The sequence below is a fragment of the Carcharodon carcharias genome, chromosome 9, assembly GCF_017639515.1.
Source record: "Carcharodon carcharias isolate sCarCar2 chromosome 9, sCarCar2.pri, whole genome shotgun sequence".
In the NCBI taxonomy this organism is placed as follows: domain Eukaryota; kingdom Metazoa; phylum Chordata; class Chondrichthyes; order Lamniformes; family Lamnidae; genus Carcharodon; species Carcharodon carcharias.
This window is the reverse complement of record NC_054475.1, coordinates 103,449,979-104,026,694: the sequence shown is the minus strand read 5'-3', so window position 1 is coordinate 104,026,694 and position 576,716 is coordinate 103,449,979. Positions and strand designations below refer to the sequence as shown.

Below are 576,716 nucleotides of genomic sequence, written 5' to 3'. Positions count from 1 at the left end.
AAAAAGCTTCATGTGATTTTAAGAAAGTGAAGTTTTCACAAAAATCTATTGCACAGCAATGAAATTTTAATAACACTGACATTTCTCAACCTTATCCCTAGTTCCAGCTCTTCATTTGCTCTGGCCAGTTTGAAGGTACAGATTCTTTCCTTTTTTTAAATCATTCACAGATAGCAGCCATAGTGATGGCTGCCGAGTTAGGTTAGTACATGGCTTGCTTCCCTGATGTCCCACTGCCATTCCTGCCCCCGGTCGCCAATTGGCCAGTAGTCCCGTCCCCCCTTCAATTAGGCTTCTGCCTCAACAAAAATGCCAATCAGTTCCCAGTGCTCATTGGGAATGGGTACACGATCAGAAATGAAACTGCCTCCTGATTTCCTGCCTCTTCTGCCAAAATCTGGCCCATAATGCCTACGTTGAACATGTACTGCATCATATCAAGCACTTCAGATTATGTCATTCGCTCTAGGTGAAGTTTGAAGTGAATATCAAAATCATCTAAATCCAGATGGGTTGTGCTGTTAAAACACAGTCTGTGTTATACAGCCTAAAAGTAATATTCAGTGGGGAAGACCGAGTGTATATGTCATGTGTTCAAGATCTCCTCCGGATTTGTAAGAATTTGTAAATTAGAAGTCCCTGTACAAATAAGCAAGTGATGAGTGTTTTTTTCATTTCCTCCAATGGTTCATTCAAGTGTGATTAGTACGGGTGATTGTATCAGGAGAATTATAGCAGATGCAGCACAGCGTAGACAGCTCAAAGCACTATAAGCTTAGCTGGTATTACACCATTTCTAAAAATACCCACCAAACCATCAAGTGTGAAAACAATCCTTTGTTAACTTGGGGCAATATCAGTTGTAAACATAGGATACGGAAAGTATTCCTGTCATCTGCTAGATAGTAAAATATTTCTTTTTTTTTGAATATCACTATCAGCAACCACATTACAACTACTTTAATCATTCTTCATATGCATCATTCATGGTTAGTATGTCAAGATTCTTTTCCACACTATTGTATATTTATATAAGTATTGTGCTATACTGTACATAGTAATTGTTATTTGTGATACATACACTAGAGTATATTTTTCTCTGAGTGTAAGCTTTTTTTTTATTAAACCATTGTTGTTTCTAACTGTTTAATAAAGGAATTATCCTTTAACATTACAAACTGTTGTGTAACAAAAATAACAAATAATGTGCACAAAGATTTTGCTGCCTGATCTTCAACATGATAGTGTACAGCTCAGAACAAGACACTCAGCTGACTGGCTGCATGCTTCCACAATGTACAGCCATCTATACTTCTTTAAAATGGAGGCGTGTGAAGTTACAGCAACTACTTGATCATTGCCTAGAAGGCTTTGGTGGCAGAAAGGTGACTGATAATAGAGCAGCAGAGAAGAGAGAGGGCTCCCAGATTTTCAGATGTGGTGATGGAAGTCAAAAAGTGGAGAGAGGCTATGGTTCTACAGGGGCTTTAAGACCTTCGGGGCACACCCTGCAAAGGAAACGGGAACAAGAGGTCAAGGAAGTCAATATCTGGAGTTTGGCTCTGCCATGAGGTCCTGACTGCATTTGGCGGAAAAAGTTCAGTGGCCTCGCATGTCTGGTCAAGGTCAGTGAATGTATCTTCAAATGAAATCTCCCACCTACCCTACCACCAATCTCTTACATTGACTGGTGTACCTTAACTCCATCACTTATCCATCAGCAAGCAAGACTCATTTATGATTCAGATGCTCCACTTGCCCCTTGCACACTTGGCAATGCTGCCAGCCTCACACCTGCCTCTCTCAGCATCCACATACCTTCAGCTATTCAGCTGTGGCAGGCACATCACCCAAATGCTTTGCAACACAATCACTGACATTCTTATGTCTCTGTTGCAGGACAAGGTCACAATAACTACAGGGAGCAACAGAGAGCTTAAGGGGGATAGGCATGCCTGCACTACCTGAGCCTTTTGGAGGAGACACTGCTCTGCATCATGGGATGGTCTGTGACTGAGACTGTTATATCTGACCTTTCTGAGAACATTCAGGAGGATGGCATGTTCCTGTCTTATGCCCCTTCCTAAATCCCATTCACCCTCTTGCTCTCTGGCATGAAATCTAAATTGTGGATGGTGTGACAGTGGAGCTTTTCACCCCTCCCCTGTGCCTCACCCCCAACATTCACCTTCTGCATTTTTGCTTTCAGAAATTTGCTGCCAGGCCAGCTAGTGCAGCCTCAATATGAATGACGAGAAAAACATCACTCCTCTGATGAAGCACCATCACTTGATCTGACACTCAACCACCAGCTAAGATACTGGCACTGTACACACCTTTAAAAGGATAGTGGAGAGTTGGAATCAGTACAGGATGGGTCATCAGGAATGAGTGCGCTGTAGCAAGGCTAAGAGAAAATGATAGCACATATGCTGGCTCAAAGAAGGATTAAGTCATAGCTGAATTTTGCTGTGGAATACTCAGATGGGAACTTTGCTGGGGCCGCATATAGGAGAACGCTGATGGGCATGCCCAACAAGATGCTTGGTACATTGGCAAGCCTGCAGCAGAGCCTCTTGTAAACGTTAAGGAGTATGGAGGAATACAGCTCCAACTTAGCACAGGACTTCATGAAGAGCTTGGAGTCCTTCCTTTCAAGCATGAAAGTGGTGACCAACTCCATGTCAGCACTTACATGTTCACCCATGAAGCAGGGTCTGGTGGCTGGTGTCTCAGCTTCCATTGCAGCACCAATGCCTTGAGTGTTGTAGTGGAAGCTCAGACTGAGGTCAAGAGATCCATGCTTAGTGCCATGTGGGCCTGTGGCACCATGCAGACTCTGACTGCATCATGGCTGTAGATACCGGTACTCAAAGGAGCATGGAGCCACTCGCAGCAGCCCAGCAATCTATGGTCTTGCATGTTACTAGGATTGCTGAGGCACCACCTCAGGGGAGGTAGGTAGTGACTCCAGGGAGCACAAATGTTCTGTCCTTTCTCAGGATACCTGTATTTGTGCTCCCACCACCACCGCTCCACCAACACACTTGCTGTGGTTGCCACCCATGGTGCAGTCTGAAGCTGGACCTTCAAGGCTCATAGCTGCTTGGCATCACCCTGCAAGGCTGTCAGCAGCCTTACTGCAGCCACTGGGGAAGCACTGTATTGGAGCACTCAGCCAGATAGACACTTGCAAGGCAGGCACTAAGGGATTGTTTAAGGATGAAGGGTACAAGTTTGTGTGTATTACTAGAATTGTTGTTGGATTAAGTTGTTATGGCATGTTTTTTCAGTGTTGGCTTTAATTTCAGTATTTTGCCCAAGAGGATGTTGTGATGGGCCGTAGCAGATAGGTTGAAAGATGAGGAACTGTGAAGCAATTTTATTTTTCTTCATTCACAGAATGTGGGCTTCACTGGCTGAGCCAGCATTTATTGCCCATCCCTAGTTGCCCAGAGATGGCAGTGGTGAGCTGCCTTCTTGAACTGCTGCAGTCTGTGAGGTACATCCACAGTGCTGCTAGGAAGGAAATTCCAGGATTTTGACCCAGTGACAGTGAAGGAATGGGGATACATTTCCAAGTCAGGATGGTAAGTTACTTGGAGGGGAACATCCAGGTGGTGGAAGTCCTATCTATCTGCTGCCCTTGTCCTTCTAGATGGTAGTGGTCTTGGGTTTGGAAGGTGCTGTCGAAGGAGCCTTGGTGAATTCCTGCAGTGCATCTTGTAGATGGTACACACTGCTGCTACTGTGCATCAGTGGTGGAGAGAGTGAATATTTGTGAATGTGGTGCCAATCAAGCAGGCTGCTTTGTCCTGGACGGTGTCCATCTTGTTGAGCATTGTGGGAGCTGCGCTCATCCAGGCAAGTGGGGAGTATTCCATCACACTCCTGACTTGTGCCTTGTAGATGGTGGACAGGCTTTGGGAAGTCACGAGGTGAGTTACTTGTTGCACGATTCCTAGCCTTTGACCTCCTCTTGTAGTCACTATTTATTTGGCTAGCCCAGTTCAGTTTCTGGTCAATGGTAATCCCCAGGATGTTGATAGTGGGGGATTCAGTGACGGTAATGCCATTGAACATCAAGGGGTAATGGTTGGATTCTCTCTTGTTGGAGATGGTCATTGCCTGATACTTGTGTGGCATGAATGTTACTTGCCACTTGCCAGCCAAGCCTGGATATTGCCCAGGTCTTGCTTCATTTGGACATGGACTTCTTCAGTACCTGAGGAGTCACAAATGGTGTTGGACATTGTGCAATCATCAGCGAACATCCCCACTTCTGACCTTATGATGGAAGGAAGATCATTAATTAAGCAACTGAAGATGGTTGGGCCTAAGACACCACCCTGAGGAACCCCTGCAGTAACGTCCTGGAGCTGAGATGACTGACCTCCAACAACCACAACATCTTCCTTTGTGCTAGGTATGACTCCAACCAGCGGAGAGTTTCCCCCCTGATTAAAATTGACTCCAGTTTTGCTAGGGCTCCTTGATGCCACACTCGGTCAAATGCTGCCTTGATGTCAAGGGCAGTCACTCTCACCTCACCTCGGGAGTTCAGCTCTTTTTTTGTCCATGCTTGAACCAAGGCTGTAATGAGGTCAGCAGCTGAGTGGCCCTGGTGGACCCCAAATTGGGCATCAGTGAGCAGGTTATTGCTAAGCAAGTGCTGCTTGATAGCCCTTGTTGATGACTCCTTCCATTACTTTACTGATGATCGAGAGTAGACTGATGGGGCGGTAATTGGCCGTGTTGGATTTGTCCTTTTTGTGTACAGTGTGTTGTGAGGATAAGATCTTGTGTACCAGAGTCTGAGTATCTGCTCGCAGTTACTCCATCTGGAGTGATGGGGTCCCAAATGCCTCCTCACTTCCTCCTACTCCCTTGGAGGTACCTTCCAAGGGCTGCACCCTCATGAGTTTCTCATGAGTGCAAAGGATGCATCAGGACAACCATGAACTTGGAGTCATGTCCTCATGAGTATTGAAGGATTCTCCCTAAGTAGCACAGGCAGCATTGTTTCAGGGTGTCGATAATTTGCTCCATGATGTTTGTGGTGGCAGCATGGCTTTAATTGTAGACATTTGTGCTCGGGCTTGGAGAGGAGCCATGAGCCAGGTGTAAAATGGGCATTCCTTGTCACCCAGCAGCCAGCATCTGACCCTTCCTCAAAGCTGGTCATGAAGCTGCCAGGATAGCAGGCATTCACCAACAGAATCCTTTGGGCATGTTCGCACACCAACTGTACATTCATGGAATGGTAGCCCTTGCATTTTGGGACCCACAATATAGTCGAAGGGACCCTCGACCATTGGAAATCCTCACAAAGCCATGTGCCCATTCTTTCTCTCTGGTTAGAGAGAATACAAAGAAATCTCCTCTCCATCTGTACAAGGTCTCTGCTGCCTTCCTGAGGCAGAATTGTACAGTGAACTGTGAAATACTAAAAATGTTGCCTGCTCCCGCCTAGAAGGATCCACTAGTATAGATCTTGAGGGCTACCAGCAGTGCCATCCTTGCCTGCTGTGTGGCTGCAGGATATGGCATTGGTCAGTGACCACCTCCTTGGTGAAACATAGCTGCCTCAGACACAGCACCTGGGCGAGGTATATTCTACTCCAGAAAGGCAAAGGATGAAGGATGGAACTGGAACTTAATCTTTACACACTTTTGAGCTTTTATTTAGAGATAAACATTACAAACTTGCACCTCCAAACCCAACAACCATGGTTTCACTCCGCTCCTATATAACTCTTTCAAGTACAAACACGTTTCCATCTGTTCCTATTCACTTGAAGTTACATTGTTTCATAGTTAGCCATTGTGAGATTTGAACTCTTGATCTTGGGGTTACAAACCCAGTACCATAACCACTTGGCTATTTAGGCCAAGCTAAAACCCAACAACCATGGTTTCACTCTGCTCCTATATAACTCATTCGAGTACAAACACATTTCCATCTGTTCCTATTCAGATGAAGTTACATTGTTTCATAGTTTGCCATTATGAGATGTGAACTCTTGATCTTGGGTTTACAAGCCCAGTACCATAACCACTTGGCTATTTAGGCCAAGCTTAAGAAGATATAACTCTTTCGAGTACAAACCCGTTTCCATCTGTTTCAGATGAAGTTACATTGTTTCATAGTTTGCCATTGTGAGATTTGAACTCTTGATAATCTTTTAAATGAAAACCAAATCAACAAAATTGGGATAAATCAGGCACAGCCCCTAATTCAGGTCAGCTGTAAAACCAAGGACAAAGTTTAAAGGAACCTTACAAACTTTAAATCAAAATGTGATCAAAGGGGTCAACAAAACACCCCAGTCCCCGCGGTGCCCACCGAGCACGGAAGGCCTCGAGAGTGTCAGCAGACACCGCGTGCTCCCTCTCCAGGGACATCCGGCAGCGAACGTAGCTGCGGAAGAGGAACAAACAATCGGGCGGGACTCCCCCGTCGATCGCCCACTGCCTGGACCTGTTAATGGTCAACTTGGCCAGGCCCAGGAGCAGGTTCACGAGGAGGTCCTCCTCCTTCCCGACCCCCTTCCGCACCGGGTGCCCATAGATCAGGAGCGTGGGGCTGAAGTGCAAACAAAACATCAATAAAAGGTTTTTCAAGTAACTAAAAAGGGAGTGCAGCCTTTAAATATAACTCTTTTGAATACAAACCCATTTCCATCTGTTTCAGATGAAGTTACATTGTTTCATAGTTAGCCATTGTGAGATTTGAACTCTTGATAATCTTTTAAATGAAAACCAAATCAACAAAATTGGGATAAATCAGGCACAGCCCCTAATTCAGGTCAGCTATAAAACCAAGAACAAAGTTTAAAGGAAACTTACAAACTTTAAATCAAAATTTGATTAAAGGGGTCAACAAAACACCCCAGTCCCCGCGGTGCCCACCGAGCACGGAAGGCCTCGAGAGTGCCAGCAGACACCGCGTGCTCCTTCTCCAGGGACATCCGGCAGCGAACGTAGCCACGGAAGAGGGACAAACAATCGGGGGGGACTCCCCCGTCGATCGCCCGCTGCCTGGACCTGTTAATGGCCAACTTGGCCAGGCCCAGGAGCAGGTTCACGAGGAGGTCCTCCTCCTTCCCGACCCCCTTCCGCACCGGGTGCCCATAGATCAGGAGCGTGGGGCTGAAGTGCAAACAAAACATCAATAAAAGGTTTTTCAAATAACTAAAAAGGGAGTGCAGCCTACAACACCCTATGTATACATGGTCCACGGACTCCACAAGACCGCAAAAAGGGCACGTGTCCTGAGAGTCCGTGAACCTATGCATCCTCTTATTATAAGGGACTGCTGCATGCAACACCCTCCAACCCAGGTCCCCGATAGAAAGGGGGAGGACAGCTCCGTAGAGGGCCTCCCATCGGGGGCCTCCGCCGCCAGACGGCAACAATGCACGCCAGGGCGTGTCCGGTCGACGGACAAGGGCGAGAAAATGGAAGGTGTGCAGCAGCAGTCCGTACAAAAAGCCCCTCTTTGCCGTGCCAAAAGGCACAGAGGGCATGTCCCCGAGGCGGCTCATATTGCGGGGCACCAGCACCCGAGGGAGGGTTCGGGGCTTGGGGCCAATGTGGAATTCCGTCCGAACAGGGGAACGCTCAGACGGAAGACCACCGCGCACCTGGGCCACCTCAAGAGCCAAAATAACGTCGGGTCCGAGCACAAACGTTCTCAGGTCTTGGATGGCATCGGCTGCGACCTGGACACTCACAGACGCGCGTCGCGCCAACTCCTGCGGGAGCATCCAGCCCAGTCCTCCGCCACCCAGCACGTCCCCGATCCTGGTCACCCCTGCGGCCACAGCCCTCCTCTCCGCCAACCACTGAAAAGGACGGAGGGGCGGATTCCTGAGCAGCGGCTCTCTGACGATAGCCACTACTCCTGATGGGGGAGAGCTGCGTCGCGAAGCGACCACTTTCCAGACTTTGATCAGGTCCTGGTAAAAGACGGGCAACGCCTGCAAGGAGCCACCGAGGCCCAGCTGTTCTATAAACAGGAGCTGCACGTCATAATTCAGGTCGTGCACCTGACGGAAGAAATACGTCATCAGGGCACACCATCTAGGAGGAGGCTCAACGTAGAGGTATCGCTGCAGGGTCTGAAGGCGGAAAGTCGCCACCTGTGTGCGTAGGCACACTAGCGCCTGACCACCCTCCCTAAGCGGGAGACTCAGAACCTCGGCAGCGACCCAGTGCAATCTTTTGTCCCAGAAGAAGTCAACTAACAATCTCTGGATTCTTGTGACAAAGTCCGGGGGAGGGGTCAAAGTGACCAGCCGATACCACAACATTGCGGTGATCAGCTGGTTTATGACCAAAACTCGACCCCGGTAAGATAGCACTCGGAGCAGTCCTGTCCAGCGCCGCAGGCGAGAAAGATGTAACTCCTTCGAGTACAAACCTGTTTCCATCTGTTTCAGTGAAGTTACATTGTTTCATAGTTTGCCATTAGTGAGATTTGAGCTCTTGATCTTGGGGTTGCAAGTCCAGTACCATAACCACTTGGCTATTTAGGCCAAGCTTAAGAAGATATAACTCTTGCGAGTACAAACCCGTTTCCATCTGTTTCAGATGAAGTTACATTGTTTCATAGTTTGCCATTGTGAGATTTGAACTCTTGAAACTCTTTCGAGTACAAACCTGTTTCCATCTGTTTCAGATGAAGTCACATTGTTCCATAGTTTGCCATTGTGAGATTTGAACTCTTGATACTCTTTTGAGTAAACCTGTTTCCATCTGTTTCAGATGAAGTTACATTGTTTCATAGTTTGCCATTGTGAGATTTGAACTCTTGATTGTATTTGTAGCTGAGGTAGCTAATAGAGCTGGTTATATAGCTGCCCAGGATTGGTAGTTAAGGCTGGTAGATGTAACTCTTTCGAGTACAAACACGTTTCCATCTGTTCCTATTCAGATGAAGTTACATTGTTTCATAGTTTGCCATTGTGAGATTTGAACTCTTGATAATCCTTTAAATGAAAACCAAATCAACAAAATTTGGATAAATCAGGCACAGCCCCTAATTCAGGTCAGCTGTAAAACCAAGAACAAAGTTTTAAAGGAAACTTACAAACTTTAAATCAAAATGTGATTAAAGGGGTCAACAAAACACCCCAGTCCCCGCGGTGCCCACCGAGCACGGAAGGCCTCGAGAGTGCCAGCAGACACCGCGTGCTCCTTCTCCAGGGACATCCGGCAGCGAACGTAGCCGCGGAAGAGGGACAAACAATCGGGCGGGACTCCCCCGTCGATCGCCCGCTGCCTGGACCTGTTAATGGCCAACTTGGCCAGGCCCAGGAGCAGGTTCACGAGGAGGTCCTCCTCCTTCCCGACCCCCTTCCGCACCGGGTGCCCATAGATCAGGAGCGTGGGGCTGAAGTGCAAACAAAACATCAATAAAAGGTTTTTCAAATAACTAAAAAGGGAGTGCAGCCTACAACACCCTATGTATACATGGTCCACGGACTCCACAAGACCGCAAAAAGGGCACGTGTCCTGAGAGTCCGCGAACCAATGCATCCTCTTATTATAAGGGACTGCTGCATGCAACACCCTCCAACCCAGGTCTCCGATAGAAAGGGGGAGGACACCTCCGTAGAGGGCCTCCCATCGGGGGCTTCCGCCGCCGGACGGCAACAAGGCACGCCAGGGCGTGTCCGGTCGACGGACAAGGGCGAGAAAATGGAAGGTGTGCAGCAGCAGTCCGTACAAAAAGCTCCTCTTTGCCGTGCCAAAAGGCACAGAGGGCATGTCCCCGAGGCGGCTCATATTGCGGGGCACCAGCACCCGAGGGAGGGTTCGGGGCTTGGGGCCAATGTGGAATTCCGTCCGAACAGGGGAACGCTCAGACGGAAGACCACCGCGCACCTGGGCCGCCTCAAGACCCAAAATAACGTCGGGTCCGAGCACGACCGTTCTCAGGTCTTGGATGGCATCGGCCGCGACCTGGACACTCACAGACGCGCGTCGCGCCAACTCCTGCGGGAGCATCCAGCCCAGTCCTCCGCCACCCAGCACGTCCCCGATTCTGGTCACCCCTGCGGCCACAGCCCTCCTCTCCGCCAACCACTGAAAAGGACGGAGGGGCGGATTCCTGAGCAGCGGCTCTCTGACGATAGCCGCTACTCCTGACGGGGGAGAGCTGCGTTGCGAGGCGACCACTTTCCAGACTTTGATCAGGTCCTGGTAAAAGACGGGCAACGCCTGCAAGGAGCCACCGAGGCCCAGCTGTTCTATAAACAGGAGCTGCACGTCATAATTCAGGCCGTGCACCTGACGGAGGAAATACGTCATCAGGGCACACCATCTAGGAGGAGGCTCGACGTAGAGGTATCGCTGCAGGGTCTGAAGGCGGAAAGTCGCCACCTGTGTGCGTAGGCACACTAGCGCCTGACCACCCTCCCTAAGCGGGAGACTCAGAACCTCGGCAGCGACCCAGTGCAATCTTTTGTCCCAGAAGAAGTCGACTAACAATCTCTGGATTCTTGTGACAAAGTCCGGGGGAGGGGTCAAAGTGACCAGCCGATACCACAACATGGCGGCGATCAGCTGGTTTATGACCAGAACTCGACCTCGGTAAGATAGCACTCGGAGCAGTCCTGTCCAGCGCCGCAGGCGAGCGGTGACTTTCGTCTCCAGTTCCTGCCAGTTTGCCGGCCAGGATTCCTCAGCGGGGCAGAGATGGACCCCCAGGTAGAGGAGGCTGGTCCTGCTCCAGGTGAAAGGCCTGAGCTCCTCAGATAGGGGATCCATCTGCCACTGACCGACCAGGAGTCCAGAACATTTACCCCAGTTGATCCTGGCAGAAGAAGCGGCAGAGTAGACCTCCTGGCACTCGCGCATCCTCCGCAGGTCAGCCGGGTCACTAAACATAAGGAGCACGTCATCGGCGTAAGCCGAAAGGACCACCCCGATGCCCGGCCCGCGCAGAACCAATCCCGACAACCTCCTCCGCAAGAGGCGCAGGAAAGGCTCCACGCAGATAGAATACAACTGGCCAGACAGGGGGCAGCCCTGACGTACCCCTCTCCCAAAGCGAAGGGGCGCCGTCAGGGACCCGTTAACCTTCACTAGACACTCCGCGGCGGTGTACAGAAGTCGGATCCGGGCGACAAGATGCGTCCCGAACCCGAAAGCTCGCAGAGTTCCGAGTAAGTATTCGTGATCCACCCTGTCGAACGCCTTCTCCTGATCGAGAGACAGGAAGGCGCTCGACAGACCAGCCCTCTGGGAATGGTGGATGATGTCCCGGACCAGATGGATGTTATCATAAATGGTTCGGTCCGGGACGGTGTAGGACTGGTCAGGGTGGATCATGTGGTCCAGCACGGTGCCGAGCCGAGAAGACATGGCTCGGGCGAAGATTTTGTAGTCCGTGCTGAGGAGGGAGACCGGGCGCCAGTTTTTAAGAAGGCGGAGATCCCCCTTCTTCGGCAGCAGGGCAATCACGGCCCTGCGCCACGAAAGGGGCATCTCCCCGGTAGCAATGCTCTCCCCCAGGACCCCCGCGAAGTCGCTCCCCAAGACGTCCCAGAACGCCCTGAAGAACTCCACGGTCAGCCCGTCTAGTCCCGGGGTTTTGCCCCTAGAAAGACCGTCGAGTGCGCCGGTCAGCTCCCCCAGACTTATAGGGGAGTCGAGCTTTCCGGCGCACTCCGGGCCGACCTGCGGCAGGTCCTCCCACAAAACTCTGCAAGCTTCCTCACTGGACGGATCCGGAGAGAACAGGGCAGTGTAGTAATCTCAGGCAATGGCCCTGATGCCCTCCGGATCCGAGACAAGGGATCCGTCGTCGGCCAGCAGCGTAAAGAGCTGCTTACGGACCCCGTGCCTTTTTTCCAGTGAGTAGAAGAAGGGAGAGCCACGGTCCATCTCCTTAAGGAAACAGATCCGCGACCTCACGAACGCGCCCCAAGACCCGACCAGTTGCAGGTCCCGCAGCGCGCCCTTCCTCTCATCGTACACCGACCGCAGGGCCGGGTCCGCGTCGGGCTGACGGAGACGTGCCTCCAGGTCGAGCACCTCCTTCTCCAACTCCTCGACCCTGGATTTGCGTCTCTTTGTCGACCCCTTCGCGTACTCTTGACAGAAAACGCGGACGTGAGTCTTGCCCACGTCCCACCATAGCCTCAAGGAGGGGAAGCCTCCCCGCTTCCTTCTCCAGCCGGCCCAGAAGCGACGGAACGAGTCCAGGAACCGCTGGTCTTCCAACAACAGGTTATTAAAATGCCAGTACGCGGACCCCGTCCGAGCGCAGAACGAAGTGAGCTCCGCCCACACCAGACGGTGGTCCGTGCACGGAACCTGCTGTATAGAAGCAGCCGGAACGCAGGACACGTACGCCTTCGAAACGTAAAGGCGGTCGAGTCTGGACGCTCCGACTCCAGGTGACACAAAGGTGAACACGCTGGAGTCAGGATGGAGATTTCGCCAGATGTCCACTAAGTCGAAGGACCTGACCAGGTCCCGCAACTTACTCACACCTCGCGTGCAGTGCGGGGTACCGTGACGGTCCCGGACCCCGAGGGTGCAATTGAAATCCCCCCCGAGGACGATGCACTCGCCAGCGTCGATGGAGCCAAGATGAGTGGACACTTCTTCAAAGAAGCTCGCTTGCTGCTGCATGCCCAGGGGAGCGTACACATTCACAAAGTGAAGCACCGCCCCCCCCAGACGCACAGTCAGGTGCAGCAACCGGCCTGGCACCGGCTCCTTGACCCCCAAGATCTCCGGCTGAAAAGGCGGGGCCAACAAGATAGCCACCCCGCCAGAATTGGAGGCTAGGTGACTCATGTAGACCCCCCCTCGCCATTCCAGGAGCCACGTGGCTTCGTCTCCCGGAACGGTATGGGTTTCTTGCAGGAAGCACAACGCATACTTCCCGTCCCTGAGGACCGAGAAGTTCTGGAACCTGTGCTGTGCGCCCCTGCTGCCGCGGATGTTGAGGCTGGCTATAGTGGTCTTCATTGTCAAAGGTACATCAAACCTTCACCTTAAGTCATTTAAAAAGAAGAAGAGGACTTTTTAGTCCTTCCTCTCCTTCAGGAGCCCAGCGAGAAACGTTTGGACCCTCCGCCGCGCGTTCCTATCCAACTCGGGAGACTTGAGAGCCTCGCGAGTGGACCAGAACACCAGCGGAAACGAATGCCACAAATGGACGCCATTTTTTGAGGAGGGTTGTCCGACATGGTTGTTGTAGCTGTACTTTAGAGGTTGCTACGGTTAGGCATTATGGCTGTAACTCTTTCGAGTACAAGCACATTTCCATCTGTTCCTATTCAGATGAAGTTACATTGTTTCATAGTTTGCCATTGTGAGATTTGAACTCTTAATCTTGGGGTTACAAACCCAGTACCATAACCACTTGGCTATTTAGGCCAAGCCCAAATGAAGTTACATTGTTTCATAGTTTGCCATTGTGAGATTTGAACTCTTGATACTCTTTCGAGTACAAACCTGTTTCCATCTGTTTCAGATGAAGTTACATGTTTCACAGTTTGCCATTGTGAGATTTGAACTCTTGATCTCAGGGTTACAAACCCAGTACCATAACCACTTGGCTATTTAGGCCAAGCTAGAGAACACTTCTACTTCCAACTTGTTAAGTGTACAGTAATTGAGTATTTAATTCTGTTCAGGTGGTGGGCATTAACTGGGGATTCACTTGTGCTCCTATATATAGGAGCAGGGCTTGGCCTAAATAGCCAAGTGGTTATGGTACTGGGTTTGTAACCCCAAGATCAAGAGTTCAAATCTCACAATGGCAAACTATGAAACAATGTAACTTCATCTGAAACAGATGGAAACAGGTTTACTCAAAAGAGTATCAAGAGTTCAAATCTCACAATGGCAAGCTATGAAACAATGTAACTTCATCTGAATAGGAACAGATGGAAACGTGTTTGAACTCGAAAGAGTTACAGCTTCTTCTACAGTATAGATTTGCCGGGCATCGGGGTGGTCCTTTCGGCTTACGCCGATGACGTGCTCCTTATGTTTAGTGACCCGGCTGACCTGCGGAGGATGCGCGAGTGCCAGGAGGTCTACTCTGCCGCTTCTTCTGCCAGGATCAACTGGGGTAAGTGTTCTGGACTCCTGGTCGGTCAGTGGCAGATGGATCCCCTACCCGAGGAGCTCAGGCCTTTCACCTGGAGCAGGACCAGCCTCCTCTACCTGGGGGTCCATCTCTGCCCCGCTGAGGAATCCTGGCCGGCAAACTGGCAGGAACTGGAGACGAAAGTCACCGCTCGCCTGCGGCGCTGGACAGGACTGCTCCGAGTGCTATCTTACCGGGGTCGAGTTCTGGTCATAAACCAGCTGATCGCCGCCATGTTGTGGTATCGGCTGGTCACTTTGACCCCTCCCCCGGACTTTGTCACAAGAATCCAGAGATTGTTAGTCGACTTCTTCTGGGACAAAAGATTGCACTGGGTCGCTGCCGAGGTTCTGAGTCTCCCGCTTAGGGAGGGTGGTCAGGCGCTAGTGTGCCTACGCACACAGGTGGCGACTTTCCGCCTTCAGACCCTGCAGCGATACCTCTACGTTGAGCCTCCTCCTAGATGGTGTGCCCTGATGACGTATTTCTTCCGTCAGGTGCACGGCCTGAATTATGATGTGCAGCTCCTGTTTATAGAACAGCTGGGCCTCGGTGGCTCCTTGCAGGCGTTGCCCGTCTTTTACCAGGACCTGATCAAAGTCTGGAAAGTGGTCGCCTCGCGACGCAGCTCTCCCCCGTCAGGAGTAGCGGCTATCGTCAGAGAGCCGCTGCTCAGGAATCCGCCCCTCCGTCCTTTTCAGTGGTTGGCGGAGAGGAGGGCTGTGGCCGCAGGGGTGACCAGGATCGGGGACGTGCTGGGTGGCGGAGGACTGGGCTGGATGCTCCCGCAGGAGTTGGCGCGACGCGCGTCTGTGAGTGTCCAGGTCGCAGCCGATGCCATCCAAGACCTGAGAACGGTCGTGCTCGGACCCGACGTTATTTTGGGTCTTGAGGTGGCCCAGGTGCGCGGTGGTCTTCCGTCTGAGCGTTCCCCTGTTCGGACGGAATTCCACATTGGCCCCAAGCCCCGAACCCTCCCTCGGGTGCTGGTGCCCCGCAATATGAGCCGCCTCGGGGACATGCCCTCTGTGCCTTTTGGCACAGCAAAGAGGGGCTTTTTGTATGGACTGCTGCTGCACACCTTCCATTTTCTCGCCCGTGTCCGTCGACCGGACACGCCCTGGCGTGCCTTGTTGCCGTCCGGCGGCGGAGGCCCTCGATGGGAGGCCCTCTACGGAGGTGTCCTCCCCCTTTCTATCGGGGACCTGGGTTGGAGGGTGTTGCATGCGGCAGTCCCTTATAATAAGAGGATGCATAGGTTCACGGACTCTCAGGACACATGCCCTTTTTGCGGTCTTGTGGAGTCCGTGGACCATGTATACATAGGGTGTTGTAGGCTGCACTCCCTTTTTAGTTATTTGAAAAACCTTTTATTGATGTTTTGTTTGCACTTCAGCCCCACGCTCCTGATCTATGGGCACCCGGTGCGGAAGGGGGTCGGGAAGGAGGAGGACCTCCTCGTGAACCTGCTCCTGGGCCTGGCCAAGTTGGCCATTAACAGGTCCAGGCAGCGGGCGATCGACGGGGGAGTCCCGCCCGATTGTTTGTCCCTCTTCCGCGGCTACGTTCGCTGCCGGATGTCCCTGGAGAAGGAGCACGCGGTGTCTGCTGGCACTCTCGAGGCCTTCCGTGCTCGGTGGGCACCGCGGGGACTGGGGTGTTTTGTTGACCCCTTTAATCACATTTTGATTTAAAGTTTGTAAGTTTCCTTTAAACTTTGTTCTTGGTTTTACAGCTGACCTGAATTAGGGGCTGTGCCTGATTTATCCCAATTTTGTTGATTTGGTTTTCATTTAAAAGATTATCAAGAGTTCAAATCTCACAATGGTAAACTATGAAACAATGTAACTTCATCTGAAACAGATGGAAACGGGTTTGTACTCGAAAGAAACTCGAAAGAGTATCAAGAGTTCAAATCTCACAATGGCAAACTATGAAACAATGTAACTTCATCTGAAACAGATGGAAACAGGTTTACTCAAAAGAGTATCAAGAGTTCAAATCTCACAATGGCAAACTATGAAACAATGTAACTTCATCTGAAACAGATGGAAATGGGTTTGTACTCAAAAAAGTTACATCCACAGTGCTGTTAGGAAGGGCGTTCCAATTAGCAATGGACAATAAATACTGGCCTTGTCAGAGATACCCACATTCCATGAATGAATAAAAAAAATACAGAATATTATAGAGCATTGAGGGTGTCAAAAATCAAAGAAAAATGTTTCCGCCGCGGAGTGTCTAGTGAAGGTTAACGGGTCCCTGACGGCGCCCCTTCGCTTTGGGAGAGGGGTATGTCAGGGCTGCCCCCTGTCTGGCCAGTTGTATTCTATTTGCGTGGAGCCTTTCCTGCGCCTCTTGCGGAGGAGGTTGTCGGGATTGGTTCTGCGCGGGCCGGGCATCGGGGTGGTCCTTTCGGCTTACGCCGATGACGTGCTCCTTATGTTTAGTGACCCGGCTGACCTGCGGAGGATGCGCGAGTGCCAGGAGGTCTACTCTGCCGCTTCTTCTGCCAGGATCAACTGGGGTAAGTGTTCTGGACTCCTGGTCGGTCAGTGGCAGATGGATCCCCTACCCGAGGAGCTCAGGCCTTTCACCTGGAGCAGGACCAGCCTCCTCTACCTGGGGGTCCATCTCTGCCCCGCTGAGGAATCCTGGCCGGCAAACTGGCAGGAACTGGAGACGAAAGTCACCGCTCGCCTGCGGCGCTGGACAGGACTGCTCCGAGTGCTATCTTACCGAGGTCGAGTTCTGGTCATAAACCAGCTGATCGCCGCAATGTTGTGGTATCGGCTGGTCACTTTGACCCCTCCCCCGGACTTTGTCACAAGAATCCAGAGATTGTTAGTCGACTTCTTCTGGGACAAAAGATTGCACTGGGTCGCTGCCGAGGTTCTGAGTCTCCCGCTTAGGGAGGGTGGTCAGGCGCTAGTGTGCCTACGCACACAGGTGGCGACTTTCCGCCTTCAGACCCTGCAGCGATACCTCTACGTCGAGCCTCCTCCTAGATGGTGTGCCCTGATGACGTATTTCTTCCGTCAGGTGCACGGCCTGAATTATGACGTGCAGCTCCTGTTTATAGAACAGCTGGGCCTCGGTGGCTCCTTGCAGGCGTTGCCCTTTTTACCAGGACCTGATCAAAGTCTGGAAAGTGGTCGCCTCGCGACGCAGCTCTCCCCCGTCAGGAGTAGCGGCTATCGTCAGAGAGCCGCTGCTCAGGAATCCGCCCCTCCGTCCTTTTCAGTGGTTGGCGGAGAGGAGGGCTGTGGCCGCAGGGGTGACCAGGATCGGGGACGTGCTGGGTGGCGGAGGACTGGGCTGGATGCTCCCGCAGGAGTTGGCGCGACGCGCGTCTGTGAGTGTCCAGGTCGCAGCCGATGCCATCCAAGACCTGAGAACGGTCGTGCTCGGACCCGACGTTATTTTGGGTCTTGAGGTGGCCCAGGTGCGCGGTGGTCTTCCGTCTGAGCGTTCCCCTGTTCGGACGGAATTCCACATTGGCCCCAAGCCCCGAACCCTCCCTCGGGTGCTGGTGCCCCGCAATATGAGCCGCCTCGGGGACATGCCCTCTGTGCCTTTTGGCACGGCAAAGAGGGGCTTTTTGTATGGACTGCTGCTGCACACCTTCCATTTTCTCGCCCTTGTCCGTCGACCGGACACGCCCTGGCGTGCCTTGTTGCCGTCCGGCGGCGGAGGCCCTCGATGGGAGGCCCTCTACGGAGGTGTCCTCCCCCTTTCTATCGGGGACCTGGGTTGGAGGGTGTTGCATGCAGCAGTCCCTTATAATAAGAGGATGCATTGGTTCACGGACTCTCAGGACACATGCCCTTTTTGCGGTCTTGTGGAGTCCGTGGACCATGTATACATAGGGTGTTGTAGGCTGCACTCCCTTTTTAGTTATTTGAAAAACCTTTTATTGATGTTTTGTTTGCTCTTCAGCCCCACGCTCCTGATCTATGGGCACCCGGTGCGGAATGGGGTCTGGAAGGAGGAGGACCTCCTCGTGAACCTGCTCCTGGGCCTGGCCAAGTTGGCCATTAACAGGTCCAGGCAGCGGGCGATCGACGGGGGAGTCCCGCCCGATTGTTTGTCCCTCTTCCGCGGCTACGTTCGCTGCGGATGTCCCTGGAGAAGGAGCACGCGGTGTCTGCTGGCACTCTCGAGGCCTTCCGTGCTCGGTGGGCACCGCGGGGACTGGGGTGTTTTGTTGACCCCTTTAATCACATTTTGATTTAAAGTTTGTAAGTTTCCTTTAAACTTTGTTCTTGGTTTTACAGCTGACCTGAATTAGGGGCTGTGCCTGATTTATCCCAATTTTGTTGATTTGGTTTTCATTTAAAAGATTATCAAGAGTTCAAATCTCACAATGGCAAACTATGAAACAATGTAACTTCATCTGAAACAGATGGAAACAGGTTTACTCAAAAGAGTATCAAGAGTTCATTTGCTTGGCCTAAATAGCCAAGTGGTTATGGTACTGGGTTTGTAACCCCCAGATCAAGAGTTCAAATCTCACAATGGCAAACTATGAAACAATGTAACTTCATCTGAAACAGATGGAAACAGGTTTACTCAAAAGAGTATCAAGAGTTCAAATCTCACAATGGCAAGCTATGAAACAATGTAACTTCATCTGAATAGGAACAGATGGAAACGTGTTTGAACTCGAAAGAGTTACAGCTTCTTCTACAGTATAGATTTTAAAAGATTATCAAGAGTTCAAATCTCACGATGGCAAACTATGAAACAATGTAACTTCATCTGAAACAGATGGAAATGGGTTTGTACTCAAAAGAGTTAGAAGTGTTCTCTGAAGACCCTTGGTGGGCAGGACCTCCCATTAAGAGCCCCACTCCTCCTCTTTCCTCTGTGCAGAGCTTGCCATCTCTGCTGATTTTTCTCCATCTTCAAATCATGCTGTACCTCAACCATAGCCTCATCACCAAATGCAAGCTTTCTCCTGACAAGCTTACTGGCTCCTCTGACCTTGTCAGAGTCCAGCACCATTTCCGTGTGGATCCAAAAATGTCTGTCAACTCCATCAATAACACTCGAGGCCATATTGCCATGAACCTTACAGTGGCAAAAGAAGGTCAAAAGCATCTCACTTGGAGGTTGAATGGTGATACCTTTCTACAGAGGAGGTCTCAGAGGGCATTAACTTGACCTGTGCTGTTCAAAATGATAGATTGTGTGACTGATCAGTGTTAGACGCCTGTTTGATTGCATGATCATCCACTTGGCATGTTTCCAGCACATAGCTCACCCTAGCATTCTTACAATTGGGGTGCACTGTGTGGCTGTACTGAAAGTGTTCCGACTTACAATTTCAGTGTTTTGTACTTCCATAACACTGCTACCAGCAGTGCTATGAAGCCAAATTTTGGAGCCACTGACTTTTGTTTCAGTGTCATTTGATAAATTCACACTTAATTTCATCCTATGGACAAACTGGATATTACAGAGTATCAATAAAAAACCCACGAGTTGCATTATGAATATCACAGTTAGAGAAACATGGGACACACTAATCCGCATCTAAATGGAAAAATAAATGTTTGATAAAGGCTCATCCCTAAAACCATATCCTACTTTTACCATTCAAAGCCTGATCAACTTGCTATGTATTTCCAACATTTCGGGGGCTAAATTGGATAGCCCCCAAAAATGGGCGCAGGATTGCAAAGCATGATTGATTGCAATGCAGGCAACATGCCAATTCTGTGTTGCGCCTAGCCAATGAACAATGGAGCCAGTGCTGCCTTGGCATAGAAATCTTTGCACTAAGCAAGCCATTTAGCCCCTTGAACCTGAACATGGTTGCTTTGCGAACTGACTACATCTACCTGCCTTTGCCAAATATCCTTCAATACCTTTGGATTATGTATATCTATCAATATCTGATTTAACATTTACAGTTGAACTAGTCTAAGTTACCATTTGTGGGACAGATTTCCAAACTTCTACCACCCTTTGCATGTAGAATTCCTGGCTCTAGTTTTTAGATTATGTCCCCGAGTTGTAGACATCCCAACCAGCAGAAATAGTCTCTGCCTATCCTATCTGTCCATTGAAAACTGTCTCGAAAACTTTGATCAATCCTTAGCCATCTAAATTCCAGGGGATACAACCCTAGTTTGTTGTAGTCTTTTCTCGTAATTTAACCTTTAGTGTTCTAATCTAGAAAACCAGTTGGTGAAGCATAGAACTTGGAGGGGAGGCAATGGCGTAGTGGTATTGTCGCTGGAATAGTAATCCAGATACCCAGAGTAGTCCACTGGGGACCCAGTTTCAAATCAAAAATGGTGGAATTTGAATTCAATAAAAAAAAAAGCTGGAATTAGAAGTCTGATGATGGCCATTGTCGATTGTTGTAAAAATCCATCTGGTCTTTTAGGGAAGGAAATCTGCTGTCCTTACCTGGTCTGGTCCACATGTGACTCCAAACCCATAGCAATGTGGTTGATTCTTAAATGCCCTCTGAAAGGGCAGTTTGGGATGGGCAATAAATACTGGCCTAGCCAGTGATGAACGAATTAAAAAAAACAGTTACACATTACAAGCATACACTTCCTAACATTGTCACTCGACTCATAATCCAGAGACCCATGGTAATGCTAAGGGCACCAGTGTTCGAATCCCACCACGGCAGATGGTGAAATTTGAATTCAGTAAAAACCTGGAATTAAAATGAAACCATGGTCAATTGTCATGAAAATCTATCTGGTTCACTAATGATCTTTAGGAAAGGAAATCTGCTGTCCTTACCCGTTCTGGCCTACAGGTGACTCCAGACCCACTGCAATGTGGTTGACTCTTAAATGCCCTGTGAAATTGCCTAGCAAGCCACTCAGTTGTATCAAACCGCTACAAAGTCTAAGACAGACCACTCAGCATTGACCTGGGCACTGGCCTTCACTGTTGCTGGGTCAAAATTCTGGAACTCTCTCCCTAATGGTACTGTATGGACTGCAGCGGTTCAAGGAGGCAGCTCACCATCACCACCTCTAGGGCAACTGGGGATGGGCAATAAATGCTGGCCTCCCATGAAAAAATCAAAACTACAGGCTTAGTCCCCATGTTTATAGGGGTTCAAGTGAATCCACAGTTCATGCCGCCACCAAATACAATTGAACACAATTAATATAAAATTAATACTTATAGTTCAGGTTTCATATTGGTAAACCTATGCCTCACTCCCTCCAAGGCCAGTTTATTTTTCCTTATGTGTAATGCCCAGAACTACACTCAATATTCCAGGTATGGTCTAATCAGGGTGTTGAATAGCTGAAGCATGACTTCAACCCCCTTGTATTCCCGCCCTTGTGATATGAAAGCAAACATTCTATTAGCCTTTTTTGATTATTTGCAGTACCCATTCATGACATTTTAATGATCTATGTATTTGGACTCCCAAGTCTCTTTGGACCTCAAATGTCTCCACTTTTCACCATTTAGAAAGTACTTTGTCTACTCTGTTTAGATCCAAAGTGAATGAACTCACATTTGCCTACATTGAAGTCTATTTGCCACAGTTTTTCCCATTCACTCAGCCTATCAATATTTCTTAGTAATTTTATGCTTCTTGCAACTTCCCTTTGCAATAGGCAAATTTGGATCAGTGGATTTCTGTTATCATTTAAGTCATTAATACATTTGATAAATACTTGGGGCCCCAACATAGATCCTTATGGGATGCTACTAGTCATACTAATTACAACTCCCTTTGTACTTACATTTCCAACTTTCTTTTGTCATTTAATCTCTCCTGTCTTCCAATCTATCACAGACCCTCCCTTTTGTTTTTTTTCCCACCCTCACTTCTTTCACTTTCACTCTAACTTTCTGATGAAATGTCATCAACCTGAAATGTTACCTCTCTTTCTCTCTCCACAGAAGCTGCCTGACCCACTGAGTATTTCCAGCAATTTCTGCTTTTGTTTCAGGTTTCCAGCATCTGCAGTATTTTGTTTTTAGGCTACCTGGTTTATAATTCCCTGGTTTTCTTTTTACTTTTCTTAAAAAGCAGAGTGACATGCACAATTTTCCAATCTGAAGAAATTGTTCCTGAATCAACAGAGATTTGGAAGGCTATAGTCAGGGTATCTGTAATGTTCTCACCTAATCCCTTTTAACCCTGGGATGGAAACCATTGAGTTTGGACGATTTCTCTCTCTTTAATGGCAATGTTTTCTTCACTACTGTTATTTTGCTTAAGTTAATTTTGACAAGTCCCTGTCCCTAATTCAGTATTAGGTTCCATGGAATTTCCAGCTTGCTGACTCTACTCTAAATACTGGCGCAAAGTAATTCTTCAACGTATCTGCCATTTCTTTATTTTTATTGACAGTATGATCATTATCAATTGTTATGGAGCCCACATTGCTCCTCTTTTTCCTCATATAATTATAAAAAATTAGTGTTGGTTTTACTATCCCTTGCAAGTCTTTTCATGCTTCCTTTCAACAGCTGGTATTGTCTGTTTTGTTACTCTTTGCTGTTCTTTTTATCTGTTCCATTTTTCAAGATTTTTGCTATTTTTTGTATGCTTTTTCTTTTGGTTTTATTTTATCTCTTACCTCTTTAGTCGTCCATGACTGTTTTTTTGGCATGTAGAACTCTTGTCCCTTAGACCTGTACCAGTTTCTGTATCATACTAACTTCTTTTTGCACACCTGCCAATAATCTTCTGTCATTTTACCCATTAACAGAATTGCCTAGTTTACTGTGGGCAATCTCTGTCCTTTTGTATTGAAGTCAGCCATATCTAAATGTGTAATCTTAGTAGCTAATTTAGTTTCTCATTTTCAAACACGACATTGAATTTGAGCATGGGAACAGAGAGAGCGAGGTCCTGTATTGCAGGAGTTAAGGAGACTGTCCTGTGCTGTTTAGGTCAATGCCAGGAATCAGCCTCGAGGACCTGGATATAATACCACAGAAGTCCAGTGAGTTCATAACAAGTAGTTAAGGTCAGTAAATACATCTTCTAATGCCATATTCCAGCAAATGCACCACTAGCCTCAGAGACTGCTTTAATCCACACACCTTCATCTAATAATCCACACACCTAATAGCAACCTATGTCAATCAGGACTCATACCTAACATTCAAATGTTTCACTTCACCCTCACATACTTAGCACTCCTACAAACCTCACATCCACATCTCACAGCTTGCATTATCTCTCATTCAACCATGATAGCCATATCAGCCAAACGTATTGCACAACACTCACTGACCTATCTCCCCTGCTCTTGTAGAACAAGATGGCATGCAACCAGAGGCAACAAGAGCTCATCAGAGGGGGACAGGCATGTATTCCCCCCATTGTAAGGTGTTGGATAATGTTTGGTAGATCTTAATGAAATCTTCATAGTCTTAAGTAGGTTAATTGTATGTATTTATTGACTTCAAGAACTATGTACGTACGTATAGTAAAGAGTTCAAGCTGTCGCCATGCTTGTGCACACTGGCTCTGACCAACACTCGACTGACCCCTATGTGTCGGTCATGTGTTCTCTTACATCACCATGTGGGCGGTACTGTATTCAGTCCCACGTTAAAATTATGTGTGCCGGACCCTTATAGTATACCTCCCTCCAAGTCTTTTTCCAATGTATTTCAAGTTACTCTAGTTTAGCCTCTGTATTTATATTGTTATTACGACTCCATCTCCCCCCTTCAAATCTCTGAGTTCATAGGTTCAGACAGTCAGGAGGTCTCACAGTCCTTCCATATCTCATTCACACTACTGTTCGAGGAGTGATAGGCTCTGTGTCTGCAGGTAAACTCTGTTGCTTCACAGGTTGTGTTGGCATTTGCGTATCTTTTCATCCCCTTTTTCTATTACTTAGTATTGAACCACTCTTTGTTGATTCGGCAGTTGTGCTTATAGCAAGTTGTTTGTTCCATCACATTTCTTACAGAGTGGGTAAATGTGCTTTTCTCCATGTCCTTTTTCCTCCTTTTGTTGTTTGGGTCCTTGCAATGCCCTATGTGATGGAAGATGGCTGTTCCTGTTATGAGGATGTGGTTTTTTTAGTAAGCTCACCTTTATGTTTGGCTGTATGGCGTGCTGTCAGCAATGGACAGCTGCTACTTGGTTCCAGCATCATTTGTGGCACTGTCATGCTGGCCGGGATTTGCTCTGTGGCTGCAAAATTGACCTGATCAACAGTCATCAGAACCAGACGTTGAGGCTCTTCTGGTTGTTAGTTGCTCCCTTGTCTATCCTCCACTGGTAGGGTCATGGTAACCATCTGAGTGGTTGGCTGGTCTGACCAATGAGGGCTTTCTGGCACCAGTAATGAAAATGGACAAACCTGCTCTGCAAAGAGAGAAGACGGTTCAGAGCTGAGGTCCCAGTCAGGATACTCTTTCTTGTTTGAGCTCTCGGGAACTTATATAATTTATGTTAGTGATTGTCTCGACACCTTCTTTTGAGGAGATTCAGGACTACACAGGCATCTCTGCTCAAGAGTGAAAAAGACTGATTGCAGATGACATACATCAGCTCAAAGATTTTTTTGCTGCCATACCTTAGAGGTTTCAGAATGGTGCCTATGACTGGAAGTTGGTTTCCTCCAGACCCATAGAGCGGTGTCTCTGTTGTTCGAAGCTAGAGGTGCCTCAGCCACAGTTCTTTGCCTGGTGGGACCATAACACTGGCTTCAGTTTCCAATTTAAAGTTTGTAAGGTGGCCAATGTAAAAATCTAGGATCTTTGACCTCACCAAAAAAGCATGGCTGTGTATCCTTTTGGTGTGTAGTCTCAACCTCATGAATCATCTTTGGGTCTTCTGTGCATTTCAATGTTTTGGCCTTGCACAGTTTACAGAAGTGTCCAATTCTGTTACATTGAAAGCATTGGGCTGAAATTGTAGGACATTGATGTCACCTGTGAGGGATGCTTTGCCCCTCATCGCTGGCATGATCGCTCTACTGCAGTTAGGGTATTGCTTCCCTTGGCCTGGAGTATCCTGTTTCTGTGCTGTTTAACTGACTGAACTGTTGGGTTTCCTTGTACCTCAGTTCACTTTCTCCTCTAAAATGGACCTGTGCTGCACACTGTGTTCAGACTTCCTAACAATCTGGAAAGCTTTCTCAAGGATTAGATCTTCCTTTGCTTTCAGCATGTCTGAGAGTGCGTCATCTGCTACTCCTACAACTATTCTATCCCTGATAAGTTCAGATTTTAGGTCTCCGTATTGGCAGCCTTCAGCCATCCTGTACAGATCATTAATGAATGAGTTGACAGATTCTCCAGGCTGCTGGACATGATTTTTAAATTTAGTCCTTTTGAGGATTTTGTTACTTCTTAGGTTAAAATAAACATTGAATGATTTTAATGATTTTAGCACTTCTTCAAATTTAGCAGATGATTTGTTGATTCCTTGTCTAACGATAATGTCGTCTGCTATCAGGCCGACCATGTAAAGCAGTGTGTTAACTTGTTGAGCTTCTGTCTTTTTATCCAGACCCGAAGCAATCATATATCTAAGGAACCCTTTTCTCCAAAGTCCCCAATTATGTGATTGATCTGGGCCTTTAATAAGCCCAAATTGATCTGGAAGAGTGGATTTCTGATCCATGGTTGAAAAGTTTTACAGTGTAGGTTCAGCTTTAAGAGGTTGCTGAAATTCAAGACGGTTTGCTGTTTGTTTGAAGAAAAAGGGTTCACCCTGGTAGGCTCCCTATGTAATGGCGTTCGCACTCAGCCTTGAAAAAATTTAAACAATGTCATGTTCAAGTGCCAACTAGGGAATCAGGCTGGCCACAGTGCTTTTGGAAACAGGCTGCTTTGACTTTTAAAAGACTGAAAATGTTATTAAAAGAACTTCATTTTTTAGCCCATTCCTACTAGGCCCTTTGACTCTGCAATCTGTCAGTATTCAAACTGGCCTTCCACGAGATCTCTGGAGTCTTCAGCTGCACAGTAGAGATTTTTCTTCTGCTCTCTGCTTCCAACTCTGCTGTGGAACTTCTCTCAGGCAATCTTCCTCTGTGCCTTCACTTTAGGTGCTTTCAGTCAGGTCAGAATGCTGCTTCTTTAATTTTCCAGCCTTTGAGTTTCTGCTCCAGCTTCTCTGAGGTTCTGTTTTTTTTCCAAGAATGTTGTAGGGTGCTGGATACTATTTTAATAGGTCTTAATGAAGTCTTTGTAGTCTTAGCTAGGTTAACTGTATATGTTTAGGTACAAGAACTATGTACATATATGTAATAAAGGGTGCAAGCTAGGAACTGTCTCTATGCTTGCTTGTGCACTTGGCACTGTCCACCGCTAAACAACCCCCTAGGCACAGGTCATGTGTTGTCTCATATCACTGTGTGAACAGTCCCACGTAAACCCTACATGTGCCACACCCTTATACTACATTCCCCAATCCCAGTGGAGGAGACAGTGCTGGCCATTATTGGGATACCCATTGCTGGGGCCATGACCAGCAGCAGTGTTGAAACCATTGAAGATGATGGTATCCTTATACCTAATGTTCCTTCCCCCTCCTCACTTCTCCACGTCCCACACACTCTTCTGATTTATAAACTGCAAATGGTGTAGGCATGCATCACTTATTTTCCTCCTTCGTCTCGTATCAGAAATTTAAATTTGTGCCTTTTCCCTTTCAGATACCCAAGAGGTCTAAACTGACCAGGCAGTGGTAGAACACTAAGCAGAGTGATGAAGAAGACACCATCACTTGCTTTCACACTTGTAGCCACTAGCTCAGATGCTGACACTGCACATTTCTCAGAGGATAGATTAGAGGCAGAATCTGCATGTGGTGCACCAGGCATTAGCCACCTGCAGCCAGGGCAAGGATAGCACCAGCTAGCTGCAGGGTGAAGTCATACACTGGTTCCGCTGCTATAGAGAAATCAGACTAGACTTTGATGAGGTGCTCTATGGAACAATGCTGATGGTAAGTGCAACAAAATACTTGGTGCATTCATGGGCCTGTCAGACTGCCTGCAGTTGATCTCAAGGAAGATAGAGGAATCCAGCATCAACTTGGCACGACGCTTTGCATGGAGCTTTGAACCCATCCTTTCCAGAACGGAGATGGTGGCCAATTCCATTAGCACAACTGTGAACCCATCCTAATGCAGTGTCTGATGGCCGATGTTGATGCATCCATTATAGCACAAGCAGAAGCCATCCAAAGTCTGGGCTCTGCAGTGAACCTCAGACTGAATTCATCCAACGCCAGCTCGCTGCCACATAAACTTGGACTGCTTTTGCGCAAGCTAGACTGTGCAAAGAAGCTTGCAGAGTGTCACAACCATCCAAACATCTGACCTTCAACACATTACCAGGATTGGTGAGGTGCCTGCTCAAGGGAGTGATAGTGGTTGCATGAAGCACAAAACTGCTGTTGTCGCTCAGGAAGGCTGCATTTTGCTTCCTCCTACTGCTATTCCACCATTGCCCTTGCTGTTGCCTGTCAGCTAGCCAGCTAGCCATATTTCTGGTACCAGTGCCGAGGTGGTGAAGTCTGAAGTTGTACAGTCAGAACAGCTCAAGGTTATCCTGCAAGGCCACCTGCTGACTCCTCCACTGAAACTTGGCAGCTTTCCACCAACCATGCAACAGCCACTGGGACAGCACTTCATTGGTGCACTAAACAAAGAAAAGGCACATAAAGGACAGGCACTTGGGGAATGTCCATTGATTAGTTGACTTTTGTATGCAAAATGGCATGATTTCATTTGTAAATTTAGTTTAGAATGTATATTTGTGTTTTTTTTTATTTATTTAGCTTTTACCTTTGTTTTCTGGCCAAGTGGACACTGTGATGCTTAATGCCAGAGGGAACTTGTAGTATGTGACTGTTGATAAATGGCGGATTAAAGTTGTGATCTTAGAATCAGATAAGTTATTCATGGACACCCCAGACAGAAAAGGGCATGCTTATGTTGCCTCCTCCCTCCTTCTTCCTCCTCTTGTTCCTGCTTCAGTTCTTCTCCATGCTCCTCAGCTGCCATATAGTTGGTGACAATGGCTGTTCTGTCATTATTGCAAGGTTGTGCAACATGTAAAATAATGATGAATTGTGATGCCCCCTCTGCTGAGTATTGCAGGGCTTCTCAGAGTAGTTGAGGCAGTGGAAGCAGTATTTCTCTGTGCCAGTGGTCTGCTGCGTTTTGTGGGCTAGTGTAGCTATCACTGTATACATGCTGCGCATGTATGCACAGGTTACACACTGCACCATTATCAATGTGGTCAATGGATAGCTCTGGCCCCTTCCTCCCTCTTTCAGCAGCTTGTCCTTTTCTTTGTGACCTGCTCATTCTCCAAGTCATATTCGAGGGGGTAATGCCTACTAGTCGCGAACAACTAGTTTGCAGAAGCCTTGAAATTAGCAGCAAAAGTTCTTTATCACCTGCTATACCACTCTCTATAGGCTTTTCTAATTTGAAACAACTACAAAGAGCCCTTACAGAATCAGAACAATAGCCAGAAGAAATCAACCAATAATGAGCCTGAAAGTTGATGATCCCTTTAAATAATGCTGGTTGAGGGGTCCTTCCTTCTGCTGAATGTGTGTTTAGCTGTGCAATGTTAAGAGAAGATGTTGACTGAAGCTTTGAGCTCAAAAAGGACACTGCTGGCATCAAAAATGTTATGATCGGCATATTCCTGGCAACCATTCACTGTGTACTCGCCAAAGTGGGATCCAGCATGATTCACTCCAAAAGTGCGCATATATGCTATAGAGGGCAATTTGACGTTCCAAGGACACTTGTTGTCCCTAAAAAATACAGTAACAAGTCCAATTTCTCACTCTTAAGTATTTAGACACTTGGGTGTTGTCAACTTCCTGTCTTCACCACTATCTTAGTGTCTTTCAACTACTAAAAAATTCTCCAAAGAGCCATTTTCAAAGAATTTGTTCCATATTAATGTTATGTATAGACTCAAAGCATGTCTCCAGTCTTTCATTTTAGTGAGAAAAGTGAGGTAGGGAATCAAAGAGAGAAGAAATATTTAAAGAAAATCGGTGATGTATCATCAAAACTGCAATTTGCATACCTGAAAATTGCTGCAATTGTTTTAGGCTAATTTGTGCATGTTAATTTGTGGAAGTATTGACATTGGACTGCCAGCAGTGTAAATTTTCTTATTTATATGCAGCATTAAACATATTTTTATGAAAGCCACATTTGCTGAGTATTGTATTTCTCCTTTATCTAGTCATGTAAAATACAGTTCAAGAAATGAGATCATGCTTTGATGTAATCTCATAATGTAATTTTTTTTAAACTTTGCGGTGGGTAAGAATCTCCACAGCTGTTTTCCATTACAATCTGATGTTCAATTGGGTACTCATAAACAAGAGCATTTTATTGTCAGTCTCTGAATTATTGTGCAACATGGGGCTGTTATGTTTGACCTAACAATTGGCTGACAATTAATGAACACATTTAAGTGACTTCCCATGATCAGCCACTCTTTTTTCTCATGTTTAGCTTTTTGGTTTGATTTGGCCACTCACCTATTGTTACTGATAATAACTTCTGTCTTGTTGACAGGTATATGTGTTCTACCCAGGGAAGAACTTCTGCAGGCTAGCAAGAAGTGAGTAGAATCATTTTTGTTAATGACTTAATTTCAGAACTTAACTTGCAAGATTTAAAATCCCTTTCTTCATTTATTAACAGTATTGTCTCAAATATGCCCAATATGTGTTCTGGCAACCTTATTTTGTGGGATTTATAATCTGGGATCTTTTGTAAACATAGCAAACTGCAATGTTTATAAATCTTAAGGTAGAAGACTGGATAGTTTTAATGTTAGTGTTACAATCCTAGGTGATAATACTGGACAAGTCAGATCCCAGAGTGAAACCTGCCTTGATAGATCCTAACTTTTTTTTTAGAAACATGGAGGAAAGTTACTGAACAAATTCACAGGAGTCTGCTGATGAGCTTTTAGCACAGAATAAAATCACAAAATTGTTACAATGTAGAAGGAGGCCATTCAGCCCATTGTGTCTGCACTGGCTCGCTGATCATTTTAACTTAGTGCCAAGCTCCTGCCTTTTCCCCGTAATCCTGCACATTGTTTCTATTTAAATAAACATCCAATGCCCTCTTGAAAGCCTCAATTGAACTTGCCTCCACCACATTTCCAGGCAGTCCATTCTAAACCCTAACTGCTTACTGTGTGAAAAGTTTTTTTTCTCAAAAAATATTTATTAAACAAGAAAAATTAACTATATTACACCAGACAAAAAAGGTGGAAAGACCTCATTACAAACACAAGACGCTTCATACTCACACTCTTCCTTTACTCTAGCGATATCTTCACATTTAATCCAGCGACGAGTTACCACTAGCTCGACACAAAGTCTTCTTGCTTGGGACTGGCACAGTTGCAAATGGTTTTCTTCTGAAGGATTCCTGAGCATTCACTTGATGCTTCTCACCCAACTTGTATCTCTCCCCAAGACATCCAAAAACTGCACTCTAAACTCACTAGTTCTTCAACTGCAGAGCAAACAAATGAGTTCCCTAAACTCAGTCTTCCAGCAGCACCTTTGCTAAACTAATCACTTTACTGAGTTCTATAACTAGACCATAAGTAGGAGCAGAAGTAGGCCATTCAGCCCATTGAGTTTGCTCCGCCATTCCATGACATCATGGCTGATCCGATAATCCTTAACTTCACTTTCCTGCCTGTGTAGTCTAACTAGTGCCTTGTATAGTTTTAGCAAGAATTCTCTATTTTAATACTCCATTCCCTTTTGAAAGAAAGGCCAACATTCCATTTGCTTTCCCTATTACCTGCTGAACTTGTATGTTAGCTTTTTGGGATTCATGCATGAGGGCTCTCAAATCCCTCTGTGCTGTAGCTTTCTGCAGACTTTCTCCATTTAAATAATATTTAGATTTTCTCCTTCCTGCCAAAGTGCATAACCTCACATTTTCCCACATTATATTCCATCTGCCAAGTTTTTGCCCACTCACAACCTGTCTATATCCCTCTGTAGACTCTTCGTGTCATCCTCAACATTTGCCTTCCCAGCTATTTTTGTGCCATCCACAAACTTGGTGATAGTACATTCACTTCCCTCACTCCAAGTCATTAATATATATTGGAAATAATTGTGGCCCCAGCACTGATCCCTGTGGCACTCCACTAGTTACAGGTTGCCATGTTGAAAATGCCTCCTTATCCTAACTCTCTGTCTTCTATTAGTTAACCAATCCTCTATCCATGCTAGTATTCTACCCGTAACCATGGGCTGTTATATTATTAAGCAGCCTTATGTGTGGTACCTTATCAAGCACCTTTTGGAAGTCCAAATATATTACTTCTACTGGTTCCCCTTTATCTATCCCGTTTGTTACCTCCTCAAAGAATTCAAATAAATTTGTCAGGCATGATTTCCCCTTCATGAAGCCATGCTGACTGTGCTTGATTACATTATGCATTTCTAAATGCTCTGCTGTTACACCCTTTATAATAGACTCTAATATTTTCCCAATGACGGATGTTAAGCTAACTGGCTTATAGTTACGTCTTTTTTTGTCTCCCTCCCTTTTTGAACAAGGGTGTTACATTAGCAGTTTTCCAATCTTCTGGGACTCTTCTGGAATCTAAGGATTCTTGAAATATTACTACCAGTGCATCCACTATTTGTGTAGCTACTTCCTTTAATATCCTAGGATGCAACCTAGGATCCAGGGGACTGAACAACCTTTAGCCCTATTAGTTTCCCTAGTACTTTTTCTCTAGTGATATATATTGACATTATTTCCTCCCCCCTCCCTTTTTTGCCTCTTGATTATTTAGTATTTTTGGATTGCTGTTCATGTCTTCTACCGTGAAACTGATGCAAAGTATTTATTCAACTCCTCTGCCATTTCCTGGTTCCCCATTATTTTTTCCTCAGCTTCATTCTCACTTTGGCTCCTCTCTTCCTTTTTATACATTTAAAGACGCTGTTAATGTCCATTTTTATATTACTTGCTAGTTTCCCCTCAAAGTTTATTTTCTCCTGCTATCTTTTTTTTTGGTGATCTCTATTGTTGGTTTTTAAAACTTTCCCAATCCTCTAATCTTTGCCACATTGTATGCTTTTTCTTTCAATTTGATATTATCCTTAACTTTCTTGGTTAACCATGTTTGGTTTATCCCCTTCCTAGACTCCTTCCTCCTCACTGGGATGTATCTTTGGTGTGAGTCTTGAAAACTATTTTCTTAAATGTCTGCCATTGTTCATCAACCTTCTTTTCTGCTAAACTCCTTTTCCAGCCGACTCTGCTCTCATTCCTTTGTAATTATCCTTGTTTAAGTTTAGCACAGTGATTTCTGACCTAAGTTTCTCATTCTCAAGCTGAATGCTAAATTTAACCATGTTACGGTCACTGTTTCCTAGAGGATCTTTTACTCTGAGATCATTTATTAAACCTGCCTCATTATGCATTACCAAATCCAAAATAGCCTGATCCCTTGTTGAATCCACAACATATTGTTCTAGGAAACTGCCCCGAATACACTATATGAATTCTTGCTAGTGGGTACCTCTGCCAATTTGATTTTCCCAATCTACATGAAGATTAAAGTCATCCATGATTAACGTACTGCCTTTTTTATATGGCCTCATTATTTCCTGATTTATTCTCTGTCTTACAGAGTTGTTAGGGGGCCTACAGACTACTCCCACCAGTGCCTTCTTCCCCTTGTTATTTCTTACCTCCACCCATATGGATTCTACGTCTTCCAAGAACATTTCTTGCTATCGTACTTATTTCATCTTGTGTTAACAAAGCTACCCCACCACCTTTTCCTTCCTGCCTGTCCTTTTGAAAGGTCACATACCCCTGAATATTTAGTTCCCAGCTTTGATCTCTTTGTAACCATGTCTTCGTAATGGCTATAAGATCTTACCCATTAACCTCTATTTGTGCCATTAATTCATTTATTTTGTTCCAAATACAATGTGCATTCAAGTAAAGAGCTATTAATTTTGGGCAGAATTTTGCTGTCGGCTAGCAGGGGCCGGGGCCAGCTCACTGACATGTAAAATGAGGCGGGATGATGTCAGGGGTTACCCCTGACATCATCCCGCCCTATTTAAATTTTCAGGAAGGTGGGGACGCAGCAAAATCAGCTGTGTACCCACCGACCTATCAATGGCCAGTTGAAGCCATTGACAGGATCATTTAAACAATTAAAGGACCTGGCCGTCCAACCTTAAGGTTGGCAGCTAGGCCAGGAGCCCCGGCCAGCAATAGAAGAAACATGAAACTTCATCCACGGGCGGGATGAGGTTTCATGCAGGGTTTTAAACAATTTAATAAAGTTTTACTGTAATTTATGAACATGTCCCTTCTTATGTGACATTGTCACATGAGGGGGACATGTTAAGGATTTTTTTTTATTTCTATTTTTAATCTTTTTAAAAGTCAGTGATCTCCCTGAGGCTGCACTTAGCCTCAGGGAGACCTCCGCTTGCACGAAAGAGTGCACTCTCGCTTTTGGGGAATCCCACACCCCCCCGCCCGCACAGGAAGCGCATAGCACTTCCCGCCGGATGTCACGCTGGGCGGGCCTTAATTGGCTCGCCCATGTAAAATGGTGGCTTCTCCGGTGGGGATTGGCTCCCCGCCCACTGGAGATTGGGTTGGGCCTACCCACCTGACAGGCAGAAAATTCTGCCCTTTGCTTTTTTAACATTTTTTTCCCCTTTGGACCCTATTTGCTGCTGTTTTTCATGTTTGTACACTCTGTCCCTTCCTGTCACATTCTGCATATCATTACCTAAATAGCTGCCCTGCAATGCTGCTATATCCTTTTGCTTTGTAAGACTATGTATCCCTCTCCAAAACCCTCCCCCAGTACACTTAGTTTAAAGCCCTCTCTACAGCCCAAGTTATTCGATTCACCAGGACACTGGTCCCAGCACAGTTCAAGTGAAGCCCGTCCCACCGGAACAGCTCCCTTCTACCCCAACACTAATGCCAGTGCCCCATGAACTGAAACCCATTCCTCCCACACCAATCATTGAGCCATGCATTTAACCCTTTCACTTTATTTACCCTTTCACAGTTTGTCTGTGGCTCAGGTACTAATCCTGAGATTATTACCTTGGAGATTTTGCTTTTTAATTTAGCTCCTCACAACTGCGAGGTGAGAAAAAACATTTTCACATAGTGAGTAGTTAGGGTTTGCAATGCACTGGCAGGAAATGTGGTGGAGATAGGTTTAATTGATGCATTCAAGAAGGCATTGGATGATTACCTAAATAGAAACAATGTACAGGGTTACAAGGAAAAGGCAGGAGCTTGGCACTAAGTTAAAATGCTCAGAGCCGGTGCAGACATGATAGGCCAAATGGCCACCTTCTACACCATAACAATTTTGTTCAAATTCTTTGAGCAGAACCCCCTTTCTAGTCCTATCAATGTCGTTGGTACTAGCATGGGTGATGACAACTAGAATCCTCCCCTCCCGCTCCGAGTTCGTCTTCTGCCCTGAGGAGATGTCCTTAACCCTGGCACTGGGCAGGCAGCACAGCCTTCGGGACTCACGCTCATGGCTGCAAAGAATAGTATCTGTCCCTCTAATTATACTGCCCCCTTCCGATATTACGTTCCTATTTCCTCCCCCACATGAATGGCTCCCTGTACAATGGTGCCATGGCCAGTTCACTTATCCTCCCTGCAGCCCCCACTCTCATCCACACAACTTGCAAGAACCTCATAACTGTTGGACAGTTGCAGGGGTCGAGGCTCTTCGAATGCGACCCCCGGGTCCCCATACCTCCTTCACCTGCAGTCACACCCTCCTGTCCCAGATCACAGACTAAATTTGAATTACCTAATCTGAGGGGTGTGACCGCCACCTGAAGCAAAGCGTCCAGGTAACTTTCCCCCTCCCTGATGTGGCTCAATGTCTGCAGCTCAGACTCCAGCTCCTTAACTCAGATCTGAAGTTTCTCATGCTGCAGACACTTACTTCAGATGTGTTTCCTCTGGATCATCTTGGTATCCAGCAGCTCCCACATACTGCAGCAGCAACACATCACCCATCCAGCCATCGCTGTCATATTTAATTTAATTTATTAATTAATTACTCTAGTATCTCTGCTCTTTACATTTGAAGAATCCCCTGCTCGTTACACTTTATTGTAATTTTTTTTACGCACCAGTTTCAATCTTAACAAGCTATTTTTAAGAAAAGGAGAAAAAAAAGACGAGATCTAAGCACAAACTAAAGACCTTATTTTTACTTTAAAGACCAGAAATGAACACCAATCCTACTCATCAATCAGCTGCTTTCCCTGCACTCACATCTCTCTCTCCACACTCTTTAATGGTCTCCCGTCTCTCTCTCCACACTCTTTAATGGAATCTTGTCTCTCTCTCCACGCTCTCTAATGGTCTTGTTTCTCTCTCCACACTCTTTAATGGACTCTCGTCTCTCTCCGCGCCCTTTACTGGTTTCCCATCTCTCTCCACATTTTTTAATGGACTCTCATCTCTCTCCGCGCTCATTGATGGTCTCATCTCTCTCTCCGTGCTCTGTAACAGACTCTCATGTGTCTCTCTCTCAGCTCTTTAATGGGCTCTTGTTTCTCTCTCTGCGCCCTTTAATGCTCTCTCGTCTGTTTCTCCGTGTTCTTTAATGGAGTCTCGTCTCTCTCTGCCCGCACTCTTTAATGGTCTGTCATCTCTCTCTCTGCACTCTTTACTAGTCTGTCGCCTCTCTCTGCGCTCTTTAATGGTCTCTCGCCTCTTTCTCCGCACTCTTTAATGGACTCTCTTCCCCCTCTCTCCACGCTCTTTAATGGACTCTCATCTCTCTCTGCGCTCTTTAATGGATTCTGACTATTCATGTCAACTACTGTCCCCAATAGCTTTATAGTCTTTCCTATCAGAGAGCTTACAATTCCTATCTTTTCTCTGACACACACTGAACTCTCTTTTTTATGTCTATCTGTGTCTGTGCCATTTGACCACTATCACTGGACAACAGTAAACCTTTCCACTTTGTGTTTTGTTTCCAAATAAACTGAAATTTCAACCCCTTTTAACCTATCTTTTTAACTTCAGGGATTGTAAAACCTCATTAAATATGTATATATACAAACAAACAAACCCAAAAGACCTAAAACCTTTTAGCCGCAAGTCTATCCAGGCACCAAGGTTCATAAACAAAACCTCAATTGCCAGAAAAATGCAATATAAAACAAAATAAAACATTTTCTCCTTGTCAAAGACTTTGGCTAAGTCTCACTAAAATAACCATGTCCAGCTTTGTTCGCCTTGCATTGTGGTTGTTGTAGATGCCTTGGAAAATGTTCAGAGGAGAGCCACAAAAATGATACCCAGCTTAAAACATCACAGCTACCCAGATAAGCTTAAAAAGATAGAAAGATAGATCAGCTTGCTCTAAATGTCCTGGGACAATTTTATAAGAGATATTTAAGATCATTATGGAACTAGACTATATTCATATTCACAGATTATTTCAATCTGATAGGTTAGTTGGGGGGTGGGGGTGGTGGGACAGGGGCCATGCGTACAAGTTACCTAAGGGTGGAACTATCTTAGGTGTTGAGAGGTTGCTCTTTAACAAGAGGATAGTACACCTATGGAGCAAGTTGCTGGTTTGTGTTGATTCACACTTTCAAAAGAGAGCTGAACCAATTCCTACCTATGGCAAAGAAAAGGTAAGTAGAATGATAAAAAGTCGAGGAGATCACATTGATCAGGATTTATATTATTTATCATTTCAATCATCTAAACAGTTCAGAACTTTGCCCAATATTTTCCTCCTAAATTGGCTCTATGTTTCCTTAATCTGATTTTTTTTTTCTCTCTCTCAGGAGATTACATAGCTGGCATCAGGTTGGGGTTTGTGAATCATGACTGTGTGATCAGTTGAATGGATCAGCTGGGTTTTTTTTTTACTACCATTTTATGTTTATAATAGAAGCTGGCTGTGTTGTCCCCATGGGGCTGTTTGAATCACTCCTTGTCACTGGTGAGGATTTTTCTTGCAGCTTTTTTTTCATCTAAACCACTACATCCTGAACAATCTCCACTATTTCTCTCAGTCTGGAATATGTCTGTTCGTGGTTTTTGCTTTCCTACTTATTGCACTCCTGCAGATTTCAAGCTACAATGCACAAACTGCCTGGTTACATATTTAACACTTTAGGATTGTCTCAACTAATTATATACTAAGATAAAAGCAAAATACTGCGGATGCTAGAAATCTGAAATAAAAACAGAAAATGCTGTAAAAGCTCAGCAGGTCTGACAGCATCTGTGGAGAGAGAAACAGAGTTAACATTTTGAATCCATATGACTCTTCTTCATATGGACTCGAAACATTAACTGTGTTTCTCTCCCCCCAGATGCTGTCAGACCTGTTGAGTTTTTCCAGGATTTTCTGTTTTTATTTTAAACTAATTATGTGTTTGACATGAGAATTACTTTTTTAATTTATAGGAGGAAGGATAAAATGTGCTATATCCATGTCATTATGAAGTGCTGTATAAATACTGTGGCCACAAGGGCAGGTCAGAAGCAGGGGATTCTGCGGGAAGTAACTCACCTCCTGACACCCCAAAGCCTTTGCACCATCTACAAGGCACAAATCAGGAGTGTGATGGAACACTCTCCACTTGCCTGAATGAGTGCAGCTCCAACAACATTCAAGAAGCTCAACACCATCCGGTACAATGCAGCCTGCTTGATTGACACATCTTCCATCTACTTAAATATTCACTCCCTCCACCACTGGCACACTGTGGCAGCAGTGTATACCATCTACACTGCAGTAACTCACTAAGATTCCTTCGACAATACTTTCCAAGCTCGCTACCTCTACCACCTAGAAGGACAAAGGCAGCAGATGATGAGAACGCCACCACCTCAAATTCCCTTTCAAGCCACATACCATGCTGACTTGGAACTATATCATCATTCCTTCACTGTCGCTGGTTTAAAATCCTGGAACTCCCTTCCTAATAGCACTGTGAGGCTGTACCTACACCATATGGATTGCAGCTATTCAAGAAGGTGGCTCACCACCACCTTCTCGAGGTCAATTAGGGATGGGCAATAAATGCTGATCTAGCTTGCAATGCCTGCACCCCATGAACGATTAAATTAAAAAAAATACTGTTGTATAACTAGCTGTCAGAGGTGCATTTTCAATTTTGATAGTGGTGTTATTCCTTCCTACTCATGGAGAAGCCCTACCTCTGCGCTGGCACTTCTACCTCTCCATTTTGGTAGAGTATATTGGTACTGATTTTGGAAACATTGAGCTCCTGCTGCCAAACTGGAACTTGGCTTCCACTCATCCCAATGCGCGGTCTCTCCCATTGCTGTCACTATTGTGTGTCTGCTGCCTGCCATCTGCTTCCCTAAACCTCCTGCTTCCCTATCCCGCTCCCTGCCATCTGGTTCCTGCTCCTCCCCACTTTACCACTTCTTGCTCCCTTCCGCTTCCTGCTATCCATTTTTCCTCGTCCTCCTTCCACCCGCTTCTAACTGTCTGCTCCTCTATTCCTTCAACTTCCCGCTGTCTCCCACTACCACTTCCTGCTGTTCAAGTGGGACAAAGTGGCGTGGGGAGGTGGACAGCACAGGAGATGGACAATCAGGGCAAAAGAAGCAGTGAAGAGAACTGGGTGAAGCAGAAGGGAACAGGCAGGAGGGAATGGAAAGTGGTGAAACAGATGGCAGGAAGCGGTGAAGAGACCAGTGGGAAGTGGGAGAAAGCAAGAACAGTGTTGTGTGTTCTTTTTTCTCTCTGGTGTGTGTCATCTTTGATGCAGGCAGCTGCCTGGGATGTCACTGTTAATGTGTAGTGAGTGCGTCCCTTTGTCGTTGTAGCATCAGAAAACACAGCCTTTCTTAAAGTCTCTTCATAATATTCAGAAGTTGCATTTAAGGAAGGATGTTACTCTCCCATAAGCCTGGAAATTTGCAGTCATGGCTCTATATTGAAACTAAGTAAGTTGGTTTATAAAATACTTGCGTGGTCTCAGTCTGTATATAAGATATTTTGGAGCTTGACCACCATTCATTTACAGGTGTGCAAAATGGTGGAAGATCAATCTTTCTGGTCCAACTGTGATCAACTTTGCTTTTCCAGTTATTGGAAAGAAAGAATTGTATTCTGACAGGAAATGTAATCTGCACAGCCTGGAGCTCCTTTAATGACACAGTAACATACTTCAGTTTTTTTTAAAACACAAGCTAGGATGCTGTGTTGTTTTACTGTGGTTCACACACAGTATGTGATTTGATTATGCACACAATAGTATTTGACTTTAGAACACAGTTTTGCCCCAGAACATGACGTGTTTAAGGATTCATTTGCATCTCAAGCTCCATTATGAATGTGCTTAATCCCAAATTGGAGAATGCAGTGAATCGGGAACTGTAATGAAGCTTATAGTATTCAAGGTTAAGTTTATGACAATATGAATTCTTTACTCTGTGCTAATTTGTTCTGTTTTCAAGTGAGAGTGCAATGTGACTATTATCGCATTAAGGTGAAGCATGGCCCATTCTGTCAGAGCTCAATATCAGTCATAGAATCTCCTCAATGTAAGAGAGTAGATTGAGCAGCACCATTTTATTTTTTATTTACTCTTTCACAGGATGTGGGCATTGCTGACTTGACCAGCATTCATTGCCCATCTCTAATTGCCTTTGAGAAAGTGGTGCTGAGTCACCTTCTTTTGTGAGTCTTTGGAACTCTCTTCCTGGAAAGTTGATGGAAGCAGAGTCTTTGAATGTTTTTAAGGCAGAGGTGGATAGATTCTTGATAAGCAAGGGGGTGATAGGTTATTGGCAGTCGGTGGGATGCAGATTTCAGGTTACTATCAGATCAGCCATGACCTTATTAAATGGTGGAGCAGGCTCAAGGGGCTGAATGGCCTACTCCTGCTCCTTGTATGTATGTTCTTGAACTGCTGCAGTCCATGTTGTGTAGGTACACCCATAGTGCTGTTAGGAAGGGAGTTCCAGGATTTTGACACAGTGACAGTGAAGGAATGGTGATATAATTCCAAGTCAGGATGGTGTGTGGCTTGGAGGGGAACTTGCAGATGGTAGTGTTCCTTTGCATCTGCTGCCCTTGTCCTTTTAGGTGGTGAAGGTTGCCGATTTGGAAGGTGTTGTCAAAGGAGCTTTGGTGAATTGCTGTAGTGCATTTTGTAGATGGATACACACACTGTTGGTAGTGGAGGGAGTGAATGTTTGGGGTGCTGGAAGGGGTGCCAATCAACCTGCTGCTTTGTCCTGGATGGTTTCGAGTTTCTTGAGTGTTGGAGCTGCATTCATCCAGGTAAAGTGGAGAGTGTTACATTTAATAGTTTGATATCTGCATGATAGTTTTCAAAGCAAATACTGAAGCAAATAGATGGAAATTTTCATCACAGTACTGCCATCAATCCCAGTCTTACATTATTGATGCATTACTAAAGATAACTTTGTTGCTTGTCACAAGTTCAGTAGTAACAGGCACCTAGTTCTTCTGGGTCTCCTGATCAGCCTCCAGTTCCATTGGTAAACATACACTCATAGCTGCAGGGGGAATTCCTTAGATGTCATTACTTTGGCTATTCACTCAATAATTCATCAAAATGGCAAAGGTCATTTGCAGATGATTTCTGATTCTGCATCAAGGCTGGCTCACTTCAGTGTGAGATGACAGTACTTGTAGGTTGATTTTCCTGGACACCTAGCCTCCTATAATGTAAGGGCACTATAACTTGGTTCTTGATAGTACAAACACATACCATCAAGTATATTGCATTTAGTGAGCTAGTTTTTTTAATTCTTTCGTGGGACGTGAGCATTGCTGACAATTTGTTGCCTATACCTAATTTCCTTCGAGAATGGTCTGCTGTTAATCCCTTAACCATTGACAATTCTGTGTTTCTGTGCTAATATCTTGAAGGCTTATGGCCAAAATGACCTGTCTTTCTGTTTCAGGTAGTGGCTAACCTACTATTGATTTTCAGTATCTTGTGTGTTTAGCTAGCTAAATTGAACCTTTTACCTTTATTCTAGTTAAAGGACTCCATTGGGGTCTTCTAAAACACACACTTTCTCTCAAACTGCCAACATGATTGACCAGTAACAAGCTATTGTCTAATCTGTGGTTGGTGCCAGATCTGGTCAGCCCCAGATCAATACAGTATATTTCACCCTTAGTCGGTACTAGAGCCATGCAATGTTTTCCAATTCTGAACAATTCAGACTGACCTTTGAGGTGTAGCTTCTGTCTTTATTCCTGAATGGCAAACTCCATGAGATCTATACATCTTTTAGCAGTTCAGACCAGATGTAATACATTTGTGACTTTATCACTATTGTTATGGTACTTCAGTTCATCTCTCACATTGCTGCAAGATGTCCTGTTGGTTTTTGTAGGTATTGAAAACCTTTCTTAGGCTTAAGGTTTAAATATTCCCATTGCCCCTGTAGTGTTTCTCACATCCAAAGATGCCAACTCCATTCTGAAGCGATTTCCAAGAGCAAATGGTTTTCTGGAAGAGATCCGGCAAGGGAGCATTGAGCGGGAATGTATGGAGGAGATCTGTGTGTATGAAGAGGCAAAGGAAGTGTTTGAGGACAATGAGAAAACGGTGAGTGTATTCTTCAGATTTCACACCTTGCTCGAAGTGAGTAACGTTTAATTAGTACTTCATGTATATGTCATTATTGTGAACATACACAACTTGCTGCTTCTTGCCTGATTAAATTTGAATCTTGAACTTTTGGCAGGTTTTTTTAATTCATTAATGGGATGTGGGCATTGCTGGCGAGGCCACCATTTATTGCCCATCCCTAATTGCCCTTGAAGGTGGCAGTGAGCTGCCTCCTTGAATTGCTGCAGTCCAGGTTCCACACTGATACCAGGTATTGTTCCTGGTACTGCTGTGGATTCACTGATTTGGATAGAAATGCACCACCAAAAGTGGACTAAAATAAAAGCAAAAAACTGCAGATGCTGGAAATCCAAAACAAAAACAGAAACAGAAATACCTGGAAAAACTCAACCAAAGTGTACTGTTCAGTAACATCAGAAATTTGATATCCAGCTATTGCCGAGTAACTCTTTTGAGTACAAACCTGTTTCCATCTGTTTCAGATGAAGTTATATTGTTTCATAGTTTGCCAGTGTGAGATTTGAACTCTTGATCTTGGGGTTACAAACCCAGTACCATAACCACTTGGCTATTTAGGCCAAGCCCTACTGCTGAGTAAGCTGAACTAATCCAGATAGGCATTGATAGGGACACTACAAGTCACCTCAGAACTCTTTGATTAGGGATTGAAAAAGTCAGTCAGGGTTCACACTACCAATTACTATAAAGATATGCAGCTGAGAAATTCTGATGTGTGAATGTCAATTGAAGGCAGGGTTGCCTCTGATGTTCTCCATTGTTCACTAGTCTGCTGCTGCTAATTGTCGAGGTTTACATATGAAAAATGACTAGAGGCACTATTGTGAGCATACGCCAGTATAAATTGATACCTTAGGAGCGATAAGAAGAAAGCTGACAAGACAAATAGAAATTTAAGATCAGCATTTGTTGCCTGGTTTCTCCTGACACCCGTATCTGTTTCTATTTTCAAACATTGTTAATCTACATTGATATATAATTCAATCTATTCTCAAGCATCATATTTAGTAATTCTCAAAGGAATTTGAGTTTAGGAAAAAATAAGTTTTTGCTATATATTTAATAAGCTTTGTGCTTTAGAAGCAATTTTTAGTAGTTCTGGTTTTTAAGAGGCATTGCAGTTGTTGGAAAGTCAACAGGCTAATTTTGCAATGAGGCTTATTAACTTGACTTCAATGGCATCGCCTCTTTGCAAACTGCTACCTGGGTGAGTTAGGGCTTGAGGTGCTGATATTTGTTGCAGTAAAATGCTGTTTGGTAACATTTTTGACTGTTTAATCTGACAGTAACTACCAAGTGTGAACAAAATTTCTAAAGATGTATTCAGGTTGAACTTTGCATACTGCTGGGTTGCTTTGCATGTTGCCTTTACATCTCTGAAAATTCTATTGAATCTGGCACAGATTGATGAAATAAAAGCTGCCCCCAAATCGCTTGTTGTAAAGATTCAATAAAATGAATTCCTAATAAGCGAGAGGCTACAACCCACAATTTGGCACAAACTGCAGTCTTGCTCAGAAGCTTGATTATAAAATGAAAATGGCACTATTATACATTGAGGGGGCAAGGAAATTTTTTTCAGTTTGTACAAAGGCATATTGTGGGGGCAAAGTTGAAGGAGATTCATCCAGCACATAACCTGTGCTCTATCCACTTGGAAATGCTTGACTGGCAAAATTCAACATAGAAACAGGAATAGGTAATTCAGCCCCTCAAGCCTGTTATGTCATTTGGTGAGATCATGACTGATCTGTACATTAACTCCCTCCACCTGCCTTGACTCCATTATCCTTTAATACACTTGGCTAGCAAAAATTTACCAATCTCAGATTTTAAAATATTAATTGAGCTAGCATCCATTGCATTTTGTGGGAGAAAATTTCACATTTCTACTATCCTTTGCAGAAAAATATATTCATAATTTCTCTCCTGAATGGTCTGGCTCTGATGTTTAGGTTTATTCTCCTCATTCTAGATTCCTACCAGTGAAAAAGGTATCTACCCTCACAATCTCTTTGAAAATCAAGTCACTTCTTAACCTTCTATATTACAGGAATACAAGCCTACTTTATGCAATTTCTCATGATAACTTAACACTTGGAATCCTGGTATCATTCTGCATTCTGGTGAATCTGCATTGCGTTCCTTCCAAGCTTAATGCACTTTTTCTACCATGGCCTCCAACCTCGTACAGCCAAACATTGTTTCCAAAACTATCATTGATCTTATATCCTTTAGAGATCTTCCATCCATGTCCTCCAACCTCAAAGTCCCCCCAAAACATGAACAGCTTGCTTCTGCCTGCTTCTCAAGATCCTGGTAGGCTACATTGGTAGATCCATTGATTCAACCTGTTCTTGCTGCACAAAACTGATTTCTTCCTATCTTGACTCTTTTTTTCCCCTTGCACATTCTCTTCCCACCTTTCTATGCTACTCTTCCAATGCCCTCTTCTACATTAACAATTTTCAGTTTTCTAACAATAACCATCTCCTTTTCACCATGGTCATCCAATCCCCCATGCATTCCGCCCCCCCTCCCCCCAGTAAGCTGTCCTGAGGTTTTCTGCTTCTTTCTTGAACAGAGGCCCAACTAGTCTCAATCTACCACCAGATTCTTCTGCCTGGACAACTTTTTCTCACATTGAACAACCTTTCCTTGACTCTACTCACTTCCTCCAAAGGTTTTGCTTTGGGAACCCACTTAGCCCCAGCTGTGCCTGTCTTTATATGGGATATGTGGACCATGCTTTGTTCCCATTTTATTCGGGTCCCGTCTCTCACTACTTTTTCCAGTATATTGATGAGTGTATTAGTGTTGTTTCCTGCTCTTGCTTCAAACAGGAAAATTCCATCAATTTTGTTTCCAATTTCCATTCTTCCCTCACCTTCGCACAGTCCATCACCGATCCTTCATTTTCCTTCCTCAATTTCTTTGGTATAGTTTATCGACTAACATCCACTATCAGTTCATTGACTCCCAAAACTATCGTGACTAGCTTCCTTGCACCCAATTTCCTATAAGCACTCTTTCATTCTCCCAGTTTCTTTCTTGCATCTGTTCCCACCATGCCACCTTCCATCCTAGTGCTTCCAAATGAGAATTCCACCATTTCTCCCACCCACGATGGTTGAGAGGGCCCTCAACTACTCCATTCCATTCCTTGCGCTTCTACTGTCGTCCTTTCCTCTCCCTCCTAGAACCATAATATGGTTCCCCTTGTCCTCACCTTTCACTCCACCAGCCTTCACGTTCAAAATATTATTATCTGCCATTTCCGCTATCTCCAGCGTGATGCCACCATCAAATGCATCTTCCCCACCCCTTTCAGCATTCGAAGAAATCATTCCCACTGTGACATCCTGTCCACTGTTCAGTCACTCCAACACCCTCTCTCCTTCCCATGAAGTGCAGGAGATGCGATGCCTGCCCCTTTACCTCCTCTCTTCCCACCATCCTAGGGCATAAGTAAAACAGCAATTTACATGCACTTCTTTCAATTTAGTACAATGTATTCGCTGCTCATGATGTAGTCCCTAACACTGGGGAGATCAAACACAGATTCAGTGACCATTTTGTAGAAAACCTCCATTCAGCCTGCAAGCATGACCATGAACCTGATTACCTGAAATAAAAGCAAAATACTGCAGATGCTGGAAATCTGAAATAAAGACAGAAAATGCTGGCAAAGCTCAACAGGTTGGCAGCATCTGTGGAGAGCGAAATCGAGTTGAAGAAGAGTCATACAGACTTGAAATGTTAACTCTGTTTCTCTCTCCGCAGATGCTGCCAGACCTGCTGAGTTTTTCCATCATTATCTGTTTTTATTGAGCCCAGACTATCTGTCCTTATAATTCTCTGCCTAACTTCCTCTTTGTTTTGGCCTGTTACACTTTATTCAGTATTCCTGATGTGGTCTTACAAAAGTTTTGTAAAGCTGGAGCAAAATTTTCTCCCCTTTCTATTCCAGCTGTCTATTTTTGGATTATTGTTTGCACCTGACTGTTAAATTTTAGCGATCCCTGCATATGAACCCCTAAATCACTTAGGAGCTCCACTGTTCCTAGCTTTTAACTGTTTATATAATATTCAAATTAATCTTTTTTTCGTTCAACGTGGATGACCTCAAATTTATCTTCGTTGAAATCTCCCTGCCACTTCACCCATTAACTTAATCTATCAATGTCTCTTTGTAATGTTATGCTCTTGTCTACATTACTTATTACACCACCAATCTTTGTGTCATCAGCAAACTTGGATATAGGCTCTCTGTTGTGTTATCCAGGTCATTAATATAGTGAATAGTTGACACCCAGCACAGATGTTTATCAGATGCCACTAGTAACTTCCTTCCAATTTGAGTACCTACCCATTATCTCCACTCTCTCTTCCACCACCTAACCAGCCTCCTAATGAAGTAAATATTTTGTCTTCAATTTCATGAGCTTTAATTTTCACTAATAATCTCTAAACCTTTACTGCATGTCTTCAGGACGTCTATATTAAGGGGAGATGATGGCGTAGTGTTATTGTCTGGGTTAGTAATCCAGACACCCAGGGTAAAGCTCTGGGGACAAGGGTTCGAATCCCACCACAGCAGATGGTGGAATTTGAATTCAATAAAAATCTGGAATTAAAAGTCTAATGATGACCATGAAACCATTGTCAATTGGTGTAAAGGTCCATCTGGTTCACTAATGCCCTTTGGGGAAGGAAATCTGCTGTCCTTACCTGGTCTGGCCTACATGTGACTCCAGACCCACAGAGTCAATGTGGTTGACTCTTAAAAGCCCTCTGAACGAGGGCAATTAGGGAATCAGGCAATTGGGTAATTATGGCCTAGCCATAACGTGAAGCCCACATCCCGTGAATAAAAAAATCTACAAGTTCAACCTACCCATTACAAATCCATGTTGGCTCTTTCTAATAAGCTCACATTTCTCTAAGTGCTCAGTGGACTGTCCTTCATTATAAGTTCCTATAACTTCTGCACAGTAGATATTAGACTAACAGATCTATAATTTTCTGTTTTTTCTCTCCCTATCATTATTCTTGAATAATGATGGGTTAAATAATGGATTGCATTTACAATTTTACAATGTAAAGGAACAATTCCTAAATTGGGAGAGCTTTGGAAGGTTATGGCTGAAGAATCTGCAGTTTCCTTGCTTATTTCCTTTTTAAAACCATCAGATCCTGGGGATTTTCAGTCTCTAATGCCACTATTTTTTCTACTACTGTTTTCTTCCTCACGTTAACTTAATGAGTTCCAGTCCTTGATTAATTTTGTTTCCCTGGAATGTCAGGTATATTATCTCTCCCTCAAATGTGAAAACTGACAAAAGGTAATTATTCAATAAGCCTGCCATTTTGTAATGGGGGCGGGGCAGAGGGCTGGGGTTGGAGGGGTGGTGATGATGAGGCAGAACTGCATGTTGTCAACATACATGTTGAAAGTGATGCTGTGTTATTGGATTATGTCGTCAAGGACAGCTTGTTGATGAGAAATAGGGGGCGAGGATGGTGTGTGCATGGCTAGATCCTTGGGAAACACCAGAGGTAATGATGTGGGAGTGAGAAGAGAAGCCATTGCAGGTGATTTTCTGGCTATGACTGGATAAATAAGAAAGGAATCCGGTGGGTGCCACGATGACCTTTTTTTGTTGGAAAATGGTGCAGAGGTGTTGGAGGTAGATGGCGGGGTCAACTTTGTCAAAAGCAGCAGACAGATAGAGAAGGATGAGGAGGGATAGCTTGCTTTTGTGACAGCCACACAAGATTGTCATTTGTAACTTTGATAAGAATCATTTTGGTACTGTGGCAGTGGCAGAGAAATTGGAGGAATTCAAACAAGGAGTTGCAAGAAAGATGGGCATAGATTAAGGAGGTGACAGTAGATTCAAGAACTTTGGAGAGGAAATGGAGGTTGAAGATTGGAGATGGGTGGTAATTTGCAAGGACAGTGGAGTTAAGGGTGTTTCTTTTTGAGGAGATGAGTGAGGATGGTACATTTGAAAGAGAGGGGTCAGTGCCTGAGGAGAGAGAACCATTAATGATATCAGCTAACATTGGAGCCAGGAAGGGAAGTTGGGAGTCAACAGTTTAGTGGGAATAAGGTCAACAGAGCAGGAAGTAGGTTTCATGGAGAAGATGAGAATAAGGAGATATTAGGACAAATGATCAAAAGCTTAGTCAAAGAGGCAGATTTTAAAGCTTGTCTTTAGGCTGGAGAAGTTTAGGTAGGGAATTCCAGAGCTTACAGCCCCGACAGCTGAAAGTATGGAGCAATTAAATGGTGCAGCAATTAAAATTAAGGATTTGCAAGAGGCCAGATTTGGAATAGTGCAGAGATCCCACAGGCTTGTAGGGTTGGAGAACGTTAGAGGTAGGGAGGAGAGAGTTCTTGGAGGGAGTTGAAAACAAGGATAAGAATTTTAAAATTGGCTCCTGGTCCAACAATACCTCACTGTAGATCAGTGATGATAGATGAACAAGGCTTGGTGTGATTTAGGATACAGACAGCAGCATTTTCAATTACCTTAAGTTTATGGAAGGAGAAAGATGGAGAGGCTGGCCAGGAGAACACTGGAAAAGTTAAGTCCCGAGGTAACAAAGACATGGATGAGGGTTTCGGCAGCAGATGAGCTAAGCAGTCAAGCAACGTCACTGAGATGGAAGTAGCTGGTCTCCGTGATGGCACAGATTTTTGGCTGGTATCTCATCTTGAGGCTAAAATTTGGCTCATTACTCATTACTAAATCTAGTTAGGCCCTCTGATTCTGGCACATATTGCTCCAGAACACTATCTTGAATGCACTCAAGAAATTCGCTGTCTTTCTGACATGAGCTGCTTTACCTTTCCTAATAAATAAAAACCTTAGGCCATAATTTCCAACTAGCGTCAGAAAGTGCTGGCCTGCAGGAAGTAGAAGAAATAAATACACACTTACCTGGCCTTGAAACGTACACTTCCATTCACCGGAGCTGCTTAGAGCCTGCGTCGAAAGATCCCTCACAGGTCCCAGTGAAGTGCAGCTCTGGCAAATTCAAGGAGGCCACCCCCCCTTTTTTACAGTCGTAAAGCAGATAAGCTTAAAGGGCCGGTGAAATTGGCAGGCCAGGGAGGAGTTGAGTTTCTAAGGTAAGGGGATAGGATTTGGGGGGCATGGGAGGTGTTGAGGTTGGGGGGAGAGTCGATCGGAGGTCTGGTGGGTGGGGTGGAGGGGGGGTAGTGTGGGGGTGGTAGGTAGGAGGTCCGGGTGAGGGTAGGTCGGAGGCCAGGGGTGGGATGTTTGGGGGTGGTAGGTAGCAGGTTGCGGTCAGAGGTCCGGAGGGGAGGGGGGTTGGTCAGAGGTCCTCGGGGTGAGGAGGGGGTTTAGAGGTCCTGAGAGCAGGGGGTCGGTTGGAAGTCTGGGGTGGGGGGAGTTGGTTGGAGGCCCGGTGGGAAGGGGGGGTGGAAATCGGTCGGAGGTCCGTGTTGGTGAGGGGGATCAGTTGGAGGGGGGTGGGGGAGTGGGCAGGCTGGGGGAGAGTGGGTGGGGGGGTGCCGAGATCCAGCGGTATTGGGGGATCTGAGGTCCGTAGGGGGGTGGGGTCCGAGGTCCGGAGGTAGATCAGTTGGAGTCTGAGGTCCAGGCGGGGTCCAAGGTCCAATGGGGGTTGAGCAGGAGTCTGAGATCCGGGGGAGTATCAGAGGTGGAGGTGGAGGGAATCAGATGTTGAGGAGGTGGGGAGGTCGGTGGAGAGGGTTTTGGAGGTGGGGAGTGTTTGGAAGTCGGGGAGTTGGGGGGTTTTGTGGGGGGAGTCCTGTGGGGTTGGGTGGAACCCTGTGGGGTGTTGGTGGGGTCCTGTGGAGTCAGCCTGGGTCTTTAGAATAGTTACCCAACAGTTAGAAGAGGTTTCAATTCTTCTAACTTTTTCTGAGTAACTATTGGTTTAACCCTGGCAGACCCATCCGAAGTTTGTGATTTAAACTGCATTTTTGGATGGTTTCCAATGCAGCACAGTTGTCCAGAGGAAGTGTGCACTTCTGGGCAATTGCCATGCAAACCCTTACCTGGGAACTTCTGAGAGGGATTCTCCCGCACATCTTTGGGGTACCCCCCAAATCCTATGCTGAGAAGTTCGGAGGTTACACCTAACCTGTGCTATTGCTGATATGGGATTGCTTAATGGGTATAGGATTGGGAGCTTCATGCTGCACCTAACCATTACTTTACTTAACCTGGGAGTGCTTGATGGAACAGTGTTGATGGAATCTTACTTAGAATTAAACATTCCTGAATTACATCATAGTATGGATTAAGTGGTGAAATTAGATGACAAAGTGCAAAATTATCCTCTTCTCTGATGGTGATATCCTTACTTTAAGCACATTATAATTCACAAGAAAGCACTGGAATTTGTGCTGGTGTAAGTGTTGTCAAAGTTCTGAGTTATGAAGGGGAAGGGGACAAATTCTCTTCTACAATTCACTGAATACAATCTTCATTGTCTCAGCTGAGCAATTTGGGGAAAATGACCAGAAGAACTGTGAACTTCCCTCAAAGTACAGGACGTTAAATAGCAAAGCCTAATCTTTTTCTCTTTTTTCCTGCCCTTCCTTTCCTTCTCCTGAAGGTACTGGTCCTTTTCACTCCCTGCAGCACCTCACCCATGTAAAGATTCTTTTGTGTGTGCGCCTGAAGTTAGAATGTAGATTATTCAACTGCTAGGCGTATCCTAGCCATGCCTGATCTGTTCTCAGTCGGTGTCTGAACATACACATTACCAGCAGGGACCACTGAATTGTGATCAAGTGTGGGAAGCCAGGATAATTTTCACCTCCGTTTCCTAATCCAGAAATATTGAAGCTAATTATAGTGTTCCATGTGCCTCTCTTGCTGGGAGAGGCTGGGCAATCAAACTTGTAATCTTGTTGATCCATTTTTTAAAATCCATTTGTGGGATTTGGGCATTGTTGCCAAGGCACAAATTTATCACCCATCCCTAATTACTGCTAAGAAGGTATTAGAAAGCTGCCTTTTTGGCAATGGAGTGGCTTGCTATGCCATTTCAGAGGGCAGTTAAGAGTCAATCACATTGCTGTGGTTTTTGAGTCACTTATAGGTCAGACCAGGGTAAGGACATCAGATTTCCTTCCCAAAAGTGCATTAGTGAATCAGATGTGCTTTTATGACAATCTGGTAACTACATGGTCACCATTTTTATTCCAGATTAAGCTAATTGACTGAATTGAAATTCCTCAGCTGCTATGGTGGCATTTGAACTCATCGCTGATCATTCGTCTGAGACTCCGGATTACTAATCCAGTAACATAACCACCAGGCTACCACACCCAATTTAGCTCAGCTACTCACTGCTTTGACTTTTTGAACCAGTGACAAAGTCCACTTCTCCTCCTGCTTTGTAGATCCACATATTACAAGCCTGTGATTTACACTATTGGAAGCCTAATTGAGGAAGACCCATGCATCTCCTGTTGAATATTCCTGTAATATAAAAATGCCTTTAGAGCAGACTCTGGAGTAATGACTTTTTCCTTGCTCACCTGTGGGGAAATGTCTAGCCTTTGCTTCGTGTCTTCCTGCAGTGTTAACACCGAGGATCAGAAACTCACATGAGTTCACTGACTCTGACAGAGGCTTAATTAAAACACTTGGCATATTAGCTGAGAGGTCTTTTTTGTTTTGCTAAAAATTGCAATAAATAATAATTGTAACATGTCAACTTAATGAAATTGAGAGCTGGTTTCAAATATGCAATCTTTCTTTCTCTTTTCTTTAAAAAAAAGATGGAGTTCTGGAAGGGATATGCCAGCAATGTGTACACAACCCCCAGCAACAACTCTGGCCTACGCGTGGAGCGCACTGATGCAATCTATGTTGTCGTTCCTCTCCTGGGTGTGGCATTATTAATTGTTATTGCACTCTTTGTGATCTGGAGGTGTCAGCTGCAAAAGGCGACTCGACGCCGGCCAACGTACTCTCAGAGCAGGTATCTGACGAGCCGCACAACGCGGAGCCTGCCTCGGGTCCTTGTGCATCGGGAGACATCACATGCTCAGACAGACCCATCCCATCATGAGCAGGGTACCAGACCTACTTTAGACCGCAGTGAACCCAGTGGCCCACCATCAAACAGAACTCTATACGTGCAGGAACAATCTGCGTCTGTCTCTTCTAGACTGTCCAATGCCACTCCCCCGCCTTCATATGAAGAGGTTACTGGACATGTGGAAAGCAGTGGAGAGGAGACGACTACACCATACAGTGACCCACCACCAAAATACGAAGAGATTGTTAGAGTGCATCCTGCTGTATCACGCCAGAACACCACCAACAAATAACTGGCTGAGGATTTGAGAGAACTTAATCAGTGATGATAGCATGTTGATGTGAGAGACCTCTTGCTTTCAGACAATAGTCTCTACCTGTGGTTACTTAGGTAAAATTTGCTTCCAGAAACCATGCAAGTGTCCAGGTGGCCATAGCATTCAAGTAAAGCAAATATTTAGTTAGGTGATGAGGTTGATGGAAATCAGTGACTTTTTAAAACAAACTTGGGTTGTGCTTTCTCATTCTGGGAGGAATGCCTTGCAGAGACAGGGTAATGAACTTACCCTGCAATTCATTAGGCAGGGTAAAGGAGGTGCCTACCCGCTTAAGTACATGAAAAATACCCTAACTGTAGCCAAACTAAATTGGAAAAATAGTCAGAATTAGCAGTGTTATCACTTTGTTGATGGCAAATGCCAGATTGATATTTGCTATATGTGTGATCCTATTTCTTTGTTGATACAGCACCACTGCCAGTTGTGTCATATTTTCACATTACTCACAAGGCTTGTGCACAAGCATGGAGAGTAAATGCTGTAAGAGTCTTAAAATGCAGTGGCCTTGATCAATCCTTTGTTTGGGATCTGCAATGTGTTTTTAATTTAAGCACAGAAAAGAAGGTATGCCTTAATAAGCAGACTGCTGCTTCCTCAGTTTATACTTGAAGTAAACTTCAGGGAATGGGATGAAGCTCTCATGCTATCAGTCAAGAAATCTACAATTCTAAAACTTGCCACTGCCACCAGATTGCAAAGTGCCCAATCCCCAATTCCAGCCCTAGGGAGGGGGATCTTGTCCCACATGCTTGTTCTTTGCTCTGATCAGCTGTGTTTTGAGGTTCCGAATAGTTTAAAAAAAAAATCATTGTGAGTGAGTAAGTTCACATATTAATTTGTGCTGGTGTTGACTGCAGATGTACCAGTCTGACAGGTATAAGTATTTGTTGGGATAATGTGTTGTTTGGAAAATAAATGGCAAGTGAATTAGAAGCTTAAAGGAAACATATTAATAGTAATATATCAATGATTTCTTTATCAAAATGGGAAACAATCTCTATTTCAAATTTTATTATGCTGCATTTTTATTGAATTTTTTAAAAACTGAAAGTGTAAATGTCTGCTTATTAAGCATCGAGGTAATAGCAATGAATGGTTGCATGTTTCACAAAGGTGATAATGAAGTTCTATACAATCTTTTGTTGCTGAAGGGTGTAAGCAAATGGCCCTAACCATCTTCACTGATGATGCAGTTCTCCATTACTTACCCTGGAATCCTAATTGATCCTCTAGACTCAGTCAGAGGTTGAATTTTGCATGGTTTGGGCCAATAATATATCACCTTAGGTCTGTAAATTTTGTTTGCTGAAGGATTATATACTTTTTTTTTACTAATCCACTACAGTTTACTTTAGGATTGGATAAAGATTTTACCACAAGTTTACTTTTGGTTACATAATAAGATAGATGTTCAGGTGGACAATTTATATCAAGGTAGGAAAAATCTTTCAACTAGTGATTACAGCCATGTAAAGTATGGCTTCAGAATAACTAGAAAGTTCTTGACTTTGTATTATAATTACTATTTAATGGAGACAGCCTCCTCCCATTCAATAAGGATTCCATTGGAGCAGATGAAATGGCTCTTACCATCCAAGCTTTACGTTATCATGGATTGTTTCATAGTCCAGTTACCACCATTGAAGTTGTTTCGCAGTTGAGGGTCTTAACTTGTGTTTTTCAGCATCTTTGTAAATGTGATCTGATTTATTTTAGGAATGTATTCTACTTTTAAGTTAAAGCCTAAGGTCAATAACAACCAATAATGGTGGTAATTTGACTTTCTCATTAAAATTCTTACCTTTATGTTTAAATCCCTTTTACTCTGACCACTCCCTATCTTGGAAGCCAGTACTATAACCTCGCCATTCTATGTACTGTCCCAATTTTTAGACATCCTACTCTGCCTTAGTCCCATTATTGGCGAAGCATCTTTTGTCATCATGGTCCCATGCTTTGAACTCCCTCCTTAAATATTTACTTTAAGACATTCCTCAAAACCCACCACTTTGACAAAGTTTGTGGTCATCCCTCCTAATATCTCCTTCTTTGGCTTGACATTCACTGCTTGTCTGTTTGTGCTTCTGTGATACACCTTGCTTTTTTTCTTGCATTAAAATGTGCTAGATATGTGCAGTTGTTGCATTTGTGAGGTTTACATCATATGGTGTATTTCCTTAGGCAAGCAGTTGATGTTTTTTGATCTTATTTCACTTCTGAAATTATTTTCCCACACTTGCCCTGCCTGGTTGACTGACCTGTGTTACAGCTTGCATTACCCTCTTATTACCCTTCCCAACACCACTGCATTCTTATTAATTGGAAAAAAAGATTTAGTAATTGTGGAAAATTGATAACTGCACTCATAAATATAAAAATGTAAACTTTAAATAATGTAACTTATGCTTTTTTTTATCCACTCCAGCACTGAATTCAAATGCTTTTGGATTAGATGGTGGCTGGGCTACCTTCCTTTCCCATTGCATTCGATAAAGAAGTATTGAAATAACTATATAAACTTTAACTTATTTTCAAAACTAATTTCTTAGTGCTTTGTGCATTGTAAAACAATTGAAATGTGCAGTGCTTCAAACACTAACTATACAGTGGGTTTTTGATGGCAGTAATCACCTGAGGCAATTCCTTTCTAGGATTGTGTTCTGTGGATCAATAAAGTTGTGTTTTTTTAAAACAAAAGTTTGTTTGAGATTCAGTAATACTGCGCTAAAATCCACTCAATGCTAATAAAATCATTTATGGCATCACAGATGCAATCTCTTGTATTTGATCTTCAGCGCTACTTTATAACTTTGTAAATATACACATCTGTTTCACCTTAAACAACTGAAAAGAAATATTTTGCTGTTAATTTCTGATGCTACTAGTTAAATTAGCTGTAGCGCTACTTAATTTGAACAAAAACCATTTGGACATGGGCCTCAAAAGAAAGGAAATAGCAGTATTAATGCAGCAGAGTCGTCCCTGTTTGAGTGGTGAAATCAGTTTGGGTCTGAGATTAGAGAGTTGAATGGTGGATCTGAGACTTATTTCTTCTTTCAAAGGAAAGGTTATCTTTTAATTGCAAACTTGCAATCAGATTAATGAAAATGACTATAAGTGCTTATCAATTTTCAGAGCGATTTATTTTATGATCCTTTTGGAGTAAGGAAGGATTGGGAATAAGTTGGCACTGGAACCATTTTGAACAAAGATAGTGAGCAAGTTAATGTCAAGTATAAAAGTACTGGGTGGTACTTCACTGTCCAGTTTGAAGCAATGGGACATACTTTTATAGTGTGGAAATAATTTGGGCTTGTTTGATTTTGAAGATTTCAGCTGCAAAATGCTGCACAAATTCAGCTTTGTGCTTAATTTCTTACAAACCGCATTACATACACATCCAGTACCGATGGATTACATCTGGGACCTCTAAATGAGGCTTGAAATCTGGTATTTTTATCCTTCATGATGAATAAACAATCTGGAAGACATGCATGTTGAGTTCATGTTCCTTGATGGTAAGTGCCGGAAACAATTTGTAAAGTTTCCTCATGTCCAATTAAATCCTGTTGCTCAGTTTTTAGAAGGTCAGCTTTTAGATTTTATTTCTATTGGTCACCATAACTAATTATGTTCTAATTTACCAATGAGTCAATGCCAGAGTCTTAGTCAAGTTCCATATGTAAGGCCCACTTTGAAAAGTACTGATATGCACAAAATATTATTCATGAGGTTCAGTTTTCGTATCTCTGTAGGTGCAGTATTTGAAAAAATACTGTGCTTATATGATGTCTACCTTTGTAATCTGAGACCATTTCAGAACATTTTGTATTAAAATGTGAATAGATCAGCAACATCAGAACACAGCAATATGAGAGAGATCATGTGGATTAACTGGTGCTTTAACAGATCGATTCGTTGACTGAAGAGCTCCATTTACTGCAGTATAAAGCTTTGCCCTTAAGATAGTTGCATTTTTACAACTGCTGTTCTAACAAAGGCATTGAATGCACACCAACAAAATCATGAAATCTATTCCACAGTGTGATAACACTATGCCTGAGAGTTCCTCCTTTTAATTGCTAAAAACCAATCCTATTCCCCCAATTCACAGCAGTTCTGCACTTTTAAGAATGTAAGCCCAATTGTTTATTTCCAAACAGTGGCCAAAACAAGTTTACCAATACTTGCTTTGTCTCCATGTAGTGTTATAGAATCATTGGTTGCAAAATTTGGCTTCATAGCGCCTCTGGTGTCAGTACGATGGGAGCCTGGAGCCCTCAAATTAGCAGCTGGTCCAATGGCGACCACTTCCAGCATGTGATGTTTGGAAGGGTGTGAGCATGAGTGCACTGTGCACGTGGCCAAAGCATGCAGAGTAGCGAAGTTGTGAGGTCACTCAGCGTCTATTGCTGATTTGGTGCATGACCTGCCATTTTGAACTTTGCGGCCCCTGTTAACATCCTCTCTTAAACAATCTCTCTTAAACAATTGAACACATAGGGACATTACTGCTAGCATTATTTAAAGGTTTCATTATGGAACTTTTAGGGGAAGTGCATTTGACTTTGTTTTGCTGCTGCCAAGATAGTGGAAGTACTGAGTTGGAGTCAGGTGAAATGATGTTAGATTTATCCAAAACACTCGGTGGAATTTGAAGGCCTGTCAGCAGAGAACCTGCTATCACTCATGGGGACTATTGTTGCAACCTATTTTGGGCTGCAGCAAAGCAGGGGTGTGGTGCGCAGGCAGCAGACCACAGACACTGGAGAGGGAGAAGGAGGGCTCTCAGTAGAATACCTAGGGTCTTCAAGGAGAACTTCTTCTACCTCCATCTCAGCCAGGTACTATGTCTGAGGCATTTATGATTCATCAAGAAAGTGATTACTATGTTATCTCCTCCAATCAAATCTGCAGCTGCAGAGTGAAGCAAGGATGGCACTACCAGTGGCCATGAAGATCACCATGGCTCTCGATTTCCACACCAGCAAATCATTCCTGGCTGGAGCCAATGACATTGCCAACATCTCAAGGCTTGCCATGCATCACTGAACCAAGGAGGTAATAGAAACCCTGTATGGAAGGAGAGGTGACTTCATAGTCTCGTTAACCAAAGAGAAGCAGGAGGAGCAGGCACTTAACCTTTCCAGGGTAGCAGGATTTCCAATGGTGCAGGAAGCTATCAGCTGCACTCATGAGGCACCCAAGGCCCCATTATCTCAAAAGGGAAATTAACTGGAACCACAAGTGATAGTAATCCTTTGACATGCAATTGGGGTATGGGGTCATGCACAGAGCAACATATCAGTGAATGCCTGCTATCCTGGCAGCAGCCATGATGATTTTATCCTGCACCAATCGGCTGTTTCTGCCATATTTAAGCATGGTGAAGAGGGCTACCCACTCATGTTCCCCTCTGCTACTTGACTATACGTGGACTGAGCATGTACAACGAAAGTCATGCTGGTATCAGGAACATCGAGGAGTAAACCATTAGCATTCTGGAATAAAGGTTCTGCTGGAGCATTACAAACTCTGGAGCCTTCAAATCCATGTGGTCTGAGGCATGCTACACAACTTGGTTCTAATCAGGGTGCAGCCCTTGCCACCAGACCTTCTGTGGGAACTGGAGCAGGAAAAGGAGCAAGTGAGGAGGTATGTGGGATCCCATTGCTCCATACAGGCTCTCCATGAAAGGTCAACCAGACTCTGGTTCCCCTGAAATTATTCTCACGTCACTGCTACTCCACCATTTCCCACCAATTCCCTTTGCTACAGACCATCGCAATGCCCCTTGTCTGAAATTTTGAAATAAAAGTCACTCCAAAAAGTACATTCCATAACACATTTATTTAAAGACACTTCCAATAATCCACACACAACTGAATGACTCACCCTTGTGCATTCCCTTAATGCCTGACTTGCAGGTGCCTTTGCCTTACCTAGTGTTCCTTCACAGTGCTATCCCAGTAGCTGTTTATGTTTGGTGGAAGACTGCTGACTTTTAGAGGGGAAGACTGCAGGTAGCTTTACATGATGTATTCAAGTAGCTCTGTGTCTTGAGGGCCCGACTTCAGACTGTGGGTTCTAGAATAGTTCCAGTGAATTGGAACTTAACAAATCTTAAATCATAGTCAAGAAAGGAGCGCGAGTAAAAACAGGGGACTACAGGCCAGCTTGCCTGATATCAATAGTTGCGGAAATGCTGGAACCCTTTATTAAAGAATTCTGAACAATGCACTTAGAAAATCATAGAATGATCAGACAAAATCAACATGGTCTTTCAAAAGGGAAATCATGTTTGACAAATTTATTAGCTTTTTTTTGAGGATGCAACTAGCAGGGTAGACAAAAGGGAACCAGTAGTTTACTTGGATTTACAAAAGGCATTTGATACGGTGTCACAAAAAGTTAATACACATGCTAAAAGCTCATGGAGCTAGAGGTAATAAATTAGCATGGATAGACAATTGGTTAGCGGACAGGAAGCAAAGAGTAGGGGTAAATGAGGCATTTTAAAGTTGGCAGGCAGTGACTAGTGAAGAGCTGCAGGAATCTGTGCTGGAGCCTCAGCTATTTCCAACCTATAATAATGACTTAGCGGCAGAGAGTAATGTATCTGAATTTACAGGCAATACAAAGCTAGATGGAAATGTAAGCTATGAGGAGGGCACCAAGAGGCTGCAAAGAGATATGGACAGGTTAAGTGGGTAGGCAACAAGGTGGTAGATGGAATATAATGTGGGAAAATGTGAGGTTCCTTTGGTGATAAGAATTGAAAAGCAATATTTTTTGATAGCTTTGAAACTTCTAAATGTTAATGTTCGGAGGGACTTGGATGTACTTGTACAAGGAACACAAAGTTAGCATGTATGTACAGCAAGCAATATGGAAGGCAAATAATATGTTGACCTTTACAAGTGTATTAGGGCACAAGCGTAAAGAAGCCTTGCTACAAGTGGATAGAGCTTTGATGAGACCACACCGGGAGTACTGTGTGCAGTTTCGATCTCCATATTTAAGAAAGGATATTGGAGGTGGTACAGTGAAAGTTCACTAGATTAGTTCCTGGGATGAGGGTGTTGTCCAATGGGAGAGACTAAGTAAATTGAGCCTATTCTGTTTGGAGTTTAAAAGAATGAGAAGTCTCATTAAGGGGGTCCTTCTAAGGATGGAAGCCGGTGGCTAATGGAGTTCCTCAGGGGTCAGTTTTGGGACCATAACTTTTCACTTTATACATTAATGATGTAGATGAGGGAACTGAGGGCATCTTGGCTAAGTTTGCAGATGATACAAAGTTAGGTGGAGGGACAGGTAGTATTGAGGAGGCGGGGAGGCTGCAGAAGGATTTGGACAGTTTAGGAGAATGGGCAAAGAAGTGGCAGATGGAATACAACATGGGGAAGTGTGAGGTCATGCACTTTGGTAGGAAGAATAGAGACATAGACTATTTTCTAAATGGGGAGAGGATTCAGAAATCTGGAGTGCAAAGGGACTTGGGAATCCTAGTCCAGGATTCTCTTAAGGTTAATTTGCAGGTTGAGTCAGTAGTTAGGAAGGCAAATGCAATGTTGGCACTTATTTCGAGAGGACTAGAATATAAAAGCAGGGATGTGCTGCTGAGGCTTTATAAGGCTCTGGTCAGACCACATTTAGAACATTGTGAGCAATTTTGGGCCCCATATCTCAGGAAGGATGTGCTGGCCCTGGAGAGGGTCCAGAGGAGGTTCACGAGAACGATCCCAGGAATGAAAGGCTTAACATATGAGGAATGTTTGAGGACTCTGGATCTAAACTTGACGGAGTTTAGAAGGATGAGGGGGGATCTGATTGAAACTTACAGAATACTGAAAGGTCTGGATAGAGTGGACATGGGAAAGATGTTTCCATTAGTAGGAGAGACTAGGATCAGAGGGCACAGCCTCAGAGTAAAGGGAAGACCTTTTAGAACAGAGATGAGGAGAAACTTCTTTAGCCATAGAGTGGTGAATCTATGGAATTCATTGCCACAGAAGGCTGTGGAGGCCAGGTCATTGAGTGTATTTAAGACCGAGATGGGTAGGTTCTTGATTGGTAAGGGGATCAAAGGTTATGGGGAGAAGGCAGGAGAATGGGGTTGAGAAACTTATCAGCCATGATTGAATGGCGGAGCAGACTCGATGGGCCGAATGGCCTAATTTCTGCTCCTATATCTTATGGTCTTATGGTCTAAACATACAAGGTTCTGAAGGGACTTGATAGGGTATACATTGAGAGGTTGTTTCCCCAGGCTGGGGAATTTAGAACAAGGGGGCATAGTCTCAGTATAAGGTCTAGTCCTGCTCCTATTTCTGATGTTCTTATACACACTACCTTGGCATGGGTGGCAGCAGTATAGACTGGCTGGCAGGAAAACAGCTAGGCATTGGCTCAATGGCATTGGTTCGAGCAGGAGTACTGTCCTCCTGAAAGAGGACAGAATGTATATGTAGCACAGAGCCACTACCACTTCTTCAAGGTGGCAACTCAGTAATCCTAGTAATTTTCTTGAGCATAGAATGCTCCTCTGCATGCTCCTTTGAGCACTGCAGCCAAGATGGCAGCAGCCCAAGCCTGCTTGGCACCAAGTTGGGCTTGCTTGGCATTGTTGTGGTGCCTTTTCAGAATCAACCACAGGTCAGAAACAGGTTAACGAATGCAGGGAGAGCCTGCCTTAGACCAGCTAAAACAGAACTCTACCCATTACAGGAAAGCCATCTTTTTATACAGAGTTATTCACGCACATATTGCATTATTCAAATTCCAATCTTGTCAGTACATAATCACATAATAAGCAGATGTTCCCAGTCCCAGATATGTATCTTTTCCTTAGCCAAGCAAGACCTCTTTATCTCGTTCTAGCCTGGTACTGTTTGCCTTTATCTTACCTGTTTATCCTCACCCCCCTTTATGTCTCCTCTCTAGTTAACCCCTGTGAGCTCCAATGTCTTTCTAGAGAGTTCTTCTAATATTGGTCCCATGGTGTACAAGATTCCCCTGGAGAATTCTGCTGACCTTTGGTTTTACTAATAGAAGTCCCTGTTTAACTCTTACAGCACCAAGTTGGGCTTGCATGTCAATAAGCATGGATCTCATGATTTTAGTCTGAACTTCCACTGCAGCAATCAGAATAAGGTAACTTCTGCCAATTAAAACTGAGTCATCAGCCACCAGACACTGCACCACAACTCGGTTTGCAAGTGCTGTCATGAAGTTGACCACCACTTCCATGCAAGGAAGGATGGACTCCAAGCTCTGCAAAGCCCCATGTTAAGTTGGAGTTGGACTCCTTCATGCTCCTCGACAGTGATTAGAGGCTCTTTGAAGGGTCAATACACCAAGCACCTTTGTGTGCATGTCCATCAGCCTTCTCCTGTAAGCTGCCCTATTGAAGTCCTCATCTGAGTTCTCTATATCAGACCTCACCTGCAACATTGCCCTATGGGGAGCTGCACCTTGCTGCCCCTAGCCAAGCTGTTCCAATATAGCTACAACACTGGCATCTACCCAGCAATATGGAAAATTGTCCAGGCATGTCTTGTACACAAGCAGGAAAAATCCAACCCAGCCAATTACCTCCCCATCAGTTAACTCTCGATCATCAGTGAAGTGATGAAAGGGGTCATCAACATTGCTATCAAGCACCAGTTGCCTAGCAAAAACGTGCTCACAGACGTTCAGTTTGGGTTTTGCCAGGGTCAGTCAACCTCTGACCTCATTACAGCCTTGGACAAACATGGACAAAAGAGCTGAACACCAGAGGTGAGGTGAGAGTGACCGCCCTTAACATCAAGGCACCATTTGACAGATTGTGGCATCAAGGCGCCCTACCAAAACTTGAGTCAATGGGAATCCAGAGAAAGCTCTCCACTGGTTGGGGTCATACCTAGCACAAAGGAAGATGGTTGTGGTTGTTAGAGGTTAATCACCTCAGTTCTAGGATGTCACTGCAGGAGTTCCTCAGGGTAGTGTCCTAGGCCCAACCATTTCAGATGCTTTATCAATGAACTTCCTTCCATCATAAGGTCAGAAGTGGGGATGTTTGCGGATAATTGTGCAATGTTCAGCACTATTCGTGACTCTTCAGATACTGAAGCAGTCCATGTCCAAATGCAGCAAGATTTGGACAATATCCAGGCTTAGGCTGACAAGTGGCAAGTGACATTCATGCCACACATGTACCAGGCAATAACTATCTCCAACAAAAGAGAATCGAACCATTGCCCCTTGACATACAATAGCATTACCATCACTGAATGCCCCATGATTCCGTGGGTTAGCATTGACCAAAAACTTAACTGGGCTAGCATATAATTACTGTAGCGACAACAGGTCAGAGGCTAAGAATCCTGTAGTGGGTAACTCACCTCCTGACTCCCCAAAGCCTGCCCACAATCTACAAGGCACAAGTCAGGAGTTTGATGAAATACTCTCCAACTGCCTGGAGGTGTGCAGCTCCAACAACACACAGAAGCTTGACACCATCCAGGACAAAGCAGCCCGCTTGATTGGGCACCCCATCCACAAACATTCACTCCCTCCACCATCGATGGTGGCAGTAGTATGTACCATCTACAAAATTCACTGCAGAAACTCAACAATATATCCTTGGCCAGCACATTCAAAACCCATAGCCACTACCATCTAGAAGGACAAGGGCAGTAGATACATGGGAACACCACCACCTAGAAGTTCCCCTCCAAGCCACTCACTGTACTGACTTGGAAATATACCGCCGTTCCTTCACTGTTGCTGGATCAAAATCCTGGAACTCCTTTCTTAACAGCACTGTGGGTGTAACCACACCACAGGGACTCTTGCATTTCAAGAAGGCAGCTCATCATCACCTTCTCAAGGGCAATTAGGAATGGGCAATAAATGCTGGCCAGCCAGCGATGCCCATATCCCATAAATGAATAAAAAAAGAATATCTGAGCTCCAGTGCTTCTTTATCAGACATATGTTCTTGCACATGCCCTTCATCAGAAAGCTGTACACGTTGGTCAGGCAGTGTTTCTTGGATTTCTGAAAGCATAAATGCATAAGGGAGGGTTGGGGTGAGGGAAGGCAATTTGGATGGAGCAAGAGGTTCATGGTCACACCAATTACAGTTCAATGTCTTCCCCTACTCTTGGAATGTACATGTCCAATTGCCTTTTGAAAGTTCCTATGCAATCGATTCCACCATCCTTTCAATTAGTGCATTCCAGATCTTAGCAAAACTCTGTGAAAAGAATTCTCCTGATTTCCTCTCCAGTTCTTTTGTCAATTATTTTAAATAATCCTTAACAACCCACTTAGCAGGAGAAACAATTTTTCCCTTTATACTTCATGAAAACACCTCATAATTTTGCACATCTTTATTCAATTTCTCCTTAATGTGGTGTTCTCTTCAAGGCCTTGGCATTTTTCCTAAAGTATGATGCCAGAATTGTGCCTTAGCTGAGGTCTAATCAGTGATGTGGAAGTGTTTAGCATGAGTTACTTGTTTACATATTCAATGGCAATGTCTTTTCAGCCAAGTATCCTAAATGTGTTCATAACCGCCTTATCTACTTGCCCTGCCACCATCAAAGATCTGTGAATATACTCCCCTTGAAGGCCTTTGTTCTTCCATCCTCCTCAAAAAAATTCAACATGGATTATATTGCCATTCTGTTCCTCCCAAAGTGCATCATTTCACATTTATCCACATTAAATTGCATCTGCCATATGTCTTGACTATTTCATGTCTTTCTATATCCTCTTCAAGTCTGCAGATATTCTGCTCACTGTTTACTATGTTACCGAATTTTAATACCTGCAAACTTCAAAATTATACTCCTATACCCAAGTCTGGGACATTTTTACATGACAAGGAAAGCAATGGTCCTAATACCAACCCCTGTGTGTCCCACTGGTATACTTCTCTCAAGTCAAAAAAAAGTCTGTTCATTAGCACATGGATGAGGCACTTGCGCTTTATCGATATCGAGAGATTTCGGAAGCACAATTTTTGTTTCTTGGAGCTGCGGTGATCGTTTGCCTCGGCACTCCACAAAAAAACTCTCTCTTTCCTACCCGTTAACCAATTACATAACTCCACATTGTCTTTTTAATATGGGGTATAAAAAGGGGAAAGAGAGCATGAAAAAAGATCAGGTGTCTTAAAGGGAACACAAAAATCTTTTCTAAACACATAAAAATTAAAAGGATAATTAAAGGAATGTCAATGTTGATTAGGGACAAGAAAGGAAACCTTCTGGTGGTAGAGGGATGGCCAAAGTAATGAATGAATACTTTCCATCTGTCTTCACAAAAGAGGATGAAGTTAATATTTCAGTAGAGGAATGGGGAGTAGAGATCTTGGATAGGATAAATATATGCAGAAAGTAGTGCTAAATAACTTGGCATCGCTCAAAGTTAGCAAGTCATCGGTTCTGAAGAGATGTATTCTAGGTTGCTGAAAGGAGTTAGGCTGGAGATAACAGAAGGTGTGACCACAGTATTTCAACCAATCCTCCTTGGGAGTGGAGCAAGAGGATGGAAGATTGCAAACTGTTGTATCATTGTTCAAAAATGTGGAGGGGGATAAAACTGTTAACTACAGGCCAGTTAACCTAACATCAGTGGTGGGAAAACTATTAAAGAACAAAATTAATTCATTGACAAAAGTATGGTGAATAAAGGACAGCCAGAACAGATTTATGAGAGGGAAATGATGTCTGACTAACCTTTTTAATACCATGTATTTCAAATTTTCAAGTAAGTCTGTTATGTGGTACTTTATCAAATGCATTTTGAAAGTCCATATACATAACAACTACTGCACTACCTTCATCAACCCTCTCTATTACTTCATCAAAGAACTCTAAACCCTCTAAATATCGTCTCTCCGGAGGACTGTAACAATATTACTGCAAACTCCAACCCTCATCCAAGCACTTTTATTCCCTTATGATTACATTGTAACCAAAATGTTTAGTTCCCATTTTTAAGCCAGGTCTTCGTTATAGGCACCATATTAAAATCCCATAGCCTGAATTGTTCCTTTGTTGGACGCGTGCAATCAATGGGTCCGGGAGCGGTCAGGAAATGCGTCCCTGACTGTGATTGGCCCCTGACCATGACTTCACGTTGGCTGGCCAATTAACGGTCAGCCAGCATGAAATGCGTGCTGAAAAGCACTGCTGGGGTGGGGTGGGATAAGGGCGGGCGACGACATCATCATGGGCGCAGGTGAGCGCTTCCACTGAGCTCCCTGAAGACAGACAGCTGCCTCAGGGAGCTGCAGACCTCCAAATAATAAAATAAAGCACAAAAAAGCTGCAAAAGGAGTCCATGCAGCACAATCAAGCACCTGAAAACATATCTCTTAAAAATGCTGGCCCCAGACGTTTCTTTTTATTGTATTTCCTAAAGATCCCACCCTTGGATGAGGTTTCCTCAAAAATGTGAAGTCTGCCTGGCCGATTGGCCTGTCCACCAACCATAAGGTTGGACAGGCCACGAAAAATCACTGACAATTGTGCAGTTAATGCTCTTAATTGCCCACTTAATTGTCAGTGGGTGTGCTTCCGACTCAGTGTGCGCCTGCCGAGCAAAATATCGCGCAAGTGCACCATGAGGTTGGGATGCTCGCCCAACGGTCAGCTCATGTAATTTACGCCCATTCGGGTCAGGCGCACACCTGCCCATGAGGCATAAAATTCTGCCCTTTGTGTCAAAGTGTGTCCGTAGCTCCTCAAGCTTATTTGTAACACTCCTCACATTAACGTGCATATGTTCTAACATCATGGTAGTCAGCTTTGCTTTTTTCTGCCATTTAGTTAGGGAACAAATATTCACAAATTCCATAGCTCACTGTGAAAGAAGTGAGATTTCAGTAAGATCACTATAGAAGGGTTTTCAATGTGGTGGTCTTGAGAATCAAGAATTAATGTGATTGAATTAATGCACCAACCAAGCTTCTAAAAGCTCCTTCCATTCAATTGTTATTTACAGAGGTTAAATGTAAGCAACTTATTTCCCATACCTATTGCATAAATGGAATGCATAATAGGAATGGCAGAATGCACAATGTCCTCTGTGTGAGCGATTAGCATCTTTGGTACACACGGCTCTCCTTTCTAGTAGATGATCTGAACTGGTTGTAGGATTTTAGGCCACTAGCTCAGTTTACCACTTTCTAATCTGCCTTGAATGCTTTTATATCACCCAGTATATATCACAAGGCCCCCAAACAGTCAGAAAAATAGAAGAGCAGATATGTAGGCAAATTTCAGAGAAGTGTAAAAATAATATGGTAGTAATAGTGGGGGATTTCAAATGCATCCAGGAGAGCTTTTTAAGCCAGTGCGTAGAAGGCCTTACAAGAGAGGGGCAATCCTGGACTTAATTTTAGGGAATGAAACCGGGCAAGTGGGAGAGGTATCAGTGGGGGAGCATTTTGCAGATAGTGATCATAACTCTGTTAGATTCAAGGCTGTTATGGAATAGGACAGGTTTGGGCCAGAAATGAGAGTTCTAAATTGGGGGAAGGCCAATTTTAATAAGATCAGATATGATATGGCCAGAGTGGACTGGGAACAGCTATTTTTAGGTAAACCTGTGTCAAAGCAGTGGGACTCATTCAAGAAGGAAATAGGAAGAGTACAGGGCCAACATATTCCAGTAAAGACAAGGAATGGGATCAACAAATCTAGGGAACGCTGGATGTTGAGGGGTATACAGAACTGGATAAAGACAAAAAGGGAGGCTTATGGCAGATAGCAAGGGCTCAAAACAGTGGAAGCCCTAGAGGAGTATAGAATGTGTAGGGAGGAACTTCAAAAGGAAACTAGGGGAGCAAAATGGGGATATGAATAAACATTAGCAGTTAAAATAAAGGAAAATCCAATGTTATTTTACAAGTACATGATGAGTAAGAGGATAACTAGGGAAAGAGTAGGATCCATTAAGGACCATAGTGGTAATTTGTATGTGGAGCCGGAAGACGTAGGTAAGGTTCTAAATGAATACTTTGTGTCGGCGTTCACAAGTGAGTGGGACGACATGGGTATGGAAATCAGGCCGAAGGACTGTGATATAATTAAAGAAATTAGCATAGAAAGGGAAGAGGTTCTAAGTGGTCTGGCAGGCTTAAATGTAGATAAATCTCCAGGCCTGGATGAAATGTATCCCAGGCTGTTGAGTGAGGCAAGGGAGAAGATTGCAGGGGTGCTGGCAATAATTTTCAATACCTCTCTGGCCACAGGAGAGGTGCCAGAGGACTGGAGGACAGCCAATGTGATACCGTTATTCAAGAAGAGGGGAAGGGATAAACCAGGGAACTACAGGCCAGTCAGTCTAACGTCAGTGGTGGGGAAACTATTGGAAACAATTCTGAGGGACAGAATTAATATACACTTGGAGAGGCAGGGATTAATCAAGGACAGTCAGCATGGTTTTGTTACGGTGAGGTCATGTCTGATCAATTTGATTGAATTTTTTGAAGAAGTGACCAGGTGTGTAGATGAGGGCAATGCATTTGAATTAGTCTACTTGGATTTCAGCAAGCCTTTTGATAAGGTCCCGCATGGGAGACTGATAATGAAGGTAAGAGCCCATGGGATCCAAGGCAATTTGGCAAATTGGATCCAGAATTGGCTGAGTGGCAGGAAGCAGAGGGTGATGGTCGAGGGGTGTTTTTGTGACTGGATGCCTGTGTCCAGCGGGGTTCCACAGGGATCGGTGTTGGGTCCCTTGCTGTTTGTGGTATATATAAGCAATTTAGACTTGAATATAGGAGGGTTGGTCAGTAAGTTCGTGGATGACACGAAAACTGGTGTGGTGGTAAATTGTGAGGATATAGACGGGCTGGTCAGATGGGCTGATCAGTCACAAATGGAATTTAATCCAGATAAATGTGAGGTGATGCAAACAAGGCACAGGAATACACGGTGAATGGGAGGACCCTGGGAAGTACCGAGGACCCAGAGGGACCTTGGTATACATGTCCACTGGTCCCTTAAGGTAGCGGGACAGCTAGATAATTTGGCTAAGAAGGCATATGGGATACTTGCCTTTATTAGCCAAGGCATAGAATATAAGAGCAGGGAGGTTATGCTGGAACTGTATAAAATGCTGGTTAGGCTACAGCTAGAGTATTGCGTGCAGTTCTGGAATCCGCATGATAGGAAGGATGTGATTGCACTAGAGAGAGTGCAGATGAGATTTACCAGGATGTTGCCTGGGCTGGAGAATTTTAGTTATGAGGAGAGATTGGATAGACTGGGGTTATTTTCTCTGGAGCAGAGGAGATTGAGGGGGGACATGATTAAGCTGTTTAAAATTATAAGGGGCATAGATAGGGTAGACAGGAAGGAATTTTTCCCCTTGGTGGAGGGATCAATAACCAGGGGGCGTAGATTTAAGGTAAGGGACAGGAAGTTTAGAGGTGATGTGAGGAAGAATTTTTTTACCCAGAGAGTGGTGGAAATCTGGAACTCACTGCCTGAAAGGGTGGTAGAGGCAGAAACCCTCATAACATTGAAGAAGTGTTTGGATGTGCACTTGCAATGCCATGGCATTCAAGACTATGGGCCTAGTGCTGGAAAATGGGATTAGAATAGTTAGATACTTGTTTGACTGGCACAGACCTGATGGGCCGAAGGGCCTTTTTCTGTGCAGTAGACCTTTATAGATTGTATGACAAGGTAATAATACAGTCAGAATTCACTGCAATGAAACATCTTGGGTCTGGCAGATTGTTGTATCACTATACTAGTTTTGGTGAATTGTTGCATCAGAAAAATGGAGAAAACATCAATTTAAATTTAATATAGTTTTACTGTTAAGGAAAGCTATTATCATATCTTTCATGTTTTTCTCTATGCATGGTGTTTCTGTTTTAATAACCAGTTTGAAAATAATTTTTATAATATTTAATTCCAGTAATGACAGTAAGAAGTTTGCATAGTTGTGGCTGTCATTATATGTCTTCTTTGTCCTCATCATCAAGTGTTTCTTCATCCTCTCCCTGACTCAGTGCCATCAATTTATTTGTGTACAGATGATGAACCATCTATCAGGCAACAAGTGTATATGTCATGCAGGATTCGAACTATCTTCCAATTAACTTCAGCTTGAATTTCCTGCCATGTCTAGGTAAATCCTGCTTAAGTACCTATTGCAGTAAAGTTGATCCCATGGGAAAAAATAAGGTCATGCCTTTGGGATTGTTGAAGTAGGCATGAAGGATGATGGTTCTTATAAACATTGTTTGTTATAGCGAAGTTGTACTTTATTATGTTTAAGGATAGATTAATTCTACTTCAATAATTCTGAATTATCTTTTGGGTTTTGTTAACAATTTCATTCTTCAGAAAGGCTTACTGGCCCAATAATGGATAGCACAGCTCATTTACCTAGCTTTTCCTGGCTCATTATACTGGCTCAGTTCTTGAACTGTTAAAATTTTGATAACAAGCAAAATACTGCTGATGCTGGAAATCTGAAATGAAAACAGAAATGCTGGAAGTACTCAATAGGTCAGGTAACTTCTGTGGAGAGAAAAACAAAGTTAACGCCTCAGGTCTGACCTTTCATCAGAACCCACCTTTACAGTTTTGAGAAATACATTCTACAGTTATAACATAGGAAAATGCGTAGCACAATGCGGCTTACTGGAATGTATTTTCTACAATCTACTAACAATGATAAATTCAAGATTTCTTTTGGAAGCATTTCACTCTGAATCACTTCAGAGACTTTTTAGTTCTCACATCAGCTCTAAAGGATCTAAATTGCTTACTTTTCTAAAGAGCTTTTCTTTCAATTATTTACATTGGCATCACACTTGTACTGAAGCATTTGTGAGGGTTTTATTGGGAGGTAGATCACAAATTTGCTTAAACATTGGAAATTGTGAAATGCTCATCACATGGCACCAGTGTGATATTAAACTGCAAATTGAGATCCGTTTTGGATTATTATTTCTCATCATAAATCTAATAAGTACTGACATCCCTTGGTGACTTCTGTCCAGAATGTGGTCTGTAATGTACTTTACTGTGTTAATATTGGGCCCCAATTGTTTTCACCATCTCAACAGTAATTTTTTTTATTTCCAATTAGTGATCAAAATTTCTTATTTTTAAAAACAACAACAACTTATATAGCACCTTTAATGGAATAAAATATCTCAAAGCATTTCACAAGAGCATTATAAAACAAAATAAGGTTGAGCCACAAAGACCGATATTAAGTCAGATGACCAAAAGCTTGGTCAAAGAGAAGTTTGTAAGGACTATCTTAAAGGAGAAAAGTGAGGCAGAAACATATAGGGAATGTATTCTAGGGCTTAGATCCTAGACAGTTGAAGGTGCAGCCACCAACGGTAGAGTGATTAAAATTGGGGATGCTCAAGAGGCCAGAATTAAAGAAGTGCGGATATCTCAGGGAGCTCCAGAGCTGGAGAAGATTACAGAAATAGGAAGAGGCAAGGCCATGGAGGGTATTGAAAACGAGGATGAGAACTTTAAAGTCAAGATGTTGCTTGACCGAGGACCAATTTAGGTCAGCGCTTCGCATACACAAAAGGAGCTCGCCTTAACTGGTATTGGGGTTTTCAGATTAAAGGCATCACATCCAGAAAAGCTGCTGAAATTTTCAACACTCCTTTTCCGTATAAATGTAAGTTGTTCTTACAGTGTGCTCATATTCAAAACTATCATGACATAGCAGAGCCGTGGGCTGATTTTATGAGCAGTGGTGCAGAGAGTCCACCAGGGCCAAAAGCAGGTGGCTTTGCTGCTTCCGACTCAATCTCAATTACACAACCATCTTGTGCTGGCCAGCCAATTAACTGTCAGCTGTGGTGGGGACTGATCATTCTGGGGATGGAGGCGGACATTGAGGCAGCTGCCGTGGCATTAGCTGATGTGGTGGCACCATCTTTAAATTGCTGCCAGAATCATAATGTAGCTGAAGCTTTCCCCACCTGAGCCTTCCCTTCTTGAAGCCAGCCTTCCCTGAAAACCCAACCAGCAGTCCAGCCCTGCCAGTTGGAAAAGGCCTGCAGGAGGCAGGCATTGTGAAAGCCAGAGGAACAGGGTGCTTGTTGGCATGGCAAAAGGAAGATCCTGGGTGACTCCACAGTTCAGTGATGACTCCCTTCATGTTAATGTTATTCGGGAAAGGTGGAAGAACCTCCTTCCCAGGGAGCAGAAATTAGGCCATTCGGCCCATCGAGTCTGCTCCGCCATTCAATCATGGTTGATAAGTTTCTCAACCCCATTCTCCCGCCTTCTCCCCATAACCTTCAATCCCCTTACCAATCAAGAACCTATCTATCTCGATAGAATGAGAAGACCTCGCCACCTAACCAAGCAAACCTAAGCAGAGGTGGTGGAAGAGGTCAGCAGCTGTGGGGTTGTCCAGAGAACCTGTCTGTAGTGCCGCAATAATATGAATAACCTTCTCCATTCCACCAAGGTAAATATCCCACACCTTGGTTCTCTTGGGGTTAACAAATGGATAAGTGTGAGGGTATCTTTGTTGGGGAGGGAGAGCCCACCCAGTCGGTGACAATAGGGTCAGGTTGCTGCATTTACTATGAAAGGAATGGTTGCAACTCAGTCAACAGGTACTGGTCTCTCAGTAGTGACCCTTACAAGGTTGCTCCAGAGTGACCAAATGCCAGACACACTCGAGTGTCCCCAAAGTGAACAGTTAGGATACCACCCACTTGTGTGATGTGCCCGCTCTATTGCACATGGTGAGGCAGTAATGCAGGTGCTCTGAAGAAGGGTCACACGGACTCGAAACGTTAACTTAGTTTTTCTCTCTCCACTGATGCTGTCAGACGTGCTGAGTTTTTCTAGCGTTTTCTGTTTTTGTTTCAGATTTCTAGCATCCGGAGTATTTTGTTTTTATCTTTGTAAAACTTTTTATCTTGTGTCATAGTTGACAATATTTAAGTTCTATTTTAAATGTTACTTTTCTTGAAGATATTCAAGGATGACATGGATGTTAAATGCAATTTATTTAGTTTAGTATTAATTGAGCTGTCTATTTTGTTAATCAGTTATTTGGTAGGATGACACCCGAAGGCTTAGTAAATGATTTTAACTATCCTGCACTTTCCCTGCCTTAATACCCATCATTCATTAACACCTTTTTTGTAGTGTAGTATATATTTATTTTACTTCTTCTCAGGATGTTGGCAAATTGGCAAGACCATATTTGTGTCCATCCTTGGTTACCCTTAGATGGTTGCTGTCACTTTAAAATGGTAGCACTAATGGGTGGTTTGACAGGACACCTCAGTGGGCATTAGAGTCAACCTTGTAATGTGTGCTCTAGTAATTTGTCAAACAGTCCCCACAGGGCTGGGCGCTTCACTTCCTTGAAGGACATCAAATAAACCAGTGGGTTTTTTATGACAATTGGGCTGTTTTCATGGTCATTTTTTCTGGGGCGTTTATTGAATTAAGATTTATGAATTCAATTTGAACTTACAATCTTTCCATTGCATCCAATTCCTTAACCACTACTGTAACTCAATCCTAGTCCTTTGAATCTGCTGCTTGATTGCCGGCTACATCTCTTAGCTTGTTTGTTTTTGGCTTTCTGTGTCAGGTTAGAGTGATAGTAGCAGTCTCCTTCCTAAACTTTATGCATTCAGTATTAACTTCTTGAACAGTAATACAGGGGGTAGCATTTACCCTTTTCCCCTACAGGATTGCAGTCACTTTTGCACATCTTCTACCTCATTTCTGATCACGCTGACTGATATTGCTACTATTGCTTTGAAGGGCCTTAGTTGCATGATATGTGCACAAGACATTAAACCACATAATAAGACACAAACTGAAGTGTCAAGAGCCAATCTCTTTTGCAAGGCTCTCTGTTGTTTTCTCAAGCATAAATGGCAACAGCATTAAAAACACTGACCACTTCTTTGATCTGATAGTGACACGCCTCGGCACTATCAGTGCAACTTTCCCACTGAGTATCTCCGAGCTCTTTCAGAGACAATTATTTGATGTGCTCCCTTAATATAGAAAGCACTGTGAGTAGAAGCTACCCACTGTACCGATGCACTACAGGATGCTGAAAATGTTATAGCCAAAGACGTTGACTTTGCACCACCCAAAAGAGCCAGATTTAGACTTTGACTGCAACAAAGCATAGACAAAACATTGTCACTAATATCCAGCACTTTTTTTTCATCATCACTGTTGACTGTCTTTCATGTTACTTCTATTGTTGTATGATTGTCCTCTCCAATTTGCAATATCAACATCCTGCTTTTTGAGGTGACCCAGTTGGACTTTAGAGAGACCCTCTCCAAAAGAGTCTTGACTCTTGAGAAAATCAATGAAACGTTCTGTTATGAATACACACGCATATAGCTCACAGGTAAATTTATGCAAAGTCAGAGATAGGTAGCTATTTGGTGTGACAAACAACTGTAACACAGTCCATAATAACATCAAAATACCTACCACTACGGAGCTGTTTGACCACAGGTTGAAGGTGGTCATTTTCAATTTGCTGATCAATTTGTTCTGAATATTCTTGCTGAGATAATGGTCAGCAATCTCCTTCCTCTCGATACAACTCTGAGGTTTGCTCGTTATTGGTTGAACTTCATTGGCACTTCAGTCTACCCAAGAAAGTTTCCATTATAAGAATCAAGAAACTTAACTGTTTTCCCATGGAAAATCAGGTTTCATTCAGCAAGGTGACAAGCCATGGGCCTTTCAGTATGACTGTTCTAGCAAAATAAGCTCCATATTGGCTTGGTGATTTTGTTATTTATTCCCGAGTTCAGATTCCATCATTTTACCATGTTACACATGTGAGCTACTGAATGATCATGATCATTGTGACCTTCAGTACCAGTGCTTGAAATCATGTTTTGAGGTTGTATGTTTATCAAACAGAGTGCAGTAAATCCAGAATATCTCGCCACAAGAAGAAGAGTGAAAGAGCCACCTGCAAAGAGGCATGGATTTTTTTTATTATTGAGTATATATATCCTTAATCTGTTTCAGACCTTGCATTACAACCTCACATCACTGAGTGTCCATCATCTTGCCTGCTGATATTGTTAGATTGTCGGATAGCACATTAATGTATGTGGTCATTGCTGAATGTGTACCTTCGATTTCAGCATTTGAGCCAATGACAGATTTCAATTAAGACCTCTTTGTTTGCTTCAGATACAGTTTCCATAGGTTCAGAGGGGTATTCATTTTGAGCAGACTGGTGCGAAAAATGATGTGAACACTGGATATGATGCCAAATATTTATCCTTTTCTTCAGTGCCTTTTCACTTCTTTGGACCACTAGGGTATAATTATCTCATTATACAGTTTGTGCTTAACTCTTCATCAGTGGAAAAGGGTGTCATATAAACTACTCCATTATCACTGCTATATGTGTTTAAAGAGTAATCAATGTCATTTATTTTGATACTATACACATCCTGTTCTGACAGTCAATAGCAGAAACGAATAAAAGCATGTTCATAGAACAGGCTAACTGAACAAACATCCATTCTTTTCAATTGTCAACAGTTGTTCCAGTCAAATAAGTCACCGCTGAAGGTGTAAAGTTGTTAATAATCAACAAAGTCAAGATCGATTTATCTTGAACCTTAAATTTGTCACTGGATTTGCTTGGGACCCCTGCCATTTTGCATGGTCCTAACCCTAGCCCTGCAGTACTGGTCAATAACCACCTCACACAACCTGTTCAAGCCAGGGTTATGTTTTGTTGCAATCTTAAAGTGAGACAGCACTTACTTTACAGTAACGTCAGACACTGAACACCAATATGACAGTTGAGGAAGGGCAAACATATGTTTGCTTGTAACTTCAAACATAGGCAGAACTATTGTGTCTCTGGGAACATCTGAAGCTAACAAGAAACTTATGAGGTAAATATGATTCACCATTCAATGAGATTTATTTTTTTCTTTGGTTGCTTGCAGCAGTGTCCAGAAGATTAATCTTTAATTCCCAGTGACTCCATGGTAATCCATGAGGGTTGGTAACCCTACTGCCATTGCACTGAGAAAGCAAATACTTCTAGAGTTTCGACAGCTTCATGATTAGTCTTATACAGCACTGCAAATTAGATAACTATTGATGGATTTTCTAAGATTAGTTCTCTCTCATAATCCCATAAGTGAGATATATTTCTACAATGACTGATTGATTCATTTAGTTTTTCTCTTTCCAGGCCCAGCTTCAAAGAAAAGAACAATGTTATTAGATCACATGATTAGAAAAAGCCCAGTACATTCACAAAATATAATATCTATTTGTTTTCTATATGCGCCTTTAACAGAATTATTTTCTTCAGCACCCATTCTCACCTTGTAATGACTGATAAGATGATTTTGAGAAGATTCAAATATTACATAGTTCAAGAAATGAAAGTATGTTGGAAATGCATTTGCCTTTCTCTGCATCCTGAAGAATTGATGATCCTAACTCTGCCAACCCTTAAACCCAGTCTTACTAAGAGCCAGGGAAAATCATCCATTAAAGCAAAACCAGATCAGTAACACAGCTGAGATTCAAATTCAGTTTGTATTTTGTTCTCAGTTGCAGGATGTTGGGCGTTGCTGGCATATTGCCCATCCCCAATTGCTCTTGAGGTGGCAGCTCACTGTCACCTTCAATAGCTGCAGTCCATGTAGTGTAGATATTCCCACTGTGCTGATAGGAGGGAGTTACAAGATTTTAATCCAGCAACGATGAAGGAATGGTGATATATTTCTAAGTCAGGATGGCGAGTGACATGGAGGGTAATTTGGAGGTGGTGGTGTTCCCATGCAGCTGCTGTCCTTGCCCTTAGTGGTCTCAGGTTTGGGAGGGGTTGTGAAAGAAGTCTTGATGAGTTGCTGCACGGCATCTTGTTAATGGTTAATCAATATGTGGATGATTAAAGTAGCAGGAAGGATGATGTTTCCAGCGCCAGTTTTATCAATTATTTTTGGCAAATATTTCATTTCTCTTTCCTCATCAGTTTGCTCTCTTCCTTTCTTGAACATGTTGACTTCTTACAGGGGTATGGTTCAATAGATGTTGTTTGCCCTCTGATACCTCAGCTAATTATCCATGCATGAGCCTTCACTGTTGAGTGTTGGAAGGCTGTTTAATTGTGGAGATAATACATCTAAGCCAGATCCTGTTCATACCAGACATTCACATTTCCATTCTTCAAGGTGGGGCTGTGGATAATAATCATGAGCAGGAATGTAGCTGATTCTATCTTGCCTAACATGCTCTTCGCCTTCCATATGAAGAAATCTATTGATCTGATGGGTTGCTTCCCATACAGTATACCTTTTCAGCAATAAAGTTACTAATGCTGCTCTATTTAGTACATATTTATAATTTGTAATAAGGAAACCAGGTAATAACATAGTGAAAGATCAGTGATCAATTTGACGCTTGTTTTCTTTTGAGTGTAGAAATCTCCATTTTAGAATTATTTCCTCATTTCTTCCTTAGTCATCTTGTGCTATGTGGCATACTCATTTGGGGGAGTGTCTATTTATGAAGCGTTCCTTCAAATTTGTGTGCTTCATTAAAGTTATTTAGTATGCAGCCATCCTTCCTCCACCTTTGGAAAAAATTATGCCATTTATCCAATTTTTCTTGTTAATCAAACAGTAATTTGCATGAAGCTTGGCCTGGTGCATCAATAAAATAGCACATTCTACACAAGGCAATTGAATATTTTTTTGAGTAATGAAAATATATAAACACTGAGTCCTTATAGGTCAAAAGGAAAAGGAAGCATTTTGAAGGATATGAGGAAAGAGATGGGAAATGAGAGTAAGTGGATGCTGGCATGGGCACAATGTGCCAATGAAAAATTCTGCAATGTAAAAGTCAGGCTCTCGATGTGAATCTTGAAGTTACTACTCAATGGTAAAAGAAATCATTGAAAAACAGAACAGTACTTCCGTAATCATTTTTGTATATGTTTCAAATGTCTCTCTTCTCTCTCCCTCACATATGGGGCTGGATTATAAACTAAGGGTGGGCTCCCCGCGCCCCAGGATAAAAGTCAGGGGAACTTGCCTCACTATAATTTTTTGACCAATGAACCTTTAATTGTTACGAAGCAAGAACCCCACCATTTTCTAGGAGGAAGTCCGCCTCATAGAGCTAACAGCCTCATACTGGCAGTGCCACCAGGAACGGTGGCCACTTCCAGTATTTTAGGAGGCTTAGGAGAAAGAACAGCCATGGATGCACTGGAACCCAGTTAAGTCTGGGATCTTCAGATTGGGCTGGCAGTCCTCAGCGAGAGTGATGGAGGACATATTGGAAATGGCAGTTTGGAAGTGTGGACGCAAGGTGGAAAAACTGTGGGGGTTGTGGGGGGGAGTTTCTGATTAGTACCATGGACCTGAAAAGACCCCACCCCACCTTTTCACTGGCCGGCAAACCTCAGGGACAAATCTTTAAGATTGCATGTTGGGGGATGGCCTCTCCCAGTGCCCATTAACTCTGATTGAAGGTGGGATCAGGCCCTTAAGTGTGCACTAATTGCCCACTTAAGGGCCTCGGTTAGGCCATGGGCAGGCGCTCGTAAAATCGCAGCTGCGGGGTTGGGTGGGCTGGTGAAGGGAATGGCAGTGACGGCATAGCGCCTTATTAAATGGATCCATCCATCTGCTTTCCTGCCCATGGGTGGCCCATAAAATCCAGACCATGTTGTGGGAAGTCGAGGATTATGGTACTGATAAACCCTCGCTTAATGAATACTAAAGTTATCATCTCATAATTCAATATTTTGATTTTGCTGATCGTAATTTGGTTAAATTCTTGGTAGGCTCTTAGATTGAATATGCTGAAAAATCTGCGTCTGCTTGGAAACTGAAAAATCTTTACCGGGGCAGAAATTTTCACTCGGTGGGCAGGCACATGCCCGACCTGCTTGTGTGTGAAATGACGCATGTTAACGTTGGCCAAGCGTGCCGATGTCAACCCGCAGTCGCTCGGCAGTTCAGTCAGGGGGTGTGCACCAGAGCCAGCAGCGCGCCCACCGACAATTAAAAGGCATATTAGGACTATTAACTTATCAATTAAATTAAAATTTTTGATGTCTGTCCAACCTAACGGTTGGCGGGCAAGCAAAAAGGCCAAGCAGCCTTTGCATCTTTTTGGAAACCTCATCCATGGGTGGGATGAGGATTCCAAAAGCAAATAAAAATAAAATTAAAACTTTAATTTTTCAATAATAGCAGGTCCCTGTTCATGTGGCAGGGTCACATGAGGGGACATGTTTTATTACATTTTTAAACTTTTTTTTATATCTCTTCATCTCCATGAGGCAGCTATGTGCCTCAGGGATATTATGCAGCACTCATGCACAAGTGCGAAGTTCATGCTTGGCTGGCATGCACTCTCGCCCCTCCTCCACCCCGCACAGGCGGCGCCTGGCACTGCTGCTTGCATTCCATGCTGGGCAGGCCTTAATTGCCCACCAGCACGAAATCGCAGTGCGGTGTGCGGTGCTGATTGTGGGCAGTGGTCGGCTTCCCAACTGCCCCACTGAGCCGGCCTGCCAAGGGCAAAATTCTGCCCCAGATTTCTCTCCATCTGCTCTATGTTCATGAGGTTGGAAAGGGAACTTACTTTGTCTCTTAAATGCTAACTGCAATAAAGTTTTGTTATGAGTGCATTAATGGCATTTAAGGCATCTAATGGTGTCATATTATAAATCTATGTATAAATTGCCAGCACTTACAGAAGGGTTCTCTTGAGTACTAGATTTACAGTGGAGGGGACAGAGTAATTTATCAAATGGGCCAGTGTGAACCACAGCGGCCCACAAGAAATGCCAATCTTTGGCAGATAAACATACAATATAGATTCATGAAAATAATTTTTTAAATAGTGTTTATAAATAAAAATGAGACGTTTTTTTTAGTTGAGTTTGGTCAGGTAAATGTTGAAGCTGACTGACCTACATATGTAAATATATTATGGATCAACAACCAGGAGACATGTTAGAAATTAATTCCTACCACCAACAACTTTCATACATGTAGTGGCCAACCATCAGGTCATAGAGGTTCACAATGTATAATCCATGCCTGCTGAAAACAATGTTTATGGTTAAGTGCTCTGAAGGAGAGTCATAAGGACTTGAAATGTTAACTCTTTTTTTTCTTCTCTCCACAAATGCTGTTAGACCTGTTGAGTTTTCCAGCATTTTCTGTTTTTGTTTCAGATTTCCAGCATCCATAGTATTTTGTTTTTTATCTTGATGTTTATGGTTTATTTCATTGTGAAGATGGATGTTCTTTTTAAAAAATATTTTTGGGAATATAATGGTATTCTGTAAACAAGGCTGTGAGTGAGGGGGTGTGTGTGTAATTGAACTGGGGGAAGGTTAGTTAAGACAACTTGTCTGTGAGAGCAGAGAGATGAAAGGTAAAGAAGCTAAATGCATGCATTTGTAATGAGAGGCCAAGGTGAAGTTGAATATATGGGTAAATAGGTTGTGTTTGAAATTTGTATTATAAGATAAGTATGAACCTGACTTTCAGCTGTTATGTTTCAAAGGGAGTTTAGAGGTAACAAGGGACTTTTACAACTTAAAAAGGTTTCATGGTAAACAAGGGAAGGTTATTAAATTTTATTTTACCCATAAATGGAGGCAAAAGGAAGACGTGAAAGATTTTTATGGTTTGGAAAAAATTGTTCAAAGGGGTACTTAGAACAATGGAGCCTAAGCTCAAAGAGAAAGAAGATATTTAAGGAAAGATGTTTAGTTGAGTTGTGTTGGCTGTATGGGAGAAGTGCCCTGAGACCAACCCTGTGCTGAGAAAAGTAGTGAATTTGAAGCAGCCATCCAGTTTCAAGCCAGAAAAGTCTTTGTTTTCAGAAAACAATCTGTTTCTGAACTTCCTTCGGTTCAACAGCAGAGCGAAAGAGAGTGAGAAGTTGTGTGGTATACTTTACTAAAGCAACAGCAATTTTTGCCTTGGGTAATATTACTGGATTTTTATGGTTAAAATCTATAAGGGAACTATTGCCAGGTAGTTTACTTCTGTGTTCTGATCAAGTGGGTTTTTTGGGGAATGTTTTGTAAGACTGTTTAACTGTTTCTTGTTAATAAATCTTATGATTTTTACAATCCTAAAATTGTTATTGGGATTCTATGCTTCTGGGGTTAGTTGTTTTTCCTTCGTTTTCAAAATACAAAAAAAATTATCAGCAAGACAGGGTTCCCTCTGGGATTTCGGCTGTGGTCGTAACATTCTTTAATTTAAATTTGCTTACTTCATAATTCTTTCCCTAGTAGCTGCTTCAGCACCTATTGTATGGAACCTTGGTGGAGAAAAGTTACTTAGTTCTGCAGTGGGCTAATAGGCTGTTAACCTAAAGTGACTGGTGGCCAAAGCCATGAATTTGGCTATTAAAGCTGGCAATCTGAATGTGGATTACACATTTCAAATATGTTTTGTTAGCCTATTGCTATTGTAAAATTTCTACTGGCTATGTGGATACTGGATTTTTCCGCCATGCACATCCAGATGTAACTTTTTGTATAGGTAGTGCAGCAATGTCCATTTGACAAGAGAAAGATCTTACAATGTTTAAAAGGGAAATATAAGTCTCAGATGAAGTACATCTGTAATTTCTGTCTCAGCGAGACCTGAAGTTTATTTTAGTGCCTTACCTTATACCCCACAAAGAAAATAAATTGTCTGCTTTTGCTTCTTAAATTAGTTAGTGCTTGTAATTGAGAATATGCCGCTTTATACTGTTTGTTGACATAGATGTGTAGCATTGCATGTGTAAGATTTTATTTACCACAGCTCTTCTAATATTTCATATTTTATATATGGTTGCTTAATCATTAAATGCAAAATAAACAATATAAAATTAGTACTGTCTAACTAATCAATGGATTCTCTATCATTATCTGTCAGTTCAATATAGGTCAAACAATCCCTATTGGCCTAACAGGCACAGTGGAATAGAAACTTTACACTGCATTCAACTATTTTTTTTTCCCTCAGCATCCTCACTGTTTATTTATTTGCAGATATAAAGTAACTCACAATGTTCTAAGGAATGATGGCTAACATTCCAAATGTTGCAGCTTTATTTGGCAGCTTGCTTTTCACCAATTTACTATCTGACAATGAGGTCATAAGCACCACTGTAGGAGGCAGTGGTTGAGCAACATTTATTGTCAAATGGAACTCCAATAAAGATAGCAATATATTGTCACAACAAATGTAGGTAATTCACATTAAATGGAGGTAAAGAAAAATCAGGAATTGCCTGTGCAAGTGTAAAATGTAAAAAATTAAGAGTGATGTAGTGCAGAAGAACATACGAATTAGGAATAGCAGTAGGCCGCTTGACCCCCTCAAGCCCGTCCCACCATTTAATAAGACCATGGTTGGTCTTATTTCTCCACATTCCCACCTACCCCCTATAATCTTTCACATCCCCCTTTACTTATCAAGAATCTATCTACCTCTGCTTTAAAAATTTTCAAAGACTCTTCTTCCACCCCCTTTTGAGAAAGAGTTCTAAAGAATCATGACCCTCTGAGAAAAAAATTCTCCTCATTTCTGTCCTAATTGGGTGACCCCTTATTTTTAACCAGTGACCCCTGGTTCTAGATTCTCCCACAAGGGGAAACATCCTTTCCCTGGCAAGACCCCTCAGGATCTTATATGTTTCAATCAAGTCACCTCTTACTCTTCTAAAATCCAGCGTATACAAGCCTAGCCTGTCCAACCTTCCCTCAAAAGACAACCCACCTGTTCTAGGTATTAGTCTAGCAAACCTTCTCTGAACTGCCTCCAATGCATTTACATCCTTCCTTAAATAAGGAAACCTATACTGTACACAGTACTCCAGATGTGGTCTCACCAATGCCCTGTATAACTGAAGCATAACGTCCCTACCTTTGTATTCAATTCTCCTCACCATTAACAATATTCTATTAGCCTTCCTAATTACTTGCTGTACCTGCATATTAGCCTTTTGTAATTCATGCACTAGGATGCCCAGATCCCTCTGCATGTCAGAGTTCTGCAATCTCTCACCATTTAGATAACATGCTCTTTTTTAGTTTTCCTGCTAAAATGGACGATTTTACCTTTTCCCACTTTATAACACATTTGCCAGATCTTTGTCCTTTCACTTAAGCTATCTATATCTCTTTGTAGCCTCCTTATGTCCTCTTCACAACTTATTTTTTATCCCTCAGCCTGGCTGAAAAAGTGAGCCAGTTGTGAACAACCTAATCAATTTCTAATTTCTATTGCTCAAATCAAATAATTGATTACCTTTCAGGAAACTGGATATGTATCTGAATAGAAAATGGGCTTGATTTAGATGTCATTTGAGAAGCAATGGCACTCAGTGCTGACCTCGAAAGATGCCCACAAAGATCTGTGGCCTAGATTTTCTCTTTTGCCGTGGCAGTTTAAATTTGGCACTAAGTCAAGCGACCTCCAATAATCTAGCATCAATTAAGTAAGCAAACAGGGTAAGCAGCCAATCACATTTAAATATTCTCACAGACTGCAAATCAGGAAGCTAAAAGGACTGAATACCTTTATTTAGTAATACATTTTGTTATCTGAAAGTTTACGTTTAAAGATAGCTTAAATATTGTAAACAAATCTTTTTTAAACTTTAAAAATATGGATTTTTTTATCATTGTGGAGAAATTTGACATTCCACAAATATAAGGAATAATTTTTCAGGGTCACTTTGGATGTTTAGTAGTAATTTTGAACTTATTTAACTTTTGAAAAACCCAGTGTACAGTTATACCTCATTCAACAAGGTGCAACTCTTTCAAGGGTTTTTACAGTGAGCCTAAAAATATAATAGTGGAGTTTTCATCATTTCACTGAATATTTAACGGCACACCCCCTGGAGGAGCATAGAACACTGTCTAGATTTCTGCTTTATTCTGTGCATGCGTAGACTCCTGATGTTGCTGACAGATTCGCTATCATTACCACTGCAAGGTCTAGGCCAATGTCTTGTTTTATTCAATATGAAAATTGTTTCAACATCTCTTAATATTTTCAACAATGTGTTTACTTACTAAATGATTTTAAACTAACTTAAAATTTAACACTAATTGTACACATTTCACATTCTTTGGCAGATCAAAAGTAATTGAAAGCAGCGATGATTGACCTGGTATTCTGCCCCATCAACGGAACATGGTACAAGGGCAAGGCTGTCACTGGATGTGGGGATTCTTCATACCTACAGACAGATACTTGAATGAGTTGGGGTGGGGGGGGGGGGCAAGGGCAAACAGCTTGACAGCATTCTGCTCGTAAGCTGCAAATTGTTTAACATAAGGCACAAAGTCTACACTTCAAGGACCATAAATCTTAAATCTGCTAACCCATGCCTAAACTCTGTGTTAAAATGTGTCGCTAATGAAAGAGCATGCACACTTTTCTCAGACAAATTCCTTATTAGCTTGGCTTGGCTATAGACTTGATTTTCCAGACAGGTTTCTCATAAGATACAGTGAACTTTACTTACAGGGCTTCAGCAGCAGTTACATCAAGAACCACAACAAGGAACATATTCCACCCCTAAGGCTCCCTGCACTTCAGGCTGATTCATTCACAATGTCACGTGATTTTACACAGCATAATAAGCCATAAAGCTACAGTTACTACATTCCTTAAAGCTATAGTTACTACATTCCTCACCCTTTAAATTTTTTCACAACTTGTATTTACAAGAACAACCACACGTCTGAAATTTTGTACAAATACTGTTTCACCGACAGTAAATTCTCACTCTCAACTATGCAAATCATGAGTCACTTTTTGATTCCATTGAATGTTCTCTACCTTCCTCTCCAAATTGGGAAGCACCAAGCCTAATCTCGTATGAAGGCAGCACTTCATAAGTAATTCTGAAGGTGCTGAACCTATAGTAGTGTGGCAGGTTGTTCTATCATGAAACAGGAAATGTGAAAGTTTAGTTTCCAATGATCCTCCTGATAATTCTTTTCATCCCAGCTGTAGCACTCTCTCAGCCAATCTGTTAGGCGATGGATGACATGGTGCTGTCTTTACGTGTTTGATATCACTTAGGCTCAGAATCTTTGGAATTCAGCATAGTAAATACAGTACCATTGTCTGAGACAATGACTTCTGGCAATCCATATATAAAAAAACTTTGGCATGACCTTTCTATAGTTGCACCTGACATTGGCGATCTAACTTCATACACTTATAACCATTTGGAATGTGCATCAATTATTAATAGGAAAATGGTGCCTAGAAATGGACCTATATAGTCTATAGGCAGTCTCACGCAGGGTCGACCAGGCCATTCTCACGGGTGCAGTGGTGTTGCAACAGGCAATTTCTGTAGTTGTTGGCAGTGGAGACAGATTTAACCATTTTTTCTATATCACTGTCTATACTTTGCCACCAGATATGGTTAATTGCAAGCATTTTCATTTTGGAAATTCCAGGATGCGCGCATTGCAACTCAATTAAGAACAGTTCCCTTCCTTGTGAAGGAACGACGACTCGTGCACCCTATAATAGGATATCATGATGGCTACTCAATTAATTCCTTCAAGTAAAGAGTGCCTTCAGTTTTTCGGGGACTGGTTCCTGTGACCATCCTTTCAATACCTGAACTCATACTCTAGACGAGACTGAATCATGGTCTGTCCAGTTTCTTATCTGTCTTGTGCACACTGGTAAAGGATCCAGGAAATATGCTAATACGATCTCTTGGGGAGTTGGAGCATGTTCAATGCTCTCCTGCAAAGGAAGGCGACTTAAGGCAACTGCATTGGCCAGATGCATCTCTGGTCTGTGCATTAAAGTTTATTCATATGCTGCTAAATCAAAGTCCATCTTTGAATTCTTGTGGAAGCTATGGGAGTATAGCTTTCTCTTCGCTAAACAGACCCAAGAGCAGTTTGTGATCAGATACTATAGTAAAGTGTCGGCCATGTACATACTGATGGAATTTTTTAACTCCAAGAATAATTAATAATCCTTCTTTCTCGATTTACGAATAATCCTTCTTGGCCATAGAGAAGGTTCTGGATACATAGCCTATTGGCCTTTCTGAATCATCATCCATCTTGTGAGATAGTACTACTTCCACGCCTTAGAGGTGCGTGACACAAGTTAGCACCAATTCTTTTGTCAGGTCATAGTGTGTTAACAAATCCGAGGAGTGCAAGAGCTGTTTAACTTTCATGAAGTTTTCTTCTTGAGGTGACTTCCAAGACCAACATTGATTTTTCTTTAATATTGAGATAATGAGTGGAGAGGGGCTAGGACCATTGATAAGTTGGGTAAGAATCGACCATAGTAATTCACCATACCCAAGAATGACTTGAGCTCTGAGATATTTGTAGGCAAAGGTGCCTCCTTAGTAGCTTTGACTTTTTCTTCTAGCTGGTGTAACCCTTGGGCATCTACCTGGTGGCCCAAGTAAACAACTTTGCTTGCCTGAAAGGTACACTTTTCCTTTTTCAAACACACCCCTGCTTCCAAGCATTGTTTTAAGACTTCTTCCAAGTTAGCCAAGTATTCCGCTTCTGTTAATCCAGTTATTAGGAAGTCATCCAGGTAGACCACGACTTGAGGTAGTCCTTGCAGCAAGCACTCCATCATCCTTTGGGAAAACACGCAGGCCGAAGAAACACCAAAAGACCGGTGCATGTATTGATACAACACTTTGTGCGTGTTTATGGTTACAAATCCTCTGGATGTATCATTCAGTTCCAGCTGCTGATATACATGACTCATTTAGTGCAAGTTCTCCCTCTTGCTAATTTGGCATACAGATGCTTGATCTTGGGGATAGGGTGCTTGTTCAACTTGGCAGCCTTGTTTACTGTTAACTTATAATCCCCACAGATTCGGATGGTCTGATTCAGTTTCAAGAAGGGGACTATGGGTGCTGCCCATTCTGAAAATTGAACCGACTGAATAATACTCAACTTCTCTAAACAATTTAATTCGGTGTCAACCTTCTCTGTCAGGACAATAGGTACAAGTCTGGCTTAAAAAATCAAGGAGTTGCTTCAGAGTCAACATAGATCTTAGCCTGCAGGCCCTAGATTTTCCCCAGTTCCTCTCGAAAGACCTTGTCATATTTCTTTAGCAGCTCTGGCAGTCCTCCAACTCTCAGCTGAAACATTTCAGACCAATTTAGTTTCATTCCTTTTAACCAATCACAACCTAGAAGGCTTGGTCCTTCACTTCCACTACAATCACTGGGAGCTGTGCTCTCTGGTGCTTGTAATAAATAGAATTAAAGTGGTAATACCTTTCACTTGTATGGCTTCACCACTATATGTTTTCAATTTGGCTGAGTCTGCTGCATATTCAATTGTAGAGTACCCTTGTTTAAACATTTAAATGTGTGCTCCTCCACTACAGTGGTTGATGCATCAGTATCCACTTCCATAATCAAGGGTTTTCCATTGACCTGCAGAGTAACAGTGATTGCCTCTGTTTTCCCTATTTTCACATTAAACAGAGAATTAACATCGGAATTAGCGGTTTCTGGCTCTTCCACATTATGTACTTCGATCAGTTTACTTTGCTGCCTGTGAGTCTGTCTCAACCTTGCTTTACATTGCTTCATTATGAGCCCTCTTTTATGGCAATAATGGCACTCCACCTCTTTAAAATGACAAGTTTCAGGGATATGACTACATCCACATCAGTAACAATTCATTTTTAGATTTGTTGCTGAGCTGTCTCCTGCATATGTTAAAAATTTTCGGGTACCAGGGACTGTCTCCCGCTTCGTGGCTGACTCCCTGGTTTTTGCGCCACACCTAGGAAATGGAAAATGGTGCCATTTTGTACATCCTGTAAGGTCTGCGAATCCCACTCAGCACTTTCCATTGCAAGCACTATTTCCAATGCTCTTTTAAAATCAATATTTACTTCAGCTAATAACCCGTCGGTGAATGGCATCATCGTGCACATCGTAGACCAAATGATCCCTTAACATATCGTTTAGGGTCTCCTTAAAGTCACAATGTTCAATTAGCTGTTTCAACTTTGCTATATATTATGCTTTGGTTTCTCCTGGGGTTTCTTACTCTCAAATTAAATTTGAACCTCTGCATAATTACAGAGGCCTGAATCTTCTGTTCAGTGTGCAGGGGTCACCGCACACCATTCTGATCTTCAGTTTGGCGGGCATGGACTGGAGTCAGCTGCGTGCCCGCCGAATTGTCAAAGGCCTTTTAAGGCAATTTAACATCCAATTAAAAGGATTAACAGAGCGGCCTGTCCAACCTTAAGGTTGGCGGGCAGGCACAGTGCCCAGGTGACCTTTGCATTTATCATGAAACCTCATCCACAGGCAGGATGAGGTTTCATGAAAGCTTTATAAATCAAATAAAATTTTTATTAAAATTCATTGACATGTCCCAGCTCATCTGACACTGTCACATGAGGGACATGGCTGAATAATTTTTTCTATTCTTTTCTTGAAGTTTTCATAAAGAAAATAATTGCCTCAGGGAGATTTCTGTGCTCTTTCACATGCCGGACCCGACTCTCCGTCATCCCCTCACCCACACAGGGAGTGCAGAACGTTTCCGGGTGTGCGTCATGCTGGGTGGACCTTAATTGGCCCACCCATGTAAAATAGCAGCACCCAGCTGCCTGCTTCCGCCCAGCACCACATGATGGGGAGAAAATTCTGCCCAGAGGGTTTTGGGTTGAAAATTACCTTTCACAATGTCTACCAATTCACTGAAGGCCTTAAAACCGGGAGCGTTTGGGGCCATCAAACTGTGGATTAAATTATAAATTTTACTCCCACAGACACTTAAGAGAATTGTTTTCCTCTTTTCCTCTGCCATTATTTTGTTTGCTTGGAGAAATAAACTGAGGAGTTCTATAAATTGATTCCAATCCTCTGTGGATGAGTCAAAGGGGTTGATCCTGCCAAAAAGTGGCATTCTGGTGAGTATATTTTTCCTTTCTTCTGTTTAAAACAAGATACTCGCATTCACTGGGAAAGCACCGGTACTAGTTTATCCTCGTCACCAGTTGTTATAGATTGATTTTCCAGACAGGTTTCTCATAAGAAACAGTGAACTTTATTTACAGGGCAGCATCAGCAGCAGTTACATGTTTTCATCAAGAACCACAACTAGGCACAAACTCCGCCCCTAAGGATCCTGCGCTTCTCGCTGATTCATTCACAATGTCATGTGATACAACACAGTTCAATAAGTCTTAAAGTTACAGTCACTACATTCCTTAGAGCTACAGTTACTACAGCTTGATGGTCCTTAACCAGAATGATTGGCTTCTACACGTGTCTAACTACAATCAAAAGGGATTCTTACTTCTAACCCATATTTTGAATTTGTGCCATGGCATTAATCATATTGCTGCCATGCTGCCAGCGTTTTTTTTCATTTGGGAGAACACACTAGCCTCTTTCAATGGGGAAAAAATAATGGGGAACCAGGAAATGGCAGAGGAGTTGAATAAATACTTTGCATCAGTCTTCACAGTAGAAGACACTAACAGCATTCCAAAAGTACTAAATAATCAAGAGGCAAAAGTGGGGTGGGAGGAAATAAATACAACAACTATTACTAGAGAAAAAGTACTAGGGAAGCCAATGGGGCTAAAGGCCAATAAGTTCCTTGGACCTGATGGTTTGCATCCTAGGGTATTAAAGAAAATAGCTACAAAGATTACTGGTAGTAATCTTCCAAGAATCTTTAGATTATATTAGGTGATTTCAACTTTCCCAACATTAATTGGGATAGACATAGTGTCAAGGGCTTGGATGGAGTGGATTTCTTGAAATGTGTACAGGAGGACTTTTTAGGAAAATATGTAGAAGGTCCAACAAAGGACGATGCAGTGCTGGACCTAATTCTGGGGAATGAAACTGGACAGGTGGCTGAGGTGGTGGTGGGGGAGCATTTTAGTGATAGCGACCACAACATGGTACAATTTAAGTTTATTAAGGACAATGAAATAGAAAAATTGCAAAAAAAAATGCTTTGGATTGGGGGAGAGTGGATTTTAGTAAAATAAGGCAGGATCTGGCCAAGGTAGACTGGGAACAGCTACTTGTGGGGAAATCTACAGAGGAGCAGTGGGGGGTGTTCAAAAAGGAAGTGGGGAGGGTACAGGCTTAACATGTTCCTCTAGGGTGATAGGAAGGAGTAACAAGCCCAGAGAACCATGGATGACCAGAGATATTCAGGATACGATGAAAAGGAAAAGAGAGGCTGTAAGCAGGTACAAGGAAAGCAAATCAATGGAGGCATTAGTGGAGTACAGAAAGTGCAGGGCGGAGCTTAAGAAAGCAATTAGGAGAGCAAAGAGAGGATATGAGAAAGCTCTGGCTGGTAAAAGTAGGGAAAATCCCAAGATATTCTATAAGTATGTCAATGGGAAGAGGATAACTAGGGAAAGAGTAGGACCCATAAGGGATCAAGGGGGCAATCTATGGGAGGAGCCAGAGGACATCACTAGAGCGTTGAACCAATACTTCACAACCGTCTTCACCCAAGAAAATGAGAATGAAGGTATTGAACTTGGGGAGAGAGACTGCGAGGTTCTTAAGGAAATTGATACGGGGGTGACAAGGTATTGGAGGTGTTGGCAGGCTTAAAGTGGACAAATCTCCAGGTTCGGATGATTTGTGCCCCAGGCTGCTGAGGGAGGCAATGGAGGAGATTGCAGGGGCTCTGACCCAAATTTTTAATTCCTCTCTGGCCATGGGGGAGGTGCTAGAGGACTGGAGAAGAGCTAATGTGGTTCCACTATTTAAGAAGGGTTTAGAGATAAGCCAGGGAACTACAGGCCAGTGAGTCTCACATCAGTGGTAGGGAAACTATTGGAGAAAATTCTGAGGGAGAGTATCTATCTCTACTTGGAGAGGCAAGGTTTGATAAGGGATAGTCAGCATAGCTTTGTCAGAGGGAGGTCATGCCTAACAAATTTGATTGAATTTTTTGAGGCGGTGACCAGGTGTGTAGATGAGGGTAGTGCAGTTGATGTGGTTTGTATGGATTTCAGCAAAGCCTTTGACAAGGTCCTACATGGGAGACTTATAAAGGCAAATGCACATGGGATACAGGGTAATTTGATAAGGTGGATTCAAAATTGGCTTAGTTGTACGAGACAGAGGGTGATGACAGAAGGCTGCTTTAGTGACAGGAAGACAGTGTCCAGTGGCGTACCACAGGGATCTGTGCTGGGTCTCCTATTATTTGTCATTTATATAAACTACATAGATGACTATGTGGGGGGTAGGACTAGTAAGTTTGCGGATGACACAAAGATTGGCCAGGTGGTTAACAGTGAGGTTGAGTGTCTTGGACTACAGGAAGATATAGACAGGATTGTCAAATGGGCAGAAAGGTGGCAGATAGAATTTAACCCTGAAAAGTATGAGGTGATACACTTTGGAAGGAGTAATTTGACAAGGAAGTATTCAATGAACGGCATGACACTAGGAAGTTCTGAGGAACAAAGGGACCTTGGCGAGTTGTGTCCATAGATCTCTGAAGGCGGGGGGGGCATTTAGTGGGGTGGTGAAAAAGGCATATGAGACACTTGCCTTTATCAATTGAAGCATAGATTACAAAAGTAGGGAGGTCATGTTGGAGTTGTATAGAACCTTGGTGAGGCCACAGCTGGAGTATTGTGTGCAGTTCTGGTCGTCACATTATAGGAAGGATGTGATTGCATTGGAGGGGTTGCAGAGGAGATTCACCAGGACGTTGCCTGGGATGAAACATTTAAGTTATGAAGAGAGGTTGGATAGACTTGGGTTGTTTTCATGGGAGCAGAGAAGACTGAGGGACGACCTAATCGAGGTGTACAAGATTATGAGGGGCATGGACAGGGTGGATAGGGAGCAGCTGTTCCCCTTAGTTGAAGGGTCAGTCACGAGGGGAAATAAATTTAAGGTGAGGGGCAGTAGGTTTAGGGAAGGATGTGAGGAAAAACTTTTTTACCCAGAGGGTGGTGACGGTCTGGAATGCACTGCCTGGGAGGGTGGGTTGCCTCATATCCTTCAAAAAGTACCTGGATGAGCACTTGGCACGTCATAACATTCAAGGCTATGGGCCAAGTGCTGGTAAATAGAATTAGGTAGGTAGGTCAGGTGTTTCTCACATGTCAGTGCAGACTCGATGGGCCGAAGGGCCTCTTCTGCACTGTGTGATTCTGTGAAAAGTCCCAGGGGATTGAAAAACTGCCAATGTAACACCCTTAGTCAAAAAAGGAGGGGGTTCAAAAAACAGGTAACTCTAGGCCAGTTAACTTAACATCTATCATTGGGAAATGTTAGAGTCTATTATAAAGGATGTAATAACAGAGCATTTAGAAATGCAAAATATAATCAAGCAGAGTCAGCATGGCTTCATGAAGGGAAAATCATGCCTGACAAATTTATTAGAATTCTTTGAGGCGTTAACAAGCAGAATCGATAAAGTGGATTCAGAAGATCTAATATATTTGGATTTCCAAAAGGCATTCAGTAAGGTACCACACATAAGGGTACTTCAGAAGATAAGAGCCCATGGTGTTGGGAGTAGTATATTAGCATGGATAGAGGATTGGCTAACTAATAGAAGACAGAGAGTTGGGACAAAGGGGGCATTTTCAGGATGGCAACCTGTAACTAGTGGAGTACCACAGGGATCAGTGCTGGGGCCACAATTACTTACAATGTATATTAATGACTTAGATGAGGGAAGTAGATATACTATCTCCATGTTTGCAGATGACACAAGAATAGGTGGGGAGGTAAGTGGTGAGGATGACACAAAGAGTCTACAGAGGGATAGAGACAGGTTAAGTGAGTGGGCAAAAACTTGGCAGATGGAGTATTATGTGAGGTTATGCATTTTGGCTGGAAGAACAGAGGAGCTAAATATTATTTAATCGGAGAAAGACTGCAGAAAGCTGCAGCACAGAGGGATTTGGGAGTTCTCGTGCATGAATCTCGAAAAGCTAATATACAATTTCAGCAGGTAATAGAAAAGGCAAACGGAATGTTGGCCTTTCTTATAAAGGGAATGGAGTATAAAAATAGGCAAGTCTTGCTAAAACTATACGAAACACTAGTTAGACCACACCTAGAATACTGTGGACATTTTTGGTCCTCTTATCTAAGGAAAGATATACTGGCATTGGAGACAGTCCAGAGAAGGTTCACTAGTTTGATTCCGGGTATGGAGGGATTTTCTTATGAGGAGAGTTTTAGTAGGTTGGGCCTGTACTTATTGGAGTTTAGAAGAATGAGAGGCAACCTTATTGAAACATATAGGATTCTAAATAAGATTAATAAAATTTGGCCTTAGAAGTGGATAAATCCGCAGGCTGTTGAGGAAGGCAAGGGAAGAGATATCAGGGGTCCTGGCAGTAATTTTCAAATCCTCTCTGGCCAAAGGTGAAGTGCCAGAGGACTGCAGAACTGCTAACATTGTCCCATTATTAAAAATGGGAGGAAGGGATAGACCAGGAAATTACAGGTCAGTCAGTCTAACCTCAGTGGTGTGGAAGTCACTAGAAAGAATTCTGAAGGACAGAGTTTATCTGTACTTGGAGGGACATGGATTAATCAGGGATGGTCAGCATGGATTTGTTAAGGGAAGGTTGTGTTTGACAAATTTGGTTGAATTTTTTGAGGAGGTATCCAGGAGTGTTGATAATGATAGTGCATTTAATGTGGTCTACTTAGACTTCAGGCTTTTGATAAGGCCTTTTAACAAGGCTTTTAGCATGGCAGACTGGTCAACAAAGTAAGAGCCCATGGGATCTTAGACAAAGTAGCACGTTGCATCCAAAATTGGCTGAGAGGCAGGAAGCAGAGGGTGATGGTAGAGGGATACTTCTGTGGCTGGAAGCTTGTTTCCAGTGGGGTTCCACAGGGCTCAATGCTGGGGCCCTTGCTGTTTGAGGTGTACGTAAACGATTTGGACTTAAAGGTAGGGGGTATGATCAAGAAGTTTCACGGATGACACAAAAATTGGGAGGATGGTAAATAGTAAGGAGGGTAGCTGTAAACTGCAGGAGGATATCAATGGACTGGTCAGGTGGGAAGAACAGTGGCAAATGGAATTCAACCTGGGAAAAGTGTGAGGTAATGCATTTGGGGTGGGCTAACAAGGCAAGGGATTACACTATGAATGGTCAGACCCTAGAAAGTACTGAAGATCAGAGGAACCTTGGTGTGCATATCCACAGATCCCTGAAGGTAGCAGTGCATGTAGATAAGGTAGTTAAGAAGGCATATGGGATACTTGCCTTCATTAGCTGAGGCATAGAATACAAGAGCAAGGAGGCTATGGAACTGTATAAAATGCTGGTTAGGCCACAGCTCGAATACTGGTGCAGTTCTGGTCACCACATTGTAGGAAGGGTGTGATTGCACTGGAGAGTACCAGAGGGGAGTTACCAGGATGCTGCCTGGCTGGAGGGTGTGAGTTTGAGGGAAGATTAGATAGGCTTGGGTTGTTTTCCTTGGAGCAGCAAAGGTTGAGAGGGGACATGATAGGGATATATAAGATTATGAGGGGCATAGATAGGGTGGATAGGAAGGCACTTTTTCCATTAGTGCAGGGATCAATAACCAGGGGACATAGATTTAAAGTAAGCAGTATAAGGCTAAGAGGGGAGTTGAAGAGAAATTTTTTCACCCAGAGGGTGGGGGGGTGGGGGGGTTGCGGTGGTGGTCTAGAGCTCACTGCCTGAAAGGGTGGTTGAGTCACAAACTCTTGAAACATTTAAGAAGTATTTAGATATTCACTTGCGTTGCCATAGCCTCCAGTGGTATGGGCCAAGCGCTGGAAAATGGGATTAGCAAAGTCAGATTTTTGTCGACAGGCGTGGACATGATGGGCCAGATGGCCTCCTCCTGTGCTATAAATGTCTATGAGTCTATTCTTAGGGGGTCTTGACAGGTTAGATGCTGACAAGTTGTTTCCCCTTGTGGGAGAGTCTAGGGCCAAAGGGCATAATCTCAGAGTAAGGGGTCGCCCATTTGAAACAGAGATGAGGAATTTCTTCTCTGAGGGTGGTCAGTCTGGAATTCTTTACCACAGAGGGCTGTAGAGTCTGGGTTGTTCAGTATATTCAAGGCTAAGATAGACAGATCAGTAAGGGAATCAAGGATAAAAGCAAAATACTGCGGATGCTGGAAATCTGAAACAAAAACAGAAAATGCTGGAAAAACTCAGCAGGTCTGACAGCATCTGTGGAGAGAGAAACATAGAGTTAACGTTTCAAATCCGTATGACCCTTCTTCAGGGAATCAAGGGTGATGGGGAAAAGGCAGGAAAGTGGAGCTGTGGATTATCAGATCAGCTACATTGAATGGTGGAGCAGACTCGAAGGGCCGAATGGCCTACTCCTGCTCCTACGTCTTATGGTTGGAGACTCAAACGGCATAGAGATGAGGCAGAGGAGCTTTTCCATGCTGCGATCTATTCCCATGTTACAGTACACTGCGGATTGAGACTGTGCCCCTGAGCCTCCTCTAGTTTTAAATTTCTCTCTGCTGTGAAGCTGCAGTGACCCCTTCGGTCAAAATAGATGGGAACTGCCGGGTACCCTGCGCAAACTCGCGGCTAAACGCAAACATCGAATGGCTGCGGCGTGAAGTTCAAGCCGCCCGATGCCAGACTAAACGTCAAACTTTAAAAACTCAACCACTAGACCACGCGCCCTGCACCTCACGGTCATGTTACCAGATTCTCCTGAGGGCGTGGCCTACTCCTGGAGGGCGGGGCTTCTTGGCATCCACGTGGGCACGCCAGGGCCAATCGGATCGCCACAAGTGTGTGACGTCAGAGTCCAGGAATGGGACTGATGAAGCGGTGTTTGTGAAGCACTTGGGAGGTTGGAGAGGTGAGTAATGTGGGGCCTAGGATAACAGGAAATGGTCTATGACTCGAGAGGTTCTGCACGTATAATGGTTACTCACTCCTAAGGAGCCATTGCTAAGCTTGAGGATGGCTGGGAATAGGGGCTTAAGTTATTCCCTGGTACTCAGCCTATGTGGCGTCAAACGACTGACTAACTTGAATTATCATTGAGGCTCCGAGAGCAACAGGTACTGCGTCCAACTGAGGGAGGTTGAAGTTTCATCAACAGGACTTGGGAGACCTCGAACTTTGTAGAGTGTGGTTTGGGCCTGGAACCTTTTCACCAGTTATATCAATCAATTGCAAATGCACCTGACAGGATGGATTTTGCACTAACAAATGGCGCTGCCCTTCCCAGAAGAGACTGATCAACGTGTGCCTCATGGAACATTTATTGTGGCTGCTGTTCTGAGGCGATGTTTTTTTTTGCAAAAATATACTTTATTCATAAATCTTCAGAAACATTTCGAACATTTTAAATCACCATTACAAAAATACAAACAGGTTCAACTTTTACAAACTGAAACACAAGGTGTATCAGAAAAAAACAATGAATATTTCAATCATTGGCAGACATACATTTTAATCTGTACAGACTGAGGGGCTCTTTACAGTTCCCAGCCCCCCAGTGCACTGTGGCAGAAAGGTCTTAGGCAGCGACCCTTCCCCATTGCGCCTTTGCGGCGGCTGCCCCAAGCTTAACTGTGTCCCTCAGCACGTAGTCCTGGACCTTGGAAAGTGCTAGTCTGCTACACTCGGTCGGGGACAACTCTTTGCGCTGGAAAACCAACAAGTTTCGGACAGACCAAAGAGCGTCTTTCACCGAGTTGATGATCCTCCAGCTGCAGTTGATGTTTGTCTCGGTGTGTGTCCCTGGGAACAGACCGTAGAGCACAGAGTCCTCTGTCACAGAACTGCTCGGGATGAACCTCGACAGCAACCACTGCATCCCTCTCCAGACCTTCTTTGCAAAGACACAATCTACAAGGAGGTGAACAACAGTCTCTTCCCCACCACAGCCTCCTCGAGGGCAACGTGCAGAGGGGGTGAGACTCCTGACGTGTAGGAAGGATCTTACAGGGAGGGCCTTTCTCACCACCAGCCAAGCTACATCTTGGTGTTTGTTGGAAAGTTCTGGTGATGAGGCATTCTGCCAAATTACTTTGTTCTGAGGCGATGTTAAGTTAAAGGGAAATGAGATTGTCTTCTCGGGGGTTGGTGGGGAGGATGAGAGTCTTGCACTATCCTCTCCAGACCTGAGTTAAATATAAAGTTATATTGTCATTTGATTACTCAAAGTGGAAACTTCTTGGCAGTGATGCAGGCCACAATATAATGGGAGTCTGAGAGATCAGGTTGTACAGTACAAATTGATCTGCAATTTATGTCAGTTCTATATATTTTTCAGATACCATTGAAAATGCTTTGGACTCTATCAGAGAGGTTGGATTGATGTGGTGCCTCTGGCTTTGTCTCAGGCATTCTCTGTGCACTTTCAAAAAGGCTTCCTCTGCTGTAACTTCTTGTACTGTTTTAAAATTCAGCTGGAAAGAGTGGTGTAAAAATAAATGTATATTAATGGACAAATAAATGCTGGGTGGTAGTACCAATGGAGTTTTGTTTTTTACATTTTTTTTTGCAGTTTTACTTTAGAAAGTTACAAAGGAGCTGCATGAAATTTAGTTTCCATTAAAACTGCTTGACGATACCATCCACTAAAGGGAGGAGGAGTGGTCAAAGGTATGGAGACAGATCCTCAATATTACTATTTGCAGAAAAAATGTGTGAAAATCAACTCTAGAACATACCTTGCATGTACTATACTCACACAAGTTCCACAATTTTTTTTCCCTTAGTACCAAATGACCATTTTGGGAAAGTCGCCAGAAAGGCACTCTCCTATACATATTCTTGATATACACCTGCTTCAACCATTTTGGATAGCAGTTCTGGAGACCACGACCTTATAATCCCAGAGGTCCTAATGGAATGTTTACTGGGCCTGCCAGCTGAGGGTGAGAGCCCCCTGTAATCAGCAGGTTACTAGCTACCTGGAGCTATATCTTCCTGTTGCCCATGCAGCCTTCTCCAGAATGCTTGCCTGAAGCACATGTATGATAGTGACATTTGGTCAGTGCTTGTGCTTGTGTTTGAAGACTTGCTCAGCACAAAGAGCCCACAGCCCACCAAGGCACCCCACAACTGACCCAGATGGGTGTGAGCATGAATAGGCATGGATTCCATCCTCGGAGGATCTCTAGCAATTAAAACTAAAACCAGCTGCCTCAGATCCCTGACTTTCAATGCCCCCATGCCAAGAAATCTGCTTGTACTAATGCTTCTGCAATCAAAAGGTAAACAATATATATAGGCAAATGTACAATGGCTTCTTATCAGCATACATATGTGCATTTTTTAAAAAATGATCAATATAAAACAGTTGGAAGAAAGGGAGCTGGCAGCTGGCTGTTACTCTATTCTTGATTCTGTTGATTAAACCACCATGCAATAATGTGCTTGATGTCAAACATCTACCTCAACTGAGTGAATAGGCTAGAGATCTGCTCTCAGGCTTCCATCAATAAGCTTTCATTAACTGGCTGTAATTCAATTGCATGAGAATGGCCATTCAGTTTTGTCTTCATGTACAGGAAAGGCACTTACCAGCCACTCGCCCCTTCCCAATCAGGATAGTTGAAATCACAGACAAGAATTTACATTCTGTGAATGTGTTTGGACATCATTCCACCTTGCACACCTTTGATTTGATGGGATTGCCTCAATTATTATGGCTGTGTGATAAGAGATCTGATTAGTCAAGACTTGTTAGAACATTATGTATCTACCATAATTGGAAATGTAGCTTGCTGTTAAAATTTTTCTATAAGAATAACATGAATTAAGTGAAAAGACATCTCCCGAAAGGTGTATTTACATTAGTGATTTTGCTTTGCATGACTCAATAGTCTGAAACAAGAATCAAAGCCAACCTGTCACCAGGTTAAAGTGGAGTGAGAGACCTTAGAAGGGCCTAATCCATATTTACTACAAAAAATTGAATAAAGTTACAGTGCAAATGCAGCTGTAGGATTTCTGTATATCTAGGCACAGATCCCTATTGAGGCCATCAGTCACTGAATAAAATTAGGTGATTTTAAGAAAATTCTATAGTAATTTGCCAAAAATATTACCAATCATTGAAACAAAAAAATGTCTCTGTATCACGGTACCAGAAATTGCTAGCATGTTAACCACATCCTTTATAATATAGCACACTCAAAATATGAAACAAACCTTGTGGCAAAAAATCAGTACCAATTTTTCTCCAATTTGACTACTAAAATTAAAGAAATATTAGTTATTCAGGGATTGGGTTTGGGAATTTAATTACGTGCTTAAAAGTCCTCTACCAGTGTTGGTGTAAAATGGTTGTTTGGGCTATGTGTAAGAATGATTGATAAACAGACCAAATCTTCCTCATTCACTGTTTGATGGCCACTGTTTTATGCTTGTCACTTGTTCAACCTGATGAGGATTTGCAATTAAGTATTAGTGATGGTTATTGATTATTTATCACTATTTATTCCATTTGAAAAATAAAATTTATTTTGGTCCTTCAGTTGCCATGACAGAACCAGCATTTGCAGCACCTTCTGATTTGATAGATTCCGGTCCAGCGCCTTGTGACCTAGGTTTCATGGAGGTTATCGGTCAGAAAATGAGAATTCCTAATAGACTAAAAGTGACTGAGGAGCAAGGGGATGAAGAAAAAGTAGAAGATATTCAGCAATCAGCACTGCAGATGCAGATTCCTGAAAGAATATCGATGGGAGGTAAATTAACTTAACATCAATAAACCACAGTCAGGGATATAAGTTTCTATATTTATACTCATGTATTGAACCAGGTCTTTATATCATTTAGCTGGAGAAGCCTATTATAATGAAAGTAAAATTAATTACTTTACATACAATGAAGAGCACTACATACAATGAAGAGCACAGAAAAAGCCTATTAAGCCCAACCAGTCCTTTTTATGTTCCAAATGAGCCTCTTCATAATTCTCTTATCTAGCCCTACTAGCACAGCCTATTCCTTTCTCCCTCATGTATTTATCTAGCTTCCTCTTCAATGTATCTATGCTATTTGTCTCAACTACTCATTGTGGTAGTGAGGCCCACCTGAATACATATGAGTTTTTAGTGCCCCACTGGCAATGACTTTATTTAATAGGATTTAAAAAAGAAAATATTCTTGAGATGCGGGCAATGAGCAAGACTGTATTTATTGTCTGTTCTAGTTGCCCTGAAACTGTACTGGTAGACTTCTGTTTGAAACACTGTGGTCCTTGTAATGATGGTGCTCACACAATGGCATTAACTCCAAATAAAAACAGAAAATACTGGAAAAACTCAGCAGGTCTGACAGCATCTGTGGAGAGATGCATCTGCAGTATTTTGCTTTGATCTAGGCATTAGCTTCAGGTTGTTAAGCCAGTACTGATGAAGGAACACCAATACTTGTCCAAATTAGTATTGTGAGAGACGGGGGGGTGGGGGGGGGGAAAGATGCTGTTGAAGAAACCTTGGTGACATTGTTGTAGTGCATTCTGTAAACAGCGAATACTGTATCTATCATCAGTTGTGGTAGAGGAGGTGGATATTGAGTTTGGTGGTAGTGATGCTGATGAAATACAAACTGCTTTGTCCTAGATGTTAGCAATCCTCTCAAGTGTTGAGACAATACCCATCTAGGCAAATGATGAGAATTTCATCACACTCCTGATTGAACCTTGGGGTTCCCAAACTGTGGGTCGAGACCACCAAAAAGGTCGCAGTGGTCACATTTGGGGTTGTGCACTGCCCACACAGTGAGGTAGAAAAGGCTCTGGCTTGACAGCCCTGCACCCACTGGATTAATGATGCCAAACAGCAAGGGGCAGAGTGTGAGCCCAAAGCACCCTTTAAGCTGTGAGACTACTTTTAGCTGTGAATGTAAACAGGCCCAGGATGTTTGTATGCTGCACAGAGAGAGGCCAGAAAACGTAACTTGGTCACTGTCTGCAGGAAAAAAGTAGGAGGTCATGTGGCTAGCCGAGCCAGGAAGGTGAGTGGCGGCTTCAAAATTTTTTGCTCCTGTCGTGCAGGCTCCTTACACCAGGATAGCGACTCTGCTTCACAGACATCGGCAAGTACACGAGAAAGGGGAGAGGGGCTGCTGAGTGAGTGTGTGTTTGGTGGGGGAAAGAGGGGTGTTGAGAAGAGGGGCTGCTATGTGTGTGAGTTGGGGGAGCGAGGGTTGGGAAGAAGTGATGCTGTGTGCGTGCGTGTGTGTGTGCGCGCGCTGTAGTTAGGAAGAGGGGCTCTTGAGCAAGCGGAGGGAGAGGGGTTGAGAAGCAGGGCTGGTGTGGAGGAGTGGGGTGTGAAAGGCTGATTATAATGTATGTGTGGAGGACTGGTAGGGGGAGAGGGGATTCATTGAGTCTTCTGTCATCGAGGAAAATGGAGAATTTGCCTGAAACCTGAATGAGCACATAAAATAATAACAATTTTACAAAGTGCTTTAAAAACTCATTTTCGTATTTATTATATGTTGACCTATAATACACAAACTTTAATAATTATATACTGTATGTTACTATGCTGCGTTATTGCTTTTTGTTTTTGCTGGGGTTTGGGGTCACAATTTTCAAGTGTTAAAATGGGATCACATTGGAAAATAATTTGGGAAGCACTGGCTTGGGAGCTTTGAGAATCGTGGGCTGTGCTACTTGTCAGATTATCAAGCCTCTGCCATGGTCTTGTAGCCAAGGTTTCAATATGATCTTTCCAGTTGTAACCTTTTGGCAATGGTAACTTCCAAAATGTTGATAGTTGGAGACTTGGTGTTGGTGGTACCAGGAAAGGTTGGGATGGTGGCTGGGCTTTTTCATATTGGAGATTGTTGTGTATAATTTGGAACTTATGCAGCACAAATATTACCTTGTACTTGACAGCGGAAGCCTGGATATTATTGTGAATGGCGTTATGACACAGCAGTTGGTAAAGGCAGTTATTTTAAATCCCAGAGGGAAACTTTAAACAATTGTCATAACCTATATTTTCAAGTGGTATGTTTAAGATGCAGCTCTAAATTCAGGAATACCAGTTCTTGAGAAGTTTTTATATCAAACTACATGAGACATTTATTAATTTATACAAGTTAAACATATACACATGGCTACAAGTTATTGCTATCATAACTTGTTAACAAATTCCCAAACTAATTTCCACTAAGGCAACAACAACCCATAAGTTTGTAAGGTGAAAAGGCTATGCCTGGTGTCTGCTTAAGCAGATGCCAGGTAAAGCATTTTCACCGTACAAATTCAAAATGAAGTTCCATTCACTTTGCTTTCTTTGCAGACAGTTGTGGGCTTACAGCTGCTTTGATGTTACATGCCTTTGCTCTGCACACACAAAACTGCTTTCTGTTACACCCAGCACTTCTTTTTGAATGTAATTTCTTATTGTATCACCAGGCCCTTTGAACTCCTTTCATAGTACAAATTTTATTAATAATATAAACATTGCTTGGTCTCTTCTAGCTAGGTGCAAGATTTCACTCCCCTTCTTGAATGCTCTATTCAACAAAATGCAAATGTGCCTCTACCTCCATTTCCACCTCAAAACTACTATACAGCAAAGCACCCAGATTAGCTGGCTTTAATCCAATTAACACATACACAGACGCACCCACAGACTAAACCTCTATTTAAAAAAATAATTTCCAATAATATTACATACATTAATAGCTTCATGACAATGGACCTAAACTCGGTGGACTTCTGAATTTATTATATTCGGCAGGTCATCTATGATGCTGGAAATGGGAAGGGGAAGATACAAAAGCCAAGATTTTGTGGTCAGTGGTGAATGGGCACTAGCACATATTAAAATTACTTGCAAACTTTCTGCGTCCTTTTGCACTGGAAGTTACGGTGATTAGAAATCCAAAGCTGTGTGGCACCCTCTACAGAGGATCTGGGATCAGATTAAACACAGCAAGCAATTGTGTCTTTCCTAGCCAATCAGATTGAAAAATCCTTACTGGCTCAAAGCAGAGTCTGAACAGGAAGCAGAAGTTAGAATATTTAATTCAATGTTAAATTGTGTACAGGAAGTAGAGAGAGAGGGAAAGAAAGATGAAATTGAGAAACAAAGAGAAAAATGAAACAAAAAAAAAATGTTTTCTTAAATTTTAAAAATTTCCCAGCAATAGTTAAAGTCTGAAGGAATGAGCCTTCATGCCTGTATAAGTAATTTTTAGTGCCAGTGTGATTGTTATGAATAATTAAGACCTACCTTTTTTTGGCATGTTTAATGGGTACCTATTGCATCCCAACTTCATGCTGTTTCATGTGTTTCAATGCTGAGTCTCTTGGGGTGATACTATTGTAACAAGTTTTTGGAGGGGCAGGGCAACTCGGACAACAGCTTCCTGAATTCCACGTTCAAATGTGCATTTTTAGTAGCCAGAAGTTGCTGTCCAATTTACTCTAGCAATGTTGAGCCTTAATGCTACTTTTATCACAAAATCTGGGCCACCACAATATAAATTTATAATAGCAGCATTTTATGCTTTTCAAACAAAGTTATTACCAAAAACATTAACAAAGATTTAGCAGTCACTACGGAACTTTTATTTGGCCCTTGGTTTTTGAAATTATTTCCCCTATTCTTTTCAATGTTGGGTGTCAGTCATGGCTCAGTGGTAGCACTCTTGCCTCCGAGTCAGAAGACTTGGACACATACTACTGGCTGACACACCTGTGCAGTCCTGAGGGAGTGCTGCACTGGCAGAGGTGTCGTACTTCAGCTGAGACATTAAACCCGAGGCCTTGTCTGCCCCCTCAGGAGGGCATAAAAGATTCTAAGGCACTACTTCAAAAAAGAGGAGGGAAGCTCTCCCCAGTGATGTGGCCAATATTTATCCCTCAACCAATACCTAAAAACATATTTGGTCATTATCATCTTAATGGATGTAGGATCTTGCAGTGCACAGATTGGCTGCTGTGATTCCAACTCTACAACTGTGACTATACTTCAAAAGCAGTTCACTAGCTGTAAAGTACTTTGGGATGTCCTGAGGTTGTGAAGGCACGATATCAATGCAAATCTTCTAAGGCTCCAAAGTCCTACCCTGCAATGTTGCTGTGATATCAGTGGCCGTCATTATCATTTCACCTCTGGAACTCAGCTCTTTTGTTCATGTTTGGACAACATCCAGTTCTGGATAAGCAGAAATTTCCACCAACTAAATATTTGGAAGACTGAAGCCATTGTCTTCTGTCCCTGCCACAAACTCAGTTCCTTAGTTACTGACTCCATCCCTCTCCCTGGCAATTGAGGCTGAACCAGACCGTTTGCAATCTTGGTTTCGTACTTGACTCCGAGATGAGCTTTTGATCACACATCCACGGCATCACTAATACCATCTATTCCCACCTCTGAAATATCACCTGACTTTGCCCCTGCCTTAGCTTATCTATTTGTTCAATTAGACCATTTGTTCTAGAAGCTACTAACAGAAGTCCCAAGAAAAAAATAATCCTCATTGTCATGGAATCTCACACCCAATTTTAAGGGCATAATAATCACGCAACCAGGAGACTCGCAGATTGAAACTCATTATGCCTGCAGAGTTGTTTACAAACCCATCTCACACCTGGGACTGTCCAGATCCATTTCAAAAGGGGGCAATGGACCTCATTTGCATCTTGATAAGCTTACCCATCTAGCAGAGTTAAGTGTCTACCTAGACAGTGGCTTCCTGACGAACCTCATATGGATGGCAACTCTTTCAAAAGCTAATGGTTAGGACATTATCAGCTCTGAAATTGAAGCCTGTTCCAGACACTAGATAAAAATCTCTTTTGAAATCAGTGTGGAGAGAAAAGTTCACATGACTCGAGTGACCATTTTGAAATCTCGATATTACTTTGAGATCTGAGAAATCCTCAGTCTGCTGTTTAACATCCAACTGTTGAACACCTAGGAGCACGACTCTAGGCTGCACAACAGCCTGCTCCTCAAAGCCTGTGTTTGCTAGAAGATTTCTTACCATTGCCTGAAGAACTGACCCAGTCTGCATGTACCAGCTTCACCTTGTAGGGTATCAGCATCAACTGTAAAGAGAACAGTACAACTCCAATCTTCAGCCAGCTGAACTTGAGCTTCTACGTGAAAGAGCTCCTCATTGGACTCTGATAATTACGTGAATTAATATTCATTTCTGTGGTTCTTTTGATGTTACCATAGATGTAAAACTTTACTTTTCTATTCTATTCCACCCACCCACCCCTCCCCCAAAACCACCACCTTAGTGTGTGTGTGTGTGTGTGTGTGTGTGTGTGTGTGTGTGTGTAATCATAATTGCTGCAAGTTACTATTAAACTAAGAGTTTGGGAAAACGCACCACTGCCTATTTTAAAAATAATTCGGCTTATGGACGATTGGTGAGAGGAAGGAAGTTCAGTTTGTCTTTCTTTCCTGTCTGTAACACTGCAAAGACCCCCTCACTCATAACTTAGAACTAGTGCCAAAATTGGGAGAGCTGTCCTGCAGATTTGTCAAGCAACAGACTGATGTAGTCATGCTCATCGAATCATAACCTGCAGAAAATGTTTGAGACTCCTCCATTGTCATCCTTCAGTATGCCCTGTTTCACTAGTAGGATAGATGTACCAGAGGTGTTGGCACAGTGGTATACAGTCAGGAGGACATGACCCAGGGAGTCCTCAACATTGACTCCATACCCTAAGTAGCCTTACGGCATCAGGTCAAATATGGGCAAGGAAACCTGCTCCTGTTGATAGCTAACTACTGCCTGCCCTCAGCTGATGGATCAGTGCTTCTTATTGAACACCACTTGGAAGAAGCACTGAGGGTAGCTAGCATACAGGAAGTACTCTGGGTTGGGTTGCAATGTCCATCAATAAGAGTAGCTTCGTAGCATCACTATTGACTGAACTGGCTAAGTCCTAATTAGATTAGGATTAGATTTGTGGCAGGGTGAGAGAATCGAGGCATGGGAAAAACTGCCCGAACCTGTCCTTACCAATTTACCTGTTGCAGATGCATCTTTTTCATGACTGTATTGATAGAAGTGACCACCTGAAGATACCCTCCATCTTGTTGGATGGCACCACCACCATGCCAAATGGGATAAATTCAGAACAGATCTAGCAGCTCAAAACAGGGCATGCACGAGGTGCTTTTCCATAGCCTCATAGTCCAGCATATCCCACACTTTGCCATTACATTCAATCTTGGTTCAATGAGGAGAGCAGGAGAGCATGACAGGAGCAGCACCTGGAATACCTAAAAATGAGAAGTCAACCTGGCGAAGCTACAACACATGCATACTAATCAGTAGAAACAGCATACAATAGACAGAGCAAAGCAATCCCAGAACCAACAGATCAGATCAAAGCTCTGCTGTCTTGCCACATCCAGTCATTGTCCAGGTGGTGGATGTGGACAGTTAAACAAAGGGGGAAGGACGCACCACAAACATCCCCATCCTCAATGATGGCGGAACCCAGCAAAAGACAAAACTTAAATATTTGCAGCCATCTTTGGCCAGAAGTGCTGAGTGGATGATCCAGTATTACAGTTGCCAGTCTTCAGCCAATTAGATTCATTCCATGTGACATAAAAAAAAAGTTGAAGGTTTTGAATACAACAATGACTATGACAACATCCTGGCTGTAGTACTGAAGACTTGTGCTTCAAAACTAGCCATGTCCCTAACCAAGCTGTTCCAGTACAGCTACAATGACAGCATCTACCTAACAGTATGGAACATTACCCAGGTATAACTGGTCCACAAAATGCAGGACAAATGCAATCTGGCCAATTACCATCCCATCAGTTTCAATCATCAGCAAAGTGATGGAAGGTGTCATTGACAATGCTAGCAAGCGATACTTACTCAGCAATAACTGCTCTTCAATACTCATTTTGATTTCCGCCAGGGCAGCTCAGTCCAAGCATGAACAAAAGAGTTGAATTCCAGAGGTGAATGACTGCCCTTGACATCAAGGTAGCATTTAACCAAATATGGCATCAAGGAGCCTTAGACAAATTGAAGTGAATGAGAATCAGGGAAAACTTTGGTCACATACAAAGGAAGATGGTTGGAGGCCAATCATCTCAGTCCCAAAACATCAGTTGCCTAGAGTAGTGTCCTAGGTCCAATCATCTTCATCAATGACCTTCCCATAAGGTCAGAAGTGGGGATGTTCACTGATAATTGCATAGGGTTGAGTACCATTCTCAACTCCTTAGATACTGAAGGAGTCTGTGTCCATATGCAGCATGACCTGGACAACATTCAGGTTTGGGCTGATAAGTGGCAAGTAACATTCGCACCAAACAAGTACCAGACAATAGCCATCTCCAATACGAAAGATTCTAACCATCTCCCTTTGACATTCAACAACATTAGTCACTGAATTTTCCACCATCACCCTTCTGGGGATTATCATTGACCAGAAACTGAACTGGACTAGCCACATAAATACTGATGCTACAAGAGCAGGTCAGAGGCTGGGAATTCTGCAGCACATACCTCCTGACTCCCCAAAGCCTCTCCACCATCTTCAAAGCACAAGCCTGAAGTGTGATGGAATACTCTCCACTTGCCTGGATGACTGCATCTCCAACAACACTCAAGCTCGACACCATCCAAGATAAAGCAGCCTGCTTGATTAGCACCCCATGTATTATCTTAAACATTCACTCGCTCCACCACCACTGTGTACCATCTACAAGGTACGCTGCAGCAACTTGCCATGACTTCTTCCACAGCACCTTCCAAACCTACACCTTCTACCATTTAGAGTAACAAGGGCAGCAGGCACATGGGAGCACCACCACCTGCCAGTTTCATCTTGACTTAGAACTATATCGCTGTTCTGCTGTAGGTCAAAATCCTGCTACTGTCTCCATCCACCACTGTGGGTGTACTTACACGTTATAGGCTGCAATGGTTTAAGAAGGCAGCTCATTAGAATCTTCTCAAGGGCAACTAGGGATGGACAATAAATATTGGTCTTGCCAGCCATGCCTCACTTCCTAATCTTCTGCACGTCTCCATTTTGCTTTCCTCCTTTAAGAAGCTCCTGAAGACCTAGATCTTTGCCCAAGCTATCCTGATATCGCCTTTTGTGATTCAGTATCAAATTTTGTTTTATTGTGCTTCTGTGAAGCACCTTGAAATGTTTTATTACATTAAAGGCATTTTATAAATACAAATTGTTGTAGTTGAAATATGACAAACTCAAATTTCTTATATTTGGATAGAAATCTTTATAAGTTGCAGAAGATAAATGGTGTATAAAAAATGTTGGTTTATGAAGTTTTAATTGTTTTCATTGAAAATTCTCAAATCTCGGTGCAGTTTGTTGTATGTCATTAAAATGCTGTTTATAACAATCGCAACCTTTTGCTACATGACTTACACAGTATTATTCTGCTGCTAAGATGCAACTGGTCTGTTCCTTTAAGATTACAATCTCAAACTGTGGTAAATTTTGAAGTCAGTTAGAGGTTTATTGCTGTTTAAGGTAAGTTTACAGATTGGTAGATGCTTGAAAATGTTCCTCTCTGTTAAAACGAACTAGTGTGAAGTGACTGCCTTGTTTAATACTTTTGATGTAAGACTTTTTAATATATAGCTAAGTGAATACTAATAGGCAAGAGCAATAATTTTGTTTCAAATGAGAGAATTTGTTAATTGGGTTTAAAGGAATGCACTTCTCTCTTTAGAAACAGAAATGCAGGATATTGGTGCAAGACCATACTTATATGGTTGGTTCCACAATAACCCATCAATAACAGATCCTCCACCACTCAGCATCTCTCCTAACTTAATGTTTGGACCAGCCCATGCTTTGAGTGTGGACCGATCCGAGAGTCCACTGCAGGTATGTTAACATAACAGTGTGTCCTTTCATTAATTATAGATGTATATGTAGCTAGATGTGTTGACTTTTTAATGCTCTTCCCTTGTCCTTCCAACTCCCCCGCTGGCGGGAAGGATTTTATAAATAGAAAGAAGAGTATGCATTTTTATAGTGCCTTTCATAAGCTCATGATATCTCAAAGTGCTTTATAGTTAATGAAATATTTTGGAAATGTACTTACTGTTGAAATGTAGGGAAACATTGCAGCAATTTTCACAGCAAAGTTTGACAAGCAACAGACAATTGAACAGATAGTCTGTATGAGTAGTGATGATTGAGGGATCAGAATTGGCTACGATAACAGAAGAATTCCTCTGCTCCTGTTTGAATAGTACCATTGGATCTTTTATGTTCACCTAGGATGGGGTCTTGTTTTAATACCTCTGAAAGATAGTACCTGCAACAGTGTAGCATTCCTTTAGTACTGCACTGGAGTATCAACCTAGATTATGTGCTCAAATTTGTGGAGTGGAGCCTGAACTCATGACCTTTTGACTCTGAGAAGTAGGCACTGCTATTGAGCTAGGGTTGCCAGTCTTTTGAACTTGATTGGATAAGATTAACCAGTCCTTGGGTGTAAGGTATTCATTGGAGTCCTGAAGTGGGAGGGAGAAGAAAGAATATTCTGTGAATTCCCCATAGTCTAGCATGTGTTGTCTGAAGGAAATTATGTGGTGGCCAATGACCTACAAAGAGTAGAAAATAGTGCAATGTTCAAGAGCTATTCTTCTAAATTAAATCTAGAGATATTCATGTATGGTCTACCTTTTGGAAAAAGTACTTTTGTCAGGAAAATGTATATTTAACTTTTAAAAATTAATAACTTGAACTTATTTTGTAGATATCGGCTTTATAAAAAATTGATTCACAGGAGCTGGGTGTCATTGGCAAGGCTGGATATTTATTGCCTATTGCTGGTTACCCTGATAAGGTGGTGGAATTCCTACTCTTGAATTGAATTCACCCCAGCAAAAAGCAAACACTCAGTATTATATGACTTGGAAAAATTTATTAATTTTGCTTCCAATCTCCACCCCTCCATCATTTTCACGTGGTCCATCTCTGACACTTGCCTTCCCTTCCTTGACCTCGCTGTCTCAAACTCTGGTGATAAACTGTCCACCAATATCCATTACAAGCCTACCGACTCCCACAGCTACCTTGACTACAGCTCCTCACACCCCGCTTCCTGTAAGGACTCCATCCCATTCTCTCAGTTCCTTCGCCTCCTTTGCATCTGTTCCGATGATGCTACCTTCAAAAATAGTTCCTCTGACATGTCCTCCTCCTTCCTTAACCGGGGTTTTCCACCCACGGTCGTTGACAGGGCCCTCAACCATGTCTGGCCCATCTCCCGCGCATCCGCCCTCACGCCTTCTCCTCCCTCCCAAAAACATGATAGGGTCCCCCTTGTCCTCACTTATCACCCCACCAGCCTCCGCATTCAAAGGATCATCCTCCGCCATTTCTGCCAACTCCAGCATGATGCCACCACCAAACACATCTTCCCTTCACCCCCACTGTCGGCATTCCGTAGGGATCGTTCCCTCCGGGACACCCTGGTCCACTCCTCCATCACCCCCTATTCCTCAACCCCCACCTATGGCACCACCCCATGCCCACGCAAAAGATGCAACACCTGCCCCTTCACTTCCTCTCTCCTCACCGTCCAAGGGCCCAAACACTCCTTTCAAGTGAAGCAACATTTCACTTGCATTCCCCCAACTTAGTCTACTGCATTCGTTGCTCCCAATGCGGTCTCCTCTACATTGGAGAGACCAAACGTAAACTGGGCAACCGCTTTGCAGAACACCTGCGGTCTGTCCGCAAGAATGACCCAAACCTCCCTATCGCTTGCCATTTCAACACTCCACCCTGCTCTCTTGCCCACATGTCTGTCCTTGGCTTGCTGCATTGTTCCAGTGAAGCCCAACGCAAACTGGAGGAACAACACCTCATCTTCCGAGTAGGCACTTTACAGCCTTCCGGACTGAATATTGAATTCAACAACTTTAGGTCTTGAGCTCCCTCCTCCATCCCCACCCCCTTTCTGTTTCTTCCCCCTTCCTTTTGTTTTTTTCCAATAAATTATATAGATTTTTCTTTTTCCCACCTATTTCCATTATTTTTAAATCTTTTATGCTCCCCCCACCCCCACTAGAGCGATACTTTGAGTGCCCTACCATCCATTCTTAATTAGCACATTCGTTTAGATAATATCACCAACTTCGACACCTATGTGTTCTTTTGTTCTGTTGTCTGTGACATCTTTTGATGCTTCTATTACTGCTTGTTTGTCCCTACAACCACACCACCCCCCTCCACTTCTCTCCCCCCACCCAACCCAACCCCCCCCCCCATTAAACCAGCTTATATTTCACCCCTTCCCTGGATTCACTCAAGTTCTGTCGAAGGGTCATGAGGACTCGAAACGTCAACTCTTTTCTTCTCCGCCGATGCTGCCAGACCTGCTGAGTTTTTCCAGGTAATTCCAATTTTGTTTTGGATTTCCAGCATCCGCAGTTTTTTGTTTTTAACTCAGTATTATATGTTGTTTTGTCACAGATGGCTACCTCCCAACATTCTAGTAGATCACGAACATTAAGTGAGAATGAAATTTGTCTTTCGAGTGTGTCCAGGCGGCAGAGGAATTTGTAAGTATGAAATGTTGACCTTGTCTGTTTGTTGTGATGTCATGCAGCCAGATCTGCACCACTACATTAATGATGAAATATAACATGCTCAGAGACTGGAATGGAGGGTAGTCTAATATGGAAAGTAAAATTTGATAACTTTTCTGAAACCAGTGAGTTTATAATTTTTAGCACTCAACTAATGGAGAAGGCTTCAGGTGGGTTATGATACTTTAATCACAAGTGGAATAAACTTTATCAGACTGTTCTTCAGTATATACTTCTTTAATATTACAGGTAGATTGAATGTGATAGTAGCTTAACACATAATCATTTTATATCAGGGGTTGTACCTCAGGCCTGTTTCAGTCAAAAAGTACAGATTTCTTGTATTGCAAAATAGCAATATTTTAATAGTTCAGTCAGTGGTAGCAACAATGGTAAGTACATATGAGTCCAAAAGGATGGTTGGTGTGGGATTTCAAAATGTTACGTTCAAGAACTGTTCTTTTGCATTTGAATTTAGCAATATTGATAGAGTGTAGTGAGATGAAACCAGCTCAGAATGCCAAAAATATCCCCTTCTGCATCAAAGGCAATCCTTCCTTTTATTAACACAAAACAGTTACTACAAAATTAACTTTACAGGTAAACAATAAGATCTAGCCACAATTTTTGAACATAATGTGTTTTGTCATTGAGAATTCCACTAATTCAAGACCCAAAGATACTCCATGGTTTTGGATATAAAGAAAAGACAGTTAGAAGTCTTTTGAGGCACCAATAAGTTTGTAATTTCAGTATCTGTCACTAGATTACCTGTTGGCCAATCTCAATCTTCCCTTTCTTTAAATGTGCTGATGATCATCTAATCCTGCCTTGATAATGTCTCTTATTCCTCTGGCAGCTCATTGTTTTTACAGCAGTGTGGAGCATGCAGCCTTCTCCATAACTGCTGCTTTATGCCTCACTGCTAAATCCTATAAATAATGTCTCTTTTAATATTTTTTTATTACAGGGAGGTGATGGCATAGTGGTATTGTGACTAACTAGTATTCCAGAGATCCAGGGTAATGTTCTGGGGTTTTCAAACATGGGTTTGAATCCCACTATGGCAGATGATAAAATTTGAATTCAGTAAAAGTATGGTGATTTGCCAATTGTTGTAAAAACCCACCTGATTCACTAATGTCCTTTAGGGAAGGAATTCTGCATGTGACTCCAGACCCACAACAATGTGATCAACCAACAATTTAGTTGACTCTTAAATGCTCTCTGACTAAGGGCAGTTGGGGATGGGCAATAAATGCAGCGACGCCTGGATCCCATGAACAAATAAAAAAATTGCCGTATCTAACATTGTAACTATGGAGCATTAACTTCCAAGCAACTGCTGTTTTGCAACAGATATGTACAATGTATGCACTGGCAAGTCAGTATTGTGGTGTTAAGTGTAAAAAGAATGATTTGCATTTATGACCAATAGACATCTTTTTCACGACCACTGGATGTCTCAAAGTGCTTTACAGCTGATGAAGTATTTTATAAATATAGTCACTGTTGTAATATAGGAAACGCAACAGCCAGTTTACATACAGCAAGTTCTCACAAACAGCCATGTGATAATGACCAGATTTTTTTTTGTGCTTAATTGAGGGATAACTACCACGCACCTCTTTAAAATGGTGCCATGGGATCTTTTGAAGCCATCTGAGAGGGCCTCGGTTTAACATCTTACCTGAAAGCCGGCACCTGCAACAGGGCAGCGCGTTCTCAGTACTGTGCTGGAGTGTCAGCCTTGATTTTTGTGCTCACGTCCTGGAGTTGGATGCACACCCAGAATCTTATGACTCTGAGGAGAGAGTGCTGCCTATAGTTGATTGGTGCACCTTCCTTTGCCATTCATGGTAACCTCTCAGTTTCAGGAACAATTTAATTGTTGACAGTTTTGTTAATAAATATATAAACTTAACAACAAAAGTGTGTTCTCCTGAATGTTGATGAAACATGCATATAGCTTTTTCCTTAATGCATCAATGAGAAATGTTGTAAATATACTACAATCCACAATTAATTCTAACAGATGTCAATTCTTTTTAAAGTTGTTAAGTTAACTGCAGAACAACTATTTTCTCTGAGAACAAACTTTTTCAATCCATTCCTAAAGCCACAAAATCAAAGCAAACAGAAAAATTGATGACTGAACTATTTGAATGTCCTTTTCCTATTCCTAGCATTTGTTTTTAAATATGTGCCAACATATTTTATACAATTTATATCTGAAATGTTTTGGTATATCCCTCAATGTAATAATTTATAGCAAATTACTTGAACTATATATGGGGAATATGAACTATATCCCTGTACTATTCAATAATTTGCTTTAACAATGCTATGCTTCTATCCATTCTGTAGGATTGATCACTCCAGTGGTCCAAAACATCCCTTCCCTTCACCTGGACCTGGCCAGACATCCTTTTCAGTTCCTAATGTGTGCAATGTGTTAATTTATGTTGGACACAAACTGTCAAGATACTTAGTGGAAACAGTCAATCAGAAAATGTGGAGAAGGTGACTGGAATTGGCATGTGTAACATCAAAAATGTATTTGTCCTGCTTTTTTTCTCAAGCTATGCAGGAGGTGCATCACTTTGAAGCTTGTTTGATGTTAACAGTTTTCCAATAATTATGCATTTGATTTACGCTTTGCCATCAACACTTGTCTGACTAATGAAACACCTTTCAGTCAAGAAAGCGCTCTGACTGTTTACAAGTGCTTTGTTTGGCAAAAATTAACCATACTCCTGTTGTTGGATATTGATCTCTGTCATGATCCTTTTTTTTAAGTATATGAGAATTTGTGAGGAGATTTGTCTTTCTGAGCACTATAAGATTTGGAACACGATTCTACTTTTATGCCAATTTTCAGCATTAAATACCCCTAACTAAGTACTACATGAGCCAGATGCCCACCTGATCTTCCTGTACATTAGTAGGTCAAAACTACTACTCACACCAGCCATCCTTAAAAGCTTTGGATTAGCATACTGTGATTTTTGTGTATGTTAAAACTTATAGACATCAACAGCACTGACATACTGTGAGATATAACATGACTTAGAATGGCAATTGTATGATTCAGAAATGGTCAATCTCACAAATTGAAATAAGTTCTGTTAGACATGGAGAGGTTCAGGATGTTGCAAATTAAATTTTTTGGTGTAGAGGTTAAAATATTTCTTCCTTTTTGGTGGAGGAAAGGAATGTAGTGTAAACAGGACAAAGCAGCCCACTTGATTGACACCCCATCCACCACCTTAAACATTCACTCCTTCCACCACTAACACACAGTGGCAGTGTATACCATCTACAAGATGCACTGCAGCAACTCACCATTGCTTCTTCAACCGCATCTTTCAAACCCATGACCTCTATCATTTTGAAGGACAAGGGCAGCAGATGCATGGGAACGCCAGCATCTGCAAGTTCTGCTCCAAGTCACACACCATCCAGACTTATTCCTTCACTGTCACTGGGTCAAAATCCTTAAACTCCCTTCTTAACAGCACTGTGGGTGTACCTACACCAAGTAGACTGCAGCAGTTTAAGAAGGCAGCTCACCATTTTCTCAAGGGCAACTACGATGGGTAATAAATGCTGGCCTAGACAGTGATGCCCACATCCAGTGAACGAATAAATAAAAAACACTATGGTGCCTTTCTAGTATAGCTTAATATAATCCATCTTTTACACTGATTTCAATCAGCAGGAAATTGAGAAAGGCAGGAATTTGAAGACAATGGAGGAGGTTTTAACTAATTCAAAACTCACCCATAGAGTTAAAATAGGATCCACTGTTAGCAAACCATCTGGTTGAGGATGCTAACATAATGAGCGGCATGCACCATACACTGGAACTGCTTAAACCAGCAATGCATTTTGAACCCTTTATTTACTGCAGTTACTATTGTGGAAATTGGTGAAAGAACTAACCCTTCTGCATGTCTAATGTAGAACTTGCTGTCTGTTAACTGTGCCTGTTAACTTTGTTGTGCTTGTAATGGTTTGCCAGTACATGTTTTTAGGTTGCAACCTCTTGTAAATTTTTAGTGAGAGTTTTTTTTTATCTGGTTTTCAGACGGATGATCAATTTTTGAAATATTTTGTGAATATTCTGAAAAGAAAGAAATATTTGGATTGCCTTGAGTGATATAAAACATGACATATTCTATTTGTGATCTGATTTTTGCATGTGATAACACAAATAGTTGGAGTCGTACCTAGCACAAAGGAAAATGGTTGTGGTTGTTGGTGGTCAGTCCTCTCAGCTCCAGGACATCACTGCACAAGTTCCTCAGGGTAGTGTCCTCGGCTCAACCATCTTCAGCTGCTTCATCAATGACCTTCCTTCCATCATAAGATCAGAAGTGGGGATGTTCGCTGATGATTGCACAATGTTCAGCACCATTCATGACTCCTCAGACACTGAAGCAGTCCATGTCCAAATGCAGCAAGACCTGGTCAATATCGAAGCTTGGGCTGACAAGTGCCAAGTAACATTCGCGCCACACAAGTATCAGGCAATGACCATTCCCAACAAGAGAGAACCCAACCATCACCCCTTGATAGTCAGTGGCATTACCATCACTGAATCACCCACTATCAACATCCTAGGGGCTACCATTGACCAGAAGCTGAACTGGACTAGCCATATTAAATACTGTGGCTACAAGAGCAGGTCAGAGGCTAGGAATCATGCAACAAGTAACTCACCTCCTGACTCCCCAAAGCCTGTCCATCTACAAGGCACAAGTCAGGAGTGTGATGGAATACTCCCCACTTGCCTGGATGAGTGCAGCTCTCACAACGCTCGAAGCCGGATACCATCCGGGACCAAGCAGTTCGCTTGATTGGCACCTCTTCCATAAACGTTCACTTCCTCCACCACCGACGCAGAGTAGCAGCAGTGTGCACCATCTATAAGGTGCACTGCAGGAATTCACCAAGGCTCCTTAGACAGCACCTTCCAAACCCACGGCCACTACCTTTTAGAAGGACATGGGCAGCAGATAGATGGGCACACCACCACCTGGAAGTTCCCCTCCACATCACTCACCATCCTTACTTGGAAATATATTGTCATTCTTTCACTGTCGCTGGGTCAAAATCCTGGAACTCCCTGTGGTGTACCTACACTACATGGACTGCAGTGGTTCAAGAAGGCAACTCACCACCACCTTCTCAAGGGCAACTAGGGATGGGCAATAAATACTGCCCCAGCCAGCAAAGCCCACATCCCGAGAATGAATTTAAAAAGAAATGGGTATGACATTGTTGAACTCCTGACATTCTGCTGAGATTTAGATATCATATTTCTTAGGGGTCTAGATTTTGAGAAGATGATGGAAGTACCTTTGCAAGAATAGCTATTTGGAAGGTCTATTATTTCTAGGTAACTCTTATGCACTCCCTGGCATTCAGTTATGAGCTACATTGGTAGAGCAAAACGGTCTCTGCATCCTTCCTGTGGAGAAACCAGAAATGTTGAAGACATGTTCTCAGTTAAAAAGTACTGTTTCCATTTTAATTTGTCTGTAATGATAGAAAGGACCATGGAGAGCAAGATTTGAACCTGTACACAATCTGGTGACACATACACATTTAGTACTTTGTGCCAAATATAGACTGCTCTGAGTAAGATCATCTGTTGCTCTCAGTACTGATACTCAATAAACATTGAGCAGAGTACCTTTTACCTTGAGCTTCACATTCTTAGCTTTTTTTTTACTGTATAGCATGTGATGGGACTGTCAGTACTTGTATAGCAGTGATATCAGTGATAATAGAGGTAGTGTGGTGGTGTCAGTAATTTCCTACATGGGTTATACACGTGCATGCAGGAGAAAGTGTTAGGGTGGACAAATCAGGGGCTGAGTACCCTTTTCCCTCTGCAGGCTTATTTACCTTAAAGGCAATGCAACATTGGTAGATGTCAAGGAAGCTGACTTGCCACACTTTTACCTGGGAAATTGTGTGCTCACAGAAGATTCTGTAAGATGAAGCAGGAGAAAAAACGAATAAGGAAGAATGTCTAAATTCCACAGGAGCTTTGTGATATTTAAATTGTTGTGACTCAACCTGGTATTTCTGTGGTCAATTCAATTTATTTTTCCACTTTAAGGAGTCGGTTCCATAACCAGTCCCTTTCTGGCAGCCTGTATTCGGATGGGACCAATCAAGCAAGGAATCAAAGGTGACTGTCATTCATGTTTACTTTCTTGAAGCACTTGCATTTGCATTTACATGCTGTTGTGTTAGTTTCATTTTTACTTTCTCTAACTTTTATACCCTGCTTTAAATACTTTGTTTGAAATGACTGAAAAAACTCAGAGTGTATATAGTGCTAGCTGTTAATTTGCAACTCTGTCACAATGAAGTGCATGCTGTAGATGTAAGTGAAATGTAATTGGGGAAAGGTTGGGGCATTCTTTTTAAGTATATATAAGGACCAGTTCCCACCTGTGGGAGGGGAAGGAAAAGGAAGTCTGGGTTTTGTGAATAAACCTATGTTAAGGAAAAATTGGCTCCAGATTCCTCCTTAGTGAATTAGCAATGAATTACAACAGTTGCATCTACCACTGCATCCAGCTGCCAGCTTCCATTCAAATCAATAAGGTTGCTCTGGGATACTTGTATGCTAACCTCAAAATGTATCATGAGTGGTTGAAGAAGGAAATAAAAATGTAAATCTGCACCTGCTTGAGAGCAAAAGTAAGCTGTAAAGATAAGGATATTTATGCATGAGACAAAATAGGAGGAGACTTGTACAGAAAATATTTTCTTGCTCCTTTTCCCCTTTCTGGATTTTTCTTTGTCCTCTGTTGTTATTCTTTGTTCTTGTTTACAATTTTCCTGCAGGCTTGCTACACTTTGCCTCCATCCTATTTCAGCTCTGCAACTGAACTCATCTCTCATTTCTTTCAATCCTTGACTAATTTGAGTCCTTGGCCACGTCATAAATGCAGAGGTTTCAACCATTATGCCCTTGTACTCTGGAGTACTTTCCCAGAAGTCCTCTGCCTTGTTAACTGTTTCCCTCCTCAAAACCTATTTTGACCAAGCTTTTAGCCCTCTCAGTTAACTTTCCTCCCTGCACCCTGAAGTACCTTAACATCTTTCACGACGTTTACATGTTATATAACTATAAGTTGTATTGATAAAAGTTCCCAATCAGTATGAAGCTGTTGCCAGCAAGTACCTTAGTATTTGTTTGTGCATTTCAAGGGCAACAAGCCCTGTACCTGTAACAAATGGATTTGGTTTGTTTCTTGTTACAAACCGACCTAAATCTCAACATCTTATTACAAGCCTTTGGTGTGTCAGTTTTGTGGCCACTTGCGAACAGTCGCTGCAATGTGTTTGGGAAATGCTCTGCTGATGTGATTTCTTGTATCGAGGAAAATCCAGAACACTGACAGATGACCCTCCTCTATTCAGATAGATTCTGCTACAAGTGGAAGAGATAATAAAGTACACTCAGGTGATAGAAATAGAGGTCACTAGGCTGTGATCTGCCTAGATTTAGCATCCTTTGTATACAATAGTACAAAGCCTTTGAAGAATGCTCAACTGTATATTTGTCCCAGGGAGAAGGAAGACCTGTTTATCAAATGTTCAGCTATCTTTTAGTTCCTCGGGAGTAAATGAAATGTGATTTGATGGGTCTTTTTTGTTCATTCATGGGATGTGGGTGTCACTGACTAGGCCAGCACTTATTGCCCATCCCCAATTACCCTTGAGCCAGGTGGTGGTGAGCTGCCTTCTTGAACTGCCTCAGCCCAGTTCCACTGCAGGAAGTGTTTTGCACTAGATAAGCTTGATTAATTTTGAGCAATATCTGTTTACAGTTTATGTCTTCATTGTATTGGGATAACTTTTTAAAAGAAAACTATATATAGCACTTTTTGCGTTCTTTGAGATATCACAAAGCCCTTCTGAGGATATTAGTAACCTTTGAAATATGTTACTGCTAGTTTGGTATTCCTGTATCTCAGTGGAATTTCAAAAGTGAAGAATGCTTATGCAACACGTCAATAACAATTTGTATGTTCCTAAATTCCTTAAACTCTTAGAGCAGTTTCCAAGGATTAGAAGGTAGTAAAGATAATCCCGCTGTTTAAGAAAGGAGGAAGAGAGAAAAACAAAATTAGAGGCTAGTTAGCCTAATTAAGTCATAGGCAAAATGCTGGAATTTATGATTAGGAATGTGGTAACAGGCAGTTCCAAAATCATAATATGATTAAGTGGAGCCAATATTTATGATTTATCAAAGGAAAATTGTGTTTGACAAATCTGTTAAGAGTTTTTTGAGGATGTAATTAGTAGGATGGGTAAGGGGGAACTGGTGGATGTAATATATTTGGATTTTCAAAAGCATTCAATAAGGTGTCACACAAGGTTATTACAGAAAATTTAAACTAATGGGATTGGGGGTAGTAATATGTTGGCAGAAATTGAGTATTAGTCATTGGACAGAAAGAGGAGAGTTGGAATAAACAGGTTGGCAGGCTGTAACTAGTGATGTACCGCAAGGATCAATACCTGCGTTTCAGCTTTTTGCAACCTACGTTAATGACTTAGATGAGGGGGCTGAGTGTTACATATTCAAGATTGCTGCCCCACAAAGTTAGGTGGGAAAGTAAACGATGAGGAGGATGCAAAGAAGCTGCAGGGAATATAAATAAATTGGGTGAGTGGGCATGAACATGGCAGATGGAATACCATGCAGTGAACTGTGAAGTTATCCACTTTGGGGGAAAAAATTAAAAAGCAGAATACTTTTTGAATGGTGAGAGGCTGGGAAATGTTTACCATTTAGAGGGACCTGAGTGTCCTTGTACATGAATCGCAGAAAGTTAGCATGCAGTTACAGCAAACAATTAGGAAGACTAATGGTATATTAGCTTTTGTTACAAAGGGGCTTGAGTATGAGTAAAGACATCTTACTGCCATTGTACATGGAATTGTTGAGGGCAGACATGGAGGACTGTGTAAAGGCTTGGCCTTCTTACCTAAGAGTGCTTTTATAAAACCAGTACTGGAGATAAACAAAGTTTATATTTGCCATTTAATTTTTCAGCATGACCCATGAGTACACAATACCCGAGGGAGCCCTTGAAAATTTCAGCGTAATGGAAATTGTAACACTCCGGCGTCAGGTAAGAATTTTTGACCAGCAACATTTACATGTGTAAGTGTGGTAGTGCAGTGAATGTACTGCTGCAAGAACAGAACTTTTCTGGGCTTGGAATTCAGTTATATTTTCAGAGCAGTGTGTATCGTTACCTGGAAAAGCTTAGTGTCTTCAGTTACACAGTATGAAGTATAGTTGTTGGGCACTTGATTCTAACTCTTACACCTCAAAGTGCTAAATAAAAGAAAACCTTACTTTAACATTACATTGTCCTCCCTGCAGATGTCTCAGTCTATAGAGGTGCATTTTCTATCTGATTTAAATCCTTGAGAGAAAAAAAACATTCAGTAGATGTTCTAGTTTTTGTTTTGGCATTGAGCTCCTTCATTGCACAATAGGGTCTGACCTTTCTCTCTTGCAGTTGAACAAGTTGAATCGGCGCCTACAATTATTGGAACAGGAGAGTCGGGACCATGCTCGAAAGGAATTTGTCCTCTATTCCATCATCATTGCAGCTTGTTTTGTGAACAGTTGGCTCTGGCTAAGGAAATAAATTTGTTCTAACTGCACATGTAGAGTTGGAAAAGTGCAACAATCTGACAAGAGTGAGACCACCTTCCAAATGCAGACTGGCAGGCATTATTTTTTTGTGAAGCAATCTGTATCATTACTGAAATACAAGGGAATGATGTCCTTTAGAACAGTTTGCTAACATCATTTTAATAGCACTGTGATGTGAGTTTGGGAGAACTTATATTGTAAGTGTTACAGTGTAATGCATTCAAAACCTAATTGATTACTTTAAGACTAACTTAAGTTTTTTCTTTAATTTACACCACATGGGAAATCCTAAGAGACTGCTAATCCAAACTCTACTGCAATTATAGGGATTTTGAAGAATTTTATCCACAAACATTTGAGTTAAGTTGATGAACCAGCAAGTTCGAAAAAAGATAGCTTCTGGTGGTAAGCAAGATTCCTTCCATGCTTTTTCCCCTCACTAGCAACAGCCTATGCTATTTGTTTATAGGATGTGAGCATCACTGGTAAGGCCTGCATTTATTGCCCATCTCTAATTGCCCTTGAGAATTTGTACAGACATGTTAAGATTTGACTGTCCTTTTTATTTCTCCCTTCCTTTTCAATGGAAATGTGCCTGGTTTCTGCTTGATATCTCCTCAAAATGATTCAAGTACATGTGTTACATTTGTCAGTAGAAAGTCACAGGCAAGTGTGATATAATCATGTTATACCTGAATTGCTATTCCAGATGTCACATCTCTTTATTTTGGAACTGTAGTAGCAGGGAGTTATATGCCTGCCCTGTGGTTGAGGATGACACATTGCATGCAAATACCAAAGTTGCATATTAACTTAATGTGATATTTTATTAATCCATTTGAAGATATCTGGTCCAATACTCACTTGTATTCTTGCTTTGTCAGCAGATATATTTTAAATAATATACTTTTAGTCTACATACTGCATGAGATATATTTTAAATAATATACTTTTACTCTACATACTGCATGAGACACAACCATCTAATGTGCTGTAGCCAGAAAAATCAAAATTCTCAGTAACCCAGGGCTGCTATTTGGATTTCTGAGTTTAAAATATTAGAAACAGAATGCTACCCTTTTATTATGATAAGAAAAGACTGATTTTTAAATTAATATGTGCTTGATAATTGTAGTTTAAAATCTGTGTTGAAGAATAGAAACATTAAAAGCAGTGTGCTTGAGAGACATTATAAATGCAGTATGCTGTTGAATTAAAGCTGTTTCCATTGATAGTGAATTGTGCACGATGTAACAGTATGAGAATCAAGTCATCTAGTTGGACAGCTTAAATGTGCATATTTAGTCAACAGTCAGTACCTAAAAGTGTAACTCTATGCTAGGATAGTAGGTCTAGCAGGATTTCAGTTTGAAATAGGAGAAGCTTCTCTTCCGATAGACAGTACATAGTGCAATGTTAAAGTGAGTCCTACAAATTGGGAGATGTGAGCTGATGTTGGCCAAAGAACAATTTGGGACAGATCGAAACAATTCCAATGTAATGCAATAGAGAAAGATCCTGGTGACAAGTGTTCACCCTAAGGCTATGTATTGTGAGTAATGAATAGGTCAAGATAAGGCAAGCTAATTGAGGATTTTTTTTGAATAAATGAATGCCTATTCCTGTATATGCTCCAAATATAAACAAACAATTTCCTTTTATCCTAAACTGATGGGAGTTGTTGGTCCCTCTGTCAGTGCAATGGCAGTTGGCCATTCCTCCGAGTTCAAACCTCAAGGTTTTTTTTAACTTAACTCTACTAAACCACCCAAGTCTTGATAATCTAAATACAGGTCTGTATTACCTGGTATTTTTATATTTTTCCCCTTCTTAAAAACAAATGTATTTTTAAAAATGTAAACAATGCTTATAATATTCTCTTCCAGTGCAATGGCAGAGTGAGAATTTTTCATGAAGGAATCTATCCTTTCAATTCCATTTAAAAATGAGATTTTTAAAAAAAAAACCTGGATTTAAGTACATGTTTAAAATCCGAGAGAAGGTAAGCGGAAACCTAAAAGCTGTGTGTCTGTAGGACAGTATAAACACCATGAGATGTGTATGTTGTGAAGTCAAATCTGTGTGCAGGAATACTGAATTGTGTAGTGATTTAACAGATTAGCAGTTGTATTAGAATCTGGCCATCCTGTTGACTGCTTCATTTTGCACTTTATGGAATGGAAATGAACATTGAAATCTGTTACTGTCGTGTCTACATGTATTTATGTATATAATATTTAAATATATACCCGGTATAGGCTCTCACACCTGAAAGAATGTTTGTTGTTTCATCTATAGCATTTCTGCCCTTCCTCAAGATGTGTCCAATTCCTTGGGGTTTGCAGATAGCCTTGGCCAAAACATTTACAGGACCTCTTAGTGACCCATGTAATGAAATCAAATTCTTTTGTGCATTATTTTTCTGTTTTATATCCTCAAAATTTGTGTACAAATTTGGCAAGTCTCATTACTGCAATCTAACTGTGAGCCAATTTCTAATTTAATATGTACAAAAATAATTCCATGTAATATTCATGAAAAAGACCAGATATAGCCACAAAAATGTACAGAACTGAAGAATTTCCCTCTCAATTCATGCTGCTCTTGGAACAAACTTAAAACATTTGAAATTTTGTTGAATTTGTTTTTGGCACAGGGCAACCAAATTTCTTGAAAGCCTTTTAGAACACTCCTCCCTTCCCAGTTTCAAGATAACTATTCCAGATTTTACTATCTGGAATGAGGATTGGTATTAGTTTGTTTGTTAGTTAGTATCACGTTCTACTCAAAGTTAGTTACCATGGATCTCCACCTCTCTGTCTTGTGCTGGTCTTACACATTGCACATAGGTCAAATGCATCCAGTTCATTATAGCCGTCATCCATTTTTTCCTCTGCTTCCCTCTCCTGTGTTTTCTGTCGATCTTTCCTTCCAATAGTTGTTCCTGTCTATCATCTGCTATAACAATGTGATCAAAAATTGCATCTTTCTGTGTTTGACGTTATGTACTAATTTCTTCTTTTCTCCAGCCACATCCAGCACTTCCTCACCAGTCTTTCTATCTGTGTGGAGCATTCTTCTACATGACCACATCTCAAATGTGTTCAGCTTATCAGTAGTTTCTTTGTTTGCTGTCCATTTCTTCAAGGCATATAACATTGATGACAAGACGTAGCACCTCAGCATTCTTTTCCTAAGATTCAGATTCAGTTTCTTTGAAGTTATTCATTCTGACAAAACTGGCCTTGGCCATCTTAATTCTCCTTTGGATCTCACAATCACATCTCCCATTGTCTGTGCTAATCTGCCCAAAGTATGTGAAACCTTTTTACTTGTTCTAGGACTTGTCCATTTACTTAACTTCTCACTTCGGGGTTAGGTCGCTTGGTTGCCTTTACATTCATTCTTAATCCACGTTCCATGCTCCTTGCTTTCACTTGGTTTGCAAATTCCTGTAGTCCTCTTCTGACTTTGCAATCCGTGTGGTATAATCTATATATCTCAATTTGTTGACATTCAACCTACCAATGTTGCGACCTGGGAGATCCTTTGTGTTTCTGAAGATAGCTTCATTGCATATGTTGAACAGTTTTGGGGACATAGCACATCCCTGACACACTCCATCTTTGATTGTGAAGCTGTTTGACAAGGCAGTATGAAGTCTCATCACCGCTGATTGATTCCAATATGTAATCTGAATGATCCTTTTATCATTTCTGTCAATTTCTAGTTTGTTTAAGCACTCCATTATTTTCAGATGTTAGACTCTATCAAACGCCTTCTCACAGTCTAAAAAGCATACATATGCAGGTTTTTGCAATTCCAGGTATCTTTTCAATGACTACTCTCAAGTTAAAGATACCTTTCTTTTGTCATGATCAGAAGACATAAAGGAAAATATATATAAATATATCTATGTCACCCTGGCTACTTTATAAAATTACTATTTTTCTTTTAAAATGGACTAATGTCTGGACTCATAAAATAGCCACCGCTGACCACATGGTGGTAGCTCTGGAAGTTTCTGAGCAGTTTGAAAATGGACAAAGGCTAACACATCAAACCCTGGAATGTAATACTCCATGGATTGTATAAACATTCCAGCCAAGCCAACACTGAGGATAGTAGACGAGATGTGTGCACCAGCCAGCTATGCACAAAGACAGAGCTCTTTGTGACTCATCTTCAACATTGTGCTATTGGTTCTACAGTTATCTGCTCGAAACACAATGGGTTTTAACAAAAGGCCTCGTTAGCTGAATAGCTCAACCCAAAACCACCCTGTCACATGACTGAGATGAGCTGTTTGAATTACTTTAAACAGCTTTCGGATTCTATCTTCAGTTTGCTGTTTAATATCTGACTGGCAGGCTACATAGAAGCAAGCCCTGGCCAGTTTGGACAACTGGCCCCCATCAAACCTGACTCTGCTGGGAAGAGTTTGATCACCGTCAGAAGTGACTCAATCTGTGTGTGCCTACTTCATCTTGGGACACCAACACCACTGGAAAATCGAATCTTACGCCACTGGTTTTCAGCCAGCCGGACTCTGCAAAATAATTTCTCATTGGACTTTGATTCTGACTCTGGACTTGCATGAAACCATAACTGTTATTTTTATCATGGTCTCTGCCCTGAACTCCTTTCTTTCCCTTAGCCCTCTTTTATTGTATGATTGCAAAAAGGGCTGGACATTGCAAAACCCTTTCCCACATTTTGTGTGTGAGTATAAGGTAAACTACCCCTCTTATTTTTATAAAAACAAAATACTGCAGATGCTGGAAATCTGAAACAAAAATTGCTGGAAAAACTCAGAAGGTCTGACAGCATCTGTGAAGAGAAAGGCAGAGTTAACGTTTCGAGTCCATATGACTCTTCTTCAGAATTTGCTGTGGGTTTATTAAGAGGATTGGACCACTCCAAACCTGAAGGGTTGGGGAAAATATGCTGCCACTTATAAAGGGGGAAATCAAAAACCAAAGACACTTTCTGTTTACTGACAGGTAGTGAGTGGAGAATTCAGGGCTGTTCTAAATTAAACCACCTCCTGGCTGTAACACTTTGGTCTGAATCCTAACTGGCTGTCATCTATCTCTAATGCTATAGATTGATCATTTCTTTCCAAGATGATTATTAAAATAATTTTCATCACATGGTTCATGAGACTTATTGTCTTGTTCTCTGAACACTCTAGGGATTTTGGTTTCTTTGAGAGCTTAATGAACAATTAAGGAAACTGGACACAAACAGGCTATGAACATGGCTGCTGCAAAGCATGTGACCTTTGCATTTGGGCTACAGACAGTACCACATTTCAAGTGAATGCCTGATTATTTACACCCATTCTGAGAATTCACACATCTTTTTAACGATGGACCAACTTAAAAGGATTATAGAATTTCCAAACTGCGTGCCTCCTTGCTTCATGCTGAACAAAAGGGAAAATCAAAACTCAATTGGTGGCAGACAGGAGTTAATGGATCCTACCAACCTTTCTTTGTGTTTGCTTCCAATTTCCATCCCTCCATCACCTTCACATGGTCCCATCTCTGACACTTCCCTTCCTTACCTTGACCTCTCTCTCAATTTCTGGTGATAGACTGTCCACAAATATTCACTACAAGTCCTCCAACTCCCACAGCTATCTTGACCACAGCTCCTCACACCCTGCTCCTGCAAGGATTCCATCCCATTCTCTCAGTTCCTTTGCCTCCGTCGCACATGTTCTGATGATGCCACTTTCCAAAACAGTGCTTCTGACATGTCTTCCTTCTTCCTTAACCGAGGTTTCCCACCCAATTTGGTTGACAGGGCCCTCAACTGTGTCTGGCCCATCTCCTACGCCTCTGCTCTCACGCCTTCCTCTCCCTCCCAGAACCATGATAGGGTCCGCCTTGTCCTCACTTTTCACTGCACCAGCCTCTGTATTCGAAGGATGCTAACTCCAACGTGATGCCACTACCAAACACATCGTCACTTCACCACCACCACCACCCCCCCGCCCCACTTCATTCTGTAAAGACTATTGCCTCCAGGACACCCTGGTCCACTCCTCCTTCACCCCCAACACCTCATCTCTCTCCCACGGCACCTTTCCATGCAATCACAGAAGGTGCAATACCTGTCCCTTTACCTCCAAGGGTCCAAACACTCCTTTCAGGTGAAGCAGTGTTTCACTTGCACCTCCTTCAATTTGGTCTACTGCATTCGCTGCTCCCAATGTGGTCTTCTCTACATTGGAGAGACCAAACACAGACAGGGTGACAGCTTTGCGGAACACCTTCGGTTTGTCCGCAAACATGACCCAGACCTTCCTGTTGTTTGCCATTTCAACACCCCATCCTGCTTTCATGCCTTCATGTCTGTCCTTGGCCTGCTGCAATGTTCCAGTGAAGTCCAAGGCAAACTGGAGGAACAGCACCACATCTTCAGATTAGGCACTTTACAGCCTTCTGGACTTAACATTGAGTTTAACAACTTCAGACCATGAATTCTTTCCTCCATCCTCACCCCCTTTTTTCAATATTAATTTTCATTTTTATTTATTGTTTTATCCCCACCTTTTATCCTATTTTCAATCTTTTTTTCCCACCACCATCCCCTCCCCCAACAAGGCCCATCTTGTTCATGTTCTTTCCAGAGTGCTTACCCTTGTCCTGCTATTATCACATTTCTGTTTTCTGACCATGCCACCATTAGCACCTCCTTTAGCCAGTACCACTATCATTAACACCCCTTTGTCCTTTTGTCTATGACATCTCTGGCAATCCCTCCTTTGTCTCCACCTATCACTGGCCTTCTATCCAGCTTCACCTGCTCCACCCCTTAAACAATATAAATTTAATTACATTTTTATTTTCTTTAGCTCTGAAAAGTCATAAGGATGTGAAACATTAACTCTTTTTTTCTCTCCACAGATGCTGTTAGAACTGCTGAGTTTTTCCAGCATTTCCTGTTTTTGTTGCAGATTTCCAGCATCTGCAAGATTTCGCTGTTTTCCTTTATGGTTTTCTCTTTGCAAACCAGACTGGGTGAATCTCAAAGGTATTAAACTCACAATACAGGTGGTGGAATCAGCAGGAACACCACCCCTTATTTGGAAAGGACTTTGAACTTGTGAAAGTCACAGTGATCACAGTGAGTCAGCCATGTTTTTTTGGCTGCATTTAAAAATCAGCAAAGAGCTATTCGCAGGCAGAACCATCAAAGCCTTCGAAAACATCAGTTCTGCCAGTTGTGAATCAGACTTGAAGCAAGCTGTGAGACATCAGCTTAAGTACATAACCTGTTCCAGTTAAAGTTCACCTGGGAGCCAACCTCTGAGAAATGAGACTATAAGAAATCTCTCAACCTGCTGTGAACTCTGTACAAGACCCTCCCTTCAACTTCAACCCATAAAAAACATTCAAAAGACTATAGGCCTGCCACATGCCATCAAAAATTCATAACTACAATCTGTAAAAGTGCATGATCATATCTGTATCTAATCTTTGTCTGTGAGAATGTATGAGAGAAACATCGCATATAATTCTGGGTAAGTGTGAGAGAATAAATTATTTTTAAGCTCTCAAAGCTAAATTGGGGGACACACTCCAATGGTAAGAAAAGACAAACCTTCATACAAACATACTGATCATGGGCAGTAAGAGACCACACACATTCTGTCCATAATGTTACATATTGCAATGTTAAGGTAGAATGTTGCGATTGGTCTAGCACCAGACAAAGGAAACTTTAGATAAAATTGAGAAAGGGATTGCTTTCTTTTTTCCCACAGTCATCTCTAACTTCCCCAATGATCTACTCCTGGTTCCTTCTCTACCTTATCAACACTACAGTTAAGAGATCAACTTTCACATGCATGCCAAGGGCACCTCCTTCAATCCTCCATCATCTACCTAGACCTCACAACTACTACTTTACAATCTGACTGACATAAGTATTGGATGAGTCCGAATTTCCTCCCGTTCAACCCACCAGGAAATTCTAAGTAATCTTCTGTTGCCTTCAGAATGTCTGCTTCCTTGCCATTGATTCCATCCCATTCCTGATGAATTTCACAGGCTGAACTGATTAGTCATAACTTTAGTGCCTTGCTCAACCCTGAGCTGTGCTTCAATATCTCATGTACTCAAAGGATATAGGAAGTGTGTCACAGGAAAAAGATTGAACTTTCTGCCAGTGGGTTATGCATAAGAAATAGTGTGGGCTACTCAGTGTACAGATATGAATTCTTGGAAAATATCATGCTGACAGACATGTATCACAGCTAAAAATACTAAACTTTATTGTAAGTAAAATTATATAGTCAAAAAAGATAAATCAGAACTTGAGATCAACATGAAAATCATAATCCCTAAAGTCATTTTTCAGAGTCCATGTGATTGTTTCAGAAACGATATAATTAAGTGCTTCAGCCTCAATGGAGTTCTGCCTCATCACTATGGAGGAAAATTAAGTAATTAAATTACAAGAATGGGAAACCAGCCTTTTTATATGTTATATGTCTCTCTTTGAAGTCTAAGGTGGCAGAAAGAAAGATAAAAAGGGCATTTTTCCTGATGAACTGAAGTTGTTCTGTTTCAAAATGCTTTTTGCAGTTATGGAGCAGACACTAGAGAAACCTACAGATGTAAACAACGTTATTAATATACAATGTGTTTCCAGATATATGTGCATATTCTTTTCCTGTCAGCTCTTGAGGTTTGTGCAATGAAACTCTAGTACAGTAGCCAATATTTACACTTTAATCATTTTAAAGCATAGACTATGTAACAGATTTGTATGAAATATACCATTAAACACACCCAGGTATTCATCACATTTCCATCCTAACACTTCACCGAGCCCAGGCTTTAGTGGACTATATGGATCAGCTACTCACCGAATTAAACCATTGGTGGAAATTAGGTTGTGAAACCTCCCACTGCATTGAAGCATAAATGAGGCGTCTTTCCTCATCACTCATAAAATCAGTTAAACCATTGGATGGAATTGAAACAGATGCTTATTGCTTGGCACCCAACATTGGCCAGCATTTATGCACATTATCCTTAATCTATAAATTTGACATTAACTTCAGGATATCAGTGAAAGCCAGCTAACATCATAGACTAATCAACAACCCACACAAAGAAGTGGCAGGCAAAGCCTGACATCTTAGGGTTTAATATTTGATGATGACATTAGGTTTTATGTTAAAGATCAAAAAAGTAGATTAAGGCTAACTAAAGTTGAACAAATTATATTGACTGACTATAAAAGGTATTGAAGACAGTAACAGTAATGTGGAAGCCATTTGTTGAATCAATATACCATCAACTGGGAGAAAAGCTACATAAAATGGAGGAGGAATGAAGGCCCGTCCCATTTTTCTGAAGGAGTGTAGATGTTTGTATGTGTTTTAAGTTCAACAAGATATTCATAATCTATATATTTTGAATGTTTAACTTACCCAATGAGACAATGTAAAACCCACCAAATAAATTTCCTGTACTTGGTAGGAACTTGCATGGATTCCCCTCAAACAAGGTTTTATTAAACTAATACTTTGCTTCTGAGTTTAAAACCTTACAAAGCTTCGACTGTCAAAGGGATTTCTTTGAGTCTGACAAGATTGTTCTAAGTTTACTTGAGAAATGGAGAGTGCCTCATTTTGATGTGCTGTTTTGATTATTTTTGATTTTCTGGTGTGTACCTGCAGCAGCAATGATGGCTTTAACAATCTTATGGCATTTTATGTAATAGGGGAAATGGAGGCAATAACCTATTCCTGATTTTCCAATCTGAAACGAGTAGTGAAATTAAGGGAACTCTCAGCCTGTATTTTACCACAAGCTAACACTCCACCATTAATAGCATGGAGGCAATATACAATTTTCTGTTAAATGAGGGAATATTACTGACCTTGAAAACAAAAATATTCCAGCTACAAATTTCCCACAACAAAAAGCAAAATAGCAAAATACAGCAATAGATTGAATGAGGAGCAAAAGAGTTAATATCTGAATGTAAGATCCACGTCCAAAGATCAAATTAATAATCCGACTTAAGGAATGTAGCACTGATTTCACTATTGTCACTTTCATTATTGATTAATGCAGGGGGTGGGTAAGGAAAAGAACCATGTGAATGCAGGCTGCAAGAGAAGCATTTTTAAAATGCCCTCACATCAATTCTCTTAACATAAAATTTTCTCTTCCCTGATTTCTCCTTCAGTTGCTGGCATGGTCGGATCTCAGTCTACCACAAGCTACCATTCTGGTTCCTGTGAATTCATGGAGCTAATCATATTTGTTTCTAATCAAAAATATTCTCTCCATTCCTGAGGCAGATTTTGGTATGAATGAATATATGGAACTTTTGTTGTTTTGGGGATGAAACTCTAATATGTAATTTGGTGCTGGAAAACTTGACCAATTTTCTGTTTGCAATATAGTAATTCAGGATGTACTTTTTGGAAGTAAAGTTGTACATTTTATCCCCTGTCTAGATGTGCCCAGTCATGTTTGGACGAAGTAACAGTGTTCCTTCAACCCAGGAACCAGGGTATTGGGTCATCCTCCGCCAAACGTTGCTCTCCTCTCCCACTGAATCCATCCAGTTCACTTTTTGTCCATTGCTAACTCCTGGAACAAAATGCAAAAAAAAATGAGTGAGTGGGTGGGTGTGTGTCACAATTTACAGCACAAACTTTAGAGCAGATCTACAATATGGATTTCTTTACAGTAATTTTAGCAATTAAGGTTGTATAAGCTAATAGGCTAGAATTTCCTGGAATCAGTGAATGTAGACTTACACTTGCCCATTGAATTTCTATGAACTTTTGCATTGGAAGTTGCTGTAAATTAGAGATCTAAATGGTGTGGTGCCCCCTACAGGTATATGGGACCTGTGTAATTGGTGAAGATAGGACAAGCAATAGTGTAAGAAATTAAGATATTGCGAATGAACAGTACAGGCCCTGAACCAGAAAGCATAAGATAGAATAGTCACAATGTTAAATCAGCCACAGAAAACTCAAGGAAAAGATATATTGGACTGAGAGAGATAGCAAAAACATTTTTAAAAAGTTAAATTTACATTAAAAACTCCAGCAATTAAAATCTGAAGGAATAAAACCCCATTCTTGTAAAATTGAACGCCTTAGTGGTTATTTGGCAGTAATTAACTCTCATCACCTCATTGAAAAAGACCGAAATGGTCAAAGTCCTAACTTTCTGTAGCGAGTTTAATTCACAGAAAGTACATGGCATTCAATACATTTGAATAGGGAGCCAGGTGGAGAGCACTTTATGGAGGAGTGGTGTGTCTGGTGCAGCAACTTCTGATTTTCACATCTATATGTGCTTGCCTGGGGTTTCTGTTAGATTTGCACATAAGACATGGTAAGCACCATTACCCTCACTCTTAGTCTCACTATAAATTCTGACTGTTTCCCCTACTGAAAATTTCAGCTGAAATCAACACAGGGACCAGTTAATCTACTGAAACTTGGGTCAGTTCCTTCCCTACTTCCTCATTCCCACCACTCTTCCCCTATTATATCTTCTTTCTTACCATTTCCAACTCCAAGGCGAACTCCTCCGAGAAAATCATTGCTGGACAGGGGCTCTCTATCCCAGATGGTCAGCTCCAGACAGACATGCTGCAAGTCCTCAAGCTTCACACCACTGTACACAAAGGTGTGGTTATAGTGAGGGTTCAATGTCTTCTTCACCACAGGAGTTTTCCGTTTAGATGTTTTGGTTCTGAATGGTAATAGGTACCTGAAACACACAGGGATTGAGGTTGCCTTTCGTTATAAACTAGCAATGCTCCTGAAGGAAAATTATTATAGATCTTCCTCACTCTTCTGAGCCAGATAAAAGCTTTATTGATAAAACAGAGCTATTATTCATAATCCAATCTGAATAGGAAATCTCAGAGTTCGTAAGTGTCACTGTAACTAAAAAATAGTGTTTGACAGTTCCTAATTTAGTTTCTTCCATGGATCTCACTGCTTTGAAGAAGTGTGTTCTGCAGGGAGTAAATTTTAAGAATCAGTGAAATAGGAATAAAACTGTAGTGTAGGCTCTGAAAATCTGTAAAGTAATTTATTCTGGAGGAGAATACTTCAAACGAATAATCTTCGGCAACAATAAATTATGACGTCAATTTATTTGCAAATAATTTGGTATTAGTTGAGTACAACTATTAAACTGGGGAAATTGCACATTCAATCCTTTAAAGAGCCGAGAATGGTTGAAGGTTGCACAGGAGAAACTATTAAGTTAGTGTGGTTGATGACTCATGGATTTTGTGGCACTTTTGAAGTATGCTTTCAAGTGAGAGGCCTGGTAAAGACACGTAAAGAAAAAATGGGACAAAAGGCAGAAGAGAAAAGCACAAAATTTTAACGAGGTCAGCTTACAAACACATTTGCAAGATTGCAACATAGGAGAGAAAAATTGCTATGATTCTATGGTAGGAAACTACAAAAAATCTCTTTTTATGGCAGTAAGTGATAAGAGTGCCACATCTCATCACGTGAATTGCAGACCAATGCTGGAAAAAGTTCAGTGATCTGATAATATAGGAAAGGTAACACACGAGCCATTTTCCCTTTTCTTTCATGAGTGTTAATACACTGTTCATACTCAAAATATTAGCTGCACAAGTCATCCTTCACACTGCGCTGTGATTAAGATTTTAAGCAATTTTGGACCTGCCAATATATGTCACCATTTTCTCTTAGCTACAGAATCTTACAAGATTTTTCCTCTGCTTTATCAGGGTGACACTAGCAACACTATTACATCAGCTATCTGATGTAATAGTGACATAAGTGCTAGATATCCCCAATGTTCCCTCTAAATTTTCCTGGTACTGGGCAGGCTACAAACTCCTTTAGCACGACATTTTTGTCAATGAGCAGCTTGCATTTCATAACTCCAAAGCAATTTCAAGAAGTTGTGAGTCACCTGTTTATTTCAATGCACGGTTTCTTTAAAAGGAACACTGTTCTCTTCCCTATTCTATTCTCCTTGAAGGTCCCATACCATTTCCATGTTTCAGAATTTGCTACCCTCTTATAGCTTGCATTATACTTCTACTCTCATACATCACAATTTATCCCTATTCTCACTGCCTTTAAGAGGCAGCCTCTTTGACCAGGCTTTTGGCTCTCTGACCTAATATCTCCTTATGTGGCTTGGGCTGGGATTTTCCAGCCCTGCCTTGGCGGGACCTCTCGTGGGGGATGCGACGGGCCATCAAGAGGTCCATTGAATTTCAGCGGGATAGGACAATTCTGGTGGCAGGCAGGGATGGAAAATCCCACCCTTGGTGTCATATTTTGTTTTATGATACTCCTGTGAAGCACTATGGGATGTTTTATGTTAAAGATGTTATATAAATACAAGTTGCTGTTTGTCCCCATACTGACTGTCTCTCCACATCTCCCCGCTACTTGCTGCATTCCACCGCTCCTCTCGCATGACCCATTCCCCTGCACCTCGCACATCTTATTCTACTTCTTTTCATGTCCCATCCTAGCTCTCTGCTCATTGATTGTGTTCGTCCTCTTCTCATAACTTCTATTCTACCCTTTTCACATCAGTCTAATTCTGCATATTCTCCCACATTCTACAATTAAACTGCCAGCTCCCCATTCCCAACACAATAGCTTGGACTTTCAGGAGGGTAAATGAAGTGTGAAAGGAGCAGGGAGGATGCATAGGGTTTGACAGTCTGGTATTAGATCATAAACAACCTGAAAGATCTGTTCAGCTTGCCAGTGAGAGGGAAGTCTGGTGTCTCAGTCAAAGCTAATTAGCAATGGTCCATATCTATGATCAGTAACACAATCTGCATCATAAGCCTGCCGTCATAAAGCATTAAGTGATTGTTGAGACCAAATCCGTTGATTAGCTTCAACCCAGGACTAGTCCTAGATGTGATCAGGGAGCTGGCTGGCCTATTGGCTGCCCAACAGATCTATGGCCTGCTCTTGATATGGGGCCAGCTCTGATGTCTGGAGTTCCCCCTCTGATTTCCTATCTTTCACAGGTATTGTATACATTCCTCCTGTAACAAGATTTAGTGGAATAAGTGATGGTCATTATTAACTCTAAGGTGCATGCGTGTCCACACAGCAATCTATAATATATGGCGCGTTGTAATAAACAGGTCACTCACAACAATGAGCTCGAGATGGGGGCAGGGCCAACTTCAAAACCCAATGGCAAAAGTACAAATGGGTAGAGACACACAGTGGGGAAAAATGTACTTGTGATCAGAGAGGCAGCCAGTGTGTGTGTTTATCTGGTCATGATGGGTTGTGCCTCTGGGTTGGTGGCCTTTAGTTGTCGAAGTCCATTTAACTCCAGCTTGAATTTCGTGCCATTGAGAGCTCCTGAACAGGGAACACTCCCGAATCTTACTCTAATACAGCGCTTGTAACCAGATGCACAACCCATCATTTAAAACTAGCTCAGTCCCTCCCTTCCCCTTACAGACTGACCCACAACAGAGGAATTTTCCCAAGTGTCTCTTCCTCCCACAAGCCTCCAATGAATTTGGAGCACACTCAGCTTCTGAAGCTCATTAGCTCCCTGGACTCTAAGGCCATGTCTAGCATGTCGCCTCCCACCCGTCTCGCTGTACACTGCTCACTTCTGGACACACCTCCATCCCCCTTAAGCTCCCTGCTCCTTCAATTGCAGTTTCCCTCTCTCACACTATTCCTCTGATCATAACTGCATTTTTCCCTGTTGTGTGTCTCTATCAGCTTGTGCTTTTGCCATTGGGTTTAGAAGTTGGCCCATCCCCCATCTCAAGCTCATTGTTGTGAGTGGTCTGTTTATTACAATGCACTGTATATTCTAGATTGCTGTGTGGACACGGACGCAATAATGACCATCACTTATTTCACTAAACCTTGTTACAGGAGGAATGTGTACAATGCCTGTGAAGTTAAGGAACCAGAGGGGGAACTCCAGACATTGGAGCTGACCCCATATTAGGAGCAGGCCATAGATCTGTTGGACAGCCAATAGGCAAGCCAGCTCCCTGATCAAAGGGGCACACAGATCTAGGACTAGTTGAATGGGAACAGCTGGATTGCATCTGCAGAAGGTTATTTCTTAGGACAGTGGCACAAGGCATCTCAGATCTTGCAAGTGGCATTTAGGAGGTGACAACAGGCTGCCAAGCACAAGCTCCAGAGATGTAGCAGTAGCTCCACGTGAGGTCAAAAATATCCCAGTGGGTTTATGGACTGTCAAGAGGCGAGTCAAGCTCTGTCCAGGTACAAGGTAAAATGCCTTAAGTTCTAGCAAAACAGTTTTCAAAGTTTCTTCAGCTTGCGTACTCCAATTCTGCCATTTGAATACATACGTAGAAGGCCACAGATCATGATGGAAACAACATCAGTACCTTTGTATTATTCTTTCCTGGGAAATGAGCTTTGCTGGCTAGGCCAGCATTTGTTTCCCCATTCTATCTGTCCATGAGAAGACGGTGGTGACCTACCTTCTTCAACAGCTGCGGTCCATCTGCCATTGGTACCTACACAGCATTGTTACGAAAGGAGTTCCAAGTCAGGATAGTATGTGGCTGGGAGGGGAACTTACAGATAGTGGTGTTCCCATGCATCTGCTGTACTTGTCGTTCTAGGTGATCAAGGTCATGGGTTTGGATGGTGGTATCCAAGGAGCCTTGATGAGTTGCTGAAGTGCATCTTGTAGATGATGCACACTGCAGCCACTGTACATTGGTGGTGGAGGGAATGAATGTTTAAAGTGGTGGACGGGGTGTTGATCAAGCAGGATGCTTTGTCTTGGATAGTGTCGAGAGTGTTTTTGGAGCCGTGCTCATCCAGGCAAGTGGGGAGCATTCCATCGCATTGATTTGTGCCTTGTAGATTATGGACAGGCTTTGGGGAGTCAGGAGGTGAGTTACTCTGCAAGATTCCCAGTCTCTGACCTCCTCTTGTAGCCACAGTATTTATATGGCAGTATTTATGGGGAAGAAGCTTAGCAGACACAGTCTCATTCGAGCAATCACTTCCAGTAATGCAACAATGGTTATTTTTAAGCTACAGACTCGCTAAAAAATGACAAGTAATTTGAGATGCTATATACAGGTGGGAGTCTTTTTCTCATTCTGCAAATATTCCATGTTCTGCTTCGTATTACAGTCACTGTTCTCTCTTGTCCACAAATTAATAGAGGGCATGAAGAAAAATACCTGATTAAAACACTAATATTTAGTTATAGTTACTTGTACAAAAACACACTGCTGACTCTTACCCTTTGACAAAAGTGTCTGATGTTCCTCCTACTTTCATTGGTGTAAGGTTCTTGGCTTCCTTAATCCACACCTGTAGCTCCCCACCCTCGAGTGGCCTTGTGCCCTTCTTTCCTGTTAGAGGCAAAGCAGTTACAAGGTTTGACTTGTTGCTGCATGTTGATAAAGATCATCTTATTAACTATGGTAGAGTAGCACAACCTTCTGGAATTTTCAACATTTTTCAACTATTTTCAACTCTAATATCATAAGGGTAACTCAGCTGTGTTCGAAAGAACAACACTGCCTATGGAATTATTTTGTGGCATAGTAGGTAACAGAAAGCAGGTTATTCATACTTTTGTAATTGTGTCATATGTGGAGATTGTAAGCTAACCAAGTACCACAGCGTAGAAATAGAGGGCGAAAATAAAGCCAAAGTCACCATGTAGGCAGTATTGACAAGACCATTGGGAGTAAGCCACCTGCCTGCTTTATTGGATTCCAATGGTGCTAGGCACTAAAATGGCATCCACTGCTGTGCATTCTGCTGTTCATCTCAAAACTATCACAGAAATCAGAATAAAACATTTATAATCCTTACCTTTTCCTTTTTTGAGTTAAATGTGTATGACCAATCTGAATCATAACACTCTGATATTGTTAAAAACGTGCCTGCATAATTAAGTCTTGTTTACTTGAAAGACAAATGCCAGAATTTTCCATCCAAGTTGGCATTGGGCACCTGGCAGACAAGAACGGACAATATGGCATGGGAAAGCCAGCAATCGGTTTCACGACGTTGTGAAACTAGTTTGCGATCATCTGCTCCACCCATCAATGACGGGCCGCACTTCCTGTCACTGGACATCGGGAACGACTTTTAATACCTTCGCTGCACTTTGCTTGGAACTTCAAGATTTGTTTGTCTGCCTTCCTTCAGGCAGCACTCATGGTCATCAGCACCAGGCTTCACAGGCAGCACCACATCTCTACCTACCAGACCAGCTGTAAGGTGGGGGTGGCTTTTCAACGGCAGCAGGGCTAGGGCTTGTTTGGGGAAGGGGGAGAAGAGGCCTCAGACAGGGAAGAGGCTGCATTGCGAGGACTGTACTGGGGAACGAGGATATCCCAGGGTGTGTAGAGGACACATGTTGATCTGTGCAAGTGGCCTCAAGATGGTGCAGGCTGAGCAGGCAGTCTCCAGAGGAGATGAGGCCAGATGGAGATGTGAGGCTGTGTGAAAGAGAGTGAGTGGCGATGTCCCTTGAGCTGGCAGTGAGTGAGATGCCAGTGGATGTGTGATGCCTTGTGAGTGTGAGAGTTTAGAGTGATGAGATGATTGCCTTATGTTGGCATCACAGAGGAGATCATTCATCCTCTTTCTGCACTGGATGGCCAACCTCTTCTGTGCGGTGTTAGCATTGATCACCACTTACACCACCTCCCAAGCCGAAGTGGTGAGATTGCTGGACTTCCTGCGGCCTAGCAGGGGTGGAGGACAATCACAGGTCTCATAAATTTCCTCGGCTTTCAGGGCCATGTCTTCACTGCAGCAGTCCTGGGCTGCAAGTGTTGCGAACTGTGTGCACGGCTGCAGTTTAGATATGGCACCCAAAGTGAGGAAACAGTAAGGTAATGGCGTGATGGGTGATTCAAAGGCCACCTGCCAGTGAGATGGCGTGTTTCCTGTGGCTGCATAATTAATGAGATGGGAGCAGATGATACGGTGTGAAAAGCCGCCATTGCAGCCAGTGGGTAAAATGTCCTTTTTTCCACCCGCTACCATGCTTAGTGTGAATCTGGAATGGTTCCACCCATAGCCTCTTGGGTATTGAGTGTTCAGAACAGATTGCAGCCCAGGTGAGCAAATTCTTAGCTTGGTGAATTAGAGATAAATTAACAAATTATATTATTATAACCTTACCTTTACTCTTGTCCATGGGGGCAGTTGGAATGTATTTTATTGAAAGTACCAATTCCCCTTTATATGGAGGAATAATGCCAGATTCTGCATTTGCCTGCAACATCAAAGCAGAATTAAAATAGAATAAACTTACTTTCAAACCATCTCTGCATTAGTTTTTATAAAGATTGTTAGAATCATCTCTCCTTAAACTGGATTTTTCTTTTTAAAAATATGAAAGGACATTGAACTACTTGGACATTGGAGGCTGTCCGAGAGTCTTTTTAAAGAGGTCATAAATTCATCTTGGAACTTGGCCTCTTCCAAGCAGTCACCTGAGCTATATACCTGCAAAGGTGTTGTTTATTTGTTTTGAACTGCAAGGCAAAAAGATCATCACATGGCAGTGGCAAACTTTAAGTTTGAACCTGTGGCTTTGCTTTCAGGGGGAAAGGCTGAGAACAGAAGGCTACCCTGACTAGCTTGTTCTCTCTCCCTTTTTGCTTTGTGAAACCATGCATGTTTCTCGACCTGTAGATAATCCTCATCTGATTGTAGTTTGTCTGCATAATTTTGGACTTGCTAGCTGAGACAGAAAGAACTGGTCTAGCTATACTCTCCTCCTTGCTGAAGCATTGTTGGTGAACTTCCCAATATCCACTTGAGGGAACTTTAGACCGATGGCCTCAAACCTTCATGAACTCTACTTTTTATTTCTGACGAAGTATTTTTTCCATCAGCCTGACTCTGCAGAGACTACCTGGGTGTCTTTTGTTTGTCTGTGATTTACACTCCCTGCAATCAGAAATTTGACCTTATGCACAACATATAATAGAAGGAATTTGACAGGGCATGCATTTAATTCCTTTTCTATTGGTCTGTACAGTAAAATCAGTTTGGGGTTAATTCTGTCATTCCTGTCCTCTCTAAAACCAGTAGAAAACAACATTGACAGAGCATGCCGCTCAAGTTGAGCTGTAAGTTAACATTTAAGAGATGTAAGCACAGAATGAAAATTGGTCAGTAGAAGAATGAGAACAGTAATGTGTTATTTGATTTTTGACTAACACTTTAAAACCATTGCAAAACCGTGCAAGTCCCTTAACTTTAATAGCTTGGATTACGTGCCAGTAATGAAGAGCTTTTATACAAAAAGACACTTTGAAAATCCCTATATCCTTTGGTATATATAATAGTACAGTGAGAAAGCATCTGAAGAACATAGATATGAACACCAGCAAACCTAATTATTTGATTGCCTTTTCAGTCCTACTTACGTAAAAAGATAAAAAGGGAACTTCACAAGTAATGGGGGAGGCGGTGGCCTAATAGTATTGTCACTGGACTAGTAATCCAGAGACCCAAGGTAATGGTCTGTGGACCCAGGTACAAATCCTGCCACGGCAGATGGTGGAATTTGAATTCAATAAAAATCTGAAATTAAACGTCTGATGATGACCATAAAACCATTGTCTGTTGTCGTAAAAACCCAGACAATGCCCTTTAGGGCGGGAAATGTGCCATCCTTACTTAGTCTGGCCTGCATGTGACTCCAGACCCATAGCAATGTGATTGACTCTTAAATGCCCTCTGAAATGGCTAGCAAGCCACTCAGTTGTAGAAAGTCAATAAGGAATGAAACTGAACAGATCACCCGGCGTCAACCTAAGCGCCGGAAACGACAAAAGCAAACTTAGCCCTGTTGGCTCTGCAAAGTCCTCCTTGCTAACATCTGTACCAAAATTGGGAGAGCTGTCTCACAGACTAGTCAAGCAACAGCCTGACATAGATATACTCACAGAATTATAACTTACAGATAATGTCCCAGACACCACCTCCTGCTGATTACAATGTAATGCCTTCCCTCAGCTGATAAATCAGTACTCCTCCATGTTGAATGCCACTTGGAGGAAGCACTGAGGGCAGCATGGGCACAGGATCTACTCTGGGTGGGGACTTCAATGTCCATCACCAAGAGTGGCTCGTTAGCACCACTGCAGACCAAGCTGGCCATGTCCTAAAGGACACAGCTGATAGACTGGGTCTGCAGAAGGTGGTGAGGGAACCAACAAGAGGAAAAAAAACATACTTGACTTCCTTCTGACCAACCTGCCTGCTGCAGATCCATCTGTGCATGACAGTATCGGTAGGAGTGACCAACTTGTGGAAATGAAGTCCCATCTTCTTGTTTGGCACTACCACCGTGCTAAATGGGATAGTTTTCAAACAGATCTTGCAACTCAAAACTGGGCATCCAAGAGGCTCTGTGGCCATCAGCAGCAGCAGAATTGTACTCAACCACATTCTGTAACATATGGCCTGGCATATTGCTCACTCTACCAAGCCAGGAGATCAACCTTAGTTCAATGAAGAGTGCAGGAGAGCATGCCAGGAATAGCACCAGGCATACCTAAAAATGAGGTACCAACCTGAAGAAGTGACAACACAGGACTACTTGCATGCCAAACAGCACAAGCAACAGATCAGATCCAAGCTCACTGGAGGAGGTGGCTCTACAAATATCTCCATCCTCAACGATGGGGAAGCCCAGCAAATCAGTGCAAAAGATAAGGCTGAAGCATTTGCAGTGTTGAGTGGATGATCCATCTTGGCCTCCTCCAGAGGCCCCCAGCATCACAGATGCCAGTCTTCAGTTAAATAGACTCACTCCATGTGATATCAAGAAATGGGGGCATTGGATACTGCAAAGGCTATGGGCCCAGACAATATTCCGGCAATAGTACTGAAGACTTGTGCTCCAGAACTTGCTGGGCCCCTAGCTAATCTGTTCCAGTACAGTTACAATGCTGGCATCCAACAGGCAATGTGGAATATTGCCTAGGTATGTCCTGTACACAAAAAGGACAAATCCAACACAGCCAATTACCGCCCCATCAGTCTACTCTCGATTATTAGTGAAGTGATGGGAGTGGTCATCAATAGTGTTATCAAGTGGTACTTGCTTAGCAATAACCTCACTGATGCTCAGTTTGGATTCTGCCAAGGTCACTCAGCTCCTGTCCTCATTACAGCCTTGGTTCAAAGAAAGGGAAGGGGAAAAGAGAGAGGAACTTGGTGAAATTGAAATCACTAGGGAAATGGTACTGAGCAAACTGATGGAGCTGCAGGCTGCCTGGGTCCTGATGGCCTACATCCTAGGGTCTTAAAAGAGGTGGCTAATGAGGTAGTCATTTTGAGGTGGTAATTTTCCAAAAATCTGGAAAGCATCCATCAGACTGGCAAGTAACAAAAATTCAATACGGGAAAGAGGCAGAAAACAGGAAACTATAGGCCAGTTAGCTTGAAGTTTGTCATGGGGAAGTTGTTATAAGAATCGATCATTAAGGTGGCTATAGCTGGGCACTCTGGAAGAGTCAGCATAGTTTTGTGAAAGGAAAATCATGTTTAACCAATTTATTGGAGTTTTTTGAAGGAGTAACGTGTTCTGTGGATAAAGGGGAACTGTAGATGTATTTTACTTGGATTTCCAAAAGGCATTTGGTGCCACATCAAATGTTATTACAGAAAATAAAAGCGTAGGGGATAACGTATTAGATAGATAGAAGATTGGCTGACTGGCAGAAAGCAGAGAGTATGCATAAATGGGTCTTTTTCTGATTGGCAGGATGTGATGAGTGGAGTCCCACATGGGCTTGTGCTAGAGCCTCAACTTTTTACAATTTACATCAATGGCTTAGATGAGGGGACTGAATGCATTGTAGCTAAATTTGCAGATGACACAAAGATAGGTTGTGAAGAGAACATGAGGTTTCAGACGGATATAGATAGGTTGAGTGAGTGGTCAAAGATCTGGCAAATGGTGTTTATTGTGGAAAAATGTGAAGTTGTTCATTTTGACAGGAAGAACAAAAAAAGCATAGTATTAATTAAAATTACAGGTCACCCATTTAGGACAGAGATGAGGAGAAATTTTTTCTCTGAGGGTTGTGCGACTTTGGAACTCTCTGCCTCAGAAGGCAGTGGAGGCAGGGTCATTGAATATTCTTAAGGCAGAGGTATATAGATTCTTGTTAGGCAAGGAAATTAAAGGTTTTTGGGGTGATGGGAATATGGAATTCAAAACACAAGCAGATCAGCCATGATCTTATTGAATGGTGGGGCAGGCTCGAGGGGACAATTAGTCTACTCGTGTTCCTATTTCCTATGTTCTTTATGTTCTTAACATGGACAAAGAGCTGAACTCCAGAGTTGAGGTGAGAGTGACTGCCCTTGACATCAAGGCTGCGTTTGACCAAGTGTGGCATCAAGGAACCGTAGCAAAACTGGAGTAAATGGGAGTCGGGGGAAAAGTCTCTGCTGGTGGAGTTGTATCTAGCACAAAGGAAGATGATTATGGTTGTTGCAGGTCAATCATCTCAGTTCCAGGACATCACTGCAGGAGTTCCTCAGGGTATTGTCCTAGGCCCAACCGTCTTCAGCTGCTTCATCAATGACCTTCCTTCCATCATAAGGTCAGAATTGGGGATGTTCGCTGATAGTTGCACAATGTTCAGCACCATTTGCGACTCCTCATATGCTGAAGCAGTCCATGTCCAAATGCAACAATATCCAGGTTTGGGCTGACAAGTGGCGAGTAACCAGGCAATGACCATCTCCAACAAGAGAGAGCCTAACCTTCACCCCTTGACATTCAATGCCATTACCATTGCTGAATCCCCCAAGATCAACATCCTGAGGGTTACCATTGACCAGAAACTGAACTGGGCTAGCCATATAAATACTGTGGCTACAAAAGCAGATCAGAGGCTCAGAATCCTGTGGTGAGTAACTCACTCCTCGACTCCCTAAAACCTATCCACCACCTACAAGGCACAAGTTAGGAGTGTGATGGAATACTCTCCACTTGCCTGAATGGGTGCAGCTCCAACAACACTCAAGAAGCTTGACATGATCCAGACCAAAGCAGACTGCTTAATTGGCACCCCATCTACCCCATTCACTCCCTCCGCTGTCTACACACAGTGGCAGCAGTGTGTACCATCTACAAGATGCAGTGCAGCAACTCACCAAGGCTCTTTCAACAGCACCTTCCAAACCCATGACCACTACCATCTAGAAGGGCAAAAGCAGCAGACACATGGGAACACCACCACCTGGAAGTTCCCCTCCAAGCCACTCACCATCCTGACTTGGAAATATATCACCGTTCCTTCACTGTCGCCTGGTCAAAATCCTGGAACTCGCTCCCTAAAAGCACTGTGGTTGTACCTACAGCACCTGGACTGCAGCAATTCAAGAGGCAGCTCACCACTAATTTCTCAAGGGCAATTAGGGATTGGCAATAAATGCTGGCCTAGCCAGCAATGCCCACATCTCATGAATGAATTTTAAAAAACTAGATTTCAAAGCCTTACGGCAATAAACTATTGGAATACATCATCAATAGCCTGGTGATCAAACCAATAGACAGAAACATTGTCGCGGACTTGAAAAGTGTGCACAGCTGGCAGTCTCTTCCCCTTATCTGACTAAATATCAAATCAAGCAACTTGGTCTAGTACAGGAAGACCACCCATCTGTCAAATTGGGCGGAGGTTTATTCCCTCTAATCCCTGGAGGCGTGTTCAGAGGCTGGGGAGGTCAATTGATCAGATGGGAGGGTGCAAGGTGGTGACCCTGCTGCCTTCCCAACTACTCCTGGGCGGGAAGGATGGAGGCCTGCCTTCCTGCTAGGAGGCTAATTGAGGCCTAGAAGTAACCACTTAAGGATCACTTCAGGGCCTCATCCCGCTGCTGCTGAAATTCTACCAGTCTACCTGCAAGGAATTTGCCATGTGGGATACAGACTAGCAAAAGCTTGTCTGCAGCCTACTGGCAAATTCCTTCATATTCAGGCACTCTGCCTGATTGAGGGGCTGGGCATTGGGAAGAGGGGGTCCTGGGGAAGCCACTCCCATGCCCTATCAACCCCTCCATCCTCCCCCTTCACTTGCACCCTCCTCCCTGTGACCCCCATCCCACCCAAACTTAACTCTCTCCAGGGATCCAGTGAAGATCCCTAGTGAAGGCCCAAGTGCAGTACTGGCAGGGGCCATCGGTCCCGCTGGCACTGGCGAGCTGCTGGCCTTCGATTGGCCAGTAGCTCTCTCAGGCAGAATTTCCACTCTGAACGGGCTTAATTCACTAGGAAGCCCAACGTTGCCCAGCTAAGCGCCTGATTGTTATACAATAGGGTTGGGACTCCCAAAAATGATCGACCAGTTTTCCAGCCAATGGGCGAGTATCCTACCTCAAACATTAAATTCCTCTCATATTATAAACAACAGGGGAAAAAAAAACTCCCAATTACAGCTTGTCCAGAAAGCCTCAACTATAACTATTGATCACCTAGTGGAAAAAAAAACCCAAGTCATACTACTTGATACTAATGGTCCAAAATGCTGTGTAACTAACACTACTCAATACACATTTCACAAACAGAAATACAGACTTTTACCTCAAGGACCTAAGTTTGAATTCAACTTAGACTAGTTCCTTTACTTTTTTTCTGCTGGTTATAAAAATCCTACATAAAATGACCGCAGCAGCATGGTCCCATAGCACAAAATGGTTAATATAAACCGCTATCTGATAGCTCCCCTGAGCATTCTTATAGATGGTCTTTGTGAGAAATAGAAATATCAGACAGGATGTTCCAGGCCCATCTGAAGTGGGGAGAAAGGCAGGAGAGGGAACTTAACTGTGCAGGATGCCAAAATTCAGATTCTTGGTAGTGAGTTAAACTTTTGGTATTAAGATAAAAGAAAATTTTAGGTGAGTCAACATTCCCGACGCTGATGGTGGGGAACCTCTTTTGCATTCATTAACATGTCATGCACACTGATTAAAACTCCAGCCTGCCAATAGTACGTTCATGGTTGCAATCTTGTTAGCAATGAGCAAGAAAAACGTGCCTTCTGAAACCCAACCGCATGTAAGAGGTGTGCACCGGTGAGGTAAACGTCTTCTTGGACACTCTGATGAGTACATGCTGCTTCATGCTTCTTATGGAGACTTCCTCATTGCCAGGACATGATTCAGAATGGGTAGTGTCGGGCTGTTATCGCGAAGAGTAGATTGGCGTCCAAGGGAAGCAGCTTGTCCAGGGCAAGGAGTCTGCTCGAGGGAGGTAGTGAGGCAGGCTCAAGGCTGAAATGCTGTCCAGAATAGGCAGGAAAACTGCAATGTGAACCTCAGTGTTGCAGCTAAACGTGGGATGGATTGGGGTGTCAGGCAAGGATGGAATTAAAGGGCGTGGCCAGTTGGGTGATCAAATGCAGGCAACTGGAAGGCCAAGGGGACAATTACAGTGACGGGAGGAAGGGGGCAAGGAAGGGTGGGAGTTGAAATCCAGGGTACGGGTGAATGGATCCAGAGTGTCTGGGGGAGGCTGAAGGTTGACTGATGCAGGGGGCGAGGTCGTAAAAGAACATACAAGACCACCTATGGTGATGGGAGAAGTTGGTATGTCAGAGGGGGAGGCTTGAGGGTGAAGGAATCAAAAAAAGAAAGCAAGGACACCATTGTAACTCATACAGTCCCTTGCTGATACAGCGCAGTAGAAATGGGAGGGGCCTCAGGTCCAGTTCCACGAGTTCCTGGACTGCTCACATTCCCAAATGAATGCAAAGCCTAACAGAAACCAATAAAAGACAGTGCACTTGCACTCAGTTGGGTAATGAATGCTGCAATATGCTCAGTACAGCACAAAGGCTCCCATACTCTTGCCTCTCATAACGCCAAGATCCCAATCGGGCCAGGGTTGTGCATTGAAGTCTGTGTTGAACACACACTCTGCAACGTTTGCAAGGGGCTGTAGCAATGCTAAGCAATTGAGGAGCCTTCATTGTCTCAGATGGATGATTCTAAATTACATGGCGGTATACATGCTGTTGATTCAACGGTTGCAGGGATGTGTCGCAGGGGATCATGAAGGCCAGCAAGAGTCAGAGTGAGCTCAGTTGCACATGCATGGCTTGCCGTGTAATGCTCAAGGCTATCAATTCCTTGGACGTGGTTGTATGAGGAAGAGGAGAACCAGCCTTGGTTTCTACAGGATGGGCCTCACCATGCTGGAGTGGGTGTAGGGCAGGTTTCACCAAAGATATGCGCAGGCTGAGAAGGACAAAGTTACAGGGATGAGGAGTTTTCTGGAAAAAGCCAGCCAAATGTCCCCGTAAAATGTTCATAGATAATGCTTCCATTGGCAATGTTTGGCCAAGTGAACTCAGCAGCTGTACTGGTTTTGGAGGAGAAGGAGCTGTACCAGTTTAAGGAGGAGAAGGAGAAGGGAGGGGGCAGGAACAGCAGGGACCCAAGCCTCAGGGATCTGCAGCTGCGGAGGAACAGGCAGTGCCTGAAGAGGGGAACCAGGGTCAGCAGCGCTGTCGAGCAGTGTTCAGCACCAGGATCTATAGTAGATGTAAATTACCTGCAAAAGACCGAAAGACAATGCCATCTTTGCAATGAGTCTTCGCATGACCAGGGAATATGTCAACCGTCACCAACAGCTGCCACCTACTACATGAAGATCTGCAGCCGCATGGCAGCGCCATGCCTGTGGCACTAAAGATCACAACGGCAATGAACTTCCTCTTGAATGGCTCCTTTCAAGCTCAAGTGGGGACTTGTGTGGCATCTTCCAAGTGGCCACAGACATGTGCATTAGGGAGTTTATGGATGTCCTTTGTCCTTTTCAGGAAAGCACATGAGATTCTGCAGTACACCATTGACCCAGAGAGCCTAGCTGCCTGAGCTGTGGGACTTGCATCCATCACTGAGTTCCCTCAGGTCCAACAAGTGATTAAATGCACACATGTGGGGCAGAATTTTCTGCCCATCAGGTGGGTGGGCCCGACCCAATCTCCGGCGGGCGAGGAGCCGATCCCCGCCGCCATTTTAAGTGGGTGGGCCAATTAAGGCCCGCCCAGCATGATGCCTGGCGGGAAGTGCAATGCACTTCCTGTGCGGGTGGGGGGGGGATTCCCCAAAACTGAGGCTATGTGCTGCCACAGGGAGATCGCTTACACTTGTACAAACAGTAAAAATAGAAAAATTTAAAAATCCTTAACATGTCCCCCTCATGTGACAATGTTTGATAAGGAAACAACATTTGAACTGGCTTGACCATGTTCATCGGATGGAATGACAGTCACATACCCAAGGACCTTCTGTGCCATTTAATGCTGCAAATGTAGCATTGGGGGTGCTATCCAAAACACAGGGCAATTTACAAATGGGGTGAAATGCATGAAATCTGACCTGAGGAGACTTTCAAGACAAACAATGCATGTCCTACAGACATTCCTCGAATGCCATTGTGTACGGGGCATTCTGCATTTGCAGAAACATTTGAGGACCTACACAATGCTTAGCAAATCCCCACTGTCACACATTTAGCTAAAGGTTGAGTTCCTCCCAGGTTATATTCCTCCAAGAAGCCAGAAGAAATTGGCAGCCCCTGACTGCACTGGGCACAGGTCCACATAATGCATCTGATAGAGATGCCTGCCACCCAAACTTCAGTGTGAAAACCCTCTCCAGTCGCAAACTTACAATACTTCATGCCCCAATGAATGTAACTTTGCATTGAGCAGACAGTGGCATTTACCATGGCGGGGCGCAGCAGATCACTCATCGTCTTGTGGCACTGCAGACAGTTTCTACCATGGCTATTGACCTGCGCTGCTACGTCTGTCCAGGATACCCCGGTCTTGCAGGATGGCCTCCTGCTGCCATCCCTGGGAAAAAGGACATCCCTCCTTTCCCAGATGACCTGAAGGAGAACCTGCAGTGAAGCGTCACTAAAACGTAGGCTACACTCTATATCGTATCAGACATCTATCCACGGGGGCGGGTGGGGAAAGAGGTGGTCAACTTCCAAAGGTAGTGCTACGTGATGAAGTCGCAGACAATGAATACCTTTCCAGATGCCCCTTAAGTATGGCGCATGGATCTGCGAACCAGTGAGGTAGCAGAAGCGGCACAGACTTCCTGCCCATCTTGCTTCACGTGCATGAACAGGTAATGAACTGAGAGGTGCGTAATTGCATAAGTTCTTCCCTCCTGCCAAGGAGTAGCTTCAATGCTGACTTCCAGTCCCCTCTCCACACTTAGAGCAGAAAGCAGAAAATTCTGCCCCCAAACTTTGTGCAGTGGGAAATATCTGAGGTTAGGCTTAAGGCATATTGTCGGAGCAGAGTACAGGGAGTTTTACTCTCGAGTCTAAATCATATAACTAAAAATAGTGTGATGTTAACACTGGATGCCAAAAGTAGATGATGTTCCTTTTCCTTGCACTTACACCTATTAACTTATTTTCTCTTGATCACCTGATCTATGGTGATCTTGGCGGTATGCTATATGTTCATTGGGTGCTGACTGATCATTGACTCAGCGGCCAGCTAGTTGGTCATTGGGAGGTATCTGTCCTCCCACCAGCCTTTGGTTACTCTTCACTTGTTGGACCAGCTGACAGGGTTGTGCATTATAATATTATGATTAAAACAATCATCTGGAATCAATTCCAGAAAATGATTTAATATTATTTGATTGAGTTTATTTTAACTTGTTGTATTTTCCCTAACTATCATGAAAATATAATAATTTTCGTCATATTGTGATTTATTATAAAGGTAGGTTAATAGTGATTTGGATAGTGTGTGTGGGTGTGTGCGTGGGATTTAATTGAATTGGAGACAGCTGGTCTGGAGGCTTTGAGTTATCAAAAGGGAAGCTAGATTTGAAAAGCTAAATATGTAAACGTGGCTGAAGTTTTAGAATGTGCGGTGTGGGAACATTTGCATTTTTAGATAAACCAGAGTGGTTTGAATTTCAAAGAGATGGTAAGATGTTATACTTAGCCAGAAGAAGCTAAGTCAAACAGTGTGTTTATTTTTCCCAAAGGTTACTGAAAAAATTAATACTATGAAAAGATTTATATTATGAGAAAAGTAAAGTTGAAAAAACAAATGGGAACAATGGAATTTGCATTAAGTGGGAGAAACATGTATAAAGGAGATGAGGTTATGTGCAAGGGAAAAGGCATTCCAAGATCTAACAAGTGTGAAAAGCCTCCAGCCTCTGTGCATCAAGTTGCTGTCTACAGGAACTGAAGTTAAGAAAACTCACTTTGAATATCACTATCCAGGGTATTGTGTGCTTTGCCTGGGTCTGTTTAAATCTATTTGTTTTTACTGTTGCCTGAACGGAGGTGTCACTGGGAGCCAGATTAATTGGGGGATTTAGGAGTTATTATAGTAGTAATTTGTAGACCTATGTATGTGTTTTAAGATCTTTTATTAATAAACATGTAAATTAGTTTTATAAAAAAAAGCATTAAGTCTTGATAGACTTATTACTACTGAATTCAAGGTGCACATTTTGAAACAAAATAGAAAACAGTTGTGACCGCATGATCAAGTTTCCCTCATGGATTTGATCTGCCTGACACACATCATTTACCGCGTTATAATACTAATCAAAAATTCTCTTTCCAACTGCAAGTTTGTTGGAAGTATCAGTCTGAGCGTTCCGCAATTGTTATCTTACCTGTACAGTCTTCAGGTGTCTACTCAAAAACAGTGGAAATGCTTGTCTTTCAAAATAATATAACCATTGTATAAAAGCAAGAAATTCTTGGAATGCTTTTCCTGAATCATGTGTGAAATAACCATCAGTTAATTAGTGCTAACTCAATGTTAATTAATGCTGAATTAGTGAAGAATCAATATTACTTAGCGCTAAATAGGTTTATTCTTTTCAAAAGGTGTCAGATGAATATCTGGCTAGAAATGAGGAAGAAGGTAATAAGGACAATTTTAAATGCAGAGGTTTTCATAGCTTATCAAACACTAAGAGTCAGCTCCACTTTCATACCCTCATAATTGCTCTTATTTAGTTTAAAATATTAGTCTTGGACGCACTTGTTTCTCCCTCAAAATGAATGTAAAATTCAATCATATTATAATCGCTGCTATCTAGGGGTGCCTTCACTATGAGTTTATCAATTAATCCTATCTCGTTGCTCAATATCAAGTCTAATATAGCCTGTCCTCTGGTTGGCGCCAGAATGTGCTGTTCTAAGAAACTATCCCGGAAACATTCTATGAGCTCCCTTTGTCCATCTGATTTTTCCAGTCTGTATGTAGATTAAAACCCCCATGCCTATTGCTGTACCTTTCTGACAAGATCCCATTATCTCTTCTTTTATACTGTCCTACCATGTAGTTACAATTAGGAGGCCTGTACACTACTCCCACAAGTTACTTCTTGCCTTTATCATTTCTCATCTCAACCCAAACCGCTTCTACATCTTGGTTTCCTGAACTTAGGTCATCCCTCTCTAATGTGCTAATACCAGCATTAATTAACAGAGCCACACCTCCACCTATTCCTAACTTCCTGTCCTTCCTAAATGTCACGTACCCTTCAATATTCATTTCCCAATCTATGTCATCCTGTAGCCATATCTCTGCAATGGCTATCAGATTGTACTTATTTATTTCTATTTGTAGTATCAGTTCATCTGTTTTGTTTCAAATGCTACATGCATTTAGATACAGAGCCTTTAGTTTTGTCCTTTTAGTATTTATGTAGCACCTGGCCTTACCTGATATACTGTTTAGCGTTGCACTCTCTGTCCCTTTCTGTCACAGTCTGTTTACCATTTCCATATTAATACCTTTCTCTCTTGCCTTGTCTCTGCTCTTTGGTTTACCACATCTTGCCAAATTTGATCCCTTGCCCCACTGTTCAATTTAAAACCCTTTCTACTTCCCTAGTTATGCGGCTTGCAAGGACACCAGCCCCAGCCCAGTTCAAGTGTAGACCGGCCCAACAGTCCAGATCTCACTTTCCCCAATATTGGTGCCAGTGCCCCATGAACTGGAACCCACTTCTTCAAAACCAATCTTTAAGCCACACATTCATTTCTCTAATCTTATTTGTTCTACGCCAATTTTCACATGGCCCATGCAATAATCCAGAAGTGATTACCTTTGAGGCTCTGCTTCTTAATTTGGTGCCTATCTCCTCAAACTGACTATGCAGAGTCTCTTTCTTCATCCTGCCTATGTCATTGGTACCTACATGGACCATGACCACAGGATCTTCCCTCTCCCACTGCAAGTTCCTCTCCAGCCCTGAGCAATTTTTTTCATTTGTTCATGGGTTGTGGGCGATGCTGGCTAGACCAGCATTTATTGCCCAAGCCTAATTGCCCTTGTTCAGAGGATATTTAAGAGTCAACGCATTACTGTGGGCCTCGAGTCACATATCGGCCAGACCAGGTAAGGATGGGAGAGTTGCTTCCCTAAATGACATTAGTGAACCAGATGGGTTTTTATGACAATCGGCAATGGTTTCACAGTCACATCAGACTTTTAATTCCAGATTTTTATTGAATTCGAGTTTCACCATCTGCCATGGTGGGATTTGAACCTGAATCCCCAGAGCATTAGCCTAGGTTTCTGGAATACTAGTCCAGTAACAATACCCCTATGTCGCAAACCCTGGCACTGGACAGACAACATAGCTGTCTGAACTCTCGCTCCTTGCTACAATAGAGAACAATCACAGAAGGAATAACACAGGGGGAGGCCATCAGCCCATCATGTCTGCACCTGCTCTATTAAAGAGCAACCTAATTAGTCCCAGTGACCTATTCTTTCCCCATATCCTTCCAATGTTGTTGACGTTGAAGTATTTAACCAATTCCCTTTTGAATGTTGATATTGTATCTGCTTCCAACACAGTGCATTCCAAATCCTCATCATTTGTTCTGTAAAAATGCTTTTTCCTCATGCACCCTCTGGTTCTTTTGCCAATCACCTTAAATCTCTGGTTATCAACTCTTCAGCCATTGGAAACAACTACTCTTTATTTACTCTATCTAGACACTTTATGAGTTTAACCATCTCCAATAAATCTCTTGGTCTTTGCTGCTTTAAGAACAACAATTCCATCTCCACTAGTCTATCCACATAACTGTAATTTCTCATCACTTCACTGCACCCTAGGATGAATGTGAAGACTTTGGAGAGAGTCCAGAAGAGATTTGCTGGAACAGTTAAAGGGATTAGATTACAGTTAACTGGACGGACTGGAGAGACTGGAATAAAAACAAAAAATGCTGGAAAAGCTCAGCAGGTCTGGCAACATCTGTGGAGCGAGAAACAGAATTAACACTATGAGCCCGTGTCATTGAAGAAGAGTCATATGGACTTGAAACGTTAACTATGTTTTTCTCTCCACAGATGTTGCCAGACTTGCTGAGTTTTTCCAGCATGTTTTGTTTTTATTTCAGATTTCCAGCATCCGCAGTATTTTTCTTGTATCTGGCAAAAGTGGAGTTAGGTTTCTCTGCTTGAAGAGCAAGAGGAGATTTGATGGAGGCATTTAAATTCATTAAGTGTGTGAATAGAGATGTAAAGGGAAACTGTTTCCATGTCTGAGTTCACATCATTTATCCAGAAAGTTTCCTTGCTCCTTTAATATCTGGAAATATAGAGGGAAGAGTTGGATTCATCTACTATCAGGAATGTTTTGACAGAGTTCTGAATGTGGAGTACAGGACTTGCTTGTGTTATTTAAATTGGCATTCAGCAGAATTTTAAAGAATCCTAAAGTGGATCCGGCCCTGCCCATTGCCAGAATCTTCTGGTCCCGCCAAAAGTCAGCGGACTTTTGGCTGACCCGCCGCATCCCCTGTGTAGGTCCTGCCATGTCAGGGCTGGAAAATCCCAGCCTCTTATTGCAAATAAAATTGAAATGTATCTCTCTCCAACAATTACCAGCACAAAAAGCATTCAGATTCTTTCCCTATACCTGACAGAGGCCACCTAGAACTTTAGATTGAATTGAAAAGAGAGCAAACAATCCAGAAAATAAGTTTGCTGCTTTTGTACTGTTTAAATGAGGTTTATAAACAAGTCTTGCCCTTACCTTACTGTGAAGAGGAAGGCATTCCTCAGACTCATTATTGAAGTTCCAAATATCTAGTGAGAGATCCACCTCTCCCAGAAAAGCATTCCGTCCAAAGCGGTCAGAGTGCCAGACAGAAAGTTGCAACGTCCTCATAATTAACTGTGACTCACTGATGTCGTACTGATTAGGGGGAAAAAAAACACCTGAAACACTCAGCAAGGTCCATAAAATCTAATTTATTTTCTTTGAACATTAATAGAGAAAATTGTGCAAATCATTGAAGCAATAACCTCTCTCCTGTCCAATTAAGCAGTTCCAGGTCAGATATAGCCTTGGCTATATGCAGGGTAAAACTGTTTCCTCACTGTCCCAATAAAGAACCTCAGAATAACACCCCCCCACTGCATCAGAGAGACATTTTAATTTCTTAGATCGGAGACTAGTAATTTTTACAGAATTGTGGACAGTTTGCAGAATCGCTCTTTAACACTTGTTGGCCTACATTCACTGGCAATATTCCAGCAGTCTGGACTGATGTCAATTCAGATCCCAGAGGTGGGAAAGCAGTTTTGGAACCTGGTGGGCCCGGAACAGGTCACCGGCCACCCTATTGGCCAGGAAGTGGAATTAAAGATGGAAAGAATGGTGCCAATAATAAATAAGTGTACAATTAGAGGTTATTTTGAGGATTTAGTTGAGGCCTGCTATGTCTTCAATATGAATGTAAGATGCGAGATTTGTGCATCCAAAACTAAAACACAAAGCATGTTCCCACTGCATTTAATTTTAAATCATTTAGAAATTTTAACAAAATACACCAAAAATTCTTAATCAAATTTCTTGCTCAAGCTCTTAAATCTGATGATTGAGAATTCACTCAGACCACACTGTGCCTTGGATACCCTATATTACGTGGCTTCTTCCTGCATCTGTAGTTGATGTGGAATCCTGTAAAGAGTAGGATTTCCAACAGAACTGGGGGTACTGCAGGCCATTGTATCCCCCTTCTCTTCACAAATCCCACAAACTCCTTTCCTTCAGTGCTAATTGCAAAGACAAGCAAACGGCCTTTTAAGCCTTACCCGTAAGATTTCATTGTAGACAGGGTCAGTTGTATTACGTTTAACTGTAGTCTTTCGTTTACTTTGTCGGGATTTATCTGGTAACAGATAAGACTTCACATAGCTGCAGAAAAAAAATGTTTTTTTTAAACAAAATATTATGTTTTAATTATGCTATTTTTGAAGAATTGGTTGCTGGTAGTGAATTGGAACAGGATAGCATCTGCACTGTCAGCTGTCCTGGGCACCAGCTAACCTTTCTTCCCACTAACTGCAGTGTGTCATTCCAGTCTGGTGCATCTGGCTTATTGAGACTGATGCAGGTTAATGTGACAGGATCCTGTCTTTTTAACCCACAGACTGCTTTCAGCTACCCCTCTCCCCTACAAATACACACACACACATACAGAATCAAACAGTGATAGTAAAATATTAGTATTCTTATTACTGCAACATACCACTTGAGTTTGTAAACAATTTTTCTACATCTAAACATCTCAAAAGTGTTTTACACAATAGAATTCAGTAACTGTTATATGAACATTCTCTATCTGCAATATTTCTTAGATAGCATGCAATGAATGACCTGTCATGATGCTATTGGTTAGGGGAGGAATTTTAGGCAGAGCATGAGGACAATTCCCTGCACTTCAAAATAATGCCACAGGATCTTAACACTCACCTGAAGCACTAGAATGTAGCAATTTGTCTGCATTGCACTGGAGTGGCATCCTAGATTATCAGCTCAAACACCGACACCGATAGGAGAATTAAGCAAGAGTGTCCACAAATTGACTTCATTTATTGAAAACATTCTGATGTTTCAGGCATACCTCTTCATCAGAACTCTAATGAAGGGCTGTGAATGGAACATCAATGCTTCCCTTTCTCTACAGATGCTCCTTGATTTGCTGAGTTTCCAGCATTTTGTTTTTTTTAACATCTTTTAGAGCATTATATTTATTTCAGAAACAGCTGGATGTTGTTACGAGAAGATGGTAGGGTTGGTATTCTGGAAGGCCAAGATCGACCTATCTTGTGATAAAGCCTCAAAAAACGAAATAATCGCTCTTGGGACCCCTGGATGATGGATTGAAGAAATTGGCCAGCATCTCCACTCCTATTACAATCCTCGCTGAAACTGCATGAATTAACTTCAATGTGGGCACAATAGAGCTCAGATACAGTGGTTCGCAAGGCCAAATAGCTAGTCAACATTCACATATAATTTATTAGATGTTAGCAAGACAGCTGGGAGTGATCAGTAATCATAGCACCATACTCTAGCAAGGAGTCAATGGCCTGAGGTAAGAGGTTGGTAGAAAATTGGCAAAAGAGTTCAAACATTTTTCAAAATCAAAATAAAATTGTTGAAAACATGTTTCTGCTCATCATAGCTCACTTTCCTTCCATTCTCTCTCCTTTCACTTTCCTTTCATTCTAACAAAGAACTAATAATTTGAGGGTTGAATGGCTTCATTATGATCTATAACTATTCTTAAGAAGATAACTTGGAGGGAATTGTGTGGCCAATTAATTTAGACAAGTGTTATTTGACCTCTGGGATATGCGTTTGAAATCTAGCCCAAACTGATGGGATTAAACCTAATTTTTCCTGCTGGCTGTAAGGATCCTATGTGAAAATGATCCAACAGCACAAAACTGTTGGCAATACAAGTCGAGCACCTTTTACCCAAAACCGTCGGGGCTGATTACATTTCAGACAGTTTCAGTTTTGGATACTGCATATAAACTTACATTTTGACAGCCTCAGCCTAGACTAGCTATTGTCTAAAGTAAATAAAATAGCTAGAAAAGTAAGATGTATCACTGAATAATAAATAGTGTATCTGTAATAAGTTTTCTTTTGACATGTTCACCACAAAAATTGCAAGGTAAACAGTGTAGACAAACAACTAGAAGTCAATGAGGTTCAAAAAAAGTGCAGTTTTTGGATGTGTCCAGTTTTTGGATTTACAGATGAAGGATATTCGCCCTGTAATAGACAATTACACTTAGAGAGGCCAGAGGTTAACTGATAAGGGAACTGAAGAGCATGTTGGATTGGTGCAGTTGGAGGGTTCGTGAGATTGTACTGAGGCATTAATGTTGGGGCAGAGTAGAAGGAGCATTTTATTATACAATCATACCCAGCCAATATAACTCATCTGCAAAGAGGAAGAATTCAAAATTGTTCCAGTAACTGTATGGGTGTTACATATCCAAAATGAAATTTTAGTTATAGTTTATCTGTAGAGGCAGAAACCTTACTAACCCATTGTGCAGTCTTTGTACACCATCAACGGTATCCGAATAGCTCAGCAGACTGCCAGAATGTATCTCAGAATTGCGGTCATGACATTGTAATATAAAGTCAGGAAAATGGTTGGGGGGAACATATTTGATATTCTGACTATAATTCCAGCATACAATGTGTGTGTTAACTTTCAAGTAAACATCATGAAATGTTCAACTCATTGAACGTGGTATCCACTTATCTCTAGCCTACAGGGAAATTATTTAACTCAAAGCTTTAATGACAAACCTTTCAACTGAACAATGGCCTGCATTTTGCTGTCAAATTCACAAGAGGTGTATTTGCTTCAATACACGGAGAGTATTTTTTAGAAACAGTTGGTATTCCATAAACAGACACACTTACGGGTTTGACCGCTTCTTGTTCTCATCTCCATGAGCCAGGTTACGACACTCCTTCACATGTATATTAAGTGCCTGTTTCTTTTGGTCATAATTCAGAAGGAAAATGATTTCCCCAGTAACTGTGACATTGCCATAGTCACCTGCCTCACTGTAGATGCTAATCATGCTGCCTGTTGTACTCTGAAATAAAAGTGCCGCAATGTTAATCCGAAAGTAAACTAATAACAAAGCAAACTACAGATCCCCATTTGTTAAATCTATCTCATATAATTTATATTGAGATATCTTCAATATCATTTATGTAATCTTAATATATTTAAAAGAGTCAATACCACTTCCTGATAGGTTTCAAACCATTTTTCTTCAGGTAAGGAATTGGAGGAAGGCTTTATGGTCTTCGAGGTAAGGAATGCCAGGGTTGGGAAATAAGCAACCGCTTTTGATATTCAGTATCGCCATAAAATACTCCTCGATCAGATATCATGAGTTAATGTAGAACCTCCTCTGTACAGTCCTATCATTACACTCAGGTCAGATAAGGTAGCACAAATTTAATAGAAAAAGATCTCTCAACACTATCCGATTTGCTTGGGTATGGGTACAGTGAAATATTAGGGAAGTAACATTTATGATCAGAAAAAGTTGGTTAGCCATGGAACTGTGTTTATAAGAAATACATCAAAATAGGTTAAATTTTATCCCAAAATGGGTGTTGGTACTCTTTGGGTTAACTTGGCCTGGATGGAAGGATATTTACATCAGACAGCTAATGAGAACAGGTTCATTTTAGAATTGTATCTTGATGATTTCTTTAAACAATAACATTTTTCTTCTCCTCTAATGGTCAGTTTATCCAGTGAATAGCTGAGCCAAATGGAATATGGATGTCCCAGGGTTCAAACCTCACCTATGCTGAGTCAGCTGATGAGAGTAAGAACACTGCAATTGGATTGACTGGCCCTAGGCTACCGATTGCAAAATTGGCAGCATTTCTGTTCCTGACAGCCACCCAGTGACCCCTGCTGGAGATGCATATATATATATATAAATGTTTTGGGAGGACTGGATCAAATTTGTCAGAATCAAAGATTCTATTATAAAGGCCACAGAATTGAGTTACTGGAGTCTGACTGACACTCTTTGGGATCTTACCCCAGCAAGGAGTCAGTGCTCTCAGGAGAGGAGGGAACAAAGGAAATATTAATTTCTCCCTAGAGTGAACCACTCAATAAAATGCTAAAAAAAAACTTGGAGTGATCTTGAGAGGAACATTTATTTCTTTTGGCAAAAATATTACAACAGCGACTTTCATGGATAGGTTCAGTTGCTTTTCCCACACCACTAAGTCCCCAGTCTCAGGAGAAATGAACACTGTTCATAGGAGAAATGAAAAAAAAATCAAACCAAGATCTGCTGGATTAGGGTATTAATGGAGGCTGAGTAGTACATAGGCTGTTTGGCCTCTCAGTTATAACATGTGCTCATGCTTGAGAAGGAAAGAACACAAAATAAGAAATTTCACTAGAATGTATCAGCACACTATGATATATGGGAGAGAGATCCAGCATCATTACAATCAGCCTACATCAGTAAACAAAAACAAAAACAGAATTACCTGGAAAAACTCAGCAGGTCTGGCAGCATCGGCGGAGAACTTCCAAGTTCTGTCGAAGGGTCATGAGGACTCGAAACGTCAATTCTTTTCTTCTCCGCCGATGCTGCCAGACCTGCTGAGTTTTTCCAGGTAATTCTGTTTTTGTTTTTGTTTTGGATTTCCAGCATCCGCAGTTTTTTTTGTTTTTATCTCTATATCAGTAAATACTGCCCAATAATAGAATATCTTGGTGAAGTATCGATGTTCACGGTGGTGTTACGAACTAGATTTTCTCCCCATTCTGACTATGAATGACCAATAAATTTAATCTCAAATTGGTTTCTATGCATGCATCTCATGCATGAGGAATTATAATATACGAAAATTCACAATTACAATATTTTGCTAAGCCACTTACAACAGAATTGCCACTCTGGAGGCTTTGACGAGCGTTTGTCAACCGGTGAATTTTCACCAATTTATCAATGTCCTCTTCCTCCTCCTCCTGTCAAAAGATAGAAATTACCACTTTCTTTCTTTTAATATTAATACAAACTTTGCTCTTAGCTTTTATATTTCTTGCATATTATTTTTATATTTATTTTTGCAGCTCTTATTACTTCTTTTGCATCCCTCTGCTGCTTTTTATACCTCTTCCTGTTTGTCGGTTTTCCACTTTTTCTAGCATTTGTGTAAGATTTGTCTTTTCGTTTGATTTTGACTCATCTCTAGATTCTGTTAACTTTGGTTGCTTAACTGTACAAGTGGAACTTCTGCATTTTAGAGGAATGAACTGGTTTTGTACTTTATCAAATACTTCTTTGAATCCCTTTCACTGTTCACCTGTTGATTTACCAATTCAGCCCTATTACAATGCTTAGTTTATTTCTCAACCTTTGAATTGCTTAAATTTAAAGCATTCAAGAGCTGTTCTCATGCAGTAGGATATTTCCCATGTATTCACTTTAATTGGCAGAAAATCGCAGGCTGGAAAGAACAGAAGAATAAAAGCCGGCTCAGATTTCAGCCACTTTAGTATATTTGCTAAGAGACCATATTTGTGCAAGAGTGAACAGTTAGGGCTTGATTTTCAATCAGGGGTCAGGAACTTGACGCCCGGGTCATTTCTTAAGGGAACTCTTTAGCTCTGAGGAAGAGTCATATAGACTCGAAAAGTTAACTCTGTTTCTCTCTCCACAGATGCTGCCAGACCTACTGAGTTCTACCAGCATTTTCTGTTTCTATTTCAGATTTCCAGCATCCGCAGTATTTTGCTTTTATTATTTCTGAAGGGTCCTGATCCCATGCCGTGTTTGTGTTGCTCATGCTATCTTCAAGTGCTGACGCGCTAATTGGACTAGCAGCGAGCTCAGTGCTCAATTAGTGGTGCCAAGAGATGCCAGAAGGCGGTAGCTGCCTGCAGAGCACAATTCTCAAAGGCCGAGGGCAGCCATGATGGGGCTTGTCATTGTATTGCAGAATATAGGAAGCAGAATGTCAGAGGACCAGCAGCCTCATGGCATAGAGAAGTGGCCAAATGGCTAATGAGATAATATATCTTATTTAACGTAAGTACCCCTTTTGCCAAAAACTTTTCTTCACAATAAACATTAATTGATAGCTCCCCACATTGCATCACACTGATGTGGGCTCACCAGACTCTTCGGGTTTGCCAATCAGTGATTTGAAAAGCACCTGGCCCTCCCCAGGCTGTCAACAAGTTCCTCAAGGAGCTTTGCAGGAAGTAAATGGGAGGTGAGTGGGTTCCTGGCTCTCTCCTCTCATCCCCTGCCTTGAAAATAGCAGCGCATTCAGGAGCACTATTTTCAAAGCATCATGCACCCGATCTGACCCCCACGGTAAACTGAAAAATCAAGCCACGAGTGTCGGGAAGCCACTTAAACTTTGGAATCATCACAGCCTAGCCTAATCTGCCACTCACTCTGACAGCCACACACATTTCCAACAGAGATTAAGCGACAAACATCATGAACAGGGACCCTCTACTAATTTTCTCCCCTCCAGCTTGTGGAGTCTGTGTAGATGTTATCACAGCATATTAGCCTTTCAAAACCTCTAGGATCATTACATTATCTATTTCCTTCGCATGCACTGTGTTTAGGCACAGCATACAGCTGCTTATGGCACTTCTAACAGCAATAATACCAAGTACAGGCATGTTACTGCGGACTGTGTGCAAGATAAACATTCTACCAAACCATTTCTTGGATCTATTAGCGATTAGGGCTCTGGAAGTCTCTTGCTCAGCACCCAAGAGAGAGTTTAACAACAAAACAACTTACATTTATAGAACATCCACACGCAACAAAAAGTCTGCAAGTACTTACAAAGGAGAGTGGTGGATGGGAAATAGGGAAGGAGAAATTTATGGTATGGGTAAAAAAGTTAGGCTTTGAAGGCAGGGAAGCAGCTGACAAGGCAAGGTGATTTGGGAAAAGGCAGCAGAGATGTAACGGTTGACTGAGAAGCAGAGGGAATAGAAAGCAGTAAACTGGATTCAGAAGGATGGAGCACATACCTGGAGAAACTACCCCAGGTAAGCTATAGCATTGTAATGGAGCAATTTGAGAATGTGGATTTTGAATCAGTTTATGGGGCACATGGGCATTGCAAAGCATGAAAATGATGTGGAAGGCAATGGCTTTATGTAGGAGGACTTGGGCTCTGCAAAGTTCTGGATAAACTTTAGTTTTGAAGGGCAGCCAAAACCGATGAAGAGAGCGAGTTGTAAGTAGGCAATGTTCTGAAAGTGGAAGGTGGTGATCACTGAACTAGATGCAGGGTATAAAGTTCTCACATAAAAATACACGTACAGACCTGCTCCACATTGAGACCTGGAACTGACTGACTACGGTCTCCCATGGAATCACTTAAGTTTGCAGAATCCGATACGTGAAGATCCATCACAGATTTACTATAATCTAATAGAGGATTTGAATATAAAATAATTATTTCAAAAGCACAGATTGGGGTAAAGCTGCACCTAGTGATGCCTTATGGAATTTCAACGGGGTTGACAAGGAATTTTGATTCAGACACCAACCAGACAGCCTTTGTGTTAAACCAAAACTAGGTGAAAAATAGCCCACATACCAGAAACACCACATACACTGTACACTATGTGATTGTGGGCAAATAATAATCTCATACTTCACAATGCAGACAGAGATAAACAAGCAATCGGAGAACCACAATGGCTTCTGCCAAAAGCATTCTGTAGTCAGTTAAGAAAGTGCTGATGCACAAAACAAGGTGGAGCCCCAATTGAAGACCTGGATGAAATTAGCAAATCATCACTGCATTGTGAATGGCAGCTGAAGACAGCATATTGGTTTGGATTTTCATCTCTGGTATAGCACACAAATGAAGTCTACTCCTTTTGGAGTTGAGCCTTTAAATTTTATATTTTTGAGAGTGAGACTTGTCTTTTTAAGATTCTGCCCCAATCCCCAGTGATCACCCCCTGCCCCCTGCCCCCCACCCTACAAGTTTTCACATCCTGACATAACTAATATGACTGATGTTAAATTGTGGTTCCAGTGTCCATGATTGCTATCCAATACCTTATCAATGGTCTGTTCATAATGAGTGACTTTCAGCAGCCAGTTCAATTGTGGTGGAGATTCACAGCCAAGCTTGATCCCTTCCTAATCTGCCGGCTAAAGGCTTTTTCCAATGTGGGCCACTGGACATCAATCAGGAACAGGAACCTTGGTTGGTTTTTCTCCATATTAGACAAGGGATACAGAGGCCAAATCTAGTACTCCTACTAAGAATGCTAATTCAGCGTAGGTGAGAGATTGAGCATAATACTTTAAAGTTATTTTTGTTTCCTTCCTTAGTCTCCCTGTGCCATACATTATCTGTGTGACGAAGTGATCTGCTGCTACACATTTTGCTAGATTTTCTCTGAAACTGGTATTAGTAAGTGCACAAATGTGGCATGGGTTGAATCTTCCTCCTTCTAAGGAAGCTTCTGGACTTCCCTTTGGTTTGGCGAGGTGTAGAACATTTTCAAAACACTTTAAATAAACTTTTGACTGAATTTAACTCAAGAGACACTGATGTGCCAAAGCTCACCTGTGGGCTTCAGAATGCTTTTTGCACTCTTTTTAAACACATTCTCAGAAACGTTTTCATCCATTGAAATTCTGCTGTGTTTTTTTGTGCGGGTTTCCTGAAAGAAGAAAATTAAAACATTCCATAAACTTTAGAAGTTTATCCAAGTAGCTTGGGTTTTATAGTTAATATAATTTTTATATCTAATACAGTACTACCATATGAAATTATATCACTTAATGATTGGTTTGTTGAGAAAGTATGCGCTATAAAGTCCACGAATCACATCCAGCCCATTACTTCCAAAGCCCACATACAATCTACCTTCTGATGGACTCTATCCATATACTTTATCTTCTAAAGGAGCTATGTGGGATTCAACACTTGTGCTTTCCAGAGAGAAAAAGCAAGCACTCTTATTTGGAGGCAGGGCTATTTTTTCCTCATATTTCATGATAAGGCATGTTCGTTCATTTGATTATGGCCTTTAACAAAAAGTCAGTAACACTGCTATATATCCATCCTTGTAATTTTCAATTTGTTCCCAATCACATTTATTTAGGTGTTCTTTGAAGGAGTTAATAGACTCAACTCATTTTCCTAAGAGTCTATTCCCCATTTCCACTATTCTGTGTGGGAAAAAATTCTTCTCTCTTGAGGTTTGTTCATTTTGAAGCTATCTATTGTAGTTTTGTGTATTGTGGTTTGGTTATATCTGAGCCTCTCAGCATCTTAAGCCCTTAGATCATTAATGAATAATTTGAATAGGACAGGACCAGGGCAGATCCTTGCAAACCTCAACTGGTCATTAATTCCCTGGTTAGGTTATGTAATTGACTCTTAATGTCTTCTTAAGTGGCTACTCAACTGCATAGAAAAAACTAGGGGCAGAATCTTGCCCTTGTCGGGCAGGCTCGGCGGGGGCAGTTGGGAAGGCGCCTGCCGCCCGCGATCGAGGCCAGAAGGCGATTTCACACTGGTGGGCCAATTAATGCCCGCCCAGCATGAAATGCGAGCAGCAGCACTCAGTGCTGCTCGTGCAGGCAGGGGGAGGGGGGACAAGCGCGACCTTCATGTATGCGCGCAAGTGCGTGCTTCATAATCTTCCTGAGGCACAGAGCTACCTCAGGGAGATTACTTTTATTGAAAATGTTTCAAGAAATAAATAATGTAATAAAACATGTCCCCTCATGTGACTTAAATTTTAAATTTTATTTTTATTTGCTTTAGGAAACCTCATCCCACCTGGGGATGAGGTCTCCTAAAAAGTACAAAGGCCGCTTGGCCTTTTTGCCTGCCCGCCAATGTAAAATTTGATGGGCAGCGAAAAGTTCAATTTCATAACCTTGCTAATGGCCTTAACAGACCTTTTAATTGTTGGCGGGTGTGTTGCCGACTCCGGCTCACACCCACCGAACAAAATATCGTGTGACTGTGCATTGACGTCAGGACACTTGCCCGATGTCAACGCATGTCATTTTACGCTCAAGCAGGTCGGGTGCACGCTTGCCCGCCAAGCTAAAGCTTTTGCCCTAGGGATGGCCAATTGATGTAGCCTTACCAGCTACACCCACATACTAGGAATAAGTAAAACACAACAAGGAGTATATTTCCATACGTTGCCCAAGTCAGATTGTATGTTGGTTTTGCTGATGGTGGGTGACTTCGATATGGCTGGGAGAGTCATGCTGCCTGTGTTCATGGGTTTGGAAATGGGATGTTCATCCATAGTACTGCTCTCTGTTAAGGAACTCCGCCTGAAAAATATAGACACAGGAAGGTCACAAAGTTTGCTGAAGCTTCACCAATGTATTTCCCAGCTCTTGTTTGTCTACGGAACTTGGTGGATGAACTGCAGAAAACCTGGGAGAACTCTGCAAATGGCATTCTGGGGCTACCATGGATTTTTCACCAAAGTTATGGCAGATGAGGTGGGGGGAACCCCCATAACTTACAAAGAAGTGAAAGAGAAACTTCTTTGACAGAATACTCAAGACCCATGATGGTCTCAGCCTGTGGTAGTTATGGGAAAGATACTTCTCACCAGAGTTTTTTTTAAATCGCTAGAAATACTGACTAGAGTTCTGATGGAGGTCTGCACTTTATTTCTAAGTTTTAGTGCTTAAACCTACTTCCGCACAATTTGGCGTCATTTTCTAAAGTGTGGCTTGATTTAGTGAAAGGAATTCTGACAGATGGTAAGGTCGCCACATGACCTCACTCTTAATAAAAAAGAAACCTCCCATTGTCCCAATCCTGACCCATAGAACATCTATATCAGTTAATTACAACGTTTATCAAATGGGTGAACTACAACAAACAGCACAGGCTGTGTCTCATTAACAGATGTTTGCCCAATAAAGGCCCACCTCGCTGGATAAATATTGTACATAGCATGTACCTTGTTTCTGTTCACACCAACATCACTGATAGCGTACAGTTTACTTTTCTATTGCAGAGGGTGTCCCTAAGAATTACTAATTATCACTAAACAAAATTTATTGTTTGCATTCATTAGTAACAAAGGAATGCAAATGTCAGAGAGTTTAACTACGTTGATGGCTAAGTTCATAAATATGGTGGGTTACTGAGTCAGGAAGGCCTCAGGTTTAATTCCTGGTATTGAGCTAACTGATCTCAGCTTGGCTGTTGGATCAGTACAATAGGCCTGTGACCTTGTAGCTGTGGCCCATGGAAGAGAAGTTTCTGCTAGGTTTTCTGCTACTGATTGCAATCCTATGGTTCCTGTCAGGAAGTGCATGTGTTTGGATACCAGGCAGGCACAGGATCAGGCTTGACTGTAATGCTTCCCTTGCTCGAATTGCCTGCTGACATCCACCCTCCAAGCTGTCAAGTAAGCAGCAGTCCAGAGGGATGATAGAAATGGATTCCATGATGATAATTTCCAGTCAGTGTTAATTTAACACTAACATTAACCCATCATTTTAAACAGAGTAGCCTTGTGCGTTTCTCAAAGTCTCTTATTCTCCATTTGGCAGTGACGCCTACATTAGAAACTATAGGTTGTTACAGGGCATCTGGAGGTGGCACTATGTATTTCCTCCATTGCTTAAAAGTAACATGGTCACAATTAATCTTCCTTTCCATGTTTATACTCAAGAGCAAACAGGAATACCTTCACTTTATATTAAACCATAAATAAGATGCTGAATTTACAATTTTAATAATATGAATGCTGACAATTGTCCTTTCTCTATACTAAATATGCTGATAAAATTAGTTTAGGTATCAATAAATAATATTCTGGCTGATTATTTAAAGCAAATTTTAAAAATTCAGTGCATATATTATGAATAATTTCATATTCATTGTTTATAATACAATAGAATTGATTTGGTTTCTTAGACCTTCAATGACAAATGACACCATTTATAAGTTTTTAAGAGTGCTCAATAAAATATATGTTGGCCTGAATTTTGCAGTTGTAACGTTGGTAAAACTGCCAGTGTCCCCTGTCATTAATCTTTTATATGGATAGTGCATACACGGTTAAATGTGGATATCCATAAGTTGCTGTCAGTGATTCATCACTCCCCCATAGGGTGTGCTGTTGAAATCCTTTCAGATAGAAATTACTGCATTGAGAATGAGCATCCACTTTTTATGCTAATAACACTGCTGTAAAAACATGAAAATGTTATGCCTTGTTGAATGAGTTGTAACTAGGTTTCTACAGTATACCAAGCCATAATTACTGTGCAACCTCCCTGGCCCTGAAAAACTTACTTTATATTTGTGGAATGTTAATTTTTTTTATATAAAATAAATAATTATTAAAATAGTAAAACATATTTTTTCAATTTGTTTGATATTTCAATTTTTTACTTCAATTCAGTGTCCCAATCTTTATTTTACACTCTAAAATAATTAAAAGGTGAAGGAAAATCAGTTCTTGCTTCCTGATTTGCTGTCTAAGAGAATTCATCAATGTGATTAGCTGATTAGTCTGCTTGATGGCATCACTGTTGCTGGCATTGGAGAGCTCCTACACTTGGCACCAGAATTAACTAAACATAGTAAAAAGTAGAATCCACTCTATTGTGATCATGAGATCTTTGCAGGAAACTTTCTTCAAGGTCAGCAATGAATGCCATCACTTTGCTGTTGACTGCGATATCCAGGCCATTGTGATAGGCATAGGCCAAACAGGCCTTGCAGGGGGATGAATGCACAGTAACAAGACAGATCCATTCTTATATTAGGAACATAACCAGAATATATTGGATGTAACACCAATGCGCATCTCAATGGATTGGAACAATATGGGACATTGCCTGCAATCCTCCATGTGCTGAATAACCATTATTCCTCCATGCAGTTACGGAGGGAGTTAAATGGAGGCCAGACACTTCCCCAGAGCAAGGATTCATCACATGGAATTGCTGCCACATATCATTTTGAATCAGGTTTTCACAACAGCACCTTCAGAGGCTTAGCAATAAGTTAGCAGCTCATCCCGTCATCTAAATGGGCTGCATGGTTTGTCAAGACTCAAGCAAGGTCAAGGAGAAAAAAGAAAAAGGACTAACACAGGCTCATGATGATCAATTATTTCAACAACAACTTATATCCATATAGCACCTTTAATGTACTAAAACATCCCAAGACATTTCAGAGTAGTGTTAGCAAACAAAATTTGACACTTAGCCACATAGGGCAGATGACCAAATGTTTAGTCAAAGGAGTAGGTTTTAAGGAAATATATGGTTTGATTCACATTAATGTCCAGATTTCCATTTGATCACAAGAATTTCAGACTGTGTCCTCCACAGATATCTCACCTGGAATTGTTAGGTGTATTGTGTTTGGAGGGAGATTGCGAGTTGCTCTTATGGCTACTGATGCTCATATGTCCAGTGGACTCTGTGTCGCTTGGCTGCTCGGAACCCTCTTGGGATTCAGACAGGATGCTATAAAACCAAAAATCACAGGCTCATGGTTTAGTTATTTTACTGCCGTCTCAAAAAACACATGGTTCTACATTACTCATTTTATTCCTGCAATATGGTGCAAAATTATAAGAATGTTTCACAGATTTAAATATGTTGTCTGTTGATTTGCTCTTAGTTCCCAATAATCAAATTAATTCCATCTATGCAGTTTTACTTTTTAAAAATTCTTTCACAGGATGTGGGTGTCGCTGGCCAGGCCAGCATTTATTGCCCATCTCTAATTGCCCTTGAGAAGGTGATAGCAAGCTGCCTTCTTGAACTGCTGCAGTTCATATGACGTAGGTACACCCACTGTACTATGAGGAAGAAGGTTCCAGGATTTTGACCCAGTGAAGGAATGGTGATATAGTTCCAAGTCAGGATGTTGTGTGGCCTGGAGGTGAATTTGCAGGTGGTGGTGTTCCCATGCATCAGCTGCCCATGTCCTTTGAGGTGGTAGAGATCACGGATTTGGAAGTTGCTGTCAAAGGAGCCTTGGTGAGTTGCTGCAGTGCACCTTGTAGGTGGTACACACTGCTGCCACTGTGCATCGGTGGTGGAGGGAGTAAGTGTTTAAGGTGGTGGATAGGGTGCCAAACAAGTGCCTGCTTTGTACTGGATGGTATCGAGCTTCTTGAGTGCTGTTGAAGCTGCATTCATCCAGGCAAGTGCAGAGTATTCCATCACATTCCTGACATGTGCCTTGTAGATGATGGGAAGGCTTTGGGGAGTCAGGAGGTGAGTTACTCTTTGCAGAACTTCCAGCCTCTGACCTATTCTTGTAACCACAGTATCTATATAATTGGTCCAGTTCAGTTTCTGGTTAATGGTAACCCATAGGATGCTGATAGTGGGGTATTCAGCGATGGTAATACCATTGAATGTCAAATGGAGATGATTAAATCCTCTCTTATTGGAGATGATCATTGCCTGGCACTTGTGTGGCATGAATGTTACTTGCCACTTATCATCTCAAGCCTTAATATTGTCCAGGTCTTGCAGCATATGGACAGGGACTGCTTCAGTATCCGAGGAGTCCAAAGCCTTCCTTTTGCTTGTAAACAACCATTATGATCATAGCCAAAGATCAACATTACTGCATTGCATACTGCACACCCTATATGTTCTTGCCTTATAGGGGGTCAAGGTTAGAAAGAGTTCAGTGGTACAGGAACCCATCCAACACATAGCCAATGACAGTGAGTTGTTAAATTGAGGATTTTGTACACAGATCATGGGTCAGATTTTCCTGCTCCTGCACATAGAGGATAATTGGGCCAGAAGGATTGCACAGATATAAAAGAAGCCTGCCTGATGGTTACACTAAATTTGGGCTTAGTCCTCTCCATCTGCTTTTCCTTTATGCGATGCAGCAAGTAATCCACTACACTCAGGTGCAGGACCTTGAAAATCTGTCCCCACATATCTTCAATGGTTCATGTTCTCTTGAGGTGTGATGGCTTAATTGCAACTTGATCTCCTCCATGCCCTTCAAGAAGAAAATTAAGATGTTGCTTCATTCAATTATTTAATGGCTGTAAGGCAAAACCTTCATGGGGGTTGTCCTGAAGTTACAAAGCGAGACAAATGGACTCTGGAATTTCAGTCCCAATAAGCATTAAATAGCCATCATGTCTTTTAGATCTAACCAACAACTACCACTTCTTCCCATTGATATTTCCATTCTTAGATATACTTGGTTTCACTATCCCTTCTGACTCCCAAATTTCCACATTGACCAGAAATACTCTCAAACAACTTTGGTTCCTTCTTTGAGACAAATGATCCCTTTCACTTTGACAACTTATCAGTCTCGATTCAGCTGAAGTTGGTCCAAGACTTCAATCAGCTCCCATTCCCAGCACTTCCTTTCATTCCAGAATCAAAAATATAGCTTATTCGTTTCTGTCCTTCAACTTCTCCTTCTCAGCTGCAACTTTTCTGGCATTTCTTTATTTTTCCTTCACCGATCCAAACATATTCTCCTACATGCTCACCCTCTTTCCACCTGCATTCCAATGAAGGTTCATTATTTAATTGATTCTTTTCTAAAATTTCAAGCTGTAGATTTCCAACTTTCATCCTTTTTTCCTTTCTCTTACAATCTTCACTTTAAAAAAAGAACTCATCCTAATCATTAGTTTCCAGTGTATTTGCTGCATTCCTCTGTCTAATCTTGTTGGTGTCCTATATTTCAGCCTTTGTCCTTCACTTTGGTCTCTCGACAATAAAATTAAACAAAATAATTACTAAAATTACTTAAAATAACTAAAATTTACAATATAAATGTCAATATAAAGAAAACCAAAATTAATGATACAAAAATAAATCTCAACTGTTGTGGTATATGAACACACTCACCTAGAAACCCTGCCTTCATCTTGAGATGTCTTCTGCCTTGCCTTTGCAATAGCACTTGCTTTTGCTTCGTTGGCCAATGCCTTCTGCAGTAACGCCTGTCCTGCTGTCTCTCGCTTATTTACTGCACAGCAAGGGAAAAGTTTGGAACTATTTACTAGTTTTTAAAGGATGCCCCAGAGCTCTCAGTTCATCACTAACTCCTGTCTGAATTACAGAATGGAAAAGTCAATCTGTAATCACCAAGAAAAATATTCTTTCCTTAGCAATAAAACAACAGCTTGCATTTATTTAACAATTTAATATAGTAAAATGTTCTAAGGTGCTTCACAGCAGTGTTAACAAAGAAAATTTGAACTGAGCCACATAAAGAGATAGTAGTTCAGGTTATCAAAGTAGCATCTGGAAAGGTGGAAAGCTAGACAGCAAGGTTTAAGGAGGGAATTCCAGAAATTAGGGCCTACGCTGTTGAAGAAATGGTTTTCATATGGTGGAGCAATTAAAATCAGGAACGTGAGAAAAGCCAGATATGGAGAAGCACAGAGACCTTGTGTTGTAGCTCTGCAGGACATTACAGACATAGGGGTGGGTGAAGCCATATGAAAATAAGGTTGAGGATTTTAAACGGAGGCATTGCCAGATTGGGAGTCAATGTAGGTCAGAAAGCACAGGGCTGACAGAAGAATGGGACTTGGTGTGAGTTAAGATACAGGCAGCAGAAATAAGCACAAGTTTATGGAAGATGCAAGATGGGAGACAAGCCAGGAGAGCATTGGAATGATTGAGCCTGGAGGTAACAAAAGCATGGATGAGAGTTTCAGCACTAGATCAATTGAGGTGGAGATGGGCAAAGTTATTATGATAATGGGAGCAGCTTTGGGGTTGGAAGCTTGTCTTAGGGTCAAATGAGTCAAGGTAACAAAAAACCTTTTCCTAAGTGAATATATGTATAATATACATGCATATTGGGCATATATACTGTTATTGAAAATATGCAGCACTAGGTACTTACAGGCATATTTCCTCTTTAATGATGCTCTGATTATATCGCTGCCTAAATCAATGCTGTGCCGTTTTGTTCGGCATTCAAAGAACCAATCTCCAGTTTGTTTCTTTAGCTTTCTGGTAAAGAACATAGGATCATAGTAACTGTGTGGAATTCCACTTTTTTGCTCTTTTAACTATGAAAAGGTAACAAAGTCAACCAGTACCCTATCCCTCAGTGTCTTTGGGATTAGGAGCAAGTGAAGGATAGCATGAAAGAAATTCCTTGGGACAAAAGGAGCATCCAGGATCAATATAATCCAAGCAAGCCAAGGCATTGATCTCTTTCCCTTTCCTAATACTTGTTTATAAAAAGAGGTTTATAAATTCATTATCAATGTTGAAAAGGTCTTCCATCTTGATATCTTAACTTTGGACTAATGTTATGAATGCATTTTCTAGGCCATGACAAAGACACTCCCCATGATTTCTCAGTAAGCACTCCCAGTGGCTAAGGCTCTCTACTGGAGTGTGATTTCATGAAATCAGCCATCACATATCCATCAGCTTCCAATACTAGGGCTTCGACGAAGGACCCTGGATCTTGCATGTCTGAATTTCTTCATACATTTCATTATCGTGGCCTTCTCTGTTTAGAAGAAAATTATAAAATAGCCCTGAAGCTTTAGTGTCAGTCAAATTAACCTGAGTTCAATTTTGTTAATTTTCCAGCATTTTTAGTGCAAAATATTTGCAACTTTTTTGATCAAAGTACTCCCCTAACATTTAATTTGAAAAGTATGCTTTGATATTTTTAGTAAAACAGCTAACTACTTAACCCAATGTGAACCTCCCACCATGTCAGATCTTCTTCTGGGTGTCTCTTGTGGCATAGCCTGAGATCTCATTGCACCTAGGAGTGGCTCCATTCATTGCAGTGTGAGCCCTGATGTAGGTCCAGCTTACAGCCAATCCAGTGGCCCTGACCTCAGTACAACACATTACCAGGCTGGTATGCCATATGCAAAAAATATCCTCCCCAGCTTTTCCTTCCTTCAAACAAATATAAAAGAAGTAAAAGTCACACTCACGCCTCCTTGATGCACACAGTGCATTTCCACCTTCCATCTACACCTGAAACGCCACATTCTTTACACACCAGGTGGTTACACTGCTTGCACACATTACCACTCTTGACAAAGCGGCCCAGTGTCTGCTGGCATCGTGCACAAGTCTTATCACTGTAGTCCTTACTGCCACGTTTCGCTCCCTTACGTCGTATTTCCAACAGCTCACTCTTCAACTTCCTATAAAAAAAAGTCAAACAATGTGTTTTTTGCTCTGGAATCGGCACCAGCCCTGATCTGCATCTTTCAAAAGAAGGAAAATTGCAATGATAGATGACATCAATTACATTATTAACCCTTACTAAGGGTATTAGCTGAACCAATCTAATTATGTCCTTTTCAAATAAAAAGGAAATTGTTCTCCAGATGTGGATGACTCTCACATGGCTGCATTTACAGTCCATCTCAAGTTGCCCTTATGAGATGGTGTTGGGCCTTCTTGAAGTGCTGCAATTCTCATTAATAGAATCACAGAACTAAAGCAGAATGGAGTGGAAGCCGAATCATGAGGTCGCTCCAGGGATGCAATTAACAAAGGCCATCTATTTTCAGACATCATGAAATTTAAATGCATGTGCACTTCATACACATATTCTGATGGCACCCATAACAGCAGCATCATCTAAGCCAGCTGTCCCCAAACTGAGGGGCTCAACAAGGAAGCTCACCTTGGACTGAGGACAGGCTGGTCAGGAAGGAGAGCCACCAATTCAACTTCCGATAGCCAGAGGTGATACATCAAAAGTCTATGCAAAGCATCGGATGCATGAATTCCCACTGATTTTCTAAAAACAGAAGTTGGTCTAATTAGGACTGCTTCTGGTATACAGTAATCAGTTACTATAAATCAGAAACAGTTACCTTTTGTCTCAACTTTGCACAAAATCCAACAAACGTTTTCCTGAAAGAGCAGGCACAGGCCTCAAAATTGGATTTTGAACTATAGCAAAAGCCAAGATTACGGTGTATGTAAAAGGGAATTTCATATACAGTGCTGGTCACTCTGTTTTGAGACACAATCAATGCCTCTTATTTCAAAAAGAGTTCCCCGAATTCCCCAAAAAGCCGCTGAAATGAATACCACTTTGACCCGATGTATCTGTGTAAAATGGGCCTTTCTTCATTTATTTTACATCAAAAACAAATATGGAAGCAGCTTCAATTTAGAAAGTGATTTGCATATGACTCTCCAAAATCAGACTGAGATTGTACTAACAAATAGGCTCATCCTACCATAAAAGCAAAAAAACTGTGGATGCTAGAAATCCAAAACGAAAACAGAAACAGAAATACCTGGAAAAACTCAGCAGGTCTGGCAGCATCGGCGAAGGAGAGCACAGTTGACGTTTTGAGTCCTCTTGAGTCCTCAAAAGTGCTCTCCTCCGCCGATGCTGCCAGACCTGCTGAGTTTTTCCAGGCTCATCCTACTCACTGATAAATGGATGAGTTATTAGCTGTTGCCTTATGTTCATATTTATTCAGTATTATTACTGTGCTTTCTATCTTAAGCAATATGTTACATTAACTGATAGAATAAATTCTCTTGTTCTGTGTATAATATTAGAGGTGGTGCAATTGATCTTTACCAGAAGCATGAAACAGGCTCTTGGTGTTCAACAGCCTGTTTTAGACTGCATCTGATTTCTGGAAAAGAAAATGTATAAAACGGGCTGCCAATTCTTTATTGCCCATTTCATTCTACTTTCAAAGGCTAGTTTCACTCTCTCTGCTCCTTAATCAGAGGGGTGTGTGCACAGGGCCTGAATCGCCAAAGGGGTTGAGGGTTGAGGGGGTTGGAAAAAAAAAAGGTTTGGGAACCTCTGATCTAAGTACAAGGAGGAGGTAACTCTATACCATTGCTCCTGCTGCCTGGTTCGACATCTACAATGCAACCTAGCATTCATTCATTTATGATTTTTAAAAATCTTTTTACATTAAAAGCATTTTGCCATTAAATGTTGTCAAAGGATATAGCTGAAATTATCACTTACATGCCAGTCTTCCTTATTTCCTGTCCTTATGGTTTAAAACTGTGGGTTGGAGGTTACTGAACAGAAATTTTGTGCAGAATGCCGCTTGATGTGGCAGTCCATGTGGAAAGAGTTAGAAATAACCACAGTCAGAAATTTTGTTCTAACATCTTCCCTCCCCTCATTACCTTATTCGCTTTTCCTCAGATGTCCGCAACATCTCATCTCGGAGGAGAACTTCCATGATTACTTCCCTTTCTTTATCTGTCAGAAATGACAAGTTGATCATCTCCCTCTGTTTTGACATAATGCCGCAATCACCAAAGATTTGACGCCTTTACAAACCGCAACAACCTCTTTCTTAGAGTGTGGGCAATAAAGAGATTTCAGATGTTCAATACTGAAACAGAAAATTAGAGCATGATTTTTAAACCTTTGATATTAACAATAAATTGATTTTATTAAACAAAAATTTGTAGATAACGCTGCATACTCACTCACCACAATGGTTCTGAGTGATGTCTGTGTATGAGATTGTCCAGCGATTGTTGTTCCGTCCGACATTGTGTTGCTGTCCATCCACTGGATGAACTAATTTAACAGAGTTAACAGTCTGGAAGCAATCTTTTCAACATTTTACCAAATTAGATCCTGGAAATGAAAAAATCCAGAACTATTACAGTTGCAGAATGGAATGCTAATGTGGATTGCTGCAAAATGCTATGGTGAAGACTAAGAAAAAACAATGCTAACCTAATTAGTCTTCAGACTGTCAAATATAAGGTACAGTGATGCTAAAAAAGTCATACTGATGGCACCTTGTACAAATCTCTGGTAGGAACTATGGTATAATAAGTAAAGGCAGTTAAATTGTCTCATCAATAAACCTGGGGTAGGATTTTCAGGTCGGTGGGCCCGGCAACGGCTGGAGAATGGACCATCGACCACAGTCAGCCCCCAACCGCGATTTCACACTGACTGGCCAATTAATGGCCAGCCAACATGAAAGGCGCGCTGAAAGGCTCAACACTGCCCGGGTGGGGCCGGGGGGAGGGTGAGCGCTGAAGTCAGCGTGGGCATGGGGGAGTGCGAAAGGAAAGCTCCCTGAAGGCAGAGAGCTGCCTCAGGGAGCTGACAAATTCAAAAATCAATAAAAACATAATGTAAGATCTGGAAACAATGTCCATGTGTCAAAATGAGTCACTTCAACATACGGATGTTGAAAATTATGTCCAAACATTTTTATCTTTTTTAAAAAAAAGTAATCTCCAAAACCTCATCTTGCCCTTGGATGAGGTTTCCTCAAAAATGCAAAGGCCGCCTGGCCGATTTGCCCGCCAACCATAACATTGGACAGACAGCGAAAAATCCCAGTTAATTGAAACTTTAAGTGCCTTAATAGGCCTCTTAATTGTCAGCGGGCACGCTGCTCACTGTCACACGTGCCTGCTGACTGAAATATCACGCAAGCGCACGATGACGTCGGGATGCTTGCCCGATGTCATCACGCGCTATTTTGCGCTCCAGTGTGCAGAGGTCAAAATCTGCCCCTGGTTAACCAGTAAACTAAGTTGTGGCACCAGCAGTGGTTTCTGCATGATACACAACACATCTCTCAGACCTTTGAGTAAATCTCTAATTGCTTGGCCACTGAATTTTCTTAAAGTTTCAAATCTGCAGTTCAGAATGTTTTTGCAAATACCTTTAACAAGATGAATTGTGTTTTTCTGGGCTGATGTTTTGTCTAACAGCTGCTCTGCAAACATTCAAAAGTATTGCATCTTGCTTTCAAACTTGCAGAATATACTCACCATCAGTGACTTCAAAACTGACAAACTACGCATACTGGGATCTTAGTCACAATTATCACACCTTAGATATCTATCTACATTCCAGTTCAGCATTGTCATGTAAAATATACTCAAAATATTTTCACTCAGATTCACTTAGTTCTGTTGAAGGGTCATGAGGACTTGAAACGTCAACTCTTTTCTTCTCTGCCGATGTTGCCAGACCTGCTGAGTTTTTCCAGGTAATTATGTTCTTGTTTTGGATTTCCAGCATCCGCAGTTTTTTGTTTTTATCTCAAAATATTTTTGCCAATTGTGATTAACAAGCACAAGGATAATACAAACTGCATGAACAGGGAAGGGCCTTGCCCCACCCACTGAGCTAAACATCTCAATAATTTCTTGGTTCCTCCTAAACTAAGATTAGAACATGATAAATCTGTTTGAATAGCAAGGCCTTGATTGTGAGAAAATAGAGAAAAGATGACAGCTGGCCCCACCTCTTACAAACACCTTTACCTGTTTATCCTACGCAGGACACTTAAACCAGTGGGTGCCAAGATCAGAGCTCAGTACTTACTGTTGGGACTGCTGTGCCCTGAACAATCTCACGTACCTTGATGCTGTAACTGAAACCAATTTACCAATACAACATAACAAGAACCATTGTTAAAAGAGGCCAATTTGTAAGGGTCTTCCGAGGTCATATCGAACTCAGCATACACAGAGGCTTTTGCTTTTTTTTGGAGGATTTGCATTTGCTAAATAAATAAAAGGTCGCACAAAACCGGAACCTTTGTTTTATTTGTTCAGAACAAAGCATTTGTTGTCAATCAGGGTGCAGTTGATTCCTACCAACCTGTAACGGAGTAGTGGCAACATTATTTTGGTGCAGAATAAACAGTCAGCCTGAGAGCAGCTGACTTGTAGGGAGTTGAACTTGGTATAGCCGCTGCAGGCACAGGGATTGCAATTTTTTTTTGAAAGATATACTTTATCATAAAATATCTGAAGGAACATGACAAAACATTTCAAAATGACCATCACAAAAAGTGCAATCATATTCAACTTTTCCACATAGATCATGAGGTGCTTCAATACAATCAATGAACATTACCGACATTTCGATATGGTCATTACAGACGGTCAAACAGTTCAATGGTATTCAAGTTGTCAACATAGATCATGGCCAGAAACTGACCTATGTCAGGCAGGCTTGGTGGGAGCAGGCGTAGAGCAGATTGCCACCCGTGATCGACTGCACACCGCCATTTTACATGGGCGGGCCAATTAAGGCCCGCCCAGTGGGATGCATGGCCGGTAGCACTTAGGGCACTACCTGTGTAGGCGGAGGGAGGAGGGAGAGCTGGGGCTGGTGCTCTTTCACGCATGCGCACGGAAGAGTGCAGCAATCTCCCTGAGGCATGGAGTTGCCTCAGGGAGATTAAGTTGCTTAAAAAATGTTGTTATAAGTAAAGTTAAGAATTATTTAAACATGTCCCCTCATGTGACAGTGTCACATGAGCTGGGACATTTTTGCCAAGTTCACCAAATTTATTAATTTCATGAAACCTTCATGAAACCTTCAGGAAACCTCATCCTGCCCGTTGATGAGGTTTCCTGGAAAAAGCGAAAGCCACTTGGGCTCTTCACCTGCCCACGGGCAGCGGTGTTAATCAGCTTGATAATTAGCTTTTTAATGGCCTTAATAGGCGCACGCCCGACATCATCTCCAGTCGTTTTGCGTGTAAGCGTGTCAAGCCTGCCCCTGCACGCCAATGGCAATATTCTGGCCTATGTTGCTTCAATACAATTATGATACAAGGAATGTATGCAGTGAATACTAAATGTGAGTCATGGAGCCTGAGGGGTCTATACAATTCCCAGCCCCTCGGTGCACTATGGCAGAAAAGTCTTAGACAGCGACCTTTCTTCATTGCACCTTAGCGGCGGCTGCCTCAAGCTTTAGGGCATCCGTCAGCACGTAGTACTGGACTTTGGAATGTGCCTAGTCTGCAGTCTGCAACACTTGGTCGAGGACAATTCTTTTCACTGGAAGACCAACAAGTTTCGGGCAGACCAAAGAGCGTCTTTCACCGAGTTGACGGTCCTCCAACTGCAGTTGATGTTTGTCTCGGTGTGTGCCTCTAGGAACAGCCCTTGGAACACAGAGTCCTGTGTCTCACCACTGCTCGGCATGAACCTCGACAAAAACCATTGCATCTCTCTCCAAACCTTCTTTGCAAAGGCACGTTCCACAAGGAGGTGAACAGTCTCTTCCCAACCATAGTCACCTTGAAGGCAACATGCAGATGGGGTGAGGCTCCTGACATGTAGGAAGGATCTGATGGGGAGGGCCTTTCTCACCACCAGCCAAGCTACATCTTGGTGCTTGTTGGAAAGTTCTGGTGATGAGGCATTCTGCCAAATGACTTTGACATTTTTCCTGGGGTACCATCCAACAGGATCCACTATCTTTTCCTGCAGAGCCTCTAGGATGTTACGTGCTGACTACTGCCTGATGGACTTGTTGTCAAAGGTGTTTCTCTGCATAAATCTTTCCACAATGGACAGTTGGTAAGGCATGGGGAATTCTGCGGCAGTGTGGCCTGACCCATTCCTCACAACACCAGGGACAGGTAGAAACTCAGCACATAGTGACACTTGGTGTTTGCGTACCGAGGGTCTATGCACAGCTTGATGCGGCCACATACAAAGGTGGCCATCAGGCTAAGGGCAATGTTAGGCATGTTTTTCCTCCCTTTATCTAGAGGCTTGGATTGCAATTTGTGCATAACTTTGCCTGTTGACTGCAGCATGGCAACTTTGTGCTGCCTGCTGTCTTAAATGATTTCAGCACCCAGCCAGCGCTAACAGAGCTGTTGATTGGCTGGATGTTTGAACAAGCAGCCAATACCGTGAATGGCTAGCATCATTTAAAGCTAGCCTGAGGGGAGGTATATTATGGCGGAAGCAGGTGTCAGCAGTCATATAGGATGTGAATCTGACCCGTTGAATAATGGCACATGGGAGAGCAAGGGTTCAAAGATTTTCAAATGCTGCAGCAGAGTCCTAGACAGAAATGGAAAGGAGGGATGTGCTATGTTTGCAGGGGGCCATGAGGCCATCCAGACACACACACAGAAAGCAGTTAAAACAGATAGTCAAGTTAGGGCCTGAGGACCTTGGTGCAGTGCAAAAAGAAATTTAATGACCTCACGAGTGGCCAAAATTAGTGAATCCATTTTCAAATGCCATATCTACCAACTGCACCACTAATCTCAGGCACTTCTAAATCTACCATACCTCCATTGCTCATCTAGTAACAATCTATATCAATCAAGGCTCATATTTTTCATTTATATGCTTCACACTTAGCACTGCTGCAAGCCTCACAACCACAGCTCACAGTTTGCACACACTGGGAACTATTCATTCATGAGCAACCTACATCATCCAGATTGCATGACACTCACTCTTGTGGACAGGAGCTAAGCAGAGGGGGCAGATGTGTCTTCCAACCCTAACCCCAAGGAAGAGATGGTAAGGTCATTATGGATGTCCGTTGCTCAGGCTGTGGCAAGCAGCGGGGCTGAAACCATTGAAGATGACAATATCCTTATACCTAATCATGTCCTCCTCACATCCCACCTCTTCTCATCCCACAATCTCTTCTGATATACAAGCTGCACATGGTCAAGCATGTACCTGTTGTTACTTTCTGTCCCTCTTACACAACAATCTTATCCTTGTACCTTTCTCCTTACAGACACCCAAGAACTGCAACAGGCTGGATAGAGGAAGAATGGAAAGAAGACAGTGATGATGAAGATGTACCTTTACTTGATTTCACATTTGCAGCCACCAGTTTGGATGCCGATACTGTGCACAATTTAGAGGAAAGCACAGAGGCAGGATCTGCACATGGCGAGACCCAGGCATAAGAGACCTGCAACCAGTTAAGGATAGCACAGGTGCCAGCTTGCCCGAGGTCACATACGAGTGCTGATGCAGAGGAGTCAGGTGAGGACTTTGAGGAGCCTACAGAAGAACATTGCTGGTTATGTACAATGAAATGTTTGGTGCATTGGGAAGTCTGTCAGAGATCCTGCAGTCAATCTTTTGGAGCATGGAGGAATCCAGCCCAAGTTGACACAGGGCTTTGCACAGAAATTGGAGCTCAACTTTCCAGCATAGAATTGGTGATCAACTTCATCAGCATACTTGTGGACCCAACCATGATGGCCCATGTCTCAGCTTCCATCGTAGCACAAGCAACTTCCATCAGAAATCTTGGAAGCTCAGGCTGAAGTCATGCAAGGTCAGCTCATTGCCATCATGGCTATGGATTATATCATGCAAAGTGGTTTACAGGATGTCAAGCAGTCCAACAATCTGTCCCGTATTCACACTAAGCTGTGCAGCAACCCAAAACTTCCCACACCGGCAGTGCACAAGTTGGTCCCTTTAAATTACCACACGTGTGGCCATGCAAAAAAAAAGACGCCAGGCTCTTAAACAAGTCATATGTGCATTCCAAAAATGCACTAGAGGGAATGTTGAATCTGTCCTCCAGAAGATTAGTAGGATTGCTGAGGCACTGCCCCGAGGGAGTGGTCGTGGCTCATTGGGAAACAAATCTGCTGTCCTTTCTCATAAAAGTAGCATTCATTCTGCCAGTGCACTTGCTGTTGCCTGTCAGCCAGCCAGCCCAGACTGCCCGTGCTGAAGTGATGCAGTCTAAAACTGGGTCCTCTAGGCCCAGAGCTGCTCAAAGTCGTCCTCCAAGTCCCTCTGCAATCTCCCTTACTGAAAGTCAGTATCCTTCTATCATCTACGCAGCAGCAACTGGGATGAAGCTGCGGTTACTGGCATTGCATTGAATGAATTTTTCATGAACAACCCAGGCAGAAAGGAGCTGTCTAGGTTGCCTCCTTTCCCCTACCCCCCGCAATTTCCTCTTCCTCCTCAACTGCTTTTACACAGCATTTTTTAAAAATTTGTTCATGTGATGTGGACGTTGCTGGCTAGGCCAGCATTTTTGCCCATCCCTAACTGCCCTTGTTCAGAGGACATTGAAGAGTCAACCACATTACTGTGGGTCTGGAGTCACTGTTGGCCAGACCAGGCAAGGACAGCAGATTTTCCTTCCCTGAAGGACATTAGTGAACCAGATGGGTTTTTAATTCCAGATTTTTATTGAATTCAAATTTCACCATCTGCTGTGGTGGGATTTGAACCCAGGTTCCCTGGAGAATTATCCTGGGTCTCTGTGTAGTCAATACCACTATGCTACCCCGCCTCCCCATGCAGCAAACTACATCAAATTTTGACACCTGCTCTTCCAAATATTGCAGGGGTCCTCCAGAATGGTATAGACAGCAAAAGCATAAGGCAGAATCATTCCAGATTTGCACTAAGTGTGGGCGGGAAAAAGAACAATTTACCTGTCAGTTGTAATGGTGGCTTTTCACGCCATATCATCCCAATCCCACCTCATTAATAATTACATTCCTGGGAAACACAATGTTTCAATGGCCTGCCATTTGCCTGCCATGCCGTCACCTTGCCGCTTCCTCACACTGGGTGCCAGATGTAAAGTGCAGCCGCGTGCACACCTCTCAGCGCCTCCAGCCCAGGACTGCTGCACAGAAGACATCGCCCCGAAAGGCAAGAGGACTGCAGCCCCCCGATTCAGTGACGCATCCCTGGGACGCCTTCTAGACACCGTTGGAGCCCGCCGCAATGTTCTCTACCCCGGCTCTGGCCACAGGAGACCCAGCAGTGTCACCACTCCAGCTTGGGAGGCGGTGGCAGAGGTCGTCAGTGCCAATGCTGCACAGAAGAAGTCAGCCATCCAATCCAGAAAATGGATGAATGATTTAATCCATGCCACCAGGGTAAGGCAAACATCTCATCACTAAGCTCACACACTCACAAGCCTATCCCACATTCACTGGCATCTCACTCACTGCCAGCTCAAGGGACATCATCACCCATTCTCACGCACACCCTCATATCTCCATCTGGCCTCATCTCCTCTGCCTCCTCAGCCCTCACCCTTTTCAAGCCACTTACACAGATCAACATGTGCCCCCACACACATCCTGGGATACCCCCCATTCCCCAGTAATGCCCTGGCCCTGCAGCCTCTTCCCTTGCAAGGTCAATTCTTCCCCTTCACCAAGCAAGCCCTGGCCCTGCAGCCATTAAAAAGCCACTAGACCAGCCGTAAGGCAGGGGTAAGTGGAAACCTACCTGTGAGCCACTCTAAAAATGATGTGGTACTGCCTATGAAGCCTGGCGTTAATGACCACGAGTGCTGCCCAAAGCAAGGTAGGCAAACAAACCTCGAAGTCCTGAATGAAGTGCAGCTCGCCAAGTGCATGTTGCTGACGTTCAATTGTGAAACACTGCTGGCCAATGTGCTCGAATGATCCAGCATGGTGGGATGATTCCAGTGAGTAGGGCTTATGTATTATATGCAGATGTATTACAATAAAGTTCCCAACGTGCAGCAAACTGGTTTCACGGTGCTATGAAACCGATTTTTGGCCTTCCTGCCATATTGTCTGCTCATGCAGCCAAACACAACTGATGCAGTGGGCACGGAAAATTCTGCCCATAGTTTCAGCACCCCAATGGTCTGCTCTATGACATTTCTTATGGCAGCATGGCTCTCATTTTATACATGCTGTCCACATGCGTGTGGGCTGTGTATGGAAGGGATCAGCCACACATTCTTGTTGCCCATTAGCCACCCTTTGGTGTGTTGTGGTGGCTCAGATGCAACTGCCACAGAATGAAAACATCATGACTGCTGCCAGGCTACTAGGAATTGATCTGCTTGATTCACTATCTATGATCACAGACCTGCTAGATGTTGAGGAAGTGGAATCCCTTTTGTTTCCAGTATGGGGAAGAGCTAACATATGTTGCCCACAAAGTGATATACGTGCAGTCAATGATATTCAGAATGTGGAAGCCTACAGTCCTGGAGAAAGTATATGCTCATTCCACCAGCTTCTCTCCGAAGATAGAGAATAACATTAGTTAGCTCTTATTGAATAGACAGCATCAGTGTCTGCCTCACACAACAACAAATGGTGAATTGCAAATGTCTCCAGGTTCAGCCTGGAAGGTTCCAGATGCAAAAAAAATCATTGCTATGGTCATTTTCACAGCTACTGGTAATACCCTTGCCCTGCTCTGAGATGCAGTTGTGGCTGCAGCAGTGACGGATTTCAGTGAGTAGATCCTTACTGAAGTGCAGACATTACATACATTGTTCCTCACTGAGGTTCAAGAAGGAGAATTGTTCTCTGAACACCTTGGATGGATATGGCCTCCTGCTGTGAGCCCTTCTCCCCACTCCTCCTCCTTACATCAATATGTCCTGCTCTCCGTGATCTCTGTTCACTCTCCAAGTTATGAATTATTCCAAGGGGAATGTCTACTAGTGCATCCATGGCTGGATGCAGCTGGTTTATGCAGACATCAGCAAAAAACTCTGAGCGTTTTGGCACCTTGAAACAACAACATAAAGCACCAAACATTTGCAGAACAAAAGCAACAACCAGAAGAAATCAACAACCAGAAGAAATCAATCAGAAACTAACCTTGTAAGCAGCTGATGATCTCTTTAAAAGTGGGCTCTACCTGCTGTTGAACATATGTTCAGCTTTTTGAGATTGAAAGAGTTTATTAATTGGAGCATTGAGCTCAAAATCGTGATCTACTTGATTTGCACACTTTCAGCGGCCGTTAACTGTGCATTCACTAATATAGTACCTGGTGCGACTTATTTGAAAAGTGCGGGCACCATGTTGGGCCCCAAACAGCACCTGTAGCATCCAAACAATGGGCAATACTGATCCCAATTTTGTCCCACCTATCAAATCAGTATCCAAGCAATAATAAGGCTACCCTGCCAAAGCAATTCTCTTTACAATTTTACTTATCAGCTCAGGGCTATAGGATTTACCATCTAACCTGGTACACCAATCACACTTGAGGGTTTAGTGCAGTATGTACTCAGATATAGGGTAAATATCCACTTTAAATTTTTGTTGACAATTGTATACATATACATGCAGGCCAGGGAGTTAGAAACAGTGGCATTGCATATTCACCAAATTTCAAGGCTCCCAGAATCACCCATCTGAATTCCATCTGGGCTTCCAAGTCAAATCTGTCTTACCCATGTCCCAACACTGCTCTGATTGAATTGTGTTGCTGTGATAATAAGAGCGGAAATGATTGAAAGTGGTTATATAATCATATCTGCCTTTACAATAGTACCAACAGGATTTGATAGGAGTGATGGTGGCAAGGGGATAACAGTGACTCAGAGTTATATGGCACTCAGTTGAGTGACAGGAAGGGCTGACCATGGGAGGAACATGGAAACTTTTATAGGGGCTGGGCAGAACAGAAGGAGAACCCAAGAGTATCACTGGATTGGACACAATGCCAGCAGGCAAAGTGAAAGAGGGGAGGACACTGTGCTGTTATGGACAGACAGGCAGAAAGTATGCAAGCTTCTATGGAATGTGAGAAGCAAAGGGATCCATGATGTACATTATATTAACTTCTAGAATTGCCACTATACCATTGTTTAATATTCAATACATTATTTTCATCACATGTTGCTTGAATTTAATGCAAGCTCAGGAAGGGTTCAAGCTATGTTGTGTCAAACACCTCATTAAAAGGCTGCAAAGTTTATATGGGACAGTCAGTAAAGTGGAATCTGGACAGTCTAGTTAGGCAACACAACAAAGCAAGAAAATTATATAGTTATCAACACGTAAACAGAACAACATCCAAGCTAGTCAAAACACAAAAGAAGCTGATCTGATTTCAGAAGCATTTCTAAAAACATTTCACTTTGAATAAAGGGGAGAGAAACTTACAGATAGGTACACAAGCAGGCAACAACGACTTGTATTTATACAGCACTGTCACCAAACTATCATATTTTTTTAATATTATCGTAGACTTATTGGTGTGAGTGTGGATGGTTCTGTGACTGATTTAATTAGACAAGAGACATATAGACTACAATTTCAAAGAGTTAGATGTAAAGCAGACCTTTGAAATGGAGATGGATAAGCTAGGAAGAGGGTTCCACAGAAAGGGTGCAAATGAAATTTGCATTCTTAGATAAGTGAAGGGTTTGTTTGATTTTCAAAGTGATAGTGTAATGTTTACAACTAACAAGAAAATTGAGGCAAAGCAATACGTTTATTTTTCCCAGAAGTGCTGACCATAATGATGACGACATGAAAGATTTTTATATTATGGGAAAAGTAAATCTCCAAAGAGATATAGAACGATGGTATTTTACACATTAAAGAGAGGGAAACATATATTATGAAGGATTGAAGGCTATTTGGGGGCATGTAAAATCTTGAAAGATTCACTGAGTGAAACAACCTTCGAGCAAAGGTTTTAGCCACTCTGAAGAAGAAGTGCTGTTCCAGTAACTGAAGTTGTGTTAAAAAGCTTTTGGGATTCCACTGTTGAGTGGGTACATGTGGTAACCTTGCTGAATTGATTATTTAAATTTAGAATTTATTTTGGACTGTTGCCTTAATGGTGGTGTGAAGTTGGGAGTCAAGTTAATTAGGAATTTGGGGATTTGGTATAATATTAAGTAACTGGAGTCATAGGTGTATGTGTTTAAATTCTTTTCTTTTGTTAATAAATGTTTTAATTTAATTTTTTAAAATCACTAAAGTGTTAGTGGACTCATTACTTCTGCATTTAGTGCACAAATCTTCTTGTAATAAATATAAAATTGCAAAACCATTGTGCTAATGTGGACAAGTTTCCCTTGTGGGTTTGGTCCGCCTGGCACATACCACCTGCCACATCATAACAAGCACCTGTAACTTAACACACCCCAAGATACTTCACAGCAGCATTATGATATTTGATACCGAGGCACTTAATGAGCTATTAGGGCAGCTGACCAAAAACTTGGTCAAATAGGTAGGTTTTAAGGAGTTTCTTAAAAGGAGGAAATAAGTAGGTTGACAGAGAGGTTTAGGGAGGGATTCCAGAGTTTAGTGTTTTGGCAGCTGAAGGCATGGCCACCAATGATGGACTGATTCAGGAATGTTCATGAGGCCAGAATTGGAAAAGCATATGTATCTTAGAGGGTTGTGGAACTGGAGGAAATTACTGAGAAAGGCAGGGGAGAGGCCAAAGAGGGATTTGTAAACGAGGCTGAGAATTTTAAAACTGAGGCATTGCTTGGCTGTGAGCCATTATAGGTCAGCAAGCACTGGGGTGATGGGTGTATGGAATGTGATGGGAATTAGGACATGGGTATCCAGGTTGTCATTGTGATGCACTTGCCCGATAGCCATGCTCACCGAATCCACTGCATCACTGGATGCACACATGCCTTTCAGACACCCCTAGGTCCCCCTCGTATTTTGGGCTATTGTCACCTGCAAGGGAAAGGGAGAGGGAGAAGTTTAGAGGTGGCCATTATTGAATCTACAGCTGGCATCTGCAGAAGATGAACTCGTGGTTAGAAGCAGCATATCAGTATCTTTGGCCACTGGAGATGGCCAGATTTGGGCCTTGCCTCCAGCATTAAAAATCTCCAACTCACATCTCAAACAAGACTAGTTGTTTTTGGCTTGACTTCAGCACTGAATGGAAGTTGATTACCTTAATTTATTTACTTATATAGTTAATTTACACCACTTTCCCTGTTCATCATTCCTGCGTGGATGTATGCTAACTGTAGTTTTCAGCTGTTTGGTAATGAAAGCAAAGATATGAATTAACTGAGTAATTGATAGGTGTAATGAGTAGATGATTGGCTACAGGACTGCTTTGTGTCAGGGGGTTTGGGTTAGGGGTAGGGTAGGAAGGGGGCAGGGCAGGTGATTGCTACTTTGGTCTAGTGTGAGTGACTAACCAAACCTTTGAGCTGTTAGGGTATCCCTGGCATCACGAGCAGCGGTGTAAGTGGCTGATCTGTGCAATGTGGGTCCCATCTTCATTATCCTTCTTCCTCCTCATTGGAATCCTCCTCAGATAATGAGAGCTGAGTAGCTTGTTTCTTCTGCATTGCTAGTTTTCATTCCTTGCTATGTTGTACAAAATAAATACATCATGATTAGCCTAGAGACTCTGGTTAGGGAGTACTGACGGGCGACTCTAGACCTGTCTAGGAACTGGAACCACACCTGGGACATGCTAAAATATGCTCAATGACACATCGAGCTCATTATTTCACTGTTCGTTGTTGGAGTTCCTAGAGGTTTCATCAGCCTTGTTTGAAACCTTTGTTGTCAAGCATCGGCCCCTTAAGGCTGGTTCCAGGTATGAAGAAGTCAGGGATTTTGGACTGCTGCAGTATTAAAGCATCATGGCAGCTCCCAGGGGCTCTGATGTAGACCTGCATGGATATTTTTGGAGCTGCACACCTGCTGAACATATGGTGGAATGAAATTTCTTGCAGTTGATGCATTCACCTGGTTGATCTGGTGATGCTTGGGGATTTCTCACTCATTCTGTTGTCATCACAGGGGATCTTTACATAATTCCCAACCCTGGCAAACAATCCATCCATCACCGGCATCTGTTATGCAGCTATATGCAGCGGACTGAGAGTCCCTCAATATGTTTCCAGCAGTGCCCTGGAAGGAACTAAAGGCAAAATGATGGAGGGCGGTAGTGGCTTCTAAAGCCACTGATAATGCATGTCCAACAGATAGAACGTCTTTCTTTAGGAGGTTGAAGATGTCTATGATCACCGGACATGACAAACTCAGCCCATGGAAGCATTAATCTTCTGAAAGGTTAAGGAAGCCGAGTCTCCGTCTGTACACCCTGTGAGGTGGGTAGTGCTTCCTGTGAGCTCACCCTCTCGCTTATTTGAGGCTCTCTCTTCAGCATGTGCTTACTGCTATGATTGCTGATCTTCCTTACCTGAAGTCCAGTCAAAGCAGTCATGGTGCTAACCATTCTAATCCTTTGTATCAACACCTCCAACTGCACAAGTTAGTCTCTCACAACAAGTACTCTAACCAACCATTACCCAGAAGAGAGAAGCTCTGAGCCCTTATTCTTATCAGGACTCCTGACATTTAACCATACCCATGATTATGTCACTCAAATCCTAACTTCAGTTTACAGACAAGCTCCTTGAATTCAGGGGAACTCATGCAGGGGGCATTTCATTTCAAATTGGTGCCAAAATCTCTGGAAACGAGCTTCACTTAAATACAATAACAGACCCACCACTCCAGAGCAGGTTACTTAGATGCCTCTCTGTGGATTGCTACTTTGACTTGGTGGAAAGACTTATGTGCTCCAAAGATCCCTTGAGTAATGCCACTGGGGCATCCCTGCTCCTGGTAGGGCCACTCATGGTTGCAATGTTGGGGGAGGTGCCAGCCAAAGTGCAGTCCAAAAAGTCCTCAAAGTCAAAACAGGCAAAAGAAGACCGTGCATCTCAGCAGCTGCAAAGATGGAAGAAGGCTGCAGTAGCAAGGTGGTCCCAGTTATCATGGTTTAATACATCACCAAAATCTGACCAACCTGTCAAAGTCATGTGAACAATGATGACACCCCAAGGTTCCCAAGTTAAAGCCATGCGCAGGCATCTACCGTTTTCCTGTGGTGACAGAGAATTGGCAACAGGGACAGAGCTGTGAGCCGGGAAGTCCTTAGTCAAGAATCTGCACACGGGTGACAGATGCATGAAAGGCGTTGGACACCTGTGTTGGGATAACTCGTAAATAGCGAGGCTTTCTGAATTGTGCTCAAAATATTTGGTGTCAAGAAACTTCATCACAGTCCTTCAGTAATTGTTTCATAATGATATGACTGCAAACATATTGAGTCAGAGATATGAAATAAAATTCAGACCAGGGTCAAACACGGCTATGTGATGGCCTCCATACTATTTACAATCTACCTGATAGTGGTTATTCATCTCAAAGATTAATTGCCCTCTGGTGTCAGTATTAAATACTGTCTAGATGGAAAATACTTTAACTTCAGTGGCCTTGTGCCAAAACTAAACTGACCACCATACACATACATGATCTACAGTTTGCGGATGACTATAGTGTCATTGCTCACTCTGCACCAGATCTGCAAGTCACTCTCGATCTTTTCAATTCAATATAAGAAACTCGGCCTGTTCTTGAATGTTGCGAAAAGAAAACTCACATCAACCCACAACTGGTCAGTCAAATATTCCACCTCTCATATGTTGAAGGAGACACTCTGGAATATGTTGAGCACTTCTCATACTTTGGCATCCTCCTTTCTCAAAAGGTTACCATTGACGAGTAGATCCAACACCGGATCAGATGCGCCAATTCGGTCTTCTAGAACTGCAGCACTGAGTGTTTGACAACAAAGGCCACTGCAAATCAACAGAAGTCCTAGGGCTAAATTTTACTGGGGGGCAGTGGGGAGGCCTACCCCCCTACCCAGTTCCAAAAATCATTTCCAAGGTGACGATTAGAAAAAAAAGGCCTCCCCACTGCAAAAACACATTGCAGTGGGCTAGATGAGCTCAGCCTACTATTTCCGCCCCTCTAGAGCTGCTGGCCAATCTGATTGGCTGACAGCTCTGGTAGCCAGCAGCACCAGAACTCAGTAGTGGGCACTGCTAGGACTGCAAGCGGTCCCGGGAAGAAGGTCATAGTGTCTGGAGACATGCAAGTCCCGGGCTTTTATGGCGGGGAGGGATTAGGCACCCTAGGGAGGGGGCTAATGGGGGTGTGGGTGGGTTTTGGTGGCCAGACAGGGAGGCACGTTGTGGGTGGCGGGGGGGGGGGGGGGGGGGGGGGGTGGGGTGGGGGCGGGGTGGGGGCGGGGTGTGTTTGCCCCCGATGTGCACAGGACACCCCCTGAATGATGTGCCCTCTTCTTTGCTGCCTTTTCAAAAAATTTCTTTAAAAATTGCCTGCCCACACCAATTGTATTATGACATGGGCAGCATAATATTCGGGTCAATTTGCTTTTTAAAGAGCTCAATTGCCCAGTAATAATTTTTTTTTAAATGGCGGGCGGGCTGCTGATATTGGTGTCCTCCTGTCTATTGTATTATATGGGGACCAGGTTGATGGGTGGGCAGGAAGGCGGTGGGCTAGCCACCTCTCATAATTTACATGTACGCCCTGCGAAAATACACCCACTGGGAGTGGAAGGGCTGTAAAATCCAGCCCCTAGTGTACAGACCAGTTGTCATCACCATACTCCTGTATTGCAGTGAAACCTGGCTGTCTTTCAGTGACACAAAAGAGTGCTAGAGAAATTCCATCAGTAATGCTGCCACCGCATCCATCGGATTCAATGGGAGGACCATTGAACAAATATTAGTGTCCTTCTTGAAGCCAGATTCATAAGCATTCAGTAACACTCCTACAAAATCAACTTCGATAGGCTGGACACCATGTCTGGATGGCCAAAATGCATCTCCCTGGCTAGATCCAATTTTCTCAACTCTCAAATGGCCAACATTCAAGGGGAAGGCAAAGTAAACACTTCAAGCATTCTGAAGCTCTCCTTGTGCCATGACAGTATTGATAATAATGACTAGGAGGAGCTTGCTACCAATCCTTCAAAATGGCAACTTGTCCATTAAGTTGTATCAACTTTGAGTCTCAGTGTCTTAATGATGAGGCAAAGCGGTGGAAGATAAGGAAAGAAAAGGAAGTAAATCCTGCACTTTGGATCCCACTACCTCATGGGACACCCTGTGGCCAAAGATCTGAGAGTTGAGGATTGGCCTGTTCAGTCACATGGCAGAAAATTGCAACTCTGAGGAGATATCGTCCTCGAATTGAGGGACAGCCATCACCAATGACTTAGATGCTCAGATATCCTCTGTGGTTAAAACAGAAATGGGCATGTTCACATGGGATTGGGTCAGGTTTTGTGAAATTGATGAGCTCCTCAGCTCTCTCCCTCCCACTATGGGGGTGTGGTGGTGGTGCAATGAGGAGGTTAAAATTCCCTCCTCTGGTTCCCAGGCCGTGATTTTCAACCACAAAGTGAAATATCTTGGCCAACATTAGTCAGTGTGCAAACATTTCTGTTAATCTCCTAACTTTCCTTTCTGTCTCTCCTGAAGGTAGTGACTCAGAGAGAGATATGTTTCCACATGTACCAGCTGTACTCTGGGAACCTCACCCAATGACTGTTCTTTATCTTAAGCCTCGGCTGTGAAAGTCAGCAGGCTACTGAACTGAGGTGGGGATGGGTGAGGAGGAATCTACAGCCAAGCTCACTTGTATTGTCTTCTGCCACTGAAATGCATGCAATTGGAATGTTTCCTTTTTACGGTGCTCAATTTTAAATCCCGTACTATCCCCTATGATTGTAGGAACTCATCAGGCCTGCCAGTCTATTTATATTGGGGTCAGGAGTGGGGTGGGGTAGGGAGCGCAATGAGGCAGTGGAAGAGCAAGTTTCAAGGGAAAAGTATAATTATACAGAGAAAAGAAGATAAAGTGAAGAGTTAAGATTTTGTTGCCAAGGTTGGAAAGAATGCCTTGAACTTTGCTGCGACATTCTGGCAGTGAGCAATGTTTTGTTCTGTGCACGTCTTTACTTGGCTTTTAGTCAAAGCCAACAAAGTTCTTTCCTAGTCCACCGGGTGAGATTTTAACTCAAAAATATTCTAACTGTAGCTTATGCACAATGAAGGATTAAATAACATCAACTTCCAAGAACAGTTAAACTTTCTCTTCACATGTTACTGAAGAGCTACAGGCACTGACATCATCATGTGGATAAAAACTTCAACCCATTAAATATTAAACTTAATTAATTAAGTTTAATATTTAATGGGTCGAAGTTTATTTTTTCCCCTGCCATGATTTAATTTCTTCTACTGGTCTCCACTTAAATAGATTGCGGAGGCTTTGTTCACACTCATTTTACAACTGTGTGGAAGGAAGAGGAGGAAGTGGACAAGATTAGGAAATAACTTACAAAACAAAGTTATTGACATGTTATGGGACAGAAATGAACTACTTCATTAAAAGGGGAAAGATAAAAATCAAATCAATTTTGATCACAAGATGGATACAGATCAGAAAGGTCTTTTGGCTCTTCCATTCAGAAATACGTCCATACGGCATTCAATTTTTTTTCAAATGAGTCTAAGACTTCTGTCTCCTCTATTCTACTTGAAAGTCAATTCCACATGTTGGACACCTTTCATGCGAATAACTGAAGAAAACCCCCCCATGTTATTCTGAGCTTTGCTTTTTATTAGTTTGACGTATTGCCACTTGTCCTACTCTCATGGTTTAAAGTCTTTTGTCCAGATCTATCTTTTTCATGCTGTTTACTACCAGTTCCACTTTCTGTCATCTCCTCTTAAGACTGAAATGCTCAAGTGTCTCCAATCTTTCTTCATTCTTCTGGCTCTAGGGATCAGCCTCATGGAAAATGCTTCCATGCTTAAAGTTCTTCCTTGTTTCTCTGTGACCAGGGCCACATTTTCATTATTACTGCCCAGTTGTTAACATTGGGTTGAGCACCGAGAGGAAATATTAGCAGGGATGGTTACATGATGAAAGTAGAACCAACCAGATTTGTCATCCCTTTATATTAATGGAAAGAAGTCACCTGCTTTTTGTAACCAAAGGCCTCCTCACTCATTATTCCTCTCCGCGCAACGCTCAACATTCAGGGGTAAATATGGTGCCTCTAGAGCTCAAATATTGTCTGAACAGAGCAAAATTCACTTTAAGTAGGATTACCTCCAACCTTCACTCTTACTGTTTTAGCTATATAGTTCAGCATTTTATGTGCTTTATTGTTGGCTGCTCCGTCCTACCAAAGAGGTAGGTTTTAAGGAGAAAGAAAGAGATAGGGAAGTGGAGAGGTTTAGGGAAGGAATTCCACAGCTTAGGGCCTAGGCAACTGAAGAGATGACCACCGATGGCAGAACGATTAAAATAAGGAGTGCTCAAGAGGCCAGAATTAGAAGAGCACATATCTCAGAGGGTTGTGGGCTGGAGGTGATTACAGAGATAGGGAGGGGTGGCACCCTGGAGGGATTTGAAAACAAAGATGAGAATTTTATAATCGAAGTATTGCTATACCAGGAGCCAATGTAGGTTAGCAAGCAGATGGATGAGAGGTGAATGGGACTTGGTGCGAGTAAGGGCAGTGTTTTACATGACTTCAAGTTTATGGAAGGTAGAATTTGGGAGCTCAGCCTGAAATGCATTAGAACAGTCAAGTCTAGAGGCAACACCTCTGAATTTAGCATCGAGGTTCACACGCTTTAGCAATGTGAGAAGCCCCAAAAATCAGTCACAGGCACACCCTGCTCAATACTTCCTCCTATTGCAGCCCCTTATGTATTTTGTTGGGCGGGAGTATTAAGAGTTACAGAACCAAGCTAGGCAGATGGTTCCTGAAGAAGTACAGGGGCGAAATTTAATGAAAATTGAGGTGAGCTGGAGAGCTGGTGGCAGCCCTGCCACAGCCATTCTGAGCCCCCTGCCAACAACCTGATTTAATAGCAGTCAGGCACTTCTTCTGGTAGTCCCTTGGAACAAGGGGGATGCTTTGCACTTGGAGTCTTTAAATGCAGGGATGCTGTTGTGCTGTAGCTACCACATGGTTCTGGCTGACCAAGAGTCCCTCCTACTTTAATTGCCTGCCTTAGGCATATTGGAAGAATTTTGTAGGCTGATAACCAACCTGTTAGGTCACTTCATGAATGCACTTGCCTTGTAGGCATCAAGGTCCTTTTCATGGTCAGGGGCAAATTTCTGCCTCAGTAGAGGCCAGCAGCTTTCCAGTGCCACCAGGAGTGGTGGCTGTTGTCAGTACTGCAGAAGGGCTAGACTGCAGGATCTTGTCTGGAGCCTAGAGTGCAGTTAGGTGAGGCAACTTCACCAAGGACAGTATGGGATGTTCTAGCAAGGTGGGGTCTTCAAATGTGGGAGGTCCTTGCCACTGGCGGTTCTTTCTGTTGAGCACAGGCCACTCAAGTAGGAGGGATTCCCCCCTTCAGGCTGTACCTACCAGGGTTTATCTAGCAGTTTTCAGCCTGTTGTGTTTGAATACCAGTGGCAGCATGATAGGCCCTTGCGGTCTTTATGTGGCCAATTAAGGGACTCAACTGGTTTCCAAGTGGGAAGGCCAACCTTGATCCTTCCTGCCCTGCACCTTCCCACCTGATTATATTAGGATCCTCCACCTCCCAGTACATCTCTTGGGGTGGGGGGGGAGCATTAAATTCTGCCCCAGGAGTTTGAAGTGCTAGGTCCTTTCCCGCAATTAACTTTGGCTGCTGTTTACTATGCTATCAAAGAGGCTATTCTTTAGTTTGGTCCTGATAATAAATTCCATTTTTTACCCAATAGTGATGCAGGACTAATGGATCTCCCATTACTTCCTTCTGTTTTGTTACCTTTTTCAATTAGGTACCACTTTAGCCAATTCCCAACCTGATAGAACCTAGTAACTTCAGTGAGTTTAACATCAGTAGTGGTAAAATTGCTAGAATCCATTGCTAGGAATAGCACTTAGACCCCCAAATTGCTTTGTCATTCTGGAGCATTATGTTCAGCTTTTGACATATGCTTTAGGAAGAATAAACTGGCCATAGGGAAAATCAGCAACTGATGAAGCTCATACTTGGAATGAAGGAACTGAAGTTTAAGAGATTGGGTAATAGGAGTTATGAATGCTTGAGATGAGGAGACTAAGGGATGATCTGATTAAGGTTTTTAAACTAGTAATGGGGGTTGACAGGCTAGATAAGGACAACTTTTCCCTCTTTTTGGGAAATCTAGAACAAGGGTGGTATTTAATGGAGGCGACAGGGGTTTTGCCTGCTAGCTGGAGAGTCAACAAAAGCCCTGCTTTACCTCTCTTAGTGAATGCCAACTGTATTAAGCCCATTCAGGCACTTAGCGGGACAGTAGAGGGACTTCCCTGAGATCAAGAACCCCAGGGTAGAAGTCCCACCTGCCAAGAGCTGTCAGAGGCCAGCAGCTATGGTGAACGGGAGCATCACCGGGGAGGCGGTGGCTGCTGCCAGTATGGTACCCACCCGAGGGCTGGGATCATTGCTGGATCCCAGGCTGTAGGGGAGTGGTGGTGGGAGGGGGGTTCTGACAAGGCAGCGGGGTGGTTGGGGTGGGGGGGCGTTCAGTAGCAAGGGCAGGGCCCCCTGCCCCCAGAGCCTGTCAGCAACCCTGCACGGGTTTGCTTGTCGTGCTTTCCCGCATGGTGAGTCTCTCGTCCACTGCTGTGTTAATATCAGCAGCAGCTGGATGATGCCCTTAAGTGGGTATTATTTGCCTACTTAAGGGCCTCAATTGGCAGAGCAGCAGAAAGTCCGTCCATGGGCTTTCCTGGGGTGCAAGCGATAAGGCAGTAGCATGCTGACCCACCACCCTCCTGCCTGCTTAAATGCCTCCATCACCAAACTCATCATGGGGGTGGACATTAAATTCTGCCCAAGGGGACTTAATCCTTGAATCTGAGCTAAGGTGGTAAAAGGATATTTATTAAAACATCTGCCCCATAAAGCAATGTCAGAATGTGGAAAACATTTACACAGACATCTATAGATGTGTATTCATCTACAAAGTCAATTGAGCTGCTCAAAAGAAAGATGGATGTTTGCTAGAGAATAAAGGAATTAACAGTCTAAATGAGCCAAGTGGCATACACTGTCCTCATTATTCTATAGGAGCCACCCAGTGTTCATCAACTCAACAATAACAACTTGCTTTTCTGCATGTAATGTGCCTTTAATGTAAAATATCCGAAGGCGCTTCACAGAAGTGCATTCAAACAAAATGTGACACCAAGCCACCTAAGGAAACATCAGAACAGATGACCAAAAGCTTGGCTGAGAGAGTTTTTAAGGAGTGTTCTAAAGGAGGAAAGAGAGGTGGAAAAGTGAAGAAATTTAAGGAGGGAATTCCAGATCTTATCACCTAGGCAACTGAACAATACCTCTCAAATCAACCCATTTCTCATTCTTATTTCTCTGGGATAAATAACATTCAACCCAGAGGATTCATTTATTTTGATCCCTTTTAGCCTGCCTAAACTTATTAGTGTATGTTGGCTAGATGTATCGTGTGTTTGTTCAGCAGAGGGAACTGCATAGCTTATACTACATGGGACTAAGCTAACTCAAAACCTTGTTTTCTCTTTGTAACCCTATGAAGCATGGCTGGATGAAGTATTGTATGGGCAAGGTACAACAACAGGGTTTCCCGGTCGTTAATCTCACACCCACCCTTCAGAAAACTGTCTCCTTTACTAGCACCATTACCTGATTCTTATATAATTCACCTGCCACAACAGGTCAGAACATAATGAGTGATAAGACTACTTCAGGCCCAAAGCATCTGTTTAAATTGAATAGGAACTGGAAAACAATTGCGCATACAACTGATACACAGTGGGCTTTCATTAATGCCTGTATGATTGATCTTGGAAATTCCCATTGCTTGATTGCTTCTAGCATCTCAGTTTGCAATGGCAATACTGAGCTAGATGGCAGGAAATAACCTATGAAGCTTTTTAAAATTGATAAGACTTTGTGGAAAACAATGATTTGACAAGACAAATAAAACGTCATTACAAATGGATGTAGAAAAAGAGCATACATATATTGGGACTGGTATGTTAACACATGCCTTGCTGGCTAAATAGCAACTTGGTTCTGTTTCTCCCTTCACAGATGTTGTTAGACCTGCTGAGTTTTCCAGCATTTTCTGTTTTTATTTCAGATTTCCAGCATCCACAGTATTTTGCTTTTAGCAACTTGGTACAGTTGAACAGCCAAGTAATTTTTTGTGCTGGTGAACAAACAGCAGCTTTATACAATTACATAGTGTAACTCTGCTTTTGAGCATTCCTCGACATACTGAACAACTCTCCATTGTCTTTCAGTGTGTGTACTCCTTACCAAACTAAGCAATCTGCAATTCCACTGCACTACATGCTGTTCAGTACCATAAGAGTTAGACAAACAGCAACCCTGTACAGTTACATAGAGAACAATTCTTGCTGAATAAACAGGAGTGCTGTGCAGCAGATTTTCAAATGCAGCTGTGATTTAAACAAATAAAATAATCATGCTGCAATGGGGTCAGGTATCTTCCTTTACTACTCTAGATAACCTATCACCATGCTATAACTATGTTCTCAGAGTACAATGATTCATGCAGTAATTCTGCAATGGTAACCATTCTTAAAGGTCACAGCCACTGATGAATGGTTTCCGTACAAATTCTAAAAGTCTGGAAGGTGAAGCTACCCAGTTACTGTATGGTGTATCCCAAATAATATGTTTGTTCAGATATATTGCAACCAATGTTTCAACTCCAGTTCTAAGAGGTAATTATGGATCAAACATGTTTATCCTGTATTATGATATCTACCATCAAGTGAAAAGACAATTAACTGATATTGGTAAGCATTCACCCCTCAAACTCAATGCCACAAAATACAGATTTACTAGTCATTCACATCATTTACTGCTTGTAGGATCATACTTGATGACTGCCATATTTGCCTACATAATAACAGTGACTGCACTTTGAAAGTAATTAATTGGATGTGAAGCAGTGTGATGTCCTGGGGGTATGATGAGGAACTAAACAAATGCAAGCTCATTCTTTTTACATGAAATATATAACATATACTATATTTCCTTTACACATCAGCTATCTATCAGTTCCCACAGACTTATTAGGAATCACTCGAAACAATGTTGAAAGGATGTATACCATCCTACCAGCCAGCTTATTCTCCTGTATTTTATTCAAAGGAAGAACCTTTGTAGTAGGAGTTCCCAATCTTTACCATGAGTGCCACTTACGCACTTAGTAGAATTGGTATGGCCACATATCACTTTTGAATTCATGTTCCCATTAAATTTGCACGTATGTCAATATTACCAACTGTTTTTGGTGTTCTAATGTAGGACTTAACCAACAATTTGGCAACAGAAGTATTAACAGCCTTTTTCAAATCTCCAAACCCACAGGACAAACCAGTATGATATGTAGGCACAAATAGAACTGGGTTCACAGGCCAAATGGCCAAAGTCCAAGTGCCAGAAATGGCCCTCAGGCCATTTAATAACCTGCTTTTCAGGAATAAGGTACTTAATTGCCAGTGAAAATTAGAATTTGGTGTAAATATGTTAAAGGCTGGTGATTTGAAATAAAAACAGAAGATGCTCGAAATTAACTAGTTGATCAGTATCTAAAAGAGAAAATTAGATTAACATTGAAAGATTGCACCTGAACTCTGGGCGGGATTTACTATATGTGACAGGAATCTCACCCCTTGGCTGGAGAACTGGTGGGAGCCCCGTCAGCCTCCACTGAGGAAGACCCAGTGGAATTCAGTACCATCATCAGCTTTCCTGGGGATTAAGGACCCTGGGGGACAGAAATTCTGCACTGTCCCCCGCCCCCCCCCCCCACCCCCCACAAGCAGCTGGCCAATCAGAGATCAGCAGCTCTCTACTGCCTGTCAATGTCAGCAGGAACAATGGCACCTGCTGGCAATGCACTCTCCAGAGGCCCAGGATCAACAAGGAACCCCAGGCCAAAGATAAGTGAGAGCGGGATGGATGTCACAGAAAGGATAGAGGGCGACTCTCAGTGAGCCCCCCCTTCCCAATGTTGGGTCCCTCAATCAGACAATGATGGACTCCTCCTGGATGTTCGCAAAACCTGACAGGGCTTTGATTTTCAGGCTCATATCAGCAGCTGCATATCAGTCCCCTGTGTGGGCATTAATTGCCCACTTAAATGGTTCCAGTTAGCATCCAGGTGGGAAGACTGTCCATGAGTCTTCCCACCCTGGACTTAAATTAAGTACAGGCAGGAAGGTGATGAAGTCCCCATCCTGCACCTTCCCAACCAATTAAGTGTCCCCCTGCCTGCAAACTCGCCATGGGGGCATTAAATTCCACCTATTATCTTTATCTTTTAAACAGTGATCAACTTGCTAAGCATTTTCAAGATTGAAATTTAAAGTTATAACTTTCAATAGAGCCCAGTACTTCGTGATTGTCATGGTTGGACATCTCTGACTATAATCCATCTGCACAGTCCAGAGAGGAACTTTGTTGTAACCTGTTGTTTTATGCTGTCAAAGAGTTACTTTACAGTGAATGAGGGATCCAAGGCTTTTCGGTGTTCATTCAGAACAATGATAATCCAAATAACATAATAACCGAAACCCAGAAATGCAATTATTGTTGAACATAAATGCTTTCAAGTGAAAAGATAAGATTTTCCATCCCTCAAACTGATGATTTTCTCTTTATTTCCTGAATTTATGAGCTTATGCCAAGGTCCATTTCTACAAACAAAAACAAAAATACCTGGAAAAACTCAGCAGGTCAGACAGCATCTGCAGAGAGGGATAGAGTTGACGTTTCAAGTCCGTATGACCCTTCATCAAAACTAAGACATATAGAAATGAGGTGAAATATAAGCTGGTAGAGGTGGGGTAGGACAGGTAGAGCTCGATAGGGGGCCAGTGATAGGTGGAGGCCAAGAACAGACTGCCAAGGATGTCATATACAAAAGGACAAAGGGGTGTTGATGGTGGTGATATTAGCTAAAAGATGTGCTAATGGGGACGTTAAGGGAAGCAAGCTAGTGGCAGATGCCCCTAGTGCGGGTGGGGTGGGGGGGAAGGAATCGAAATGGGCTAAAAGGTGGAGATGAAACAATAGATCAAAATAAATTTAAAAATAGGAGGGAAAAGAAAAAAATTAAGTGTAAAAAAAATTATAAATTATTGGAAAAAGGGGGGTCAGAAAGGGGGTGGGGATGGAGGAGAGAGTTCATGATCTGAAATTGTTGAACTCAATATTAAGTCCGGAAGACTGCAAAGTGCCTAGTCAGGAGATGAGGTGCTGTACCTCCGGTTTGCGTTGAGCTTCACTGGAACATTGCAGCAGGCCAAGGATGGACATGTGGGAATAAGAGCAGGGTGGAGTGTTGAAATGGCAAGTGACAGGGAGGTCTGGGTTATGCTTGCGGACAGACCGAAGGTGTTCCACAAAGCGGTCACCCAGTCTGTATTTGGTCTCTCCAATGAAGAGGAGACCGCATTGGGAGCAGCGAATACAGTCGACTAAGTTGAGGGAAATGCAAGTAAAATGCTGCTTCACTTGAAAGGAGTGTTTGGGCCCTTGGACAGTGAGGAGGAGGGAGGTAAAGGGGCAGGTGTTGCACCTTCTGCAGTTGCATGGGAAGGTGCCGTGGGAGGGGGTTGAGGTGTAGGGAGTGATGGAGGAGTGGACCAGGGTATCCCGGAGGGAACGATCCCTGTGGAAAGCCGCCGGGGGGTGGCGGGGGGGGGGGGGGGGGGGGGGGGTGGTAGGGTTAAGGGAAGATTGGTTTGGTAGTGGTATCATGCTGGAGTTGGCAGAAATAGTGGAGGATGTTCCTTTGAATGCAGAGGTTGGTGGGGTGATAAGTGAGGACAAGGGGGACCCTATCATGGTTATGGGAGGGAGAAGGAGGTGTGAGGGCGGATGCACGGGAGATGGGCCGGACACGGTTGAAGGCCCTGTCAACCACAGTGGATGGAAAACCTCGGTTAAGGAAGAAGGAAGACATGTCAGAGGAATTGTTTTAGAAAGTGGTATCATCTATACAGATGTGACAGAGGCAAAGGAACTGAGAGAATGGGATGGAGTCCTTACAGGAAGCAGGGTGTGAGGAGCTGTAGTCGAGGTAGCTGTGGGAGTTGGTAGGCTTGTAATGAATATTGGTGGACAGTCTATCACCAGAAATTGAGACTGAGAGATCAAGGAAGGGAAGGGAAGTGTCAGAGATGGACCATGTGAAAATGATGGAGGGGTGGAAATTGGAAGCAAAATTAATAAAGTTTTCTAGATCCAGACAAGAGCATGAAGCGGCACCAAAGCAGTCATTGATGTACCGGAGAAAGAGTTGTGGGAGGGAGCCTGAGTAGGACTGGAACAAGGAATATTTCACAAATCCCATAAAGAGACAGGCATAACTGGGGCTTTTAATTAACTTTTTTTACACTATATTTTTTTCTTTTCCTTTTCCCTCCTATTTTAAAATTTATTTTGATCTATTGTTTCATCTCCACCTCTTAGCCCAGTTAAATCCCTTCTACCACCACCCACCCACCCACCCACCACCCCCCCCCCCACCCCACCCGAACTAGGGGCATCTGCCACTCGCCTGCTTCCCTTAATATCTCCATTAGCATATCTTTTAGACAATATCACCACCATCAACACCGCTTTGTCCTTTTGCCTTGGCCTCCACCTATCACTGGCCCTCTATCCAGCTCTCCTGTTCCACCCCCTTCTATCAGCTTATATTTCATCTCATTTCTATATGTCTTAGTTCTGATGAAGAGTCATATGGACTCAAAGCGTCAACTGTATCCCTCTCCACAGATGCTGTCAGACCTGCTGAGTTTTTCCAGGTATTTTTGTTTTTGTTCTAGATTTCCAGCATCCGTAGTATTTTGCTTTTATCTGTTTCTACAATCAACTGGTTATACAGGTGATAAATCCTCTAAATTAAAGTCTAAGGGGGGAATCACCCAGTCCTGTTGGCGACGGATGTCATGGCGGGTGGGGGGAACAATCCAACAGTAGGGACAGAAATTGGTTTCACACCAGTGTGAAAGCACAGTGGGATCATCTGATGATGCCTGCCATGGCGGAATGCGAATCCCGCTGGAGGCCAGCATGAACCAAATTTGCATCCCGGTAATGGAATGCAAAGTAAGGCCCAACTGGAATCTTCCACCCCTATCCCGCCCCATCTGATTTACTGTTACATCGGCGGGAAAACACACCGGCCCAGAACACATCTGGACAAGTGCGATGTGCAGAAGTCGGGACTTATTGTTAGGGTCTCGCTGATGATGCCAGAGCCCTATGGGAGGTTGGGGGGTGGTTTGATATCCAGGTGAACATGCAAGGGAGGGATCTGTGGAGCCAGTGACTGCCTCCTGGGGAGCGAACTGATGGTGTGCATGGTAGGAGGGAATGGTGAGTGAGAGAGGGGGCAGAAGGAGCCGGTAAGGTGGGAGGGCAAGGGTGCATCGGTGGCAGTAGAACGGATGGCGAGGGTGATTGCTGGGGATTTGGAGACAGACACTGAACCTGAGGCTGGGAGGGAGATGGTCAGGGAGGTCAATGTGGATGGGAGTGGGATTCTTAGGAAGGTAGGGAACGTGCAAGTTCACCTGGACATCCCAGAAAGACAAGGTTTCAGGTTGCAGGTGACTATGGGGAGGTGGAAGGAGATGCCAGTGGGGTCCACAGCAATGGGGGAAAAGGACATGGGTGACTGGCGGAGGGGAAAGGATGGGGGAGCCAATAGTATACTTCACCACAACCATGGTTGTCAAAATCAAAAGTGAGCAGAGCCTCATGTTGGATGGGCAAAGGTGCTGCATGGGAGTGTGATCAGCGGGTGGGTGAAGATGCAGTCAGCTCAGATGGACAACTGAAAGAGAACCCCAGCAAGCAGCATTAAAAATGTTTTGCGCAGGGAGATAGATATGGTGAATAAAGGCTCCGCGTGTGTGGGAGAGTGCTTGCACAAGGTTCTGAAAGGTCCTGCCACACATGCACTTCTCCCTCCATAATCACTTGTGGTCTGGCTGCATGCAGCTGAACTGATAGTGTGTAGCATGCAATGGGAGAACTTCTGAAGCCTGTCAATGAAGCTGAAAGATAACATTACACATTATTCAGTGAAAGTCAATATATTTCCAGATTATAAAGTGACAAAATGTGTTTATCGTGCAACCACTTGTGATTAGAATTTCTTAACTTTTCTCGGCCTAACACTTTTTCTTGCTGAACAAAAACAGAAATACCTGGAAAAACTCAGCAGGTCTGGTAGCATCGGTGGAGAAGAGCAAAGTTGACATTTTGAGTCCTCATGACCCTTCAACAGATCGCAGTTTTTTGTTTTTAACTTTTTCTTGCTGTTTCCCCGACATCCGCAGCAAGGGTGGAGATAGCCTGAGCTATCTGAACAGGTTGGCCCTGTTGCCTCTGATGATTTTAGCATGAGTCCTGTGGAGACCCGAAGGCTTGAGGGCCCCGGCTTGCTTTGGCTGTCTTCCTGTGGGCCAGCTGCTCCCTCTGCGATGACAGAGGATGAGGTTGAGGGGTCACAGGCAAAGGGGGCTCGGAGGGAGCAAACAGCCTCAGAGTGGATGACCCAGGGGTGTCCAGCTGCCACTCCTCTGGAAGCCTGGCCTCACTCCTTGAGGGGAAGGAGCACCTGGAGGGACATCGAGGTGGCCCATTCTCCCCATGCGTTGCCACTGAAGGAAGTCACCCATGGCTATCACAACAGTGTGGAGGTCTGCACACATCTCCGCATTTTGCTGGACTAGGCTCTACATGGCATCTGCCATCCTTTCCATGGAGACCTCCATGCATGCACATGTGGGCACCGTTTCATCAGAAAGCAGACTGACACGTTGCTCTGACTCATATGCCACTTCGCTGAGGGCTTCTGACAGCTCTGTGATGTTCCCCCGCCTTCTGCTGACTCTCTATAACCAGTTGGGAGACTGAATCCAGAGGCTCGTCATCTGACTCGGACCTCACAGATGCCTCTTCCTCAGTAGTCCCCTGAGTGCCGGGGAGCTCAGCTGAACATGCCTCCTCTGTCCAGTGACCACCAGGTTGTGAACCCGAGCCTACTCTAGATCTAGGCCCCACTGAGTTGTGTGTCTCTGCGCTGGCTGGGGGTGTGGGTAAGTGTTTTCCAGGCTGCTTATTTCCAGCCCTTCAATGGAGGTGGTGTCCTCTTGGCTAGAGGTGAGGACCTGGATGGACTGCCTGGCTGAGGGCATTGGTTGCTTGGCAGAGTCCCTGTGAACCAGAGACAATTAGTGCATAGCAGCAGAGTCAAAAGGAGAGAAAGCATGCACAGTTGCAATGACAGAGGGGTGATGTGGTGCAAGATCCTCACATGGGTGTTCGCCGCGGACCTCACCAGTCAGCACGATGGCATGCTCCTCAAAGGCCACTCCACTCCCATTCTGGGACCTCTCCCTGCTGTTGTGGGCCAGCTTCTCCTGCCTGAAAGCATGAAGACAGATGGAGGGAGTATGAGCAGGACACAGGGCACTGTGTTGAATGTTTGTGAGGTAAGCGGAGCCATGGACAGGATGAGGACGTGGACTCCAGAGGACATGAGCCTGATGGCGATGTGAGGGTATATGAGAGAGTTAGTGGTATTGTCCCTTGAGGTCCGAGATCCCTGTGGATGTGTGATGGGTTTAGGAGTGTGTGAGTTGAGAATGATGTGATGATCGGCTTCCCTGGCAGAATAGATGAGATCACTCATCCTCTTCCTGCATTGGATGGCTGACTACCTCTGTACTCAGGTGATGCTAACCGCCTCTGCCACTGCCTCTGCCTCTGCCTCCCAGGCCAGATTGGTGATTCTGGTGGACCTCCTGCTGGCCAGTGCGGGGAAAGAGGGCATTGTGGTAGCCTTCCACTTCATGCAGCAGGCACCCCAGAGAGGCATCACTAAATTTGGGGGCTGCTGAAATTCTTTGCTTTCTATTTTTGCTTTCATCTATTGCCTGGAGCAGTCCTGGTCTGTAGACATGAAGTAGGCTGCACTGTGGTGCACTATACATGTGGCGCCTGGAGTGTGCAAGTGCTGAGATCACAGTGTGGTGGGCTACAGGATTCAATTTTTCTGGAATTTTCTAAATCATGTAGTATAGTGCTTCACCAAATGCACACTTGGACATTTCTAAAATTGGAGCCTTGGCAAATACAAGGGAGAGAACTGGCCAAACAAGAAAGAACTACAACAGTTCAAAAAAATACACCCAAGTTTTCTCCTTTTTTCCAAGCCTCTCCAACGACAAACTTGGTGATAGTACATTCACTCCCCTCATCCAAGTTATTAATATATGTTGTAAATATTTGTGGCCCCAGCACTGATATCTGTGGCATTCCACTAGTCACAGGTTGCTATCCTGAAAATGCCCCCCTTATCTCTGTCTTCTATTAGTTAGCCAGTCTATGCTAATATACTACCCCCAACACCATGGGCTCTCTTATTAAGTAGCCTTATGTGCAGTAGCTTATCAAACGACTTTTGGAAATCCAAATATATTATATCTACTGCTTCCCCTTTATCTACCCTGCTTGTTACCTCCTCAAAGAATTCTAATAAATTTGCCAGGCATGATTTCCTCTTCATGGATAATATTAGAGTGGGCTCTTACTCCATGCTTTAGACAAAGAACTCAGCAAACTATTGGGCATTCTGTATTAAGGAGAATGTTTACTGGACAATAAGGCCCTCATAATTATAACATCCAGGTCCACCCTTGTAAATGGGTATAAAGTAACAAATTTTGGAAGGCCTCAGTGCAGATAGATGCTGGGGAACTCCCAAGGATGACTCTGGTCTGACATTCTTGGCTAGTTCGAGAAGTTGTGAAGACACAAGGCACTGAGAAAAGAACTGGAGAAAGAAGAAAGAGCTCTTCATGGATTCCAGCCACCTGCCTGATCTGGACCAGCACTTGATACCTTTTATGGCATTTGGAGAAGTTCAGTGACGAATGTTGACAAGGAAAGATTGCTTGTGTGAGCTCACAGCCAGAATACGGATGAGCTTGTGTGCTGAGTTATCATTATAAGTACAAGGATGATAAAAAAAATCAACAAATATTACCATTGCACCCCCCCAACCCTCCCGTCAGCAAGTACATAACACTTCAAAGTGCTCAAGTTCTCCGATTTCTCAGACTATGTTGTTAAATGTTTACAATATTCTTTTATCAGACAAGCGAGTGCAGGCAGGTTTCTTTTTAATGAATTTAGCCTTGTTTCAGGAAATTTGGCATTAAGAACAGGAAAAGGATGGGAAGATGAAAGGCCAATGACAGGACTTTTATTCTAATCAGCTGGGAGAGGTGGAGTTGAACACAGAGGAATAAGGAGTGCGTAAGATCACATGAGAGCACTTATGAAAAGTTACATATTCGTCTGAAGTTATATAAAACTGCCAAAAAAAAAGGAAGCTATTTTTCAAAAATTGGTATCTTGGCCTGGATTTTGCTGTGAGCACCAAAGGAATGGCTTTCACCATTCACCTTGCATACAATTGTCCACAGACTTTTAGAGGGTATGTCAGAAGAGACCTTCAGTCATCTGGTATCTGTTTGAATTTGATACCTCTACAGGGAACCATGGTTTCTTTTGGAACACAAGCAGCAAGGAAGCTCTTCAACAAATCAGACTGAAGAATCCTCAATGACACACGCAGACTGGAAAACAAAAAAAAAAGGAAATATAAATTGCATTTAAACCATTGTACAGAAAGTGGAACAAGGATTTGTCATACACATGGTTTAATGGAATGACACAAGGGAATGGAAAGACCATTTAAAATTATTTTTGTTTTTATTATTTTAAAATTCACAATATTCTTCTGAGGGAATGAGATTCCATGCATGAAATTGATTTTTCAGGGCCAGGGAGGTTGCTCAATAATAACTATCACTTAATTTGCCTTTAAAACTCAGTTATTCCCAATTATAGAAGGCTTAATCTTTTCATTTATCTTGAAAATTAGAATAATGGGTAGTTACTTTCACAGTGATCTCTGTGCACATTCCATTGGAGAAGATTGCAACAGTGCATCTGTGGAGTAGCAGGGTATCACTGACAGAAACTTCTGCATTTCTGCCTTTAACTGTGCATGAGCAGCTGTTAGAAGTTGCTATCAGTTTTATCCAGTAGGAACAGCAAGAGCTGACAGCCTTGTCATTATTAGCTACAGCAAAATCTGGGGCAAAAATCAAAGAATGGTGCATGATCTAGAGCAGAATGATTAATAATCAACAACCTTCAAAATAAACAGAAGTAGACAAATAGAAAATTCATAGGACCAAAGATATAAACACGAAAAAGACAGATATGGCAAAATCACTGCCATAACCCCACCCTGCTTATTGCTGGTTTTTCTACAGAGGCTGCGCCAATGAGGTACAACTGGTTCTACATCAGCCACGGAAACTGATCTCTGTACATGGTGAGAAAGTTACATGTTGGCTTCCTATTGCGTACATTTCTATTGATAATCCTGTACAATGTAATTAAGTCAGGTTTAAAGGCTTCACCTCCTGCACCACTCCAAAGCCTTTACACATTGTGTACTTGCACTGCAAAGTTACAAATCACATACAACCTCCAAAGAATCTAATCAACAAATGGGACCATGATTGCTTAAATGTTCTTTTAAATTTATTCTGCATCAGATGTGAACATCGCTGGCAAGGCAAGCATTTGTTGCCCATCCCTAATTGCCCTTGAATGGAGTGGCTTGCTGGGCTATTTCAGAGGACAGTTGAGAGTTAACCACATTCTGTGTGGCCTGCAGGCTAGACCAGGTAAAGATGGCAGATTTCCTTCCCTAAAGGGCATTAGTGAAGCAGATGGGTCGTTACAACAATGGTTTCATGGTCACTGTTAGGTGAAACTAGCTTTTAATTCCAGACACCAGCTGCTATGTTAGGATTTGAACCCATGTCCCCAGAGCATTAGTCTTGACCTCTGGATTATTAGTCCAGTGACATTACCACTATACCACCATCTCCCCTTGAAATGTAAAATGCAATGCTCTTGTTTACGAACATATGAAATAGAAGAAGTAAGCTATTCTGCCCCTCGAGCCTGCTCCGACATTCAGTAAGATCATGGCTGATCTGCTTGTGTTTTGAATTCCACATTCCTATCTACTCCCGATAACCTTTGATTCCCTTGGCTAACAGGAATCTATCTGCCTCTGCCTTAAAAATATTCAATGACCCCGCCTCCATCGCCTTCTGAGGAAGAGAGTTCCAAAGTCGCTCAACCGTCTGAGAGAAAAAACTCTCTTCATCTCTGTCCTAAAAAGGGTGACCCTTAATTTTAAAACAATGCCACCAATTCCGGACTCACCCACAAGAGGAAGCATCCTTTCCACATCCACCTGTCAATACCATTCAGAATCTTTTGTACTTCAATCAAGTCGCCCCCTCACTCTTCTAAGCTTCAGTGGAAACAAATCCAGTCTGTCTAACCTTTCCTCATAAGTCAACCTGCTCATTCCAGGTATTAATCTAGTAAACCTCCTCTGAATCGCCTCCAACACATTTACATCCTTCCTTAAATTAGGAGACCAAAACTGCACATAATGTTCGAGAGGTAGTCTCTTAACTTCAGTTCTCTGTAGACAGCAGCTAGAGGCTTAGATGCTGTTGGCTTTTCACACTTGTTTTAGATCTTACAGTGCCTGCTCTTACACACAACCTTCACTCCTTTATACATATTTTCCCCTTTGAATGCAAATTCCAATTGTTTCACTATGTCTTTGGACTTTTACCCCTCTAATATTAAATCTGTCATAGTACCAAATTTACCCATAATCTTTGGCAAAAATAAACACACTGTTTCTTAATTTCTCCTGGCTAAGTGTAATATTTCACTCCCTCTTTTGAATTCAGTCTAGTCTGCTTTATTCAAAAATGCAATTATTCCCTTTACACCTTGCATCCTAAAACTTCCCCCATTGTTTACCTACTTAACATTTCAAACCTAGCTTATCTTCTATTACATCAAAGCCTTCAGACCAGCTGCCTTTAATTCAACACACACACATACACAGACCCCACTATTACTCTATATTACAATAAATTCCAATACCATTATGAAAATTATTATATCTTCCTGATACCTCATCTAAGTCACTATATAAATTGTAAAAAATTGAGGCCCCAGCACAGACCCCTGAGGGACTCCACTCATCACATCTTGCCAATCATTTATGCATACTCTGTTCTTCTGCCAGCCAGCCAATCTTCTATTCATGCTAATATATGTTACCTACTACACCATGAGCTTTTATTTTCCACAATAACCTTTGATATGGCAACTTATCAAATGCCTTTTGGAAATCCAAGTACAGCACATCTACAGGGTCCCCTTTATCCACAGTACATGTTACTCCTTCAAAGAACTCCAATAAATTGGTTGAACATGATTTCCCTTTCACATTTATAATCAGCATGTCATAACTGAACTGGGTGTTATCCCAAGGGAGACAGTTTCTGGACAATGGCTCAAATCAATCCAGATGGAAACTTCCTCTTTGGATGCCCTTGTTATCAAAAAAAATAGCAATGCAGATACCGGCAGTGATTAAAGCATTAAGATCGAAAAGTTTAGATATCATCATGAACTTTACAGCTCTGTTATTTTCTAATAATTCTTTGAACCCAGAGGGCAGAATTTTTCCGTTGGCGAGCTGGGGACGGGGCCCGCTCGCTGACGGGAAAATGATGCGGGATGACGTCGGGGGAAACCCCCGACATCCGCCCGACCCATTTAAATATTCAGGAAGGTGGGGGCACAGCGCGATCAGCTGTCTGCCTGCTGACCTGTCAATGGCTAATTGAGGCCATTAACAGGGTAGTTAAATCAATTAAACACCCTGCCCGTCCAACCTTAAGGCTGTGTGCAGGCCAGGAGCCCAGCGTGCTTCCGAGAAAACATGAAACCTCATCCACTGGCAGGATGAGGTTTCATGTCGGTTTTAAAGAACTTTAATAAAGTTTCTGTGATATTTATTAACATGTCCCATCTCGTGTGACATTGTCACATGAGGGGAACATGTTAATAATTTTTTTATTTTTCTATTTTTCAACGTTCAGTGCTCTCCCTGAGGCACATGCGCGAAAGAGCACACTTTGACAGTTGGGGAATCCCTCCCCTTCCCCCCTCCCGCCCACTTAAAATGGCAGCGGGCCCCATTTCAGTGGTGGCGATCAGCTGCCTGCCCGCACTGAGCTGCTGGGGCCCACCCATCAAGGGCAAAATTCTGCCCAGAGTCTTGAAATCATTTTTAAAATTTTGTGTTAATAGAAACTTCATGGGGTTGTTTTAATTTAGTATGTATTTGTTTCTGACAATAACAGTGGTTTCTGAAAGCCTTTTACTCTGTGTCACAGTACAATGATTCACATACTGAAGGATTCTACTTCTTAGGATTAGTGATTGTGACATATTGCCTGCCTGTTTATCAAGAAGTATTTTGCAGTAAATTAATGGGCAGTACCGTTTTGGATAAGCTTGGTCAGGTCTCATCTAAAATACTACGCTCAGTTTTGCACTCTTAAATGATGGGTGATAATAAGACACTGGGAAAGATTCAGAGGAGGACCACAATTAATATGTACCTTCAGTTCCAATGCTAATTTAAAATTTGTACATTTTTACTTAACAATAGTGTAGCCATTAATGAGATTTGTTTGAGTTCTTTAAAATAATGACACCATTAGTCTCGATCCATGGATTTAGGCTGCGGAATTAGATAGATTAAAAAGGGACAAGGGAGCACGAGCAAAAACCTAAATTAATATAACGAGACCCTAAGTATGATTTTGCACCAGTGTTGGTCCGCATTTTTGGGACACATATTCTACAGTGCTAATTCTGAACACAAAAACAGGCCCAGACAAATTTCTACTACATGGAGTATAATGCTCCCAACTGAAATTTAAACATTTAAGTCTTGTCTCCAGTGTACCTTATTCAGATCTCTTCACGAGAGACTTAAACATTTTTGTTTCTTTTTGGATTTCTTCTTGGCTATCAGGAGATGCTGCAGTATTATTATTTTTTGCTGATTGTTTTTGCAGATTGCCCAGTAAATATTTGCACCTCAGGACATGGCAAAGAGGTGTAGTTCAGAAGGAGGTGGGATTTTCCGGCCCACCCATCACCGGGATTGTTTGGTCCCACCAAAGTCAACGTCCCTTTGGTTGGACCACTGAAACTCCTGCGGCAGGTCCTGCTATGACAGGGCCGGAAAATCCCGGTCCTTGCCTTGTGTAGTTTCGCTGTCACTGCACTTTGATGGAGACCTATTTTAACAATACCGACTTGAATTATGTTCATATGTTATGGTGTTCAGTTTGAACCTGGTGAACTAGAGCATGTACACTTGATAGTATTGTCTGTGCTTTAATATTGCGACTGGCAATTGATCTAATATGGTTAGGATACAGTTTTTCAGTGTTCACCATCGTCTCAAAAGACTAAATAATATATCTATATTGGACTATATGCCAGCAGGCAATCAGTTTAACCCTAGCAAGGAAACTGAACTATACATCAGTATGTGTCAGTTTTTCATCATATAAGTATCATGTTCCAAGAATCAATGTTATCTTAAAGATAAGACAGAAGAAGGGTCTTTGATAGCTTGTTGCTTCAGGAAGGATGGCAAGTTTGTAAATTACTTTGCACAAGCATCTTATGTTATATTGTTATATTATTACAATATGATTTAGGAAATATATGTTCATGCCTATGTATACAGAAGTATCCAGAGTGCCACATCAACTCATGACCGAACTACAGTCTCTGTATCAAATTAACAATGTATCAGTTCTGTAACACATGGTCTGACCTGAGAAATACATTTGATAAAGCTCTTGCATTTGAGCCTAAAAGTGTAGTTGTTTCAAACTTCTGGGAAACAAAAGACATAACACTTTACCTTAAACATTAACATTTACATTAAGTCACTTCCGGACTTAATATTGAGTTCAACAACTTTAGATCATGAACTCTTTGCTCCATCCCCATCCCCTTTCCTATCACCTTTTTCCAATAATTTATAATTTTTTTTATATATATATATATTTTTCTTTTCCCATCTATTTCCATTATTTAAATGTATTCCCATTCATTGTGTTATCTCTACCTTTCAGCCTATTTCAATCCTTTCACCATCCCCCCCGCCCCCGCCACCCCACCCCCACTAAGGCTATCTGTCACTTGCCCGTCCTGCTTTCTACCCTTAATGTCATCATTAGCACGTTCCTCAGCTAATATCACCGCTGTCAACACCCCTTTGTCCTTTTGTCTATGACATCTTTGGCAATCTCTTCTTTGCCTCCACCTATCACTGGCCCTCTATCCAGCACTACCTGTCCCACCCCCCTTCAACCAGCTTATATTCCACCCCATTTCTATATTTCTTAGTTCTGATGAAGAGTCATACGGACTCAAAACATGTTCCTCTCCGCAGATGCTGTCAGACCTGAGTTTTTCCAGGTATTTTTGTTTTTGTTTAACATTTTACATTAATCAGTTTAATACTAAATAAACTGCTTGCTGCTTCTTCAGTTGTGCCTCAGTCAGATAATAAATGCCTGCCTGCTGAAGGCGAGGGGTCACATGACAACCAGAATGTAATGGCAAAGGGTGCTCCATTCAACCCTAGAATTCTGCTACACTTATTTAGAGATTGGGCACATAGAAATACATCTCGTTCTTAGAGGACAGAAGTTCAACTTATTGGAGTTTTTAATTGAAATTCAAGTAATATTTCCAGCATAAAAAATACAAAAATGTAATAATCTATATGCTTCTCTTCACCCTTCTTTCATGGAGATATCTATACCCTAACTCAAGTCTTCCATTTAACTCATGTTTCTGGATTTTTTGGTTTGAAATTGCTGCCCGGAAGAAACGTGGTAGCAGATATTTTCAGCAATATTACATCTCCCCTAGGGGTGTAGGAAGAACTTTGAAGTGTGTGAATCTAGGTGTGTGAGTAGGTGTATGTGTTTGTGTGTGTGTCCGGGGTGGGGTGGGGGGGGGGTGCGGTGGAGACTCTGGGTAATCAGAATGCTCTGTGGCAACCAGCACTCGAAACGTCAACTCTTTTCTTCTCTGCCGATGCTGCCAGACCTGCTGAGTTTTTCCAGGTAATTCAGTTTCTGTTTTGGATTTCCAGCATCCGCAGTTTTTTGTTTTTATTTCAGCACTAGTTAATGCTTGTTTGATGGTGTCACGTTTAGGTATTGTAATGGATCATTTAGATCATTTCAGGATGGCAGTCTAACAGTAAAGCTGTACGTGGTACATTTATTCATGTCACATTATATACTGAGAACTTGCAGTCACAATGTTACCATTTCTAATCCGAAACTGTAAACATCACGGAACTGCCTAGCAGCCTGGACCAGTGCTATGGAAAATAGCAGTTGTGGAAATGGAATAAAGTACTCAGTTAAAATTTTATATCTATAAACACAACTGATACCAACAGCAATAGAGACAGTAAGCATTGGCATTGTTTTCTGAACATCGAGGTGTTCCTATGAAATTCTCCTCTTAGCTATTTTATTGCAGGTTATTGCCAGCTTTTACATACAAGTTAACACAAAACAGCCTATTTAGCCAAATTGTGTGTCAGCATTTACCCTCCACCCAAGCAAATAGTTCTAATCATGTTTACGCCTGCCATGTTTCCTTACTCTTTGTTCTCTCTTTCCTTCAATCTAATCTAAGTGTGGTCTAACCGATGTCTGGTGCAGTATTTCCTTTAATATTGTTGAAGAGTGATGGAAGTTCTGTTTCATGAACCCAAACGTTTTGGATGGCTTGGAGGCTAAGTGTTGAATTTAAATGGTTTTGGATGTGAATTCCTAAGTAACAGCATTCTTTAGTGGCTTCAAAAGGGAATCATGCAGTGTGTAGTTGGGTACTGATGGACATTGAGTATTACTGATTTGCATGATGTTACATTTCTTTATGTTGAATTTCATTCCTCATAATTTGGGTCATTTGACTTTAGTCCTGTCCTGAGACAATTACTATTTACTCTATTAAAACCTCTCAATTTAAAAAAACCTGTATGATATCAAACCCTCCAACTTTCTTGGCACTAATGAAAAAAACCTAGCTTTCCAAGTCTCTTTCTGAATGGTAGTTCTTCATTGTGACTATTATAAAGACAGCTAGAAAAGAGTAAGAAGTTGCAATCTAAACTCAGGGTTTAAGTGACAATTTTAAATTTTATGAGTTTCATGCAGAAGGTTTGTGATATAACCTGAATCCCATATTACATATACAGCCTTGTAACTGACTCACAAGAATCCAAATTTATATGGTTTATAATCCTGGCCGAACTTAAATAGGGTCAATCTGGTGGTTTGAATCACATTTTCCAAGCTTAAGTGAAATTGCTAATGATAATACCCCAGCTTACAGTGTTTACACAGACTGGCACATAAATGTTTCTCTCTTCTATGGTTTAGAATTATTGCTGAATGCGGTTATCTAAGTGGCGGAGATTTTTGTATCCCAATCAGCAGGATGACCTGAGATCAATTCCAAATGATGGCAGTTTTAAACACATAACAAATTTGTCACTCTGATCATTATCTGAAAAGGATCACAATAAGCAGAATAATCTTTTAGAAAGTAATTAGAGAGGGTAAAAACTTACCAAGAAATTAAGTGGTTACTCCTGCTGCCATAAACCTGTATAACATTTTCCATGAATTAACCAGCAGGAGTTAGGAAAAGTGGAGAAAGGAATAGGTATATGATCAAAATATTAATCATTCATTTAAAGTTTCTAGTCAATGTGAAGTCACTATCAAAGAAGTGAATCAAATGTTTGGTTATATTTTGAGAGCACCATATATAAATAGGGAATTGATTTGAAATGGCACAACATCCTGCAATAAATGCATGAGTTTCTACACTAAGCACACACAACATGACTTGTTACCCGGCAGTGAATATTGCAGTATCTGGGTAGATATTAATGATAATAAGTCAATAACCTTAACTGTAACTCAAAAGTAGTCATTCTAGCCATACATAGTTCATTAGGAGTGGCATATTTGTAATGTGTGGAGATGGCATGGAGAACAATGGCATGGATGATTCTGGATTCTAGAGCTCTAAATTATGAGGAAACTCATTAAGCTGATATGGTTTTCACTGGAAAAATGCTTCAGAGAACAATGACTTTAAAAATGCTCAGAGGCCATAGATAATATAATTGTTAGTAGGCTATACTGAGTCACAAAATCAGAGGATACAACTTAAAAAAACTAAGAGCTTCACTTGAGAAGACAATAGAAGCTTCTCTCCCCATGTGGAGTGAGAAATATAGGGAACATTTTCCCCTTGTTGGTGGGGGGGGGGAATGTGGGAGCGGGCATGGACGGGTGGCCTTCCGATCAGCGCCCACAGTTGCAGGGATGACACCATTTTATGTGGGCGGGCCGATTTATGCCCACCCAGCATGACATCCGTCAGGAAGTGCTGTGTGCAAAGTGCTGCCTCAGGGAGATCGACTCCAATTGAAAATTTTAAATAAAGGTGATAAAAAAATTTCCCTGCCCTGTTCCCTCATGTGACAGTGTCACATGAGTTGGGACATGTACATAACTTTTATTGAAACATTTCATAAAAATTTAAACACCCTCATGAAAACTCATCCCGCCCGGGGATGAGGTTTCATGTTTTTTCCGAAGCCCGCCAGGGCTCCCGGCCTGCAAGCCAACCTTAAGGTTGGATGGACAGGTCCATTAACAACCTTAATTAGTTTTTTAATGGCCTTAAAAGGCCATTGACAGGCGGGAACTGAGAATCTAAATGACGTGGGGTGAAGTCAGAACGCACGCCCGACGTACCCCCGCGTCATTTTACACGTTGGCAAGTGGGCCCTGCCCCCGCTCGCCGACCGGAATATGCTGCTCATAGTTAATGTTTCAAGTCGAATGTGGCTCTTCTTGAACAGTCACGTTGCTAGATCTGCTGAGTTTTTCCAGCACTATCTGTTTTTATTACTGAAGTTGATAATTCAAAGAATAAGGGAGATGATCAAATATTTTATAGGACCTAACAGTCCTTTACTACTGGGGCAGTGAAGAAGAAAAACTTGCATTTAAATAGAACGTTTCAGAATTCAGGGCATGCCAAGCTGCTTCAAGGCCAATTATTTTTATCTGCGGTGTAGTCTGTTGTTTTGTATGCGCTGTAGCAGCCGATTTTTATGCAGCAAAGTCACAGACACAGCAGGGAGATGAATGACTATGTTTTGGCTGGAAGAACTCATTATCTGCGGAAAAGTGACAGGAGACCTTTTTATGTCCACATAAGCAAGCAAATAGTGCTTCAGCCTAATTTCTCATCTGAAAGATATTTCCACTGACAATCTAGCACCTCCTCAGTAATACAATGAAGTAGGTTATGTATTCAATGCTTGGGGTGGAGCCCCAAGCTGTTTAACCCACAGCTTCCTGACTCAAAGACAATAATAATTCAACTGAACCAAGTGACATTTAAACTGAAGAGGGAAACAAGCCAGGACTGGATTGTGAAAATGTGTGAAAAGCTAAATGTTTTGGAATTTACTTTTAACATTTGGATTATCAGAAAAATTGATGCAGATCTTTGAGAGATAAAATGAATGGATATAGTTTACGATTGAACAGATTCTACATTGTAGAAGAGTAGGATTAATTGTTTCAGCGGAATTTTGTTCCATGTCTTATGCTAAATACTCTGGCTCGACTTAGAATAAGAGTGCACTGCACAGTGAAAACTCAAGTAATAGATTTTTAAATTAATAAAAGTTGAATGTGGTACAGAGTTCCAATAGACTGGGGCACAGAGAAATAGGATGCAGCATTGTGCCTATAATTTCTCATATGATAAGCCGCTGATGCTGCATGAAGGCTCTGAGTGGAGGCCATAGGTATCTGCAGAAAGTAAGGGAGAGAAAAATAGAAAATTGAAGGGAGAGTCATGCTTGGTACAGCCTGACATAAGGCAACAATGGTAGGCACCGGGAAGCATGTCTCCTACTGTCTTCCAAGTCAAAAAGGAGCCAGCCTGGGTAAAAATCAGAAAAGGGTGGAAAAAAAAGTTAGAGAATCTTATCTATAATAATTGTTAGGTTTTGTCTGCCTGGATTGCTCTCATTGGTCAGTTTAAGGGCTGCTTCCGCTGGTGAGTTTATTTGGTAGGTGACACTTGGCGTGTGCAGAGAAAAATGGGGCGTGTGAAGGACTGACGGGCGTGACGTGTATGTGGCTATCAACATTTGATGGCAGCGGTGGGGAGGGGGGCTGGGGTTGGTGGAGAAGTAAAACAGAAGGTAAGGGGAGCCCAAAAGCAAAGTTAACCTGGCTGGAGAGTTTGTTTACATGAGTGATGAGAATGAGGATGACAAGAACAGAACGGGGATGACATGGGAGGGATGGAAGGAACGAGGTGGGGATGGAATGTGAGGGATGGGATAGAATGTAAAGGATAGAATGGCATGGGATGGAGGGGGATGAGATGATGGATTTAGTTAATACAGCTTATTATTTCAAAAGCTGTTTTTTTGTGCTAAAGATTCACTAGATTTTACAGAATTTTTTTTTAGAAAAGCTGTCAGGTGAATTTAAAGAATACATCAGGGTTGATTTTATAGACAAAGAAGACAATAACAGTTGTAATATCCTCCAGAGTTTCTACACAGTCTAACTCCAATGGACAGGTCATTACACAAACTTAGACTCAAGGAAGGAGCAGTTATAATGTTGCTATGCAACTTGAATCCTAAACAAAGGCTTTGACAAAGTACAAGTTTGAGGGTCAGGAAGCAGTTTTCTTCAACGATCGATGCTTAAATCATACCAGGCAGCTTTCAAGGAAATAGAGTGTTTATTCGTCAAAAACACTGAGCCCATCAGATTTAAACCTGTCTTTTCAACTCAAGAGAAAACAATCCCCAATTAGACTTCCATATTCTATGAATATAAGCAAGTCATAAGGCCAGATTCTTGACAAAATTTATATTTATATTCCTCAGCCTGTTTGTACACATAGACAGCTTTATTTAGTTTTTTCCTCAGTGAGAAGCCTTGATTCTCTTAAGTCTTTGGTGAAATAATAACTAGAAATCCTGTATTTAAAGAAATACTGTTAAAATAAGTATACTAATTTAACTGCAATGTTTTTGTGGGTCTCTGCTAGTTCCTACTAATATTTCAGTTGCAATATGGAGTCCTAATAAAGATAATATATCTCAAATTGAGCTTTAGGCTTCTTTTAATCATTTGCAGTGCCATTATACTCAATGTTATGCAGACTTTCAGCCCTGTCACAGATCTGACTCCTAACTGAGGGACAGGCTCCATTCCAGTGCAGATGTTTTCAAATTGTATCACGAGAAGTCATGTGACAGTGCCAATGATTTCCTTAAATTGCAAAATGGAAACAAGTGGATTACTATCACTAACGAGAAGCCAATTTTAAAGAAAGCTTCCAATATCTCTGGAAAAACTTAAGCAAATGAAACATGGAAAATACAAAGTTATTAAACTGGGGCCCTTCTGAGCAGGTTAAGGGAAGACCTGATAGAGATCTTCAAATTTATGGAGACACACGGTAGGGAAGACATAAAGAAATTGGTTCCACTTGTGGGTGAAACTAACACGAGGAACCATAGATATAAGATTTTAACAGATTAAAGGAAGAATTTATAAGGAATATCTTACAGAGTGGTGAGAATGTTGAACTTGCTGTCTCATGGAGTGGTTGAACCAAATAGCATTGATATGCTAAGGAAGAAGTTTTATACACATGTAAGGAAGGAGGAAAGAGAGGAGTATGGCAGCAGGGTGGGGAAAGGTAATTAGACTGGGAGGAGGCTAGTGCGGAGTACAAAACTGGTGTAGATCAGTTGGACAGTACGGCCACATTCTAGTTGCTATAGATTCTATTCTAACTCCATGTAATAATCAATGTCAATCACAATGTTAATGTTTTGATTCATCTTCAAAGCTCTGAAGTCATATGGACTTGAAACTTTAACACAGATTCTCCTGCCACAGATGCTGCCAGACCTGCTGAGTTTTTTGGGGCATTTCCTGTTTTTAATCCAGCATCCTCAGTACTTTGCTTTTATTTTTATGTCAATCGCTGCATTTGATTATGAAACATCCTGCTTTTTACAAAAGATCTCCAAATTCTGAAGGAAAAGGAGTGAAACAACATAATTTTTTATGCTTTTTTTTTCACTAACGCTCGGACTCCAATTTTCAGGATGTGCCAGACACCAGCAGACATTGTGCAGAATTTTAAGTTCCTCCGCTAGTGAGTTTGCAAACAGGAAAAGGGGGTCCATAAAATTCCTCAGATGGCCTTTCCACTGGGCTCCCAACCACCCCAGCCTCTCTGCAATTTTATGATAGTACTGGTGAGGCTTATTAATAATCACTTAAGGGCCATTTCCTGCCCAGCCTCAATTTTCAACCTGGTAGGAGGAGTTCAGGGACACGTGGAAAGGGGGAAACCCAGAAGATACGCTATTCACACCTCGGATGGGAAGGGGAAAGATGGGGGATGGGGGGCGGGGGGGGGGGGGGGGGGGTTGCCTCTATAAATACCCTTCAACAAGGTCTGCCTCTGTGGGTGCTCCCACCCTTCTGGCCTCTCTACCAACACCCCCTTGTCCCCTCTGTCCACCATCCCCAGGGCCTCACCTCCCCATCCCAATACACCCACACTTACCAGATTCTGAACATCCAGGACTTAGATTCTGGGACCTGCTTGCAATACCAGTCCTGTCCACTGCAGCGTCTGATGCTGCTGGGACTAGAGAGCTGCTGGCCAATCAGATAGAGCTGGCAGCTTTTCGAGGCAGGACTGCCTTCTGAGCGAGGGGCAGAAGTCCCATCTCCAGCCAATTAATGCTTCTTGAAATCTTAAATGGCTGCGTGGCTGCCAGTATCGCCAGTGATCTGTTCCCCATCTACTCTTTGGGTGGTGAGGTGGGAAACCCCGCCATACTAAAAATCCTGGCTATTATTTATTTTCTTTCATATCTGTCACTCTAACTGATCCAAAGCAAGCAGGACCATCTGGATTAGTGTTGTTTTATTGTCATTAATAAATTGTTGGCAGGAACAGAGTGTTTTAGAGATATCAATATAGAAGTCTTCAAAGTTGAGAGTTTAATTAAAATGGGCAACTAAGATTCTGGGTTTTATTCTTAGCGACAGTGAAAACGAAAGCAAGGAGGTGATATTGAACTTGTACAAGATATTAGTTAGGCTACAGTTGCAGTGTGGGCATGTAGTTCTGGCACCGTATTACGCAAAAGCTATTAGAGCCATGAAATGTGTGTGGTGAATAGTTAGAACAATATAGGAATGGGATATTATAGTCATGAAGAAAGTCTTCAGAAAATAGGTTTTTCCTCACAGGAACAAAAAAGGTTAAGGCAGCATTGAATAGATATTTGGTTAAGGCAGCATTGACTAGATGTTTGCAAGTTAAGGTTATGAGAGAAAGAATAATGAAAGATTATTTCCAATTAGTAATTTGGTAATAAGGAAACTTAGACACAAGGTTCATGCTGGAATAATGAAAGGGAGATTTAAGTGATACACAAATATACTTTCCATAAGTAGCTATTGAAAAGGAAGTATACAAAAAGTTATGGGGAAAAAGCTGGGGCCAGTTAGTGCAGTTGGCTATGTGGCTAGCGTATAGTTCAGAATAATACAAACAGTATGGGTTTGATTCCTGCTCTGGCGGAGGTAGACTTGGGACCTGCCTCAGAGTGAAAGGCAATGGCAAAAGCTGCCAAGAAAACAGCTCAGGATGAAGCATCAGCAGACAATGAGCCTTTGGGGAGAGCACACATGAATGAATGGGGAGAAAAGGAGGAAAATGCAAACATAGTAAGTAACGCCAATGGAAAAGTTAATACTGATACAGCCTTGACGAGTCAAATCGTCTCCTAATTTCTGTGATTCACTTTTGAGACCTTGGATTGAATTCAGCTTGGATTGATGAGATGATTTTCCTTTACAGCAGCTGTAAAGGTCCATGTGAAATAATTTGGGACGGTCTTAATTCAATTTCTAGCAGGCAGAGGTTCACAGCACAAACCTGACATAGAAGGGCAGCAGGGCGGTTACCACAATAAAAAGTTGCTTTTCCAACGTGGGAGTTAGGACACATTGATGGGTCGGTAGAAAATTAACCTCAACTACCAAAGTTTAACAAAATGCTGATTGGTCAACTCCTCCAATTTTCAGGTCTTTAAAGCCCAAGCTAGGTGTTATCTAATCAGCAGTTCCTAATTTATCTTGTTATCTCTTTTATTCTTTTGAATCTGGTCTATGGGCCTTCACTTGATGCAATTCAAGTGTTCCAATCTCCAGCAATAACATCCCTCACTTTGTGGATACAGGATACAACATAACCACTTAAAATATGCATAATTATAAAAATGTTAGAAAAAACTTTAAATATTTCATTCAGAATATTTAAGTGGAATCTAAAACATGTTCTTTCTTTAACAATAAAACCGTTTCACATTCCAATTCCTAATTTTGTCATTAGCTTAAAGTTGGTGCCATCCTTGAATTCCGGATCCCTTCACAATAATTAGAAGGAATTCTTGCTCCTGTATTTTTCTCCCATTTCCTATGCTTTCGTGTATTCTCTCTCTAATCTTGTAACGCAGTTAAACTCCAATCTTTGCAATTCACCCAGCCTTCTCCTTATGGAACTTATTGCACTCGTACTCGTCCTGAATGTCAGAGAGATGATGCCCAATCAAACTCATCCTCTCCCCATATATTTTTGTTTTCGATGTTAATGCGAGAAATGTCATTATTTACCCATCAGAACATCAGAAACAAAAAGATGGTGTTTATTCGTAAAACTACTGAAATTTCTTGTCACATATTCACACGTCAAAATAGTAGATCACTATTATCAGAACGAGACACTAGAAAATCTCGCTTGGGAGGTGGGTTAACACAGACGTCGGACACCACACCGCACCCGTGGTGCAAATGCCTTGACATTACAGATTGCTCCTTCCACAAAACACAGAGGGTCTCACATGATTCCACATTATCGCTTTATGTCTGTATCAACGTGACTGCCGCTCTCCCAATTACATACGGATCATTTCCTGACACCAAAAATGTCTTTACCTTCTTACCATCTGAATGAACCAAATCTACAATCCAGGTTGTGAAGTTTTCTAGCAGAAACGACCCTATGGAACTTTTCAGCCGCTGTCGGTTGAAAAATTAAGTTAAAAAGAAGTTTGAAAATTGATTCTGTTGTTTCAACAGACCCTGGGAATGACCGTATGCCCAGTTCAGATAGATTGAGGACAGGTCCCATCACAGTAAACGTACACGCTGCACAATCCGTCATTTTAAAGAAGTTTGACTTACTTTAGGATACGGGGCACAACCAAAACACTCGCTCGGGAAGGATTTTTCTAATCCTTTCGCTTGGATTTCTGGTTTCTTCCGCTGGTTCCGGAAGCGAAAGTTTAAAGAACTTTTCAGCTGGAGGTTCAACAAAGTAAACCAGCCACCTGGGGGCGAAACTGTCTCTAGTCCATTCTTGGCATCTCAACCCTCCAGTCTGGGAAATAGCTGAGCCACGCAGATCAACAAACCTGCAGATTTGATTCTTCAATCTGTGCTAGTCGATGCAGTCCAGACTAATGGATTCAATTAATCAGAGTTCTCACTAGTCCTAAAGAATGTCTCTTATCTGGTGAGGACAGGTAGTCCTGGGCTGTGATGTGTGTCCCCACCCCTCGGTTGAATATATTCAGGTTATAACCTGCTGACAGACATGAACAAAGTTTGAAGTGCCAGAATGCACAAGTGTATGGACCAAGAGCTGGAAAATGGCATTAGGATTTTATCGGCCGGCACAGATGGGATGGCTGAATGGCATCCTTCTTTGTCGTAAATTTTCTATGAACAATAGGTAAGGGTGTGACCAGAACTCATGAAACTACCGTAACAAGGAGTGAACACGATAAGTGGAGTGGAAAGAATTGGGTTACAAAAACAAAAATACCTGGAAAAACTCAGCAGGTCTGGCAGCATCTGCGGAGAGGAGCAAAGTTAATGTTTCGAGTCCGAATGACTCTTCAACAGAACTAAGTAAAAATAGAAAAGAGGTGAAATATAAGCTGGTTTGGGGGGGGGGGGGGGGGGGGGGGGGGCGGTGGCAGAGCTGGGTAGAGGGCCAGTGATAGGTGAAGATAACCAAAAGATGTCATAGACAAAAGGACAAAGAGGTGTTGAAGGTGGTGATATTATCTGAGGAATGTGCTAATTAAGGGTAAAAAGCAGGACAAACAAGGTACAGATAGCCCTAGTGGAGGTGGGGTGGGGTGAAGGAATATTAAAAAGGCTAAAAGGTAGAGATTAAACAATGGATGGAAATACATTTAAAAATAATGGAAGTAGGTGGGAAAAGAAAAATCTATATAAATTATTGGGAAAAAAGGGGGGAATCGGAAAGGGGGTGGGGATGGAGGAGAGAGTTCATGATCTAAAATTGTTGAACTCAATATTCAATCCGGAAACCCTTAATTAGCACATTCCTCAGATAATGTCCTCCTTTTTCCTTAACCGAGGTTTTCCACCCACGGTCATTGACAGGGCCCTCAACCGTGTCCGGCCCATCTCCCGTGCATCCGCCCTCACGCCTTCTCCTCCCTCCCAGAAACATGATAGGGTCCCCCTTGTCCTCACGTATCACCCCACCAGCCTCCGCATTCAAAGGAACATCCTCCGCCATTTCCGCCAACTCCAGCATGATGCCACCACCAAACACACCTTCCCTTCACCCCCCCGGCGGCATTCCGTAGGGATTGTTCCCTCCGGTACACCCTGGTCCACTCCTCCATCAACCCCTACTCCTCAACCTCTACCTATGGCACGTCCCCATGCCCACGCAAAAGATGCAACACCTGCCCCTTCACTTTCTCTCTCCTCACTGTCCAAGGGCCCAAACACTCCTTTCAAGTGAAGCAGCATTTCACTTGCATTTTCCCCAACTTAGTCTACTGCATTCATTGCTCCCAATGCGGTCTCCTCTACATTGGAGAGACCAAACGTAAACTGGGTGACCGCTTTGCAGAACACCTGTGGTCTGTCCGCAAGAAAGACCCAAACCTCCCTGTCGCTTGCCATTTTAACACTCCACCCTGCTCTCTTGCCTACATGTCTGTCCTTGGCTTGCTGCATTGTTCCAATGAAGCCCAATGCAAACTGGAGAAACAGCACCTCATCTTCCGACTAGACACTTTACAGCCTTCCGGACTGAATATTGAATTCAACAACTTTAGATCTTGAACTCCATCCTCCATCCCCGCTCCCTTTCTGTTTCTTCCCCCTTCCTTTTGTTTTTTCCAATAATTTATATAGATTTTTCTTTTCCCATTATTTCCATTATTTTAAAATTTTGTATGCCCTGCTAGTCTTTCCACCCCACCCCCACTAGAGCTGTACCTTGAGTGCCCTGCCATCCATTCTTAATTAGTGCATTTGTTTAGATAATATCATCACCTTCAACACCTCTTTGTTCCTTTGTCTGTGACATCTTTTGATTATCTGGTCCTACCACTGCTTGCTTGTCCCTACAACCACACCCACCCCCCCACTTCTCTCCCCCCACCACCAACCCCTCCCCCCCCCAACCTTAAACCAGCTTATATTTCACCCCTCTCCTAATTTCACTCAGTTCTGTTGAAGGGTCACGAGGACTCGAAACATCAACTTTTTTCTTCTCCGCCGATGCTGCCAGACCTGCTGAGTTTTTCCAGGTATTTTTGTTTTTGTTTTGGATTTCCAGAATCCGCAGTTTTTTTGCTTTTATCAAAGAATTGGGTTAGATGCAACTAAAGCACAAACAATTAGAACATTGCCACCTGTGGGAGAAAGTGCTTCTTGCAGGGCAAACCACAGGCCCAGAAAGTGAATGTAGATTTTACAGATTTTGAAAATGGTACCTTTGAAAAGCGTTATCAGTTGAGGTTCTACAGTCAACCTGAATTTGATCCATATATAGCACAGAAACAAGCCATTTGACCCAACTAATCTGTGCTAGTATTTATACTCCACACCAGTGTCTTCCTATTCCAACTCTATCTCAGTATTTCAGTATACCTTTCTATTCCCTTTTCTCTATTTTCCTTTTGAAAGCATCTACATCATTTGCCTCCACCACTTCTTGTGACAGAGACATTCTAACCACTGTTGGAAAAATTTCTCCTATTTCCTGATTAAATTTATTCGTAACTAAATTGAATTTACAGAGCTTGAATATTAACAGTCGTTTGGTTGTATAGAACTTGAGTCTTACTGAAAAAAATTTATGTCAAAGCTTTTCATCTTGCACTCATCAGGACATTTTGCAAGAATACAAATCCAAGGAAGACAACAAATTTATACTATATGAGAAGAAAGTGCTGATTGGTTGACAAGTGGACTCTGATTGGTGGAGGCTTTGCCATGGAGCATGCAACAGTTGATGGCAACTGACAATTAACTGCCAAGCATAGTTTGAAATTTAAACCAGGCAGATTGACTCTGATTGGTCATGGCATTGCCCTGAAGAATGAACCAACAAATGGCTGTCACTTATTTTGTTTAGCTGAAACAGGTGCAATGTGTGTACATGTTCTTTCTGTCTGCAAAAAACCAGGTCCTGTGTATTAATGTATAATATGTAGCTTCCAGTACATGCAAATGCACCACACTGTGAGCCCGGCTGACAATCTTAAATTGGTTGTCAGCATAATTCTTAGCACACTGGGAATTATTTAGCAAATGTTGTCCAATCACGGAATCACATCTGATGCTGGACACAGTGTTTTGAGTTTTGCAAGCACGGGCTGGTTGGGTACGATCTGTACCTTGCCCATTGCGAATAGCAGAAGACATCATGCTGTTTGATACAATCCACGTCTTTGGGATGGACGGCCTACATACTTAGCATCACACTGATACTGAAATTCAGATACACATTACTCACTTGTGTGCTAGGCAGAGTCTACTTGCCAACCAATCAGCACTCTCTTCTCATACAGCATAAATTTGTTGCCTCCCTTGGATTTGTATTCTTGTGAAATGTCCTGATGACTGCAAGGTGAAAAGCTTTGACAAAAATGTCTCTTTTATTCAGCAATACTTAACTTGAATATTGGTGAAGAGACATGTTGTGAAGCTTTTTGTATTGTATTCATGAGGACAAACTCAAGAATGCCAAATTTCAAACAATCTCAATAATTTATAGAGAAGGGTGCTGATTAGTTGGCAAGCCAACTCTGATTGGCCACCACTATGTCATGGAGAAAGCAACAGGGTACTATAGGTCCCAAGCTCCCAAATAATTTTTTTTTTAAAGGTGCAAGGCTTGAACATGCCCCTTTTGTTTGCAGAGAATAGGTCCCTGCATATGGATGTATGTCACTTCTAGCAAGTGTAAATAAGGCATTAAACAAGCTTGACTGATTAACTTAAGATTGGTTAATTAGAGCCATTAGAGGACTCAGGATTGTTCAGCAAGTGCTGCCCAAGTGCAGAATCATATCTTAAGAGCAGATGTTTTGTTTTGGGTTTTGCAAGTGTGGGCTGGTTGAGTATGTTCTGTACTCTGTTTATTACGAACAACTGAAGCAACATGTTGATTTGATCAGGCGTCGCAGGGAGATATGATCTACACCACTGGCATCAAACCTGGCATAATCCTTTGCATAAAGTAGATGGGAAGAGTGGGTGTCTATGTCCTGTGTATGTGGAGGGGGAGGGGGGGGCTGCTGTGTTGCCTTCGATACTTGAAAAATGTTTGAAAAGGCCTCAGGAACAGTAGATCATTTTCACACCATGGTTAAGTGATGTATCATTGTTGGTGGACAATGATGTAGAACAACAGTGGGAAATATTTATAACGGTGTTCAACAGAGTGTAGGAAAAATATATTCTGCTAAAAGAACAAACTGAACACTAATGAGACTCCATGGATGAATAAAGCCTTAAAGGAATGATTGGGGCTCAGGAAAGACATACACAAAGATACCAGAGGAGTGTACAAAGAGAGAGGAAGTGACGTGATTAGGAGGTAAGTCAAAAAATCAATTAGGAAGGTAAAAAGGAACTATGAAATTAAATGATCAAGGAACATAAAACATTATAGCAAAATATTTTATAGACACATCAATAAAAAAGGAAAGCTGGGATGGGAACAGGGCCATGAAGGGGTAGACAAGATAATGCCACAGGTAACGATAGAAAGGTGGCAGAAATATTACTTCACTTTGGTATTCACTGAGGGAAGGGAGCATGTGGACATGACACTGGATGAGGAGATGATAATGAAATGAGTAATAATTGCCTTTAAAATAAAAAAGGATGTATTGAATAAATTAATCAAACTCAAAGCAGATAAACTCCTGGTCTGGAGCGATTGCACCCATACATTTTAAAAGAATATAGGCAAGAGTCAGCAATGGCATTACTACACTTATTTAATAATTCATTAAAAAAGGTGTAGTGTTAGTGGACTAGTGGATAGCTAACATAATGCCTATACTTGAGAAGGGGCAAAGAACATATCCAGGGAATTATAGACTAGTTGACTTAACATAGGTGGTATGAAAAATACTGTAATGAAATCCCTTCTAAAGGAGAGAATAGAATATCTAGAAATGAAAAATATAATAATGATGTCAGCATGGATTTCAAAAAGGAAGATCTTGCTTGACCAGCCTTACTGCATTTTTTGAGCTGACAGAGAGTAGACAATGGTAATACAGTATAAGTGGTTTATCTGGATTTTCAAAAGCCTGCAATAATGTGCCCACAATAAATTAATGAAAAAGGTCAGATAACGTGAAGTCAGGGACACCTGGCAGAATGATTTGTTAGCTGGCTTCAAGACAGAAAGCAGAGTAGAAGTAAAGGGTACTTATTCACGGTGCCAGAGGATGTTAACTAATATTCCACAAGGATCAGTGCTGAGACCACTGGTGTTCACAAATCACATTATTTTGATTTTGGAATCAAAAGCACAATTTCTAATTTTGTAGATGGCACCAAATTGGAGTCAATACTGAGGAGGTCTGCAACAAATTACAGATGGACTCTTGCAAAATGGGCAAATAATTGGCAAATGAAGCTCAACAAAGATAAATGTGAGGTCGTACATTTTGGTAGGAAGAATAGGGAGGTCATTTATTGAAGTAAGCCCTCGTTTAATGATGCCCTGTTTAATATTGTTCAGTCATTCAGTTAATGGGGCCTGCATTCTCAGTTAGTGTTGTGAGATTTGTTTTAAAGTCGTTTGGTACCGGTCTGACATATAGCCCCCTGATCCAATTGGTGCAATTTTGGAGTGGCCTCTCCCCGCCCCTAGCTCACCCTCTTGCTACCGACCTTCCGACTTGCATCCTCTGTTGCTCCATGACTCAGCCTATCGCCGATCTCCCACTCACTGCTTCCCTCTCCTGAACCTGCGTTCCCATTCAAGGTCCAGGTCCAGATCCGATCCAAAGCCAGAGCTCTGGGGTTGTGGAAGTACAGGTCCCAACAGTGCAGGAGCGCCCAACTGAGGCTGTATAATCTGTTTTTTAAAAATACATACAATAGTACGTGAAACCAGAAATGAGTTTACTCATGCACTATCATCGCTGTCTGCTACATACATTTCCACCACTCCTCACTGCAGTCACGCACCAGTGCCACCCCAGCTACTTATTTCCAGGGTCACAACTCAGAAACACAAGCCCAGTGCAAAGCATCTTCCTCCTTTTGATATCTGAGGCTAAATCCGCGATGGAATTTAAAAAAAAAGTGATTCAAAACAAACACTTAAGTTAAAGCTACTGCTCCTGCCTCTCGTCACTCATCTCCAGAGCCCTCGCTCACACAGCCCCAGCTTGGCACTTCTGCATTGTCAGGAACCCGGAGCGCTGACTTTTGATCGGATTTCGATCTGAACCTTGAATGGGAACGCAGGTTGAGGAGAGGAAAGCAGCGGGAGTCGGGGAATGGGAGATTCGGCGAGAGGATGGTTTAGGAAACGACAGAGTCCACAAATCAAAACAAAAAAACTGCGGATGCTGGAAATCCAAAAAAAAAAACAAAAACAGAATTACCTGGAAAAACTCAGCAGGTCTGGCAGCATCGGCGGAGAAGAAAAGAGTTGACGTTTCGAGTCCTCATGACCCTTCGACAGAACTTGAGTTCGAGTCCAAGAAAGAGTTGAAATATAAGCTGGTTTAAGGTGTGTGTGTGGGGGGCGGAGAGAGAGAGGGAGAGAGGTGGAGTGGGGGTGTGGTTGTAGGGACAAACAAGCAGTGATAGAAGCAGATCATCAAAAGATGTCGACAACAATAATACAAAAGAACACATAGGTGTTAAAGTTAAAGTTGGTGATATTATCTAAACGAATGTGCTAATTAAGAATGGATGGTAGGGCACTCAAGATATAGCTCTAGTGGGGGTGGGGAGAGCATAAAAGATGTAAAAAATAAATAAATAAATAAATAAATATTTTTTTTTTCTCTTTTTATAATGGAAATAGGTGGGAAAAGGAAAATCTATATAATTTATTGGAAAAAAAAGAAAAGGAAGGGGAAAACAGAAAGGGGGTGGGGATGGGGGAGGGAGCTCACAACCTAAAGTTGTTGAATTCAATATTCAGTCCGGATGGCTGTAAAGTGCCTAGTTGGAAGATGAGGTGTTGTTCCTCCAGTTTGCGTTGGGCTTCACTGGAACAATGCAGCAAGCCAAGGACAGACATGTGGGCAAGAGAGCAGGGTGGAGTGTTAAAATGGCAAGCGACAGGGAGGTTTGGTTCATTCTTGCGGACAGACCGCAGGTGTTCTGCAAAGCGGTCGCCCAGTTTACGTTTGGTCTCTCCAATGTCTCTCTTGCCCACATGTCTGTCCTTGGCTTGCTGCATTGTTCCAGTGAAGCCCAACGCAAACTGGAGGAACAACACCTCATCTTCCAACTAGGCACTTTACAGCCATCCGGACTGAATATTGAATTCAACAACTTTAGGTTGTGAGCTCCCTCCCCCATCCCCACCCCCTTTCTGTTTTCCCCTTCCTTTTCTTTTTTTTCCAATAAATTATATAGATTTTCCTTTTCCCACCTATTTCCATTATAAAAAGAGAAAAAAAAAATATTTATTTATTTATTTATTTTACATCTTTTATGCTCTCCCCACACCCACTAGAGCTATACCTTGAGTGCCCTACCATCCATTCTTAATTAGCACATTCGTTTAGATAATATCACCAACTTTAACTTTAACACCTATGTGTTCTTTTGTATTATTGTTGTTGACATCTTTTGATGATCTGCTTGTATCACTGCTTGTTTGTCCCTACAACCACACCCCCACTCCACCTTTCTCTCTCTCCCTCTCTCCGCCCCCCCCCCCACACACACACCTTAAACCAGCTTATATTTCAACTCTTTCTTGGACTCGAACTCAAGTTCTGTCGAAGGGTCATGAGGACTCGAAACGTCAACTCTTTTCTTCTCTGCCGATGCTGCCAGACCTGCTGAGTTTTTCCAGGTAATTCTGTTTTTGTTTTTGTTCCACAAATCAAAAGGCCGGCGAGAAGAAGGGTCCCCAGCAACCAGAAGGGTCATAGAGAGGGATGGGTGACGAGCGGGTGGTTAGGGAAACAGGATTGGTGGTGAGCAGGTTCGGCAGTGAGCAGGAGGTACTCTAAGTTACCATATTTCTTTTATATTTTAAAATTTATTTTATTTGAAAAGTTATTTCATTTAACAATACAGGAATTTAGCAAAGTAAGCATTTCAACTTACACGATATAACATTTTAACCTTTTTCTGATGAGGGAGGACCTACAAAATCTAACTACAGCTTTAACATTGGTTTTAATGGAAAAATATGATTTGTTTAAAGCCGTTTCACTTAAAGTTGCGATTTTCAGGAACTCAACAACTTTAAACGAGGACTCCCTGTATTTGGAAGGTACAAATCAAGGTGGGATAGAGAAACAAAGGGATGTTGGAGTGCAAATAGACTGATCACTAAAAGTTGCCCCACAGCAAGGCCAGAGGAAAAGCAAACCAAGCATTTTCAGAGGGGCAGGATTAAAAAGTAGTGAAGTACTGATGAACCCATGTAGAATCTTGGTTAGACCACACCTAGAGTACTTGTATTGCATGCAGTTCTGGACGCCATATTATGAAAAAGATGCAGAGGTATTGGGGAGGATGCAGAGAAGATTTTCAAGGATGATACCTGAAATGTGAGGTATACATCGCAGGAAAGGATGAACAGGCTGGGTCTCTTTTCTCTTAAAAAAGAAAGCTGAGGAAAGACCTAATGGAGGTCTATAAAATTATGAAAGATTTCGGTCAAGTGGATACAGAGAATGTTTCCACTTCTAGGGAAGAGCATAACCAGATGCTATCAATATAAAATAGTCACCAAGAAATCCAATAGAGAATTCAGAAGAAACTTCTTTACCCAAAGAGTGGTGAGAATGTGGAACTTGCTACCATTGGGAGTGGTTGAAGCAAATACTATAGATACATTTAAGAGTAGGCTAGACAAGCATGTGGGAGAAGACTATAGAGAGTTACTCTGATAACCTTAGATGAAAAATATGGGAGGCTCGAGTGCAGCATAAATGCTGGCATGGACAGATTAGATCGATGGCCTGTTGCTATATCCTATGTAATCCTACTAATAATTATACAAAGTGCAGCATGTAATTATACAAAGATATTTCATTGTGACAGGATTTTCTATTCTTCGCATGTCTGCTATGCATGTATATGAGAGACTGAGGCTGGGCTGATTACAATTAGCTGCTTTTTTCCTTCTAGTTTAGCAAAACTTCAGCAATCTTGGTTGATAGCAGCAATAAAATGAGTTTAAGGGAGACTGGAGAGAAGTCAGCAGCCTCAAAACTACAACTTAGACTTGCAGAGAAGGAAAAATAGGAAAATCCAGCAAACAGATGGACATGAAGTGGAGCAGCTAGCCATCTTTGTGAATGTGAGACACAGTGTGAAAGATGAGATGACATAACTAAGGAGCGAATGCAAAGACAGACACAGAAGTCCAAAATTAAACATGAATCATTACATCTTGGCATTCAGGATTCCAAACAGCACCAGAGTGGTAACTAATAATCACTGCCATTTTCAAAGTTTAACAATTTTTCTCAATTTAATGGTTTGAAAGACATAAGGATATTTGTTTGAATACCCAAACATTGTTTGGGATAATCAAAAGATTTTTATTTGTTAACAAAATAGATGTGTGCGATTCAATTTACTTAATGTCTTTGCTTTTGTTTTTCTTCCCTATTTTGAATCCAGACTAATATTGGCAGGCTTAGAAATAAATCTAATCTATCCTCTGGTTGATCCAGTTGAAGGCAAATTATAACAACACCAGCAGGATGCTTCTTATGAGAAGTAACATGCTCCCAGATCTCTGCCATTGCAAACTCATTACAGATGTGAACCACATCACAACACAGTGAGATTTACTGTTTTGTTTTTAAGAGGTTGAAGGCTGTTTAAAACACCTTTATAACATAGATAAATACATGAGCAGATAATTTCAGATCCTCAACCTTCATGTATTAGTATCTGAGTGTGAAAAGACCAGCACTTTCAGGATATTAATTCTCATCACATGGCCTACATTCCAAGTCCAGTACAACATGATCAATGTGTGGTGCATAAGACTTAACATGCTCAATATGCAAGATGTTTGTCCGCCATGGCATTTCATGGAGAGTTTCTAATAAATTCTTAATCCTTAATGCCACTGACTCTGCCCAAGCTTGCCATTCTGGATGAGTAAATGTCCTCTTTTCATAACAGGTCCCATAGTTTTTTCCAACTTCTGACTTCTTTCCTGGCCCCTTGTACCTCGAGCTGAGTATGCTTTCTTCAGCAGCACCCTTTTTAAATAAACATGTGAATGCTGGAGTTGTAGAATCATAGCTGCTCCTAGCCCTCTCAGTCCATGAGGCTGGAAGCATTGTTAAACTGTGTTGCTGATCTTTACAAGGACCTCCATCAAGATTCTTCCTGTCAAAGGGTGCATGTTGGTTCTCAGCATGCAGGCTGATATTATGATGAATGTGGAAAATTCCTCCTCTATCCTCTCTCAACAATTGGCATGCTACAGGCCATCCCTCTTCTGAACTTGGAATTAGTCCCAAATTCACTCGGTCTGCCAGGTTGCGTAGAGGGAGCTGCAAAATTTAAAGGAGTTCAATTATGGATTTATAACCAAGGAAAATTTCAAACATCTCATAATAAATGAAAATTAGAATCAAAATGAAGATCTTCATCAAGGCGCTCTAACTTACCTTACAGTAACAGACTTAGGAGCCAAAGATACCTGGGAACAAGTTGCTTTTATATTTTTATGGTTTCAGGAGACCACTAAGAGGTCTGTTGCAAAAAAAAAAGAGGTATTTATGTGGCCTCTGGTTAATTGCTGTGATCAGATTTGGGGCCATAAAATATCTTTGAATTGACTGCCTAACATTATATAGTTGCAGAACTGTATACTTGCTGAAATTATGGTACTAACAATCTGATAGTGGCTTCTGAGCAATGGGCAGAATTTCATTGGGGGGCAGACTGCTTGTCCACCCAGGAATAAAGTCGGCCAGAAGACGACTCACTCAGCACTAGCCCACCCCACAGCCAAAACATGCAGCGGCTGGGCTAAATTGGCTAACAGTGGTGTTATGAAATGGCAGGTGGTATGTGCCAGGCTGACCAAATCCACAATGGAAACTTGATACGCTATCACAATGATTTAGCAATTTGTATTTATTATGAGATTTCTGAATTGAATTCAGAAGTGATGAGTCCACTAACACCTTTAGAGATTTAAAAAATTTAATTAAAACAATAACAAAAGAAAACATGACTACAATTACATGGTTACTTAATATTATAAACGATTCCCAAAATTCCTAGTTAACCAGACTTCCACCTACACACCCCCTTTAAGTCAACAGTCCAAAATAGATTTCAAACTTATGTAGACAATCCAGCTACCACAAGTACCCACTCGACAGTGGAATTCCAAAGGCTTTTAACCACTTTGGTTACTGGCACAGCAGACTAAATGCCTAAAGGCTTTCCCCAAAGTCCGTTTCACACGGTGCAGCTTTCAGTTATTACACAGCAACTCCACACACAGCTTTCCATCCTTCTTTAAATATATTTCTTACTCTTTAATCTGTAAATCCTATTGTTCCAACATGTCTTTGGAATTTACTTTTCACATAATATAAAAAATTTTTATGTTGTCATTGTGGCCAGCACTTTTGGGAAAAATCAACCTAGTAACCTGCCTTATTTATCATGTCCTTGAAAGCCAAACACCTCTCCACTTACCTTAAAATGCAAATTTCTTAAAAAAAAATTCATTCATGGGATGTGGGCATTACTGGTTAGGCCAGCATTTATTGCCCATCTCTAATTGCCCTGTTCAGAGGGCATTTAAGAGTCAACCACATAGATGTGGATCTGGAGTCACATGTAGACCAGACCAGGTAAGGACGGCAGATTTCCTTCCCTAAAGGATATTCATGAACCAGATGGGTTTTCACAACAATCGGCAATGGTTTCATGGGGCTGAATTTTGCCCTTGATGGGTGGGCGGGCGGATCACCGCCACCGAAATGGGCCGCACCGCCATTTTGCGTGGGTGGGCCTTCGTGATGCCAGGAAGTGCTATGCCTTTCCTGTGCAAGCGGGGGGGGGGTTTGGGGGGGTAGTTTCCCCAAAGGCAAGAGTGCACTCTTTCGCGCATGTGCGTGAAAGAGCACACATCTCCCTGAGGCAAAGTGCTGCCTCAGGGAGATCGCTGAAAGGTTTTTAAACTTTAAAAATAGAAAAATAAAAGATCATAACGTGTCCCCCTCATGTGACGATGTCACACGAGATGGGACATGTTAATAAATTGCACAAAAACTTTAATAAACTTTTTAAAACCCTGCATGAAACCTCATCTCGCCGGTGGATGAAGTTTCATGTTTTCTCTATTTGCCGCCAGGGCTCCTGGCCTGCCCGCCAGCCTTAAGGGTGGACTGGCAGCTCCTTTAATTGTTTTAATTATCCTGTCAATGACTTCAATTAGCCATTGACAGGTTGGCGGGCGAACAGCTGATCATGCTGTGCCCCCGCCTTCCTGAAGATTTAAATGGGGTGCGATGACGTCGGGGATTCCCCCTGACGTCATCCCGCATCGGCGAGTGGGCCCCGCTCCCTTCTTGCCGATGGAAAATTTCAGCCCCTGGTCATCATTAGACTTTTAATTTCAGATTATGAGATTATGAGATTTCAGATTTTTATTGAATTCAAATTCCACCATCTACTGTGGTGGGATTTGAACCCACCATTACTCTCAGTGTCTGGATAACTAGTCCAGCGACAATACCACTATGCCATTGCCTCCCTGGAAACCCTATCTGCTGAGACTTTACCCTAGTTCACTCATTAGCATTTCACATGCCCTTTTACACCTAACTCTTTTGATAATTTCAACCTTGCAGTCTATTCATCTCTAATTTAATTAAATCAGCCACACAGACAGAACCACCCAAACACACACAAATATAAGCCTACTTCACAATATCCCATAATAATATTATGAAAATATGATAGTTCTGTGATAGGGAGACTTTCATCCCTCACTTAGGAGGAAGCCCTGTCCTTGGGAGCTGGCAGCGAATCTGATTGACTGGCAGCTCCATCACTCCTGACAGCACCACAACTCAGTACTGGTGCTTGCTGGGACTGCAGGATGAAGGCTGAAGATTATAGCTGCTCTGAGAAGGTAAGTCCCAGGGTTTTAGAGTGGGGAGGAATCCCAGAGCCCAGGGAGTGGGGCGGGGGATGCAGAAAGAGTGGTGACATATTGGCTTGGTGCATGTGATGCGCACAGGGAACCCCTAAATGAGGTGTCCCCCTCCCTTCCCTTCTTTGTTCATCTTCTTGAAAAAAGGCCTGCCCACAACCATTCGATTGCCCATGCCAACTGTATTATGGCATGGGCAGCATATTATTCAGGTCAATAGCCTTGCTAACAAGCCTAATTGACCTTTAATTATTCATTTGAATATGGTGGACTGCCGATTTCGGTGCCTACCCACCTTGCGTATTACAGGGGTGAGCCTGGGCATGGGCAGGAAGGCGGTGGGCTAGCCACCTGACCTATTTTACATACCTCCTGCCAAAAACCCAGTGGGGGCCTGTAAAATGCAGATCAATGGATGCAATTGCATAAACATGGCCTGGAATTCAACTCAATGGTTCAGAATCTGCCATCGCAACTCAATTGGAATAAATTATTTTGACATCAGAGTTTTGCATCTTCAAGCTATGCAGCAGGCATGATGTGCATCTGCATGATGCAATCTCAATGGTATTTAAAGGGATAATTCACAGATGGAAATTGGAGGTGTTCATGATGGTTGGTGCACATAGAGCACCCAGATTTAATGATGTATCACTAGACTGCCGTTAGAATGTCAGGAGCAGGAAGGATATACTTTTCCCAGTAACAGAAAGAAGAAACCTGCAGCTCACTTAAAAACAGTGATTGGAGATCGCTGAAGAGGCGAGCAGCAGGAGCATTTTCCCCAGCCTTGGATGCTATGTAGGAAGTGGTTTAGTGACCTAACCAGGTCATGAATAGTAAGTACGTTTGCTGCTTGAACTCCCACACCCTGCTCCTGACCTCACAACTTCCAAACCCTTTTTCATCGTCTTGCTAAGATGTTCTCCACATCCACTCAAACTTTCTGCAACACCCAGCATGCACTTTCTATGGAGCTTATCACCATCCCATTTATTCAACCATCCATCATTGTCACTCACCCCAATCCTTATGCACTGTGACACACCTATCTTAGAGTCACCCTCAGGAATACACCACATTTGTCAGATGTTTATCTGGCCTTCATTCACTAACAGCTCTGTTTTTACACCTCAGGTAGGAGAAGGGGGCACAAATACAAGTGGGAGGGATGAGACTGGAGGTGGGCTACCATGTATACACAGACACAAAGGAGGTGGCCTGAAAATAAGTAGCATGTTGTTATGATCCCCGTACAGACCGATAACTTTTAGAAAGATATTCTAATTTACAGTGACTGACTGGGAGGACCACACAAGTTTCAAGTTTTGAGCCTTTTACTATCGTGGAGGAACCCGTTTTTGAAAAAAATTGAAGGACAATGAATTTTGGACGTTCTTCCTCCTGAGTTATTTTTATAAGTTTGTAAGATTAATTCAGGGCTGTGAATATGCTATTCTTCAAAAAACCACAGGTCAACAGAGATGTCCAGTGGGAATACCTGGAGAGGGAAGAGATACTTGGTTTATCTAAATTAACAAAGAACTGCTATTGCCAGGCTAAAGACTCTTGCTGATTGGTTAAAAAAACCTGGCCTAAGAGAAGTATTCTTTGAACATCTTAGTCTTTAAAGCTCTCAGTCAGAGTGAGTGGGTGTGCCTTAGAAGCAAGCTGCAAGAAAAAGACTCTCTCTTTCCCTCTCTCTGCCCCACTTTTGTGTTGAACTTCCCTTAAAAATGTCTCAAGAGAACTCAACTGTGTTTTTGAAAGTCTGCAAAGTTGTGATAAATAAGAGTCATCAAGGACGGTTTCACCAAAAAAATTCATCTGAAGGAACTTCCAGACCTGTTGTGACCAGAATTCTGTAAGATCAACAGCATTGAGATCTTTTCAAAATTTATCCGTTTAAAAGAAACATTCCCATACTCCAGCCTCTGCAGGGACTGTGTTTTTTTTGTCCTGTTTTGTGTTGCGTGAGTGTGTAGGGGGTTCAAATATAATTTTTTTTAAAAGGGGGAAAATTGTTACACATATAAACAACAGGTTGTATGTTAACCAGTTTATTAACTTATTTTTTAAAAAGTAGTTTGTTTTATAATAAATCAATTTTTTTGTGTTTACTGATTAGAGCCTTTTTATGTTGGGAATAATGGTATCAAAGGGTAACAATTGGCCAGTTTTATGGGTAAATCAAACTTTTAAACTATTCTTATGACCTGTGGGGAAGTGATGCTAGAATTAACTGCGCGCTCTTCCCATCTTGGTCCATAACACTGTAACAAACAAACTTAAAGCAACATTGACTAAACACTATTTCAGTAAGCAACGTACACACTAAACTGCAGAAAAGTTTCTCCATTTAATATTTAAAACAACCGACAATCCGCTTCCACGGTTATACTTTACTTTTCCCTGAGTGGATACCTCATTCTCTGGAAACCGGTCAAAAGCTATTCTCAGCTTTCAATGGCTTGCTTCCTCTTTCCTTTTCCAGCTTAATAAATTCTAACATCTCAACTGACTTTCAGTGAGGTTTACCCTGGAGATTCCTCCCGTTAGCCAAAACTAGATGAACCATCCAACCTTGCTTAAATCCTCATGAACTTGGTCTTTTCAATCTGAGCGTGAGCTCCCACCCACATTCTGCATGGTGAACAATAGAGACTGGCTGCCTCTATCTCTCTGCCTCCCTCAGATTCATGTAGACTGACCTGTCTCTGTCAGGTTCAGTGATATCTTAGAAAACTCTGTAAGCCAAAACTACAATAGCTTGCTATAGAATCTTTCCCTCTCAATGCTTATCTCCATGGCAATATGAATCACACAGGCCGTGTATCCAGGTAGAAATGCTGATTACCTATTTTATAAACCCCCAACTCCATTCTATCTTGGAATTAAATAGACAGTTTAAAGCATAACCATTTATAAAGCCTGATATTCCTAACATCTCCCTGTGAGACATGGAGACGAAAAGTCTATCCACCATTAGTTATGGTGATTGTTTACAGATGTGATTATCTTGCATCTTTTTCCCAGTAAAACAACCTGGGCCCTCCTTTAACTTTTAAGAACCAAGCCACCCAAACTTGCTGTCAGGCAGAATTCAGAACAGGTCACATGACCCCCTTCCTTTAATTTAGGGTAAAATAGAGGAGAGTCCCAAAACATAACACTCTTATAAAGTTTGTATTTGTAGCAACATCTACATCTATTTCAATTAGAGATAAAGCAGCAGAGAACTTGCAGAGAGGTAGCTGGTGACAGAATCACAAATATCTCTGACACACAATGTTGACTTTATTTCATCAATGATGGAACTGTATGAAGACTGAGTATGGCAATTATCAAGATTGTGACTTTGCCACAAGTAAGTCTTTATCCCTTTGTCTTCCAAATAGACATACAGCAAATATTGCAGGACAACATAAGGAAAATTCCTCAAGAGGACCTCATTCCTTCTGAGGAGACACCATCACAGCTCACAAAGCCATGAACCAGCACAGTTACCCGCACTTCAGTGGGTCCACTTAAGACAGTTAGTTAGGTTTTCACCTGGTGATTTATACTTCACAAGTGAACACAAACAGACACTGATGGAAAGGACAGTTGTGAGGCTGCAATATTCACCAAGCTTATCCCATCTAGACACAGATACTGTACCTCAGGGGCCATCATTGACAAGGTGTAATCTACTTATCGGATACATGCAGTTGTGAAATGCACACTCTCCATAATAGCATAGAGGATGGAGGATTCCAACCTGATCACAGGTGAATTAGTGGCATAGGAAAAAGGGAGAATGATTGCCATGGAGTGTGTGGCCATCTCCATACAACTTCAGTTAAGGCTATCAAATGAGTCCATGCCATACCACAGCCATACAGGAGGTTTAAACAAGGTGACCATATCAGTGGCTTTAAACACATCAATGATCTTCACCAAGCTGGCCTGCAGCAGAATGATAGGAGTGATGTGGCGTTGACCCAGGAGATGAATGATGGTGAACAAGAACATGGAAGTGGGGACTTGACTCAAAGTGCTCCCACTTCTCATTCATTGTGTCGTTCAGCCAGTATCCAACAAGTTGCCTCATGTCCAGATGGCAAGTTCCAGGTGGTGGAGCAGACCGCAAGATTTCACCCGTTAACGTTTTACACTAGGTGAACCTTGGTATTGGGATATCCTTGGCAGCAGTTAGCATTTGGTCTGGCAATGTGTGCCCCAATTTCATCCCCCTCCTCTACGATCTTTTTCGTCCTCCTCAATCTGGAATCCTTTCTGCTGTGCAATGCTGTACACGCCCTCACTGGTGAGTACTGAAGGGTGCTTTTCGATCTATCTAGGCTCCTGAAGCACATTTTCAATATTCATATGGCTTGCTTGATGACACAACTTGTGGTCACGTGACTCTCATGCTCCTGCACCTCATTGGTAGACATGTCCTCAGAAGTGTCAGAAGCAAAACTGGAGGGGGTATATCCCTCATCTCCTATGCCACAATTTCCTTCCACCTCAAAATTCTGCCTTAACTCCAACTTCACAACAGCACCAATGCTTTTCGATGACACCAGTGTAATGCTTCCATTTCACACATGACCAATTCTGTGGCCTATGTGACTGAGATCGACAATATGTATCAAATTATTGACAACTTTGGAACTGAATATAGGATCCTTACAGGCAGCAGAGGAAGCAGACTTCTATTCCATCAGTCGGTCCTGGACTCGAGCCCAGGTCCAATTATATAAAAGAAAAGTTTGAAGCGACTCTCATCATCTCAGTTTTGAAGTTAATTACTTAATACCTTCCAGAAAACATAATGTACTTAACAGAAAACATACTGTAGGGAAATTAAAATGTCACAGTAAAACTTTTTTCTTGTTTATCTATGATATGGTGTAAAAATATTTAGCATTCTGAAATTATACCTTTTATATACTGCAAAAGAAATTTACTAAAATAATACATCGTTACACAAACACTATGGTGGGATATTAGACATTCAACAGGATAACCAGAATTAAAGGCAGAATTATTCTCATGGTTGGTGCAGTGACTTTTAAAGAAGAATGTAACTGTAAGGGTCAAATTACTGTTAAAGGAGACATAAATACTAATCATGATGGTTAAGAATAATCCTTGCATATCTTCAATTTTGATCTTTCTTTCCTCCTCTCCATCCCTAAATTCTATCAGATTTATAGCAATTCCCCATGGGTTTTAAAAGCTCAAGAAGTTCACAATTGGTCTGAAAATTTGGTCTGATACACCAACATCAGAGCTAGAAATGAATGTACTCAGGGATCCCTGCAGCTGAGTTTCACTTCAGGTTTAGACAGGAACTTAAGAAAGCATAAAACAAAAAGATACCATTGAGCCTATCAAGTCCACTCATTCATAGATCATGTATAAACTACCTATCATTTACAAATACCATTGAGCCTATTGAGTACACTCATTCATAGATCATGTATAAACTACCTATCATTTACTCTATTCCACACAACACAACTCCTCAAAGAAAATCTTCATAAAAAGTCCGAGCCCCAAAAGGCAAAAGTTCAAAATATTACGGTGGAATAATAATATAGTAATATTTATCTCATCCCCAGTAATAAACTCTGACCTGTTCACTAGACAATATTTTGTCCCTGTGCCTACTACCCCACTGTACAGAAGAATCATTTTGTCAAATTGGATTAGCCTAGCAAGTACCAATCCCTATTATTACCAATCTTATTTCAAACTAGATATTTATCCAACTGAACTACTGCCTTGGCTTCAATCTGTTTTCTTAGGTATGTGTTCTATCCTTATTGGAAGTAGGGGAAACAAAGAGTTTCTTCTGAACTCATTTCACTGATAGCTTGTTAAATTTAAATGCATGTTCTTCCATTCTGAGCTGACAGTCTTAAGTCAAATAGTCTACATACATCAACATCACCTATGCATCAGAACTTGAAAGATTGAAGGCACCTGAAAACAGTACTAGGTTTAGGCTGAATTTCTGAAAATACATTCATTAGCTTTATCTTTGGGATAAGTGATTCTTCAAGATTTATCCTGCTGTGGCCACCCAAATACAGAAAACCCTATAAGATTCAAACAGAAGGCCATCAATGAGAAATAGTGGGCATATCACACAGTACCTGCCGGTTGTCACCTTTGTGGATTCTACAACGGTGTGACACTTTGTTCAATTCCAGATTCTTTATTAGTGCAGCAACTGCATGTGGATTCCACTCGCAGGCATGAACAAATGCTGCACCCGCATGCATCAGAAATGGTAACGTAAAATAACCAATACCTGCAGAGGTAGAGTTAACCGAGGGACATTAATTTAATACAAATGTGGCTGATAATGATAATGAGACCAAATTATTAGTACACGATTCACAAAATATGACACTATTTTGATATTGCTTATATTTTTGATACTGGTATATTCCATGTATGATTTCCCTTTCTGAGTATCATAACACAGGGTTAGTTTTCAATTGAAATACTCATATCCAGAGTTCACATTACAAAAGTGACTACACTTCAGTGGCTATACTTCAAAGTACCTAATGGCTGTAAAATGCTTTTGGATGACCTGAGGTTGTGAAAGGTGCAAAAGAAATGCAAGTCTTTTATTTTGTAAAATGTCATGCTGTTGAGGGAGGTTGCTCTTCTGAGGTACTGTGAGCTGGTTTACACAGGCATTCCTGTCAGCAGTAGTATCTCGATAGAATACAAAGAAAAGGGAGATTGCCATTGGTAATGGCATATGCCACTTGTTTTGATTGTTGATTTGTATGGATCCAACCACTGAATCTCCTGCCTAGGAGTTATAAACAGAGACTCCAAAGCAACTGCACATGCATTTTTGAAGTTAAATAGGCTATTATAGAAACTGCCTGCAATATAATATAAACAGTACCAACCAAGCCAGGAACCAGCACTGCAGGACAACTTCCTGAAAGAGTTCTACAAAACAACTGCACTCCATCTAATGTTACACTTGACCTAGAAGAGGCAGTGCACAGAGAGCTTTACATTACATTATTTGCTGTGGCAACTGACTTAGAAGTGAGAGAGAGAGCAAGAGAGTGTGTGTGTGTGTGTGTGTGTGTGTGTGTTTGTGTGTGTGTGTGTTAGTGTACTAGGCACAGAATGGCATAGAATATTCCATTCTCCAATCATGACCTTCCCCATCTTCAGCACTGTCATGAAGCTATTAATGTATATATTATTGAAAAATATTTTTCTTTTAGAAGAGTTTTAGTCTGTGGGTGTGTCTTAACTGGATTAAAGCCAGCTAGTTTTGGTGCTTTGTAGTGTACTAGTTTTGAGATATAAGAAAGGTAGAATGCATTTGCATTTTGTTGAATAGAGCATTCAAGAAGTGGGGTGAAATCTGGCATCTAGCTAGCAGGGACCAAGCAATGGTTATATTATTAATAAAATTGGTACTATGAAAGGGATTTCATTGTTAGAAGAGGCTGGTGATACAATGAGAATTTACATTCAATGAGCTGTGCTAGGTATAAGGATAGCAGTTTTGTGTGTGTGGGGCAGAGGCAATGTAAGGTCAAAGCAGCTGTAAGCCTACAACTGTCTCCACAGGAACCAAAGTGAAAGGGATCTCATTTTAAGTTCATAAGGTAAAAATGCTATGCCTGGCCTGGTTAAGTCTAAGGGTTGCCTTAATGGAGATTAGTTTGGGAATTTGTTAAAAGTTATGATACTAGTAAGTTGTAGTCATGTGTATATAGTTAACTTGTGTAAATTACTTGTGTAATAAAACATTTCCTTTAGTTTAATATAAAACCTCTCATGAATTGGCAGTCTGATTCCTGAATTTAGAGTTGCATCTCAAACATACCACTTAAAAATGTAGGTTACGACAGTCGTTTAAAGTTTCCCTCTAAGATTTTTAAATAACTCAGCTTTACCGAAAGGCTGTCTCATAACAAGTGCTAAAGGAAACTGAAAATAAACAAATAAGCTAATGGAATGCACATTGTGAAACTGCATGAATTTCTTACCTAATGGGTAAGGGCAAATTGGAGAGGGGAGGATTTGCACCAAACACCAAAACATCAAAAATATATATCATATATACAATATACAAACTAAAACTTAAGGCTGTCATCTCCTGGAGTTCACATCTAACACTTGTATTTAAATAAATGTCATCAGGGACACTGCATGAGAAGATTCACTGATTGTGTGAGAGTTCAATTAACATAGTGTGCTTTAAAGTAAAATAAACTGTATCTGTACCATCTATACCAAACTGTATCTAAGCTCCCTTGAACTAAAGGGCAAAATGGAATTTTGCCAAGCAAGTGTCAATTGAACAAATTAATTGATAAAATGAATATGGTTTTCCTTCAAATTACCAGTTATGTTGCAGAAATAGAAGGTACCTTCCCTCTTTACAAACAGTAAGACATCATAGGATCATACAGCACAGACGGGGGCCATTCAGCCCATTGTTGGTCCATGCCATTAACTCTCAATGTTACCTGCATACAGGTCCACCACCACCTCCTCTGTGCAGTCAAAAAAGCTGATCCGAAGCTTCTCTGTGATATTTCCTGAGGAGAACATGCATTTGGTGACATCAAATGTGTACCTGTAAGAGAACAAGAGGCATGCTACAGTGATAGGGGTACAGCTACACCAATTATCACTTTAAGAAGCAACAACTATTTTCAGAAAAGAATATAAATGCAAAGGTCACAGCATAGTCCCGCAATCTGCCCTCAAGTACCACCACCAAAAACAGATCATGCGTTGACTTGCTTTCTCTGGGTCTGGCTGCATGAAAATGGTTCTCTAATTTGTTTAGCTAACAGTAACTTCAAAAGTGCTTCACCGAATGTGAACCAGCTTGGACGTTCTGAAGATGTGAAAATCATTAAATTTAAGTTTCTTTTTCAAACCATCCAATGAATTAAATTGTGATATGTTGGAGAGAGAACATTGTCTATATTGCAGCTGATAATATAATTCCTGGAGTTCTGAAGAAAAGTCCTTGGCCTGAAACACTGGGCCAAATCTTCCAGTCTCAGGATTGTCAGAGACCAGATGTAATACCTGAGATGCGCCTCAGGGGCTTGTGGAAGTCCGGATGCATAGACCTACGTTGGAATTGCCCGGGAAGTTTCAATTCTCCTGTTCCACAGGCTCCCCCATGAACGTCTCCAACTCCGAGTTAGGGTCAGAGACTTTGGACAGTTCCGTGGCATTTATCTCGGTAGTTACCCAGCAAATATTAGACATTAAAACTTAGTCTAACATTCCCTAATCACCACCCCGCTCCTGACTATCCTGCTAACCCCCCCGACCAGACCTGACTACCACCCACCGACCTGACTACCCTTCAACCCCCTGACCTGACCCAACAACACCTCCCGACTTGACCACCCTCACAGCCCCACCTGACTACACCCCAACCACCCGAATATCCCCTCCAACCACCTGACTACCTGCCCGACCACCCTATTACCCCCTGACCTGACCACACCTCCCTATACCTGACCCAATTATCCTACCAACCACTTGACTACCCACCCAACCTGACTACCCTCCTGATCACACAAGATTAAAACTCAGTCCTGACTACCTTCCCCAACCTGACTACCAACTCATCCACCTATCCCTTACCCAATTACCCACTTCACCCAGCCACCTCACCCATGTAGCCCTTACTCAGCTTACCCACCTATCCCACTATCCACTTACCCCTTACCCACCCAGACCCCTACCCATTTACCTATCTATCTCACCCACCTACTCATCTCACTCACCTACCCATTCACTAACATTCAAACTGGAACTTATTATTCGGCAGCTAGGTACCCTAAAATGGGGGCGTATCCTGTCTTCACCCGACTCTACTCTGCTCCGAATGAGTTCTCCAATGGACCTTGCGCTACGCTCAGAACCCAGGTTTGGAAGACCTGGCAGAAATGCGCAGCAGCGTTGAGTTACGGAAATTTACGAATGCAGCAACTATCTAAGCATGCTGCTACTGCTACTCGGAAGATCTGAGCGGTTAACTCTGTTGCTATCTCCACAGATGCTGCCAGGCCTGCTGAATATTTACAGTATTTTTTAGTTTTATTTTAATTCATGGAGTTGTCTATTCTAAATTTTATACTCGCTTATCATTCAGTGAATCAATCCACTGAGTAGCTGAGCTTTAAAGACCACCAAGATTTGGTCTCCAATTCTCAATTTGAGAGCAATAGGTATCATCTTAGTTTGAGAGCAGTAGGGGTGCCACCATTGTCCTCAGTAAATAGGTGTCAAGTGAGAATAGGATTGAGTATGCTGTGATGTCCTAGGTTGAAAGCAACATCACAACAGATAGTGAGTCTATAGAAAAGAAGATTGTTAGGAGGGAGTTTCAGAATGTGGTACCTAGATAGAGGAAAGTTTTGCTGTTAAGTAAAGAATATTGGGGACTGCACTGGAGTCCAGAACTGAAGGACAATTGGATGTTAGGCTGAGGTTGGAAGAAGTTGCAGAGGTAGAGTGGGGAAAAAGCCCCGGAGGAATTGGTAAACTGAAAAAAAATTATAGGCTCCTGTGTTTCAGAAGTAGGTAATGGATTTGCAGCCAGGAATCTACTGATTTTAACCTCCTCGCTCTTATAGTTGTGAATGGTATTAAAGCAAAACACTTCGAATACTGGAAATAAAAGCAGAGAATGCTGGAAATACTCAGCAGGTCTGTCAGCTTCTGTGGAGAAAGAAACAGAGTTAGTGCTTCAGGTCGATAAGCCATTAGCCTGAAATATCAACTCGGTTTTTCCCTCCACAGATTCTGCTGCGTATTTCCAGCATTTTCTGTTTTTAATATAGTCGTGAATAGTGGTAGACAATAAAACAATTGAAGGAAGAGGGTTCATTAATATCCTCATCCGCACTGATGGAGGGGCCCAGCACATTGGTGCAAAAGACAAGGCTGAAGCATTTGTGACCATCCTTAGCCATAAGTGCTGAGTGAAAGATCTGTCCCGGCCTCCTCCAGAACTAAGTAAAAATAGGAGAGGGGTGAAATATAAGCTGGTTTGGGGATTAAACCAGCTTATATTTCACCCCTCTCCTATTTTTACTTAGTTCTACTGAAGGGTCACGAGGACTCGAAATATCAACTGTAATCTTCTCCGCCGATGCTGCCAGACCTGCTGAGTTTTTCCAGGTATTTTTGTTTCTGTTTTTGTTTTAGATTTCCAGCATCCGCAGTTTTTTGTTTTCTCTTTATATTATTACAGATGCCAGTATTCAGCCAATTAGACTCACTTCATGTGATATCAGGATACTGCTATGCAAAGGCTATGGGCCCTGACAACATTCTGTCTGCAGTGCTGAAACCTTGTGCTCCTGAATTAGCTGTGCCCAGCCAGTACAGCACTGGCATTTACCCAACAAAGTGAAAAACTGTATATCCTGTCCAGAAAAAACAGGACAAATCTAATCCAGCCATTTAGTGTCCTATCAACCTACTCTCAATCATCACTAAGGTGATGGAAGATGTTGTTGACAGTGTGTCAAGCAGCATTTATTCACTGCTCACTGATCCTCACTTTAAGTTTAGCCAGGACCTCAAAACCTAATTAAAACTTTGCTACAAACATGGACAAAGAAGCTGAATTCCAGATGTAAGGTGGGAGTGGTAGCTCTTGATATCAAGGTAGCATTTGACCAGCTTTGCATCAAAAGGCCCTAGTAAGATTGAAGTGAAATGGAACTGGGGGGAAAACTCTCCATTGGCTGGAGTCATACCTAGCACAAATGAAGATGGCCCTGTTTGTTGAAGCTCAGTCATCTCAGACTGAGAACATTGATGCAGGAGTTCCTCAAGGGAGTGTCCTAGGCTCAATCATCTTCAGCTGTTTCATCAATGACTTTCCCTTCAACATAAGATCAGAAGTGGGGATTTCCACTGAAGACTGCACAGTGTTCAGTTCCAGTTACAACTCCTCAAATAATGTAGCAGTCTGTGGTCACATGTAGCAAGACCTGAGCAACATCAGCCTTCAACTGATAAATAGTAAGTACAATTTATGCTACAGAAGTGCTAGGCCATGATTATCTCCAACGTGAGAGTCCAACCAGCTACTTTTGACATTCAACCATCATTGAATGTCCCACCATCAACACCCTAGGAGTTACCACTGACTAGAAACCCAGCTGGACCATCCATACTGTGGCTACAAGAGGAGGTCAGAGGTTGGGAATTCTGTGGTGAGTAACTCACCTCCTGACTCCCCAATGCCTTTCTACTATCTACAAGGCACAAGTCAGGAGTGTGATGGAATACTCTGCACTTGCCTGGATACATGTAGTTCCAACAATGCTTAAGAACCTATAAACTTATTCAGCACAAAGTAGCCCGCTTGATCAGCATCCCATCCATCACCTTAAATATTTAGTCTCTCCATTTCTGGCACTCCGTGGCTATAGCGTGTATCATCTACAGGATGCACTGCAGCAGCTGTTAAGGCTTTTTCAAAGCACCTCCCAAATCTGTAACTGTTACAATCTAGAAGGATAAGTGCAACAGGCACATCGCCAAGCTCCCCTCCAAGTCGCACACCATCCTGACCATCTAATAGCACTGTGGGAGTACCTTCACCACGTGGACTGTAGTTGTTCAAGAAGGTGACTCACCGCCTCAAGGGCAATTTACGGATGGGCAGTAAATACTCACTTTGTCAGTGATACCATATCTTGTTTACTTAAAGAAAAAAGGATGTTAAGACACTTTATAGTAATTACATATTTGCTCATCATTTCTGGTAAAAATCTTTCTTCAGCATGCAGTCTCAGGTTCAGGGTCATATTTCTCCATGATCACCATGACTTGCTGCTGGTGGATAGATTGTTCATGATTTTTAAAGATAAAATGTCTGTCTGCTCACTTGAGGTAAACTCATTCCTTTTCTGCCGCCTTTTTTTTTTACTTATAGTCTTCCACAGTCCAAATGTACACAAGTGCATGGAAAAACAACTTGCTTCCCTAAATCTACCAATGCAGAAACTGACCACTAGGAGAGGGGGCTGAAGGTAACCCTCACTCCCTTCCTGCGAGTAAGGAAACACTTAGCTGTTGCTTCGGGTCTTGTCAAAATCACAACTCAATGTGTGAAACTGAAATTTCACCCCATCATTACATGGCACCATACATTAATGCTGGATCATACTGCCAACTTTGAACAATTGGTCCATTTATTTCTGCCCCGTCCTATATTGTATAATGGAACACTTTTTAAGGTTGTGCTTCTCATAGAATCATTTCTCTATTTTTTGTCCTTACATGTTTAACTGCACTTGTACCATACTGTACTACTCTCAACTTTCAGCTACAAGTTAACACAATAGAGGCCATGGGTGAGTCACTGTGCAATTGTCTTTCCCGATGTAGGAACTTCTTGACCTCCATTCATAGGGCAGAATTTTTCCTGCGTCCGATGGGCTTGACAGGTGCAGTCGGGAATCTGACCGTTGTCCATGATCAGGTGAGCGTTGTCATTTTATGCAGGTGGGCAAATTAATACGTGAGCGGTAGCGCTCAGCACTACCTGTGCGAACAGGGGGAGGAGGGAGAGTTGGGGCCAGTGCTCTTTCGCGTATGCATGTGAAAGAGCGCTTCAATCTCTCTGAGGCACGGAGCTGCCTCAGGGAGATTGAAAAGCTTTTGAAAATAATGAATAAAATCAATAAAAATTCAATGAAGCATGTCCCCTCACGTGACTGTGTCACATGAGATGGGACATGTTTTTATTTTTTAGGAAACTTTTTATTTAATTCACAAAATCTTTAGGAAACCTCATCTCACTTGTGGATGAGGTTTCCTAAAAAATGTAACGGCCACTTGGCCTTTTTGCCTGCCCACCAACCGACCAACCGTAAAGTTGGACGGGCAGCGTTAACCTGACATTAATGAATGGCCTTAATATGACTTTCAATTATCGGTGCGCGTTCGCCATATGAAATATCGCGAGACAGTGTGATGACGTGGGGACGCATGCCGACTGAAAAATCCTGGCCATATTCTCTCCTAAAGATACAGGGGGTGAATTTGGTCAATGCCAGCATCTTATAGCAAATCAGCAACTGAATTTTCACTGCACCCAATCTTCTTTCCATTTAAGTTCACAATGATAATTCAACTCTTTTTGGCAATGATTTCCTAGTCCAATGGTCACTTTTACTTGGTTTGAAATTAAAAATCTTGGCATTTTCCAAATCAATGAATAATAAAAATTGGCATGTTGAAAAATCAGTCACCAATTTGCTGTGAGCTTGTTTCATGCTGCTGGCATAGACCATTTTCATCTCTACAGTTGAGATATAGAAGTCAGAAGAATCTCAGGTTAAATCTTTTCCTGCCTCTGTGAAGTGCAAAACACTATGTTGTACCACAATTACTAAAGTCTGTTTAATTTATGGAATAAATTTATTTTACACACACAAGGATCATCACTGAGAAAAAGCCAGTCAGGCACCTACACTTATTAGCAAAGTTGCCTGTGCATACAATGAACTTTTAAGTTCTTTGGGAGTTGGGTTGTAATTGAAGTTTATTTATTCTGCTCTGACCTGATGCTGTTGTCAATGTGGTGAACCCAGGCATCATCCCCCAGCAGTAAAGTCACCTTTGGAGTCCGAAAGCCATCAGCAGATACTCTGCCAGCTTTTGCAATGCGTTTTGCTCCAAGTGCATTAGCAACCACCATCCATACTTCTGGCTCTGCAACACAAGGAACAAAGGTAAAGCCAGGGCATTTTTAAAGTTAATTTAGTTCTATGTCAAGGATCAATAAAAATAACAGCTTTTGAATTTCATGTTACTTAACTCTATTTGCCTCCCTTCATTTCAGCCCCCATGTCATGAATACTCTGCAGCTAAGGTTATAGACAAAGCACATGGAGACTTTACCTGATTTTATTTTTTCTGTCTCTGCTCTGCCAGACCCTCGTCACCTGGATTAAATTCTGCCCCTTGAGTGTAATAGCATACTATATTTTATATGTATTTTATATATTGAGCAACTGAAGTATTTTTAAGCATCTTTCATCCCCAGTGCAGGCATGAAGATATTATGAGTTTTAAAACTATATTTTTAAAATTGACACAACAATTTTTAAGATGGCAATACCTCATTAAAATATGAACAATCTCTGCCACTTGTGAAACTCAAATTTTTTTGTCAAGGATGAACTGTAAACAAAACAAAGCTATCACATATCAGCCAATCTGTCGTCCCGACGTATAAGAGCAATCAAAGCTCATTGTTCTATTCATGAAAGGCATTCAAACTGTAATTTGAATCGAACGGGTCACTCAATTAAAATGAACTTGGCTTTCTCAAAAGCTCTCAATGTGCGAAAGGCTAAAACACGGGATATGAAGAAAAACAGCCCACTACTCTTTTCTAGGAGGACGAGTTTGGACCTGTAATTAGTCACATGATTTAAGATAGCCAAGTTTGTTATCTTTTTTTAAAACAAAATAACAGCAGAAGCTGTTCAAATCAGAAACATCATCTGAAAAGCCATCGAACCAGCTGCAAGATAGCGCAGCCATGGTAAAACCATGAAAGAGGGAAAAGGAATCTTCCCCTAACCTGTTCTGACTTCAAATTCATCTGAGAAGCAGCATCCTGGAAATTTGATGACAAAGAAGCATCGCAGCTTACTGAGATTCCACTGCTTTTCAAAAGACTGCCACTCCAACTAAATTATCAATTCAACTGAGAAACTACAGGCCTGCTATGAAAGAGACTGAAATCAGTACAACTTGTAATTGTATTTTCTTCTTAATCTGTATCTCATTGTGTGCGCACGCGCGCACGTGTGGTAGCATGTGACATCATGTTAAAACCTCCAGGGCAAGTGTGTGACAATAAATAATCTTTATTTTTCAAATTCACAAAAGCTTGCTGCTGGAAATAATTTAAATTGGGACAACCACTCTGAGAGGAAAGAAATACATACTAACCTCACACATTAAAACACCTAAATTTTGTCATTGACAGCATCTAAAAGGATTTATTTGCCTTTGTTGATCAAAAATAGATTGGTTTGTATCAAAAATATAATTTTTATCTCTCACCATTTCTGGGGTTGTGTACCATCCAGGCTTCGACCTGGGCTACCCAAGGATTGTTAGCAAATGGTCAAGAGCAGCTCAAGCATGATTCTGACTCTGATCTTTATTCCATCCCTGCAACAAAGCAGCTGGGCTTGTATTTTTCACCCTTCACTAATTTTGGTGAAAATAAATAGATACGAGTATACCTTATACCCCTGTCTTTATTTTCACCCATCTGAGGTTCCAATTTGCTATTTGCTCCAATATTATGTGTTGGCATTGTTCTGGTATACAGCTGGATGCACAATGCAGTGAAGAAAATATTTTTTTTATTTGTTCATGGGTATCGCTGGCTATGCCAGCGTTTATTCCCCATCCCTAATTGCCCACATTGCTGGAGACACATGTAGGCAAGACTAGGTAAGGACAGCGGATTTCCTTCCTTAAAAGACTTTATTGAGCCAGATGGGTTTTTACAACAATCAGCAATGGTCTTTCTTAATTCCAGACTTTTACTGAATTCAAATTTCACCATCTGCCATGGTGGGATTTGAACCCAGGTCCCCAGAACATTACCCTGGGTCTTTGGAATACTAGTTCAGTGACAATACTATTATGCCACCACCTTGCCAATGGTGCATGAGGCCACACACTGCACTTTACCTTTGCGTTTCCAAAGCATGAGGAAAAAGTCAGAGGAGGTAAGTATGTTTGTGCAAATAATCCAATTGTGACTTTTATAAATTTGCTCATATAGTTTGGGCAGTGGTTTAGTCATTCATTACTGCTCTCAGCTACATAGCAATGCAGAGGTCCCTCAAGAAAGAAAAACATTTTAGCAGATTCCTGGCTGCATGCCAAAGACTAGTTGAGGAAAGCATTGGTGGACACTCTTTGCTGACCTTGTCTAGTGAATGAATTGAGGAGGAAGGAAAATATAGTGAGTTAGTAAAAAGATAATCCAAAGGAAAAGCATAGTAATATCCCTAGGACTGAGGTTACCAGAATAATTTATGATGCAATGTTCTCTACAAACAGTTTGTGCCTCAAGTCTTACCCAATGTTTTCCAGATATCTGCCTGGAATGCATTTTCATTCAGAACAATCATGTCACCATGTCTCTTCCACACTTGAGGCAGGTCGTGACTCAGTTGGTCATTCCACAGCACTCCACTACGCTTCACTAACTCAGAGAGCTCCTCCTGTAGTCGTTGGTGGCAGGATTTTACTGAAGACTTCTTGGATGATATTGGATTCTGAAAGATTAGGAAGCAGTACTGAGAGAAAAGCAGGTGCATATAACAATTGATTATGGGAGATATATTTAAAACAAATGAAGTTACTAAAAGAGGTCAGTTATTTACTGCAACATAATTGACTGCTGTCCACTAGGTAGGAAATTGGCTAGAGGTTATCACCATAGTACTGGCCATACTTCCATGCCTTCATTCATGCTACTTTCCTGTTTAACTAATGCTCCATTAAATAAAGAGTACTCACTACCATGCCAGACGTGTTTTTTCCCCTTTACTCTGGAAAACATTGACTCTTATCTGGGTACAATTTTGCACTTTTAGGCAACACTCCAATGTCATTTTTCATGTGTGAGCCCAGACAAGGAATACCAACTGGTACTCAGCTACTGAGGCCATCCCGATCAGCCAAGCCTGTTCATATAATCATTTCACGTTCCTATATACAATCAATTTCCAGCAAGACATTGTGGATACAAATCAGGAGTTGAAAGCATTCCTCTAACTGCAAGACTTCAGTTGCTACCCCAGCTGTATCAGAAAACACAGCACAGATTAAAGATTCACCTGGGGCAGAATTTTGCCCTTGGCGTGCAGGATTGGCAGGGGCAGTTGGGAAGCTGACCGTTGCCTGCGATAGGCAGTGGTCTGCAATTTTATGCTAGCAGGCCAATTAAGGCCTGCCCAGCATGATACGCGGCTTGTGAAAGAGCGAGAAGGGGCAGGTGGGCGGGGGCATGATGTCTACCGGGTCCAATAGCGATCCGGTGGCTGATTCAAAAGCAGCCTTGGCCGCCCCTGGAAGGTTGCCACGAAAAGGTGCTGAAGTTGGCACAATGGAATCCATTGCAGGTGGACATGGCAGGCAGGAGGGCAGGTCAGCCCTGCGTTTTTCAGACAGGTGCGCCGCTGCCCCCTGGAGGAAGTGGCAGTAAGGAGAGAAAACCTTGTACCCAGAGACGGGAGGAGGAAGCCCCCCCACCTCACCGAAAAGGCCTGGGATGTGGTGGCACCCAGGGTCAGCAGCCACGACGTGGTGAGGCGCACATGGGTGCAGTGCCGGAAGCACTTTAATGATCTCCTGCGATCGGGAAGGGTGAGTACCATGTTGGCATGGGTCACTTTGCAGAACAGGTAAGAGCTGCCCATCCCCCAGTGGACCTCAGAGGGGTTACAGTGCGAGTGGCAAATGTCAATGAGGCAGGATCTGGCCAAAGGGGTGAGCCCTGGCTGCTTGGACTGAGTGCCTTGTGGCTCCAAGGTCACGAATCAGCTGTGCCCTGCAAGTTATTCCTCAGGTGGGGTTGGCCAGGCTGCAATGGCGCTGCAGGTAGAGAGCGGACTAATCAATGCTCCTCTGTCCTTTCAGCAGAAAACATCCCATAACAATATTGAGAGGTCACGGACTGGCAGGGGACCCCCACACCTCCTCATCTTCACGCGCTATGAGCAGGAGGCCCTGGAGCTGGAGAGACGCCATGCACCTTGGTCAAGCGACCACAGTGAAGTTGGGGTGCCGAGAAGGTAAGAGTGCAGTGCACTGAGGTGAGAATGTCCATTATTGCAACCATTCCAGTGTAATCTCTATATTGATTTGAGCCTCGAGCCTGGAATCCCCATTGATAATCAAATCACGAGGGCACCAGGGTGCATATCTCAGTCTCATCAGGGTGCTGGGCATGCACTGTGACAGTGTCATGACTTAAACTAATGACATGTCCTTCTTCTCCCTTTTAGGTTCACCAGCAGGCAGTCGTCATGAGAAGCGTGAAGGCCCACCCCGACCCCTGAGGACCACCACCATGCTCACCACGCAACTGCACCACACCCTCTCCGTGAAGCAGGCACCAGCGCAGATACCAACACCTCGGTGAGCATAAGATCACTGTCTAGAATATTGGTGCACATTGGTGAGGCCACTTCATACTTACTTGAGGTGTAAGTGGAGGCAGAGAGTGCCCAGGGCACCAGCAGTTGGAGGACTGGCTAATGATGGGTCTGTGGAATTGTCCATGAGGCAGCAGATGCTGGATGTGTAGCAGGGTGTGGGAGGATCTGGTGGAGATACATGAGGGAACGTGTGTCATGGTGTCCATTGCAGAGGAGTTCTTGCGGAACATAAGCACTGCGTTGAGCCTCATGGATAAGTGCAATGCCTCCTCCATGGAGAGAGTGGTGACGCTCATGGAGAGGTTCCTCCAGGGGCTCAATCAGGGGTTCCTGTGGATGCACTCGGACCTGCAAGCCCCCACACCGGCAATGACCTCAGCTGGGCACCCAGCTAGGTGCCCGTCCATCAATGGTGAGCAGGGAGGTCCAGAGCGACCTCACGTTGGCGCACGAACTGCCTGTTGTCTCTGCGGGCTCCACTCAGAGCACTCCAGATGACAGCAGCAGCTCCTCCACCCCTCTGCCAATGACGTGGCATCTGATGAGGCTGTAGCAACTGGGGAGATGCCAGCCGTGGCACTGGTCGTTCCTTCCCATGTGGGGCCAGCCCAGGCTCCATAGGTCAGAGGACGCCCACCAAGGTCATCAAGGCCAACAAGACAACAGAGTGAGCAGGCTGTCTCCAATGCCAGTGACAGAGGGGGAGGAGCACCTGAATGTAGCACTCGCAAGTGAAAACTTAGAAGTATCTTAAGCACAACATGGCCTCATGGTGCCCTCAACTTTCGATTATCGATGGGGATTCCAGGTTTGAGGCTCACATCAATACAGAGATTATACTGGAATGATTGCAATAACAGACATTCTCACCTCAGTGCACTGCACTCTTACTTTCCTCTGCGGCTGCTTGACCAAGGTGCATTGTGTCTTTCCAGCTCCAGGGCCTCCTGCTCGTAACACGTGAGCATGAGGTGGTGCGGGGTTCCCATGCCAGTCCGTGATATTTTGTTCTCCCATTTTTCATTGGATAGTTTTTCATGGATAATGTTAATTTCAGCAATGTTTCAAAGTGTGTCTCCTGAAACTTTATTGCAAAGGCATATAGTGTATGTTGTTGACCAAGGAAATGGTCCTGTCAGGGATCGAGTATGGAGCCTGCAGCCCTGGCATGTGGCGGTGGTTCTTACTTGGTAGTCTAGCTGAAGGAGCGTTGGATCAAAGTCTCCCGGATGTCGCTGCCTCGTTGTAGGTTACCCAGGTCTGCTTGTATGACCTCAGTGATCTGCTCAACGTGCTCGTCCTCGGACTCACTACTGGACTCATCATCTGTCGCCTGTGCAGCTGCGTCAAGATCTTCTTCCTCCACTGCATCCCCTCTTGCCAGTGCCAGATTGTGGAGAGCGCAGCATGCAACCACTATCAGTGACACACAGTCTCGGGGGTACTGCAGTGCACCTTCTGAATGGTCCAGACATTGGAAGCGCATCTTGAAAAGACCTATGGCTCTAACACCACCCTTGTGGAGGCATGGCTCCTGTTGTATCGCTGCTCGGCTTCTGTTCTTAGGTGGCAGAGAGATGTCATGAGCCACCTTTTGAGGGGATAGCCATCGTCATCCATCCAGTCGGGTGGAGCACTGAAGAACCTCAGGACTTAGGAGTGCCTTGGGATGTAAGCATAATGGGAGCTGCCAGGGTACCTTGCACACACTTGCAGAGTCTGCATCCTGTGGTCACAAACTTTCTGCACGTTCATCGGATGGAATCCCTTCCTGTTGACGAAGGCACCCGGCTCACCCGCTGGCGCCTTGATGGTCACATGTGTGCAGTCAATTGCACCCCGGATGCGGGGGAACCCAGTAATTGCTGCGAAGCCTTTGGCTCGCTCTGCCTGGCTGGCCTCATCCATGTGGAAATGAATGAAAGTCAGAGCTTCTGTCACTATCTTTCAGCAACTGTGGACAGCTGATTGGGACACTCCACACAGATCCCCCACTGACCTCTGGAAAGAGCCAAGGCATAGAAGTTGAGGGTCACTGTGACCCTCAGTGCTACTGGCATGGGGTGTCCACCCACACAGTCGGAGCTGATCTCAGGGCCGATCCTCTGACAAATGGAGGTCACTGTCTCCCTTGAGAGGCAGAGCCTCCTTTGGCATTGCACCTCGGACATATGGAGGTAGCTGCATCACCTCCTGTAAACCCTGGCAGCAGGATAGTGGCATCTTCTGCGGCCCCTTCCCCCTTGGACTTCCTGTTGCCCCTGCGCCCCTTGTGCCTGTGCCTCCCACACATCACTCCCATGGAAGCTGCATAGGGACACCTGGTCTCTTCTCCCTTCTGGCCCTCTCTTCCTCCTCAGAGGAAGATCAGGGACAGAATTTTTAACTTGGCAGGTTACCTCCTGCTCAGAAGATGTGCCTCCAGCGGAGACCACAATCCCCATTACCAGGGTGAGGGAAGACAGTCTGATACCTGGAAGGGCCCATGCGGTGTGAATCCTCCAGCGGCCTGGAAAACAACACTGAGTCCTGTACTGAAGCCTTGAAATTCTCTGAGTGCAGCTCTGAAGCGAAATTAAGCTGTCCTGTTCACAGTTGCAACCAGCAGCAAGTGATATCCTGCACTCCTCACTAATCACTTTGACAAGGCTACAGATCCCTCTTATCCCGCCCGTGGACGAGGTTTTGCAAATTGTGGCCTGCCCATGCGACAGCCTAAAAATCGCATGGGTTACATAAAATTGGAGACAATTGGTGTCTCAAGGGCCTTAACTGGCCACTTAATTAATGGTGGGCGCGCCTCTGTCTCCATTGCGCGCCTGTCTAGTGAAATATCGCGAGAGTGCGCATTGACGTCGGCACTATTGGCCGACGTCAACGCACTTTATCTAACACTCGAGCGAGTTGGGCACCTGTCCGCCACCGAGCTAAAAATTCTGTCCCTGATCTTTGAGTTAGTGACACTCAATAAGTCACTGAAGGAACTGAGGCTATGTACTAACAATGCGGGTAAACAAAAGCCTTGCTTTTTTCTTCATGGCAAATTAAGTGGTGTTTCCCACCACAGTGTAAACTGATAGGAGCTCCAGATTTAGAACATTCGCCATGAATGAAACTCACCAAAATGTTAATTTTTCTTTATTCTGAACAAATCAAATTAATGCTGTTACATATATGATGCTAATAGTGATGAACAGGAACTAAGTCATCCACTTTTCACCAATTTGATTTGCAAACTTTGTGGGTTACAATGTGTATGCTAGTGTATTTATTGTATACAGTTCATAAATTTACCTTGCTTGAATTATTTCTCAAAGCAACTGCCAAATGATACACTAGTTCCTTGCAATCGCTTTCCAAGCCTTTGTTATTCCAACATTTGTGAAAGCTCAAATACTCGAGCTGTTGGGTATGCCAGTGGGGAGGGAAATCCTACCTTCATTTTTGTGAAAGTGCAGGTACTTCCTGGAGCCACAGTATCACCCAGGTTGAAAGGATGGAGCTGACTGAGTTTACTGCAAAGCACAGGCAACGCCACTGAGCCATCGGGTTGCTTCTGGAGGCGATAGGCTGTGTCCAAAATGCCATTTGTCTCCAAATACTGTCTGTTAAGAAGAAATAAAATTAGAGGAGGTTAACAATACCTTCTGATGTCAGGGTGAAGGAAGACAGCAGATTTAATGAGCTAACAGCACTCTGCAAATCTTAAGTTTAATGGGTCTCTTTTTAAAAATCTAATGCTAAGTTCAAATAATCTGTAATTTTATTTGTCCCACTGAGCCCCACTCTGTTGTCAAATATTTGCTCATAGAATAACCAGCCAGGTGTCAAAACATGGCATAAGAGCAAGGCCATTGAAAAATTGCAGAAGATGGTGGCAAAAATTACAGGAATTTCCTTCCTTTCTTGCAGCGATGTAGTAGGCCATTGTGGAGATATTTTGGTCTCTGTTGCTATACATTGCTTGTTAAATTGTTTCATTGAATGTTGCTTATTAATCTTTTCTCCCCTGCTACTTTATGCTGGCACATATATTTATCCTGCACCTAACTTTTTGACACTCTTCCCCATTCCCCCTTCTCAGTTCTTCTCATGTTTATTCCTTTCAAGAGATCGGAATTACCCCCTGAAGCAGCAAAATCGAAAGGCAGGAGCTGAGGAGGAGGAAATCAGGAAACAGAGTTGGTGGATTTTCAGGGGTTTTGAAATAAAAATGTGGACACAAATGTCTAGATTCAATACTTAAAACATCAGTAAAAAGCATTTATTTCACAACAAAAGAAGAAACATATTTAAAAAATGAAATTTGAAGCATGTTCTTTACTATAGATATATATTTTTCAGAGATTTGCATTAAAGGAGATGGCTGGTCAGTCCTGTGTAGATTACCTACCTTAAGACATACAGAAATTACATCTATTTATTTTTCTAACTTTTTGAATTCCAATTTATGGGGTTTCTCCGTAGATTGTTCCACTTGGCATTCATTTGCTCAGCCAAAGGCTGATGTGGATGAATTAAGGTGCCATATGTCAAGGTGGAGGAGGGAAAAGAATTGGAGAGAAATGATGGGGCAATATATTCTTGAAGCATTTTTCCTTTTTAAGCAGTTATTCATGGGTGGCTCATCCCTTGGTTTAAAGAGCAATTCTTTTAATGATCCTCAACAAAAGGAAGTTTCAGACAATCAAAGAATAACTACAGAAACAATTGGGAAATTCAAGAAGGATCCACACAAATATTGTTGGATGTAAAATATTATGTATTATTAGAGAAATTCTAAAAATGTCTATCAATAAATCAATAAAAAATTAGATTTAAGTAAAGTCTGTTCTCTCTTTACAAACATGACGTTCTCACATCTATAAAACTGTTTGATTCCTCACCTGTATTGTTGTGCAAACTGAGCCTGAGTCACAATTGCAGAAACTTCAGTCTGCATTCTCAGTCTTCTATCTTACTATCTGAAAACAACATGTTCAAATATAAGCTAATCAGTTATCTCTAATACAGCAAATAGTGATAACTATTTATTGTTGAAAAGGACATATAGAGAAGTCCTGACTAGAGGCATGCAGTCAAGCACTATATGAAATACTTGTGCAAATACATAATTATAGATGCAAGAATCAAAAATGGTCATGCCAGTAAAAATCTCTTAAGCAGAGCATTGAACATCAGGATAAAAGCAAAAAACTGCGGATGCTGGAAATCCAAAACAAAACAAAAATACCTGGAAAAACTCAGCAGGTCTGGCAGCATCTGCACAGAGGAGCACAGTTAATGTTTCGAGTCCGAATGACCCTTCAACAGAACTAAGTAAAAATAGAAGAGAGGTGAAATATAAGCCATTTGTCCCAACCCCCCCTTAAACCAGCTTATATTTCACCTCTCTTCTACTTTTATTTAGTTCTGTTGAAGGGTCATTCAGACTCGTAACGTTAACTGTGCTCCTCTCCACAGATTCTGCCAGACCTGCTGAGTTTTTCCATTGAACATCAGGACTTTAGTTCCAACAGTGATTGAAGAAATGCAGTTTTCTCCCCAGAATAAAAGGAAATTTGGAACACCCACAATGAACTTTAAAAATAAAAAGAGTAACACAGGTCAGAAGTATATTTAAAAACATGGAGCAGTGTTCAGGTTGCAAACTGTGATTAAAGGTTTTATCACATGATCTGCCCCCAAGCTCCAGGGCCAATACATCCATTTTTGTGACATAAATACACCAACTAGAAAGTGAGAAAGCTCATTACCCAATTGGATGATGCTTGACCATCAGCCAAACAGGCTTTATTTCCCATTTTCAATATTTTTAAAACCAAAATGAAACTTGATAGCTTTGCAGATGGTTAGAAAGTGTGCTTATTTCATTAAATCTTTTTAAGCAAATATGCAAGTTCCCCAGGTATTACTGTCCCAGTTCTGAGTCATTGCCCTTATAATTATGCTTAGGAATAAGCTAATGTCAATTGTTGGCTTTGCATTATGGCTGCACGGTACAGCTGCATCATACAGTGCAGTACTGAGGCACACAAATCAGGATGAGCCAGGGTGTGGGAGGGAAATATAAAATTAGCAAGTATGACTGCTTCTAATTTATTAACAGGGCAACTCTCCCATTGTACTGTCAAAAACATATCTCACAACATTATTAAAACAGATGCTTGATGCACATAAATCACCCCACTCTGATTGAGCTTCAAAATTACAGAAGCAAAGTATTGCAGATGCTGGGAATCTGAAATGTTAACTATTTTTCTCTTGTTATAGATGCTTCCTGACCAGCTGAGTTGTTCACTTTGGCAGGAAAAATATAAAAGCAGAGTATTACTTAAATGGAGAACGACTGCAGAATTCCGAGGTGCAGAGGGATCTAGGTGTTCTAGTGCAGGAGTCACAAAAAGTTAGTAAACAGGTACAGCAAGTATTTAAGGCTAATGGAATGCTATCCTTTATTACGAGAAGAATTGAACATAAAAGTTATATAGGGCATAGGTGAGACCACATCACGAAGATTGTATGCAGTTTTGGTCTCCTAATTTAAGGAAGGATGTAATTATATTGGAGGCAGTTCAGAGGAGGTTTACTAGATTGATACCTGGAATTAGCAGGTTTTCTTATGAGGAGAGGTTTGGCAGACTGGGCTTGTTTCCACTGGAGTTTAGAAGAATGAGGGGTATCTTGATTCAAGTTTATAAGATCTGGAATGATATTGACAAGGTGGGTGTGGAAAAAATGTTTCCCCTTGTGGGTGAATCCAAAACAAGGGGGCACTGTCTTAAAATTGGAGGTTGCCCCTTTAGGACAAAGATGAGGCGAAATGTTTTCTCTGAGGGTTGTGCGACTTTGGAACTCTGCCTCGGAATGCTGGGTCATTGAATATTTTTGAGGCAGAGGTAGATAATGTTAGGCAAGGGAATCAAAGATTATCGGGGGTAGATGGGAATGTGGAATTTGAAACAAACAGATCAGCCATGATCTTATCGAATGGCAGAGCAGGCTTGAGGGGCTGAATGGCCTACTTCTGCTCCTGTTTTGTATGTTCAGGACATTTATCAAACTAGTATTAGTGGAGAGGGGGTTGGCATTGTGGTATTATAACTGGACCAGCGATCCAGGGTAATACTCTGGGGATCAGGGTTCAAACCCCACCATGGTAGTTGGTGAAATTTGAATTCAATAAAAACCTGAATTAAAAATCTAATGATGACATGAACCCATCTTATTCCCTTTAGGGAAGGAAATCTGCTGTCCTTACCTGGTCTGGCCTACATGTGACTCCAGATTCACAGCAATATGGTTGACTGTTAATTTGGCTAGCAAGTCACTCAGTTGTAGCAAACCACTATGAGGAATGAAGCCTGGCATCAACCTAAGCACTGGAAATTACAATGGCAATCTCAGCCCTGTCAACCATGCAAAGTCTTCCTGTGGGGCTAGTACCAAAATTGGGAGAGCTGTCTCACAAGACTAGTCAAGCAATAGCCTGACATAGTCATGCTCTTGGAATCATACCTTAGTGACACTGGCAGGACAGATCCAACAGAGGTGATGGGACAGTGGTATATGATCAGAAGGGAGTTGCTCTGGGAGTCCTCATTGACTCCAGACCCCATGAAGTCTCATTGCATCAGGTCAAACATGGGCAAGGAAACCTCCTGCTGATTACCACATGCCACACCCCCCCTTCAGCTGATGAATCAGTGCCCTCTGAGGGTGGCAAGGGCACAGATTGTACTCTGGGTGGGGGACTTCAATGTCCATCACCAAGAGTGGCTCTGCAGCACCACTACAGTCCAAGCCCTAAAGGACATAGCTGCTAGACTGGATCTGTGGCAGGTGGTGAGTGAACCAACAAGAGGGAAAAACATACTTCACCAAACTGCTTGCCGCAGATGTATCTGTCCATGACAGTAGTAGTAGGAGTGACCACTGCACCCAGAAGAAATCCTGTCTTCACGTAAAGGATACCCTCCATTGTATTGTATGGCACTACCACCATGCTAAATGGGATAAATTTCAAATAGATCCAGCAACTCAACACTGGGCACCCATGAGGTGCTGTGGGCCATCAGCAGCAGCAGAATTCTACTCGACCACAATCTGTAGCCTCATAGCCCAACATATCTCCAACTCTACCATTACCATCAGGGGATCAACCTTGGTTCAATGAAGATTGCAGGAGGGCATGCAGGAGCAAGACTAGGCATACCTAAACAAGTGTTAACCTGGTGAAGCTACAACACAGGACTACTTGTGTGCAAAATAACATAAACAGCAAGCGATAGACAGAGCTAAGTGATTCCACAACCAAAGGATTAGATCTAAGCTCTGCAGCCCGCCACATCCAGTTGTGAATAGTGGTGGACAATTAACCAACTCACTGGAGGAGAGGCTCCACAAATGTTCCCATCTTCAATGATAAAGGAGCCCAGCACATCAGTGCAAAGGTAAGGGGTTGCAACAACACCATCCACAAACATTCACTCCCTCCATCGCTGTTGCACAGTGGCAGCAGTGTGTACCATCTACAAGATTTATTGCAGGATCTCACCAAGCATCCTTAGACAGCACCTTCCAAACCCACAACCACTACCATCTAGGAGGACAAGGGTAGCAGACACATGGAACATCATCACCTAGAAGATCCCCTCCAAGCCACTCACCATCCTGACTTGGAAATATATTGCTGCTCCTTCACTGTCACTGGGTCAAAATCCTGGAACTCCCGCCCTAACAGCACTGTGGGTGTGCCTACACCACATGGACTGCAGCAGTTCAAGAAGACAGCTCACCACCACCTTCTCAAGGGCAATTAGGGATGGCCATTAAGTGCTGGTCTAGCCAGCGACCCCCACAACCCATGAAAGAATGAAAAAGTTGAGCAAAAATGCAGCAGGAGTACACAAAGTTTATTTCACCAGTGACTAACATCACAGCCCAGGCCTGCGTAATCTGCTGTTCAATACAGCCCAGGCCAGCGTAATCTGCTGTTCAATACAGCCCAGGCCTGCGTAATCTGCTGTTCAATACAGCCCAGGCCTGTTTAAATTGCTGTTCATTCTCGCCAGGTCCAGACTTTACTTCTTACTCTGAAGAGGATTCCTCTTCTCCCAATCAAAGTCGGAAAACTTCATCCTGATTTTAACAGCATGTATTTTCAAAATTAAGTCACTTGCACCTCATTTCCGTCACTGTTGTTTATCTTAAATCAATTTTTCTTTCACGAACTAGTAAGAGATCTAGAGATCTGACCCAGTGTCGAGCGGAACTCTGAGCTCGGGCACAGGCGGAGTGGTTATCGGACTGGTTTCCGGTCTGCTGCCGGACGCGGCGGCGGCGCGGTAGTTATGGCGAGTTTGGTGCGGGACCCGGCGATTGATCGCTCGCTGCGCTCCGTGTTCGGTAAGAGTCTGTCGGGGAGGAAGGGAGGGGAACTTCTTAGATCCGCTAATGGGTCCTGGGGAAGTTCGGGGCTGGTTGGAGATGTCAGGGCGGATCATGAGCTGTTGGAGGAGGTTTGGAGAGAGAGCGGCCGTCATGCTGCATGTTTAGTTGGAGAGCGGGTCTGAGGGCAGCTGCAGAGGAGTTGCTTGGGAACCATGGTCAGTCTGAATGTGGTTAAAGAAATACAGAGTGTACATTTCGCAAAGAAATACGGGCTTAGCGGTACTGGTTGTATCCCGTCAAAGCGGGTAGCCCCTTAACCCCAGTATATGGATCCAGGTGCTTTTTAGGTGATCAAAAAGTTTAGTAAAGACAAAGAACTGGAACGGTTGAAAATATGCAGTAGGTTCGTTCGCATATGCAGAGGGAAAAGACAGCTTAAGTTTTCAGTTCTGGTCCGTCTGGGCAATGAATGGATAAATGTCTCTTAAGACCTTTTTACCTTTCATCTTATTACCAAGTAGATCCTGTCTTTGCCCGCCAGTCTTATGTGTACACTTCCTGCATTGATTGTCAGAGAACAATCAGGAAAGAAAACGTTAATCAGTTATTCCCTAACTTAAAAATACTGAGGTCATTTAGCATTCCTATAGTGCCCTGACCAAAAAGGTAGCTGCGTATAGATCACAGATTGATCTTCTAAATAGTCCTGGCTGCTTGGTGCCTTCACACTTGTCTCATCAAGGGAGCTAAGATTCTCTTTGATGTGGAAAATGTATTTTGATTTAGGAGAGATTGTACGTAAGTTCACAATCCATGTCCTACTGTTTTGGAATTCATTCATGAGGTTTTTGGAGCTGATAAGTCTTGAGAGACGCTTTTGTTGCCACTCATGTTTTTCCAGTACTTGCCTTAGTTACAGTGTAAACATCAGCTGAAGAAATCTTAGCATTTCTGTAGAGCACAAAACTCAAATAAGAACTGGTTATAAAGTGAAATTATAAGTGATTATTGATTTCTGAATTGGTTTGAAATTCTCACTGTATTGTGCCTTTTCTCATTTGCAGTTGGAAATATTCCATATGAAGCTACAGAAGAACAGTTGAAGGATATTTTCTCTGAAGTTGGTCCAGTGTTGAGTTTCAGGTATCTTCCTCATGTGACAATGTAAAGTTGGCTGCTGTCACATCTTGCACAGTGCACTTTTACGTGCACTAGTTTGGAAGGTCTAAAATCCCCAGAAATGTGTCTTGTTCTCAGGACTCCTTCCAGTGGAGGTTTTACTTTTGAGATCAATTAACCTGCCTTCTTTCAGTAAAAAAAATCTGCGTTTAACCTTAATTAAAGAAAAAAGACTGGCATTTGTATAATGCTTTTCACTAGCACCAGATATCTCAGCTTTTTACAGCCAATGAAATTACAGAAATCACCAAGTTGTAGGTCAATTGGTACAGATCGAGCAGATTCCCAGATCTCTTAAAGTGCTGCAGCAGACAGTGAGAGCATCCTGGAATAGAACAAACTTCTTACATTAAAGTACCTAAGCAATTTTTGCCCTTAAATTATGGAGATCTAATCATTTAGATAAGGGATCATGGGCACGAACATTTTGGGGGCACAATTATTCATGTCACAGGATGCTTTGCTGCCTTTGATTGGAAGTATTTTATTAATCAAAAATTTTCTCTCTGTTGCCTTTGCAACACTACAATAAGAAATAACTTCAATTTATACAACACTTTCACATACTCGGGAAATTGCAAAGTGCTTCACAGCTCATAAAATGTAGTCGCTGTTACATAGGCCAATGCCTCAGCCAATTTAAATATAGCATGGTCCTACAAACAGCAAATAATGGAAGTGGCAAGTTATTAAGTTATAGTGGTTCAAAGTTAAGCCACGCTGTTTAGTTCTTTATCAAAAGATATGTCTAACTGAGGGATTCACTTAGTGCTCAACTCTGGCAGGATATCTAAAACTGCATCCACGTACAACAAGAATAACTATAAGTCCACGCTGCCAACATTAATGGCTGGTAAGTTGTGAGAAGCAATTTCTCATATACACTGCTGGAGAGAAAGGCTTCCAACAATAGCCCAGACATGTAAAATTACACCCAACATCTTATTTTGAAATTTTACCAAGAGATACACAATTGTTTCACCGAAGTTATTTCAACTTCTAAAAACGTGGCCAAGCATCACATGATCATTCACATATTTACTTTGTCTGAAGCCTTTGGTCTTAATGGAGACCTATTGGAACCTGGAGTCCTGCCATTCTGATTGCCGAAAGAGAGATCGCGCTTCACATTTGTAGCTTTTATGCAGAAACACAGAAAAATCTGTTTTATCGAAACAGTGTAGTTGGATTGTTTATGTTTGCAAGATATTTAAATCAGATTTAAAATGAAAAGTCTTACAAGCTGTCCTGAGCAATTTGACTAATGGGAATTTTTCAGTAGGCAAATGCAGCTGATGAACCTCAGCTACATTAAAAAATTAATTGCAATTCTCAAGATAAGCAGACATTCATTAACATACCTCTCAAACTATTAAATTTTCTGAAGTGGAGTGTGTAACATGTGACCAAGATGTACAGTGACAAAATTAATAGCAAAGTTTTATTGCAGACTAGCTAATGAAAGAAACAACAAACACAAGGTTTGCTTGGCATGAGAGATTCATCTGATGGTTTCCAGAAAAGAAACAGTAATGTGTAATAAGTGTTGGCTGCTTAGGGAATATGAAATGCATCACAAAATAGGTAATACTTGAAAGAAAGGTTTGTTAGTTCTCAGCTTGGCTCAGTGATAGCATTCTCCCCTGAGAAATTTGTAGAATAGAGCACATGACCTAAGTTGATTGTTTAATGGAGGGAGTGCTGCATCTTTCAGGTGAGAGTTAAAGAAAAGCCCTGTCCACTGTTGAGGTGGTTATAAATTATCCCATAGGATTTCTTAAAAAGCAGGGGTGTTTTTTCATTATCGGGCCAACATTTATTTTTCAATCAGCATTGTCTAAAATATTGACTGATCACTCATCTCATTTAATGTTTATGGGACTTTGCTTTGTGCAAATTGTTTACCTACTTAAGTAATTGCACTTGTAAGACATTTCTCTCTCCCCTTCCTGAAACACATTATTAGAGCATATGGATTTTTACACCAGTTGATAGCTTTTGTGATAATTTCTATCAGAGCCAGTCCATAATTACCAAATTTATTGAATTCGGTTTCACAAATTGTCATGCTGGGATTCAAACTTGTGAATGTTAAGGTTATTTGTCCAATATCATAACCACTGTAATACTGTAATCATTGTTTGGTTACGATTTTGAAAACAGCTTCAACTGAGGAGGGAAAATTCACAGAGAAAATCGTGCTCTTTGTGTTTAGGAGAGGTGGATTTAAGAAAAATAGGAAACAAACAATTCTAAATGTCTTTTTTGTTTCATCAGTTGTCAGTGTGGAACCAACTTTTCAAATCTTTCAATTTATATAATTAAAGGTTGGTTATGCTTCAAAGTATAACAAGCAAAGTATATGTCATCCCTGCATGATCTATTTGTTTTACAATATAAAGGATAATAGGTCAGATTCCAAATTTTACGCTTTGGACTTGAACTTGATGGGGATGCCTTGTGATATTCTTCAAAACCCATGTTTAAGGATCATCTCCATTTGTCCATTTTTTTCCTGATTAAGTCTTGGTGTAATGGTTCGTAGGCCACCTCTTAATTTTGTTATCTCTCATTGTAGGCTTGTGTATGACAGAGAAACTGGTAAACCCAAAGGATATGGCTTCTGTGAGTACCAGGATCAGGAGACTGCACTCAGTGCCATGCGCAATCTCAATGGGAGGGAATTTAACGGAAGAGCGCTGCGTGTGGACAATGCTGCTAGTGAGAAGAATAAGGAAGAGCTCAAGAGTGAGTATGAATTCATGACACGCCATGAATTCATGACATGACAGCCTGCTGCTTGTCTGTTGCAAAGTGATGAACATTTGGATTTTGCATTTTTATGAAAAGCGTATTCTGCCTTCTAACATACACTGTGCCACATTTATGTAGGATTTCAATGCCTACTTGTGAATATTTGGGTTGTAAAAGAAACTGATAAATTGAGTACAAGTCAATTCAATTGTGTTTTTGAAGATTCTTGTGTACAGTTCAGTTCCCACTACCATTTCCTGTTTTGGTTAAGTTTTCACATGGATTGTCCAATTACAGGGGTTAGTAAGTTAGTTCCATACTTACTTAAATGCACGTAGCATTCAGAACAAAATAAATGGGCTAACGGCACAAATAGAGGTTAATGGGTATGATCTTATAGTCATTATGGAGACATGGTTACAAGGAAATCAAAGCTGGGAACTAAATATTCAGGGGTATGTGACTTTTCAAAAGGACAGGCAGGAAGGAAAGGGTGGTGGGGTAGCTTTGTTAATACAAGATGGAATAAGTACGATAGCAAGAAAGGATCTAGGATCGGAAGATGTAGAATCCATATGGGAGGAGGTAAGAAATAACAAGGGGAAGAAGGCACTGGTGGGAGTAGTCTCTAGGCCCCATGACAGTAGCAGTACCGTAGGACAGAGATTAAATCAGGAGATAATGAGGGCATGTAAAAAAGGCAGTACATTAATCATGGATGACTTTAATCTTCATGTAGATTGGGAAGATCAAATTGGCAGAGGTAGACACGAGCAAGAATTCATAGTGTATTTGGGACAGTTTCTTAGAACAATATGTTGTAAATCCAACCAGGGATCGAGCTATTTTGTATCTGGTAATGTGTAATGAGGCAGTTTTAATAAATGATCCCAGAGTAAAGGATTCCCCTAGGAAATAGTGACCATAATATGGTAGAATTTAGCATTCAGTTTGAGTGTGAGAAACTTGGTTCAGAAACAACTGTGCTAAACTTATATAAGGGTTAATTACAATGGAAGGAATTGGCTGGAGTGGTCTGGGAAAGGAGTTTAGCAGCAAAGATGGTTTTGGAAGACATTTAAGAAAATAGTTCATGATTCTCAACAAAGATATATCACAGTGAGGAAGAAGGATTCAAGGAAGGAGATAAACCAACTATGGTTAACCAAGGAAGTTACGGACAGTATCAAAATAAAAGAAAAAACATACAATGTGGTTGGTAAGCCAGAGGATTGGGAAAGTTTTAAAAACCAACACAAGATGACCAAAAAAAAATAGAAGGAGAAAATAAACTGAGGATAAACCAGTAAGTAATATAAAAATGGACAGTAAGAGCTTCTTTAAACATATAATTCTTCTTAGAAGATTTTTTAAAAATTCATTCATGGGATGTGGGTGTCGCTGGCTAGGCCAGCATTTATTGCCCATCTCTAATTGCCCTTGTTCAGAGGGCATTTAAGAGTCAATCACATTGCTGGGGGCCTGGAGTCACATGTGGGCCAGACCCTAAAGGAAGGAAATCTGCCATCCTTAGTGGCAGATGACACTAGTGAACCAGATGGGTTTTTATGACAATCGTTTCATGGTCATCATTAGACTTTTAAGTCCAGATTTTTTATTGTAGTCAAAATTCCCCCATCTGCTGTGGTGGGATTTGAACCCAAGTCCCCAGAACATTACCCTGGGTCTGTGGATTACCAGTCCAGTGACAATACCACTATACCATCACATCCCCTGATTGAGGCTGGGGAAATAATAATGGGGAGCCAGGAAATTCAGAGGGGTTGAATAAATACTTTGCTTCAGTCTTCATGGTAGAAGACACTAATATCATTCCAAAAATACTAAATAATCAAGGGGCAAAAAGTGCGGAGGAAATAAATACAATAACTATCACCAGAGAAAAAGTACTAGGGAAACTAATGGGGCTAAAGACCGATAAGTCCCCTGGACTTGATGGGTTGCATCCTAGTATATTAAAGGAAGTAGCTACAGAGATAGTGGATGCACTGGTAGTAATCTTCCAAGAATCTTTAGATTCTGGAAAAGTCCCAGAGGATTGGAGAACGACCAATGTAACACCCTTATTCAAAAAGGGAGGGAGACAAAAAACAGGCAACTAAAGGCCAGTTAGCTTAACATCTGTCATTGGGAAAATGTGGGAGTCTATTATAAAGGATGTAATAGCAGAGCTATTTAGAAATACGTTATCTAACTAAGCAGAGTCAGCATGACTTCATGAAGGTGAAATCATGCCTAACAATTTTATTAGAATTCTTTGAGGAGTTAACAAGCAGGATAGATAAAGGGGAGCCAGTAGATGTAATGTATTTGGATTTCCAAAAGGCATTCGATAAGGTACTGCACATAAGACTACTTAATAAGATAAGAGCCCATGATGTTGGGTGTAGTATATTAGCATGGATAGAGGATTGGCTATCTAATAGAAGACAGAGTTGGGATAAGGGGAACATTTTCAGGATGGCAACCTGTAATTGGTGGAGTGCCACAGGGATCAGTGCTGGGGCCTCAATTATTCACAATATATATTAATGACTTAGATGAGAGAAGTGAATGTGGATGACACAAAAATAGGTGGGAAGGAAAGTGGTGAGAATGACACAAGGAGTCTACAGCGGGATATAGGCAGGTTAAGTGAGTGGGCAAAAACTTGGCAAATGAAATATAATGTGGGAAAATGTGAGGTTATGCACTTTGGCAGGAAGAATAGAGGAGCTGAATATTATTTAAATGGAGAAGGACTGCAGAAGGCTGCAGCGCAGAGGGGTTTGTGCAGGAACCCCAAAAGGCTAACATGTTCAATAGGTAAGTAAAATGGAATGTTGGCCTTTCTTTCAAAGGGAATGGAGCATAAAATAGAGAAGTCTTGCTAAAACTATACAAAGCACTAGTTAGACCACACGTACTAAGGCATTGGAGGTGGTTCAAGAGACGGTTCACTAGGCTGATTCTGGGTATGGAGGGATTTTCTTATGAGGAGAGGTTGAGTAGGTTGGGCCTGTACTTATTGGAGTTTAGAAGAATGAGAGACAACCTTATTGAAACATATAAGATTCTTAGGGGGCTTGACAAGGTAGATGCTGAGAGGATGTTTCCCCTTGAGGGGGGGTCTAGGACCAGAGGGTATAATCTCATAGTAAGGGGGCACCCATTTAAAACAGAGATAAGGAGGAATTTCTTCTCTCAGGGGGTAGTTAATCTGTGGAATTCTTTACCACAGAGGGTTATAGAGGCTGGGACGTTAACTATTTCAAGGCTGAGATATACAGATTTTTAATCTGTAAGGGAATCAAGGGTTTTGGGGAAAAGGCAGGAATGTGTTGAGGATTATCAGATCAGCCATGATCCCATTGAATGGTGGAGCAGACTTGATGGGCCGAATGGCATACTTCTCCTCCTACGTCTTATGGTCTTATAATTAGCTACAAATACTTCAAATAAAGGCTAAAAGTTCTACCATGGCAAATCTTTACATGCCGAACAATATTTATTTCAGTAAGGCGTAAGTAATACAGCAATACATTTTTGAACTATGTTTACCATGTAGCATTTATGAAGTCAGAGAAGCCATGTAATGTTTTTATCAGTGGTACTATTTTACTATTTTGCATACTAGAATATGTTAGACTCCCTGAGCTGGGGCACTTTACAGATTTACTTCTGGTTATGGAGCAGTATCAATCTTTGAGGAGTTTGGGTGAACTCTACTGCCATCATCTCAACCTGTAGTTTGAGGTTGAAATGTGCTGTTAGGTATAAGGCCCAATATAATTAATAAATCTAATTACAATTTAGGGTGTTGGGATTATTGTTCAAGGCTTCCTATGCTCATTTTTTGGCTGGCTGTGATGCCTGAAAATGAAACTGAGGTGCTGGATACTTAGTCTACCAAAAAATGCAGAAGAACTGCCTTGAAGAATAGAATAGTTGCCTAACATTATTTGCATTCAGCATTGAAGACAGCAGCAATGATAATTAAAAATGAACTGTGGAAATATACATTTTTTGTATAATTATTAAACAGAAAATATCTTAGACATTTTACAGTTCTGACTTCCTCCCTTTTGTTCACAATAAAATTGTTTCCATGATTCAATAACCTCCCATGAATCAAATCATATGTCCTGCTACATTTTTTGTCAGGATGATTGCGCCCAACTTTAACAATTAATCCCTCATTGCAGAAATCATAGCAGGTTCCCTGAACATTTTCCTGTCTGTTCCAAAAGGCAGACAGTACCATCCCTGTAGACCAGTGCACACAGGCTAAAAATGCTTGGCCAGGTGCTTAGAAGTTGAAATGACTTCAGTGAAACAATTGTGTATCTCTTGATAATTTTTCAAAATAAGATGTTGGGTGTAATTTTACATGTCTGTGCCGTTGTTGGAAGCCTTTCCCTCCAGCAGTGTACACGGAAAATTTGGGCAATTGCTTCCCACAATTTACCAACCATAAATGTTGGCAGGGTGGACTTATATGGTTATTCTTGTGGTATGTGAATGCAGTTTTAGATCTCCTACCAGAATTAAGCACTACAAGGGAATCCCATAGGTAGAAATATCTTTTGAAAACAGTATTGTCAATTAACCATGACCAGTGACTCAATAAATGGGGACTATTGCATAAAATGCTAATGAACAATTAATCACACTTTGATTCTTAAATGCTCCCAAATCATGAGACTGTACAGTTCACTTTGGAACTAAAGTGAAGTTTCTATCCTGAATTATTCTGCTGGACACCCTGTTTTCTGTTTCCCATCTTGAAATCGAGTAAGGTGACCATCTTCCATTTGAACTCTAGTTATTTTAAAACAAAAACAAATATTTCTATTGTACTAGATTATAAAATTAAAAACATTGCTATCTTGACTGGTAATTTTAATCATGCTGTACACCAGATCTGTGAACACTATACTGCCAAGCTACCGGAGGTAATCCAATTATTCATTATTCTTTTGCAGATCTGGGCACAGCAGGCCCTGTCATGGAGTCTCCTTATGGGGATCCAGTCTCACCAGAAGATGCCCCAGAGTCCATCAGTCGTGCTGTAGCCAGCCTTCCGCCTGAGCAAATGTTCGAACTCATGAAGCAAATGAAGGTTTTTTTTCCTCCTCTCTCTGAATTATGAAGCATTTAGTTCTTCGTTTAAAGTTTAAAAACTTATGTCCTCATCTTATGTCCTCAATTTAAAGTCCGTTATTAGAATACATTGGATTACACCTGTAGTGCTACAAATGCCGTCTTTTGGAAATGAATTTTTGAGAGAACTAGCTTCCTTCCCGTTGCATTCCTTCCCCTGCTTCAGCAAGGAGAGAGTGAAGAATCAGGATGACAGTCAGTCAGGACAGCTCTACATTCCTCTCTGACTAGATATAGATTTATTTTGCAGACTTTTTGCAACAAGTTTCATATCCACTTCTTTGGCAGGGAAAGTGTTTAGCTTAAAAAGATCACAGAGTTATAGAGAAGGAAAATAGCTACTTCATAGAATCACTATTCGCAGGAAAAAATTGCAATTTTTAGTTGATATTTTCCTCTAGTATTGAAATCGTTAGTCACAGGGTAAGTAGTGGAAAAGGCATTGTGCCTTCTATAGTGAGTTGCTGATTTCTGCTGTGCCATTTGGGAAGATGCTAGAAAATGGCCTGTCTGTCCACGCACTCAACCAACTCTCAACTCTCTGCCACCAAGGAAAGACAAGTTTTAATATCTTACAACAACAGCTTAGATTTTTATCGTACCTTTAACGTAATAAAATACCAGGTGCTTCAAAGAGCATCTTGAGCATTATTTTTTAAAAATTGAAACAGAATCACAAAAGGAGAGATTAGATCAGATGACCAAAAGCTTAGTCAAAGAGGTTCTAAGGAATGTCTTAAGAGGAAAACGAGGTACAGAGGCGGAGCCGTATAAAGGCTATCTCAGAACTTAGGTGTAGGCATCTGATGGCGCAGCCACAAATGGTGGAGTGAATAAAATTGGTAATGCTCAAGAGGCGAGAATTAGATGAGCACAGATGTCTTTGAGGGTTTGAGGCTGGAGAAGATTACAGGGATTGGGAGGGTCGAAGCAGTGGAGAGATTTGAAAATAGGAAAGAGAAGTTTAAAATCAAGACATTGCTTTACTAGATTCCAATGCAGGTCACTGAGCACAAGCGTGATAGAGGAATGGGTCTTGATGCGAGCTAAGATTTGGGCAGCACAGTAATGCGCTAAGGGCTAGCTGTAAAGTATGATCTGCAATTTATGGATTTTAGAAGTATGTAAATATTTCTTCTGTGATAGTGGAAATTAAGACTGTCAGTCATGCTGCAATGTGGCACTGCTGAGCAGGAATGGAAAATTGGTATCTGCAAACTTTAGTTTTGAATGGGAATCTATTGTTCCAACCCTATCACGGTATTGGGGGTAATGTATTAGCATAGACTGAGGATTGGTTAACACTCAGAAGACAGAGAGCCGGGATTAATGTGTCTTTTTCAGGTTGGAAAGACGTAACTATTGGAGTGCCACAAGGATCAATCTGAGGGCCTCAATTATTTACTATCTATATTAATGATTTGGAGGAGTGGGCAGAATGTAATGTATCCAAATTTGCTGATGATACAAAATTAGGTGGGAGGGCTTGTTGTGATGAGGACATAAGGAATCTGCAAGGGGATATAGACAGGTTGAGTGAGTGGGCAAAATCTTGGCAGATGGAGTTTAATGTAGGAAAGTGTGAGGTCGTGTACTTGGTGGGAAGAATCAAAAGTCAGATTATTATTTAAATGGAGAGAGACTCCAAAAAAGTGCAGCACAGAGGGATCTGGTTGTTCTTGCGCATGAAACACAGAAAGTTAGCATGCAGGTGCAGCAAGTAATTAAGAAAGCAAATGGAATTTTGGCCCCTATTGCTAGAGGGTTGGAGTTTTAAAACAGGGAATTCTTGTTACAACTGTGCAGGGTGTTGGTGAGGCCGCAGCTGGAGCACTGTGTGCAGTTTTGGTCCCCGTATTTAAGAAAGGATATACTGGCATTGGAGGCAGTTCAAAAGGACTGATTCCTGAGATAAAAGGGTTGACTTACAAGAACAGCTAAACAAGTTAGGTCTTTATTCATTAGTGTTTAGAAGAATGAGGGGCGATCTTATTGAAACGTACAAGTTTCTTGATTCTGAGGGGCCTTGATAGGGTAGATGTTAAGATGTTTCCACCAGTGGGGGAATTTCGAACTAGAGGACATAGTTACAGAATAATGGGACACTCATTTAAGACTGAGATGTGAAGGAATTTTTTCTCTTGAGGGTAGTGAATGTCTGGAATTCTCTACCTGAGAGAGTTGTGGAGGCTAGATCACTGAAATTATTTAATGAGGAAGTAGATAGATTTTTGAAATATCAGGGAGTTGAGGGTAATGAGGAGCTGGCACAAAAGAGGAGTTGAGGCCTGGGACAGATCAGCCGTGATCTTATTGAATGGCGGGGCAGGCTTGAGCGGCAGAATGGCCTACTCCTGTTCCTATTTCTTATCAACACGAAAGGATATTTAGGAAATGCTTCATAATTGAAGACAAAAGATCATTCTTGGGAATAATGTTTGGGTGCCAGTCATTAACATTTTAACTTGGTCTCCTCTATTTTGAGCTCTGCTAGAGGAGAGCCAGAGGATCTTAAACTATTGAAAATCTTGCAATCACGTGATATTTATAATGAGAGTAAGAACATCTGCCATCCACAGATGGACAATTTGGTTTAAACTGCTAGATTTTCCTGTTTTGGGGGTAATAACCACTGTTTATTCCTGCCTTTTCATAGCTGTGCAGCTGAACTGAACTTGGTTGTGTACAAGTGAAATAAACCTGTGTCCCATCACTCCCTGGTGTCATGTATTGCTATTTTGTTAAGTACAGCGCTATGCTATCCATGTGATTTGTTATTATAGCAAAATGTGTTCGACTTGTGCAAACCTTGAGCACAATGCTCTTTTTTCAGCTCTGCATTCAGAACAGTCCTCAGGAAGCTCGTAACATGCTTCTGCAGAACCCACAACTGGCATATGCGCTCTTGCAGGCACAGGTAGTCATGAGAATTGTGGATCCTGAAATTGCCATGGTGAGTGTATGCTTTTGAAAACACTCCTTCCAACCATAACACATTCAGAATTTTGTTGTCCAAATCATGTAAGAGTGCATGCGTGAGAAAATTTTGTGATGAGCCGTTAACATCAAGACTTTATAGTGCAATGGGAGGATCTTAAGTGCAAGATTTATTCCTACAGTTTCTGTTGATCGGTTTCTGACTGTGTTGGGGATCTATTACAAGGAAATAAAAAGTTGATGATGATCAGTACTGAAATGCTTTGTTCTTTTCAGAAAATGTTACATCGACCAGCCAACGTGACGCCACTGATTTCTTCTGGCCAACCTGCAGCAGGCCCAAATGTCCCACCAGTTCAAGCTGCTCCTCCAGTCTCCCAGCCACAGCCTATGGTATGTTCCATTGGTTCAGACACCCAAATGAACCATTATTTTGCACACAGCCGATGTATGTAATACTTGAATTTAACGCTTGACCTATTACTTGTTGCTCAGCCAATGTGATGTTCATGTTAAATTGTGGAATTCAGCACCCCAATTACTCATCAAAACCCCAAAGGTCAATTTGACAAAAATGGAATTTGACTTATTCACTCTCCCTCAGCCAGTGATCTTGTGACAATGCAGATTCTTGTTTGCACTAATAGCTCCTTAGGATGTTTTGAAAAATTGTAAGTGAAATTGTCTCCAAATTTCTAACTTCATCTTCTGGTGCCAGGAGTCCTCAAGCACCAGGTCTGAATGGCCATTCTTTACATGTAGTCAACCATGGTGGTCATTATACTCAAACCTGTTCCTGCTGTGATCCCTCATTTAGTTTTCAGCAGGATTTGCTGCATAGCAGTTGAGGGCCAGAATCTTTTTAGGGTTTTTGTTTTTGTGTTTTTCCCCTCCCTAGCCTCTGGGGCTGGGGCTAATTGCAATACCCTTATTGTTGCTTTAGCTAACTCAACTTAGATCTGGAATTGAACTGGGGACCTTTACCATGCTGCTTATTTTGAATTTTTGATGCACTCCTACATAAAATTAACAGAAGCTAGACTTCAGTTTAATGGAAGTGCGTCACAACGGTCAAAAAATTTCTTATTCCGAGGGGTCTCCTTGAAGTTTTCTCGAGGGCTACTTTTTGATTTTTGAGGGCTATGTTCTGGTTTTCAGGGGCTCCTTTTTCACTCTCACTAATTAACTATTAGTCATGCAGTCATGTAGTAACATTGCCTTCTGCATTTGGGTTGACCTATGGGGTATTTGAACCCTCAGAAGCAGAATTAGAATAATTTATCAATATCCCAAATAATCATCACCCCTACATTAAAGCCACAACACACAAAGAAAGCATTATTTTCCTCGGCATCCCAGTATTTAAATAAAAGTAAAATACGGCAGATGCTGGAGTTCTGAAATAAAAACAAAGTTTTAGAAAAGCTTAGCAGATCTGGCAGCATCTGTGGAGAGTTAACATTTCGAGCCCAATGTTACTCTTCTTCGGAACTGAACTCAGTTGAGTTTTTCCAGTACTTTGTTTTTATTACCAGTGTGTATCATGTTTGCAGGCACTGCACCTCAAGTAATTCACAGTATGTGAAACACTCGTCACATTAGTGCTCCATTCATGCCATGAAAAACATTAAATGCTCTTCACTCTGCTGTACCCAAGCTTGGGACTGCTTGATATTACCTAACCATATCAAAATGCTGTACCCCAATCTTAAAAGCCGAAATAAATAAATGGGAAGGTGATTAATTTGTACGATCCAAAAAATCTTAACCTAATCTGTTGGCTATAATGCTTTCATTGGATCATACTCATTTCATTAAAAACCTAATTGCCCAGCCTTCCCAGAATCTCAAACAACAGCCAGTAAAATTGACTCTTATATTTAATTAACAAGTTGTCAAAAACAATTAAGGCAGATGCAAAGATGCAGCCACCTCAAAATATGAGCAGCGCAACTCATAGAAATCCTGTTGCAATGGTATGCTGACTGCAAGGATTTGGGAAATCGCTCAAATGGGCATCCAAATGCAATAATAGAAAACACAGAAATGCGCATGTCACTGTGAACTTAGCAGAAAAAACACTCAAAATGATGTATTCCTTTTTTTAAAGTTTCCCTGCAAGATCATATTTGAGTTCAAAACTGATTCACTAACTCAGTAGTTTTGATGATTGGTTGTAAGAGTTTTCCAGCTCTTGTTTCCAGTTTTCCACTTTGTGATTGGAAGTTGTAGCTGTCATATTTGTATCTGATGAAACATCTCAGTTTTCGTGCATGTTACAAAAAGGAATATAGTTCGCAGCATACCTACTTTGGGAACCGCCTCTCCCATCCAGCAGCCACTCCCTTGCTGCCACTTTTCCCGCCCCTATCGCTGCAGTTGCTCATTTGCTGCCTCTTCCCTCACCCCTTACTGCAGCTGCTTCCTTGCCACACCTTCCTGCACAAATTCTATCAGCATTTGCTTATCAGCAGCAAGCATGGGAGAGAAACAGCCAGTGATTGGAGGAGCAGCTCCTCACAGAATCTAACATTTCCACCTAAGGGGGTGACTTTTCTCTGACTGGTCACCCCTGCGATTAAATTTCCAGGGCGTTTTGGTGGTGAATTTGCCTGCCACCCTGTGTATTTTGAATGCTGGTCCGTCAGCATCCTGGACCTTTATGTGCATAGGTCATTGAAGTTGTCAGGATGGGTTAAGAGAATGGTTAATAAAGCACACAACATCTTAGGCCTTATTAATAAGGGAATAGAGTATAAGAGCCAAGGAGGTTATGTTTGCTTGTATAAAACACTGGTTTGGCCTCAACTGGAGTATTGTATACAGTTTTAGACACCACACTTTAGGAAAAATGTGAAGACATTAGAGAAATTACAGGAAAGATTCATGAGAATGGTTTCAGGGATGAGGAATATCACTAACATAGATAGATTGCAGAACTTGGGACTGTATTGCTTGGAAAAGAGAAGGTTGAGAGGAGATTTGATAGCGGTATGGACAGAATAGATAGGGAAAAACTGTTCCCACTGATGGAAGGATTGAGAATGAGTGGGTATAGCTTTAAGGTATCGGCAAAAGAAGTAATGGAGAGATTAGAAACTTTTTCATGCAGCGAGTGGTTAAGATCTGGAATGTGCTGCTTGAGGTAAGGTTCAGTTGAGGTATTCAAGAGGGAATTGGATTATTATCTGAAAAGGAAGAATGTGTAGGACTATGGGGAGGGAAGGTTGGGGAATGGCACAAGGTGGATTGCCGTTTGGGGAGCTGGCTCAAACACGATGGGCCAAATGGCCGCCTCCTATGCTGCAACAATTCTGTGATTCTGTGAAATGCTTGATGTAGGCATCCTGATATTGAATATTTATTTCCTCATCTGAATCGCCAATGGAGTTTCATTATGTTTTGTGCCTAGCAGCCCACAATGTTGAAAAGCGTCACACTTGTACCTGTTTGGTTCACGTGTGTTCGTTTAATAGTAAATCACAATGGATTGAGATTTGCTATTAGACAAACACACATTAGTGGGGAAAATGCTAGAGTAATTAAAATAGATGTGGTAACAGAACACCTGGAAAACATTAATGGATTAGACAAAGTCAGCATTGGTTTATGAAAGGGAAATCATGCTTAACTAACCTACCGGAGTTTTTTGAGTATGTAACTAGTAGAATATATAAGGGAGAAACAGGGGATGTGATGCATTTGGATTTTAAGAAGGCTTTTGATAAGGTCCCTCATAAGAGGCTAGTGGGCAAAATTAAAGCACATGGGATCAGGGGTAATATACTGGCATGGATTGAGAATTGGTTATAGACTGGAAACAGAGAGTGGGAATAAATGGGTCTTTTTTGGGATGGCAGGCGGTGACTAGTAGTGTATCGCAGGGATCAGTGCTTGGGCCCCAGCTAGTTACGATATATATAAATGATTTGGATGAGGAAACCAAATACAGTATTTCCAAGTTTGCAGATGACACAAAACTGGGCAGGGTTGTGAGGAGGATGCATGGAGGCTTCAGGGCAATTTAGACAAGTTTTGTGTGTGTGTGAGCAAACACATGGCAGAGGCAGTATAATGCGGATAAATGTGAAGTTATATGCTTCAGTGTGGAAAACAGAAAGGCAGAGTATTATTTAAATGGTGGCGTATTAGGAAATATGGATGTACAAAGGGATCTGGGTGTCCTTGTACACCAGTCAATGAAAGTAAACAGGCAGGTGCAGCAAGCAATTAGGAAGGCAAATGGTATGTTGGCCTTCATTGCAAGAGGATTTGAGTTTAGAAGTAGGGATGTCTTATTGCAGTTATACAAGGATATACTTGCCATTGAGGGAGCGCAGCAAAGGTTCACTACGCTGAAAGTGGGGATGGCAACATTGTTGTATGAGAAGAGATTGGTTCAACTGGACCTGTATTCCCTAGAGTTTAGAAGAATGAGAGGGGATCTGATTGAAACGTATAAAATTCTAACAGGGCTAGACAGACTGGATGCAGGGAGGATGTTTCCCCTTGTTGGGGAGCCTAGAACCAGGGGCCACAGTCTCAGGATACAGGGCAGGCCATTTAGGACTGAGATGAGGAAACACTTCTTCACTCAGAGGGTTGTCAACCTGTGTAATTCTGTACTACAGAAGATTGTGGAGGCTGGGTCACTGAGTATATTCAAGAAAGAAATTGATAATTTTTTGGATATTAGGGGAACCAAGGGGTATGGAGAGAAAGCAAGAATATGGCGTTGAGATAGAGGATCAGCCATGACCATATTGAATAGCGGAACAGGCTTGAAGGGCCTACTGCTGCTCCTAATTTCTATGTTCTATGTTTCTATGTATCTGCTGAAAAGTAAATAGCTTATTTCTTTAAAAAAACATTAAGGGAAAAATAAAGAGAAACAGTATTCTGATCTGGAGTTGCTGTCAATTTTCAAAACTCCTTCAGCAATTGAATTTAGCATCCAATTGACCTCAGGGATGTGCATCGTGAAACCAATATGAATTTTTAGAGCCTTCAATCAGATTAAACTCACCTTTATGTTGTTGAAAGAATATCAGCTTTGTGTATTACATGCCTGTCATTTTTAAGTGGTATCCACAATTTCTTGAAGAGGTATAGTTACGTCTCATCCGAGAGGACGTTTTTGATATGTTAACCTTGAAGGTGAGGGTAGGCTGGCTATTTAACTAGAGTGGGCATGACAGCTAAACCAGATCTTTCTGAGGTCGCTGGATAGTAATCAAGATTAATTTTAAGGGAAATTGAGAATAGTTGTTGCACCTCTTCTGTTGGGCCATCTGAAATCCACTAACCCAGCTCTTGGGCCTTCCAGGTTAAAGTTGAGCTACTTGCAGACCTTTATAATCAGCAGTCATTATAAACCTAAAGAGTATTTATTAGGTGGATTCCATTGTGGCTATGTTTAAGATATCAAATAGCTTTATTAGTGGTGCAGGGATTTTTTGGCAATTGCAGAACCATTGGAAACAAATTTACAACAATATTCTGCTCATACGTAAATTTAAGACCTGAATGGTGTCATTGGGGATGCTGTTTTAAAGTAGAGTCTGTCACCTCACAACAGGGAGGCACAAACAAGTTAACCAAAGGTTGCAAAATGACATTTTTAGAGGCTTTGTATATTTTCCTGCTTAGTAATTCATTACTGAAAAATTGTCCCTACTTATAAAAAATACATACGGACTCAGAAGGCAAGGATAAATGATGACTTCCAATTTAGAGAATGCTACAAGGAAGCAGCTGATTTCACCAGGATGTTGCCTGGGGTGAAACACTTAAGTTATGAAGAGAGGTTGGATAGACTTGGGTTGTTTTCGTTGGAACAGAGAAGACTGAGGGGCGACTTGATTGAGGTATACAAGATTATGAGGGGCATGGACAGAGTGGATAGAGAGCAGCTGTTCTCTTTAGTTGAAGGGTCAGTCACAAAGGGACATAAGTTCAAGGTGAGGGGCGAGAAGTTTAGAGGGGAATGTGAGGAAAAACTTTTTTTACCCAGAGGGCCTGGAATGCGCTGCCCAGGAGGGTGGTGGAGGCGGGTTGCCTCACACCCTTAAAAAGTACCTGGTTGAGCACTTGGCACGTCATAACATTCAAGGCTATGGGCCAAGTGCTGGTAAATGGGATTAGGTAGGTAGGTCAGGTGTTTCTCACATGTCGGTGCAGACTCGATGGGCCGAACAGCCTCTTCTGCACTGTGTGATTCTGTGATTGCACTAAGGTTAGGAACAGTAACAAAATAACTTTTGTAAACAGTACAATAACATTTTTTTGAGTATCAAGTGGCTCTTTCTATAAGTGTATAGATGTATAAGTTAACAAAAATGTGTTTAATTTGTGCTTTTTTTGCTCTCAATTAGAGTGGGATGCATGTGAATGGGGCTCCTTCTATGATGCAGCAACCTATGCAACCAGCAGTGTCTGTTCCTGGGCCTGGACCAGTACAAGGACCAGGTGGACCAGTACCTGTGCCTGTGCCTGTGCCTGTGCCTGGACCTGGACCGGGACCAGTTGGACCTGGAGGTATGAAAAAATTTTAAATGTACTTTGTCGAACACTATTGACATGTTTTATACTTCAAGCTGTATTTTTAAAATACACAAATTTCCCAGAGGTTTGTCAGTACCGCCTCTGAGCAGAGAAATACCCCTGAGCCCATAGAGCCTCATGTCACAATCTTGGTATTTATGTTAGACTCACACTTGTATTTGCATGGGTCTGGCAGGCACCAAACAAATTTTGGATGCTGATCTACCTTCTGCTCTGAGGAGAGTGGGAGTTACCTGGAGAACAAGTCAAGGCAAATTTCTTTCAATTTGCCCCAATTCCCCCACCCTGCAAAGAAAACTCCTATTTACCCTGAATATCCCTCTTACTATTGGGATTAATTCTAATGAGTTAATTCTAACATTATTAATGCTTTTATAAACAAATTTGCTTAGACTTTGGACTCTAGACTCACTCCCTGGCTACCCCTGATCACCTCTCACCTCCCCCACCCTCTGCACCACCACGAATCGTGGCTGAAACCTTGGCCTGAAGTTTTCAAATGTCGGGGTCTTGCTTCCTGCCATCTGAAGAGTCAGCAGGGAACACATCCATGCAGCCGTTTCACACTCCGATGAGGAAGCCCCACCTTGGAGAGCTGCTGACCAATCTGATTGGCTGGTGGCTCTGCAACCCCTGTAGCGACAGCGCTGCAGTGGACAAAAGAAGAAGAAATGCAGGAGGACATCAGAGCCCAAGTCTGGGCACCGAAGACCCATGTAAATTCAAGGGTGGGTAGGAAGGGTGCCAAGGGGCGATCGGGTTGGGGAGGGAGGTTTGGAGGCCACCGGACCTTCAGAGCCAGGGGCGGAGGTTGCCTGACTTCAGAAGGGGGCTTCTGATGGAGGTGCCAACCCCACACCCCCCACTTCACTTCTTCCTGTCCGAGATGTAACTCTGTTCTTTTTTGGGCTTCCCCCGCGGACGTTCAATCCTCCAGCCTTGAAATTGAAGCTGGGTGGGAAATGGCCCTTAAGTGGCCAATAATTGGCCATTGGCCGCTAAAGGGCCTCAATTGAGGCAAGGGCAGGCTTCCTGTCTGAGGCCATGTCTGCCCCAGTGTGAAATTGCTATGTGGTCCTGGCAGGTGGCAACCTGGAAGGAATCCCGTTCATCAATTTCATGCCCCCTGCTTAAAACCCGCCAGTGGGGGAGTGTAAAATTCTTGCCCTTGTTTTTGATGGCTGCTGTGCCACATCTCAGTGAGCCTTACCTGACTTAAGACATAGGCTGGGTCCCTTAGAATCTGAGTGTAGTGTTGAAAGACTAACTTGGAAATTACAACATAAGAGTTTACTAATCAACCCTTCAAGTCAGCTCCACTGTTCAGTTAGACCATGGCTGACCTGTAACTCGAATCTATTTTCCCACCTTTGCTCCATTTTCCCATGATGCACAAACATATGCTGGTGTCTGGTGTATGCAGTTCTCAGCTTTTCCTTTTTCATTTATTCATCGTGAAACAACTATGTAAATTCATTGCTTTTATATTTAAAACACTATTCTGAGCCTCGGTTCAGTAGTACAGTTGTAATACTCTGTCGATGTCACTAGGTGGTAACCAAACAATGTAGAATTTACTAGTAGTGTGAACAATAACTTGTAGAAACCCAGTGTTGTAACAGTTTAATATATTACATAATTTAATTAAAAAATTAATTTATTCAATTACTAAATAAAGTGTTAGCTATGACTCAGTTGGAACTTCGGATTTGGAAGGAGGCTGTGATTGAGTGAGGCAGGTAAGGGGACTCAGAGGCCAGGAGTGTCAGCCTCTGTAATTGTCCAACAGGTTTGAAGTTCTCTCATCCTGTTTGGATGGGAGTGGGGGCTGCAGGGTGGATGAGCTGACTGACCATGGCACTGTGGTACAGGAAGCCATTCAAGTGGGGGGAGCAAAAACGAATGTAGGAGTAATAGGGGACATATAGTGAGATGGATTGACACTGTTCTCTGTAGCAAAGAGCAAGAGACCAGACAGCTGTGTTGTCTGCCCGGTGCCAGGATTCGGGACATTTGTTCAGGACTGGAGAGGAACTTAAAGTGGGAGGGGGAGGATCCAGTTGTCATGGTCCATAATCTCTGGATTATTACCTGAGCCATGTGCAAATTGGCATAAAGCAAATATGATTAGAGAAATGAATGCGTGGCTCAAAGACTGATGTGGAGAAGTGGGTTCTGGTTTGTGGGGCACTGGCACCAGTCCTGACGAAAATGGGGGCTCTACCATTGGGATAGTCTACACCTGAACCATGCTGGGACTCATGTTCTAACGAGCCGCATAACTAGCCAAGTGGACAGGGCTTTAAACCAAATATTGGGGACAAGGGATCAAATTTGGGAAGATGTGGTAAGCTGAAGAATAGAGACAAGGCAAAAGAGACAGGTATTAATAAAGGAAATGATAAACAGAAAGTTACAGGAAGGGACAGAGTACAAATCTAAGAGGAAATCAGATAAGGCCAGATGTTGCAAAAATAATAAAAGGACAAAATTAAAGGCTCTGTATCTAAATGTACATAGCATTTGAAACAAAACAGATGAACTGATAGTGCTTATTTATTTCTATTTGCACTATCTGATAGCCATTAAAGAGACATGGTTGAAGGATAACATAGATTGGGACTTGAATGTCAAAGGGTATGTGACATTTAGGAAGGGCAGGAAGCTAGGAAAAGATGGAGGGGTGGCTCTATTAATAAGTGATGGTATTAGCACATTAGAGAGAGAGAGATGACCTAAGTTCAGGAAACCAGAATGTAGAAGCATTTTGGGTTTAGATGAGAAATGATAAAGACAAAAAGTCACTTGTGGGAGTGGTGTACAGGCCCCCTAATTGTAACTACATGGTAGGACAGAGTATAAAGGAAGAGATAATGAGAGCTTGTCAGAAAGATACAGTGATAATCATGGGGGATTTTAATCTGCAGATAGGCTGGAAAAATCAGATGGGCAAAGGTAGCCTAGATGAGGAGTTCATAGAATGTTTTTGGGATAGTTTCTTGAAATAGCATATTCTGGCACCAACCAGAGAGCAGGCCATACTAGACCTGGCACAGTGCAATGAGGTGGGATTAATTGATAACCTCAGAATGAAAGCTTCCCTGGCTAGCAGCCATCATAAAATGATTGAATTTTACACACAGTTTGAGGGAGAGAAGAATGGGCCCAAGACTAGTATTTTAAACTTAAATAAGAGCAATTATGAAGGCAAGAAAGCCGAGCTAGCTAGAGTGAAATTAGGTTAAGGGATAGGCCCATAGAGATGCAATGGCAGACTTTTAAAGGGATATTTAAGAATACACAGAATAGATACATTCCAAAGAGAAAGATAACTTCCAAGGAGAGAACCTACCATCCGTGGTTAACTAAAAAAGTTAAAGACAGTATCAAACTTAAAAGAAAAGGCATATAATTGTACAAAGATTGGTGGCAGGTCAGAAGATTGGACAGAATATAAAGAACAGCAAAGAATGACAAATTAATAAGGAGGGAAGAATTAGAGTACAAGGGAAAATATAATATTAATTTGCTGATAGCAAATTAATTCCCCATGATTATCGCTGTATCTTTCTGACAAGGTCTCATTATCTTTTCCTTTATACTCTGTCCTACCATGTAGTTACAATTAGGGGGCCTGTACACCACTCCCACAAATGACTTTTTGCCTTTATCATTTCTCATCTAAATATATATATAAAGATGAATAGTAAGAAAGTGAGAAATAAGATAGTTAGGAAAAAAGAAGAGAGTTAACAAAGCGAGTGTTGGCCCTATAGAAAGTAAGTCTGGAAAATTAATAATGGAAAGTAAGGAGATGGCTGATGAATTGAACAGGTCTTTTGCATCAGTTTTCACTATAGAGTAACATCTCAGAAATAGCTGTAAATCAGGAAATGGAAGGGAGGAAGGAACTCAAGAAAGTTACAATCACCAGAGAAGTGGTATTGAGCAAATTGTTGGAGCTGACAAACCCCCAGGTCCTGATGGACTTCATCCTAGGGTTTTGAAAGGTGTGGCTTGTGAAATACTTGATGTGTTGGTTTTAATTTTCCAAAGGATTTGGGGAAGGTTCCATTGGATTTGAAAACAGCAAATGTAACTCCTTTATTCAAAAAGGGAGGGAGATAGAAAGCAGGAACCTTGAAGCTTGTGAGCTTAACATCTGTCATAAGGAAAATGTTAGGTATTATTAAAGATGTCTAACAGGGCAGTTAGAAAAGTTTAAAGCAATCAGGCAGAGTCAACATGATTTTGTGAAAGGAAAATCATGTTTAACCAATTTATTGGAGTTCTTTGAAGAAGTCTCATGTGCTGCAGATAAAGACAGATGTACAATACTTAGATTTCCAGAAGGCATTTGATAAGGTGCCACAACAAAGGTTATTGCAGAAAATAAAAGACCATGGTGTAGGGGGAAACATATTGGCATGGATAGAAGATTGGCTCGCTAACAAGAAACAGAGTAGCCATAAATGGGTCATTTTCTGGTTGGCTAGATGTGCCACAGGGATCAGTGCTGGGGCCTCAACCCTTTACACTTTATATAGCTGACTTGGATGATGGAGCAGATGGTACAGTTTCTAAATTTGCTGACGGCATAAAGATAGGTAGGAAAGTAAGTTGTGAAAAGGACACAAGGAGGCTACAAAGTGACATTGATAGGTTAAGTGAGTGGGTAAAGATCTGGCAAATGGAGTATAATGTTGGCAAATGTGATGGCAGGAAAGATAAAAAGAAACGTATTATCTAAATGGTGGGAGATTGCAGGGCTCTGAGATTCAGAGGGATCTGGGTGGCCTAATGCATGAATCACGAAAGGCTAGTATGCAGGTACAGCAAGTAATCAGGAAAGCTAATAGAATGTTATTATTTATTGCGAGGGGAATTGAAAAGTATGGAGGTTATGCTTCAGTTGTACGGGGCACTGGTGAGACCACATCTGGAGTATGTGTATAGCATTGGTCTCCTTATTTAAGGAAAGATGTAAATGTGTTAAAAGCAGTTCAGAGAAGGGTTAGAACAAAAACAAAATTACCTGGAAAAACTCAGCAGGTCTGACAGCATCTGCGGAGAGGGATACAGTTGACGTTTCGAGTCCGTACGACCCTTCATCAGAACTAAATAATATAGAAATGAGATGAAATATAAGCTGGTAGACGGGGGTGGGACAGGTAGAGCTCGATAGGGGGCCAGTGATAGGTGGAGGCCAAGAAGAGACTGCCAAAGATGTCATAGACAAAAAGACAGAGGGGTATTGATGGTGGTGATATTATCTAAAGGATGTACTAATGGGGACATTAAGGGTAGCAAGCAGGACAAGCTAGTGGTAGATGTTCCCATTAGCACATCTTTTAGATAATATCACCACCGTCAACACCCCTTTGTCCTTTTGTCTATGACATCTTTGGCAGTCTCTTCTTGGCCTCCACCTATCACTGGCCCCCTATCGAGCTCTACCTGTCCCACCGCCCTCTACCAACTTATATTTCATCTCATTTCTATACGTCTTCGTTCTGATGAAGGATCGTACATACTTGAAACGTCAACTGTATCCCTCTCCGCAGATGCTGTCAGACCTGCTGAGTTTTTACAGGTATTTTTGTTTTTGTTCTAGATTTCCAGCATCTGCAGTATTTTGCTTTTATCAGAGAAGGTTTACTTGCCTAATACCTAGAATGGACATGTTGTCTTATGAGAAAAGGTTGAACAGCTTTGACTTGTATCCACTGGAGTTTAGAAGAGTAAGGAGTGATTTGATTGAAACATATAAGATCTTAAAGGGTTTTAACAAGGTGGATGTGGAGAGGATGCGTCCTCTTGTGGGAGAATCTAGAACTAGCGGGTCACTGTTTAAAAATAAGACAGAGATGAGGAGAAATTTTTTCTGAGGGTCATGAGTCTTTGGAACTCTCTTCCTCAAAAGGCACTGGAAGCAGGGTCTTTGAATATTTTTAAGACAAAGCTAGATAGGTTCTTGTTTAACAAGGGGGTGAAAGGATATCGGGGATAGGTGAGAGATTGCAATCAGACCAGCCATGATCTTATTGAATGGTGGAGCAGGCTTGAAGGGCTGAGTGGCCTACTCCTGCTTCTGGTTCATATGTTCGCATTCATCTCTGAATCACAAGGTTCTGGGTTCAAGTCCCACTCCAGCCCACACCAGGCTAACACTCTAGTGCAGTATTTGGGGAACAAAGCATTCATGGAGGTGACCTGTTTTAGATAATACGTTAAAACTGTGGCCCCCGGCTGCCTGCTCAGGTGGATGTAAAAGACCCAATGGCACTATTTCAAAGAAGAGTAGCAGAGTTATCTTTGCTGTCTTGGACAATGTTTATCTCTCAGTCAACATCACATGAAAACAGTTTATCTGGTCATTATTACATTTCTGTTTGTGGGAGTTTGCTGATAGCAAATTAATTGCCATTATTCCTATGGCACAACAGTGACTACACTTTAGAAAGTATTTCATTGATGCTTTGGGACGTCCAGTGGTGGTGAAAAACTCTATGTAAACTTTAGATTTAAAAAAATATTAGTAGTAAAATAGGCTATTTTAAGCTGGTTCAGCCATAACTACAGTTCTCATTGATTTGTGTATTATTAGCAGACTTGAAAAAATGGAAAGTCTATGGGAAGTTTTTTTTCTGTTCAAAGCACTTCGCTCATCTATCAGTGGCATTCAATGCTAATCCCATTGAAGTATAAGGGACCAATGGGAGGGCTCTTCATTTGTATGAGTCCCTGAGGTTCCCAGGATAAAATGAGGCATCTTAGACACTGACCTATCACCAAGGGTGCGGTTAGTGCTTGTTCCCTCAAGACATTGTTAACAGCCCTTATAACCCCTTTGCTAACAAAACAGGTCAGTAGCTAAGGCCACTCACTCCCTGCCAACTGCTCTTCCCCGATGGGCCTCTAGATGCACTGTTCTGGAGGCTGGAATGCCTCATCTCAGTGAGTTTGCCTGACTCAAATTAGGTCTCTTATCCATCAGGAAAAATGTCACAGCATTATACTTTGTTCTGTCTGTGTTACACTATGTCTTGTCATGTTGTGCCAGATGGGGGAGGAGAGCTTCTGCATTCTTAGTGAGGAAAGTTTGGACTTGGCCTGATAAGATGACTTGGAATCATCTTATTCCAGGAAGTTCATGATCTATTAAGTATTACTTTTTTGAAATAAGATGCACCATCTGAACTTTACATCCCCCTTTAACATGTGGTGAAGCTCTAGTCTTTAATATTTTATAATGCTAATAGGTATATTGATTGTTGCTTGTTTAAAAAAGTGTACAACACAGTTTCATCAGATTTTGCATTTATTTCTCAACAACCGCAACAAATTTTATGTATATAGCACCTATAACGAAATGAAATGTCACAAGATATTTCACAGGAGCATTATAAAACAAAGTATGACACCAAACCACGAAAGGAGATATCAGGTCAGATGACCAAAACCTTGGCTAAAGCAATAGGTTTTAAGAAGTGTCTTGAAAGAGGAAAGTGAGGTAGAGAGGTGGAAAGATGTGAGGAGAGAATTCCGGAGCTTGGGGTCTAGGCAACTGAGTGCACAGCCCCAATGGTGAATCAACTATAATTGGGAATGCACAAGAGGCCAGAATTAGGGGAAGCACATATGTCGGAGGGTTGTGAGTCTGGAGGAGATTACAGAGATGGGGAGGGGCAAGGCCATGGAGAGATTTGAAAACAAGGATCAGAATTTTAAAATCACGACATTACTTGACCAAGAACCAATGTAGGTCAGCGAGGACAGGGATGATAGAGGAACAGGACTTGCTTCCAGTTAAGATAGCAATGTTGTGGATGACCTCAAAGTTATGGAGGATAGAATATGGGAGACCAGCCAGGAATGCATTGGCATAGTCAGATCTAGAAGTAACGAAGGCATGAATTCGGGTTTCAACAGCAGATAAGCTGAGAAGGAGGCAAATTTGAGTGAAGTTACGGAGGTGGAAATAGGCAGTTTTAGTAATGCCAAAAATGTTGTTACAATCTCCTTAGACATCGATAACTTTAAAAAAGAAATTTGAACACAGTTTATAGCTGAAAGAATGACATGACAAGTCTTTTAAGACTTTTACTGTAACAAAAGACCAAAAGCACGAATGACTAAATCTTTGTAGACAACTTATTTGCAGTTTTTTCTTTTTCTTCTAGCCCAACCGAAAACACACTTCACAGGTATACTTTGCACTGTTCTTAAAGTAGATATTCACTTCTCCCAGAACCAGTCCAAAGGGATCCTTGGCTCCAGGGGGTTTACTTCTTCTCTTTTCCTATCTTAGCCTGGGAACTTTTAATCCCAGAACTGCCTTTCACAGTGAGGTTTATTCCCCAGAGATTCTTCCTCTGATGCAAGCTAGGCAAATCATCCAGCCACGTTTTAACGGCTCATGATTTTGGTCTTTTCAATCTGAGCGCAAGCTCCCATGTGCATTCCTGCATGATGAACCACAGTTTCTTGCTGCCTATAGCTGCTTTCCTTCTCCTGGACCTTGGCAGCCTAACTTATCTGTGAGTTTTCAAGGATATATTCAAAACCTTTCTGTTCTCAAAGCCCATCTCTATGGCAACATGAATCAAATGGGCCTTGTATCCACATAGAAATGATGATTAGTTACCCTTGAACCCCCAGCTTTCTTTTATCTTGGATGTAAATGGACAGCTTCAAGCACAACTGTTTGCAACTTGACATTCTCAACACTTTTCTGGGATTGTGGAGACTCAGTCTATCCACTGTTAGCACACAGGATGCTGCCATTGTCTTCAAGTTGAAACACTTGCACCTTCTTTGTACTTAAACAATCTGAGCCCTGGGCTGTATTTAATTTTTAACAATCAAAGCACCCAGGCTTGCTATCAGGCAGATTTCAGAACAAGTTGCATGAGTCCTTCATTTTACCTTAAAGACATAGTCCCAAAACATAACAATCATATATGTTACAGTTATGAGGTTTATGAGGTTAGAAGCTCATTAAGTCATTAAATTCTTGACCTGAAGTTTACTGTCCCAGAATAACATCATACAGCAGTCAAGGATCTTATATGATGCATAGACAACGGAGAATAATAATTTTTTCCCTTGAGAGCAATTGGATTCAGCGCAGATCAATAGGGCTGAAATGCCCTCTCTTAACTGGTGCTGAAACTTTCAATAAAACCTTAACCTAGCGAATTGGTGTCATACTTAAATTGCCAGTGTCATACAAGAAAAAGTAGGATTGATGATGCATTACAGGATGATGTTCTGATTGTCTGATCATTTTTTAGGGGATAATGTAGAAGAGGCTTGACTCTGCATCTAACATATGCAATAACTAATTTTAACTTCAAACATACAAATTTATTTGCTACAGGAAACATGCAGCCTCAGATGGGTCTTCCTCCTTCAGGACCGGTGCCGATGGATAGAGGACAAGGTACCTGTTTTGTTGTGCTCTGGATTGTTAAAATTTGTTGATTGTGCTTTGAAGTGACTGTGTGCACTTTATTTGTTTGTGATCAATCATAACTATTTAATTTTAAGGAAGTGCCTTTATTAGTGAGAGGGCTTCCAATTGTAGGAATGAGTAGCAACTGAAGCCCTGTTCTGGATGAAAATTAATCCTTTCTGTAAATGTACCAGTCAATGCAGTAGAACCAAAGCCATAGATCTCTCCTGATTGTTTTCTTTTCCTTTATTTCAAAGTATCTTCCAAATCACTTTCCCTGTAGTTCACTGGACACCTCTCCCCACATTGCCTCCAAAGGGATGTTGTAATAAAATTGAACATGTGATATGCCTAACATCTCCTTGGTTCCTGTTTCATGGAAGCGCAAAATTTTCTTGTTCTTCATTTTGTGTTGGTGCGCACCTTTACTGCCTCTCCCTTTCACTCTGAGTTGGACAGAAGGTGTAGTGTTGTGGGGATTAAGGGCCATCAGTCTTAAACTGCTCGTACATGTTTTCTAAGCGTCAGAATCTTGGAACAAACCAGCCTCCCATTGACTTTTATCGGTATGTAGTGTTGGTGAGATCAAAGAGCTGTTGGGCTGAAAAATGACTAAAGAGTCATCCCTAAAGCAGAAATAAGTATCTAACATTAGGAGTGCCCTGCTGTGATGTGGGCTCACACTATCCTTGTTCCATTTAACCAAGCCTCCGAATGAGGAAGATGTTTTTCTTCCTTTACCTGAACTGGATTCTAACCCAGAGCTCAGCACCCAAGGACATTATATCAGCCATATTCTCCAATGAAAAATTTTAATTTGCTCGACTGTATTCTAAAAACCTTACTTATTTTGAAGTACAGTCCAATGTAGATGCATTACAGAAAAATGATTTATGTCTCTTTAGGCACAGGAATATGTGGCGTCCTAAATGTAATCATATAGTTCTTGAATTGATTAAGAGTTGTAGACGGTTCTAGTGATGATGTGTAGAATGACCTTTTAGCAGATTCTGTGTGTTATATGCATTATTGTAACCTTTATGTTCCTCATTTTTCATTTTAAGTTCAGGAGCACTTATCTCAAGACACTATTTGTTTTTTAATTTTTATTTTAATGGCCTTTTCCTTGTATTTAATTAGACTACAGTAAACCACAAGTAGAGCCTAGTGAGCAAATGCTGGTAAATAATTACACCAAAGTAAACCTGTGCAATGTATTTCTATTTGATTAATAGCTTGCAGGTTTTCTTTGGATTGTGGGTGATTCAGATGTGTAGTTGTCTATTACATGATTAACTTAAATTGGGTAATACACTAGGATAATTAATTTTTATTTTAGAAAAATATCAGTGTATTTGGGCATCTGAAAACAGTTGATCGCTAACATATTAGACCTTTGATATCTTGAGAAATTCAATTACTCACATTTTCTCTGGCCCAGTGATCTGTATTTTCCACTGGCTTCAAGTTTTACATGTAATATATGAATTATATAATTCTTTCTTTATTAAATACTTTGAAATATTTCCTACTAAATTTCTTGTCAATGGACAGTATTCAAAGGGCAGCAATAATATTGAGTGTATTTTCTATCTTCCTTGAGGTTTACTAAGGAGTTCTCGCTAAGGTGAACTGCTGTAGATAATTTCTGATGGTTTTCAATGGTATATGCTTTTTGGCACAGGTGTTTGCCAATAAATCTTGTTTTCCAAATTAAATTATCCAGACTTTTAACTTGTTGGAAAAACAGAAATTCTAGTCAAACATTTATGCTTAATATTAGCTCTTGCATTATGTGGCATTTTGCTATGTGTGCCTTTTTATTTCCTTGTTTCTCTTTTTGAATTCATTTTGCCTGCAGGTTTAATTAGTAAGCTTTTGTTTGCTCACCTATTCTTTTCAACCTTCATATTGTTTATCTTTTCATGTGATGATCATCATGGGGTCCTTTTTGCCTTGCTATTAGCAATGGATTTCCTTAACACTAATCTTCTCCCTTTCTTTCTCCCTTCCCCTAAGAAAAAATTTTCCTGTTACAGCAGCCACATGTTAGAATGCTTTTGGATATACCATCCATTTTCCTGGCACACCAAGTGACACTGTCCATTAAAGTGTCAATTATGGCTTGTAGTACTATCACCAGACTCCTTCCAGGGAGAGTGTTCTAAGGAAGGGGTATTGCATATGCTTCTGTTACTTTTAATGCACAAACCTGAATGTTATGAAGGACAGGTTATCCACTGCACTATTCTTTATCTCGTGTTCTCACAGGAAATATGCACTCACCTGTGGCCTCCGCAGGGACTGCACAGATCGAGAGAGGACAAGGTACTAGTCTGATTGAATTTTTAACCTCTGATCTTGCAACTAACCTGTAACAGAGAGGTATAACCCTTGACCTTTACTGGGTTGCTTTCACTTTGAGAGATGTTAATTTTTGTTGGATGAGATGTAAGGGTTAAACTTTTAAAATGTGGAATGTATTTCCTGTTGCAGATTTGAGGTCAGAGGTTAAATAGTTGTTGGAGTTTTACTGTGATGCACCAAAGTGTAATAAATTTGCCCGAAATGTAGTCCATTGGTTACAATATAAAATATTACAGTTTCTCAGGACAAAGCTCCAGTGACCAAAAAGTATGAGGAGTGTGGCAGTAATGCAAGGACTTCAGTTGATGTCTTATGTCAGGCAGTTCATAATATGTAGCAGTGGGGTGACCACCATATTGACTTTTAAGTCTTTATAGGGGGACATTTAACTAGATTGCAAGTGGATAAGTAAGGCTATATAATTGACTTTCATACCAATATTTTTGACCAATTTAGTAGCAACATAATGTTGTGAAATGTTAAGGTGTCATAGAGTTTTGGGGTCATTAGCTAACAGGAAACAAAGCGTATGCATGAATGGGTCATTTTCAGGTTGGTAAGATGTAACGAGTGGAGTGCCACAGGGAGCAGTATTGGGTCTCAGTAATTTACAATTTGTAATCAATGACTGGGATGAAGGGACCGAATGTATGGTTGCTAAATTTTCTAATGACATGTAGGTAGGACAGTAAGTCGTGAAGAGGACATAAGGCACCTGCAAAGGGATATAGATAGGTTAAGTGAGTGGGCAAATAAATTGGCAGATGGAGTATAATATAGGCAAATGTGAACTTGTCCTTTTTGTGCCAGGAAGAATAGAATAGTAATATAGTGTTTAAATGGAGAGAGATTGCAGAACCCTGTGGTCTAGAGGGATCGGGGTGTTCTGGTACACAAATCACTAAAATTTAGTATGCAAACCTAGCAAGCGATTAGGAAGGAGTGAGTGATTAGGAAGGCAAATGGAATGTTGTTGTATATTGCAAGGGGAATGGAATATAAGAGTAAGGAAGTTTCGCTACAGTTGTACAGGGCATTAGTAAGTACTATCTGCAATTTTTGGACCCTTATTTAAAAAAGGACATAATTGCATTAGGAGCAGTTCAGAGAAGGTTTACTTGACTGATACTTGGGATAAAGGGCTTATCTTATGACGAAAGGTTAGACAGATTGGGCCTGTATCCATTGGAATCTAGAAGAATGAGGAACAAATAAGATCCTGAGGAGACTTGACAGGATGAATGCTGAAAGGATGTTTCCCCTTGTGGGGCACAGTTTTAAAAATAAGGACAGTCCAATTTAAGAATTTTCTCAGAGGGTCGTGAACCTGTGGAACTCTCTTCCCCAGAGAGAGGTGGAAGCAGGATGTTTGAATACATTTAAGGCAGAGTTAGATTCTTGACTAACAAGGGAGTCAAAGGTTGTTGGGGGAAGGCAGGAAAGTGGAATTGAGGCCACAATCAGATCAAACGTAATCTTATCAAATGCAAAGCAGGCTCAAGGAACTGGATGGCCTACTTCTGCTTCTAATTTGTATGCTTGTACATTTATTCAAAAGTTTTTCTTGCTTGAAAAGTTGTACCTTCTTCGAATTGAAAATAGACTTTTAAAAATTACTTGATGGTTTAAGTATGTATGCATTTCTCTGCCCCCTCACTTTTCTGTTTTTCTGACAATATGCACCATGTGTTGGAGGTCTACTGCTGAAAATTTCATGGAATGGGATATTTGGTCTTTAACTTCTCCCTGATTCTGTTCCTGGGAGAAACTTTCTAACCTCAGTTGAATGCTTCTTAGCATACCTGAATAGTTTTTCATTACAGGTTTGAAGTGTCTTTTTGCTACATACCAGTGCTAGACTTGTTTGGTGTAAATCAGAGTTGAGCTTGAACTGACTGTGGAGTAGAATACAACTTATGTCTCACTTCATCTTGGTGCTGGCCTGAACTTCAGATTCAGACTGCATTTACACTATAACTCGTTATTATGTGACGTGGAATTGCTTTGCTCTAATTATCATGTAAATGCATCCAAAATGTGAGGTAAAATAAAAAGTTGACCAGCAGGTAGGATATCTGATTCCCATCTGGTATATATCATAGAGTCCCTGCGAATGATACAATGTAGTACACCTCTTCTCTGCTACCTCTTTATGACCCATGCTCTACCTATTCAGGATTTGATGAACTAGAATTACTGATACCAGATGTGCTTAGGACAGCAGTAAATTAGTTTTTATATAGTATCTTTAAAAACAACCCAAAGTACCTCACAAAAGTGTAATAAAAAAAAAACGACGTTGAACCAAAGTAAGAGATATTAGGAAAGGGCGTGGAGGATGTGGGGAAGAACCAAAATTTTGTCAAATTTGTGAATTTTAAGGACACTTTTTTAAAAAAGAGAGTTTTATCGGAAGAGGTGTTTAGGGTGTGCTCCGAGTGACATTTTTTATTTATTCATTCACAGGATATGGGTGCCACTGGCAGGGACATCATTTTGTTGCACATCCCTAATTGTATGAGAAGGCAATGGCCACCTTAAACTGGTGCAGTCCACATGGTGATGTTACTCCCATAGGGCTGTTAGGTCGTGAGTTCCAAGATTTTGGAGCATCAGCGATGCATGAATGATGATATATTTCCTTGTCAGGATTGTGAGAGACTTGGAGGTGGTTGGTCTTCTTATAAGCTTGTTGCCTTTATCCTTCCAAGTTGGAAAAATCACAGGTTTCAGAGGTGCTGTTGAAGGAGCACTGGGGAGTTGCTGAACTGCATCCTATAGATGGTAAATATTGCAAATACAAATGCCAGTGCTGGAGGTAGCAGTTGTTGAGGGTGGTGACTGAGGTGCCAGCCAAACAACTGCTTTGTGCTGAATGATGTTGAGCTTCTTGAATGTTGGTGGAACTGCACTCATCCAAACAAATGAAGAGTATTCCATCCCACTCCTGACTTCTAACTTGTAGGTGGTGCAAAGATTTTGGAGACTTGGGAGGTAAGTTGCACTCCACAAAATAACCAGCCTCTAACCTGGTTCTGTAGTTGCAGCACTAAAGTGGCTGGAACTGTGAAGTTTCTGATCAATTAGATTAAAAGAAGAGGCTTATAATGTTTCAAAGAAGTGTTGTAAGCATGAGGATCGGGAATGTTTTAGAGACCAGCAAAGGGTGATCAAAAAGTTGATAAAAGAGGAAAAAACAGAATGAGAATAAACTAGCTAGGAATATAAAAACATACTGTAAGAGCTTTTACAAATAGTAAGGAGGAGACTAGCTAAACAAAACATTGGTGCCTTAGAGGCAGGAGAAATTATCATGGGGAATGAGGAAATGGCAGAGATTTTGAACAAATGTTTTGTCTGTCTTCACAGTGGAAGACATAATTTACCTACCAGAAATAGATGATAACCAAGGAGCTAATAAAAGTGAGGAAATGTAGGTAATTAATATAAGTAAAGAAAAATAGGTAAACTTAAGAGACTAAAATCCAACAAATTCCCTGTGTTACAGACACTGCAATGCTTTTCCCCACCTCTTGATTTACTGAAGACAGATGTGTTTTGAAAGAAAAATTTGTTTTATCCTGAGTGCTGTAACAGTTGAGAACACATTTCAGATTTTCTTGTAAATTTTAGAAAAAAAGATAAATGTTTATTAATCAATGCATGAATGTATTCACAACCACACCCACTCTCTCACACACAAACACATGTACACACACTCTAATGAAAAGATTATGATTACAAAAAGGTCACATGCACTTGGGTCTTAAAAGTTCAAATGTTCTCAGTCACTCTTGTCTCTGCACCCCCCCCCCCCCCCCAAGATTAAGTCTTGAAACTTTGCTTTGGTTCCTTTTTGGGCGACTGAAGAATAGGGTCTGGAGGGTTAGGAAGACAAATTCTCCGTGGTTTATTGCTTGCAGGTTTCTCTTGTTTCACTGCTGTCGAGGTGCATTTGAACCCCTGTAGCGAAAACCTGGTTTGGTTCTTCAAATTGAGAGGTAAAAGCTGACCCGCATTCTCTTAACAGGTGCTGGTTCTTAGGTAAGGTCCAGTTCTTTCATTGGTCTGGATCATTCTTCCTTGCTGCTCCAAAAAATGTGCCTTATTAAATGTCCTTATCTGAAACCTCGGGTGTAATTTTCTGATGTGGCAGGTGGGGGCATTAAACTTAACATGATGGAAAAAGTCATTTTCCCACCAGCAGGAAATTAGTTTGGAATTATATTCTCCTGATTTAGATCAGTGGAAACTCGACCCGCCTTTAATCCGCCAGCAATGTCAGGAACCACATTTGCATCTCATGAATGCTCGTTAAAAGGCCAACTTGATGGAATTACATTCCCGCTCCAAGTTAAGTGCCTTACCAGTGGATAAGTAGAATGGTCTGCTTCCGATTTGTATACACGTGCATACACCTGGCAACCTTCACTTCATCCACAACTTTGAGGTCCATAGACATTGCATTATCCTTCTTGGGGACCTCACATAACTTCACTCGAGTACCATTAACCAAGACTGGACAAGGGAGGCAGGCGAAATCTGGAATGTGGGTGAGGGAGGAGGTAGTCTGGAGAGAAGGCTGGACAGCGGAGGCAGGCTTACAGGTGAAGTGTGGGGGGAGTGGGTGGGGGGAAGAAGGAGTGTGAGTCTTAGAGGGCAGGATTGGTGGTGTCCTGGGGTGGGAGGGGAGGGGACTCAGGGTACTGGTGATAGGAGGGAACAATCACAGTCAGAGGGAGTAGTAGTGTCAGTGGGATCCAGTAGGATTGCAGTTCCAGGGTGAGAGTCTAGTAGGTGAAGTCTCTTTGGTGGGTCATGGGAAACAAGACAGGTGACTTGGATATCGAGAGGGGGCAGACATGGGGATGGTAATGGGTGACGGCTCTGAAGGGAGGAAAGGCATGTGAAGTTGGATCTTGATAGGGTCCAGGGTAACGGGAGGTTCAAGGATGACACGGGAGAGGAATGGTGATATTAGGTGGGTCTATGGTGATGGAGGAATGTTGGTGGATGACAGGAGGGTAGGAGGTGGTGGAGTGAGTTTGAAAGGTCACCTGCACCACTTTTCCACTCTGACCTTGACCACACAGTTTGTCAGTTAGTGAAAGGTGGATGGAGTCCAGGTCAGCACAAGTGGCCGACTGAAGGGAGATCCTAATAATTATGAGGCAACTGGATGTCAAAGATGCTCACTTTTGTTCTCCTCTCTATGCTTAAGCCCACATTGCAGCAGGATTGTTCCTGACTTATGGGTCTCATAACATCAAGATCCCAGCAAGGTGTGATGCTGCTGTTTGTTCTGTGCCATTTGCTATCGGCTGCAACCAGAGGGAGGGAGGGAGGTGGAATGCCTCCAAGGCGCACGGCTGGTGGAGGGCAGCCAACTTGCAACCCCAGACCGCTATTCTCCCGTGTGAATGGTCATGGCTGACGAGGGATTGTTGCTAATGTTGATAATTTATAGGTGACAACTGATTTGATCTGATGTTTAACTATTCGATAAATCCCTAATTGTGATTATCTGATAAATCATTTGGTTCACACTAGACTGAACACTTCAGATGGTAAATTCAAAAGATTTATTGACAATTATAAGTTAGAAAGGCAACAAGTTAATAAGTTAGAAAACAAAGTTTCAATTAACAGTGAAAGGAAAAAGCTCAACTTAGCAACTAAACGGACTTCTCATGGCTTCCTTGGTTGATCAAGCCGAAGGCGTGAGGTGATGATAACTCTCTGGTCCGTAGGACACTCAGTACGTGGATAGCATGCTCACAAAATGGCTTCTTGAAACTTTCATTTTATGCCCTCAACTCATAATATCTTAACCAATTATTGTTTGACAGTTAGGTTAATTTGAGATAACTGTCTGCTGATTTATGATTGGTCCCTAACACATGAGCATCTTCCCATACAGTAATGCAATGAGTCTACTCAGAGTGTTTCAGTATCTGATTTTTGTATAATACCTTATCCTTTACCCATCTTAATGTAACTTCCCCAAGGTCATGAAGGCTTCATTTCAGCACACCACATCTTTTTATACTGGCTTGAGAATCATCATTTTACAATGTACAATCTCATGTACAGTTAATATATTTAAAATTAATTATGATTAATATTGTGTTATTATAAAACATTACAGACTTTCTGTTACAGGTTAAATGTCCAGCCTTTACCAATGCATCTATTGATTAATTACTTATCCTTCAGCTCTCTCTCAATTGAGGCTTACTACTTTGTTCAATCATTCCTGATGGTTTCCAATCATGCAGTAACCAGTTAGTTTTCAAATGTCTCCTGGATTAGTTCAAAATGGCTTCTTGACCATATTAGCTTACTATATTAAATAATGTATTGAATCAGAAATTGTCAAGTCACACTAAAATTATTGATTTTAAAACTATCAACAGGATCATGTGGTTAGTCTTCCTATGCTGCCAAGGTAATATCTCTCAATAGAGTCTTGAGGGCAGTGGAGACAAGCGAAAAGGTGTCCGCCTGAGGCTATTTGCACATAGCTCTCATCACCCTGGTCAAAGAACGATGTCTCCATATGCATTCATGTATGAATGGGAGGAACACCCATCTGTGGTCCTCCAGGATGTCCTTTACCTGGAAGGGGTGGGGTGGGGATGCCATGTTTAGATGGAGGTCAGATGAAGTGCTTAGCACTTGCCTGCTGGTTTTAAGATGGAGGGAAACCTGTAAAGGACGTACTCATTTAATGTATCACTTCAACTCGTTCACACATCCACTGAGGTGTCGATGATGCAGGCTACAGGTAACCCTGCCTTGGTAATAGCTCTCATCCAGATGAGGAGAAGGAAGCCCTTTCGCCATTTGGTATAGGGCCATGAAGAGTAAGAGCCTGAGCAGCAAGAGGCAGTGGGGCCTCTATTGGGTCAAGGGCTGGCACAACAATGAGTGTATCGCCGGCTGCGCTCTTGTCTAGAGATGAACAAAAGGTAATGCTGGAGGTGGCCTCGTATGTCCTGGGATGTGGTTGCTCACATCTGCAAGCTTCTCCAATACAAGCTGCGGCCAAAAGGATTCTGGAGGAGTAATGCGGAGCTTCTAGCCTGCAATGAGTGAATGTGTCTCTGGGTGCCCTTCAAGTATGGTGCCAGGACTTACAACCCCACTAGGTAACAGTGGGGTGCGCGACTTCCCGCCCAACACACCATGAGATTCGCTGAGCTCCTTGCTGACACGTAATTAATGAGCTAAAAAATGGAAGATTGCGCCTGTTCACTCACACTGCCGCCCAGTGGGAATCATGCTGACTCTCCTCCAATACTGAAGCTGTCTGTGCCAATATTCAGCAAGACTTGGACAACATTCAGACTTGGGCTGATGAGTGGCAAGTAACATTCATGCCACAAAAGTGACAGACAATCTAACCATCTCCTCTTGACATTCAGCGACATTACCATTGCTGACTCCCACACCGTCGACATCCTGGGGGTTACCATTGACCGGAAACTGAACTGGAGCAGCCATATAAATAGCCTGGCTACAAAAGCAGGTTAGAAGTTGGAAATTCTGTGACGAGCAACTTGCCTCCTGACTCCGCAGCAGCACTGTGGCTGTACCTGTACCAGATGGGCTGCAGAAGATAGTGGCTCATCACCACCTTCTTGAGGGCAAAAAGAGTTGGGCAACAAATACTCGCCTTGCCAGTAATGCTCATATCACAAGAAGTAATTTTTAAAAAAAGATGGGTGGATAAAGGGAAACCTATAGATGGCATGTACTTGGATTCCCAGCAGTAATAAGGTGTCTCACAAAAGGTTAATATACAAAATGAATGTTCATGGAGTTGAGGATATTATATTAGTCCAGTGACATTACCACTACGCCACTGGCTCCGCTTGGCTATGTTTGTACCAAAACTGTAATAAGTTCTGGAGCCAGGTATCCTGGCAGAATCCAAACCAAGCATCTCTGAGCAGGTTTATTGGTAAGCAAGTGCTGCTTGGTAGCGATGTCAGTGAGTCCTTTCAGTGCCTTGCTGCTGATTGAGTGTAGACTGATGGAGTTGTAATTAGCTGGATTGGATTTGTCCTTCTTTGGCCAGAACATAACCTGGATACATTTTCCACTTTGTCAGATAGGTGTCAGTGTTGGATCTGTACTGGACAGCTTGATTAGAGGCATGGCTACCTCTGGAGCACAGACCTTCAGTATTGCAACCTGGATGTTATTGGGGTGCATGCCTTTGCTCTATCTAGTGCCTTTGGCCATTTCTTGATATCACGTGGCGTTAATTGAATTGGCTGAAGACTTGCATCTGTGATAATGGGGACCTAAGGAGAAGGCTAAGATGGGTCATCCACTCGGCACTTCTAGCTGAAGATGATTGCAAATACTCAGCCTACTCTTTTGCACTGACATGCCGGGCTCTGCCATCATATAAGACTGGGGATGTTTTTGGAGCCTTCTCTGATTAGTTATTTAATTGTCTATCGCCATTCATGATTCGATGTGGCAGGACTGTAGAGCTTTGACGTGGTCTGTTGGTTATGGATTTGCTTTAGCTCTATGGCACGCTGCTTCTGCTATTCAGCATGCATTCATGAGTTTGGCAATTAATTTTAGGTATAGCTGGAACTGCCTTGGCATGGTCCCCTACACTCCTCATTGAACCAAAGTTTGTCCCCTGGCTTGGTCGAGTGAGGGATATGCAGGGCCATGAGGTTACAGACTGTAGTTGAGTACAATTCTGCTGCTGCTAATGGCCCACAGCACCTTCTGGGGGGTGCCCAGATTTGAGCTGCTAAATCTACTCTGAATCTGTCCCACTTAATACAGTGGTAATGCCACACAATGCGATGGATGGTATCCTCAATTTGAAGATAGGACTTTGTATCGGCAAGAACCCTCACTCCTACTAATACTGTCATGGACAGACACATCTGTGACAGGTTGGTGAGGATGAGGTCAAGTAGATTTTTCCCTCTTGTTGATTCCATCACCACCTGCTGCAGGCCCAGTCTGGCAGATATGTCCTTCAGGATGTGGCTGGCTCAATCAGTACTGGTGCTACCGAGTCACTGTTAGTGAAGGATGTTGCAGTTCTCTACCCAGTGTATGTTCTTTACCATAGCCATCTTCAGTGCTTCTTCCAGGTGGTGTTCAACATGGAGAAATACTGATTTATCAGCTGAGAGAAGGCGATAGGTACAACCAGCAGAAGGTTTTCTTGCTAATTTTTGAACTATGAATTCATGGGGTCCAGAATCAATTTTAGGGAATCCCGACTATATACCAGTGCGCTATCACCTTTAGTGAGTATGTACTGCCCATGGAATAGAATATCTTCATAGTAACGATGAAAAGACTAGGGTGATGAGTATGATTCTGTCAGGTTGTTGCTGACTAGTCTGTGGGACAGCTCCCCCAGTTTTGGCATGTTCCCATAAGTTACTGAGGAGCACTTTGCAGGGTCGATTGGATTGGATGTGCCTTTGTCATGTCCATATCCAGTGTAAAGGTTGGTGCCGAGTCGTTTGTTCAGTTTTATTGTTGTTTTTTTTTTGTTTTTTTGAGTTGCTAGGCCATTTCAGAGGGTAGTTAGGAGTCAACCGATTCTCTGTGGGTCTGGAGTTACATAAAGGTCATAAGAATATAAGAACATAAGAAGTAGGAACAGGCGTAGACCATTTGGCCTTTCAAGCCTGCACCACCATTCAATAAGATCATGGTTAATCTTCGTGTTTCGATTTCCACATTCCCATCTAACCCCAATAACCTTTGATTCCCTTACCTAAAACAATCTATCTCTCTCAACCTTAAAAATATTCAGTGACCCCCACCTCCACCACCTTTTGAGGCAGAGAATTCCAAAGTCGCACAGCCCTCTGAGAGAAAAAGTTTCCCCTCATCTCTGTCCTAAAAGGGTGGCCCCTAACTTTAAAACAGTGGCCCCCTAGTTCTGGACTCACCCACAAGAGAGAGCATTCTTTTGATGTCCACCCTGTTAAGGCTGCTCAGGATTTTGTATACTTCAATCAAATCACCCTTCACTCTTCTAAACTCCAGTGGAACAAGCTCAGTCTGTCCAACCTTTCTTCATGTGGCAACCCCTCATTCTAGATATCAATCTAGTAAGCCTCTTTTGAACTGCCTCCAATGCATTTACATCCTTCCTTAAATAAGGAGATCAAATACAGCATTTGAGGTGAGGTCTCACCAATGACCTATATAACTGAAGCATAACATCCTTACTTTTACATTCAACCCCTCTCGTAATAAAGGATAGCATTCCATTAGCCTTCTTAATTACTTGCTGTACCTGCATACTAACTTTTTGTGACTCATGCACTACAACACCTAGATCCCTCTGCACTTCAGAATTGTGCAACCGTTCTCCATTTAAGCAACACTCTGCTTTTTTATTCTTCCTGCCAAAGTGAACAACTTCTCATTTTCCCACATTAAACTCCATTTGCCAGCTCTTTGCTCGCTCACCCAACCTATCTATATCCATCTGCAACCTTCTTATGTCCTCTTCACAACATACTTTCCTATCTATCTTTGTGTCATCTGCAAATTTAGTTATCATGTCTTCACTCCCCTCATCTAAGTCATTGATATAAATCATAAAAAGTTGAGGCCTCAGTTCAGACCCCTGTGGGACTCCAATTGTCACATCCTGCCAGTCAGAAAAAGATCCATTTATGCATACTCTCTGTTTTCTACCAGCCAGCCAATCTTCTATCCGTGCTAATATGTTACCCACTACACCGTGTGCTTTTATTTTCCATAATAATCTTTGACGTGGCATCTTATCAAATGCCTTCTGGAAATCCAAGTACAGTGTGTCTACAGGCTCCCCTTTATCCACTGCGCATGTTGCTCCTTCAAAAAACTCCAATAAATTGGTTAAACATGATTTTCCTTTCACAAAACCATGCTAACTCTTCCCTATTGCCTCGAGCTCTTCTAAGTGGCCAGCTATAACCTCCTTAAAAATCGACCAGGTCACACTGGGTAAAAATGGCAAGTTTCCTTCTATATAGGAAATTAAAAATTGATCTAGTTTGTTAATGATGATCTGATCGCTTCATGGTTCATCACATGAAGGCACAGCTACTGGCAAAAGGGAGGATGTTGATAGAAAGCCGGAGGCAAAGTAACAGAGTTCAGAGGGGAGGTTATAGGGATGGTTTGAGGCTACAGATGGATATAAACATGACATTAAATAAAATGAAGTTTGCCAGATCAGCTTGGTTCAACCTGAGACATGGCCCAGAGGATGCAGTGGGTGACAAGCATAAAGAGTTTGGTGGATGTCAAATTGGTGGTCTTTCGAAACTGGATATTGCACAAGCAATATGATGGCAGAGAGATGATGGTGTGGTAGAGCAATTATGTTGTTGTTAATATACACATGAATGCTGGTCCCATGTTTGCGAATGATATCACCAAGAACAGCATGCCAGGAGGGATTCTTAGCAAACTCCTAAGATGGCAGGAAGAGCGGCCATTGCAGGGCATTCCATGACTGCTTGGATAGCTGAGTGGAACCAATTGAGGACAGTCCCATGAAGCTGGACATTGAAGTGGACATGTTGCAGGAAGATAATTTGATCAACTGAGCCATTCTTTTGATTGATGGCTGTTGTTTGATGGCTATAAGCTATTGTTAGAGGAGGCAGATGAACCTGAAATTGCTGCTGTGGCACTGGTTACTCTTTCCTTATCCCTCTCGTGATCTTCTGTCTCATTCTCCATTGCTTCAACCATGGGTCCAATTTGTTCTTATTACATGGAGCATTTGTGGCTCAAAGCTTAAGATTTCTTGAAGAAAAGAATGAAGAGTGCCTGGAGACTTTTGAATTTCATTGTTTTAGTGTTGTGGAAGGGGCAGAAACCTCATGGATTCAAATGGAGTTGTAGGGGAGATAGGAGCAGGATGTCCTAGTGCTTCTAGAGATCTGGTGATCAAGGAAGAGGAGTGTACTGTTCATCTTTTTGGGGAGAGGAGTGATGATGTTGGAATTGATCCAAGACTGCTATGTTTTTGTGTGGAATTTTGAGAACCCTTTTGAGCTGGTTGGCTTTAAAATTGGTGATCTAAGCAATAATACGGTGCATCTTTTGAGTTCACCCAGTGAAGGACAAAATTTCACAAGGTTAAAAAAAGAGATCTTGTTCTGAACCTTACTTGACTTTATTGAATAGAATCACTTGATGTTTTAAAACTATACATGCTTGTGAAAACTGGATAAATTACTTTTCAGAATGTGATTAATCTCATTGACTTATTAATCAGTATTTCCTATTAAATGCATTGGTTAAACCCTCTGATGTTACCGCCACAGTATGATTTCTATTGCAAAGTAGCTGTGATTTTACTGCTTCTGTGGTATTCCTATTGTGATGTAATTAGTCACTCAGTCCACCGGAACTATTATGGATATTAGTAATTATGAATTTTTGCCTCCAGTTAAAACACTGACTTTGTAATCCCTTTTTCAGTGTAGGTCTTCCATTGGGAATTCAAGCCGTTTATTCAAATGTAAGGCTTGTAAATATTAAATATAAAATGCTCTGAATTGCAGAGTCACTTCTAAATGCTACTAAAAGTCAATTTTCTATAATGTCTGAAATTCTTCATAAATTCACAAACACTTCCTTTCCCAGTGTGCAGCATTGCCAAATGCATTATTTACCGTGGTTTCACCTCACTATTGAGAATTTGCCTTTGCTGCTTAACTTTTGAGTTGGTGGTTATCACCATCATTGTAATAATTTGCTCTGGAATCAAAGACATTTTCAGTACATCTTTTGCACATTCAAATTAGCCTGTGATTCTTTTTACTTCTGTCTGTTTCTGTAACCAACCTTAATGTACCATATAGTATAATTTTAAAAATGGAAAGATTTGCATTTATATACTGCTTTTCACGACCGCCAGATGCCTCAAAGCGCTTTACAGCCAATAATAGTCGATCTCGTGTAAAAGTCAACCCCCAACTTTTGGCCAAAAAATCCTTAGTTTTTCATTTAACACATGTAAAAGTCAACCCCTAGCTTTTGGCCCAAAAATCCTTAATCTTACGTATACCTTGTGCTAGTTTTGGAAGCGGGATTGACGGGAACAATCTTGTGAGCCTTTTTTACAATTGCTCTTTCTCATTTAAACCATCAGTAATAGATAGCAAGGGACAGCAGTTCCCTTCTGAATTCAGAACCATGCCTTGGACTTCAACACCTCGAAAATATTCATCATGTATAAGTTGACTCCCTACTTTTCGCCTACAAGTTTGTTTCAAAAAATTGACTTTTAAACGAATATTTACGGTATTCTTGCAATGTAGTTAATGTTATAATGTAGGAAATCCAGCAAACAATTTGTGCACAGCAAACTCCCACAAACAGCAATGTGATTAGGACCACATAATCTTGTGGTGTTGATTTGAGGGATAAATATTGGCCAAGATATCAAGGATAACTCTCCTGCTCTTATAGGACATAGGAGCAGGAGAAGGCCATTCAGCCCATCGAGCCCGCTCCGCCATTTAATACGATCATAGCTGATCGAATACTTCAATGCCTTTTACCCACACTATCCCCCTTAACCCTTTACGTTATTGTTAATCAGAAATCTATCAATCTCTACCTTAAACTTACTCAATGATTGACCTTCCATGGCCCTCTGGGGTAGAAAATTCCAACCCCCAAGAGTAAAGAAATTTATCCTCATCTTGGTACTAAGCAGCTTCCCCATTATTTTGAAATTGTGTCCCCTGGTTCTAGACACCCCAACCAGGGAAATCATCTTGCCTGCATCTACCCTGTATTCCTTTAAGTATTTTGTAGGCTTCAGTGAGATCACCTCTCATTCTATGAAACTCTAAAGAATACAGGCCCAGTTTGCCCAGTCTCTCGTCATAAGACAGTCCTGCCATTCCCAAGTCTGAACCTTCATTGCACTCTCTCTATGGCAATAATATCCTTTCTGAGGTAAGGGACCAAAACTGCGCACAGTTCTTCTTCAAAATAGTGCCATGGGAACCCTTTGACATCCACCTGAGCAAGTAGATGGGACCTCTGTTTAATGTCTTATCTGAAAGCCGCACCTCTGACAGTGCAGCACTCTCAGGATTGTATTGGAGGGTCAGCCTTGATTTTTGTGCTCAAGCCCTACAGTGGGAATTGAACCTGGAGGCTTGTGACTCAGAGGCAAGTGTGCTACCTGCTGAGTCAGAGGAGTTGCTGATTGTATTTGAAATTTTCCCAATATTGGCAATGCTGTATTGTCTCCCATTATTCTAGCTTTTGTACCAGAAGATCATGTAGTCAGTACCACAATCCATTTTTACCACAATTCTTTGGCAACTTAATTTGTTATAATTGAGCGTCTCATTAGCAGTCGTTGGTCAGAAATGTAATTTGAATTGCGCAAGTGGGACTTTGTATCTCACTTCTCTTTTGTAAAGCTAAGTATTCCAAAATTAAAGAACAAACCTGGTTAACTCTGTTTTAAAATGAAATATGATAGACTGCTTCTGCCTGAGATAGTCATGGCATGCATTGTATACACTCAAAGCAACCCAACATTTTGGCAGCTAAAATGTAACCAAGGTTAGTCTTCATCCATTGAGATTGTCTGATTGTGATCATTGGCATAAACAGGTTACTCTGTTCTGGAGGATAGTGGTTAGAACCAAGATCCTCTTATATTGGGAGCAGACTGGAGTTCATTCTGCGAGAGCTGACTCGTACAGTTTATGCTGTGCATCCATGTGCATCATCATCACTCTTTACATGATACATTGGCTTGGATGGCAAAACTGGCTTTTCAAACATTATTGGAAATTTGCTAAAGATAGTAAATCTCTAAATTGTTCATTCTGCTCCATTATAAATTGCTAAAGTTGTCCTATGACCTCAATTTACTGCCCAGGAGTCAATACAAAGACTTCTGTGGTCCAGTTAATAAAGAGTCAGCATTTGAATCCTCATAAGTCAAGGAGGAGTTAGTATGCTAGAACCCTGGGCTAATTGCAACCAAGACATTTATACTTAATGAAGTGAGAAGGGTGCAAGATTTGAGAAAATAAAAAATGGTTGGAGACTTTTGCATAATTAGGAGGGTGTATTCATAGTGATTGGATCTCAGCAATTTCTAGTCAATTCTAGAGAGACTAAGGGAAGGGAGAAGCATACCGAACAAGCTTAAGTGTTTATGTGAAATCAAAGAACTGTTGGTGACTTACTTGGTGAATTTTGGCAGGAGCAAATTGTGCCTGGTTATCTATGCTTAACTCATTTAACTGGAAGCATGCAGTATAAACTTTAATATTAAAATAAATATTTCAAACCCCATAGCTTGCCTGTTTTACTTCCTAAAAACTTACTAATACTATTTTTTTTTTTAAAGATGTTTTTGAATTAACTTGATTCTCAGGATGTTGACTAACACAATTTGTATTGCTGTGCAACGTAACACAACGAAACCTTCTATTTCTAAAAATAAGCCCATGAGATAAAAGATAAAGTCACTACCATCATCGTATGTGATATTTAATGAATATAGCTTGAATTAAGTCTCTCCTTCACATTTTGTTTTTACAATCAGAAGCAAATCCAGACTCTATGCAGAGTTGAGCCTTGAATTATTCAGTGTACCACGGTTTAAATCTGTAAAATGAGGCAGGTACACATCTTGATATTTGCGGCATGTGAAGCAGGTTTGCAAAAAAGTAGTAGGCCTGTGTGATTGTGAGAGATAACAATGAACTGTTTTGCATCTAAACCATAAATACCATAATACTGGCAGGTATGCTATTGCAATATTGAACAACGATTGGTTTAGAGTTGCAAGTCATGCAGATTTAGGATATTTTCATTTTCTATCTGGGCTGAATGGTTAGTTTAAATTTACATTTTTAAATACATTTATTTATTTTATCAAAATGCAAATAAAAAGTTTACACAGCTTTACAGAGCATAAATTATTGCAAGCTCCGAAAGATGATATGGACTAACTGTCAAAGCTGCATGTCTAATCTAGACATCAGCTGTGATATAGCATAATGGAAAGCTGATTGTTGCATATGCATGGAATGGCAGAAAGGATATTAGCACCATTTCATCATGATCTTAGCTGTGTTTCAGTGGGTGGACATTAATCGGGTATCAGATACTTTCTCTTGGGCCAGTTGAAACACCCTATGCTTCATTTGTGCATCATTCAGGAGTAGCTTTGATGTGGCCTGAAGGCCTGGGAGCAGGTTTCCTACCAGGTCTTTTGCAGATGGTGCAGGATGCAGGAAATCATTTATGCTCTGTGAAGCTGGAAAGCCCATGTTTTTTTTAAGAAAAGGGATTCGGCTTTCGGCCCATCTGTCCCATTGTAATATACAACTTTATCGACACACCTTACAGATCTTTTGACAGTGATTCCATTTCCCCTCCAGTTCCAATGCAGGACCCCAGAGGTAACATGCAGCGGGGTCCCCCAGTAGGTGGGGCTCCAGCTCCAAGAGGTTTGCTGGGAGATGCACCAAATGACCCACGTGGAGGGACTCTGCTTTCTGTCACTGGGGAGGTGGAACCAAGGTAAGTGGTAGACCCTTAAGATATTTATCTGTAATCTGTCTAAATGTTGCCTTGCACGCTTTTGGGTTGGGAAATGGAAATTTGCCCTGTGGTTTTCTGGCAGTCATTCCTTTCACAGGTGTGTCTATGTATGTGTTAGTGTCAGAGTCCAGGGGGATGGGGGAGGCGCAGTTTATGTGTAGCCAAAAAAGGGGGGAATAAAATTTAAAATGTAGATACCTAATTAGTTATTATTGCTCTGTACCTTTGGCAATCCCTTGTAGCCTAATTTAAAGAAAAATTGAGAAGAATTAAACTAATTATTATTAGAAACAGGAGTGCATGATAATTTTTCATCCAATAGTTTTTCAGCATTTGGACGCATTTCAAATGCAGTTTTGTCACTTGGAGTTTCAGTAGAATAATGATGGGAGTGTGAAATTTTCAAACCAAATTTAATTAAACTTTGAAAGCCATAGGGCATATGGACTTTTATTTTCCAAATTTGGGCTGCATGTAGAGGACAGATTTGTAAGTATGTGATCGAGGAAGTGATGGTTATGGTGGGTCTAATTTCAGGTATTGAATTAATATTGCATAAGTAAATCCTATATTAATCCATACCTTTGTGCATTTTTATCAATATTTTAATATAATGTCTAATGGTAACACTGCGGTAGGTACACCTGACAATGAGAAGTGCCAGCCCTCTGAGGGAGATGCCTGATGTCTAGCAATAATCACAGCTGACTTGGATTTTGATACTTGTATTAACTTTTTTTGAAAGCTGTGGGAATCTCTCATATGGTTATATCCTTTGGCTCAAGTTCTCATCATTGGTTGATGTCTCAATGTTTTACGGACTACTAGTTTCAGCAGAATCATGAGGCCAGGTTTTGTTCACAGAATCAAAAAGGAAAATTTCTGTTTACCAATTTCAGTGATTGTCAGTTTGGTGTTGACCCTTTTTTTGATGATTTATTTGCAGAGAGGGAGAAATACAAATCAGCCATGGTTTCTTCCCTCGTTCCTTTCTCCCCTGTATTCCCAGATTTTCTCCTCTCCTGAAGGCCATGACTCATGCTAGTTCTGGATTAATAGGTACTGACAGCTCTCCAGTCTCTCAAACGTGGCTGTTCCAAGAGCTTGACTGTGAGCATTGACTAAGGCCCATGTACATTTCCTTTGAAGCAAAAATCACTGAATAGTGATCGGGAGCTATATTCTAGGCTGATTTCTGTTTCTGGTTTCCACTGAAACCAATTGTGTAACGATGGCTATAGTGGCAGATTGAATGTCCAACAGTTACAGTAAGGTTTGTTTTAATGAGATTGGAGTTGCAATACATTGGGAGAAGTCTACTTGAAATTGGTGGTAATCTTGACCTTGTACAAAGTGAGAAATGTGTTGTATTCCCCAACATGGATTTTTTTTATTCATTCATGGGATGTAGGCTTCGCTGGTTGGGCATCCCTGGTTGTCCTTGAGAAAGTGCTAGTGAGGTGCGTTCTTGAACCGTTGCAGTCCGTGGTGTAGGTAGACCCACAGTGCTGTTAAGAAGGGATCTTAACAGTGGTGGGAGCTGCACTCATCCAGGCAAGTGGGGGAGTATTCCATCACACTCCTGATTTGTGCCTTGTAGATGGTGGACAGGCTTTGGGGAGTCAGGAGGTGAGTCATTCACCGCAGGATTCCTAGCCTCTGACCTGCTGTTGTAGCCACAGTATTTATATAGCTAGTCTAGTTCAGTTCCAGGATCTTGACCAAGTCAGGATGGTGAGTGACTTGGGAGTGGAACTACCAGGCGGTGGTGTTCCCATCTTTCTGCTGCCCTTGTCCACCTAAATGATAGTGGTCGTGGGTTTGGAAGGTGCTGCCGAAGGAGCCTTGGTGAATTCCTGCAGTGCATCTTGTAGATGGTACACACTGCTGCTACTGTGCATCGGTGGTGGAGGGAGTGAATGTTTGTGGATGTGGCGCCTATTAACCGGGCTGCTTTGTCCTGGACTCAAGCTTCTTGAGTGTGGTGGGAGCTGCACTCATCCAGGCAAGTGGATGCCAAAGCAGTCTATGTCCAAATGTAACAAGACCGGGACAATATCCAGTCTTGGGCTGACAAGAGGCAAGCAACATTTGCACCACACAAGTGCTAGGCAATGACTATTTTCAACAAGAAAGAATCTATCCATCACTCCCTTGGCATTCAATGGCATTACCATCACTGAACTCCCCACTATCAACATCCCCAGGGGGTTTATTGGCATATTTAATTTTCATAATTGTCAACCATTATTTGAATCCATAGCTAATTTTACTTTTTGCTTTTCAGAGGGTATATTGGTCCCCCACATCAGGGCCCACCCATGCATCATGTGCCTAGTCATGATGGCAGAGGACCACCTCCTGACATGAGGAATGCCCATGAACCACGAGGAATGCAACATGATATGAGAGCAGGGCCAATGGGAGAACAGCGAGGACCCATTGGTGAACAGAGAGGCCCAATGGGTGAGCCACGTGGGCCAATGGGTGAACCAAGAGGGCCTATGGGAGATCCAAGAGGGCTGATGGGAGATCCAAGGGGCCCAATGATGGATCAGAGAGGACCTCCTCATGAATCTAGAGGCAAGTTAGTGCATAGCAGAATAAAATGAGGATACCTTGAAATATACCAGAGGTGACTAAATGGAATCAATTAAGGTTTTTCTGGTTTAACTACTTTCTTTTCATCTATATTTGATTTTCCTATTTTCACATGATTTGAAAACTATGCTGGAGAGCAGTAACATATCACAAAATGCTTATTGAAAAGTGTTATATTTGTTAATTTTTGCACCATCATAGTTTGAAAGGCTTCACTTATATATGAGCATCACAATTGGTAGTATTTACATTATTCCTGATAGTTGCCTCTGGCATTTTAGCAACATCATTGCATTTTGAAAATATTACCAGTTTCGGAACCTCAAATAAGTGGCTTTTAAAATAGAGGTTTTTTTTTTAAAAACAGCTCTACCCTCAGCACTCAGCTGTAAGGACACTTCTACACAGATATGTGTGTGTGGGTTCTCGGGTTATTCGTGATGTGCATCACCCTGATGGTTTGCTCATAGTGTAGGAGCGTGATCAGGATGTGATGGGGAAGGAGGAAGAGAAAACACTGACTACTTCAATGTTACCCCACAGTATGCCTTCAGCCTCGCAATCATCTAGCAGCATTAGCCTGCCGGCAACAAATAATGGTAATTTGTGGAGAAGGAGTGTTTTTTGCTGAATGAGATTTTGGAAAAAGAAACATTGGACATGGGCGACTTGGGGAAGAATATGGCTTTAAAAGAACTTACAAAGCGCAAGGATCATTCTGTGATCAACATTTTCCAGACAAATTACTCTATTTCAGTAAAGGGCATCTTGGAAACTTTTGGAAAAGTCAGTCAATGAATAAGTGCTCAGAGTGCATTCCAGTAGCATTTTCCAGAAATGATTACTGTTGTATCATGGGCAAATAATGGTGACAATAGCAATTCAATATGAAAATGAATTTTATTAGTTGTTTGAGCTTTCTAATGGTTATTTAGAACATTTATGAATTGTCCAGTCACTAAGTGTGCAGCTTTTCATTTATGACAGTACACAGGAGCGATGCTGTTTGTGCACCACACTTAAGTGTGCCAGACCCTAAGAGAGGGTGTAGAGAAAATTTACTAGAATTGTACCGGGGGTTAAAGACTTCAATAACATGATGACACTAGATAAACTGGGGTTGTTCTCCTTAGAACAGAAAAGAATTATGAAGATTTGATGGAGGTGTTCAAAATCATGAATAGTTTTGATAGAGTAAATGAGATACTTTTCCAGTGGTAGAAGGGGCTGGAACTAAAGGACAAAAATTTAAGGTAATTGGAAAAATAACCGTGAGGTGACGTGAAAAACAAATTTATGCAGTGAATTGGAATGCATTGCCTGAAAGAGGGTGGAACCAGATTCAATGAAACCAGCAAAAAGGAATTGGATAAACACCTGGGAAAAATTTGCAAGGCTTTAGGGATTGGGAATAATTGGATAACTTTTTCAAAGAGCTTACACAGGCATGATTCACTGGTCTCCTTCTGTGCTATATCATTCCATGATTCTACAGTTTAGAGAATTCATCGCTATTCAATCTTGAAACATGGTCTTCTGAAGGCATCAATAAGGAGGTGGTATTAAACTGAAGGTAATTCATATTTATTGAGAAGTAAAAGATACTTACTGAAATCCAGAGAATGCTTTTACTAAAAGCAAACCGAGTTTTTCAGGTTCTGAATATCTTCTGCATTAGGGTCTATCGTAAGTTGTCAGTTGTAGCTCACCATCACTTAAATCAGTAGTTTGTGTGTTCAAATCTCAATCCAGAGATTTAGTACATAATCTAGACAGACACTTTAGATCAGTAGTGAGGGATGGCTGCATTGTTGGAGCTGGTGTCTTTTGGATGAGACAGTGAACCAAGACCATGTCTCTTTTCTCAGTTGGATGTGGAAGATCCCATGGCATTATTTCATAGATGAGTAAGGGACGTCTCCCCTGTGTTCTAGCTAATATATATCTCTCAATCAACACCGAAAGACAGATTATCTGGTCGTCATCCCATCACTGTGTGTGGAACTTTGTTGTATGCAAATTGGCTGCTAGTCTTCCTAAATTACAGCATTGGCGACACTTGAAGTGCACTTCATTAGCTGAAAAGTGCTTTGGAATGTCCTATGGACATGAATGGTGCCATGTAAATGCAAGTCCTTTCTATACATTCTAGTGGATTTTACTGCATATGTTCACTTTGAAAGATATTAAAAACTAATACACAGGCCAGAAATTTGGGTGGGGGGTTGCTGGTGGCTAATGTGAAGGAAATGTCTTGTGACTATTAGGGGCAATTTCATATATGTTTGTTTTTTCTAGCGGAGATTCATATTCTTTATGCATATTTTCTATAAACCTGATCAAGCAGCTATGATCTGTATTTATTGTAAGTGAATCGGGAAGAAGTAGTTATTTGTCTCTGAACTAATTGACGGTTTTCACTGAGCAGGACAAAAAGATGTATGCCATGAGTGAAAGAGGTATTTCTTCTGAATTTACATTCCTGTATCTAGATTGAGGGGCATCCAAGCATAAGAGCACCTGTCCAAACTGAAGTTTGCATGCTTAGATAACTCACAATCATCAAAGACAGAAAAGAAAGATAACCTGCATTCAATTCTTAGAATCTATTCATTAACAGGTGTTGTCTCTAGCATCAGCCATACATGTCCCTCAGAATAGCAAGTTTCTTAAGATTGGTGGAAATGATATAAAGCTACAGTTATCTCCCATTGAGTAGAAAAGCTTTCAGGTAAACTTATAAAATTACTTTTTGGCTGTTTTCTCCACTGCTGTAGTCACTTTTTGCTAGGATATGGTTTCATGATTGGTTGTCATCTTCCAATACTGTATCCAGATAGCAATTATTCATATTGCAAGCGTTTATGGTGAGTGTCAGAAAGTTGCTCAACTGTGTGAGCATCACAGATTAACCTGATCCTGTTAATACCTGAACCTCGCACATGTAAGCTTCCAGCAAGTCACTGAATTATAATCAGAAATGGAGGCCATGGCTGATTTCTTTTTTACCCCCCTCCCCTTCCTCCTCTGTGTTTAGCACAGAAGATGGGCAGCCCAAAATGACCTTTCTATGGCCTGTGTCGTAAGCCCTCCCTTCCTTGGACTGTGATAATATAATATATAATGGATATAATATAAACAGTTGCAAAATATAATGTAGAAACTAACAACTCAACAATATATTAAATCTGAATTTGTTCTGAATTTAAATCAATGTGGGATTAATATTTGGTGAATTATTATCTTGCCCTTTATCTCTAGAGTCTAGGTGGCCACTTTGGCATAGTATCTGGTACCAGTGATTGAAAGGAGAACCATAAATGTTGGAAATCAGCAACAAAAAGCAAAAATGCTAGAGTGAACCAGTGCAGAGCATCCCCTAAACATTAACATATCATTTTGTTTCAGATTCCTGAAGAATCTAATTTCTCCCTCTAGCAACTTGTTTTTGTATCTGGTGACAAGACTATGATTTCAGTGTCATTATTATAGTTGACAAATATTTGGCTGGTTGCAGATAATTTTAGTAACCAGTGCCACCTTAAAGGGTAGCATTGCGGGCCCATATTATCCAAGGCATAACTAGTGATCATTTTACCCCTAAAGAGAATGGACAACTGCTGCAAAATTTCATGTTGATGTTAATAAGGAAGAAATACACCTTTGAAATGAATCTCCATCACGCCTCTATGCTTGCTTGTGTACCTCCCTGTTATTTTTTCCCACCTTCTCTCTCCCTGCCATCATTAGTAGTTATTTGCCTCCTAGGTTCATTTGACCCCCGCAGTATTCCATCTCATGATCCTCGATCTGGACCTCAGCATGATCCTCGCTCCCAACCTCCTGCTGCTCAGCAAGACCCTCGTGGAGGGTCTTACCCGAACGCACATCAACCAAATGCACCCATGGGTGAGAAAAACCTAGTCCATCTGCACTCTTAACTCTAGGTTGGCTCACAGTGTCTAGAAAATACATATTTCACAGAATACTGCTGAAGAGTTTGGTCCCAAGCTTTTACAGGATCACCAGAAGTTTACAGGTTGAGAAGAGTATTGATGTAGATCCCTTCAACCGTGCATTTCTGAAGCAGATTAACATTAATTCTGTTAGCTGAACAGAATTATCAAACATATACAGTGGACATTCCCTCAATCCCTCAAAGGTATTGACCAGGATTATTTAACATGTTGATACCAATGGACTATAAGAAAAATGTGTCAATATAATTTAATTTTGCGCCAGTATATGTTTTGTGTCATAATCTAAATTCACTACAAATTGAGTCAACCACTACCAGACTATAGTGAAAATGTACTGTACACATCAAAATACTTTTATACAGACAAACTGCCAGATGTTCACCAGTTCAAGAGTTCAAAATAAGAAATACAAGTCCAGTGTCCAAACTGTATTGAAGCCCTAATAACACTGTAGTTTGAAGTATATATCAAGATCTTTTGCTACTTTTTCTCAATTCCCACTGCTCCCCAGCATACCCCCTGCCTTCCCTAGTCTCCTACCCTCCAAGTAATGTGGACAGTAGCTCTTAAATCCTTAAGGAGCCCTTAGCTCCTGACATTTCAGCAGTTAATATTTTAGAATGCTCTTTTCGAGGATTTTTAACTACATCAGTAATTTTGCAAGGCTGTCCAGTAGAAGACCCAAATTCAGGCAGACAGAGAAATACTGACTCTCTTCATTTTGGGCTACAACAAACCTATTTGACCCATTGGCAGAATTCATCTCTATTTGGCTCATCATTACGTCACTGGTCTGTGACCATTTTTAAGGAAGGGTCAGACTCTGTGAGCCAACCTATAATCCCTTTAACTTATAGTTACTTTGTTCTGTGAGGCAGTTCTTGTAAATTGTAATTTATTGTTTCTTTTGAACTTGTTTCATTTTAAATATTTAATCAGTTTTAATTTAAACAATATCACTGCATGTTCTAAATTAATGGGATTAATAACTTTTTAATTTGTGATGTGCAGCTTCTTATTGTCATTATTGTCTTATTGTCAGAACTATTGTCATTGATATAAGGAACTGAAGATCTTTTATAACATTGCTATGTTATTCTGTAGGAAAGTTTGTGGAATATGTTTGTCACATACCTGTAGAATTTAGATATATTTATCTTTGAATGGTGTACCTGAGATATTGTAAAACATACTAATTTTTGGTAACTAATGTTGTCTCTCTTGACCTTTTGTAAGATTTCTACAGTGAGGTTGTTTTAATGCCTAATTATCTGCAAGGTTTAATTGATGTAGATTAGATATCCTGCCTCAGTTAAGATAGAGAGGTAAATAGACACACTTCAATGAGAGGCCTTTAGGCATGCTATAACAAAGAATAAATTATTTTAAAATAAAAGCAAAAAACTGCGGATGCTGGAAATCCAAAACAAAAATAAAAATACCTGGAAAAACTCAGCAGGTCTGACAGCATCCGCGGAGAGCTATACAGTTAACGTTTTGAGTCCGTGTGACTCTCCAACAGAACTAAGGAAAAATAGAAGAGAGGTGAAATATAAGCTGGTTTAAGGTGGTGGGGGGTGGGTATGGTGGGTGGGACAGGTAGAGCTGGATAGAGGGCCAGTGATAGGTGGAGATTGCCAAAAGATGTCATAGACAAAAGGACAAAGAGGTGTTTACGGTGGTGATATTAGCTAAGAAATGTGCTAATAGGTGACATTAAGGGTAGAAAGCAGGACGAGCAAGGTACACATAACCCCGGTGGGTTGGGGGTAAGGGATCAAAATAGGCTAAAAGGTACAGATGAAACAATGCATGGAAATATATTTAAAAATAATGGAAATAGGTGGGAAAAGAAAAATCTATATAAATTATTGGGAAAAAGGAGGATCAGAAAGGGGATGGAGGAGAGAGTTCATGATATCAAGTTGTTGAACTCAATAATCAGTTCAGATGGCTGTAAAGTGCCTAGTCGGAAGATGAGGTGCTGTTCCTCCAGTTTGCGTTGAGCTTCACTGGAACATTGCAGCAGGCCAAGGATGGACATGTGGGCATGAGAGCAGGGTAGTGTGTTGAAATGGCAAGCGACAGGGAGGTCTGGGTCATGCAGGCAGACCGAAGGTGTTCCACTAAGCGGTCACCCAGTCTGCATTTGGACTCTGCAATGCAGAGGAAACTGCATTGGGAGCAGAGAATGCAGTAGACCAAATTGAGGGAAGTGCAAGTGAAATGCTGCTTCACTTGAAAGGAGTGTTTGGGCCCTTGGACGGTGAGGATGGGGGAAGTAAAGGGACATGTGTTGCACCTTCTGCGATTGCATGGGAAGGTGCAGTGGGAGGGGGTTGAGGTGTAGGGGGTGATGGAGTAGACCAGGGTGTCCCGGGGGGAACGATCCCTGCGGAATGCTGCTGGGGGGGTGAAGGGAAGATGTGTTTGGTGGTGGTATCATGCTGGAGTTGGCAGAAATGGTGGAGGATGATCCTTTGAATGCGGAGGCTGGTGGGGTGATAAGTGAGGACGAGGGGGACCCTATCGTGGTTCTGGGAGGGAGAGGAAGGTGTGAGGGCGGATGCGCGAGAGATGGGCCAGACACAGTTGAGGGCCCTGTCAACCGTCGTGGGTGGAAAACCTCAGTTAAGGAAGAAGGAAGACATGCCAGAGGAACTGTTTTTGAAAGTGGCATCATCAGTACAGATGCTACAGAAGCGAAGGAACTGAGAGAATGGGGTGGAGTCGTTACAGGAAGCGGGGTGTGAGGAGCTGTAGTCAAGGTAGCTGTGGGAGTTGGTAGGCTTGTAATGAATATTGGTGGACAGTCTATCACCAGAAATTGAGACTATGAGGTCAAGGAAGAGATGAACCATGTGAAAATGATGGAGGGGTGGAAATTGGAAGCAAAATTAATGAATTTTTCCAGGTCCAGACGAGAGCATGAAGCAGCACCGAAGCAGTCATCGATGTACCAGAGAAAGAGTTGTGGGAGGGGGCCTGAGTAGGACTGGAACAAGGAATATTCCACATATCCCATAAAGAGACAAGCATAACTGGGGCCCGTGTGGGTACCCATAGCCACACCTTTTATTTGGAGGAAGTGAGAGGAGTTTAAGGAGAAATTGTTCAGTGAGAGAACAAGTTCAGCCAGACAGAGGAGAGTAGTGGTGGATAGGGATTGCTCGGTCCTCTGTTCGAGGAAGAAGCGGAGAGCCCTCAGATAGAGGTGTAGAGGGATTGGACGTCCATGATGAAGAGAAGGCGGTTGGGGCCAGGGAACTGGAAATTATTGATATGATGTAGTATGTTGGAGGAATCGTGGATGTAGGTGGGAAGGGACTGGACAAAGGGAGAGAGAATGAAGTCAAGATAGCATGAAATGAGTTCCGTGGGGCAGAACAGGCTGACATGATCGGTCTGCCAAGACAGTCCTGTTTGTGGATTTTGGGTAGAAGGTAGAAGCGGGCCGTCCGAGGTTGGGCGACTATGAGTTTGGAAGCTGTGGAAGGAAGATCTCCAGAGGAGGTGAGGTCAGTAACAGTTTTAGAAACAATGGCTTGAATATATTATTTTACTTTGATGATTTAAAAAAAGGCTATAAGTGAAAAATAATCAAACTGGTCCAAACCCCTTGCAGAGCATGATTGATTTTGCAGTTGAGATTTATATTTCACACCGTCATTAATTTATTATGGGTTGTGGCTTTAGCCCATATACTATCACAAGACTCAGTATCTGTTAGGAGCCTTTTTCTTTCTTGTTCATGGGATATAGGCATTGCTGACAATGCAACATTTATTACCCATCTCTAATTGCTCGTGAGAATGTGATGGGCTTCTTAAAACAGCTATAGTTCCTGTGATGCAGGTATACTCAGAGTATGGTTTGGTAGGGAGTTCCAGTATCTTGATGCAGCGATGATAAAGGAATGACTATGTATTTCCAGACCTGAATACTGTGTGTCTTGGAGGGGAACTCGATAGATGGCAATGTTCTCATGAACCGGCTACTCTTATACTTCAAGATGGTAAAGGTTGCAGATTTTGAAGGTGTTGTCAAAGAAGACTTGGCAGGTTGCTGTGAGGTATATTGTAGATTCCATACAGTGCACTGATGATGGAGGGAGCGAATGTTTATGGTAGTGGTTGAGGTGCCAGTCAAGTGAGCTGCTTTGTCCTGGATGATGTTGAGCTTCTTGAGTGTTGTTGGAGCTGTAATCATTCAGGCAAGTGGAAAGTGAGGGAACCAGGAGATGAGTTGTTCGACACACAATAGCTAATCTCTTGACTTACTCTGTGGTTGATGCAGGTTTTTGATCAATTGTGACCTCCACCACCCTACCCAAGGATGTTGATTGAAAGGGATTCAGTGATGGTGATGTCATTAAATGTCATGGGGAAGTAGTTGGATGCACTCCTGTCTCTCATTGCCTGACATTTGTGTGGCGCAAATATTACTTTCCACTTATTAGCTTAAACCTGAACATTGTCCAGGTCTTGCTGTAAGTAGGCACTTCGTTACCTGAGGAGTTGCAAATGGAATAGATGCTCTGCAATCATCAGCGAAACTCCCACTTCTGACTGTACGGTGGAGAGAATGTCGTTGATGAAGTGTCTGAAGATAGTTGGGTGTAGGACATTACACTGAGGAATTCTTGCAGCGATGTCTTGGGCTGAGATGATTGGCCTCCCAACAGCAGCAACCATCTTCTGTTGTGCTAGGTATGACTCCCAGCTAATATAGAATTTTCCCCTGATTCCCATTGACTTTAATTCTACAAGGGCTGTTTGATGCCACAATTGGTCAACTTCTGCCTTGATGTAAAAGGCTGTCATTCGCCTCAGCTCTTGATTTCCGCTCTTTGGTCCATGTTTATATCAAGCCAGTAATGAAGTCTGTAGCTGAGTGGACCTGGTGGAACCCAAACTGAACATCGATGAACAAGTTATTGCTGAGTAATTGCTTCTTGATAGCACTGTCCACAACTCCTTCCATCACCTGATGCTTGTCAGTAGACTGATGAGGCGTTAAATTGGCTGGATTGGATTTGGCCTGCCTTTTGTGGATGGGGCATACTTTCCACTTTGTCGAGTAGTTGCAAATATTGTACCAGTACTGACACCTTGGCTAGAGGTGCAGTTGGTTCTCGAGCACAAGTCCTGAGCATTACATCCAAATTGTTGACAGAGCCCATAGCCTTTGCTAAATCTAGTGCGCTCAGGTGTTTCTCTATATCACGTGGAGTCATCTGAATTGACTGAAAACTGACATCTGATACAGTGGGGTCCTTGGAAGGAGGCAGAGATGGATCAACCATATAACACTTATGACTGAAGAGGGTTGCAAATTCTTCAACCTTGATTTTTGCACATGCATGCTGAGCTCAGTCATGATTGAGGATGGGGATGTTCATGAAACCTCCCCCTCCCATTCATTGCTTAATTGACAACCGCTGTTCATGACTGGTTGTGGTGGATTGGACATTGTTGATCTGACCTATTGGTAATGGGATCATTTGGATCTGTCCAAAGAATGCTGTTTTCGACGTTTTACATGCCATGTTGGAATTTGAACTCATGCTAATCCAGATCTCTCGGTTACTAGTCCAGTAACATGTACCTGATGTGTGTCTCCAATGTTTTTAGCCATATACACTAATTTTTGTAGCACCTTGATAAATGCTCATGCAGTATAGTTAAATGTATTTTCCTGTACATATTTACTTTCCTGTACATATTTACTTAAAGTACAATTGCCACCATCCAGTAACCAAGGAAGGACAGCACGCACAGCACGTATCACAAAAAGTTAGCGTACAGGTACAGCCAGTAATTAGAAAGGCAAATGGAATATTGGCATTTATTGCAAGGGTGGGTGGAGTATTAAAATAGAGAAGTCTTGCTACAATTGTACAGGGCATTGGTGAGGCCGCACCTAAAGTATTGTGTACAGTTTTGATGTCCTTGTTTAATGAGGGATATACTTGCATTGGAAGCAGTTCAGAGAATATTCACTTGGCTGTTTCCTGGAATGTGGGTTTGTCTTGGGTTAGGCAGGTTGGACCTATACTCATTGGAGTTTAGAAGAATGAGAAGTGATTTTTTTTGAGACATATAAGATTGTGAGGGGAATTGACAGGCTAGATGCTGAGAGACTGTTTCCCCTCATGAAGGAGTCGAGAACTAGGAGGCACAGTTTTAAAATAAGGGGTCTCCCATTTAAGATGGCGATGAGGAGGAAGTTCTTCTAGTCTTTGGAATTCTGTTCCACAGAGAGCAGTGGAGGCTGGGTCATTGAATATATTCAAGGCTGAGTCAGACAGATTTTTGATCTACAAGGGAGTCAGGAGCTATGGAGGGTTGGAGGGCAGGCGGGAAAGTGCAGTTAAGGTCACAATCAGATCAACCATAATCTTTTTGAATGGTGGAGCATGCTTGATTGGCTGAATGGCCTACTTCTCCTATTTCTTATTATTTATCGAAGAACATTCACAGATCTTGCTTTTATCTTACCATTTTACTAGAGTGCACAAAAAGGTTAAAATTCACATGCAGACACCACAGAAATTAGATTTTTGAGATTGCATCACCAATTTATTGTCTAATTAGAAATGCAGTTTGGCATACCTGGATTCCCAATTAGCTACGTTTCTTAGAGATGCCTAAACTCCCCTTCTCCTGAGGGTTGATGGTAATTTGCATTTAATGTTCTTTATCACCCTTCGAGTTCTCATTTAATTAGGTTGCCTTGGTGTATAAAAACAAAAAAACTGCGGATGCTGGAAATCCAAAACAAAAACAGAATTACCTGGAAAAACTCAGCAGGTCTGGCAGCATCGGCGGAGAAGAAAAGAGTTGACGTTTCGAGTCCTCATGACCCTTCGACAGAACTTGAGTTCGATTCCAGGAAAGAGCTGAATTTCAGCTCTTTCCTGGACTCGAACTCAAGTTCTGTCGAAGGGTCATGAGGACTCGAAACGTCAACTCTTTTCTTCTCCGCCGATGCTGCCAGACCTGCTGAGTTTTTCCAGGTAATTCTGTTTTTGTTTTGCCTTGGTGTATACTTTGTTAAAGCTTCTGAAGCATTGTTTGAAGTAGGTTAGCCCTCTAAGAGCAAGTTACCTGCAAATGTCAGCTTGACTCAGTGATGAGCGATATAGTTGAAGTTAAATCCCTGCAGAAGGACTTGGATTGACACTTCATTTAAGTAGGGGAGTATTCTCAGAGGTGCAGTTTTAGAATTAGATTCAAGTGAATGGAAAAAAATGATGGCCTTATTTAAAGAAGAGCAAGGAGTTTGCCTGGTTTCCGAGAAACAAATTAACTGTTGTTCTGACTGATGTTTGTAGAATGTTGCTTTATGCAAATTGGCTGCTGTGTTTGCCTACATAATTAACTGCACTTCAAAAGGATGAAACATTTTTTGAATTCCAGTGCTTGTTCTCTCTCTCTCCCTCTCTCTCTCTCTCTCTCTCTATATATATATATATATATATATATATAAATAAAATGGTAGTTTGATTGCAATAGTAAGAGGAGTTCAGGTATAGCCAATGCAGTTTGACTTTTGTTTCCATTATTTTTGCTGTGATTGCCTTTAACATTAGCCCTGCAAAGCCATGCCAAAAATTATAGTCTGTAGAAAATAATGCGCAAGTTTAATTTGGGTGGGTTCTTTTGAAGATGGGGAAAAAACCTTTGATCAATTTAATATATATTTGACACACAGATTGACAACTTATAATAGAGAATTGTATGTTGCTATAACCTAGTGTAATATATCCTCAACATGCTGGAAGCAAAATGCAGTACGTAATAATTAGTGTTATAATCTATAAGTTATATAATAAGGAGATGGAATCTACTGGAAATTAGATCTGGAAAGCTATTTAAAGTCAAACTAATTTTCTAATTTGTGTTTAGGCACTAGAGATCCCAGAGGTATCGATTCAAGAGGTATTGACACCAGAGGACCAGGGCCAGGGCCAGGGCCAGGACCAGGACCAGGACCAGGACCAGGGCCAGGACCAAACCAAGGCCCAGTCTCAAATCCAAGAGGACCCATGGCAGGAGGGCTACAAGTTCCAGGCCCAGGCGCTCATCAAATAGGGAATAGTGGCCCTCAGGGATCCCAGCAACCTGTCCCACCTCGACAGGTAGGGGAGTTAGACTTGTTGCCAGTGAACCATCCTTTTTGAAGGAATTAATTGCTCTTAAAAGTGATTCAAATTATGTTTATTATGTCATGAAAAAGACTTTTCAAATTGATACATACTGGATAGAGATCCCATTTATTTTCTTAGGATCATGACATTTCTTCTTGCAACTGAGAAAGTAGTTTTTTTTTTTACTTTTCCCCTGTTGCGGGGGGGGTGGGGGGGGGGGGGGTGGGGGCGCGCGAGTGCCGCAAGAACAATCACACCTCCGCGCTGGTAAAATGAGGAAAACAATTTGAAGTGATATTGACTAAGACACCACCATAAAGTTGAGTAAGGTGTTCAGAAAGATGCCTCTGAAGATGGTTGAGCCGGTTAAACCACAAAAACACTAGATAAATCTACGCAATAACTCAGCAATATGATGCACTAGTTTTCTGGTATGCATTATGCATCAAATGAAAAACTCAAGATTATCCTTCCTACTACAGTATTGCATTCCGGAAAACTAGTGCGTCATATTGCTGAGTTATGCATAGATTTATCTAGTGCTTACATGGTTTAACCGGCTCAACCACCTTCAGAGGCATCTTTCTGAATATCTTACTCAACTTTATGGTGGTGTCTTAGTCAATATCACTTCACATTGTTTTCCTCATTTTACCGGCATGGAGGTGTGATTGTTCCTTCGACTATTTGATACAGCCCTATTTGGAAAAGCTCTGCTACACATCATGCATTTGCTTTAGTACATTGTGAAGAAACTCTAGTGAAATGTTAAGTTCGCTGCAGCAGATATAGTATAGCAGATTGCACTACTGTGTCTTCCGTAATGTAAAGATGGGTCTGAGCAGGTTGGATTGTATATTTGATTATATTAAATTGATGTAGTTGTTAAGGAATGGCTTCATGTTTTCAGTCTCTACCTGCTGCACTTTTAACCATTCTTGAGTAATGATCCTGACAATATTAGGATCCAAGCTACTCTTGATACCATCCTAACCTATCAAATACACTTGAGATGCTTAGTCTAGTTATTGTTGCCCTTTTGTTAAGCCGAAAAACCTCTTGGTTCATTATGAATCATATGTGTGATCTCAGATTTAAAATATAGCCCTTGTGCATGATTGATGTGTGTGCATGACTGATGTCCAATTGTGATTGTAATACCTTCTCAGCGTACAAGGTGCAATCTCCCATTAGGAAAAATGCCTTCAACAAATGGTAGTGATGCATTATTGAGCTTCTGGAATTCAAATTCCAACCTTGAGTGCCATTCAAATTTGCTTGTGATAATTGCATTTGTAACAGAGGAGTGTTTGTCTCTAAGAATTGGAGCTGTCCTGGAGATTTATTTTGTTCAGAACCTATTTTCTTGCAAGGCCTAGTGACATTATTGTCATTTGTGATGGTTAAGACCTTGTTGCCGAATTTATGAAGCACTTCAGAAAATGTTTTCATGCGGTTCTTCTTACTAGTGAACATTGCACTGAGGCATTTCTATGGAAGTCTTCTGAGAGCATGCTTAGACAATTGAAAGAAATATGTTTTGGTGTTTACCTGCAGTTCTTGTTCTCCTGCCTCTCAGGGTCCTGCTCATGCTGTGGCTGGAGGTCAGCCTGGAGGATTCAGTCCTGCTCAGACTCAAGTAACACCACAGGACCATGAGAAGGTTAGTGCTGAAACTATGGAGGGGAGAGTGAAATTGTAGACCTTGATTTACATCTAATTAATTTTCACAAATAGGTTTTCAGTATTTAACTTAGTGTACCAAGCAAGTGTTGATTCAACCAAACATACATTACGTGTTCTGTGCAGAATGGGATGCTTTTATGTTTCACCTAAACTCAACTTCCTGTACATTTTGTAAAGATGTGTTGGAGCTTTACAGGGATAGGAAGTTGGAATATGCATTTTAGTTTTCTCCATACAGGGGGGAGAAACACGTGAAAATACTTCCTGGACTATTGCTTGCTACCTACGACTGTTTCAAGAGCCACATTAGCCCCATCCTAACCTATCAAATACACTTGAGATGCTTAGTCTAGTTATTGTTGCCCTTTTGTTAAGCCGAAAAACCTCTTGGTTCATTATGAATCATATGTGTGATCTCAGGTTTAAAATATAGCCTTTGTGCATGATTGATGTGTGTGCATGATTGATGTCCAATTGTGATTGTAATACCTCCTCAGCGTACAAGGTGCAATCTCCCATTAGGATCAGAAAGCTGCTGACTGGAAAATATAATGCCACTCTGCACAACTGCTTGAAGAGCTTTTGGCACTAGACACTTCAACTAGAGTTAGTCCTACACATTGCACTCCAAAAGATGAGATTTCATATACTGTTTTCACAAACTGAAATATTTCAAAATGTTTTGAATCACTCATATGGTTTCTAACTTTCAAAATCCTTGAAGCAATTTGTGGTGTAAATTTGGGTAGTTTTTAATTTGTGGGGGAAATACATACAACCAAAATGACTAGCAATTTCTTGTATAATTTGGTCAGATATTAGCAGCATGTTTTGACTATAGTTGTATCACAATTGAGTAACATTACTTCACAAACAGTACATTATTTCTAATTTATTTATTCTTCAAGAGCAAATAGGAATTGGCTGGTATATACCATACAAAAGTTAAAGGTTTGCCAAATGAGGCAAATAAAAATTAAGATTTTTTTTTAAATAGTGGAAATATGAAGATCAATGAATGTTCTGGACTTTGCATTTTTTTCCACTTGCCTACCCATTTTTTTCTCCCAATGCAATGCAAGAGGGCAGCTTGATTCTAAGATTATCACAGTTCTCATAACCCTGTCCTTAGTCAACTTCCGTACCCTTGCATTTTCAACAATGATCACTAGATAGCAGTTAGGAGTAGAATTCATGGGTGTGTTTTTCCTGCTTAATCTAGGATAACTGAGGCCATTAAATCTGCACCAGCTGCGATCAGCAAATTCAATAAGAGACTCTGATTTGGCATGGAATTCCCTATATAACTCATCCTCTCACTAGCTTAACTACTTGCCCAGTTGCTAGACTTATTTTATGGATCAAGGGTATTTTGGGATAATTTTCACTCTGTCTTGTTTAAATTAATGTAATGGGAGTCTATGAGAGGATATATTGAACTTTGTCTATGGGAGGAATGGAACTGATGGATCAAGTATGTGTTCTCATTCCAGACTTTCTTATGATTAATGAGCCAGAAAGTAGTAATATGTGTTTTTCGTGCATCAATTTTTTTCCCCATTTGACTTTCTTTTCTTCTGTTTGATGCAGGCTGCACTGATTATGCAGGTACTCCAATTGACTCCAGAGCAGATTGCCATGCTTCCCCCGGAACAAAGACAGAGTATCCTTATCCTGAAAGAACAGATTCAGAAATCTGCAGGAGCTCCTTGAGGTAAACCGGGGGGGAGAAGTTGCTAAATATCTGGTTAGGCCCAAAACAGAATGTAGAAAGATAATTGTGGCAGTATAATGAGGAATACTCATTCCCAACCATGGAGTGAAGAGAAAAACATTTAAGTACCCTTTCCTCAGTAGATTAGATAGCTTGGATAGAGTACATAACGTGGCAGTTTGTACACAGCCTGTGAAAGGAGTGGACTTAATGGGTGGATTGAGTCTCATTCCATCCTTTCTTGTGACCCTCCAAAGATCTGTGACTTTTCAATTAACCAGAACAAGCTAAATTTTTGTTGTTCACTACATTTTCTTCAAAGACTGAAATCTGAAGCAGTGCTTTGTTTCAGGCACTGAAGTTTTAGCTTAATCCATTGATGTTGGGTTAACCCAGCATCTTAATAACATACTTTTGGTTTTGCTCCCCGCATAATGAGAGAGTAAATCCTACCTGAATCCTTGTTCTAACCACATCCACAGCAAAGCTTGTCTGTAAACTGTGGCAAAGAGACACATGGGAGTACAAATTTTCAAAGGGCTACAGTTGAAGGGGACCCGTGACAGAGCTGAATGATCTGAAAGGGTTTCTCTCACGCTGCAGCATCCCAAATTGTAAGTTTGCTCTTGCTTAAAACAAACCAGTTAAGCTAGGATAATTATTCTGAGATGAATGTTAAAATCTTTTAAAAATGTATTCATTCAAGCGATGGTAGGCCAGTATTTTTGGCCATTCCTGATTTCCCTTGAGAAGGTGGTGGTAATGGGCTACCTTTTGATACCACTACAGTCCTTGTGGTGAAGGTACTCGAAACAGTGACTTTTCAAAGAGATCTGGCACCCTGAGTTATTTGATAGGCTATTTCAGATGGCAAGTAAGAGCCACATAGGCCAGCCCTGATTAAAAACAGCAGATTTCTTTCCTAGGAGGGCAGTAGTGAACCAAGTGGGTTTTTAATGACAACCCAGTAGTTACATGGCTTTCATTACTGATGCTGGCTTCTTCGTTTTTAAAAATTTTAATATAAGCTGAATTTAAATTCCCTAGCTGCTGTGTTGGGATTTGAACTCCATTAGATCAGACCCCTGGATTACTCCTCCAATAACATAACAAATATGCTACATAGACCTGTACATTTATACAAAGTTAAAAAAACCTATGCTTTAAAGTATAATCTGGAAATGCTGTATTCCATGCACTGTTCTCGAAATTTAGTTTGTTTGCTTTGGACATCAAACTTATACATGTCTACAACTATGCATAAATTACTTTAATATAAGTCAAAAGTAGAGATCGCTGGGAAGTTTGTAGCGCTTGAAGCATAATTTCTGCAGTGAATCCAGCAAATTCTATGTCAAGAGAATGTAGTTTGTTCAGGCAAGGGGAATCAGATTTTTTATAGCAATGTTGTTGTCGAGCCAGGAGTGAAAGGGGAACAACTCATTGATTTTTTTTTTCAAACATTTCCATGGGGGAAATGCTTGACATTTGGAAATACTTTGAAATGGACTGAACCCATGTCCCACCACTTGATGTCATCCAGTATTGGTATTCTGTGTGTAATGTAGCATCAGTTCCCTCTGACAACAGTTTCTGAATTAGCAGTTTATAAAGCAATGCAGATTTTGAATGGAAAACTTTTCCCCTTTGCATCAAATATCATTATTGCCTTCCTTCTCTACATCCACCACAGCAATACTGAAACAGGACAGTTCACAATGAGCCCCAGATTTTTCAGAACTGAGACCATAGAAATTCTGTGACAAGATTGTCATCTTGGAGCAGGCTGACAAGTGCCCGAGTCCTGATGGACTTCATCCTAGGGTCTTAAAAGAAGTGGCTAGGGAGATAGTTGATGTGTTAGTTTTAGTTTTCCAAAATTCCCTCGATTCAGGGAAGGTTCCATTAGATTGAAAAATAGTGAATGTAACTCCTTTTTTCAAAAAGGGAGGGAGACAGAAAGCAGGAAACTACAGGCCAGTTAGCTTAACATTTGTCATAGGGAAAATGTTGGAAGCTATTATTAAAGACCTTATAACAGGGCACTTGGAAAAAATTCAAGGTAATCAGGCAAGGTAATCAGCATGGTTTTGTGAAAGAGAAATCATGTTTAACCAATTTATTAGAGTTCTTTGAAGAAGTAACATATACCGTGGATAAAGGGGAACTGGTGGATGCATTGTACTTTGCTTTCCAGAAAGCATTTGATAAGGTGCCACATCAGAGGTTACTGCGGAAGATGAAAGCTCATGGTGTAGGGGGTAACAAATTGGCATGGACAGAAGATTGGCTAGCTAACAGGAAACAGAATGTAGGCATAAATGGGTGTTTTTCTGGTTGGCAAGATATAACAAGTGGTGTACCACAGGGATCAGTGCTGGGGCCTCAGCTTTTTACAATTTATATAAATGACTTGGATGAAGGCACCAAAGGCTATGGTTGCTAAACTTGCTGGTGAGAGAATTAGGTAGGATTGTAAGTTGTGAGGAGGACATAAGGAGGCTACAAAGGGATATAGATAGGTTAAATGAATGGACAAAGAACTGACAAATGTAGTTTAATGTGGGAAAATGTGAAATTGCCCATTATGGCAGGAAGAATAAAAAAGAAACAAATGATCTAAATGGTGAGAGATTGCAGAACTCTTGAGATGCAGAGGGTTCTAGGTGTCCTAGTGCATGAATCACAGCAAGGTACAGCAAGTAATTAGGAAAGCTAGCAGAATGTTATTGTTGCGAGGGAAATTGGATACAAAAGTAGGTTGTGCTTCAGTTATGCAGGACATAGGTGAGACCACATCTGAAGTACTGTGTACAGTATTGGTCTCCTTATTTAAGGAAGGATGTAAGTACATTGGAAGCAGTTCAGAGAGGGTTTGCTAGACAAATACCTGGAATGGGTGGATTGTCTTGTGAGGAAAGGTTGGACAGGCAAGGCTTGTATCTGCTGGAGTTTGGAAGAGTAAGAGGCGACTTGGTTGAGTGAGTGGGCAAATATATGGCAGATGCAGTATAATTTGGATAAATGTGAAGTTATCCACTTCAGTAGGAAAACAGAATGGAAGAGTATTATTTAAATGGTGATAGATTGGGAAACATTGATGTACAAAGGGACCTGAGTGTCCTTGTACATCAATCCTGAAAGCAAGTAAGCAGATGGAGCAAGCAGTTAAGAAGGTGAATGGTATGCTGGCCTTCATTCTGAGAGGACTGGAGTACAGGAGCAAGGATGTCTTACTGCAGCTGTAAAGGGCCTTGGTGAGACCACACTTGGAGTATTGTGTGCAGTTTTGGTCTCCTTAGCTGAGAAAGGATATACTTGTCATAGGAGTGCAGTGAGGGCTCACTAGACTGACTCCTGGGATGGCAGGATTGCCATTATAAGGAGAGATTGGGTCGATTACACCGATATTCACTCGAGTTTAGAAGAATGAGAGGAGATTTCATTGAAAAGTATAAAATTCTGACAGGGCCGGGCAGAATGGATGCAGGGATGATGTTTCCTCTGGCTGGGGGTTCTAGAAAAAGGGGGTCATAGTCCCAGTGAGTGAAACTTCTTCACTCAGAGGTGGTGAACCTATGGAATTCTCTACCACAGAAGGCTCTGGAGGCCAAGTCACTGAATATATTTAAGAAGGAAATAGATAGATTTCTAGACTCTAAAGGTGTCATGGGGTATGGGGAGAGACTAGGAGGATGGCGTTGAAATAGAGGATCAGCCATGATCATATTGAATGGTGGAGCATACTCAAAGGGCCGAATGACCTACTCCTGCTTCTACTTTTTATGTTTCTATGAAACATATAAGATTCTGAGGGGTGGATGTGGAATGGATGTTTCCTCTTGTGGGAGAATCCAGAACTCGGGGCCACTGTTTAAAAATAAGGGGTCGCCCATTTAAGGTGGAGATGAGGAGATATTTTTTGAGGGTCATGAGTCTTTGGAACTCCCTCAAAAGGTGGTAGAAGCAGAGTATTTGAATATTCTTAAAGCAGAGATAAATAGATTCTTGAAGAGCAAGGGGGTGAAAGGTTATCGAGGGTAGGTAGGAATGTGAAGTTGAGGTTACAGTCAAGTCAGCCATGATCTTAATGAATGATGGGGCAGGCTTAAAGGGCCGAGTGGCCTACATCTGCTCCTAATTCATATGTCTATATGCTCGTACGGAGTACATGATTTTGCATGATTCTGTTCAGACCTCTTGCATACATGTAAAATTGCATCTTCATTAAAGATGTAAATCTGTTCAACTCTTGCTGACTTTGCTTACCGACGATGGTTGAAATGCTCTGGCCCAAAACAGAGGGAGTATTGACCATAGCTTAGCAAGGACAGATACAGTCAACATCACCAGTATAATTAGCTATCAATAAACTGAAGCAAGAAGAGTGAGATCCAGTGACACGACACGAGCACAATAGAGTGGGGGAGAAAGTTGGCAGTTGTTTTTCCATCTGAGGAATTGCTGAGTGTTTGCAACCCCTAATAGAATTTTTATTATAGTATAATGGCATGAGCTACAAAAATTATATTATGGGGTGACTTACATGTCAGATTGTTCATCTCATCCTCATAGCAATGTGCTAATTCTTGGCTGATGCAGACACCTCATCTTTGTTAATGTGTGTTTGGTTGTAAGGTTGTTGCGATAAAGGAAACATAGAAAATAGGAAACATAGAAACTAGGAGCAGGAGTAGGCCAATTGGCCCTTGAGCCTGCTCCACCATTCATTATGCTCATGGCTGATCATCCAACTTAATAGCCTGCACCTGCTTTCTCCCCATATCCTTTGACCCCTTTCGTCTCAAGAGCTATATCTAACTCCTTCTTGAAAACATACAATGTTCTGGCCTCAACTACTTTCTGTGGTAGCAAATTCCACAGGCTCACCACTCTGGGTGAAGAAATTTCTCCTCATCTCAGTCCTAAATGGTCTATCCCATATCCTCAGACTGTGACCCCTGGTCCTGGACTCCCTCACTATTGGGAACATCCTTCCTGCATCTATCCTGTCTAGTCCCGTTAGAATTTTATAGGCTTCTCCCTCCCCCCTCATTCTTCTGAACTCCAGCGAATATAATCCTAACCGACTCAATCTCTCCTCATTTGTCAGTCCCGCCATCCCAGGAATCAGTCTGGTAAACCTTTGCTGCACTCCCTCTATAGCAAGAGCATCCTTCCTCAGATAAGGAGACTAAAACTGCGCACAATATTCCAAGTGTGGTCTCACCAAGGCCCTGTATAATTGCAGCAAGATATCCTGTTCCTGTACTCGAATCCTCTCGCTATGAAGGCTAACATACCATTTGCCTTCCTTATCGCTTGCTGCATCTGCATGCTTACCTTCAGTGACTGGTGCGAGGACACTCAAGTCTCGTTGCACATTCCCCTCTCTCAATTTATAGCGATTCAGATAACATCTGCCCACTCACTCAGTTTGTCCAAATCAGCCTGACGCATCTCTGCATCCTCCTCACAGCTCACCCAGCGTTGTGTCATCTTCAAATTTGGAGATATTACATTTAGCTCCCTCATCAAAATCGTTACTATATATTGTGAATAGTTGATAATCTGATAGATTAGGTGCCTTGTGGACTAATAGTGTAGTATATATAAACTAGTGTTACATTCTTTGTTGGTAGAGGATGCTTACTTATTGATTCAGTGGTGTTTTTTTTTTATATCTATGGACAGTACTGAAGATTTTTGTGACTTACGTAATGTCACTCTAGTGGCAAAATTTGCTGAAGAGCATGGCTATTCAAAGTTGGCACAGTTCTTTCTGAGTCAGTAGACTGACACCCATATGATTAGATAGTTAAGTCGTTGAAATCCAGGCAGATATCAGTGTCCATTTTTAGGATATGGCTCCTGTTCAGTTTCTTCCAGATCCTGGAAGGAGTTGGAACTGAACTGCTTCTGATTAGGTCTGGAGTTTTATGATAATGCACTCAACTTCAAACAAACCAGCGATTTATAATTGAAAAATGGCATTTATTGAAGGACTGTCCTGTTACTGTGTTTTTTAAGGAAGTTGACACTTTTATTGCAGTGTTAGTGAAGGTTAGATTAAGTGTTCACAGGGCCAAGCCTAATTCCTGTTTTGAATCTTTCTCAATCTGCTAACAGAGGTTCAATTATCACCAAAATACATCACACCACACCCTGTAAATGAGGATTCCACCTTCAATTCACGATGGATCAGCTGGATTACAACCCACTGAGTGAGAGGTTGGGTTTACCATTCCCCCCTCTGCCGCCACCTCCTTCTCCCGCATTGCATTACATTCTCACCTAGGCAGTCCATTGAAAAAAATATCCGTTATCTTGTAGAAAGAGGTATATACCTTTCAATAAATCTTGGAGAAAACCTCAAATATAAGATGAACTTGCGTTCCATTCTAGCCAGTAGTTCCATGAATGATTCAGTTTTTAAATTTATTCTGTTTTAAAACAAAAATGCTTTGCCTTGGCTACTCTTTCTCCTAGATTTGTTGAAAGGTACATGCCTTTTTCTACAAGATAAAGGATATTTTTTTCGATGGACTGCCTGGGTGAGAAAGTGATGCAGTGTGTGACGAGGAGGAGGAGGAGCAGGGAGTGATATGTACAGTCTCTCACTCTGGGTTGTGTTCCAGCTGATCCATCATGAATTGGAAACAAAATCCTCATTTACAGGGTGTGCTTTGATGTAATTTGGTAATAATTGAGCCTCTGTTAGCAAGCTACTCTGTACCTTCCGGTGTGCTTTTTTGTATAATTCAAATCTCCTCTTTCCTCGCCCCACCCTCTCACTGCTCCATTTTACCTTGAATTAAAGAGACAATCCCAAAACGTAATTGTCTTAAAAACTCGCATTCATAACAGTGAGCAGAACAAGAAACAATGCAGATTGAAGAATCCTCAGAGGCAGGCACAGTCAAAAACAGGAACTATAAGTTAGATTTTAAATCATAAACAGAAAGCAAAAGTAAAAGTGGAAAAGAAAAATGGAATTAAGAGAGAACGATGGAAGACAAAAAGTTTTTTAAAAAAAATCTCCAATATTTAGGAAATTTTGAAAGAATGAGGGACTACTTTTCTGCCATGTTTAGCATTTAGGTAGTAGACAAATACAGCAACTTCACTTCCTTATGAATTTTAATGCTGAGTCTGTCATGAGGTATTTTATGTTGCAGCCTGTGGAGGATTGAGATAACTTGAAACAATTTCCAGATTTATTAGTGTATAACTGTGCTTGTGCATACTCTAGAAATTGGTGTCTGATAAACTGAATAATTGTGGTGGGTGCTGAAAGCCTCACTATTTTCTCATTGCAAATCCTGGGCCATTATGCTTGACCAACGCACCTTCAGAAACACCACAACTCTCTCTTTGAAAGTGTTCGAAAATTGTGGAAAGAGTCATTTTTCACTCAAATAATTGTTTTAATCTTATCCTGATATTCCTATTCATTCTCTAACAATTTGTTTCTTGCAACTGTAAGCAAGAACAAACTTGTATTTTTGTGATACCGGGTCACCTAAACAGGAATTTCAAACCAAATTTTTTTTGCTGAATTAAACTCAAAAATTGCTGGATGCAGCAAACAGGTCAGGCAGTATCTGGATAGAGGAAAAAGTTGATGTTTCAGATATATAACTGTTTCACGTTGCCAACATCCATTGTGTTTTGTCTCTGCTGTGTTGATCTTAACTGGGGTGGGATTTGTGGCATTATGGGTGATTTTGTCCTCGAGCTCATGGGTTATAAGCGCTGTTTATACATTTTCGTTGAAGAATGTTATGGTTAGCTGTCAGGTTGGCAGGCGACCAAATGGAATATTCCATCCTTCCTGGTTACTTCAATAATAATTTTGAACAAGACAACGGGAAGCAAGACTGAATAAATAAAAGTTTCAGAGACAAACTATTGCTTTGTGTAATGTAAACACAGTCTGAGATAACTTGCCTACTCATTTGTTGTGCAAATGCAATGACTTTAAGCATTCAGTTTGTTACAGGAACAAAGGAGTATTTGAAATTATTGCTTTGCATATCTTTTATGAGCTAGGGCATATAAATATCTTGAACCTGTGCCAATGGAGGTGAATATGCCAAATGTGTCTCATTACTGATAAATTACTCTATTCCCTTTCTCTTATATAATGACACTTTCTGAAAATTATAATGTTTTTTAATTCGAACAAGGAAGCAAAGTAAAATTGAACTATTTATAGTTATGGTGTTAAAGGTACTTATTTTTGTCCTCAGAGCTATTAGTTCACTTTTAAAAAATTATTTTAATAACTTATTAATACTTGATTTTAAAAATGATTTTGTTATACCTGTTGTTTGTGGGACTTTGCTATGTGTGAATTGTTTGCTGGGTTTGCCTACAAAATAACAGTGACTGCACTTCAAAATTCATTGACTCTGAGTGCTTTGGTAAGTGTTGTCCATTTGGGCAAGAGTGTAAAAAGTACTATAGTTGTGCAAGTTTTTTTCCATACTGTAAGCCCTCACTTAAAATTGTGGTTGCATTCCTGAAAATCATGACTTTAAGTGAAACAACTTTATGAATCATGGGTTCCTATAGGAATCAATGTTAAAGCTGGAGTCAGGTTCCTTCAGATACTTTTTGCCTGGAAAAACCAATGTACAGTGCAGTATTTCAACTTATATATGCAACACTGTGCATTCCTAGCTGGGATAACTTGTAAAATAAAATAAATCACTGAATATAACAGAAAACTATATAAAATCAAATTAGATAACACTGAATTACTGAAACAAGCCCTGAGTAGCACAGCTTCTGTGTCTCACACATAGCACTCCTGAAACTCAGCTCAACTTTTCGTTTGCTTTCTTTTCCTACTCTGCCTGTGTCTCTCTCCCCTTTCCCACTTTGTCTCTGTATTTTAATTTCCCAGCTGCTGAAGACTAAGTCCCTAGCTTTGGAGAAAGGGAAACACAGCAGCAATTGTCCTAATACCTCATGCCTTGGTCTCAAAATTTTGTTTGACAAGGCTTCTTTGAATACCTTGGGATGCTTTACTAAGCATTTAGTATACTTGGAAAGGAGGAATGACTGCAGAGGAGAGGGGGCTAGGCAGGGTAAAGAGAAGAAAAGATAAAGAGGTAGAAAATACGTGGAAAAAGAAGTGGTTGGTTCAGATTTGAAATGACAGATATAAAGCAAATGCAAATAGACATTGGGAAAACTCAAGTTACATAGACCTGGTTACCTGCAATTAAGATGATAGATATATAGTGGTAATCAGAAAATAGCTAGGAGATAATAGGAGGGAGTCCACAGTTAAAGTTGGAGGTCCTGTGGTAGGATAAAATTAGGGTGACCAGATTTTTAAAAGCCAAAACTGGGACACATTAAAAAGCCTCGGGAAGGTGGTGCTCTATGATGATTGACAAATTGGGCAGCTAATCACAGGATTCTGGGGAGGGGCAGTTGAGTTGATGTGATGACATCTTAATTGGCATAAACACTAAACAGCCATGTAACACAGCTATCAAATGCTGCTCTACTGTTGCAGCATCCAGTCAGAGACTGTGGTCCCCAGCAGACAGTTAATGGGGGGAAAGTAAACTTTTTTCCCTTTTGGTTCAATGTCAATTTACTGAGAGGTTGGATCATGGAGAGTGGGTCCTTTATATTTTGCAATCTTCAGCAGTGGAAGATGTGCTTAATGTTAGTCTGCAACACATTGTCAGTGTTAGAATGGTATGACTGCAAGCTGGTGTTACAAAACCACAACCTCCTTTTTAATATTTAGTTGTCTTCTGTGATGTTAAAACCTGAGGCAACTCCTAGTGGCCTTGTAGTTTCACCAATCCCACTGTGGAATTCAAACAATATGTTACTGAACACTGCACACACTTGTTTCTTTGTGTTTCAAGATTTTCTTGGCTCTAGTTGCCAGTGGCACTTTATTTCAGTTGCGGCCAAAAAATTAGCAGTTGCATGCCATGGAAGTCTGGTATTTCAAATGTAGGCAAATGCTTGTTGTTGAAGTCAATTAAAAAAAAACTGAACTGTGGCAGCAGGGCCTGGCATAATAAGTGTTAAAAATTGTATTCTGTCACAGTCCCCAACGCACCAGTCACACACACTCAGCATACAGAGAGACACATACAGACATACCACTTGCAAATAATCAAAAAACTGGCATAATTGTTCCTGCTTTTTTGCTGATTTTGGGTGTTATAATTTTAGGGTGCAGTTATATTGTGAGATTGGTATTAATGAAATTGCACTTAAAAGTTCTGGATGTGAATTATACGAAGTTAATTTGGCCCCTACACTCCTTCACTCAGCAACATTCAATTTTCTTCCGACCCTCAAAGCATTAGTAAATTGTTATCTTTTAGGCAGATGTCAGCATTTTCTCTGCGTGCTTACCCTTACACTAATAAACCTTAGTCTCTTCTTAAGTATCTTTAAACCTTAAAGATAACAGCTCTCCATATTCAAATTACATTTTAGACAGGATTTTACAGGCCTTCCCATTCAGCAGGATATTACGGTCCTGCCGAACTAAATGGAAATTTAAATGGCTTGCCGCATCCACCGGGGGGAGACACGCCGCAGCAGGGCCGTAAAATCCCGGCCTATGTTTAGTGATAAATTAAACAGATATGTAAACCCTGCTGGCCTCCGGCTCCCACCTCCCACCCCATTTTGCTTCCCATTCTCCAACCCCCCCAATCCCCTTGTCACTGGTTTTCCACCGCTGGCCTCTTCCATGGAGTTCCTGATTGGCCAATCAGAGTGTTCTGACAGAGTAGCCAACCACGGCACTGAAAGGTGAACCAAGTGTAAGTAAATAGAATGTGAAGGTTGGAGAAAGGGGTGTGGAGCCTCAGCAGAGCTGAAAACACGGACATTTGAGCATTTTGTAGAAAAGCGTTGGGACACCAGGTTGCTTAGTGAAAAACTCAGAAAGTCCCAACTGGGGCCTTCTGGTCACCCTAGATAAGATGCAAGTAGGTAGGATGGAGTTGGCTTGGAGCATCACCAAACTGTTGTCCAAATTAGGAGACAGGTGTGGCAGGTGAGGGAAGTCCAGAAGCTATTTGAAGGGTAAAGTATCAGTAGAGGTACTTCCATGGAAATGAAGATCCAGGAGGTGTGCAGAATCATTGCAGGGCAGAGAGAGAAAATGGTGGCAGAGAATCGCACTCTGACGCAGGAGAGTGAAACACTGATCAGGAAGCTGACAACTGAAGCGGAAGAACCTGTGAAACCAGTCACAAATTTAGCAGGGAACAGCAGTGCTGGGGGAAGGGTTATAAACTGATCAAAATTACTTATAAAATTGAAACAACCTTCGCCACGTGCCTTCCATGCGCTCTGCTTCACTCCATGCACCCTGCCTCCTCTCCACAGCACCCCCTCTCCTCCATGCCCATCCCTTCCTGTGGTGCTTCTGTGCATGCCACTCCTCTTCATGCTACTACCCTTCTGCATGCACTTCTCCTGTGCGCACCTGGCCTTCCCCCTCCTCTCCTCCCCCCTCCTCTCCTCCCCTCCCTTCCACTCCCCACGTGTTCTCCAACTCTCCCTTCTTTTCTTGTGTCCTCTCCAAAATCCATTACCACTTCCCATGGTTGCACATTTGAACTTCATGGTATGCTAATCTGCCACTGGTAGTTTCTTGTGCTTTCACTAGCCTGGTGTGGCATTGAGCATGGATATGACTGGCCTTGTATGTGTACCAGAGCCTAAAAAGGCACACTACTTATTACAACTGCCAAGCTTCTTTTGTTGCTAAATACAGTTTTACAAATTGAACATAAATCACCTGACCTCGTAGCATTCGCTCCCAGCCTAAGAACACTGCTACAGGGATTTGAAGATGGGGGACCTTACGGTGCAATGTTTAATGTGCACCCACTTTAGCCTAAACATTGTTATTTACGCATTGTTGTAAGTATGACAAATTTACTAAAGCAATTGATGGCGTGGTGACATTAAGTAAATTGATGCATTCCTTTCTAGCATAGAAATATATAAGTTTTATATAATATCTGTAATACTATTTATCAGCCAGTTTGCAAAACTGTCTTTCTCTTATTCCCATATACTTTACATACCAAAATGATATTTTGTTCCAGCTGTTACTGTGGATTTAGAGTACTTGATGTGATAAATGTTACCTTCAGCTGTATACATCCACTGAGTGAAAAAGTAAATTAGTGGCCAAAAGCGATGTTGGTTGGTTTTGTAATACTTGGTTTTTGAACAGGTAGCTTTGGAAAAACAGATTGCACTTTAATTGCTCAAGATTGTACTAGTTAGCCATTCCTCTCCATGATATATATAATTTTTACTACTTTGGATCGGTGTGCATGTTTAGCAATTTCAATATTTAGTAAAAAATAATTAGGTTAAGTTTATCAAGATTTCTTTGTCCTGTGGCCATGTGATAACTGAGACCCTATGTTCCGGAGTAATACTAGGCACTCCTAGGCCTGAGTTTTGCAAAGTTGTGGAAACTCCATGGATCATTAAAAATGATGGGCCCAGGACCCAGATCTGGCAGTTCTACCATATTTCCAACAGATCCCGTTTTCGTTGATAGGAGAAGGCAGTGGGATGTGACTCACATAAAGGAAACCCCAACTTGGCTGGGCCAATTGAAATAGTGCTGAGTTCAAATAAACTCCATTTTTGCTGTAGCAAGAGCATCAATCCACAATGTGGGAGTTACAAATTTGAGAAGTCATAAATGCTGTTGAAGGGCAAATAAGGCCTGTAGAACTGTCAATTTGTCAAGTTATTCAAATCCCTGGCCTTCTACAAAAATTTGGAAAAAAACAGCCTGCCTATGTCAGAGTTGAAAAAAAACCTGTTCTAGTATTCACAATAACTGTTTGTTGACATGACCCCAAGGCTATCATTATTAATGGTTGGCTGCTTCCAACAACCTACAGTTATCCCAGCAGGAGGATTGTAAGTTCACAGTTCGATTGACAGCTCAGAGGTTATTAAAGGATGAGCTGTCTTTGATGTGGAGAACATTAAAGCAAACTACTTGTATTCATTAAGGATTAAGGATTTGAATTTTTGAAGTTGTAAATGGGTTGTCATGAATTGGAGTGTTTTTTTTTATTATAGTGAAAGCTGTAATAGATATTTAGATCTTTATTTCATCTCAACATAGCTCCTGAAGTCTGCTCATGGCCAATACTGGCATGGAGGGTGTAAGGGCAAAGGGTGTTGGGGTGGTGGTTCATGGGTTGGCATGATAGCTATGAGGGACCATGGGGCCATGAACTGGCATTAAATTGGCATGGGGCTATAAGGGGCCATGGAGGTGGGTGGAGGCATGAAATGGCATAGAGGTATGAGGGGTTATGGGTTGGGTGAGGAGGCATAGGTTGGTGGGTGAGGCAATGATGGGGTGTGAGGGGCAAGGACTAGAGGGCCTAAAACGACTTGAGTTCCCCACACTGATTACTCCCTCCCCCTGGAGCGAAAATTGTGCCATTTGGGGCACTTTTTCTCTGAGCCGAGTACACTGAGCCAAGAGATTTCTCAGCTCATGTAACTTGACCTCGGGATGAAATTCAGGACGCTACTGTTCAGCCCCACTTTAGGAGTAGCACTTGGGTAAGTTTCACTCCAAGAAGCCAAAACTGGGAGCGGGGTAGATGTTTAACAGAAAATAATCTCTCGTTATTTTTGTGTCTTTAATTTTCTTATTGATGAGGACAGGTTTGCTATCTGCTCTCTCAGCTGTTCCTAATAAGAATCTGTCTTTCTCCCTCTGTCTTTCAGAATGGATATTTTGTGGGCTGCCTGCTTGAGGAAGTTTCAATTACCTTGGTGACTTATTATAGTGGCAGTGTATCAAGTGGGGGTCCTTGGTCGTCATCTTTATTTGCTTCAATTCACCGAAGGAGAGGGAAAAAAATCCAAAGGACTCTTATCACCAGTGGAAACACTTAATAACTGAATTTGTTTTCTTAAGTTTTTTGTTAAAAATGCATCATGAAATTTTGACGCATTGAGAAATCTATTGTATGGGAGGAGGAAAAGAGACAATGTTTGTATGGCTTGCTCTTTTGTGGATACTGTCGGGGTTGAAAATTGCTTTCCATTTGTAAGGAATCTACAGAATATATACTGACCACTTCAAGATGTTAGGTATAGAAACAGTCAAGAAACCTGGTGTTACACCTAGGAAAATTCATCATTCAGACCGGGTTTTATTTGCAAAGCAGAGCATGTTCAAATGGTCCTGTCTGTTTCCTACCTGCCTCAAAGTCCATTTCCTCCCAAATACCCTCCCAACCACTCCCTCCCCCCAGAAAAACATGCTCCTTTTCTACATGGCTCCACTGCATGTTAGTTAATGCTGAGATCTTTATTGCTACACTGTTTGTTTTTGTCCATCTTTAAATACAAGATGCAGCCACATCCAGTGAGTGTGCCTAATTCGTTTTGGCATTTAGATCAGTTGAGTTCTCAATTGCTTTTGTGTGTGTTAGAGAAATGTGATGTTCTTGCAGCAATTTTTACATAAAGAGATCGTTCACATCACCTCAGTGTTTAGACTAAATTTTTCCTTCTTTATTAATAGCATGTAGAATAAACTTGCAGAATTAAAAATTCTTATATGGTCAATTCAGTGTGCACGCCTTGAGTAGGATTTCACAGTAGCCTGACTGACATAATGGGAGATGTGATTGTGAGATCCAAAGGAAAATTGAGATAGCTAAGATCAGCTTTGTCAGAATGAAGAACATGTTAATTTCCAAGAAACTGAACCTGAATTTTAGGAAAAGAATGTTGAGGTGCTAGGCATGTTAATACCTCTGAAACAAGGATGACAAACAAAGAGACAATTCATAAGCTGAATGCATTTGAGATGTGGATGTTCTGCATATCCTACAAAGACAGACTAAAAAGGAAGTGCTGGAAATAGCTGGAGAAATTGGAAATTAGTGTATAACATCAAAGAGAGAAAGATACAATACTTCAGTCACATCATTATAGTCAACGGAGATAGTTATTTGGGGGGGAAGATCAATGGAAAATGTAGGGGAGGGAAGCAAAGGAGAAAATGGATGACGGGTATAATAGACTGAATGCAGTTGACCTATGCAAAATGTGTAAAGGATGGACTGACAGAGGTGGAGATCCATGGCAGTCAACCTTCAGGAAAGAAGGTGACACCAGCAAAATAACGATTAGCATAGCTGCCAAGAAATAAGTTGAACTACAAAAGGTGAAAATTGCTATCAGCCTCTTAATATGCAAAATATTTTTTTGTTTATGAGAAGGTACCAGTACTACCCCAGGTATGTTCTGTTGCTATACAAGTTGTTGAACAATGTTTTCTTGAGTCATGTGCAATAATGGCCAAACAGTAAAAGGACGCATTGTCCAGTACATGCCTTCAAAAAACCAAGAATCCTAGAAGAAGCTACTTTGCTCAACCTACCAGGCTGTTACCAATAGCATGTGATTGAAACTGCCAAGGGCGGGTGAGTGATGTTCCACACAAACGACTAGAGTAACAACAAACACCTGTTTTTTGAATAAGATGCAAATGTAATTTTTTGATTAAAAGTCAGATAGCAATTTTCACCTTTTGTGGTTCAACTTATTTCTTGGCAGCTGTGACAATGTTTTCTTGTTTGAAAAATAGAGCTTTGTTACTCTAGTTGTTCATACGGAATGTCACTCACCCGCCCTTGGCAGTTTCAATCACATGCTATTGGTAACAGTCTGGTAGGTTGAGCAAAGTAGCTCCTTCTAGGATTCGTGGTTTTTTGAAGACATGTACTGGACAATGCTTCCCTTTACTGTTTGGCCATTACTGCACACGATTCAAATAACCATTTTGAAACCCCTATATTCAGTTGAGAACTCAAACAGGTAGTCTGCTGATTTACCTCTAACCTTCAAGACCAGCAGCAGGACTCCAGGTTGAACAAGCAACTTGCAACAAGTTCCAGCCCTTTGAAGCCTATTTATCTCTGACCATGCCTGCCAAGCAGACCGAGTCTATGTACAGAAATCTCATCTTGCTGCATCACCATCCACTTGAAGGGGATTCTGCACTGTTGTCTTCTACCAGGAACCCACCATGAAGGAACCCCCCACCCTGGAATTTGTCATTTCTGGACTCTGGAAATAATGTGAACTGATATCCATTTCTGTGGTCCTTTTACTGTTAGGAATTTTACAGCTATGAATAAGCTATTTTCTACCCCTTTACTGTATATTTAATGCATGTGTGAAGTTGCAATCATCCCCTGGGGTTTGAATGTGTGTATAAACTAACTAACAAACTCCATAAAGGGAATTTGCTGAGAGTCACTTTAAAAATTGGACTTCACAAACAGAGGGTTTAGGAAATATGCCACGAGCTATTTTTAAGCAATTAAAACACCTCTGCTTAAAAGACAGATGGCGAGAGGATAAAGGAGTTCAGTTTTGCCTCTACTGTCTTTAACAGGCAACTTGTGATTTTTATCTAAATCTGGGTTGGTCACCTATGTTCTTAATTTTGCTCATATTCTAACCTGCACCAAGTCCTCCTCCACCCATCACTCCTGTGCTCGCTGAACTACATTGGTTCCTGGTTCAGCAAGGCCTTGATCTTAAATTGTCATTCTTGTTTTTCAATCCCTCCTTGGTCTCATCATGCCTCTCTATCTGTGCTATTTCCCCCAGCCCCAAAGCACGCTAAGTTCTTCCAATTCTTGTTTTTTATGTAGCTTCCCGCCCCCCCCCCCCCTCAGCTGCCATGTCCCTAAGCTTTGGAATTCCCTCCCCAAACCTCTTGGCGCCTCCACATCTGTCTTTTTTTATGACACTCCTTAAAACCTGCCTTTTTACGATGCGTTTGGTTGCCTGTCCTAATGTCTGCTTTGGCTCAGTGTCGAGTTTTGTCATACTGCTCTGAAACACCTTGGAGAATTTGCAACATTTAAGGCATTTGTATGAATGAAAGTTGCTATTTCTGAAGAACACCACTGTTTGAAGTAATTGTGACCAAAAGGACCAAAGGGGTTCATGGCAAACTCTATCCATTATGTTCGTATGTCGGTAAAGGAGGGTGTGGCTGGAAATAGTTAATGGAAAAGAGATTCCCTGGACAAACAGTTTATTTAAGATTGGTGTTCAGGTTATTGAAGATTTCAGGGTGGGGCCTGGTTTCTAGAGCTCCAGGAAAACTAAGCATTCAAGACAATTGATTTAATTGAGGCCAAGGTAATTTTATTTTCTAGGTTGAGGCTGAACTTGTGTATAATAGTTTGGGGAGGTGGAACAGGGGTCAGACTTGAGAAAAAAAATGAACTTTTGACATACATACTTTGACAGGTCTCATTGTCTTGGTTTTGTGTAATTGAATCCTTAGAACCTATGTTCAGCAGTTAAAATAACAAATGATTTAAAACAACGAATGGGTCACATTTGAAATGGTGCACATAAGTTACTATGCAGTTTCCTATCCAGCAATTTATGATTTGGGTAGAGAGTTTTGAAAATAAACTTGCATTTATTTAACTTTCAAAATTTTATGGATTTTTAAAAAAACATTTCATTTATAATTAATGACATTTGAAGTGTGGCCATTGTTGTTAAGCAGGCAAATACAGCAACATTTTACAAACAGCAAGATCCCACAAATACCAAATGATTGGAGGAAAGAATGGTCAGAAAATTTCTTTATTAATGGCATTGATTGAGGGATGTGCATGGGTATATGCCAGGACACTGAATTCCTGCTATACTTTGAATACACTTCCATATAGGCAGTTATGGCTTAGGTTAAACATCTCATCTGCGAAATAGTATCTCAACACTGCCTCTGTACTGCACTGAATTGTCAGCCTTTGTTACATGAATGAAGTTTGATCCCCATCCTTCTAACTCCAGGACAAGACTACAGCCACGCAGCCAAAATAATACCTTTGTTTGAGTTTTTTATCTTCAAAGTTGACCAATAGCATATTGCATAGGAGTACCTTGAATTTGTTACTGATTCCTGGATTTCTTTAACATGACAGGTTTGTCCTAAGAAGGTTATATATACATGCACATCTAAGCTTAGTCTATTTCCTCCTTTCCCTTCCTACTTGAATTTTGAAGAAGACAGAGCAAAATCTACAGACAACTTTAACCACCTGCTTGAATCAGTACAACCAGTACACATTACTAGCAATCTTTAGCCCAGTTTACTAAAGCATATAATAATGATTAAATCATAGAAACATAGAAAGTAGGAGCAGGAGGTAGGTCATTTGCCTCTTCAAGTCTGCTCTGCCAATCAATATGATCATGGCTGATTCTCTATTTCAATGCCATACCTGCACACTCTCCCCATACCCCTTGATGTCTTTAGAGTCCAGAAACGTATCTATTTCCTTCTTAAATATATTCAGTGACTTGGCCTCCATAGCCTTCTGTGGTAAAGAATTCCATAGGTTCACCACCTTTGAGTGAAGAAGTTTATCCTCATCTCAGTCCTAAATGGTCTACCCCGTGTCCTGAGACTGTAAACCCTTGTTCTAGACACCCCAGCCAGAGGAAACACCATCCCTGATCAGAGTCATTGCACTAGTTGCACTTCTACGGTGCCATAGCCAGTCTGGTACCAATCGCGCCGTGGAAGGAACAGTGATCGTTATCCCAGTGTGCTCAAACGTGACATCCCCAAGTTCATCTTTGGTGAAAATTTGTGTGGTTTTTGAATTTCCTCCATTTCAATTCAGGTTTGAGAGAATATATGGACAAAAATAAACAATTAAAAATTAGAGCCGGATTTTCCGGTCCCACCTGCCACAGGGCCGGAAATTCCTGCCCAAAATCAATGGACCTTTGGCTGGTCTGTCAAATTTTCCGTCCTAGCTGTGATAATTGCAACAGTGGGTGGGGCCAGAAAACCCCATCCAATATTTTTAGTTTACATTTAATCCACAATAACATTTCTGTTGAGCATTCTGACTATCTTATTGTGATGACAATATCACTCATTATGCACACCTTACTTTGTGGGTCCTTGATTCTCCAGCCATTAAAATGAATGGGAAAAATCTGCAGTCTAAAGATTAGAGAATTCCAGCCTGCATAGCCAGTGAATTTCAAGATGATCCGCTAGTATGTATTCAGAACATTAATGCCACATCTTCAGAATTGCTTTGGGAAGGGAACGCCCTATAAAATAAGCATTGCCTCTTCAGTATTCTTCCATTATTTGGTCTTCCCCCGAAACCTAGAAATTCTCCTTGTTGAAATGGAAATGGACTCCCAAAGGGTTGACCTCAGAGTACTTGTTTGAGCATTGTTCTAAAACTTTAGCCAGAGGTTGTGGTCCACACAGGAAAACTCCAATAGTTGTTCTGCAAAGGTACAAATTCATTTATTAATTATTTATTAATTTCAGGTTTTATCTTTGTCACATACTATTTTTATTTCTGCAAATCAGGTGTTAATTCAGTTGAGATTTGTTGAACAAAAGGTTGCTTTATCATCAGGATATCAAGGTATGTATGAAATGAGTTTGGGTAAGATTTAACCAAAGCCCAGTGGGTATCACTCAATAGCACATACAGTCCTGAATTCAGAACAAATTGATAATCTAACTCATGGAAGCCATAAAATGGCTTATAATAAGAAACTCCATTACCATTCCTTCAGACAAGGTTTTACCTCAACAATGGTCGAAAAGAACCTTAGCCCCATTTCTACTGCCTCTGCTGTTTTGCAGATCAGATGTGATGGTTTTGCCGAACACCATTGTGTCCACAAGTGTGATCCTGACCTCCGTTGTGGCTTACTACTGTAACTGCCCTTCCCGTTCTGACTCCTCTGTCTTCAGCCTTCAATATTTTAATAAACAGTCAGAAGACAAACATTGGTAATAGTATTTTTAGTGAGGGCATTCAACAGCCCTCTGCATTGAGCAATGACTTTAGTAAGTTCAGCACTTAGCTATATCCCTATTTTGTTTGCAATGGGGTGCTGGTGATGTGGAATTGGCCTGTATAATCTGTGAGGACAGGGTGAGTTGACATTTCAGGCGTTAACCTTTCAACAGTACTGACAATGAGATCTGCGACTGGCAAACCCTACTGTATATGTCCAAAATTCTCCAATTGTCCCCCTTTGAATTTTTGCTCCTTGTTTTTCTTTCATCCGTAAGGAATTTGCTTATTGTTTAGATTTCAGTTCTGATGAAGGATTATGCGTGAAAATTTAATCTGCCTTTTCCCTTTACAGGTGGTGACTGATCTCTACATTTCCAGCATTTTCTGTTCTTATTTATATAAGTGTAATAATTGTAACATTATTAAAAGAGTGCTGAAACAGCTGTGCTCTCCATCTAACATGTCCCTTATCTGAACTGGGGAACTATTTACTGACAAGGGGAGCTCGCATTTTTACCAAGGAAATCAACAATGTAGGGGTTCTACAACTAATCCTGAGTTCATTTTAAATTGTTCAACTTTTCTTTCTCATTTCCTCTCCCAGAACTTCCTGCACTTCACTCTACATTCTTGTAGCGATGGTGATTGGCCTACCTGGTGTTGGCCCCTGGCAGTATTACACTGTAACTGGCCAGCAGGAAGTGAGATCAGTCTAGGTGTGCTGTGTCTGCTTTTTCCACTCTTTCCCACAGGGCATTTATATGACTCCACAGGGATAGAGCTATAACTGAAAGCTCAGTATACAAAGATTGCATACCTGAACACGTCCATCTTTAAAATATGACACAACACAGTGGTGATGTAGTGTTCCTCAAATGACCATTTTTGTTAATAATAGAATTATAAGCAACTTGGAAAAAAAATGACAAAAAGGCCATTTGTGCCCCCATGCTGCAGCGCATCATTGTCTGTTATTTTGGGTTTATTACTCGATTCCCACAGAAACCTGCTTAGGTAAATGATGGCTACATGTGAGCCAAGCCACAAAATTCACCTTCAATTTTGATGTGATTAATTACTGATTTTACAAATGCTGTTCTAAGGTGCTGCCTGGAAAGAAGGCATGCATCTTTCTACAGGAATGGGGGAGAAGAATACTAGTCTTTTGCCCTCCCATGGTCACACACTTGTTCATGGCCTTGACTCACCACTGGTCACTCCCTTCCACCCATGGTCGCTTTCAATCACCTCTGCTCACTTTTGCCAGCCCAAGATAATCTTATCTCTGGTCACTGACTTGCCCATGGTCACTCTCCAGCCCCTAGTTAGTGTCACCCACCACCTAGTCACTCTCACTCAGCCCTGACAAGCTGGTGGGAACAACCTTCGCACACGCCCCAGAACAGGTATGGTATGTGGAATGGATGCATAAGGAACAAGAAGAAGATTATAAATATCTGATATAAGGGATAATAGCTTTTCAATGTTAAATCCTTTACAGTGAATATCATGAATAAATAATGAAGAGAAAATCTTTATTATAGATGGGAGGGTACTGGACAGTCATTCACTAAAATAAGTTGCTTATGCTTTTCCCACTTACTTGGCATGAGCCTGTGCAATCATCTGAAACTCTCTGTCCCAGTTGGGTCTGCCATAGTGTGTTTTCTGTTTGAGTCCGGTCACCACGTCAGTCTCATTATCGATGTGCACCTTTACGTGAGTGGCCTGCGAGAACAAAGAAGTGAAACAAAAAGAGAACTTGGTGTAAGTATTTAAAGAAACAAATAGCCAGCAATTAAACAGATACTCTCTTTCCTTTCCATAGTAGCATGCCAGGGTTTAGGAGCTTGAGTAAAGGGCTGCAGACTTGCAAACATATCCCTTCACTGCGCTGTGGCTGGATTCTGCATTGAAACCATCACCTTTGACTGATTTTTGAGAACAAGCAAAGAAATTTGATATTTGTTCACTGAATTTTGGCTCCTCAAGCCACCTCCTTTGCTCCACTAAAGGCAGCGAGGAGTCAGGAAAAGACGATCTTTTAACACCTAACCCTGAAACCAAGGCAAAAGTGGCTTCCCAATTAGGAGTGAATTTGGGAAAGATGTTTTACATTTAAGAAGAAATAAATACATAAGGTTATTGCTGAATTACTATTAGTGCAGTGCCTATGCCTGTGCCAGGCTAATAGTAACCAGTATAGTTAATACCATAAACATGGTATTTGTTTATTATTTAGTTATTGGTAACTAGTTATATCTTTAGACAATACCTGTGTACTATCCCAGCCAGTCAGATAGAGTTTGTAGCTGAGGAAGTCATGCTTGCCCAATTGTTCCATTTGACTCTCAAGTGACCGTAAGAGGTCGGCAAACCATTCAAACGCCTGGGTCTCTCGACAGATCCAGTAGAAGTAAATCTATAAACAGATGAGGAGGAAACCATTACACAAAATGGAGCTAGAAGATTTCAGCATTTTACATGGACATTCATTTTTATTTCACTCTGATCAATTCCTTCAGAGTCCCTTTTAGATATGAGTGAGGAGCCACCTTACCCATTCTCTAAAGTGTTCTGCTCAGGGAAAGATTAGGAGGGGAAGAACAGTCTACTGAGTGGCCTGACCAACATGTTGGAAAACTTTCACAATTGAGCAGAGAGGTGGGGTGCAGGGGAATACTCAGTTCACACTGTATCCCTCCTGTCAAGTAGCCATTGACATTGCCTATAAAAAAAGTCAATGCCTTCAGGCCAACTAACCTCCTGGGTATAAGGAAATTGGGAAGAGGAAGGATAAGATTGAGAAATACAAGTTTAAAAAACAAAATGTACCTTTTTCGTCAGCAGCCCAGCAACAGATTTCTCATATTTGTACCAAATGGACTTCAGAATGGATGCAAATGGAGTCACTCCGATGCCAGCTCCAACCAGAACGCTGACCTCATATTGGAAGACATCCTCACTAGCTGTACCAAAAGGACCATCCACTGCAATCCTGGGGGGACAAAGGGGAAAGAATTCACAGTGAATGCAAAGTATGTGTCCGTTAATCCAAAGTCTCCTACAAAGGGACCTAAGCAGAGACTTCGATGTTGTCCATTCTGCAAGGAACCCCTTAGCTGATTTGCCATCACGTGTCTGCCATGGTAAAGCAAAGATTCACATAACTTACATAAGGCTGTTTGGAAATGGGGATATTTTCAAAACGAATTGGTTCTCCTAAAAAAAAGCCTTAGTATGTGACTCATTATTCATCTTGGTATAAATGCCAGCTATTTCCAAAATTATTTCTCATTAATTGTTTTCATCCTTTAATACATTGAATAGGATTCATGCCTGGGAGCAATGAGATGGTCTAGCTGTTGTTTATCCCATGGTCATTATTAATATTCCTCAATAATTAGTTCTCTACAGCTCACCTAGTCTCTAGGGAAAAGGATCATAACATGACAGGTAGATATCGCTGATACATACTCTACTGGCCTCTAACAAACCACCCAATTCTCCACAACAACAATCAATGCTATAATATAACTGGTGGGTGGTGGCGACAGGTAGAAGACATGAACTCAAACAGATGAAACAGTCCCAACTCCTCATTCCTCTTTTTCCACTTCTCTCAAGATGGAATGTACTTTTCTAATCCCTCATACCAATATTCCTACTAAAACTAACTCAGACAGGGAGATGCAAGTACCATGTTATTGCCAGTAGAATTTTCATTCCTTAAAAGGACACTTTTTAAACTGGACTCCCAACATCCGAGATCTTTTTAAAAATAAAGTGGACTTAGTTTTATTGTCACATTTCCTGTTCCCAGTCTATATACTTTTTGAGCATTGGTGACTGGTGAGGAGTTGCAGTGTGGAACATCACTGAATTAACAACAGTAAATTTACCTGCATTTTGCACTGCCTTTTAGGTGTATGTGCAGCACAATCGCATGTTTTATTGTGGATCTGGTTTCCACCCCATGGTGACTTTCCATGTGTTTACGGCCGAAGTTTTTGGCAGGTTATTGTAACATGTGTAAATAAGAATAACTGCTGTGAGAGCGGCCAAAACTCAACAGGGCTAGTAGAATAACTTAGAGTGAATCAAAAGAGGCATAGCACTTGCCAACATAAGTTGATATGGGCAGAAATATTTTACAAGGTGTAATTGAAACAAATAGTATAGACAAATTAAGAGGAAGCTAGATAAGCATTCCACGGGCCAGGATATTTAGGTTGGCAAGCGGGGGGGCAGGGCCCACTTGCCGACGCTTAAAACGACGCAGGATGACATCGGGCGGAACTCCCAACATCACCCCGCATCATTTCAATTTTCAGGTCGAATCAACTGTGCGCTCACCGACCTGTCAACAGCCTATTGAGACCGTTTAAAAACTACTTCAAGTAATTAATGGACCTGCTCATCCAACCTTAAGGTTGGCGGGCATCAGAAAAAGCATGAAACTTCATCCACAGGCGGGATGAGGTTTCATGAGGGTTTTAAAAAATGTAATGAAAGTTTGATTAAAGGCAATGGACATGTCCCAACTCATGTGACGGTGTCACATGAGGGGACTTGTCAGGGAAATTTTATTTTTGTACATTTACCATTTTTAAATTTGGCGCCGATCTCCATGTGAAAGAGCACACTCTCGGTTGAGGGAATCCCCCCCCCCGGCCCACACAGGGAGCGCAGAGCGCTTCCTGGCGGATGTCACGCTGGGTGGGCCTTAATTGGTCGGCCCACGTAAAATGGGGGGCGCCGATCGGAAGCACGCCTGCATGCGCCCGCTCCTGCACTTCCCCCCCAACGGGGGGAAATTTCTTCCCATGGTTTTGAACAAACAGAAGGACTTTTACTATCCAAGGTAGTAAAGCAAGTAGTCAACATTATCTATCTAATACTCTAACATCTAGGATTAACATGAGGTGAAGATGAATTAACAGGTTAATTGTAGTCATACACACAACAAACTGCACATTAAATGGCAGACACAACCAAGACAGGTCCCTGGAATTTCCTCTGCAACTCACCCAGACGTCAGTGAGTCACAAAAATTTTTAAAATCTCTGTCTTTCACTTGAGGGATTTCAACTCCTTTCTTTCAACAATCTAGACTCTGATTTCCCTCAAAGGCCACCCCAATGATTGCTCAGCTCCCAGTTGTTCAATCTCTTCTTCCAAGACTGTGTCCCACTGCATTCATAAGCTTGCACCCCAGCATCTAGTTACTGACACGATTCCAGCTCTCAAGCTAAGCTGAGCAGAACCCCATTGCTCATGGGCTTTCCTTTGTCCCAGTTCCCAGCTTCATGGAGCCAATGGCTGCTGTTCACTTAAGCTTCACTGGGTTGATGTGCCCTGAGCTGTCTTAATCCCAATCTCCCCAGCAGCACAAAGCTAGCAACCTTCTGCTGCCTCCCTCAGCTCTGGACTGAGCAACCACTGCTCACCACAGGCTGCTATTCCCTCTGCCTCTTGAAGTGATCTGTGTGATCTAATAATATCTCCCAACAGAGTTGCCTGCTCTGAGGTAGGATCTAATGGGGTCAACCATGGTACATTATGTACTTTAAATGTTACAATTTCCAGTTAACCAAAGGTCACCACTACAGGTGCTAATTTCCAAAAACATACAGACAAAAATCCAAAAATATAGTTTCCCTCACAATACTAATATATGGACCACAAATGATTTAACATGTGTTTGTCAAAAAAAATTAACCAAAACACAGCAAGCTTAATTGGCATTATAGCATAACCAATGCTTGATATCTTTTCCAAGTATCAGCATAAGATGATTGCATTTTCCATAGGTTTATCCTTAATCTACCTTGGTTGCATTTGGTCCACTGCCTCATCTTTATTCTCTCCAAATGCTTGAAACATGCCGTCCGTCCAATCACCAGCTGATCGAATGTGAACACTGAAGTAATCCTCTTCTGGGGCAGAGGTCAGAGTGAAGGGGTGCCACTCCAGCTGTGAGATGGATGGACAGTTGATGAAGATGTATTGTCCCACTTCCATTTTAAAACCCTTCTTCTGCATCTGCAACTCAAGGACCTTCGATGGATGAATGACAGCCTGGAACAAAAGTTACAGTGAGTCCAAATGCATGATTGATTTTAGTGTATTTCCTGTGAATATTATTAATCAAGGTGAGGATGTTGACATTGAACACTGAGACCACATCTGAATGCAAGAGAAAGCTCTAAGACACAATGGGGCCTAAATTCAACATTGGTTTCCTAGCCAATTCGGCAATGCAGAGGCCTGGAGCCAATTTGCACAGGTGTTAAGCCACAGCTAAATTGACTGGAGCCTTTTATTTTAGGTATCCATGGTGGCCATTGGCAATGCACAGAGTCTCAAGACTCCACTGCGTGCCTGTTTTTGACCTGGATGTCTAAATTTTTTAGACAGGCCAGAGCGAGCTTTGCCTAGTAAGTATTTCCAGGTCTTGAATTGTTCAACCAACGATTCTTAAGGGGATTCCTTGAGGTTGTTCAAAAAATATCTATAAAACTCCTTGAAATGTCCTTCTCTGCACAGAGAGTGAAAGAAAAAATGATTGACACAGGCTCAAACTTAAGAACCTCTGAGAAGCTGGCTTAAGACCAACATCACAGAGGCCTGGGAGAGGTTCAGGAAGAGTACAATTAAAATTCCTAAAAATAAAATAAACATAGGAAAATGCATGTTTTAATTCTTTATGAAAGAATGTATCTGTAGCAACTCTTGTGGAACTAAATACAACAGTTAAGCACTTAACCATGTTTACTTCCAAATATTATGGACAGTTTGTAAGAATGAATGTTGGGTATAAAGTATGACTGTACCCTTTACCATAAAAGTAATGGCATCTTATATCAACATTTTTTTTTCTACCTTGGTGATGACAACCCTCTGTTGGGATCGATACAGTCGTATTAATCTCTCACAGACATAGAGTATCATTGGCCCAAGCACCCACTTCCAAGTCTGGAATAGAATAACACATTCATATAATTATTTATATGTTCTCGCCATTTACAGTGAGTTACCCATCCGAAAGGCAGGTGATAGTTCAAGATAAGTGAGGAAAGATGGCTCAGTGCAATGCAGCAAAGACACAAGACATCTGTCTTAAAGATGTAAATGGCTCATAATCAAATGCATTTCTTCATATTGATGAAATTATTGTCAGTGGAGTGGTGGAGTTATAAGAAGTTAGTTACACATGTGACTGGATTTTATGGGGTGGGCATGTGGGTTTCTCACCCCCTGGCATAAAAGTTGGGGCTGAGCTCTCCTCCACTTCACCTGCTTGCAGCAGCCATTTAACAAGTGTTGGGCTGTTAATTGGCTTGAGAAAAGTCTTTCCGACCCCCACTGGGGAGAAGGTCCCACCTCCGAATGCCCCCAATCAAATGGCTGTCAGCTCTCTGGTCCCAGCAATGCCACTGGGAGCAGTGGCCATTGCTGGGACTGCAGCCAGTCCTCATTTGTGACAGCAATAGTGTTGGATGAGCAGTGCAAGCTGCCAGGCCACACACTTGGCGAGGGCCTTTTCCACCATGGGCTAAATCCCAGCAGCAGGGGGAGTTCCTTAAATGGCCATTAATTGGTCACTTAGGGGCCTCAATTGGCCCATGAGGCGGCAGACCATCCTATGCCCCCCAGGTGCTGGTAAAATTGCAGTGGAGATAGCCAGATAGGTGCTGGGTTTGGCACCCATGGCATGGTTGTCTCATTTTCTGCCCCCTACCCACCACCACCCTCCCAATCTGCCAAACAACTCCCAGGAGGCTGTAAAATCCAGCCCATGGAGTATCACACCCTTTATTGGCCTTGTTATAAAAACACTGAGCACAAAAGGATACCTTCTTCTCATTGTTAGCTCTTTCAATGTCCTTACTGATGTGGCAGAACAACAGCTTTCCCAAGGGAAGAGAAATAAATAAATAATCACTGAAAGTAATTTTTAACTTCTAACTGCTGCCATATTCATCCAGACTGGCAGATGCCAATAGTTCTCCGGCCTATTTTCCTGAGTGTGGAATGGGCATGATCTGGAGAGACCGTGAGGAGCAGGAGGAAATGAGTAATTCATTGAAAAAATACTCACCATAGGATCTCCTCCCTCGAACAAAGGAACTGGGCATTCAGGGATCTTCCCCCAGTCCGCTGTGCGATTTTGACAGAACATGTGTTGATGTACCTCCATGCTGGCAGCAGTCTGATATCGAACAATACGGCTAATAGAAAACAGACATGTTTCATTTAAAGGGTAAGTGTGATAGATGGTTATCAGAGAATCAGGCAAGTCAGCGGGTAAAATTAGAATTACACACATGACTTAACTACAACACTGTATTTTTGTGACTGTGTTCAAAAGCCCCAGATGAAGCTATCTCTACGACTGACTTTTCAAAATATGCTTGCGGTAATTTTTGGATTGCTATTTAATATTGTACTAAAATGTCCATGTGAAATGATAATTCCTGCCAAACTGATGTTGGACACAATAGTGTGATAAAAACTTCACTAATGAGGCCAACATTGTCAACACATTGGCCTTGATTTTGAGTTGAGATGAGATCTATGCATGTGGGGGGCCTGGGCAAACAACAAAGTCGCTTGCCAGGGCCCAGGGAGATTTTGATTCAGGATTCATTTAAATACTTGGCTACCTGAGTTGACTTAACCCAGATCTAAGCCTCCATGTGTGTTTTTTGGATTTCACCCTCGTACCCCACTATCCGCAATCTCTCCAGAAGGTGCTAATGCTTACTGAGTTGCAATGCCAAGGTTACAAGTCCGCTTGTAACCTTTCTCAAGTGTGGATACTATATATGCATCTGAGGAGGAAGCTCCCCAGCTAAGTCTGATCCTGTTCTCATGAAGTTATTATTTGTGCACTCACCAGTAGGAGCCATTAGTGATCAGATGTGGCAGCCCTGGCTGATATTTCTTTTCCTACCTTTGCACAAGTAGTAGTGCTCAACCACCACCCTCAGGAAGGACTGCTAACCAGGTGCAAACCAAAGATTGAACCTGCCTCCAACACTAATAGTTGCAGTTATGGTCTCCATCTGCTTTTGGGTACTTTATCCTACGGAATATCTCTTTTATAAAGTAACATTACAAATTTTATCTGGACGTATCACATTGTTGTTTGTTGGACCTTACTCCGTGCAATTTGGCTGCTGCCTTTCCTACTTTGCAACAGTGATTGCAAATCAAAAGTACTTCACTAGCTGTAGAATGCTTTGAGGCACCCCAAGTCCATGAAAGGTGCTTGTGACGAATATTTAGTTCCATGGTTCATGTTAATATTTTAGAGGTAATGTTTAGTTCTGGAAAGATTACTGTTGTGAAGTTAAGGTAACTAAAATGCTGGGCTTTAGAGATTACCAGAACACCTAAACAAAAATGGCAGTTCAGAAGATTACCCGTGTTTGCTTAACAGAGTCAGAGTAGAAGCGATGGAACAATAAAACAGCAGGTGGGCTTACTTAGCTGGAGAACTGGAAATGTGATGTCTACACTGCTTGCAAAGAGAGATGTTTTGTTTTGGGAGTTCGAGTTAAGTTAGTTTAAAAGCATTCAGTGAACCCTGAAAGGCTACATCGTCATGGAGATGGTTGTAGCTTGAGCTTCTCTGCTTTCAATTTATCTCTGCGTTTGCTGTGAGATGGGGATTGGTTGCAGCTTGGACTTCAGGTTGTTTGCAGCTCATAGAGAAGCCCTGGGATCCTTACGGTGCAGTTAGAGTTGAGAAGCCCTGGGAGTCATTTGTAGCTCAGTGCAGCCAGGAGACAGGAGTTTGGAGAAACCCAGGGGCAGTGCCAATGAAGCTAGTGGTCGGCAAAAGAATTGGAAGTGTGCTTGTAATTAGAGGGGGTGCGCAGTTTTGTGAATTCCATGAAATGAAGCCTCAGGAGGAGAGATTGAACCATCTGGAGGTGAGCAGTCAATGAGACAGTCTGGGTTGGAGCAGCTTTTGAACAAATTCAATGATTAGATCTTCAAGAGTGATGGTTTAAAATCCCTCATGAGGGAGACAGCGTTTTAATGAGATTTTGTGACACATTATGTTTACTGACATCTGGGTGGATTGCTGAGAGATCTGTGGGATTTGTCTTGGTTGCATTTGCCATTTAGTATGCAGTATGGTGTGTTTTACCACAGTTTGCCTGTTTATTCATATTTACCTCATGTTAATTCTGAATGTTAGAATATAAGATAAATATTGTGGATTTTATTTTGCTGACTTCGTTTGGTAAGGTTTACTTTGTTTGTATAAAACTGCGGAATCTTGTGGCTTTATTCTCATAGAGGATAACAGGGATTTCCAGCTTTGTCTACTTTAAGCAAAAAGTTACTGGTCCTTAACCAGACCGAAGCATGCTATATAAATGTATGTTCTATTTTTCTTCACAGAAATCTCAACTATTATAAGTAATGTATCATCCTACATACCCAATTCCATGGATGACAAGCCCTGCAAAAAATATGACAAAGAGATGATGTGTAAACCAGAAGACCTCAAAGTACGATCTGCGAATGGTGTCTGTCGAGGATGTGATCATGATGATAAGTGCAAGTGTAATGATGACCCCAGTTAGACCAGCTATAGTGGTGAATGCAACATAATTGGGAGTCTGAGGAAGAAATGTACACATGTTATCTACAGCAGCACTTACCAAAAAGTAATGGGGCAGGATTTTACGTCCCACAGGCAGGCGCGTGCCTAACGCGATTGGGCATAAAATCACGTGCGATAATGTCGGGCAAGTGTTCCAATGTCATCACGCACTCTCGTGATCTTTTGGTTGGCAGGCATGCGCGATAGTTGGTAGCTTTCAGGGAGCTTTCAGCGCGCACTCCCCCGCACATGGGCAGACTTCCACACTCGCCCTCCTCCCGCCTCCACCCTGGCAGCGCTGAACGTTTCAGTGCACCTTTCACGCTAGTTTAATTGGCCAGCCAGCATGACTTCGCAGTCAGGGGCCGATCGCGGGTGGTGGACCTTTGTCTGCTCCTTGGCCCGCCGGTCGTGCCCACCCAACAAACGGAAAATCCTGCCCATGATTTTGACTAAACCAGATTTTCACACACAACCCAACTGATAAAGATGTTTTATGACTCTATTGACTAAATAATCCTTTAAAAGTTACATTTTTACTATTGGGAACCATGATTTAGGATCCTATTATAAAGAATTCCTTTATATTTTTTGTAATATTTTATTTGGGACAACTTTTAAAGTATGTTTCCTTGTATACTGAAGAAATTTGAGGAAGTATTTACACAAAGGGGGATAAGCACACAATTGATTAGATCTCTGAAGCATCCACATTAATGTATTTCTGCTAATGTTAATTCAGTTCATTTGCACTGTCAGGCCTAGCAACTCTTTTCAGTGAGCCCTCACAGTTAAATCTTAAATATACTGATTATCAAGTGCCTCTGCTTTACACCTGCACACATTGGATATGTCTGCATTTAGCAAGGGAAATTAATAGCTATCCTAAAATAAAACTCTCAAAAATGGAATCATGTATTAAAGCTTAATTCCCATTTTACAGATTCCCTTTTAACTCTTTTAAACAGAATCTTTGGTTGAATCTAATGTTGCTGAAGTTATGTCTCCTTCCATCCGCCTATTCTGTTTTTGCAGCTTTCTCCACGCTCCCTCCCAACCTACATTTTAAATGCCTTCTCACCAAGGCTCTACAATGTTGACAGGCCAACAAAGCAGATTGACCTGCTTCAGATTTGCACAGAAGCTGATCTGGAGGAGGCTAAGAAATGTCATGATTTGTAATTTGATGTGATGAATAAGAAGTATTTATGAAAATACCATTAAAACCTTATTAGCATTTGGGAGTGAAGAAATTGACTTTTCCCCTTGAAGCCCTTCCTCCTTTAGGGACCATCCATCTGATTCTCATCATTGGAATGTTATTAGGTTTAACTCCTCCTTGGCAGTGTGTCTCCTGCTTTTTGAAGGGGTTTTATGTCAGTGCCAGCTGTCTTTATTATTGCTGCTGATGATCAGAATTGGTGAACTGGAGTAATTGAGTTTTGTATAATTAAACCATTTTAACATCACTGTCCTATTTTTGGTGCTGTTGAGTAGTCCAGCTCCTCTCAGACACAGATGAAGAACTGTCCTTGCGAGGATGCTGCATTCAGGTGGCATATTGCTGGGAAGAACTTTTAATGTTGTCTATGGCTAAGTGCACAGGTAGACTTCTGTTGTCAGAGCCACACTCTAAAACTACCAACAAGTTATCACCAGCAGTTAATACTAATTATAGAAAGTGCTCACTGTGAAGCAATTGTAATATTGAACTACGCAAGATTTTAAAAGTGAATTAAATAAACATAAGTATGAAATGAAAGGGGGTGGGGAAAGCACAAAAATGCTCTTCACAAAAATAGCAAATCTGGGAAGAATGGGAATGGAGATAGTGACAGCACAGGCACAATGGACTGAACAGGCACAATGACAGGCAATGCCTGGCACTATGAACTGAACAAGCACAATGGACTGAACTGGCTCCTTCTGGACTGCAACTTCTATGATTTTTTGGATATAAAAGAGTTTGACAATGTTCATGCAGGTAAATTGTTCACTGTTACAAAGAATTAAAATACCAGTGCCCATAAGTACAAAATTAGTTGGTTAAGAATAGGAAATGAACAAAACTTCTTAAGAAGTTTTTCATTCAAGTGTTTCAAAGTAGGTTATGAGGAAATGCCTTTAAAGGGGGCAACATTATGGGTTCAAAGTAATTGAATGTGTTTCTGGAAAGAAAAAGAATTGAGGGATGTGGCAAGAAGGTGATGAGTTAGTTGTGTATAATGGTTTACTTCTGTTAACAATTGCTATCTACTTATGAATAAGTGCTTCTTACCGTCTGATCTGACCTAATAGGATTCAACCAGCTGCTGGTATTGTCCCCAATACGGGACAGTACAGCGTCCAATGTCTGTTCTTTTGACTGTCGACTGTTGTTGAACCATTCAAAGTTCAGTAAATGTGCCACAATATGAATTGCTGTGGAAACAAGATGACCACAATGTTGGATAGCAAAATACAGGCAGCTCTCCTTTTCTTCAGACCAAGGCTTAAAGAAAACCCTTACTGGAGATGAATTAAAAGACCAAATCGCTTCTTTGTGTAACCATATAGACGAAACTGCTTTACAACATACTCATCCATTTCTGGCCACCTCTGTTGTAATTAGGGAATACTTTGTATGATCAGACTGTTATCTGCATATTAGCAAAGTTGTACATTCTGACAATTTGAATTGTTATGGACAATAGGTAATTAAAAATAATAAGGGACCAAATTTTCTAGTGTAATTGATCACAAAACAATCAATTGCACTAGGGAAGGTAGGAATATTAATTTTGAATTTTGTTTTTAAATCCACAACTTCAATCAGTGCCATTGGTTCTGCTGCACCATGGCAGTTACTGCAGCAACTTCCTTCCAATCCATCAAAAGCTTTTGTCAATGAGAGCCTCCCCAAATTATTCAAATGACCCTGTAAAATCAGCTAGAATCGGGAATGCAAGCATGGAGTAGCCAGGAGTTGTGCCTTGCTTGAGGTTCTGCCACCGTTGCAGCTAAGCAGAGAGTTCCTTCCTCCCACAAAACCGTGAGAGCGAGGAAGTCATAAATATGTAAAAAATAGAATCCATGCCTGGATGCAAGTACATTAGAAGGATGCCATTGTCCCCAGAAAATACTACCTATAAGACCATAAGACATAGGAGCAGAAATTAGGCCTCTTGGCCCATCAAGTCTGCTCCACCATTCAATCATGGCTGATAAGTTTCTCAACCCCATTCCCCCACCTTCTCCCCATAACCTTTGATCCCCTTACCAATCAAGAATCTATCTATCTCGGTCTTAAATACACTCAATGACCTGGCCTCCACAGCCTTCTGTGGCAATGAATTCCATAGATTCACCACTCTCTGGCCAAAGAAGTTTCTCCTCATCTCTGTTCTAAAAGGTCTTCCCTTTACTCTGAGGCTGTGCCCTCAGGTCCTAGTCTCTCCTACTAATGGAAACATCTTCCCCAAGTCCACTCTATCCAGGTCTTTCAGAATTCTGTAAGTTTCAATCAGATCCCCCCTCATCCTTCTAAACTCCATTGGGTATAGACCCAGAGTCCTCAAATGTTCCACATATGTTAAGCCTTTCATTCCTGGGATCGTTCTCGTGAACCTCCTCTGGACCCTCTCCAGGGCCAGTACATCTTCCTGAGATACGTGGCCCAAAATTGCTCACAACATTCTAAATGTGGTCTGATCAGAGCTTTATAAAGCCTCAGCAGCACATCCCTGCTTTATATTCTAGTCCTCTCAAAATAAATGCCAACATTGCATTTGCCTTCCTAACTACCGACTCAACCTGCAAGTTAAGAGAACATAAGAGAATCCTGGACTAGGACTCCCAAGTCCCTTTGCGCTCCAGATTTCTGAATTCTCTCCCCATTTAGAAAATAGTCTATGCCTCTATTCTTCCTACCAAAGTGCAAGACCTCACACTTCGCCATGTTGTATTCCATATGCCACTTCTTTGCCCATTCTCCTAACCTGTCCAAATCCTTCTGCAGCCTCCCCGCCTCCTCAATAATACCTGTCCCTCCACTTATCTTTGTATCATCTGCAAACTTATCCAGAATGCCCTCAGTTCCTTCATTTGATCATTAATGTATAAAGTACCTGTTTGCAAGGCAATCATATAAGCCACCAGTTTATGGAATGTGATGTTCTTGTCCAGCTGTTTTCTTGCACTGCACCTGCAACACTAACACAGATAACAGTCAAGGTCCAACAGGAATGTGCTGTGACAGGACATGGGACAAATCCAAAGCTTTTCTACTCAGTTGTAATGACACAGTAGGGGCGGAACTTTCCATTCCTGGACTAAGTCCCATGGTGGAGGCAGAAAGCGGGAGTGTTTCCTGCCACGGAGGCTGGTGGGAATTCATGCCATATCATACGATGCTGGCCTAATTAATTACGCAGTCGGGGGTTTCCTAATGTTTTGCGCAGTGGGGAGAGCTGGATGGCTCATGCCCTGCAATCATATCTGGGCACCATTTTTAAAAGGCGCCCACATATCAACTTATCCATCGTTGAGGGAGAAGATCCACCTCCCGGAAGAACCTGCAATGTGAAGATCCACATGGTAGATGCTCCACCCACTGCTGCATGTGGTGTTCCAAGGTTCACAGTCACTGGAGGTCTCCATCTTCCCTTCCGGTCTCCGCAAGCTGCCCCAGGCCTCTTTGAAGGTAAGTCTGACGTGCACACTATATTGGTCGGGTCATGCTTCGGACCGGCATGATATCCCGCTGGCGATGTGGAAAATCAAGACGGGGGCATGATTCTGGTCGGGCCTTCATCTGCATCCCATTAACAGGATGCAAAGCAGTTTCATGCTGGCCTCTGATGGGAATAGTGACCTGCCATGATGGGCAGGAGCGCAAATTCCCATCGTCATTTTACTCCAGTGGGAAACCAATTTTTTTAGCCCCTGCCACATTGTCTCCCACCCACCTGCCATAAAACCTGCTGTGGGAGAGGGGGGTGGGTACTGGAAAATTACACCCTTTATCTGCAGAAAATGAAGATCCAGTGTTTTCAAGTAATATTTTCCTGTAGTTTTCACTTTTTTGTGGAGTTTGCAAGGAATAAACAGGAGAATTTTTAGAAAATAGAGAAACACAATTAAGCTGGACTAGTTCATCTCTTTTTGATAGATTATCCTCACCAACTTTCCTACTCACTATTTTCTTCAATTCTTCTTCTGCAGAACACATCTAACAATAGTTTGAATTCAGTTATACAATTCATTTGAATGATCTTTTCTGGTAGCTTATTTTATTAGAAAGTGTTTTTTTGTTAGTAAGCGCCATAGAGAATAGCTAGTGTTGTAGAGAAATTGTAAAGTGGTTTGTGGTCTTCCACTGATGACATGATTGAGATCACAAACACACCACATGCATAAGTGTAGAAACTACTTATGAACTAACGGATACTTAACAGTTTGTGGCAAGCACAGTAGAGGTTTCACTAGGCTGACGTATGGAGTTGTGGCTAGATCTCCAACTTGCACAGGAATGGTGCACGTCATATGGGATCCAGAATCATAAAAGCATTGAATTTTACAGCCCAGAGGGAGGTCACTTGGCCCATCATACCTGTGCCAGTTTTCTGAAATACTCTTTCATTTAATATCTCTCTGTGCCCTCATCCCATGCTCTTTACCTTGTTTCTCTTTCAACTAATTATCTATTCTTTTAAAGGTCCTTCCGTCACTGTTTCTGGTAGGGCATTCTGTATCCTAATAACCTTCTACATAAAAACATTTCTCCTGACCTGTCCTTTCAACCTTTTTCTTTCTACTTATTGATTTACTGACCAGTGAGAATAGTCTTTCATATTTATCTTATCAAAGTCCTTCATGCCTGTGGGTACCCTCACTTAGATCTCCGTTTAACCTTCTCTGTTCTAATGAAAAACCCCAGTTTTTCTCATATCTTTTAATATCTAAAGTCTCTTTTCAGACTTTTAACTTAGTGAATCTCTTCTATATCCTCTCCATCCCTTGGCATCTTTCCGAATGTAAAGCAGCCAAAAAGGCACAAAGTAATGTATAACCTAACTAATGATTTGTATAGTTTCAGTATACTTCACTGGTTTGGTATGCTATGCTCTTTAGGATCCAGATTTTTTTTTACAACTTTATGATGTCCTACTTGTAAAGGTTTGTTTATCTAAACTTCTCAGTTTCTCTACTTATCTGCTATATTTATAATTTTGTTATTTAATGTGCATTTCCTCTCCATAACCTTCCTTTCAAAGTGTATCACATTTCACTGCTTGAAATTACATCTAATATCAATCAATGCAATATATTAACATGTCTACATAGACTTTGTGCTTACTGTGTTTGTTACATCTCCAAATACTGACAAAGTGCCTGCTATACCTGAATCTGGCTCACTTGAGAAAAGCAATGATACTGATGTTGATCCATGGGGGGCACAACTGTTTATACCCTTGTGGTCCAAAAAACACATAAACCATATTCTTTGTTTTCTGTGCTTTATTCAACTTCCTATTCATGCTGCCACACTCACTTTCATAACATTTGTTTTACTCAACAAGCCTCCTATATGCACCTTATCAAATGCCTCTGGACACCTCTCCACCTCTCTACCTTACCTCCCTCCTTTAAGACACTCCCTAAAATTTGCCTCTTTTCCCAAGCTATAGGTCATTGGCCTAATATCTCCTTACATGGCTCGGTGTCATACTTTGTTTTATCATGCTTCTGTGAAGCGCCTTGGGATGTTTCATTAGGGTTAAAGGCACTACATAAATAGGAGTTACTGGCGAAAATCCATGCACACAATAACCATACATGTCCTTTATCACAACAATCCATTACTTTAGAACTCTACTAAATTTGTTAAATAGTATTTGCCTTTTACATATCTGTGCTGGTTGTCCTTAATTAGCCCATGGGCAGGATTTTTACCTCGTTGGGCAGGAGGGTCTGGGAGCTGCTGCGAAACCAATCGCCACCTATGATCGGGCCTCCACCGATTTCACACTGTCTGGCCAATTAACAGCTAGTCAGCGTGAAAGGTGCACACAGAACCCAGCGCTGTTGGGGTGGGGGCGAGAGGGGCGCGAGTGCTGAAGTGTACGCATGCACGGGAGTGTGCTCAGTGAAAACTCCTTGAAGGCACAGAACTGCCTCAGGGAGCTGAAGATTTTGAACATTACAGTTAAGTTGAAAAATAAGGAAACCATGAACCATCATGTGACTCTATCACATGAGCAAGGACATGTTAAAAATGAGATTTAAAAGATTTTTTAAAAAAAATCACCAGCTGAAACCTCATCCTGCCTGTGGATGAGGTTTCGCAGAAAATGCAAAGACCACTTGGCCTATTCAACTGCCCGCCAAACGAACAGTTGGACGGTAGCGAAAATTTCAATTTAATTAATTGATCAAGGGCCTTAACAGGCCTCTTAATTGTCGGCAAGCGTGCTGCTGCCTCTTGGGCGCACCTGCTGAGTGAAATATCGCGAGAGTGTGCGATGACATTGGGATGCTCACCCGACGTCATTGTGCGCTATTTCACGCTTGTGCGCGTGGGTGCAGCCCGCTTGCCGAGCTGAAAGTCCTGGCCCATGATTTTCCATGACTGCTAGAAACTGACTGCCTTCCAATGTTAGGCTGACTGGGCCACAGTTACCTGTTTTATCCCTTTCCCTCTTGAACAGAGATATTACACTGCCTACTTTCCAGTCATCTGCAATAACTTCCAATCCAGAGCTGTGTAAAGTTTGTGATTAGAGCTTCTGCTATTTCCTGTGGATTACCCTCATCATTTTTTAAAATTCATTTACGGGGTGTGGGCATCGCTGGCTAGGCCAGCATTTATTGCTCATCCCTAATTGCCCTTAAAGAGATGGTGGTGAGCTGCCTTCTTGAACTGCTGCAGCCCCTGTGGTGTGGGTATGCTCACAGTGCTGTTAGGGAGGGAGTTCCAGGATCTTGACCCAGTGACAATGAAGGAACGGCGATATATTTCCAAGTCAGGATGGTGAGTGGTTTGGAGGGGAACTTCCAGATAGTGGTGTTCCCATCTATCTGCTGCCCTTGCCCTTCTAGTTGGTAGTGGTCATGGGTTTGGAAGGTGCTGCCTAAGGAGCCTTGGTGAGTTCCTGCAGTGCATCTTGTAGATGGTACACACTGCTGCCACGGTTTGTCGGTGATGGAGGGAGCGAATGTTTGGGGATGGGCTGCCTATAAAGTGGCTGCTTCATCCTGGATGGTGTCTAGTTTCTTTCGTATTGTTAGGCTGCACTCATCCAGACAAGTGGCAAATATTCCATCACATTCCTGACTTGTGTCTTGTTGATGGTGGACAGGCTTTGGGGATTCAGGTGAGTTACTCACTGCAGGATTCCTAGCCTCTGACCTGCACAATGTTCAGCAGCATTCATGACTCCTCAGATACTGATGAAGTTCATGTCCAAATGCAGCAAGACCTGGACTTGGGCTGACAAGTGGCAAGTAACTTTCGTGCCACACAAGTGCCAGGCAATGACCATCTCCAACAAGAGAGAATCTAACATCACCCCTTGACATTCAATGGCATTACCATCTCTGAATCTCCTTCTATAAACAACCTGGGGGTTACCATTGACCAGAAACTGAACTGGACTAGCCATATATATACTATGGCTACAAGAGTAGGTCAGACGCTAGGAATCCTGTGGTGAGTAACTCACCTCCTGACTCCCCAAAGCCTGTCCACCATCTACAAGGCACAACTTAGGAGTGTGATGGAGTATTTTCCACTTGCCTGGATGAATTCAGCTCCAACAACATTCAAGAATCTTGACACCATTCAGGACAAAGCAGCCCAATTCAATGGCACTCCTTCAACAAACATTCACTCCCTCCACCACTGACGAACAGTGACAGCAGTGTGTACCATCTATAAGATGCACTGCAGAAATTCACCAAGGCTCCTTATGCAGCACCTTCCAAACCCATGACCACTACCATCTAGAAGGACAAAGGCAGCAGGTACGTGGGAACAATACCACTTGGAAGTTCCCCTCCAAGCCACTCACCATCCTGACTTGGAAATATATCACCGTTCCTTCACTGTCGCTGGGCCAAAATCCTGGAACTCCCTCCCTAACAGCACTGAGGGTGTACGTACACCACAGAGACTGCAGCGGTTCAAGAAGGCAGCCCACCACCACCACCTTCTCAAGGGCATTTAGGGATGGGTTATAAATGCTGGCCTAAGCAGCAATGCCCACATACTGTAAAAATTTCCACATTGCTGGGTAGATGCCAGTGCTATCGCTTTACTGGAACAGCTTGGCTAGAGGCGCGGTAAGATCTGGAGCACAAGTCTTCATTATGATTGTCGGAATATTGTCAGGGCCCATAGCCTTTGCACATTCAGTGCCTCCAGCCATTTCTTGATGTCACGTGGAGTGAATCGAATTGGCTGAAGATTGGAATCTGTGATGCTGGGGACCTCTGGAGGAGGCTGAGATGGATCATCCACTCAACACATCTAGCTGAAAATTGTTGCAAATGCTTCAGCCTTTTCTTTTGCACTGATGTGCTGGGCTCCTTCATCATTAAGGATGGGGATATTTGTGAAGCCTGCACCTCCAATGAGTTGTTTAATTGTCCACCACCATTCCGAAATCTATCCCATTTAACACTGTGGTGGTGCCACACAACACGATGGAGGGTATCCTCAATGTGAAGACGGGACATCGTCTCCACAAGGACTGTGCGGTAGTCACCCCTACTGGCACTGTCATAGACAGATGCATCTGCAGCTGGCAGGTTGATGAGGATGAGGTCAAGTATGTTTTTCCCTCCTACTGGTTCCTTCACCACCTGCTGCAGACCCAATCCAGCAGCTATGTCCTTTGGGACTCAGCCAGCTCAGTCTGTACTGGTGCTACCAAGCCACTCTTGGTAATGGACATTGAAGTCCCCCACCTAGAGCACATTCTGTGCCCTTGCCACCCTTAGTGCTTCCTCCAAGTGGTGTTCAACAAGGTCTGTCCGGTTTCATTCCTTTTTATTGACTTTTTAGCAGTTTGATACAACTGATGGTTTGCTAGGCCATTTCAGAGGGCATTTAAGAGTCAGCCACATTACTGCGGATCTGGAGTCACGTGTAGGCCAGACCAGGTACAGATGGCAGATTTCCTTCCCTAAAGGAGATTAATGAACAAGACGGGGCTTTTTTTTAATGACAATCGAATGGTCATCATTAGACTTTTAATTCCGGGTATTTATTGGATTCTATTACCATCATCTGTCATGGTGGGTCCCTGGATTACCAGTCCAGTGACAATACCACTATGCCACCACCTCCCCCTGATTCTAGAATGCAAAGCAGCGAATTCAGCACCTTGTCCATTGAGTTCCAGCATTTTTTCAGTATCAATTCCTCTATAGTCACTTTTGAACTATTTACTCCACCTCTCAGTTACTAATTTAGTATCTGCAATTTCTTCATCCTTCATGACACTTCCTTTATTGACTCATCAGCCCTACATTTATGTATCTGTAAAAAGGCTTACTGTTTCCTTTTAGAATCCCAACCAATCTACTGAAATACTTATTTTTAACCATTCTATTTTTTTTTGCTTGATTTCCTATTGTATTATTAGCACTAGGGGCAGAACCTTCGGCTCGGCGAGCTGGGGCGGGGCCCAGTCACCGATGCGTAAAATGACGTGCGTGAGGTCGGGTGTGTGTCATTCAGATTTTTAGTTCAGCGGGCATGCAGCCAAGTCAGTTGCGCGCCCACCAAACTGTCAAAGGCCTATTAAGGCCCATTAACTATCAATTAACACAATAAACTGAGCTGCCCGTCCAACCTTAAGGCAAAGAGCCCAGGCGGCCTTCGCAATTTTCATGGAACTTCATCCACGGGTGGGATGAGGTTTAATGAAGGTTTTTAAAGGTTTGAAAAATGTTTAAATAAAATTCATAGACATGTCCTAGCTCATGTGACAGTTTCACATGAGGGGACATGTCCTAAAAAAATTTTTTTCCCTTTATTAAAATATTTTAAACTTAAACTAATCTCGCTGAGGCAGCTCTGTGCTTCAGGGGGATTTCTGCGCTATTTTGCACACATGTGTGAAAGAGTGCAGGCCCCAACTCAGGGAACCCTTCCCTGCTGCCCGCACAGGTGTGTGTCACGCTGGGCAGGACTTAATTGGCCCACCCACGTAAAATGGCGGTGCCAGGCCAATCACGGGCGGTGATCGGCTGCGCACATGCCCGCACAACCCCCCAACAGGGAGAAAATTCTCCTCTAGGTTCCTCATGTGCCCCCCTTTGTAAGTCTCATCTTACTGTATCTACTCATAAATTAATTCCAGATTTTGTTGCAACTCTTTACGCTTTGTGAGAGTGTATTTAGCATGTAGCCTAATGGCTGTGTTTCAAGTTTCACTCCAATTTACCAGGACTTGACACATTTTTACTTATAATTGAACTTTGCTATTTTCCTGTTTTTTTTATTATTCCCTCTCCTGAAGGATAGGAAAAAGTAAATTTAAAATGTGAGGAGTGGTATCAGATCTTAAGTGCAGTCAGTGAAGATTGGTTGGTAATATTTCCATTAATTTTAATTTTACTAGAAGTGAAAAGTATTATCAAATTTTACCCTCAACCCTACCGGGCACCTTTGACTAATGTCAAATGTTCTTTTAGGTGTGAAATGAAAGGCAACAAGTATGTGCTACCAGTCCAGTGTCACTGGGGAATTCCTTTCATTTCCTTCTTAAACAAGAGCCATTAGGCTGATCTAGTGTCTATGATCTAAGTCATGGAGGAAGATTGGAGAAACTGGGGTTTTCAGCCTTCAAAGAAGGCATCTGAAAGATGAACACAGAGATGCACAAGATAGTTAAGAGATAGGCAAATGTAAATCCAAAATATTATATTACCCCCAGAGGTCACTGAATGGAATGGACTTCTGGCTACAGTAGTGGAGATGAAAACCCTGGAATTATTTAATAAATACTTGGAGGATGCAGTTGCAGATTTGTAAGGTTTACTGAACAAGAGGAAATCAGATATTGTTAATCGACCTTCCTCATCTGTGATTATTGTGTGATTCAATAATGTTGTCATGTAAATCCTTGTGATTTCCAGATTGTAGGTGCTATTCTGTCTGTGTAACTGGGTGTGCCTGTGTCATAAGCATTTTTGTGTAGGCAGTGCCCAATATCTCTGAAATTTGCATTGGTTATGTCAGTGCAGGAAGTAGCACATAAACATTCCAAGATTACACCTCAATACTAGTCCTCATTTTATGCAATTATGTGATATAAATTAAATTTGGTAATGTAACAAAGGCATGTTTAAATATACAACTTCCTCCTTAAGGGATTATTTTTGACAGGATTGGGTGCAGCTACACCCTTGAACACATCACAAATATCTACAGAGGATTAGATTTCAAGGAACAAAAATGTTAAATCTAAAAAAAAATCACGAGAGCAAATATTCCTGTATAGTATGAGTACAAAAGCTTGCAGGGACAAAAACGGTGATCATAAATTCAGACACAAGCTGCTCATGAGTTTCCAGCGATTGGGCGGAATTTGCTACTATCGTGATGGCAACCATGGCAGCCAGGTCCACTTAATCAGGGGAGAGGCCCTACGTTAATGTCCCAGCTGCAGTCGATAAAACCTCCCCTAGTTAAGTCAGAAGACAGAAGAGGCTGACGGATTCCCAGCTGCTAGCGATGGGACGTCATTTAGGCTCAACTGAGCCAATTGACACCCGTTATCCCTGAGCCCACCGCAATTCAGTGATGGCTCAGGGATTAAATGGGAGCCACACAGCCTCCCTGTGCCTCCTGAAAACTGTTCAGCAAAACCTACCAGGTTTGCCAGCAGCCTCTGGAATATGGTGCCGGGGGACGGGGTGTGGCTGGCTTCCTAACCAAAGCACTTTGTGTTCGATCAAGGAGCCCGGCATCAGGAATGAGGACCACCGAGAACGACCCTCTTTCCTTGCCTCCAGTGCCCCCTCTTCCATGACCCCACCCAATGATCTGCATCCCACCCACACTCACCTTTGGCCTGGGGTCCCTTGGAAATCCTGAGCCTCTGGTGGATGCATTGCTGGCAGCTGCCACTGCTCCCGGTGTCACAGACAGCAATGAGGAGCTACCAGCTCTGATTGGCTGGCTGCCTCTCAGTGGGTGGTATTTCCACCTCTGGGGTCCTGTCTCCTAGGGATGGCCCAAATTTGGCCACTTTGTTACCTAAAGAGCACTTAATGCTGTTGGGCCTCCTCCATAGAAATGACAGGGGTTCCCTGCCTGTTCTCTGACAGGTGGGTGAAACACCCATCAGGCCAATTAAATCCTGCCCATAATTCTATCCGTTAATTTTTTTAAATTTTTTTTTTCCTTTTACTATTTCTCTGCCCTCCTTTCCTGAAGGTGTTGACCTCTTGTCAGAATATACAGCACCTCAACCACATGTGAGCCTACAGAACAAGTGCTAATGGCAATCCCCATTGGACAGCATCAGAGCTGAGCCCAATCCTGCCCTCAATCAATTTCCAATGACGTTTACATGGGTTTTTGGATAATAGTCGGGGGTACTGAGAACAGCATAGACTGGAAATTAAACATCTGGTGGAATGTCATCAACCTGGAATGTTAGCTTTTTTTCTGCCTCCACCAAATGCTGCTTGACCTGCTGAGTATTTCCAGCATTTTTATTTTCATTTCAGGATCTTGGTAATCATTATGGGCACATTTCTCTTAAAAAATATGCAAGCTTTACTCCCTTTAACTCAGAAATGTTCATATATCAGTAAGGAAATGGCCAAAGCAAAGTAATCATTTTGTTAACACCATGGGGTCTGGCATCAAAAATGATCTACTCTGAAATTCTTCAGATGGGATGTCCTATCTTTATCTTATCTAGCAGAGACAAGTGGCACTGTTTCTTGGTGGTAGATTTCAACGGTGTTCTGTCCTTCTTTCCAATATGGAGAAACCTACGTGAATTCTCACATTTAATTCCAAGTTTAATTCCTTTCTCTTACAGAAAGGTCAAGAGGTCAACACCTGATACTTGATTATTGTGGACATTTATTAGGTTGTCTATCTTGTGAAGTTTTTCTCCAAGTAAATTTGAATGAAAATATAATAGCTGGCTATAGCTATTTTGGTGCTAGGAATTTCCATTGAGTTCTCTCCTCTGACACTGGGGTCAACACCTGATACTTGATTATTGTGGACATTTATTAGGTTGTCTATCTTGTGAAGTTTTTCTCCAAGTAAATTTGAATGAAAATATAATAGCTGGCTATAGCTATTTTGGTGCTAGGAATTTCCATTGAGTTCTCTCCTCTGACACTGGATCTTTGGTGAATTTCATCAGAAAGCCCATTCATCTGCATAAACAAAGTTACAACAGTACGGCGAGACAATGAACTTGGGATCCTACTAATCATTTACTCAACGAGTAATGCATCTACTCACTGTGCCAGCTCATGATGTTAAGCAAGAGAAATAGAATTTTACCGCAAATGGAACTATGTCACAACTACTCCCATAGTGATGAGAAAAGAAAAGAATGTTTCTTACGGAGCAGGATCCTCTGAGGAAGGATAGTAGATTCCGGCACACAGGCAGCAGGATCAACAAGCAGTTAAAGTTGAGGCAGGCAGCAGGAGCTCGTGCCCAGGCTAGTGCAGACTACATACAAACAAAGGAAAATACAAATAAGCTATTTGATCCTCATTGCACTGTTAACTTTATTGTGAACGTCTAAGGGCTGGTTTTAACTTTCGGTGATGGCAGAAAGGGGAAAATAGCGTATAAGGCCATCCTCTACCTGAATTGGACAGGGTGTTTAACTGGCCCCTGTCATCCATCGCTAAAAATTAAAAATCAGCCCTATTTAGTTCCTAAGTTTTATGAACCTCCACGTTTCTCAGGTTAAACAAAACACATCAGCGGTAATTAATGCTAAACATTTGCTTTACAAATGGTTATGTAATTCACACAGCAGTGTTATATCCAGTAACAAAAGCGGTTTGTTAGCTAATATCTACAGCAGTGGCTTTTAAAGTTCTCTGTATGTGGAACCCTTTGCAAATATTCTAGAGACAGCTGCTGAAAAATGTTGCTATGAATGCAGAAAATTTGTGAAGCTAGTCAACAAATACTGAAAAATACTGAAAAAATACAAGCTGTAATTTTGCAATCCTTGTTCCTGGGCATTGGGAGGGGGAGACGTGAGGTATTGTTATGAAGGTGTAGTTTGAAGGTCCAATTTTCTGACTCATGCTCTCTGAATGAAGCACCCTACTGGAGTATGGGCTTGCAGGGTCACTTCTTCAGTGTACAGAATTCTCAAGATGCAGTTCTTGAGTGCTATACATGGTCTGTACAGCCCTGTACAATGTGTTATTACATTATACACTGTATAAGATTACTATACCCAATTTGTATCTCATTGTCGCATAGTGCACCACCTTCATATCTATTCAAACTATGTCAGATTAACAGCATTTACGAAAAAATGTCAAAAAGATTATTCTAATTGCACAATGGTGAAGGAAACATTACAGACATGAAATTGAACATCAACAAACAACTAAAATGTGAGTACTTACTCCAACAATTGCCCTTGTGTAATAAAACTCTGGATTGTACTCATAAAACATGTAATAATAGACAAAAAGAAAGATGTTGATTCCCAGCCATGCCACCTGCAAGCAAAAAAAATAGAGATTACTTCAACTCTCAGCAGAAAGCACTTCTCTAACCATTGTGATTGAAGTTAATAGATTCAACAGAGTAGTCTAAATGTTCTCCTTACAATAACCAGGGCAGACAGTCCATGGTTAATCACCCAGTTGCTCATGATTCCAAGGCTTCTGTGATTCAACTGGTGATAAAACAATTACCCTAAGATTTATACCTAATAGAAGAGGCGGAGAAGGGTGTTAACCAACCTACACTTTAAGGAAGTAGTTGTTGATTTTTTAGCGAAATTAATTTTCCCTTCCTGCCTTTCACATTTTTTGTGATCACATTCAGGAAATATTTTTTAAAAATTTGATTTGTATCACATGAAAACTTCTCTAAGCACTTCACAATTAAGCACCTTTAATATAATATATATGCTTTTCCTGACCAAAGTACTTTACAGCCAATTAAATACTTTTGAAGTGTAGTTATTGTTGTAATGCAGGAAACGCAGCAGCCAATTTGTGCACAGCAAGCTCCCACAAACAGCAATGTGACAATGATCAAATAATCTTGTTTTGTGATGTTGAATGAAGGATAAATATTGGCCAGGACACCAGGGATAACCCTCCTGCTCTTGTTCAAAATAGTGCCATGGACTCTTCCACTTGAGTAGGCAGACAGGGCCTTAGTTTAATATCTCATTTGAAAGCTGGCACCTCCAACAGTACAGTATTCCCTCAGTACTTCACTGGAGTATCAATCTTAATTTTTGTGCTCAAGCGCCCTAGAGTTGGACTTGAGTGCATACCTTATGATTCAGAGGCAAGAATGCTACCAACTGAGCCACAGCTGGTACACAGTTTTTTTCTTTCCTTTTCTCTTTTATGGAATTTGTTCTTGCTGCACCCAATCCAGCAGGTTGGCATGCAGCTGCAATGAGTATACCATAAATAGCCACCTCCAAATTGATGAAGCATCCATCATAGACATCCAGGGACCATGTCTGATACCAGCTTTAGGACTTTGCATCTGCAAGGTGAGGGTGCTCCTCCTAGATCCATGGCCGTCTGGAAGATTTTTTTCCACTTTCTCAATTGCCTTTCACCTCCACACACCAACACCCAGCCAGCACCTGTTTGGATCTGTATTGAGGAGCCACATGGCCCAACTTTGTCCTAGGTTATCAGGGTAGGCGGGAGGTTACAATCAGATCAGTTCGAGGAACCACCTAGTCTTTCCTGTTCCTAATTCGTATGTTTGTATGTATGCTCTTGTGGAACAGGTGAGTTGCCTCTGATACCTATGTGGTGCCTGCAGCTCACTAATATTATAACCAACAAAGGCCAAGACTCAATTTTGGGTGAGTCTTGAGTCTGTGATGTCTGGCACACATCATGAAAATGGGCTGAAATCCCACTGACTTGTTCCTGGCTTCCACTGACAGTCATTAGGCTATTCAATTGCAAGGGCTTCTCCATGAGCCCAATCGTGTCTGAACCCGAACTCTACACATGTACAGCAGAGAGTACTGAATAGCAATCAAGAGCGGGAACTTTAGCTGAATTTCCTTTTCTACCATTGGCTTCTATGAATAAAATAAAAGAGGAAATTCTGGAAATACTCAGCAGGTAGGGCAACATCTGTAGAGAGAAACAAAGTTAACGGCCAGAATCTGGCCAAAACCGAAAAATCCTGCCATCTGAACCAAAAGTGGGTCCCGAGATTCCGTAGATGGATGGTGGGAGCCTGGGTGGTATTTTACTGATGGCAGCCAATTAGGAGGCTGCCACTGGGACCCCTGTGCCTCTTGGAGCTGTTGGCCCAATCAGAGGGTCAGCAGCCTCAGCAATGCCACCAATAGAGGTGGCCACTGCCAAGGCTGCAGGAAGAAGATGGTGCCTCCATGTTTAGAAGCCCTCAAGGAACAAGTTAGTTTTTTTTAATGTCCTGGGGCAAGGCAGAAAGGTCCCAGTGATCAGAGGGTTGAGCCACCCCGCACCCCCCCCCCACTCTCCCCCCCAGCCAAGGCTTCGGAGCCACATGGCAGCCATTGCCACTGAAAAGCTGCTCCATGGACCATTAAGGAAGGCCATGTCCCTGGAACCCACCATGGTTTACCTGGCAGTTTCCCACATGACAGGGACCCATCCCAACACTGGTAAAATGTCAATGGAGGAAGGAAGTGGCCATTAATTGGTTTAATTGCCTACCAGACACTAGTTGGTGGGTGGCTGCTCCACTGATGTTCCTGCCCCTGAGAATCCCTTGGTGGTGGGCAAACATTGGGCTCCCCTACCAATGCCATCCACTGCCATTTTATCAGTCCTCCTGCCTTCCAGTCTGTCTTTAGAGGGCTGGTAAAATTCAGCCCAACGTTTCAGGTTGATGACCTGATGAAAGTTTACCAGCATCTGCAGTAGTTTGCTTTCAGTTTTAACCAATGCCTGGCTGAGTTCAGCTAAGATAGACCAGACCTGATGTTTTCCCACTTTGTATGACACACTGGTAACACTCGCACTAAATTGCCTGAAAGCTTGAAAATAATTTCATGTTTGGTTCCAGCTGATCTTGGGTTTCTCAAATTTTAGACCAGACACTTCTGAAAACAAGGCAAGTGCTGGTAAGCAGATGAATGTCATTCTTCCCTAATGAAAAGGCACCTTTTTACTAATCCTTTTTCACAGCTTTTCAAAAATGTAATGACTTTGTAGCCAATGATAACCTAAAATCGAAACGGCAGTGATGACTTTGCATTTTCAATTAAAACATTATTACAGGTTTGTATTGGTCACACATCCTGCAACTTATTATTAAATTCTGCTCAGTTGAAAACTCAAAGGGAATTGTTTGAAAGATATTCGCAATTGTATGCTTGAAGGAGTACTGCATATTATCCTCCCACATACCTGCTCATAACGTTTAGCATAGGCAGTGACGCATTAAATCATACAGCTCACCATACAGTGCAGGTTGACTGACCTGAACTCAGTAATGTGGGGTTGGGGGGGGGGCGGGGAATGCATGGGTAGCATTACCAAAACCATTGCAAACATTTTAACAATATTTGTCTATGTGAGTAAAGGAGAATATATCTAATATATCTTATTTCTGTATTGATGAGCTCCTTCAATAAAAAAACCTGGATCAGAATCTGAAAGAGATATTTGTTCGTGTATTGCTGCTCCTATACACAGACTTATGTTGATTCATTGGGGCAATGTGGTATTCTTCAATGGTACCATTGAAAAATGCCACACAGACTACGGTCTGTAGCACTGCTTGCCCCCAGTGAATCCACATAAGTCTAACACCATGACATGAAGAAATTTCACCCCTGTCTATAGACCCAGATTTTGTTTCTTTACTTGTGTCATCCACATGTGTTTTTGCCTTGCACTATCATCCCTTTTGTTATTTAATCTGTCTTGTCTTCCACCCTCACAAACCTTTCCTTTTGTTCTTTCCCCTCCTTCCATCTTTCCCTGGCTCTGTACTTGCTTAAAAACCTATTACACTTCAAACATTTTCCATTTCTGATGAAATGACACCAGGCTAAAAGATTAACTCTGTTTCCCACTTTATGATGCTGTTTGACCTGCTGTATATTTGCAACATTTTCTGTTTTTGTTTCAGGTTTCCAGCATCCACAGTATTTTCACTTTCAGATTAGTATCTTGTTAGAACGGAACATTAAAAGTACTGCATTAGACATAACTTCTGTACCACATTGATAAAAACAAAAAACTGCGGATGCTGGAAATCCAAGACAAAAACAGAATTACCTGGAAAAACTCAGCAGGTCTAGCAGCATCGGCGGAGAAGAAAAGAGATGACGTTTCGAGTCCTCATGACCCTTCGACAGAACTAAGTAGAAATAGGAAAGGAGTGAAATATAAGCTGGTTTAAGGTGTGTGTGTGTGTGTGTGTGTGTGTGTGTGGGGTGGGGGGGTGGTGGGTTGGGTGGGGGGAGAGAAGTGGAAGGGGGTGGTGTGGTTGTAGGGACAAGCAAGCAGTGATAGAAGCAGATCATCCAAAGATGTCACAGACAACAGAACAAAAGAACACATAGGTGTTGAAGTTGGTGATGTATATCTAAACGAATGTGCTAATTAAGAATGGATGGTAGGGCACTCAAGGTATAGCTCTAGTGGGGGTGGGGGGAGCATAAAAGATTTAAAAATATTTAAAAATAATGGAAATAGGTGGGAAAAAGAAAAATCTATATCATTTATTGGAAAAAAAAACAAAAGGAAGGGGGAAGAAACAGAAAGGGAGTGGGGATGGAGGAGGGAGGTCAAGACCTAAAGTTGTTGAATTCAATATTCAGTCCAGAAGGCTGTAAAGTGCCTAGTCGGAAGATGAGGCGTTGTTCCTCTAGTTTGCGTTGGGCTTCACTGGAACAATGCAGCAAGCCAAGGACAGACATGTGGGCAAGAGAGCAGAGTGGAGTGTTGAAATGGTAAGCGACAGGGAGGTTTGGGTCATTCTTGCGGACAGACCGCAGGTGTTCTGCAAAGCGGTCACTCAGTTTACGTTTGGTCTCTCCAATGTAGAGGAGACCACATTGGGAGCAACAAATGCAGTAGACTAAGTTGGGGGAAATGCAAGTGAAATGTTGCTTCACTTGAAAGGAGCGTTTGGGCCCTTGGACGGTGAGGAGAGAGGAAGTGAAGGGGCAGGTGTTACATCTTTTGCGTTTCTAATCTCTCTCTCTCTGAACTTACTGCACTCCATTCTCTCAGGTCCAACTCTGACATCGTCATCAAACCTGCTGACAAGGGTGGTGCTGTTGTTGTCTGGCGCACTGACCTCTACCTCGTGGAGGCTGAGCGTCAACTCGCAGATACTTCCTCCTACCTCTCCCTGGACCATGACCATACCACTGAATATCAAGCCATTGTTTCCAGGACTGTCACTGACCTCATCTCCTCTGGGGATCTTCCTCCCACAGCTTCCAACCTGATAGTCGCCCAACCTCGGACGGCCCACTTCTACCTCCTACCCAAAATCCACAAACAGAACTGTCCCGGTAGACCGATCGTGTCAGCTTACTCCTGCCCCACAGAACTCATTTCTCGTTATCTTGACTCCCTTCTCTCTCCCCTTGTCCAGTCCCTTCCCACCTACATCCGTGATTCCTCTGACACCTTACGTCACATCAACAATTTCCAGTTCCCTGGCCCCAACCGCTTCCTCTTCACCATGGACGTCCAATCCCTCTACACCTCTATCCCCCACCAGGATGGTCTGAGGGCCCTTAGCTTCTTCCTTGAACAGAGGCCCGAACAATCCCCATCCACCACTACTCTCCTCCATCTGGCTGAACTTGTTCTCACACTGAACAATTTCTCCTTTAACTCCTCTCACTTCCTCCAAATAAAAGGTGTGGCTATGGGTACCCGCATGGGCTATGCCTGTCTCTTTATGGGGTATGTGGAACATTCCTTGTTCCAGTCCTACTCCGGCCCCCTTCCACAACTCTTTCTCCGGTACATCGATGATTACTTCGGTGCTGCTTCATGCTCTCGTCGGGACTTGGAAAAATTTACTAATTTTGCTTCCAATCTCCACCCCTCCATCATTTTCACGTGGTCCATCTCTGACACTTCCCTTCGCTTCCTTGACCTCGCTGTCTCAATCTCTGGTGATAGACTGTCCACCAATATCCATTACAAGCCTACCGACTCCCACAGCTACCTCGACTACAGCTCCTCACACCCCGCTTCCTGTAAGGACTCCATCCCATTCTCTCAGTTCCTTCGCCTCCGTCGCATCTGTTCAGATGATGCTACCTTCAAAAACAGTTCCTCTGACATGTCCTCCTTCTTCCTTAACTGAGGTTTTCCACCCACGGTCATTGACAGGACCCTCAACCGTGTCCAGCCCATCTCCCGAGCATCCGCCCTCAAGCCTTCTCCTCCCTCCCAGAAACATGATAGGGTACCCCTTGTCCTCACTTATCACCCCACCAGCCTCCGCATTCAAAGGATCATCCTCCACCAACTCCAGCATGATGCCACTACCAAACACATCTTCCCTTCACACCCCCTGTCGGCATTCCGTAGGGATCGTTCCCTCCGGGACACCCTGGTCCACTCCTCCATCACCCCCTACTCCTCAACCCCCACCTATGACACCACCCCATGCCCACGCAAAAGATGTAACACCTGCCCCTTCACTTCCTCTCTCCTCACCGTCCAAGGGCCCAAACGCTCCTTTCAAGTGAAGCAACATTTCACTTGCATTTCCCCCAACTTAGTCTACTGCATTTGTTGCTCCCAATGTGGTCTCCTCTACATTGGAGAGACCAAACGTAAACTGGGTGACCGCTTTGCAGAACACCTGCGGTCTGTCAGCAAGAATGACCCAAACCTCCCTGTCGCTTACCATTTCAACACTCCACCCTGCTCTCTTGCCCACATGTCTGTCCTTGGCTTGCTGCATTGTTCCAGTGAAGCCCAACGCAAACTAGAGGAACAACACCTCATCTTCTGACTAGGCACTTTACAGCCTTCTGGACTGAATATTGAATTCAACAACTTTAGGTCTTGACCTCCCTCCTCCATCCCCACCCCCTTTCTGTTTCTTCCCCCTTCCTTTTGTTTTTTTTTCCAATAAATGATATAGATTTTTCTTTTTCCCACCTATTTCCATTATTTTTAAATATTTTTAAATCTTTTATGCTCCCCCCACCCCCACTAGAGCTATACCTTGAGTGCCCTACCATCCATTCTTAATTAGCACATTCGTTTAGATATTTATCACCAACTTCAACACCTATGTGTTCTTTTGTTCTGTTGTCTGTGACATCTTTTGATGAACTGCTTCTATCACTGCTTGCTTGTCCCTACAACCACAACCACCCCCTCCACTTCTCTCCCCCCACCCAACCCACCACATCCCCCCCCACACACACATACACACACACACCTTAAACCAGCTAATATTTCACTCCTTTCCTATTTCTACTTAGTTCTGTCGAAGGGTCATGAGGACTCGAAACGTCAACTCTTTTCTTCTCCGCCAATGCTGCCAGACCTGCTGAGTTTTTCCAGGTAATTCTGTTTTTGTTCTATACCACATTGCTGGAATGTTTGTCGGGGACAGTTCTGTAAATTTGCTTTTTGCTTAGCTGTTTGATTTAATCTTTAGATCCGCAATGGGTAACTGCTGTGACAATAAAAAACACGAAAAGGAAAAAATGCCAAGAGGTCTTAGCTGAAATTTCTGAACTGATTACGAAAAAGGGTCTGAGAATTGTATTGATTTTCACTCTGATATTTATCTCCCTTCCCACAAGGAAGTTTCTAACCTTTAGTCAGTGTTTTCCCACCACAACACTCCTGAAACAGGGGCTGTCATGTCAGGGTATTAGGAACTTTTACATCCAATTACAAAAATTGCCATCTCTTGCCTCAACTCTTTTTGGCACAAGCACTGTTCAGATGATTTGGTAAAATGATGAGTTTTTGAAATGAATGAGAAAATTAATTGAGCCAAAGCAGCTACAAGAAAGTATCACAGCACTTCCTCAAATCAATAGGCTAGGATTGCAACAGAATCCTTAGACGTAGAAATATTGCAAAGGGTGCAAGGGCTAATACCATTTATTGGTTGTCTAATTTCTCTTATGTTACACTTGGCTACATTTTCATGTGCTGTATCTCAGGTGTTACCTGATAGGCCTGGCTAAAATGCCACCCAAGAGGTTGAGCAAAATTCCTTGTACCCTATTTTAACAAAACCATTCCATTTATTTTAAAAGGGCAAATTAATTTGTTTAAATAGCGCACATAGGAATCTTACACGAGCAGTAACCAAACACTGAAAATAGTGCTCAACTGAACTCCAATCCTCTGGATGATTTTATGTTTTTTGTCTTGCTCATTGTTGCACTTCCAGTTTCTTTTTTGTTTGTGGGGTGTAAGCATCACTGACAAGGTCGGTATTGTTGCTCATTCCTAATTGCCCTTGAGAAGGTGGTGGTGAGCCACTTCTTGAACCGCTGTGGTATAGGTACACCCACAGTGCTGTTAGGGAGTTCCAGGATTTTGACCCAGCGACAGTGAAGGAACAGCGATATTGTTCCACGTCAGGATGGTGAGTGGCTTGGAGGGGAACTTACAGGTGGTGATGTTCCAATGTGCTTGCCCTAATCATCCTTGTCACAGGCTTGGGAGGTGCTGTCAAAGGAACCTTGGTGAGTTGCTGCAGTGCATCTTGTAGATGGTACACACTGCAGCTACAGTGTGCCAATGTGGAGGAAGTGAATGCTTAAGGTGGCGGATGGGGTGCCATTCAAGTTGGCTGCTTTGTCCTGAATGATGATCAAGTGCTGTTGGAGCTGCACTCATCCAGGCAAGTGGAGAGTATTCCATCACACCCCTGATTTGTGCCTTGTAGAGATGGTGGAATGGCTTTAGGGAGTCAGGAGTTGAGTTATTCTTTTAATATAAGTATCCTCCCAGTTTCATTATTGTTCCCATAAATAAAGTTTATTTCCTTATGAAGCCATCTGTTCCTTCCTTACATGTAGGTTTTTAAACCATGAAATGCTGCATCAGGGAAAGCAACTAGTCAAGGATGTATAATGAATGTTACACAGTTAGATTAATATTCTGGAGTTTTTGCTTCTTGTCTTGTTGAAGGACAAGGAGAAGATTTGCAGAACATTCCCTCTGAAAGTTAATGGGTATGGTAAAATCCATGAGACGTTATATCCTACATGGTGTGTGGAGGAAGTGGGTTTAATGGGAGTTCACTCACTTTTCTCTAGTGTTGAAAATTGAAAATTATTTTTGTTTAAATTCTACCGTCAATTCTGAATTTGTGTGTAAATCCTATAAATTATTACAATCCTGTTATTTATTACATAAAACTGTTGTCACAGACAGAAGTTATCTGTTCCTTTTTTCCTGTCAATGTTCAATATGTTTGTATGTAAGGGCTATATGTTTTCTTACCTTCAAAGTGATTGTCCCAATTAAATAATTCCAGCAGCAAGTTTTTTTGAGAGTTTTAAAATAAAGAAATGTATTTATTATCATACACTTGCCCTGGATGTTTAAAATGCAATGCCTCGCTCACACATCTCAGCCACATTATCATACATACAAAAATTATATACAGGTGAAGCTAAAACAATACAGTTATAACTTATAGTTATCTCAGTCTCTTTCATGGCAGGCCTGTAGTTTGTGAGATGAAGTTGATGCTTTAGTTAAAATGAAAATCCTGAAAAGCAGAGGATTTTCAGTAAGCTGCAAGGCTTCATGTAGTTGAATTTTCAGGATGGTTCTTGGGTGAATTCAAAGTTGGAAAAGTTTTTGGGGTGTGGTGGGAGTCCTTCTCCAACTTTCAAGGTATTACTGTTTATTACCTTAGCTGCTTGGATGACCTGCAGCAGGTTCAATGGCTTTCAGTGAAATTCTATCTGCAAAACAGCTTTTAGCTGTTTTAAAAGCAAAATGAAAGAATGGTTGTTTGATCAAATGACAATTTGAAGTCCTTTTCCAAATAAAGTGGGTGGTTAGGTGAATTATACATCCTGTGTTGTGGATTTCACATCTTGAGAGTTTGAGACAGCCAGTGTCTTTCCATTTGAAAGATCCATTCAATTGATAATACCCATTTGAATTATTTTTTGGAAAGGCATTGATACAACCTCAGTCTGTAAGGTTCTTTTTGTTCCCTCTTGAGACAGGGGACTGGTTTCAATCCACGAGAAAGCAGGTGATCCTTGGGCAGCCATCTTTTTGTAGCCTCTTGTGGTCAGTGTTTAAAATATAAAAGTCAGTTTGAAGTTGAGAATATACTGGGACATGACAGTGCATAGATTATACAATGGAATCCACCAAGCTCTCAATCACACAAGAACAGAAGTAGATTTCATTCAGATCCAACTTACCTGAAATGTAATTATTTTTGTCTTTTAAACAAAACTCAATGAAGCCAATTGTCAAATGTAACTTAAGATCCTGGAAGCTCACAGAGAAAGCATCCTGCCTGGTCAAAAATGACCTTTTTTATAGATGCAGCGTCACCGTATAATAGAGTGACAGCAGTGACCCTCTGAATTATCAAACACACTTTGTGGTGTAAGCATACCTTATTTTTGCTGCACAAGGACTGGTTGGAATGGTTTTAATTCAGTGAGTACCAGTGGATAGCTGCAACATTTTATTTATCTTCTTCAAAAAGCTCACAGGGCAGAATTTTATGTCCCATGGTAGGGTGCATTGGGCATAAAATCACATGAGAAGACATTGGGCGAGCGTCCCAACATCATCCCGCAATCGCGTGACATTTTGGTTGGCGGGCATGCGCATAAGTTGGAAGCGGCCCGCCGACAATTAAGAGGGCAATTAAGCCCATTAACGGAGCAATTGACTCTGATTTTTTGTGGTCTATCCGCGGTTGGCGGACGGGTGAATCGGTCAGGCGGACTTTACGTTTTTCATGAAACCTCATCCAAGGGTGGGATGAGGTTTCTGTTATTAAATAAAATAAAAATAAAAGTCCATGGATAGCATTTTTATTATCTATGGGGAGAACTTTTCCTATGGCGGCTGGGCTGGGCAGGAGTGGGTATGGAGCTGATTGCTGCCCGTGATCGGTTGCACACTGCCATTTTACGCAGGGGGGAGCAATTAAGGCCCGCCCAGCGTAACGCGACAGGCAGCGCTCAGCGCTACCTGAGTGGGCAAGGGTTGGAGGGAGAGTCAGGGCCTGTGCTCTTTCGCACATGCACGTGAAAGAGCACAGCAATCTCCCTGAGGCACGGAGCTGCCTCAGGGAGATTGAATAGACAATAAAAAACTTTAACAAGTGATGTTAAGATTTATTTAAACATGTCCCCTCATGTGACAGTGTCAGATAAGTTGGGACATGTTTGTAAAGGTGGGGAAATTATTTTATTGATTTTATAAAAGCTTCAGGAAACCTCATCCCGCCCGTTGATGAGGTTTCCTGAAAAACACGAAGACTGCCTAGGCTTTTTGGATGTCTGCCAACATTAAGGTTGGATGGGCAGTGTTCTTAACTACTTTAATTACTATTAATGGACTTAATAGGCTGTTGACATTTTGGCAGGCACGGAGCCCGGAGTCATTGCACGTCATTTTACACATCGGCATGTCGGGCCTGCTCCCGCATGCCGACCAGAAGATTCAGTCACGGAATCTCACAGAGCAGAAGAGGCCCTTCAGCCCATCAAGTCTGCACTGACACATGAGAAACACCTGATCTACCTACCTAACCCCATTTACCAGCACTTGGCCCTAGCCTTGAATGTTATGACGTGCCAAATGCTCATCCAGGTACTTTTTAAATGATGTGAGGCAACCTGCCTCCACCAGCCTCCCAGACAGTGCATTCCAGACTGTCACCATCCTCTGGGTAAAAAAGCTTTTCCTCATATACCCCCTAAACCTCCTACCCCTCACCTTGAACTTATGTCCCCTCGTGACTGACCCTTCAACTAAGGAAAACAGCTGCTCCCTATCCAGCCTGTCCATGCCCCTCATAATCTTATAACCTCGATCAGGTCTTCTCTGCTCCAATGAAAACAACCTAAGTCTATCCAACCTCTCTTCATAACTTAAATATTTCATCCCAAGCAACATCCTGGTGAATCTCCTCTGCACCCCCTCCAGTGCAATCACATCCTTCCTATAATGTGACGACCAGAACTGCACACAGTACTCCAGCTGTGGCCTCACCAAGGTTCTATACAACTCCAACATGACCTCCCTACTTTTGTAATCTATGCTTCGATTGATAAAGGCAAGTGTCCCATGTGCCTTTTTCACCACCCCACTAACATGCCCCTCCGCCTTCAGAGATCTATGGACACACACGCCAAGGTCCCCTTGTTCCTCAGAACTTCCTAGTGTCATGCTGATCATTGAATACTTCCTTGTCAAATTACTCCTCACACTTTTCAGGGTTAAATTCCATCTGCCACTTACCTACCCATTTGACTATCCCATCTATATCTTCCTGTAGCCCAAGACGTTCAACCTCACTGTTAACCACCCGGCCAATCTTTGTGACACCCGCAAACTTATTAATCCTCCCTCCCACATAGTCATCTATGTTGTTTATATAAATGACAAATAATAGGGGACCCAGCACAGATCACTGTGGTATGCCACTGGACACCAGTTTCCAGTCACTAAAGCATCCTTCTGTCTCCTATAACTAAGTCAATTTTGAATCCACCTCATCAAATTACCCTGTATCCCATATGCATTTGCCTTCTTTATAAGTCTCCCATGTGGGACCTTGTCAAAGGCTTTGCTGAAATCCATATAAACTACATCAACTACACTACCCTCATCTACACACCTGGTCACCTCCTCAAAAAATTCAATCAAATTTGTTAGGCATGACCTCCCTCTGACAAAGCCATGCTGGCTATCCCTGATCAAACCTTGCCTCTCCAAGTGGAGATAGATTCTCTCCTTCAGAATTTTCTCCAATAGTTTCCCTACCACTGACGTGAGACTCACTGGCCTGTAGTTCCCTGGCTTCACTCTACAACCCTTCTTCAATAGTGGAACCACATTAGCTGTTCTCCAGTCCTCTGGCACTTCCCCCCCGTGGCCAGAGAGGAATTAAAAATTTTGGTCAGAGCCCCTGCGATCTCATGCCTTGCCTCCCTCAGCAGTCTGGGACACAAATCATCTGGACCTGGAAATTTGTCCACTTTTAAGCCTGCCAATACCTCGCTATATCAATTTGCTCAAGAACCTTGCAATCTCTCTCCCTGAGTTCCATACCTGCATCCTCATTCTCTTGGGTGAAGACGGATGTGAAGTCCTATTGTTCAGGTGTCTGATTGTGATACTTGGACATTTTTTTCTTGAACTTCAAAACTTTATGTCATGGTTTTCGGGTCCGCAGCTCCGAGGCAGGTCTCTGCCTTCAGGGAACTTTGTCTCAGCACTCGCCCGTGCCCGCGGAAACGCCATCACCCGCCCTCCTCCCACCCCCACCCTGGCAGCGCTGAGCACTTCAGCATGCGTTTCACGCTGGCAGGCTGTTAGTTGGCCAGCCAGCATGAAATCGCGGTTGGGGAACGATCGCGATCGGCGGCCTGTTTCCCAGCTGCTTCCAGGCCCACCGATCGTGCCTGCACGCTAAGCTGAAAATTCAGGCCATAGGCTTTCTTAAGCCTCTGCACTGGTGGCTAGAATGTCATTCAAGAAACTAGAAATCAAGTTCCTTCCATCAGTATATATCCATGTAGTGATTGCAAAATCGCATCTGAACTGATGTCAGGATTCACACACTGGTGGGAATTTTCCTAATTTGTACTGGGTGTGGAAATACTTAACCACTCTGTAAGATCAAATTCATTGCTCAGAAATTTGGTTTCTACATTTGGTGCCATCCAAGAGCTGGTTGCCTAATTTGTCACTGAACAATTAAATGCGATCTCCTACATAAAAATGCTTTTGTCTTGCTTTGCTGACTTTTATCATAGGCTGTCCCTCGGGGCACCTTGCCGGAATCATAAACTTGTTGTGGTTACTTTGACAAATGGACCACAGGAGTCTCAGATACACGTCACAATTGTTTATTCAAGCAATTGCAAGGAGAGAACCATCCCAATGCAGCTTGAGATAGCACTCTGCTAAATTACAAGTGTTCAACATATTTATACGTTATTGGTCACATACAAGAACAGTTTCCAGATTCCAATCTCGTCGACATATAGGTTTACATTAAACAGACATCTCTGGTACTAGGTACATGCTTTGTATGTCCCTATTTTTCACCCAGGCAGAGACCTTCCCTCCTACCTAAACTAGGACCATCTGTCCTTCCCCTGTCTGTTGAAGAGCACACTTAATCTTGGTTGTTTTCTAACCTAAGTCTCCAGTCTAACTCCCAGGATCTTGCTGATGATTGCAAACCCTGAGGGTGTATAAAGTTTGAGAGTGTATAAGGTTCATCTAGTTTAATTGTTTAATTGTTGATTTACTGGTTTGCGCTGGCCTGCCGATAGATTCTAATTTAAGTAAGTCATTCCCTTATAATGAATTCTCTCTTACCATAAATTCTCATTTACTTTCTTCCCCCAAACAGTCCCCTCTTTTGGCCCTTGGCCTAGCCCAAGATAGCCAACTACAGTGGTACTGTCCTTCCCTTTATGCACCACTGCCCACTGATGCTGGCCAGCCATCCTGCTTTGGGCTGTAAAAGGTACCGTCAGACCATCTGTATCATCTGGCCCCTCAATTCAGGCCTCTAGCTTACTAAATTTCTTCTCCACTTGCTAAAACTCCCCCAGCACCACCTTAACTAGGGAATGGGAGATAATCCGAATCAACAGGTGTATTTGTACATTTGAGCCCCAGTTCCACCACCACCATGTGGAGGAACCTGTTTGTTCGATATCCTCCTTTTAAGACTCTAACCAGTTGCTGCAGTGTCTAGTAAGTTCTGTAAATCTGCTGAGCCTGTCTCCGAATCTTGGTTGGGTACTCTGGTAATAAAGGAATTTCATGGGAGAACTGGTTCAAATATTGTGTCAGGTATCCTTTAGGCTTTCCTTGACCTGAATAGTCGTCGTTACTCTCTTGTATATTTCAACCAGTTCCATCTTCCCCACCCTTGCCAGCATCTGTGGGTGTAGGCACACTGAATGATTGTGGATGGGGCATATCCGGTTGCTCCTGTATTGGATCTGCTGCTGCCACGTGGTGATACAATATCTCCCATTCCCTGTATATGCAACATGGGTCAGTTCTTTTGCAGCCCATATAGTTTTCTTTGTACAATTTGCTGCTGCTTTAAATCCACTTAGCTTCATCTGTCTCATGTATTGGGTGTGTATACTACTGCGGTGGCCTCTATCCTACACTCTTCTAATGTGGTGCTAACTATATTCCCTTCTATGTCCACTGCATGTGGTGGAATGTCATGATACCTAATATAGTAATTCTCCTGTATAACCCCAATATTTTCTACTCTATATAATATCCTGCCGGGTGTTGACATAGGTGTGACAGGTATTATGAATACAATGCCTTTTAGCATATACTATTCATTATACATTCAACATTCATTTTATATACACGTGTTAAACCTCTGGCAACCGGTCAAGCCATGATCCTTGTGTTGTGAAAGATTAAATAACTGCTCATTAGTTACCCATAAAGGAACTACCCTTCATTAACAAAAACAAAAATACTCAGCAGGTCTGGCAGCATCTGCGGAGAGGGACACAGTTAACGTTTCGAGTCCGAATGACCCTTTAACAGAACTAAGTAAAAATAGAAGAGAGGTGAAATATAAACTGGTTGAAGGGTGGTGGGACAAGTAGAGCTGGATGGAGGGCCAGTGATAGGTGGAGATAACCAAAAGATGTCACAGACAAAAGGACAAAGAGGTGTTGAAGGTGGTGATACTATCTAAGGAATGTGCTAATTAAGGGTAGAAAGCAGGACAAGCGAGGTATAGATAGCCCTAGTGGGGATGGGGTGGGGTGAAGGAATCGAAAAAGGCTAAAAGGTGGGGATAAAACAATGGATGGAAATACATTTAAAAATAATGGAAATAGGTGGGAAAAGAAAAATCTATATAAATTATTGGGAAAAAAAGGGGGCGATCGGAAAGGGGGTGGGGATGCAGGGAGAGAGTTCATGATCTAAAATTGTTGAACTCAATATTCAGTCCAGAAGGCTGTAAAGTGTCTAGTAGGAAGATGAGGTGCTGTTCCTCCAGTATGCATTGAGTTTCACTGGAACAATGCAGCAGGCCAAGGACGGACATGTGGGCATGAGAGCAGGGTGGAGTGTTGAAATGGCCAGTGACAGGGAGGTCTCTTCTATTTTTAACTTAGTTCTGTTGAAGGGTCATTCAGACTCGAAACGTTAACTGTGTCCCTCTCCGCAGATGCTGCCAGACCTGAGTTTTTCCAGGTATTTTTGTTTTTGTTTTGGATTTCCAGCATCCGCAGTTTTTTGCTTTTACCCCTTCATTAATCTGTCTTAAATTCTCTTGGGCTTGTTCCAGTGCCCAGGATCCATAAGTGCTGCAACCTCATTTCTGCTTGCTTCATCTGAAATATTTTTCCCTATTTCAATCAGTTTGTTGACAGTCCTCGCATGACTTTCAAGCACGGTAGCCAGGCTTTGGATTAACCGTGTCATGTCCTGGTCTGTATTTAATTGGGTGTTATGAATGCCCTGTCCCCGCTCTAGAACTTCCTTAAGCTTGGAGCTCAAGGTCCGGACCTTCTGGTCAACAATTGCCAAGTTCTGAAACAACCACTGATGTCCCTATATCGAATATCATAGCGGCATCATTTATCAGGCTGCGCTTAATGCGGTTCCCTCTCAAGCCTGATCACATCTCGCCATTGAACTGAGATGTTTCAGTCATCAGCTGGCCCATTAGAGCCATATATAGTGCTCAAATATGGGTTGAGCACCACTGGGGCGGGGTAATTCCAGATATGTCCAAGACTATGGGTACCAGCTCGTGGTGTACATTATCATACAAAACTTCTGATTAACCAGTATCAAACCATTTGTCGGTCTTGGATGCATATTTGGACAAGATGGATCAGTCGGTATGGTTTGAGGGGCTTCAATTATCTCTACGGGGACTGTGGTAGTAGACGTGGGAGGTGGCTGAATAGCGGCGGACCTCCCACGCCTGATCTGAAGCAAACCCTTACTACAATTCGAAAGCACTTGTTCTCCTACTATTACATTTATCATTCCCCATTGTGTGTCGCATTCGGCACTGTCCATATTGTACCAAAGTTCCTCCTGCGGTGCGGGATGAGCAGTGATGATCCCCGACCTTGTTGGCAGTGCTGATATGCCCACGACCAGGATCGTAGATCTGTGGAGACATTAACATCAGCTCCCGTTCTCCGGGTTACCGCTTGGTCAATTGTCATGTATCTTTAACTGTGTGTAATACCTCCATTTACTTCCTGTTCTCATATCTACAATGCACATGTATCACCGGTCATAATTACCTCGTATGGTCCATGCCTGTTCGCTCTGGAATCACCTTATTCCCCACTTGGTCCATTGTTGCTCTTCGGATTTGCCTGTTTCCATATCCTTAATCACCTGTCGGTCTCTGACTTCCCTCCTTAACTCATGCAATTGCTTACTTATATCCCTCACATAGTCTCGCATCCTTCCTTTTATGGTCCTACATCTCCCACTCCTACTATGATTCCCTAGGGTAACTGCATTGCTCTCCTTGTCATTATTTCAAATGGGGTGAACCCGACAGTCCTGCTTAGGGTAGCCCATAAGGCACATTAGAATATTGGTCTATTCCCTGTCTCTTGAATTGCTTTTATGATTGATTTTTTTTTTAAGTTCTGTTCATCCTTTCCACCATCCCCAAGCTCTGTGGCTGGTAGGGAATGTGTAATTTCTGTTTATATTTAAATTTATACATTTCTTTAATGACTCTTCCTGTGAAATGAGTTCCCTAATCTGAATCCATCTGGATAGGCACCTTCCACTCCTTCCAATCTACTGTCTCCTGCTGCTGTCCCAAGTCGGACCTTAATTCCTTAAACTGCTGACACAACTCTACAATGCACCTTCTTATCCTATCTTTCAATGGCTCAGTCTCTTCACTTCCAGTGACAGTTCTCTCTGGGAGCCACATAACTGTCTGTCATCATAGTGTTAACCCTGTGGTCTTACTTATTGTAGCTCGCAGGCACATTAATACAATCTGTAATACATCTATTTAGCCTTTTTCCAGCTTTCCCTTTACCTATATCCATCTTGTGGTAGATTGTTGCTAAGTATTATTTCTCCTTACATTTCAATTTCTGATCTACAGATTCTACATAATCTTACCTCTAAGTTTTTTTCCCCTGATCATAATCATCCTAAGATTCTTTTGATGTCAGTTTCTCCATTGCCTTGATCGTTTATAATGTTTCCTTGCTCTTTAGGCTGTATTAACTATTCCGTGTCAACGAGGATCTCTGTCTCTAAACCTGTGCATTTGCAATGTCTCAGCTGATGGTCAGATTATCAAATTCACTTCCCTTGAAAAAAGTTTTATATTGTGTCCTCTTTCCCTAACTCTTTCCCCTATTTGCCTCATAACATTTTACACATGCAACATCTTATCTTGTTCAGGTTGCCTGGAGAGACTTTAAAATAAATAAAATATTCTCATAACAGTTTTAAAAATCAGGCATTGACATGTTCCTTATCTTCTTCTCAAACAACATTTTATTGTCTCAAAAGTAACCCATTAAATTGTGTCTGACCCATTTCTTAGAATTATCCCAGGTTCATTAACTCAGCCAAAAATTGGATTTCTGCCGAACTTTGTCAAGGTCTTGAGCTTATCTTCAAATTTTGGGAACAGACTTACAAATACAAAAGCATGCAGCATTTGAATTAGTGTCAATTGTTGTCAAACCTTTTAAAATAAAAATTCCCTTTTGAGAAATTATTAGGAACCAAACCTTAAATTTTAAACTTTGTAAGAAATGTAATTTACGCTATCAAAATTAAAACTACCTCATTCTTATGTGTATTGATTTGTATCCAAGTTATAATTCCCATATGTTTATTGACACATTCTTTATCTTTGGATAGCATCCTTGTTATTCGAAGTAACCTGTTAAATTACACTGCACATTATATTTCAAGATTGTCCTAAATTTAAATTACAGTGCTGTTGGGATGCAGATTTCTTTTCATATTTAATTCACCTAATGAAAAGAAACCCCTTTTTATCCATTGGAACCACCTAGACTGTGTGTTTATGCCTTTTGGTTTTCCTAGAATCCGTTGAACTTCAGGTAATTTTTCCCCTAAGAATTTTAGAATACTAACTCATATGAGTTAATGCATATCGTATGTATCAATCCCAATCAGCTTGAAAGTTGGTGATACTAGTCTGCAAGGGGGTGGTACAAAGGTTGGTTCATCTAACCCTGTTTAACGACTTAAAACTCTCATATTCTAAACGAAACTTCAAATAGCAGTGGGGGAAATAAAGGGATCTTGAAGGCTCCACCTATAGGGACAATCAAACTGATGAAAGCTCACATTTCCCCTGCTACTGCCTGTCAGTGCTTATTAAATCCCCTAGGGGTATTCCCCTTTTCTCTCTTTCTCTCTCTCTCTTCAGCACAAGCAGCTCTTGTAACTCAGATCAATTCATTTTTTTAAGTTACAGAAAATTCAGTAGCGGACCTTTCGGGTCCCAATCGTCCTTCCACATTTTCAGGGAAATCTCAACATCCCGCATGGGACATTATACACCCTCAATTTGTTTCTCCCTCCCCCAAGGCTTCCTTAACTGCCTCCTCAAAGTCCCCGTGCAGGGCTGTCGCCTTCTCCCGATCTGGGATGTCCCCAGGTTTCACCCAGTCTCCAATTCTAGACTGCAGGGGTAATCTTCCCCAGATATCCCCTGGGCATTTAGCCTTCACCAGTATGTGTGTATCAAGGGGGTGCATTGCACGGAAATCTTGCATTTCCTGCAGTTTGGTCCAAAAATCTGGGTTGCTATGCCGAGTTTTAAGTCTCAGGAGTTCTTTAAGCAAAACCTGCTTCTCTCCCAGGCTGAATGGTATGTGCTTAACTTTCTCTGTAACCCCCTCAACCTCCTCAACCTCCCCCTATTCCTCAGCCCCCTTTCTCCCTTCGGTTTTTAATTCGCCTTTCTTGACTTTACTTTTCCTAACAGTTACTGCCATAGGGGCCATAGGATTCAACGGGCACAGTGGGGCGGTTGGTTCGTATGAGGGCGGTTTTGTCCCAACTCCTTCATAGGTTTCTCCTTCTGAGCTCTCCTCCTCTTGATCAGTATCACTACAAGCTGCAGCCACTGTTCTGATCTGTCCTGAATCTGACTTTGTCTCTCTCTCTCTAATCGTCTGGAATTTACTATTAATCTGTCTACACAACTGCAGGTACAAGATAATAATAACCATCACCACTTTCTTTTCCTTATCCTTTTTCTGCTCCATCCACCACTGTTTTTGTTTTCCAGGGGTTCCCTGTGGGTTCCACCCCTCCTTCTACATTTTTGGGATTAGTCTTGACTGTTGTTCCGCTATGAACCTCATAATGGAACCTCCACAGTTCCCCAGTCGAATTTCATAGCACTATTCTGTTTCCCTGATGGCATTCTGTTCTTATTCCCATTTATCTCTGCGCGGTATGTTCGCACGGCCCTAACAACTTAGTTTCTTGCGGTATGTGTGGTTTCACTTATTTCACTGGGGTCTGGCCTTTCTGCGTGGCTTCGGTTATGATTATATTTCAAATCATAACCCACCAGCACGGCTCCGCCTCCTCTTTTCGGTAGTGGTCTGGCCTTCCTGCGTGGCTTTGGCACCACTGGCCGGCCTGCATGGCTCCGCCTCCTACTCTGGCGCAACCTATCTCCTGTCCTGAGTCCTCCTCCCGATTCGTTGATACTTGACTGGACCGTTCCGGGTAGGCTTACTGCACTAACTATGGGTGGTAAATAAATATACTCACCCACTTTGCAGAGCTGTCCTGAGGATCTGATCCAAGTATCCTGCAGACTACGCCAAACTTTGACAAACGGACCACAGGAGTCTCAGGTACAGGTCATGATCGTTTATTCGAGCAATTGCAAGGAGAGAACCATCCCAATGCAGCTTGAGATAGCACTCTGCTAAATTACAAATGTTCAACATATTTATACGTTATTGGTCACATACAAGAACAGTTTCCAGATTCCGATCTCGTCGACATATAGGTTTACATTAAACAGACATCTCTGGTAACAGGTACGTGCTTTGTATGTCCCTATTTTTCACCCAGGCAGAGACCTTCCCTCCTACCTAAACTAGGAACATCTGTCCTTCCCCTGTCTGTTGAAGAGCACACTTAATCTTGGTTGTTTTCCAACTTGAGTCTCCAGTTTAACTCCCAGATCTTTCTGGTGATTGCAAACCCTGAGGGTGTACAAAGTTTGAGAGTGTATAAGGTTCATCTAGTTTAACTATTTAATTGTTGATTTACTGGTTTGTGCTGGCCTGCCTATAGATTCTAATTTAAGTAATTAATTCCATTATAATGAATTCTCCCTTATCATAAATTCTCATTTACTTTCTTCCCCCTAACAAACTGATTTCATCTATTTCGTGCACCTTTTTTTGCATCACTTCCTCATTTCTGCACAAACTTTTGAAATCAGATTACATCGAACAACTTACTCTGTGGGGAGAATTGAATGCTTGGTATCCATGACCCTGGACTGAAGCTAGCATACTATCCACTTCTACCCAGTCCTGACTTCTGATAGCAATCACGTACTGGCAGGTCAATTAATAGCTGGCTAGCGGGAATCAGCGCTGCAGAGAGGCCTGAAAGTGATAATGGGAACTGGCTCAGGGCCAGGAGACGCTACAAGTGGGAGGTTTAAAAGGACCCTGGCAGCGTTAGTCTGCATTACAGTGGGGGAGCTGGAGGAGGAGAAGGTCCAAGGGAACACATAAGTAAGGCAGTGAGGGAAAGCTACAGACAGAGGGGCTGTTGTTTAACTGGCAGCTCCACTGCACCTGAGGGACTTTGTGGCTCTGAAGACGGGACAGGCTCAACAGATTACAAAGAGTCAACCACAGCCATCATCCCTCAGCAATGGCAGAGGAACGTGCATGGATGGTCCCACTGTTTAATGATGACTCCCTGCAAACCCTCCTCTAGGCTGTCAGTGAACAGCGGGAGCTTCTTCTCCCTTGGGATGACAAGAGGAGACCTACCCATCTGATCAGGAAAGCCTGGATGGAGGTAGCAGAGTCGGTCAGTAACCATGGACCCATGCATAGGACCTGGCTACAGTGCAGAAAGTGGATGAATGACCATCTATGCTTTCCAAGACTGAGTGAGGAAGCTAACAGTTAATGTGCTCACATAACTATGGGAGGGTATGCTTGTGGTGGGCCTGGGAGGTGTCTGCCAGGGGTGTGAGTGTATGGTCCCTGCAACTAAAGTTTTGGCACCCCGCAAAGCTCTGGAGGTTTGGGGTGTTTTGGCTGGGATGGTCACCTACAAGGAGAGCAATGCAACGATGTACAGTGCAGGAGGACCAGAGGCGACGGCAACCTGCTCAAGTAGCTGATCCATCCAAACATGGGACTCATTAATCTACCACTGTCTTCACAGGAGAAGAGGGCCCATAATTCCCACAAAAGGTGGTGGAATGCCCAACTTAGCAGTGCTAACCCTGATGGAAGAAGAGACATCTTGCTTCTGACCAGTCAGTCGGGGGACTGATCACTTGGCAGAGAGGCCAGAGCTAGTGCTGGGGCTGGTGAGTATCATAGGGACCCTCTCTCAGCAATGGGGGTGAGGGAGTGTGGCAGGGGTGGAGGATGGTAGGATGGTTGTGTGTGGTGTAGTGGAATTGAGGTCATCACGTAGCTCCATGCATCATTTGTTGCATGTCTGTGTCTGAAATGAAGCTCCCTCAGGATTATTCACCCGTCTTATTCCTCCAGCAGGTTACTCGTTGGCCTGACCACACTTTGACCCCAAGAGTCCGGCATTGATCTCTGAGGAGGAGGGTCCCTCAGAGAGTGCACTGCCCCATCATTGCTCTGAATCTGGCATCAGCTCCGACACTGGCACTTCTGTGGGTTTAAACGCATGAGGAAAAACAGCTGCACCAAGTGGGTTGAGCGCTGCACAATCACCGGCACAGCTGGGTGACACAAGTGACACAGCTGAGACAGTTCAGGCCTCTGACACTCAGACCAGTGGGGGAGATCAGGCTGATGCTGAGCCCCAGGTGGATGACAAGCTGCAGGCAAATGTTAGATATCTGACAGGAGATGCAGGAGATCTGGCAGAGCTTCCAGAGGGTACATGTGCCCTGGCACAGATAGTGGAGGAGTCCATCCAGGCTGTGAGCGCTGCTATCTCCCTCTCTTTGAAACACATAAGCTCCTCCGTTGGGAGTCTGGCAGGTCTTATGGAGAGCCAGACCCAGCTGTTCAATCAAGTATACATTCAGACCTGCAAGCCCTCACACCATCAATGACTTCACCAAGACATTGCTAGTTCGAGAGATTGACAAGACACCTGTTGCCCCAGCCAGGTTCTGGTTCATTTCTGGTAAGCAGCAAGGCCCATTTGGACCTCACGATGGTAGATGAGTGGCAGCCGTCAGTATCTGGGGGCTGCTCTCAGGACAGCTCCTTCCCCCCTCTAACAGTGACACCAGCGCCTCAGAATCCAGCAGCAGCAGAGGATGCTCCTGTCATCGGGAAGGAGTCCCTTGCAATGCCTGGGCCCTCACAGCCTCAGGCAACCAGAGACTGACTGCCAAGATCTTCCAGGCCAAGGGAGGGTTAGAGTCAGCAGAGTGCCTTACAGTGTAGCTGATAGTGAGAGGGGATCCATGCGCAACACTTGGAAAAAATTAAAAAGACGGTTTAAACACATAAGGAGCATCACGGGTGTTAGATGTATAACGTGAGTGTGGTGATGCTCAACTGCTCTTCATTAGATTATTCATTCACGTGCGAGATGTTTGTTTAATGTTTATGAGTTGAATGTAGACTTTCTTGTTTAGACAAGGGCCGCAAAGCAATGACATCTCTGCGCTCAAAATCAGAGGCCCTTGTGTCAAATGTGAGCAGAGGCAAGTCCGCAGAATGTTTCAGATGGGCCTTATGAAGGGGTAGGCAAAGAAAGCTCCTCTCTGATACAAAAACAGAATTACCTGGAAAAACTCAGCTGGTCTGGCAGCTTCGGCGGAGAAGAAAAGAGTTGACGTTTCGAGTCCTCATGACCCTTCGACAGAACTTGAGTGAATCCAAGAAAGAGGTGAAATATAAGCTGGTTTAAGATGTGTGTGGGGGCAGGGGGCGGGGGGGGGGGGGGGGGGGGGGGGGAGGGGGGCAGGGGAGAAGTGGAGGCGGTTGGTGTGGTTGTAGGGACAAACAAGCAGTGATAGATCATCAAAAGATGTCACAGACAACAGAACAAAAGAACACATAGGTGTTAAAGTTGGTGATATTATCTAAACAAATGTGCTAATTAAGAATGGAAGGTAGGGCAATCAAGGTATAGCTCTAGTGGGGGTGGGAGGAGCATAAAAGATTTAAAAATATTTAAAAATAATGGAAATAGGTGGGAAAAGAAAAATCTATATAATTTATTGGAAAAAACAAAAGGAAGGGGGAAACAGAAAGGGGGTGGGGATGGAGGAGGGAGGTCAAGACCTAAAGTTGTTGAATTCAATATTCAGTCCAGAAGGCTGTAAAGTGCCTAGTCGGAAGATGAGGTGTTGTTCCTCCAGTTTGCGTTGGGCTTCACTGGAACAATGCAGCAAGCCAAGGACAGACATGTGGGCAAGAGAGCAGGGTGGAGTGTTAAAATGGCAAGCGACAGGGAGGTTTGGGTCATTCTTGCGGACAGACCACAGGTGTTCTGCAAAGCGGTCGCCCAGTTTACGTTTGGTCTCTCCAATGTAGCGGAGACCACATTGGGAGCAACGAATGCAGTAGACTAAGTTGGGGGAAATGCAAGTGAAATGCTGCTTCACTTGAAAGGAGTGTTTGGGCCCTTGGACGGTGAGGAGAGAGGAAGTGAAGGGGCAGGTGTTGCATATTTTGCGTGGGAATGGGGTGGTGCCATAGGAGGGGGTTGAGGAGTAGGGGGTGATGGAGGAGTGGACCAGGGTGTCCCAGAGGGAACGATCCCTACGGAATGCCGATAGTGGGGAGTGAAGGGTACATCGATGATTACTTTGGTGCTGCTTCATGCTCTCGTCGGGACTTGGAAAAATTTATTAATTTTGCTTCCAATCTCCACCCCTCCATCATTTTCACGTGGTCCATCTCTGACACTTCCCTTCCCTTCCTTGACCTCTCTGTCTCAATCTCTGGTGATAGACTGTCCACCAATATCCATTGCAAACCTACCGACTCCCACAGCTACCTCGACTACAGCTCCTCACACCCCGCTTCCTGTAAGGACTCCATCCCATTCTCTCAGTTCCTTCGCCTCCGTCACATCTGTTCCGATGATGCTACCTTCAAAAACAGTTTCTCTGACATGTCCTCCTTCTTCCTTAACCGAGGTTTTCCACCCACGGTCGTTGACAGGGCCCTCAACTGTGTCCGGCCCATCTCCCGCGCATCCGGCCTCACGCCTTCTCCTCCCTCCCAGAAACATGATAGAGTCCCCCTTGTCCTCACTTATCACCCCACCAGCCTCTGCATTCAAAGGATCATCCTCCGCCATTTCCGCCAACTCCAGCATGATGCCACCACCAAACACATCTTCCCTTCACCCCCCCTATCGACATTCCGTAGGGATCGTTCCCTCCGGGACACCCTGGTCCACTCCTCCATCACCCCCTACTCCTCAACCCCCTCCTATGGCACCACCGTATGCCCACGTAAAAGATGCAACACCTGCCCCTTCACTTCCTCTCTCCTCACCGTGCAAGGGCCCAAACACTCCTTTCAAGTGAAGCAGCATTTCACTTGCATTTCCCCCAACTTAGTCTACTGCATTCGTTGCTCCCAATGTGGTCTCCGCTACATTGGAGAGACCAAACGTAAACTGGGCGACCGCTTTGCAGAACACCTGCGGTCTGTCAGCAAGAATGACCCAAACGTCCCTGTCGCTTGCCATTTCAACACTCCACCCTGCTCTCTTGCCCACATGTCTGTCCTTGGCTTGCTGCATTGTTCCAGTGAAGCCCAACGCAAACTGGAGGAACAACACCTCATCTTCCAACTAGGCACTTTACAGCCTTCCGGATTGAATATTGAATTCAACAACTTTAGGTCTTGACCTCCCTCCTCCATCCCCACCCCCTTTCTGTTTCCCCCTTCCTTTTGTTTTTCCAATAAATTATATAGATTTTTCTTTTCCCACCTATTTCCATTATTTTTAAATATTCTAAAATCTTTTATGCTCCCCCCACCCCCACTAGAGCTATACCTTGAGTGCCCTACCATCCATTCTTAATTAGCACATTTGTTTAGATAATACCACCAACTTTAACACCTATGTGTTCTTTTGTTCTTTTGTCTGCGACATCTTTTGATGATCTGCTTCCATCACTGCTTGTTTGTCCCTACAACCACACCAACGCCCTCCACTTCTCTCCCCCCCACCCAAACCCCTCCCCCCACACACACCTTAAACCAGCTTATATTTCACCCCTTTCTTGGATTCACTCAAGTTCTGTCGAAGGGTCATGAGGACTCGAAACGTCAACTCTTTCCTTCTCCGCCGAGGCTGCCAGACCTGCTGAGTTTTTCCACGTAATTCTGTTTTGTTTTGGATTTCCAGCATCTGCAGTTTTTTTGTTTTTAGCTCTTCTCTGATGTCTGGGGCGGAGGCCTGGGACTCCTTATTAGAAGCTCCCTAGGATCCGGGCCTCTCTCATCATCAGTGTACCCAGAATTTGGTGACCATCAGGTTCTTCCACATCACTGTGGTGTTCCTTGCGGTCCTCATCCAAATCATTGGACATTATCATCTGATAATTCTTGGTGTTCCTCTGTGCCCTCATTCTCCATCTGTACCCCCTGTGACATAGTCAGATTGTGCAGAGCACAACACAATCAAAGAGATAATCCAGCGTGTATTGCAATGTGGATGCCTTAATGGCCATATGGGTGCAATCAGGAGCACTTAGCATTTTTTGCAAAACCCGCAATTGTCCAATGCTTCTCACTCTCTCTGCCTGATTCTATTTGTCAGTGGTGAAGTTGATGAATGTCTCCACCTTCCTGAATAAAGTGATGGGCAGAGAATGAGATATTCTGCGTAGATTCCCCACTGAGCCTTGAAAAATGTCTGAAGTATAGAAATTCAGGATGGCTGTCACTTTTAATGATACAGCCATTGAGTGGCCTCCAACACAGTTTGATGTGATCTTCCCAGCAATCGTGTCGCATATAGAAGTCACTGCCTCCCTTGAATGATATCGCCTTCTTCGAAACTGGTGCTCACTCTTGTCCAAATAGTTGAAGTGTTGCCTGTAGACTCTGCCAACAGGAAACTGGCATCTTCATTGGTGCCTTGCCCAGGATCCCCTCGCCCCTTGAGCATCTTCCTGATGCACAAACTGATAGGTTTCTTGCTGCTGGCCCTGCCCAGCAGTCCTCCTCTTCCTCCTTTTCCTTGTCTCCTCCTCGGTGGATGAGCCTCCACCTGAGTGGACAATCCCCATTGCACACCCGGGGTTAATCTGCAGCAGCCTGCCTTGAGAAGAGCCTTGACTGAAGCACCTGTAATGCCTGAGCCTCTGAAAGATTACTAATTCAGTGCCATAGTACCAAATACAAACTCAGCAAGAAACTTTCTTACCAAACTGTCTTCCAGTCTCAGCTGCAGCGTCCTCACTCCTTGCTGCCCTCTGCTGCTGTGGGCTTTTATCCCGCTCTTGAACAGTCACTAACCCCCAGCTGTGATTCCCCCTGCATGTGCAGCCCCTTTCCCACCATTAAATTACATAGGCTGTGTAAAATTCAGATCCATTGGCACTTCAATTGATTTAATTTAATGGCACTTAGAAAAGTTTAAAGCAATCAGGCAGAGTCAACATGGTTTTGTGAAAGGGAATCATGTTTAACCAATTTAGTACTCTGAAGGAGTCACATGTGCTGTGGATAAAGGAGAACTGTACTTAGAATTCCAGAAGGCATTTGATAAAGTGCCACATCAAAGGTTATTGCGGAAAATAGATGCTCACTGTGTAGCTATGGATAGAAGAGCGGCTAGTTAACAGGAAACAGAGGGTCTTTTTCTGGTTGATGGGATGTAATGGGTGGTGTGCCACAGGAATTAGTGCTGGGCCTCAACTTTCTACAAATTATATAGATGATGTGGAGGAAGGGATTGAAGATGTGGTTGCTAAATTTGCTGATGACACAAAGATAGGTAGGAAAGTTGTGAAGAGGATGTAAGGAGGGTACAAACTGACATCGATAAACTGAGTGGGCAAAGATCTGGCAAATGGAGTCTAACATGGGAAAATGTGAAATTGTCCATTTTGGCAGGAAGATCAAAAAAGAATCATATTATCTAAATGGTGAGAGATTGCAGAGCTCTGAGATTCAAAGTGATCTGGGTGTCCAAGTGCATGAATCACAAAAGGTTAGTATCAGGTACAGCAGATAATTAGGAAAGCTAATAGAATGTTAATGTTTATTGTGAGAGGAATTGATTACAATGATAGGGAGGTTACACCTCAGTTATACAGGGCACTGCAGAGACCATATCTGGAGTACTGTGTACAGTATTGGTCTTCTTATTTAAGGAAAGATGTAAATGCATTATCAGCAGTTCAGAGAAGGTTTACTAGACCAATACCAGGAAAGGGCAAGTTGTCTTACGAGGAAAGGTTGGACAAGTTAGGCTTGTGTCCACTGGAGTTTAGGAGAGTAAGAGGTGACTTGATTGAAACCTTTAAGATCTTGAGGGTTCTTGACAGGGTGCATGTGGAGAGGATGTTTCCTCTTGTGGGAGAATCTAGAACTAGGGGTCATGGTTTAAAAATAAGGGGTCACTCACTTAAGACAGGGATGAGGGTTGTGAGTCTTTGGAACTCTCTTCCTCAAAAAGGCAGTGGAAGCAGAGCCTTTGAATATTTTTAAGGCAGAGCTAGATAGATTCTTGATTAACGAGGGGGTGACAGGTTATGTGGGGGAATTGGCAGGAATGTGGAAGTGAAGTCACAATCAGATCAGCCATGATCTTATTGAATGGCGGAGCAGGCTCGATGGGCTGAGTAGCCTACTCCTGCTTCTAATTCGTATGTTTGTATGTAATTAGTTCACAATTGGCCCTAAATGGAAGGCAGACAGGCTTCCGGCTTTTGAGCCTGCCCACCTTCTGTATTATCAGAATTGGCCATAATAATGTCAGGTTCCTCTCCCTACATCATCATGTTTAATTTTACGGCATGTCGAGAAGGACTTCTGCCTGCTCTGGGACTGTTAAATTCTGTCTCATTATCTTCAGTAAGAACTGAAATAAAAGACAAAATGCATAGATATAGAGTACCATTGGTTGGAATCAATAATTGTACAGAGGGCTAAACTCTATTAGGCTCACAACGAACCACGTATCCAGAATGTAACCATATTCTATCCGTTGTCTTGAGTCATCTGATGGCAGCTTAGGGCATGAGAGAGTTGCTACCGCAATTGATCGCTGTGCTCATCATCATGTTCCAGTGTCCCTTACTGGAATTTTTGCATAGATAGTGAATGATGAAAGCATCCACTCATTTGTAGGGTCGGTGTTTTAGTGGCTCATTACCAAATTCAGGAAATGTGATTATTAACTGAGCTAACAGCTTTGGAAAGTTAAAATAAACACCTGGAATATATACAGGGAACTTCCTCCTGCTACTGTCACTGGGACACCTTGCCAGTTAAAGATTTCTTTAAAGTAAATTTAGGCCAGAATTTTATATTGGTTGGGTAGGCTTGGCGGGAGCAGGCAGGGGTGGTCGCGGAGCCAACCACTGCCCACGATCGGCTCGGCTCCGTGATTTCATGCGGGTGGGCCAATTAAGGCCCGCCCAGCCTGGATCACGAGCGGTAACGCTGAGCACTACCTGTGCGGGCGAAGGGAGGAGGGAGAGTCAGGTCCAGCGCTCTTTCGCTCATGCGCACAAAAGAGTGCTTCAATCTGAAGCATTTTTTAAAGAAATCATTAAAAATTTAATGAAACATGTCCCCTCACGTGACTGTATCACATGAGGTGGGACATGTTTTCATTTTCAAAATTAAGTTCTTCCATAATCAGTATAAGCTTTAGGAAACCTCACCCCGCTCGTTTCCTAAAAAACGTAAAGGCCACTTGGCCTTTTCACCTACCCGAGTTAATTAATACGTTAATGCCCTTAATAAGCCTTTCAATTATCGGCGGGGACGGAGCCAACTCTGGCGCGTGCCTGCCGAACGAAATATCAGGAGACAGCGCGATGATGTTGGAACATTTTATGTTATGGCATGTCGGGCCCGCCCCTGCACGCCGAATATAAAGTTCTGCCCTTAGATTCACAGCTGACATTTATATTTGTCTCTTTCCCAACAACAGTCAATCCATTTTTGCAATCAATTATTAGGCAACCTTCATTCCATGCACTTATGAGCTCCATGTTTGCTCAGATTTGATCCTGGCACACTACTAACGTATCATGTAGATCCACTTTGCTTTGAGGCCAGCAGAGATGAGACAAATTTTGGCAGATTAATCCACTTGACTGCCTCTTTCAGTGACATCTATCCCTATTTGCATCTTTATTTGGATTGGGGAAGAAGGGGCAATAGTCATTTGCCATCCCACCTCCCCAGCCCAGATGTTGGTGGTTTGTGCTGCCGGGAACTTTGGGGCTCTTTGGTTATTTGGCAGACTGCTAGTTGTTTTAATTGTTTTCCTTGATGTTGCTGATCAGATTAAGTTATGAATTTCTGAGTCTCGTACAAAGTTTGTTCCAATGGAACTCACAGAACTGCTACCTCAAGGTTACGTTTTTCTACTTCATGGGAATAGAATAAATTTCATGCATTAGTAGTTGTCTAACAATTATCTAAATTAATAAATGTCTAACTTATTTTTCCTCTCTAGTTTTATTGGTACATTAACCCATACCAAATGCAAATTTTGGCAGTGATAAATGAATGCATGAGCTGTAGCAAACTTATAGGCTCATATAGGTGGGCCACAATAAAAGTCTGGTTTCTAAAGGGTTATAAAGTTTATAGAATTCCCATACATGAAAGAAATTACTGTTGGCTGCAAAGTGGTTGTGCTTTTAACTTTATGATTTTCATGCTCTGCTTATGGGAAGTTTATTTTAAACATATGTCTTTCCTGAGAGTAGCAGCTAATATGTAGTGTATAGTTAACATAGGATGTGTGTGACTATTGTATTGCACTGAATTTTTTAATACATAGATAGGGGTACACGTTCAACATCCACAACACTCAACATGTACCTGAAAATCACAGACATGCCTGCAATTTTTCTGTCAATGATGGAAAATTTAGCCTGTAATAGGATCTGCATTTTAGAGTTGGTTTACACAAAATTACATCAACATTTTCATTGTAGAGCAGACAAGGGCTTTGAAGTGCAGTGACCTGCCACACCCAACCTTACATGTCTCTATGCTTGCCTGGTATAACTTCAATTAATATTGCAAGCTTGCATTAGACTAAACAAAGTATATCTTTGGAAAAAAAATATAGACTGTCTCAATAGGTGTGAAAATACCTATTTCTCAGCAGATTGGAACAGCAACAATCACTAGTCATACCAAATTACTTATGTTCTATCTGGCTTTCAAAACTAGCTTCTCAGATGACATACATTTCAAAGTTCATAAATAGGAACACAATTAGGTCATATAGACCCTTGACCCAGTTCTGCCATCCAATGATCTGGATAATTTGCAATCTAACTCCATGGGCAGAATTTTGCCCTTCACGGGCACCACCAAAACGGGCAGCGCCGCCATTTGTGCGGGTGACTCCCGTGTAGAATGGGAAAATCGTTGCAGTGGCGGGTGTGTTCAGACCGCCAGTTCCAATGGGGAACCGGCCATCTCTATAGAGAGAAGGACATGCTGGTCAGGAGAAGTAGAAGAAGGAGGAGAAGAAGTAGAAGGAGGAGGAGGAGAAGAAGTAGAAGGAGGAGGAGGAGAGGAAGTAGAAGGAGGAGGAAGAGTAGAAGTAGAAAGAGGATGAGGAGAAGAAGTAGGAGGAGGAGGAGAAGTAGAAGGAGGAGAAGAAGTAGAAGGAGGAGGCGGAGTAGAAGTAGGAGGAGGAGGAGAAGCAGGAGAAGAAGTAGAAGAACAAGTAGAAGGAGGGGAAGAAGTAGAAGAAGGAGGGGGAGATGAAGTAGAAGGAGGAGGGGAGGAGAAGTAGAAGAAGGAGGAGGAGGAGAAGAATTAGAAGCAGGAGGAGGAGAAACAGAAGGAGGAGGAGAATTAGATGGAGGGGGAGAAGAAGTAGGAGAAGGAGGAGAAGAAGTAGAAGGAGGAGGAGAAGAAGTGGAAGGAGGAAGAGGAGAAGAAGTAGAAGGAGGAGAAGAAGCAGGAGAAGGAGGAGGAGAACAAGTAGAAGGAGGGGAAGAAGTAGAAGAAGGAGGGGGAGAAGGAGTAGAAGGAGGAGGGGAGGAGAAGTAGAAGGAGGAGGAGAAGAATTAGAAGCAGGAGGAGGAGAAACAGAAGGAGGAGGAGAATTAGATGGAGGGGGAGAAGAAGTAGGAGAAGGAGGAGAAGAAGTAGAAGGAGGAAGAGGAGAAGAAGCAGGAGAAGGAGGAGGAGAACAAGTAGAAGGAGGGGAAGAAGTAGAAGAAGGAGGGGGAGAAGGAGTAGAAGGAGGAGGGGAGGAGAAGTAGAAGGAGGAGGAGGAGAAGAATTAGAAGCAGGAGGAGGAGAAACAGAAGGAGGAGGAGAATTAGATGGAGGGGGAGAAGAAGTTGGAGAAGGAGGAGAAGAAGTAGAAGGAGGAGAAGAAGTAGAAGGAGGAAGAGGAGAAGAAGTAGAAGGAGAAGAAGTAGAAGGAGGAGGACAATAAGAAGTTGGAGGAGGAAGAGAAGCAGAAGGAGTAGGAGGAGAAGAAGTAGAAGGAAGAGGAGGAAAAGAAGCAGAAGGAGGAGAAGTAGAAGAAGGAAGAGGAGGAGAAGTAGGAGGAGGAGGAGAAGTAGAAGGAAGATAAGAAGTAGGAGGATGAGAAGAAGGAGGAGGAGGAGAAGAAAAAGTAGCAGGAGGAGAAGACGAAGTAGAAGGAGGAGGAGAAGGAGAAGAAGGAGGAGGAGAAGAAGTAGGAGGAGGAAGAGGAGGAGAAGTAGAAGGAGGAGGAGGAGGAGAAGTAGGAGTAGGAGGAGCATAAGTAGGAGGAGGAGAAGAAGTAGAAGGAGGAGGAGATGAAGTAGAAGGAGGAGGAGAAGGAGAAGAAGGAGGAGGATGAAAAGAAGCAGAAGGAGTATGACAACAAGTAGAAGGAGGAAGTTGAGGAGAAGAAGTAGAAGGAGGAGGAGGAGAAGAAGTAGGAGGAGAAGAAGAATTAGGAGGAGAAGAAGTAGAAAGGGGAGAAGAAGTAGCAGAAGGAGGAGGAGGAGAAGAAGTAGAAGGAGGTGAAGAAGAATTAGGAGGAGTAGAAGCAGAAGGAGGAAGAGTAGAAGAAGTAGAAGGATGAGGAGAAGAAGTAGAAGGAGGAGGAGGAGAAGAAGTAGGAGGAGGAGTATTAGGAGAAGTAGAAGGAGCAGGAGGAAAAGGAGTACAAGGAGGAGAAGAAGTAGATGGAGGAGGAGGAGGAGAAGTAGAAGGAGCAGGAGGAAAAGGAGTTCAAGGAGGAGAAGAAGTAGAAGGAGGAGGAGAAGTAGAAGGAGGAGGAGGAAAAGAAATAGAAGGAGGATAAGAAGTAGAAGGAGGAGGACAACAAGTAGGAGGAGTAGGAGGCAAAAAGTAGAAGGAGGAGGAGGAGAAGAAGTAGAAGGTGGAGGAGAAGGAGAAGAAGGAGAAGGAGGAGGAGGAGAAGTAGAAGGAGCAGGAGGAAAAGAAATAGGAGGAAAAGAAGTAGAAGGAGGAGGAGGAAAGAATTAGAAGGAGGAGAATTAGAAGGAGGTGGAGAAGAAGCAGATGGAGGAGAACAACAAGTAGAAGGAGGAGTAGGAGGCGAAGAAGGAGAAGGAGGAGGAGAAGTAGGAGGAGGAGAAGAAGTAGGAAGAGGAGAAGTAGAAGGAGGAGAAGAAGAAGCTGAAGGAGTTTTTTTTTCTGATGACTTATTCAGTTAATGTTTTTTGTTTTGACAGAACTATGGGCATTTGAAGGGATTACAACGTTAATATATGGCCAAAAGTGAACACTGGCTGAGCGGTAGTAAGTGGCACGGTTTGAAGGTGGATATGAGGGGTGAGGAGGACATGATGGTTGGAGGGGTGAGCGTAGATATGGAGGGTATTGGGGGAAGGGTGGATATGGATGGGTGTGGGGCATATGTGGATTGAGGGTGGGTGAGGGTGTGGGCTAGGGGTTATAAAACTAGTCCGCATTGCTTTATTTACTGTTTTAAGCCTCTGGTGTTCTCATCCAGAGCCTCAAAAATGGGCTGTGTCAGCATCAACCCTCCTCCGCCTCTGGGCCCAATTCCAACTCAGTGCAGCCTTTGAAGTTGGCAGGCCCATCTCTAGCCCGACCCCGCCACCCAACACGAAAATAAGGTGGCCACTTCCAGATAAATTCAGGATTGCGGGATCGGGAAAATTCCCAAGTCCCGATACCCATCTCAACCACGAAAATCCAGCCCATAATGTTTGACTGTGAAAATATTTTTTTTAAGAGCCTTAGCAGTCAACCATTTCTAAGGTAAATATTTTATTAAATGATAGATTTTCACATAGTTATTGTGAATTCTTATTGAATTCACAAAAGTTCTGACTTTTTTCAGCATGTTGGATTGTTTCTTTGCTGGCTTTCAGATATACTGAAAGTTTCCTCGAATACCAGAGTAGCTACTCAGTCAGTGTCACCTGGCTTAAGCTAAGTATCATTTTCGACACTTACAACAAATAATGGGAGAATCTATTTACATTTGCAAGTTCAGAGAATTTGACATACTCTGAAAAGTGTTTATTAACTGATGAAGATTTCCGATCATTGGTGAGGAACATCACAATAAAATCTGAAAAAAAAAACAAAATATATATTTTTTAAACTGAGCAATTTAGAAGAGTCAAAAATAAATTATTACGGCTGCTAACTGAATGAATGGGAAATACAATTGGGTAAAAGTGCAGAGTGGAGCAGGTGCTTTGTCAAGGATAGAAGGAATGGAAATTGGAAAACAAATTTTCCTGGGCTGCATATCTTCATACCTAAGTATAAAGCCACATTGGCAGAGTTATAGAAATGGGATGCTGCTCATCATCTTTTGGGAGTAGATATGTAGATTGGAAAAAGAATTTGTAAGATGAAGAAAGTACCTGAAATATTTGGTGGTTGACAGGAAGGGAACATTCCAATAAATAGAAGCAAAAAAGCAATAGGGAACTGCAGTCTCAAATCAACACAGAATGCAACGATGGCATGAGGAGCTGTGCCCTGTGCTCTTCCATCTGCAAAGTTACTGGTTTTGATCCCACTATCATCGGGTACAAAATAGAGACCAACATTTCTCCACTGGGAGGCTGTTATCTTTGGGCTGTTTTTGTTCAACTTTTCCAAATGAAGATACTTAGAAATCCACAAAGCGGTCAACTGCTCATAATCTCAGCAGAGGATGGTTTGGGATGTAAGATGAAGAAGGATTTGAACAGAAGAAATATCCACTCACTGTCAGTAACAAAAAAATGTATAATCTTTTTGGGGTATACATTAGTGCAACTTGCCCTAACTTACTCTTAAGTATCCTGGTGCTGGATAGGGTAGAATCAAACAATAAAACATATCTTGTGAATAAGAATACCCATGTTGGTGGTACATTAATCCAGTCTATTGGGAGGTCCCATGCATTGTACATTCAGAAGTCAGATGCAGGATTGCTAAATGGAGTCCAGCAGCTGAATTTTTGGGCCCCCCTAAAGCCAGGGATTAAGACAGGGAGGTTCTGAAAACACCAGCCCTAGACAGTGTGTCAATTTCAAGACACCATTCCAGGCACTGACAATATTTACCAGGGTGGGACAAGAATCCTACTCTCCTCTCAATTCAGGCCATTTGCAGATATTTAAAAGCTCATTAAGAGTTTTAGGGTAACATTTTTAAAGGGTTGCATGCGCTACCCTTGCTTTCACAAACTGACGAGCTGAAGGGAGGAGGGGATGGAGTGGGAAGCCAGTATGGCTGCTTCAGGGCATCATCCTGACTCCATAAGAAAGTGAGTGGGGCAAAGTTGGCTGAGGTCTTGGTATGGGGATGCACTTGGCACTGCATAGGTGGCAGGGAAATTGGGCATTGCACTTCGGCTTTAAACATGTAAGCATCCCCCTGGGTTCACAGGAGCAGAGAAGCAGGGGGCAAAGCTGTGAAGGACAATGGACAACCACCTGCCCAGAAGGAAGGCTCCAGCTGGCAATGGGGGCACAACTGTCAGTGGAGTTGAGGGGCTACACCCTCTGCAGGAAGGGCAGACCTCTGACCATCAGGAGGGCACAGGAGAAGAATGAGGGACAGGAAAGCAATGGAGTCCAAACCGTCAACATAGGATCTACTGCTGAAGATGGAGCTACCTGGAGATAGCCAGGTCGCAATGCCGGAGGAGACTGCATTTCTCCAGACAGTCACAGACATCTGTGCCCCCATTGCTGAAGACCCCACACCTTGCAGCACTGGTTTCCAAGCCCTGACAATAGCCATCAAAGTCACTGTTGCCTTGAACTTCTTCACTTCTGACTCCTACCAAGGAACGGCTCTGGACCTTAGTGACATCTCAAAAGGGGCTACAGGCCACTGCACCTTGTTGACCACTGATATCCACTTTGCCAGAGCTGGACAGAACATTCATTGCATGACAGCCATGGCTCTCACAGGGACAGAGGACATTGCTGGGTTCCCTGAGGTGCGGGGCATCATCGATTGGCCATCAAGGTACCCAGTGACTGACCAGTGAAATCCATCAACTGGAAGGGCTTTCATTTTGTCAATGCACAACTGGTCTGCGACCATAACAAGAACTTCCTCCACATATGCGCTCATTTCCATGACTCCTTCAACCTCTACTAGGCCAATATTTATTGTCCATCCCTAATTGCCCTTGTACAGAGGGCATTTAAGAGTCAACCACATTGCTGTGGTTCTGGAGTCACATGTAGGCCAGACCAAGTAAGGACAGGAGATTTCCTTCCCTAAAAACATTAGTGAACCAGATGGGTTTTTATAACAATTGGCAATGATTTTGTGGTCATCATAAGACTTATAATTACTGATTTCTATTGAATTCAAATTTCACCATCTGCTGTGCTGGGATTTCAACCTAGGTTCCCAGACCATTACCCTGAGTCTCTGGAATACTAGTCCAGTGATAATACGACTAAGGGGAAGCGATGGCGTATGCAATCCAGCAATGTGGTTGACTCTTAAATGCCCTCTGGGCAAGGGCAATAAGGGATGGGCAATAAACGCTGGCCTAGCCAGCAATGCCCACATCCCATGAATGAATATATTTAAAAAAAATGTCATCACCTCCCCTTAGTACAGAAGACTTGTGCTCCAGAACTTGCCGCACCCCTAGCCAACAACACTGGCATCTACCCAGCAATGTGGAAAATTGTCCAGGAATGTTCTGTACACAAAAAGGACAAATCCAACCCGGCCAATCACCACCCTACTAGTCTACTCTCAATGATCAATAAAGTGATGGAATATCAACAGGGCTATCAAGTGGCATTTGCTTAGCAATAATCTGCTCACTGAAGTTCAGTTTGGGTTCCACCAAGGTCACTGAGCTTCTGACCTCATTACTGCCTTGGTTCAAACATAGTCAAAAAAGCTAAACTTCAGGGGTGAGGTGAGAGTGACTGCCCTTGACATCAAGCCAGCATTTGACTGAGTGTGGCATCAAGGAGCCCTTGCAAAACTGGAGTCAATGGGAATCAAGGAGAAAACTCTCCACTGGTTGGAATCATGCCTAGCACAAAGGAAGGTGGTAGTGGTTGTTGGAGGTCAATCATCTCAGTTCCAGGACATCGCTGCAGGAGTTCCACAGGATAGTGTCCTAGGCCCAATTATCTTCAGCTGCTTCATCAATGATCTTCCTTCCATCGTAAGGTCAGAAGTGAGTATGTTTGCTGATGATTGCACAATGTTCAGCACCATTCGTGACTCCTCAGATACTGAAGTAGTCCTTTTCCAAATGCAGCAAGACCTGGACAATATCCAGGCTTGGGCTGACAAGCGGCAAGTGACATTTGCACCACACAAGTGCCAGGGAATGACCATCTCTAACAAGAGAGAATCTAACCATTGCCCCTTGACATTCAATGGCATCGCTGAATCTCCCACTAACAATATCCTGGGGGTACCAATGACTAGAAACTGAAATGGACTAGCCATATAAATACTGTGGCTACAAGAGCAGGTCAGAGGCTAGGAATCTTGAGGTATGTTATTCACCTCCTGACTCCCCAAAGACTGTCCACGTCTATAAGGCACAAGTCAGGAGCGTGATGGGATATTTTCCACTTGCCTGGATGAGTGCAGCTCCAACAACACTCAAGAAACTTGATACCATCCAGGACAAAGCAGCCCACTTGATTGGAACCTCTTCCACAAACGTTCACTCCCTCCACCACTGATGCACAGTAGCAGCAGTGTACACCTCCTACAAGGTGCACTGCAGAAACTCACCAAGGCTCCTTAGGCAGCACCTTTCAAACCCACGACTGCTACCATCTAGACGGACAAGGGCAACAGATAAATGGGAATATCACTACCTGGAAGTTCTCCTCCAAGCCACTCACCATCCTGGCTTGGAAACATATCGCCGATCCTTCACTGTCACTGGGTCAAAATCCTGGAACTCCCTCCCTAACTTCACTGTGGGTGTACCTAAACCCCAGAGACTGCAATGGTTCAAGAAGGCAGCTCACCGCCACCTTCTTCTCAAGGGCAATCAGGGATGGGCAATAAATGCTGGCCAAGCCAGTGACATCAACATCCCGTCAATGAATAATAATAAAATAAATCTGAAAACAAACTGGGCTCCCGTTCCCCACTTCTATGATGAAAATTCAGTATAAGGAATTCCCAAGTCAGAAATGGAAGGGAAATTCATCCTGGGCTGTTTCTACACACTCTCAATGGTCAGGTTTCACAATAGCATGACCACAGTTCCCACATGTGGGAATAATGTAGCGGTGATACTGGATAGAGGCATGGGGAAACAAGAGAGAGGAAGAAGGCAAGGTGAAAAATCCTTCAATATTATACTAATCTACACATATATAGTATTCCATTCAGGACATTTGTTGCAGCTCAAAGTTTTTCAAAGGGAATGCAGGCATTGCAGATGATATATGCCAAAATATGTTCATAGAACAGCAAGAAATCATTTGATCATAAGAAACAGGTGCTGGAGTAGATCATTCAGTCTATTGAGCCTGCTCAGTCACCCAACTAAATCATGGCTGATCTGATTGTGGCCACAACTCCACTTTCCTGCCTGTCCCCCATAACCCTTAACTGCACTGTTGACAACTCAGTCTTGAATATATTTAATGATCCAGCCCCCACTGCTTTCTATGGAAGAGGATTCCAAAGACTAATGACCCTCTGAGAGAAGAAATTCCCCAAATCCATCCTAAATGGGAGGCCCCTTGTTTTTAAACTGTTCCCCCCTTGTTCTAGATTCCTCCTCAAGAGGAAACACCCTCTCAGCATCTACCCTGTCAAACCCCCCTCAGGATTTTATATGTTTCAATAAGATCATCTCTTATCCTTCTAAACTCCAATGTGTACAGGCTGAGCCTGCTCAACTTTTCCTTGTAAGACACCTCCTTCAACCCAAGAATCAGCTTAGTGAACCTTCTTTGAACTGCATCCAATGCAAGTACATCCCTCCTTAAGTATGGAGACCAAAATTTTACACCAATACCTTGTACTGTTGCAACAAAAATATCCTACTTTTATACTCAATTCCCCTTGCAATAAAGGCAAATATTCCATTTGCTTTCCTAATTCCTTGCAGTACTTGTATGCTAACTTTTTGTGATTCATGCACAAGGACACCCAGATCCTTCTGCACTGCAGCATTCTGCGGTCTCTTTGGGGAAACTACTAATAAATGGCATATCTTGATAAGCAAATGTTAAAAAAAGCACGAGAAACCAGTTAGTTTCGTCAGCATTCTTCTGACTTTCATAACCTCACCACCTTGTGGGCTTTTTATACACAGTCATTAATCTAAAGCTAAAAGTTCCCTAAACAAGACCAATTAGCCTCTAAGGGACCTCAAGATATATCTAATTATACCATGAACAGTAAGGGACCTAATACCGAGGCCTGCAGAACCCACTGGGAACAGCCTTCTAGACACAAAAAAAACCCGTCAGCCATAATCACTTTACTCTCTCCCACTGTGCCAATTTTGGATCCAACTTAGCACTTTCCCTTGGATCCCATGAGCTTTTAATTTTCTGATTGTCTCCCATGTTGTACCTTATCAAAAGCCTTGCTAAAATCTACGAAGACTGCATCACACATGCCATCTCATCGAACCTCCTTGTTACCTCATCAAAAAATTCAATCAAGTTAGTCAGACACGACCTTCCTTTAACAAATCAATGCTGACTGTCCTTTACTAACCTGTGCTTTTCATAATGATGATGTATAGTGTCTCTCTGAATTGTGTCAAATAATTTGCTAACCACCAACGTTAGGCTGATTGGCCTGTAATTACTCGGTCTATCCCTTCCCCACATTTTAAGCAACAGTACAACATAGTCCTCCAGTCTCCCAGCACCAGGCCTTCAGCCAGAAAGGATTGGAACATGATGACCAGTGCCTCCACTATTTCTTCCCCTGCTTCTCTTAGTAGTCTGGGATACATTTAATCTGTGCCTGAATATTAATTCACTTTCAAGGATGTTAAAAACCTTAATAATTCATCCATCACTATGCTTATCCTATTCAATAGTTTACACTCTTCCTCATCATCTATAATGTCTGTTTCATTTCCCTCTCGTGAAAAAAGGCACAAAGTATTCAAAAAGAACCATATCCACACATAAATCACAGTCTTGGCCTCTAATCAGGCCAATTCCTTCCTTAGTTATCCTCTTGCTCTTTATATATTTATAAAATATTTTTGGGTTTTCCTTGATCTTACTTCCCAATATTTTTTCATGCACTCCCTTTTCTTTCCTAATTTCATTTTAATTTCACCCCTGCACTTCTTCTCCTTCTCTAGGCTTTCTGCAGTATTAAAACTTCTGACATCTGACATAAGCTCCTCTTTCTTCCCTTATCTTGTCCCGTATGCTCTTTGGCATTGAAGAGGTTGTGGTGTGGTGGTGGTGGTGGGGTGGGTGGGGGGGCTAGTGTCTTGAGTTGTAAATTAAATCTCTTTATCTCTTCCACTGAATGCCCACTGCTGTGATACTGATTTACCTTCAAGTAGCTATTTCTAGTCCTCTTTTGCCCAATCACATATCAACTTAGTAAAACTGGCCTTTTTCCAATTTAAAATTCTTAAACTTGATCCATCTTTATCCTTTTCCATAACTACTCTAAACCTAACTGAATTATGATCACTTACCACTAAGAGGCTCTCCCACCAATATCCCTTCCACTTGCCCAACTTCATTCTCTAAAACTTTGTCCAGAACTATCCCCTCAAACACATTCCAACACTATTCCAACAAACTACTGAGTGCCTCTAATGTTTTATCGTCCGTAAACTTTATGTCACCCAAAACCCTGGGTGTGTCCTAATTTGAACCATGTTCTGTTCACCCATCATTCCCTGTGCTCACTGGCCTGTACTGGCTCCCAGTTAAGCAATGTCTTCTAAAATTGTCACCCTGGTTTTCAAATTCCTACATGGTCTTGTTCCTCTTTATCTCTGTAATGTCCTCTGACCCTTTAACCATCTGAGATGTCTGTGCTCTTCTAATTCTGGTTTTTGACCAACTTCAATTTTAACTGCTCCACCATTCAGTTGCCTAGGCCCTAAGATCTGGATTCCCTCCCTAAACATCTCTAACACATTTTCTTCCTTTAAGATGCTCCTTAAAACCTACCACTTTGATCAAACTTTTAGCCACTTGCCTTAATATCTCCTACGTAGCTCGGTGACACATTTTGATTTATAATGCTCCTGTGAAACACTTTGAAGCATTTTATTCCTTTAAAAGAAGCCGTTGAGACTGCTTTCCTCAAAGAAGTCCTTTTTCTTATTGAAAGTGAACTATCAAGGAACAAACACTCCCCTTATTATATTATGCATTATGTGTATTATGTTAAGCACTTTTACTATTATCCAGTAATGTTTCCCCAAACTTACCACAACCAACATTACAGGATATCAAATAACACACAGGCAAATGAAATATCTCACACTCAACAGGCTAAACTATAAAGGATTCACATGTAGATTACTCACGTAAGGAAGCACAGGAAACTAACAATGGCAATGACAACAGGAATCGAGTACAGCACTGACCGAGGCATTGCAATTTTGGAAGAGTGGGCGAGCATGTTAAAATTGGTGCTTCCAACTTTAAAATATGTTCCTCGCTTTGTTCTGTGAGACGCTATGATAATCAGAGGGAATTACAAGGATGCAAGGTTGTTAACATCAAGAGCAAAATGACTGTCACTTTCAAAATAAAATATTTCTACCTTGTAACAACTTCAGGAATACTTAAATATGTCTGTCACTTTGTTGGCACACTGATGACCTCACTGCATGTAAGGAGGAACAGCACCTCATCTTTCGACTAGGCACATTACAGCCTTCCGGACTGAATATTGAGTTCAACAATTTTAGATCATGAACTCTCTCCTCCATCCCCACCCCCTTTCCGATCCCCCTTTTTTTTCCCAATAATTTATATAGATTTTTCTTTTCCCACCTATTTCCATTATTTTTAAATGTATTTCCATCCATTGTTTTATCTCTACCTTTTAGCCTATATCGATCCCTTCCCCCCACCCCACCCCCACTAGGGCTATCTGTACCTTGCTCGTCCTGCTTTCTACCCTTAATGTCACCTATTAGCACATTTCTTAGCTAATATCACCACCGTCAACACCTCTTTGTCCTTTTGTCTATGACATCTTTTGGCAATCTCCACCTATCACTGGCCCTCTATCCAGCTCTACTTGTCCCAACTCCCCCCTCCCTTTAAACCAGCTTATCTTTCACCTCTCTTCTATTTTCCTTTAGTTCTGTTGAAGAGTCATACGGACTCGAAACGTTAACTGTATTCCTCTCCGCAGATGCTGTCAGACCTGTTGAGTTTTTCCAGGTATTTTTATTTTTGTTTTTGTTTTGGATTTCCAGCATCTGCAGTTTTTTTCTTTTTTTCTTTTTGCATGTTGGGTGACACAGAAATAGATGAATCTGGGAACAACTGTATTGACAACTGCCTCACAAATTTTGTTCTGATGCACGTTAACAACATAAATAATTTGAATTGGCATACCAATGGACAAGTTACTGATGTTCAATAGCATTACAGATGCTCAACTACTCCTTGTTCACTAGGTAGTGCTTAAGTCTACACCAACACTTATTTTGAAAGAGAGACAGCCCAGGAACACTTGGCAAAAGGTTGACAGACAGGAAAATGGTATTTGAAGCATTGTCATTCAGTATCCTTTATAGATTACACACATTGACACAGAAGTTTGTGGTGCACTTGCTTCAGCTGTTATGTTCCAGGCATAAATATCCCTGCAGCATATATTGGTGTTTGTTGCATTTGAGTAGTCTGGGGGCAACGTGCAGGGGAGGCAGCTAGACACATACTCAGAACTCCAACACATGTCTTATTGATGGTGATGAGATGGTGGAAGGGGAGCCTCAAGGTGTCGTGACCAAGAGCCATCTGCTGGCCTTGGAGCCGCACCTAGTAGCGCCTCCTTGCCATGGGCGCTAAGACCTGTGTTTTATTCGAAGTGATGTACGCCGAATGTGTCCAAGGTGTCCGTTGGGGGAGGGGTTGGGACCAGCTGTACTATCTTCTAGGGACTGATCACCAGTAGGGTGGACAGGAGCCGCTGGAGGCCTCAGATGGGCCACTATGGTTGGGGTGCGGCGTGCGTGTGTAGAGTACACGAGCGATCAGCCCCAATAAATCCTCTTCTCTGTTCTGCAGGCAAAAACCGAGAGCAATATGCAGGAGCGACAGCGGACTGGTGGTCAGCACGCCATGCTGCAGCACCTCACCACCTACAAGGAGCAGGACATGGAGCTGGGGAGGAGGCAGGCGGCCAGGTCGGCAGGTGTCGGGGAGGCTAGGGTGCAGCGGCCAGGTATTTGGGGGCCACAGTCCCATCTACTCTGTCTCTTCACCATCCAAAGCACTGATGATTGCTGCAATCATTAATGTAGCAACACTGCTCATTCACAGACTGATACAGTCAGACGTGTGGGTCATACACAAAGGTCCCTCGGCCCCTTGAGGCCGTGCGTCTCTAGCACCTTCCAAAGTCCCCTCATCCCATTTCTGACCACTATCCCCATGGCCTACATGCCATGGCATCGCTGCTGCACATCCAAAGACTTATTGCATCTTAGGAGGGTTTGTACCTCCACCACCCTTTCAGCCAGTGCGTCTGCTCTGTCAATGCCATTACTCTGTCTAAAAGGTCCTCAGCATCTCACCTGTCAACCTCATGGCACTCAACTTAAATAAATGCCACCACATTAGTCATCCCTGCGCTAAGGGGAAATGTTGCCTTCTCACCCATTTTATGCCCCTCATAACGGTATGAAGGTCAATAATGTGACCTGTCAATCTCCTGTGCTCCACGGTAAATGTTGCAAGTATATGCAATGCTCCTCATCACTCTGACTCTCCAGGCCAGCGTGTATCCAGGTCAGGAACCTCTGCACTCTCCCCACTCCAATGCCATCCCTCCCATGAAGCGCAGGCCACAACTGAACACAGAAGTGTAGATGTGGCATCGACAGCGTTTTCTGCACTTGCAACATGACCTCCCTTTTCCAACATTCTATTCCTCGGCTAATAAAGGCAAGTCTGGCTTCGATCTTGTTAAGCGCCTTATGTTCCTGTTCTGCTACCTTAATGGATCTGCCCAGCAAGGTCCCTGTAATTGTCGTGACTTCCTACGGTCCTACCATTACTCATGTATTCCCGTACCTTGCTTGTCTTGCCCAACTGCTTAACCAAACACTTATCCACATAACATTCCATGTGGCACTCCTTAGGCCATCTGACCAGCCTGTCTGTATGTGCGTGTAAGGTTTGGGCCTCCTCTTGACTATTTACCACCACACCAATGTTCGTCTCCTTAGGTTCTTGAAGGGTGAGCGACTTATGAGGCTAGTGGGGCGGGGGGGGGGGGGAAGAAGGATGAAAGGTGTTATTGACAGAACGCTAATTGGTGCACTGTCTTTATTGTTAACTTCAGCATCATCCCCGCATGGCCGCCACCAACAAGTCCGGAGTCCCCCCTCCGCACCTGAGGGCCAAGACTTGCAACTTGCGTCACATCCTTTCAGCGAGCCAGGCACCAGCGCAGCGACAAACACTTCGGTGGGGAATATAAGGTTGGCTAGTGTCCCGGGGCTCAGTGGAGAGGGCACTTCACAATTGCTGGAGGAGATGGCATGGACAGAGAGTGCCGATAGTGCCAGCAGCTGGAGGACTGCAGGGGACCAGGCACATGCTGAGTCCGGCAGTGATAATGTGCCTCTGGAGATGTCAGCCATGCAGCAGCTGCAGGACAAGCGGCAGGGTGCGCAGGAGCATCTGGCAGGGTTGCATGAGGGTGTGCTTCACTTGGTCTCTGTGGTGGAGGAGTCCAGGCAGAGTGTCAGTGAAAGCATGAACCTCAGGACAGAGCTTCAGGCTTCCTCCACTGAGAGACTGGCGACTCTCATGGAGAGGGGCTTCAATTGGATTGAGACTCTTCTGATTGGGTTACGCTCTGACCTGCAAGCCCTCACAGCGCTAATGGCTACAGGTGGTCATTCGCAATGTGGGAGATGTTCTGGGCACCAAGTGTCGCTGCTTGGTGCCCATCCATCTGCGGTGAGCAGGGAGGTCCAATATGACCTCACGTTGGCCCAGCAGCTGCCTGTCGTCATTGCGAGCTCCTCTCAGGGCACTCTGGATGAGGGCAACAGCTCCTCTGCCTTTCTGCCAGTGACCGTTGCATCCATTGAGGCTGTGACAACTGGGGAGGTACCACTTCTGGAACTGGCCACTCCCTCCCAGGCGGGGCCATCACAGGCTCCACGGGACAGAGGATGGCCGCCAAGGTCATTGAGGCCAACAGGACAGCAGAGTCAGCAGGCTGTCTCACAAGCCACTCCGAGCGATGGGACGGCACCTAGACGTAGCACCCGCAAACATAAGCAAAAGGCGCGTTAGGCACTCCAAGGGTTTGTCACTGGTGATTTTGTGTTGGCCCTAGATTAGGGAAAATATAGTTGGCCCTAGATTAGGGAAAATATAATTATGTACGTTTGAGCGACGTTTGTGTTTTATTTTGTTCGGAATAAAGTCCACTTTTCTGACCATGGCTGAGGGTGTTTCCTTTGTGCTGCATTTGTATGTTTCACAGACATCTCATGAGTGTTTGAGTGGATATTGATGTTTCTGTACTAAGTCCTTAGTTGCAGCTGATGAGGTAGAAGATGTAGCACCTAAGTGCCACATGTGGAAATGCAAGGCAATACTGGTCGTGCTGATCGATGTGCGTGGAGCTAGCTGGAGGTTCGTTGGATTGAAGTGTCCTGGGTGTCCCTGCCTCCTTGGTATATTAGCAGGTCGGCATGCTGCCCCTCATCATTGCCCTGTGCTTCCATCATAGAATTGTACAAAGATTGGTGGCAGGTCAGAAGATTAGACACAATATAAAAAATCAGCAAAGTATGACTAAAAGATTGATAAGGAGGAAAAAAGTAGAGTATGAGAAAAAGCTAGCTAGAAATAGAAAGACAGATAGTAAGAGTTTCCATATATATTTAAAAAAAGAAAAGAGTTAACTAAGTGAGCATTATTCCTGCAGAAGGTGAGTCTGGGGAATTAATAATGGAAAATAAATAGATGGCAGATGAATTGAACAGGTATTTTGCATCAGTCATCACTATAGAGGATACAAATGACATCCCAGAAATAGCTGAAAATCAGGAAATGGGAGGGAGGAACTCAAGAAAATTACAATCATCATGGAAGTGGTACTGATCAAATTGTTGCACCTGCGGGCTGACAAGTCCCCAGTTCCTGATGGACTTCATCCTAGGTTCTTAAAAGAATTGTCTAGTGAGATAGTTGATGCATTGGTTTTACTTTTCCAAAATTCCCTAGATTCAGAGAAGGTTCCATTAGATTGTAAAATAGCAAATGTATAACACTCGTCATAGGGAAAATATTAGAAGCTATTATTAAAGATGTTATAGCAGGGCATTTAGAAAAATTCAAGGTAATCAGGCAGAGTCAACATGGTTTTGTAAGTAGGAAATCATGTTTAGCCATTGGAGTTATTGCAGTTCTTTGAAAAAGTAACACGTGCTGTGGATAAAGGGGAACTGGTAGATGTAATGAACTTAGATTTGCACAAGGCATTTGATAAGGTGCCACATCAAATGTTATTGTAGAAAATAAAGCTTATGATGTAGGGGTGTGGTAACATATTGGCATAGGTAGAAGATTGGCTAGCTAACAGGAAACAGAAAGTAGGCATAAATTGGGTGTTTTTTCTGGTTGGCAAGATGTAATGAGTGGTATGCTGCAGAATTCATTGCTGAAAGAATTGAAGGTATGGTTGCTAAATTTGCTGACAACACAAAGGTAGGTAGGAAAGTAAGTTGCAAAGAGGACATAAGGAGGCTACAAATGGATACACATGGATTAAGTGAGTGGGCAAAGGTCTGGCAAATGGAGCATAATGTAGGAAAATGTGAAGTTGCCCATTTTGGCAGGAAGAATAAAAAAGAAGCATATTATATAAATGGTAAGAGATTGCAGAAATGCAGAGGGATTGGGGTGTCCTAGTGCATGAATCACAAAAGGTTAGTATGCAGATACAGTAAGTAATTAGAAAAACTAATAGAATGTTATTGTTTCTTTTCAGGGGAATTGAATATAAAAGTAGGGAGGTTATGCTCCATTCATACAGGGCATTGGTAACACCACATCTGGGGTACTGTGTACAGTATTGTTCTCCTTATTTAAGGAAGGATATAAGAGTGTAGGAAGCTGTTCAGAGAAGGTTTGCTAGGCTAATACCTGTAATGGGAGGGCTGTCTTATGAAGAAAGGTTGATCAAGCTAGGCTTATAGCTGCTGGAGTTTAGAAGAGTAAGAAGCAACTTCATTGAAACATAAGAACCTGAGGGGTCTTGACAGGGTGGACATGGAAAGGATTTTCCTCTTGTGGGAGAATCTAGAACTCGGGGTCACTGTTTAAAATTAATTTAAGACATGGATGAGGAGAAATATTTTCTCTCAGAGAATCGTGAATCTTTGGAACTCTCTTCCTAAAAGGCAGTGGAAGCAGAATCTTTGAATATTTTTAAGGCAGTGTAGATAGATTCTTGATAAGCAAGGGGGTGAAAGGTTACCAGGGGTGGGCTGGAATGTGGCGTTGAGGTTAAAACCAGATCAGCCATGATCTTATTGAATGACAGAGCAGACTTGAGGGCCCGAGTGGCCTACTCCTGTTCCTAATTTGTATGTTCGTTTGTGCAAAGGAGTCTGCAGAGAGATTTAGATAGGTTAAGTGAGTGGACAGAAATTTGGCAGATGGAGTACAATGTGGGAAAATGTGAACTTCTCCACTTTGACAGGAAGAATGGAAAAGCAGCATTTTACTTAAACGGAGACAGATTGTAGAACTATGTGGTACAGAGGGTATCCTGGCACATGAATCACAACAAGTTAGTATGCAGGTATAACAAGTGATTCAGAAGGCAAATAGAATGTTGTCGTTTATTGCAAAGGGGATGTTTTACTGCAGCTGTTGGTGAGACCACATCTGCAGTACTATGTACACTTTTCATCTCCTTATTTAAGAAAGGATATAAATGTGTTAGAAGCGGTTCAGAGAAAGTTCACTTGACTGATATCTGGGATGGGGCGGGGGGTTACCTTACGAGGAGAAGTTGGGCAGACTAGACCTGTATACATTGGAGTTTGGAAGAATGAGAGGTGATCTTATTGAAACATATAGGATTCTGGGGGGACTTGACAGGATGGATGCTGATAGGACATTTCGCCTGTGGGAGAGACTAGAACTAGGAGACACTATTTAAAAATAAGTGATATCCCATTTGAGATGGAGATGAGAAGAATTTTTTTCTCTCAGAGGGTCGTGTGTCTTTGGAACTCTCTTCCCCGGAGAGTGGTGGAGGCAGGGACATTGAGTATTTTTAAGGCAGAGGTAGATAGATTCTTGACTAACAAGGAAGTCAAAGATCATAGGGGGCTGGCGGAATGTGAAGTTGAGGCCACAATCAGATCAGCCACGATCTTATCGAATGGTGGGGCAGGCTGGAGAAGCTGAACAGCCTATTCCTGCTCCTAATTTGAACATTTGGATGCCCCTCTCAAACAACAACGTGATGTTAAGAGTTGGGGAATTTGCAGCTGATCAGGAATCTATGCCGGTGAGGCACCTGAAATGCACACCTGCTTTTGCTCTTTGAATTGATGTGAGTACTGAGGGCACATATTGGCTTTAGTGAGATACTTGTGGGACAATAGTATTCTTGAAGACATTCTGTTTTGCCTCTTGCTTCCTGACCATGAAACAGTACAGGGAATATTCAGTATGTTAGGTGGCTACATGGAGGACAAAAATGTTCCCTGGGATCACTTGGTTGGATCTTGCACTGATGGTGTTCCAGCTCTGGCAGGCTGCAAGTTAGGCCTGCATGCCATGGTGAAGAGAATTACTTCATCTGCTATTTGGACTAATTGCATGATTCACAGGGGGCAACTAGCAATGAAAGAACTGAGCAAAGAGCTAGGTGACATATATCGGGTCACGCAAATTGTGAACTACATTAAATCTCACCCACATATTGCACGTCTGTTTGCAAAACTGCGTGTAGACATGAAGTCTGAACACGATGTGTTGTTTCACATTGAGGTCCGCTGGTTGTCGAGAGGAAGTGTACTGCAAGTGTTTTTTGAACTGAAGGATCAGCTGCTTGCATTTGCAATTGACTGCCAAAAATTTGAATTCATTGATTTTCCATATGACCAAAACATGATGTGCCTCGGTACTTATATCTTGCAGACATATTTGGGAAACTAAATGAATTGAATGCAAAAATCCAAGGAAAGGACACAAACATTCTGCAATTGAAAGATCAGTTCACAGAATTCCTGAAGAAAATTGCATTTTGGAAGAGTAATATCCTGAAATTGAACTATGACTCTTTTCCCCGACTTTCCAAATTTCTCTCTAAAAATGAAATCAAATCCATTCATGTGATGACCAACCGTTTCAGCCAGTTGGAGGCCCATTTCCATCCTTTATCCCTGATTTGGATATGGCAACATTTGCTTGGGGGGGGTCCAAAACTCTAATTTATGTCAGCCTGAACAACTAGATTTGTCTGCATGTGAAGTTGAACAGCTTATTGAAATTTCATGTGATTGTTTTTTACAACAAACATTTTCCAGAGTTTCTCTGACAGAATTCTGGTTTGGTGTGAAGACAGACTATCCTGTTATTGCACTGTGCCCATTGCAAGTGATGGCTTCTTTGCTAGTGTATGTTTTCCTGGATTTAGCGCATTGGTCGGCACCAAATCTCATTTGCAATCAAACTCGATGTTACTTTGGAGATTATATGTGAACTATCAACTACATTGCCAGGTTTTGAGGGACTGTGTCACAACATGCATGCCCATTCGTCTCATTAGAGTAGGCCCAGTTCCATTTAATAATACAGTAGTGAAGGTTATTATCATGTTGTTTTGTTTTATTTGGCACTTTGATATAGTAATAAAGGTTTTTATCCTGCTGCTTTGTTTCATTTTGGCACTTCAATAATAAATAAGATAATGAAAGTTATTATTCTGCTGAATTGTCTTAATCTTGCATCCCCCTGCTCCAAAGCTGAAGCCCCCCACCCCATCCCACAACCCCCAGCTCAACAACTATGGGGATGACACCATGCCTAAGCCAATAAAAGCTTGGGAAGTACTGCTCTAGGGTAACTAGTGCTGGGTGTTATCCTAAGATGCTTCCTCATTACCCATGCAGAAACAATTGACTTCCATTCAACATCTTCTTCCTGATAGTAGCTTCTGCTTAGGTTATGAAAGTGATAGGATCTGGTTAGGTTAGGTCAGGGTCGAAGAATGTTTTAGCTGGGTTAGGATACTTAAGAGTGAGCAGAGTAGGCTTAGGTTAAACATGCCAGCTGTGTGTGTGGACATCAAAGTGCAAAGCCAAGTTATACAACTCATAAAAACATAACTTCTTTATGTAGATTTGTCTACTGATAAATTGTACTTCCCATGTAGTCTGCCTGGCACATGAGCCACACCTAAAACACTGCCATCTGGAACTCCATAACCAGCCAGCAGCAGAAACAGACTTTCCCCTTCAATATTCCCACTTCCACTACAAGGAGATGTCTCCATTCCATGGCTCTGAATGTTTGTGCTCTAACCCTCAACACCATTATACTGTCCCAAAAAATCATCTTACAGTTGATAAGGTTTCAGCTACTCCCTATAAAACAGTGATATTTGAACAAGAACAGACCTGGCATAACAGGCTTCTGAGCGAGCTGTGCATATTGCTTCACCACAGCTGTGATGGTGGTCCTCTCTGTAGGTGAAATTTATCAAAATGAAAGTGAAGACTCAAGAAAGTTAACAACTAAAAAATATTTTTAAATGTGTGTTATCAATGATATTTTTGTAAAAGGTAGAAATGCAAAACTAAGAACTTACTTTTATTCTTAAAATTATTTTTCAGAAAGTTATGTATTTCATTTCTTATGGCAGTAAGAACATTTGCAGCTGGGACAAAAGAAAGTGGAAAGAAATAAGGGTCTAATCAACAAGCACAGGAGCAAATAATTAACCAGGTTATGATGACTTCTGACTATAGACTGGTCTGTACAGGACAATCATTAGCAATGGGAAACAAACTGCTATCATTTGATGTTGAATTTGGTACAAGACTATACAGACTGCAAAGATCAAAGGTTTGATCCTTGGCCATGATTGTGTTAGCACAAATTAGCCAGGGTGACCTTAGGGATACTATAATTGATCTTAGCAGTTCTGGCCTGTCCAGTGAAGCTGTCTGAAGATACAACATGGACACAGGCAAGGACTAGGTCAGAATCAACTCTGATGGATCCATTATGGAAGTCTGCTGAGCTATTTCATGAAGTGCTGCAGCACTGCTGGTTCTATGGAAAAGATATTATCCAGACAAGGTTGATGCTACCATGGCATTCTCAAATTGGAAACTGTTCCTTTCTTCAACATTAAAATCCCTCACCTTCATGAACATAAAATGAACAAAAATATCCTTAAAGAGTTAAGTCCCATTTGATTTGTGTGAGTGATTGATAACAAAACATAAGGTTCCGGAGCAGGAGTAGGCCATATGGCGCCTCGAGCCTGCTTTGCCAATTAAGGAGATCGTGGCTGATCATCTACATAAACTCCACTGTTAGTGGACTTCTTAGTGGTTACCATCACAATAAAGCATTGAGAGTCCGGTGACACTAACTCCACTTATGATTCACAAAGGAACACAGGAGTTAGGAGTAGGCCATTCGGCTTTTTGACCCTGCTCTGCCATTCAATAAGGTCATGGCTGATCTGGTTGTGGTCTCATCTCCACTTTCCTGTTTGCCAATCCCCGCAACCCCCCACCCCCCAGCCCCGCCCCTACCCCCATAAGTCTTGATTCCCTTGTCTAACAAACATCTATCTAACTCAGCCTTGAATAAATTTAAAGACCCAGCCTCCACTACCTTTTGGGAAAGAGAATTCCACACTCCACTGAACCTCTGAGAGAAAATATTTCTCCTCATCTCTATCTTAAAAGAGCTCTGTCTTAAACTATGTCCCTGAGTTCTAGTTTCCCCAAAAGAGGAAACATCCTCCCTATCAGTTCCCTCAAGATCTTATATGTTTCAATAAGATCATCTCTCATTCTTCTAAAATCCAACAGGTCTAAACCTGTTCAACCTTTCTTCATATGATAAGCCCTTCGTCCCAGGAATGAATCGAGTGAACCTTCTCTGAACTGCTTTCAATTGAAAAGCAATTACAGCTTTTTCAAATAAATAGAACATAACTGTACACAATACTTTACATGTGGTCTTACCAAGACATTATACAGCTGTAGTAAAGCATCCCCACTCACATGTTCCATTCCCCTTGCAAAAAACACCAACATTCCATTTGATTTCCTAATCAGTTGCTGTCCCTGGATACTAACTTTATGCGATTCATGTACCAGGACACCCAAATCCGACTGTACCACCAAATCCTGCAATCTCTCTCCATTTAAATAGTACACTGCTTTTCTATTCTCCCTGCCAAAATGGACAAGTTCACATTTACCCATACTATACTCCATATGCCAAATTTTTGCCCGCTCACTTAACCTGTCTATATCCCTTTGCAGACTCTCTACTTCCTCTTGACAACTTACTTTCCTACCTATCTTGTTGTTATCGGCAAATTTTGCTACCAGAAATTCAGCCCCTTCATCTAAGTCATTGATATAAATTGTAAGTAGTTGAGGACCCAGCAGTGATCCCTAGTTATAGCTTGCCAATCTGAAAAAGACCCATTTATCCCTACTCTCTGCTTCCTGTTAGCCAACCAATCCTTTATTCATGCTAATGTTACCCCCTACACCATCTGTTCTTACCTTGTGTAGAGGCCTTTGATGGCGCACCTTATCAAATGCCTTTTGGAAATCCAAGTACACCACATCTACCGGTGCCCCTTTATCCATCTTAAATGTTACTTGTCAAAAACTCTAATAGATTAGTTAAACATAATTTCCCTTTCACAGAGCCTTGTTGGTTCTGCCTGATCACATCATGGTTTTCTAAGTATCCTGCTATAACCTCCTTAATGATGGATTCTAGCACTTTCCCTATGACAGGTGTTAGGCTAACTAGCCTATAATTTTCTGCTTTCTGCCTCCCTCCTTTCTTGAATAAAACTATTTATGAATAGCATTTTTTTATTTTCTAATCTGCTTGGAACCTTCCAGAATCTAAGGAATTTTGGAAGATTATAACTAATGTATCTACTATCTATGCTGCCGCTTATTTTAAGACCATAGGATGCAAGCCCTTTGGTCCTGGAGACTTGTCAGCCTTTCAGTCTAATAGTTTTCCTAGCACCTTTTCCCTGGTGATGGTGATTGTTTTAAGTTCATGCTTCCCTGTCACCTCTTGATTTTCAATTATATTTGGGAAGTTTTCTAAGTCTTCTACTGTGGGGACAGACACAAAATGCCTGTTCAACACCTCGTTTTCCATTAGCAGTTATTATCTTTTTAGTCATTCTTTGCTGGTTCTTAAAGTCTGTCCCATCCTCTGACCTATCACTAATCCTTGCAGATTTGTATAGTATTTCTTTCAACTTAACACTATCCTTGACTTCATTATTTAGTCACAGGGGATGCAAGTGGTTTTTATAATTAAAAGCTTTACTGCAGTGACTGATTTGGACTTCCATTGATATAAAATGTCATGCAAATAATACAACCTGGTTCCCAGGCTCTGACTACCTCCCAGCACACTCTCTGTTGTCAGAGAACAATACAAGTCCTGGGATGACCGGCTCCAACCTTCCAGACCCTCCGTGTGGCTGCATTGCTTCTGACACTCAAAAATGCTCTGCCTCAAAGGAGAGCTAATTCCATTCTTACAATATGACTTTATGTAATACATAGATTGCATATTTAGCTGAGGCCACATTTTTAGATAGGAGGTCTTGTGGCACAATGGGTAGGGTCCCTGCCTCTGAGCGAGAAACTCTGGTTTCAAATCCCACCCCAGGACTTGATGGCCAAGAAAAAAGTGTGTTCACAATGTGGTTGAAATCAACCTGCGAATCCTTCCAACACACGCCAATGACAAATGGTAAAAGTGGAAGAGATTCTTGATCAGCTGTGTTATTCACAGCATGTTTGAGCCTCTACCATCACTATCTATAGCTCCAGACAACAACTGCTCCATGCACACCAGGCTTATGTTCTCAGCACTGCTTTACAGTAGTGAAGCATGGACAATTTATGCAAGCCAAGAAGAACAGCTTCCACCTCCGCTGCCTCAGACAAAAATTGGGCATCTACTGGCAAGACAGAGTGCCAAAAATGGAAGTACACAAGAGTGCAGGGATCCCCAGCATGTTTGCCCTCTTGAATCAGCAGTGACTCTGCTGGCTGGGTCATGTGAGCCAAGGGTGTGGAAAAAGCAGAGGACAAAAGAAATCCCACCAGAAGGGAAAAAACATCAGTTGACCTTGGGCTAATTCTATTCATCTGTGCCAGCTACGGAAGGGACTGCTACTCACCAGTACGGCCTCTACAGCTGCAACAGATGATATTCAATGCAGCAGTGACATGGAAAACCAGGCACAGTCCATCATCTCCCGAGATGGACAGATGTCAATAGTTGGTTGTGGTTACAACATGCATATAAAAGTGCATGTTGCCATGGCAGCTTGGACTTCCTGCATGAACTATTATATACCATCACATTTTTAGGTGTTCATCCAGCCAATAATCTTTACAGCTTTTGCCTCTGTACTACAAACTCTGTTAATGCTTCAGGTGAGTGTGCAGACTATATCTTATCTCTTGCTGTGGTATGTGCTGAAACTTGAATTGTTTGTTGTATATATAAAGAGGTAGGATTAACATTATCCCTTTCTACTATTTTGCTAGAATAAGAAACTTAACTGAAAGGATGCTTGGATAGACTTACTTTTAAAATCATCTTGAAACACCCTAACACACCCTTTCCCTACATCTCTTGATTCTGTTAGTGCCCCAAAATCTATTGATCCCAGTCTTGAATATACTCATCAAGTGACAACCAACAACTAAATTAGTATGTTGTGAGGTGTAAATAATTTATTAATAATTTGGAATTAAAATTTCTGATCAGAAGTTGACTTAACCAAAACACAATTTAGGGTGAGAGAGAGATCCCCATCCTGTTTAAGTTCATTACAATGACAAAATCTCATTCGATGATCAGAGAAGTATTGTAGGCTACCTTCAAATGAATCATTTCAAGCAAAAGAGGAGAAAAGTTATGTTTAATTAAAAAAAAATCAGAACAATATTTGTAAAGGTTCACCTACTAGAATGGATTGAATAGTCCATACATTTTCTCCAGTATCTTGGGAGAGTTCAAGTAGGATTTATCAGTGCAAAGTTGCTTGGTTTATGGAAAGTTTAGCCCTTACTGCAAATCACAACTAAGGGAAATTCATATTTCTAGATATATACTAAATGTCAACCTTTGAAGCTGCTGGTATATCAAAGAATCAGCTTGATGGCAGTTCACAAGGAAAATCATTTTTTGTCTACTGAGATTGGAATCTATCAATTAACCAGATCAATTGGAGGACAGAACTGGATGCTGCCAGAACCTATCAGATATGCCATTTATTTTAAATGGTTTAACAATTACACAATTATTATCAACAGTAATTTATAGCCTCATATTTTGATTTTAATAGCAGAAAATATTTGAAGTCCACAGCAGGTTGAAAACATGTAGTTGCTTGAATGTCACCCTGCCATTCAATTTGGTTCCATATTTTCCTTCATAATAGTTATTATCCCGGCTGATATTAATACTGGATAAGTCAGATCCCAGAGTGAAATCTGGCTTAGTAGATCCTAACTTTTTTTTGGAAACGATGGAAGTCAGTTATTGAACACATTCAGAAGAGTCTGCCAGTATATTGCTAACACAAAGAATAACATATTTATTAAACAAGAAAAAGAAACAATATTACACTAGACAAAAAGGTTGGAAAGATTTCAATACAGATACCAGAAATGGTTCAAACTTACACTATTCCTTTTATCCCAACAACCCTTACAGACACATAACCCCAGTGAAGATTTACCACTGTCTCAACACCAAGATTTCTTGCTTGGGTTAGCTCAGTTTCAAATAGTTTTCTTCCGGTGGACTTCTGAACATTCACTAAATGCTATTCTTCAGCCGGTATCTCTCCCTGAGACACCCAAAACAGCAATCTAAACCCACTATTACTTCAGCTTCAGTGCAAACACGTGAATTCCTTAAACTCAGTTCCCCAGCAGGCTTGCAGGATTTCTTATTAGAGAGATTAGACCGTCTGCCTGCATTCTGTGGTATACACACACTAACTGACCACTCTTCTGTGCTTCCCTGTCTTTCTGTGTCTCTCTGGACTCTGTTGCTAGGCAACAGCACAGTTTTTTCTACTTTTTTTCTAACTTCATTAAATTACTGCCCCCTTGGTAACCCATCTTTTCACTTGAAGAGTTGTAAAACCTCATTAAAAATGCATATAAACAAGGCCCCAGACTTCCCGGCACCCAGCTCAAAAAACTTCTGAATGAAACTAAAACCAGGTTTCACCTTAACACCTAAATACAAAATATGATTTAAACTTAGAGCTATACATTGTTCCTAGCAATGCAGACTTGTTTTTATTCCTCCTGGAGCTTCTTTTTAAATAGTTAACATAATGAAATTTATCTGATTAGGGTAGGTGGACCAAGGTGAGTGTTCTAAGAGTATATGATAGATACCATATCAAACATATACAATTCTGAAGAAAGGTCAGTGACCTGAAATGTTAACTGTTTCTCTCCCCAAAGATATTGCCAGACCTGAGTATTTCAAACATTTTGTTTTTATTTCAGATTTCCAGCATTCACAGTATTTTGCTTTGGTATCATCAGTGGCACGCCTTTCCATGTTCAATATTATACTGCATCGGATTTATTTATGTGCATATAGGTTTCACACAACTAAAAGTTCCTTCAGCCTCATAAGCGCACAATCTAATTAGAAGTGGGCGTATTTCTACTGCAATTCTGTGCTGCAGGCAAATTTTAATTTTAGATCATCTTCTGATAGAACATTTGGACTTGACCTAAAAACAGATGCAAATATTTTCCTAAATCGACATGAAATGAGGAAGATTTATACACAAGTCTAACGGATACAGCTGATTTTATGGTACTCATGGGGCAATCATAGCTGTAAAACAACAAATATGTTTATTCTCTAAATATACAATAATCTTTAAAATCTGAAGCAGTGGTACAACATTCAGGTATTCCATTCAGGTATCCTGAAAATTACTGAAAACTATAAAGGAATTCCTTCAAGCTCTAATTACTCACATAATTCTGTAACATTGGGAAGTTCCTCATGAATGTTCTCTATGAATGACATGTCCTGTGAAACTGGAGGCATTTTCTTCCCTTGGAGGAAAGCATTAATGAAGGTAAGTTGTGCCACATGATTACTACCCTGTGAATATGTCTGGATCTGATAATCAATGAGCTTCAGGGTGGAGTGAATTTTCTTTTCACATTTCAAACAGGAAGTTCCCACAGTGGACACTGAAGATAATCCAATGATAGAGACCCATAGCAAAGGTAGGTGGCCAATGCTTAAAATAATCATTGTCTGTTGGTAGTACTGAGTCAATGGATGCAGCCACATTGGAGCTGTTTCCTCAGTATTAAGTCTAAGTGAAGTAAATTATTCCTGCCTACTTGTTTTTCTTGCCAATCTTGATCTCAATCACAGGAAGCTGTAAAGATTCATTTTACTTTGCATGATTCAAAGACAGTCTTGGTCCTGTTCCTTCCTCACTCTCTTTACCAAGGATAAATGTTCGTCAATCACAATAAAGGAATTTTATTGCAAAGCAGTGTTTTGTTATGGCCACACATGGCGCATTCTCCCAAATCAGTCACATCCGGGCATTCTCCGCACGTGGCCCCTTCTTGTGACGTCAGAGTCCAAAGAGCGCGATCACAGTGGGTGAAACTATCCAGATGGGAGGGGGAAATGGGGTAGAGGGAGAAAGCTTTTACCCAGGATAGCGTTTCCCTGACTTTTTGCAATTGGATTGATGATTGTTTCGAAAAGTAAATGTATTATATTACAGCCCTTGAAGCCTCGTGTTAGCAAATGTAGCAATACCATTTTCTTCTATGCCTATGTGTTACCCTCCATATCTACCTTTAGTTTGTCCCAGAATATATATACATATATATGGTGACGTCAGTTGATTAATGGATGGGAGTTGGAGGCTGTAGAATGTTGCAGTTTGTAGCGAGTTTATCAGCTGAGTGAATTGACAGGGGAAAAGCCTGGCTCACACCTGCTGCTCGTCCCCTTTGGCGAGAGCGAAGCGGGTCCGGGAGGTTAACCAGCACAAGGTCAGCTGGTGTAAAATTGAAAATTTAACTAAGTCAGTTTCGGGAGAGATGCCCGGCTGGTTTGCACCAAATATGAAAGGCAGGACTAGGGGATATGTTAGACTTGAGGATCCCCACATTGTTGACAGTACATAGTTTATGATATTCTTGGTTGTACTTGATTTTAGTCTGTGGTGACTAATCCATGAATTGCAACAAATGTTAAAAATAACATGTGAAATTGATAGGCGGGAAAAGATCAGTTGATCCAAGCTTGCCCCAAGACTCATGATGGCCCGAGATTCATACCTAACCACTTCTTTTCCCTCCGCGTGTGATCTCGCGGGATAAGCATAGAACAAGGCCAAAATGGAAAATTCCAATTTGCCCCTTCAATCTGGGAGGTCAAATGGATTCATGTTATCTTTAAGGGAATGTATGTTCTGTATGATGTGATCTCTGAACCAGTCAAGGACTGGCCCAGCTCTCTCTTGGAAGAATATCAAGAGTCAACACCACAACACCAGCTATATTCCAGTGGCTCACTACTCTCCATTGAAAAGATCTGCCTAACATCCAGTCTATTCCTATTCTTACATGGTTTAAACTTGTTCTCCGGTTCTTCCCAACCTGTTCAGCTGGAATAAATATTAATAAGGAGGCTATCCATCTCTTTAATTATTTTTTGGCTCTATCAAAACTGGGCACAGTGCTTGAGATACAGTCTGACCAGTGGCCTGGAGAGTGTTAAAATGTTGTCCCATGGGTCTCTGAAGAAAGGTGATGATCTGAGACATTAACTCTGTTTCTCTCCCCCCTGATGCTACCAGATCTGCTGAGTATTTCCAGCATTTTCTGTTTTTATTTCAGCATACATAGTATTTTGTTTTGGGTTGTATACTTTATACTGTTTCTATTAATACAACGCGATAGCCTGTTAGCTTTAGCCATTGTCTACATTGGCCAACCTTCAGTTATTGATGCATAATAACAAGTAGATCTTTCTCTCTTAACCTCTTTCATTATTTTCCCTGCAAATGAATTTTGATCTGTATTGGCCCTACCAACATATGTGACACTATTTATCGAGATTAAATGGCATTTGCCATTTTGTGACTCATACTATTAAAGAATAAATCATCTTGCTTTTGATTGCACTCCTCTACTGTCTTGACTCCTGCACAGATTTTGGTGTCATCTGCAGATTTACTGACCATACTCTGAATATTTTGCTTCATCATATACTTCGTATACTTCATCAAAATGCCATATAATAATAGACTTGTTTGCTGATTGAAGTTCATGAGATTAAAGGGACAGTGGCAGCATACAAAATTAGCTAAGCGACAGAAAACATAGAGCAGTGGTGAATGTTTTTTTTCCAGACTGGAGGGAAGTACACTGTGGTATTCTCCAGGAAGCTACTCTTATTGATATGTTAATCACCTGCACTTGGGTAAATAGGGCATATTTTGCTGATGCCACAGACCTCAAGGATGTATGTTGACAATAGTAACAACTTCAGGAGAACACAGATAGATTGGTGACATGTGGCAGATGAAATTTAACAGCCATGTGAAGCGATACATTATAGGAAGAATGAAGAGAAGCAATATAAATTAAATGGTACAATTTTAAAGTAGGTGTAGAAACAGACAAACTGAATGGTAGTATGTTCATAAATCTTTGCACATGACAGGACAAGTTGAGAAGACTGTCACATGGACTCCTTTGCTTTATTCTTGGAGGAATACAATACAAGAACAGGGAAGCTATGGTAAACCTTTATAAAACACTGGTTAGGTATTCTGTTCAATTATGGACATTGCTTAAGGAAGGATGTGGGGAAGGTGGCAAAGAGATTTACTAGAAAGGTACCAGGGATGAAGGTCTTCAGTTACTTGGAGAGGCTGGGGTTGTTCTCCTTGGAGCAGAGAAGGTTGAGAGCAGATCTGATACAAATGTTCAAAATCGTGAATGGTTTTCATAGCGTAAATTTTTTTAAAAAAAAAGCTTCCAGTGGCAGAAAGGTCAGTGACCAGAGATTTAAGTGATTGACTGAAGAACCAGGGATGAAATGAGGTGTTTTTTACATAGCAAGTTGTTGTGATCTGGAGTGCACTACCCAGAAGGGTGGAGAAAGCAGATTCAATGTTAATGTTCCAAAGAGATTTCGATAAATACTTAAATGAGAGAAAAAAGTTGCTGGGCTTTGGGTAAAGAATAGGGAGTGGAACTTATTAGACAGCTGTACCAAAGTGCTGGCACAGGCGCAATAGGTCAAATGATGACCCTCTCTGCTATATCGTCGATATTCTATCATAAGTTAATCAAACATAATTTGCCTTTAACAAATCTGTAATCGCTGCAATTTATTAACCCACATGTTTCAAAGTGACAATTCATTTCATCCCAGATGATTATCTCTAAAAATTTCCCCACCATTGACTTTAGGCTGAGTGGCCTATAGTTGCCAGGTTTATTCCTCTGCCCTTTTTGAACAAGGGTATAACATTTTCAAAGTTCCAGTACTCTTGCGCAACACCCATTCCAAAGGAGGATTGGAAGATTGTGACCATGCTGCTGTTATCTCTTACTTCCCTCAGCAACTTAGGATGCATCGTCTCCACCCAAGCTTTAACCAGCATTTTACTATTAATATGTTTATAAAAGACTTTTGGGTTTTCTTTTATGTTAATACTAGTTTATTTTCAGACATTGGGCTGAATTTTGCTGTCGGCGAGAAGGGGGTGAGGCCCCTTCACCGACACGTAAAATGATGCGGGATGAGATTGCGTGGAACCCGACATTTAAATTTTCAGGAAGGTGGGGGCGCAGCAAAATCAAGATTGAGGCCATTGACAGGATCATTGAAACAATTAATGGACCTGCCTGTCCAACCTTAAGGCTGGTGGGCAGGTCAGGAGCCCCAGCGGGAATTAGAAAAAACATGAAACCTCATCCACAGGCGGGATGAGGTTTCATGTAGGGATTTAAAAAGTTTAATAAAGTTTTAGTGTAATTTATGAACATGTCCCATCTCATGTGACATTGTCACATGAGGGGAACATGTTAAGGATTTTTTTTTCTCTTTTTAATGTTTTTAAAACTGTCAGCGATCTCACTGAGGCAGCACTTAACCTCAGGGAGATGTGTGCTCTTTCGTGCGCATGCGCAAAAGTGCGCACTCTCGCTTTTGGGGAATCTCCCCCCCCCCCCCCCCCCCACTGGCACATGAAGCGCATAGCACTTCCCACTGGACGTCACGCTGCGTAAAATGGCGGTGGGGCCTGCTTCTCCGGCGGGGATCGGCTCCCCGCCCGATAGGCAGAAAATTCTGCCCATTGTCTTTCTTGCTTATATTTCCTTTTTCCATTCTTCTCAGTACTTTCTTTATTCAGCCTGGTTTCCCACTGTAAATATTATAATTGACCTTTATCTATTTCATTTTAATCTCCATAGCTTTAGTCATCTAGAGAGCTCTAGCTTTTGATGTCTCCTTTCCTCCTTATGAGAATATCTCAAGCCTGTACTCAAGCTAAATCTTCTTTGAAGGCCTTCCATTGCTCATTTACAAATTTACCTGCCAGTCATTGATTCTAATCCACCTGGGCTAGATTCCTTTTCAACTCACTGAAAGTAGCCCTCCTCCAATTTAGTGTTCTTTTTTCACATTTGATTGTTCCTTGTCCTTTTTCCTAACTACCGTAAGCTCCATTTTTATCAAAGGGTTTCTAAAATCCAGATAGATAATGTCCACCAGATTTCCCTCATTCACTGCATTCTTCATGCCTTGAGACCCCAAGCAAAACGTCCTATATGTGAACAACAGTATAGCAACTTCCAGAATTTCCATTACATCACTGACAAAATGTATATACTACCACAACACAAATAGCTGGCAAATTTCGAAGGTAGCAACTTTGAGACTGAGATGGTCTTTATCTAAACTAATGTTAGTGAAGGTTGTGTGCAAAATGTCATTTTGGGTTTTTTAGGAGTATAACTGAAGGCTTGAAGCAGAAATTTCAGGAAATATCAGTTTAATGTTGTTATTCACCTCCCTTGCAAGATTAAATACATTGTGGAGAATTCTTGATGATGTTTAAGACCTCTAAGAAGAAGTAGGCTCAATTGGCCAATATGAGTTTTTTCATATTTAAGGAAGTGATATTTTTGGTTTTAAAAAAACAATGCTCCTGCTGTCTTGTTAGAGTTGTCATTCCAGCAGGGAGGTGGTGGCATAGTGGTATTGTCACTGGACTGGTAATCACAGAGACCCAGGGTAATACTCTGGGGACCCAGTTTCAAATCCACTATGGCAGATGGTGGAATTTGAATTCAATAAAAAATATGGAGCTAAAAGTCTAATGATGACCATGAAACCACTGATGATTGTTGTAAAAACCATCTGGTTCACTAATGGGAAGGAAATATGTTCTGGCCTACATGGCAATATGGTTGACTCTTAAAATGCCCTTTGAACAAGGGGGCAATAAATGTTGGCCTGCCCACATCCCATGATAAATGACTTAAGATCACCCTTGCTGGCACAGAGGGAATGGGGACCAGGTGGCTTAGAAGTGCACTTTCTCCAAAATAAAAAATCACTCAGTTAATTAGAATGTTTGCGGTATTTACTAAAAATTGGGATGTTTTCATATTTTAACACATCCATTCAGATGATATGTTAAGTATCAACTGTCCATGTGTCTGTACATCTATACATAATCATGCACTACGCACATACATTCCCATGCATAGAGATAAATGCACCTTATTTGGACAGTTAAGCACAAGTACACATACTCTTTTTATACTAAGAAATGAAGGAAAGTCAAACTTGCCATGTAGTTTCTATATACATTTTGAAATACACTGGACTACTTGTTTTATCTTCATGATGAACTTCAAATATTGGGTAGTACCAGTAGATAGTAAACTATGTAACAGGACTGGATAGCATAAAGTAAATTTTGTTTGATTCTGAATTAACTTTATGGAACACATTAATCTAAATAAAGGAGTGTGATGCATGGCTATGGATTGAAGTTTCAAAAATGATGGCATTTTACTTGCTATTCACAAGTAGTCGGTCTTTGCTTCATCTGTATTACTGAAATCCTTAAGGAACACATGTAAGAAGGAGAGATTTTATGAAGTCTGGATACTTGTGCGATCATCTAGTAATATTGATTTTTATATAATTGTTACTCATGTTTATTTAATCAATGCTCTGACTGCACTCAGTCTGGGAGAAGACAGAGTAAATATATTGTATAGTAACCTTATGACCAACATCCCCAAACAGATGGATAAGTGATCATAATCTCAATAGATTCTTAAGTAATTGCCACATTTACATATATACATTGACACGATACTCTGGAAGAGAAGCAGAACTTGGAAGTCTGTATATTTATTAAATATATTTAATTTTGCTCATTTTTAATACATTTATTTTGACTTTAAAGTCTCTGTTCTGTCTCACATCCCAATACCTCGACACGGAGAGCAATATTTCGTTGCCAGGTTTGTGGAAGAATTCTCAAATACTGAGCAAATATGGGAGGATCAAAGGTGTTCTGAACTTGGCTTTTACTGTCCACATTCCCTTTAAATACCTGTGGAATAAACAGTTCAAGATGTATATCAGCATCTGGTCATGGAACAGAAGATGAATTGTCATTAGACTGACAGCTGAACCTTGTAGTGGAGCTGGGAAGAATAGTTTACTCGAGCCAGATTGTGAAAAAGAATTTATGCAGTGCCTTTCACAACATCAGGACACCCCAAAGCACTTTATAGCCAATAAAGAACTTTATAGCCAATAAAGATTTTTGAAGTATAGTCACTGTTGTAATGTGGAAAACATGGCAGCCAGTTTGTGCACTCCCACAAAGAGCAATGCGATAATGATCAAATAATCAATTTTGTTGTGATGTTCATTGAGGGATAAATATTGGTCAGGACACTGGGGATAATTCCCCTGCTCTTCTTTGAAATAATGCCATTAGTCACTTACATCAGCCAGACAGAGTTCTGGCTCCATCGACAGTGCAACACTCCCTCATTACTGCAAGGTGTGTCAGACTAGATTTTGCCACTCAAATCTCCAGAGTGAAATTTGAATCCTCAATCATTAAATCATCTTAAAATATTTTTGTTTTACTTTCATTTCATTCTCCCTGCCAAATGTGAGGGACATAGATTTTGGGGATGAGAACACTATTTGACTGTAAAACTAAATTATGGAACATTCCTGAGGCTAAATTTGGAAAATGGTCAGATATAATTCATTCAAACGAACCTTGATTAATTAGACAATGCCCAGGAAAGATCAACAAGCATGAATCCAGGGCTGGGGTTATGAAGTCTCATAGAAATGACCTTGTTTTTGTTAAGACAAGAATGAGAGGCAATATCATACTAGGTTTTCTCAATGATGAGAATGGATAATGTGGCTGCAAATATCTTAATTAGCTGAGTGCAAAGACCAGGTTTTGACAACATGTCAAGATAAATTTGAAATTAGAAACAAGGTTTCCCACCCGCTCACTAGTACAGAATAGATCTCACTTAAAAAATGTGAATACTGTGTTGACTAACACAATTTAAAAATTGATGCACGAGTATTTGGTTAGGAAAGGGATTATAGGTAAAAGGGATCAATGCAGAAGAGATCATAAAATATAGTATGAAAAGTGAAAGTTCTCAAATGCCTGACACCTTGTTCATGAAGTTAAATGGTTAATGATGAACATTAAAGACTTGAGACTGGACCTGATGGATATGTTTTTACCTCATTTACCTTTGGATGCAGGAAATCTTTTCTCAGCAGTTAAATGAGTTGTGTAATGTCCACAATAAAATGTACTGTGGGTGGCCTGTAGAAGGAATAGGCTTGGCAAGTGACATAACATTGTCTTGTGCAATGCTCTCTTAAATGTTTCCTCTACTGTAGTCTATCAAACATTTTCAGGGCAGTTAGAATGAAGCCCCTTCTACCTAAACAAATGCCTGAACGCAGCAGCACACTTCCTACTCCACCAGGATGTTATTTTCCATTTCCTACACCATTCTATTGTTTAGAATTTTGCAGTGAGTTTTCCAAGTTAGTTTCAATTAGTACTGAGTTATTGTATTGTGCCCACAAAAGCTTATAATATTCAGAAGGTAAAATTAATTCCAGCCCAAAAACAGGCCTGGGAGAGCAATGTGCAACCAAACCACACCTGTTGTTTACAATGCAGGCGATAGGCAAACTTCATGCAGCCTACTCATTTAAATGTTTGCGTGGTGCAGCCAGTGCTGTGCGCTGCTGCATGGCTTACATGCTTTAGCAATGGACATAAAATCATGAGAGCCTGACATGCGTTCAAGCTGGATTGTGCTACATAAAGCCAACCTGCAACTCTGAAAGGGAAAGTACATTTTGGCTGGTGCATGTGATGTAAGTCATTCTAGAAGTCAGTTTCACCTAGGAAAAAGATAGGAATGGCACAACATGGCAGAGAGTGGGCTACAAAGTTCTCCAAAGCAACACTGGAGGCCTTGGTGCAAGAGGTGGACAGGAAAACTAATGTCCTCTATACACGGGAGCCAGGGTGGCCCGTGCCTTTCTCATTTCGGATACCCAAGAACTGTCACCTGACCAACCATGGCTGCAGGAGCATGAAGTGAAAGAGGAAGAAGATGCTAATGATAATGCAATGGGAGACCTGCCAAAGAGCCTCTTGTCACTCAAGGAGCATGGAGGATCCCAGAAACCACCTTGCACATGGTTTTGTGCAGAGCTTGGAGCTCATCCTTTCCAGTGTGGAAGTGGTGGCCTTCTACACTTGCGGTCCCAACAATGATGCAGTGTCTGATGGCCAGTTTCACAGCTTCCATTGCAGCATATGCAGAAACCATCCAATGTCTGGTTAGTATTGCAGTGAAAACTCAGAGGGAGATCATACAAGTTCAGCTTGCTGCCACACAAGTTCAGACTGCTGCTATCATGGCTGCAGAAACCAGCATTCAAAAGGGCGTACAGTGCTTTGCTGCAGTTTAGCAATCAGTCCTGCAACTGGAGATGCTCAGGAGGCATGGCAGTGCTCCGTGGAGTATGAACCTGCTGTTTCTTTCAGGAATAGAGCATGCACACTCCCATTCTGCCAGTGCCCTCACTGTTGTCTGTCAACCAGCAGTACAGACTGCTGCCATCCATGCTGAGGTGGTGCAGTGTAAAGCTGTGTGAAGTCCTGCAAGGCCATCTCCCCTACTGAAAGTCAGCAGCTTTCTGCCAACCACTGTGGTAGAACTGCAAAGGCCACTAGGGCAGGCAAAGGAATATGGGGAAAAAGGAATAAGGGAATGCACAAAGCTGATTAGTTGATTAGTGGATTATTGGATGGTTTCATAAACCTGGTTTTAAATGTTTATTCCATGGTGGCTTTTATTTCAACATTGTGGCTAAGAGGTCGCTGTGATGATCAGTAAGAGAGGGATGGTAAGGTGTGTAGGACTGTTGGGGAAATGGGAATTGGAGTTGTGTTCACTGGTATAACATCCAGATGAGTTGATCATAGACAGTCCGGCCGGAATGGGAAGTTGTAGTTTGCCTCCTCGCTTCCTCCTCCTCTTCCTTCTGAGCTGCCCACAATATACCCAGTGACAAGGGCTGTGCCCTCTTGTTGGTGAAATTGTGCAGGATGCAGCAGATCATGACAAATTGTGAAACATGCTCTGGGGAGTGCTGCAAAGCTCCTCCAGTGTGGACCTCACAGTAAATGCACTGTATTAGTGGCTCAGTGATCTGCTCGATGATGCTCTGTATGGCAGCATGTCTCTGTTATATGCATTCTACCCACACGTGCGTGAGTTGGACACGGAAGTCATAAGCCCAGTGCTCGGCAGATAACCCTTGTCGCCCAGTAACCTTCCTCTGTACTGTCAAATACTTATGGAACAGTGGACCAGTGCAGAAAAAAGACATCATGACTGCGGCCAGGATTGTGGGTATTGATCTACATGAGGCAATGTGCATCGTCACACATCAGTTGCACACTGAGGGAACGGAATCCTTTGGATTTGCAGTACAGCTCTGAATTTAGATGTAATACCTGCAAAGCAGCATGTGTGCAGTCAACAGCACCTTGTATCATGGGGGAGCTTGCTAACCTGACAAAACCATGTTCCTGCTCTACCTACTTCCCTCTGAAACGAGAGAAGGTAATGTATACACCTATCTATACAACAGTGGATGCAAACTGCAAGATGTTGCAGCTGCTACCCTCCTCCAAACTGAAAGGAGCCCGATGTGAAGAAATTCATGGCCACAGTCGTCTTCACAGCCCCTGGCAATGTTCACGTTCATGCCATAGTTCTCTTGTAATGGTAGTTATTTAAAGACTAACAGTAAATATATTTTAAGTATTATTTCTTGAGAAGGAATCAGTTATAGTTTGGAATGATGGGCGATCAGATCTATATCCTTCTTTGTCTGGAATAGGAACAAAGGAATATAGGAACAGGAGAAGGCCATTCAGCCTGTCGAGCCTACCTCGCCATTCAATACGATCATGGCTGATCGAACACTTCAATGCCTTTTATCCACACTATTCCCATAACCCTTTACATTATTGTTAATCAGAAATCTATCAATCTCCACCTTAAACTACCTTAAACATACTCAATGATTGAGCTTTCAAGGCCCTCTGAGGTAGAGAATTCTCAGTTCTAAGTGGCTTCCCCCTTATTTTGAAATTGTCTCCCCTGGTTCTAGACTCCCCAACCAGAGGAAACATCTTACCTGCATCTACCCTGTATATTCATTTAAGTATTTTGTAGGTTTCAATGAGAAAACCTCTCATTCTTCGAACCTCTAGAGAATACAGGCCCAGTTTGTCCAATCTCTCTTCATAAGACAGTCCCACCATCACCGGAACAAGTCTGCGAACCTTTGTTGCACTCCCTCTATGACAATAATATCTTGAGTTAAGGGGACCAAAGCTGCACACAGTACTCCAGATGCGGTCTAACTAAGCTTCTATACAATTGAAGCAAGACCTCACTACTCAAATCCTCTTGCGATAAAGTTTATCATTCCATTACCCTTCCTTATTGCTTTTTGCACCTGCATTTTAGCTTTCAGTGACTTATGGACAAGGACACCCAGGTCCCTTTATACATCTACACTTTCTAATCTCTTACCATTTAGGAAATAGTTTGCACATCTATTCCTTCTACCAAAGTGGATAATCTCACATCTTTCCACATTATATTCTATTTGCCATGTTCTTGCCCACTCACTAAATCTGTCCAAATCCTCCTTTAGCCACTTCACAACACACATTCCCACCCAGCTTTGTATCATCCACGAACTTACATTTGGTCCCCACATCCAAATAATTGATATATATTATAGTTGGGGCCCAAGTATTGATCCTTGTGGTACCCCAGTAGTCACAGCCTGTCAATGTGAGAATGACCCATTTATTCCTACTCTCTGTTTTTTGTATTTATTTATTAGTTTATGTGATGTGGGCGCCACTGGATAGGCCAGCATTTATTGCCCATGCTGAATTTCCTTTAAGAGGTAGTGGTCAGGCACCTTCTTGAACCGCAGTCCATGTGGTGTAGGTGCACCCAAAATCTTATTAGGGAGGATGTTCCAGGATTTTGACCCAGCAACAGTGAAGGAATGATGACATAGTTCCAAGTTAAGTTGGTGTGTGGCTTGGAGATACACAATAGGCACCTGCTGCCCTTGTCCTTCCAGGTGATAGAAGTCATGGGCTTGGAAGGTGCTGTCGAGGGAGCCTTGGTGAATTGCCTCTTGTGGAAAGTACATTCTGCTGCCACTGTGCCAGTGGTGGAGGGAATTAATTTTTTCTCACCAAGGCTCCCTCGACAGCAACTTTTTTTAAGGTGGTGGATGGGGTGCCAATCAAGTGGCTGCTTTGTCCTGGATGGGGTCGTGCTTCTTTAGTGTTCTCCGGTCAGGCAGAGAGTATTCCATCACACTCCTGAGCTGTGTCTTGTACATGGTGGACAGGCTTTGGGAAGTCAGGAGGTTAGTTAGTTGCCTCAGAATTCCCAGCCTCTGACCTGCTCTTGTAGTCACAGTAATTATATGGCTAGTTCAGTTCAGTTTCTGGTCATTGGTAGCCGCCAGGATTTGATAATGGGGGATTTAGCAATGGTTATGCCATTGAGTGTCAAGAGCAGATGGTTAGATTCTCTCTTGTTGGAAATGGTGATTGCCTGGCACTTGTACAGTGCAAATATCACTTGCCACTTATCAGCCCAAGCCTGAACGTTGACAAGGTCTTGCTGCGTATGGACATGGACTGCTTCAGCATCTGAGGAGTTGTGAATGAACATTGTGCAATCATCAGCGAACATCCCCACTTCTGATGTTTGGCATAAAGAGACCCAAGATAAACTTCATATGGTAGCAAAGAAGCTCATTGGCAGTGATTCAATGATAAAGAACTTCAGATTAAAAGCATCTGAAGAATGTAGTTGTCCAGCTTGGAGGGAATAGTTTTGATAGAATGGTCTTGTGTATTGCGCAGCTGATTTGTACCATCCAGGCCTCAAAAAGTCTCAATTCCGGTACTCCTGAGCCTTACCCCAACTAAATGTACAGCAGTGCACGTAGATGTTGCTGATGGCAAATTAGGAATCTAGGTTTTCTTTCATTCATTGATGTCAAGTTGAATTCACTTCTATGTCTGCTTTTTTTGATGGGAGGGGGAAGAAATGAGAATGAAGATGGACAACATTCTCTTGGGTTTAGGAGGCAGTCAAATATATGAATAAAGCTTCATACTTACAATACAGAAAGAATTCCTCATAACATGTCTAGTTTTTAATAATAAATAAAAACCTTGATTGACAATTATACACACATTCCAGAAATTGTTAATAGTTTGATGTGAAGTCTCTTATTACAATTTTTTTCAGAACCTACCTTTTTCTTCAAGTTTCGTGTATCTTTAATTACTGTCCAGCTGTTTCGATCATCACTATACGAGATAATATACTCCTTCACAAACATAGCCCGCCCCAGGTGGTTGGCACCCTGGGTTATAATTCCTGTAATTTTTTTCCTGTGTTGAAAGTTGATCTGAAACCATTCATGTGGATTGTTCCTCTGTGAGTAGAAAACAGTTTGTGGTACTTTAATTTCACAAAATTGTCTGTTTTTTTGATTATAAACTGCAACAGAAATAATACGGTAGCAATTCAAATAGTACAGAAAGATTCAAAAAATTGCAGACAGTTAAGAATCTGATCTCTGAGATATAAACTACTGGAATAATTTCATAAGATACCAGCTTGTAACTCACTCCCGAGTATCCAACATTCTTTAGTTTATTTGTTTTCTTTGTTACCTTTGGTACCCATGCATTTGTGAACCCTTCTTTGTTGAGGCGAGCCAGTGATGGAACCCATGCACTCATGCTAACCCAGAATGAGGAGGCAGTGAGTTGATGGTCTAAGATGACCATACTCTCCATCCCTAATGGCAAAGAACAACCTGGAAAACAAAAGGAAAGACATCCTGAGGCACAGTTTTGTGGTGTTGCTGAGAAAGCCTGGTAAACTCATTAAACCTTTTAAAGCAAAGGAAAAGCCATCCAGTCACAAAAACACCCATTGACCATTACCCTTTGCTCCCTGCCTCTGAGACAATTTTGGGTACATCTTGCCATTTTGCCTTTGATTCCATGGGCTTTTCCTTTCATTACCAGCCTGTCATGTGAGATCTTGTCAAAAGCCTCGATGACATCCATATAGTCTACATCAAGTGCACTACCCTCATTGACTCTCCTTGTTACCTCCTCCAAAAATTCAATCAATGTTAATTAGACATAACCCTACCTTAACAAATCCACGCTGACTGTCTTTGGTTAATCCATGTCTTTCTAAATGAAAATTTATCCCATTCCTCAGAAATTTTTTCCAATAATTTTTCTATCACTGAAGTTAGGCTGGCTGGCCTGCAATTATTCAGTCTAAAAACAAAAATACTGCGGATGCTGGAAATCCAAAACAAAAACAAAAACAGAATTACCTGGAAAAACTCAGCAGGTCTGGCAGCATCGGCGGAGAAGTAAAGAGTTGATGTTTCGAGTCCTCATGACCCTTCGACAGAACTTGAGTTCGAGTCCAAGAAAGAGTTGAAATATAAGCTGGTTTAAGGTGTGTGTGTGGGGGGCGGAGAGAGAGAGAGAGAGAGAGAGGTGGAGTGGGGGTGTGGTTGTAGGGACAAACAAGCAGTGATAGAAGCAGATCATCAAAAGATGTCAACAACAATAATACAAAAGAACACATAGGTGTTAAAGTTAAAGTTGGTGATATTATCTAAACGAATGTGCTAATTAAGAATGGATGGTAGGGCACTCAAGGTATAGCTCTAGTGGGGGTGGGGAGAGCATAAAAGATGTAAAAAATAAATAAATAAATAAATAAATAATTTTCTTTTTTCTTTTTCTCTTTTTATAATGGAAATAGGTGGGAAAAGGAAAATCTATATAATTTATTGGAAAAAAAGAAAAGGAAGGGGGAAACAGAAAGGGGGTGGGGATGGGGGAGGGAGCTCACGACCTAAAGTTGTTGAATTCAATATTCAGTCCGGATGGCTGTAAAGTGCCTAGTCGGAAGATGAGGTGTTGTTCCTCCAGTTTGCGTTGGGCTTCACTGGAACAATGCAGCAAGCCAAGGACAGACACGTGGGCAAGAGAGCAGGGTGGAGTGTTAAAATGACAAGCGACAGGGAGGTTTGGGTCATTCTTGCGGACAGACCACAGGTGTTCTGCAAAGCGGTCGCCCAGTTTACGTTTGGTCTCTCCAATGTAGAGGAGACCACATTGGGAGCAACGAATGCAGTAGACTAAGTTGGGGGAAATGCAAGTGAAATGCTGCTTCACTTGAAAGGAGTGTTTGGGTCCTTGGACGGTGAGGAGAGAGGAAGTGAAGGGGCAGGTATTGCATCTTTTGCGTGGGCATGGGGTGGTGCCATAGGAGGGGGTTGAGGAGTAGGGGGTGATGGAGGAGTGGACCAGGGTGTCCCGGAGGGAGCGATCCCTATGGAATGTCGATAGGGGGGGTGAGGGGAAGATGTGTTTGGTGGTGGCATCATGCTGGAGTTGGCGGAAATGGCGGAGGATGATTCTTTGAATGCAGAGGCTGGTGGGGTGATAAGTGAGGACAAGGGGGACCCTATCATGTTTCTGGGAGGGAGGAGAAGGCGTCTATCTCTTTATCCCTTTTTAAACATTGGTAAACATTAATTGTCCTCTGGCACCACACCTGTAGCCAGAGAGGATTGGAAAATAATGGTTAGAGCCTCTGCTATTTCTTCTCTTTCTTCCCTTAAAGCTTAGGATATGTTTTGTACAGCCAGAGCAAGCTCAAAGGGCCAAATGACCTATTCCTCCTTCGATTTCTTTTGTTATGTAGATATGGATTCAGATGAATGTTCACTCTTCTCCTTATTTAAGTACATCTTTCAGTTTTACCCCTTTTAGCCCTCCCACAGCACGCCTATTTCCAACTGATTAGGGCATTGAGCAGTCTATTGTTCAGATGGTACTTTGTAAAGAGTAATGCGTAGGTCGATGTTCCTCAGACCTGCTCTCCATCCATGTGGAGAGGTATTTCTGCTTGTCTTTATTTTTCCAAGAGGTATAGCAGAGGGAGAAACGAAGTTAATGTGTGAAGTATTGTGAACACAATCCAAATCCTACTACTTGTTATTTGATTAACAACCTCCCATTGTTATGTTATCTAATAATGATTAAGGACTTTGTGAGGATAGCAGAGCTGTCTTCATTTTATTTACTAAGCCCCAACTTGGTATGAGGTCAGCACTATCTGTGCCTTCATCCTATTGATGCCATTTTACTAATTCCCTAAAGGGTAGTTTAAGCAAATAAGATCAACGGAGATTGTTTTCAAAACTGTAACCTAGCTTTATAAGTGATATGGGTTGACAACATTTTTTATTGATGATTCAATTGAGGTGATCAATTTGAAAACTATGGGGAATTTACCTCTGCCCATGATATTGCATGAACATGTTATATCATTAGGCCCATTCCTTAAATTTATCTTAAAAAGACTGGCTAGCTCTTAGATGAAAAGCAGCATCAGCTGAAATGGTGCAGGAGAGGAGGCAAGGTAGTGAGCACTGCCAATTGAGAGATGATCAGCAGTTACAAATGCAGAGGAAGTCTGCTTGAAGACATGCAACAACATCAGGGAGAGGAGGTCATCGAGTGATAGGTAAGGCACAGAATCAGCACAAAGGAAAACGGGATCACCAAGAAATGTAAGGGCCCAGACTTTTGCTCCCAGGTCGGGTGTGCAGATATGGGAGAATTTCCGGCTCTGCAAACATGACCTTTAAAAATGGCCGGGTGCAGTTGGAATTATCTTTCCAAGGGGATGGGCTGGATTAGAAGTCGGGCCCGCTGCCCCCAGGATGAGTGCAGAGGCAGGCTGTGCTGAAATCCTGTATCTGTGCTCTGGCACTGTGTTGAATTAAATTTAAAAAAATAATAAAATAAATCACTCCAGCCTTCACCACCCCACACACATTCTCCATGCCCTATCCATGCCATCCTATGCCACCTCATGCACCCCCACTCAACCCCATGGCCCCTTATACTCCTAAGTCAACCCATGCTACTCCACCCACCCCCATGGCTCCTCATACCCCCAATGTCAACCCATGCCCCTCTACCCGCTCCCATGGCCTCCCATACTCCCTATGCCAACTCATCCCTCTCTACCCATCCCTCATGGCTCCTCATACACCCTATGCCCCCATATCCTCATGGGCCCTTATAGCCCAATGCCAACTTAGTGCTAACTCATGCCAACGCAACCCTAACCTGCCACCCACAGACCTTTCACCTTACCCCTTCCATACAAAGTCACCTAGCATCCTTTGACAGTTCTTTGACAGTTTGACGGTCCCTCAAGAGGTTGATAGTTCTTAGTTTGTTCCTTGACAGCTTGACATATCCATCTGACAGGATGAAAGTTAGCTCTGGACCTATTTTATGCAACTTGGCAGAAATTTCTAAATATAACTATACTAAGTTATTTGGGCCAGGATCTTCGGGTCAGCATGTGGGGGCAGGCGCTGCTTGCCAACACGTAAAATGACACGCGGTGACATCGGGCGTGCGTCCTGACATCACCGCACATCATTCAGGTCTTCAGTTCAGCTGGCGGGCGCGCGGCGGAGTCGGCTGCGCATCTGCCAAACTGTCAAAGGCCTATTAAGGCCATTTAAACACTAATTAAAGTCCAATCTTAAGGTTGGCGGGCAGGCAAAGAGCCCAGGTGGCCTTTGCATTTATCATGAAACCTCATCCACGGGCGGGATTAGGTTTCATGAAGTGTTTATAAATTGAATAAAACTTTTTATTACAGTTCATTGACATGACCCAGCTCATGTGACACTGTCACATGAGGGGACATGTCTTAAAAATCTTTTTCTTTATTAAAATTTTTGACATCAAACTAATCTCCGAGGCAGTTCTGTGAAAGAGCGTAGGCCCCGACTCAGCCTGATCCCCACGCCCGCACAGGGAGCGCACAGCGCTTCCAGGTGCATGTCACGCTGGGCGGGCCTTAATTGGCCCACCCATGTAAAATGGTGGCGTCCAGCCGATTGCGGGTGGCGATCGGCTGCGTGCCCGCTCCTACCCAGGTCCCCCCCACCTCTAACGACGGGGAGAAAATGCTCTCTTGGAGTTCTAATTTTCACCCAATTTTTAAAGTGTATCTGTATTTACTTCCTTTGTAAGTCCCTATGTACCATACCTTAGCCATAAGGATCAGTCTATTAGAGAAATTACCCCAAGGATCTACTAAATGCTGTTTATAATGTGGTGAAAGGAAGCATGTGAGTACAGTCCAGGATAACTTAATCACCAGTTTTCATCAGCTCTTCCTCTCTCTTCACATTTAAAACATGTTAGATCCTTGCTTTTGTAATCTCTGCCCCATTTTGTTTCATTTTTCTTGGTTAGTTTTAGGTTTATTCTCTTTTTTTCCCCTTTAATTTGCTGTCAGACAACAGCTGTTCATGATTCTGCCATTCACACCTCCACTGAACACACCATTTGTTTCTACATTTGTCCAGTTACCACTCCCTTTGACTCTGTACTACCAACCCTTTGCCATTTAACCGTGCTTGCCTTCCACCCTATTAGAGATTTTTCTTTTTGTTCTTCCCCTCTCCAACTTGCTTAAAATCTATTACATTTCTAACTTTTCTCAGTTCCAATAAAGGCCATCGACATGAAATGTTAGCACCATTTCTCTCTCTCGACAGATGCTACCTGACCTACTGAGCATTTCCAGCATTTTCTGTTTTTATTTCAGATTTACAGCATCCACTATATTTTGTAATTGTTTTCCCTTCTTTCAAGTCTGACTATTCTGGGATGAACTTTCAAAATCATTGGGGTTATGTCTCTGAACTTACTCTGTAGATCGCAACCCAGCAACTCCATTCGTAGTGCAGAGTCTCCCATGCTTGGCTTAGGGTACACTCTGATATACCGGGCTATGATTGGTGGATTGAAATCGTTTCTCACCTGTCCTATTCCATCAGTGTTTCCTGTAAATATCTGGAATTAAAAAGTGCAAATATAGATGTATACAGGGTTCGTAACAAAGATGAAAGAGACCTAGATCAAATCACACAGTTTTAAAATGATTCGGAATGGACCTACTGCTTACAACTTCACTTAAAATAATGTTTGTCTTGAAACTGATTTCCATTTGCCTTCTCATTTCTCTTTCTATCAGGCTCTGAGGTTAGGAGTTTTATTTGCAACTATGCTTTAAGTGAGGAAATCTGAGTGTTCCTTCAATGATCTAATATCACCAGCACTTTAAACCATTTAGTGTATTTTTTCCAAAGGCACTGTGGAAAGTTAGTCTAGTTCTAGTTGTTTGATTGGAGTTTATCCTGAAGATTCCCCCCACAGGCTTCAGGACCCAGTCATCAGGCTCAAGCAGGGGTCAGAAGCCTGGACTGTGTGGGAAACCTAACTGTGAATTTCCCCGAATTGGCCAATTAATGGCTAGAAGGCATGCTTGCCATCCAATTAGGGATAGTGAGGGTCAATAGGATGCCTTTTCAGGTAAGTGAGAGAGATGATGCCCCAAGATGGAGGTGCAGTCTCTCCAACTTTTTAAAGTTTAAAATAAAAGAAGCCCTTAATAAGCAGCCAGGCCACTATTGTTGAGGTGGAATCCCAGGTGGATGTAGCTGCAGACGAAGTTAGGCAGGTGGGGAGGACCTCATAGTTGTCAGGTCTGCCCCTGGAAGACCACCTGCAGGCAGCTGGGCTGATCCTCAATGCCTCTGGAGACCTGGTGGTCCACTGTAAAATCCCATTTGGCCTCTGTTAACAGGCCTTAATAGGCCAATAACCAGCTGATTTGGCTATCTGCTGCCTGTAGGAAAATAGCCCTACTAAACCCCCCCATCCGACCTCCTGCAAATTGCCAGCTGTGGAAATTTATGTGCCCATCTGCCTCTATGCAGCCCCCATCAAAATTCAGCCCCTTCATTCTCAAAGTCAGACAAACAGTATTCTACTTCATGGATTTTCATTTCCATTGCAGTTAATGGGCATGAAAATTGGGATAACAAGGGGCTAATTCGATCTCACCCATTTTATACTATCACCCAAATTACCCTCAGTGAATCCATTTTCCAGTATTAAGGTGACAGGGGAAATTACAGCACTATAACTACTTGGAAAAGGCAAAATTCTGACCTTATCTGAGGCACCAATTCATTTTGCTTTTATTGTGAGAAAAAATGTTACTTACTTTAATGTCTAAGGAGGTATTGCTTTTGTAGCTTTTCCAGTCATAGGTGTCCAGGCTATAGGAAATATAAAAGTGATCCACATATAGGTGCTTAAAATAGTGGCGGGCTCCCTGTGTAATTATTCCATGAACTAACATTGGTGTCTTTAAATCAACCTGGAAGCATATCACCAAGACAAAGGTTAGAATTCAATTAATAAATTGAGAAGCTATCTTTTGTTAGAATGTTTGAAATCTTGAGGTGCTACATAACGTATAAAGTATAAAGTAACACTAAGTGCCTATCCTACATTACAAATGGAGGTGATGCAAGTACGGGTATGGGCAGAGAGGTGTCCAAGGTGTCCAAACATACCTCAAAATTTCTATTTTTAAATCAGCTCACGCCCTTTTTTGAAAGGATGTGCCTTAGATTACTTGATAAAACACAAAAACAAAGAGTGTTCTTCTAGGGTTAGTTAGTTCTCCAATTCAAACTGTGTAAAGTGATTAGCTGAGCTTGTGCATCTCAATGTTCACTGGATATGTCAATGAATAGTTGCAAAGTTATTGATAAGACTATTGGGACAAAACTGACACTTGGGCATTGTGCTTATATTAATGTCCGAAAAGATTTGTTTCTTTCCATTTGCTTTATTTGAATTGTTATATTAGTGGAAGTAATAATGTTTCTATTTGAATCTATCATCAGCTGTTGCTCCTACTTGTATTAGCAACCTAGGGCATTATCTTCCTTGATAACAAATTGTTAGGTGCAGGTTCAGCATATATGTCTAAATATAGCTTACAGTGAAATAAACTCAGTACAATCTCCTGGTGACAATTGTACCTGAATCCACGGTCGACTTCCTTTGGCCCGCCATGCATTAGTGAATCCAGAGTTGTGTAACCTTGCCAATTGAGGTCTCCACTTCCCTACAAAATCCAATAAGAGAGAACCTCAGATATTCATACCAGCCTTATTGTCAACTTGCCAGTTGGGAAAAGGTCATGTAATGGAGTTAGATAACAAGCTACCTCTTAAACCAGGAAGGATGGACACAGAATTTATGTTTGTAAATTAAAATGTAATCAAAAACCAGGAAATATAATTAAGGGAACAAGGACCCTGCTCTGAATCCCCTCCAATCATAGGAATGAATATCTACTCATGATTGTTCAATCTAATTATAAGTCTAACTGCATTTTTAGTGAAATCAAAATATTTCCAAATATCTTTGTTACGAGTTGAATGTGTTTGATCTTCACATTTGTGAATGGACATTCATATTTGTTTATTTGAGTCTGTTATACAGACACAACTTTACTCTCTCCTTCTTCTGAAGGTAGTGTTTCATGAGGTTGCTACCTTGTCCAAAAGTACATGTTCTTCACATTCAAAACCTAGATGATGAGTGCTAGTGGACTATGAAACTTATAAGTTCAATAAGCAATGAGGAAGATGGTAACAGTCTTCACAAGGAAGTAGGCAGGCTGTTGGAGTGGACAGACATATGGCAAATGAAAATCAGTGCAGAAAAGTGTGAAGTGGAACATTTTGGTAGGAAGAATGAAGGGAGACAATTCATGCTAAATGTTATAATTGTAAAGGGGATGCAAGAAGACAGATCTTGGGCTGCTTGTGCACAAATCTTTGAAGGTGACAGGACAGATTAACAAATAAATTAATAGAGCATATGGGATCCTGGGATTTATAAATATAGGCATTGAGCATAAAAATATGGAAATTACGCTAAACCTATGTAAAACACCAGTCTGGTCCCAGATGGAGTATTGTGTCCAATTCTGGGCACTACACTTTAGGAAGGGCATGAAGGCTTTGGAGAGGGTACAAAAGAGAGTTTACTTGAATTGTTTAGAGATGAGGGATTACAGTTATGTGAATAGACTGAAGAAGCTGGGGTGTTCTCCCTGAAGCAGAGAAAGCTAAAATGAGATTTGAAGGAGGTATTTAAAGTCATGAGGGGTTTAGATAGATTAATTAAAGATAAGGGGGGGGGGGGGTTTGTTAGCTGAGATGGCTAGATTGTGGTGCAGAACAACACCAATAGCATGTGTTCAATTCCCGTACCAGCTAAAGTAGTTCTTGGGCCTACTTCCTTGCCTTGCCCAGTAATGATATCATGGCATAAGTCATAAATAGCAACCCACAGACAATGAGGACACTACATGAAGAAAAGAGAGAGAAATATAGAAAAAACATTTTCCAGAGGCTGAAGGGTTGATAACCAGAGGGATTTAGCAAAAGAACCTGAGGCAATATGAGGAGTACCTATTTTATACAATGGAGAGAATTTTACCAGTCTCCACAAGGCAGGAACAAGTCAAGAGACTGATGAAAATCGGGGGAGCTGTGGTGGATCAGCTCCCTAACTATGTCCTACCATTGGGGAGCTTTAATTCCACAAGGTGGCTTGTCAACGGCCATTTAATCAGGCTGTTGGCATTTTGCTGTGGGAGGATTGACGAAAAGTGTTTCTTTAGGCAAAGAGGGGGCTGTGGGCAGGGAAGGTAGCCTCCAGAGCCCAATACTTTCCTCAGAGGTGTTTTCCCTCCATTTTCAAAAAAATTATCTTTGGCCTACCTTCTGTAGGCTGCAGGAACCCTTCCTTCCTTAGCAGCGCCACTAGAAACGATGGCCCCTGCTGAGGCTCCTGAGCTGCTAGCCAATCAGATTGGGCAGGCAGCTCTCTGAGGCAGGACATCCTCCTGAGTGAGCTGCCTCCAGCCAATTAAAAATGACTGTGGAGCTGCTGACGTTTTAGTGTTTGGGCAGAAAACTCCACTTTCTAAAAAATCCTGCCCAATGGGTGGTTATGATTTGGACTGCACTGCCTGATAAGGTGGTAAATATAGATTCAATTGTAGCTTTCAAAAGGGAATTGGATAAATACTTGAAGGAGAAAACAATTGTAGTGGTGTGGGGAAAGAATGGGGGAATGGGACTAACCAGATTGCTCTTTGAAAGAGCCGCACAAACTCTGAATGACCTTCCTGTGTCTTGTGATTCAATGATTCTATTCTATGGTGTGAAGAGGACAAAGGAATCAGGAAAGAGATATAGACAAGTTAAGTGAGTGGACAAAAAATTAGCAGATGGGAGTATGATGTGGGAAAATATCCACTTTGCAGAAAGAATAGAAAAACTGTATATTATTTAAATGGAGAGAGATTGCAGAACTCTAGTCCAGAGGGATCTGGTGTCCTGGTACATGAATCACAAAAAATTAGCATGCAGGTACAGCAAATGATTAGGAAGACAAATGAATGATGTTTATTGCAAGGGGAATGGAATATAAAAGTAGAGAAACTTTGCTACATTGTACAGGGTCTAGTGAGGTCATATCTGGAATAATATGTACAGCTTTGATCTCCATACTTTAGAAGTCTCAAGACTGGCTGTCCAAAAACTGGACACCTTTACATGTCTTGCATCAATTTTAATTGAGTAAAATGAGCAAAAAACTTAACTGGACAATTTGGCTATTCACTGTATTGGTGCAGTGTGACGCTAGACTAGTTATCCACTTTGCCGCACTCCAAGTGACTCTTGACCCCACCCAACCCGGTTTGGCCCGAACCGCTCACTGCCCGAATCGCCCAATCCAAAATCTGGTAAAGTCCAAAATCCAACATGTCCTAGGGTTTTGAGACAGTGTACTATAATTACATTAGAATCAGTTCAGAGAAGGTTCACTCAGCTGATTCCTGGTATGAAGGGGTTATCTTATGAGGAAAGGTTAGACATGTTTGTCCTGTATCCATTGAAGTTTGGAGAAATGAGAGGTGATCTTATTGAAACATATAAGATAGTGAAGGGACTTGACAGGTAGATGCTGAGAGGATGTTTCCCCTTCTGGGAGAGACTTGAACCATGGGACACAGTTTTAAGACAGAGATGAGGAGAAATTTTTTTCTCTCAGAAGGTCATTAGTCTGTGGAATTCTCATCCCCAGAGAGCAGTGGAGGCAAGGTTATTGAATATTCTTAGGGCTGAGTTAGACAGATTCTTGACTGACAGGGGAGTCAAAGGTTATAGGGAGTAGACAGGAAAGTAGAATCGAGCTCACAATCAGATCAGCCATGATCTAATCAAATGGTGGAGCAGGCTCGACGGCCGAGTGGCCTACTCCCTTCTCCTAATTCATATGTTCGTATACTTACCTTAAGAGATAGCACAGCCAGGCCTGATCTGTCCACACATACTGGGCAGAATATTATGCCCGGCGTGTGGCTGTGTATTCGACGTGCCTGAGTGTAAAATAATAGTTGATAACTTTGGGCATGTGTCCCGGCGTCATTGCACAGTCTCGCGGTATTTCGTTCCATGGGCGCGCTGCCAATAATTAAAAGGCCTATTAAGGCCATTAACAATCTAATTAAATTCAATTTACGCTGCCTAAAGGTTCGGTGGGCAGGCCAATAAGGCCAAGCAGCCTTTACATTTTTTAGGAAACCTCATACACAAGCAGGATGATGTTTCCTATAGCAAATAAACATTAAATAAACACTTTATTTTTGAATTAAAAGCATGCCCCAGCTTATTGAGGGGCTGAGTGGGAGCGGGCGCAGGCGGGTGCGCAGCCATTTAACGTGGGTGGGCCAATTAAGGCCCACCAAGTGTGACGCTCACCTGGAAGCACTGTGTGCACCCTGTGCGGGCGGGGGGGTGAGGAGGCTGAGTTGGGGCCTGTGCTCTTTTGCGCATGTGCGCAAAAGAGCACAGAAATCTCCCAAGGCACAGAGCTGCCTGAGGGAGATAAGTTTCATTATGAAAAATTTAAATAAAGAGAAAAGAATAATTCAGACATGTCCCCACATGAGCTGGGACATGTCAATGAATTTTAATTAAAAAATTTATTTGATTTATAAATCGTTCATGAAACCTCATCCTGCCCGTGGATAAGGTTTCATGACAAATGCGAAGGCCGCCTGGGCTCTTCACCTGCCCGCCAACCTTAAGGTTGGATGGGTAGCTATGTTAATTATTTAAATTGTTATTTAAATGGCCTGAAGAAGTTTTTGACAGTTCGGTGGGTGCGCAACTGACTCTGGAGCGCACCCGCTGAACTGAAGATCTGAATGACGCACAATGATGTTGGGACACACGCCCAATGTCACCATGCGTCATTTTACACGTCGGCGAGCAGGCCCCATCCCTGCACACCGACCTGAAAATACTGGACTGTGTGACAGAGTCACATGAAGGGATATGTTTTATTAAATTTTTATTCTCTTCGTTTTTTTTTACACAGCGCTTCAATTTCCCTGATGCCTCGGAGATTGAAGTGCTCTTTCTCATGCAAGCGTGAACTGCGTGCTAGGCCTAGCTCTTCCTCCTCCTCTTCCCACCCGCACAGGCAGCGCCGAGTGCTGCCACTCACGATCCACGCAGGGCGGGCCTCAATTGACCAGCCCATATGAAATCGCGGTGTGGCGCCGATCGCGTGTGGCGGTTGGCTTCCCAACAGCCCCTGCCCGCTCCCACTGAGCATCCCCACCAAGGGCAAATTCCTGTCCACGATTTTCTAAGAGTGGTAAATTCAAGCCCTGGCTGATTTTGTTTTTCATGGTACTGCTGCCTAGCTAGGAATTCACCTTGGCTCGACCTGCTTTATGTAGCTACATACCCACAGTGCCATTTACCACACAGAGGAAAAGTACCCCATGCAATCTTGAGTATGCAGCTTTTTTTTTTATTTGCTTAGCCAGTGTCATGATCAATTTTATAAATGTACAGCTATCCAATAAATAGAAATCACAAGACTGATACAACATTATACTATTTTTCCTCTTCAAGGATGTACTGAAATAATAATTCAAGGAAAGTGAGTTGTATAGATAGCAAGTTCTAGAGGGTTTCCTGTGTGAAACTGTGTAAGTCAGTTTTCTTGCCCGATAGCAGCAGCATGGAGCTAAGGTGAATTTAACCACTGGGCTTCGTTACCATGTTGCCGGTACTCTCTACATCTGGAAAGGCCTGCTTGTTGAGGCCTGATTGAAAATGCCATTGCGGTTTGATTGATCACACCAAACACCGATTAGCATGTTTAAAGAAAGATCCCATAAGCTTCAGGATGCATGTCTTTACCAGCTGCTCACAGGGGCAGCTGGGGGGAGCAGATAGTTTTCTGCAGATAAATAACCCAAGCCATTTTAATTGTCCACCTGCCTAGTTTCTGTCAGTAAGTAAGGTTAAACCCTGCTCCTCCACCACTTCTTTCCCTCCCCCGACCCCAGTGCTGAAGGATTCAATCTTGTGAAAAATGGAAGATTTCAGTAAAGTTTCACTGACCGATGTGTCCAGAAGCTGTGAGTTGTGAATCTTCTATTCTTCCAGTTGCTAGACCCAGGGGCACTCTGCAGTCTGAAATATGAAGACTATTGTTACAGTATAAGTACCAATCCATTATGATATTTCAGTCCAATTCAAATCTTACTTGTTGTGAGAAGCAGTGTCATGTTCACAATCTGATTTAAATTAGTTTCTCTCTGTTTCTTATGCCTGGAAATTGACTTCCATGATTCGAAAGGTTAAAGGGCACTTCTTCTTCAGTTAGGGAGCTAAAAAATTTGGAAGAGTTACCCTGAAGACTATTATGAACTTGTCACTTTTTCATGTCAAGCGTCTGTTAACGCACTAAAGCATTTAATTAAAAATTAACATTTTAGATTAAAATATCAGTGGCAGCACCTCAGGTATTGTTCCAACCTCACTTTTGACTCATTTGGCTCTTTGTGTCTGAGGTCGGTCTTTGGTAGCGAACTCTCAAACTAATTCCACTGCTCCAACATAACTTTGTATTCTCTTCTGCTTCAATCATTCTCCTCAGCAGTTCCATCTTGCCACTGTTATTATATGGCTCATTGGTTGTGAACATAGTGTATGCTGGGTGAATGGGCATGGAAGAGACATGAATTGGCATTGAATTGGCATGGAGAGTATGAGGGGCCATGGGGAGTGGCTGAGGGGCATGAATTGGCGTTGAGATGGCATGGTGGCTATGAGGGGCCATTGGAAGTGGCAGGGGCTGAGGAGGTCGGGGGGGTTGGTGGTAGTATAAATTAACCTTTGAATAGTTTCCTGAATCCAGACTATGGTTCATGACTCCTCTGTTGTGCACATCTTCACCCAGGAGTCGATGAATCATGATCATGAGCAGCAACTTTGGCTAATTTAGTTCCACTTCTAAACCCAGTCCATGGGCGCTGGAAGATCAGTTGTAGGTCACCTACCATTGTGATTGAGATGAGCTAACTTAGTCTGACTGGGGATCAATTGTCTGACCTTCCTTGTTACTGTTACTATTGTATAAACCTGCTGAGTCATTGTCCTTTTAAGATGTGCAAAAAACCCAGAACATTTAATATCACCAATGTATGAAAGCAGATGGAATGTGTAGTTAGTAAACAGTGTGCTATAAAATTTCATCATTGCCAAAATACTAAATGACTCAATGGTCCGACGAATTGAGAGGTGACAGCACCATACTGCCTATATTAAGACACAGAGAAGTAGACAGTTTGCTGTCTAATCCTACAGTTTACAGCAAGGACAAGAGAGATGGACATTGCAGTTTACAGGGACAAACCAGGGGCAATGAACCATGGGGTCATGGAGAAGCTGCAGAGGGCCAGGTGATACCTATCCCTGCATTAGAAACAGCCAGGTCAGGAGTACAGGGTGTGTGTACACTACCCATACCCTTATCATGAGCTGGTGAACACTGCCGGCACCAGGAATGGGGCCTGGAATCTCGGAATCGGATCCTGCCTGCCATTTGGGCAGCATGAAAATTTGGCCCAAATTGTCCCTCACCTTTCCCTTCTCATAGAATCTTCAGTCTTTTAAAACCGAATCTGAGCATCACCTAATTTACTGTCATTTGGAGCCAGGACCTCTCTTCTTGATTCTTCAATCAAATTCCTGTCACTGTTCAGATAATTATTCAGCTCTTTTGCAATGTGTTAATTGCTGTAACATTATCTATTTATCATCATTTATGCCACATATCCATGACTAATATGCAGGAGAATAATACCCACAGGCATTGTAGACTAGGAAAATGGCACGCATCCCTGCCTTTTCGTGTTCAGCAGTCTCACAGTCCACAAGCCAATAGCCCACTTTGGTCGGGTACATTTCGATGGTTCCAAATGAACCTATGATAATGAATGTATTAAAGAAATTCACATAACCAAAAAATATGAAAGCAGAAAACTACCAAAAAGTACACTAAAGCTACTGGCTAATAACAACAGGATAATATGCAGCAACTTTGGCTAATTTAGTTCCCCCTCTAAACCCAGTCCATGGGCGCTGGAAGATCAGTTGTAGGACACCTACCATTGTGATTGAGATAAGCTAACTCAGCCAGACTGGGCATCAACTATGTGACCTTCCTTGTCACTGTTACTAATTATATAAACCTGCTGAGTGACTGCTAAGTCATTGACCTTTTAAGATGCAAAAAAAAATGGAATACTTAAAATCAATAATTAGGAAAGCAGATGCAACATGCGGATAGTGAACAGCGTGCTATCAAATTTCATCACTGCCCTGCCAAAATACTATATCACTTAATGCTATACAAGGTGGTCTGACAGATTGAGAGGTGACGGCAGCATACTGCCATGTTAAGACACAGAGAAGTAGACCACTTGCTATCTAAACCTACAGTTTACAGCAAGGACATAGAGGGATGGACATTGCAGTTTACAGAGACAAATCATTCAGGATCTCACACATTAAATGATGATGGCATTAAAATCTGTAATATAGCCTCTTAAGAAATGGTATCTAATGTGTGATATATCCATGTATACTATAGAGAGAGACATGGAAAATATCAGAGTCTACTACAGTAACGGGTGTAGTGTGTATCAGAGATGACTATATGATGAAGAGGTGAAGTTTATAAGTTATATTTTGAAATACTCACCAGGGAACAGTGTGTAAACACCCATCCTATGCTCTTTGGATCTTCTCATTATAAAAGGTTGGCCGTGAAAATGCACACTGTAGATACCAGCAGATCCAACCATGTTTATGAGATGCCAGTGGATTAATCGGTTCTGTGCCATTACCAACCCCGGCAGGGTTTCTGCCACATGCCCATTGATGGCTGCAAGAAAAAGCAAAGACTAAAGGAATGTTACTGGATGTCCCTAAAGGACACTCCAGAGCTCAATTGTTAAGCAAGTTGAACATTCAACAGCTTATACCGTTACTGTGATCAGTAGAAAGCTGGCTTGTTGTAGAAGAATTGGACCATCTGACTTTCTTCTCTTCATGTGGAATGCATGCTCCCAATTTGTTTACTTGAAAATCAGACACATGGGTCTTAAAAATTAGACTTGTGGTCAAAATCAGAAACATTATCCAGCAGCCCATGCAACAGCTGGAAAATATGCTCTAATTTGCATCTCACTGACAACCAGCAGAGGGCCACCAAAAAATGTGATAAAAAGGAAGAAAATAGAATATGAGAGTAAACCAGCCATTAATGTGAAAACAAATTGTAAGAACTTGTATAAGTAAGTAAAGAGGAAGAGAGTAGCTAAAGTAAACGTTTATCCCTTAGAAGCAGAGACAGGAGAAATTATCATGGGGAATGAGGAAATGGCAGAGGCATTGAACAAATATTTTGTGTCTGTCCTCACAGTAGCAGACACAAGTTTCATACCAGAAATAGACAGTAACCTAGGGGCTAAAATGAGTGAAGAAATTAAGGAAATTAATATCAGTAGGGAAAAAGTATTGGCGAAACTTAAGGGGCTAAAATCCAATGAATCCCTGGAACCTGATGACCTACACCCTAGGGTTCTAAAAGAGATAGCTGCAGAGATAGTGGATGTGCTGTCTATGACTTTCTAAAATTCCTTAGATTCAGGGCCAATCCCATTAGGTTGGAAGATGGCAAATGTTACACCACTTTTCAAGAAAGGAGAGAGAGAGTAAAAATGAACTACAGGCCAATTAGTCTAACATCAGTTGTTGGGAAAATGTTGGAATCTATTATTAAGCAAGTCTTAACAATGCACTTGGAAAAGCATTGCATAATTACAACAAGTCAACGTGGTTTTACTAAAGGAAAATCCTGTTTGACAAATTTATTGGAGTTTTTATGAGGATGTAACTAGTAGGGTAGATAAAGGGGAACCAGTAGTTGTATTATAACTGAATATCCAAAAGGCATTCGATTAAGTGCCACACTAAAGGTTAATAGGCAAGATAAGGGCTTATGGAGTTGGGGGTAATATTTAACATGGATAGAGGATTGGTTAACCAAAGAAAGCAGAGAGCGGGCATAAAAGGGACTTTTTCAAGTTGGCAGGCTGTGAATAACGGAGTGCTGCATGGATCAGTGCTGGGCCTCATCTATTTACAATCTTTATTAATGACTCAAGTGAAGAGACAGAGAATAATGTATCAAAATTTGCTGATGATACCAAGCTAGGTAGGAAGCTAAGCTGTGGGGGGGACACAGAGAGGCTTCAAAGAGATATAGACAGGTTAAATGAGTGGGCAACACGGTGACAGATGGACTATAATGTGGGGAAGTTTGAAGTAATTACTTTGGTTATAAGAATAAAAAAAACAATATTTTTAAAAGATGTGAAACTTGTAAATGTTGATGTTCAAAGAGATTTGGGTGCACTTGTACAAGGAATGCAGATAGTTAGCTTGCAGGTGCAACAAGCAATTGGGAAGGCAAATGGCATGTTGGCTTTTATTGCAAGGGAATTGGTGTACAAGAAGAAAGAAGTCTTGGTACAATTGGTTTTGGTGTGACCACATCTGGATTACATGTACAGTTTTGGCCTCCACACTTAAGAAAGGATATACTTGCATTTGAGGCGGTACAGCAAAGGTTCACTAGATTGGTCTCTGGGATGAGGGGCTTGTCCTATGCTGAGAGGCTGAGTAAATTGTGCTTATATTCTCTGGACTTTAGGAGTATGAGATGCGATCTCATTGCAACCTACAAAATTCTGAAGGGGCTTGATAGGGTACACACAGAGATTGTTTCTGCTGGTTGGGGAATCTAAAGCACAGGGGCACCGTCTCAGGATAAGGGGCCAAGCATTTAGGACTGAGATGAGGAAAGATTACTTCACTCAAAGGGTTGTGAATCTTTGGAATTCTCTACCCCAGAGGGCTGAGGATGCTCTATCGTTGAATACCTTTAAGGCAGGGATAGACAGATCTTTGGTCTCTCAGTGAATTAAGGGATATGGCGAGCAGGTGGGAAAATGGAGTTGAAGCCCAAGATCAGCCATGATCGTTAAGAATGGTGGAGCAGGCTCAATGGGACAGGTGGTTTACTCCTGCTCCTATTTCTTGTGTTCTTGTGACAAACACCTACAGCAAAATATTTATCAGCCCTCTTTGAAAGAGCTGAAATCCTTTGTAATAATTAAGAAAAATCTTTTGCAAGTCCAGGACACAATGCTAGAGTTGAATCATCGGGCCCTGTCAACATCAGGAATGGACGTGGACGAGGCCCAAAAATTTTGAGGCTGGCCAGCATGCTGGCTTGCTGACCTTGTTCCTACCGTCAGGCATTCTGGCCGACGCGGTTTCGGGGCTAGGAAGGTTATTCACTCCCCAACAAGACAGACAGCCAATAGGGCTCATTAGGGGCCTTGTTAAGGTTAAGTTTATAAGGCTAACTGGATATTGCAGTTGGCCTCCAATTTCCCGACAAGACAAAGGGCGGATTGACTGCCTGGAAATGTATACCCAGCGGCAAGCTTGGGTGTCAGCGCTCCTCTTAAGACTACTAGTCCTCGCTGCCTGCTTGTGTAAGGGTACAGCCAAAGGCCACCCTCCTCACCACTACGCTCCCCCTTCCCCCCACCCCCTCAATCACACTGGCTGCTTTTTGAGCTTTTAATTAAAGTTTTTCAAAAGTGTCTGAGAGGAAATCTCCCCAGTTACTTACTTTATAATGCAGCCAGGTGCTCCTCAGAAGCTAGAAGGCCTCTCCTTGACCCTCCAACTTCAAGATTCCAACAGCTTCCCTTAATTGGACATGGAAGCATCGCCATGACAACTTAATGGGATGCTCTGGTCAAAGTTTCAGGGCAGTGACAGTTCTACAATGCCAAGGCTTTAATTCTGACCCTTTGGTTCACCTCCGCTGGAATTGTGGTAGGATTGTGCCAGAATGCTTGTGTATTTTTCATCGATCGTCGTTAGGATAGTTTGCGCTTCTTGTGCACTTGATTTTGTTTTTTCCCGCATGCTTTTTAAGTAGAGAGTACCTCATCATTATTGTCTAACTTTAAACCTTAAATTATAATTCGTTGTTAAAGCCCTGTGAGTTAAAAGTGTGAATAATACAAACTAAGTGCTTTTGAGAGGCCTTCTTTAATTTAATCCTTCAATTACAAAAAAATCTTTTTAATCATAGAAATCAAGGCAGAATTGAATCAGAACAGTTGGGGCATTTGGAGAATTGCTGAGCTACAGTGAGTAGCTCCACATTGAGACCAAGCCAAGAATAGAGGCTCTAGCCATGGCAACTAGATTTTAATGATAGGCACATCACAGAACATAATATTAAATACTATGAATTGTGACAGTATGGAGATTTCTTTCCCTTCTAGCACGTAATGTTGACTTCCAGGTTATTCCCAAGATGAATCAAATGCCACATCATCTGCATCCTCAAAAAAGAATGCGGAGGGAATTACAATTAAGTGGATAAATTGCATAGGTTGTAATGCAATCAGCTGCCTATTTCAGGGAGTCCTTACAGATGCAGTTGATTGAGGTAGGCGTGACTTATACAATTTTCTCACTACTGGTTGGACCAGGCTGTCATGGTGTTGTCATGATATAATATTTTGGGCTTATTTACTGTACAAGACACAAAGCGCCAATTGTTCATAAAGGATTTGGTAAACACGTTGTGGGCTCATTTATTAAGACCAGGCACATGAGAACATTTATACATAGCTATAAAGCTTGAATCGTGTGTGTGCTCTGCTCAAAGCAAAAGAGGAACTGAGACTGGATCACATGACATTTCTTTCTAGTGATGTCATGCTGATATCCCTTAAAGGCATATTACAACACCCCCCTTTCTTTTTAAAGATCTCCCCCACTCCTTCCAAAGAAGTATAACCATTTAAGATACATGTTCAGGTTTAGTTACCATTACATAAATGCACAGAACTGATGAATCTGAGGCTCTAAAGTGTAAACATGAGCTGCTGGTACACCCAGATCTTGTAATGGTAACCTTGTCTGGGTGTTTCTTTAATTGCTCACAGTGATCCGTGGGATTGCCATTTTTGGATGTTGTTCCTGGTTGCATTTGGGATCTTGTCCTAGATGCAATAGAACTGTACGGTGGTTGAGGAGCTGAAATGGGTCTGATTTGATAGTGGTTATGCCTCACTGTTGCGCTTTCAAAAAACATTTATTCATGGGATGTGAGTGTTGCTGGCTAGGCCAGCATTTATTGCCCATTCTTAACTGCCCTTGAGAAGGTAGTGTTGAGCTGCCTTCTTGAACAGCTGCAGTCCATGTAGTGTAGGTATATCCACAGTGCTGTTAGGAAGGGAGTTCCAGGATTTTGACCCAGTGACAGTGAAGGAACGGTAATATATTTCCCAGTCAGGATGGTGAGTGAGTGGCTTGGAGGGGAACTTTCAGGTGGTGGTCTTCCCATCTGTTTGCTGCCCCTGTCCTTCTAGTTGGTGGTGGTCATGGGTTTGGAAGGTGCTATCAATGGAGCCTTGGTCCCTGTGTGTAATGACTTCATATGACCTTGGCTCTGAACAAATCCTTGTCACCTCGGCTGATTGTCACATACCTTCTGTGGGATCCTGGATGCGAACTTGTTGTCCCAACTGTGAACTTGGCAATTCTGTACCTGCATTTTTATTGTGCATATTGATTGTTTTCTCTTTTAGCTCTCTAGTTGCTCTCTAGTTTCTGAGAGAGTAGAATGATGGCTAAGAATAGTTAAATTGGTTTGCATTCTTCTACCAAACACGAGCTCTGCCAGTGATGGAATAGTTGCACTTAAAGGTGCTGCTCTCAGATGTCACATTGCAATATCTAGACCTTGTTTGTTCTGTCTACATTTGAGAATCAGGGATTTCACCATGTGAATCACTTGTTCAGTTAGGCTGTTAGAGCTAGGGTAATGAGGTGAAGAAGTAATGTGATCAATATTCCACTTCTCACACATCCTGAAATGGCTTACCAAAAAATTGTGACCAGTTGTCTGTAATGATCTCTCAAGGCACACCAAATAAACTGGAATAGCACTTAGAGTGGGCATGACCATTGTGCTTGACATTTGTGAAATTATGGGGTACGTGGTAAAGTATCGATGATGAAATGAAGTCATTGCCATAGACATGAAAGAGGTCTGAGGCGATTTTGGACCTAGGCTGGGTGGGAACTTCATGCAGAATCAATGGTGCTTTGTGCTGACTTAGCATATGCTCTTGATATGCCTCGCACGTCTTGATGATGATTTCCATGTCATTGTTCATACCGGCTAAGAGACTATCTCTCTTGGAGTCTACTTGTCCAATCAATCCCCATGTGTGAGTGCTGGAGTTGTTAAATAATACCAAGACACAAAGATTCCGGTATGATGAACTACCTGCCTTTAAAAGTGACTCCTCAAGAGATGCCTAGCTCATCCCAAAAAGGCCAAACTGACCTTACATGTTTGTGGACCTGATGCATTGAATCAGGCAATCCTCTGATGATGGTTTTCCCGGTTTCTATAGTGTAGAATCTTTCATCGCTTCTTCTTGTAGCTGCTGGCATTTGCATTGCGCAAAATGTACCAGATCAATTTGGAGAACATCTTCCAGTTCAATGTCAATTAAGTTACCTTGTAGATTTAAGGATATATCTTCTGTTGTCACTGGGTTAGGCAATCTGTTAAGTGTATCTGATGTGATCATCAAATTGCCTGGCTTGTGCATAAACTCACAGTTGTAACCTTGAATCTTTATCAAGAGTCATTGCAATCTTGATGGTGAACTGGTCTATGGTTTTTGCCAAAATCATCTCCAGTGACTTGTGGTTAGTCACTACCACAAATATTTTGCCAAATAGATAAGTATGAAAACGTGTGACTCCAAACATTAAAGCTAACTTTTCCTATTCGACGTTAGAGTAGTTGGATTGCGTTACGGACAGAGATTTTGAAGCAAATGCAATCAGTTTGCTTTTTTGCAGTATGCATGCTCCCGGACTTCTCTGTGAAGCATCTATCGCCAGGGTAGTTGTCTCCATAGGATCATAAGATTACAATGTTTTTCTGATAATGGCTGTTTCAGTGCTTCAAAAAGGTATTGAAGGTCTTCATGCCACAGGAAAGGCATGTCCTTTCTCAACAATTCCCTTAGCAATGAAGATTTTTGAGTGAAATTGGGAATGCAAGGAGACCAGAAATTAAAGAGACCTAGAAATCAAGATCGTCCTTATCTTAAGGAGTTGGCATGGTCTTAATATCCTCTTTTTTACTTGGATAATGACATATGCCAGTACTGGAATAAACAAAATTGAAGAAATTGATTTGCAGGTTGATGTTGCATTTCAGACGTTAAACACCAATCCTTCATTACAAAAACAAAAATATCTGGAAAAACTCAGCAGGTCTGACAGCATCTGCGGAGAGGAATACAGTTAACGTTTCGAGTCCGTATGACTCTTCAATAGAACTTCATTATATGCTATTTGCATCAATAAGTGAAGATAATGGTCATGTTCTTGCTTTGTTCTTCCAAAGAAGCTGTGACACCTTTGATACAGATGCATCCTGGTACACTGCATGCATTGTGGTTTATGTGAGTTTGAAAGAGAACCTGGCAACAGATGGCCTGAAAGCAAGTCATTAAAAACAGTATTGTCTGAATGGTGTACAATAAGCTCTTGGGACTTCTCCGTGAGTGTACTGACCAGTAACCATGTTTGGCATCAAGATTCGAGAAGAATTTTACACCTGACAATATTGGATTTAACTTTTCTAATGTGGGTATTTTGTAAGGACTGCATTTAAATGTCATGGATTGAGGCATACTCTCAATGAATCATCCTTCTTTATAATGCACGTGATCAAGCTACCCCAATCTATCTCCTTTTGTACTCTTCTAATAATTCCAGCTCTCTCCATTTTGTCTAGTTTGACCTTCGATTTGTCTTGTATGTGGATGCTGCAATTATGTGGGAGATCATTGGTAGACTTGCATTCTCCTGCAAGTGTAATGTTATAGCTCCCTTGAAACTGCCAATTTTGTCAAAATATAGGCCAGGATTTTCCCCTCGGTGATTTGGTCCATTTAAATCTTCAGGAAGGTGGGCGGACAGCGAAATCAGCTGTCCGTCCGCTGAACTGTCAATGGCCAATTAAGGCCATTGACAAGCTAATTCACCTTGTTAAAGACCCTGCCCGTCCAAGTTTAAGGCTGGCAATCAGGCCAGTAGCCCCAGCGGGCTCCAGATTATTCATGAAACTTCATCCACTGGCGGGGTGAAGTTTCATGTCCGTTTTTTAAAAAGTTAATAAACTTTATGTGTTTCTTATTAATATGTCCCATCTTGTGTGACATTGTCACATGAGGGGGACATGTTAATAATTTTAATATTTCTCTATTTTTTTACTTTTCTTACCTGTCAGTAAACTCCCTGAGACAGCAATTTGCCTCAGGGAGTAGTGCGCTCTTTTGCGCACTTGACAGATGGGGAATCCCTCCACCCCCCGCACAGGAAGTGCATAGCGCTTCCTGTCAGGAAGGCCGCTGAGCGGGCCTTAATTGGCTCGCCCACTCAAAATGGCGGCCGGCCCCGTTTCGGTGGCGGAGTTTGGCTGCCTGCCCGCCGTCAAGTTGATGGGGCCCGCCCGCCATCCGAGGGCAAAAGTCTGCCCTTAGAGTCATAGCATCGGCACTTTCTTCCTGGATATTTTGATGTTAGGTCAAGAACTGAAGTGATAGGATTAGATACTGAGATTGAACTGCCTTGTGATGTCTGATAGATTGCATGGATTGTTACTACTATGAGGTAACGATTTGCTGGTAGGCTTGCAATTGCTGGGCCTTTAATTTCCACAATGTAGACCATCTGTGATACCCAAGAGGACTGATTATATTTGCACTCCAGGACTATGGATCCTGCACATGGAAATTAGTGAACTGCTGTATGCTGAAAGTTTTATAGCAGTAGGTTTTGCCTCATGTATATGTTTCTGATAGATACTGGATGGTCATTCTTGTTGCCTGAAGGTATCTGTTGTGTATGGTCTATTTGGCTCCTTGTGGCTGCATCAGACTTTGCCCTAGTGCACTGCCACTGCTAATGGCCCTTTCTGCCACAGGCCTTGCAGTATTGATGAAGAGCTGGGCATTTCCTTGGTGCATGCAGAAGATCATATCTTCCACATGTCTTGCTAGGTTTGGATGTTCTAGTAAGTGCATCAACAAATTGTGGTTGTACTTAGGACCTGTAAGCTTTGTCAACCTTGAGTAGCTCTTCGATGCTGTATGTTTTGGGCTTCTCTAGCAGATCATTCTGGAATGCTTCCATGAATGTGGATGTGATCACCAACTCAACAACTCTGCCTGCTAGTTATGCATTTGAAAAATCACAGAACATACACTTTTCTCTGCATCTGCTGATGAATATGGATTCTGTAGGCTGTTGTCAAAATGACATGAACTCTAGTTGATGAATACGAAAGTGTCTTCTGATTCTGAAGTGGTCTTCTGATGTAGTTCATACATTTTGGGGATCCCTTAGCTTTTTTTCTATTAATCCTGACGTGTTCAGCCTGTGGAGACCTTCATTTCCAATTGCTAGGCCAATTTTTATGGCTTACTTGTCTGGTTCAGGCACAACTGAATCAAGAAACCATGGCTCTGTAAACTGTTTAAACATTTTGAATTCGGAAAGTAGGTCAGCTGCATTCCAAATCAAACGTAGGAACTTTGCAGATGATCTGACAATGTCCCATTGACTTTCTTTCTATAGTACCTGGGATTAGTGTCGCTGTAGCCGCTCTCGCCAGCTTTTCTGAAGTTCCGCCCATGAAGACGAGTTGTGGCGGGAAAGCACCACAGAGTAATGACGTCTTTGCTTTTTAATCAATTTACTGTTGAGCAACTCCTGAAGCCGCCCATTATAATCGCAACCTCCTCTGGCCTGATTTTTATGACAGTGTTTTCGTTTTTTTGTTGTTTGACTCTCCCTTGCTTGCTATCATCTGGCTCACATCCTGGTCACTTGCCTTTTCTGACTGAGCTAACCTGGTGATGGTCCTTTCAACACGCTGTTCCACTTGTTGAACTGACAGGCTATGTGCTGCAATCTTACCACAAGGAACCTGTCTGCTCATCAGCTTTTTATTTGAGCACTAGCTCGGCACTGTGTCTTCAAAGCTTTTCTTCACAGTCATGAAGCTGCGTATTCAACACTCTCCGATGCTGACACTACACTTTGATCTGACCAAAATGTCAAGGGTCTTCTCACACCATGTAGCATGATCTAAGGCTGTTCATCATGTCGTATATGTACTTAATCTTGCTGCCACCTCTCTCACCACCGTTGATCACTATGTTGTGCCATTATAATGATATAATACCTTTGACTTGTTTACTGTAGAAGACACAAGGCACTAATCACTCATCGGGGATTGAGCAAACATGTTGTGGGTTGATTTATTAAGACTAGGCACATGAAAGCAAGTATACATAGATATAAAGCTTGAAGACATCAGAGCCGTGTGTGCGCTCTGCTCAAAGCAAAAGTGGGACTGAGACGAGAACACAAGACACATTTCCCTTCTAGTGATGTCATGCTGATATCCCTTAAAGGCAGACAACAATAAGTGCCATTTGATTGGTTGAAGCAGTAAGAAACTGGCTTAATCTCAGTAAGGTATTAAGAAGAGATATATTTTCAACAACCCACTCCCACTCCCCACTATAAGAATGACAAAAACAGGGGTAAGAATAGAAATTGAATAAATATTGATTTATTTCAAAACCTAAAAACCTCAATCAAATCACCCCATAACCTTCTATATTCTAGAGATTACAAGCCTAGTTTACATAATCTTTCCTCAAAAAAATAACCCTTGTAGTCCTGGTAACATTCAGGTGAATCTGTGCTGCCCTCCTTCCAAAAAATTGCACACACAACTCCAGGTCCAATAAGAGCTTTGTACTGCTGTAGCAAAATGTCCTCCCCTTTATATACTAACCCTCTAGTTATAAAGGATAACATTCCATTAGACTTTTTGAATTTTTATTTGTACCTGACTATTACATTTTAGTGTTCTGTGTACATGGATCCCAAATTTCCACTGTTTCTAGCTTTTCTCCATTTAAATAACGGTCAGGTTTAACCATTTTTGGTCCAAAACGGATGATTTTACACTTATCTTTATTAAAACTCATCTGCCAGTTTTGCTCACTCTTGTCTCTTTACAATTTTATGCCACCATCTCCTCTGCTTACTATGCCACCAATCTTTATATCATCAGTATCAGACTCTCTATTATTTTAAATTGGTCTTTAATAAATAGAAAGACTAGGTAATGCCTCAGCACAGATCTTTGGACAGGAGCCACTTCTTTCCAAATCGAGTACAAACCCATTATTTCTACTCTCTTATTTGCTGCCTTCAATAATTTGCCTTCAATTCCATCAGCTTTAATTTTAGTCAACAGTAACTTGCACCTTAATGAGGTGCAAACTACTGAGTGAATAACTGTTTCTATGTGGCGTGTTTAAGCAGTAACTTTGTAATTGAATATAATAGAAATAGATAGTGCTTTTTGGCCAATTTAAGCATTACCCAATTGAAAAGGGACTGTAGTATTTTATAACTAAAAATAGTTTGCAGCCTGTGCCTCAACATCTATTGACCCAGCTACTAGAAGCTATATTCACTATGTGGATAAATTACAGGCATGAACAAATACCCTTGTGCTCAATGACAATGTTCTGCCTAAGCCAAATAATGTTGTATTCAGTCAAAAGCTGAAATCAATTGACGGATTCTTACCGTGAAATTTAATGCTGTGTTGAAATGCAGGGTCCTCTGGCCTGACATGACAAGGGGTTTCGCAGAACATTTTGATGTTGTCTTCTAAGTACCAGCTTTTGTTTTCATCAAAAGTCATGAAAAGCAAAGAGAATTCCTGAACCTTGAGGCTCCCATCAGCGATCTTGTGTAGCGTCCCTCTTCTACAAATGATTATAGGACCAATCAAACCCGTATGGATGTCTCGTTCCTGATTAGAAAAACAGCACAATTTAACTCTGTAGCAGTGCAGCCTGCTCCATGTAACCCTTTAGGCTTACAGTATCAGAACCTTCTTCTCATGAAGCAAGAGATTGTTTAAGTGGGAAGCTGAAAAGCAGAAAAGTTATATTTAGCTTAAAAGACTTGGGTTAAAACTTCTTCAAAGAATTTCCATTAAGGATCAAAGATAGGAAGAAGCCAGAAAGCTAATTCATATTGCATACAGCTCAACTCGCCAAGAAATCTTTGTAAACTTTGACTTACTGGGTTGACATCTGAGTAATATGTCCAGGCTCTGCAGTCAAAGTCCTTGTCAGTGGGTGCTGATCCCTTTGTTACATGCCAAATGTAAACCTTTGTTTTATTTGGATAAACTATATCATCAGCCTGTCTAGGCCAGTCTATCAGCTCCTCCTCTTCATATTTGTATTCAGAAGGTATCTCACGTGGCACACCGTGAGCATGAATGGAGAAAGGTCTGGAGGCCATATTCTTGAACTTCACCTGTATACATGGAATAGTTTAACACCAAGAAATGGAATAGCTTTCACATCTACATCTTACTTATCCAGTTGTTTTGTCTCTGTTGGACTAAGTGTGTCCTTTCAACCTTTAAGATCACTCTCCATAAAGTTTGGATCCTGTTTTCCCCTAAAAGGCATAACCGCAAGCATCTGTTTTCCTGAACTAGCAACTAAATCATAAAATCTTGCAATGCTAAGCAATAATGGCAGCACAATTATTCTAATTAGGTCGTAGTTTCCAAAAACAATGAAACTTTGCCTAACAATAGGTGCACAACTAATGACAGGCAACAAAAAAAAGAAACAATTATATGTATCAAATGGAGAAACTGAGGTTGTTCCCCTTGGAGCAGAGAAGGCTGAGAGGAGATTTGAAAGAAATGGATATATAGAATAAATAAAGAGAAACTGTTTCCAATGACTGAAGATCAATAGTCAGAAAGCATAGAATTAAGGTGAATGGCAAAAGGACCAGAAATGGTATGAGGAAAATATTTTTATATAACAAGTAGTTAGGATTTGAATACATTGCTTGATAGGTTGGTGACTACAGATTCAATAACAGCCTTCAAAATAGAATTGTTGCCTTCAGGGTATAAATGTCTGGTTTGGGTGCCTATTATTTCTGCCCACATTTTGACTCATCCCAATTAATTGACACCTAATATATTAAACAACATTGTGTTTCTGTTACTTAATTCCTCACCACCCCCTGAAATAACAGCAAATACTTTTATTACAGCAAATCTGTTACAAAGCCCAACATTAATCCTCTTGTTGCTCTGATAATTTGTGGTTGAACAGTTGCAGCGATGGTGAAGGGGTGGGAGAGAAAAAGAGGGGGAGAAGGGGTGAGGGGAGATGGAGGGGGGGAGAAAGGGTGAGGGGAGATGGAGGGGGAGAATGGGTGGGGAAGAGAGAGAGATGGGAAAGGTGACCAATGACTCAGGTTTTATGGGAACACTGATTTTAGTTTCACTGCTTTCTCAAAACTAAGTTTTATTTAAGGTGTGGTCGGATGTCACCCATGTTGGTGAAATGAGACAAGGCCAGTGTTTACATGAATTTATTGCATCTTCAACATCGAGGTAAATCTGTGCTCCGAAATGCAACAAATCCACCTACTATTTGTGGATAACTCTATTGAGTACAAACACGTTTCCATCTGTTTCAGATAAAGTTACATTGTTTCATAGTTTGCCATTGTGAGATTTGAACTCTTGATCTTGGGGTTACAAGCCCAGTACCATAAACACTTGGCTCTTTAGGACAAGCACTACTTGTGGATAGATCTGTCGAGAAGCTCTATTTGCAGCTGGTATATTTAGTGACCGCCTTGGTGCCCTCGGAGACGGCGTGTTTGGCCAGTTCCCCCGGCAACAGGAGGCGGACGGTGGTCTGGATCTCCCGGGAGGAGATGGTGTGCCGTTTGCTGTAGCGGATCAGGCGGGAAGCCTCGCAGGCGATGCGCTCGAAGATGTCGTTGACGAACAAGTTGATGACACTCATGGCTGAAGAGGAAATGCCGGTGTCGGGGTGGACCTGCTTCAGCACCTTGTAGATGTAGATGCTGTAGCTCTCCTTCCTGCTTTTCTTGCGCTTCTTCTCACCTTTGCCGCGTTTCTTGGTGGCAGTTTTCTTTGGCCCCTTCTTGGGGGCCATGCCCTTCGCCGCCGCTTCAGGCATTTGTGGATACCTGTTTGGGTAACTCTTTCAAGTACAAACATGTTTCCATCTGTTTCAGATGAAGTTACATTGTTTCATAGTTTGCCATTGTGAGATTTGAACTCTTGATAGGCATTTGTGGATACCTGAACTTTGGACTAACTGTTGTTAATATGGCAATCACCTTGTTAAAGACAATTGCTAGTTAAACAGGTGATGGGCATTGATTATCCAATCTAAATAGAATAAAACGATACAGCTGGAACACTTTGTGTGGAGGTCAGTAGTGCTGAAGAGTTGTCTTGAAAATAAACCAGGGTGAACCAAAAGACCAGCTTGGATTAATTTTTCCACTGCAACCTCTTAATGTGAGAGTAGGAGATTTTAGTCCATGACTGGTTACTGTGAAGTTTTGGAATTTAAGATAGTACCTTGTGTATTTGTGCATGTCACAACAACAAATTTAGCTTAAATTAGATGAACCAAGTAAACAATTTGACATTTGAGAAACACTTTGCTCAGGTTTTGATTTGACCGTGCCAGCTGGAAAGGTTGTGGTTTTTCCCAATAGGGGCAGAATGGAAACACGAAGAAAAATTTGTGCCTTTTTGGTGACAAACAGCCTCCTAGAGACAATGTCAGTAGCGGCCTTGGAGCAGTTTATGTATTTGTCCTTCTTAGCTTGGGTGTTAGACCAAATGAACAAAGAATGGGGGTAAATTTACTGGAGAAAAAAAAGAGAAATTTATGCAAAGGCTCAATAAATGAAAGTTTAAAAGTCATGTTAAAAATTCAATGAAGTTAGCTCTTAGTATGATGTCACATTTGAGAACTTTCTAATAATGTTACAAAATATTTTTGTGGAATTGTTAAATAATTGACTTGGATCTGAGTGCTTGGTTTAGAAGAAAATTACAGCTCAACAATGTTAAACATTTATTCAAAGAAAATAATGGAGAATATGTGAATTGCTTAGTTTCAGATTTGTTGCTGACATAATTTGTTTCTGCCTTTTACAAGCCTTTTGTTTCAGTGAGACAAATAAATGAAAAAAAAATCTAGAAAGAGCTAGCAATAAATTGCACTTATACAACATCCTAAAAGTAACAAAGCATCTCAATGTGTTTTACAAGGTGAAAATATTTGTGGTTGAGTATGCTCAAAGAAGTAGGTTCTATGCAGGCTCCTCTAATTCTGGCCTTTTACGGGTTCCCAGTTATAATTGCTCCATCACTGGTGGGCATGCCTTCAGTTGCCTAGGCCCCCAAGCTCTGGAATATCCTCCTTCTGCCTCTCTGCCTCTTTAAGACACCCCTCAAAAGTTACTTCTTTGACCAAGCTTTTGGTTATCTTACCCAATGGATGGGATTTTCCACACCTGCCCACTGCTGGGATCTTCCGGCCTTGCTGCAAGTCAATGGACTTCTGGCTGGGGTGCCACCTCGCCTGTGGCGGGGAAAATCCCAGTCAATATCTGTGTGTGTGTCTTGGTGTCATACTTTGTTTTATAATGCTTCTGTGAAGTGCCTTGGGATGTTTCATTATGTTAAATGCACTGCACAAATATAAAAGCTATTGTTATAGTAAGTTGAATGTGAGCTTTCAGAGTGTGGAGCCAATATGTCTAAAGACACTGCAACTGACAGTTTTGTGGAGGGAATGGGTGATGCAATGAAAGCTGAAGAGGTGAAGGATATATTCAGGAACATAAGACTGAAGAAAGTTTTCGAGATAAGGATGGATGAGGCTATGGAAGGACTTAAATTGAAGGATGAGGCAATATGTACTGCTATGTTGACCGAGCCAACATGGAGCTGCAATGGACCTAGAATAGAAAGAATTGAATAGCTTTGGAGCTGTGTAGGAAGGGGTCATTGGTGGGTTTGGCAGTGGGGGAGGAAGATAGAAGAGGAGCAGAAAGTGGGTTAGGGCATGAGGGAGTTAGTACATGATCGATGAAAGGAGGGCCAGAGCATTAGGAAAGTCCTGAGAAAATTAAAACAAAGTAAAGACTGAGTTCCAGAGTAGACATGGAATTTGGATTGGAACAAATCAGATTGGGGACCACCTGAAGTCCAACTTAATGTGAAACTTAATTCTGAGTCCATATGTTAACCCTGTAATCAATTTACAAAACCTCATTTTAAATCCATATATTTATTTTAAAGCTGGTGACTCACCACAATAATATCATTGACCTCAGCACTGATGACAGGCCCAAGAATGCCCAAATGTTCTTCACTTTCTCCACGGATTACGGGACTTTTGAACAAGTTGTCTTTGTATTGCAGAAATATTGCCTTCTTGAATTTGCTGCCAAGACTCTGCCCCCGTGATTGCTGCTTCTGCCTATGTGACATCAGCATTAGTTTAATATGATATTGAGTTGATTAAATTTTCCCAGTTAGAGCCATTAATGACTGTGAATTTATATTTAAATATATGTATTTACATTTCAGTAAAATATCTTCAGTATCTTGCAAATGGCAGCAATACAGCTCTGTACCCAGTAAATATCACAAATACCCAGTAAAGACTCAAAATACCCAGTAAAGCAGAGAACTGCTAATTGTGCTTAGCTCCTTAACAAATAGTCAGTAAATGCTCCAATACTTAATGAATGCCTAACCAGACATGTATTAAATAACAGTAAAAGAACAAAAATTCAGTAACAGATGTAGATGTCTTATAAACCCTCAATTAAAAACCTTGACTATCTTTTTTTGATTTGAATTCATGTTTTATCTCTTTTGCCACTTTGCATCTTTAGTTCCACAGCATTCCCCAGTCAAGAGGTTGGACATGTGACAGAGACATTTGAAATTCATTTTAGAGTAGAACTGAACACTACGCAATGACCACCATTAATACAAATAAAAAGTACTTCCTGCTTATAAAAATATTCATGGATCACAGTCATAATACTACAAATAGATGGAACTGAAGCTGTTGTAATTTGATACGAGTGGAGTACTTTCACTAAAGGTTGAGGATTAAATTTTCATTCTGCCAATAATGCTGGGCCAAATAAAAAGAATATTGGACAAACTGTTAAAAATAATAAGCATTTTTGAAAATTGAGCATGTTAAGATTTTGTCCAGTGGTTGGCCTCTACCATATGAGACTGAGGTGGGCAGTTTGTGAGGCAATGTAACTTATATCAAACATTCACTAGGAGGCTTATCAAAATAACCTTGAATACATAAAGGATTTGGGGTGCGAAATTTGGTCCCGTAGAGAATCTAGAGGCCCTCTCAGTGAGACTGCAAATGGTACAGCACTCCATCCTGGGAATGGTACTCATGTAGACATACCGAAGCTCCCCAACTGGCCAGGTGGTGGCAGCAGATCAGCTTTACCAGCTGATTTGAGACAATCCTAAACTTGAACCATGCAGGTCCATTCAACATATTCACTTGTCACTGACTGAAGAAAGCTGCAGCGCAGGGGAATTTGGGGGTCCTCGTGCACGAATCCCCAAAAAGCTAGCATACAAGTTCAGCAGGTAATAGGGAAGGCAAATGGAATGTTGGCCTTTATTTCAAAGGGGATGGATATAAAAATAGGGACATCTTGCTAGAACTATACAAGGCACTAGTTAGACCACACCTAGAATTCTGTGAACAGTTTTGGTTCCCTTATCTAAGGAAAGATATACTGGCATTGGAGGCAGTCCAGAAAAAGTTCACTAGGTTGATCCTGGGGATGGAGGGATTTTCTTATGAGGCGAGGCTGAGTAGGTTGGGCCTGTACTCAGTGGAGTTTAGAAGAATGAGAGGCGACCTTATTGAAATATATAAAATTCTTAGGGGGCTTGACAGGGTAGATGCTGAGAGGTTATTTCCCCTTGTGGGAGAGACTACAACCAGAGGGCATAATCTCAGAGTAAGGGGTCACCCGCTTAAAACAGAGATAGGAAGGAATTTCTTCTCTTGGAGGGTAATCTGTGGAATTCTTTACCACAGAGGACTGCAGAGGCTGGTTTGTTAAGTATATTCAAGGCTGAAATAGACTTTTAATTTGATTTTTAATCAATAAGGGAATCAAGGGTTCTGGGGAAAAGGCAGGAAAGTGGGATTGAGGATTATCAGATCAGCCATGAGCTCATTGAATGGCGGAGTAGACTTGATTGGCTGAATGGCCTACTTCTGCTCCTACGTCTTATGGTCTTATGGTAGCTAATTCTGGAGCAAAAGTCTCCAATACTAAAGCTGGGATGTTATCGAGGCCTGTAACCTCTGCTGTGTCTATAATATGAATCAAATCGGCTGAAGATTGGCATCTGTGAAGCTGAGGCCTCAGGAGAAGGCCAAGATGGATAATCCATTCAGCACTTCTGGATGAATATGCTTTGTGATCCGGCAGCCTTGTCTTTGGAGCTAACATGTTGGACTCTGTCATTATACAATATCATATTCATAAAGTCTGCTCCTCCAGTTCATTGTTAAGGTATTCACATTGTTCACAACTGAATGTGACAGGACTACAGAGCTTTGATCTGATCTCTTGGTTGTGGTGTCACATAGCTCTGTCTGCAGGACGCTGCTTTTGCTGTTAGCATATTTGTAGTCCTGTGTTGTACCTTCACCAGGTTGGTACCTCATTTTTAGGTATTGAACAAGCAGTGGGCTTTAATAGGAATGCTACAAGTGCAATCTATTGTTAAGTGACTACATATAGTTATCTTTTTAATATATGCACCTTTATGAAACAAAATTGATACTCACTTACCTATGCTTGGAAGCTCCAGCTGTTTGGCTGGCTTCATAATCCCATATCTGTTCTACAGCTGCAATGTAATAGTATTTAGACTGTGAATTGGAAGATCGAAGGATGTGATTTGGATTCTCTAGGCACCAGTCACTGTTCGAGAAAGTTCTGAAGCTAGTATCATGCAGATCTCTGTAGTTAGATTCCTCACCAATTCCACTGTTAACTTCTTCTGTGTAGTCGTCATATTCAAGAACTTCTTCCCCGGCCAGTTGGGAATTGATTGCAGTTTCTGTGGTTGACGTTTTGTTAAATGATGTCCCATTGGGTGTTATACCCTCAGATTCCCTAAAGGTTGCATCTGTATCATTATCCCATAATTTCATTCCCTTTGTTCCATTGCTAAATACCTGTTCAAATGTAGATGTTTTTTGAATCTGGGTCTTTGTGGTAAACCCATCATCCAGCTTTTGGCTTTGATTCAATTGCAATTTGTTGGTCAATACAATCTCTTTTTTAAGAACCTGGTTTTCATTGGGGAAGTCTAGTTTTCCATCTGTTCTTGTAAAGGTCAGGTTAGCTTCTGAGTGATCATGTAATGGTATCTCTCTCATTTGATTTGTCTGAACAAGATCATCCGAACTGTAGTTTGTTTTAATTAACTCATCAACTTCCCCATTCTTATTGTGTTTATTAACTCTGCTGTCCTTGGTGAAGGAAGAGTGCATTTTATCAGATTCTTTTGTATTTTGCTTCTTGCTGGTTTCAGTTGGATCATAGAAATCCTTTCTAATAGTTTGATTCAGTTCATTGGGGTCTTTGGACAAATGGTTACCCTGATTCAGAAAATGATTTTCTTTCTTTCCCTTAGTGTATCGCTTACTTAAGATGTGTTGTTGTTTTTGCCTACAATGTGACCAGATAGGGTCTTGCTCAGTCATATTTTCCCCATAATCGGTGATGTTCATTAATTCCTCCAGTTCAATTCCTTCTGTTACATTGTTGTTGTTGTGCCTCTTGAATCCTCGTGGTGCAAAAAAATGTTGCTTCTTCTCTTCTTGAAGTATGTTTCCATAAGCCTCATCCTTAAAAAAGTCTTCCATGATTTCTGGGTCATTGTCACAGTTACGAACTCGGAACTTTGCTCTCATGCCCTGAATTTGATAACGATAATTGAGGGGTTCCAGGAGCCACAAGCCTAAAGGTTGAGAGATAAAGTTAGTAACAAAGTAAAACTGTAAGATTAGAAAGAATCAATCTTTACCTCAATTAAATGCAGCCAAGCATAACTAGTTTCATTTTGTAATACTTCAATTCTAAAAGTAATATAGATGGGATGTCAAACATAGAATAGTACAACACAGAAGGGGGCTGTTGGGCCCATAGCCTGTGCTGCTCTTTCGAAGAGCAAGCCAGCAAATGTACCGGCACTCACGCAATATCTCAGTCGCGGATACACGTGGCAGTTGGCAGCGTGCCCGCTGACAATTAAAAGGCCTATTAGGGCCATTAACAATCCAATTGATTTAAATTTTTCACTGCCTGTCCAGTCCTACGGCCGGCAGGCAAGCGAAAAGGCCAAGCGGGCTTTACATTCTTTGTGAAACCTCATCCATGGGCAGGATGAGGTTTCGATCCATCATTAAAAAAAAATGTTTATACTAATTTATAAGATGTCCCTGCTCATGTGAAAGAGGGGACATGTTTTTAAACATCTTACAATGCTTTATTTTAAATTTTTTATATCTTCATCTCCCTGAGGCAGCTCTGTGTCTAAGGTACCTTTTTCTGCAGGCACTTGCGCACAGGCGCAAACTTGCGTGTTCACCCTCCTCCCTCCCCCCCACACACACACAGGCAGCGCTGCAGCACATGTTTTACACTGGGAGAGCCTTAATTGGTCTGCCAGTGCAAAATCGTGGTTTGATCCCGATCGAGGTGGTGGTTGGCTTCCTGAATGCTCCTGCCTGCCCTCGCCTAGGTAAAAATTCTGACCAGGGTGTGGGACCTAGGTAGAGAGCATGTCCACACACTGCTTCTCCTGTCGGGAACTCCCCAACACACTGTTGTTGCCTAAATACTATGTAAATGTGGAGTAAACTATTACTTGCTCTACCAAGGTTCTTGTAACATTTATTAGACTGTGGAAAAGCTAATTTACATATTGATAGCACAATTTAGGAAAATCACTTTGTACTTCCAGGAACCATCAAAAGCAAATTCGGCATATGAATTGTTGCAGTTCTGCTCAGTGGTTATAAAGTTCTTTAATTCAGCGAACAATAGTGTTGCTATAAAATTTTAAAACTGAAGAATCTTGTGCAGAGATAAAATGACTGCCACCATTTTAGTTTTGTACAGAAAGTACTTCAGTAATGATCATGAAAAAAATCCATGTGAGCACTTGTTTGTAAACTAATAAAAATATGGACTACAGATCATGGCCTGTTGTAACTCAAGCAGGAATCTGGCAAGAATCCTATGTAAGACCTAGTTGTGCCAGCATTCTGTCACATGCTGGATTCTGTGACGTGCAAAAGGACACAACCCCTGACCAATCTTCACAAGCAGATATTGTTAGGGGTCAAGGGATGGGGACCAAGCCAGCGTAGGGCCTTCCTATGCTAGAAGCTCTCACTTATTTGGATTCGGCTTGTCAGCTTCCAGGTGGTCCCACTGGATAAAGTGGACCTTACTCCAAAGGTAGGGGGGTGGGGGGGGCGGGGGGGAGAGGGTTGGAGGTGGGTGCGGGGGGGTGGGGGGATGATTTCGATTTTCTTGGCCCACTTAACTGGCCATGGCTGAAGTCGAATTTTCTAGCCGCCTGGGACATGCGGGCACTGCAAATGCACCCACAGTGTATGTTTGCAAATTTAAATATTATCCCACTGCCCCCTCCACATACTCTGGTGAAGCCTACAATGGAAGATACAGGGGGGCATGATGCCAGCTTAACTGCCAGGATCATGTCTCAAGGATTTGTGGAGCCTATATGTCCCTGCTAAAAAAAAAGTGCAAAACTCTGCATTACTGACCAATGTTATCCATGTCCATGCGGATCGTTTGACTGGAAAATGGGAAAAGAGTTAACACATCTTCATACACCCCATCACACTTAAAAGTTTGTCCATGGAAGTAGATTGAAAGAAAGTTGTCTTGAGCGCCAACTATTACATGCCAAAAAATCACTTCATCCTCGCAAAACTTCAACTTGGGGACATTTTCATAGACAAACCCATTAATACCTGCAAAATAACATGCACATATACAAATCAGTAACTGAAGGATAACAAATACATGTATGTTACTAGTACAGAAAAGCATGCACATGTTAAAACAACCAGGGAGGGATTTCAATTCCTGGGTCAGGATGTCGGCAGCACATTCATTTCCAAGTTTCAACCCTGCACTGTGTGCACATTGCTATTTTAATTGACAATCAACTTAATTGGCCCAGAGTCACATTTGCTGTCCAATTTGCAACAGAGGGCACAGGAAAGAGGTAGGTCATATGAAACAGCAGGCCTGAGATAAAGGGCGAGTGGCAGTCATTGAATTGGTTGTCGTTTGTCTCAATAATGGAAGGGGGAGTTGAGCAGAGGCTGGTGGATATGGGAGGACCCCTATGCCAGGGCAGCATCCCTACCCCCTCCATTTTAGGAGGAAGTGACTCTGGAGAAGTAGTAGTGGGGAAAAAAGAAATGGCGGAAGAACTGAATAGGTACTTTGCGTCAGTCTTCACAGTGGAAGACATTAGTGACATCCCCAAAGTTCAAGAGAGTCGGGGGGCAGAGGTGAGTAAGGTGGCCATTACCAAGGAGAAGGTGCTAGGAAAACTGAAAGGTCTGAAGGTGGATAAATCACCTGGGCCAGATGGATTACACCCCAGAGTTCTGAAGGAGATAGCTGAAGGAATCACTGGAGTCAGGGAGGGTCCCAGAGGACTGGAAAATCGCTAATGTAACCCCCCTAATTAAGAAGGAGTGAGGCAAAAGACGGGAAATTACAGGCCGATTAGCCTGACCTCGGTTGTTGGTAAGATTTTAGAGTCCATTATTAAGGATGAGATTTCAGAATACTTGGAAGTGCATGGTAAAATAGGGCGAAGTCAGTTTCATCAAGGGGAGTTCATGCCTGACAAATCTGTTAGAATTCTTTGAGGACGTAATGAGTAGGTTAGACAAAGGAGAGCCAATGGATGTTATCTACTTGGACTTCCAGAAGGCCTTTGACAAGGTTCTGCACAGGAGGCTGCTCAGTAAGATAAGAGCCATGGTGTTAGAGCCAAGGTACTAGCATGGATAGAAGACTGGATGTCTGGCAGGAGGCAGAGAGTGGGGATAAGGGGGTCCTTCTCAGGATGGCAGCCGGTGACTAGTGGAGTTCTGCAGGGGTCAGTGTTGGGACCACAACTTTTCACTTTATACATTAATGATCTAGATGAAGGAACTGAGGGCATCCTGGCTAAGTTTGCAGATGATACAAAGATAGTTGGAGGGACAGGTAGTATTGAGGAGGTGGGGAGGCTGCAGAAGGATTTGGACAGGTTAGGAGAATGGGCAAAGAAGTGGCAGATGGAATACAACATGGGGAAGTGTGAGGTCATGCACTTTGGTAGGAAGAATAGAGGCATGGACTATTTTCTAAATGGGGAGAGAATTCAGAAATCTGGAGTGCAAAGGGACTTGGGAGTCCTAGTCCAGGATTTTCTTAAGGTTAACTTGCAGGTTGAGTCGGTAGTTAGGAAGGCAAATGCAATGTTGGCATTTATTTCGAGAGGACTAGAATATAAAAGCAGGGATGTGCTGCTGAGGTTTTATAAGGCTCTGGTCAGACCACATTTAGAATATTGTGAGCAATTTTGGGCCCTGTATTTCAAGAAGGATGTGCTGGCCCTGGAGAGGGTCCAGAGGAGGTTCACGAGAATGATCCCAGGAATGAAAGGCTTAATATATGAGGAACGTTTGAGGACTCTGGGTCTATACTCGATGGAGTTTAGAAGGATGAGGGGGGTTCTGATTGAAATTTACAGAATACTGAAAGGTCTGGATAGAGTGGACGTGGGGAAGATGTTTCCATTAGTAGGAGAGACTAGGACCTGAGGGAGTAAAAGGAAGACATTTTAGAACAGAAATGAGGAGAAATTTCTTCAGCCAGAGAGTGGTGAATCTATGGAATTAATTTCCACAGAAGGCTGAGGAGGCCAGGTCATTGAGTGTATTTAAGACTGAGATTGATAGGTTCTTGATTGGTAGGGGGATCAAAGGTTACGGGGAGAAGGTGGGAGAATGGGGTTGAGAAACTTATCAGCCATGATTGAATGACAGCAGACTCGAAGGGCCGATTGGCCTAATTTCTGCTCCTATGTCTCATGGTCTTATGGTCTTATTTTTCTGATGTCTTACTTAAGATGCTGTTGGGGGCAGTGACAGCATGGAGGAGCGTCATGTTCCCTGTCAGCGGCACGAGAAAGCCTGCATGGCAGAGAATGAAAACACAGCTGGAGGTCGAAGCATCAGTGTAGTTCTGGCATCTGTGTTCTTTAACCTAAGAGCAATCTTCGATTAATATTTAGAATTAAACAAGAATATTTGTATATGCTTCATAGGCTTTGAAAAAGCATTTGATCATGTTTGTCACCAAAAGCTGATTGACATGCTGCTGAAATGTGATATTGACAGTAAAGGTGTGAGATTTATCCAGAGTCTATATTGGGACCAAATAGCAAGCATCAGACTGGAAGATGGTCAAACAAATATGTTTCAAGTAAAAAGAGAAGGGCGACAAAACTGTTTACTGTCACCAAAATTATTCAATCTGCACACGGAACAAATATTCAGAGAGTCAGGGGCACTTCCAGGGGTTAAAAATTGGAGGCAAGAATATAACAAACTTGCGGTACACTGACAACACAGCCTTACATGCAGAATCAGAAGAGGCCCTACGAAATATTGTAGATCAAGTAAAATTTAGAAGGTTAGAATATAGATTGAGTATGAGTAATTAGGCTAAATGTATTAAATACCCTTTTAAAACATGTAATCCTAATAATAATCCTAATAAGCATTCTGCCCTATGAGCCTATTGTGATAACATCCCTACAAAGCATGGAGATCATTCTCCAGTTTTCTTTCAGCCTCCTCACCTTCCTCCTCCTCTGCCATTCCAGTGCTTTTCCCTCTTCAAGATTGTCATCTCTCTGGAGGGTCATGTTATGGAGAACATAGCAAACAATCACAATATGTGAGACCCTTGAGGGATTGTATTGGAGGCTGCCACCCACCCAGTCAAAGACTTGAATCTCATTTTCAGGTTGCGGATGATCTACTCAGTGAAGACCCTTGTGCTCAGGTGACATCAGATGTAGTGTCTCTCTGCCTCCATGGTGGGCTAATGCACTGAAATCATCAGCTATCTCTTCAATGGATAAGCCGTATCCACTAACTATCTATGGTTTTCTGATGGCTCCATGAAGACTGGTTGCCTGCTGGAGGATGAAGGCATCATGGCAGTTTTCATGATAATGTGCACACACTCAATAAAGTGCTTGCTGTGGTTGCAGAACAGCTGTATGTTTAGAGAGTGGAATCCCTTCCTATTGAGGAATTTTCTTGACTGGTCAATTGGCGTCTTTATGGTCACATGTATACAATTGATGATCCCCTGCACCTGAGGGAATCCACTATCTTTTGAGCTTGAGTGCTGCTATCCACGTTGAATTCAATGTGATCCCTTCCATGTGATGCAATGATGTCCTACTGCCTGCAAGATGCCACCAATGTCAGCTACCACTTCTTTGAAGGAACTGGTTGCAAAAAAATGTAAGGCCTCTGAATTTTACAGCCATGGGAATGCCTTGGCAATGGTTCCTAACAGCCCTTGGATGACCTTTACCAGGGCACACAGGCACTGTCTTCTATAGTGCTAATGCTTCAACATGTTCAGGTAGCTTCTCTTTAGGTGGTAGACCCTATGCTGAGGGTATTGCCTTCATTGACGTCCTGATCCTCATTCCTCATCCTTGCACTCCTGTTGCCCAGGGATATGCTTCTACTCCTTCTGGTGCTGTTCCTCATCACTTATTGACTCCATCCCAGAGTAGCTCAATTCCACTTCCTACTGTGTCCTTTCTTTCAACTGGAATCATATTCCCTTTCAGCGGCATGAGAAAGCCTGCATGGCAGAGAATGAAAACATGGCTGGAGGTGGAAGCATCAGTGGAGTTCTGGCATCTGTGTTCTTTAACCTAAGAGCAAGCTTCGATTAATATCTAGAATTAAACAAGAATATTCGTATATGTTTCATAGACCATGAAAAAGTGTTTGATTGTGTTTATCTCCAAAAGCTGATAGATGCCACTGAAATGGGACATTGACAGTCAAGATGTGAGATTTATCCAGAGCCTATATTCCTGAACCATCTCTCATGAACCCGTGAGGCCTGTATGCAGAAAGACCCATCCACCCCCCAAAACAGCTCTCCCAAATTGCCCTTATGAGAAGTGAAGGTATAGTACAGATAATTCTCTTGACACTGTACCACTGGTTGCCTGTGAATGAGGGTCTTCTCTGAGCCTTCCCTTTTCAATGGTGCCTCTGGCTGTTGTCCCGCCATTCTGACTTACTCCACTGTGCCATTGTCGTCTTCTCCCTGTCCTGATTGAAACCCTGCATAGACCCTGTGCCTTATAAAGAAAATGTCAAAATGACCCTTAATGAGCTGACCAGTTCAATAGGAGCCATAACTGGCCATTTATGCATTTTGGGCAGGTTCCCACTCTCACATTTAAATCAAAATCCCACCCTTTTATTCCAGGAACATATATATCAATTAATAAAGAGTGAGAAAATGCACAGGCACACATCCTAAAGATGGATTACATGCTTAAAGTATGAGCAATGCAAAGTTCTTCCACTAATGTAAGCAGTAACAAAGATTAGGGAAATATCCTGAAAATACTGCGGATGCTGGAAATGTGGAGGAGTCATATGGTCTTGAACCATTCATTCTGATTCTCTTCACAGACACTGCCAGACCTGCTGAGTTTTTTCAGCATTTTTTGTTTTTATATTGGGGAAATAGCCTTCTACCTGGTGGAATAGCTCTTTATTGCTCATTCCCTTCTGCCTTTTTTCCAGGAAGTAATTCTGCTGATATCAGTTACAAATGTTTGACCCAGTAACTCCTTATAGAAATCCATAAAACAGACTGGTCTGGTGTTAATCAGGAGCAGCCTAAGCTGGGAGTGGGAAAAAGTCAGCTGTGTTACCCTCAGATCATCCAAATGCTGCCAATATCAAAGTCAAAGACAAGCTTCAGATACATATCTCTATGAGGATACGTACAAGATCATTTAGGGTTAGTTTGGATTGTTCATGTTATGGAAACGTCACAAATCACTTACTGTGCATGAGGTTGGAATCATAAAATTCAGGATCACTTGGATTCACCCCTGATGGATCTTCGCAGTATTTTTCAATATTATCATTTATGTACCAACTCTTATTTTCATCAAATATTGAGAAGAAAAGGTATTTGGCTTTGTCAATCTTTACCTGTGAAGAAAATAGAAAAAAGATAACATTTAGGCTCAATTTTGCCACAGTGAAAATATGTTACTTGTCTTACATGTGAGTTGGGGGTTTAAAATTCTACTTGAGTTCTGTTTGTTCTGTATCTGAAACTTGGCTCTCTGAGAGAATTGCATGGCTACTGTAGTGATAATGTGCTTAGATAATATGTTTCTTTATTATTTTTCTTGCCAAAATGGACAATTTCACAGTTTCCCACATGATATCCCATTTTCCAGATCTTTGCCCAGTCACTTACATATCTATATCCCTTTGTAGCCTCCTTATGTCCTCTTCACAACTTACTTTCCTGTCTATTTTTGTGTCAGCTGCAAATTTAGCAATTGCACCTTCGGTCCCTTCATCCAAGTCATTTATATAATTCGGAAAAAGCTGAGGCCCCAGCACTGATCCCTGTGGCACATCACTCATTACATCTTGCCAACCAGAAAAACACCCATTTATGCCTACTCTCTGTTCCCTGTTAGCTAGCCAATCTTCTATTCATGCTAATATGTTACCCCTACACCATGAGCTTTATTTTCTACAATAACCTTTGATGTGATACCTTATCAAATGCTTTCTGGAAATCTAAGTACAGTACATCCTCTGGTTCCCCTTTATCCACAATATATGTCACTTCTTCAAAGAACTCCAATAAATTGGTTAAACACGATTAAAACCATGTTGACACTGCCTAATTACCTTCAATTTTTCCAAGTGTCCTGCTATAATGTCTTTAATAATAGCTTCTAACATTTTCCCCATGACAGATGTCAAGCTAACTGGCCTGTAATTTCCTGTTTTCTGTCTCCCTCCTTTTTTCAATAAAGGAGTTAAATTTCCTATTTTCCAATCCAATGGAACCTTCCCTGAATCTAGGGAATTTTTGCAAATTTAAGCTAACACATCAACTATTTCCCTAGCCATTTCTTTTAAGACCCTAGGATAAAGTCCATCAGGACCCGGGGACTTGTCAGCCCGCAGTTCCAACAATTTGCTAAGTAGCACTTCTCTAGTGATTCTAATTTTCCTGAGTTCCTCACTGCCTTCCATTTCCTGATTTATATCTATTTCTGGGATGTTACTTGTATCCTCTGTAGTGAAGACTGATGAAAAATACCTGTTCAATTTAGTCTGCCATCTCCTTATTTCCCATTATTAATTCTCCAGACACACTTTCTACAGGGCCAATGCTCACTTTGTTAACTATTTTCCTTTTAAAATATCTATAAAAACTATTTGTTTTTTTTATTTCTAGCCAGTTTTGTCTCATACTCTAACCTTTCCATCCTTATTAATCTCTTCGTCATTCTTTGATGTTTTTTAGATTCTGTCCAATCTTCTGACCTGCCACCAGTCTTTGTGCAATTATATGCTTTTTCTTTAAGTTTGATACTATCTTTAACTTTAGTTAACCACGGATGGTGGATCCTCCCTTGGAATTTTTCTTTCTCATTTGAATGTATCTATTTTGTATATTCTGAAATATCCCCAGAAATGTCTGCTCTGCATCCACATTGACCTATCCTTTAAACTAATTTGGTAGTTCACTTTGGCTAGCTCTACTTTCATGTCCTCATAATTGCCTTTATTTAAGTTTAAAATATTAGTCTTGGACACATACTTCTCTCCCTCAAACTAAATTAAAATTCAATTATATTATGATTGCTGCTACTAGGGACACCATCACTATTAGGTTATTAATTAATCTTATCACATTCTATTTCAGAGCTTGAGCAGCAGTTGGTGTCACTGCAGCGCATCCATGAGGTTGGGATCTTTGTGGACAGCATGTGGTCACTTTGCAGATGTGGTCACCCTAAGCTTAAGGTATGCAGGGAAACAGGGAATGATTGACCTGCAGACAATCAAGAAGAAATAGGTAAGTTATGTAGGAGTCACCTGACTACATCTCACTCTCCAACCAGTGTTCAGTTCAGGTGCCGTGTCAACTGGTCAACACTTTCTGACTATTCTACCATTTACTAAACTGTAAGTTAGTATGTTATTTGATATAGGTTGGACACCAATGAAGGGTGGCATGGTAGTGCAGTGGTTAGCACTGCTGCGTCACAGCTCCAAGGATCCAGGATCAATCTGTGTGGAGTTTGCACGGTCTCCCTTTGTCTGTATGGGTTTCCGCTAGGTGTTCTGGTTTCCTCCCACCATCTGAAAGACGTGCTGGTTAGGTGGATTGGTTACAGTAAATTGTCCCCCTGTGATGGACTGGCGTCCTGTCCTGGGTGTGCCCCACTTAGCGCCCATTGCCTGTCGGGATAGGCTGTAACTTCCCGTGACCCTGAATTGGAAGAAGCGGTTCCGTAAAAGTGAAGGAGTGATTGCCAACGGGTGAAAAGAGTCCAACAAGCTTATTTCATGGTGTCACTGCTGAAAGCAGCTTCTCTCTACCATTTGCCCATAGTTAGCGAAACTACAATTTGGAAAACATAATCAAATAGCAAATGAAACTCCAGATGGCACATGCTGAATAATCTTGAATTATCAATATGTGGCTTCTCCTCACCAATCTTGCATTAATATCAAGCATGTTTTTTCCACAGATCAGCAGAGGCCCAATGAGCCCTGAGGTTATATCACGATCCATATCCACACTGCTGAAGTAAAATCGAGTCAGGCAGCCTAGGTCAGAGTCGGTAGGTCCATCGCTTTCAGTCACACTCCACAAGTAAGTGACTGTTTTATTGGGCTGAACAATGAGATTTCTTATATTGTGACCTGCAGAGAGAATCCAACCAGAATTTATACAGCATGCAGAATTGGCCCAATACAATATCTTTCATTGTTCATAAGTCATGTGTGAATCTAACTGCCATAATAATTTCAGGAAGATGCAATACACAAACTTGTTATTTAATAGTCTGCCTTCTATTCAGTGAAAAAATTCCACTGAGGACATTGTCCAGGAGGACACCTAAGGGTGTTGATTAAGATGAAGTGTGGCTGCTGTGTAGTATGGACCAGTTCTGGTTACAATTACCTTTTGTAGTAGTTAAAATGTATATGGTCTCTTTAAGAGTAACATTTTTATTCTTAATGTAGTTCCAGTCTGGATTATGACACTTTTAAAAAATTAGGAGAACTCACTAAGACCTGTATTCAAAGTCAACATGGCAATCTAACCAATTAATCTATAACAATAGTAATTTTAAAAATATTCATTTATGGGATGTGGGAATCACTGGCTAAGCCAGCATTTATTGCCCATCCCTAAATTCCCTTAAGAAGGTGGTGGTGAGCTGCCTTCTTGAACTGCTGCAGTCCCTGTGGTGTAGGTACACCCATAGCACTGTTAGGGAGGGAGTTACAGAATGTTGACCCAGCGACAGTGAAGGAATGGCGATCTACTTCCAAGTAAGATGGTGAGCGGCTTGGAAGGGAACTTCATGGTGTTCCCATGTATCTAGTGCCCTTATCCTTCTAGATGGTAACAGAATCACAGAATCTCTCAATGCAGAAGAGGCCCTTTGGCCCATCGAGTCTGCACTGACACATGAGAAACACCTGACCTATCTACCTAATCCCATTTACCAGCACTTGGCCCATAGCCTTGAATGTTATGATGTGCCAAGTGCTCATCTAGGTACTTTTTAAGGGATGTGTGACAACCCACCTCCACCACCCTCGCAGGCAGCACTTTCCAGACCGTCACCACCCTCTGGGTAAAATGTTTTTCCTCACACCCCCCCTAAATCTCCTGCCCCTCACCTTGAACTTGTGTCTCCTCATGACTGACTCTTCAACTAAAGGGAACAGCTGCTCCCTATCCACCCTGTCCATGCCCCTCATAATCTTATACACCTTGATCAGGTTGTCCCTCAGTCTTCTCTGCTCCAACGAAAACAACCCAAGTCTATCCAATCTCTTCATAACTTAAATGTTTCATCCCAGGCAACGTCCTGGTGAATCTCCTCTGCACCCCCTCCAGTGCAATCACATCCTTCCTATAATGTGGCGACCAGAACTGCACACAGTACTCCAGCTGTGGCCTCACCAAGGTTCTATATAACTCCAACATGACCTCCCTGCTTTTGTAATCTATGCCTCGATTGATAAAGGCAAGTGTCCCAAATACCTTTTTCACCACCCCACTAACATGCCCCTTCGCCTTCAGAGATCTATGGAAACACACGCCAAAGTCCCTTTGTTCCTCAGAACTTCCTAGTGTCATGCCGATCATTGAATACTTCCTTGTCAAATTATTCCTTCTAAAATGTATCACCTCACACTTTTCAGGGTTAAATTCCATCTGCCATTTATCTGCCCATTTGACCATCCTGTCTATTTCTCCCTGTAGCCCAAGACACTCAACATCACTGTTAACCACCCAGCCAATCTTCGTGTCATTCATAAACTTACTAATCCTACCCCACACATAGTCATCTATGTCATTTATATAAATGACGAATAACAGGAGACCCAGCACAGATCCCTGTGGGACGCCACTGGACACTGGCTTCCAGTCACTAAAGCAGCCTTCTGTCATCACCCTCTGTCTCCTACAGCTAAGCCAATTTTGAATTCATCTTATCAAATTATCCTGTATCCTATGTGCATTTGCCTTCTTTGTAAGTTTTCCATGTGGGACTTTGTTAAATGCTTTGCTGAAATCCATATAAACTACATCAACTGCACTACCCTTATCTACAGACCTGGTCGTCACCTCAAAAAATTCAGTCAAATTTGTTAGGCATAATCTCCCTCTGACAAAGCCATGCTGACTATCCCTGATCAAACCTTGCCTCTCCATGTGGAGATAGATTCTCTTCTTCAGAATTTTCTCCAATAGTTTCCCTACCACTGATATGAGACTCATTGGCCTGTAGTTCCCTGGCTTATCTCTACAACCGTTCTTTAATAGCGGAACCACATTAGCTGTTAGTGGTCGTGGGTTTGGAAGGTGCTGCCTAAGGAGCCTTCGTGAGTTTCTGCAGTGCATCTTATAGATGGCACACAATGCTGCCACTGTTTGTCGGTGGTGGAGGGAGTGAACATTTGTGGATGTGGTGCCAGTCAAGCAGTTGCTTTGTCCTGGATGGTGTCAAGCTTCTTGAGTGTTGCTGAATCTGCACTCGTCCAGGCAAGTGGAGAGTATTCCATCACACTCCTGACTTGTGCCTTGTAGATGGTGGACTGGCTATGGGGGATCAGGAGGTGAGTTACTCACTGCAGGATTCCTAGCCTCTGACCGCTCTTGTGGCCACAGTATTTATATGGCTAGTCCAGTTCAGTTTCTGGTCAATGGTAACCCCCAGGATGTTGCTAGGGAAGGATTTGGCAATGGTAATGCCATTGAATGTCAAGGGGCGATGGATAGATTCTCTCTTGTTGGAGATGATCATTGCCTGGCACTTGTATGGCGCAAACTCCCATTTGTCAGTCCAAGCCTGGATATTGTTGAGGTCTTGCTGCATTTGGACATGGACTTCAGCATCCTACTTCAGTATCTGAGGAGTTGCGAATGGTGCTGAACAATGTGAAATCATCAGCGAACAACCCGACTTCTGACCTTAGGATGGAGAGAAGGTCATTGATGAAGCAGTTGAAGATGGTTGGGCCTAGGACACTACCCAGAAGAACTCCTGCAGTGATGTCCTGGAACTGAGTTGATTGACCTCCAACAACACAATCATCTTCCTTTGGGCTAGGTATAACTCCAATCAGTGGAGAGTTTTCCTCTTGAATCCCATTGACTCCAATTTTGCTAGGGCTCCATGAAGCCACACTCGGTCCAATGCTGCTTTGATGTCAAGGACAGTCAATCTCACCTCACCTCTGGAGTTTAGTCTTTTGTCCATGTTTGAACCGAGGCTGTAACAAGGTCAGGAGCTGAGTGACTCTGGCAGAACCCAAACTGAGCATCAGTGAGCAGATGATTGCTAAGCAAGTGCTGCTTGATAGCACTGTTGATGACCCCTTCCATCATTTTACTGATGATGGAGAGAAGACTGATGGGGCTGTAATTGGCCAGGTTGAATTTGTCCTGCTTCTTGTGTACAGGACATACCTGGACAATTTTCCACATAGCCAGGTAGATGTCCATGTCGTCGTTGTACTGGACCAGCTTGGCTAGGGGTGCGGCAAGTTCTGGAGCACAAGTCTTCAGTACAATTGCTGGAATATTGTTAGGGCCTCTAGCCTTTGCAGTATCCAGTGCCATCAGCTGTTTCTTGATATCATGTGAAGTGATTAGAATTGGCTGAATCTGTGATGCTGGGGACCTCTGGAGGAGGCCGAGATAGGTCATCCACCTGGCACTTTTGGCTGAAGATTGTAGCAAATGCTTCAGTCTTATCTTTTGCACTGATATGCTGGGCTCCTCCATCATTGATGATGAGGATATTTGTGGAGCCTCCTCCTCCAATGAGTTGTTTAATTGTCCACCACCATTCACGACTGGATATGACAGGACTGTAGAGCTTAGATCTGATCCATTGTTTGTGGAAATGCTTAGCTCTGTCTAGCACTTGTTGCTTATGCTGTTTGGCACTCAAGTAGTCCTGTGTTGTAACTTCACCAGGCTGACACCTTATGTTCAGGTATGCCTGGTGCTGTTCCTGGCATGCCCTCCTGCACTCTTCATTGAACCAGGGTTGATCACCTGGCTTAATGGTAATGGTAGAATGGGGGATATGCCAGGCCATGAGGTTATTGATCGTGGTTGAGTAACATTCTGCTGCTAATGGCCCATGCCACCTCATGGTTGTCCAGCCTTGGGTTGCTAAATCTGTTTGAAATCAATCCCATTTAGCACTGTGGTGGTGCCACACAACACAATGGCGGTATCCTCAGTGTGAAGATGGGACTTTGTCTCCACAAGGCCTTTGCGGTGGTTACTCCTACCCATGCTGTCATGGGCAGATGCATCTGCGGCAGGCAGATTGATGAGGATGAGGTCAAGTATGTTTTTCCCTCTTGTTGGTTGTTTCACCACCTGCTGCAGACCCAGTCTAGCAGCTATGTCCTTTAGGACTCAGGCAGCTTGGTATGTAGTGAGCCACTCTTGGCGATGGACATTGAAGTCCCCTGCCCAAAGTACATTCTGCGCCCTTGCCACCCTCAGTGCTTCCTCCAAGTGATGTTCAACATGGAGGAGTACTGACTCATCAGCTGAGGAGGCAGGGGGATGGCGATACATGGTAATCAGCAGGTTTCCTTGCCCATTTTTGACCTGATGCCATGAGACTTCATGGGGGCTGGAATCGATGTAGAGGACTTCCAGGGCAACTCCCTCCTGACTGTATACCTGTGCCACCACCTCTGCTGGGTCTGTCTTGCTTGTGGGGCAGGACATACCCAGGGATGGTGATGGTGGTGTCTGATATTCACCAGAACTGCTTAATTAATAAAATAAGTAGGGAAAATCCAGGGAGATTCATCCAATTTTCTTCACATGTAATTCCTAGCCTTTACCTGAAAAAGAAAGGCCCACATCAGTCTAGTATAATGTCATGTAACTAAAACATCTCTAAGTTTTCATATACAATGAATCACTTTAAGTATAGTGACTGTTGTTATGTAGGCAAATGTAGCACCCATTTTGTGCACAAGGTTCCATCAACAACAATGAAATGAAGGGCCAATTACATTGTTTTTGGTGGTGTTGATGGGGACATGAAAACTAGAATATAATAATAAAGCAACACTGAGGCTTAGGAGCACATCATATCCATACTTTTTTTTGCCACTTATGGAGCAGTGCAAGGGAGCAATAGGCAGGGAAAACAGCTTCTATATAAATAAAGGTAAAATTACTGGAGAGAGTAGATCTCATATAATTGTCTATGTGTGGAGCGTCACGAGATGGGGGAGATCTTAAACAGTTTTTTGCTTCAGTATTTACTCATGAAACTGGCATAGTGCATAAGGAAGGAAGGGAAACAAGCAATAGTGTCATGGAACATATAGAGATTAAAGAGGAGGAGGTGCTTGCTGCCTTACAGCGAATAAAGGTAGATAAATCCCCCAGGCCTGACATGATATTCCCTTGGACTTTGAGGGAGACTAGTGTAGAAATTTCAGGGGCCCTGGCAGAAATATTTAAAATGTCCTTAGCGACAGGTGAGGTGCTGGAGGATTGGAGGGTAGCTCATGTTGTTCCGTTGTTTAAAAAAGGCTCCAAAAGTAAACCAGGTAATTACAGGCCAGTGAGCCTGACGTCAGTGGTAGGTAAATTATTGGAAGGTGTTCTGAGAGATCGGATATATAGTTATTTGGACAGCCAAGGGCTGATTAAGGATAGTCAGCATGGCTTTGTGTGTGGTAGGTCGTGTTTAACGAACCTTGTAGAGTTTTTCGAGGAGGTTACCAAGAAATTAGATGAAGGAAAGGCTGTGGATGTTGTCTACATGGACTTTAGTAAGGCCTTTGACAAGGTCCCACATGGGAGGTTAGTTCAGAAGGTTCAGACACTTGGTATCCATGGAGAGGTTGTAAACTGGATTTGAAATTGGCTGTGTGGGAGAAGACAGAGAGTGGTAGTGGATGATTGCTTCTCAGATTGGAGGTCTGTGACTAGTGGTGTGCCTCAGGGATCTGTGCTGGGACCATTGTTGTTTGTTGTCTATATCAATGACTTGGATGATAATGTGGTGAACTGGATCAGCAAGTTTGCTGATGACACTAAGATTGGAGGCATTGTGGACAGCGAGGAAGGCTTTCAAAGCTTGCAGAGAGATCTGGACCAATTGGGAAAATGGGCCAGAAAATGGCAGATGGAATTTAATGCGGAAAAATATGAGGTGTTATATTTTGGAAGGTCAAACCAAGGTAGGACATACACAGTAAATGGCAGGGCACTAAGGAGTGCGGAGGAACAAAGGGATCTGGGAATTCAGATACATAATTCCCTGAAAGTGGCGTCACAGGTAGACAAGTTTGTAAAGAAAGCTTTTGGCATACTGGCCTTCATAAATCAATGTATTGAGTATAGGATTTGGGATGTTATGGTGAGGTTGTATAGGACATTGGTGAGGCCAACTTTGGAGTATTGTGTGCAGTTCTGGTCGCCTAACTACAGGAAAGATATCAGTAAAATTGAGAGAGTGCAGAGAAGATTTACTAGGATGTTGCCGGGTCTTAAGGAGTTGAGTTACAGGGAAAGATTATATAGGTTAGGACTTTATTCCTTGGAGTGTAGAAGAATGAGGGGAGATTTGATAGAAGTTTACAAAATTATGAGGGGTATAGACAGAGTAAATGCGAGTAGGCTCTTTCCACTTAGATTAGGAGAGATAAACATGAGAGCACATGGCTTTAGGGTGAAAGTGGAAAGGTTTCAGGGGAACATTAGGGGGAACTTCTTCACTCAGAGAGTGGTGAGAGTGTGGAACGAGCTACCATCTGACATGGTAAATGCAGGCTCATTCTTAAGTTTTAAGAATAAATTGGATAGATACATGGATGGGTGAGGTCTGGAGGGTTATGGACTAGGTGCAGGTCAATGGGACTAGCGGAATAATATTTTGGCACAGACTAGAAGGGCCGAATGAACTCTTTACTGTGCTGTAGTGTTCTATAGTTCTATGGTTCTAATTGTGAAAAATACATTCCTTACATACTTGCAAAAAGCATAATTTATGTATGTATAACCTATCCACTGTTTGGTAGCATGATCCTTTTTGTATGAGCTTTGGTTTGCAAATAATAACTGAATTGATCTGCATTTCACACACATCATTAGGAACTGTTCCAGTGTATGAGAACAATATTCAAGGGAATGATAACCCTCTAAGCAAAGGCTTTCACCAAGAAATATGTACATGGGTTCTTCTCTGGTCTTAATTATTTTTTCTTGATTTATGAGGTTCTTCATTGTCAGTGGTTCTTCAGCAGTTCAAGAAGGCAGCTCACCACCACCTCTCAAAGGTATTTTGGGATGGGCAATAAATGCTGGTCTAGACAGTGACACCCACTCCCATGAACGATAAAAAATGTGCCACTAGCCAAAAGTAGAGGGAAAGACAAAAGTGATTTGTTCTTCAAAGCACTCCACTCTGCCTAACATGTGTGAAAAATTTCTATAAATGAAGCGCATGACTAGTCAATGAATAACACCATCTCAACTATATATAACTATGTAAGGTGTTCAATGGAACAGTCTTAAGCTAAATAACACTGACAGTGCAGATCAAATTATAGAAAGGCAGGCAGAAATTTTTGGCGCCAGTTTCCTGCTCTACACATGATTCCAATGGTTGCCTTCCAGACTCCAGAAAACAGAACATGTATTTGTTTCAAACCCTCAGAGTTCCCACAACACCTGTGACACACTTCTGGTGTCTTTTGCATTTATATTTGTAAATTTCAGTTAATCTGTAAAGTAGAATGCAGCAGATTTTTTTCTGCAACACATGAAAATACATTGATTTTTTATTATAGATCACAGAGGACCTCTACAGGCCTTCAGTGTAAACTCAGGACAGTACTTCCCCATTCTGGGTTACTTTGACTTTCTCACTCTAACAATGTTCCTTCTTACCTTCAGCTTTGTCCACCTTTATTTCTGTCAGCCCATGTGGATTAATATTGTACGGTCTGCTAGCAAGATTCTTAAAGATGATCTGTATTGTACAGAAAGGGCCAACATTTATAGATGCAGAGTGCAATTACTGTTAATAATGTTTCCATAAAATGGGTGTCAATGGGAAATGTGAGATGGGCTCTGACAATACTTGACCATATCATGAAGTTAGAGGTTGGAGGCTGACAAAGCTTAGGATAACATGAAAGCATTGAAGATTTATATCCCAACCAATGATTTGGTTAGGACATGTGTTCAATTCTTCTTGTCAATGTGCAGCTTGGTGGGGAAAATATGGAAATCAGGCAACTGTGGGCAGTCCCAATATTGATGGACTCTCCAGCTTGGAGTTGACATGGCTGAGGAGTCTTGTTAATCTATAGGGAACACAAGTTGTGTCAGGGAGTGATATAGCAAAAGAGTCAATATATCAAAGAATGTTACAGTAAAGAATATGAATATATATTAAAGAGTTTTGCGGTGAGGAACAAATGGGTGTGGGATGCATTAAAGTGAGTTATAAAGAGGTGCATGATATGTATATATTGGGCAGATGGTGGACAAGCATCAGCTGAGCTGGAGCTAACTGTGCTCTTTATAGGCAGCTTGCCAAAGGGAGAGTGGGAAATCTGGCAGGTCAGCTACCAGTTAAAGTCAGCTTGAAGCTCTTTATAGCAAGGCACACAATTCAAGGCTGAACTAAAGAAAGCAGGTGATATTGAGGCAGCACTACGCTGTCCAGGGTTCCCAGATTCTCTTACTTTATGGAGCATGAGAATCAGGAGGTAGTCCTCTTCCCCTGCAGTGGGTGACAATGGCCCATATAATCATGTATCACCAGTGGACAGAGGTGGCTGATCAGGTCAATGCCAGCCACATTCCTCCAAGAACCTGGCTGCAGTGCAAAAAGAAATTGAATGACATGACCAGGATTGACAAGATTGGACTTCCCATCATATCTCTCTTAATATAAAAATAAAATACTGCAGATGCTGGAAATCTGAAACAAAAACAGAAAATGCTGGAAAAACTCAGCAGGTCTAACAGCACCTGTGGAGAGAAAAAAACAGAATTAATATTTTGAGTCCTTATGACTCTTCTTCAGAGCTAAAGAGAAGTAAAAATGTAATGAAATTGATACTATTTAAGGGGCGTGAAACAGGTGAAGCTGGATAGAAGGCCAGTGATAGGTGGAGGCAAAGGAGAGATTGCCAGAGATGTCACGGACAAAAGGACAAAGGAGTGTTAATGATAGTGATGCTGATGGCGGCATTAAGGTCAGAAAGCAGAATGTAATAATAGCAGGACAAGGGTAAGCACTCCGGAAAGAACAACATAAAAAAGATGGCCCTTGTGGGGGTGGGGTGGGGGGAGGGGATGGTGGTGGCAAAAAAGATTGAAAATAGAATAAAAGATGGGGAAAAAACAATGAATAAAAATGAAAATAAAGATAAGTGGTAAAAAATAAAAATTAAAAAATTAAAATGAATATTGAAAAAAGGGGATACGTATGGAGGAGAAAGTTCATGGTCTGAAGTTGTTGAACTCAATGTTAAGTCTGGAAGGCTGTAAAGTGCCTAGTCGGAAGATGAGGTGCTGTTCCTCCAGTTTGCATTGGGCTTCACTGGAACAATGCAGCAGGCCAAGGACGGACATGTGGGCATGAGAGCAGGGTAGTGTGTTGAAATGACAAGCGACAGGAAGGTCTAGGTCATGCTTGAGGACAGACTGAAGGTGTTCCGCAAAGCGGTCATCCAGTCTGTGTTTGGTCTCTCCGATGTAGAGCAGACCGCATTGGGAGCAGCGAATGCAGTAGACTAAATTGAGGGAGGTCCAAGTGAAGCGCTGCTTCACCTGAAAGGAGTGTTTGGGCCTTTGGACGGTGAGGAGGGAGGAGGTAAAGGGGCAGGTGTTGTACCTTCTACGATTGCATGGGAAGGTACCACGGGAGGGGGATGAGGTGTTCTGGGGTGATGGAGGAGTGGATTAGGGTGTCCCAGAGGGAATGGCCCCTACGGAATACCAACATGGGGGATGAAGGGAAGATGTGCTTGGTGGTGGTATTATGCTGGAGTTGGCAGAAATGGCAGAGGATGATCCTTATGAATGTGAAGGCTCCCACAGCACCTTCCCATGCAATCACCAAAGGTCCAACACCTGCCCCTTTACCTCCTCCCTTCTCACTGTCTAAGGGCCCAAACACTCCTTTCAGGTGAAGCAGCACTTCACTTGCACCCCCTTCAATTTGGTCTACTGCATTCGCTGTTCTCAATGCGGCCTCCTCTACATTGGAGAGACCAAACGCAGACTGGGTGACTGTTTTGCGGAACACCTTTGGTCTGTCCGCAAGCATGACCCAGACCTTCCTGTCACTTGCCATTTCAACACACCACCCTGCTCTCAGGCCCACATGTCTGTCCTTGGACTGCTGCAATGTTTCAGTGAAGCTCAACGCAAACTAGAGGAATAGCACCTCATCTTCCGGTTAGGGATTTTATAGCCTTCCGGATTTAACATTGAGTTCAACAACATCAGACCATGAATTCTCTCCTCCATCCTCATCCCCTTTTTCAATATTCATTTTAATTTTTTAATTTTTATTTTTTATCCACATTTTTTTATTTTTATTTATTTTCATTTTTATTCATTATTTTATCCCCACCTTTTATCCTATTTTCAATCTTTTTTTCCACCACCATCCTCTCCCCCATCCCACCCCCGACAAGGGCCATCTGTCACTTGTTCATGTTGTTCTTTCCAGAGTGCTTTCCCTTGTCCTGCTATTATTACATTCTGCTTTCTGATCTCAATGCCACCATCAGCACCTCCTTCAGCCAGTACCACTATCATTAACACTCCTTTGTCCTTTTGTCCATATCATCTCTGGCAATCTTTCCTTTGCCTCCAACCATCACTGGCCTTCTATCCAGCTCCACCCCCCTTAAACACTATAAATTTCATTACATTTTTACCTATACCTCTTAATGTTAATCACTGTACTATTAGTGGTGATGCCTTCAGTTGTCTGGCCCAATACTTTGGAATTCCCTTCTTAAATCTCTCTGCCTCTCCACCTATCTTTTCTCCTTTAAGATACTCACTAAAATCTGGATTTTTGACCAAGCTTTTGGCCATCTGCTATAGTACTTCCCTATAGGGATTGGAGTCAAATTGTGTTTGATAACACTTTTGTTAAGTGACTTGGGACTTTTCATCCACATTAAAGGCAATGTATAAATGCAAGTTGTTGTTGATATCAGCGGCAGTTGTGCAATGAAAGTTGCCCTCTCTCAGGATGACAGCACAGCTACACCTTTGTTACCCCCAACCAATGCCTACACCGGTGCCAGAAGGCCAGCTGGCCCAGAAATTGATGAGTGACTGTACTTTGCAGCTGGGAACATTCATGTACCAACAACTCGAGGCCATCCATCACAAGCATCTCAAGAGCTTTTAATTGAGCAGCCTTCTACCTGCCATGCATGGAAAGTTATGAAAAAACTGAAAAGAAACGAGAGCCCAGGAGAGGCTATTAAATTCTCCAGAACACAAAATAGGACAGAGTGTTTGGAAAGGGCTAGGAATCTAACTTCAAGCACATCAGATAAAGGGATGACAATGAGAAAGGGGACAGGAAATACAGGACTGAAGGTGTTGTATCTGAATGCATGCAGTATACGAAATAAGGTAAATGAGCTTGTGGTGCAGATTGAAATTGGCAGGTATGATGTGGTGGGCATCACGGAGACATGGCTGCAAGGGGATCAAGACTGGGAGCTAAATATCCAAGGATATACATCCTATCGAAAAGATAGGCAGGTTGGCAGAGGAGGTGGGGTTGCTTTGTTAGTAAGAAATGAAATTAAATCAATAGCAAGAAACGACATAGGGTCAGATGATATAGAATCTGCGTGGGTATAGTTGAGGAATCGCAAAGGTAAAAAAACCATAATGGGAGTTATGTACAGGCCTCCGAACAGTAGTCAGGATGTCAGGTGTGGGGCACAAGATACACCAGGAGATAGAAAAGGCGTGTAAGAAAGGGAAGGTTACAGTGGTAATGGGGGATTTCAATTTGCAGATAGACTGGGATAATCAGGTCGGTAGTGGATCCCAAGAAAAGGAATTTGTGGAATGTCTACGAGATGGCTTTTTGGAGCAGCTTGTGGTGGAGCCCACTAGGGAACAGGCAATTCTAGATTTAGTGATGTATAATGAGGCAGATTTGATAAGGGAGCTTAAGGTGAAGGAACCCTTAGGAGGAAGTGACCATAATATGATAGAATGTACCCTGTAATCTGAGAGGAAAAAGCTGGAATCAGATGTAATGGTATTACAATTGAATAAAGGCAACTACAGAGGCATGAGGGAGGAGCTGGCTAGAATTGACTGGGAGATGAGTCTAGCAGGAAAGACAGTGGAACAGCAATGGTAGGAGTTTCTGGGACTGATTTGGAAGACACAGCAAAAATTCATCCCTAGGAAGAAGAAGCATACTAAGGGGAGGACGAGGCAACCATGGTTTACAAGGGAAGTCAAGGACAGCATAAAAGCTAAAGAGAAAGCCTACAATGCGGTGAAGAGCAGTGGGAAACCAGGGGATTGGGAAGCCTACAAAGACCAACAGAGGACAACTAAAAAAGAAATAAGGAAGGAGAAGATTAAATATGAGGGTAAACTAGCCAGTAATATAAAAGAAGATTGCAAGAGTTTTTTCTAGATATATAAAGGGTAAGAGAGAGGCAAAAGTGGACATTGGGCTGCTGGAAAATGACGCTGGAGAAGTAGTAGTGGGAAACAAAGAAATGGCGGAGGAACTGAATAGGTACTTTGCGTCAGTCTTCATGGTGGAAGACACGAGTAACATCCCCAAAGTTCAAGAGAGTTGGGGGGGCAGAGGTGAGCATGGTGGCCATTACCAAGGAGAAGGTGCTAGGAAAACTGAAAGGTCTGAAGGTGGGTAAATCACCTGGACCAGATAGATTACACCCCAGAGTTCTGAAGGAGATAGCTGAAGAGATAGTGGAGGCATTAGTGGTGATCTTTCAGGAATCACTGGAGTCAGGGAGGGTCCCAGAGGACTGGAAAATCGCTAATTTAAACTCCCTGTTTAAGAAGGGAGTGAGGCAAAAGACGGGAAATGACGGTCGTTGGTAAGATTTTAGAGTCCGTTATTAAGGATGAGATTTCAGAATACTTGGAAATGCATGGTAAAATAGGGCAAAGTCAGCATGGTTTCATCAAGGGGAGTTCATGCCTGACAAATCTGTTAGAATTCTTTGAGGAGGTAACGAGTAGGTTAGACAAAGGAGAGCCAATGGATGTTATCTACTTGGACTTCCAGAAGGCCTTTGACAAGGTTCTGCACAGGAGGCTGCTCAGTAAGATAAGAGCCCATGGTGTTAGAGGCAAGGTACTAGTATGGATAGAAGATTGGCTGTCTGGCAGGGGGCTGAGAGTTGGGATAAGGGGGTCCTTCTCAGGATGGCGGCCGGTGACTAGTGGAGTTCTGCAGGGGTCAGTGTTGGGACCACAACTTTTCACTTTATACATTAATGATCTAGATGAAGGAACTGAGGGCATTCTGGCTAAGTTTGCAGATGATACAAAGATAGTTGGAGGGACAGGTAGTATTGAGGAGGCTGGGAGGCTGCAGAAGAATTAGGACAGGTTAGGAGAATGGGCAAAGAAGTGGCAGATGGAATGCAACATGGGGAAGTGTGAGGTCATGCACTTTGGTAGGAAGAATAGAGGCATAGACTATTTCCTAAATGGGGAGAGAATTCAGAAATCTGGAGTGCAAAGGAACTTGGGAGTCCTAGTCCAGGATTCTCTTAAGGTTAACTTGCAGGCTGAGTCGGTAGTTAGGAAGGCAAATGCAATATTGGCATTTATTTCGAGAGGATTAGAATATAAAAGCAGGGATGTGCTGCTGAGGTTTTATAAGGCTCTGGTCAGACCACATTTAGAATATTGTGAGCAATTTTGGGCCCTGTATCTCAAGAAGGATGTGCTGGCCCTGTAGAGGGTCCAGAGGAAGTTCACGAGAATGATCCCAGGAACAAAAGGCTTAACATATGAGGAACGTTTGAGGACTCTGGGTCTATACTCAATGGAGTTTAGAAGGATGAGGGGGGATCTGATTGAAACTTACAGAATACTGAAAGGCCTGGATAGAGTGGACGTGGGGAAGATGTTTCCATTAGTAGGAGAGACTAGGACCTGAGGGCACAACCTCAGAGTAAAGGGAAGACCTTTTAGAACAGAGATGAGGAGAAACTTCTTCAGCCAGAGAGTGGTGAATCTATGGAATTCATTTCCCCAGAAGGCTGTGGAGGCCAGGTCATTGAGTGTATTTAAGACCGAGATAGAAAGGTTCTTGATTTGTAAGGGGATCAAAGGTTATACGGGGAGAAGGCGGGAGAATGAGGTTGAGAAACTTATCAGCCATGATTGAATGGTGGAGCAGACTCGATGGGCCGATTGGCCTAATTTCTGCTCCTAGGTCTTATGGTCTTATGCTGAAGCTTTAGGAGGAGCACATTGTAGGAGCATTAGAGCAGGTGAGCAAGCATTTAAGACAAACACCATGAGCTCACATCCGGGTGATAATTAGTGTAGGCATTTGTGTAAGCCAAGAAAGTTATAAATCTTTTTGAAATTCTAGTGCAGTATATTTCTGTGTACCTGGTGACCTTGCAATGTTAGCTGACTTGAATACCTATGTTGATCGTTGGGCAGGTGCAATTTATTCAAGGATGGAAGGGCTGGGACAGATGTTAGGCATGACTATTAGTGCAAGGGAGCAGGGATTAATCATTTTTTTAATGAGCTGCTGCTGAAGAGTTCTGTCTATTTCTGAGAAATAATGAGATGTCACCTTCGACAGTAGCATAAGATTTTTTGGACTGTGAATAATGGGCATCTAGTCTCATAAATCAATTGACACTTTAGACAATTATTGCCATAACAAACTCACATCTTAAAGAAAATCCAGCAGATAAACTGACTCAAACTGAAGGTTTGCTGTTGAAAAGAATAATTAGTTTGGCCTTGGGGATTTACCTGGCTTAGACCTTTTTGACTGAATAGCTCGTTTCTGTGCTGTACCTTCTATGTAATTTTATGTAACAGCCTACAAGCTGCGTCTAGTTAAGCAAAATACAAATTAAAAATTAATATAGATATAAAAAACACTTTTCACAGCCTCAGTTGATATGTGCCCCAATAGAATGCGCAATGGCACTACCATTCCATTACAATGACAAACCACCCAAGTATATTAGAACACTTTACCTTAAAGCGATCTCCAACCTCTCCACGTAAAATTGGGCCCAGAATTCCCTTTGAAGAATCTGGACTTGGTTTGTGTTTTACAACTGTGAAGGTGCTGTCAGTATACTCCACATAAACAACCTTTTTATACTCCTTCCCAATTCGGTCTGGACCCCTTTCCAGAAACTTGCCTCTTAACTCACTGAAGGGTAGAAAAAAATATGAAAAGGAAATATTTGAAAGTAAATTTCATCAGCAAATTGTTTCTTTCATCATAGGCTCCCGTCCTTTAGCTATTTCTTATTCTTCATTTAAAAAAAATGGTTTTCTGTGGAATTCCTTGTTCCATGGCTGAGATCAGATGAGATATATACTCGGCCAAAGCTGCTTAATGCCAAACTGCTGAGACAAAAGTGACCTGCAATATGAGGATCTGCTTATTGGTTTTATCTCCCTCCATATGGAGCAATGGTTTTCCTTTTTTCAATATCATTCACTTTCAATGGTGGCTACTGAGACGTATTATTATAAATAATTAATAGAATAATAATTATTATCCTAGATCATTATTGCATTATTCTACAGTGGCACATTACATTGATAACTAATTGAATATGTCAATCAATACTCTCAACTATTTCACATTACCGTGTTGTGGGTGTGTCTGCTCTGCATTTACCCACTGAGCGCTGATGCACTAGACCCTGAAGTTGGGCATTCTATGCAAGACTGATCCACAGAACAGTGACCTACTCTTGAAGACTCCCTACTTTAGGCTTCTTTCAGAAGAAGGTATTACTAGAGATGCTGTTGTAGGAGATGCATCCATTGAATTCAGCTCTATTAGTGATACTCCTGCAGAAAATATCAGCTCAGAAGCCACCTCAAGACACATCAATAAGAGAATGAAGATAAGAAGACTGTACCTGCTCATATAGTCTGGAAGAGTTGGAGCATAATCCCATTTACACTCCACAGCAGCAATATAATAAATCCATTCCATTGACCTACTTTTGGTAACAGTTGTCCGTGGTAAGTAGTTAACTTTTATCGGAATGTTCTCTTCATCCTCTTTCTCATTTTCATAATCACCATAATCACCTTCTTCCTCCTTGTCCTCCACTTTCCCAGTTTTCCAAACGGAAGGGTTTTCTTCTTCACAGATTCCCTCTATATTAAAGTGAGCCTTCATTCCAGCTATTGTAACAGACAGCAGCAGAAAAAGAACTTGAGAATTCCTCATGTCTCTTTGATGTGGCAAGCAAAACATTCCTTTTAACCAAACAACCCTATTAAGAAAACCCAATTCACTGTATGTGAATGTATCAGTAAACCTGTGACTTGTGAATACCCAAAAACTAAAGTTATTGACCTACTTCTATCAGTGAGCTTATATTAGACAATTTGAAGTAATGAATTAGTCCACTAAGGGCCTCGGGGATTAATCTGTTCCACACAAAAAGCACAAGGTTATGTAAAATATCGTGAAAAATCACATTCTTGTTCAAGTTCCAATGTTAAAGTCTGTGGATTTTTTGTAATAAATTTGATGCCAGTCTTTCTAATGTAAAAATGAAAAAAATATATAAATGGATCCAATGTCATGCTTTCCCAGCTGCTGAAAACATAAGATTGTATAAGTAGTTTGATTTTTGTCACTCCTTGACTTTATGGGCTTGACAATAAAGACTGAGGGCCTGGGATTAATGCTTTGCTATTGAAAGCGTAATAGAGAAGGAACTTGACCCCAATGCTAAATCCTAATAACAGGGTCATTTTATATAATTGGGGCAGGCAATTCATGCCTTTTATGGTGTCATGGGGTTGCCAATCTAAAGAAGTACCCAGAAACCAGGGCAGGAGAGTGCTGTTCTTGAGGCATGCCCCTAACTTCTCACCTAGATGCAGGAAGCAGGTGAACAATTTACCCACCCTCCTTCCCCAGGTTGCCCAGAGTAGAAATCATGGCAAAGGGAGATCTGGTCCAAATTCTTGCCCCACCCACATTCTTTACCATCTGTATGTTCTCACCATTCAGAGATGCTTATCTTCATTGTTTTGAGTGTGAATCCAACTCCCTTACATTGACATTTTATTTCACTCACCAAAGTAAGAGATGTAAGTGTTGGGGATTAGAATACATTCTGATATTTGAAATAGTACCAGAAGAAGGTAACACAAGTAAAGAGCCATCATTTTCTGCACTGCCCCATTAAGCACTTCTAGGTCCTGTATTATGCCATAACTCTAGCAACGGAAGAACATCGGTATGACATTTCCATTATTTTTATGATGTCTAAGTGAAAGTACCGTGAGCAGTTATGGGTTTCTTTGTTAGATTGCCTGAAACTTGTTTCATGATCAGATCTGGCCTTGAGTAAAGACTTTCATTTAATTCTTCTGAGTGACAATCAGACTCGTGTTCCAAGGCTGAAGGGATAGTGTACAATTGCAAACTAAAGCCCTGTTTTTTTAAAGACGAGAATTTTAAACTTTACAATTCCTTTACAAGAAGTCATAATGGTGAGGCTCCTTCCATTTAAGCAGCAGGTATTTTACATACTGGATTCACAAACTGACATTGTCACCATAACATAATCTCACTGTCACTCTTACCTTGTTGATGGTTTGGGTTTTGACAGCTGAGTAACCATTTGTTCTCATGACTTGGGATCATTTCTGCAGTCACAAATGCTGTTGGAGCCAATTCAACTGAGACAACTCTGTGGCCACGTAATAGGAGCCCATATCCATTGAAGTAAATGGAGTATAGCTCTGGGGTGGAGCCCATGGCTATTAGATGCCAGCTGACAACTTTGGTTTTGCAAATATTTAGATCTGACAAACAGTAATAGCAGAGTGATAAATGTCTTTTGAAAGGCACATTTTAATGGAGTGAAGTCTTATGCATTATAGTTGTTAAAGAAGAGGAACTCCACACTGAAGGCTTGAAGGTTGAATTAGATCCATATCAAATAAACCAAAATGCACTGAACATGAGACTGAAGTTTAAAATTTTCCAACATCTATTTCCAGCCACAAAATCAAACAGTATCCATTGCTAATCTTTACTAATTAATGATCCCTATTTAATTTTAAATTGTTTCTGAAATCCTATATAACTAAGTTTTTTTCCCCTGTTTTCCCTTCTTGGGATTTTGCCACCTAATAGTGCTCTTATTTCACTGCAGAACCTCTTTGTTTCCAGCAGAATTATTTTAGTGAGCTCACTAAATCACTGATGTAATCCCAGGGTAAAAGTTAGCTGAATTATTTTTGGAGAAAATGACAAACCCTCAACTTTAATCCAAGAAGCTAGGTGTTATTACCGCATGGCATAAACTAATTAAACTATCAAAGTCTAAAGAGATTTGAATGCCAAACTGGCACTTGCTCTCTGTCACTTTCCCCAACCTTCATCTCCTTTTCAAGACTATATTGATTAGGAATTGCCCAAGTTTTATGTGTTTGTGGGCTGCATAGGTATAACATGAGCCACGTTCAAATGATAAATCAATGTTCCCAATAATTTGCATGTATGTCAAGCTTCTGATACTAATCGATCTTGATGTTCATATTTAGAATGAGGCATCAGTGCTAAGAACAGGTCTTTACAAACCTGATATATGAAATTCAAGCAAAGCAAATCAGTGAATAAGAGATGTTAACACAAATAGAGCATAAGATCAGGAATCAATTTAGTCCCATGAGCCTGTTTCATCATTCAGTCAAATCATGGCTGATCAGTACCTCAGATCCATGTGATCACCTTTGATTCATATTGCTCGATGCCCTTACCTCACAAAAATCATTCAATCTTGGTATTGAAAATTTCAATTGCTCCGGCATCTGTAGCTTTTTAGAGAGACAATTTCAGATTTCCACCACCCAGTGTGTGGAAAATTGCTGATTTTGCTCCTGAATAGTCTAGCTCTAATTTTAAGATTTTGCCCTTTTTTTCTGGATTCCTCCATCAGAAATAACGTATCTATTCTATCAAATGCTTTATACTTATTAGCACCTCAATTAGATCACCCCACGGCCAAAAATGGGAACACAAGCCAGGTTTATGCAACCTGTTCTCTTAATATAGTCCTCTAAACCCCGGTATCATTCTGGTGAATGTGCGCTGTACTTCCCCATGTTCAACATAATCTTCCTGAAATGCGGTGTCCAAAACTGGACACAGGAATCCAGATGGGCCAGACCAAAGCTCCATGCAACTTATATCACTTCCTCACTTTTGTATTGCAACACCCTTGCGATAAAGGTCAATATTTCATTGGCCAGAAACTTCCCTATGTCGGGTGGGCATGGAGCTGATCGCCACCCGCGATCGGCTGCATGCTGCCATTTTACGTGGATGGGCCAATTAAGGCCCACCCAGCGTGCCGCACGGCTGGTAGAGCTCAGCGCTACCTGTGTGGGTGGGGGGAGGATGGAAAGTCGGGGCCTCCGCTCTTTCGTGCATGCTCAAAAGAGTGCAGCAATCTCCCTGTGGCACAGAGCTGCCTCAGGGAGATTAAGTTGATATTAAAATAATTAAATAAAGCATTTAAAAAGTTACCTAAACATGTCCTCTCATGTGACATGTTTTTATATTTTGGGAATTTAAAAAATTCATTTAATAAAACTTTCAGGAAACCACATCCCGCCTGTGGATGAGGTTTCCTGGAAAACGCAGAGGCCGCTTGGGCTCTTCGCCTGCCCGCCAGTCTTAAGGTTGGACGGGCAGCACTCTTAATTGGCTTAATTAGTTTCCTAATGGCCTTAATAGGCCTTTGATAGTTAGGTAGGCGTGCAGCTGCCTCTGGTGCGTGCCCGCCAAACGAAAGATGTAAATGACGTGCGATGACGTCAGGACGCATGCCTGACATCATCTTGCATCATTTTGTGTGTCGGCATGTCGGGCCCACCCCCATACACCAACGGCAATATTCTGGCCATTAGCTTTTTTAATTACTTCTTGTGTTTGATTGTAATTTCACATATTAATAATAATCTGCCAACATGAACAACTAAGCACATAGCTCTCAGGAACGTGTTTGTACCCACCTGGTAAAGAGACATTGATATAGCCATTTATTGAGTACATCTGCCCTTTGATATTCTGAGGGCCAGGAATCATATATCTGATCCTGTCTGTTTCAAGGTACATGCTTTTACTTTCATCAATGATCGAGAACAAAAGCACAAACTCCTGTCGATCGATTTGCTTTCCAAATTCATTTAGAGTCCCTGAAGTGACAATGTTTACAAATTGGAAATAAATATTTTATTCAAATAAGAAAATGTTTTAATTGAAAATGCAGAACAAGTTTATAAAAAGAAAATTGTTAAACAAGCTTTATATATATTAACGTAGAAAATAGGTTAAAGAAATTAACTGTACCTGAATATCTGCAGCTAATCAGCAACAGACTATTCAGTCAGAAATAGTTTTAGTAAAATCATTCAGTAGAGGAATTAAAAATTGCTCAGCAATAATAGAGTTAGAGAATGGGGAGAACCGAACTTTACTAAAACAATTTCACCTGGTAATATCAGAGAATGGAGGGCGCTGTCTCTGCTGCAATATATCTCTCAAAATAGAGACAACAAAGTTTAACAGTAAGACAGTTTAGAAAGTGAAAATTGGCTGGAATTTTACTTCACTCCCAGGAGTGGGCTGGCAGGCAGGGGTGGGGTAAGGGGCGGGTGGGGGAGCGCTGTTAAACTGAGTGCCATGGGTGAGTGCCATGCCCATCACCTACCCACCTCTGCTGGAATTTTACCAGTGGCTTGGTAGTTGGTGGGTGGCCTGTCTGCCTTTGGGCCAATTTAAGCCTTTAAATGGCCAATTAATGGTCATTTGAGGGTCTCCTGCTGCTGCTGGAGATGTACTCAATAAATCATCACATGGCATGACTGCCAGATAAACTGTGGTGATCTGGCTGTGGCATTGGCGGGTAGGGCACCCTCCTGTTCTGGCACCTTTGCTGATTGGAGATCCCCCCTCAATGGTAATCGCCATCCCCCCTTATTCCCCCTCCCCCATTGCAGACCTCCACTACCCTTGCCTGGGCTTGCCAGACTGGTCTCGACAAAGCTGACCCACTTATCTTTCAGTCCAGCCACCTTCATGGCTCCTCATTAGGGACTGACTACAGACCTAGCAGTGGTGACTGCTTCGGTTGGTGTTGCTGGGACAGGAGAGCTGAAGGCCAATTGACTGGCTAAAAGCTCTGGAAAGTGGTACATCCTCCCAGATAGGGCTGGAAGCCACAACCTCAGGCAGTTAATAGTTTGACAACTGTAAAATCTGGTCCTTGCTTCCCAGCCTGGTGGTGGTGGGTTCATCCCCAACTCTTTCACCAGGGAGCAGTGCCACTGCCTCCACAAAAAATTCCAGCCTTATTCCTTCACCTTATTCACACTCACCTTGTTTACATATGAGCATTGCTCCAATTAATCCTGAGTTGAAATCCCTCACAGGGTCCACATGTGAAGAATAGGCATAGGTAAGACAATTGGAATCACCATTCATTGGGCCAAGATTCTCAGTTACTTCCCAGACGTATATGTATTCACCTTTGGGTGCCACAATGTCATCTTTCTTCTCAGGCATGGATGTGTGGTCATTGTATGAAGCTCCTTAGTACAGAACGTTCTTAATTAGTAAAACTTCACAAAAAGGTATAGGGGAAGTGCAGATTAAAGGAATTGTAATGATCACTGTGTTAATGTTCAGCGAAACGTCCCTAACTATTAAACTGTCAAATATCAGATTATATTTAAAATATGTACTATGGTTTATGATATATTTATAAATATTAAGAATTGTGAGCTAACTTAAATGTCTGATTGTAGTGATCTGAATTGACCTTTATGAACTAGTCTTTATTTAGGTCAACTTTGTTTCAATCTTCCTGTGGACAAACAGTGCAATTTCACCGCCGCTGTGGCAATTAATAGACTTGTTTGTTTTTTATTGAATTTCATTGTCATTGAGCCAAATTGTGCTTGGAGAAGACAAAAGTATAGTACCAGTATTCCTGTGTCATATGGGGGTGAGGTGATGATTTTGATTGCTGATGGTCTAGTGGAGTTGGTGCATTTATATTCCCTAACTGAATGGGGAGGGTTAATCTGCATTCTTTCATACTGTAATCAGAAGGGCCATGGTTCTATATGTATTATCCATTCATTTAACTTGAAAGCAGGTAGGCCTTTCTTATCAGTGCAGTGGCGAAGAGGTACATCCATGTTTCTGCTATTTCACTGGTTGGTGCTCAATTTCTGGAGTATTCTGCTCCAATCAGTCAAATGACCTTGGTTTCAGGCTTCATAGATTCTACAATATTGGCCTTGTGTGTTCTCATCTTCTCACGTGTCTTTACTCTGTTAAGTTGTGCGTATACAGACAGTGGTTCTTGAGTAATCACTCTGTTCTGGGATTAGAGTATAATGGTTTAACATGTAATTGCAGAGAGTTTCTCTGCGCTTGTTTATGCTCACATATATACCAATCTGGACAAAGTCACATTGGCACTCCTTCTTAGTGTAAGCTTGGTTCAGAATCAGGAGGCTATGGGTTCAAGCTCAACTCCAGGACTTGAGCACAAACACTTCAGTGCAGAATGGCCAAGGCTTGAATATTTTTAGCAGCAATATCTGATAATAATGAAGCGAGTCTAACTTATTACCACAGAATTGACACCTCATTGACATGTATTATTAAAGCAATAGCATTGCTTTGTAAGGCCAGTTTTTATGCTGAAGAAAGTGCAAAATGAGTTTTGCAGCAATGTTGATTTTCACATATGTACACATTTAAGTATGTAAGTGAACAGAGACTTATAACAAATAACCATGTTATGGATATACAATATATCGATATACGATTAACTTTGTGACTAATGCCTTTTAATGGAAAAGTTATGCTGCTAATTATTGCAAAGCCTATCATAGAAATAGCTATTTTAGGCTCACCTTCAGACATCTTCCAGTAGGAGATTCCAAATGGATGAATGCTGTAAGGCCGTGAGGCTAGATTCTTAAAGTGGATTATTACTTTGTCATTGACTTCTGCTCGAATTGTGGGACCAAGAATTCCTAGGAGATACAATAATTTGTGAGCCACTTACTTCTAGCATTGTAGAATGATAAAAAGTATATTTTAATTGTTGTATTTTATTAAGCCCTACTTGATCAATGAAAGTAGGGTAGAATTCCTGTATTGCTTTATTTTATTTGTTCCTTTGCGTTCACTGGACGCAATGAACTTGCATCAAAAGATTAAACAGAAAGGATTCAGAAAGTATTGTGTCACACCATCCAGTCCCTTAATCTAAATAAAACATTTAATATGCCAAATATTGTCCTATGAACTCTAATTAAAGAAATTAACCCAAATAAAATATATTCTTGATATTGTGATCGACTTGTAAGGAAGGTGCTGCTACAAACTACAAAGAATCAGGGCAGCAGAAAACCAGAAAAATAAGGAATGAAAGATCAAAAATTGAGTGTGATTTGGGATCAATTATTTTGTTTTACAGCTCATACTCATTGTGCAGTAGAATTTTCCAGACATTCTTGCAGATTTTTCTCAGTGTCACCTTTTCTGCACTCTTCTGAAAATAACCAGTAACTACCTGACAGATCACTTATCTCTTGCAGGAAGAGACAGTGCTGCCCTCCCACTCTGGGCCATAAATCCAGAGCAAGGGAATCATTGTCCAAGTCTAACACAAAGAGAAAAGACTTCCCAAATGTCACAGCGATAACAATCATCCATCATAAACTCATGGGGTACCAGTCACATCAGGAACTCCAGGTTAAGTTTCAACATGAACTTTGGAGAATTCTACATCATTGTGTAGACTTCCGTATTTTTGTGAGAGTTGTTACAATAAAAGCAAAGACCCATTGATCAGAATTTTTTCAGACAAATGTAATTGATCCAGTCACATTCCTGGAAAGCTCCTTCAGTCTGACATCTCATTGTACTGCTGTTTTCAAATTTAATTACTTGGCATTTTCTCAAAAGGGTCAGATATGCAATTGGCTGAGTTAGCTGAAGTCAGCCAGGGTAGCAGCTAGGGTATTGCAATTGGTTTCAGCACCCATGAACTAGGGAGTCAAAAATGAGCTTGGGTTCCCTCTCCTGATTAATATCCAGTGACCCTGCTGGAAATGCACATGTCTAGACAGGCTTGGGCTCATCTATAATGTCCTTCATGTTTGATTAGACCAATGACTATTGTTATCTAGGTTTAGACAATGAGCACTTGGGTAGGGTATTAGAGGGCACACCACACACATTGGGAAGAATTTTACATCCTGCGGGCAGGCATGTGCCCGACCTGATCAGGAGTAAAATAGTGCGTGATATTTTCCTCAATGGGTGCGTGCGGGTGTCACAGCAATGCCCGCCATTAATTAAGCAGCCACTTAAGGCCCTTAAGAGTCCAATTGAATGTGATTTTTCCTTGTCCGTGTGATTTCCAGCTCGTTGCATGGGCAAAACGGGCAGAAGCCACCCAACGTTTTCACAAACCTCATCCAAGGGCAGGATAAGAAGGGCCAGTAGCATTGTCAGTGTGAGTAGTGAGGAGTTTTGGAGATAGTTAGATGCTGGTTGCTAACTGGTACTTGGCAGCCTCATTTCTGTTCGGGGCTTCATTCTTAGCATTTCCAGGTTTCATTTCAGGACTCATTGCTGTCTGTCAGGCCCCCGGAGGATTCAGATTGTGTGGACCCTTCCAGGTATCAGACAGCCTTCCCTTACCCTGGTAATGGAGATTGTGGTCTCCACTAGAGGCACCTCCTCTGAGGAGGAAGAGAGGGGCAAAAGGGAGAGGAGGCCATGTGTCCCTGTGCAGCTTCCAGGGGAGGGACCTGCTGGAGGACAGACGCAGGCACAAGGGGCGCAGGTCCAGGAGGAAGTCCAAGGCGGAAGGGGCCACAGAAGATGCCACTATCCTACTGCCAGGGTTTACAGGCGTCGATGCAGCTACCTCAATATGTCTGAGGTGCAATGCTGAAGGAGGCTCCGCCTGCCTCTCAAGGGAGCGCGTGACCTCCATTTGCCGAATGATTGGGCCTGAAATCAGCTCTGACTGTGTGGATGGACACCCCATGCCAGTGTCTCTGAAGGTCAATGGCCCTCAATTTCTATGCCTCTAGTTCTTTCCAGGGTTCAGTGGGGGATTTGTGTGGAGTCTCCCAATCAGCTGTCCACAATTGCGTCAAGCTGGTGACAGAAGCTCTGACCTTCATTCTTTACCGTACGGATAAGGCCAGCCAGCCTGAGCGAGCCAGAGGCTTTGCAGGGATTGCTGGGGTCCCCCGTGTTCAGGGTGCCATTGACATGTGGCCATCAAGGCGCCAGCAGGTGAGTTTGGTGCCTTTGTCAACAGGAAGGGATTCCACTCCTTGAACGTGCAGATAGTGTGTGACCACAGGATGCAGATTCTGCAAGTCTGTGCAAGGTACCCTGGCAGCTCCCATGATGCATACATCACTCCCAGGTGCCAAGGCTCTTCAGTGCTCCAGCCCAAATGGATGGACGGCTGCTGGGTGGCTCATTTTTTTTTTGTTTATTCACGGGGTGTGGGCATCGCTGACTGGGCCAGCATTTATTGCCCATCCCTAATTGCCCTTGTTTAGGGGACATTTAAGACGCAACCACAATGCTGTGGGTCTGGAGTCACATGTAGGCCAGACCAGGTAAGGATGGCAGATTTCCTTCCCTAAAGGACATTAGTGAACCAGATGGGTTTTTCTGACAATCGGCAATGGTTTTGTGGTCATCATTAGACTTTTAATTCAAATTTCACCATCAGCTGTGGTGGGACTTGAACCCAGGTACCCAGAGCATTATCCTGGGTCTCTGAAATACTAGTCCAGTGACAACACCACTATGCCACCACCTTTCATGATGCCTCTCCACTACCCAAGAACAGAGGCAGAGCAGCATTATAATACGAGCCATGCCTTCACAAGGGTGGTGGTAGAGAGGACAATAGGTCTTCTTAAGATGCGTTTCCGATGCCTGGACCGTTCAGGGGTTGCACTACAATATCCCCCAGATAGCGGTTGCATGCTGTGCTCTCCACAATCAGGCACTGACAAAGGGGGCCCACAGTAAGAAGAGGATCTTGACACAGCTACACAGGCCACAGATGACGAGTCCAGTAGCGAATCAGAAGAGGAGCACGATGAGGAGAACGCAGAGGGGTGCAGGGACACCTTGATCCAACGCTCCTTAAGTTAGGCTACTAAAGATCAGCTTCAAGCGCATGCCAGGACTGCTGCCTCCATCCTGGATGTCTGGAAGGACCCTTCATTTGAATACAAAGAACACTTGGTGCCTGTGCAATAAAGTTCAGAGCAACTTATGTCCAGCATTACATACTGGCATACCCTGCACCACAAAAATAAAAAGGTGAAGCATACTCAGGCCATGACGACAATAGCAAAATTGCTCTCTTTTTGACAATTCCTGATTATTTACATCAACTGCTTATGGTCTTCCCAGGCCAGTTTAGATAAAGTAAACATAAATTAACCTAAAATCACCCGTGACCTGTCCTTCTTGTGCTCATGGTGCCTTTCATTTACTCTTGTGAATGCTACATCTAGGTGTTCCCCCCTCACCCCTCACTGGCACCGGCATTGGAGACAGCCTACTGACCCTGTTGTCTTGTTGGCCTTGATGACCTTGGTGGTTGTCCTCTGGCCTGTGGAACCTGTGCTGGTTCCGCCTGGGAGGGAGCAGCCAATGCCACTGCTGGCATCTCCCCAGTCGCCGCAGCCTCATCAGATGCCATGGTCATGGGCAGAGGGGCGGGGGAGGTGCTGCCGTCATCCAGAGCACCGAGAGGAGCCCGCAGAGATGACAGGCAGCTCGTGCGCCAATGTGAGGTCACTCTGGACCTCCCTGCGCACCATTGATAGATGGGCACCTAGCTGGGATACTGAGTGCCTCATCCATCTCCCACACTGGCACTGACCACCTGAGGTCATTGCCTGTGTGAGGGCTTGCAAGTCTGAGTGCAAACCCAGGAACCTCTGATTCTGTTCCTGGAGCAGCCTCTCCAAGAGAGTCACCACTCTCAATAGAGGAGGCAGTGCGCTCGACCATGACGGTCTACACAGTGCTCATGCTCCGCATGGACTCCTCCACAACAGAGACCATGGCACACATACCTTCATGGACATCTGATAGATCCTCTTGCATATCTCGCAGGACATCCAGCATCTACTGCCTAAAGGACGACTCCAAAGGCACATCGTCAGCCTTCGACTGAGCATTGTCCTGGTCCCCGGCAGCCCTCTGACTGTAGGTGCCCTGGGCACTCTCTGCTTCCGCGTGCACCTCAAGTGATTGTGAAGTGCCTTCGCTGATGTGCACCGAGATACTAGCTGCTGCTCTAATGCCCACCGAGATGCTGGTATCTGTGCTGGTGCCTGCTTTAGATAGCAGGTGTGATGTAGGTGTAAATGATGCCCAGTGGTCCTCTGGTGTTAGGGGTGGCCCTTCGGGGTCTGGAGATCAAACGCCTGCTGGCCTAAAAGGGAGAACAAGAACACATCATTAGTAAAAGTCATCACACTGTCACTGTGCATGCCAGACACCCTGGTGAGACCATGTAGATCTGCATCATGGTGCCCTTGTCTTCCAATGATCAATGGGGACTCCAGGTTCGAGGCTCATATCAATGAAGAGACTACACTAGAATGGTTGCACGAGCTGAAAGTCTCACCTCTGTGCACTGTGCTCTTACCTTCATCAGGCACTCCTGCCTCTCCATGCCCGGTTACAAGTGGGGCATGGTGACTCTTGAGATCCAGGGTGTCTTGCTCGTATCTCGTGAGGGTTAGGAGGTTAGTGGGGCCTCCGTCGGTCTGCGACTTTTCTGTATTGTTGTGGGCTGTCTTCTCCTGAAACAACAGAGCAGGATTGATTAGTCCACTCCCCACCTACAGCGCCATTGCAGCCAGTTGAGGAGCACCTGGCAGGGCACTTCCATGTCGTGGCCTTTGAGCTGTGAGGCACTCAGTCCAAGCAGCCAGGGCTCACCCCCTTGGCCAGCTCCGGCGTGATTGACACTGGACTTCACTGGGACTGGCCACACCTTAACACATCTGCACAATGACCCATACCAACATGGTACTCACCCTTCCTGAGCGCAGTAGGTTATTGAAATGCTTATGGCACGGCACCCGTGTGTGCCGTACCACATCATGGCTGTTCAGCATTGCTGCCACTTCCTCCCATGCCCTCTTGGTGAGGTGTGCTGGCCTCCTCCTCCCATCCCTGGGGACAATGGTGTCCCTCCTGGCGGCCACCTCCTCCAGGAGGATGGTGAGGCACTCATCAGAACAGTGGGGGTGCTGAGAGCCTGCCTGAGCTATCCTCCCGCCTGCTATGTCCAGCCACTCTAGGATCCATTGTGAAGGTTCAGGGGACATCCTCCATGGCAGCTTTCCTGAGCTACTTTTAAATTGGCCACTGGGTCATCATTGGCCCTGGTGACTGACAGGCTCCCACCCTTGTTCAGTCCTTCCTGGCCAGTACAGAGTCGTGTATCAAGCCGGGTGGGCGTTAATTGGTCTGCCAGCATGAAATTGCAGTTGGAGACCAATCGCGGGCGGCGGTCTGTTTTGCGGCCGCTCCTGGGCCAGCCTGCCGTGCTCACCCGACGAGGGGAAACTCCTGCCCATTGAGCCATATTCCATGAACTCCACAAATTCAGGACAGGCTGAGAGATGAGAGTCAAAAATTGAAGGGCAAGAAAGGATCTTGACATCAACTTTAGGCGACTGTGTAGACAGAAATCAAATTTACATAGAAAAAAAAAGTCACAATATGACCCTTCATGACATCTTCCAGCAAAACTAAGATATATAGTTGAGTTGTTACGCTTGTTTCTTCTGGCTGGTCTGAGAGGAAATGCTGTTAGTTTATGGATCTGCCTGATAACTGACTGAGAATGGCAGGAGACTTGAGCTGTTTTGTTTGGCAATGCCTTCCATTAAGAGCTGAGTCACTCAAAATAGAATGTGTGAGAGAAGGGAGAAGGTTACCTTCAGGCCATGTGCTTTGGAAATTTCTGGGTGCATGCAATGGATCAGCGCATTTCATGCTAATCTGATAGAAGTGATTTTTCACAGACTTACACATATTCACACTGGGATATACAGCAAATTCTGGAACCTACTGAAAACAAACTCACTGTTGAAGAAACCTCACACTGAATTAAGGACTCAAACAATCAATGACAGAAAAATTTGGGCAGTGCCATGGCACAAGTACTTTGGGACAACCACACTGCCACCTACCATCTGCTATCTACAAGATGCACTGCAGGAATTCATCAAGGCTGCTTAGACAGCACCATCCAAACCCACAATCACTAGCATCTAGAAGGACAAAGGCAGCAGATACATGGGAACACCACCACCTGGAAGTTCCCCTTTAAGTCACGCACCATCCTGACTTGGAAATATATCGCCGTTCCTTCATTGTCACTGGGTCGAAGTCCTGGAAATCCCTCCCTAACGGCACTGTGAGTGTATCTGCACCACACGGACTGCAGCGGTTCAAGAAGGCAGCTCACCACCACCTTCTCAAGGGCAACTAGGGGTGGGCAGTACATGCTGGCCGAACCAGCGAAGCCCACATTCCCTGTATGACTAAAAAAAACTGCCATGTAGATTTGGAAGTCTGACTTCTGCTGCTCAGTCACTGATTTCAGTTAAATCACTGAAAGAAGTTCAGCAGAGTCATTTTTCCCTGGGGCGGAGAGGGTAAGAAATACTAGGGGGAAAGTTCTTCTTTGCTTGCTGTCCATACCTTCTAATGGATAGTTAGAGGTGTCTTTGTAAAACCTGAGAGCAGGTTACTAAATTTGAGTTAGTGTGCAGCCTGAAATGATTAGAGGGAAAGAAAAGTAGGACTTTACCTCTAATCAAAAAGAGAAAAATGTAAATAAAATTCTGTAAAAACAAAAATATTCCATAATGGACTCCAACTTTTCTTTATATATTTATATATATATAATTTGTATTTTATTTATATGTATCATGCTTATTAAATATTAATATTAAATATTTATTAAAATATTTTATTGTTATATACATTTTTATATGATGAGCTTCAACTATTGAAAGTGTTCTTTTCTAAATCACATAGAACAACCTTAAAAGAGATTTTCTTCAGCAACTACTTTTTCTTTCCAACCATCTCAAGACTGCTCCTATTCTTCTTCACCCAACTTGATCGGTTTAACCTTCTATCCCCTTCTTTCTCATATGCTTATCTCTAGCTTCCCCTTAAATGCACCAAAACTGTTCGCTACAACTTCTCTCTGCAGTAGAGTTCCACATTTTCACCACTTTCTGGATAAAGAAGTTCCTTCTGCGTTCTCTTTTTGATTTCTTGGTCACTAACTTATATTGATAACCTCTAATTTTGCTCTTCCCCACAAATGGAAAAGTTCTTTCTGTGTCAACTCTTTAAAAACCTTTCATAATTTAAAAGGCATCTATTAGGTCACCCATCAGCCTTCTTCTTTCAAGAGAAAACCAACCCAGACGATTCATCGTCTCCTGATATAACCTTGTAATTCTGGTATCATCATTGTAAATCCTGTTTGCACCTCTCTCCTGTGCCTCTATTTTCTTTTTATAATATGGTTAGCAGGATTATACACAATACTCCAACTGTGGCTCAACCAAGGTTCCAAATAAGTTCAGCATAACTTCTCTATTCTTCAAATCTATCCATTTAGAAATAAGCACCAGTACTTGGTTTACTTTTGTTATCGCCTTTTTGACATGTATCACAACTTTAATTGATTGTGTATTTGTACTCCCTGATCCCTTTGCTACAGTATTTAGATTCTATTTTTCAACAAGATGTGACCTGCTCATTTTTCTTATCAAAATGAAATATCTCACCCTTATCTATGTTGAAATTAATTTGTCAATTATATGCCTATTCACAAGTTTATTAATATTGTCTTGTAATTTGTTGTCCTCTTCAGTATTGACTATCCCTCCCAATTTGGTGTCAACCTGCAAATTTAGCCATTCAGTTTTTGATTCCAAAGTCTAAATTATGAATACAAATTGTGAACAACAGTGGTCCTAGCACAGAATCCTACGTCCCACTGTCACCAATCTGAATAGCTACTCTTTACCTCAACTCTCTCTTCTCTGTCTTTCAGCTAATTATCCATTCTGTTACTTGCCTATGACTCTGCATTCTCTGACCTTAATCAAGCAAGGTGTGACCTTCTCATTTTTCTTATCAAAATGAAATACCTCACCCTTAGGTATATTGAAATTAATTTGTCAATTATATGCCTATTCCGCAAGTTTATTATGTGATATTAAGCAATATCTTATCAAAGGTCTTTTGGAAATCTAGATATATTACAACAATTAGGTTACCCTTCTCTACACTTTCTGCTATCTCTTCAAATAATTCAATGAGGTTGGCAAGACTTTACCTTTTGAAATCAATGTTAAATATTCATTATTACATTTTTGTTTTTTAGTGCCACAAAATTAGGTTGCTGATATTTTCAGTGCTACAGGTGCCATTTTTGTTGTAAAATGTCTGCAGCATACTTCTGTTGTGAGTCATGCTGAATGCTGATATGCGTAGTATGGGCACAGGAAGCCTGCCCCAGCAATACGCAGAGTAGGTGGATTGTGATGTCAATCACTGTGTAATGATAATTTGATGATGCTACTTTATCGTCGCTAGGTCAAAATCCTGGAACTCCCTTCCTAACAGCATTGTGGGTATACCTACACCGTATGGACTGCAGCAGTTCAAAACGTTGGCGCGCCACCACCTTCTCAAGGGCAATTAGGGATGGGCAATAAAAGCTGACCTAGCCAGCGACGCCCAAGTTCCACGAACATAGAAATAAAAAAAAGCTTGGAGCTCAACACTCCAGCTAACACCCTCTCTTAACCTTGCACAATTGAACATGCAGTCAGGAAGGACCCCCACCCACATCCCTCAGCAGTGCTATTTAAAAGGATTACCAATTACTTTCAGATTAGTTACCGATTGATTTCTACTGGTTCTTGCTGAGTTTGTAGAAGTGTTTAGTGTTTTGTACATTTTTTTTAAAGCTGCTGAAGTCTCTAAGGAGTGGTGTGCCACACTTGGTCTGACTGTAAGGATTCTGCACAGGTTACTTTCTCCCAGTTATGGGTGAGGTAGTTTTCATACCCCTTGACTTATACAGGAGGACAACCTGTTGGAAGATGGAGTAAGGGAAAGGGGAAAAGGACATCTCAGCAGGAGGACATATCTGCCTGGGGTCTTCAGGGAGCAATCCTCATACCTCAAACCTCAGCAAGGAACAGTGTGTCAAACATCTTTGTTTCACCGATGAAGTGTTCACTGAAATCTGCCACCTGTTGCCACTACATCTGAAGAATCAGAGCAGGGTAAGAGTGGCAGTGGCTGTGAAGGTGAGTTTTATGTGTCTGGCTCCTTACAGACTAGAGCAAGCAACTTTGCAACATCTGTTAGTTCACCATCCACTATTGAATAAGGAAGGTCATTGAAGCTCTGCCTGCAAAGAGAATGCTTCAATCTCTGTTAACGCAGAGAAGCGGGCAGAGTTAAAATGCAGTTTCGCAAAAATTGCCAGCTTCACCATGGTGCACTACATGGCATAAAGAAATGAAAAAAATACTTACTATTCAAATCTGAAGCTCAGAGAATGACACATGTCATCCAGAATAAGTGATGGATAGAGAAAGCCACTGAAATCCAAATCCAGCAGACCTGCATGACATTTTTCCAGATCACTGTGACCATCTATGAACAATAAACAAATGGTCCCTCCCCTCTCTGAGCTGAAGAAGACAATAATCTTCTCAAAGATGATGCAGCTATCTGAGACAGTTGGAAGGAGCATTACCGGAAACCTCTCAATCAGGAGTCAACAGTATGACATAAAACTATCAAAGCAATCCCTCAACAGTTTGGGAGGTTAAATTTGCCAACACTTGCTGAGATACAAAAGGCTATCCAACAGATGAAGAATAACAAAGTTTGTGGTCTGGACAACATTCCTGCAGAAATCTATGAAGCTGGTGGTCCTGAACTCTCAGTCAAACTCTCAGACCTTTTTATAAAAATTTGGGAATAAGAGGTACTATAGACTTCCGCAATGTAATCATTGTTTCACTTTTCAAGAAAGGTAGTAAATCAATTTGTGGGAATGATAGAGACCCTCTTCTGTCTATTGTGGAGAAGATATCCACATGAATCCTCCTGAATCACCCCCAACCATCGACAAAGACATACTTCCAGAGGTCCAATGTTGTTTCTGGTCATCCAGTGGAACATATCCATATCTTGCAATTTACTGATGATTGTGCAGTTGTGGCCCAAAATGCAAGTGACATTCAGACCATCCTCAATCTCTTCAACTCCACATACAAAACGGTTGGTCTCTCTCTCAACATCAGCAAGACCCAAATCCTCCACCAGGCCTCTTTTGGACAAGCACCAACACCTCCAGCTGTTGCTATTGATAGTGAGACTTTAGAAGTCATTGAACACTTCCCATATCTCGGCAGATACCTTTTTTACCACATTCGCATCGAAGAGGAGATCCACCACACAATCAGCTGTACCAGTGCAGCCTTCCAAAATTGTATAACTGGGTCTTTGACAATAGAGATATCCATAGAAGGATGAAGGCTTCAGTCTACAACGCTGTTGTTGTCACCACCCTTCTACCTGGCAGTGAGACTTCAGTCACCTACTGAACGCACCTTGGATGCTGGAGAATTCCCACCAACAGTATTTTCACAGGATACTCAAGGTGAAGTGCGGAGACGGGTGAACTAACTGCAGCATCCTTACTGGAGCCAATTCCTCCAGCAACCACGATCATACAAAATCAGCACTACTTGTGCCAAGTAATCGGTTTCCGAAACAGATCCTCTTTTCACAACTTATGGATGGTACCCAATCTTAAGGACAGAGAAAACATTTTAAGAACGCTCTGAAGGTCTTGTTGTAAGGGGGAGAAATTGACCTTGATATGTAGGAGGAACTTGCCTCAAACCGTTCCATGTGGCGGCATTTAATTCAACAAGCTGCAGCACAGTCAGAAACTGACTGCATAAACTCAGCTGTGGAGAAGAGATAAAAGCAGAAGGAGAGAGGGCAGAATTCTAGCTCAAGAATCCCCCTTCCTCAGGGCAACTCATAACCTCTCTGCACGATAACCTGTGGTTCCAGGATTGGCCTGCTGAGGACACACAAATCATGAAGCCTGGCAATGTTGTCCTCATTTTGAGGACTGGGGCAATGACAGATCCTAGCAGCGATGAATGTGCAAGATGTCATTGACTCCACATACATCAGTTTGCAGGCACCACATGTTAATTCTGAAATATACCACAATGGTTTCTGCTCCATCAGCATCCAGTTGGTGTGCAATCATACTCAGCACATCACTCAGGCCAATTCAGGAACTGTGTAGAATTCCTCAAAATTGATGTGCTTCTATTTAGTGTCAATTATGCATGCTTAGCTCAGACCGGACATCCATTAGTCTGTTGACACAGATGACACAAGGGAAAGCATTGCTTAATTGACAGCTTTTTTTCTTGGATCTATTTTGCCAATGGCTCAATATTTATTTCGACAAAATAAAGAGGTGTCAAGCATATATAGTTTAAAGGTCTCCAAAGGTCTGGTTGATTGACACTTTTATAGGGTTGTGGTAACTGTAGGTTTTTTCGGAAAGTTATGAATTCAATGGCTGTTTTTAAGCTTTTCCATACATGCCACTGTTACCATAGGGTTCATTGGTTCTGTACAGAATGTATACTGTGTGAATGGGCTTGCAAGTGCCACAAGTTCTTTTTTATATTCATTTACGGGATGTGTCGCTGGCTCGGCCAATATTTATTGCCCATCCCTAATTGCCCTTGAGAAGATGGTGGTGACCTGCCTTCTTGAACTGCTGCAGCCCATGTGGTGTAAGTACACTCACAGTGCTGTTAGGGAGAGAGTTCCAGGGATTTGACCCAGTGACAGTGAACAAACGGCGATATACCTCTAAGTTAGGATGGTGAGTGGCTTGAAGGGGAACTTACAAGTCGTGATATTTCCATGTATCTGCTGCCCTTGTCCTTCTGGATGGTAGTGGTCATTGGTTTGGAAGGTGCTGCCTAGGGAGCCTTGGTGACTTTCTGCAGTACACCTTGTAGATGGTACACACTGTTGCCACTGTATATTGGTGGTGGAGGGAGTGAATGTTTGTGGATGGGGTGCCAATCAAGCGGCTTGCTTTGTCCTGGATAGTGTCAAGCTTCTTGAGAGTTGTTTGAGCTGCACTCATCCAAGCAAGTGGGGAGTATTCCATCACACTCCTGACTTGTGCCTTGTAGATGATGGACAGGCTTTGGAGAGGCAGGAGGTGAGTTACTCGCCACAGGATTCCTAGCCACTGACCTGTTCTTATAGCCACAGTAGTTATATGGCTGGTCCAGTTCAGTTTCTGGTCAATAGTAACCCCCAGGATGTTGATAGTGGGGATTCAGTGAGGGTAATGCCATTGAATGTCAACAGCAATGGTCAGATTCTCTCTTGTTGGAGATGATCATTCCCCGGACTTGTGTAACGTGAATGATACTTGCTACTTGTCAGCCCAAGCCTGGATATTGTCCAGGTCTTGCTGCATTTGGACATGGACTGCTTCAGTATCTGAGGAGTCGCAAATGGTGATGAACACTGTGCAATCATCAGCGAACATCCCCACTTCTGACCTTATGATGGAAGGAAGGTCATTGATGAAGTAGCTGAAGATGGTTGGGCCTAGGACACTGAGGAACTCCTGCAGTGATGCCCTGGAACAGAGATGATTGACCTCCAACGAGCACAATCATCTTCCTTTGTGCTAGGTATGACTCCAATCAGTTTTCCCCCTGATTCCCATTCAAGTTTTGCTAGGGATCCTTAATGTCACATTCATTCAAATGCTGCCTTGATGTCAAGGGCACTCTCATCTCACCTCTGGAGTTCAGCTCTTTTGTCCATGTTTGAACTAAGGCTGTAATGAGGTCAGGAGCTGAATGGCCCTGGCAGAACCCAAACTGAGCATCAGTGGATTAGTTATTGCTAAGCAAGTACCACTTGATGGCACTGTTGATGACCCTTTCCTTCACTTCACTAATGATGGAGAGTAGACTGGTGGGGCAGTAATTGGCTGGGTTGGATCTGTCCTGCTTTTTGTGTACAGGATATACCTGGGCAATTTTCCTCATAGCCAGGTAGATATCAGTGTTGTAGCTGTACAGGAACTGCTTGGCTAGGGGCACAGCAGGTTCAGGAGAACAAATTTTACTATTGCCTGAATATTGTCAGGGCCCATAGCGTTTGCAGTATCCAGTGCCTTCAGCCATTTCTTGATATCACGTGGAGTGAATCAAATTGACTGAAGACTGGCATCTGTGATGCTGGGGACTCCAGAGGAGGCCAAGATGAATCGTCCACTTGGCACTTATGGTTGAAGATTGTTGCAAATGCTTCAGCCTTATCTTTTTCACTGATATGCTGAGTTCCTCTATCATCGAGGATGGGGATATTTGTGGACAGTCCTCCTCCAGTGAGTTGTTTAATTGTCCACCAACATTCATGACTGAATGTGGCAGGACTGCAGAGTTTAGACCTGATCCAAAACACAAAATGCTGGGGGGGCTCGGCAGGTCTGGCGGCGTCGGTGGAGAGAGAAACAGAGTTCCTCAGGGCGTCATACGGACTCAAAATGTTAACTCTGTTTCTCTCTCCACGGATGCTGCTGGACCTGCAACTGGACCCTTATTTTTAAACTGTGACCCCCAGTTCTTGATTGTCTCACAAGAGGAAACATTCTATCCATACTTGCCCTGTCAAGAACCCTCGGGATCTTACATGTTTCAATCAAATCACCTCTAAATCTTCTCAGCAGAAACGAGCCTAGCCTATCCAACCTTTCCTCAGAAGACAACCTTCCCATTCCAGGTATTAGTCTGGTGAACCTTCTCTGAACTGCTTCCAATGCACTTACACCCTTCCATAAAAAATGCGACCAATACTGTACACAGTACTCCAGATGTGGTCTCACTAGTGCTCTGTATAACTGAAGCATAACCTCCCTACTGTTGTATTCAATTCCACCCCGCAATAAATGATAATATTCTATTAGCTTCCCTAATTACTTGCTATGCCTGCATTCTAGCCTTTTGCGATTCATGCACTAAGACACCCAGATCCCTCTGCAGCTCAGAGCTCTGCAATGTCTCACCATTTAGATAATATGCCTCTCTCTTATTCTACCTGCCAAAATGGACAATTTCACATTTTCCCACATTATACTCCATTTGCCAAATCTTTGCCCACTCACTTAACCTATCTATTCCTTTTTGTAGCTTCCTTATGTCCTTTTGTCCAAGGCATTTGACAAGGTCCCACATGGCAGATTGGTCAGGAAAGTAAAAGCCCATGGGATTCAGGGTAATGTGGCAAACTGGATAAAGCGTTGGCTTTATAACAGGAAACAAGGGATAATGGTTGATGGATGCCCTTGCAAATGAAGAGTTGTCTCAAGTGGTGTTCCATGGGGCTCGGTGTTGGGACCCTTGCTGTTTGTGTTATATATTAACAATTTGGACGTGAATGTGGGGCACGATTGGGAAATTTGCAGATGATTGGCCAAGTAGTGGATAGTGTAGAGGATAGCGATAATCTCCAAAACGATATAGGTGGTTGGTGGAGTGGGCGGTAAAGTGGCAGATAGATTTTAATATAGGGAAGTGTGAGGTCATACATTTAGGGAGGTCAAACAGTTACAGGGATTACACAATAAATGGGAATATACTAAGAGGGGTAGATGAAGTGAGGGATCTTGGCGTACAAGTACACAGGTCCCTGAAGGCAGCAGTTCAAGTAGACAAGGTTGTAAAGAAGGCATATGGAATGCTCGCCTTCATTGGCAGAGGTATAGAATATAAAAGTAAGGATATAATGTTGGAATTGTATAAAACACTGGTGAGGCCACAACTGGAGTATTGTGTGCAGTTCTGGTCACCACATTACAGGAAGGTCGTAATAGCTCTGCAGAGAGTGTAGAGGAGGTTTACAAGAATGTTGCCAGGGTTAGAAAAGTGTAGCTATGAGGAGAGATTGGATTGGTTGAGCTTATTTTCCTTAGAACAAAGAAAGCTGAGAGGTGACTTGATTGAGGTGTACAAAATTATGAGGGGAATAAATAGAGTGGACAGGATAAAATTGTTTCCCTTGGTGGGGAATTCTAGAACTAGGGGGCAGAGATTCAAGATAAGTGGCAGAAGGTGTAGGGGGGACATGAAGAAGAACTTTTTTACGCAGAGGTAGTGGGTGTGTGGAATTCGCTGCCCAAGTTGGTGGTAGAGGCAAAAACTCTAAATTCTTTTAAAAAGTACCTGGATCTGCACCTTAAGCAGGGGCTATGGGCCGGGTGCAGGAAAGTGGGATTAGAAAGGGCTGGCATGGACAAGATGGGCCTCCTTCTGTGCTGTAACTTTTCTATGGTTCTATGATTTCCCTCGGAAGTTCCTTTTCATTCTCCTTTTTTGTAGCTCTTAGGATTGGATTTTCCAGCCCTGCCCACCGGCAGGATCTTTTGGTCCCATCGGAGTCAACGGAGATTTGAATGGCTTGCCATGTCTGCCATGGGGAACCCGCCACAACGGGGCCAGAAGATCTTGGCCTTACTATTTATTTTGTCACCCTTTGATTTTTCCTTGTATCTTTCCCATTTTCCAGGGTCTGCACCTTTTTTTTTTGCATTTCTGTATGCTTTATCTTTCGGCTGAATGTTGTCTCGTATCTCTTTAGACATCCCATGGTAGTTTTTTTTGACAAGTAGAGCTCTTGACCAATACGTTCTTACCATGTTAATTCTTTTTTTTCAACATCTCCCACTGCTCTTTTGTCATTTTACAAATTAACAGATTTGCCCAATTTATTGTGGACAATCTGGACCATCTCATTGAAGTTAGCTTTACCTAAATTTAGAATCTTTATAGATGTTCTGAATTCCTCCCTTTCAGACACTACATTGAACTTGTTCATATTATGATCAGTATTAGATAAATGTCGCACAATGTTAGATTGTTAACTAAATCTGCCTCATTGATCATTTCTAAATCTAGTATGGCTCTAGGATATTGTTTCAGAAAACTATTCTGGTAACACTTAAGAAATTAATTATCTTTCTGATATGTGACAGATTGTTTATCCCAGTCCATATGAAAGTTTAAAAACTCCCATTAAAGCCACACTGCTTTTGCTCCATGCTTGCCTAACCTCTGCATTTATGTAATTTATAACTTTACTGCTACTGCCAGGGGTCTATACATGGCTTCCATTACAATCTTCAATCCTTTAGTATTTCTTAGTTCTATCTATAAAGCCTCCACTGCCTGCTTCTCATTCTATCCTCTCTGACTGTTAAACTGATTTATTCTTTAATCACTAACACTAATCTCCCTCTTCCCCACTACCATTTTCCCTATCTTTCCTGTAGACCTTATAACCTGGTATATTTCCTTCCCAGTCCTAACTGTCTTGCAGCTATGTATCAGTCATGGCTGCCATGTCATACCCTCCAAGTTGAATTTGTGCCTGCAATTCATTCAATTTGTTTGTTATACTTCATGTGTTTGTATAAAGAACCTTATTTGATCCACACATCATAACCTGTCCTTTAGCTCTTACACTTTTTACACACGTTTATTTCTCACGCATGGTTTAATCACTTTACATTTTTAAAATTTCTCTTTACCTGTAATGCATATAGCACACCTTCTGATTGTTACTCTACTCTCTTCCTTTCCATTTATTCTTGAACTATTAGTTATACTACTTTTTCCACCCGAGTCTTCCACCTCACCTGCCATTTACTAGTTAACAGACCTATTGGAAGCAGTTCAGAGAAGGTTCACCAGACTAATACCTGGAATGGGCAGGTTGTCTTATGAGGAAAGGTTGGATAGGCTAGGCTCATTTCTGCTGGAGTTTAGAAGATTTAGAGGCGATTTGATTGAAACATGTAAGGTCCCGAGGGTTCTTGACAGGGGGAGTATGGATAGAATGCCCTATTTATCCTCCACTAGGTGCAAGCCGGTTCAGGGCCGAGTTTCTCCTTTTCTCAAAACCAGTGCCAGTGCCCCTTGAAATGGAACTCCACTTTCTCACGCTATACCTTTAGCCACATGTTCACCTCTCTAGTCTGCTGGTCCCCATGCCACTTGCATGTTGCTGAGGTTATAATCCAAAGATTATAATCCTTGAGGTTCTGTTCTTTAATTTAATGCTAGTTCATGGTGCTCTCTAAGCAGGACCTCTTGCCTACTCTTCCCTATTTTCTGGGTCCCAATATGAATTACAATGACTGGATCCTTCACCCTTCCTGTCCAATGTTCTTTCAAGCCAGTTCAAGAGATCTCTCACACTGTCACCTGGGAGGCAACATACATATGTGACTTTCGACCTGTTTATAAATGATCCATCCTCCTAATTATTAAATCCTTACAACTAACACATCATGCGTCCCTCTCCTCCTTCTCCCTGCTTTGGACAGCCTCCTGCTCCAAGGTGCCATGGCCTGCATTCTGGCTGTTCTCCTGGCAGTCTTTTTCCTTATCCTCACAAGTAGCAAGTACTTTATATCTGTTAAATAAAATCAAGTTCTGCAGATCCTCAATGTTTATCTTACCTAGATTTCCTTTACTTTGCACACTATTGGTTACATCAACCCGGTTCTGAACCTGCACCTCTTTATGAGATGTGACCGAGGTCTGAAACAAACTGTCTGGATATTGTTCCCCTCCCTTATGTGTCGGAGTCTCTCCAACTTGCACTCCAGCTCAATGACTCTGAACCAGAGAGATTTGAGTTTGAGATAACTACTGGGGATGGGTTCAATATGAAGCCTGTCTGTCCGTGAACTCAGACTTGCAGCAATCCAGACACACATGCTGCTCTACCATATCTTAGTCCAGGAAATTTATATTTACTTTTTAGTTTGTTGTAGGCTTTTTCTTTTTTTAAACACTAATTTGCAAATGAACACCAAAACACGGGATAAAAATGTTAAATATTTATGGTCTCAAGATTACATAAACTAATACAAATATTGGAAGTAAAAAGCAGCACCTCGTTCCCCCACTGCACTGAGTTCACATTTGCACCAAATTTCCACCTTTTGCATTCTGTTTATGTTCATCCTTTTTACAGTCACTCAGTGGTGATCACCTTAACCAACCAGAGGGTAACTTAACAGGAGCTATCTGATGAATGTGTGGCTCATAACTCCTGTGTGCAATCCACACAGATGTACACGGCCAGCATGCAAATAATGAAAGTAACGCTGCCACATGAAAAGTGATGGAGCAGACCACTGGGGTGCTGAAATCAAGCTGGAATGCTCTGGAAGAGTCCTGCAGTAATTGGCAGAGCACATATCAAGATTTGCTGTGGTCTGCTGCATGATGTGCAACCTCGCCATCATGAGGGCACAGGCTTTGTTACTGGGTATATGATGAACAACTGAGGAAGAAAAGGAGCAGAAAGACATGAGGCAAACATTTCTGGTCAAGCTATCTGTGGTTGACTGCAGTAACAGTGAATGCAACACAAATTCTCCATTCACTAGACGTTCCATCTTACATTCCCTGTGTTATTCAATGTCATACCCTCTTCTGTATCACAACGTAGAAATAAAAGGTACCATAAAGCAAACATTTCAAACCAAATTTATAAATCAAACAATCCAATATTCCATACAAAAGTCAAGGAATCACCCTTGCCCATTCCCTTAGTATCTGTCTTGCATGTGGTTTTGCCTGAACTTGTGCTCCAAGCAGTGCTACCCATTGGCTGCAGAATGACAAGTAGAAGACTGCTGACTTACAGTGGGGGAGACTGCAGATAGCCGTGCTGGATGTTATTGAGAAGCTCTGGCCCTAGAGGACCTGGTTTTGGACCATTACACATCAGCATGGGTGGCAGTGATCTGGGCTCGCTGGCTGATGGGCAACAGTGTGGCCATTGGCGAAGCGGGAGGATGGATGCTGTTATCCTGAAAAAGGACAGCAGGCTTCTGCTGCACGGTGCCACTGCCACTCTCATGAAGTATCATAGCAATGGGTTGAGGACAGATTGCTGCACTGCTGTGGCACCCTGCTATCCCCTATGCACCTTAGTATATGCAACTATGATGGCAGCAGTCTGAGAGCTTGTGTGACAGCAAGTTGAGCTTACATGAGAACAATCTGTGCTTCCAAACAGCCACTGAACATAGGGTGGGTTTTTTGGGTCCTGCCAACAGCGGTCAATTGACTTTTAGCTGCTCTCCAAATTGTCCCCCCATCCCTTTTGCAACGATGCCTGCCACTGGTGGGACTGGAAAATCCCAGCCATTGTGTTTAGCACAGGGCTGAACACTATCATCATTTAAATGAGTAGATAGCTTGAAGTCTGAGAAGTTTTGCGCTCATTTTCAGGGGCTATCCAGTTTTTCCCCTACACTACTGCTCCCCCCACCGCCCCATGATCTTTTTCTATTTTTTTCTTTACTCCATTACTTTTCCTAGTATTGATATTAAGCTGACTGGTCTATAATTCCCTGGGTATGTTTTACCTCCTTCTTAAATATAGGTATGACAGTAGCGATGCCCCTGTCCTTGTGAACATAACCTTTTTCTAATAAACTATTAAATTTATGCAACATTGCATCTTCCAACTCTTCCCTATATTCTTTTAAAATGCATGATACAATCCATCTGCACCAGAGAGTAGATAGAAATGAGTCTGGGATCCCCACCATCAAGCAATCAGTATACAGTTTCCACTCCAATACCAGTTAAACAGCAATTCCTTGTCATCAGGGAAGGAAAACAACCCAATATTACCCTAAATTGAGCAGACCCATGAATACCTGGAACAGAAGCAAAAGAGGAAGACTGACAGAGCCAATTTACTATGTCATGTTGATGCTCACGACAGAAAACATCTTTCTTACCCATCCACTTGGGCTTTGGTTCTGGTATGAGGAATGAAGAATCCTTGAATTCCACAAAAACTGCCTTCCTGTACTGAGGAAACGTCCTGTAAGAATATTGTGACCTGCACAGAAACAAAACTTAAATGTTTATTTAGCTTATCATTTTGTTGGGTTATCCTGAATTCTTCATTAGCTCTGATTAACTAGTAATTCCAGAAAAGCTGCTCTAAACTGCAAGACTGTGAGGATATTAGCTCCAGACAGTGTTACCTCTCCTAATCTGTGTTTCATCATGGTGGCATCACTGAGATCAGAGCTCAAGGTAGTGCCACAGCACTACTGAACTGCCCTATACTGAAAAATACTTAATATAAAGATAAATTAATTTGCAAAACTCTAATCAAATTTTTAACTGCTATATTTGTCAAAAGAAGGATTTCAGAGTCGAGGAATTAAACACTTCAGTTTGTGCCAGGCCTTGATTAGGTAAAACAGGAATTAGCGCATTCATTTCACAGTCCATCAGGCTGCAAATCAGTCTGCAAATTTGCACTGTTCTCCAAAGGAAAAATGCGAAAGTACAAAAACAACGATCACCATTTAAATCAGTAGGTCCGGGAAATATTGTAACAGGTATTTCATCTTGATGATATTAGCTGAGAACAAACAAAATTCTCACCTCACGTTCCCAGCTCCCAGCCCTGACAGGAGATTGCTGCTCCTGTAATCCCAGTTAAACTCCACTGCTGCAATGTAATGCTTCCTCACCGTCATTGAAGTATCTTTGATAAGGAGAAGGACCAAAAACATACCGAAAGCCAGGGCTCTCATTCTGTGTTGGGCAATTAATGCTTGGAAAACGGTCCCGTCCATGCCACAGTTTCCTAGTTGTTTGCTAAACCCGACAGTCACACTACAATCAATTTAGGATGGATTACGGAAAATTACACTGATTCTTTGAAGAAAGCAAAACATCCCCAGGAAAGCAATCTAATGGCAGGAACTCTTAAGGAACATTGGGTCAGCATTTTGGCATCAGCTCAAAATATATTACAATTTGCAATTAACAAGAAATATCCAGAAATTGACTCAAGCCACCAGGAAGTGTCTAATGCACCATTGCTTACACACCGTTTAGTCTTAAAACTCCTACTGAACTCTTACTGTGATGCAAAGTTGGGGGGGGTGGGGGTGGAAATGAATGCATTTCTAGCTCACAGTAAGAATGTAACTAGGGTCTGTCTTGTCATCAGTAACTCATTACAAAATCACAAGCAAAGAACCATCTTTCTATTTTATGAGTTTTCAATCTATTAAACTGCTGAAGTATAATTCCAGGAAGGCCAAAATGGATGCAGAGAACTTTGTGCTGCTTGCTCATTTGAGTGATTTCTGTGGCCAACCAGTACTCATCCTTCTGTTCAATGTCAATCAGAGGGGGCCAATATCATGAGTGGCTTGCACCATTTAAAGCTCACTGTTTAAAGTTAGCCTGCATTTCTTAAAGGGGACTTACATCGTGGCTAAAACAGGTGCTAGAAGTCATGGATGAAGAGAATCTAATCTAGGGAAGTGAAGAATAGCAGAATAGAGGAGAGAGCAGGCTCCAGGGTCTTGGTGGAGAAGGTGGAAAGAAGGAGAGATGTCCTGAATCTGCAGGAGGCCATCCAGGCACATTGTCAAAAGGTCTGGGAGCTGATAGCTACGGAAGTCAATGTCAGGAGTGGAGTCCCAGGACCTGGAGAAAGAGCCTCAAGACATTTAATGACCTCACATGAGTAGTCAAGGTCAGTGAATGCATTTTCAAATGCCATATCCCACCAAATGCACCACCAACTCAAATTGCCACACATCAACCACTCACCTACCAGCAATCTCCATCAATCAGGACACACTCCCTCTCCTGGAGGATAAAGTGGCATACAACTAGAGGCAGAAGGAGATAAACAAAGGGAGACATGTATGCCTGCATGTCCCAACCCCCATGGAGAAGATGGTTCTGGCTGTTATAGGAGTGGCCATTGCTGAGCCTGTGGCCAGCAGTGGGATTGCAACCATTAAATATGATGGTATCCTCATACCTACTCCTCCTTCCCACATCCCACTTCCCCCTCATCTCATACACTGTTCTGTGTTACAAGCTGCAAATTGTGGAAGCATATCTTCTTAATTTCCCCACTTTCCGCTCCACAACCTTTCCCTTGGGCCTTTTTCTGTTCAGTTACCCAAGTCGTGCAACCTGGTCAGGCAATGGAGGAACACAAGAGAGTGATGATGAAGTTGCACCATCACTTAATTTGACACACACAGTCACCAGCTCAGTTACTGACATTGGACATATCTTAGAAGAGGATATAGAGGTGGGATCTGCAAGTGGGCTACAGCTTGGGCATGGAACAAGGATTCTGAAAGTGCCAGCTCACTGGAGGGCAAGATCCCACAGAGATTCCATTGCAGAAGACTCAGATGAGCACTTTGATGGACAGCCTATGAAAGAAGGCTGATGGATCTGCACAACAAAATGCTTAGTGCAATGGGAAGCTTGCCAGAAAGCCTGCAGTCAAATATCAAGGAGCTTGGAGGAGTCCAACACCAAGTTAGAACAGGGCTTAGCACAGAATTTGGACCCCATATTTTCCAGCATGCAAGTGATGGCCAACTATGCTGGTACACTTGTGGAGTCATTCATCATGCAGCGTCTGATGATCGATCTTGCAGCTTTCATTGCAACACAAGCGGTAGCTATGCAATGAAGACATCACGACCAATGGCAGGATACAAGGCATTGACCTGCATGGTTCACACATTAGCTGGGTGTTGAAGAGTGGAAGTCTTTCAGTTCCCACACAGGGCAGAATTGACATGAAGCATCTGTAAATTTATGAGCCTGCAAACCTAGTGAAGGCACATGCTCACTCTCCCTGCTTATCTCTGGTAAGAGAGAGTGAAATGGAGTTTCTTCTCTTTGAATATGAAGTGTCAGTAATGTCTGTTGTGCAACTGAGAACTACAAGCTGTTGCAAATATCACCTGCTCCAGTCTGGAAGGAGCCAGGTGCAAAAAAATTCATCACCACAGTCACCTTTGTAGCCACTGGCAATGCAGTCCTTGCCCTGCTCTGGATTAGGGTTCTGGGTGTAGCATATAGCACAATAGAGAGAGGATGTGCCCACTGAATTGCAGACATCTCAAACATTGTTCCTCATTGTCCTAGGCCCAACTATCTTCACCTGCTTCATCAATGATCTTCTTTCCATTATAAGGCCAGACGTGGGGATGTTTGCTGCAGATTGTACAATGTTCAGTGACTCCTCAGATACTGAAGCAGTTCATGTCCAAATGCAGCAAGACCTGGACAATATCCAGGATTGGGCTGACAAGTGGCAAGTAACATTCACAAGTGTCAGGCAATGACCATCTTCAACAAAAGAGAATCTAACCGTTGCCGCTTGACATTCAATGGCATTACCATCACCAAAACCCCCACTATCAACTTCCTGGGAGTTACCATTGACCAAAAACTGAAATGGATTAGTCATATAAATACTGTGGCTACAAAAGCAGGTCAGAGGCTAGTAATCCTGTGACGTGTAACTCATTTCCTGACTCACCAAAACCTGTCCACCATCTACAAGGCACAAGTCAGGAGTGTGATGGAATACTCTCCACTTGTCTGGATGAGTGCAGCTTGAACAACCCTCAAGAAGCTCAACACCATCTAGGACAAAGCAGCCCGCTTGAGTGACACCCACCCACAAACATTCATTCCCTCCACCACTGATGCACAGTGGCAGCAGTGTGTACCATCTACTGCAGAAACTCACTAAGGCCCCATAGGCAGCACCATGAAGGACAAGGGTAGCAGACACATGGTAACACCACCACCTAGAAGTTTCCCTCCAAGTCACTCACCATCCTGACTTGGAAATATATCGCCGTTCCTTCATTGCTGCTGGGTCCAAGTCCTGGAGCTCCCTCTCTAACAGCACTGTGGGTATACCTCCACCATGTGGACTGCAGCTGTTCGAGAAGGCAGCTCACTACCACCCTCTCAAGGGCAATTAGAGATGGGCAACAAATGCTGGCCTAGCCATCGATGCACACATCCCGTAAATGAATAATAAAAAGAAATTGAGGTTCAAGTAGGTGAATTGCTCCTTGAATGCCTGGGCAAATACCAGCTGAAGGCCCTTCTGTTCCTCCTCCCTCTTCTAGCAGCCTCTCTTGCTCTATGTGATCTCTGTTCATTCTCCTCATCTGCTGTATTCCAAGTAATGCCTATTAATGCATCCATGTCTAAAAGCAACTAGTTTGTGTAAAAGCCTTGAAGTCAGCAAGAAGAGCTTCAGCACCTGCCGTACCACTCTCTGTAGACTTTTACTACTTGAAACAACTGTAAAAAGCAATGGCCAGAAGAAATCAATCAAAAACTAACCTGTAAGTAATTAGTGATCATTTTGAATAGTGCTAGTGGATGAGGGGGTGGGGTCCCCCTGCTGCTGAACATGTGTTTAGCTGTGTGAAATTAACAACTGGCATTGGCCAGCACATTGAGCACCAAAATGGCATTGTTGGTGCCAAATCAGCATTGCATGCTGATCAATAACATGTTGTCAGCTCTGCTTACTTACTGTGGCATTCACTGTGTCCACTACTGCCTGCACAAATATGGTGCTCAGTGAGATTCACTCTAATAAGTGTGTGTGTGCACCGTGGACCCATTTTTGAGTTTTAAGGGCAATCGTGGTGCCCAATGCCCTCAGGAGGTGAGTTACCCGGCTCAGAATTCCCAGTTGGTAATGAGCCCAATAATGGTCTTGATTTTATGGTCAGTGGCAAAACAAGAGTACTCATTATGTTTTTTTTTCATTCTTTTACAGGATGTTGGCATCACTGGCAAGACCATCATTTATTGCCCATCCCTAATTGCCCTTGAGATGGTGGTGAGCCGCTTTCTTGAATCACTGCAGTCCATGTAGCGTGGGTACACCCACAGTGCTGTTAGGAAGGGAATCCCAGGATTTTGACCCAGTGACAGTGAAGGAATGGCGATATATTTCCAAGTCAGGATGGAGAGGAACTTGCCAGTGGTGGTGTTCCCATGCACCTCCTGCTCTTGTCCTTCTGGGCGGTAGCGGTTGTTGGTTTGGAAGGTGTTGTTGAAGGAGCCTTGGTGATTTGCTGCAGTGCATCATGATTATAGTACATACTGCTGCCACCCTGTGTCAGTGGTGGAGAGGGTGAATGTTTAAGGTGGTGGATGGAATGCCAAACAAGCGGGCTACTTTGTCCTGGATGGTTTCCTGAGTGTTGACGAAGCTGCACTCTTCCAGGCAAGTGGAGAGTATTCCATCACACTCCTGACTTGTGCTTGTAGATGGTGGACAGGCTTTGGGGAATATGGAGGTGAGTTACCTGGCTCACAATTCCCAGTTTCTGGCCTGCTCCTGCTCTTGTATCCACACTATTTATATGGTTTGTCCAGTTCAGTTTCTGGTCATGGTAATCCCAAGGATATTGACAGTGGGGGATTCAGCAATGATAATGCAATTGAACGTCAAGGGGAGATGGTTAGATTCTCTCTTGTTGTAGATGGTCATTGTCTGACATTTATGTGGTGCGAATGTTACTTGCCACTTATCACTACAAGCCCAAATGTTGTCCAGGTCTTTCTGCATGCAGGCAGGGACTGCTTCAGTATCTGATGAGTTTTGCGAATGGTATCCATGAACATTGTGCAATCATCAATGAACACCCGCACTTCTGACCTTATGATGGAGGGAAGGTCATTGATGAAGCAGCTGAATATGGTTGGGCCTAGGACACTACCCTGAAGAATTCCATCAGCAATGTCCCAGGACTGAGGTGATTGGCCTCCAACAACCACAATCATTTCCTTTGTACTAGATATGACTCCAACCAGTGGAGTGTTTTCCCCTGTTTCTCATTGACTTCAATTTTGCCAGGGCTCCTTGATGTCAAGGGCAGTCACTCTCACTTCCCCTGTTGAGTTCAGCTCTTTGTCCATGTTTGGACCAAGGCTGAGGTCAGGATGCTGAGTGGCCCTGGCAGAACCCAAACTGAGCATCAGTGAGCAGATTATTGCTGCCCACAAACTTTTCACAGGCTTTTGAGCGGCTATTTATGGTTCCTGGAGATTGTAAGGTGATTAGGTTACTAAAAGAATACCTATTGTTAAAATCTAACTTTATGCTTAGAAACTAACATCTAACTTCATTAAGAACTTGTCTTGATAGTACAGTAAAATGAAAAAACTTAGGAAATAGGGCATACTGTAAAAGGTGTCAATGTAGTGAAACCATGGGAAGTTATGTCAAGTTTTAAAAGAGCAAAAAGACTGGGACTTTGAGACTGCCTGTGAGAAACTGCTTATGTGAAAATGGAATGTAGATGTCTCTCTCTCTCTGAGTTAAGAAACTACGAGACGTAAAAGCCTTGAAATACAGTAGTAAATACAAAGGGCATTACTGTACATATGTAATGTTAGCAACCGCCATATAAACTATTTATGGTTGATCAGGAAAACATGTTCAGACTTGTGGCTAAAGATGATTGAGGAAAGGAAGTAGTTATTTGGATAACAGTGAGGATAAAAGATGTCTTGACTTTATCTCTGTAAGGTGGAGTGAAACCATCCAAGGTGAGAACAAACAAGAAAAGAGACAAGGGCAAGAGAGAGAGAGAAACAGAAAAGAATAAGTACAAAAGCTGCAAGAAGAGAAGTCATTGTGTATTGCCCGTCCTGTCATAAAACGGGAAGTATATAGTCTGTGTTGAGGCATTCAAGAGGGCATTAGATGGTTATTTGAATAGAAACAATGTGCAAGGGTATGGAGAAAAGGCAGGTCAATGTAATGCTCATTTGGAGAGCTGATGCAGACACGATGGGCCGAATGGCCTCATTCTGTGCTGTTAAAATTCTGTCAATCTCTGACCAGGATTTTTGAGCCGGAGTGTGGCGGGGGGGGGCTGACATGCCGCGCATAAAATGATGCGGGATGATGTTGGGCGTGTGCCCTGACATCATCGTGCTGTTGCGCGATGTTTCGTTCGGCGGGTGCATGCCGGAGTCAGCTGTATGCCTGCCGATAATTGAAAGGCCTATTAAGGCCATCAACGAAGTAATTAATTTCAAGTTTACGCTCCCCATCCAACCTTCTGGTTTCGGGGGGGCGGGGGGAGGTGGCAGGCGAAAAGGCCAAGCGGCCTTTACATTTTTTAGGAAACCTCATCCAGGAGCGACCGCCCCCACCTGCTCCCGCTGAGCCCACTTGACACGGGAAATATTCAGGCCTGTGATTCAGTGTTAGACTGAAAATCACTGCCTGAGTTTAATGCAATAGTTTATCTGAGAACTTAATAAACTTGTTCTGATTTCATTTAATTGAAGTATTCTTATGACAACTTTTTTGTCAGTCCATTCCTATTAGAGGTTTTTAACCCCAACACAATCTTTTTCATCATAGCATCATCTACAAGGGATCTTTGGTGTGTGCAAACAGGGCAAACAACAGTGTGGCTCTTCAACCAATCAGGCTGAAGAATCCTCACTGAGGCATGCAGAATTTAAACCAGGAAGTAAAAATCAGAATGTTGAATTCACTGTAAAATAATGTACAGAAAGTGAAATAGAGAAGGAAATTAAGATGCTATTAAGAGAGATAAGAGGAAGAAAAAAAGTATAAAAAATTAAAACATGTTTAAAATCTCCAAACATAATTAAATTCTGGAGGAATGAGATTCTGCACTTCTAAAATTAAATTTTCAGGGCAAGAAAGGTTGCTTGGTAGTAATTAAGACTTCTCACGCCATTAAAATTTGATTTACATTTGAATGTCAGCCCTAACATTTTGCTGTGTTAAGTGGTTAGTACCACAAATTTACGCCCTTCCATTGATTTCAATGTGAGTTTACCAGCAATGTATTTTTATAACACAGCATGTGAATGGGCATGGTAACTCAGACTTCCTGTTTCCTGCCAGTCTGGAATTCTGGCCTCCTGGCCTGCCACGAGATGCCCACCTCCAGGCACTAAACTGGCCACTGCCAGTGAAGGAAAGTGGAGATGTTTGGAAAATCCCACTTGGCCTCCTTTAATTGCCATTAATTAGGTCCATAATGAGGTAATTGGCTACCTGCCACGTGGGTGCAGGTAGTCGTACAGGCTTCAATCCTGGCTTTACCAAAATGGCCAGCACCAAGAATGACATTGAGAAACAGGCATGCCAGATAGCAACAATAGTTTCAGGCCTGCCTGCCTCCATTCCCACTTCTGATGAGGCCAGAAAATTCAGCCCTCAAAGTAAATTGATCTTGCTATCTAGGCAATATTAATCTGAATTTCTCCAACTCTACATGCTGAACTCAGGAGATGGAAACTGTCGCAGTTTGATTCCATGGGAGGTATTTTGGTAAAAGGGTGAAAAGGGGTGCTAAATGGGTGTTTTGTTTATAGACAAGTCTGTTTGAAAGTCTGGCTTTAGCGTGTGATTTTGATCCTAATTGCTGATTGTTATGATTTGAGCTTAAGTGCTGATCAGACAAAATTTGTGCAGAGCAGTATACGTGGGCTCCACACACCCACTTCCCACTTCCATATAAGGTATGAGGTGGGTTGCCTAACATGCAGTGGCAGGTTTCAAGATGGCTCAGGAATTGAATGACAGGGTATAGAGATTCTTGGATGTTTCACTCAAGGTCCTGGTGTAGGAGGTCCCGAGAAGAAGAGAGGTTCTGTACCCATGGGCAGGGGTCAGGGTGGTGAGGAAGGACTCCACCTTTGCATCCTGTCCCTCCCTCCTGCAGAGCAACTCATGCTGCTCTGCTTACTCCAGTAAGATACCGTACCACAGCACTCACTCATTCTAGGTGAAGTCCTGAGATAATTTCCAGAATAAACATTGATGGGGTGTTGGCGTAGTCTTGACTTCCAGTTTTATTTTTCTTATTCATTCACAGGATGTGGGTGTCACTGACAAGGCCAACATTTATTTCCCATCCCTAGTTGTCCTTGAGAAGGTGGTGATGAGTCCTGCTCATGAACCGCTGCAGCCCATGTGGTGTAGGTGCATGCACAGAGCTGTTAGGGAGAGAGTTCAAGGGTTTTGACCCAGCAACAGTGAAGAAATGGTGATATAGTTCCAAGTCAGGATGGTGTAAGACTTGGAGAGAAATGTACAAGTGGAATTGTTCCCATGCACCTGCTGCCTTCATCCATTTACACAAGTGAAGAGCACTCCTGACTTGTGCCTTGTACATAGTGGACAGGCTTTGGGAAATCAGGAGGTGAGTCACTTGCTACAGAATACCCTACCTCTGATTTGCTGTTGTAGCTGCAGTAATTATGTGGCTGGTCCCGATAAGCTTCTAGTCAATGGTCAGCTGCCAGGATGTTGATGGTGGGGCTCAGTAATGGTGATGCCATTGAATGTCAAGGGAGGTTGTTAGATTGCCTCTTGTTGGAGAAAGTCATTGGCAGGCATTTGTGTGGCACAAATGCCACTTGTCAGTCTGAATGTTGCCCAGATGTTTGAAAAGCCGTCTTCAAACCTCCAGCATCAAGTGAATATTAAAAATTGAGATACCTTTCAGAAGAAAATCTTCATCAATGACTTATTTATTCTCAATCAGCTGGAAGCTGCAAGGAGAAGGCGTTCCGTCAATCCACCAAAATACCATGCAGCTTTGTTAATGTGTCCTAGCAAGAAGGTTAAGTGGCAATTAGCCCCTTAATGATCCACCAGGTGGCCGTTCCTAGTGTAAACTTCAATTCCTTTGTCAAGATAGGGATCATGTACTAAACATGGGATAAACTGGCATTTCAGCTAAGTCCCCATCTTGACCACCTTACGTCCTGAAGAAGCCTTTGAAAATCAGCCTCCCCTCGCCCCATATTGTTCCCTGTGACTCTAAGAGCCAGGGTTCCATGTTTTGCATGTAAATTATTCTGTAAGAGAATATACATTGCTGAACTTCCATTGTCCAGCAGAGGGTGCTCTATTAACCTCAAAATCCTATACATGTGAATACATTGTAAAAAACTGTATTGTTGGGAATGCTAAAGTCCTGGTATCGACCAAGTACGTGCGTCAGCAAACCTCACGCTCTCTCTCTCTCTCAATGTATTTGAGCATAACTCTCAATGGAGTCCCAGAATGTAGCCGGCCTGCTTCGCTTAAACTGTGTACCTTGCCTTGTGTTTCCAGTGTCGGCTTTATCCTGGACTACCAAAATGACTCAACTTGTATGACAAATGAAATTTTGCTTTGTTCCTTTATTTTGTATTGTGTTTTTTATTCATTCAGGGATGTGAGCATCGCTGCATAACAAAGCCAGCATTTGTTGCCCATCCCAATTGCCCTTGATAAAGTGGTAGTTAGACACTTTGAACTGCTACAGTCTGTTTAATTTACTCTCACTGTGTTGTTAGGCAGGGAGTTCTAGGATTTTGACCCGGCAATGATGAAGGAACAGTAATATATTTCCAAGTTAGAATGTTGAGAGACTAGGACATCCATTGACGGAGCTCTGAAAAACCAGACATTCCCATGCAAACCCCCACTCACACATGCAAAAATAATCACCAGTTGAAGACTAATTCCCAATATCGAGGATAAAAATCACAATCTGGGAATTTGGAGCATTTTAAATAGTCCTAAAATACATTGAGAAGGCACTTGCCTGGAAAATGCCAAGAGCTTTTGTGTAAAATAGCCTTGAAAATGCAGCATATAATTCTTTTGAAGGTCACCGAATTTTCTTAAGCAAAAGTTTGCCGTTAATTGCTGTAGGTTTACAGTACAAAATTCTTGAAACATAAAGATCATAAACTTTAACATGTGCAGTCCTGTTTGCTGCGAGTTAACCCTTGAGTGCTATACTGTGTTCATCCAAAAGCTGTTGAATTAAAACTCCCAGCTATCCTATTGAACAGCAATATTCCTGGATTGACTTTACCACAGCACTTAAATCAGTAGTTTTGTACATCTTACCTGAGGGTGTATCATTCACTGAAGGTGCAAATTATATACAGAGCTGTGACATGAAGTGTTCAGCATATGAACCAACGCTGCACTGATGAAGCCTCATTATTACCCACATATGCTTTGCCCAGATGCATAATTTTTCCTTAAAAACTTCACAAACATCGCCTCCTGCAGATTTCTTAGTTGTAGAATCCAACTTGGCTTGACTGTGACAGGGCACAAGTGCTAACTTCGGCATTTGGTGCAGGTAGGTATTCAGTGCAGAGGGTGGAGGTTGTACAGCTTTTTAAAAATTTCAGCCTCCAGAATCTGGTGAGTGTTCAAGGGATTTAATTAGCTAAGCAGGTAGGTGATTGTTTGTAGAGCTTTAAAGATTTTAACCCACTAAAACGTGGGCAGTAGTTTAAACCACTGCGGAGATATAAGTATTACATTAAATTTATAGCTTAACTCGTTAACCCACTTGGTATAACTGCAGACAACACTTGAGTGATATTTCTAAACTTGAAACCTAATTAGTTAAATTAAACACAATAAAGGTGGCAGGGCAGGTGATGTGTTGCAGCTGTAGCATGTGGGAACTGGTGGACACCTGTGTGATCCACAGCAACCACATCTGCAGTAAGTGTCTGCAGCTCAAGGAACTTTGGCTCCAAGTTATGAGCTGGAGGTGGAACGTCAGGCACTGCATTGCATCTTTGGGAGGTGGGGGTAAGTTACCTGCACACTTTATTCCAGGAGGCAGTCATACCCCTTAGACTAGGTATTTCAGATTTGATCTGTGGTCAGGGACAGGAGGGTGTGGCTATGAATGAGGCAAGTGTGGGGATCCAGAAGGTGGCAGTGGAGGAGCTTCAGACCTGGCAATTGTCCAACAGATTTGAGATTCTTGCAATTTGTGTGGAAGAGAGCAGGGACTGTGGGGAGGATGATCAAACTGACCAGGTCACTGTGGTTTAGGGAGCAATTCAAATGAGGGGAATAAAAAGTAATGTAGTTCTAGTAGGGGACAGATACTGTTCTCTGCAACTGACAGCATGAGTCCAGAAGGCTTTGTTGCCTGCCTGGTGCCAGGTTTAAGGACAACTTCTCAGGGTTGGAGAGGAATTTGAAGTGAGAGGGAAAGGATCCACTTATGGTGGCCCACATGGGTACCAACAACATAGGTAAAACTAAGAAAGAGGTTCTGCTGAAGGAGTATGAGCAGCTAGGGGCTAAATTTTTTTTAAAAACGCACCATAAGGATAATAATCTCTCGGTTACTACCTGAGCCATGAGTTGAATGTGTGATTCAAAGATTGATGTTGGAGAAATAGGCACTGGTACCAGTACTGGGGAAAGTGGGAGATAGATTCAGAACAGATCTAATAGCTCAAAACTGGACATCCATGTTAGTTTAACCTCAGTGGTGGTGCGGCTTTAGAAACAATGGGACAAAATTGATAGTCACTTGGGAAAATGCAGGTTAATTAAGGGAATCCAGAATAGATTTGTTAAGGACAAATCGTATTTAACTAAGTTGCTGGAGTTTTTTGAAAATGTAACAGGGAGGTAATGTTGTGGTGTACATGGACTTTGAAAAGACATTTGATACAGTGCCACACAACAGATTTGTGAGCAAAGTTATAGCTCATGGAATAAAAGGAATAGAGGCAACATGGAAATGAAATTGCCTGAGTGACAGAAAACAGAGCATAGTGGTTAATGGATTTTTTTCGGACTGGACGAAGGTTTATAATGGAATTCCCCAGGGGTTGGTATTGGGACTTTTGCTCTACTTGACACATATTAATGACCTAGATCTTGATGCACAGGGCACAATTTCAAAGTTTGCGGATGATATGAAACTTGGAAGCATTGTGAACTGTGAGGAGGACAGTGTAGAACTTGGAAAGGACACACACAAGTTGGTGGAATGTGGGAACAAGTAGTGGATGAAATTAAATTCAGAGAAGTGCAAAGTGATTCGTTTTGGTAGGGAGAACATGGAGTCACAAAAGGGTGTAATTCTAAAGGGGTTGTAGGAGTAGAGGGGCCTGGGAATATATATGTACATAAATCATTGAAGGTGGCAGGAAAAGTTGAGAGTGATTAATAAAGCAAATAGCATTCCAGGCTTTATTAATAGGAGCATAGAGTACAAGAGCAAGGGGGTTATGTTAAGCTTGTATGAAATACTTGTTCAGCCTGAACTGGAGCATTGCGTCCAGTTCTGGGCACCACACTTCAAGAGAGATGTGAAGGCATTAGAGTGTAGAATAGATTCACGAGAATGATTCAAAGGAAGAGGGACTTCTTTTATGTTGATAGATTGGAGAAGTTGGGACTGTTTTCTTTGGAGAAGAGAAAATTGAGAAGAGATTTGGTAGAGGTATTCAAAATCATGAGGGCTCTAGACACAGTATATGGGAAAAAATTGGAAAAATTGAGAACCAGAGGGCGCAGATTTAAGGTAATTGGCAAATGAAGCAATGTCGAAATGAGGAAAATCTATTTCATGCAGCAAGTGGCTAAGATCTAGAAAGCACTATCTCATAGAGTGATGGGGGCAGGTTCAATTGAAGTGGGAATTGGATTATTATCTGAAAAGGAAGAATGTGTAAGGTTACGGGAGAAGGCAGGAGAATGGCACTAGGTGAATTGCTCACTCAGAGAGCTGGTGCAGACATGACGAGCTGAATGGCCTCCTTCTGTGCTGTAACAATTCTGTGATTCAGTTAAGAATCAACCATGTTGATGTGGGTCCGGAGTCACATTTAGGCCAGACCGGGTAAAGACAGTAGATTCACTCTCTAAAGAAAATTAGTGAACCAGATGGTTACCATTGCTGATAATAGTGTTTTAATCAAGATTTTTATTTAATTAACTGAATTTAACTTCCCTGCTGCCATGGTGGGTTTTGATCTCAAGTCTCTGGATCATTAGTCCAATGCTGCTGGATTACTCGTCCATTAACACAATTATTATGCTACGCTGTTAGTGACTGGCTCTATTTTATTTGTGTATCTGAGGGAGAACACAAAAATCAAACATCAGAAAAAGGGATCACATAATGGAGGGTTCTTTGAACAAGAAAGGGTAATTTGGATAGAAATTCCTGAATTTGAACCTAATAAACAGAGGCTCTTTGGAAGCATCAAGTAATGTTGCAAGGATGTTTGGTGAAGAGGGAAAGATGTAAGTGAAGATTAGCTGCTTCTTAAATTTGAGGGGGTTTGGTTCTTCCTATAAAAATATGCAGTTTGCTTTTCTGACATTTTGCTTATAAATGTTATTACAAATTTTGGGTCTGCTCTGTGGGTTCTTGTATAGTGGGACCTGTGACTCCCATCATTAGGAGTATCCTGGTTAATATGTATTCATGTGATAGTAGTACCTGAGAGGCGGTAACAATGAAGCCTTTTGTTATATGAACTGGAATTGAAATCCCAGTGTGCACCACACAAGAATCTCTGATTATCCGAAAGGCAATCTAATGAACAATTTAGTGAACTGAGGCTAATTATAAATTACTGGCTGATTTATTTTACAAAGAATAAATCATTGAACAAAGTAACATTCATAAATCTCACCTTGCTTTAAATGATTTCCACTATAATGTGCAACACATGCTCTGAAGAAGAGTCATATGGACTTGAAACGTTAACTCTGTTTTTCTCTCCACAGATGCTGTTAGGCTTGCTGAGTTTTTCCAGCATTTTCTGTTTTTGTTTGCAGCAAATTAGTGGCCACTCTGCTGATCAGATTTCCTGAAAATGTTTAGCCCTGAGCTTGAAGAGAGCAACTTTACTCCCTATAGGCCTCATTCCCTGTCAGATCAAATGAGACTGTCCTTGACCATGTGTTTCTCTGCTTCCTTATTATTCCCTCAGCTGGACACGCAGTAAAACCACTTACCCTCTCCCTGCTGCATTCACACAAAACCTGGTCACCTGATCAGGAGACAAGTAAAATACTGTTGTCAGGCAGCTCCCTTGGTCCAGCACCTCTCTCTGGCACAATCCTGTCTTTCATGGATACACTGTACCAGGACTGCAATATTGTATATATCTCTCATCCTGTTCTAGAGGACATGTCTTTCAGCTGCAGCCATTGTAATTTTACCAGTCCAACAAAAAATAAAAAGATATGCTTTTTACAACAGTCCAACAGAAATAAAAAGATATGTTCCTGACATGCCTCCACTCTTAAAAGAGATGAAACACTTATTCAAAAATGTGTTTCTTCACAAAGTATGTGACGCATGGACAACAAAACATGAGACCTACTTTCATTCATCCTTCCTCTCTCTCATACAAACTTATACAATCTTCAACATTTCTTACCCCTTTAACTGACTTTCGTATTTTACATCTGGGATAATGCACCCGTGATCACATTATCTTTACCGGCAATATGAACAATCTTTATGGTTGAAACAATAGACTCCATCTAAACAGTCTTGCATTTCAAGTTTTAACTTTTCAATGAATGCCAATGGATTATGGTCAGTGTAAATGAGTGTTTCTTTGTTATTGTGTCGGACATAAACTTCAAATTGTTGAAGAGACAACTACAATGCTAGAGTTTCTTTATCTACTACAGAGTACAAAATCTAGTGGATCTATCCTGATCCATCCAGCTTAGAAATCAATACTACCGGTGAACTCCAGCCACTTTGGCTAGGCTCCATCAATTGATTGTCTAGCATAGATTGGATCTCTTTTTCTAACTGAGCTTGTTTTTCTGGGCTCAACCGATAATGATGTTGTTTTATCAGCATTGAGCCTCCTATGTCCACATCATGTTTCGTGAACGTAGTACACCCAGATGTATCCCTACAAATGCGCTTATACTTCCTAAGTAACCTTATTAGATCTTTCCTTTGTCCTTCCTCTAAATATGAAAACACAGTGTCTAATTGTCCCAGTATTATCGTATTGGCTAGTTGAATTGTAGGAGGTTCACTTTGGGCACTGTCTATTTCTTCTAACTTGCCCTTATTCGCTCTGTCATCCTCCACTGCTCCTACCACCTGGCACACTTGCTCTGTCTTATCATCTTCTCTGCGATGATATTGCTTCAACATGTTTATGTGACATAACTGTTTCCTCTTCCTACGTTCAGGAATATCTATCAGGTAAGTTACTTTACTAACTCTCCTGACTATCTTATAGGGGTCACTGAATTTCACTTTCAGGGGTTCTCCCTGCAAAAGTAATAATGCCAATACTAATCTCCTGCTTGGAACGTTCTAGTTGTAGCATGTTTGTCTGCCCATTCTTTCATTTTGGCTTGGGAAATTTTTAAGTGCTCTCATGCTACTTTACATGTTCCTGTAGGTCTTTCTAGAAACATGGACACGTCATCCAAATGGAGGGTTCATCTTTCTGCTTTAGGAACTTTTCCTTAATCAATTTTAATGGACCTCTTATTTCATGACCATAGATCAATTCGAATGGATTAAATCCAGTGGATTCACTTGGAGGATCTCCGGTAGCAAATAATAATAAATCTAATCCTTTGTCCCAATCCATTGGGTATTCATGGAAATAGGTCTTAATCATGGTTTTGAGAGTCTGATGATATCTCTCTAAAGCTCCCTGTGTCTGTGGGTGATAGGCGGTAGACTTTAGTTGTTTGATACCCAAATTGCTGATTATGTTGTGGAAAATTTTAGACATGAAGTTAGAACCTTGGTCAGATTGTATCTCAATTGGTAGGCCATAACGAATGAAAAATTGAGTTAACTTTTCCACTACCACCTTAGCTGTAATTGTCCTTTAAGGAATAGCTTCTGGAAATTGGGTTGTTACATCCAAGATTGTAAGGATATACTGATGTCCTGCTTTCATTTTGGATAATGAACCTACACAATCTACTAATACACAACTGAATGGTTCTTCAAAAACTGGCACAGGTTTGATTACATTTTGAGGTTTGCCTATTACCTGACATGTATGATACGTTTTACAAAATTCCACTACGTCCTTATGAAGTCTTGGCCAGATAAAATGCCTGTTTATTGATGCTTAGGTTTTCTGTATTCCTTACATGTCCTGTCATAGGGATTTCATGTGCTACTCACAATATCTCCTTACGATATTTGGACAATACCACTATCTGATGAACCGCCCTTTCCTTATCCGCAGGTCCATGAGGGTGTCTCCACTTCCTCATCAGAACTCCGTTTTTAAGGTAATAGCACTTTGGAACTCCTTCAGCCTCAGCTTCAGTGTGAGTTGACTATGCTAACTTGTTTAACTCTGGATCTGCTTTCTGAGCCTCAATTAATGAAGACATGCCAAACACTTCCTTTGAATCATCCTCATCCTTGAAGAAAATTTTGGCTACTCTAACATCTGCTTGTGGTATTCCTTTGACCTCAGGTGATGGACTTTGTTTAGCCATTGCTCTGGTCACCACATATGATGGAAAAATACCAAGAACTTGTAACTGCTCTGTCTCTTTAGCCTCTCTCGGACTTTCTGTAATTATGGGGGAAGCTATAATCTTCACTCCTGCCAAATCATTCCCCAGGAGTAAATCAATTCCATCCATGGGTAAGTTCTTAACCACTCCTACAACCGCTGATCCAGACAACAAATCACACTCCAAATGCACTTTGTACAATGGAACTGGGATATACTCTCCACTTATCCCATTTACCAATACTTTAGCTTTTATTGAACTTTCTGGAGGGGAAAATAGGTCCTTCTCCAGAAAAAGAGTTTGAGTAACTCCTGTGTCCTTTAATGTTGTTATGGGTTTAGCCGCATCATTTAATGAAAAAGGGGTTACTTTTCCTTTAGACAAAAGCCCTTTATATCTCTCATCTACCTTATTCACTTCACCTGCATTCACAGCAGTGATTACCCCCAGATCCTTATTTGTAGTTAAAGCTACAGTTTGATCCGTGGCATTTTTTTTGAGTTCTCTTTTTGGACTCACTCTTATGAACTCCAATAAGTCCCATGGGCTTCCCTCACAACTTCCAGCATTCTGAATGAATGTATCCCACTTTATTATAATGGACACACTTAGGCCTATGAGTTTCACTTCTACCCTCAGTACCTTCCTTCCTGATATGGGGAGGAGATCTCAAGGTATTCCCAGCTATCAACTCTTTACCCTGGTTAATTGCCTTCCTTTCACTTTCCCATTTTCTATCATTTTTAAATTTATGAGGGTGATGGAAAAAAGGTTTAGTTTTATGGACCAGCTCATAATCGACTGCCAGTACTGCTGCCTGTCTAGCAGTTGCAATCCTTTGGTCTTCAACTTGGGTTCTTATTACAAAAGGTAGGGAGTTTTAAAATTCTTCTAAGAGAATGGTCTCTCTGAGAACTTCATAGGTAGTTTCAACTCCTAATGCTCATATCCACCTGTCAAAACTACTTTGCTCAATCCTTTCAAACTCAATGTAAGTTTGCCCAGGCTGTTTCCTTAAATTTCAAAACTTTTGTCTTCAGGGACCAAATCATATATATTCAAAATGACCTTTTTCACCACATCATAATCCCTAGCAACATCCTCTGACAGTGAAGCATAAATTTCTTGTGCTCTACCTGATGATTTGCTCTGCATGGGCAATGTCCAGTTTTCCTTTGGCCAGTACATCTGTTTAGCTAACTTCTCAAATGAAATCAGGAACTCTTTAACATCCCTTTTCTCAAATTTGGAAGAGCTTGCACAAATTTAAACATCTTCCCACTGGGTTCTGATCTGGAAATACATCCTGCCTCACCTATTGGTGTCTCTTTTTTAACTCTTGGCATTTTAAGCTGGAATTCTCTCTTTTTTTCTCTTTTCTCCTTTTCTAATTCCCTTTCTAGTTCTCTTTCTCTCTCTTGCCTTTCTGCCTTTTTTCTTTTTGCAAATCAAGTTTTCACATTTCCTGTTTTCTTTCCTTTTCTGCTGCCTCGAGTTCCAATTTTTTTATTTGTAACTGTCTGTCGGATATTCCTTCCAATTTCAAATGCTGTGCCATCTCTTCGATTATCTCTGCCTTCCTAGCTTTGGCAGGTAATCCTACTCTTAATTTACTTGCCAATTCGATTAACCTGGCTTTTGGGATCCCTTGAAAATCGTCAGGGACATGTCTTTCAATTGAAGGAAAGCTTTAGCAGTTTCCAGTGCCATCTTATTTTTGACAGTACAAACCTGGTGTTTCCTTTTAGCTTTTATTACTATCTAAATCTACACCCAAATTGTCGTTGTCCTTTGTTCCAAAATATCCCAGACAAGCCCGCAAACTTTGTAAGGACTCACCAGGGATAGTGCGCTGTAATCTAAAACTTCACTGTTGTCCGAGCTGCGACAAATGTGAAAAGTTTAACCAAACCACCAGATTGCCCCAATTCTACCTAACTGCTTAATTTAGGTTAAGAGAATATGAGCACCAGGTTTGTAAACTTAATAAGTAAATAACTGTTCGTTGAACAAACTGTCATTAACCAGTGGCAAAACAAAGAAATATGAACTGCTAATTTCTCACTCTATAACCTAAACTTTACCCCTTCTTAAATTCCTATACACGCACATACAAGACATACAAAAACATGGATTTTAAGGTTGGGACAGATAAATAGCACCAATTCCAGAGTACAGGATTTGATGGGTTGATTTTGATTGATGTCTTCCAAATCCCTTTCAGTTCTTATCGTTGACACGAGGTGGTCTTCCAGCACTTTGAGTATTTAGCTCACTGGTTGAGCACATGCCTTTCAATGTTCTGAACAGTGATTTTTGCCTTTTGACAGGGGTTTTCGGAGAAAGAGCAAGTTATAGAGATATGAGGAGGAAAAAAAACAGCTAGCTATTATTGTAGAATTACTGGAATCTTTCACACACAGGAGAAAGAGGTTTTAGGTCTTGTTCCTTTCAGGCTAGGAGCTATTCTGCTGCACTCACACTCACTCCTGGTCAGGAGCCAATAAAAATGCTGTTGTCAGGCAGCTCCCTTGGTCCAGGACTATCTCTGGCACCATCCTGTCTTTCAGGGCACACACTGTTCCAGCACTGCAATATTGTGCATATCTCTTATCCTGTCCCATTGGACATGTCTTTCACCTGCTGCTATTGTAATTTTCAAATCCATATTCCAACAGAAATAAAAAGATATATTCCTTACTCTGGTATTAACCTAGCAGTGGGCAGGGGGGAGTTTACCATGTGGGGAGTACGACGAGTTAACAATGGAGAGGGTGGTCCCATGTTCAAAGGCATGGTGCCTTGGCATTGGGAAGGAGGGGGCCTATTGAGAGCCATGCCCATGTCCTTGCAGCCAACCCCCTTCCCTCCCCCTCACAATCTCCCACCACCACTCATCTCTGGCTGGGTCCATTCACAATCTGAAGTTTCGGACAGGTATCATATTGGCAGCAGCTGCTGCCTCTCCCGTGGTGCTGCTGCTCAATAGAGCTCCCAGCCTCTAATTGGCTGGCAGCCCTCGGTGGGCAGGACTTCTGCCCTGGGGATCCCTGATCTCTGTGAAGGCTTCCTGCTGGCCTGTCACGTTGCTGAGTGGCACCTGATGTGGCAGACCTTCCCAGACAGAGGTGATGTGGAGCTCTCGCCAGCTCTCCAGCTGGTGGGCAAGATCCCAGTTGCCTCCATTAAATGCTGTCCAATAAGCATCAACACTTACTGGAATGTCTAAATGAACCTTCATTGTTTTAAGTGATACATATGAACTACTATTCTAGACAGATGACTCATCCGCATCTAATCAATCTTTCTCAGAAACAACATGTTATGGAATTAATCTCTTGTGAACCGAATTTAACTTAATGTCATGATGTTAATATAAATTACACCAAAATACTTCTGTGTCCAATGAGTCATAAATTATGAAGAGTAACAGTTATTTGGCCTTAACAGAACCACTTATGTGGTAAAATAAAAATCTTTATATTTCAAAACAATCGTTAAACCGCTGTTCCTAATTGGAGAGAGGTGGTAGCATAGTGGAAATGTCACTTGACTAATTATCCAGAGGCCCAGGCTATTGCTCTGGAGAATGGGGCAGAATTCTCTGGTCAGCAAGTGGGGACCGGGCCTGCTTGCCGATATGCAAAATGATGCACGGTGATGTTGGGCGGGTGTTCCGACGTCACTGTGTGTCATTTAGATCTTCAGTTCGGTGGGCACACAGCCGAGTCGGCTGCATGACCGCTGAACTGTCAAAGGCCTATTAAGGTCATTTAAATAGTCATTAATTCAATTAGCTGAGCTGCCGGTCCAACCTTAAGGTTGGCAGGCAGGCGAAGAGCCCAGGCGGCCTTTGAATTTTTAATGAAACCTCATTCACGGACGGGATGAGGTTTCATGAAGTGTTTTAAAATCTAATCAAAATTTTTAGAAAAAATTATTGACATATCCCAGCTCATGTGACATTGTCACATAAGGGGACATGTTATAAAAGTTTTTAATTTTTTAATTTAGATGTTTAAAACTTAAACAAATCTTCCTGAGGCACCTTCGCACGCATGCACAAAAGAGTGCAGACCCGGACAAAGGTAATCCACCCGCCGCCTGCAGAGGGAGCACTCAGTGCTTCCGGGCAAGTGTCACGCTGGTCAAGCCTTAATTGGTCCATCCACATAAAATGGTGGCGCGTCCCCAATCGGGGGAGCCGATCGCACAACCCCCCCTAATGGGGGGAAAATTTTTCCCATGGGTTTGAATCCCAGCATGGCAGCTTGTGGAATTTAAATTCAATTAATAAATCTGGAATATAAATCTAGTCTCAGTAATGGTAACCATGAAGCTATAGTGATTGCAGTAAAAAAGCCATCTAGTTCACTAATGTCCTTTAAGGAAAGGAAATTTGCCATCCTTAATTGGTCTGGTCTACATGTGACCCTGGACCCACAGCAATGTGTTTGTCTCTTTACTACCTCTGAAATGGCCTAGCAAGCTACTCAGTTCAAGAGCAGTTAAGGATGGGCAGCAAATGTTGGTCTTGCCAGTGATGCCCACATCCCATAAAAGAATAAAAATAATGAGAGAGAACTGCCCTATTTTGCATCCTTAATTTAAGGTAACATGAAGGGAGTCAGGTGACCTGTGCTGAAGTCTGCTGGTTAACAGGCCTGGGTGAGGGGATTGTTAAAGATTAAACGAAGGCCCAAATTGTTTTGTTGGGAAGAAGGTGTAAGATGTTCACACTTGGAGACAATGGCAGCGGAATCAGCATTTACCGTTGTTAGACTGCTAGTCTCCAAAGTACCAGGAAGGTTTTCAGAATATCAGGTTGTAAACAGTTATGCTTTAAACTGTACATTTACTTTCAAGATAAGAGAGTTGGGGGCTCAAGGATATTTCTACCTGGGTACAAGGTCGATGTGACTCATGTTGCCATAGAGATGGGCTTTGAGAGGGGAAGGGTTTCTAAGTTATCCCTGAAAACTCTCAGACACAGGCAGTTTGCCAGGATCCGGGAGAGAGAGAGAGCAACTAGAGTTCAAAAGTCTCTGTAGGTCACCAGGCAGGAATGCAGGTGGGAGCTCACACTTGAATTAAAAAGACCAAAATCTTGAGGAGTTAAAACAAGACTGAAAGATTTATCTAGCTTGAGGAGGAATCTCCAGAGAAACTCTCACCATGAAGGACAGTTCTGAGGTTAAAAGTTCCCAGGCTGAGAAAAGAAAAGAACGGAAGTAAACCATCATGAACTAGGAATCACTTTAGACTGGTTCCAGGAAAACTGGATGTCTACTTAAAGAACAGTGTAATATGTACCACATAGGGAGATTTTTGGTTGTGTTAAAAGTTCTGTTCTGTAGTTTAAGAAAATAGTATTTAGTCAACAGTATTTATAGTCTGTTTGTTACAGTAAAAGTTTTAAAACATGAAATCCTGTCATGACAGCTGTTCAGCTATTAAATGCAAGCTCAAATTTATTTTTAAAAGTTATCGGTCTCTATGGGGATTATAACAAAATTGGGGATTCTTGTGGGGTTTTGAATGCACAGGTTGAGACAAAGTACACTGTGTTTGGTCAAAGTTTAAACAAACAAAATTTCACAGTGACTTTTGCTGTATTCATTGAAATGTTAAAATGGCTATATCTACTGCCGAAGCTTTTCTCGAAAGAGAGGAATTGTCTGTGAGTCCCTTGCAATAGTTAACAAAAGTTAATTTAAAAGCAATAGCAGAAAAGTTGGAGATAGATTTAAAAGTAGGTGCTCAGAAAACAGAATCTGAGCGGAATCTTCTCTTCTCAGTGGGTGTCTCACTCGCTACCTGATAAAGCTGTGAGACGCTTGCGCTGGCTCTGAGGTGGAAGGCCGGTTGTATCTTTTGGAAAAACTCAGCAGGTCTGGCAGCATCGGCGGAGAAGAAAAGAGTTGACGTTTCGAGTCCTCATGACCCTTTGACAGAACTAAGTAGAAATAGGAAAGGGGTGAAATATAAGCTGGTTTAAGGTGTGTGTGTGTGTGTGTGGAGGGGGGGCTGTTGGGTGGAGGGAGAGAAGTGGGGGGGGTTTGGTGTGGTTGTAGGGACAAGCAAGCAGTGATAGAAGCAGATCATCAAAAGATGTCACAGACAACAGAACAAAAGAACACATAGGTGTTGAAGTTGGTGATATATATCTAAACGAATGTGCTAATTAAGAATGGATGGTAGGGCACTCAAGGTATAGCTCTAGTGGAGGTGGGGGGAGCATAAAAGATTTAAAAATACTTAAAAATAATGGAAATAGGTGGGAAAAAGAAAAATCTATATAATTTATTGGAAAAAAACAAAAGGAAGGGGAGGAAACAGAAAGGGGGTGGGGATGGAGGAGGGAGTTCAGGACCTAAAGTTGTTGAATTCAATATTCAGTCCGGAAGGCTGTAAAGTGCCTAGTCGGATGATGAGGTGTTGTTCCTCCAGTTTGCGTTGGGCTTTTCTGGAACAATGCAGCAAGCCAAGGACAGACATGTGGGCAAGAGAGCAGGGTGGAGTGTTGAAATGGCAAGCAACAGGGAGGTTTGGGTCATTCTTGCGGACAGACCGCAGGTGTTCTGCAAAGTGGTCGCCCAGTTTACGTTTGGTCTCTCCAATGTAGAGGAGACCGCATTGGGAGCTACGAATGCAGTAGACTAAGTTGGGGGAAACGCAAGTGAAATGTTGCTTCACTTGAAAGGAGTGTTTGGGCCCTTGGACGGTGAAGAGAGAGGAAGTGAAGGGGCAGGTGTTACATCTTTTGCGTGGGCATGGGGGGGTGCCATAGGTGGGGGTTGAGGAGTAGGGGGTGATGGAGGAGTGGACCAGGGTGTCCCGGAGGGAACGATCCCTACAGAATGCCGATAAGGGGGGGTGAAGGGAAAATGTGTTTGGTATGGCCCGCTTCTACCTCCTTCCCAAAATCCACAAACAGAACTGTCCCGGTAGACTGATCATGTCAGCTTGCTCTTGCCGCACAGAACTCATTTCTCGTTATCTTGACTCCCTTCTCTCTCCCCTTGTCCAGTCCCTTCCCACCTACATCCTTGATTGTTCTGACACTTTACGTCACATCAACAATTTCCAGTTCCCTGGCCCAAACTGCTTCCTCTTCACCATGGACGTCCAATCCCTCTACACCTCCATCCCCCACCAGGATGGTCTGAGGGCCCTTAGCTTCTTCCTCGAACAGAGGCCCGAACAATCCCCATCCACCACTACTCTCCTCTGTCTGGCTGAACTTGTTCTCAGACTGAACAATTTCTCCTTCAACTCCTCTCACTTCCTCCAAATAAAAGGTGTGGCTATGGGTACCCACATGGGCCCAAGCTATGCTTGTCTCTTTATGGGGTATGTGGAACATTCCTTGTTCCAATCCTACTCCGGCCCTCTTCCACAACTCTTTCTCCGATACATCGATGATTACTTCGGTGCTGCTTCATGCTCTCGTCGGGACTTGGAAAAATGTATTAATTTTGCTTCCAATCTCCACCCCTCCATCATTTTCACGTGGTCCATCTCTGACACTTCCCTTCCCTTCCTTGACCTCACTGTCTCAATCTCTGGTGATAGACTGTCCACCAATATCCATTACAAGCCTACCGACTCCCACAGCTACCTTGACTACAGTTCCTCACACCCCGCTTCCTGTAAGGGCTCCATCCCATTCTCTCAGTTCCTTCGCCTCCGTCGCATTTGTTCCGATGATGCTACCTTCAAAAACAGTTCCTCTGACACGTCCTCCTTCTTTCTTTACTGAGGTTTTCCACCCATGGTCGTTGACAGGGCCCTCAACCGTGTCTGGCCCATCTCCTGCGCATCCGCCCTCACGCCTTCTCCTCCCTCCCAGAAACATGATAGGGTCCCCTTTGTCCTCACTTATCACCCCACCAGCCTCCGCTTTCAAAGGATCATCCTCCGCCAATTCCGCCAACTCCAGCATGATGCCACTACCAAACACATCTTCCCTTCACCCCCCCTTGTCGGCATTCCGTGGGGATCGTTCCCTCCGGGACACCCTGGTCCACTCCTCCATCACCCCCTACTCCTCAACCCCCACCTATGGCACCACCCCATGCCCGCGCAAAAGATGTAACACCTGCCCCTTCACTTCCTCTCTCCTCACCGTCCAAGGGCCCAAACACTTCTTTCAAGTGAAACAACATTTCACTTGCATTTCCCCCAACTTAGTCTACTGCATTCGTTGCTCCCAATGTAGTCTCCTCTACATTGGAGAGACCAAACATTACCTGGGCGACCACTTTGCAGAACACCTGCGGTCTGTCTGCAAGAATAACCCAAACCTCCCTGTCGCTTGCCATTTCAACACTCCACCCGCTCTCTTGCCCACATGTCTGTCCTTGGCTTGCTGCATTGTTCCAGTGAAGCCCAACGCAAACTGGAGGAACAACACCTCATCTTCCGACTAGGCACTTTACAGCCTTCCGGACTGAATATTGAATTCAACAACTTTAGGTCCTGAACTCCCTCCTCCATCCCCACCCCCTTTCTGTTTCTTCCCCCTTCCTTTTTTTTTTCCAATAAATTATATAGATTTTTCTTTTTCCCACCTATTTCCATTATTTTTAAATATTTTTAAATCTTTTATGCTCCCCCCACCCCCACTAGAGCTATACCTTGAGTGCCCTACCATCCATTCTTAATTAGCACATTCGTTTAGATATATATCACCAAATTCAACACCTATGTGTTCTTTTGTTCTGTTGTCTGTGACATCTTTTGATGATCTGCTTCTATCACTGCTTGCTTATCCCTACAACCACACCCCCCCTCCACTTCTCTCCCCCCACCCAACCCCCCCCCTCCACACACACACACACACACACACAAACACACACACACACCTTAAACCAGCTTATATTTCACCCCTTTCCTACTTCTACTTAGTTCTGTCAAAGGGTCATGAGGACTCGAAACGTCAACTCTTTTCTTCTCCGCCAATGCTGCCAGACCTGCTGAGTTTTTCCAGGTAATTCTGTTTCTGTTTTTGTTTTGGATTTCCAGCATCCACAGTTTTTTGTTTTTACCGTTGTATCTTTTACCCATCAAGCAATTGAGTGGACAGCGGCGGGACTTCCACCAGACCTAGGACCTCAGAAGATAACTTCCCACCTGCCTAGATCTGCCAGCCAATCAGAGGCCAGAAGCTCTGAGGAGGCCGTGACAGCTGCCAGGACACCCCCCCGCCCCTGTCCCTTGGATTACCAGGATTGCAGTGCGACCCAGGAAAAAGGTAAGACCGGAAAAATAGACACAGTCAGAGGAAATATTAGGATGACCAAAAGCTTTTAAAGTACAAGGGAGGGAGTTGGGGTGGCTTTCTATTATTTTTAGAAGAAATACAGAAAATGTTTGATGTTCAAGAAAATTTGGCTCTTTAAGTGAGCCTCTCCTTCTGGCACCAGGAACTCATGGTATATTATTCTTAATACAACCTCTGTTTGAATTCACTCTGCAATGATTGCATGTTTTGGAGCTACACAGACAAATTTGTTATATCAAATTGTTTTCATTGTGTTTTTTGATGATCTGTTGAAGGATGTTAGCATCAGTTAGTTAAATATAGTTTACATCCAGTGCCAGCTCTCAGCCAGGTTAGGAAGATTAAATACAGCCCAAACAAAGTGCTTTAACCCCAATCCAAAATGACACATCAACGTGAACCATTCCCCTTCCCAAACCAGCCCTCTGTTTGAAATTGCCAACCTGTACTGAGTTCAGACTATTTTCAGCTGTGGGGCATCCCTTAGGAATTTAGTTGTGATTGCCTCAAATTTATTTTCTAAAGGAACTTAACACTCAACGAAAAGAGAGTTCTTGTCATCCCATCATCAATTCTTGGTTCAGGTCCACATGCTGGAGATGGAAGAAGGGTATATTTAACCCACTGTACCCTCTAGTGCCACTTCTTTTAAAACATTTATTGTTTTGGTTTTGCAGCTGTCTTACATTTTATCCCCTCTCTCACTTGAAGACACTGGGGCACAATTCCTTAGGCATTGGCAGCCCTCAGGTACAAAAGGCTATTCTTCAAGTGTGAACTTGACTACAACAACAACTTTCATGTAGTAAGACATTCCATGGCACTTCACAGTAATGTCCTCAAACAAAATTTGATACCGAGCCACATAAGGAAATATTAGGATAGGTGACCAAAACTTGGTAGGTTTTAAGGAGTGTATAAAATGAGGAGAGATATATAAGTGCAGAGAGGTTTAGGGAGGGAATTCCAGAGTCTAGAGCCTAGGCAGCTGAAAGCACAGCTGCCTATAGTAGGGCGATGAAAATCAGGGCTACACAAGAGGTCAGGATTAGATGAGCGCAGATACCTTGCAGGTTTGTGGAGCTGGAAGGTGATGCACTCGAGATTTGAAACAAGGATGAAAATCTTAAAACTCAGGCATTGCCGGATCCGGAACTAATGTAGATCAGAAAACACAGGTGTAATGAGTGAGCAAGACATGGTGTGAGATAGGACATGGGCAACAGAGCATTACATGTGCTCAAATTTACGGAGGCCAGCCAGGAGTGCATTGGAGTAGACAATGAGTGTTGGCAAACTATTCAGCCACAGCCTGCACTTTCCGATACTGGTCATTGGATAATGATGAGGAATTGAACCCTGAATGATCATTCGCCTCTTTAACCCAAGGGTTATTGTAGTAGATCACTGACTGATATCAGTAAATTTATTACAAACTGAATTTAAAAGTAAAGGTTATTCTGGATAGAGATCAGCTGTGAAATTCCCCAAATGCAGTAATTCTTTGATTTCCTTTTTAAGCTTTAAGACAGATCTCCATGTCCTGGTTGATGAGAACGTTTCACAATGTGGCTGAACAGACTGCTTGTGCAGAGAACCAAGGACAGGATGTTGCTTGAACTTGAGTATAGTGTGGGAGTGGCAACATCAGAGATTGATGCAATTTCATTTTCAGTCACTGTTAAATAGCTTGTTGTAAGCAGATGAATTTGATGATCTAGCTGTCATCTGACTAAAATATAGCAATTTGGACCTATTTTGGAGAGGAGTGAAGAGGGATAAAATGAAATATCAGATCCTGTATCCTTTATCCCTTCCAATCTGTCTCCAATTTCCCAACAAGAGTCTAAAAGATCGTGGTTACTGTGGGGAAGCAGAGCAGAGGTCTGTGTTTACACTTATTTCCTGTGTGGCTGAGGCACTGCCTTCCTTCGTCTGTTTCTAACTGAAAAATGATTCACCAGATAAAAAACTTAATGCAAATTAGGTACGTTTTCATTTTAAAAAATGAGTAGCTTTGACATTCTAAATCACTTTGATTTTTCCTACCAGTGAGGTCACTGATTCTAAAAATACTAACACACCTATCGCGAAGCATGTGCCTAAGAAACCCCCCTCTCTTCCCCTGCGTGTGACTCACCTGGTTCTGGAGTTTGTGAAATTCCACTTACACACGCACACATACACACATACAGACTATTCACAAAGATGTTAATCACATTGTTAGCCTGAGGTGAGATAAAACCACTTTGAACCTGCTCTTTAACCCTTTGCACTCTGTATATGTAGCTCAGGTTTCTCAGCCTCTATATTCTTGGCATTGGTTTCAAATTCCAAATAAGCATCTTGAGCGTGACTTTGTGGTAACTTTTTGACACTCACCACTCATTACGGTGCTGCCCGCTGTCACCTAATCTCATTATTGTAGCTGTGAGTAAGACTAATGACAGTTTGGTGTTGAATAGCTGGGAAAGTCCTGCCAGGATTATGCCTCCAGTAATCTCTCCAATCTTGTGCTCTTATCCACAAAGCTACAAACAGTGAACCCCCTAACCTCAGAAATGCTTTTAATAAATAGTTTACTTGTGTCTGCAGAGTGGAGTTCTGGCATACTGATTTAGCAAATTAGTTATATACAGAGTGGAAGGGCCTATTTGTAATACAAATCATCTCATATCGAGAAGTAAAGGGATGCTATTAACAACAACTAGTATTTATGCAGCAACTTTAATGTAATAAAATGTCCCAACAGGAGAATTTTTAAAGCAAAATTTGACACCAAGCCGCAGAAGAGGATATTAAGGTAGATGGTCAAAAGCTTGGTCAGGAGATGGGTTTTAAGGAGTGTCTTAAAGGAGAAAAGAGGGATAAAAAGATGGAGAAGTTTAGGCTGGGAATCCCAGAGTTTAAAATTGAGGCTGCTCGGGAGGCCAGATTGAGAAGAGTGCAAATATCTTGGAGTTTTCTACAGCTGGAAGAGAATGCAGAGATAGGGAGGGGCAAAGCCATGGGTGGATTTGAAAACAGGATAAGAATTTCAAAATCAAAACAATGCTTAACTGGATGACAGTGTAGGTCAGCGAGCAAAGGGGTAATAGGTGAACAGAATTTGGTGTAAGGACACGGACAACAAATTTTTGGGACCTCAAGTTTATGGAGGGTAGAATGTGGGAGATCACCCAGGAGTGTATTGGAATAGTCAAATGTAGAGGTAACAAAGACATAAATGAGCGTTTCAGTAATAGATGTTCAGAGGTTGGGCCAGAGTTGGAACAATAGTACGGGGATGGAATTGGTGACTTTAGTGATGGAACAGATGTGGTTGGAAGCTCAGCTTGGGGTCAAATGTGACACCAAGCTTGATGCAATGGGCTAGGAGAGGGGAAGGAAGTGACAAAGGCAGCTGTTGGATGGTCTCAATCTTAGAGACAAAGAAAGCTCCAGACACTTGTTAGAGGTGAGGATGGAGGAAACAGGGGAGAGGGCTTTAATAAGATAGTTTGTGATAGAGAAAAGAAGCTGGCATTTTCTTTGCATTCCAGAGAGCTCCTGGAATACTGAGCAGCTTTGGCAGATGAGAGTGCACCTGATAGTGCTTTATGTGTTCCAGCTAGATATGGTGGTGAATGGCTTAACCAAATGTTCAACATATCTATTCAAGTCTGCATCCATTGAACTTAAACAAGTGGAAATGATGGCCATACTGGAGGAACAGCCATGGTGAGAGAAAGAGTAATGGTTACGTGATTGAGTAGATCAGTAGCTGTGGAAATGTCATGACCAAAGTCTCGGTTGTTGGGACGCTGAAAGTGCATTGTAAGTGAATTGGGGGAGAGTTTTTTCCAAGGATGAATATAGAAAGAAATAGGTTTTGCATAGAGAAGAGGGATATGGATGGTGAGTGGTACAAGGAAGTAATCAGAGATGACCTTATCTATGATGGTTATGATGCGAACAGTGAGGCCATGTGTATGGCAAGGTCAAGGGGATGGCTGTGGGTTATGGAGTTTGCATGGAGGGAGAGAGGTAGGGAGAATAAGAGGGCAGTGAACTCAGAGGATAGAGATTACGATGAAGCTCTTTGGTGGGATAAAGTGTGTAGGGTGGATTCAGCATATGAAGCATCAAAGAATGTGTCCAAGTTCACAGAGAAGTGTGACAGAAGACTGAAGTCCAGATGCTACTTGAAGGCAGGAACATAGGAACATAAGAGCAGCATTAGGCCATTCCCACACTAACCCCATATCCTTTTATGTTATTGGTATTTAGAAATCTGTCAATCTCTACTTTAAACATACTCAATGACTGAGTTTCCACAGCCCTCTGGGGTAGAGAATTCCAAAGATTCATAAACTCTGAATAAAAAAAAATCTCCTCATCTCGGTCCTATGTGGCTTCCCCTTATTTTGAAATTTAATCGCCTGGTTCTGGACTCCCCAACCAGGGGGAACATCTTACCTGCATCTACTTTGTCTATTCATTTAAGTATTTTGTAGGTTTCATTGAGATCACCTCTCATTCTTCGAAACTCTATAGAATACAGGCCCAGTTTCCCTGATCTCTCTTCATAAGACAATCCTGCCATCCCAGAACAAGTCTGGTGAACCTTCATTGCACTCCCTCTGTGGCAATAATAACATTCCTAAGGTAAGGGGACCACAACTGCACAAGTATCCCAGGTGCAGTTTAACCAAGGCTCTATACAATTGAAGCAAGATTTTGCCACAGCTATACTCAAATCCTCTTGCGATAAAGGCTAACATACCATTAGCCTCCCTAATTGCTTGCTGTACCTGCATGTTAGCTTTCAGTAACTTATTGACCAAGTCCCTTTGTACATCTACATTTTCTAATCTCTTACCACTTAAGAAATACTCTGCACATCTATTCCTCCTACCAAAGTGGAGAACCTCACATTTTTCCATATATTCCATCTGCCATGTTCTTGCCCACTCACTGGCCTGGATTTTCTGGCCCCGTTGCAGGTGGGACCCACAGCGGCGAAGCGGCGCCCCAACCAAAAGTCCACTGACTTGTAGCAGGATTGGAAGATCCCGGCGGCGGTCGGGTACGGAAAATCCTGTCCACTAGGTCTGTCCAAATCCTCTTGCATCCGCTTTGTATCTTCCTCACAACAGATGTTCCCACCTAGCTTTGTGTCATCCAAGAACTTGGAAATATTACATTTGGTCCCACATCCAGATCACTGACATATATTGTGAACAGCTGGGGCCCAAGCTCTGATCCTTGCGGTACCCAACTAGTCACAGCCTGTCAACTCTGTTTTCTGCCTGTTAGCCAATCCTTAATCCATGCTTGTATATTACCTTCTATCCCATATACCTTAATTTTGCCAATCAACCTTCTGTAGGGGACTTTATTGAAAACATTCTGAAAATCCAAATTTATTTTGTCCACTGACTCCCCCTTATTGATTCTGTTAGTAACGTCCTCAATAAACTCTAACAGGTTTGTCAAACATGATTTTCCCATTCATAAATCCATATTGACGGTGCCCAATCAAATCATTATTATCCAAGTGTCCATTTATCACATCCTTTGTAATAGATTCTAGCATTTTCCCCACGACTGATGTGAGGTTAACAGGTCTGAAGTTTCTTGTTTTCTCTCCCTCCCTTCTTAAATAATGGGGTGACATTTGCTACCTTCAATCTGCAGGAATCGTTCCAGAATCTATAGAATCTTGGAGGATGATCATCAATGCATCCACTATCTCTGCAGCTACCTCTTTCAACACCATGGGATGTGGAATATCAGGTCCCAGGGACTTAGCAACCTTCAGTCTCAATAATTTGTTCTATACATCCTTCTTATTAATACTAATTTCCTTCAATCCCTCATTCTCCCTAGCCCCCTGGATCTCAAATTCTGGGAGATTTCTTGTTATCGTCCTCAGTGAAGACAGGCACAAAGGGCGGAATTGTCCCAGATTTGCACTAAGTGCGGTAGCGGGTGGATAAAATGATGTTTTATGATGGTGAGTTTTCACACTGTATCGTCCCACACCTGCCACATGCACTCCCGGGAATCACACTGTTTCAATGGCGGGCAGGGTCTCATTCACCTGCCCGTCATCACCTCGCCGCGTCAGCATGCCGGGCACCATATTTAAAGTCGAGGCATGCGCATCACATCTCAGTGCTTCCAACCCACAACTGCAGCAGGGAAGATGTCCATGAAAGGCAAAAAGACTGCAGCCCCCAGGTTCAGCAACGCTTCACCAGACACCTTTTGGATGCCTTGGAGGCCTGCTAGGATATCCTCTACCCCTGCTTTGGCTCCAGGCTGGGCAGCGGTGTAACTAACCAGGCTTGAGAGGCAGTGGCAGTGGTGGTCAGTGACAATGCCCTTCAAAAGAGGACAGACACCCAGTGCCGCAAGAGGGTGAATGATCTCCTCCGTTCAGCCAGAGTAAGTCACTCTTCCCATCACTCTCAACTCTCACACTCACAAACCCAGCACAAATCCACAGGGCCCTCACTCACTGCCAGTTCAAGGGACATCACCCTCTCTCACACTCACCTTCATTGTCTTCATCCCATCCATGGAAACACTCACCACCCACACAAGCCAGGCATATACATCATCTGGCCTGGCAGGCATCCTGCTTACACTTTCTCCATCTCTATTCATGCAGGACAAACTGGCACACAAGAGGGAGAGTTCGCAGACCAGTGGAGTAATGCCTAAAATCAAGGTCTTCATCGACTTTGAAAACTGAACCATCCAGCTAGCCAGCGATGATCTGGACTGGTCCCATGCTGACAGTGAGGTCGATGCTGTTCTTCCAAGTGAGGGTCCAGCAATGCAACATCCATCAGACAACCGTGCTGTGAGTGATGTGTCAGACCACTGCTATGCACTACTTATCTCTCCCTGCTTCCGCAGGCACATCTGGGAAACAGTTGGCAGAGTCAATGATCCAGGGCCTTCCATCAAGCCCCGAAGAAACCACTGAAGAGGAATCTGGAGGCACCCTCCTTGAAGTCCCATCATAGCACACACCCACAATCTATACTAGTGCAGAGACGCACACCTTGATGGGACCTAGCTTTAGAATAGAATTGGGATCACAATCTGGTGAGCACATCACACTGTCTGATCAACAGCAGGAGGCGGCAGGGACTTTCCAGGTGTCCGGCACTCGGAGGGCTGCTGGAGGTCAAAATCTGCTGAGTCAGCTTACAAGTCTCTGGACTTGATCATGTCACAGTTGCTGAAGCTGCAAAGGCAAGCTCAGGAACATCAGGAAGGGATGTCTGCTGCACTCCTCAGATTGCAAAGCACAATGGAGGAATCCATTTGCCTTCACTCTGAGGTGATAGTGTTGGCACACCAATGCACTGAGGTCAACACTGGTAGGTTGGCAGATGCCATGGAGACCTTGGTCCAGGATGTCACTCCTGCACTGCTGTGCAGGCTCAACTCAATTCCTGATACCTTAGATGGCCTCCAACAGTGTTAATGCGAGGGGGGTGCTGGGTAGCTAGATCGCACTCCAGATACCCCTTCTTCTCAAGGAGTCAGTCTGGGGATCTCGGGCACCCATAGGGAGGAGGATCAACAGGTGCAAACCCCGGGGCCATCCATCCAGGTGATTCCAGGAGTGTCCGGCCCATCCGAATCCCCTCTTCCTGTGACCTCTGGAGCTCCAGCTCCAGCCATAGACTCCCTGGACACATTACTGATGCCTGCACCTCAACAGTGCTTGGCATTGCTGCCAGAATGTAGTGGGCAGGCATCACAGAATTCCATCATTCTCTCTGTGTGCTCTCAGCACCTTTAAGATGGGGCTTGCCCCCATCTCTTCAGCATCTATGAACAGTGATGCTGTGCTCCTGAAGGGTTCAGGTGCTGAAGGCGGACAAAGACTCAGATGCTTATAAAGTTTTTATGATATGACCCTGATCACAGACCACAAGCGATCTGCCCTCGGCCAGACAGGTGTCAGACATTCTCAGAGGCTATGTGAAAATCTATAGAGTGTCCTCACTGCATGTCATGATCATCCTCCTGCAGTGGAGTGACTATTAGGGTCTCCACTGCGTCTTCTTGACAGGAGCATTATCACAGAGGGTATGCGATCTGCCATAAGCCAGACTGGAGTCAAATGTTCACAGATGCAATGTGAGGATCTATGGGGTCTCCTCACTGCATGTTGTCATTATCCTTCACAAATCTAGCAGCTATGAGGGCCTCCCAAGTGCGCCTGCCTCATCTGGCCAATGTGAGGGCCCCATCGCTGTCATTCTCACCTTCGAGGACCTCCTCATCAGAGGAGATGTCCAGCTCCTCCATCACCTCCTCAGCCAGCTCCTCTCCCCATTGCAGTACCAGGTTGTAAAGGACGCAGCAGACGATGACGACACATAATACCTTCTGTGGACTATATTGCAGGGCTCCACCAAACTTATCCAGGCACCAGAACCTCATTTTCAGCATCCTGATGGTTTGCTCCACCAAGGTACAAGTTGTTGCATGAGTCTCGTTATACCTTCTCTTTGCTGCAGTCTGAGGCTGCTACACAGGTGCCATCAGACACGGCCTCTGTGGGTGGCCCTTGTCCCCAAGGAGACATCCCTGTAGCCTCTGTGGACCCTGGAAGATTTCAGGGATCTGTGACTGATCAGGATGTAGGAGTCATGCACAGTCCCTGGAAACTATGTGCATACCTGCAGAATGTGTTTCTGACGGTCGCACACCAGCTGCAGGTTCAGTGATTGGATCCCTTGCAGTTGATGTAGTTGACCGCGTGTTGCAACACAGACCCAAGCAACATGTGAGTGCAGTCAATGGCACCCTGCATCTGTGGAAAACCCGAGATTAGGGCAAATCCAATCGCTCTTGCATCCTGGCTGTCCTGATCCCGGGCGAAATGCACAAGGTTGTGCGCCCTTGCAAAGATGGTATCTGTGACCTCATGGTTGCATTTGTGGATGGAGGCTTGTGAAGTCCCACAGATCACATGCGGAGCCCTGAAAGGAGCCAGTGGTGTAGAAATTGAGCGCCGCTGTCACTTTCACAGCCACTGGCAGTGGATGCCCTCCATGTCCCTGTGGCGCTAAATCCTGCAGGAACTGACAAGTTCCCTAGACATGCGCAGTCTTCAGTGATATTGGTTCTTGGTCATCTGTGGGAATGAAAGGTGGCGTCTATAGACCCTGGGTGTCGATAGGTGCCGACCAGCGACAGCTCACTGTGGCTCGTCGGCGGCATGTACAAGAGCCCCAGCTTGCCGCTGGTGCTGCTCCTCCCTCTGTGCAGCCAGGAGCCTCATTCGCTCTCTCCTCTATCGTCTTCGTTCTCTGTAGGCCATCAGGTGTACAGCTAATTCACCAGGCTCCATGCTCCTGATGTACTCCTGCAGGATGAAAGAGAGAGATGGGTGGGTTAGCATGGGTGTACTAAGAACCTGTCCTGGTTAAATCTGAAGACCCCTTAAAGCTTCCCGGAGAATTCTGGCCACCACTTGGATGGCCAGAGATTAGTGTGCTGCATGGTTGCCCGAGATCCCACCCACCTTGGCCCCACTCCATCCGGCCGATCGGCTGCAGATTTGCCCATTGGACTGTATTGGACTGTGCTCTCAGCTCAGGCACAGTCATTCTCCTAACCTGCACTGCAAGGTTATACTGTTGGTTTGAACCATCGGGGAGACTTGTCCAAACCAGAAAGCTGACATTGCAAGGGGCTGTGAGTACCTCCACCAGTGACTGCTCCATGGCCAGTTTTACTGAGGAGATTGTACATGTGCAGTTGTACAACTGTTCTGTAGTACACTAAACACTCATGACTTTGCAGTTTGTACTGGGGGATGGGGAGGGGGCTGGGGGTGGTGCGTGAAGCGCTCTGGAGCACGTGGTGGCACTTTGATGTCTCTGCATTGCTTGAGTGGGCAGATAAGCTAGAAGCCCGGCGCCAATCATTTCAATGGCTGTGTTTGAACTGTCTCAGTTGCAGAGGAATGGTCACTTTATATAAGGTGTCCCTAATGCATGGTCCTATAATGGAAAAGAAAATGTGCTAGCTTGGTTGCTATTGAATCTCCAGTTAATTTCTTCATGCCAGCCTTGAACGTTTGAACCTCTCTCTCAGCCAGTCCATTTGAAGAAGGGTGGTATGGTGAAGTTTTTATGAGTGATACCGTTGCGGCTTATAATTCGTTGAAACTCAGCACTTGTAAATACCATGCTGTTATCTGATATGACCAATTCTGGTAGTACGTTGATGGCAAAACTTTAACATAGCTTGTCAATTGTAGCAGAAGATGACAGTGACTTCACCTCATATGTGTCTGTCTATCAACAAAAAGAAACATTGTTCCCATAAAAGGTCCCACGTAGTCAATGTATAATTGCACCCATGGCCTTCCTGGCCACTCCCAAGGGTGTAACGGAGCTGCTGCAGGTAACTTTTGGACCTGTTGATCTAATTGAATAGCAGAGCAGAACTGAGGGGCTGAATGAACTGTTGCTGTTCCTTTATTCTGATAACCTTGTGGTTATCAAATAGTGAATGAGTTTGAGATGTAAGAGATTAGGTGTTGAGTTGTTACAGAAATCAGTGAGGACACATATAAAACATGGGTCTTGCTCACCAGTAATGTAACTTGATGGTTTTCAAAATGTTCACCAAGGGATGGAATAAGTACGGTAGTGGGTGGGAAAAAGGATGTTTTACCTGCTGGCTGCAATGGCGGCTTTTCACGCCATATTGTCCCAATCCTGCCTCAATAATCATGCATTTCCAGGAAACATACCGTTCCAATGGCGGGCAGGCTCTCATTTACCTGGCACGCCATCACCTCACCGCTTCATCACGCCAGGCACCATATTTAATGTGCAGCCGCACGAACACCTCTCAGATCTTCCAGCCCACAGAAGACATGGCCTTGAAAGGCAAGAAGACTGCCGCTCCCTGGTTTAATAGCGCCTTTTGGATGCAGTGGAGGCCTGCTGTAATGTCCTCTATCCATGCTCTGGCTGCATGTTGGGCAGCAACATCACTAATCTAGCTTGGGAAATGGTGGTGGCAGCAGTGGTCAGCGCCAGTACCCTGCAAAAGAGGATAGCCGCCCAGTGCTGCAAGGGGATGAATGGTCTCATCTGTTCTGCTAGGGTAAGTCACTCTTCTCATCATTCTCAACTCACACTCACAAACTCATCACTTATCCACAGGGATCTCACACCTCAAGTGACAACACCACTAACTCTCACACACACCCTCACATCTCCATCAGCCTCATATCCTCTCAAACTGGTGTCCTCACCCCATCCATGATTCCACTCACCATACAAACATTCCACGCAGTGCCATGCGTCCTGCTCACACGCTCTCCATCTGTTTTCATGCAGGAGAGGCTAGTTCACAGCAGCAGGGAGAGGTCCCTGACCAGGGGTGGAGTGGCCCAATTAGACCCCTCACTGACTTTGAGGGGCATGCCATCATGCTGATTGGTGAAGACGTGGTCTGTGCCTGCAGTGTTGGTGAGGTCGGCAGCAAACACCCACCTGAGGATCCTGCATCATATCATCACTCTCTCAACGCAAATATGCATGGTCTCTCTCCTGATTTTGACTGTGCTGCCATGCATTAATTATCTCTACTTTGGTTCACAAGGAGCTTTGCCAAGCCACCAACACCCTCAGCCAGCCAGTCCCTCGGCTAAATCTATGTCCTCACCTCTAGCCAAGGGGACTCCTCCTCCATTGAAGAGCTGGAAATAAGCAGCATGGAAGCCATGTCACAGATCTTACCCATCCCCTGCACCAGTACAAAGACACACAGCTCAGTGGGGCCTAGATCTAGATTAGGCTCGTGTTCACAATCTGGTGATCACTGCATGGACACATGTCTGCAGCAGGAGGAAGCAGGTTCAGCCAAGCTCCCTGGCATTCGGAGGAGAGCTGGGAAAGAAGCATCCATGAGGTCTGTGTCAGATGACGAGCCTCTGGATGTGGCCTTGCAATTCATCCTGGAGAGTCAGCAGAAGGTGCGGGAACATCACACAGAGCTGTTGGAAGCTCTCGACAGAGTGGCATGTGAGTGGGAGAAGTGTGTCCATCTGCTCTCTGATGAAGTAGTGCCTAGATGTGCGAGTATGGAGGTCTCCATGGGAAGGATGACGAATGCCATGGAGACCCTGGTCTGGCAGAACGTAGAGATGTGCGCAGACCTACATTCCATCACAGTAGCCATGGATGAGTTCCTGCAGTGGCAATGCGAGAGAGAAACGGGGCAGCTTAACATCCCTTCATGTGCTCCTTCCCCTCAAGGAGTTAGGCTGGGGTCCTCCTGAAGGGAGGAAGAGCAGCAGCTGGACACCTCTGGGTCATCCACTCAGGTATCTCAGAGGCTGTCCTCTCTGAGTCCCCTTTGCCTGTGAGCCCCTCAACCTCATCCTCTGTCATTGCAGAGGGAGCAGCTGGCTCACAGGAGGACAGCCAAAGCAAGCCGGGGCCCCCAAGGCTTTGGCTCTCCAGAGGACCCATGCCGTAGTCATCAGAGGCAACTGGGCCAAGCATTGCATAGGCTGTCTCCACCCATCCTGCAGATGTCAGAGCAGCACCTAGCAGTCTAAGACGTTCAAAAGTTAAGAAATTCTGATCACAGTTGGTTGCATGGGTGAACACACTTTGTCACTTTACAATCTGAAAATATATTCACTTTCACTGAATAATGTTTAATGGTGTCTTACAGCTTTATTTACAGGGTTTGCGAATCCTCCCCGTGTATCCACCCCCCCCACCACCCCACTAGCAGCTCAGCTGCATGCAGCCAGCCCATGCATTATTCTGGAGGGAGAAGTCTGTGTGTGTGGCAGGACCTTTTGGAGTCTCGTGCAACCACTCTCCCAGGCATGCGGATCCTTCCCACATCACACTCATCTCAATGTCCTGGGAATTTTCAATGCTGCCTGCTGGGGTTCGCCTTCAGTTGTCCATCTGAGCTGACCTGCATTTCCACCCGCCCACTCCCCATGCTTCACCTGATCTCACGCACCATGACTCTCGTTTCAGTTTTGATTTAGCAAGCACGGTAATGCTACAGTTTTTCTTGAGGTCCCCCATCCTTTTCCTTTCCCCAGTCACCCATTTCCTTTCCCCTATCATGGTTGCCCCCCCGATATCACCTTCTACCTCCCCTCTATCAGCCACAACCCTTTTTCAGTGGTGTCGAGGTGAATGTGCACATTCCCTTTCTTTGCGAAAATCCCATCCCCATCCACATTAATCTCCTCGACTTCCTCCTTCCCAACCCCAGGGTCCATGTCTGCCTCCAAGTCCCCACCAATCACCCTCGTTGTCCCTTCTACTGATACCATCGCACCCTCACCCTCCCACCCTACCACCTCAATCTTCCCACGGTCACTCTCACAATTCCCTCCCACCACACCTACCCTCAGTTCGCTCCCCAGGAGGCACTCATCGACTCAACAAACCCCTAACTTGCATGTTCACCTGGACATCACCCCTCCGAACTCCTTCGCACCTTGGAACTCCTTCCCCTCTTGGAACTCCTTCCCCACCCAAACTACAGCTCCGCCACTCCCCACCCTCCCCACAACACCAAACTCACTCTCCCCTTAGTCCTTTTCCATTTCTGACTCCTTTCTCCACCCATGCTTCTTCTGCCACCCTTATTCTTACCCCTCTCTGGACTCCTTCCTCCACCCTTGGTTCTTCCTCCAGTCTTACTCCTTCCCCCTTCCCGACTCCTTCCTCCAGCCTTACTTCTTCTTCCAGCCTTACTTCTTCCTCCACCCTTACTCCTTCCCGCTCCGGACTCCTTCCTCCCCCGGACCTGTTCCCCACTCCTGGCTCTTTTCTCCCCTGGACTCCTTCCCCTCTCCGGAATCCTTCCTTGCAACCCGGACTCCTTCCGCCACCCTGGACTTCTTCCCCCAACACCCACCCCGGACTCCTTTCCCTACACCCCGCCCCCCCACCAAACACCTTCCTTCCATCTTAAACTACCTCCCTAGTTGCCGTCTTCCCTGTTATCTCCTCCTCCCCACATACTCCCACCCCCACTCCCAACGTCACCCCCCCAACTTCTTCATCCCTCCCTCCCAACCTCACACCCCAACACACCTTCCTCTCCCAGGCGAACCTGGACCTTCGTCTCCCACCCCCAGTACGTCTTCTTCTATAAAACACAGCTGGACCTTCCTCTGCACCTCCTTGACGATCATCTATTGTGAGCAGAGCCTCAATGGTGACTTTCCACCTTCCATAAGCTGCTTTGCAGCAGAGCCATGTCCATGAGAATCCACCCAGCATGCAACAGATGTTCCTCCAGGGTCCTGTTGTTGTCCAGCATCTTTTGTTCCTTGGATGCCTGTGATGTGAGCAAGGCCCTGACGATAAGTCCTGACTTCTGCATGTTACACTTGTCAAGACATGTTCTGCACTGGTGTGTTTTCCTGCTGACATGGGTGGATGATCCAATGTGGAGGGGTGATTCTGGTGGGCTGGCCTTATAATGATATGCAGATGTATTAATGAGGTTTCCGATGTCTGATGGCGGGCAACGTGGCCTGCCATTGATGGGAAGAGCGGACGATTCCAAACTAGTTTCAAACGTTGTGAAACCGATTTTAGGCCTTCTCGCTAAATTGTTCGCTCACG

The 576,716-nt window shown here is 42.4% G+C and overlaps 7 protein-coding genes across 20 annotated transcripts in view; 3 read left to right on the top strand and 4 right to left on the bottom strand.

Moving 5' to 3' along the window:
• Positions 1–54,952, top strand: part of LOC121282355 (transmembrane gamma-carboxyglutamic acid protein 3) — an 88,375-nt gene extending 33,423 nt beyond the window's left edge. The window contains exons 1-4 of one of the 2 annotated variants that reach the window (XM_041196057.1): positions 23,069–23,091; positions 29,653–29,698; positions 41,590–41,750; positions 51,586–54,952. In XM_041196057.1, the coding sequence (XP_041051991.1) occupies position 29,698; positions 41,590–41,750; positions 51,586–52,140 (717 nt within the window). In that variant the 5' untranslated portion in view covers positions 23,069–23,091; positions 29,653–29,697 and the 3' untranslated portion in view covers positions 52,141–54,952. Of the gene's footprint in view, positions 1–23,068; positions 23,092–29,652; positions 29,699–41,589; positions 41,751–51,585 lie in introns of those variants that run through there. The other variant, XM_041196056.1, reaches the window with a different exon arrangement.
• A 40,083-nt stretch (positions 54,953–95,035) lies between these two features.
• LOC121282190 (mitochondrial fission factor-like) lies at positions 95,036–122,794 on the top strand. The gene is made up of 8 exons (XM_041195762.1): positions 95,036–95,107; positions 98,745–98,957; positions 107,937–108,094; positions 110,699–110,787; positions 113,182–113,337; positions 116,948–117,019; positions 119,906–119,984; positions 120,381–122,794. The coding sequence occupies exons 2-8, from the start codon at positions 98,750–98,752 to the stop codon at positions 120,510–120,512; spliced, it is 894 nt and encodes a 297-aa protein (XP_041051696.1). The 5' UTR covers positions 95,036–95,107; positions 98,745–98,749; the 3' UTR covers positions 120,513–122,794.
• Positions 122,795–128,783: 5,989 nt separating this feature from the next.
• sytl4 (synaptotagmin-like 4) lies at positions 128,784–222,650 on the bottom strand. Of its 7 annotated transcripts, none has more exons than XM_041195528.1 (20): positions 222,314–222,650; positions 206,436–206,527; positions 174,909–175,058; positions 174,596–174,807; positions 173,106–173,222; positions 172,402–172,617; positions 171,339–171,448; positions 170,330–170,450; positions 167,819–167,947; positions 164,635–164,773; positions 163,038–163,134; positions 161,775–161,878; positions 159,355–159,441; positions 157,344–157,522; positions 154,703–154,805; positions 153,639–153,800; positions 138,717–138,810; positions 136,813–136,924; positions 132,080–132,288; positions 128,784–131,148 (listed from the first exon to the last, which is right to left on the bottom strand). In XM_041195528.1, the coding sequence occupies exons 4-20, from the start codon at positions 174,712–174,714 to the stop codon at positions 131,009–131,011; spliced, it is 2,238 nt and encodes a 745-aa protein (XP_041051462.1). In that variant the 5' UTR covers positions 174,715–174,807; positions 174,909–175,058; positions 206,436–206,527; positions 222,314–222,650; the 3' UTR covers positions 128,784–131,008. The 7 variants fall into 7 exon arrangements, with proteins under 7 accessions (XP_041051462.1, XP_041051464.1, XP_041051461.1 ...); XM_041195530.1 differs by having other exon boundaries at positions 174,909–174,998; XM_041195527.1 differs by lacking the exon at positions 206,436–206,527 and adding an exon at positions 187,142–187,308.
• Positions 222,651–232,089: 9,439 nt separating this feature from the next.
• On the bottom strand, positions 232,090–264,307 carry trmt12 (tRNA methyltransferase 12 homolog). 4 transcript variants are annotated; one of them, XM_041195407.1, is made up of 8 exons: positions 264,207–264,307; positions 259,909–259,986; positions 258,459–258,627; positions 252,937–253,135; positions 250,385–250,535; positions 244,295–244,404; positions 241,931–242,088; positions 232,090–233,154 (listed from the first exon to the last, which is right to left on the bottom strand). In XM_041195407.1, the coding sequence occupies exons 2-8, from the start codon at positions 259,962–259,964 to the stop codon at positions 232,573–232,575; spliced, it is 1,425 nt and encodes a 474-aa protein (XP_041051341.1). In that variant the 5' UTR covers positions 259,965–259,986; positions 264,207–264,307; the 3' UTR covers positions 232,090–232,572. The 4 variants fall into 4 exon arrangements, with proteins under 4 accessions (XP_041051341.1, XP_041051340.1, XP_041051342.1 ...); XM_041195406.1 differs by having other exon boundaries at positions 264,117–264,301; XM_041195408.1 differs by lacking the exon at positions 264,207–264,307 and adding an exon at positions 263,692–263,742.
• Positions 264,303–344,112, top strand: cstf2 (cleavage stimulation factor, 3' pre-RNA, subunit 2). 3 transcript variants are annotated; one of them, XM_041195402.1, is made up of 16 exons: positions 264,303–264,430; positions 265,480–265,558; positions 268,173–268,342; positions 273,334–273,470; positions 276,345–276,464; positions 276,725–276,841; positions 282,823–282,985; positions 292,395–292,457; positions 294,741–294,797; positions 311,273–311,414; positions 313,723–314,018; positions 317,805–317,945; positions 325,927–326,159; positions 327,748–327,831; positions 329,445–329,568; positions 343,348–344,112. In XM_041195402.1, the coding sequence occupies exons 1-15, from the start codon at positions 264,376–264,378 to the stop codon at positions 329,565–329,567; spliced, it is 1,980 nt and encodes a 659-aa protein (XP_041051336.1). In that variant the 5' UTR covers positions 264,303–264,375; the 3' UTR covers position 329,568; positions 343,348–344,112. The 3 variants fall into 3 exon arrangements, with proteins under 3 accessions (XP_041051336.1, XP_041051337.1, XP_041051339.1); XM_041195403.1 differs by lacking the exon at positions 294,741–294,797; XM_041195405.1 differs by lacking the exon at positions 317,805–317,945.
• A 3,882-nt stretch (positions 344,113–347,994) lies between these two features.
• On the bottom strand, positions 347,995–376,000 carry LOC121282574 (cytochrome b-245 heavy chain-like). The gene is made up of 13 exons (XM_041196320.1): positions 375,909–376,000; positions 375,703–375,798; positions 374,669–374,779; positions 364,188–364,272; positions 362,360–362,502; positions 359,916–360,097; positions 357,559–357,688; positions 356,340–356,432; positions 355,285–355,535; positions 352,290–352,452; positions 351,730–351,876; positions 351,058–351,182; positions 347,995–348,926 (listed from the first exon to the last, which is right to left on the bottom strand). Exons 1-13 carry the CDS (start codon positions 375,951–375,953, stop codon positions 348,800–348,802), a joined length of 1,698 nt encoding a protein of 565 aa, XP_041052254.1. The 5' UTR covers positions 375,954–376,000; the 3' UTR covers positions 347,995–348,799.
• Positions 376,001–440,272: 64,272 nt separating this feature from the next.
• Positions 440,273–536,282, bottom strand: f8 (coagulation factor VIII, procoagulant component). 2 transcript variants are annotated; one of them, XM_041195849.1, is made up of 25 exons: positions 536,042–536,282; positions 535,381–535,484; positions 515,264–515,386; positions 513,713–513,925; positions 512,348–512,530; positions 509,909–510,130; positions 508,219–508,489; positions 507,314–507,494; positions 499,976–500,057; positions 492,002–492,213; positions 489,309–489,459; positions 483,940–484,149; positions 480,926–482,102; positions 478,374–478,542; positions 474,269–474,508; positions 473,765–473,993; positions 462,660–462,842; positions 461,764–461,880; positions 460,013–460,084; positions 454,547–454,632; positions 453,718–453,873; positions 452,357–452,501; positions 447,243–447,388; positions 446,819–447,001; positions 440,273–440,480 (listed from the first exon to the last, which is right to left on the bottom strand). In XM_041195849.1, the coding sequence occupies exons 1-25, from the start codon at positions 536,233–536,235 to the stop codon at positions 440,325–440,327; spliced, it is 5,205 nt and encodes a 1,734-aa protein (XP_041051783.1). In that variant the 5' UTR covers positions 536,236–536,282; the 3' UTR covers positions 440,273–440,324. The 2 variants fall into 2 exon arrangements, with proteins under 2 accessions (XP_041051783.1, XP_041051784.1); XM_041195850.1 differs by lacking the exon at positions 536,042–536,282 and adding an exon at positions 535,960–535,974.
• Positions 536,283–576,716: the final 40,434 nt, after the last annotated feature.

Coding starts and splice junctions, on each gene's coding strand:
- LOC121282574 (XM_041196320.1), bottom strand. CDS start 375,953: ATGAGCAACTGGGTGATTAACCATGGACTGTCTGCCCTGGTTATT. Junction 355,536..356,339: donor AGAGGGTTGTCATCACCAAG/GTAGAAAAAAAA, acceptor CTTTTGTTCCAG/GCTGTCATTCATCCATCGAA. Junction 352,453..355,284: donor GTGGACCAAATGCAACCAAG/GTAGATTAAGGA, acceptor TTGTCCCCCCAG/GATTGCAGTGGATGGTCCTT.
- trmt12 (XM_041195407.1), bottom strand. CDS start 259,964: ATGCAGACTGAAGTTTCTGCAATTGTGACTCAGGCTCAGTTTGCACAA. Junction 244,405..250,384: donor CACATTGACAACAGCATCAG/GTCAGAGCAGAA, acceptor GTTCTCTTACAG/GTACACATTTGATGTCACCA. Junction 242,089..244,294: donor GGTGGTGGACCTGTATGCAG/GTAACATTGAGA, acceptor CTACCTCTGCAG/GTATTGGTTATTTTACGTTA.
- f8 (XM_041195849.1), bottom strand. CDS start 536,235: ATGGACGGGACCGTTTTCCAAGCATTAATTGCCCAACACAGAATGAGA. Junction 484,150..489,308: donor TGATTCCAACCTCATGCACA/GTAAGTGATTTG, acceptor GTTATTTTGCAG/GTATTAATGGGTTTGTCTAT. Junction 454,633..460,012: donor CACAGCTTCTGGACACATCG/GTCAGTGAAACT, acceptor TGGATTTTGTAG/GGAAGTGGAGACCTCAATTG.
- LOC121282190 (XM_041195762.1), top strand. CDS start 98,750: ATGACAGAACCAGCATTTGCAGCACCTTCTGATTTGATAGATTCCGGT. Junction 108,095..110,698: donor GATCCGAGAGTCCACTGCAG/GTATGTTAACAT, acceptor GTTTTGTCACAG/ATGGCTACCTCCCAACATTC. Junction 119,985..120,380: donor TTGTAACACTCCGGCGTCAG/GTAAGAATTTTT, acceptor TCTCTCTTGCAG/TTGAACAAGTTGAATCGGCG.
- sytl4 (XM_041195528.1), bottom strand. CDS start 174,714: ATGTCAAAACAGAGGGAGATGATCAACTTGTCATTTCTGACAGATAAA. Junction 163,135..164,634: donor TACAATCTGACTTGGGCAAC/GTATGGAAATAT, acceptor TTCTTCTTTCAG/GAAACCCGCACAAAAAAACA. Junction 154,806..157,343: donor AACAAGAAGCGGTCAAACCC/GTAAGTGTGTCT, acceptor TTTTTTCTGCAG/CTATGTGAAGTCTTATCTGT.
- cstf2 (XM_041195402.1), top strand. CDS start 264,376: ATGGCGAGTTTGGTGCGGGACCCGGCGATTGATCGCTCGCTGCGCTCC. Junction 273,471..276,344: donor AACTCATGAAGCAAATGAAG/GTTTTTTTTCCT, acceptor CTCTTTTTTCAG/CTCTGCATTCAGAACAGTCC. Junction 292,458..294,740: donor GCCGATGGATAGAGGACAAG/GTACCTGTTTTG, acceptor GTGTTCTCACAG/GAAATATGCACTCACCTGTG.